The following is a 511,756-nucleotide window of genomic DNA, read 5'->3' on the forward strand; positions in this document are numbered from 1 at the left end:
CAGTGATGAATCACTGAGTGTTTTTCTGGGTGTGAGCCCTCAGGTGAGGAGATGCTGGCCACACTGGAAGTGACCTCAGCAACAAGCTCGCTGGCACAGATCAGGGGCTGCTCTAAAGCAGAAAGGCGGTGGGCCAGCAACACAGAACACACAGCTAGAGTTTAATTGTAAGGTTAGGATTAAATAATGATTTGTGAAGATTTAAGAGCACAACTTTATTACATGTCTGAGGCCAGATAGGTGCTGTTAGCATCTAGCTCAGCAAATAATTATACATGCTACCTTCAAAGGAAAAGTAATCTGAGCTGCAGTGAAATTAAGTAACAAAGGCAGCAGTGACTGGAAAAAAAAAGTGAGGGTTTTCTCTCTTCTTTGTCACTGCAAAGTGCTGATGGAGAAACATTCAGATTTTGAGTTTGGAGACTTGTGATCAAGTGTAATGTTGTTGTAGACCCATCAAAATTAATGAAAATACTTTAAGCATGGATTCAGTCACATTTTCGTGATCACAAAATGGTATATCCATCTTAAAATATAGTATTTGAACAAAATGCTTAAGTTATCTTAATACACTCAAGAATTTTTAATGCGCATATGAAGTATTGACCAGGTAAGTTTGAGTAGCTGTGTGTACACTCTCAATGGCTCTCTGTGATACTTCTGGAATATTCTGTAAAATAGGTTATCTTGTCATGCTGTAAGTACCTTCAAAAATAAGTTATCAAAAAAGCAAAGAACTAGAGACAAGCCAGCACAGCAAGTTAAATTACCTGTCCCTGCACAAACGGTGCTCCTGTGCTCCAGGAGAACAGACAGACAGACACTGCTGTAATTGTAGTGAGGGCTGGCACCTTGCACGCATCAACATTGCTGGAAATGAGGGTTTGGATGTCATGAGTTTCCATGAGCTCATTGCTCTCAGAAGTTTGCTGTCTGGGCAGAACTGCTGTCACTGCAGCAAGCCAGCTCTGCCTCCGGCAAGGACTGGGTGAGGAGGGCAATGAGGGGGAACTGCACTGAAACTTGACAAATCACTGCTGCTACTCGTTGCTTTAGGAACTGTAAGAAGTCTGGAGATATAAGACTTATTCCTCTTCACCTTCCTGATTGCCATGTAGGAGAATACATGGACAGCAGCATCCCAATTCTGCAGCCTTCTCCAAATCTGGTGGGTTTAAGGGGCAATCAATTTAAATTTCATAAAAGGACAGCTCTGCCTGTTGGCAGGCAACAGCTGACTGCTCATTGTACTGAGTCACGCTCCCTTCCACGAAAAGAGGTTAATCTGTCTGCCCAGCCACAGCTCTGACTTGGGGCTCAGCATAAGTCTTGATCCAAAGCTTGTCCACAGTCAGTAAAGGGGTGTCTGTCTGTCAGCTTTGGTGAGACTAAAACTCTGTGAGGATTCCCAGTATTGAGATAAATCTGCACAAGGGCTCTTTGGCTACAAAAAGGAATGCAAAATGTCTAGTTTTAAGAAGCAACACGAAGAGTGTAGACTTGAGCAGAATGTGGTGTTTGAGCAGTCTCAGTGCCAGTAGATTGCTGAATGGAGTTAATTCAGGAACTCCTTTGCTTACTAGGCTGTAAAGTCTCCATAAAAAAAAAAAAAAAAAAAAAAAAACCCAAAAAACCAACAAACCAAGCAGCAAACACTTCAGCTTTATTTATGCTGCTATGAAAAGCTAAAAAATGAGAAGGGGGAAAAAAAGAAGCTGTTTACAATTTTCTGAAATTGAGACAATGCAAGAAGTTTTATTTTGTCTTGATTTGCTATTTAAGTGCTAAAAGAAATTTCCTATAGTCAAAACCACTCTCTGCTTTTATAAATCCAAATGTACACATTCCATCGGCTGAGGCAAAGCCAAGAGGGTTTGGAACGCAGCAGAAAGTTTTACTAATGAATGATTAGCATTTATCTCACAAATAATATTGCTTTGTTTCAGTCTGGCATAGGACAAAAAACTATCTGAGTTTTAAAAGCCTCCTCAATAAATCATTATCATAAACCTAAAAACACTCATTGCACTTGAGAACAGGGAAAATGGAAATTAGCATGCTGTGCTGACTGTGCCGTCCTGTAATTCTCCCTCTTAGGGATAGCTCCGGATAAAAAGCTGCTGCCTCCCACACCAGCACCTGCTCAAGCATTTTAAGTGTCAAGAGAGGAGCAGATCTGGTCTGGGGGCATCATCTTTTGTAAGGAAATATTATCTGCCATGAGTCCAAAGAAATGGCTGAAGGGTGGAACTGATTAAAGGCCCTTAGTGAGATAGCTACAGCTTGGTGGCTAAATCACTCTCTGATCTGTTAGCACTTTGAATTTAAATATGGTCACTTTTACAGTGTTTTCCTCCCACCTACAAGTTCCACAGAATTCCCTGAGAGTATGAAGTCCTATAGAAACTTTTTCTTTGGGAAATATATTAATCCAATATTATAATAAAATATCACATGATTAATACTGTTCATTAGGCTTTGTTTACTTCAGAGACTTGGTTAATGAGGTCAAAACCAAGAACTTTTATTCAGAGATGGAATCCATCCACCTATATTTTAATTAATTAAAAACCAGACATCCCATTTCTCTTCTCCTGGTCCATTGACCTCTGCCCCTAAAAGTCTTGCTCTGGCTATAGGATGGTACATAACAGTTTGTGGAAACATCTCCTCCACCCAAAAAAACCCCTAATGTCACTGAAAGGAACTTTGTGCACTAAATTCTTTTCTCCCTACACAGGGTCTATACTTCTAGGCCATGCTTGTCCACAGGTCCCTTTTTCATTCTTTTGTATTCATGTGTTACCACTTGCAGTTTGATTCTACTGTATTAATATAACTTCCTACATTAATAGCATTGAACTTTTGCCTATTTGATCAGCAGAGGTACTGGAATTGGGAGAATTCTGCCAGCTCTTCCACATACTTCCCATGCAACCTTGTGTGCCAGGCACTTGGGCTGGGTAGTATCATCCTTACTCATGGTGATGACCATGAGAAACACATGAGCAGTCCCACTGAGTGCTCTGGCTACAATACACGAGTGAGCAATCACCAACGTGAGCAAAGGTTACAAAATCCTGTACTTAACTTCTCTGCACCTGGGTTAACTACTAGGAAAAAATATTATTTCATTTTCTTAATGAGTGGTGCAAGCTAAAATTCCTTAGCTTGAGAAGAAGGATACTGCAGAAGGGTAGTGGAATGACAGGATGAACCTCTTAAGCTCCCCATCCTATGCTGTGATATTCAGTAGCTTTGATAATGCTGTCTCTGAAATCCCAAACAGGAGACTCCCTCCCAGGTGTGAAATATTCTGGGTCAAAGCCCTATTACTGTCTCTGAGCTGTGCTCCCTGGCCTTCTGCAGAACTTCTCTCTCAGAACAAGCATCATGACCAGATTTAAATATTTAATCTTCTTTGAAATATATTACTAAAAAACTTTGACCGAAATCCATTCAGAATATATCTGTTTCTGACATGAACTTTGAGTTTTCCTGATAGGTGTTGGTTTGTTTGTGTGTTTGTTTGTTTGTTTGTTTTCCTTTGACAGAAAAAAATTTCCTTGTTGTCTCTGCCGGATGAGGAAAACAGGTCATGTTGAAAAAGTGCTGGTAGCACCCCCACCCCCAAACAAAGCAATGATAAATGCTACTTGAAGCAGGTTTAACATATCTGAGAGATTAGGATCAGTCTTTGTCTCTAGATAGCTTGCTTTCAAATGTGACCTCCTTTCCTTGCCTAGCCAGATGCTCTTTGTCTGCTGGGACCGCTCCCGTGAAGCCATCCTGACATCCTGACAGCCACTTCGCTTCCCAGTCTCTCCCGAAGGGCCAGGGCTCTTCCAAGAGCTTTCCTCCTACTGAAAAGACTATAATTAGCTGCTTCCTCCATTTCCCTCTGTTTAAAATTGGTGTTATGCAGCCTTTCTTCCTATCTTCTGAAGCCTCATCCCCCATCCTGTCCTGCGTTGGGACACATGTAAAAGGAAATGCTATGCTATGGGAGTGTAAGCACATTGTTCAATAAAGGCAAAATACAAAGTTTTATAGTAAAGAATGGACATTTTCTTCCTTTTCCATTGGGCTGTGGCTTATCTGTAACCCAAAATAGATACTACCTCCTTTCTTTCTGAACTATGACTTCTACCTTTATGCTAAATATTGTAATTACCCTGTTTATCTCAGTGGCCCAAATATTAAGGTTTCCTTTATTGCTGCAGTATATTTTCCCCTATATATAAGTAGCTGCATAATAAGCTTTCCTGTCCATTGCTATCAGTGGAATAGCTTTTGAAAATGTAAATCCAGCAACAGTACTCAGGTTCAAAAACCTCAGCTGAGAATGTTTTTTGAAAGAATGTTATGAGGAATTCTTGGTTTATAAAGAATTTGAAGCTGAGAAGTCTCCAAAATCTTACAAGCAGAGAGTTTTCTTGCAAAAAAAGTCAGATTTCACAGTTCATTTAACAGAATTTAGTGTCAATGTTTTTAAACTTCTCCCCAAAAAATCCCCAAAATAAAGGAAAAAACCCAAACCCTCCAAAAACCTCAGAATCTTAGAATCCTCTAAAAATTGGCTCTGCAAATTTAGGGAACTTCTCTTAGTTAAAACAAATTATGTGCCAGCTTTTCAGATATTTCCTACTCAATTATGCAGGTCTCAAAGCTCAGATCACCAAAGAAATGACTGAAAAGCTATTTTAAGTTATTTCATGCGCTAGTTTATCCAAGCCAAGCTTTGTAATAAAAATGTGACAATTAGCATTCCTTTGTAATTTAATACAAATTTATTCCTTTTTAATTTATTATAAATTCATTCCTTTTAAATTTATTTCAAAGGAGGATAACTTTACAAAATAATTTTCTAGCTTTTTGCATAGGCTTTGGCAAGTACACTCTTATCTACTGAACTATATGTGTTTGAAAATAGATATACAGTACTTCAAACAGCAGCTCTGAATTATTGTGGAAGCATAGCTGTTAGCATGTATTTCTTTTTGGCTTTCTAGCCTAGGACATTTTGTAGGACACACGTTCACTTTGCCAATTGAAGTTCTTGTGTCAGTCTCAGTCTTGAGAAGCCCTAAATATTCTTGTTCATTTCCATACTTTGTTCCTGTCAGTTGTATCCATCAGTTCATAAATCTAAAGTCTAAGTTGCTGAATCCAGAATCTGCACCCAGTCCAAAAGGCTTCTGCATGTCTTTGCACACCATAACTTTCAAGATAATTACCCTATCAAGCACCCAGTTAAGTTTTGTGTTTCAAACTACTCAGATGACATACTAGACAAATCTCACTTATTCCTTCACCACTAAACATAAACTCTGATTCCACCTCTCCTGCTAAGGTCTGTGTTAGTTAGTATTATCTAGAGGAATTTCTGGTAGTCAAAATGCAGTAGGCTGAACAAGGAAATATCTTAGATGTGAGCAGTTTCACCCAAACTCTCACAAAACTCTAAGACTACTCAAGAAGTTTATCCTACTCCTTGTCTAAACTCTAAATTGCTGGGTTTTCCTGGTCAGGATCTCTGCTATATTAGGTTGTCTACACTGGTATAGGCCAGTAAAGAAAGTGTGTGCCCTAGGAAATCCAGTGTGCCCGGGGATGTTCCCAGGCCAAAATGGAGCCAGAGAAAAACTTTGTGGTTTAGCAGTGTCAGTGACTGCCTTCAGCCTACAATACAAAAGTCACAGAAGACTGGCAAACCTCAGGAGTGCTGTAGGCACTTGGTTCTGCTGTGTTGGCATTAGCATAGAGCAACAGCAGCGTGCACTTCCAGAGGTTTTGTGACCATGAGGTATCAGAAAGGAGAATCAGTACCTGTCACTGGGAGCACTTTTGCTGAAGTTATGGGGAGCCCCACAAGCTGTTCTGCCATGAGGATTACACAGTAAAGCAAGTGGCTCTTGTCTTGCTTGACAAATAAGATGATCATCTGATTTAAACAGAAATACACTGTGACATCCCTTATCGGTGGAGACAATTTTCTGCTTGAGAGAAAGAATGGCCAAATAATGATACAAGACCAGAAAGCTGAAAAAGAAAAGCTATTACACATTCAGCTTTTATTTGAAATTACCTTTGGCCCCTAGAACAGCCAGGGCACTTCCCCACACGCTTCTCACTGGTGGCAGAGAACGAGCCTTAGCAAGAGCAAAGTACAGCAGCAGCAGTGGCAGCATAATCCCTGCCAGGCCCCAGCTCTCTGCTGATTCAGGTTGTCACTGAGCCAACAGAGACTTTCATTGCACAGCAATTCATCTACCAATGCTTTAAAACAAGACTGCAGCCCCTTTCCTCATTTGACTGGCTCACTGAAAGCCCATAGCAAAATCTGCTGGTTTAACTTCTCCTATGGATGGTAACATTCCAATTATTTTGACATTGTGAAATCTGGACTTTGCTAAGCAGGTAGGAGAAATAATAAATGCTATGAGGTTGCTCTGAACTGTCTGTTGGCATTCATGTCCCAGGAGCCAGCTGGTTGGAATAACAGCTATCACGCTCAGTTATACTGGAAAGACACTTGAAGCAAAAAATGCCAGTTAATGGGGATACCTGAAGGAGTGATGGTGTCAGAGGAACTCAGTAGAAAACAACCTGAAATGTCCCTTCTCACATGCTCTGTAATTAAACATAAGAAGAGTCAAGATTTTCCTTCAGAAAAAACAGTCCTAAAGGAGACTCAACATCTTACATAAAAACAAATGAGAAAAAATGACTCAGAATACAAAATCCAAGGCTGTAACACAGCCAGAGATATTTGGCTGAGGACAGTGAGCCAGCAGCAATTGCTGCAGGGGACACCACTGTAGATTTGGCTGCAGAGATGTTTCCAGGCAGTCAGCCCACATGAATGGAATAATGGCATCTACATGGCTGGGAGATATCCCTGCTGGATCAGATCAGGATATTCTGATGGCTGAGTTAAAGAAACAGTCCTTTTTGTTTAAAAGGACATATCTGGCTGTCTCATTGGGCATAGGATACAGGTGAATAGGTTGGCCTGTGTTAGGGAACACCTCTTAGCTCCAGGTGAACAGCCTTTGTGCAGAAGTTCCACCTTGCCTGTCCCCATCCTTCCCCAAATCATGTGACTGAGAGGCTGGAGAGTTTCAGTCTTTAAGTCATCTGTCCTTGAGGAGCAGTCTGCAGTTAGAACTGCTTTTGTGCCAGGAAGCTGCTGAGCAGCTGCAGCCTGAGGGAAAAAAACCCAAACCAGCCAACAAATGGCTGTTGCCAGCTGGGGTCAAAGCAGAAGCTCAGCAGGGTTTGTTTGGGGATTGCTAGGGAAAACAGTAAAGAGGTTAGCAATGAGAGAAGTGGCCTCTTCAAAAGTGAGTTTCTGTGGACTGGGAAAAACTTCTTGGCATGTCAGGAACCACCTGTAGGGACCAGGATGAGGTGAGGTCTGGATTTCTATCTGTGTTGCAGCTGCCTCCTTGATGGTGGTCTGCAGTGCCCAGGGCTCGCTTCTCTGCAGGTCTGAAAAGGAAATTCTTCCATTTCATTGCCATTAAAAATTCCAGGGAAAAGTAATCTCTGGTTCTCATGTGGAATTAAATCTTTGAATTTGCACTGCAAGGAAAAGAAGGAGATGTTTAGGAAACCCAACGGACAGGTCAGCTATTTAGAAATGTGGGAAAAATGTTCAGTGCGGGTACATTGGCCATAATTGTAGATTGGATGGCCAGAGGCTGCCACCAGTCCTATCTCACACTGTAGGGTGAATCCTGCATTGTTTATGGTGGAAAACAAAGCTTGGAAATAGAAGATTCACAAAAGACAACTAAAAATATTTGGTTCCATGACTCACTGCACTGCTTAAGGGGTTTTATATTTGTTTGGGTTTTTTTAAATGTCATATTACAGTCACATTTCCTCTACCATTTGTTATCATAACTTTAAGGAGTCTCTTTTCAATTTAATTTTGTGACATTTTCTGTAGCAGTAATTTTTTATTCTTCTAAACTCCTTGAACTAATGCAGCAATGATAGGAAACACCAGCAACCTTCTAATAAAGAACACCTTTTGGGTAAACACACCACCAGAGACAAACTGAAGGATGTGATATGCTGAAAAACCCACAGATTGGGTTCAAGAAAATGAGAAAAGGTACTTATATATTATATATTATATATTATATATTATATATTATATATTATATATTATATATTATATATTATATATTATATATTATATATTATATATATATAATATATATTATATACTTATAGCAGGTCTTGTCCTCAGCATCTCTTAGGTAAGCTCACTGCAGTAATGTCAGCTGTTACTTTGATAGCATAGTGCTTTTGTATTTGTTCAGTGACTGTTTTTGATGTCAAGAGCAGCTGTGTTCAGTCTTCTTTATTTAAAAAAAATAGAGTAGAGCTTAGCATCTGAAAAAATTGTCTTTGTGTGACTAACCACAAACAGGGCACATGACTGAGTGGTGCTGTGTTTGCTGTGTTCCCTTTCAGTTTGAACAGTTTGAATAAGTAAACTTAAAGGGGAACTCTCAATTTACAGAATGTGTTTAGAGCTCCTCATCAGAGCAAGCTCCAAATTTTACCCTCAATCAAAAAAAAACTAAGAATATCTGTACTCTGGAAAAAGGAGAAGCAGAATTTGTTTCTCTTTGTCTTCTCTCTTTAACTTCAGTGTAAGTCAAATTTCCAGGAAATATTTGTAGGGGCTTTGACATCTGCCTTTCCTGGGTAGCTAGACCTATCCCTAGGGCTGCTTCTGATAATTTGAAGAAAAGAAGTGCCAGCTAGTATGAACATCTCACATACAGAAAGAAGTAATGCACTTAAATCCCTAAGGTATCATTTTTATTTTAACATTGGTAATAAATTAAATGCTTGAGTAGACTCATTGGTTTTGCTAGTAATACTGGATTTTTAAAAGAGGTTAGAATACTTAATTCTATAAAGTACCTTGGAACTGCCAACTATTTAATACTCTTACTAATCAACCATCTTGTACCCTGCAACCAAAGAAAATGCTTTTCTTCAAAACCTGTGGCAGTGTTACAAAAACCCCATAGATACTTGAAATTTTCTGACCTGCCCACAGTCACATAAATTCCTTAGCAGCAATGCAAGAGATGCAGCCTACAAAGCCTCTTTTGTAGCCTCCATCTAGTCATAGGCTTTCCTCTTTCTTCTCTTGTGCATTATTATCTCTGTACTGGAACAGCACAATCTTAATTGGCTACAATGTGCAGAAACAAACCATAAGGGTTTAAGGGACCTTAAGATTCCAAGCTCCTCTCTCAAGACAGGATAAACTTATAAGAGGTCTACATCTAGTTATAGTACAATGCAACTCATGAAAGCTTCTACTTGTTCCCTTTATTTTATCCCCTCTTGGATTTGTCTGGGCTAGAAGACAGATTATGCACTGGAGATCTAACACGAGTTGACACAAGTGAGAAATGTATAAGCACTAGAAAGAGGCTTCATAGCTCTTTCTCTAGCTGCAGGGCACCCTAACCCTGCTACAGAGAACAGCTAGTGGAAATTAATACTGCCTTTGCATTTGCTTTGAAGCATTTCTCATCACCTTGACCTTAAAGTGATCATTACAGGTGGGTTTGTGAATGCAGGGAGACCTGCTCATCAGCAGCTTCTTTCTGTGAAATAATTTCACTGACAATTATTTCTAAAGGGATCAGTGGCTCAAAATAATATTTGAGGGTTAAAGGACACTAAAACCTGATTTAGTCTTTTTTGGTGATCTCACAATACGAATGCTACAGGACTGAATTCCTTATGTATGGAAACACAGCCAACAAGAGACCCTGAAATCCCCAAAATTTCCATGATGAAAACAGAAAAAATGTGACAGAGTAATAAACTGTTAGAAATGGAAAATCACAAACTATTTGAAAAGTCAGAATTGTATTGACCCAAAACATCTGTCTGTGTCATGGAGAAAAATTGTGAGTGACTGCTGTGCACACTGGAGTGCAAAGAGTAAACCACGGATACAATACATTTGAAATCCAATGCTGGTCAGATGAAATGATAATTCTTGTTTTTATAAAGAGAGCACACAAATTAGTTTATTTACATTTAAAAGCATATACTCATGACAGAGCATTTATCCACAGGGTCTGCAGGTTTGCTTGCTCACTGTCACAATGCAGAGCAAAACATGCCTTACAAAGGTTTGATACTGCTGTCCTTTGAATTTAATTATAAATGCCCATAGATTTGACTCTACTTTCATTAAGGGGCCTTAAAACACTGCAGCCTGGTGCTACACTGGCAGACTCACAGTGTGCCACTGCTCCCCTCCAAAGAAACTCAGAGACCAGCACAGAAGGGCTCAGACCGTGTTTGTCCTTCTGTAGCTTTCTTCTCAGTGAGGACAAACAGCTGGTCCTTCATCTAAACAGCAGAGAATAATCATTTACATCTTTAGCACAATCAGCTATCTTGTGTGTTGGAAGACAATTTGCATGCCATCTTAAGAAGCAAAAGCTGATTAAAGTTGACCTCATCATTTATGTATCTGTACATTTAGGTGAATATGTAGTGGATCACACTCCTGGTGCTTTGCTTGTTGAAACTGCAGTCCCCTGAGGTGTGAGGGCACAGCAGCTGGCACAGCCCTCCCACCACAACAGGAAAAATGGAAATAAGCCACAGGCAGACAGCACTCCAGATGGAAAGGGTCAGTAGTGGCAAGAATCAATAGTGCTAATGGTATGTCACTTTTACTAAAACTAGCAAGAAGAAAATGGAAACATCTCTTTTAAAATATACTTTTTACTAAACTGTATCCTATTTTTCAGGGAAGCTGAGTTCAAAGCCTACTGATCCCAGCAGCCCTTGCATTGAAAACACAAATGAACATAGAGTATGAACAAAAGATCTAAACCATCTAAAAGTGCATGACATATATGTAGGTACAAGTATCCCATCTCAGATGTAAGCATCTATAATACCAAACAGGGTACAGCTCAGAAGGGAATGCAAAAAAGTAAGAATTTTATTAGTGTTAGGTGTTTTAAGAAACACCTTGCGCAAGAAAGCATGATTTTTGTATAATTTCTTTCAAAGCTTATACTGCTAAAAATTGCATACATCTATCACTGATTATTCTGCTGAAAAGTGAGAAAAAGAATACCAAAATTATTCAAAACAGTGGTTTCAGTTAAGGAAAAAAGGGAGAAAAAACCTGTTCCCCCCACTATTATCTAAAGAATAGATCATCATGACCAAGAAAGCTCCGAACTGTTGCAGCCATGGTGTTCATCTATAAGGATCTGCACTAGGTATTTAATCCATACATCTCCCTCTCCCTCCCTCTCCCTTGAATGTGATCAAAGCAGCACCAAAACATGAACTTTGCAATGAACTTCACAAAAGAAAAAAAAAAAAAAAGATAAAAAGTGCTTTCAAAAAATTGACCATGTCTGAAAGTGCATTGCAACAACATCTTGTCTCTGGAACACCCACCCTTTCTCTTTTATTTTTTTTTCTTTTCTTTTTCTTTTTTTCTTTTTTTTTCTTTCTTTTTTTTTTTTTTTTCTGAGTAGCTGAGCAGCTTTTTCACATCTTCTGTGAAAGCTGTTTTTATGAATTTTTAAGAGAAAATTGAATCCGGGGAGTCCGCCATGACTTCAAACTGTTAGCTTCACAAAGATGTGTTAAAAACACCCCAACGCCCCGAGTAAAGAATTTGGCAAAGCGTGGCATTGCACTTTTCCCACAGTGTAAAGAAAACAGCATATTCATACACAGCACAAAACCAGTCTTGGCTGTATGTTTATTAGAAATATAACTATATAGAAACAGAACTTACCTTGAAAAGGGCCCACATTATATGCCACAGTTCAGATAATAATGGTATTGGATTATCAGCTCTAAGAAGATAAAATCCTTAATTCACAATCAAATGCATGAAGCACATTTTTTCTCAGAACTGCTTATTCAGAGAGAAATTCAGACTGAAAACTCCCAGGAATGTGGGTGCAATTTTGGGTGCAATTTTCTAAAGCAGCTTTTCCAGGAAAGTCTGGACCTAAAATCCAACAGTATTTCAGGACTGGCTGCCTTACTGTTTTGATAGTGATCTTCCAGCACCAGGTGCAGAGTGAGATTGGAAAGCATGTCTGTAATCTCCTGAGCATCATTTTAAACTGCCACGCATAGTTCTGGGTAATGAGAGGTAAAATCGTGCTTTCCTGCAAATGCCATATGATTCAAGATTTCATGTGCTTTGTGTCCAAAAGCTCCCAACATAAAACAAAGGAAAATATTAGCATTTTTTTTGCTCAGAATACATTTTGTTAAATGTATTTTAAAGGTACATTTGCAAGTGATGCCACTGGACTTTGCTGAACAGAGCAATGCACAAATGGGATTCAGCAGCTGCTCCCTTCCTAGATAACACTAGGTTTCATGCATGTGGCAGCTTCTATCATTTTCTGTCCAAATCTGGGGGAGGGAAGGATACAGAAGATAGGAGGAAGCACTATTTTATATTGCTATCTAGCAGACTTCTCAGAAACCCTGAAGAAATGGTGTTAACACAATTCTGAAAGAGAAACTGCTCAGCTGAGAGGAAGCATGACACCCAAAGAACCACTTGGGGAGAAGTGAGTGAAGGTGTGCAGATATGACTTCTGAAGATGAAGAATACAGTACTTCTCTTTTTGATTCATAAACAAAATAAATTTTATTTTGAGGCTTTGAAAATGTGAAAAATACCTACCCCTTCTTAAACAAAGAGGTGTGTATCAGGTGACTAAGGTAAACATGATAATTAAAAGGAATAAAAAATAGTTGGAATGTTTTTGTAATTGCTCCCTAGTCATTGTTAGGCTTTCCTGACTAATGTAGTTAGAAACCTTGGGCTAAAAGCATTTAGTGTGGAACTGATGTTATCTTGCACACCACATTGTTAGGCTTTCAACCAAGAAAAAAATTAAATCACTTCTTACTTTTTAAAACACCTTTGAAACTAAAGACCTAGGACAATATAATCTCTGTATGCCTCCTGCAAAGACTTCCCAGAAACATATATTTGACAGCCTGCTCCATTTGCAAAGTTGTTTGCCACTAGTGATAATTGTTGCTGAAAATGCCTCCAGAGCTGAGTTGAACGCCTCAGGGCCACCTCAATCACCCAGGTACTGCCAGGGGCACAGGCTCCCAGCAGGGACAAATCCAAGGTGCACCACCTCAAGGAGCTCCTGAGGACGGTAACTTATAAATCCAAAATGTACTTCTTTCTCCAGATGGTTTTCAGTTTGAAGGTTATCTGAAGAACACTGTTTCTTTATCATTCCCCACCAAGTTTGCATAAGTCAGAACATACAAGGTCACTGACTTCCTGTGAGCTTGAAGCTACAGGCAGGCCTTGCTGAGCAGAGAACATATTCAGCAAATATTCTCCACGTCCCTTCTCAGAGTCCAGCTTTAATTTAAAAACTCTGCATAGCACTGTTGGCAGGAGCTTTTCAGTTGATGAGGCTCTGCAGAAGATCACTTCCCCATGAACTCTGCGTTCCTGGGAACCACTGCAGACCAGCTAGATGCAAAAATACACACCTAGTAAAAAACTGTAAGAGAATTTACTTATATGCTGGGTAGGAGATTTTCTTCTGTCACTGATTAGTTTTTTCTGAGGTGGAGATAGTTATTATAGCATACATTGGGGCTTTAGTACGAAGTGAATAATTAGTCAGCTGTGTTTGAAAGCTGATAAACTCCACACAGAGCGCTACATTTCAAAGCTACCAAATGCTTAGATATGTAAACAACCCCACTGAAGCCACTGAGATTTCTTTTATGTCTAATGCTAAGCAAACATCCAGTCCTAATTAACTAGGACACAGCTTGGTAGCAGAAAAGTAACTAATTTGAGAAGTCTGGCAAATTTTAGGCGGTTTCATTGGCAATTTGTGGGTGTTTGGCTCTCTGTTAGCTTACTGCTAAGAAGGGATAGGTTTAGTTGCAATCCAAAGTGATTCCTAAGAATATCTTCATTGAAACAAGAATTAACAGCAAATAGTATTGCAACAATCCCATTAATTTTTTTTCCTCAGAATATTCTCTCACACTGAGAGAAATGGTAATATTTCCTTCATCCCCCAAACTTGACAAGTAAGACATTTTCAGGAGTACCTCACAGTGGAAAACTGTGGAGGCTTTAAGCACACAGAGAGGCTGAACAAATCATGACTGTGCTCTTCATTCCCCAGATGGCAAGCAGAACTCTGCTAAACCACACTGGGTAGCAGCTGCACATTAAACTTTTCTGGCAGTTGTGCTGACCACAGGTAAAGAATGACACAAACTCAAGCCTATGCTAAAGCCACAAGTTTATTATATTTCACATAGCAAAGCAGCATCTGGAGAAAGGACAGAGGGTGCTTCACAGTCCTATCAGCTAGGGATCCCTAAAGGAGACAGTGCTGGGTCTCTGGGTTCCATACCTCTCCCCTTTTTATAAAAAAAGGATCAAAACATGCCATGTTGGAAAGAATGTTGCTGAGAAAATGGAAGAACAGGATGCCTTAGTACAGGAATGAAGCCACTTTCAGGGAGTTTTGCTTGTAAGGTAGATGAGATGCCAGTCTATTGATGGACCACATGGCAAAACTGATGCTAAATACAATACTTCACCTTAAAGGTGGTGTCCAACAACGTCAGTGGTGAGCCACACAGGAAGGTTTCACTTTAGGTACTGCTGTTACAGAGAGTAGGAAGTTGGAAATGTTGTATTTAATTGAATTCTGAAAAAGCTAAAACCAGAAGCAAATGAGTTTGGAAACTTCTGAAGTTAATCAGTTCAATCACTCAAAAAGTGGTGGTGAATGAACAGCCAGCTTCCTCTTATTTCCTCATCCTCACTTTCCATGGAAACTATTTCACAGGTCCAACTAGGAAAATTTTTTCCAATGTTCAGCCTATGAATGTATTTTTCTCTTTTAATAAAGCTCTCACTGAGAAACTATACCAATGGCAGAAAAAAAGCTTGTAATTCTATGGGCAAGGAAATATAGATGTAGAGTTCTATGCAGTTTCCCTACAGCCTACCTGCCTCCTGGGGCTCTCCCTGGCGTCCCTGATGATTTTACTGTGTATTTCCTTCTACAGAAAGGAAGTCTCCTGATCCCAGGCCAACCACTATAAATATACCAACAAAAAGCTGCACTTTTTGGATGGTGCAGTACCTTACACGATCACTGCCACCATATTTCCAAATTCCCTTTGCTTTAGCCTCCCATCTCCTCTCTCCTGCAGGCTGGGAGTCCAGTGGGGCTGCAGGCAGTTTTTATGAGATGGTCAGAGTGCCCAACAGGAACGCTACCGCCCTTGAGCAGCTATAGCTCCTTGGTGCCTTGTACTGCTGCTGATAACTGCTGTACACCAAGGCCCGGCCAAAACGGGTCAGGGACGATGTACACTGCCCTGGCAGCCGTGGATGGAGCCTGGCCGAGGAAAAAATTGCTTTTCTTGCTGTATGGTTGCTTTGAAATTTCCATTCAAAGGCACCCGAGGGGCACATAACGCCTTCCTGCGGGCTCTCTCCCCCACGCGAGCGAATGTGAGGCCAAACTCGGACTACAAAGCAAAGCCCTTGAGGGCATGGAGGGTGGGTGAGCTTCGTCCGCCCGCCCCCATCGCCCCCGGGACCGGCCGGGGCGGCTCCCCCGGGGATCAGCGCGGCGCGGCGGGTGCTTCCCTCCCCCGGGCCCTGCCGGAAAGGCTGCGGGCACACAGCCCCGCCATTGCCCCCGGTGCCGAGCCGAGCCGGCGGAAAGGGCGGCCGAGGCGGGGGCATCGCGGCGCGGCCACACCAGCCCCCGCCTGCCCAGCGCCGGCGCTTGGCTGCTGAGCCGCACAGCGGCCCCCAGGAGGCGGCGGCGGCGGCCGGGCACGCTGAGGAGGAGCCGCCTGCGCGGCCCAGCGGCGGCGGCGGGCGGGCCGGACACACCGACCAACCGACCGAGCGAGCGAGCGAGCAGCCGCGGCACGGAGAGAGAGGGAGGGCAGAGCGGCAGCGCAGCCCGGCCGGCAGCGCCATGGCCACCAAGGTGAGCAGCGCCCGGGGCTCTGCGCCAGCGGGCCCGGCCGGGCGGGCGGGGGTCCCGGGCGGACGGGCTGCGAGCCGGGGGAGCCGGTCCCTCCCCGGAGCCTGCCGCCGGCCGCGGGAGGGACGGAGGGAGCGCCGCGCTCGGGCCTCGGCGCCACTGCCCGGCGCCTGCTCGGGGCTCGGCGACTCCGGGGCGGGGGAAAGTTGTTTTTCTGCTGTGTTTGTGCCCCTCCGTCCCCGCTCCTCGGCGGAACGACCGTGGGGTCGTAGAGCCGCCGGAGGCCGAGGGTGCTGCTCCTGCAGCCCGGGCGCCCCTTGCCCCGCTGCCGCCCTGCCCGGGGAGCGGCGGGGCGCTGGGAGAGGCCTCGGCCACCGGCGGGCCCGGCTGTCCCGGCCCCGCTGTCCCGACCCGGCTGTCCCGGCCCCGCTGTCCCGGCCCGCTCGGCAGGGCAGCTGATGCTGACCCCCTCGGTGGCATCCGGGGGTGGCTGTGCTGTGTCTCTGGTGGGAGCACAGAGTCCGCACTGCGCGACCTCTTAAGAGTAAGCTGTGATTTTACACGCGAAAAAAAAAAAAAAACCAAACCCAACAGCAACAAAAAATAGACAGGAAGTTAAATTGTTTTGTTCAGTTCTTCAACAGTATCTGCTGCTAATGCTGCTGTCAAAATTAGCCCATCCTATCTGAAAGTGGCCCCTTTCTAAACAAATAATATTTGTTTACTATATTGGTTGATGAAAGCATCTCTGCTTGTGTAGGTGTGAGTTAACATGCACCAGCAACTCATCTGTGACTAGTCTAAGTATCTCAGGAAGACTTTTTTGGTATTTGAAGTATTACTTTGAGTCACCTGATTCCATTAGGTTGGCTAGCAGTTTAAAAAACTTCCTTTTACTGAGGCCTTTCTCATACAGTGCACTATTTATGTTGCTCTTCTCAGTTCTGAAGAAATTCCACATCTTAAATGTGTCAGATTTAGTGTATAAGTAGCTGTCTTTGTAACCATGTAAGCTGATGGTGGCTCAGGTTTGGATTAACTTTTTCTGAAGCACCGAGAACTTGATTTTAGGTTTCAAAATCACTTAGGCAGTTTAAAAATACAGTGAATATAGTCAATATAGTGAAATTTGTTTTTCTGTTGAGCTTTCAGAATATTGTTAATAGACTTGGTTTTTACATTGGCGAGTTCCAGTAATTCATGGGATGTGTGTGTGAATATTTTTTACTCAATCTAACGATTGTAGGTAGCAAGAAAATTACTTCTGGTGAGTATATACCACATAATACACAGTATGTGAGGCAGGTACTGTACTAAACCAGTGTGCTGTTTCTCAGCTCACGTTGAGGTGCAGTATCCTCATGGGATCCTGTGTTCTGTGCCGAATACATGATCCATTTTATTCATACATTAGGAAACTTTCACTTTGCTGTTCTTTAAATATTTTTTGGAAACATTATGGCCCCAGACGGAAGGGCGTATAATTTCTGACTTCCTAATCCAGACTGGCTTAAAATCAGGTGGTGCAATTTTTTTCATTCTACACAATGCAAGATATGGTAATATACTTTGACTTGAAGGCTAAAATTGGTAAGTGGTAGTCAAGAAAGAGTATTTTGGTATTTTATTGCTATTATTTTGTTATGCTGGTAACTCTGAGCAGTGTTGAAGAAAAGCTTACTTTATTTTCTGTGAGCTCTGCCCAGGAGATGGGTCCCTCTCTGACAACTGCCCTGGTTTGGATTTTATTTTGTTCATGTTGTGCAAACGTCAGCTATAGTAAAGGATATATTGTCTTTTTGAGCAGGGTAAAGGAGTAACTGGCTGAAAAAACAGTTTTTAGGAGCTCAGCCAACTAACCAGTCACCATTTCATTTGGAACGTAAATTTCTGTTTTTTAAATTGTAAACAAATTTCTCACCTTCTGCTTGTGCTCCTTCACAAATTGCCTCTTTTTGAAAGAAATATGCAAGGTGTGTTTGTATTTTATGTGAAATGTTAACAAAACTAAACTGTAGTTGTCTGGAGTATGAATTCTTGAACTTTAATGGTGTCAAATCCTATATAGCTGATAAGGGTGACTGACAGTCTGGCCTGGCCTGTGCTGCATGGGCTGTTAGCGCTTCCTGAATTGATTCCTGTTTAAACTAGAATATACTTTCTGAGGAAGGCTGGGGGTAAATTCAGTCTTGGTTTGAATGCTTTCAGTGATGGAAAATTCAGTCTGTCTTTTTTGTTGTTGTTTTTAAACCATCTCTCTTGCTGTTGATAAATCTTTCTTTTGAATCTGAACTTGCCCAGCTTCTGTTTTCAGATTTATCATTTTCTCTACAAGATTTACAAATGCTTGAATCAAGGTGTTAGATTTTGTGAGGATGAAGGATGCAAATAGAGGTTGCTTCCATAGCTAGCACGTAATCCTTGGCCAGTTTTCTTGCTCCCACTTTGATAAACCAGAGCAATTCAATTCCTTGAGTTTTCATGTATGCAGATGTGATATACGGTTGAGTAATGTGCTGGCTCTTCTCTGTACCATTCAAAAGCAATGCATTTCTTATTGAAACAATAAAAGCTTTTAGGGGAAAGGACTACTATTTTCATACCAAGAAGCCTTTACTGATGCTTTCCTAGCATATTTGTCAGCTAGCAACTTGGTAGGGAGTCTTCTGTCGAAACAGGCCTTAAGCACTCTGAAGGCTGTGGAGGCCATGTCTGATGATGTGAGCTAAATTAGCAGTGGCCATTGCTCCTTCTCCTTTCTTGCTCCTCATCCCCTGCTGTATGGACATCCCAGGAGTCTACTCCAACACCTGTCAGGCCTGTTTTTAAGGTACAGTAAGTTGCTGAAATAGCAAAAATATTCTCTGAATGGAAACAGTGGTGTCATTTTTCCAGTTCTAGGTAGTTGCAGTAGTTGAAAGTTTGCTCAGAGGTGATACCGAAGGTTGGGTGGGGTGGTATAGTTGGCAGCAGGAGACTTTGACAGAGAAGGGTGAAAATGTAAATGGGAAATGGAGGATCTAAGGTTTCTGGAGGCAGTTCTTCTGTTGGCTAGATCCTTACTGTAGCTTGGCAGTGGACTTTGTGGTTTGCTCAAGGTTATGTGCTCAAAAAACTGAAACAAATGTTAAGCCCTATCAAAATAAGAAAAAAAAGAAGGTTGTTTAGGAGACTTCTGGAGTTTCACAGTCATTTAACTGAACCCAACTTCAGAGGTAAAGCAATTTCATGTCCACATTTAAGAACCAGTGATTTAAGCTGGATACTTTGATTTTGGATGCTTTTCAGAAGCAGAATTAACCTTACTAATTCCTTCTTTTTAACTGTGTCACAAATGATGTGACATAGAAAGTGCCTGAGCCTAAAAAAAATTCTAAACTTGGTCACAAGGAAGATGCAGTTTGGTAAATGTTTCTGTCATAGTTGCTTATGAAAGCCACAGGTGAAATTGTCATTCTTATATTTGTTCCTTCGTGGTTTCTTTGGCCTTTCCTATTATTTCCCCACTGGGGTTTGCCAAGTCCCAGCTTTACTCATGTCCTTTCTTTTGTTTTTTGAGCTGCATTGAATAGGGATAGCTAGAAATGTCAGGAAGCAATATGCTGGCTTTTAAACAACGTTCTCTCTACCTTAGCCTATTTTTAAACTTATTTATTATTTTTAAATATAGGCAAGTCCTTTTCTTGAAAAGGCTGATGTTTTGCCATTTGTTAAGCCCTGATTTCAGAAGGAAGTGAGAGAACTGAATGGGCTCTGGGCAGACAGTTCTTCCAGTTCTTCTGGAACCTGTGCTGATAACATGTGGTGAGAGTTTTAATTTAGAAGTTGAAACTAGGAGCTGATTTATTCGTGTAACATTGTTGGTGTTGGTGACATTGCTTTCCCAAGAGAGGTATTTCATAAGGCAGTTGTTGATAAGCTTTGTGAAGTTGGGCCGCTCTTACTGTCAATTCCAACAGGTTTTTTTCTTTATAACTTTAAGGGCACTTATATCTCACCATTGTGTTCTTGATTGTTTAATGGTTTGTGTACTTTGAGAGCTCATTTATCTGGTTCTGTTTTCGGGACTGGGCCCCTTTTTGTGGGAGGAAGTTCTTTGAAATGAAAGCTTAGACTAAATATTCTGTTCTTTAAAGAAGATACAATTTAACAGTACTTCTAAAACAAGGAAATGCTGTTCAAGGCTTTCTTGTCCGTCTAATCATGTTGGATTTTCTCTTTTAATGTCACTGGCCAGGTATAGTTGAATTCAGCATGGTTCTTGTAGTTGTGGCGAAGGAAGGTCATGATTTACATATGAAAATTTCAGGGAGGGAAAGGTTAGCACATTAGCTTTAAAGATTATTATCCCTAAGTGTGTATCCTTCCTTTCATCTTTCTTTTTCATTCTCTGTTACTCTCAGCAGTGTAAGGCTTCCCAAAGAAGTCCCACATTTTCCTTTATACCATCACTTGAGTTGGTTAGAAACAATTCCTTGTTCTGATTTGCAGTAGGGAAGTGAAGTACCCCTCTGTGCTAAACCCTCCAAAATACCCAGACTTTGTGTTCTGTTAATCTGCATTGTCCTAACTTTGGAAATAGACTCCTTTCGTAAATCTCATCTTAAGGGAAGATTCAGTTAATAAATCTTAAGGCATCTGTGAGTTGGGATGATCCTCTTCTATGCAGATCACATCCTAATCCATTCAACATGTTCCATTATTTCAATTCAGCAAAACAAGACATAATTCAAAACATGAGATCACAGATGATCTGTAGGTTGTGATGTATGTAGGTTGTGATGGAACAAAATTATTACATGAAGCAATGATTTTGATGTTACAGTCTAAGGATGTAAAATGTTGTTTGGGTCTTTTAGGCTAGTATTAAGTAGATGTGGGGGTACTTCCTGGGGCTTTTTAGATTATTTTGGTTTGGTGGTTTGTTTTTTAAGGGGAAACAAGATGACTAGAGAAGGGCAAAGTGGTAATGCAGATTAACCACAGATTCCTGATCTATTGGAGGAGTGAGATGCTAGGATGAGCATGAGAACTGATACAGTTATTATATGAAGACATAGGTTTTCTGTTCTTTTGTCTTTCTGTCCGGCCTTATGGTCTTTTAAAGGTTCAGTGATACGTGGTTTATGTTAAATGGCAGCAATTACCAGTTCAAGGTTTCTCATTTCTGTGCTGGAGAGCTGGTAAGATTCTGAGTGATGCTGTTCTTGAGTAATGATTCCTCTGACTCAGTTTTTCAAAGTTATTTTGAGCACCTAGGCAGAGTCATCAGAGACTCATTACCAGAGGTCATCATTTAAAAACATGATTACAGCAGCCAAAGAGAAGGAAGTCTGGTATCAAATGTCATAAGCTACATCTGGTTTGTAGATTCAGAGTTTCAAGTTTTCACTCTGGTAGAATTTCTCATATATTAGTATTACTTTGGCAATAAGGCTTTACAGGTAACTGTAGCTTGGTAAGAAGGTTTATTTTACTGCATTCTTTCAAGGTTTTCCTCTGAATTATCTTCCTCCTCAGATTCTCAGGTCTTGAAAAAAGTCCTGAAAGAGTGAATATTCAGTAAACCTCTCCTTATTTGATTAGGGCATCTGGCAAATTTAAAAGTTTACAGAGATCACCAAGGTAAAAATCATTTGAGAATTTTGCCATTTCAAATACGTGGGTTCCCTCCTGTATTAAATTTACAAGCAATTGTAACATTTATGATGTTGGAAGTAGTCTTGCAAAACAGTTTAAAAGCAGGTAATAGAGAAGAGACTGTAAAATAGTGGGGGTGATTTGTTTCAACCAGACTTGCAGTAGACAAGATGAGCATTTTGATATCTAGAATTATTTTAATTAAATAGCTATTGCAGTGTTCAGCATTTAAAGCTAAACCTCTTCTATTTCAAAGCATGTTTCACAATGACAATTTCTCCGAATTCACTTTACTTCACTTTACGAATTTCACTTCTTGGAGGGCTGAAAACCAGAGCTTGTGCTTTTATTTTCTTTAGTTGCATTCCTGCTTTCTCAGCAGTTTATGATTGGAAAGGAGCTTCCCAAGTAACTGAAAGTTCAAACAACAGAGCAATCTTGTAGCAGCCCAATAAGCAAAATTCAAGTGCTACTGAAGAGAGAGGAAAAAAAAGGCATATTGCTTACAGGAAAATTTAACTTAAACTCTGAGCATTATCACTTTCTTTCCCAAACCTTCCTTATCTTTGAGTTTTGTCTGAATAAGAAACCTCTGTCAACAATATATATAAAAAAGAAAAAGACATTTAAGACCAGAATCATTTAACTTTGGCAGATAGTCCTCTGTAAGACCCAAAGTAAGGGGAGAAGGGCACAAGGAACAGCTCTTCCTGTGGGGAGCTGCCCTTATGCAGCCTGGTCTGGCTGTTGTGTAGCTGTGAGGAGGCATTTGGGACATGGCATGGCATGAAGGGCTCATGAGCCACCCTGGGCACTGCTGGTGACAGGGTGTGTGCTCACAGAAGTGTGCTGGGTGAAGTCAAACCGGAGACTCTGCATGTGAACATGTGTTTTGTGGGTAAAACTCTATTTCCTCCTGTATTTTACAGCAGCTCTTCCCCCAGGTCCTGCCCTTTAAAGGAAGCCGCTGTATGGGAGGGGTTTCCAATGTGCAAAATAGGTGGCTGGGCGGAGGAGGAGGAGGTGGTGGGAAGATGGGCAGTGCAGCCTGTGGGAGGTCTCTGGGGAGCCCAAGCAAAGCAGCTGCTTCTGGGGAGAGGCAGCCATGGCTGGCCCAGGGTTTCTGCAAGTGGGACTTGCTCAGGTGAAATCCTTCAGTCCCACTCCTGTAAAAAAGTGGAGACTGGTGAAGAACTGGTTGATGGGTCTTATTTCTTATGACTTGTCATTGAGTTACTGACTTCTGCTCTGAGTTGCCATCTGCTCCTCCTTGGCATGGCAACTGTTGTGCTTTTATTTTGTGTATTCATATGGTATCTCTGTTTAAACACAGTAGGTTTTGGACTTGCTTTGCTTTTCCCAGCCTTCTGAGACTGCAGTTCTCATTGTTCAGAGCAAAAATTAGTTGTCATCTCAATTCAAGCAAAGTATTTGCTTTCCTGGTTGATAGAACAAAATGGCTAATTTGCAAGAACAGCTATAAAAATACTCTTGGAATAGCTTTAGACTGTACCTCCCTTCTGCATGACGAGTTTGGGGTTTTTTTCCCTCTGTGGTGATTATGTAAGTGATTTCCAGAAGAAAGACAATTAATATAAGGCTATTACATTTATTGTTTTTTCTAGTTCTTATTTAAATTCTAGTATTGTCTGAAGAGCCTATACAATTCATCTTTCTGCAGCAGTAAGGCAATGGCTGATGAGGTGCTTCACTTCACCTTAGAACTTCATGGGATTTGAGAGTGAAGCTTAAATGTCTTTAAATGCCTTAAATGTCATATTTCCTCCACTGCATTGGTTCTTTTTGGGGGGGGTCAAGGTTTAATTCAGTAACTGAATATTGCAATTACATATGATAATATAATGTAATTAGTGCTTACCTAGTTACAGCACACTTCTTTCAGCAGTGCTGTAATTTCCTTCCTTAATAGCCCTATATTTTTCTTCTGAAAATGATTGCTTGTGGAATACAAAATTAAACATCTTCCTTGCTGCAAATAACTAGACCACAGTCTTGGATGTTTGTATGAAGGTTGTTGAATGACAATTTTTTTATCCACAGCTCTGTCGCATTCTGTCAAGCTGCCAAATTTTCTAGCAATTCATAAGGAAGCAGAAGTTCTAACTTTCTTTTCAGACTTCTTTGATGCTTTCTGTCACTATAAAGTACAAGAAAAGTTTGTGAGGTGTTCTGTCAAACTTTCAATGTTGCATGACTTAATCCAGTTCTGTCATTCATTACATCTCTTGGTTTGTTTTTTTATTTATTAAATGCATCTCTTCAAGCATTCTTTTTCTTCTTTTTTTCTAATTCTTTGTGTTAAAGTGGGATATGCCTACACTGCTAGTGTGCACGTTGCATTAAATTGCAGGTCATTCATGTCCAGTTCAAGTGCTGGGTGTTCTCTGGCCAGGTCTAATGACTGAGCTTTGCTTATTTGAGCTGCCATTTATCATGAAATAACGTTTGTTATCTTACAGGATCTTGTACTTTTCTACACTGCCAATAGAAAAGCCTAAAATAGCTGTAGGCTTGGATACTTTAGAACCCAAAAAATGTGAACCTTGCCCACTTCTAGAGTAAAGAAGCTTCATCTGATAAAATGATAATGCATTTATGTTGGTATAGCTGTTTCCTCACTTGTGTTCATAAAATGAAAGTAAACTAGGCTAGGCTTTTACATAGTGTTTCAAATAAGAACTGAGATATAAGAAAACATTAGTATATTGATTAATGTTGGTTGCTCAAGTAACAGAGAATTTAGCAGAATTCCATGTGGAGAGCTCATCCTGCTGTGTGTCAGATTCCTTCCCAGCTGCTTTCAGTGAGCACGCTATTCAGCACGTGTTTTCCTATTAATATTTACCAGTGTTTGGGACTTCAGAGTAGTTCAGCTATTGCATTCTGTATTTTATGGATGAAGTTTATTTGAAGCAGCATCATTTTAACGTACGCTTAGTTTGCTTTGCCACGTATTCATTTGCTTCTAGAGTGACCTGTGCATGTGGTACATTGAGATCCACAATGTGTAATAGTGTGCTGAGTCTGAAAGGGCTTAAAGTTTGCTAGATAGCCTTAGTGAAACTTTGTCCCTGTCCAATTATTAAGATAATTACTAATTTTTTTCTAATTTCTGCTCTTGTAGAGGCAGCACTGGTGTGTGACTACAAGCTGTCTTAATGAGTAGGTCACAATGTGGCAATTTTTCTGGTGAATGCTGCTGGCTTTTTCTGAAACCTTCACATCTTACTGGCTCTGTTCTTTGGGGACAGAACTGTGCCTTGAAGTTTCAGGCAAACATTAGGGGACTTGGCACAGCAGGCTTCTGAAACACGCCATTAAATATTGGTTCAGCAAACAGTTGTAAGTTTTGCAGTTTGATTTCAGAGGTACAGTAATGATTAATCTAGGCACAGATTTTAATCACACTTGAGTTAAATGCATCCTGCCTGACATCCGTAAATACAAACCCATACTGCACACTTGCTGCATTTATATTCATTGCTGGAGTCATGGTGAAACTGGAATTAATGTTATCAAATTCAGAATTGTTGAGTCTCCAGTTTGTCTGAGGATCTGGGAAAGGTTGGTATTTAGAAAGGAAAACATGGGGAGGGCTGGGCATGTGGAGCAGTGCAGTAAATTGATTCTGAAAAAGGTCTGGTATCACTGGAGTTCCTTACTCATGGTAGGAGTTTTGCAGTACATTTTTAATTGATGACTAGTTTATAAGTAATGTTTTAAACAAGAAAAAAGCTTTTCAGGTGCTTAACCCAATGGAAAGCTCAGATGTGATTCAGGGGAGTATCTGAGTCAGTATTTGGAAATATCTGTAAATCACATGGGTGTCTTGAATGTATTTCTGCAGCTGAATTTCCCTTGCTTCAGTGTTGCTTGGGTGCTTGGAGATTCTGTTCTTGGGTCTGACAGTACTCCATAAATAAGTCACTATGAACACCAAAATGTAACCAAGCACCTCTTTTAGTAGTGCATGGTAGTTATTCTGAAAATATGCTGCTTTTTTAAACCACTGAACTGCTTATAGATAGTTCTCAGACTAATATTTTTAAGCACTGCTGTAAATCTGGAAAACATCACAGTTTCTCTTTGCTTGTTTGATGCTCTGTGGCATGGTTGTCTACCCACCTGGCTTTTAACTGCATGGAAAGAAGCTGTGATTTGTTTCAACATCTTACAATTTTAAGATCTGTTTAACTCTACCACTTTTAAACGATCTTAGTCATATAACCATTTTAAACCTCATTCTGCATCAATGACTTTTAGTTCCAGATGCTTGAGTTGAACAAGAGGCTTCCTGTGTCAGAATTCACTTGAATGCAAGTTCTTGGTGTGCATTCTGCCTCTACTGCTGGCCAGGAGCACTTTTCACTGGGCTTTGGGGTGTGGTGATGTTTGCTGACAGGTAGACAGCTGTAAAGAAGCTCATGTTCTGTGAATCAAAAATAAAATATGAAACAAAAAATGAGTGGGACTAGCCTGAACTGAGTTCAGGTGGTCTTTCATGACCAACAATTATTTTCAGCAGGACTGTGAAGTCCTGTGTGGTAGATCTGAAGAGTTGATCAGTCCTCACTGAGGAAAGCCCAAGTTGCTGAAGTGGCCAGTAAGCTGTTGTCTTTATTACTACAGAAAACATTTCCAAGTCTCTTTAACACTTGAAAACTTGCCTAGACACTTCTTTCTTACTTCCATTCTGATTCTAGAAGTGCCAATGGTTTAAACCACATGCATGTTGGTGGGAATTGAGTATTGCCTTCCTGTCCCATACAATATAAAGGTGTCAGACTTTGTGGTTTGTACTTTTTTGGAAACACTTCATATTTTGTTGTCAATTCCAATATGAGATAGACCTCTTAATCCTGTATAATTATAACTTAATTAAATACCTGCCTGAAATATTGTAGGCACATGCAACTTCTGAGTTTTGCATCTGTCTGCAAGCATATTTTACTAGTGGGAAGAAATTACACAAGTCCTTGTTTCTTAGATTTTTGTCTGTGTTTAATTAAGTTCTAATATGCTTATAGTCAGTACTGTTGACTTCAAATGATTAGCTGCAGGCTAGTGAACTTATTTTAGAGTTGAAAAATTGCCCAGAGGAAAGTGAGCCAGTGGGTCAAGAGACATTTTTAATGTGAATTTGTAGAGTAATGTGGGGATCCAGCAGTTAGAGCTGGTGAGGGAACTTGGAGTAATGATACCTGAATACTGTGAACTTCTCTCTTCATCCAGAAGTGGAGTTCTTTACTGAATTTAGTTTTACTTTTTGGATGAGTTTGCTTTAATTCTGATGTTACTAAAAGCAAAACAAAATTGTGTTGAAAAGAAATGTAATACTTAAGGGAGGTTTTAATTAAATAAGTGAATTTTATTTTTTGCTTATTGTTTAATAAAATCATAGTATAAAATGTTCCAGTTTCTTCAAGCTAGTTTTCTAGGCAGATGTTGCTGAACACATGCACAAGGAGTGATGCCTAGCCCAGTACAAGCAATATACATTTTCTCCAGTTTCTCTATAGTAGTTAAAAAGATAAACATTGGTGTCTCTTTCATAATAAATCTTTATCACTTTACTGGCAGTTGCTAGTATAATGGATAATCTCTTGAATTCCTAAGGTACTGTTTCTGTAGGAGTCTGTCTTAGAAGACAGTGTCCCTTTTGTCCTCTTATTCTTCTATTGTCAGTGTTTGGTTTGTGTCTTGTCTCTTAGGAAAGCCTGTGAGAGGAGCATGTAGACATTTCTTTGCCACAGCCAGGACAGAAAGGAGCTGCTTCTCCAGGCTGAGAGGCATAGCACTTGAGGAGCCACTTGATATTTCTGCATAGGCTGTCTAGATGCACACTTTGCCTTGCAGTCTGATAGAGTTTGATAGAGGGACTAAAATGAAAAGGCATTTTTTGGTCAAATCATAGCCCTGGATGTTTCCTTCATTAGTAGTATAAATGTTTTTTATATTTTCAAGGCCAGGCTGGATGGGGCCTTGAGCAGCCTGGTGTAGTGGAAGGTGTCCCTGCCCATGGCAGGGTTGCTGAAACAAGATGATCTTTAAGGTCAGTCTGACCCAAACCATTGTAAGATTCAGTGATGAAGATGATGCAGTGAAAATATCTTTGGACTTGGGGCACTTAGCTTTTGAACAAGCTTAGATTTCATGCTGAGATTATTAAGGAAATTATTAAATCTACCAAAACGTTAGGCACTGTTGGAAGAAAGCTGGTGTCCTCAGTCCTCTGAGGTGGGAAAGACATGAGGGGCTCCTGTCTGTATTCCTGTGTTCTTACTGTTTTTCTCAGCATTTTGGACACCAGCCCTTTTAAACTTCTTGCAGAATTCCCTGTAATTTCCACAGAGGGACTTAGCATGTGTTTTGATCTGTGGAGAGTTTTTTCAAAGATGCATTGATTACAACATGGCAGCTTGAGTAGTCTGTGAATGGTGAGACCAAACAATGGCTAAGCTGTCATTTAGCTCTGTGCCTACCCTGAGTCTCCCCTGGAGCTTCACTGGCACAGTGAGGACAGCCAGGGGTTTAAGGCTTCTGCTTCAGCTGATAACAAGTCAAATGTCTTGCACTTATTCTAAGCAGTAAAATACCTACATACCACTAGTTTTTTTACAGACAGGAATCACAGGGCAAATTGCTGGCAAAGATTAGCAGGGGAAAGAAAATGCAAAAATAATTTTAAGTTAATTGGTTTTTGTGTGGAAGAGTATTGTCACTCTTTAGACTGAATGCTTCATTTTGAACCATTCTTTAGGAGTAATCAAAATATACTGCTGATTTCTGAAGTGATGTATTTGCAGGTAGGCTTTTGTCTTTATTATTTTTTTCTGCTTTCTTAATTTCTCCAATCTTGAGATTCCAACCTGTATCCCAGCTATGCTATTTCTGTTTTATTATCTTAGAACTGCCCTTTAGAATGAATATTTTATTTCTAAAAGCAATATTTGTGGGAAAAAAGTAATTCTGAAAAAAAAAAAACTAATGAAAGAAACCTCACAAAAAATGTACTAAAAAGCAAACCCACATCCAAAAAGCTTTTAGAAGATAACTAATAAAATGAAGTCTGGGAAGAAATAAATGCATTTTCCTCTTCTATGCTTCCAGGTGTGAGCAACATAGTGCTTATCAGTATTTCACAAGCAGCAGATTTCAAAGGCTTACTAGACCTACTGAAGAATATTTGTACGAACTGAAGCAGTTTTTGTAGCAAGCTGTTCTGAAGTTTATTCATACCAGATGTGTTACTGGAGTTACTTGAGGTGACCATGAGCCCTTTGTTGTTCATCCCAGCTAAAAGCTTAGGCTGCTGTCCTAGAAGAAAAGTTCAAGTCCTCTCACTGACACGTCCGTTTAAAATGTGAGGACTTTGACTTGTTTAGAGCCAATGCTAATGACTAACTTTTCTTTATTTTAAAAAAAATATTTATTTTATTTTTGGCATTCTGCCAGGCTTTTCAAATTATGGTTTCTGCTCCTCCAGTGGATGCAGGTTTTAGAGAAACCTGCACTTATCTGCCTCGTATACTTCCCAAAAGAGAAATCCAGAATTTGGTCCTCTTTCTATCAGTATGGGAACTGCTGCCACCAGCATGAGTTGTTGCCATCTTGCTGCTGTGATCCAGCAGTTGTATTTCTGGCAGTGGCACCAGGCAATTTAAACCTGTGAATCCCTGTCTCTTGACAAGGGCAGTGCAGGGTGGCTGAAGCTCTGAAGTGAAGTGCCAACTTCCAGCTCTGCTGAAGTGCCAACTGTGAAGAGAAATGTGTGCAGTTATGGGAATTTCATGCTATGAAATTTCTATGGATATTTCCTTTGTACTATCTGCCACTGCCAGCTGACCGAGAAAAGCAGTTGTGGTACAAGTTTCCTAAATTGTAACACATGGTTGAAACAGATGAATCTCTGGTGTAACACTAGATCTCTTCTTAATACAAATGAAGTCCTGTGTGTAGGGAAAGCATTTTCAAAGGCATGTCCAATTTTTTAGGGGCTTCTCCAGTTTTTGTGCTATAAAGCATACTTTGATGCAGAACTGTTGCATTGCAGTCAGGAAATCCAACATTACAAAAACATTTTGCTTCAGAAGTGTGAACTTAAAGAAAAACCAGTAGTGATTCTATGTGGGTCGTTGATCATTGATCTCAAGGAAGGCTGAGGCAGGGAAGGTGGTGTAAAAGCAGCTCTGAGCACAACTGAGGTGCATTGGCTGTCAGCCTGTCTGCTTATGGCTGCTGAGGAATACACAGGGGCTTCCACTGTCCTTCTCCATGACAGAGCTACCCTGCTGCAGCTGACCTGTAATGCAGGCAAGGGTGGCCCTGTGCACATCAGGATAGTTCAATTTTGGGGTGAGGTGCTTTTCCATCTGAGCCTAGCCTTGAGTGAAATATCTTGGAAAAGGCAGAAAGGTTCTTCTCATGAGGAATAGGTGTTTCTGTTGCTTTATCACCTCTTTTAAGATTCTGGGGGGCATCCAGCAGGAGCCAGTGGATCAGGATGTCTGTAGAGATCTTGGATATTCATCTAGTAACTTAGTGAAGCACTAGTGTAACCTTCCATTGGAAATTTATTTTAATGACTTTTGCTAGACAACTTCCTTCCCACTTCATTTATGCTAAAGAGCCTTAACACTGACAGGTAGATTTGCATAGTCTTATGTTTGCTTTCAGAAATAAGTTGGCAAATGCTTGGTTTTTTGTTGTTGGGTTTTTTTTCCTTTTGGTTTTTAGTATTATGGGAAGAACAGGGAAGCACTCAACTCGGACAGAAGTAGTGGAGGAAGGTGAAGTCTGCTCCATGCCTGAAGAGGAATAATATTTCACTAATCTAGATACTGCTTTTCAATATGGGGAATCTTTGGTGTTTTAATATTTCTAGGTATGATTGTATCATAATTCTAAAAAGACAATAATAATTATTGATTGCAATGCTCAGTGTTGGGAGGCTTCACACTGTAGTAAGTCAGTAAATCTGCAAATTGGGAAACTAGAGTCCAGTTGTGTAACTACAGCAGGCAGAACAAGCTCCAAAGAATGCTGATACAACATTGAGAATTACCAGTTTCTTTTTTATTTCCTTTATTACAATCTAAATTTCTATATCCATACTGCAGAAAAGCTAATTTTCATTTAACTCTTACTGGTTTCCCCCAGCTTGGATGTGTAGATAAAACTGCTGGCTCCCACTCATTCTGGAGAAACTGCAGTGTATCCCTGCCAGAGGTGCAGGGATGCTGGGGATCAGAGAACCCTTTCCCTCTTGCCATGTGCTGTGGCAGGGTTCTGCTTAATCTGTGCCAGGCTTTCCTCACACCAGGGAGCATGAGGTGATGCCAGGATGTGTTCCAAGCTCCCAGTGGAGATGCTCTGTTGCTACCTGAGCAAAGGGAGCAGTAGTTTACCGTACAAGACCCAGGCCTGCTCTCTGGTCAGTGAAATCAGTTAAAGCTTTTTGCATTAGCAGGGCTTTTTTCTCAAAGGAACTGACAAAACAGCTTCAGAATCCAGAACCATTTGTATCTTGGAGCAGAGGTGGTGGTGGGAGAGGGGAGATATACATGCAACTAATAGATGAAATTAATTTTCTTATAGCTAATAGATTTGCTAATGGTTCTTTCTTGTTTTATGTGTTGGCAGGATTCTGTAAATGAAGCAGTATTTAGTGGAATACTTTATTCCACTAAAAAGTATTTTAATTTCTGAAGTTCCTGTAGTTCTTGAATGGTTTGATCCTTTTGTATATGATCAGAAGTAAATATGAAACACAACAGTTACTGTAAAATCTTTTCTAAGCTGTGTTTTGAAGAAGTTATCTTCGTGGTGTTCATTAATCTGGATTGATCCAGATTATGATCTGGAATTCATCAGAGATTCCCATTTCATGAATATTTAAAGTGTCCCTAAGCTTAGCTCTAATATTCAGTGTGTGTACTGCAGTGCCAAGGAGCTAAATTTTTTTTCTTCTTAAATGCTTTTTTTTCCATGCCCATTTGCAATTTTGCATGAGTTGCAAACGCAAAGTAAGAAGGCCGGTAAGAAGGAAAAAGCTTATTGGAAAGTCAAACCATTTTCTATTTTATAGTATTTTGGAACTGATTGTCAGAAATTTAAGTAGATTTGGGACTGATGTATCTGTCCAGGAAAAGCCTAGGGGGTTTTCCATTGTTAACTATACACTTAATAGTTGGGGCAAAAACATTTAGTCACTTAGTTTTACTTTGGAATTGGTTGAGTTTATAAACTCAACAGTGGAAGGATAGTGTTAAAGCTTACTTGCCAGAAATTCTTAAGGTCTTCATTTCCAGCCTAGGCAAGTGAGCCTAGAAATACAGGTGTAATGGAGAGTACTGGCAGAAAAAGATGAGGAATGTATTTGAAATGTCAATATACAGACCAGGTTTCAGATGTTCCTCAAATTCTTAGTGCTCTGTAATAATCCATTTCTGTAGCATTGCAAATGGGTTGGTTTTTGTAAATTTGTTTTTCAATTTCTTAAACTGTAGTTAGCAAGGTTTGTTTGTAATTTTTTCCCTGTTTTCTACTTTTTCTGACTTTTGAAACAGGCATCCAGAGCAAGTCAATAAGTGGACTTTGGCATAATGACTTTAATAACTTCTATGTATTTTTTGTTTTTTCTTTCTCTACAAGCTGAATACTTCAATTTATTTTTCTGAGTAACTTTAATTTCACTGCTGTATCTGGAGAATCTAGTATTTGCATCTGTTCTTTTATTAGAAGAAATACTTTTTACCTTTCCAATCTGGTCTGGGGATGTTTTGCCAGTTTTTCTGAAGGCTGATAAAATTTGTCTGTTGCCTTTTTTTCTGGTAAACTCTCATCATTCCTGTGCATAGAAGCAAGAATTTAATATTATGGTGTATTACTTGAAAAAGGCTAAGAAGACTCCCTGGTAAAGAAAGACTCCCTGCTTTTCTCATGATTCAGATGCCCAGCATCTGATTGCTATTAAATTGACTTGCAGAAAGTGGATAAATGTTGCAACCTGCTGGAAAAAGGACATATTCAACACCTCCATCTGCTACTGCTGAGGGAAGAGCTCTGGAGGGTGGTGCTTTTTACACCCCCCTTAAAACGTTCTTGTATTTCTAGAGGTGTGCTGCTTCTCTTCAGTTCATTTTTCAGGAGAGTAAAGCAGCTTATTCTTATATTTCCATGGAGGCCAGATGTGCTGCTGGAAAGAAAGCAGTCAGTGTTATTACTGAACACAGTTTTTACCTCTTCATCTCTGTTTTGCATGGCATAATCTGAAAGTGCTGAAAGCCTCCATTCTAAGGGAAAAGTTTTCATGCAAGGGAGCATTCAGAGTGCTTAGGATGCATGGTTTTCTGCAATGTTGTGCTGCTCTAGTGCTGGAGAGCAGCTTCTCTTGGAGCAGACCAAGTGTTCCATTTGTTGTGCACGTGGTTTGGGGTTAGATTTGTCAGCTGAACAGCTGAAACATGTCTGGTTTTTTCTCAGCTCTGTTTTTATTTACACTGAAGTAAAGTATCTTTTGACCAGCCAGAAGTATTTCCACATGACACTCATGAAATTAAAATGTGGGGGTGCAAAGTTCTATTTTCCTCTGGTTTTCTGTAAGAAGTTGTGTCTGGGTGAGGATTTTATAATCCTCGGTTTTGAGGATTATAAAACCTGCAGTTTTGAGACAGGCAAGACCTGATGGTAAATGTCTGTCTTTCAGTGTTTTTTTTTCCTATCACATAGCTTTCTTTCAACAGAAATTGTTTTATTGTCTCCTTTGACAATAAAATAATATTTTGAATATACTTTGAAAATACTACTTTTTGGTTAGTTTTTTTTTCTTCTCCTCGCCCTCCAAGTACAAGAAGGAACTCATTGCTGTACACTGAATGATGTTATTAGTAAAACCAAATGTTTCAAACATTTCTTTATGTAGTGTAATAGCAGAGTCAGTGCACAGCAAAGCCTTTGTGTATCTAAACACTTAAAAATTAGATTTGTTCTGTTTCTCCCTCCCTCCTCATGCCAGGTATAACAAGTCTAGTCTCACTGCTTGTTTCTGCATTTGCATAATTCTTCCCATATAGAGTCTCAAAACATAATTTTACATATTACATTTTATGCACAGCAGTGGTTACTTACATCTGCAGTTACTTGCTTTTCTTTTTCTGAATTGCTTGCTCTGTGAACTACTTCCCTTTACCCAAATTGAAGTTGGAATATGTCTTGTATAAAACAAAAAAAAAGAAGAGTTGTTTGCTAAAGTTACGAACCTTTCCTTCTTCCCCTGGAAAACATTGTACATGTAGTTCTGGACATGACCGAAGACAACCAGTCTTAATCCTTGTGGTAGATTATCTCCAACAAGCTCCACATGAGATTTTTATCTTTTGAAGTTGTTGTTACTGTTGAGTGTGCAGTTCAAATCTAGGAAATGTCAGCTTCCTATGTGCTGAGTTGCTCTTTGTACATTCAGCCTTCCCCCACTGGCTATTTCTGTAAGTTAAGGATAATTTGTGCTGATGCTTTCTTAATGAAACCTTCCACAGAAGCTGGAAGCCTCACTGTTATGTTCTTTCCCACACACAGGCTCGTGTTATGTATGATTTTGCTGCTGAGCCTGGAAACAATGAGCTGACGGTCAGTGAAGGGGAGATCATCACAATCACCAACCCGGTAAGAAAACTGAGATGGAATTTGCTTCAGTGCACTTTCCTGACCTACTTCTATCAGCAGATGGAAGGAAAATGGTGCTGGTGATATCTGAAAGGCCTGGCTACCCTTCCCTGAAGAATTAGGAAAAAAAAACCAGAATACAAAGAATTTTCTAATAGTCTTGTGGAAACAAATGCAATGTTTTGGAGGATGGGGCCTTCTCAAACTGTGCCCACATACATAAGAATGTACTCAGCTTTGTTTTCCTCTAAACAGAGCTGAGAGACAAGTAAAAGGAAGGAACTGATGGTGGTGATAGCTTGTACATCTGAATGCCTTGTCTGTTTTTGTGTGCCTAATATTGCACATTTTGTGTGTATGTAATCTTTCATGTGCTTGCCACTTGCATTTAAATGGGATATCCAGTTCACTTCTCAGTTTTGAGTTTCTTAATGACTTCAGCATTCCAAGTTTGGTAAACAACTCACAACAAAAATTTTTTACTGAAATTTTGTGTCCTTGAAAGAAATATGAACAAGGCATAGGAAAGAAGTGGTGACAATACTATCGCAACGCTATCAGGGCGTTGTTAAATGAATAGGCTTTTTAGCACTGACATTTGATTTATGTCCACATTTTGAATTTCAGTGTACTTTAATTGTCATATATACTTATCCTTGTTGACAAAGTATTAGTTGATTCTGCTTTGAATTTTGTGTAATGATACTGCTTAGTGAATAGGCTTGCCTTTTGAAACAAATACAAACAAAAACTACCTGATCATGAAGCCAGGTCTTATTTATCCATTTGTGTAAAACACACACATTCTGCAGAATAAACTCCATTCTTTGAAGATCCTAGTCATGTGTAATGCTGATAATTTTTAGTTCTACTGTTCTTAGATACTTGAAGCAGATATTTAACAGAGCCAGCACCCCCTTGGATAGTGTGCCATTCTATGGCAGGGGTAACATTTTGAATGACTTCAGGACCTTAATGCCATTTCACAAAAGTAAGACTAAATATAAGTAGATCACCACTTTTAAGCTAGTTCTCACTGACCAAGGCATCTGTGGCTTAAGGCAGTACACACAAAACCAAGTAAAACTTTGTTTTATGTGTTCATGATAAATTGCCCCAAAGGCTCTTGGTTTTTTTTTATATGATAAGTTTAGATAGCAATAGCTGAAGTCATGCAAGTCCAATGATGATTGCTTTCAAGTGTAGCAGTGCAAATATGACTTCTGGCTCAAGATGTCATTGCTCTTGCAGTTTAACCAAGCTAGTTGAATTTATGATCTGAGATGTCTAATTATTTTTGTGTTCTTGAATAGTAAGCTTTTAGGTATGTAAGAGAAAATAAATTCAAGTTGTTATTTCACTAACTGCTTGATCTTTACTGCATAAAATCTTGAATACATAAGCAGGCCTCTCCTTATTGGAGTGCCTGTAGAGTGCAGGACTATATAAAATTTTGAAGTGAAAGAACAAAATTGTGAATAAATAAATAAATCAGTTAAAAAGCAAATTAAGAAAATCTAAAATTCAGTAATCACTATCTAGAATATACATCTCCAATTTTCATCTGTGAACTAGCTTGACATGTAGCTGTGTGTTCCTTAAACAGGTTGATTTAAACCAGAGCTGACTTATTCCAGATAATGTTGTCCTGGAATTAACTTAACTGCAAATGTCTACAGAGCTTTCGTAGTGTATGCAGAATATGTGTCCAAAAAACCCCAAACAATATCAAGATGTCCCACTGAGATCAGAGCTGAAGTGTTGTTAGTTCCTTCTAAACTAATAGCATAAGACTGCTTCTGAAAAGAAATGTGAAGTGGAAAGAATCAGTCGAGATCTTACGTGGCATGTGGCTTTTTTAATTTTTGAGAATAGCCTTAACATTTCTGTGGGTGATAGCTCTCACTCATCACATGTCTCTGCACCTTCAATACATGAGGCAGAGTTTTTACAGACATCACCAACAGTTTTGTTCTTTGTGTCTTGTTTCTTTATAGTCTGTTGATTAAAATTAATTCATTGAAGTGGACATACTAATAGCTGTGTTTATATGCAGTCTGTGGCCAGACAATTGATTGTGGTTTCATAAATGATCAAAAGTGCTGAAAAATCAATTATTTTTCCCCCTTCATGCTTGTTAAAATCTGAAGTCCAGAATAGTTGTGTAAAATCAGCATGATCTGCATTATGTTTAAATGAGTATCTGCTGCTTCAGCAGCTTTGAGTGAGTTTGTTCAGTTTCACAGTCATAACTGTGTTTTGAACATTGACAGCAAGACAGTGCTTCCTGCTGAGCATTTGACATTTGACAGCAGGACAGTGCTTCCTGCTGAGCTATTTGAAGCATGTTGTGGGATCCATCTAGCAAAATCATGTCTATGTTAATTCTTTTAGGATGTTGGTGGAGGCTGGTTAGAAGGAAAAAACAGCCAAGGCGAAAGAGGACTTGTTCCAACAGATTATGTTGAGGTAAGTGACTACGCTGCTCAGCACCAAGAAAGCAGAACTGCTGAAAAGGCCATCCTCTGGTTTGCTGACCAAACTGAAATGCTCAAACAGAAAGCTTGGAATATATGGTCTCATTGTAGCAATTGTAGCTGGCTTTGGACACCAGTGCAAACGTGCCATCCGAAGCTCCTGAGCTTCTTAGTGGTTTACCAAGAAATGCAAGAGGAAACTGTCTACAGTAAATACAGCTGATCTGCAGAACATGAGTTGTTTTGAATCTGCTTTGGTTTTGGGGTCTCATAATCCAATAATTGGGGCTTTTTTCTGTCTGAAGATAGCAATATGGAAGTTAAATGAGTAATGCATATATACACTGGTGTTGCTGTGGCAGACTTGATACATGCTTATAAATCTGGAATGGAGCCACATTTCTGGGGCTCAGGCTGTGGGTTACCAAATCCAGGGACTACTCAGCTTTTCTTCTTACTGAGACCCTCTGTTGTCTCTTCAGTGTGTGTTGTCCTGATTGTTGTTTAAAGACCAGTGGTATTGTTTTGGGGGTGGAATGGGATCACAGTGCAAAGACTGCAGTCACATTCACACTTGGATGGCCCAGTGTCTGCATGTGTGCAGGTTGCTGGTTAGGTGGGTGAATACCTTGGCTGTAATTCCTGCAGCCTCTTAAGGCATGTCTCTTCCTTCAGCAGTGCTGTTTTTATTAAAAAAAAAAAAAGCAAAAGGGGGAAGCGGGGAAGGGAAAGCAGGATCACTCTGGCTCACATGACCTTGTGTTTTTGCTTCAGTTGGTTAGCTCATGGTCTGGTAGCTTTTGGCTTTCTAAACGTACTGGCCCAAATCCATCCCCTGAGCACTGAGTTAACAGTCTCCAGGCACTTGCATTAACAACCTTTATTCCCTAAGCAATTTCTAGATAGGTGTTCACTGCCACAACAGTCTTGTATGTTGTAGTTGTAAGGCAACCTAGTTCCATCTGGTATGGAAGTAAATCCTCCAGAGTATCTTGTCAGCTTCTTCTAAAAAATGCAATTGAATTTGAATTTAAAAAGGTTATGTGCAAACATCTTAAAGTCTAGAGACATGAGTGTTAGGATGATTATACATGATAAAGCATAATTTGGTTAATTGAAGCATGAAAAATCTTTCTCAACCTTTTCCATTTCAGATTATAACAGAAGGTGCAAAGGATGGCATTAGCTGTGGCAACTCATTAGCTGATCAGGCCTTTTTTGATTCCCTTTCTTCAAGTACAGCTCAGACCAGCTCTGCTGCCAAAAGCAGTAATCAGGTATGTCTTGTGGTTTTTTGGGCACTGTGGGCATGGAAACTTTTATTGATGTAATTGCTTGCTGTACTTTATTTGTGAACCTTCATGAAAGTACTAATTAAAATAATTATGTTTTCATTAGGGAACGTTTTTGTTGAATATTAATAATGTGTGTGACTGGTCAGAAACTGTCACTGCTGGAAAATTTAGTAGTCTTAACACTTTCAGAAATGGAGCATTTTCATTCTTTCCAGTCTGCAATGATATAAATCTGTGATTACTTCAGTCTCTGTATGTGTAAGTGCACTCTTAGCAAATGTATTTTATTTTCAAGCTACTTCTTTTAGTATGCTAACCTTATTAAGGAACCAGAGCTTTCTTTTTTTGATGTTTTATACAATTAGGGAAACTATACATCAGCAGCCAGAGTGAATGGATATATTTCTTCCTCAGAATTTGAGTAAGAGTAGTTTCTTGGACTAAAAAAGATGAAGTAAATTCATGCATTATCAGTTGGAGAAGAGGCTGACTTTCAGTTTGCTGCAAGAATATTTTTGTTCCTCTATTCATAGATTTTTGCCTGGTGCACCAGTTCATTAAGCAGCAAATATTTAGTTCCAGGTTAGATATGTGAGGACACATTATCTTAAACAGAAGTGGTTTTTTATGGTCCGCAGACTGGTGCATGTCCCACATGTAGGAAGTTAAACATTTTGAAGTCCATAGGTCAACAGAAGAACAAAATCTGCATTTTTTTTCCTACAGCAGCATGCAAAGGTCTTCTGTGTTGGGAAGTAAATGCATTACTTATGGTAACAGCTGGGGGGACACATCTGGTTTGTAGGTCAGTTAAATATCAGTTATTAGTTTTCTTAATTGCACCACAGGACTTTGACATGAAGTGGGATCCTTTGAAAACTCTGCATGGGGACATTTTTATATGACAGTGAATGTTGTTCATTGACTAAAGAGTGTTTGATTTGGGCTTCCTTGTAGTCAGCTGGACAATGCCAGGATTGTTATTTTGAGATTGCATGTTCTCACTAGAGGACTCCAGACCTCACTGTGACTGTCTCAATGTTTATTTTTTTTAATTGATAGCCAGTTAATATGTAAGGCTAAACACAGAATTCATTAAATGCTTCGTGAGTTTTTCATGTCAGACTGAGCCAAAGGTTTTGACTATAGGTTAGTTTTGCCTCAGTAAAAACTGCAGTAGTTTGAGTGCAAAATGGGGAACCTCTTTTCTGCCTTGCTGTCTGTTACCCTTGCCCCATTTTTTTCCTACTGTAGTGTTTCTAGCAAAACTTTGCATCTGAGAAGGCTTGAGATATTTGCAGCAGCTACTTGCTGCCAAGTCAGAGAGTACTGTTTCTCAGAGGAGAAACATAACTTAATTTGATCTAGGAAGAATTACTTACTAATCTAATACACCGAATATTTTGAATGGGAATAGAGGTATCTGTCAGAGCTTGTTTTGTGCTTAACACATTGTGTTTGTGCTTGGAGAAGAGAATAGAAAAGGTCTTGTCTCTGCAGTGGGAAAGGTTAAAATAAACTTATAAAATAAAGGTTAAAATCTCTTATATTCTAAATAATAGAGAATTACTTTGGCAATCTAGTTTTGGAAGTTGCATTTCTAGAGCAGTGAAAAGCTTGAAAATGGGGTCACTTTACACTGTAGTTTACAGAAGATCAACAGTGTATTGTCCCTGTAATATATACAGATTGTGGGGTTTTTCATAGATTTTGGAAAAGGGTAACTTCATGAAAACAGCTTGTCACATTTGCATCAGTGCCCTACTCTTAGAAGTGTCCTGTTCCTCTCAGTTATCCTTCAAATGCTGTGTGAGATAGCTGGGGGGACCACTGTACTGTAGTGCATTAAGGTAAAACTATATTACTGACATGAAGAGGGGGAGAGAGGAGGACAGTGTGCACCTGGATGGAGTCAAGGCCATGCAAGATGCAGGGGAAGCCTTCATCAGGCTGGTGTCTTTAGGTCTTCAGTTTTCATGATTTTTTGCCATAGGAGGAACCATTCTGTTGTGTGGTCAGGGTTTTATGTCAAAAGTTATTTTCATTTTCTCAAGTCTTTTTTTTCTTTAACTGAGTTCAGTAACTGCTATTTCTAGAAAATTGTAGATCTTGATTTGAGTACTGGTTTCGCAGCTTCTGACATATATCTGGTAGTTTTTTCTAGTGGCTTATTGCTAATGGGATTTTAATTTGTATACTAAGCAGTCTGGAAGCAGTTCTGGCTTCCACTTTTGACTGTTAGGCCTTTCTCCCAGATCAGAGAACTCTCTAGTGCAGGCATTTTCTCTTTGCAAGAATTCTGTGGCTAATTGTCTTCTTAATTAAGAAATTCTGTCTGTTCATTCTATCTGTGTGGTGCAAGACCCTATTTTCTTGCTCTCAGGAAGAAAAGCAAGCTTTCTTCTGCAGTGACTTTGATCTTGTGTCTATGAAGTGTCTGTAGTGCTCCTGTGTGCATCGATCACGCAGTGTCAGACAGATCTGACATTGCTGCACCGGTGTGGAAACACCCGATGGAGAGAAGGATTGCATTGGTTCCGGTAATGCTGCACCAGGAGGTCAGGCTGAGTCACTCATCCCCTGCAAACTGACATGTCTCTTTCAATAAGAGCCACTTTCAATAAGAATGCAATCTCCTACTTTGGGGTATGGCCCTTCTTCCTAGATGTATTACTCTGAATTTGGTTGCAGTAACATTTATGTTTTTCAACATGAGTTCACTGAGGCGCTTCGACTTGAGTTCAGATGCACAGCCTGTTCAAAGCTTTAATGACCAACTAGGTCAATATACAAAGTTTTTAATCTTAAACAAAACATCAGGCTCTGGAGAGTTAAGAAAAATGATAAATTGTGTGTCAGTGTAAGGGGAGTGGATGCTGGAGGTAGCACTGTAGTGGAAACTAAAATATTTGTAGATAGATTAGTCTGGTAGACTGAGTAAGATATAGCAATATTCCTAAATGCTGATATTTGATGGTATCTATTATATTTTGCAGTAACATGGTGAGGTTGCAAGTTTATTACAAGAAATCTTTATAAAAGCAATTCTAAATAAACAGCATGATTTAGGATTTTTTCTTACTACTGTTGTATTGAAGAAATTGCTTTGTGTAAACATTGTCACTCTCACATACACATGGTGGCACAACGCCCCCACTCCCCAATTCAGTAAGTCGGAAGATATTATAATTCTTAGAATTCCTTCCATTCTTCTAACAGTAAGTAAAAAAAACCCAAACCAGGTTGTTGTATAGTCTTTCAATGCCAAGCTTTATTAAAAATAATAGATCTGGCTGAGTTGAAATGTGAGTGTGGTGCTTTTTCCTTTTCTGTTTTTAGGGGCCCAGTTAAACCAGAGTGTTGTGATTTAACCCTGGTAGGCAGCTCAAGCCACTCAGCAGCTTATTACCCCCTGAGAGGAGTGGGGGAGAGAACAAGAAGGGTAAACATGGGTAAACTCTTGGGTGGAGATAGAGACAGCATAGTAGGTAAAGCAAAAGCTTCACATACAGGCAAAGCAAAAATAAGGCATTCAGGTGTTCAGCCATCTCCAGGAAAGCAGAGCCCCATCATGCATAACCATTGCTCAGGAAGATAAATAGCAACTCATTTCCTTCTTCCCCCATCCCTTTTTGCTTTCCAGTCAAACAAGAGACTTTTGGTTTCCTACTCTGGAAACCATAATTTTTTGGTGTTAAGGAAACATCATTGACTCCAACACAGTTCTGCTCCCTGTCTCTTTTCTATCCCTGTCTGCTCTCTGTCTATTTTCTTAAGAAAGTTTTTGTTGTTGTTTAGCAGATAATCTCTTGAGAAGTAATTAAAGAGCAATTATTAAAAGCAGTTTCTTCCCTTCCTTTTCTTCAGTGAGAAGGACTCAGTAACCACAGCAACACTTAGATATTGTACCCTGCCTGGGGTTGCCACAGATGTAAAGTGACAGTAGAAAAGGGGCACAGAGATAATTCCTAAGGAGAAAAATTGTACCTGACCCTGGGCAGTTCACTCTCTCCAGCTCATTCCTTGCATCAGCAGTGTCCCAGCAATGGCTGCTTTGATAAAGTGTGCAGCTGCTCTTTTAAAGAGCTATCTGAGAAGATGCTGGGGACATGAAAGCATGTGAAAGCAGTGAAGCTAATTAAACACAAAATGAGGGAAAAATTTGACTCAAGGTAGCTATTCACACACTTAAAAGAAGATAAGCAGATAGGAGAATTTACTGTTGCATCTGCCTGTAACATTTGTGCTTTCATGTCTGAAAAGCTTTAAAAAATTATTCATGAAAATACAATTTAAGGAAGCCTTAGTTGCCAAGGATGGAGGTTTGGCTTGGCTTTTCTAAGTCTCATGCTGTTTTGGCTTGGTAGCTCTTGGATATAGAGAGCAGAGGGAATGAGTAATTTTTCTTCTCTGTCAGTCCACTGTTCCTCTGAGTGGCAATGCAAGGTACTAATTTCAGTCTGTCATTTGGAACAGCCAGTGAGTAAGTATATCAGCACTTATGCTATTTCTATTGGTTAGAGTTGCATATATATATTTATATATATATATAAAGTAAGTTACCTGTAGACTCTGTTGGTATTGGAATAATAATGGCACTGAAATGAATATAAATTTTGTCAGGTTAAGCCAAGTGAACCTCTCAAATAGTGAACAAAAAGATCATCATTTTTGATGTAAAATGCATCACATGTTTTTCTCTTATAGTATTTCTTTGATGCTGAGTTTATTTCAGAGGCTGTAGCAGTAGAGGATATTCTCTTTCACACTTCTAGAGAGTGCTTCTTATTGCAGTTGATGAAGAGGTTATTATCTTGGTAATGTTTGGAGCCTTCATAATTTAAGTATGTATGGAAATACAATCAGTAATGTAAAATTCATTCTGAGTTGTCTCCTCCAGCTGGGTTGGTTTGGGGTTTTTTCTGGTGGTCAAGATTAGTGCTTCTGTAGTTAAGGATGTATTTGCATTTATTTGGTTTGTGTTTCAGGTTCAGAGACTGCTGTTTCAACAGCAGTGATATCTCTTCCCCTATTCTGAGCCACAGCTTGTGGTATTTTTTCATTTATCTAACCTAAAATGCTTTAAAAGCTGTGAACAAGTAGCAGCTCTCTTTTAATGATGGTGTTTATCTGAATTATTTAGATTTTGTTACTACTATATTGGTGCAAGCTACTTCTTTTTGTTGGGAAGTTAAAACACTCTCTGTACAGTAATTTCAGCAATTTCATGAGTGGTTCATAAGTAGACTGTATGTACAACTTGTCACAATGTAGTCCAGCTGTTTCCAGCCTGTGTAACCTGCAGCCTTGAATAGAGGATAGAAATGCTATAAACTTTAGTATTCTGTATATTTTAGTTTGTGTGGTTTCTCCTCCCTTCCTTCTAGAGCTCAGCATAGCCTTTTTGCTTTCTTTCTTTGTTTTTCCCTTCTCTGCTGAATAGAAAGCTAGTATTAGAGATGTATAAATGAAAATAAATTGGGCTACTGCTTCTCTGTTTCAGGGTGGAAGTGGATCACAGCTTCATTGACGCAGGGGCTGTAGATGTGGCTTCCCTGTATTTAAGATACAAAAATAGTTCTTGTACCAAACTGTATGTTGCATTTGTAGAAGAGTTTGTTCCCTTTTCTTGACACTGATTCTCTAATCACTGCCACGTCTAGTTCTTGGTGAAGATGACTGTACAGTTCTTCTTAGTTTGGGATAAAATAAGTATCCTGAGAGTTAGCATTTTTGTGAATTACAGATTTTTCCATTGATTCATGTTGACCCTAGAGAATCCACATGTTTTGGTATCTTCAGCAGAGCAGCAAGGCCTCATGGATAGGTCAGGAAGCATTTAACAGAAACCTCTGATGTTTGTATTGCTTTATCCAACGGTGAGAGTGAAATCAGTTGGCATAGTTTCTCTCACAGAAGCAAAGTGAGATAAATGGATTCGTATGTATGCAAAATCCTTTCCCTTCCAAAAGCTGTGGGACTTGCTTATAGGCAGGATGAATAAGTAGTTAGTAGTAGTTGATGTCCAAGAGCTGAGGCAACTCAAGTTACCTGGTATGTAGACATAAGTTGTTGAACATGCGTAAGGAGAGCACCAAGGTTATTCCCAAAATTTTACTTCATATCTTTCAGGCTTTTTCAATGAAGTGCTGGAAAGGTAAATTATTGTTGTTAATTTTGCATACCATAACTCCCACTCCCCCTCCCTGAATTGCTGTGAGTAGCAATAAATGCTAAGATTAAAGAAATAAATATAGTGCTTCTATTAAAAGTGCAGTATTCTACTTATGAGGAAATTCTGACATGCATGTTAATAAATTTCTGTAACAGAGAACATTTCTGTTCTCTGATGAATCTGTGTGTGTAGTAAAGGAGAAGTATCATCACAGGAAATGTAACTCACTTGTACTTGACTAGGTCCAGTTTGTCTTGTTAAACCAGTGTGCTAAATTATCATATAAAGTATGCAGGTAGGTTCACCAAGGGAGCTACAATTACAGTTGTAACTTCTAGTTCCTGTTACAGATAATGACACTATAAAATCCTCTATTGCTGCATGTGATTTGAGAGCAACTCTTTCCCCTCCACCACCTGCATTCAGACTGGTAACAGGAATTTATGACTAACTTTCATTTAAGCAAAATACAAGGCAATGGCTTCTCTACAGTACTGAAAACAGTGGCTTGCTTGTTTTGAAATGAATCACATTTACATATTAAAAAATAACCATCAACATATGACAGTGATTTTATCAATTCCAATTACAGAGTTGTGTTGAGTTTTTTTGTGGATGATCCAGTGGGATGCCAAGGTTTAGGCAGGAAGTTGTTAAACTGGTGTAATACTGTGATCACTCATTGCCTTCATCTGCACCCATACCCTCAGGCAAAATATTACTATTGAAAGAGTTTTCCACAATTTACAGTGTTGGTATGCTTTTTTTCCTTGTCTGATTCATAGAATTGCAAAATGGGTCAGGCTGGAAGGGACCACAGTGGGTCTGGTTTGACCTCTCAACTCAAGCAGGGTCATCCTGGAGCTCATGGTGCAGAACTGTGTCCAGATGGTTTTTGGCTATCTCCAGTGTGGAGGACCCCACAACCTCTCTGGGCAACCTGTTCCCAGTGCACAGTCACTCACACAGTGAAGAAATTCTTCCTTCTGCTCAGGTGGAGCTTCCTGTGCATCATTTTCTGCTCACTGCCCCTTGTCCTATTGCTGGGCACCACTGAACAGAGCCTGGACCCATCCTCTTGGCACCCTCCCTTCAGGTACTCATAGACATTGATGAGGTCCCCTCAGTCCTCTCTTCTCAAGGCTGAACAGGCCCAGCTCCCTCAGCCTTTCCTCATAAGAGAGGTGCTCCAGTCCCTTAATCAGCTTTGTAGCCTCTTTTGGATCTGCACCAAGGGATCCATGTCTCTCTTGTGCTGAGGAGCCCAGAATTGGGTGCAGCTCCCCAGATGAGGCCTCATCAGGGCTGAGCAGAGGGGCAGCATCACCTCCCTCAACCTGCTGGCAATGCTCTTCCTTATGTATCCAGGATGCCATTGGCCTTCTTGGCCACCAGGACACACTGCTGGCTCATGGACAGTTTGATATCCACCAGGACCTCCAGGTCCTTCTCTGCAGAGCTGCTTCCCAGCAGGTCAGTCCCCAGCCTGTACTGGTGCCTGGGATTGTTAGCATTTCTGCTAACCTGCAAACTTACAGTGCCATATGTTGCACATTCCCCTGCACCACGGCAGGGGGCTTACTGCAATATGTCATTTCCTTCCTGAGTTGTTTTTTTCTTGTTGTTGTTGTTTTGGGGTTTGTTTGTTTGTTTGTTTGTTTTTGGTGGTGTTTTTGGTTTGGGTTTTTTTTTTTTCTCACTGAGCACTTCTTTTAAAGTAGAATCATGGGCATTTGTAGTTGAAAGTGATAAACTGAAAAAGGGCAGTAACACTCTTAAATTCCTCAAAAAAAAAAAAAAAGACAACTAGGGACACCCCCTTCTCTGTTTCCAAATAAAAATAGAGTGCTTTTCCCAAAAAGGAAGGATAAAACCTTGTTTAATCTTTGTAGCCGGATCCTGGGATGTCTAGATGACACAAGTCAACATCAAAGAGGAACAGGGAGTCTTTCTTCACTTTCTGGCATTGCTGTGATTGCTACTTAGAAAACTGTCTGAAATTTCTCATCTGTGTTTCAATAAAAAACCATTAAGAATTGAAATCAGCTTAAGAGAAGACAAGGATATAAAGAAGTGACTTGATTGTCATTTACATATGCAGGTGTGAGTAACAAAAACAGAAACCTGAGAGAACTCCATTGAATAAATTATATAGAATTTTTAGTGTCTGAAATTTGAAATTAAGCAAACTTTAATTAAAAAAAAATTTCCCTGAAGCAGTCAGGGTGACAATGGATGTGTTTTCCCTCCCCTCATCACTCAGTATTCTTTACTCAAGTCTAAATTATGTATCTTTCTAAAACACCATTCCATACTTCAAAGATGGATTTTTTTGTGCTGAATCAGGAGATGATAGATGGAAATCCTGTGCCTGCACTGTGCACAGGCAATACAGCCCCTAGTCCAGTTTGGTTGTGAATAAGCTTATAGGTAAGGAAATGGGATTTGAAACAGGAAAAGAACAAAAAACGAACAGCTCTGCTCATGCTGCTATCTCAGTGTGTCCACTGGTGGTTTAAATTTATTTCCTGCTGAAAACAGGGAGTGTCCAGTAGTTGTGTCTGAGCTTTGGGTTGTTTGAGGCTGCAAAGCCCAGCTCTGGTGCAGAGTTTTGAAGGGGGCAGTGGGATTGGTAGTGGAGTGTTGGATGATTGTTTCCTCAGGAAGGAAGTGAGAAGACAGGAGTGGCTGAAAGACAGATGGGTTCCTAGAACAGCATTACTACAGCTTCCTTGGCAGCTGCTTCCGGAGGTCATGTTGCTGTCAAGTATTTATCTGAGGGAACATTCTAGTATCTAAATCCATAAAGTTGGTTATTCTTTAAAATCTAGCCCATCTCCACTTTTGCTTTTCCTAGAGGATTTCTTTAAGGATGTTTGTGTTGTACTATGGAAAAGAGGGCCTTCCTTCAGAAGTGGAAGAAATGCCCTGGACCACAATGCTAACGTAATTATCTACCAAGAAGAAAGCTTAGCCATAAGATATTGTAGGTATGGCAGCTGCTTCAGTTATCTGCTAATGTGCACACTTGTTCTATCTTAAACAGCACAGTGAATGCAGTTCTGTGATTGCTGCAGAATAGGCTTTTAGCCCTTCATCTTTCTTCATGGAGAAAAACACTTGATTTTTAAGGTGTCTGTCTATATACTCAGTTGTTTGGGGTTTTTTTAAATGTGTCTATCAGAGACTGTTATCCAAAGAAGTTTAGTGTAATGTCTGAGTATGCTTAAGGCTTTGTTTCCATGCAGGTAACTAAGGCAGCTATAAAACTGGAGAGGTATGTTCATTCCTGTGAGCTATTGAACTGAGTCACCTTGACTTTTCTTGTGTTTTCTGCCATTGCTCTGTGCTGTCTGTCTCTTTTAAACCCCTCTTCAAGAGCATAACACTTCTCATTGCAGCTTTGGCTGTCCTGAACTTCCCTTGATCTGATCAGGCTTACTTTTGCTACTCACTGCTTCAGCATGGCTTCTGTCTCTGAGTAGATTTCAAGGTGTATTTCTTACAGTTGGAGGTCATTATTTTTGATGGCACACTTCACCTAGGTCTTTCTGGGTACCTAAATTAGTTTTACCATCTGAACATTGTGTTTGTTTTGGCTTTTGTCCTTCAGCAGTAGAAGACCTATTTGTCCATCAGGGGCATGCATTAATATGAGGAAGGAGTGTGCCAGAAACAAATTAGTTGGCCAGGAGAGCAAATAAAGATTTTTAGCCAGGACAGAGAGATACCTCAGTGCCTCATCTTAGCTTTACTGTCTTTACAATAGCTTTGAATTCTCTGGAAAAGAGCAAATATGTCACTTCTATTTAGTTCATTATTCATTTGGTAAAGGTACTGACATTCCACTTCCAAGCTGAGGATTTTTCTGTTGTGGTGTAATTTTTTCTCATTCAACTATTATTAGATCTTTAAAAACATTCTAGGCTTCTCTTCCCATCCTCTAGGCCCCACGAGTAGTGATCTGTTTCTGTAGTGAGCTTGAATCTGCCCTTAGTGGAATCCTCTTAGAACATTCAGCAATGGGTCCCTCTGTTGTCAGTTCCCAGCATAGCCCTTTTGTCTTGTTTTTACTCCTAGGACAGTAGGAGTGAGCAAGTACCTAGTAGTCTACATAAGGGTGAATCAGCTGCCTTTTAGGAGTTTATCCTTAAATTTAATCTCATTGTACTTGTTTGAATCACCCGTGGGTTGAGCTCTGCTCTCCTAATCAGTCTTTGGAAAATGTGCTGTGGCTGATGTACCTTGGGGAGCAAGGAGTTGCAATGTTTGATTTGAAGGCTATTTCTTAGTTGTGGGGTGTGGCAATTCTTTTTGTGTACATTTGAGAAGGCTTGAACACTTGGATATTAGGTGTGCTGTATCAAATTATATTGACTAAATATCAGCTTCTTGCAAGGGCTCTTCACCTTTCTTCACTAAGGAAATATCAGAGGATTATCAATTTCAGTTATGGAAAACTAAAGCTGTAACAATGTGGCTTGATGCAAAATACTTGAGGTTTAATTAGGGTTTATTCAGCCAGAGCTAGGCCACACAAATGGTTTCTTGTATGAAGATGTCAGTGGCTGAAATGCACAGAGCTGCTCATTGGGGCTGAGAGACCTTTTTAATAACTGCTGTGTCTTTAGTTGGTCCTCCATGATGCTCCAAGACCTTGAGGATGGCAGGCCTGACTCCTGAGCCCTTCTCCATGTTTTCTGCCACTTAGGAGTGTCCACAGTATGTATGCATGTGGGAAAACATTTCAAGAAGGTTGAAGAGGGTCCTGTAAGTGCTCCTTGAAAGTTGTGATGTATAGATTCCTAAACCATCTCTTACTCTCTTCCCCAGTGCTTCAGAAGAAATGGGGATCCTTTGGTTGAGAGGAACAGAGGAGAGAATAGTATATTCCACCCTTTTATAGCCTATAGGTGATACACCTAGGGGAAGAGCTTACCCCACAGCTTTCTTGGACACTTTAAAAGTAAATTTTTCTGATTTGAAGTGCTTCCATCTAGGTACATGGAGATAAGGCATCTGGGAGCACAATTTAATTAATACATTTCCCTTTGCTGTACAGCATCTGTGTATATCAGCATTTGTCTGTGAATGTGATGATTGCTCCTGACAGTCATTCTTTAGTAGTGTCAATATTATTGCCCTCCTATTTTAGCAGCAGATTTTAAGGTTTCTTTACCGTTTACTCATGTACCAGATTTCATATGAACTGCTACAGAAAAGAGGAAAACTTTACTCAGTCTTTTGGTGATCATGCCACTTCTGGACTTTCATTTGCTAGTGATCAGCAAAACATATATTGCAGAAGTATTGGTACGTTAATATTATGCAGACTAGTCTTTTCTAGGTCTGCACTTTTCTAGGTGATTCAAGTTATGTTAGAATCAAGCATGCTTTTCCATGTGGTTGGGCCCCAGCCCTGTGTGTTTCCATTAGCCAGGAATGAGCTCTGGCTAATGCCACATGTGGTTATTTCTCTTTACAGTCTCATACCAGGTGAAAATAGGAAGAGAGCAGACTAGTATAAGTTATCTTTGTAATTTGCTCGAAGTAGCACTGGGTATCAGCTATCCAAGAGTGTTGCTCCCTCAGGGAATAATGTTCTTGCATCAGTTTCATTCTCAAAAAAAAAAAAAAAATCCCAAGCTATCACTATAGAAGCTTTCCACATAATCTGTCTCTCTTTCAATTCCTAGAGACTCACTGACGCACTTGTGAGTCTTGTGAATGGTGATTTTTCTCCCCAGCTTGGGGGCTTGGTCTTAATTTCCACATCCTGTAAGGAGTTGTGAACCTAAATATATAAATGTGTTATGTAATAACATAATTTTTGAGTCTTTATGATTTGATACTGTCTATAAAATCTGACTGTCAGATGACTTTATTTAAGGAAAAACTGAAGGGAGACTTCTTATTCCTAAGTAGATCATCAAAGTTAAAATGGGATTAAAGAATATTTAGTGGAAAAAAATTGGGATGTGGAGTAGCTGTACCATTTTTGTGTAAGACACTTATGCAACATTTTTGCAGATAATAATTTAATTTTTAGTGGGAGTTTTATTAAATTTCCTGTATTGGCAAATGTTCTAAGATACATGTAAATGTTGTAGTCTAATAGTAATTAATTTATATAAGGCACTTTTTCTTCTATATGCTTCTTCATGGTAAAAATAATGAACTATCATCAGTAGGATTTGAGATTTGTTTTTACAAAACTCACTTTCTCCCTCTGCTGAACAAAACAAGCCTTCTCAGCTTTGTTTGCTTTCTTTCCTCTTCTCTTTCTTCCTCCTACACTTTGGGTGTGTGGGTTTCGATATGTGTGCAGTTTTTCTTTCTGCTGGCAAGTCTCTGCCTTAAGTGTCTGGAGTAGACTACACTTAACTAGTCAATGCTTTTTCAAAGTGTACTGTTAAAATCAAGGAGCTGAGCAGGATGCTAAGCTATTAAGCCAAGATGAACTTGCCAAATGCAGCAGTTAGTGTGTCTGCTCTGCACTCCTTCACTGAGGTTTCCACCTCCACAACAGCATTGGCAGGAGGGGGTGTGTGAGTGCCTTCACCACAAGCTTGTGCTGAGAGAGTAGGTCTACAGGCAGATACCAGACTGTTCCCTGGCAGATGTCTCTTTTCCTCCCCCATCTTCACTGTGAATGAGTTAAGCTCTGACAGGGAAGCTCATCAGGTTAGGCTTTGACTCCCTAACTGCAACACCAGTATAGATGGTGTGCATGGGAAATTTATTGTTTGCTTTTAGTAAAGCCACTAATCTGAGTTTGATAAAATAAGTATTTACAAAAACCTAATTCTTGACTTCTGAGTTCTGGTTTTAAATGTGCTAATTAGCCCGTGGCTTTAGGTAATTAATAGTTCACAAGTACAATACTTACTAAGGTGTCAGTGTAAAATAATTACCATGGGTGAGATTGCTTCCTAATACTGTTGCAACAAATAATTTAGTTACCCTGAGGAGAAGCACTCTTATTAGTATGTATTGGTGTCACATTGCTGGAAAACTGAGCAGTTCTTCCCAGTGCTTGCTGCATGCAAGAGTTGTGTAGCTGGAAATGCAAGATTTGGCAGCTGCTTCTAAATCCAAGTGAAGTGCTGAATGCAAACTCAGCCTACCAACAGGTGAAAGACTTCAAGAGGAAAGTACGTGGTTGTTGGTGATTTCTTCAGCAATTCTTCTTTACTTTTGTCTTCATACAATGTAGGCAAGCATTGCCAATGATCCTTGGTCCAGCTGGAACGTTGGGAAGTCCGGGAATTGGGATAATGGAAATGCTGTTGACAGCTGGGCAGCGAAACCTGAAAGTGCCCCTGGCCAGAGAAACAGTGCTTCAAATAACTGGGAGGCAGCAGCAGCATTTGGTCATCCACAGGCATATCAAGGACCAGGTGTGCTAATAATGCTCTTTTTTTTCCTTAATAAATTAGAGTAGGTGGGCAGTAGAGGTAAGAACTATTTAATTTTTCATAACTATAGACCATGGTTTATTTAAGAAAACAAAACCAAACCAGTTTCCTAACAGCACATTGCCATGTGGGTAAGCTGGACACTAAATTAGTAGGGGTTTAAAAAAATTAAATAATTTTCAAAAAAATTGGTTCCACAATAACAAACACCGCAAACTTTTATGTAAATCTGACAAACCAAAGTCTTTTACATACATGATCTATTCCCAGGCATGTTGTTCAGCTTGCATAACGAACTTTTAAACTCCCTTGAAATTTGTGCTCTCAGGCCTTTGAAGGAATAGTCTCTTAAATTTTAATTTTAAGAAGTGACTAGCTTTTCAGAAGGCTTCTCTACCTTTTGTAGTAACAGCCTGAATTAAGGGGAGAATCCATAACTGGGGAATGCTAACTTGGAGTCTATGAGTATGGAACACAATTGAGTTCATCTTAACACACCATCATCTCTTCTTTATTTTTTTTTTCTTTATTTTCTTCTCCCTCACTGGATTTTTAGTGCACTGCTTTGCAGGTTGTATTTGATGGAGATAGTGGTAATTGAGGAGGAATAGTAAAATAGAAGGCTGAAAGAGATTTTAATATATTTACTTGGTTGATTATTTTTATGTGAGTGCTGAAGTACCTGCTTCTGTTTTTGAAGAGAAATTATGTAACTTTCTCCTTTCCCTGTCCCCTGATCCCTCCTGTACTTCAGCAGCTGCTGATGACGATGATTGGGATGATGACTGGGATGACCCAAAATCAGCGTCACCATCTTACCTTGGTTACAAGGAGACGGAGGCATCAGAGGCTGGGGGGGTCCAGCGTGGGAATTCTCGTGCAGCTGCTATGAAGTTACCACTGAACAAGTAATGGAAAATACAGGGGAAATGTGTATATATTGAAGAGAATTGGAATTTGTCAAGATGTGTAAATTCAACATCCTTGAAATAAGCAATGTAAATTACAGTTTTGGGGCAGAAGAGAAGGTGGATTTGTAGTTCAGCATATTCCTTAAGCAAGCAGTGGACGCAGATCCCTGAAATCTTAAAACTACATGACAAAGCTGTGTAATTTTTGAAGGTGTCATACAGGGAGATGACACTTTCACAATGCCTGAGCTTCAAGTCTTTGAAATTTAACTGTCGAAGGTGGTGGATGACTTGTCCATACAGTAGAAACTGATCAGAGATGTTGCCCCAGAGTTCTTGAGCAATCTGAGTTTCTGGTGGGGAAAAGTTCTGTTCTGTTGTGTTTGTGCATCTTCCAAGTTGATTCTTGAGCCACAGAAAGTTTGATTTTATAGATAAAAATCCTACAGTAGCATCAAGTTTTTTCAGGGTTATACTAGCATTGTCCCATGTTGTGGCTTAATGTTTGTTTGTTCTGAAGCTGCTGTTACTCTGAGAACTAGTGTGTGGTAATCTCTGAATGGATGAAAGCAGAATGGAAAAAGATTCTAGAATAATGGTTCCTTGGGTATCTTAACTAAAATCAACAGTCTCTGCATGACTAGTTAATTTTGCTCATCAGTGGGTTTTTATGTCCAGTGTTGCATGAGTACCTGCACATCATTGTTTACTTATTGTAAACTCAGAAAAATACCTTTTATAAGAGATTTTTTTTTTTGTCCATGGAGTAAGTCCTGCTTTACTGCTCATGTTTCTGCAAGCAGTTTGGCAGTACTGCAAGGGCTAATTATCTTCCTAATTAGAAAGAGGAAACCACCATTTACTTTTTATAAGAAATTTTGTAAGACTTTTAGAATATTATAGTGATTGTTTGGCTTCCTTTTAATTGGTGGATAAATTATTTAAGATAACTCATGTTTAGAAGCACTTGGTCAATCTTTTGTTTATGATTCTTTCAGATTACTGAATTCTTGTAATTTGAAATCTCAGGTGCATGAGCATCTGTCTGTGTGTGGTGTTTCCAGAGAGGGTGGGGCTGCAGAGGAGTGATAGATGATACTTTGTGACCTCCTGTTATGTTTGGTATGATGGTCAGCAGAGCAGGAATAACAACTTTGCTCTGCAATAAGGAGCCTATTGCACACACAGGCACACACAAAAAACCTGGATGCCAGTAGCCAAGATTCTTCTGCTTTTTTCCATGCAAAATGTTGACTGTTGCAGTAATTCACATAAAATTTTCTATATTTGAGAAATATTTAGGGTTTTTTTCCTGTAATAGCCGGTAGTTCTGCATATGTCAAAGGAAGGAGGATTAACTTATCACTTCATTTTATTGTTAGGTTTCCTGGATTTGCAAAACCTGGAATGGAACAGTATCTGTTGGCAAAGCAGCTAGCAAAACCCAAAGAAAAAATTCCCATAATTGTAAGCTGGGGTTGTGTATAATTTTTCTGTGTGGGAGGTATGGGTTTTTTTGGTTTTCTTTTTTTGGTTGACTGGGTTTTGTTGGTTGGTTGGGTTTTATAATGCTCCTCACCTTTCCCTGTTTTCTTTACTGAACTTTTATCCTCAAGGTTGCTATATATATTTGGGGCAGAAGAAACTGATAATGAACGCATAATTAGAAATGGAACTGCCATATTAAAAATTATAAGTGTGATGATGATTATTCTTTTCAGTACTTTTTTTCTCATGCTCTATCTATAGCATTACTTGTGATGAACAAATGCCTTTTTGGGATTGGGATGCAGAGCAAATGCATTACACTGTCTATTCATTATCTAGATAGTTACATGTAAGAGCTACATTTGTAGAGGTTTGCAATGCTCAGTCCTGATGGTCAGGTCACTTTCTGATCTGAAAACCAAACTCTTCGGTCTATATGCTGTTCTAGCAAAATGTGATTAAAATAGTCCTAGAATTCACCATTCCTTTGTTATTTGTGAAAAATTGTAAAATACACAAAATAAAGTCAGCTGCGGTCTTTTGTCCCTGACTGCCAGAAGCCTCTCTGTTTCCAGACTCTCAGCCTCTCACTGAAATCAATGGAAGCTCTCAAGTGAAGAGAGAAAATATGTATCCCCTTGTTTGCAGCTTGTGCAACATGATGTATTAAAAGATAATATTTGCAATTTCTTGCAGATTGGTGATTATGGCCCAATGTGGGTATATCCTACCTCTACATTTGACTGTGTGGTGGCAGATCCCAAGAAAGGTTCTAAAATGTATGGTCTCAAGAGCTACATTGAGTATCAGCTGACCTGCACTGTAAGTGTATCTGAAACAGGATCTTTTGCCTCACAAATATGTTCATTTGTACATAAAAATAGAAATCGTGTGACTTGGTAAGGGCATTGTAAGAGTAAGTAGTAGTTGTCATATTTTTTTACCCCAAGGATTTGCTTTCTTCTAGAATTTCAAGTTCTTCTATATTAAGGCTCTAATTCATAAATTTTGTTTGCATTCCATGTGGTTACCATTCTGGTCATGCTTCTTTCATGTGACTGTGTGTAGTTGCCTGTCCAAGTTCAGAGTTGTGTTTCTCTTCCAGAACACTAATCGGTCTGTCAACCACAGATACAAGCACTTTGACTGGCTGTATGAGCGGCTCCTGGTTAAATTTGGATTAGCCATTCCAATCCCTTCTCTTCCAGACAAGCAAGTAACAGGTGAGTATTCCCAGTTCTGAATTCATGGGAAATAAGGAAATCAGATTTTTATAAGGTTCAGTTATTTCTTACTGTTTGTTTTTCTCATTATTTTTAAATAAGGTATCAAAGAAACCCCTACCTTTCTCCACTCAAAACTTATGATGAGTTGTTATGACTGGTTGATAATAACAGATCAATACTAGGAGAATCACTTTTGCATTTGATTGTACATGTGTTATGTTGTAGGAGCTTTGACACAAAGTTCCCAGAGGAAAGGGAGCATCCCCTGACTGGTTGGGATGGCGATTTTTTACTTCCAAGTGAAATGTCACAGCTGTTTCTCCTCTTGCTTGATTTCACACTTGATTTAGAAAGCATCTTTCATTCATATAGTGTTCTGCTCTGGTTTGATGTCAGTTCAGCTTGACCCAACTGTCTGAAGCTTGTGGAAATCTTTTGTTCTGAATTCAAGAAAAATGGGATTGGGTCCTTTAAATGCACCTAAGTTTGGTCTTTGCAACAGAATGCCTATGCAACAATGCCTATGCAACAATACCTATGCATTTTCAAGCAGTCTCTGGCTTCCTTTCTACAAGTGTATGCTAAAGTGCATGTGAAGGAAAGAATGGACACCTGTATAGGAGGAAAATGCTTTACTTTAGCCCATTTCCACTTGTATGCTTTCTGGTAAACTTATACAGCATTTAAGATAAACAGCCAAAACTGAACATATAAGCACCGGCATGTTGCCAACCACGTGGCCGTGGGCATCACTCAAAATGCATCAGCTCTGCTGTGTCTGAAGAAAGCTGAGCATTGATGAAGTTGCTGGGATAAATGCCGAGGAAACTGAAAAGTGAGGAAGTGACTTCTTCCCCTTAGCCTCGTGTTTAGAATTGACCAGCATTTCTATTAAACGTGTGCATGTCTGTTAACAGGAAACCAGAAAACATGATGGGGTCCCTAGATTTTATTGTAACTCTATCTTAAAAGACCCAAGAGTCTGGCATCACACCTTGGCAAAATCCATTGCCTGTGAATGTCTGTATTCTGGAATCTGTGGGAGAGAAAGCCTTGCCTCATGCAAAAAAATAATAATTAAAAAAAAAGCATGTCTCTTTTTCTGAAACATGAGGAAAAAGGGTGCTTATCTTTCACTGTGTTTAGGAGGCTTCTTTCTGAACACTGTCTACAAAAGTATTTCTGTCAATTTGTCTTGACAGAACAAGACTCCCAGCTGACTTTGTCAGGATCCTGGTTTTAATGATACACTGGTGATGATATGCTTAATGATCAGCATGTAACTTGCAGCTGCTGCTGTTCTGGTGTTCTGCACTCCTTGCAGGAATGCTGTGGAGATTTCTGTATAGATTAAAAATTAAGCAAAGGATTACTGAAGGGTATAGAATGTCTCTTCCACAGTGTTTGATTTTGAATTTTTTTTTTTTTTTGCTAATTTGCAGGAAAAATATGCATACACAAAGTTCATTTTTCATTACTTCTGTTATTTACCTGCTAGTCTTGCTAGTTTCCATATTTGCAAAAAAACTAAAAACCCAAAAAAACCCAAAACCTAAACTACAAGCACCTCAACTTTGTAGATCTGCTGCCATAGTAACTGTGCAGTAGAATTATATTGAAACAGTACATGCGTTCAAGGCTTGTCATCTGCGCTGCTGTGGAAATCAGAGGAGTTGGGTGCTGGAGGAATCTCTCTTTCCTTACAAATCCCCTTCCCTGTATGCTTTAGAAGTCTGATGTCATGCATTTTTTTTTTAATTAGAAAGGATTCTCTCAAGAAAACAGTTTCTACTTAAACAAAAATGAATACGCAGTGATGATGCATTACTGGTTTAAGAAAAAATGGTTACTTATTTAGTTTGTATTAAAAATATCTTAAGTACCAAAAAAATCAGTTACAGTCTTACACGTATGTGTATATTTTAACCAGTTTATGCATATTATTTATTGATTTTTTTTTTCCACAATTTACCATAATTTACTTTCCATAATACATATGGAAGTATGTTTAAAGGAGGCACTGCTTTTTTAATCTGTGATTTGTGTTTGAGTAATTTCAAATATTTTTGAGCAATCCAATTTTAATGTGTTTTGAGTTGTTTAATTTCAGTACTTTGTTAGCTTGCACATGACAACTTGGATTGTAGTTCTTTTTTCTTCAATGTTTTTAAACCTCCTATTGACCAAGACTTTACTAAACTGTACCAGAAGAATACTTTCATTCCAAGCCTGTACCTGGCTTTTCTCTTGGGTCATCTGAATACCTAGTTTTTCTGTCCAAAAGTTTGTTAGTTTTTGGGGTTTTTGAATGTATTTGAATTGGGGGTGGGTATCAGGTTTTTTGAATATTTTGTGGCTATCTTAAAAAGGATCAGAACTCTTGATCAGTAATCAATATTTAAAATCAATCAATTTAAGGTTCTTTTGGTTTTTTAGCATAATGGGCCATTTTTTTATGAGTTGGACTCAGTGATTCTTGTGAGTCCATTCCAACTCAAGACTCTGTTATTCTTGTAAGTTCAGAGTCATGAAACTTTTAATAACTCACCAGATGAATTACAGGTTATTTCAATTTAATTTTTTTAAAAAAGGAATTTGAATGTGCTAGACTGTAAATGTAACAATTATTGTTCGATGTGTAACAGGGCGCTTTGAAGAAGAATTTATCAAAATGCGCATGGAGAGGCTGCAAGCTTGGATGACGAGAATGTGTCGCCATCCTGTTGTCTCAGAAAGTGAAGTTTTCCAGCAATTTCTCAATTTCCGAGATGAGAAGGTAGGAAATGAAATAAAGTTCTCACACAGCCTGAGATTGAGGAATTGCTGTCCCCCCACACTTCCCTTCAAACCAAGCGTTTGGCTCTGTAGCCGCCCCACTGTGGGCAGTGATGATGGGCTGGAAACTGCTGGGATTCCTAACTCAGCTGATCGATCAAAACAAGGCATAAAATTGCTCCTGTGAAATGCCACACACCATTCCCACACAGCTGTGCTCTTCAAAGTAACTTTGTTGCTGTCTTTCTAGGGACAGTTTGTATTCTCCAGCTGAATAGGAAGATATATAAAACTCTTTTGGCTGTTGCCCTGCTGTGTCTCTGCTGGATTTAGTAATCACTGTGATCCTCTGAGTGGTGCTGCTCTGCTAACAAAAGCTACTTTGTAGCATATCCTAGGTTGTGCCTGTATTATATTTAAAAACAGCCCCGTGCCCCATCCCTATCCCTCAAAAGCACAGTTTCTCACTGAAAGAAAGCACTATGTTGCAGCCTTACCTGATATAGTCAGCCATTTTTTATTCACACACACACACACTTTATTATGCTTTTTTAAAAAGAGATTTTAATATCTTCAGTAAATGATAAATAAAGTAAGTAAACCTTCAGTAAATAATGGTTTCTTCATGATTGAGCTCCAGCTCTGTTACTAATTAGGAAATAAACAGAAACACTCTGCTGCTTTCTCCTCAAAACAGTCATACTTCTGAATACACATAGAATTTGCTGAAAAAGTAAATTATCCAGTCTGGTCTGAAAAACTTGCACGGTTCAAGTCCCCTGTGACTGAGGTCACAGCTGCCCAGTTTTGAGTCAGAGGTTGAACTACCAACATACTTCTAACCAGAATTGTTCTGTGATCCTGTAAGTAGAGGCTTAATAACATATTAAATACTAGTCCTGGTGAAATGCTAGTTGGATGGTTTAGTGGGGAGTTGTATAATTCTGCCAGCTAGTCAGCACTTCTTAGTTTCTTATTTATAGATGTATAAGCAGAACAGATGTTGCAATACATAGGTAATTTTTAACCACTAAGAACTTAGAATGATAATTGCATCATAGTTTCATGATCTTCTTGAGCAGCTTCGGATGTGAGACTTAACCTATGTGTGGAGACAGCTGAATGTCATTGTTCTTACACTGTATCTCAGTAATAAACAAGAAGGGTCTGTTGACCCCAGAATATAGATAACAAAGTGCACAAAGAAGGAGGGGGAGAACTTTGGGAAACTGTAAAAAGCCTTGGCTCCTCTGAAGATTTCACTTCTTAATGAAAGGTTTTAATTCAGAGGTGGTCTGTTGATTAACGGTTCTTCTAAACATTTAATTCACTCCTTAAGCACGTGCTTTTAAAGAAGGGTGAGTTTTGGTCAAACTTTTTGTCTCTTTTCTTTTTTTTTTTTTTCCTTTTTAAGGAGTGGAAAACTGGAAAGAGGAAGGCAGAAAAAGATGAAACTGTAGGAGTCATGATCTTTTCTACAATGGAACCAGAAGCTCCTGACTTGGACATGGTAGAAATGTAAGGTGATTTTTTTTTTTTTTTTGTATGGGCATATGCATCTGGGTATACAACAGATGCTGAGATAATCCAAAACTCAGATACTAAGTGTCCATGTATATTCATGGATTTGAGGAGGTATTCATCAAGGCAGAGCTGAAAATTTGTTTAAATAATGAGATTTTCATATCAACCCCTCCAATACTTGCTGGAACTCTATGTGATGTCTTTTTGACCTCAGTGGCTGAATGCTAATCCTGAAACAATTTATGTAAAATTACTTGATGGGATAGAGTTCTGTCAGATCCTATGGAGTTATGTTTTATTTTGCTTTGGAAGTGTGGTTTGATCTTTAATCTTTCAACAGTTCCAAAACATGCTAAGCTTACCAAGTAGCTTAGGATAATTGTAGATGGACCAATTAGCAGAGCAATGTTTCTGTACAATAGTTGTATGTAATGTACACATAGTATGATTTGAATATCCGTAATCCATGGAAAGCTATTAAACATAAAAATTATTTAAATTACCAAATTTCATTTTGAAAGTGCAAATGCATATATTTCTTTTATATATGTGTATATTACACATACATGCACTTTTTAATGTATATTCTGTAGGTGATAAACCTTTGGGTTTCACAAAGTTAAAGACTGGATTTACTATGCAGCCTTCATTTCACTCCTTTAGACTTAATAATTTTTCTCTTAGAAGATGTAGCATGTATGACATGCTTTTCTTACTGTTCTGGAACACAGAAACCTGGCTAATGTTTTGTGTGTGTGGATGAACTGGACAGAAGTGTTTTTAGTGGCAAAGCAGTAGTGTATCTGCACCCAATACAGGCTTTATGCAAGGGATGCAGTGCATATTGAATGGATACAATGGCTGTGTGATAGCAGTTCTGTACCAGCAGAAAAACATGCACATTTTTAGGTCACTTACACTTCAACCATGGGGATTTCAACCTTGACTACTTTGCTTTTGTGATGTGGTTTCTGTATACGCCAGTGGGTGAATGAGAGGGAGGACTTTGTACCCAGGGTGCAGGAGAGGGAATGTGCTACATCCCCATCCCTGGCAGAGAGTGCCCAGCATGTGGTCAGCCAAACAGTTCGTGCCCAAGCAGGGAGGGCACACCAGCCTGAGGAGAATGCTCACCAGGGGCTGGCAGCCTGGAGTAGTGCTGGGGGACCTGTTTCCAAGCAGTGGCAGGGGTGGCTGTAACATCTCAGATGTCCACATGTTCTAGTGCGTGGGAATGCTGTTAAAAGTGTGTGAATCTTGAAAGCCATTACTCCACTTACAAAGTGGGCAAACTAGCTTGTTCAATAACTGGTAGGTTCTTCAGTGTGAAGATGTTCTTTACTGAACAATTTTGCTACTATTTTGAGAGTCCTGCACAGGTTCATGAGCATTTTCAGTGATCTTGAGACCACAAAGTATGAAGTTTAGAAAATTAAAGGATGTTTTGTCCCTGAGGTAAGGGGAGTAAAGCAAGAGGCTCTTAGAAAGCCTGGGTGCTGGTTTTGTGCCCATAACTATGTGTGTGTGGTTTCCAGCTGAGGAAGGAAGTGCTGCTGGGGAGGTGGGAACCTCTGGGTTCTTGGGCCACAGCTGGAGCTGCTGCCCTGGCTCTGGGGAGTCACTCGGTGTCCCCTTGCTGTTACAGCTGTCTCATGCAGGCTTTGGCTGAGTGCATTTGAAAGATCGGATGCAGTTTAAATAAATTATAATATACACATTTAGTTTTCTTTTGTAGAGTTCACAAATTACTGCTGTGTATGCAGTGCTGTGATAATGGAAAACTGATAGCTGCATGCAAACATGCTTAAAGAGGAGTACAAAGGCACATACTAATTCAGAATTCTGGGTTTTTGCTCCCTATAATGCAACTCAGCACAATGATATTGACAATATAATATGAAAGTATGCATATATATCTCCCTAGGAGAGTTGCTATATTACTTTCCATTCACCTATGTTAGATTTCCATCAAAATATCTGATACAGTTATTTTCTTTTTATTTTTTCATTGTTGTATGAATTTCACTACTTCTATTACATTGTAATAAGAGTGCTAGTCCAGTGCCACGTGTCTACGAGTCTAACAGAGGAGGAAAGATGGAACAAATCATGTCCATATTTAAAGAGGAGAATTCTGAATTCAGTGAAATGGCAGAAATTTCAAGGAATTGGTTCATGTGTCTGATATTTTTTGAGACAGAGTTGACATTGCTTAACATTTCAGTATTGTGTTTAAAGTTAGCATTATGCATGTATTAAACTGTTTTTTGTTTTTGCTTTCTCAAAATGCCACAGAGAACAGAAATGTGATGCAGTGGGTAGGTTCACCAAAGCAATGGATGATGGAGTTAAAGAGCTGCTGACAGTGGGACAAGAGCACTGGAAGAGGTGTACAGGGCGTAAGTGTCCTTCTGAACTCAGCACTCATTTCTGTGGTGCTTTTCTCTCTTTTTTTTTTTTTAATGTATATAATTCAAGACACATCTTTAAAGAAACTCTTAAGTTATCATGGGAGTTGTACAGCATTCTGGCTATTTTCAGTTTAAGAGTATAAATTGTGCAAGTTTTTTGTTAATATGTTTGATGTGGGTCTTATTGTTGGGTTGTGTGGGGTTTTTTTCTTTATCTCAGAAATATCTGTTCCCTGCCCGTAGGTTTAAAAATACTTAAAGGTAAATAATTCTAGTAATGCAGCTAATGCCCTTGTTGGACCTGTTCTCATATATTGGTCATTTATTTGAATTTTAGTGACATGGGCAAAATAGACCTGTTTATTTGATGAAATCATACTTTCAAATAATTGCATCTTATTAACCCCTTATTTAGGATCCTTGCATGCTAGGAGGAGTGATTTAAAGATGAAATGAGTTTAAGAGAAAAAGAAAAGAAAAACCAACTTGATTCTAACTTAATCTTTAGCCCAATTCTTTTTTTTTTCCTATCTTGTCTCTTCCTTCCCACAGATATTTAGGGTTGCAGAACTTCACACCAAGTCCCTATGACTCTGCCTGGGCTCTAATTTCCTAGTCCACAGCAGTGTTCAGTGTTTGTGGCCACCACAAGGCAGCTATTGAAAGGAAGCAGGTACTACAGCTGAGGATCATAATAAGAAACACTTCAGGGCAGGCTGTAGTGTCTGGCAACCAAAGACCTATCACATAAATCTCCTTGAATCACCCTAATTTTTTTATACTCCTTTAAACTCCCACAAAAAAACCCAAAACATTGTTCACAGAACTTAAAGTATATCTAATCAAACACTACAGCTAAATATTTGGGGCTGACCAGAGAGGATGGCAAGCGTAGAAGTTCCATCTCTCATGGGAGTGATTACATTAGACGTTAGTATCTATAGGTTGTTAACTTTAAATTATTTACATTTCTCAACTTTGAAGAAAGGGTTTCCTTCTACACACCACTGACCTTCCTGCTGGACAAAAATAGTCTAACACATGACAGAGCTCTAACATAGTACAGATCTTGCTTCATTAGCAAATTATACTGAGGGGAAAGTGGAGAACAGGGGAAGGAATAAGGTTCCTCAGATGAGACTAGAAAAACAGCATTGCTTTCCAGGTACAGAAGCAATGATCAAACCAAGGGCTGGCTGTGACTTGTGCTTACGCTAGAAATTCAGTATTTTTTTAACTGCCAAACTCTTCCTGAACTTACAACACTAGTGCTTTAGATACCAAATGACTCTTCTAATACTTACAACTTTTAATTAGTTAGCATACATGCAGCAATACAGTTGTGATTGTGTTTTTTAAAATCTTAAAATTTTAAGGGTTTTTTTAAACTTTTAATTTTCCAGACATTCATACTGAATAAAAAAAAAAAAAAGACTGGTAAACTGGAACATGCAAAATTTTAGTAGTCTCTTACGTTTTAAGTTCCCTGTCAGCTCTAGACTTGACTGTTAATCAGAAGTATTTTTGGCACTCACTGAGCCATACTTACATGCCTTCCATTCAGTGAGATTTAAAATCACTGACAGTGGAAACTTCTTAAATACATGTGAAAATAAACCAAAGATTCTTCACTAAAGTTTCCACTGGAGATTCAGTATCAGTGTAATGGCTGATAACAGAACTCTAGTGCTCTAAATTGTACTCAGAGTGTAAGACAGACCAGTTATTGTAAACAGTCTGACTTCTGGAGAAGAGCTTGATCAAAGGGAATCAATAAAATTAGGCAGTTGGGGTGGGAGGTTGATTTGGGGAGTTTGTGGTAGATTTTTATACTACACAAAGGTGTTCTTCTGTAAAAATCAGATACTGTGGGATGCTTGAACAGCTAAAAACCTTCTATATTGCCTGAGCTGTGTACCCCCTGAATACAAATATTTGATAAAACCCATACCTACTTGGGGTTTTTTTCTGCTAGCATAGGCAGCATATAAAAAATTGCTTTTGCTTTTCAGATTGCTTTTTAGGCCTCTGGAGTGGTGTTGTTCAAAGTGTTAATAATGAATGCACTCATAAATCACAGCTGATTGATGTAATTGTGATGGAGTAATTTATGCATGCATATTCAATAAATAGATTGTAAAAAACAATTTTATTATTCAGATACTTGCATAATTTTTATATCTAGATAATCTTGGTTTTAGTGCCTTTAAATACAAAATTCATGATTTGTGGAGAGTTTAGGTATTATGGGTCTGTATAACAATCTCCTCTCTTAAAATATTAATGACACCTATTCTTGATATCACACTGGAGCACTTCCCCTCTTCTTCCCCCATGAGGGGGAGGGGGAAAAAAATCTCACTGTATGCATGGGGGGATTGAGCTAGAAATGCAATGAGCTTTCATTTTTTTTAGAAATAGCATTCACACACTGTTTCCCCAACTGTTTGTACCTTTAAAGAATTCAGATTGCAATTGCTTTATCCAGTTTTGGAGCATGTGTAGCAGGGGAGGGGGTAAAGAATAGGATTGTAAATGTGTCACTAAAGAAAATGTAAAACGTAGTTGGTTTTGACATCTGCTTCATCAAGTTTTGGAAATGCTGCAGATTTAGTCTCACTTACCCATGTCGGTTTTTTGCTTTTGTTTCCCCTCTTTTCTTCCTCCTTTTCCCACTTTCAGCACTACCCAAGGAATACCAGAAGATAGGAAAAGCATTGCAGAGCCTGGCACTGGTCTTCAGCACTAGTGGATACCAAGGTACTTCTATAGATTCATTTGTACTTTGCTTAAAAAGAGGTATTTAATTACATCATGTTACATTTCTTTTTCTGAAGATCTTAATGCTTTCCTCTTTGAAGTTTAGATGTCAAACAGGGTTCTGGAAAAAATTCTAAAACCTTTCTTTTGTGTATGTTATGGGGGTTTTATGTTCTAGTCTGCAATCTTGTCTTCTCTCACTGTATAATCTTGTGGTGGGTTGGTGGTGATGGAAGAGTTTAGTTTGATCTCTTAATATATAATCTGGTCTCTGAGCTAACTGACCAAACATGCTGGAGCATGTTTGTGATATCAAGGGAAAGCAGAGAAAAATGAAAACAGCTGTCACAGAACTATTGTGTGACTTCATGATACAACAACTCCACACATAGATGGAAGACTTACTACAATGTTTTATAATCCATTATGTGGGCTGGCTACTGTAGCCTTTTCTGTAGGGTTGGCTATTGCAGCCTTTTCTTGTCCTTCACCTTTGCTTCTCCTTCAAGAGCCCTAAAAAAGAGCCTGTCCTGTTAGGTATGAGGGAGGGAAAAGAAGGGCATCAATTGCTCAAAGTTTTCCTAAAATGTCATCTTTAGACCAAATTTAAAAGATGTTAAGCTCTATTGATGTTTTCCAGACAACTGGAAAATATTTCCTCATAGATAGAGGGTGCCTGTTGAGTCAGTTTTCCCTGAGATTCTCCTTTCAAAGGTGTTTGAGGTTTTGGTTTTTTTTCTTTTTATACTTGAAAGCAAAATTAGTGTATTCTAAAACCTTAAATGCTATAGTATAGAAGCTTCCTGAAATGTGTCCTTAGAAACAATCTTAGAAGTTTTAGTTGACCAGTACTTACTCATCTATATCTTGTTTTATAATCTTAAAACATTTTGCCCCATAAATGATGTACTAAAAAGCAACCACCTGAAACACAGATTTCTCTGCTGCTGGAAGTTTTGGAAACAGGCATTGTGCCCATAGCTTTTCCTCATCTGCATCCTGTACTGCAACAGGATGACTGCTTAGTTAGAATTGAGCACAGCAAATTGCTTCAAAGTCACTTTTGGATGTGAGACTGAAATAGGGGATTTGCATGGTTATGTATTCTTAGCATGGGTTAGAAAACTGTAAATCCTGCCTGGATAAAATCCATAGCAAGAAGTCTTGAGAGAGAATTGAAAATTACTTGGGTTCTAGCACATTCTTTTGCAGGGTAAAGGGAAAACTGTATGTTATAGTCCCTATATATTCCCTATATATTCCCTATATAAAGCTAGGATACAAAATTGCAGATCAGCCTTAGAAAAGAAAGCTTTGATTTGATTTCCAGCATCTTTGATTGGTATGAAAAAATTGATCCCATGATAGTTTGGGAAAAAGGCAGGCATGTCTGTCTTTGCTTTTTGCCCAGTCATAGCTGGTTGCACCTGTATCTGGTTGAGAAAAGTACCCTTACTACAGATGCCTTTGCCTTGATTCCATGTTTTGCTTTTTTCAATAACTTGTGCCCTTGTATTATTTCCAAATGAATAATATATGGGATTCTTTGCTTTTTAATTTGAGTTCCCAAGAAGAGAGAGCAAGTAAGATGTAGATGTGGCTTTAAATGGCTTCACCACTGCTTCTCTCACTGCCCTGCCTGCTGCTCATATATGGATTCACCTGATCATTCCATCAGGTACAGGTCTATGGATTAAGCAGAGTCTCTGCAAGAGATGTAAGCACCTGGATTTAAACTGAATAGGGCACAGCTTTCCAGGTGTCAGTATATAAAAGAGGGCACATTGCTTCCAATGAAGAAATAGTAGCTAAGTTGAGTGTGATGTATGATTTTTCTGGACTGTCAGTAAAGAGGAATTACTTATTCAGCCATGCTTAAGGACACGCAGTTCAGTTTCTGTTGGGAGCTGAATCTCTTCATCCTTTGCTTTTTTTTAATTTGGTTGGGTTGATTTTTTAGATTTCTTGTAATACTAGCGTTCTGAAAGTTTCAGCATGTAGGCCACTGATGATTGCAATGACATAATTGATGACAGAAACATTTCTAGATACTGGTAGCTGACTTCTGACATACTGCATTTACTGTTAATTGTTCATTTGCATAGTCAGGATGAGATGTATCTATTGCCTGTACCGCTTTCATCAGTGATGCCTTGCTCTGCAAAGCTTTATGTGTAGTGATGTCTTCTGCCTTCTCTTCTAATTTCCAGCCTAAAATATTCAAGATTGCACCATCCAAGATACACTTGTTAATCTGACTCTAGCTCGTTTCCTCGTGCTACAGAATGAGCCTTATCTATTTATTGTCAGCCCCAGTGTGTTAGGGATCTGTCCCCAGTATTTGCAGAGGCAAGGGTACCTTTAAAACTCTTAAGGACACTGAGAAGTTCTGATTTAACTTGGCTATGGGTTTATGTACTGTCCAGTTGGTTCCAAGAATGTGCACTTTGCAAGCATGATCCAGGTCCAAAAATGCATATTGGACAGTACCAGAACATGCCTGGAAGTGTCCTGCAGCCTGGCAATGTGTTGCCTATGCTACTGTGTCACAGAATACTCTGAGGTTAATACAGCCTTAAATAGCATGGCTTCTCTTTTGCGGCACCAAATCTGGAGGAGTCTTTCTCCTATATTAAGAAAATGTGAATGACTGGTATGCCATTCAACCATAGTAAACTCTCCTAATCCTACCTCACCCCTCAGGAATTCTGTTAGGCAGTTACACACAAGTTTCGCTATGCTGTCAGCTAGCAACAGGCAGATCCTGCTTTACAAGCTGCTTGTGTGCTGAACTTATCAGGTTGAGGTGTACTTATCAAGAAAAGCTTTGCTGCATTTGCTGCTAGTAAATCAAATTTTGTGATTTTTCCTACTGAATTATATTAAAATGTACTTTGAAAGAAAAGAAAACAAAAATACTTCTTGACAAAAAAAATTTGTCTGTCCCAGTCAAGACTTGGAGTACTAGTTCCCCCAATATGTCTGCTGTATTCCTTCTGAAATAATCATCACTGGCATTTACCAAGCACCTGGACTGCTAAGAGATGTTCTATGAAACATCTCCAAAAGGCTCCTCATAGTTTTACGTCTTTCTTAATCTCCTTGTGACAGTATGAAGACTATAAATCAATGAAAATACCTGTTTCTCCTTGTGGTTGGGTTGAAATACCTGTGGAATATTAATTCCATTTTAATGCTCTTTTTATAGTTACCTTCAGTCAATGCTTTTAGGCCCCCTCTGTTTCTTGTGGGGATATATGTACTCAAACTAAACATAATTTTGTTATAAATATTTTGTTAGCAACATGTGGGGCTTTCTGCTACTCCATTAATTAATGGACCCTTGACATCCTGATGTATCCTTGCACTGGGACCCAACTCAGCTTTCACAGACTGAGTTAGGAAGGCAATTCCCAGCTTTGCATTGGTTCAGAAGCTGAGAATGCTAAAAATTAAAGATTATTGGTTTTGGGAGGGTTTGTCTAGATCCTTTGAAGCTCTGATCTATGAAGGTTTTCCTTGAGTGAGTACAGAAGGGGAGGATTTTGTTGTTCAACTTAAATATACATACATATTCTTCCTCTCTTTTTTTTTGGTCAGATATGGAAAGTTGCCATATTTCATGGCATTATAAAATGAACAGCAAACATCTAGAGCAATGTGGCTTCTAACTCTGAAGCCACACCTTGTTTTATCCCAAAATCTAGGAGTCAGTTGCCTAAGCAGCACTTACTTCAATGTTACTTCTGAGCAGACAAAAGAATTCTGAAATACTGAAAATACTTAAGCCTTAAGCCTGAAATAATAAAATTAATCACCTTCCAGTTTTTTTTATTGTTTTACAAAAAGGTGAAGATATGTAATGAATTGTGTACCTCTTGAGTCTCACAATGGGAATTAGTCTTGGTGGCTTTATTTTTATTTTATCCTAACAGGCCCAAATAAAAAAATAGTTATTTGTTTAGCAGTGTTTGTGTTACTGGACTCATTAGTTCTTAGGATTGGTCACTTTGCCTCAAAGCTTTTTGACTTTATGAAACCAATTAATGGAAAGTAAGAATCTATTGATAGAACTGAAGCAACATTCAGTCATTACCTTGTTTCCTTAAGGAGATGCTAAAATGCAGATTAGACCATATGTTGTAGTAAAACAAGATACTTTAATGCTCAGATTAATCATTAATGAAATCTGTGGTGCTTTTCAATTAAGTCACAGGTTAATATCTGTAGAATAAAATCAAAAAGTTCATAAAAGACTAACCACTGCCTAATATCAAGACATGTCTGAAAGCATAAGAAAACTTTTTTTCTTAAACTGAAGTTTGATATCTGCAAACTCTACCTTCGCCTCTCTACTCTCTACCTCAATTTGCTTTCTGTACTGTTGACTACGTGCTTTGGACAAGCTAACATGGATGGGAAGGTGAAGTTGCATGAAACATACAAGAATGTAAGGCTTGTTTCCATCTTTGTCCCACGTAGCCTGTCCTGTTAGTAATACAGTGTTATGAGTGCTTGTGCTGTTGTCTAGCTTAGGATTTATGGTGATGTTTGTATTGTTAAGCATAGATTGTAGGGTCCTTTGATCCGCTTCATATGAGGATGAAAGTTAGAAACTCACTCTGAAAACCAGTGATTTTTAGAGGGCTTGAAAATATTGTCTAAGAGTTCCCTAAAAGATCAGAAGTCTTGGTGTCCAGGAAAAAAGTTACTTGAGCCTCCTTTTGCTTCTCTGACCGTTGAACAGTTATGGTCCAGGACTGTCAGAGAGCTCAGGGGTAGTAGCACATCAGCTTTGTCAGTAACCCTCATTCTTCCATCCTTTCCATCCTGGTAGACCTCCTGTTGCCCCATGTGGAGGAATACCTGTGTATTTAAACTGCATAAAATAATTAAATGTGGAAGCAAGTAGTGCTAGTACTGTGGTAGAACAATGATTTTCTACAAGATCGTTAGTTTTCCTCCTTTAATGTTTTAAAAAATTCTTTGTTTCTGCTGGTTATAAAAGGATGGCTAGCCATTTATTATTGTAAATAGGCTATTTTATAAATTTGCCTTGAATCAAGGCAAGTTTCTTGTTGTAACTGACCTACTGTAATTTGAACACTGATGTTTACTTCTAGGAGAATCTGATCTCAATGGAGCAATAACAGAAGCAGGGAAAACTTATGAAGAAATTGCCAGTCTTGTAGCAGATCAGGTAGGAGTATTACCAATGCAATGGCACAATGTGTATACAAACATATCACCTATTTGGACTTCTTCTGACTTTTCTTTTTTCCTCTTTGATTAAAATATAGCTGCTAGTGCTATAGACCAATTAAATTGCTATTAACACTTTGAAATGCATTATCATCTTCTTTTCTGTTCTGTGTCAGGTCAGGGGGAATGTGATAAGAGGGCATTTCTGTTGGTCAGAAAGCCCACATTCTGGTTTCTTAAATACTAAAATGATTGTTTGGTCTTTAAATGTGTTCATTTTTTGTTGTCTGTGAACTGTCTTCATTACTGATACAAAAGAATGGTATTTAATCAAGGACAGAGTTTCTGCCTTCCCTCTGCATTCCCCAAATGTCTACAGGATCCAGATTTTGCTGTTGCTCCATGTGGGGGAGTACCTGTATACTGAACCTGCTCCATTGCCTTTACATGCAGTTGCCTGCTTCAGTAAAAATCTGGCTTAAATAAACCTTGATTGGTATTCAAGACATACATTGATGTTTAACATGTTATGCTTAAAGTCTCCAAAATGCAGATCCTCTTTATCTTCAAGGCCGAGTCTGAAATTTCTTAAGACACCTTTCCACTTTGACACCTAAGGAGATGCACCTGTGCATGTACATATTTGTATATGTAATGAGAGACTGCTCTGGAAACTCTTCTTGGGTGAAAAGGCAAAACCCCATCACTTCATGAGCTAGTGTTAAAAGAACAGAGGCATCTGCACAATTATGCTCAGTGCCTTACTCTAAAAAGCTTATCTTTTTTAAAAAACCCTTTTCATATATTAAAAACTTGCATAAACAATTAATATTTTGGTTTGGTTTTTCTTGATTGTTTCATTACCTTTTTTCCCCTTTGCCCTCTCTTGGCATCATAGTTTCTTTTCTATGATGTTAATTTGCACAGATACTTTTACTTACATGTATGCTTTGTTTATTAGCCAAAGAAAGATCTTCACTTTTTGATGGAAACAAATCATGAATATAAGGGATTTCTTGGTTGCTTCCCCGACATCATAGCAGCTCATAAGGTATGTGATGAGCCTTTCTTTTTAAGGGCTGGGCAGTGGGGACACAAGCAGAAGGGGTGGTATGGTACCTTGCATTTGTGTAGCAGCCTGGCCCCTGCTGCTGAAACACTGCAAGTTCTGCGAAACTGGCATGTTGATTTTTAAAATAAGACGTACTTAGAGGGAAGGAAAACTAGAATTTCTCTCAATAATATCATGACTTTCTGCCATAGTAGAGCATGATTTTCTTCAGGTTGACTTCATGTCCCAGTGGGGTGAATAGCAGTAGTGTAAATTTGTAATATTTGAGCCTTATGTGATAGTTGATAATAAAACCATATGAGTATTGTAGGAAAACTTGTGTACACTTGTGTGGCTGGCTTGCTGATATGTGATAAATAATCATGCACTGCATTGAAGTTTCTTTAATATCAAAACCCAGAGATCAGCTCTAACATTTCTGGGGGGGAAAAAACCAAACAAAATACCAGCAACAAAACCCAACCATTTTGTTCTCTGTAATACAAAAGCCACGGTGTATAGTTTTGGATATTCTGTTTTGTATTAGAGTTTTCCTTATGGTCTGCTGCAATGTATTTAAGGAAACTAAATATTGTGAAGTATTAAAACATGTGCACAAATATGTGAGGTTGGGGTTTTTTGATCACTTGAAGCGTTAAATGTATAAAACAAGAACATAAGAATATACTTCTAAGAGCAACAAAGAAAAGCATATCAGTTATGTGTATTCTTTTTTCAGGACGTTTGCAGTCCTTCATCCCACCGAATCATTGGGGGGAAATAACATAAAAGGAGAAGAAATGTTTTTAAAACTTGAAACATAAGCCTACTGCCAAGAGATATGTAAATAGATTCTCTTGCATGTTGTTTGGCACAAATACATTGTGTAGGGGAGGCATATCTTTTTATGCTTGTTATCTGTGTGACTCGAGAATTTTCCTGAATCAATGGCTATACATTGCATTGAGTTGTAGTCTCTTGAAAAACAGTGTTACGTTGCCTTCTCTTGTAAAATGTGCAGAGATGGTTCTACAAGCTTTTGGATGTCAGTTACATTGGTAATCTGTAATTTGAAACTTGGTCCATTTGTCCTTTTTGTATATATTCTTGTGCATTACTGCCTGTACCAAACTCATTTTGCTGATGAGTCTGATCATGCCTATGCTGGAAGTCACTTTTTGCAAGGACTCTTGGGATCAGTAAAGTGAAATGACAAACTTTGGTTGAAAATGTGAGAAGGCAGAATTGATCATTTTGTGTACATATGCGTACTGAATGCAAACTCAAAATGTAGCTAGTCGCATTTTAGATGTCTATGAACACCCCTAAGTTGAGTACTCTTTTAACCTTTCTGCATTTGGTTTCTCCAGGGAGCAATAGAACGAGTGAAGGAAAGTGACAAGTTAGTTGCAACCAGTAAAATAACGCCACAAGACAAACAGAACATGGTGAAACGTGTGAGCACCATGGCTTATGCACTACAAGGTAAACCAAATTTTGAGCTAAATGGCAGTGTTGTAGACCTCTGAAAGACTTCTGTTAAGCAGCATACTTTGAAAGAAAATCTTTTGCTACCAGGAATAAAACCTGGGCATGAGTTATTTGTGGGGGCTTTTTTGTGACCTGCTTAGATTTTTCTAAATTGCAGTTATTTTGCCTCTCCCTTTTTTTTTAAATCTCACATTGCTATTGCAAAAGACACATATTTTGAAAATGCAGTTTAAAAACTCCAAAACAGCTTCCCCAGACTGATTCTTTGATTTGAAAGTAATGTCTCAAATAAAAGCATGTACTCTGGTGCAAGAAGCAGGTCATCATTAGCAGAAGTGTTTTTCTGACCTTTAGTTTAGTCAGACATAATCCATCTCCCAGCTGAGATTCATGTTCTTTTTGATAAGATCTTTATTTCCTGGATTTATCTTTTTCCTCTTTAGGTTAGAGGTGTTGTAAATATAAGGTGCAGCACACTGCACTAGAAAAACTGGGGAAGTGAGTAGTCAGGGCTCAATCCTGCAGGATATCAAGCCATTAAGTGCATCCTGTTACTGACTTCAATGAGATTACTCATTACTGAGGGGGTTGCATCAATTTTGGATGATTTAAAGACAAGAGTACTCAATATATTATGTGACGAAGTCAGAGCAGCACACAGAATTGATTTTAGAGACAACCTCATCTCCTAAGAAAACTCCTCATCTCCTTCCTCTTAGTAACAGTGACGCAAGAGGATTGTGTTTTATGTGTGGTAATTGTGGAAGAGACCTCTAGGATGACTTTTACAATGTAGCATATTTCTTCTCCCTCCATCGATATCCCAAAATATATTTTAAAACTTCTTTCAGCCATAAGCTGTGATCTGAGATGTAGAAATTGATGTAAGGTGTTACAGATTCAGTAATGCTGTTTCTCAGGTATCTATTGAAACACCGTAAGTCAAGGAGTCACACGCTACTGGCTGTATCTTTTGTGTTGAGCTAAGTATTTACTGTAAGCTGTTGGCTTACAATTTGATATCTATACCCTTGGAAATCTGAATGTCCAAGCCAAAATTTTATTGGAAAGCCTTCAGGAAGGAACGGTTACCTCAGCAGAAGAAAGTCCTGCTCGTATTTTTTATTGAATCTTTTTGCACCTGAGTATCGTAATACAAGAACCTGGCTTTGTCCAGGAAGCACCCAGGTTGGTGTGTAATTGACCCCCTAGCAATCTGACAAACAATTCCACTATAACTTGAGTGCTGCAAGCAGAACAGGTTGTGGAAGCATGAGAACAGTCCTCCCCTGCTGGCAGGGCTGGACACTGAGCTTGCTGCAGAGTAACTAACTTGAACTGAGTGAAACTGTTCCTAATTATAAATGCCTCTGTTAAATAATTTGTCTCCTGGGTCTGCTTGCAGCTGAGATGAATCACTTCCACAGTAACCGGATCTATGACTACAACAGCGTCATTCGTCTCTATCTGGAGCAGCAGGCGCAGTTCTACGAAACGGTAAGGATGGGGCTTCAGCACTGCTGCCTGGGCATGTACTGTGCTGCTGCTTTATAGGAAATGCAGCCTTTAATCCATGCTCCCACAGAGCACATATTTGAAGAATTGTACAAAAATTTGTAAAAGGAATTGTCAAAAAAACCGAGAACTGAAAGAATGAGTTAAAATATTTTCCTATAGATACTGTCTTATGTACATGATTGTTACAATTAACCCAGGAGAACTAAGAACCACTGTTCAGAAACCACATTGTTGATAGCTTGACTCTTTTCTTCCCCCCAATGCCGGTACTAGGGTTACAAAGAATTTTTGTTCTCCAATGTGTAGTAAGCAAGGCCTGCTTACAGGCCTTCTGCTGCACTGAACAGAACAATAAAACATTTCAACAAAACTTTCCTCCCATAGGATGGGAGTGAGAAGGGAAGCTTTTGCGATTTAAAGCCTGATATAGACAAGTGTGGGGCAGGAGGGACAGGAAAGTTTCAGGTGACATTAAATATTTTAAATCTGAGCACTCTCCCTACCACTGTAGTTCTCATTTGACAATGTTCTAATACATGTATCCTTTGTGATTTTTAAAAAATAAACCAAGGACAAGCTTTCTAATGTGATATGCTGATAAAACATTTGAATTTGAATGTGCTGCAGCCTGACTTCTATCACTAAAAGGAGTCTCATGAGTAACTGGTGCCCCTTCACAGCCATAAAAGTTGCCAGTGGACTTAAGAGGTATCTTCAGTGGGTGACAACTGTAGGTCCCCCATCAGGTCACTTTGCTTACTTTTCTTGAAACATCTGGTGGGGTTAGGCTTAGGTTGCCCCTTACCATCATTCAGCCTCTTTTCCAGTCTATTTCAATTCTTCTGGTTGCAGCCTCACCAGTTTTCTTCTACCAATGCTCTCTCCCTCAGTACATATTCATGTGTGGGGTCATGGCTACCATGAGAACTGTGGGGAGTGCACAGGACTCTGTTTTGATGTTTCAGCCTTGCTTCAACAGGGAAGTGGGTTTCCTGGAAAATCTGGCTTTGTTCCTGTAGCTCTCTGGTGCAGTGCAGTGCTAGACAGGCAGAATAACAGCCCTGCCTACAATGCTTTCTCCAACACAACTGAAGCAGTGAAAGTACCAAATTAACAAGGCAGAAAGTGTATGTAATGGAATGTTTTGAGAGTCCTGCATACACAAAACCTGCAGTAATGCCTGCAGTTTTTCATCATATGAGGGAACACCTAATTTGTTAGTCTGCAATCATATTCCTGCACAGTGTAAAGCAACTACACATTAAATATCTTCTGTTTCTTTGTTTCAGATTGCACAGAAGCTGAGGCAGGCACTCAGCCGCTTTCCTGTGATGTAGAGAATAAGGAGTATTCAACAATACAGAACAACTCCAAAGTGCTTTTCTGTTGTGGGGGCAATGCTAATAAAAACTTGTTAGCCTTTGCAAAAAAAATCCTAAAAAACCCCAAACCAACAAGAATCAGTTGTTAAAAAGTATTATTTCAAATTTTACTTTATCAGTCTAAATCATACAGTAAGGCTCTCCTGTCTTGAAAGCTCTCCCATTTATATCATTATTTAAATAAAAACAGGTGGGTAATGCTGTCACTTATAGGGATCTAAATTATCAAACTGATATGTTGCCATGGACTTCACAAAGACTTGTCTATCAGATGTTATTCCAAAAACTCTGCATCAACACCAGAGTGACACATTTGTAGCTTTTTTTTTTTAATGGGAAAACAGACAAACTTAAGAAAATTACCTAATACTCATTATATTCAGTTGAGCTCTCCAGCAATTCAGTAACCAGGAAGAATTATATTCATGTATGTTCCTGGCACATGTTTGTGATATCTCCTGAATGAAGGCTTTGTTCTTAAGTTTTGCTTCCCATATGCAGCCATGGCATCCTGCTCCCAGTATGACTTCTGGTAAATATAAATCATTCTTCCCTCTCTTCTTTTTCCTTCTAACTAAATCTTGTTCTTGTGGCACACCACCTCAGAGCTTATGTCAGGCTCACTTTTTCACTATGCACTGTGTAAGAAGACAAAGTACAAACAAGGAACGAGCCATTCAGGAAAGTGTGAAAAACAGTTTTCCAAACCAGCACTTTGACACCCCCAGTGTTATGCCATAAGGCACTGGTGTTTCTCAGTGCTGTACAGGGCCAGCTTCCCCTCTGACAGTTTGTAGTGTTTCAGCAGAGGGGACAGTGCCACATCTAACCCCAACTAGTAGACATCCCCAAATTCCAGCTAAGCTCAGGTCTTCGTGTAGTAGTATGGTGTGCTGTTGGTTCAGGTGAACTTCTTGTTGCCTTCTGATGCAAAATCAAAGGTGACAAAAGTACTGAATAACATCATTAGTTATTACACAAACTGTTCTTTGATCATCAGCTTTTATCAAGTGACTCAGTATCCTCTTCCATACTACTGAAATACCATTTGAGGCCTTGGCTTTTCACAGAATCAAACCAAAAAAAGCCACCACTACTGTGTTCAGAATGGGCACCAAGTACAGTAACTCATTTCTTGCCATAGGCAAGCAGGAAAGCCAAAACACAGTCTCTACTAAAATGTGCCTAGAAAATAAATATTTTAGTTTAAAAAAAAACCAACTAAAAAGGCATTTTACCAATAAGCCATTCTAAGTGACGGGTACATTCTGCCAGTTCAATAGTTGCCTTACTCTGTTTTGCATTGGTGTTACTTTTCTGTGCTAGAAGGAAAATCTGGGTCTGCCTGAATAACCTGAAACCAAACCAAGCCAGACTAGGCCTAAGTCTAGATGCTTCTTAGTGTCACGAGTTTTGTTCACCTTTTATAAACCTTGTCTTTTTCTCCTCCCAATTTTAGTTTGCTTCCAAAATTCCATAGAGCAGTGTTGTTTGATACAGCCATTTAAATATGTACAAATTGTAAAGAATGTGTATAAATGTTTTACACCAAATGTAAGATCTGCTTGCATGTAGAAGCAGCTTATATAATAAATTGTTACAATGTGTACAGTAAATTCTGAAATCACTTTTTCAAGCCAGCATTTTTTTAGCATTTGTATATTCACTTTTTGGTAATGAAATCTCTTTGTAACAGACTCTTCATTTGGGAGGGAGAAGGGGGTTCTTTTTACCAATCCTTAAATAGTTCCATATGCACTAAAGTTGAAAGCTCTTTATCTTGAATAGATTGTTTTGGAATCTTAAGTGTAAGCTCTGCATTCCCAGTGCAGGGAAGCTATGACAGTAGCAACTGTGTCAGATGCAACATTTTGGCAAAAAAAAAAAAAAAAAAAGAAAAACTGTTTAAGGATTTCTAGTAAAATGAAGTTAAACTGATAATAAATATTTATGTATATCCACCAGAGTATTTTATCTTTTTTTTTTTTTTTAAACCATCCTGTTGGTTTTTAGCAGGGTGAATGTAGTATGAGGCAAATCCTCCCTGTAGCTTTTCACCAGCTTACACATGGGCCAGCTGAGGAATGAGGAAGCATCCGTGTGTGTTCCATAAAGCAGGCATCCCAACTGGATGGTATAATAGTGCTAGTGACTGCAAACCAGCAAAGGCTACGCATATGTTGGAAGCTTTCTTTATTCAGGTCAGTGCCGCTCGTGGCTGATGGAACCCTCCTGACTGCAAATAAGTAGTAGAGCACAGTGCTACTGTGTGTTCCTGGCTTTGTGTCAGCATGGTGTTGACCCAGAATAGAAATTTGATTGTCTTTGATATTTGTTTTTTAAATTAGACATGAATAGTGGCAGAGTTTAATTGTATGTGTTGGGGGTAACAGAGAATGTGCACACTAAAGATGTAGTCATAAAACAGAAATAGCAAGTTAGTGCAAGGCTTGAGCAGTGCTCTCCTGTGTTTTGTTTGTCATAGCTGAATAATTAGTCTGCAGCATCCACAGCCTTACTACTGTTTCCTGGCTTATGTTTTCCTTCCAGGGAGAGCCAAACACTGGCATTAGCCCAGTGACTTCATCAAAGACATCAACTGCCCAAGCTCTTGGGATTAATTTTACACTTTAATTGCTTATTCTGTTACTGCAACTACATCCATTTTTTTAAAATAATATGTAGCTGTACAGAGAGGAAGGATACCTGCATTTCTTGTTTGCAGTCCAACATGGAATTAGACTGCAGCAGTAGACTCTGTTATGTGGTGTCATTTCAATAAGTCCTAATTTTACATGAGTATGGAAATTTTTACACTCCCGAGCAGTTCCTGTTTTGTCACAAGATAAGTACTACCATAACATACACTAGATTCTGTAAATCCTAATTAAATAATACATCAATTTTACTGCTACCAAAATCAGTCTAGTTCAGGCTCTTAGAAGGAACTCGGACTAACAGCATTGTAAAGAAAACTCTCACAAAGGAAGAGATGCATCTCTTGTGCTGTGGCTTAGTTTGACATGCACCAGACACTCTGCCGGTCTGGACTGGCCAAAATTACTCCCTGCACAGGCTGAGGAAGTGCAATCCAGCAGCAAGGGAAGCATTCACTAGGCAGGTGTCCTGCCACTGGTGCTTCTGCTTTTTGTAGGGCTTCCCATGAAGACGTGTGCCAGCAGGGGCCGGGTAGTTGGCAAGGGGCACGGGGGTCTTTGATCAGTGCTTTTGTTCTCATACTTTCCTATAACTCTTCTGATAAAATTAATGCTAACACCTCAGGTCACCACTTGAGCAGAAAAAACCCTTTTTCCTGTCTAAGCAACCCTAACAAAAGCAACCTTATAGAATTAGAAATCTATTGACTGGCTGGTGACCAATCCACCCGTTCTGTCGCGTGGCAATGTCAGTTACACCCATGCTGTTCTAAAGAACATCTGAGTCACAACTTGGATTAGCTCTTTTCCCTTTTTTTTGATTCCCATGACTCTTTGCACATGAGTTGGGACTCTTGAGATTTTGCAGTATTTAAGCTGGCTTAATTTCCTTGTCTTATAAAGAATGTGTTTGCCTATTTTTAATCTTCTGGGCCTTTTAATCTTTCCTGATTGGCCAGATTTTCTTAAACTATCCTAATTTTTTTGTGTTCCTTCAAATTCCAGCTAATATTCTTACTGCCTTCCTGCTGAACTTTCTGAAATCTAGGTTCTTCTCATTTACAGGTTTAAAAACTGTTTGCTTTGCAATAGGATTTATTAGTTTCTTTGAACTGATCCTGTCTATCTGAAGCCAGCTTTCTCATTTTTATTAAATATTGTTTTTCCCTTATTCTAACTTGTGGCTATATTCTGTTAAAATACATTTTTGTATGTCACAGTTTTCTGTTGAGGCTGAGCAAGACTGCATGCAATACTTATTATTTTCTGTTAACCACAGACTTCTGCTACCCTTAGTTTTCCTTTTATACCTACCATCTTCAACAACTATTAATTTTTTTAATATATTTGCTGATAAACTTGTCATAGCACATATTTTTCAATTCAAGGTCACTTTTAATTCACATTGCCTTATGTTGCAATTAAATTTCAGTAGATCTAAATCTACAGTTGCTACTCTTCAGTGGTTTTTAGTCTTGTGAAATGTCATTCCCAAAAACCCCAAAATCTGATTAACTGTTTTCCTAAAAAGTATGTAATTCTAAAGATGTTATTAAGTTGCTAGCTCCAAGAGGTTTGTTAGAGGTTATCTTAGAAGAACCACAAACAGTAGGATTTTTAAAATAACAGAAAATATAAAAAGATTGTGGGGACTTTTTAGAATACAGTATTAAGTGGTTTGGTTTTTTTTAATTGTATTTTAGTTATTTGACCTTAGTTACTGACCTGTCCCAATTAAATTGCTTGTCAGAGCATCCCCCCCACACCCACCTGTGTGATTATGTGATGCCTCAATGACTAATGAGCTTAGTCACTCACAGGAGATGCAAAAATAGTGGGATAGCAGACTGAAGTTTATAGAATGAGGATTGTAAAGAACATGCTCTCTTCCTTTTGATACCACAGGAGAGGATAGAGGTTGAAAACAGGGCAGTAATAAATTGGAAGACAAGCCTTTTATTTGTGACCATTTATAACAGCATAACTGAAGAAAATTAGTCTGTTTAAAAAAACAAAACAAATACAGTTGTGGATGGAACTGGATACTAAATATAACAGTACTTCCAATGGCAAATCTAAATATTTACCAGCCTTCATTCAATCTGTAATTATATCAAGATTTAGGTTTCTCAATTACTAGCTGCTGTATTCTATAGCCCTTCATATGAGGAGTAGTAGCAGTTTCTAGGACTATGAATTATTTGGAATAATAATTATGTAAAATAATTTGCAAATAATATTGCCATTTCAGACACAGTTCAAGAAACATAAACTCTTTGTAATATTTGTAAATCTAGATAAAAGTTGATCTCTTAATCCTGTTAAATGAAAAGATTAAATGTATCATTTCATTATATTCACTTCTCTGCTTCATGTTTTGGAGGAAGAGTATCTCCCTGCTCCCATATGATCCTTGTGCATTGCCTGCTCATCAAGACTTTTTTGGACCCATCAAAATTTATTGTACTTCTGACATACATTGCACTACATTCACTTTGCTGGCATCTCTGAGCCCCTGGATGTGCTGTAGGGCAGGAGGGGGTCATTGCTGGTATGTTCTTACCATTGTATAAGAGTGTTGTGAGGGCTTTGGTAAGCACAGCACCCCCTTGCAATACTATCAGCACTCACAGCTGTACTATGAACCTGAAATATCTACTGGCATTTTAAACTCCCTTAAAATGTGAGAATCCAAACTTTGTGTTTGGTTGGGGTTTTTATGTCACTATAATATCAAATGACAAGCTGGAAACAAAGCCCAAAATGAGGGAGTGATGCTGTGTATCCCAGTGTTCATCTATCTATATGTTATTATTTTAAATGAAATTCCAAGCCAGACACAGAATCTTGTCAAGCTTGGTGTATCCAGTAACTCATCAAGTTAAACTCTTGCAAAAGGAAAAGCTGCCTCAAAAGTAAGGGCCAAACAGGGGTGAGGGTAATTTTTCTGACTATCGACTAGTTCCTGACTAGTTGAGTCATATTTTTAAACTCAGTAAAGATTTTGTTTAAAAATTCAACAGCTGGGAGAGAAGTGAAAACTTAAACATAGCATCTGTTGCATTATAGTAGGAAAATATAAGCCAGGCTGCTTGCTGCTGGGATGGATTTGCTGAGCTTGACATAACTGCCCCAGAAGATTCCCATCTGACTGCACTCACCAGGACTCCACCATTCCAGACTGGTTATGCCAGCAGAGAGAACTGAGGAGTAAGAAAACTCTTCATGTGTCTTCCCTGTTTAACTAGTGACACTTTTCTACCTGGTTACAAATTGGACCTACCAACCTTAAAGCAAGGACTTTTTTCCAAGCCTCTAGGAAGGAGGTAAGTCTATAACATTTCTTCCCTACTTTGAGAATGTTTATGCTTGTTTGGCAATAATAACAACTTGTGCCAGTCTTATCTGCTGCTTACAACCACAGTCTTAATGCTTGGCAGAAAAGAAACACATCCAAAAAAGCCTCCCAAACAAATAAATCCACAATGCAACTGTTCATGAAAGTCTTCCAAATTTAAACTAAATTCTCAATCAGTAAGAGAAGGTTGCTATCCACAGACTGCTGTACTACAAAATAAGCCTGCAGGATGGCTGCAGGATTTGGGATCCATTCCAATGTGCTGTAAAATTATCAGTAAAAAGGGCAACTTACAGGGACTGCAGTGGTTTCACAGGGATTGAGGGGCTGCTCCTATGGTAAGAGTTGTTTGTAGGTGCTGTCTGTCACAGCTCCCTTGAGCAAGGAATTAATATTGTAATTATCTAGTGTTAGAATCTAATAAAAATGACTAGTGGTCTTAAGCCATTTTTAAATAGTAAAATAAAACAGCCGTTCCTGAAGTGATTTTTTGTCACACAGAAAAAACCCCAAAAACCCAACCCACAAGGAAACACTGTAGTGGGTGTTTGCAAGGGAGTCTGAGCAGACACCTGCAGGTAGGCCCTGGGCTGTTTCTCACTGCTGTGGAGCCAGAGAACAGGAATCAGCTCAGGTGCACTGCGGAACCCTGGCTGGGTACAGGTGTGTGAGTGGCACACAAAGACAGGGCAGGTGTGCACTGGCACTGTCTGGTTCCATCCTGCCTTTCCATCAGATGCAATGACACCTCAGCTGACCCTGTGCAGCCAGCTGAGATCTTACACAGCAAAGTGCTTCTGCCCTGTGCTTTGCCAAAGAGGCTGTGCTGGACAGCTGCTGGCCCTGAGGGCAGAGAGGAGGTGTTGAGTGTGAGTGTAGCTGACTTCTGGCACGGTAAGGAAACATTCTGAGGAATCTGTCTCAGGACACCTTAGATTTTTCTCCTATGGGACTCCAGCCACCACTAAGTTTAACTCAATAGCCAGCATTAGGTTATTAGTTCAAGTTCAGATAAACAAAAAGTCTGTAATCACCCTTATCAACATGTACAGATGTGCTTCTTAAAGCAGCAGGTTGCTTTAAAGTAGTCATAAAGACTTCTCTGCAATGTGTTGTATCCTGACTCATCCATTCTGAGCAGCAGCTTCTACAATTAAACTGAGTTTAGTTAATCTGAAAGGCATTCCCAGAGGCATTTTTAAACACACAGAGCATCTCTGCTTTTATTTAGGCAGACTATAAACTCTCTGCATCAGTGTTTCCATGTGGAAAGGATCTGCACTGGTTCTGGCCCTTCCATGTAGTTTGCAATAAATCTCCAAGACCTGACAAAGTCTATTTCAAATATCTGGAATAAGTAAAAAGAATTCTGCTGAACTCCCACAAAAATATGCAGGGAACATTATTCAAGATTGTTACTCTGTACTCTCAGCACAGGAAATCTGTCACTGCACCCACCTTTTTAAAAGACACAGGAAGTAATTGCAATAGCTCTAGGTGTCAGGGTCACTAATAACAGAATCTAACCATCAGTGGACCAAGTGGGCAAAAAGCATCAGAGAATGAAACGGGGAGGGACAGAGAAGAGGAAGGGTAACAGCAGGGCAGCAAGAAAGGCAATCCAGAGAGCTGCTGATGTAGAGGTAACTACAGCAGCAGCAAACACATTGCACAAAGTGAATCCTAGTGGAGAGGGTCTGTGGCAGAAGAAGGGCTCTTACTCTTGGATTCAGAGCGATGACATGAGCTGGCTTTCTCCCAAAGCCACAGCTTTGCTGAGCTTTTCCAGCCACACCCACACAAGGTCTTTCCACTACATGCCCCCTCCCTACCAAACTGCTGATAGTATTTTGGCCTGCCCACCCTCTGTGCTCACCCCTTCCCACGCACAGCAGCATTCCCAGGTTGCTGGGGTGTCTGTAATGGTGACTGAAGTGAGAAAGTGTCCTAGGAATTGAGCACAGCCTACAGAGAAAGATGGTTTCTCACCTCCCTTTCACCCAGGTAACTTTTGAGATAAACATACACATATTTGGAGTGGAAAAAAAAGAATAGTAGTCTGCAAATGAGTTTAAAAATTATGTTATCTTGCACATACACATAGTCTGTGGATTTAATTGGTGCATTAGGAATAATGTAACATACCAAATGTTTGTTCAAATAACTTTGAACCTTGGTATTCCCTCAGTTCTTCTTTTCTGGTCTCTTCCCCTCACTCACACACTGTGCTTTGTCAGCTACCCCTTTACAGCAGCACTGACAGAGATAACACCTCATTCTGCAGTGCCCCTTTCCTTTCAAGAAAAACATATGCTATTCACTCTGCCTTCACCATAAATGGGGCTGTGAAATAGCTTGACTCCTTAGCCAGTTTGCTCTGTTTTACCATTTTAGTTCTTATTTAACCTTCTCCAGTTCAACACTGGTGGTATACTGGAGGAACTCCATTAACTACTGTGATTTGAACTACTTCACATTCACTGTCTTTTCAAACTATTCAGTCTAAGTTATCTTGCCATGAAGCTGCTGAGAAGCAGAGGAACACCTGAGATTTATTGCCCAATGCCATTCACACTTCACAAAAAGCAGCTGAAAAAAGACCAAATCCCCAGTCTTTCAGGTAAACACATATGTTCTCTTCCTTCATAGGAATGTGTTCCTACACTGCCTCTTGCTCCCCTTGCTCTTTGGTCTGAAACCTCTGCTAAATTTGAAAATTAATGGATAGGGCTTTCTAAAGCATGGGGAGGCAGAGCACCACAAAGCATCTGTTTATCAAATGAAATGAGAGAAAGAAGCCTAACTTCATTTTAAAAGCACCACATATGCTGTACTGGAAACAACTCAAATGGAAAAAATGATGAACATTTGATCACAGAAGAGCGAATCTATGCATGCAAGACATTTTGTGTTCCTTTTAGACAGTGACTGAATTACTCTTTTTGCTATGTGGGTTAGTATCTGGCATGCAACCAGTAGTCCATTATCAAAGGCATGAACTAGAAATTCTATATCTTAAGATAGATGCAGCAAACAAATCCCAAACCTTAAACCTGGGGAATGTTTCCCACTGAATTTTGATGTACCAACTGAGATTCTGGATATTGTATTTCAGATTTTGGAGAAATTAACCTACTCATTCCAGAGATGTAAGGTTTTTCTCAGTAGTTGTAGGATGGTGGTACTGGTTGTGAGGTGGCTGATTTAATTGTATTAAAGAGGTGTTCTCCAAATAGAAAACTATTTTTAACCCCTTTTTTTCATTTAAATACTTGAATAAATCTGAAACTTTTAAATGGACAGTTTATGCCCAACTTTCACTTTTGTTCACAAAAAAACCCACAAAAACCAAAACCAACCACCTTAGTTTTACTTTAGCTTTGTGTTTTATATACAAGAAAAAAAAACAGAACTAGAATGTGAGAGAACTTTAGGATATAAGCCTCCACTGGGTTTATATATACATTTCTGTTAACACAGAACATATGCTCCTCTCATTAACAAAATCCTTTATAAAATACTACAGCTGTAAATAGCCATTACTGGACATAAACTCAGTTAAGATGTCCTATTATGTTCAATCAACTTCCACTAAGGTTTACACACAGAAAATTCATAAAAGATACTCTCCTTAAATGTCTGATCCCACTGAGAGCAAACTAGAGTTCAATAAGCTTTAAATGAATTAACATTCATTAGTTATGAACTGAACATGGAAATGCCATTCTCTTTGTCCTCTCTTCCCACCCCACCCAATTTCTAAATGCCTCATTTTAGGTCTCATCTACCCTGTATGCTCCTTTGTTTTTTCAAGTATAGTCTGTGTTAGCAAATAGGACAAAATAACTAAAGATTTTTATATTAACAGAATTCATTTACAAATTAATCATAGTAAGAGGGATCAAAAATTAACATTTTCCTCAATAAATAGAGTGTACCATCAAAATTATCCAGAAACATATGAAGTCCTGCTGTCACTTGCCTGACTGCATTTTGTCCTTGACTTTCCTGATTGTTTTATGATTTGGTTACTCTAAAAATACAAGAGTGGGGGTGTGTTATCATTTTAAATTAGTTTTCAGGTCAATTGTCAGAATCATAATCAGCTTTCTGTTGTGTTCTTGCATTGTCCACTCTTGTATTCATGTGTTTCTCTCTGTCTAGTTACAACATCTCAACAGACAATGAAACTTAAAGGATTCTGAACAGCCATGAAAATTGAAAACTCTGCTTTTCCTTCAGACAGCTATGGAACACCAACAGAATAGTGAAATTCTTATTTAAGAATGAAGAGAGGAATCACTTTGTTGCAGGCAGTCTCTTCCAGCAGTCCAGTGTCACACCACCTGTGACAATGATGGCTGCTATGTACTGCTGAAATGCCATGACTGGCAATGTGGGATGGCCTCTTCCTGGAGTTTTCTTCACAGCTGATTCATGGACAAAAGGAAGGCATTTTTCTTTTGCCTCATCAAATCTATATCCCTTGGTATGGGGTAACCAGTAAGCTCAGCTTTCACTGTTGATAAGCAAGAGAGGTGTGCACAATTTTTGATGAAGAGGTATGTGCTCACTGAGGAAAACCTTCCAGCATACTTGCTGCAGCTCTTCCTGTGCAGATATTAAGCAGCCCACTAAATTCAAATTTTCTATTTTATTAAGCATTTTGTTTTTCCTATCAGGAGTTCCAGAAAATGAGGCAAGAAGCAGTGGAAAACTCTGTGGCTTCCTAGTCCTTTGAACATAAGAAAAGGATACCTACAACTAATCATAAGCATGTTAGTCTGGAAGAAAGAATAAAAATTTTATCTGGTTGTCTGGTCACTATTTCTGCCCAAATAAACGTCATTTGACTATTGCTGCTCTTCTGCACATAGTTTTGGGATGAAGAATGTTAAGCTTTAAAACAGCTGCTGTTAGTGAAAATAGTCTCCTAATAAGAAAATGCCTGTGAATGCAGTGGATCTGCCTCTCCAGAGAGCCCTCTTTCACTTAAAAGTTAAAGTATAGGTGGAAGAGGAGGTGAGAAATTCCACTGACCTCCCTGCAATAGTTCTTCATTAGCAGCATTTCTAAAACTGTTAGCACTCCACCAGAGCATCTCTCAACCACTTCTGCTACACCTTCAAGAGCTTGAATTGACAGCCCAATCTTCTGCCAATCTGGAGCTACAGCCTGCAGCCAGATAGACCCTGACTCAGTCTGAGCCTAAAGCTGGTTTGCTTCCAGCCCAACCACCTTGAGCAGCCAGACCTGCACTGTTCATTCACTTGAGAAGGAAGTTTATTCACCCAAGCAAGGAGCTGCAAGATTTAGGCTACTGATATACTTAAGGTCAGGCATATGTTTAGCTCCTGCTGAACCAGAAGCTCAGGTCTGAGCCCACCCACCTACCTTCTCCTTCCAAATAATTGATTAAAGAGTAATACAATACAGACTAATTAGCATTAAAAGTTTCTTTTTCCTGTTGTAAGGATCACGGACCCCAATGGTAAGGAATAAGAGGATCATGTCAGGAAAGGTTGTTAACAGGAGCAGAAATTTGAAAATATGGTCACTAACTGAAGCAAAGAAAATGTCCCTGCATCTCTCCTCTTACACTCATGGCAAGGTCAAACGTTCTTTGTCAAAATCTAAACAAAGCATACTAATTTTCCCCTCATGTTTCTCATGCTCTTCAGTTATTTTTGAGGAAATGCAGTGGATGTTGGTGAGTAACAGTGACCTAGCTCAAACTGTATTGGATTGTCTCTGTAACAAAGTACCAGATCTTTTGCACACAAAGTTCTTTACTAGGCCAAGAGAAGTGTAACCAACTAGAATAGAAAGCTCTTCTCTCAATTCCACCAACAGTGTTAAGAGTTGACATTAAAACCCCACAGTTACTTTCAGAGCAACATTTTGAGCACTTTAGCCTAGAAGTTATAAATGGTTCTCTGTGTCAAATTCAGCTGTAAGTAAAATTCATTCTAATGTTAGCTAGAAAAAGTGGAAACATAGTGGAAGTTTTTGCATATTAGCAGCAGTTACTTCTTTTGAATGCCATGTGCAGGAAAAAATATGCTAAGATATTTCCCCTATTTCTTCTTTACTTGCTAAAATCAAAAGTTTGTCATAAAAGGCAAAACCCAAACTGTTTTCAATGACCTTGCAAACACACACATTTCCTGAGGAATTTGTGACCACTGAGGCTATGTGCAAGTGGCCAAAAATCCTGAGGAAATGCTGTCATATATTTAATCTCAGAGCTTCAAAAAGTTACTGAAAAAGCTATTTCAGTAGCATAACATTAGACAAAGAAAAGTATCTTTTGTTTGCTTCTACAGTGTATCACCAAAGCTTTTTGTAGAGCTCCAGACTGCAAAGTTCACTCAACAGTACATAAAGACAGACAAGTAATAATACAGGGACACCCATCTTATACCCCAAAGTCCAGGATATGGGGTTCACACAGCTATTCCAGACAGAGAGCAGACAGCTAAGCCAAATACTCCTTGCTCTGTCCAGTTCTTCTAAACTCTGTCTTGCAACATCCCTGTTGCTCCTCTTCAGATGCTCTTCAGACAAACAAACAATGCCTCCTGCTAAGGTGGCATGCAGGACTCTTTTTCAGGGAGGCAGTAATCCAGACCCTGGAAACACCCATTACCAGAAGGACCTGGGAGCACGAGACATTCTCAGGCATAGCAATGCTTCCAAGGTACACAAGGGGCTGGGGAGGAGAAGGGATTAGAAATTCAAGCCAAATGGAGTGACTTTGAAAAAGATAGAAGTGTTCAGACATTACACTGAGGTAACCACTGAGGTAGCAGCTGAATGCTTGAAAATATGCCCAAACACAGTGTGGACATTGTCTTCAACACAATTTATGCCACAGGAGTTAACAGGAACTGAACTTGATTTAGTAGCTGAAGCCTGTGTCCTCCTACCATGGGGGCTGCCCCTAACATACCACTGCTGTAATTTTGTTTGAAATGCATTTCACATAGTTTCACAGTCAGCAAACATCATCAGACCTTAAGGATCCCTCCCCTTCTGATACAGAGGTAGAAGGACCTCCCTGCCCCTATGAAGACAGGAGCTGGAAAAGGAGTTGGAAAGAGAGAAGGTAAGCAAAGGGACACAGCTGCAGACAAGAGATATTCTACCCTCCCAAAAAGTCCCACTATCTTATACATGGCAAATAGCAGAGAGAGCCCACCGACCTGGTGCTTCTCCCAGCTGAAGGTTGCAGGGGCAGCAGCAGATCACCTCCCACTTATCAGCTGTGGGAACATTCAGAAAGCAATGCAAAATATCTGTGACTGCTCAAAGGTAGAAAGAGTGATAAAGAACCAAAGATGGGTGAAGAGGGGCAAAGAAGGTAGCATGATGAAATTGTCAAGGCAGGAGATTAAAAGGAAGGAAAACTCCAAAGAGAAAGGAGGATGAAATGAAAAATTGCTGAGGAGGGAATGAGAGTGTATGGCCTGGGTGAAAACAAGTGCTGTGCAAGAGGGAATGAGTTCACCTGAGGGACTCCTCAAATGACTGCAGGAATTAATGCTTCCATGATACTCACATACATAAGGTCCAGAGCAAGACAGCTCAACTCCAAATGTCCACTAAAAGATGATCTGTCAATCTCAACACTTTCTCTTAAAAATGGACTTCTGTGCATTGAAACACAGTCTGGTTAGATGAAAAGATCTTATCAAAAAGAACACATCCCCAACATATTGAGGAAGGTTCCCATACAAGCCCTAAATTTAGATGTCAGTCTTTGTGAAGGAGGTTTGTAAAAGGAATGGGTCTATTTACTGCTACTCATCACCATTTTCTGATTGTTGCTTTCTCAGGCTTGTGTTTCTAACACCAAGCCTAATGAACTGACTGACTGGTTTTTGAGTGGATGTACTGCAATGGAACACACTGAAGAGATCTGTTTGTAAGAGCTTAGAACAGACTCAATCAGAGAGTATTTTGTCATACACATTGCTAAAGGTTCCCAGTCTGCCACCTTCATCTGAGATTTTCTCTCACACCCTTATTTCCTCATAATGATTTGGGGTGCTAAAAAATACTATCCCAGGTGCACCAATCCTTTCTTCAGTATTTTACCCAACAAATCTGACAGTGACCTTTTTATTAACAATCCTAACTTGTGTGTTCTTGGACACAGTGAAAAGAACAGGTAACAGAAATTACTAAGGAGTTAAAACACAGGCAAGAGAGGGACATACCTGTGTCCTCCCAGTGAGAGTTTGTTCTCATGATGGAGTTTAAAGGGGATTGTAAAGAATAATTCCTTAAAGGCAAAGACACACACAAACAAACAAACAAACAAAAAAAGTGGGGTTTTTTTCCTGCTATTTTTAAACACATAAGTGTATGATCCAGGGCAACTTTTTAAAGTAATGTGACACAACTCTCTTGGGCAGCACAGATTAAGTGATACTTTAAGTATTTCATCTCAAATGAGCACTTTTCTCTAGGGAAAGAGTGAAAGATGTCAAAGACATAAACTGATTTTTGGTCTGCCATTCACATTGGGTAGCTGTTAGAAAGGAATCTCTTTCCTATTTAAAATTGAGCATGGTTAATCTATGTTCTTACATCCTCTAAAACTCCCAAACTTTGAGCTGTGTGCTGTCTTGCTTTTTTCATCCTGGTCACTTAATTTCTACAGTTTCTGGGTAATTTCTTTTGCTTTACCCAGTACTTTTCATCTTACCCTACATACTATAATCAAAGTTTAGGATCAGGGCAGTGGGGGAAGCCCCATGCAAACACCAATCTCATTTTCCATACCAGATCCTTTCAAAATGCAGGCAGGCACCATAAACAAAGACAAAATCAATCTCCTTTCGGAATTACTGCTGGTTATAAAATAAATAAACCAGATGTGTGTGACAGAAAGGCAGTATCTGCTTTTCAGTTTTTTTCCATCACGTTCAAAGTAGGCCAGGACTGTGACATTCCACCTGGCAGCGCACAGCCATGACCGACGTTCTCAAAGTAAATGTGAGACAACAATAACAGTTTGCAGTTTTCTCTACACCTTAACTCAAGTTATAATTCGTGATGTTAAAAAAAAACAAAACAAAACAGAATTCTGCGTGGTTTACTGGTGTATGAATAGGACTACATGTTCTGCTAGAGATTACAGCCAGTTTTTCTCTCATCTGAACACACTGGCGAACCTGTGCCTATCTCTTCACTCCTTCTCGGTTAACCCCAGGAAAAAAACAGCACTCACCCTGCACAGACTCACTAGGGGACTGTGATGAGAACCCTAGTGCACTGTGCCTTTGCCCGAAACTCTTTATACCGCGGGACAGCGCGCAGTGGGAGAGCAGCCGCGAGGGGAGCTCCGTGCCAGCGGGGAGCGCCCGGGATCCCGGGCGGCCGCTCCCGCAGGAAGCGGGAAGGAGCGGGGCAGCAGCGGAATAGCTCCGGCGCCTCAAAGCGCTGCTGGGCCGGCCGCGCTCCCGGCGGCTCGACGGCGACCTTCGCCACCCGCGGGGGTGGGGAGCGGCACGGCGGGGCCGGGGCGAGCAGGGCCGGGCACAGCTGCGCCGGGCCGGGCAGGGCCCCACAGCGCCCCGCCGGGCCCACAGCGCGGCCGCCGCTCCTCCCCTCACCCGCGGACAGGGCGGGGGCAGCGCCCCGCCGGCGGCTCCTACCTGTGCCGGAGGAGGAGGAGCCGCGGAGCCAGAGGGACAAAGTTAACTCTGGAAAGTTTACCGTGGGTGGGAAGAGAGAGGCGGAGAGCAAAGGGGAAGGTCGCTCCCGCCCTGCCGGCCGCAGCCGGGGCTCCCCGAGGAGGCGGCCGCAGCGGCGGGTCCGCCCGCGGGGCCGCTCCGCTTCCTTCGCCCTGCGCTGGGCGCCCCGGCCGCGGAGGCACTCGGGGGCCTGCTGAGGTGACCGGCGAGCGGCAGCGGGGCACGGCCGCCCTCCTGGCCCGCCTCCCCGGGACAAGCGGCCAGGACCGGGGACGAGTTCCTGGGGAGGCTCCCGCGGGGCTGCCGGCGGCCCCCAGCCCGCGCCGTGCGGCTCCTGCGCCACCGTCTCCGGCGGGACCCCTGCGCCCTCCTGCCCGCGGCCGGCGGCTCCCATGGCTCTGAGCAAAGGGCTGCGGCTGCTCTGGAAGCAGGAGCCGGGGCCGAGCGCCCTGCTGGAGGCGCGCAGCCGCCAGGACTGCCTGTTGCTGGAGGCCGGCACCGTGGCGGCGCTCAGTAAGTGCCTGCGGGGGCGGCCCTGGGGGCCCGTGGGTGTCCGTACGTGCCCACCTCTGCCTGTGAGGGGACAGTGGGGTGCGACGGCAGCAGGCGATGCCCAGGAGCATTGGGGCACTTTGCTCCAATGGCATGGAGAGAGGAAGGGGAGCGGAGCCACCTCCAGTGGGATGCTGGCTGCGGGGAGCGTCTCGCCTCACTTACACCCAGGCCTCCAGCACGGCTCTCCAGGCTTGGCCCCTTGCTGGCGCGTTTGGGTGAGCCCCGGTACGTGCCGTGCATGGAGGGCTGCCCAGCATCTCCCGATCCGCGTTCCATCGCTGCTCTGGGCATCTTTAGCCTCCTCACCAGCAGCCGGGGTAGAAGGAGCAGGAGAGGCCACCCGGCTGCGGTGGGGTCTCGGCACAGGGCACCTTTAGTGTGCAAGACTTATCCCCTACAGCCTTGGCTGCTGAGGAGGGCCCAGGTAATGAAATCAGGTCCGCTGCCTCTTGAGGAAGTTTCTACTCAGCTACATCAGGCGCTAACCACCACTGAAGATAGCCAGCTCACAACAGAGGTGTTTTGGGATGATTGACTTGAGATTTGTCTCCCATAGAAAACTCCTGGCTTCTTGCTGCGTTGCCCTTGTGGTTTGAACGCTATTTGGTTACTTGAGTGTCTGGCTTTTCTGGAAGAGTCTCGTAAATGTTCTCAGGGTTGTCTCACTTTGTGCTTTTGGTACTTGTTGGACCTGAATAAATGCAATGTTGATGTCGCTAATGTTGAGGCAGACACACAAAAATTAGGTGACTGAGAATTCAAGGGGCAAAAAGCAATGTAGGAGAACACATGCTTGTGCTGTGTTTTTAAATTGTTTTCTGCATAGTACCTGTGCCTGCAATCATGCTGTTGTCCACAGCATTGTAGGAGTCTGTGTTCAAGCAGCTCAAACTGTAGTTTGTAGTAAGACCTGTGTGGACATTGTGATTTGCACAATGTCACCTCAGGATCTGGGTCCCCTGAGCTGAATCTTCCACAATGTACGCTGGCAGGACATGCAGAATAAAATGATGAAAGCCAGAAAAGTCATCAAGGGGCAGCTGATTTTCTCAAGAATGGTTCTGATAGTGGGAAAATTTTGACCAGTCATGGAAAAGATCTTATTGCCACACTGTAGGGATTTTTGTTTGTTTTGCTTATTATATTTTATTAGAGTTTCATTTTGTGCAATATTTTGGGGGTTCCGTTTCTTGCAAAATTCTTTGGTAATAGTGGACATAAATGTGTTACATTTTTCTAGAGGGGGGTTTTGTGTCAGATTTCAGTGAACTGGCAGTGAAAAGTCAGTTAGTACTGAGCAGAACTTTACTCACTTTCCCTGAAAAAAAAAAACCTGTTGACATTAAAACTGAATACTACTGGGGTTTGGTCTGTATTTTGTTATTCTGATAAAAATCTAAAACAGCTCCACTTCCTAACGCCAATGTGCATGAATAAAAGGGAGAGTCCAGTATTCACTTAGACAGCCCTGAGCCACCTGTATGACCAGTGGTTGGAATGACTTGAAATCTCACTAATTAAAGGAATCATCAACATTGAGTAGTTTTTTCTCCCCCAGTGTTGCCATCCCCTGTTTGAATTGCTATGCCTGAAATGATTTAGTGGCTGGGAAGTTGCCCAGATGAAAAGGACCTGCTCAGCATCCATCTGAACACAATCCAGCAGTGTGCCCAGGTGACCAAAGAGGCCAGTGGCATCCTGGTCTATCTCTAAATAAGAGTGTGTGCAGAGAAGGACAATGGAGCCAGTGAAGGATCTGTGGCACAAGCCCTGTGAGGAGCAGCTGAGGGAGCTGGGGTTGTTCAGCCTGGAGAAAAGGAGGCTCGGGGGAGACCTTATCACTCTTTACAACTGCCTGAAAAGAGGGTGCAGCCAGGGGAGGGTTGGCCTCTTCTCCCTGCTAAAAAGTGAAAGGACAAGAGGACATAGCCTCAACTTGCCCCAGGGGAGGTTCAGATTGGATATTAGGAGAAATTTCTTCATGGAAAGGATGGTCAGGTATACAGAAACAGGCTATGAGGGAACTACTGTTCCTGGAAGTGATCCAAAAGTGCATGGATGTGGAAGCTGGGAATCATGGTTTAAATGGTAAACACAGTGGTACTAATTTAATGGTTGAGCCCAATGATCTTGGACATGTTTTCTAATCTGAATGATTTTGTGATTCTATGAATATAGAATTTATACAGTCTCTCTTAAAATGTGTTAGAGGAATTCTGAAGTAGTGATTTGTATAGGGTAAAGGGCCTGTTTGCCTTACCTTTTGGAAGTCAAGTGTCATGCCTTGAGATAACTGCAATCATGTCTGTGTTGGCATTCAGCCCACTCCATGGTAATAACTTTGTCATTTTATTTCATTTAATTCCTCTATTCCTTCCTGGGTTGGTTCCTGTATTGTGGGAAGAGCTAGTTTGTCCAGTGGAGCCTGTTTAGATAACTTCTGTTTATGCAGCAGAGGACCAGAAAAGGAGGGAAAACCAGTAGTAGGTATTGTGCTGGTGAATTTAGAAGAATTGTGAAGAGGAAGCTTCACAGCAGGGTGGTAACAGAAACAACATTAATTCTGTTTTGTTTGACTTGCCTTTAGGTTGTTGCTAACCAGAGAACTTGGCAGTGGGAGGTTAACATAAACTTTGTATATGTGTGGTTTCAGACATACTAGTCCTAGGGTTGTGTTAGTTTTGGCCTCTCTGTCTAGTTTTCTGTTTCTAAAATAAAGTTCATTAAAAATTGCATATCTGTGGTGAGAAGGAGTTATGCAACTGTGCCTTATGCAAATCTCTAGAGTAAATAAAAGCAGATTGGTATACCTGGAACACTTAAGTTGTACAACAGTTTATGTAGTTTTGCCCTTGCACCCTCATGTAAACAGAACTGTAGAGAGGAATATTCATAGATGGACAGTGAAGGCTTGAGAAGAAATTTTAGTCATTGTTTTTTTTTTTTTTTTCCCCATGGTTACCAAGTATCTCTGCCCTTGAACAGGCATGACATCTGCACTTGTGTAAAGTTTAATTGCTTCTATAATAATTTTGTACTGGAAGAAATTTAAATGTTGAATTTAACCTAGTTCCAGTGGCAGAAGGGAATGAGGATTGTCCTAGAAGTGGTGTTACAAAAAAAGAAATCTGAAAAAACACACACTTGTGCAGAATCAATACAGGCTATAGACCGCTGGCAAACTCCTCATTAAAATAAACACTTTCAAGTGTGTAAGCTAGCAATTTGATGCTGTCTTGTGGATGGATGATTTAATACTTTTTCCTCTCTTGATATCTTATAAAGATAATGATGACTGTGTTAGTCACAAATTGATTATGTTTCATAATTTCCTTACTGTATACACAGATTTAATACCTGAAAAGTATTTGCATCCTTGATATCCTTGATATCCTTTGCATCCTTTCCAGCAGTGGGAAAATATTGTAAAGATCTCTAATTGCCTGAATGTCAGCAATTTATAAAGTGAGTACTTGTCCTGTAATGGAAACCTAAACTAAAAAACTTTTGGAAAAATCAAGAAATCAAAAATCATTGCAGGAAACCTAGTTGCATATCCCTAAACTCCTTAATCTGCATAGTGATGTGATATCAACAGAAGAGTTTTCTGTTCTGCTGTAAGTTGAATAGTATTTTTGAGGATAGGAGTTTGTTTTCCTTCTCTCATGATGTCACTGTAGGGTGGAGGGTAAAATTCACTGTTTTGAATTGAATGACACATTTTGCTGGAGGCTTTTTTCCCCCCCTGTCTGCTGGCAATCCTAAAGCTTCAGTCATCTCCAGAAGGATGGGTGACAGCCGGAAACAATTCTTCCAGGAATTCTCTGAACTAGAAGATCAATATATTCTGCAGAAGAAACCTAGAGTCTTGAAGGATAAAGAAAAATTGTCATTGATTTAGAAATTTCTGCTTAATACAACAGGGAGTATAGTTAGAGATGCTATTCCTAGTTTAAACACGTTACAGTTTCAGTGGTTTGCAGATGAAGTGAACTGCACAAGGTAGTTCTGGACTGCTCTCAAGGCAATTGCTAAACTAAACTTAGGCTATAGTGCTGAAAATATGGTGATTTAACTTTATTATGGCAGGTAGTTTCAGTGAAAAGCTGTCAACAGGAGTGCTCTGCTATTGAATTTCAGCATAATAATGTGTTTTCTCAAGGACAGAGCCAAAGGCTGCAGAGATTTTTTGTTTTTTGCAAGCTCTTTGATTCTGCAGCTGTTTTATAAAGGATGTTACATCACCTGTTAGGTTAAATCCTAAATGACCATGGTGTCTGGAAAGTACAGAAGTTCAAAGCTGATACAGTGTGTGTTTTTGCAAATATGTCTGAGGTTTTTCCTGGCTTTTACCCTCAGACCTGGGAAGTTAGCCTTTACTAGAGACAAACTTACACAGAGTTAAGGTGTGTGTGCACTCTGGGGAGGAGCTCTGTGCCTCCTCTGCTGCTTCAGTTGCAGGTGTGTGTGTGGTTCTCTGATGCAGCAGAGTGAAATCAGGGTAAAGCCCTGCAAAACCAGGAAGTAGCAGTTATTTACCTGTGCTTTATCTTTTCCTTCTTTTGTACAGAAAGCTGTTTCTGTGCTCTATGTACATTCACTGTTTACAATTAGCTTTGCTTTTGTGGTTATGTGAACAACTGTGCCACTGAGTGGGGTGTGGAAATCAGGCACCAATACTTGTGTAAGTACTGTGCATGCATTTCTAAGCACTCTATCCAATACAGTGAGCCCTCCACCATGGCTCATTTCTACTCCTACACCCGAATATTCATACAGCTAGCACAAACTTCTGGGAAGTTTTCTGTAGTGTAGTGGTGGTCAAACTTTTCCATTTGTGGAAGCACTCTCCAGAGCAGAAGTCCTGTCTTCCATGGTTATGCTGGCACTGGGCACTTGCAAGCTGTGGTTTCTCAGGCTGAACATCACTGCTTTAGACGATAGGAAAAAGTGTGTGTTGCAATTCTTTCACTATTGTCAAAATGCAAACTGGGTGCAGAGAGGAGGGAAGATGTGTTCATGTAAGTATAGAGTGTTGATTACAAGGCTTGTTTTCTATGCTAGGAGACAAGTAGTGGTTGTGATGGATGAATTCTTTGTAGTGGTTATGTCTGTAGTGACTGCTGCAAGTTTCTATGCAAATGTGAGTCATCTGTGGCAGAAACCACATAAAGATAATGGCCAAGCTTCAGAGAAATCACTTAGGGACTTCCCTTTTATTTTCATGACTGCCTGCAACAGCATGGAGCTGGCCAGTAGAAACTTGGTGGTTTCATTAATCCATTATTATTTGATTGTGAATTAATATATTCATATATGCACATCCAAGTATGCAAACATTATCTCTCACTAGGAGCAGATTGTTCTCAATCTAATACAGAAAGCCAGGGAACTGGTCTTTCCAAGATGCCAATTTTCTGGTTTGTTCATTATGTTTTCAACCAGAAATGTATCTTACTAGAAAATTAGTAAATACATTGCTTAATGTTTTAACTATTTGGATTCTCTTAACTGTAGCTCTGACCACAGATTTCTTCCCAACTCTGCACTGCTTGGCCTGTATGGTGTTTCTGAATACAGTCTGACTTTCATAATGCCTGTGTAGCTTGGATAGAATGTGAACAGGAAGATTTTAGAGGTGAAAGATATTGAAAATACAACAAAATAGTTTAAATGTGTCTGCAGATGACTGAAAACACAATTTGGAGGTAATCGTCTAAACTCACATCACAGCAGATATTGGACTTATTTCTAGGTAAGGTGCTTATGGTAATGTATAGATGGGAGTTTTGGTATGAGACTTCTGTTTGATTATAGTTTTTCCCTGTTTCTGGGGCAAGTTCACACCTCTTTCTCCTAAATGCTAAATGACACAAATAAAGCGATCTCATGCCACCAATCCTATGTTTCTTAAAGTACTTAGAAATATGCTTGATATTACATTTTTATAGCAGTACCCTACAGCCAAGCAGGTGACTATTTCCAGAATTGGGCTGAGAAATCACAAGGGAGAAACAGAATCTATAACTCAGTCTCAGACTCTTTTTTTTTTTTTTTCAAGAACTTTTCCTTCATTTTTGTCTTGAAGTTGCAGGTATTACTGTGTCTGTCCTTAGTGTTGGACTTGGAATTTTGGTACCTTTCTCTACCCTCTTCCTCCAGTCACTGACCTTTCTGGGATCCATGTACTTGAGAGTTGTGCTGATTCTTGCTGAAGTCTGGGGGTTCAGCCCTAAGCAGGGATTGAATGAAGGAAACTGCATATGTTTGGCCAGTTCCTTCTAGCTGGCAAATTGAAATTGCAGCTTTTACAAGCAAGAAGTCACACTTGGTCAGGCCATATGGTATAATGTAATTGTATATCTTTTCATGGTGTGGGGTTTTTTGGCTCTGAAATATTTTATGCATGGAAAAGGTCACTTTTAATTTCTTATATTGCAGCTTGGTTTCATTGAATTATTGCATGCCTCTTGTTTTACAAGGGTTACAGTGTTTCATAGAATTATTTCCCTTTAACTCTTCATCCAACAAAGTAGCACATAAGTTTTTTTCTCTGTGTAGCCGCAGTCTTTCTGATTCTGACTCATGTCCTAGCATTCCTCAAATGCCATAGGAGATCTTTTAGGTTTTGATGACAGTTATTTGAGATTTCAATGAGATTTTGAGATTTATAAATACTTCTTTTTAATAACAGGATATGAACCTGGCTCAAGCCCTCTTCAATAATGTGCTTTGTGCAGCACCGAGGAGTTTAACAGGACAGGATGCTTCAAATTCCATTGGTATCTTTAGCAAAGGGAATTTACACACACCATGCCCCCAGATGTGGTCCAGAGGCACTAAGACATTCTGGCTTCTCTCTGCATGACCCACAGGCGTGGCTGTGTCTGTTGGGTGTCTTCCTTTCCTGCTCCTTCCTTGCAGGCAGCCGTACTGGTGCTGCTTGCCCGATTTTCGGCTGTTTGGAGGGCCTGGAAAGGCCCGGGATGGCCTTGGGGCAGCCCGCGTTTCAAAGGACGAGAAGAGGCTTCAGTTCTTTTCTCGGTCTCGGTGTTTATTAATTGTTTATCTAAAAGATTTTCTCTCGGCCCGACAGAGGTCTGCTCAGCAGCCAGCCATGAGCACACTCCCCTGCCCTCCGGGTGGTCACCTATCTTTATACTCAAAGTTACGTGTACAATATTTATCATTTTTCCCCAATACCTTTCACCCTTATTGCCCAGTGCACTTTTAGTAATGACAAATCCCAAAGTGCCACCATCACCACAGAAGATGGAGGAGAAGAAGAAGGAGAAGAAGGACAGGACATGCCCCAATTCCTCCATCTTACTTCTCTAAACCCCCCTGTACAGAAATCCTAAACCCTGTGTTTCCCTCTCTAATTAACTAATCCCTTCACCATTCACCCCGGTGAAATCCTCCTATCCTCATACAGGTGTCGTCTCCCGTGTAGGATCAAAGTCCAGCCACCAGACACTTCTGGCAACATTCCAGGACTCCCGAGCCCCCCAAGGGTGGTCTCGGTGACTCGGCACCTCAGTCCTGAGGTGCTGAGATCCCACAGCTGCTGTGCAGGCACAGGCTCTGACAAGTGTCCTGCCCAGAATGGCAGCTTTCCTGTGCCAGGACTGCCAAAACTCAGCTCTTTGGCTGCGTGTTTGGAGCACTCCTGTGCCAGCAGCTGATGGGTGTGTGATGCCACTGGCTTGACCTGGGAAACTCCACTGGGTTCCATACATGCCAGTGGCAGGTACTTCTGGCCAGCAGTGGAATGAGCTATGTGTTGCCTAATTCTACACTGCAATAAATTCCATTCTTTTGGATTGTGCTCTTACCAGACACTTTAACAGCCAACTTTCCAGCTTGTAATTCTATTTTGAAGAGCATTGCCATGCTTTTGAAGTGACTTTTTAAATGCTTTCAGGTTGTGCCTGGCCTGCAGCTTTATGAGCTCCCGCATCTGTCTCAGATCTGAATCTCTTGGTGTTTCCCTTGTTTTAGATTTCTTCCTAAAGCTGGAATGTTTGGAGCAAGAATTTTGGTTTTGGTTTTCCCTTTTTATTTTAAAGTAGCACAATTATTTTAGTGTAGACAGCTTTTAAAGCAGGGTTTAAGAAAAAATTTAAGAAAAAATTGTCAGTTTATTGTTGCTGCCCTTTTATACTTAGTAAAGATGCCATGGAAAGTGAAACATCACCTTTTTAAATCTGTTTTTTTTAATACATAAGAAAGCCTTGACAGGGAGGTTTTTTTCAAAGATAGAAATGTTGTTATAGTCTATCTAAACTGGTTTTGTGAAATTGAGTTTTTTTAAGTGCCTGAGGACTGAGCTTGCTGAGTCTCAGCCCTTAAAATGTGCCATTACTGAGTATTTAAATCATTATTGTCCAGAGGTTTATGTTACCCAATAAAAATCACTTTATCCTCCGTCTGCTGCTTATGCTTTGCTTCACTGGTGTGTGTGGTATCAACATTTTGCTAGTTTCTCTGATTTACTCAGTGTTCTAAGAAAGTAGAGTAAGTAAATTGTGAAACTATGGTAGTAAAAACAAAATTAAGAAAGAGTTAAACAAGTCTTCTTTATTTGTCACAAATGCAAAAATTGAGATAAACATGTTTTAATTACTCTTGGGGGTTGCCTCTGCTAAGGAATTTTGCAAGAGGAATTGTCCTTCATTTCACTTCAAAGTGTCAGCAATATATGGGATATTTATTTGTTTTCTGTGTTTCTCACTGAGCTCTTTGCCTCTTGAGATTTATAAAGAGAAGTCTCTTTCTTTGCTCTTCTATCATCCATTGCAAGCAGTTCAGTTTGTCCTTTTTATACCCGGAGGTTTCAGGTTTTAACTGCTGAAGTTAATTAGGAGCATAAGATTGCATATTATTAGCAAATCTCTGAAAGTATTATGTTGCTGTTTATCTGTAGTTCAAGAAGTAAAAGGACATTTGAGGGTTGCAGTCTATTTTCCTCATTTGAGAGATTGACCTTGCTCCTCATTGGGAAATATATACAAAATGAAGACTTACTCATTCAGGAAGTATGCTGGTTTTATGTTAAAGTAGCCGGTGGCAAGTTTGATCTGTGGTCTGGCTTAATGTCTAAATGTTCAGTATGTGCCCATTGAATTTGCTTGTTGCAGAAATGCACAGATGTAACACGAGCATCTGACCCTTTATTTATTTAATTAACTAATTCTTACTTCACTAAAATATGTGTAATTCCTCTTGAAATCAACATCTGGTGTTGTGTCTACATCAAATCATGTTATCTTGCATAAAAAATCCAGTTCTGTCTGGAATTAGACTGAGTCTGGAAGTATAAACTCTCTCTTGTACATCAAGACATATCAATATACTGTGATCAAGATATTATATTTTAGCTTACGGCAAGACTGATTTATTCTTGCTCTTATTTTAGAGCAGTGTAAATTTTACATGTGCTCATGTATTTCTTTATTTATTCTGACTTATCTGTGGCATCTGTACCATAGAATAAAATTGTTACTAACAACCAGGTTGATTTGAAAATAAAGGAAGCGTTCTTTTTTCTTCTAGGGTGGTGTGTGGAGATGGGCATTTCTGTCCCTCCATGTTTTAATCTCTGTAGTTTTACAGCATTTTAAACCTACCTTTGCATTGTAGTCTTGTTGACTGAGAAAAATCAACTTAGGTAGCATTGGTTCCTATGCAATAGGAATAAGAGCAATCTGAAAATTTGACTGGATAACTAATTTTCCTGCCTTTCTCTTTGCTCCTTAGCTCCAGAAGAAAAGGATGCAATTAAAGGACAGTATGAAAAGCTCGTGGATGCTTTTGGCTGCTTAGGAGAGCTTCAGCTTAAATGTGGTAAGTCACCATCTGTATGCCTGAGATTATAAAATGCCCAGACAATTCTAAATGACAACAAGTGGCTAAAGTTGTCTAATTCCTAAATTGTGAAAGCTAGTTGCACTTTGTCATGTACAGTCTGGAAAATATTTGTTTCTTTTTCTATTTTGGGCCAAAACCATGTCACTGAATGATGGATGGATTTTTTCTGAATTTGTTTTGTCTAACGTTCTTAGCTGCCTGAAGATAATTGCCATTCTTCTTCCCCTACCACATTTGTCTAAGGCAAGCTATGATTTCTTAATTCTTCTCTTCTTTAAGGATCATGTTTAGACACTGATTGTCATGGTCACCTGAGAGTACACTACTACAGATTGCCAGTTCTTGCTGTAATGCCTAATTGCCTTTAATCATTCATATGGATAAGGATTTGCAGAAGAAGGCCTCTGGCTTCAATTAGTATAGTGAGAAATGTTTATTGTCATCAATGTAAATTTTGGTACAGTTTGGCAATCTTGATTTAGCAAAGGACTTGTCATTACACTGCCTGCAGGAATGTTAATGGAAATAACATGTTTTAAGAAGAGAACTGCAGTGATTGATTTGAAGATAATAGGGCCTTACACAGTGCTTAAAAATCACAGATGATTTAGATGCATAAATAAAAAAGCACTGTACGCGTTGTTCCCAGGCTGGTACAATGAGCCCTAATTTTCACTTGGAGAAATGACAGGACTTTTCCATGTAACTTGATGCTTGGTCAAGGAGTCTACCAAAGGCAGTAGTGGTGTGAGCACTGGTGTATTTAGGCCAGTAGATATAACTGTGTGGTTTTATACCCTGCTTACCATTTTGCAGCTTGAGAAATATGACTTGAAATTGACCTGAAGAGGCAAGTGCAAGCTGAAGAATTTTTGTGTCATAATTTAAAACTGTAGGTCCTTCTAGTTTTTTTTTAATGAATGTGGACTTTTTGTTTGTTTTGTTTCTTGTGGAGTTAATTAGACATTTCTCTGGAGATTTATATCAATTTGCTAATGTAATTTAAAGCGGAGGACTCGTGATTAGTTTTTCTTGGCACTTGGGTCTGTTTTTCTTCATAGAAATCTAATGAATCCTGTTGTAGTAATAAAGGAATGTAGCTATTTAATCCAATCTCTTAAAGCTACATATAAGGGTAGTTTTTGTATGTGGTGGGAACCAAATGTATCCAATTTTTGTCTTCATGTTAAAAGGTGAATGATTTCAAATGGGGTGTGAAATATTCTCAGCCTTACTGTTTCTCATGTCCTTATTTCTTCTCAAACAACATATGCTTAACTTCAGTGCTCTGAAAGTGTGAGGGTTTTTCCTTTCTGAGCTTTGTCACTGTACCTCTGCCTTGTTCTAGCATTAGATTACAAGTTCTGGTACAGGACTTGCTTTGGAAGGGATTGTTAAAATTCAGTGAAAAGTCAGAGGGTCATGCTGTAATGGTAAGTGAAGGTAAGCAAACCTTTTCTGCTTCTGAACATGTTTCAAAAAGCAAAGATACATGTCTGCTATCTCACTATTCAAGATGTAGCCCGAGTTTTTGTCACGGTCTGGTTTAGACTTTCCATCTTACATGCAAGTTCCATCCCTTTAGCTGTTGATTATGTAAAAGATTACCACTACAAAATAATTATGCTGGGTTTGTGTAGCAAGGTTTTGGTAGCAGGAGGGGCTACAGGTGTGGCTTCTCTGAAACGCTGCCAGCAGCTTCCCCTGTGTCCAATGGAGCCAATGCCAGCAGGCTCCAAGACAGAAGTGCTGCTGGTCAAGGCTGAACCCATCAGCAGCAGTGGTAGTGCCTCTGGGATAACAGATTTAAGAAGAGGGAAAAAACCTGCCCAGCTGAAGCTGGAGAAGGGCAGAGTTAGAATATGTGAGAGAAAGAGTTGCAGGCACGGGGTCAGAGGAAGAGGGGCAGGAGGTGCTCCAGGTGCCTGAGCTCAGATTCCCCTGCAGCCCCTGGTGCAACCATGGGGAAGCAGCTGTGCCCCTGCAGCCCATGGAGATCCATGATGGAGCAGAGACCCACCTGCAGCCCATGGAGATCCATGCTGGAGCAGAGACCCACCTGCAGCCCATGGGGTCCATGGTGGGGCAGAGACCCACCTGCAGCCCATTGCCAGAGCAGGGAGATGCCTGAAGGTGGCTGTGACCCTTTGGGAGGCACACTGTGGAGCAGGGTCCTGGAAGGACCCATGCAGAGAGGAGCCCATGCTGGAGCAGGTTTACTGGCCAGATTTGTGGCAGTTTGTTCCAGAAGGTCTGCACCTTCTGTGAGGGACCCACTCTGGAGCAGTTTGTGAAGAACTGCAGCCCATGGGATGGAGTCATGCTGGAGAAGCTCAAGTAGGACTGTCTTCCATGGGAGAGTCTCCATGCTGGAGCAGGGGAAGAGTGTGAGGAGTCCTTCCCATGAGGAGAAAGGAGTTACAGAAACGATGTGTGATGAACTGATCACAGCCTCTATTTCTCATCCCCCTGTACCACTGGGGAAGAGAAAATTGGGAGTAAAGTTAAGCCTGGGAAAAAAGGAGATGTGGAGGAAGGTGTTTTGCTCATTGTCCTACTCTGCTTTGATTTGTGATAAATAAAACTAATTTCCCCAAGTTAAGCCTGTTTTGCCCATAACTGCTCAATCATCTCTCCCTGCCCTTATCTTGACCCATAAGCCTTTCATTTTATTTGTCTCCCCTGCCCAGCTGAGGAGGGGAGTAACAGAACAGCTTTGGTGGGCACCTGGCATCCAGCCAGGGTGAGTCAAACGACCACAGGAATGCAGTGCAGCTTTTTCCATTTTTGTATAATGTATTTTAGCAGCTGCTAACAAAGGCGTAATTGGCCAGCTCTTCTCTGAGCTTCAGTGATTGCATAGACTTTGTTCAGAAGTATCAGCATTTTTCTTACTACTGGAAACATGCAGACCATAAGTATTAAATTAACTGAGAGTATTTGTGAAAATACATTCCACTGAGATGTTAAGAGTATATTTGTAGAGCAGAAGGGAAAACTTTCTGCCAAGACATGAAAGATGTCTCTGAACATTTTAATTAATCTGTAAATATCGCTACTTAGAAATCCAAATAAATCACATTGTATGCCTGCCAAAGTAGATCATGCTTTTCACAAGAAAGTAGATGAAATATGTGAAACTGACTCACAAAGTTAATGTTTCCCACCAGTAATAACATTCACTTGTATGTACTTATGTCTGTTAACATGACTCACTAAGTTCTTCTGCTTTCTTTTGTGAGATGGATGGCAGCAGAATGAATTGTACAGTGTCTCTGAGCTGTACGTCAGCCAAGATTCTGCTGCCAAAGAAGATCTAGCAGTGACAAATACATCTTAAGCAAAGTGTTAAAAGAGCTGGCTTTACAGTGTTTTTTTTCAGATACTGTGATGTCAGGAAGAGATGCATACATAAGGGGATATTTTAACACCATCAGCACATAGGTTGTTTGGTTTAATACAGCTGCTGTATTTGGGGAGGCATTCTGAATTCATGAGATTGTGTATATATTCTCACTCTTGTACATATACAGTTGAAAGGAAGATATTTTGCAAAGGACAACTAAGTACCTGTCTTCTGTTCCTTTTGCACATATCCTAAAAATGTGGTTGTGTTTAGAAGAAAGAGAAAGGGGAGTATCTTTGAGACTGAAATGATAGTTTGGAAAGTCTTGGCTCTTTTCATAATTCTGTTGTAGATATACTCAGGAATTTTCAGCTAGGTGGTTAGAATGTACTGCTCTCCTGTGTTCTGTTGCTATTTTTGAAGATAGATGAGAGGCAAAATTGGTTTTTAGTGGTCTACAAAATGAAATGAAGTATGTGTGGAGTGGAAATGGAAAAGTCTGAGGGAATGCATGACTGTGATGGAATAGAGAAAGAGCAAAAATTGGAGAAAATTATTTTGGAAAGAAAAGGCAGTCTTGGGTGAAATAGTTACAGTTAAGAAGGACAAAATAAGAATTGAATATTGGACTCCTTTTCACTATAGCTCAAAATAGGCAACATTGAAGTCATCCCCTAAGCTGCAGGGGAAACAATTGCCTTGAGTCGTGTAGACAGGTTAAATACAGAAACTGCAGCTTATTATTGTACAGTGTGACGTACCAGAACTGCATTTCCTGTTCAACTTGGATAAAGGCAGTTGGTTTCACAAGAACGTTTGAAAAAACGGATGGAAATTATTATTGTCTTGTTTCTGTGCTAAATATTCTTCATCCTCTGCCTCTCTTGTGCAACCTGATAAAAGGACATTCAGCTCATATCACTGTGAGCAAAACATTTCTTACATTTCTTCAAAAGTCTTCTTTACAGATTGTTGTAGTGATTGATAGCTGTAATAGGGCAAAATAATGATCTTGGTCACAATGCATGAACATTTGTACCCATTTATCTGAAATCAAAGTTTGGCCATAGCTTTGAAATATTTTTTTTCTTTAGTACTATATGTGGGTCTTGCTTTTTCATAGATGTGTTGCTGTAGAAAGCATGATCAGTAAGGAACACTTCACTTCTTGCTCTAAAATTATTTCAGAGATTTCTTTAAAACATTCCATGTTGCATCCCAAGGACAGGAAGGACATTTCTACAGTTGTGACCTTCAATTGAAGTTCTTACATTCCTAAATTACTTTCTTCTATGTGTGCAGTTTAGAAGGCTAGTATTAATGAGGATTGTACTTTAAACTACTTGTGTAAGTTAAAGGAGAAATAAAAAGATTTTTATTTTCCAAGGTGGGGTATGGTAAATAGTCTACAGCTGAGGTGTTTGCTGATTGGTACCAAGAGAAACTGACCTGAAAAGGCAACTGAAATCTGAAGGACTTTCATGTTCTAATTTAAAACTGTAGGCCCATCTAGATGTTGCTGGTAAAGAAGGGAAGACAAGGAAAGCCTTCTCTGTGTCTAGCTGTATAGCTTAGTGGTGAGTAATTTCTTACACCTTAATGGAAACATGACTAAAAGATCATAGTGGAGCAGTGTTTTGGCAGCATTAATTCTGCTGTGCGGGGTTCTAAAAGGGTGAAAGGTTGACAGGAGCATTACCTCCATTCAGAACCCAATGGCTACGTCTGTGCTGTGAATAAAATGGGCAGGACACAGGCACAGAGGATAGGATATTGTGATCAGCTTGTTCCCTGTGCCAAGAGGACGTGCACCAAGCAGGGATCTTCCTTCTGCAGACAGTGCAGTGATAGCCCAGAGCTGGTTCCCAGGACCATTATCCATATACCACCTGGAATGAAAGTGCTATCAGAGGATGAGGCTTGGGACTTTTTTGCAAGGTACAGAGTCTGAGAGATTTGTGTTGAGCTGGGGCTATGATGTTATTGCGTTTCTGCATTGTCTGTTTGCAGCAAATCCTGAGTGGTTTAAGCAAATAAGAGAAGTTAGAGCTGTTCTGAAGACCACCTCAACTCACAGAGCAGCCTGGGAGGACCAAGTAGCAAAGCAGGCTAGCTTTAACGTACCTTAAATCTCTCTTTTCAGACTTTTCCTCCAGTTTCTGGGCTGTAAGTGTGAGCTCCTTTGCCAGCCTGTCTCTGTTCAAAGGTATCATGAGAAGTGCCTGGTGGTTGCTCTCTAATTTGGGATACTGTAGAGAGATTATTCTGTGTGAATAGAACTGTAGAATGGCTCAAGTCAGAGGAGACCTTTATAGACCATCTACTCCCAATGCCCCTGTCATGGGCAGGGACCCTGCCTCTAGACCAGGTTACTCAAAGCCCCTTCCAACCTGGTCTGGAACACTTCCCTGGGGTGAGGCACCCACAACTTCCCTGGAAAACCTGTTCCACTGTTTCACTACTCTCGTTGTAAGAGAGATATATCTTCCTTATATTCAATCTAAATTTCCCCTCTTTCGGTGAAAAACTGTTGCCCCTTGTCTTATCACTACAAGGCCTTGTGAAAAGTCTCTCTCCATCTTTTGTTATAGGCCCCCCTTCAAATATTGAAAGGCTGTAATAAGGTTTTCCCTGAGCCTTCTTTTCTCCAGGCTGAACAACCCTGACTCTTTCCTGTGGAGTTGCTGCCCAGTGGCAGAAAAGTATCACAGCTTTAGAAAACCAATCTCCTTACACTTCAGGGAAAATGCAATACCTTCTCAGGCATGATTACTTTTTCGGAGCCTTTTAGCTAGTGATTTAAGGGAGTAGAGATGCTGGACCTTGCAGTATGTGGATGAGTATCCCATTTGGGGGTGAGTGGTTGAGTGGAGGAGATAGTAAAAAGAGTTTATAGTCTCTGGTAAGCAAAAGCAAGTTTCTAGCTAAGGCAAATATTCCTGTTCAATTCCTTCTTGAATTAGAGGATTATTCTGTTTAGATTCAGTGATTTTCCACTGGTTGCAATCTCCTGCAACCAGGACAGAACCACAGGTAACAAGCTCTGTATTATTAAGCTTTAGTTCTCTTTGGCTAATTTAATGTTGACTTTCTCATTTGATGTCTTCTGAACCGTCTAGGAAAGCTTTACGTCACCGAAGGCAATGAAAGTACTTGTACTCTTTGTCTCAGCATTGCTGCCAGGCAGCTCTCCAAGTCCTTCACTACTGGTTTTTTGTGACTAACCAAGCTGACTGATATTAAGGCATGCTAATAGTGTTTCTGTGTATTGCTTCCAGAGTCTTGTGAGTGAAGGTTACTTTGAGCTGATCAGTTTTGCATGGTTTCAGCTAAGTCACAGAAGCTTTTGGCTATCCTGAGAGACGGCTAACTCTTCCTAACCCTTTTTGGAGGCTGCAGGGCAGTATTTGGTCAGTTATGAACTCTTGTGATAACTGATGTGTCTCCTCCTTTTTATTCTTTATAATTACACAAAGTCATGTGCAAAGGAGGAATAAACTGTCAGTATTTCTAGCCCTCTACTGCGATATCACAAGCACAGAAAATATACGTCTTGAAAGCACTCAAGAAGGAGAACACGGCACAGTGTTGTTACAGAAAGAAATGTGATGAACAGAGCTTTTTAGTAAATACCACCTACACTGGCCTTTATACAAAACTGGAGTCAGCAGAACAGAATGAATAAGATCTAATCTCCCACCTTGTCCTGCCATTCCAGTCCCACGTGCCTACACAAATATTCTGGCCCTGCTGAAAACCACCCCTAACTCAGGCTTCTGTAGCCAGCCTGTTATCTGAAAGCAAGGACTCCCCTACTGGTGTTTCAGAAAAAGAGTAGTTGTTGTGTGAGAGCTGGTGTGCATTTCCAGACAGTGGGTCACGCTGGAGGGTTGAAAAGTGATCCTAAGTGTTCCCTTTTGCGGTCTGAAGCCATATTGTCCCAGATTGTCACTGTGCCCTTTGCTAATTAATTTGCTCTGGGCAGGTCAACTGTTGGTTCTGCTGTGCTAAATTAATAAATCTTGGCTCATTTCCACCTTTTCTTACTAGCTAGAGTGACTAGGATGACATTGTCTCCATTACAGGCCAATTTAAGTAAATCAAGCAGTTTCTTTGTAGCAAAACCAGCATTTCCAGAAAAATTGTTTTACTGTTTCTTAATTACCATTTCAGAGAGAATGAGCAGAGGTGGAGATGGTTCTGTGTATGAGAGATCTGATTACAGTGATGTTCTCAAGCTCCAAATTTATCTTTTAGCCTTGGGGCCCTGAAGTTCAGCTGCTTCGTGATTTCACATTATGGCAGCTGTAATTGTTTTAGTGATAGCTGAGGTTGTTGAATCATGTACATGCTTTAGTGATACAAAAAGCAAAATCTTAAGAATTGGTAATACTGAAATTTTACAAATGTCTGAACATGCCCAGTTTCAGCTGAAGCCAGTAAAGAATCTGAATGCTCTATGTTCTGTAGGGTGATGAAATTGACTTTTTGAGTATTGTTCCAATGGTAAGCACTTTGCTCTTCATAAATTCAGTGGGGAAAACACACTCTAGTGCAACAAAGGATGTCGATGGAGAAGTGTTATGGAATATTGTGCAATTGCAGTCACTTGTCTGCAGTTAAGAGGAATTCAGAAATGTGAAGAATGTGGCCTGCATGCCTGTTTTTCCTGTTTGTTCTCTCGTGAAGCAAAGACGCTGGCCTCTGCTGGAGCCCTGTCGGCATTGCATGTGACAGGACTGGTGAGGAGCCGAGTTCCCCTGGAAATAACCCTTTTGTAACTGTCTGTCACTTTCTAGGTAACGCTCGGCTGCACTTTCTGGTCCTGGTGACAGGCTGTACGTCGGTGGGCAAAATCCTGGATGCTGAAGTTTACAAAATTACTGCAACAGATTTCTGTCCTCTCCAGGAAGAAACCAAGGAAGACGAGCGCGTTACTGCCTTGAAGAAAATACTGAACTCTGGGATGTTCTATTTCTCCTGGCCTAATGCAGGCTCAAACTTTGACCTGACTGTGCGGGCTCAGAAGCAGGGTGATAACAACTATGAATCTGGTAACTCGTTCTTCTGGTTAGTACTGCGTGTTCTACCTGAGTCTTCTGTTGTCCCCACCTGTATCTCATTGCCCAGACTTTCTCAGAGGGAAGTGAACATGTGCACTTCAGGTCCATCTCCTTTCATTCATTGACATGTCCTTTTACAGGGCAGGTGGCTTTAATGAATTCATGGTAACTTGTGTTTAATTAAAATTAATCTGATAGTGAAGTGCCATTATAAAATGACATATTATGCTTCAAAGGGGGAAATACCAGATATATATTGCTCATACTACAGAAACATCTCTCTATATGTCATGAATAGTTTCCTCTGCAGTCCTTTTAAATACTTTTCTTTAAAGTTATCTAATGGAAACCTGTGCTTGAACTGTTCATAAATCCCATTGTTTGCACTGAAGTATGTGTTATTTTTTAGAAGTAGGTGTTTGAAGTCTGTAGTTTATTGTTTCAGTAATGTGCACTAGTTTTTATATTGAAAACAGCAATATTAATATGTTTACAGCTCAGTGCAAACACAAATCACACAAAACAAAACTGCTGTGATACACAACTCTGTGCATTTTACTTTCTTGTGCTTATAAAGCAAAGAAAAGTTATCTCGTATTGTGGTAAGTATTGGTTGAGGGGAAAAGAGAAAACACAATGCTGGGTTGATGTAGTTCAGTTTGTTTGCTTTGCGAGTTTTGGCATAATGCTTGGATTTCTATGCCCTTCCCCACTCCCACCCCCTTCTTTTTAAACAAAAAGTCACACAGCAGGCATAGCTGTTCTGGAAATAAATGAGGGTTTGATGTAGGTGGGAAATAACTGGCGGGGTTAAATGTGAATGTGCTGCTAGAATGTGCAGTGAGGCTTGTGGCCCAAAGCAGGTGAATATTAAATAAGCAAAAAAGTTCATAATGGGTGATAAATTAACATGAGAGAGCAGTTCAGTTAGGCTAAATAATCTTTCCTGCTATGATGTGATTTTGACTGGTAAGATTTAGTGGGTTGACTTTAAAACTGAAGAAAGATACATAATAAATACTTGCTTTCAACTGTGCTAATGATGCATCCCTCTCCAAAAGGTCACCAAGCACTGTCACGTCAGACACATAGCAGAAATTAGTTGTACTCCAATGATGAGACTGCTAAGATGACAAAATCCCATAATAAAGAACACTTAAAACATCTCCTTTTCCCTCTACTGTCTTTTGAAACTTTTTTCCTTGGAAGAGAAGTATATTTGCTGCTTCTGGCTAATCCAGAAGTAAATTCTGAAGTTTCCATTCTGCAGTATGTTGTAGAACAGGGAAAAGTGGTGACAACATCACATTAAAGGCAAAAGGATGCTCCAAAAAAAAAATTATCTTGAGGTATTTAGGTGATATGGGAAATTTCAGACAAAAAATAGATGCTTGAGGAAAGTAAACAATGAGATAAATAGTTATACAATGAAAAGTGTAAGATGACCTTAGTTATGGGCAACGCAAACTGCCTGTTTAATGAACTGCAACAACAACAAAAAATTCTACTGGAATTTGCCTGAGTGAGGACTTCCTATGCAAGTAGAAGTGGGAGAAAGAGGTGGAAGAGATAGCAAAAGTTGAGCTAAAAAGAGCTAAATTGAGCTGAAAAAAGGAGCTGCTTTTTCTGTTACATATTTAGATTAAAAATGTAATAATGCCTTGCACCTTTTTTGGTAAATGCTGTACTCTAAAAGAACAATTCTTCAGGGGTTTCACTCTCTTTTACAGATCCTCTATTGAGCAATGCATGGCCATAAAAGATATTTTTCTGGCCCTCCTATGTAACTAAAGGCACATTTTGAGACATGAACTAAAGAAAAACTTCATAATAAAAGAGACTAGATTTGTTAATTAGATGTGACAGGTTTCTTGAATTGTTGATCTTGAAGGTTAGAACAGATGTTCCTCTTCATTTTAGTAGTACTTTTTGCAATATCTCCAGTGACTTACAGATCCAGTTTCTGCTTGGAAATTTTTTTTTCTAAAAATCCTGGTGGATTTTGAACCAATTCTTCATCCTGTAGTGAATGCTAAGGTCCAGGCAGTACTCTTCCAAAAAAAGTTATTAGCTTGACATTACTGTAATTTATTAAAAGATTACTAAATATAAATTTCTGGAGCTGAAAGAGGTGGCATTTGCATCTGAATTTATAAGACAGGTACAAGATATAAAGGCAGCACCTTGGTGGTAGCTGTGTGGTTAAAATTTGCCATGTTCAGTTCACCGTAGTAGTTCACAAGGGTTTCTTCTCGATATTTCCTGGGCAGAGATAAGGTACAGCAGAAAAGGGGTCATAAAACATTGCTTGATTAAATTAGTGATTGTTGTCAGGCAGCACCCATGTCTGTCTGTTTGTTTTACTCAGTAATGTCTCTGTGTGTTGTTGAACCTTTCAGGAACCAGCTATTGCACGTGCCCTTCAAGCACTACCAGGTGAACTGCTCCGACTGGCTGCTGAAGGTGGTCTGTGGGGTCGTGGACATCCGCACTGTTTATGCTTCCCACAAGAAGGCCAAAGCCTGCCTCATCTCCCGCATCAGCTGCGAGCGGGCCGGTGTCCGCTTCCACGTCCGAGGGGTCAATGATGATGGACACGTGTCCAACTTTGTTGAGACAGAACAGGTAAGTGCTTGTGTCCAATGGCTTTGCATCACTTAGTCCACTCGTGTTTAACTGGGGCAGGGTTTTCAATGAGAATTAAAGAAACTCAGCAAGTTTTTTTTTAAATATTGTTGCATGGCAGATCTGTTTGTTCTTGTCCATTAAGCGTTTCTTTGCAATCTGCTCTTTTTCTCTGTTTCTGACTTTTCCATTCACACGGTTTTCACTAACACTTTTCACTTCTTTCCTGAGTGTGAAAGTCTGGCCATTTGGTACTGTAGTGAAATGTAGACAAGGGTTTTTAAACCATTCAGGAAGGTGTCTAGCCAAGGTGCTGGGACCTCAGATTAGTAAAGTTCACTGTCAAATAATCTTTCTCTAGTAAAGAAAATGTTGAAAAAATAGCATCTTCTCAGAGTCAGCCAAATTCCAGTTCAACTAATTTTGGAAGAGACTGCTTTTATATTCCCCACTGGTTTGTGGGGGATTCTCTCCAATGTGAGGTAGTATGACAGTTTTTATACATATGTGGTAAAAGCCTCATTTCCAGCTGATGCTGAGACAAGTTATGTGTGTGAAATGCATTCAGCAGGCTCCCTTGATTGGCACAGCCAAACAAAACAATTGAATCACTTGGTTTTATTGCACATGGTTTAGTTTGCTGCCTTGAAATTCAGTAAAAAGCACTGGACCATGAAGAATCTGAAGTCTTGTGTGCCAGCTGAAGTGAGTGCTTTCTTACTCAAGTACAATCACCTTTTCCTTTTTGAACTGAAGTAGTAATTACTAGCAGTCAGAACCATCATACAGAAATGGATCACTGTATAAACAGAATAGACAAATGGCTGATAGTTTTCAACAAAGAACAGGGATTTGCTCCTAGAATTTGGTTGTTTTCAGCATCTTCTGGGCATATCTCCAGAGCTGGATGTGTGGTGTAGATTGTATGTGTCTGTATATGTAGGTGCATGTACAATGAAGGTAGATTGCTTCTGTGATGCTCATAAGGGGAGCATGAAACAGTGAGAGCAGCATGGAGACACTTGAGCTGTGTCATTGCAAACCTGTGCCTGATGGCTGAGGAGGGCACCCCCTCTCAAAGGAACCCACACTTTGGTGGGCTGACTGCACTAGTATTTCCTCATGGCAATGTGTGAATGTAGCAGCTCTGACCCAGTGAGCTCCTTCCTGTTATCCCACTGCATGAGCCAGGCATGCCTTCAGGCAACTGTTTGTCCAAAATCCGGCCGTGTTTGGGTACTTTCCGCATTTCCTCTGAGATGTTGTCTTTGTAACACTGCTTTAACCTTTTCACCTGGTTCTGCCTAAGGACACATGTAGAGCTACCTTAGATTTGGCAGTGCTTTGATCCTCAGGAGGATGCCTGGAGGAGTTGCAGACTGGTATTCCCCAGCCTGCTGGTGAGGTTTGATTCCCAAAAGGTGCTCAAAGCATGGCCAATGTTACACATGTGACTTTCTGTCCAGTGGTCAGAGTTCTCTCTGGGCATGTGGGTGACTTTTTGTTCATGTCCCTCCTTTTCCTGGTTTGCCTGCATTTTCAGTTAGGCTGACAGTTTTCCACTTAGTGTTCAGGCTCCCACAAATTCTGCCTGTTGAATGTGAAGCTCTTCTCCTCTAGTGCTTGGGTCTCTAATATCAGCCTCCAAATTCTCTGCTAATAATTCTCTTGTGTGCCACTGCTCCAAAGCAACTGCAAGTGAACTCTTGCAACATCTACACCTTTCTAGAAAGTCTGTCAGTGCATTGGGAGATACAGCTATGTCTGCTTACTGGAAAGTGGAATTTTCCTTTGGAACCTGAGGACAGAAGAAGGGAGATCTGCCATTTTAGGTGATACCTGGTACATTCTGCTATTTTAGTTGAGTATTTTCTTATGAATGTTAGTGCAAAGCACTAATCCTGTTACTCAGGATTTGAAGAATGTTCTCTTGATGAAATGCAAGGGAAAGAAAGTCACTTGGCAGCTGACTTATTATGTGAAATACTTTTGCTGTGCTGCTCACTAGGTGGGTCATCAGTAACTCATTTTATTTTGTTACACTCCTGGAATACATCATGTTACAAATTATTAGCATGAAAAATAAGTTGGCCTTTGTATTCCAGCAGAACACCTGAGGATTGGCTCCTGGTGAGTGGCAAAACAGTACTTGATTGCTGATGCTTCTCTTAACTGGGTCTGGGTCAGGCTCTTCATGGGAATTGCTGTGTTTTGTTCCCATTCAGCCATATGCTGAAGTGGGAAAATGGAAGGCTTTTAAGTGTTTTTTTTTCAGCTGGGTAAGCCAAAGTGCAAGAGTGAAATAGCTTTAGGGTGAAAGGCTTGAGCAGGTTCAAAATTATAACGAGAGTTTGCAGTTTTAAAGGTTTGTGTGGTTTTGTTTGTTTTCAAAAGCCAAAGCAAAGAAGGAAAAGGTTGCTGTTACTAATGGTGCTAAACACTAGTTTTACCAAGCTGCATGTCCTAAGAAAGCAAAGTTGGGCTAACCACTAGGATGCCTGAGATCTAGTTCAAGCTGGCATCCTCTTGCCATTAGGAAGGAAGAGTCCAAGAATAAACTCCTACTTTCATAGTAAATGACTGACTAATCTCCTGTGAGGTAATATCTTGGCTGAATAACATTTTGTTTCCATTTGCTGGAGCCTGTACAGTATTGTGGTATGTTGGCTATGTGCTTCCATGGATAAATAACACCCTAGGATTCTGAAAACCCAGGACTTTTCCCCTCTTTGCAGGAATTGCTTCTAACATTTTTCTGTTTTTAGAAGAGGGAGAAACAATTAATCTTATCTCCAGGCAGCTCTTTTATGCATAGATGGTATGCTTTTGTCTCCCACTGAGTTAGCCTTGTGGCATTTCAGCTCTGCAATGAGTCATTTTTTGTGGGCTCACTTAACTGCTCTGAGTCAGTGTTTGAGAAGAAGGGGGGAAAAGTAAAATATCTTCACTTTTTCTTTAAACAAAATAAGAACAACTTATAGTATATCTTCAAGCTTTTTGATCATTTGTCTTGTGCCTTTATGAAGAAAGAAGAAATAAAATATTATAGGAAACACTTAAGGAAAAAGAAAATGAAGGGAAGAGAAGGCAATCCCTTCAATGTGTACTTTCGGATTTGCTGACAAATATTTTGTAATGGGATGGTATCCCTTTCTACTTGCAGTTCTTGCAGTATTGCAGTTAATTCTCAAGCTGCTTTTAAATCAGTCTGTTTCTCAGTTGTAGCTTAAATGTTTCCTTTCACCTTTTTTTCCTCTCCTAGTAATCCTTTGAAGTTGAGACTGTGTTGCATTTTTGTAATTCTTTTCTTCTGGTACCTCTGAGGAACTAGAAATGCTCTCTTCAATTAGTCTGTGTGCCTGTTACTGTTTACATTTCAGCTCTTCTCCCAGTTATCCTCCATAGAGTTAAGCTAAAATCTTAGTATGTGGTTTACAAGAACAATTCTAATTAACCAAAGACAAATAAATTGTTTCAGTTTTTTCCCCTTCGTGGAATTGTTCAGTAAAGAAAATTGAAACCTTGAGAAAGCACTAAAAGGAAATACCATGAATTTGAATTAACCTTCCCTTTCTTCCAATTTCAGAAAAAATTGTCAGACATGGATTAAGGAGAACGATCCCTATTTCACAATACCTCCTAGACTGTATTGGATAGCTCTCCAGGAGAGGAATGGATGCAATCATGTGGTTGATTTATTTTCTGGATCAAGTTTTAATATGACCACAGACGAGGCAAAAAGGATTATTTTGGCAGATATATCCTTGGGCCGCATGGTCTGACCTAAAGGCACTCACAGAGAGGTGTGTTTAGGCCATCTGCTGTCCACACTCTGTGTGGCAGAGCTGGGGATCCCCCAATAAGTCATCAGAGTATCCATCTCATCAAGCGCTGTGTCTCTGTGTACCCCTTGAGTCTGTAGTGAATTTTGCTGTTTGTGACCAAATGATTATTATTTCTAATGAAGGTGGGTGATGGAGATTAATGAATAAACTATTCCAAGCAATAGATGGGCACAGCATGCTGGGATCAGAACACCGGTGGCTTGACACAGATGTTTGCTTCTTGTCCAGAAGCATTTTAGTTGTACCTGTGTTGTCATCTTATTGCAGGGGTTCCATACTGTTATCTCCTTATCCAAAAGTTTCGTAATTTCTTGGTGTTTTCTCATGGGCATCTCCTCAGAGCACTGACTCTTCTTCACAGAGCAGCCGAGTGACTCCAGTTCCTTCTCAACAAACCACCCCACTGTTTTATAGCACTTTTCTTCTCACTGGTTACAGCTGTGGCCTCTTAAAGTCAGGCCTGTTCCTAATCTTTGATAATCAGCTGCAACTCCTTAGGGGTAGGATTATTTTCTGCACTTATATTTTCTTATATTCTACAACCTGTGCATGAAGTTTGCTTACCAGGAAAGATCCTTGGATTTCAGGGGCAAGGTCTGGCCCTATGAAACAGAAGAGAAAGATTGAAAAATGTCCCATTGAACTGTCAGTACTATCACCCTTAATCCTGAGCTGGAGAAAGAGGCCACAAAGAGAGTCTAAGACCGCAGAAGCTGAAAGAAAAACAAGGCAAATTCTAACACCAGAGGTCAGAGGCCAAGTAATCTATTGTTAAGGCAAATAGGTCTTCCACATGGGTTAACTATCCAATTGCTACAGCGCTGTCTGATGGGAACCTGGTCTGGATGTTCATGCAGCTGACAGGGTTGGATTGTAGTATGGGCCAGAGCCCTTGAGATTAAGGAAGTAGACCTCAAGTGTTTTGAGGATTGGATAGGAATGAACATTCTCCCTGGGGTACATAGGCACCAACTTGTTGTCATTTTGGATCTAAGACAAGAGATAAGACTCCACAAAGACAGAGATTTAGCAGGATGTATGAATCCTAATGAGCAAGTGTTGTCCAAAAAGTAACTGATTGTTGTTGAATTTCTAGAGAAAAACCAGTATGATCTTCTTGTCCATGAGAAAAGGAAAACAGAAGACAGGAAAATTCTGGACATAAGGCATTTAACTTTTCTTTAAGTTTCTTGTCTAAAAGAACTGTTCATCTTTTGTCTAGTACCTTAGAAGAAGGGAAATGGCTCTGCTAGAGGACAGGGTAATAAAGTCAATACTAGAACAACAAAAAATTGGGATGGATATGTGCTTGTAGAAAACATAACATTGTGCACAAAAACTGATCAAGGCTGTGAAGAATATGAGAAAAGAAACTGTACTTGTCCATGCATAAGCAACAAAGTTGGGATCTTTTCTTTATGAGTGTAATTTCAATCTAAATATATTATCAGTGCTTATTTAATATTTTAGCAAATGGGGTTTCTTACAGTGTATGTGGCTGCTAAGATTACATCCATTCCTGATCTGGAAAGCTGTCTTAGTCTTTAAACCTGCTTTCTTAACAAGTCTGTTGGTAGGAAGTCTGTTGCCACTAATATTGTAAGATCAAGAGATATGTACACTAAAAGGCAGTGTCAAGATCAAGGGTCATGTTCCTTGGAATGATGAATGAAGGATAGTGGGTATTACTGAAATTGAGGGAAGATTTGCACAGTTATAATGCTTAATGAAATGGTTAGAGTCTGTTTAGGAAGGAATGACTGGCAGAAAAGTCATTTTAATGAGTCTCCCTCTCATTAAAAAAATATTAAGTCTTTTTCCAACTTGCTGGCAGCTTGGAAGAAAATAATTTTGGATTCATCTAGGTCATGAGAATGAGGTGAAAGGATTGTGAAAGACCAGAGAATTGCTCCAGAGAACAGAATGATGAGCCCTGTAAGCGAACAGGAGAAAAAAAAAAGCACTTTCTGTGAATTACGGTGTTGGAGAGGCTGTGCTCCCTGTTCAAAAACCTCATCTGATTTCTGAAAGCTGCACGGCAACATACGTAAAAAATGTCAGTTTCTTTAAAATGCTCTGCCATCGTAAAAGAATCCTGTATTAGAACTCAGCTTCACAGAGGATCCCCCAGCCCATCACATCAAGGTTTAGGCATCCTTTTAGGTTACAGGAATGATCAAGTAGTTTGAATATTTTGGTTGTTTTTCAGTTCTCTAAAGGGACAAGCTTAATAGAGCAGAAAACAGAAGAGGTAATGGGTCAAAACCAGTGAACAGAAAATATGAGTGGTACTGGTAACAAACATCTGTTAACCACTAATAAATGGAATTGGAGCATCTGTTAATGCAGAAATAAATGTTTGGTCAGTATTTTTCTTCTGTATTTGGCAGGAAGAAGATAGGTTATATATTCATGGTCTGTAACTGAGGACATACTTTCCATTTAAACTGTAACTCAGAAGGATGTTAAACTGCAGGTACTGTATTAGAATCACTATCTGTTTATCAGTGAGTCTAGAGATTTGCAGCTGGATGTCTAAAAGAGCTGGTCAAAGAAATACTTGAACTGTCAGTTTTGCAGTCAGATGTGCAAACAGGGACTTCCCAGAATACTGTAAAGAACATTGATCGCCTGTAGCAAGCTGTTTGAGTGGCCACCTTGTACTTCGGGTAAAGCTTTGTCTGTATTTGTCATCATTTGATGTTTCATTTCTACTCAGTAGTTGTTAAGATGATGATTGTTGCCAAGATTTTAAGTAGGCCAGTCCTGATTTTTTTTTTTTGCACAGATTCAGGTTCATTTAGTATTAGTCAGGATAATGCTGGGACTATAGTAGTGCTATTAATTTGCTTTAGCTTGGAGTGAGCTTCTTTGGGTCCATGGCTGTGAGTGAAAAGATGATTCATTGTGTAGAAGTCTCTGACTCATCTTGGCACGACCTATCTCAGGGAGAGTGTGATAAAAAGGAAGAAGGTGGGGCTGCTTATTCCTCTCCTAGTCCAGCTGCAGAAGGAATGATCTCTTCTGAGCACAAATGTATAAAGAAAAGGCACACCAGTGTGTTGCCATGGAAATTTGCTCCTGCACTCAGGTGCCAATAATGTTCAGAAAACTTTACCGGGAGAGCATATTTTAGAGCCACATTGCTCAAACTGTGGCACAGGCCTTGCAAGAAAGCTTCTCTGAGCAACCCCTCTCTTGCAGGGGGTTGTGCTAGGATGGAATGTAACAGAGAAAAGGGTTCTTAGTGCTTTGGTGAGAGATTTAAATGATGGAAACATAGTTTTGCACTATGGCTGGGCTGGCTATCCTTCTAGCACTAACACTGTGTCCATGATGAAGCCACTTAAATCATCTTAGTGAAATGGAGACAGTTTCAAGTGCTCTGCAAAAATGTGGTAAATATTAGATAAATGTTTTGTCACCAATTTTATCTAAATATCTCTTTTTCACACATGTAGCTCTAAAAACTGTACATTGATAATGCTTATGAAGATGAGAGGTCAAAGTCAGGTACTTTCCCTGAGCCAGCCATTGGCCACATCTAGTGGCAAATTCAAAAAGACAAAAACACTTTAAAGTTGTAGAGAAATCCATTTTCATGTTCTGTTCTATTTTCAGAGCTCCTAGCCAGCTGGCAGCAGCTGTGCCAAATGATATGATGTGGTGAGTGTAGCTACCTGGATAACCTGGATACCATTCCTCCCCAGGGCTGCAGAGCAGGCATTGTCATGCATGAGATAACAGAGATGTGTATCATGTGTATCATGTATCCTCCGTGGAGAGCAGCCAGGATTCCACTGCTAAGTATAGGCCAGAGGAGGGAGCTGGGCTTTGCACAGTTGCTCTGTGGTCATATTCAATCTGAAGATAGTACCTTTTATGCTAAGTTAATATAATGTAACACTTGCACTGGGGACTATGGATGGGGTAGGCAAAAGGGGAAATCAATCTTTGTTCTTCTTATGGATTTGACCCAAATCAGTTTGTTAACAGTAGTCCTGAGACAACATAGAGGGAGATTTTGAGGTCTGGTTGGGAAAAGAAGAATTTGGAACCTCTTGTTGTAAGCCCCCTTGAAAAGAAGTAGATCACATTGCTGCTCGCTGTACCTCAGGATGGGAGTGGCAAAGCTGCTGGTTTCACAGAGTTTTATTTGGATTCTCTGACAAGGCACAGCATGCAGTGAAATAAGAAATGGTAAATACAGCAGGAGATAAGCTTATCCTCCACCTGACGTTACCCATCATCAGTCACAAGGAGCAATGACATTTTGCACAGTTGAGTTTTGTGAGAGGGACAGAAGGAGAGTATATGCCTGGCCATTCCGAGAGTCTCCACCAGCAGCTCAAATCCATCTTGATTGTGGGTGAAAGATGTGGTGGTGTTTGAAGTTTTCTCCTGTTTCTGCTGAGAAGTGAGTTGAATCTGCTGTGGTGACATGAAAGCAAATACGTTGTGCTTTGTTCCACTGCCTGTTAGACTATGGAAAAGAGGCTGAGCGGTAAGTGGATACAGGGAGATACATGGTTTACTTTTTTTACCCTTTGAGTTCAGTGTCTTTAACTGTCACCTGATGAAGGGGCCACAGGCTGACAGATCTAACTGCAGAACTACTTTCCTTGTTTTTATTTTTGCAGACAATTTACTTGGATGATGATGTCTCTTCCTTTGTGCAGATCAGAGGCTCTGTTCCACTGTTTTGGGAGCAAACGAGACTTCAGGTAAAGAAATAATCAGAAAGCCTACCTTGCTTCTCTCTCTTGCTACTTACAATTTAGAATTAACATAAATATATATATTATTTTTTAATATGAGCCTCAAAGCTCATTCTGTGGAAGTGATGAGCTCTTTCATTTTAGATTTGCCTTGTAGAAATTTTGTGTGTTTAGATAAACGAAACTATACTAGACAAATGGCTGTAGGCGACTGAAGTTTAACCTTTTTGGGTGTTTGAATGCCTCTACAGGGAACTGTTTGTAAGGGACTGTGTCCTAATGTTATAAACTGAAGCTTACAGCTATATCTTTGTAACATTTTCAGTTTTATTCCTCTGAAATGCCTGGTTTTCTTGATGATATTGACCTCCATAATACAACTGGAATATTTAGGGATACCAGTGCTCTGTAGGAGCATGCTACTGTGAAACAAAGTAAAATGTCTGGATGGTGTGTTTTTGGGATTTCAGTCAAAAGGGTGAAAATTATCTAATTTGATTTTTTGTGAGTCAGATGTAGGATTTCATCACAAGATTATTGCATCAAATATATGGTCTGTGACTTGCAGCTTATATACTGTTATAGGGCCAAATAAGAATCTTCCTAGCACACTTTGCATTCTTTTAACAGAGGGATAAGCAGCTGAAATCAGTATGCACATATATTTTGTGAGTGTTAGTAGAGAAAGTACATTACATAACTGGGTTTTTTTAAGATACTTTAAAGGTTACATGATACTTTTTTTGATCATTAAATTAGAACCTATGTACTATTCAGAGGCACTGGATTTAGCACAAAAGGAAGTGACTAAAAGACCCCTGTTGTCTTTCAACACCATCCAGTGCAATACTTGCTTCTTTTTGTAAAGCAAGTTTGTCCCTATGGTCCATATGATTGTGCAAGTCCTGCCCATGGTGTAGCTGTATCCATCATGTAGCACTGTTGATCTGTATGTTACAGAGCCCTCAAGCATTTTTGGCTATTGGGTAATATCTCTAGTTAAACAGAATTTTTGGGGTTTTTTTAGTAGGCCTGGTTTTTTTGACTAATTGGATTAGATTATATACTCTTACTCCTTGTGTGTGAATGTACTGGCACTGGTGTTAAAAGAATTGCAGAAACCAACCTCATGAAAAACAAATAAAGATGGTGAAGTATAGGAAACAATGCATGATCCTATACATATTTAGGAGTTTTTGGAGAGGAAATAAGCTCTCTGTAATAATTTCCCAACAGTAGCTACCATTCAAAAGGAACTTGAGGCTACTGTTGTTGACATCCACGTTAAAAGACCTGTTAGTTTGAGGGTATAGAATTTCATCCTTCATATTTTGAATCACTGTTCTGATACTTGTCAAAGAAGTCGGAATACACAACCCATGGAACTGGCATAAATGTATCCCTTTCTACAAGGCAAGGGCAGTAAGAATGCTAGGCTCACAGAATACTCATGTGAGGCAGTGTGTGCTATTTGCAAGAGGGAGCTGGCAAAGAGATGTGATTTGTTTGGCCATAAAAAGATGTGTAGGTATCCCTTTGCTTAATGGTAATTGTGTTTTCACTTGTAATTGTAAATGTTGTCTAATAAAAGATGGGGCTTTTGTGTTAAGGATATTATGTGTGGGGGTGGTTGGAGTCTGTTAGAGATGTCTGGTGCTGTTAAAAAAATGTTTTTCTCTGAAGGAAAAAGGGAGACATCTAGTGACTTAGGACTCTAGCAGTTTAAGAAGGTTTTTCTATTTCTTGGTCTTCTAATATTTTATTTTAGGTTGGTTCCCGCCATTTAAGGCTCAACAGAGGTCTGGAAGCCAATGCACCTGCCTTTGACAGGTAAGTTTCATTCCACTTTGGCATCAACACAGCAGCTTGGCATGTATCCAAGGTTCCATAACTTTGTCTTCCTAAGAAATCTTGAGAAACCTCTCTCAGATGATGTGGCAAATCTTCCAGGTGTGGCAGATTATTAAACTGGTTTACTTAATTTAGTGACTTCTTTTGGTGCTTTTGTTCCTTCTTGTTTTCAGTGGTAATTGAATTAATTTGGTCTTCTGGCTCATTTCTGTAAAAGTTTAGGAATACTGAGTGATGTGCAAAAGAAGTGTTTATGCAAACCTTTGTGAGCCAACAGATGTGAGTTTACACTTATGGTACACAGAATATGTGTGCTTTACCACTCTAACAAAAGTAGCTAAAGGGTAAACAGTGCTTTCACTCCATTCTGCATTTGGTCTTTTCTTCATTGTTTTCCTCCTACACAGAAATAGCAATGCCTTATTCTGTGACCAGTGTTGTATGATGCTATTATGCTGATGCTTTCTATTTTATGCAAAGACTGGCTTGCAAACATTTTAAAACCATTAAGACTCTGTTTGTTTGTCAGCTAGAAACTGTAGAAAAAGACATGCATTAGCTTGATTCCTTTGGATGTCTGACTAGGAAATGCTATCCTCTAAGAGTATATTTCTACTGATATCCATGGGAACAGTGCCTGAAAAGCACATGAAGAATTTGGTCTGTGGGAAATTTTCATCTTGTAAATGCAGGTGAAGTGATTAATTTCTGTTTTGGTTTGGTTTTGGCAGATCAGTTTGTATGTTGATTTTATGTAAGGCTTCTTTATTACCTCAACTGTTAGCACACAGGATATTATTGACTGTTAATGGTTTTTCTACAGTGAAGACCCCAAACAGGGATTAGAATCTAAAGGGGCTATACACCATAGCAGTTTCTGCTCCAGAGGTTCTTGGCCTGCATTCTCCAAGCTTTTAAGGATCTTAAATCCTACTGAATTCAATGTGATGTGATAACTTGCCCTGCCAGTGTCCCTGAAGCTCCATCCATAAAGGTTTGCTTTCCACAACAGAGATATTTCATGCAAGAAAACAGTAACTTATTTAGCATCCTCATGTACTACCCATGGAATTAAGAGTACCTCAGGAAGGAACAACCTTTTAGTCCTGACCCTAGTACAACTGGTGAATAGCTTTCTCCTAAAACTTGCACTATACCTTCTTTCCCTTGTGCCAGTAAGTTAGATGGACTTAGGGATCTCTCTTCTAATAGATCTGCAAAAGACAGTTCTTTGAAAATGGGCAAGAAAGAAGTGACTGCTTATATGGAAAAGTACACTGGAATTTAACAACCTGCTACAGCTTTTCCAAGATATTAATTTGGCCTGTTACATTTAACCATGTGAGAAATGGATGGTAATCTTGTTAGATATTTTTTCATCCTCTGTCTCTCTCCAGAGAGACAGATTTCTGTGGAGAAATCCACGGGGAGCTTTGCTTTCAGTATTCAAACAGGTGACTTGAGCTTCAGTAGTTCTGTTGTAAGGAAGCAACACTGCCAGAGAGGTAGGATCTTGATGCTGATATCAGAAGGGCGCCAACTATATGGGATGAGTTGGCATACAGAGAACTGGTTGCAGAATCAAGAGTGCACCAGAAAATATATTTAGCTGTGTTTTCTGAAGGCAATGCTGATGACTTCTTTAGTTTCTCCCCTTCCATGGTTTTCTGTGTAACTTATTTCTGGTTAAAGGATTTAAAGAGTAATGCCAGAAGATGTATGCTTCCTGGTTTTCGCACACTTTGCCATTACACGCTATTTTGCAGCATGTAATAACTTCTCATTTTTGTGAGTTTATTTTTCTTGTCTGTTTCCATCCAGCTTCCTCTTAAGTACTACTACAGTGTTGTCTGTACATGATGGAAATCAACTTTAAGATCTGATTATGTCTTGATGAACCAGCACAGCTTCTGCAGACCATGCATTCCAACTTGAAAAAGATATTTGAGGGGAGAATGGGTGTTTCAGCATCTGGCTTAAAGCTCTTAACTTGAGTCCCTAAATGTCAGGCTTTGAGATTTTAGTGACATAGACAAAAAAATGCAGCCCACTTTATACTTGTCCTATTTTGAGCTTTTCCTGCAGATTCTGAGCCAGACAACTTGGCTAAAAGGACCTTTGTTCTGAGCCAGTGCAGCAGTTCTTATGATTAGTCATCTTCCTGCTTGATTTGAGTTCAGAGTGAATGTCTCCATGTTGCAGTAGCTCAGAGATGTTTGAACCCTGTCACCTGTGACATGTGTTTGGACCTCTCTGGCCTTGGCACTGGAGTTGTAGGCCCCATTGCCGCTGCTGACTCTTAGTCTCAGCTCTGCAAGATGCCAGACAATTCCTTTTGAAGTGTAATACATTTTCCTCTCTTCTTGTCTTTCCTGTGTAGTTCCCAGGATAACAGCCAAGAGGTAGAACCATGAAGAGCAATGTCAAAGCTAACAGTGACATAAAAGATTTGGGGCCTATTTCCTAAGACACTTCTTTCCTAAATTTCAGTACAGAATACCGTATCTATTAATTGCGCACTTTCACCATTTTTACTTTAATAATTGATTGCAAGGAAACTGAGAAAGATGTCTGTAGATGATATGGCAAAGACTTTCTGCTAGATCAAACAACCAGTGATCTCTACTTTGTATTTTGAAAATGGCAGTAGGCAAAATAACTTAGTTTTGTTTAGTACCTATTATGGTTGCTTTTGCTGTAGGCATATGATGCTTCTGAAAGAGCAGTATGGAAAACAAGTGATCGTTAACCTATTGGGAAGCAGAGGAGGAGAGGAGGTGCTCAACAGAGCTTTTAAGGTAAAAGCAATGATTTTCTTTTTAACCTCTGATTTCTCTTGAGCCTCCATGTTCTTCTGTTTTCCTTCTACCCCAGGAGGTGATGAATAGTATTTCTAAAGAAATTATGTTAACTCTTTACCACATTGCCTACTGAGAATAGTGCTCCTTAGTTTCACAGCTTAGTTTCCAGCACGACCTCTCTGCTTACCTCTTCATACATTTGCTTACATTCCCTTAACCAAGCTTAAGAAGAAATTGCCTGAATGCTCCTAAGGATAGTTCACATCTGCAAAAGTGAGTCATAGCCAGCTTTGACATTGTATGCAGCCACCTATGCAGTCCCCTGGGATTGCCGGAGCTGTCTGGGGGCTGGGTGAGCCTTGATCGCTGAGCACAGTGACTTAGCATCCCTGAGCTGTCTTGCTCTGATTGGAATGGGAAATAGCTATCTAGCACTGTGTTTGTTGGGAGTTGGCTGCCTGAGCACCAGATGACAGTTCGGTATACAGAGAGAGATTTTCCTGGCCTCTGAGTGCCCCCTTGCACCTGAAAGCAAGGATGTCAGGCATTGTAGAACTAAAGCTATGTTGCTTTCTAGTGTGGTATTCTTTTTAAACTTAGTGTGAACTTAAAGCTGCTGATTGGCACTGAGTGGGATTTGCAGCAGTGCAATAGCTGCCTGAATCTGGCTGGGGGTTGATGGAAGTCTGCCTCCTTAGGTGCTTGTTGCTTTAGCAAACTGACTTAGATACTTCAGAAGTTATGTTCCTAAAACTAATGATAGGATGATTTAAGTACACACCTATAGTAAGTGCCATGTATATTTCATTGGTAGAGAATGATACCTGCAGTTCCAAGCTGAAACATTTATTATGTGAAACTAAACAAAATAAAAATAGTGGTTAAATAATAGTCCCTGATTTCTTTCCCTCTCTGTTGCAATAGTGAATTTAGAGGGAGTGTCAAGTTTGTTGTCAGTTTTTTTGTGTGACCATTTCCTCCTCCTGCAAAAGAGCTGGGAAGGACTATGTATGTCCCCAGCAGAAAATGATGAAGTGAAGGTCTCCCCTTGTACAGAATGTGGCCAAAGAAAGTGATTAATGACTAAAACTTGCAAGGCAGTGAGGAAGGCACAAGAGTGGAGTCTGGTCCTGGTTTCTGTTTTCAGCTTCTTACTGAATTTCTGCATGACATGGCTAAGACTCTGTAATCTTTTGGTTTCCATCTCCTTAAAATAATTTTGCTTGTTTGTTTTGCAAACCCTACTGAAATTTAAAGGTTAAAGATAACAAATTCTGAAATGCTGAAATAACTTACATGGATAAAAAATTACATTTGTTGATAATTTGATACTGATATTTTCTCAAACTCTCACATTCTTGAAGATCATGTTCAAGCCAATATCATCCAACCAGACATTAAGTCAGAGACTGGGCATCCCTTGAATAAAGACCTTACATTTGTTAATTTAATTTAAATAAATTTTAAATTGTTTTGTCTAAATTGTTAGCTTTTTGCCTATTTTAGAAATAAATAAACTCTGAAAATAACCTGTGAGCTCAAAGAATTTAGACTGACATCACTGAAAACCAAAGTTTTGTATTAATTCAGAATGATTCCTTGGTCATTTCTTTACCTTTTTATTTTCAGAAATGAATGTTAGGAAAGAATATAGAGTTAATTTGACTTTGATTTTAAAGGGCTTGAATTAAAAATTAAGTAATTCATAGGAGTGTGATTAAGTTTGCAAGTCTCCTGTCATTAGTTTGTCCATCTATTTTTTGCTTTTATTTATTTCTCTTCACTCTTGCTTCAACCTCAGTAATTCTTATCAGCGTTGGTTCAAATGATTCTTGTAATTACTGCTGCTGGGCTCTCTTGATCAGAATGTCACAGTTACCACCATTCATTTACCATTTATTATGCATTACCTGAATCAGACCAGACCAAAAATCAATACTGTTCCCAGGAAATGCTGTTCCTCCCACAAGCATTCCCTATAACAGATGTAATTATGTTTACAGTAAAAGCAGGACTGTAGTGTAGAGTTGCAAATATTCTGACAATAATTCACACTGCAGCAGTGGGTAAATGCCATCCTCAAGTGCATTACTAGTGCCAGCATCTGTCAGGGCAGATTGGGGTGTCAACAGTAACAGTCTAATGAAATACATTTTACAGGTCTCTTTCCAAGCACTGCCTTTAAATTTCTTTCTGCAGGAAAGGCTTAATGGCTTACTCAATACAATTATGCTGGTGTAACTGCTACATGTACACTTTTAATGTAATATCAGATTTGTTTTGTCCAGTGTGTGTCACAATGTAAGTGGAGAAAATCGTCCATCTCTTGGCGTGAGAATGTGCAGGAGGGAAGAGAATAGACAAAGGCTTGCACAGTTTGAGTTAATGTAATGGTTCTCTCTGCCTTTCTTGTGGAGAACAGGATGTATTACTGTTACAGATACCTTAATGATGTAGATGTACTGTTGCAGATACCTTAATGAAATTTGTGGTGGTTAGAGAAATGCATGTGAGGTCATTGAAACTGGAGATGAATTACTTGAGGCCATTTGTGCCTCTTCTTTCACTTCTGCAGTTTACCACAAACACTTGATAGTATGTTTCCTGGAGTGTGATTGCTTACTTACTTCCTCCCCCTGAGCCTGCCTAGAGCATTGCTAGTCCTGTCCTCACCTCATGCACAGAGGTAGCAGCAGCCCGTTGCTGAAGGGCTGCCACCAGCCAAGGCACAATTCTATATATACTTTGCAGTTACAGTTTTCCTGCAGGAAAATTGGGTTCTAACAGTCAGGTTTACTTCTGTGAAGACAACAAACAGGGAACTTCAGTTGCTTTTTTCATGTCTGGCCTTTCAAAATTCCCTATGAGCTATGTGATTAACAGTCCAGGCTAATTAATGATAAAAGCTTGCTGATATCAATCCTTACACGTGACTTGAGCAGGATTTTTTTCCTTCATTCTCTTACCTAAACAGAAACTGCTATGGGCATCTTCCCATGCGGAAGACAGTCCCATGATAAACTTTGACTACAACCAATTTGCAAAAGGTGGGAAAACTGAGAAACTGGAAAATTTGCTAAGGCCTCAGCTGAAGTTGCACTGGGAAGACTTTGGAATCTTCACAAAGGGCGAGCATGTAAGTCCACGGTGAGTGTCTCTGCCCCTCTGTCCCAGTGTAGCTGGGCACTGCTTGTCCTGGCCTTCCCAGGTTTCTTGCTGTGTTTGGACCATGACCATAAATTGACCATCTTGAAATAAAATTTTGAGACAAAGTGTAGTCTTGGTGCTAAATCAATGATTTGGCTTAATTGCGTCTCCATGGTTTCAAATCTGCAAATTTACCAGTGCGTGGATTTGCTAATATAGTGTTGCAGATGTAATCAAGTAATTAGATGTGTTAATGGAATATATTGTGCACAGTGTGCTTGCACCGTCAATACGTGGGTGGGTGTATTCAGGCTGAACATTTGATGATCTTGTTCAATCAACTCATGATTAGATGTTATTTTAAAATATACCATTTTCTCCTCCCTCCTCTTTGGTTACCAAAGTCTGCAGACAGGTACTTTTCGAATGAATTGTTTGGACTGCGTGGATCGTTCTAATAGTGTACAGTCCTTCGTTGCGCAGGAGGTGAGTTTGTCAGAGGACCTTCCATGGGATACCTGTAGTTCATACATTGACTGTTCCATGGGAAAGACAGGAAAGAGGCTGTAAGTCTCAGTTACACAGGTCAGTCTTGCTGCTCTATGGTACAGAATGGTGCTGGCTGGAATACTGAGGATAAAAAGAAAAAACACATTTGAAAACAATATTTGTTTCTTTTTTATGTTTTTTTTCTCCTTCTGCACCTAATCCAGATACTGTTTGCTCAATTAGAGAGCCTTGATTTGAACTCTAAACCTATAATTGAGCGCTTTGTGGAATCCTACAAGGAGATGTGGACTCTCAATGGTCAAAATCTGAGCAGAGTATTTAGTGGCAGTCGTGCCCTTGAGGGAAAGAACAAGGTAAAGAAAAATGGCAAAACTCTTTATTTACAAGTAAAGAAAGATGTCCTATTTATTCTTCAGTGTCACTTGTATTCATAATTCCTGTCTGCTGTAGGTTGGGAAGCTCAAGGATGGTGCCCGCTCTGTGTCTCGTAGCATCCAGTCAAATTTCTTAGATACAGTGAAGCAGGAAGCCATTGAGCTGCTGCTCATGGGTGACTTCTACCGTGAGGAATATGCAGACAAGGGCAAGATGCTCATGGACCAGACTGCACTGCTGGGTAAAGCCAGTCTAAATGCTCCCCTTTGGTCTTGCATCTGCTTTTAGCTGTCAGATATAAGCAATTGTACCCTCAATCAATATACAAGCTGCTGTTGCACAGATCTGTTGTTTAAAGCACTACTTTCAAATGACCATAGCACAACTCTTGTGCTTATTTCTCATATTTTGTTTTGAATGTTTGAATATGTTTTTCTGTTCTTTGATAGTGATAATCTCTGACAGTTGAGATCTGAGGTCCAATCTTAGAGCTGGACCAGAGGGAAGGATTTTAGGGCTGTATTCCCAGTCTGCCCTGAGTTTGTCTTGAAGAAATCTCTTGAGCTCAGCCTTTTTATCTCCTTAGTTGTGTCCTTGCTCTTTGCACATGCTTTTAGCCATTTGGATCTTTAAAGGCACATCTCTGTTATTTTAGTTCATTTCCTGCTTTGTTCCAGTCCCCTAATAGTCCACAGCATAGACATATTTGTTTGCACTCATCTAGAATAAACTCAGCTCTATCTGAGAAGATATTTGCAAACAAAATATAGAATAATTTCACCCACAACAAGTATTGGGTGGTCAGTTTATTCCAGAGAACCATTCAGCACCACTTTAGTCCTGGGCTTGTTCCCTGATGTTGACCGCAAGGAAAATATAGATTACTTCTCCATGCCTGACTGCAAGTTGGGTAGTTAATGATTAACTCTGCTTCATTTGTTTAGACAGCAGAAGCACATTGCTAATTTTCTATACTCAGCAAAATAAGTAAATATAGCAGGGGTTTTTTTTGAAGAGTTCTTGCCCAGCTGGAGAGGCATGGCAGTGCTAGATTTGTACTGATGTGAGACTGTGCTGCTCTCCATCTTTCCTTCCACATTCTAAACTTCTAAAGGCTTCAGTTTAAGTTGTAACTTATGACGTGCTTGATTGCTTGTCCTGGTTTCAGGAATAGAGTTCATTGGCTTCCTCATGTGTGGTATAATGTTGTGTTTTGGATTTGAGACCAATGAATGGGCGAGCGCTTGTGTGCTGTACTTGGTTGCCAGCTGTGTTTAAACCACAGCAGGCTGGTAACGCACACTGAGGGTTTTAGCTGTTGCTATATAGTGTTTATACTAAGTCAAGGGCTTTCCACTTCTCATGCTCTCCCATTCAGAAGGCTGGGAAGGCTACAAGAAGCTGGGAGGGGATGCAGCCAAGACAGGTGACTCCAAATGGCCAGAGAAATGTTCCATACTAAATGATGCCATTCTTGGTATATAAATTGGGAAGGGGGGAAAATCTCCCCCTCCCTCTGAGGGCCGCTGCTTTGGAACTGACTGGGCACTGTGCCACACTGGTTTTGTATATTCTAATTCTATTTTTATTTTCCCCTTTTCTGTCCCATTAAACTGTCTTTATCTCAGTCCATGTGTTTTCTCACTTTTACTCTTGGGATTCTCTCCCGCCTTTTGCTGCAGGGGCAGGGAATGAGCTGGGGGAGCAGGGAATAAGTATTACTAAGCACTGGTTGCCCAGTGGGGTTAAACCATGATGGTACTATAGACTGAACCAAAAAGATTATGAGAGATAAAAGAATTTTTGCATATTACTTGAAAAAGTACAGAAAAATGTAAGCTGAAAGCCTGTGAGCAGCCATTCCCAAGCTTTCAAAGGGTGCCTGGTTTCTGGAAGAGAAATTGCTGACATCAGCCCCAGTTATCCTGTAGCTACTGCCACTGCCATAGGAGTTATTCCCTACCTTTTGTATTGTTGCTGCTAGGGTAATGTTATTATTTCAGAGTGACTGTGCTGCTGCAGTGGGGATGGTTTCTGTCCTTTTACAGCACATTCTTCTTTTAAACACCATCTTTCTCTCTCCCCTCTTCTGTCAGTAACTCCAAGTATTTTGAAGGCCATGTCAGAGCGTCAGTTTGAATTCACAAGCTCCAAGCGTGTTCGTGTTGCCACGGGGACCTGGAATGTGAATGGGGGAAAGCAGTTTCGAAGCAATATCCTTGGCACCAGTGAGCTGACAGACTGGCTGCTGGACTCTCCCAAGCTCTCAGGAGTTTCAGAATTTCAGGGTAAGACTTCACAGTCAAAATGTGTAAGCAGTATTTGCTGGCATCTCTAGAGACAGTGAGTCAGGACACAAGATTTGACCAGCCTTTTAAAGGCAGTACATTTTGGAGGGCATTTTCTGTCAGTTCTTAGGGGTGTATTCAGCTTCTCCATGCTTTTGCTGCCCTGCAGAAGTGGAATGGTGTGCGAGCTCCTGACAGTCAGAGTTCTTCGAACACTTTGAAACAGTCCATGTGACTGTTTCAAACCTTCAGCAGGTCAGAATTCAGAGCTCTCTTTCATGCCATCCTGAGATGTATCTACCTATTCTGCACCCTGTATATAATTTTCTTCTTCCATATCTCTGTTCTTTGTTCTTTGTCGTAAGCAGGAGCTATGTGCTTAGGTGCCATCAGAGCATCTCGGTCTCTCATCTGGAGCTAAACATATCTATGCAGTCTGGACTGTGAGCTTGTCTGGAAATGTTACTATCAAAGCCTTCAGACAAAAAGATTTACTTTGTTGAAGGCAATATTTCCTTTCTTTAGCAGTACAGAGAACTCTTATGCTTGTGGCTTGATGAAATTGGCTGCTGAATTTCTTATTTATGGAACAAGGTCAGGTATTGCAATGGATTTACAGATTTTTTTATTAAGGTAAATGAGAAGGGAACATTCTGTCATTTAAAAATTGAGTGGTTGCAAAACCCATGCTTTTGTTGTTATGGTGGAACATTTAGTTTTCTGCAGGCATCACAGGCATAGTCCTGTACCTAACCTTGTAGCTCAGGAATACATTCCTCAAATCCTTGGCTCCCTTATACAAGTTGTCTCATTTGAACCCTTAGTTCCTGAGTGGTATGTGATTAGGTGCAGACCACTGTATTCTGAGCAGGTTAGGTAAGTGATTAGTCCAGTCTAGTCTATTTCAGGAACACTTCAGATGTGTTAGCACATGACTGTGCCCATAACACTAAAATTTGTTGAGAGCCTGTCATGTGTTAGCCTTGCCAGACTGTCCCCTGAGAGAAGCAGAGGAGCAGGCAGCTGTGGCATGGTAGGTCTGAGCAGCTTCTGGAAGAGAGCTGAGTTATGTGAATGGGCAGGGCTAGGGTGCGACCATGCAAATGTCTGAACCCATGTTAATGCCAGTGCAGTGCCTACACAAATGGGCAAGTGTTCAAAGACAGATGCCCAAAATTATTAATGGGAAATACACGTGACAGTGCCTGTCTGGTTAAGCTAGTAAAGGAGGCTAGCTGTCATGCTACTTTCACCCTTGTGTCTGCACAGAGTTGCTGCATATGCTGCTTTTTGTTTGTGATTTCTGAGTCAGATTTGATTTAGGTTCCTCTGTTTGTCTATATTTAGATCTTCATGTTGAATTAAGTTACAGTCATTGTGGTCATATGACACTTTAAAAAAATTTAAAACTCTTTAGGCAATGGACAGACCTAATGGGTCAACAGATTTGCTTCACACTATTTTATGACAGCATCTGATCTTTGATGTTTCCTCAGAGTAATATAAACAGAGCCAGGGAAAGAGGGGTGGGGGTCATTGTGCTCTAGGGTGATCTAACCTTAAATATAAGTGATCTAAGAAGGACTTGGAAGAAAGAAGGCAAGAAGAAACTTCAGAAGCATCCTTAAACTAGATAAATTTGCTAAAGGCATTGAGATGGAGGTGACATACTGGTGTCTAGACAATTAAGTTCAGTTGCACAGGAATCTATGTCAGAAAGGAGGAGCACGTTGGATAAAATGACAAGAGGGTAAGAGATGGTGACTAGTGAGGTGTTGTGGCTTTAGTGATGAGTGGGGTGTGGGAGAGAGGGCTTAACACTGCTACAGTATAATGCTCTGTTCTGAACTGCTTCCTGCAGGAGAGATGGAGACCAACTGGTGGGAGAAAAGCAGGAAAAAAATTCAGAGGAACTGCAGGGGATGTTTTATGAGATTAGATTAAAGGAGCTATGAATATGTATAGCTTGGCAGGGGATACACAAGATAGAAATACAGGAAGGATCTCTGACAGAAATTAGAATACAAATCATTAGAAGAAACAACAAAATTTTAATTCTGGCATGACTTTTCCTTCCTGCCAACAGATGATGATAACTGCCCTCCTGACATATTTGCAGTGGGATTTGAAGAGATGGTTGAATTAAGTGCAGGGAACATTGTGAATGCCAGGTACGTAAAAAAAAAAACAAACCACCAAGCAGACAAAACCAACAAAAACTCCTAATCAACCAACCTAAAAAACCAACCAGCCAAAAAAACCCCTTGCAACTGTAAAAAAACCCAACCCAATCAAACAAACAAAACCCCAACAAAAAGAACATAATCTTCCCGAAAGGAACTGGCCATGTTCATTTTTATGGTCACTGGGCTCACTCAGTTCCAAGTCTGTTGTCTGCAACCATAGCTGGAAATATGTTTTCCCTTAAAAATGTCACTGGGATGATGTTGAAAGTGCTCAGTTTCCTAAGTCTCTTAAGTCTTTATGTTGTCAGAGAAGAATTCTGATGGTTGAGCTTGATCTAACACTTGTCCTTAAAGCCCTGTCTGATGTTGGAAAAATGTGCTTAATGACTACAAACATAATTGCCATTCATGTGGGAATTCTAAAATTGTCTAAAAATGTCTCTGTGGCTAATTGTATTTGTGAAAATTGTAGAGAAGATGTTAAATGCAAAGCCTGAGGTAGGCATATCAGCATGTGCAGTAGGCCATTGTGTTTACTGATCCTAGTGAATCTGAGTGGAGGTGGAATGCTGAAGATCATGTTTCCAATGCTGATTCTTTAGGCTGGCCACTTAGTTGTCTGTTTTGGGAATGACAAGTTACAGCAGTGCTTAGTGTGGCTGCTGGGCTGGTGGTATATCTGCATGGATATGTTGACTTTGGAGAAAAGAAAAAGCTAGATCCACTGATATGAAGGTATATGCAGCTATTTACAAACCTTTGCTAGGAACAGCCAACAGCTGTGAGTAGCCAGTCACCTTCCAGTCACAAAAAAAGTTAAAAGTCATGAGATTGATTTGGAAATTTGTTTTTATGGTTATGATTGCTGTAATCAGATTCCAGTTATCCCCAGTGAATGGGTATATCCAATGTCATGTGAGTGTGGGTGTTTCTAAGTGTATTAGACAAATCCCTCACACATCCAGAAGCAGGATAACTCTATTTGTGTGCTGTGCCTGGGCTCACTGACCCTGCTAACTCTAGGCTGGCTTACAAGGAGGTATTGTTGGTCTCTGCCATGCATTCTACAGCACTTCATGTTCTACAGCCTAATGGGAAGTCTGTAAACCTAAGGCACAGTTAGTCTGTTCATTTTATTGACTGCATGTGGTTTGTTTTGATTCCATTAAATGATTTTATGTTTGTTCCAGTACAACGAATAGAAAAATGTGGGGAGAGCAGCTTCAGAAAGCTATTTCCAGGACTCATCGCTACATTCAGCTGACATCAGCACAGCTTGTTGGTGTTTGTCTTTTCATCTTTGTACGACCATATCATGTCCCCTTCATCAGGTAAAAAAAAAATCCAAACCAAACAAACAACTACAGCAACAACTCAACAAAAAAACCCAGCAAACCAAAACAAACAAAAAACCCCACCCCAAAATAAAACTAATCTAACAACAACAACAACAAACCTCAAACCAGCTAAACAAAAAAGCCCCAAAACTCACCCTGTGTCTTCAGTGACATCTGGTGTTGTAGCATGGCCAGAGAAAATGGGGTGGACTTGCTCATCTTGGTGGGAGTCATGCAAACCTGTGTTCTGGTCTCTGCTCAGCATGGAGAAGAGGCATGCTTCCAGACAGCAACAGGCTGGAGTCCATCTCCCTGGGTAGCACAAAGGCCAGGCAGCCTCAGTGCCTTCCTCCAGGTAGCTGCAAAGCCAGGCTTGCTCCAGGTGGGCAGTCAGGGTGGAGCACCTTGTTTGGGTGCAATCTTCCTGGGAAGGGAATGACCTGGGCTAGTAAGTCCAAGAGCGTTTAATGCACTGAATGAAGGAAGTGCCTGCCCTGCCTGAAGGGCAGGTTTTACTTCTAGCCCTGTCCATGATTCCTTATGGAAACAGGGATAGTTCTAGACCTAAAAAGAATGGGGGAAAGAGACCTGATTTTGGCCCTTGACATTTTATAGAGGTAAGAGAACCTGTGAAGTGTTTGTCTTTCCCAGATGACATGAGAACCAGAACTGTGTGCCCAGTCAGGAGAGTGCAGAGCTATGTATCCTCTGCTTACTGACTCAGCTGTCCCTGGAGAGTGATCAAACTCCTCCTAGAAAATTACCCATGGGGATACTTGCATTAAAATGCCTTTGCTATGGGCAAGAATTATGCAGGCTAAGTGTAAAAGAATGATGCAGGCTAAATGTAAATGGTTAGGAAGTGAATAATTAGCCAAAACTATCTTTGGGCATCTGTCTGACCTTAAAGCCCCGAGATCCAAACACTCCTTGCTAACCCCATATTAGGGCACTGATTGGCCACTGCATTTTGTGATTAAAATATCAAAAGCTGCCTCTTTCTTCCCTGTGATCTCATATCTACTGAAAACCTCAGAACAGAGCTTGTGCAACATCAGGGGCTGTAGGCCAGACAGAGCAATACAATGCAGGTAACTCTGATGGTCTTGCATTGCTGCTTTCCAGTAATCTTTCTTCAAAATTATTTAAAGAATTTTTTTTTGCTGCTGCTATGAAGCAGTCCAGAGGAGAAGTGTTTCTCTCAGTTTGTGACTCTTCACCTGGCTTAAAAAAATTTGAGTAATCCAGTAGGAAATTCGTGGTTTAAATGGACATCAGAAGCAGAACAGCACAGTGGTTCTGTTGCAGTTGTCAAACTGCTGGAAATTGGATGTAGCCCTTTGAAACTCAAGAGAAAAAGGGAAGTTGATTTTACTGACCAAGTTTCATTATTTAATGCAAATGTGCTGCTATGTGCTATGTGAGCATAATCAAATCTAACCTGTATGCTTGCATATTTTTCCCATGTCTAGAAGAGGAAAGGAAAAATGATCAGAAGTGCAAAAAAATGCTTCTATGCTTACAGAGATTGAAGAGATTTAGACAGAAGACAGAGAACGGAGAAATAATGAGACAATAGCTGGTTTATACATCAGTGAAATGATTGATGAAATACAAGCAGCTGAATTTACAGCGGGTTATTTCAGCATAACCTTTGCCATGAATGAAAATCAGTTGAATACCAGCCAGGAGATGGGTTGGCAGGCAACAGGAAGGGAGAACTTTAGAGTGAAAAGACTGAACACCGTGCTTCTGTAGGAGTGCTTAAAACCCATTGTTTCACAGAAAACTTTGATGTTCCTCCTTTGCCTCCCTGAGGGTGTCTTCTGGTGGTGTCCTGCTGTCACAAAAAGACAGGAAATTAAAGATAGAGAAAAAAAGTATAAAAGATGGGGGAGGAAGAGAGAGGAAAATGAAGGGGGTGGGAAAAGGAGACCTGTAACATCTTGCATCATTTACATCATGAATTTCTGAGACTAACTCAAATAAGGCTTAGCAGTTTTCTGCACGTCCCTTTTTAACATCAGTAATATTCTTGTCAGATCTGCTTGATGTTTTCTCTGGAAAGTAAAATTTTCTCACTGGGAAAGGCATGCACTGTACTAGGGTTGGCTAAAACAATGATCTCACCATTTACTTGTCTGATCAGACAGCCATGCTTTGTTCTTGGAGTAGCCTGGCTATTTGGGAGAAATTACCCTGAGAGCAGGTGGTCTGCTTTATCAAATTATCTTTCTGTAGTGAAATGTGTGCTAATCATCACATTGAAATACTAAGTGATTAGCAACATGGAGATCTTAAGCAATTTGTCATCAGTACAGAACTCATTTGAGAAGTTACATATAAATAGTTGTATCCAATAATCTCTGATTTTATCACATCTGATTTAATGAAGTATGGGTTATGATCTGCTGCTCTTTAATTAAATGGAAAATCCATCATGAATTGTGAAGTTGGGTTTCAACACATATGAACAGTAAATTGTTAATTGTCTGAAAAGCACATTCCCATATGTTCAAAAGTAAAAGGAAGCATAATGGTAAAATTTAGTTATTGTCAATATTTTAAGGATCATGGTAGAGGGAAACTTGAAAAGTATATTCTGTAGAAATTCCCAGTATTTCAGAAATTAGGTTGTGCTGGTCTGCTTGGAAGGGATGAGAAAAGAAGAAAAATATTTTCAAATAGTTTTTTGTAGTATTGTATTAAACTTAATTTGAAATATAAGTACATGAACATCAAGAAACTAAAAGATGTGCCTAAAAGCAGCAAGCTTTCTAGAGGGGAAAAGACATGGCATTGTAAACTGGCTTTTCCCTTTATATTGCAGCCAAAGTTAATTGAATGTTTGTCCCTGAAGCCCTTTACTCTGTTCCTTTTCTATTTTTTTTTTAAATGCAGGGATGTAGCAATAGACACCGTGAAGACAGGAATGGGAGGAAAAGCTGGTAATAAAGGGGCAGTGAGCATTCGTTTTCAGTTCTATAGTACCAGTTTCTGCTTTATATGCAGTCACTTGACTGCTGGGCAGACTCAGGTGAAAGAGAGGAATGAAGATTATAAAGAAATCACACAGAAACTCAGCTTCCCAATGGTAAGTGTAGATGTATGTGTGGTAAAAGTATTGGAGATAAAGGTGGTATCTTTACATCATGAAAGCTGGTCTCAGGCTGTCTTTGATGACAGGTCATCAAAGAAGGCATCTCAGTACCATGAAAGAAAATGTTAGCAAATAAATAAATAAATAAATAGGGAAGCATGTTTCACAGAAGAGGAGGTACTACCCAATGTAGTACTTGCTTTACAAAAGTACCAATCCTTTGAAAAACCAGAGTTGCTCCAGTGCTTGAAAAGTCCTTGGCTTTGAGCAGTTAAGCTCTAGATGACTGATGTTGGAGCTGGAGAGCGATATTGATAGCTCTTGCTGGCTCTAGTGAGTGAGAATTCCTGAAAGACCATCCATGCCATTCAGTGCAGCAGTGCCTTGGCTGCTTCTGGTTGGGTATGATGGATCAGTTCTTGGGCACTGGCATGGTACCCTCTGTTCCCTTCCTTTCGTCCTCCTGAATGTGTCACTCTCAAGGAACTGCTGGCTTCTCTCAGAGCGTGGCAATAGGCACCACTGGTCTGCATGAATAACTTTTCCCCTAAATTGTATCAAATCAGTCACCCTAGTGTTTTTAATTCCAGCTTGTCTCCTCAGGCCAGTTGATAACCCATGGGATTTGGTGGCAGGGCTCCTTTGCTTCCCTTAATGTTGATTGCTTTAATTTCCACAATACCTTCTTTCTTGGGCCTCTCTGTAAAGGCCTAAGCCAGGACGGGATTGGTTGAGTTTGTGTATTCTGGTTAGTCAGCAAAAAATGGCATTTAGGTTGCAAAGCATAAAATTTTACCTTCCTGTTGTTTGTAAGGTTTAGAGGCTTGGCACGTGCAGCATATCAATCAGTTGGTTTATGTAGGAGCTAATACTGACAGACTGGACGTCCTGCAAAGAGGATCTGTTCCAAATGGCTGTAAAGTTGTGCTTATGGTAGTTTTTTCTTCTAGCTGGTTAACTATTTGATGTCCTTTGTACTTAGAGCCCCTAAAGGTACCTTGTGTGTATAATGCATATAAAGAGTGCCCTCTAGTGCTGTGACTGCCACAGCCTGGAACGTTTCCCTTATGAATCTCTGGTGTTTAGAGGCTTATTGCTGTGCTAGGAAGGAAGAAAAAAAAAAAGACTGGTTAGAGGATAGGATGCTAAATTTAGAACTGGAGTGAATTTTCATTGACGTTTGATTTCAATACCTTTACAAAACTCTGACGTGCACATAAGATCGAATTTGGAGGTTGTTCTTACTCAGGAGCTTGTTGCTAAATTTGCCTTGGTACCAGAAGCACATTTTGTGTTATATTTAGAATATGCAAATATATGCATGTGAAATGTGTTAGGGAAACAAACATATTTTGAATATTCATGAGAGGCAAATTGTGAATATAAAGCTAGGATCCAGCTTAGACATACCTTCAGGAAAGAGGGGTCGGAGTCTGACATTATTGTTTACAAAATTCAGCTCAGTGGGGTGCCAAAGCCAGGGAAGGAACCATTCTATTTTAGCACAAAATGAATTTTGACAAATGAATTGTGACAAGTAGGTCCAGTATTTAGTAAGTCAGAGAGACAAGTGCTACATTTCAGTGCATTTTAAAGGTGTTTTCATGAATGTGATTTAACATTAACAGTATTCTGTACCTCAAATCTAGGGGCAGAACATGTTCTCCCATGACTATGTCTTCTGGTGTGGTGATTTTAACTATCGCATTGATCTAACGTATGAAGAAGTCTTTTATTTTCTCAAACGTCAAGACTGGAAGACACTTTTGGAATTTGATCAACTACAGCAGCAAAAATCCAGTGGAAAAGTAAGGCAGTGTGTCTCATTTTCTTGAATAACTGCATGTTGGCTGGGTCTTTCTTGTTCCTTGAGAGAGTAAAGAGGTTGCATTTCAGACCCTTGTTTGTAGCACTTGAATGCAGCAATTGGTTTAAAAATCAGAGCATTGTGAGGAAGTTGGTACATCACAGTGGCACCTTTCTCATCTGTAACTTAAAGAGATGTTCTTTATTTAATTAGATTTTTAAAGACTTCCATGAAGGGACTATTAATTTTGGACCAACATATAAATACGACGTTGGCTCGGAGGCTTATGATACAAGTGATAAGTGCAGAACCCCAGCATGGACTGACAGAGTGCTTTGGTGGAGGAAGAAACTGCCCTTTGAAAAAACAGGTGTGTAGAATCCTTCTTTATCTGAAAGTTGTGTTAGAAGTCACCTAGAACCCATTAAAGGGGGCTTAACCTACTGAATGGTGCTTTACTCAAGCAGATGTTCTTTCAGCTTCACTGGATTAAGTGCCAGAGATAGAGAAGGCCCTTTTTTCTTGGGGGTGTGTGACCAAAGGCTTTATGCTGCAGGTGCTGGGAGCTCACTAAGGAACTGAAAACAGCCCAGCTGTAGTAGTACAGAAATAATTCTGTTGTTTTTCAACAGAATCATTAGTCCACATGAAGTTTCTGTGTTATAATGGCTAGATAGTTAAAACTGCACTTCTCAGTAGATGTAGAAACAGTTTTCTGTAATTTCTTCTGTACTGTAATTCTTAGGAGTATTTCTTCTAGTTTATAGAATTGGGGAGGTTTCATTCATTAGTCCTGATAAAGTACTTTGAATTCATGAGTGGCCAACACAACAGAAAGGCCATTTTCACTTGTTATTCAAAAGTTGCAGTTAAGAAATAAAAAGTATTTCTTTGCATATCGAGATAGTTCTCATAATCATTCTCTTAGTCTGCAGGAATGTCTATCCCCCAGTGTTTCTAAAATTTGAATAAATTCATATTAGGAGTGTAATTGCTGGAGAGTTAATTTGATCTGTGCCTGCAGATGTGGTTTTTCACATGCCTGGAAATTTCTGCTTGGAATCTAAATCATACCATGACTATGTTAAGTGTAAAAACTACAAAGCAAAACTGGGGCAGTGAAAAAGTGCTTGTCATCATGATAGAGTTATTCCCTCTTATCTAAGGAATGAAAAACAAATTAAAATGAGGAGCCTAAACCATTGATAGAGATGCAGTCCAGGGAAGAAAAGCTGTATGAGATATAATACAGAAGTTAAAACAGCCCTCTTGTGTAGGTCTGCCCCAGCTGGCTCACATGGGTCCATAACTGACTGGTACATTCCCAGCCCTGCACAGCTTTCTTAGTTTGCTGCCGGAGTTCCTCTCCTTTACTGCTGGTGGCAAGGCTCTTCTGCCTCTCAGCTCTTTTTGTGTTGCATCTTGTTGCTGCTATAGGCTAAATGACTGCTTGCTTTATGAGAAGAAAGTGTAGCCCCAGTGTGAGTGACTAGGATGAAATGCCATATTCCATATTAACTCATTTTCAACTTCACAGGAAAGAGGGACAGAGTTATCCATTCAGTCAAACAGTGACCCAAAAACTTCCTTGTTACTAACAACAATAGAATACCTCTAGTGTCATGTCTGGAGCACTTTCTGTACCTTAAGGGTTGCAATGGAATAATCTGGAGGTTGGATTTTCGTGGGTTTGGTTTCTCATATCTCTTGTGTATTATTCCTCCAATCCCTGTCTAATACTCAGATTTACAAAATAGTTTCCAAGTGCAATGTCTGGTTTTATGCTCAGTGTTGAGGTAGGAGGTAAAATACTAATATGACTCTATCAACCCTTGTTGTACAGATAATTAATTGGGTGACATTCTGATCAACAATTTTGCAGGTTCTTACTCTGCTGATCAGCTATCTCAGTTTCACTCCCAGTCCTTTCTCTTTTTTTTCTTTCTAGTCCCTAATTTGTAAATCTTGTAGGACACAAGCTCTTCTTTCAATGATATATATACAAGAAATAAAGAACCCCCACCGCCCACTAGTAGGGTCCATGGAGAGCTTCCTAATAAAATAGTGTTTAACTGCTACTAAAACTAGATTTGAGTGAGTTTTAAATTATGTTTTGTGCTGCATAGCTGGAGAGATTAATCTTCTGGACAGTGATCTGAGTGCTGATACTAAAGTCAGGCATACCTGGACCCCTGGAGCCTTGATGTACTATGGGAGAGCAGAGCTGCAAGCATCCGACCACAGGTAACTAAATAATCAGAGAGAGTTTAAAATGTGCCAGGTTAAAATGTGTCATGCTAAATTACACCTTCAGAGCAAGGGACTAAGTCTGATTGAAACAGGAATTACACCTTTATTCCATGTTCAGTATCTGCTTCATGGGTCTTTTCCTCTCAGGGTGAGTTTTATACTAGAGTGGCAAGTATCTAAAGTCATGTATTTATTTTTCCTGCACGGTGATTGCAGCCAGGGTTGGATAAGTTGCAGCAAGAGGTATAGAAAACAGAGCTTTCTGTTACTGGGTTTGAAAAGCTCTGATACCTAAGGAAGCTGCTCTGATGGATTTCCACTCAGCTTGCTGCAGGAGAGGAGGAGGTTGAGACTGTGTGGCCTGAAGAAGTGTAAGCCAGGCCACACAGGGATGAGTTTGGCCTCTTCACTCAAGTACTCAAGTGTGGGGCTTCTGTGCCTCCTTTAAAGACGGAAATGGGAAAAGGTAGAAAAATCAAAGGCCAGTGTTTCTGGTTGATCTATATAATTGACTTCTCTTTAGGGATGTGAATGACCTATCTTTGATAAAATTGTTCTCTACTTCACTTCTGAGAAAAAAATTCTGAGATAAATACACTTTGAAAGGTCCCTTATATTCAGATTATTTCTCTCACCCCTTGCATGCTTTGTGGAAATGCTACAATATTGCTCCTCCTAGCAATGCTCAGTGACCCCCAGGAGCTGTCTGGGTGCTTCTGGTGGTGCTCTTGCATGCCAGGACTGTTCTGTATTCCCCTAGCAGTGAAGGAACATGCCTCTTGCAATCAGTTTCTTTGTGTCAAGGCTCTGGCATTGCTGTGCTCTGCAAAGCGCAGCAGAGCTGCTGCTCTCATTATGTAGGACCCTGAGGATGGGATCTGTGAAACATGACTGTTATACATGCTTTTCTATTTCAGCAAACTTGACTCCAAAAGCTGCTTTTTAATTACAGTCAGCAGCTTTGCTTTCCTAAGGTTTGTGCTAGAAAAAGGGCATAGCTGTATCTTTGTGACATATGGAAATGCATTATGATTCACAATGCTTATGGAAATAGTTAATGCTTTCTATACATTTTTCCCCTCTGTTATCCCTTTCTAGCCCTGCTGTTGTTGCTTTTATGTGTTCTGGTAATGTGTATTCAAGAGCCAGGACTATTGCAAGTAGAAGGCAGCAATTTTGACACAGTTGTAAGAGCATCTGTCCCAGTCACTGGTCTGTGTGTATATGCAGGTGAAAATCGGAGAGTGTGGATTGCATCCACTGAGATGAGATGAGTTCTGCTCTTTCAGCCAGCTCTCTCAATTTTATTCAAATCTAACACACAGAGAAGTAATTTGTAAGAAATGGCTCAAGAAGCAAGTTTGCAGTGTTGGCTGCTTTAGTGTAATGAAGTGGCACATATTTGCTACATGACAATATTATACATCTAGAATACCTTGTCCTTAGATTTTGTAAGATATGTGGCCTTGTCTAACAGAAAATAATATATTTTCATATATACTAATAATATAATATATAATAATAACATGTTATATTTAGATGTTTGGGGCCACAGCTGTTTGATAATGAATGAAGTATCCTGAAATTTTGGTCTGTAGGTTTGTCATAAGTGCTTCATACAATTGTTATTTCAAGTCACTTATGGTGTGTCTTCAGTTACATTCAGCTAATGCAGGACTACGAAATATAGTTAATAGTGCTCAAGACATGATGTTAACCACTGCAGAAAAAATGAATCTTACCTGTTCTCCTTCTTTATATAGATTTTAATTTTATATAAGCAGTTCTTATTTTTAAATAAGTATTTTTCCTTTGTTTTGTGTAGGCCAGTGTTAGCTATTGTAGAAGTGGAAGTTCAGGAAGTTAATGAAGCTGCCCGTGACAGTGTTTTCCGAGAAGTGTCATCTTTCCAGGGACCACTGGATGCCACAGTAGTGGTGAATCTGCTGTCACCAACACCTGAAGAGAAAAATGAATTTCCTGAAGACTTGCGTACAGAGCTTATGCAGATGTTTGAGGATTATGGCACTGTTGTTCTGGTCAGGTGAGTGTGGCATGTGAAATGGCATGGCATCTATTAAAAACCACAGACTAGAAGATCCCTATTGTCCTGACAGAGTTAACTTTGTACTGGAAAATTGGGTATGTAGAATTCCTTTACTGCACTTTCAGTTCTTCATTAGAAATTGAATGCAAGTTTTTGAATATCTTACACCTCTCAACAACCTTTTAAAGAAGTAATCCAGCAGGTCTCTTGTCTGACTGGAAGATAATTTTATTCAGTACAATGCCATAAAAGCAGAGACTTTGATGTAAATCATCATCTTTAGATTCAGGCCTCATTTCCAAGCATTGCTGCTTCTGGTGGATCCTTGGGCCCTGCTTCACCTCCTCTGGGGGGGTCTGCTCTCTTCCACCACTCTTTCACACTTGGCAGGAATTCCTGGCTGGCTCTCCTTCCTGTTGGGGGTCATTTTGCTTGTTTGTTAACAGTACAGCTTCTCACAGAGCTATCACCCACTGGGTTTGAGAGGGAGAGTGTGATACCTTCTGGCAGAGCAGCTTTATTTCATTCTGATTGATTCTCTACAGGGCTCCAGCACAGCTGTGAGACTTCTGTTTTGAGAAATACAGGCAAAAGACCTAACAGTGACCTCTGGGAAACACTGCCAAAAACTTGTTCATGTTTATTTGATTCATTTGTTAGTGGAGAAAGCTGATGACCTGTTATTGTGTAGTTTTATGAAGTACTGATATAAGCTGAGGGTTCCAAAGCAGCTGTTCAGGAAAAACAGCACCACCTTGCTTGTAAATGAAAGGAGCAAGAAAAGAACATGTTTTGGTGGATTGTTCTTGGTTTATTTTGTTTTTAATTGCTTTAGATCTTGTTGGAATACAACTCTGGGAACATCACATGTCATCTGAGGTGTAGGATATGCAGAACCACAGAAGTTAGTCCAGAGGGAGTGTAGCTATTGGACTGGGTATCCTGCCAACAGCTACTGAGATGTTTGTCCTGCTGTTCCAGGGGTGATCCAGAAAAGGACAGGGTGCTGGGGTCACGCAAGGGAGGATTGGAGAGAAAAGGAGCCCAGCTGGGATTCATAGACCACCTGTTCCTCCTCAAAAAATAGAATTGTGAAGGAAAATACAACTAAGACCAACTGCATAGCACTGCATATGTATCCTGTATATTGATCTATATGGTAGATTTCTATCATGCTAGCCTTCAAAGGATTTTATTCAATGAAATAAAATGTTTTTTCTCCTCTGCCTTTTTTCACTAGGATCTGTGGAGGTCAAATGCTGGTGACATTTGCAGACAGCAAGTCAGCTCTTCGTGTTATGGATATAGATGGTGCTAAAGTAAGCCTTTCTCAAACCTATAATAATAATTTCATAACAAATTTCTCAAAAGTGGTTGCTTAGAGTGAAGTACTTGAGTTTCTACCTAAATCAAGTAGCATTATTTCAAAGAGTTAGTGCTCATGAAGTCCTTTACTTTCACATCTGCTGAGTCTATTAATGCAGTACTTTAGTGTCAGGATGGCATGAGGTGACTTTTCATGGATCCCAAGCAGTGCTTAGGATCTGGCCTCTGACACCTGTGCAGAACACAGCGACTTGTTCATGGTTGTGGCTGCTTGAAGCAGTTCTCCTGACATTCTGTGTGACTTCATACTGTTGCCAAAGAATCCTCATGATTGTGGTTTGGAGATTTTTTGTTTCTTCAGTATCAAATAGGCTCCTTCTGCTAAGCTGTAAGAACATGATTCATTGGCTTCCATGGCAAATCCAGCATTAGCAGTAGGAGTTTACCTTGACATCCCCTGCTTTTCCTTCCCACACACATACTGTACAAATCATCGACCCCCTGTTGAAAAAACTGTTAGTGACTGCCCTGTAAACTTAATACTGAAGTAATGGATTTTAACTCTCATTTTTCTTTCATATTTGCAGTTTTATCTTCTAATTTGACTCCTGCTATTGATGTAATTTCAAGCACAGACTGAAACACAGTTGTGTGCACACAGTATGTGAAGGTGCTGGGAATCTGAGTTGGGAACTTTTAAACTGATTTTCCTGTCAAAGCTGCTGGCTTGTCTGCATTTCACCCTAAATATCATAGAGCAACACACATAAGCAGCTGAAGTCCTAGTGTGTTTGAAAATACACCTTCCACGTACATCACATATGAGATTTGTCTGGTTAGTCTCCTTACAGGTAGCAGTAGATACAAAACTCTTGTGTGTTTCAAAGCTGCTGACTCAAAACCAGCACCCTCTCATGCCAATATTGCTATTCCAGTGTCATTTTGACAATATTTGATTTTTCACCTATTTCTCCAGTATTTCCCAAAAGGCAGCAGCAGTGCTTTTGAGCTGTGAAGCTCATTTTCTTTCAAGAATATTTTTACAGTCTGAAAACTTGGTTGTGGGGGTAAGAAGATTCTGAACAGGCTGACAGAACTTGATTATTCTGTTCAAGCATTCTTGTTTTTTGAAGGTGCTTGGCAAAGGGAAACAGTTCTTTCTGTGCTTAGGTTAGAGGCAGAACAGTGAAGATCCAGCCCAAGACTAAGGACTGGCTAAAGGGCCTTCAGGAGGAAATTGCTCGAAAACGGGACAGCGTTGTCCCCATGTCCCCCACGGCAAACTCCCACCTTCTGGAAGAAAATTTTGACTTCTCAAGTTTGGACTATGAGTCAGAAGGTAAGCAACATGCTTCTAAGCTAAGTAGTGAGAAATTGCTTTGCTGACTTTAGTTGCACAGAGTCAGTGCGGGACAGTATGAGTGTCAGTGGTACCTTAATTTGTAATGAAGCCACACTTATTAAAAAGAGTACTGTAATTAAAGCCATGACCTGACTGTGCCTGGGCATAGAACTGTTACTTAGATCATCCTGTCAATTCAGTGTTACATGTTAGCAAATTCAATATATGATACAGCTGCCTGTAGAGACACACTGTAATGAAACTCATGGTGTGGTTACACAAGAATCTTGCCCAACCTATATATTAAATTATTAAATTAACTGAGAGTATAGATTAATTAATCGGGAGTGTAGAGAGACAAAGAATGAATTTTCTTATTAATTCTTTGTTATCTAATATTTTAATCCAGGTGATATAGAGGATGAAGATGATTATTTAGAGGACGCTCTGTGTCAACACCTAGCAGCAGACACAGCAGAAGATACACACTGTACATCCACAGCTCTTTCAAACAAATCTGCACAAACCCCCCGCCTGTATAAAGGTAAAGTATCCACCTTCCTTAAGGTAAGACCTAAAGGATTGTTGTTTGTTCTCCTGTTATATGTATTTCACTGTTTGTTTATATTTCCATTCTAGCTTCTCCTGTAATACCTATTCATGCTCAACTCCCCTTGAGTTAGTGACTGTAGTTGAGGTCCTCAGGCATAACAGCAATACAAATGATAAAATTCATGATGATTCTCCTCTCTAGGATAGGACAAGGCAGGAAAGCTGAAAAATGCTTTTCTAGACAGAGGAAATTAAATATTTTTATCCATTTGATGTTGTTTGGCACCAGAACATACAACAAAAAAATCGCATGCTATTTTCTTATTGGTGAGGGCCAAAGCAAAATCAAACCAGAAGAATCCTGCTGATTCAGTGATGGGCTCAACTCTGTCCTTTGAGCAGTAGCAGTGGCAGAAGAGTTAGCTGTAAGCTGGGAGGTTGCTGTGTTCAAATTATTTCAGAGGCCTGAAGTTTCTCCTTTGTTCCCATTTGATTTATTCATGAAGGAGTCTAGGTTCATGGAATATATATACATATAATAATTTTATAGGTACCTCATGAATGTGTAACCTTTTTCCTCAATTACCTGGCTTGTTTGCACGTTATTGTGAAGTGACTTGGTAAAAAGAAGATAAAGCTGTGGAGAGAAAACTGATAAAAACTGAGGCAGGAACGAGCCAAGCCAGTCTTACAATGGGATGTGATCAGGACGTGCTTGAGTGGCCGAGTGTTGACAGGCTGGGATATGTATTAAACACCTGATTGTGACAGCAGTGATTCAGTAGCTGTCATTCTGCACTCTCTCAGAAGTGCTTTGTCTTCTGACATAAAAATGAAAACTTTTAATACCCTCAAAGGTTGAGTCAGAAGTAGAGTTCAAAAAGATTAAACAAAATTCATACACTTACACAGACAGATTTTCCAAACAGAGTGATTTATGGCTTTCTTGCCCACCTTGAGTCATAGGCTGGGTTCAGTGTGGCCAGACCCACAAGCCTATCCCTGAGTAAAGGAGTGATCAGTCATTATTAAATACTGTGAAGTCAATCACTTTGTATTATAGGGTGCCTTGCCCTCAAATCACCTCTGGCCTATTGTGTGATGATTCATTAAGCCACAGAGAATTGCAGTGAATCTTGTCACTCACACTAACTCTTCTCCACAAAAAATATCACAAAGTAAATAGAGGTAATGGAGTATAGTTTGAAGGAGGTCAGGGAGGGGTCATGGTCTCACATAACTCAAAATATGATATATTCAATTAAGCTTGAAGTGTCTGCAATTTCAGATTCCTCCATAAACTCCCAATTCAGCCTGAATACCTTGTAATTGAAGGTATGATGACTGTGTAGCTGGTGGTAGGCACGGATAGAAAACAGTGACAGGCACAATAGTGTGTGTGTGTTTCTGAGGCCAGGGAAGGGCACAGCTTCACGAAACTGGTGTCCCTACCAGCAGCCTTTCAGGGATGGAATTGAGTGGTAATGGCTGGCTTTTGTTGTGTTCAGTTTTACTGCCAGAACTTCAAACCATGCCTCCAGGTGCCTGCATGACTCCTCGGATCCTGCTGATGAGCCCAAATCTGCAGCTTAGAAGTAATGAAAATGCAGAGAGCACGGGAGGGCGGGCTGGGCAGACCAGAGGCTGTGTCTCTGTGGCTGCCATCTGCTGCTGAGTGGGAGCAGGAAGCTGTGAGGCAGCTCGTGATCCCCTGCAGAGCACAGCTTTCGAAAAACAAGGGTTTGTTTACAAATGCCTGAAGTGTAAGAGACTGCTGCTGCATAATTCCTTCCCCATCTCTCCAAAACACAGGGACAAAACTAAACCCAGTGGATCTTGGAGCTCTAAAGAACAAGAGCTGCATAGCTGGGCAGCCATGGCAGGGTGAGAGGGCTGAAATCAAAGTCCACACTATAGCAGATGGAGAAGAATAAAGCAATCCATACTTCACCCCTCTCCAGCTGTCAGAAAGGCTTAGGTGGGATGAAAGACTGAGTAATTAGGTAGTGATGTAAGGTGCAGCCAAGAGCCATCAGATTGAGGCAGCTGTACCTTTTAGGAGATGATCCTGGAAAGCAGAGATGTCATGATTGAACTGTTCAGACAGATTTTTCTCTGATATAAAAACAGTTCTCCTGTGCAAGAAGAGGTGCCTGATCCTCAAATGGAATTCCTGTGTTTGGGATGGAAAGCAAAGAATCCACCATGACTAGCCATGACAGTTTGAATGGGAGCAGGTTGCCACTAAGTCTGGCTGTGAAAATCTCAGAATCTAACAAGGTGCCCAATAACCCTGGAATGCGATGCAGGCATTCTTTGTGTTGGTGCAAACAGCTAATAAATGGTGGAAAAGGAGAGAGAAAAGCATTTGACAAAAGGGGAGATATTTCCTGCAGTGGGAGCAGGCAGACACTGGGGGAGAGCAAAACATGTGAATGGAGCTGTGGTGTTGCTGAGAGACCCGGCTGAGGCTTGAGAGAGGTCACCTCTCTCCTGACCTCTCAGACCTGGTGTGCCTCACCCAGTGTGTATCTAACCCAGACACTTGCTAATGTCCCTAGATGATGCAGACCTCGCTGATTTGAAGCGGGAGCTGGAGGCCAGCGGGGAACGCAGCCGCCGCATTCCCAGCAGGTCTCTGTCCATCCCTACCCGGCCTCAGCCACTGCAGCCACCACAGAGGCCTCCCCCTCCCGGTGAGTTGAACTCTCTTTAACGTGGTGCTGGCCCCAGCTGAACAGCTTCAGCCTGCCCTGTCTGGGTGACAAAGAAGGTCATACCTTGTTCTGAAACGTCAGGCTGTCGAGGGACTTGGACTTGCTTCCCAGCCTGTTTCAGCCTGAGTATTACTGCCATTAGTAATGGGAGAAGTTTGTCTTCAGGAGGACAGACACTCCACAAAAGAAATGTCTTTAGTAAGGATAGAATAGCCAATATGTTTCATACTAGCTCAGGTTAGTAAGTTGAGCAGCCAGTTTGTGGCAATAAAGATAATTGGTATTTATGCCTGCTGACTTCTGCAGTCACTGTGTGTTTTCTTGCAGTTTTTTGGATTCTGAATTAATTGTAATCAGAATTTTAAAAACCTTTGATAAAATACTTATTTTGGACAGTTTTTGTCCTTTTCTTCTTCCCAAGCAATTCTTATGTTTATGAAAGAAATACAAAGTGGATTATGATTTTCAGCGAGGCACAAGGGGAAGTGATGGTTTTTACCTAAGCTCTGCCCCCCTGAGATGCCATCCAGAGCTGTGCTGCTCCTGTTTTTATGGCTACTTCTGGATGAAAGCTAATTGCTAGATGAGCATAATCACCTTTGCCTCCTGTATTAGACAAGCTATACATCATGTTTTTCTTGCAGCCCAAAATTCTCTCTCTTGTGTACATTTTCCAGACTCAAATTAGAAGTTCTGTGATGCTCACCTGATAGAAGATGATTCTTTAGGATTATTCCCATTCCTTTTTGAATCTGTTGCATAGAAGTGCCAACATTGCTATGTGTATTTCTGTGCCTAGAATGCAATGTTAATGCTCAGATGAGGTTATCTAATTAATTAAATGAAAGAAAGACTAACTACAAAACTGTTTCCTGAAACAGTTCAAGATTTTGAGAGGGTGATGGAATGCACATTGGTTTTGCTCCATTGCAGATAAAATTTTGTACTGGCTCTTGAATGTAAAAAGCCATTTTTTATTCCTTTTCCAGCTGGAACATCAGGCAAAAAGTCCCCCTCAGATGGTTCCCTCTCTCCAGGAAGCCATTCCACCTGCTCCATCCTGGCAACAGCAAAGCTGCTTCCTGGAGCTCCTCAGCAGCCAGTGAGTCCTGCTGCCCAGCATGGCCCCTTGGCACGGGCCTGTTCCCTCCCATCCACACTGAGAAGCACTGCAGGATGCACCTGTCACACCAGGAAGGAAGTCCATCACATGCCTGAGTTGCAAATGCCAAGATAACTTCTTGTACTGTAATACTAAACTGTAGGCCTGTTAGGCAGCACAAAAACATTAATAAATGAACAGGAGTTAGGAAGGCCAAAGAGGGAGAGAGAGAATGAGTGGTGTAAGACCAGGGCATTGTTGCTGCTTTCTGACAGATGCTAACTTGAATTTTCAACACTGTCATCATATGGTTTAATTCTTTTCTCACCTCTGTTTTGGTGAGCCATGCTAGTGCCCAGAATGCAGGAGAAGTCTTGACCACTGCCAGCAAGGCTGTTAGTCCCCTGAGGAGACCAAGACCAGAATGTGGAAATGCCTCCTCACTCCTGCCTTGAGGATGAGGATCCCAATGCCTTGAACAAGGGATGGCTGAGGGAGCAGCTGTGGCACTCAGGCACCGGGCTTCTGTCAGCTGCCTGCAAAGATGTACCAATTGCTAAAAGATTCCCATTTCTTTAGTATTTATAGATCACGGAATAGCCATTTGCAAGAACAGAATTTCACAGGTGTACGAGCTTAGCTGTAAAATTAGAGGTGTACAAGAAAAATCAGTTTTCTCAAGATGATTTTCTTCTTTTTTTTTTAAGCCCAAAGTCCGGACTGGAATAAGCAAACCTTACAACGTCAAGCAGATCAAAACCACCACAGCTGAGGAAGCAGAAGAAGCTATTAGATGTCTTATGGAGGCCAAAGGAGGTAAGCACAGCTTCCTAACTGACTTCTAAAAATCTTTAAATAAAGAAAAATGTAGGTGTATTCATCTCACCATAGCCCAGATGCACATATTCCTATTGGGAATTTCACCTGAATACATTCTTGCAAAATTGTATGTGGTATTCTCTGTCAGTTCTGATAATATTAACCTTTTTTCAAAATTATTAAAATTTTTTGTTGTAGAAACTGCTACTAGTAGAACCTTGGGTTATTTATGCCCAGATTGAGTCAGAAAAATTAAAATATAAAGATGGAGCTTTACTAAACTGATGGTGCCTGTGTTAGCTCAGAGTTGCATAAAGGATATTTGCTGCTCTATTTACTGAATGCTCACTATTCCAAGCAGAACTACAGAGCAAATGCAGCTCTAGGAGGAATAACCTGGATTCTGTTCACATTTGACAGCAAGTACAGCTGTAACCTAGATAAAAGCTTGCACTACTTCAGCTTGAATAGCTAAGCTAAAAGACTACTCTGTGTTTAGGCTCTCTGTGTAGTCCCTGGAGAAGAGAGCTTCTTGCAAGGGCAAGTTAGGGCACAAAACTGCCTTAGGTACTGTGAATGTCCCCCCCAGGGTTGCATGCAGTCTTTCTGCTGATGCTGTGAATGAAAATGGCTACCTGAGTTTGCAAGGCTCTCAGTTTAGAAGAAAACCACCCCTTTTCATTTATACCTACAATTAATACAATCTGCAATAATCCCATTTATTCAGAAATATCAAAAAGGCATCAAGATGCCTTTTTGATATTTCTGAATAAATGGGATTATTGCAGATTGTATTCATTGAAATCAGATTTATTCTCCATTGATTTTGAAATTCAGATTCATTTGGTGTGGGTAAGAAAACTACTCTGGTCAGCATCACTTCCAGTCCCTTGTACAGTACCACCAGTTGGCATTCACAGTTCTTTCTAAAACACTCTACAAGATGCACTTGGTATCATTAACTTGGTTTTCCAGATAATGGCAAAAGGATGCTCAGAGCTTGAGCCCAGTACTCCTGAGCCCCCAGCCAGTGTTTTATCCACCTGGCCAAATGGTGGCACAGCACTGCTGGTTTGGCATGAAATTATTTCAGACAGGGAAGTTTTCCCCTAACAGCCTCTTACAGATGTTACAGGATTGCAAAGCTCTGTGCTTAGTTCCAAAACCTGAGCTGGCCCTATAGGCATGAACATTTTGGGAGACATGGTTGTGAAAGAAATTATCTTAAATCTATGTTCTGATCAGGCTGAGATGCCATATTTGCTTTTGCTTTTCAGGAGTACAGGAAGATGCAGTAAAGCCTGTTCCAGCCAGAAACCAAACTTCCTGCAAACCTGAGGCTCTTCCCAGCATCACAAAGTCAGCTTCAGGAGCGGTGCCTGTGCCTCATCGCCCACCACCCAAAGTTCCAACTCCAAAGAAGCCAGTGCCCCTGCAAAGGACAGGAGCCAAGGGGGAAAATGTAAGAGAGTGGCAGCAAAATGCACCCAGCCTCCATTACACAGTGAGAATGATGGAGGTTGGAACCAGGGTGAATGACTGGTTGTTTTTTACAGGAAGTCCTGTCAAGTCAGCAGGTGCTGGGATAATTTTGTGTATTACAGTCACAAAGGCATAAAAATGCAAGAAAGATTGGAAAGAGAGCCATATGCAGCTTTTCTATTTGTCAGTCCATTCTCTTGTTGTTCTTCTGGTTTGTCTAAACCTTGTCAGGATTTAAGACTCATTTGTTCTTTATCAGAGTCTCTAATTTTGACCATGAGTGGTCTGCTCTGTAAGGATTTGAGGCAGCTTCTTCATCAGTTCTGTGTCCTGTGTCCTTTCTTGCTTTTCTTACACACCTTGTAATGGGATTCAGCCTTTCAGTTTGAATTCTGGAGTCTACTCAAGAGTTCATGTTCTCAAAAATACAAAGCTGTAGGTGTTCAGGTTTTAATGTATGCCAAGTCTCTACAGTGGAGACAATAGTTCACCTCTAGAGCTGCTAAAATGATTATCTAATTTGTAAAGCAGTTTGAGCACAAGAGGAAAGACAAATATAGCATTTATATTCTTCCTTTGACAGAATCTCTGCTAAAGAAGCTCTCTTCTAAATTGTTAGGGCTCCTGCCTTACCTTCTTTAGGTAAAGGCATTCACCCCTTCTCTATAATGGACTTTGTGCTCTCTTTCCTTAGCAGATTCACCAAAAACCCCAACCCAGACAGCACAGTCTATGCCGAGGATGGTTTGTTTAGGTTGTCACCATTCCCAAGCCACTCTTGAAAGGTGCTGAGAGGGATTGCTATTTTGGTGTTAGTTATGTGGGAGCTTCTGCAGGAATAGATCTATTTCAGGTTGACTGCCCTGGAATTCCACTCCTTCCTCCATCTGAGGGAGGTCAGATGGGAGGTGTGTACTGGAAAACCTCTACCCCATCCCCCTCTACCACAGTCAAATGCAGGCAACTTAACAGCACATAGGGAGAAGTGGCAAGGGATATGTCCACCATGAAATACTGACTAAATATTTTGCTTGCATTAAAAAGCCTGTACATTATCTTTTAATACTATGCAAGAGTAATAAAGAATTTAAATGCTTTCATTCAGTCACACAGAGTGTGAGAAATCTGAAGCAGTCTTTGCTCTCCTAGGCTGAGCTGGGCTTGTTATTTATATACTTTTAAATGGTGGATGTATGCTAGACTGGACTTTGAGACCTTATTTTTATCTTCAGTTGCCAGCATCAGTAAGACAGGACACAGCCCTTAATGCATTTATTGGGTTAACTTAAGGTAATTCCCCTTCAACCTTATCTATCCAAATAAGCTACACCTAAAGGCATGGATGGGCCTCCCCATGCAATCTTGCTTAAGTAGTATTAGTCAGCAGAGAAATGGAACAAATAAATAACTCCTCAGAACTGTGTTAATTTGGCCCAGAGCAAAAATTCTAACCTGCAAAGGGACATGGTCAGAAGGAGCTGTGACTAAACAGGCTGTAGGGTCCTGCTCCTCACTAGCTCTCTGAGGGTAAGTGCAAGGTGCAATGCACAAGCCCAGAGCCCAGCAGGTATAGTGAGGCACTTGCTCTCAAGCCTCCTCTTTGTAGTGCTTTTTTTTCCTTCCAGGACTGTCAGATGTTCTTAGTAATGCTGTCAATTAGACTTGCACCAGTAGTGACTCAGAGTTTAAGGTCCTTTTTTGTTCTCACATTTCTTCTTCCATTTCCCCCTCAGGCCATGTCTCCAGAAGACCCATTCGACCAACAGACAGCACAGTCTCCTTTTGGCTTGCTAGAGCCCCATCTAGATGCTGGAGCTATTCTTAGACCAACCAAGATCACTCCAATCCCCAAACCCAGAACACTAGCTGGGAAGCCTCCAGAGAGCAGGGGGAGCAGTGAAGGGCAGCCCCTGTCAGCAAGCACAGCTGAGGCCATGGTGCTGCCTCCCCAGAGCGCTCCCTTTGCCCCAAAGGTGCCACCACGAAGGAAGAAGTCGGCTCCTGCAGCTTTTCATCTCCAAGTTCTCCAGGGCAGTGACAGCCCCCTTTTCAGTGGCTCACTGTACAACTCCAACAACAACAACCCCGGCTCCTGCCCCCAGACTCATGGCCCTGCTCGCTCAGCTCCCGCAGCCTCGGCCGGCCCTGCAAACAGCACAACTCAGCCCTTGGCCCCCAGTGCTGCAGAACTGATGGGGAAGCTCCAGGGCCCTTCTGCACCAGCAGGCCAGCATCCACAACAACTGGATACCGGCTCCTTTCCAGAGAACACCAATCTTCTGGACCTGGACATTCATTCTTCCTTCCCTCTTTCCACACAGGCACCGTCAGCTGCTTCTCCAGCACACGCTTCAGAAAGTTTAAATCAGCCCAATGTGAAAGATTTCAGTCACTGGGTTACATTTAGTGATGATGAAGACAGCAGTGCAGTGGCAGACGGGTTCAACAAACTGCTTGTCTTACAACAAAACAAAAATACCTTAAAGAAAACAAATACTGACTTAGAGTTGTAAAATTTTACTCCCTTAGGGTTCCAAAAGAAATCATAATTATGATGCAAAATTTTAAGAAAAAATCTTTTTTATATTTAATGAAATAGATCATCTGTCCATGCTACATTTCATTTTCACATTTAAAGACACGGCCCCTGGAGGGAAGTATATGAAGTACATACAACCTAACATTACCTACAGTTCATCTGAAAACTTCCTTATTCTAAGTTATTTCTTTTTATTAATCCATCCTAAGGTGTTTTATTTCATTTCAAGTACAAATCATATGCAAGAACATGTAATGATGTATGGAAAAAAGACATTTAAAAAAACCCCAACATTTTCCTTTGGAATATATATTTTAATCAATTTCTGTTGTTTGAAATAAAGCATCCTTACTTCGAAGAGTTTGTCTGCCAGTTATTCTGGAACAAACATCCCAAGGAGGAATGTACACCAGTATAACAGCAGCAGTAACACTGGTATTGCTCTGCTGCAAGTTTCCAAAACTCACCCTGGTTTTTGTTCCCAAGCCCATGACCAACAGCACACTTTGAAAAGGGACTGTAGTTTTCCAATGCTGTTTCACTGCAGAGATGCTATAGGCTGCTTGTGCATTGTCTGTGCAGATCCCGAGGAAATATGGGAATGGTTGAGACCAGCTGCTGTCACAGGTGTTGGCATGGGCATGTCTTATGCTAAAGGCAGTTCAGCAGTTCAGGAGTTGTGTCCCTGTTCCCACTCTCTTCACAAGCAAATGCCACGTCGGTCTTCTGTTTGCACAGCGCAGGTGAGGAGCGAGCTGCTCCTTTCTGCCTTGCCTGTGGGGCAGAACTGTGCACGATGGATGCCACTTGTGCAAAGCAGGCAGCTAATAACCACATTGCAACTTGGCATGGTAACTTGTTAAGAGAAGCATCAAGATCTTTCATTAATAAAGGAACGAGAACATTTTTAAGCAGGTGGTGAAGCTGAAAAAACAACTAATTTTCAAAAAAATTTTTAAGATGTATTAAAAATGTTAAGTTTTTTTCCTTTTTCTACAGGAAAATTAATTAGCTTGTTCTGAGCTTCCCGAACACTGGGAATGCAGCCATTTTCTTCCTCACAATGCCTACCTGGTTCTCTGCCACTGCCAGATTTTGAACACAAGAGATCCTGTAAGAGAGGATGCTGCCTTTGAGCACCTGTCATCCTCCTCTGCTCTCTCGTTTGCCAGACACTTCAAAAAAACCCCCAGAACCTTCAAAGGCCAAGCCCATAAAGCCCAGTGCTAAGCTTCTCCTGTGAGTGCCAGCTTAACGTGGTTGCAGGCTGGTGAATAATATAAGATACTCATTTCCCTACAAGATGACACAAAGCCTTTGCCTCTTGGTCCTCCTCTTAAAAAATACAGTGAATATTTATGGGCACATCTCAGTATGAAACATTAGCAGTAAAAAAGAAAGAGTACGGTATATGATCACATCCAACATTTTCTGCAAAGATAATTAACAGCTCTAGGACAGCTAATTTACATGTTAATGAAAGTGTTAGCAGGAAAGCCAATTAAACTGGATTTATACAAGTCAAATAAAATCTGCTTTATTACTCTCCTTGAATAAGAGACGGATGTGGCCTTTAGCATTCTATCTGATGTCTGTGTCTGTGGCAAGCTGCCCACTGCAGGATGAATCCCGGCAGCTCGCTGCTTTATGCTGTCAGTGACAGGAGATATTGCTCAGTCGCAGCAAATCAAGGCAAGGGGACAGACAGTCCAGCTGAAAAGGTTACAGCACAGAATGAGGAATCTCCTGTCCCAATAAATTACCTTCCACACTGGTGCCCAACGTCCCAGCCAAGTGTTTTCTCAGAGGCAGGAGCTTGTGACCTGCTTGTGATCTGGTTCTAGTTTCAATGGTCACAGGAAGAAAAGCAGAGCCAGACTTGCTCCATGTTTGGGAAATCACTATGGAAAACTGAGACTGCAGGAGGCAGTGACTCTCTCCTTCTCATCTGGGATTAAGCCAGGCCCCACCATGCAAAAAGAGGCCAAGTAACCTGAACCCTTACTACCTGATGTCCCCAACCAGGGAATCACAGCACAGCTCTGCTGCCCATCCTCTTTGGGACAGAATCAATGGAAATCAGTGTCCTCAGGGACAGCTGTCACTCACTCTTCAGGGGCATATTTGTATGGTTGTAGGGAGTGGTTATCCTGTGGCATGCTTTTGGTCATGAAGCCAGCACTTGGCAAAAAGTGCTGATGGCAGCTGTGAAGCCAGGTGTGGTTTACCAGACACAAGTCTACAAGGGTCTGCCTTCAGTATGTGAGGCTTTGGCAAGACACCACACGTGAGCTTGCCCATGGCTGCAGTCCTGCAGCTTCAGGGTGCAGCAGGCACCCTGGTGGCTCTGCTGCAGTCGTGTTTGGGGTGGGTAAGTGGCTCTCCCTGGTAAAGCAACTGCCTGACTCAGCTTTTTTAGGGAGGTTATCGCTGAAACAAACAAAAGAAAGAGAACCAAAACATTGGTCAGAATTTTCACTCTGACAAAACAACATTTTTGCTTTTCCCTTTTCATCCAGAATTGGGATTTTCACCAGATGGAAAACTTCTCATCATCTTTTTGCATCAGAAAGCACAAATCTCAGCAGAAGCCAGTTCACAGCACTGTAATCACAGCAATTGAATACTTGGTTGCTGCTACTGCTAGAAACACCAACAGTTATACCAGACTGCTGGACAGCAAGAGCAAGAGGAATGACCAACCCCTTTTAGCCTTCCCTTCCCATCTTACCATTTCCTCTTGGATGCCACAATGCAGATGAAACATCATCTCCTCAGACAACTCACACACAACCTGCCTGCCACACCTGCAGCTGAGCCACTGGATGGCATTAAGAGTACTTTGAGACCTGAGAATTTACACAAAGACACTACTCTCAATTCATGTGGCACCAGGAAGCATAAAAGCATCCAATTCCTGATGGGAAGCGGACATGAATGCTCAGCCACAGAGCTGCTGGCCCTCAAACTGATGTCTGTACACACTTTAGAAGACACTGCTGCAAAATCCAAAGCACAACTGACAAACTGCTCAGTTTGGCAAAACGTGCCAGACCAGCCACCCCCAGCACTGTGCCTCCTACCCAAGCAAAGGGTAATGTTGCATTCTCCCAGCACAAGACAAGCACTAAAAGATATGCAGATCTTTAGCAAAAAAGAACATGGTCCAGAGTATTCAGCTGGCAGATCATTAACCTTTAATACACTTTGTGACATATCCAAGACATTTTTAAATCACATTTCATTAGTATATTCCAAAAAAATAAAATCCAAACCCCCAAACCCAGCAACCCCCCACCAGTTTTAGTTTTAGAAGTTACACATATATAAATACAGTTACAAAAAGGAGAACATTGCCTTAAGAATTCCAGTTATAAAACATAGATGCATTTGCTAAGATTAATGTTTTAAGTCACTGATCTGAATCTGTTTAAGCCAAAGGAGTCTACTAAAACTAATAGATTTGTCACATGAAACAAGCATTCAGTTATTAGAAGCCTTGTCTATTCACCATGAATTCCACATACTCTATTCTGTGCATACAAAGTGTACTAGTATATTTACACTCTGAAGTCTAAACCAGTGTAAAAAATATAGATCTCTTCAGGAATAATGACATCTCTGTTACATTTTCTATACAAAATACTGCCATGCAGTGTTCTTACCTACCTCTCAGGGGGGGAAATGCTCTTTTTGCCAGTGTAGTGCTGTACAGTCTCTGTACTGCTCTTGTGAATTGTACTTTGCAGTTCCCTCAATTTCCAGTGTAAAGCTGTATTCAAGTCTATAAATTCAAGTGTATTTTGAGCTGCAGTGTCCTCCTGGGCTGCCCTCAGGACCTGGCAGGACTGCAGTGCCCACAGCACCGAGCCCATGCAGAACTGCAAGGTGCACCCCACATCCTCGGCAGCTTTCAGAGCCATCATTTGAAGGACACCAATACTGGATCCATCTCACAGGAGTGGCATGAGGAGACACCTCAAGCCTGTCATCAATACAGACCTCATTTAACAAATGGTCAGCAAAGGCAGTACAGCTCTACACAGCCCATGTTTGTTTTCAGAGAGGGATGCAGGTGTAAAGAAAGGGACTAAAGAGACCACAATAACATGAGGCTGCTTTTAGCCACAGTGCAAATTATTTAAGACTTCAAAAAAGTGACTGTGCACGGCCATTTTTTCATCTAAAAATACTGATTTCTCATCAGTACTGTTAGGATATCCTAAACATAAACAAACATAAACTCAAATAAGACACTGCTGGTTTTCTCTGTATCTACACCAGCAGACACATTCAGGCCCCAGGAAACCAAAACATTTGTGGTAATTTCCAGTGAGGCCTTAAAATCACCTGATTTTCTTCCTGCTTTACCTTTTTCTACCTCAGCTCCAAACTGTAAGATCAGCTTTTTTGTCAGGGCCTACATCTGTTGTGCTCCACCTGAGCATTTTCAATGCTCTTCTTTAAATCAGCTACAGAAAAGTTTCTGTATGAGTAACACGAGCCAGGGATTTGACTGTACCAACTTCTTGGAGTCTCCCAAGAGCAAAGAAGAAGAGCTGAGCTCATCAAACACACCCTCAATGTGAACAAGCACAGAACTGCCCTGTCTGACCAGACACACACAGTCCTAAGGAAAGCAGTCTCACAAGTTGCTAAGGTTAGGAGGGAAATGTACAAGGTGAACATTTCTTTTTTTTTATTATTTTCATTAAAACAACCACAATTTTCTAAGCAAGGCAAGCTACCAACCTGTCTCTTTCTCATGCAGAAAAACAGATGCTGTGTCTGCTGACCTATCTGGCTGATGTATTAAAAGAAAAGGCAAATGACAAAACCTCCTAAAATTGGGTCACTAGGCCAAAGTGCTACCTTAATTCACGTGAATACTAATTTTTCAGGCTCCAGTCAGGCTACCCTAACATGGACAGTAAACCAAAACTTTGCAGCAGCCACATGCTGCTTCTCCCCTTTGACACAGCAAATAACCACCTCATTAAATTGCTTCTAATCCTGTCTATAAGACTTTATCCCAGGTGTATATTTACCTGCTTTCAAAGCAAGCTTAGGTTGGTTTTTTTTTTTTGCTAAAAGAAGATACCCTGGGCACACACTTTCTTTTTGCCAAGTTTGTATTTGTTTTGAATGTATTTTGAAAAAGAAATTGGTCAGGTGCCTAAAGTTCAAGATATACAAGAAATTATTCAGCAGCAGATACTATTGACACAGCACCCTTGTAATTCTGCAGATCCCCTAACAAATGTTAGAAGTTTCTGTGTTACACCAAACACAGGACACAAGCAGAAAAGGATGGCAAAACTTAGTCTCACAGTTCTGGGGCTAAAACATCCTGAATGAACTTCAGTGTACGCTGATACAGGAAAGCATCCTTCTTCTTAGGCTTGCAAATATTTAGATGATTAACATCCACTGGAATAAGGTCTCCAATTCCTATGTCTGGAAAAGGGAAAAAAAAAAAAGAAAATCAAGTTCATAAGACAACCTAGAGTGAAAAGAACATCTTGCATTAGCAACTTCTCTCTCAAAAACAACTTCTCCTATCTTCAGTAAAACTCTTTGTCCGTCATTATTTTTTCATGTGCTAAAAGCATCAGTACACACAGTTATGGCCTGACAGAGCTCTGTGCTGCCACAAAACCCACACTGGCACAGGAGACACCATTAGGTCAGAGTTCTACTCTCTTTTTTATGAAATACACAAATGTAAATTTCTCCATACAGACAACTTTGCTGAAACAAAACTTCATTTTACTGATAGCACAGTCGTAACTGAGGTTTAAGCATTGATGTGATCAGGGATGTAGTTTAATGCATGGTAACCTGAACCTGATCACCACCAATTGCCCATATTCCTTACACAAACTGACATGGATGTGAAAATCTGGACTACAATGAACCTGAAATATGCTGCCAATCACTATGCACATTTCCAGATAAATGAAATATTTACATTGCTTAATTGTAGAGTACAAATATTCCATTTTCAGCTGATTTTGGGCACACTACAGTACAAAATTTATTCTTTCTTGACAGCCATCACCACTAACTTTCCAGTTAGGATGCAGTGACTGCCACATTCTAGTTTATTGTCTATTCACTCATCACCAAGAGAAATCCTCCATTTTGCTTTGACTTCTGTATCTCAAACCATGTAAAATTACACCAGAGCAGGATGAAGCTCTGCTTTCATGTGCCCAAGCAGACCTGCAAGAAAACAGGGAGCTGTTTACCCATCAGCCTGTGTTTGGAACAGAGTGGCCTGCTACAGACCTGCCATGTGCCCTCTAAAGGTGCTCCAGAGCCCTCATGTGTCACTAGGTGTCACCCCTAGAAGAGGAGACATGCTACAAAATTACAAGTGCACAGCACTCACTGGGGTTCTGTTATTCAGCCCTCTTTTTAACCTTATTTTGTTAAATAATAACAAAAAAAGGTTCGGTTTTTCAGTCCTTGGCAATAAGACTGCATCAGCAACAATTTTGCAAAGCATTGCTCCTCAAGAGGATCTGCTACAAAAACCTGCTAAATAGTGACTCAGATAAACAGGGATGCACAGCCCACCTTTCCCAGAGCACCTAACCCTGCACTCAAGCTTGTGGATTAGCTGGTGGAAAGCCTGATCTAAAACCTAACAAAGCAGTGGCTTCTGGCCTTACAGTTACCTCGGGCAGTGCAAAAGAAAGACTGAAAATATAAGACTTAAAACAGTTTTCTAAGCTGAACACACATAAACAAAAGCAAGGGAAAAACGTGTCTGGTTTCCCCTTCTCCTAAAAAAGGCACAAAGATGGAGGGAACTCTTCAGGAGGCAAACTCTATTGCTGGAGTTCACGAGATGTGGAAGGTAAAGGATTCTTAACACTGAATACCAGCTTTGTGACTTTTTCCTTCCATTAGCAGTTGACTAATTTTCTTTCTTAGTTTTTTAAAGGAGAAAATAGCTGGAGTTTACAGAAGCATCTGAAACACTATGCAGCCTACCTATTCCAAGATAAACCACAACTAATCACAATTCCAAATGAAAGGACTCCTACATCAGACCAGGGTCTACCCTGCTTTTTTAACAGATGTTATTCTGATTTCAGAAAATCAAAACAAACAACTGTTATTTTAAGATCTAAACATAGCTGCTTCTGATCTCAGCAGTCAAAAGTTTAAACAAAACCCCACATACTGTACTAGCCTTATTTTTCTACATTTTTACCATAATATTTATAACCTTTTCTCGTTATTGATGCTTACATCAACAGATATCAAATTAAATAAATTAAATGGGTATTTCTCACTTACCTGCAGACTCTACAGGTACAACATGCAGTTTTAACATGCTGCCTATGTGTGTGGGTAGGGTTTCTGCAAAACTCAGCACTGAAAATTTCTTGTCTTTGGCAAAAGACAAGAAGTCATCATTCAGCTCTTTAAGGGCAGGAGAATCTGAGAAAGAGCAACATAATTTTTACAGTGTTATAAGATTACAGCATTCTTCTGGCAAGAATGAGAGATGTTTTTATTATATTATGACAGTAAAAGGTGTAGCATTTTGTTTGTAATCCCTTTTTCCAACTAGCATATGCAATAATTTCTTCTGACTCCCCCTTTTCCCCTCACCACTGCAATCAAATGAAAACTACTCAGAATTGCTTGCAATAATTCAACACACAACCCAAAACATAAAAAGGAGGTTTGTTGTTTTTCCCCAGCTTTCTCTGACAGCACAATGAAAAAACCCAAAGCACCAAGAACAGCTTAGCAGAGTTCCTGTGGCTCGATGGTAGCAAAGTGAACATACCCTTGCTGAGCTCCTTAACCTCCACAGATGGGAAGAGGAGATATCTGGCATTTATGGAATATTCAGCCAGCTGGGAACCATGGTGAGGTACGCTATAAAATATGATTCCTCTGGTGTTGTTTACAATTTTATCCATTTCTGGATTCTTGGAAGCATCCACCAGCATCTTTTTGACTAGAAGACCTGGCAACAGAAGCTGAATTAATGCAGGGATTTAAATCACTGGGAAATAATGACCATGCTATATTAACCATGAGACAACTAACCATATTCTTGCCTTGGTTGATTGGTCCTTAGATTGTCAAATATGTAAGATTAACTTGAAAAAAACCCAAATCACGCTTGAGGAGGCATCAATATAAAATGTCAATGAATGATGCAAATCCAAATTTGATTTCTGTTATGTGTTGCTAATGACATTTACTATATGCCTGATCATGGAGAAAATTTTGCCTCTGGATTTCCATTTACATGAATTTCAACTCATTGAGTTTTTAAATCAACACAGTAAGAACAAACAGCAACAACAATCCTTTCAAAATGTATATGCTATTAAATATAATGCATTAAGAAAATAGAAATCTGTTTTTTCATTTTTAAGTCTTCGCCAATTTTTTAAATAAACTATTCTGAATAACTGCAGTTCTACCTGAATTTGGTTAATGGCTTATTCTGAAACCTTTAATGCAAATAAATGCTTTATACCAAACAGGCAACACGCTTACCACCCATGCTATGGGATACCCACACCAGAGGTCTGTCTCCAATCCCAGCAGCTTTGAGCTTGTCAAGCAGCTCACTGCTCCTGAAAGCAATGGACTCCCTGCACAGAGAAAACAAACACAGGCACCATGGAGCATGACATGTTAAATGTAACGTTAAAACACAATGAATTTTAGTGCTGCACATTTATGAAAGTGAATTAGGTAAACAAATATTAATTATTTCATTATTGTTTCTACATTGAAAAAGGCCAAGAACTTTTCTAAGGATCGCTTCACAAGGACAATGGGAATTGAACTAAATTCAGTTTCTTGCTCTTGCTAGGAAGTCTTACTTTAATTTTGCTCAGCAAACATTTCTGTTTTCTTGACAAGTTGTTTTATAGAGTTTTAAATAGTTTCATTATACACATTGTAGCAAAACAGTTGTTATTCTGTGAAAGCAACATCAACACATAATGAACTTCACACCCTGCACCATGAACAAATCTCACACACATTTTGCTCAAAATGTGGAGCAATGCACAGAAATTTAAAAACTAAGTGCATGATCAACCAATACATTTAAAAATCACAACCAATGTCAGTTACACTTGCCAGACAATCTCCAAATGCTTTCTACTGGAATAGTATGAAAACACAACAATCTCCATTTTATAAACAAGAAGACTGAGCTCTGGAAAGGATAAGCTACACATTAAAGTTTGAAAATGAATCTGCGGTAGAACCAAAACAAAACCAATGCCAATGCCCAATCCAAGCCTGAAAGTGCAACACTTGCACTTTACTTTGCTCCTTGCAGTGTAACAAGAATCAAACACAGAAGGTCCTTGGGTAATGAAAACATCAGGATATGGGGGCAACCACTGTGCAAAATAATTCACTTCATCTCTATTGGTCTCAGCATTCTCACTAGAAATTGCTTTATAACACATATGAAAAGAATAATCAAATGTGCTTTTTCAGATGAACAGTACGCTCTAGGCTAGCAGAGACAAAAATGCACTTCTGAAACAGTGAATGAGACTGTACATTTAAGACCAAACCTAAGGTTGTTTTTCTACTGCAACCTCATTGTTCCTGCTAGTTAAAAATATCTTCAATATCTTTCATTTATTATTAACCACATAAAATTATCAAATATTATGGTTGGGTGATCATAAATAGCTAGTAATGTAATTTTCCATTTTGAAATGAAAAAGACGTTATCTTTGGGAAAGAAAAAGGAAATATATGTTTATTGCTTTTAACATACTTGCTCCAGACAGACATAAGGAGAGTTTTCTTAGAATCATAAAATCATTTACATTTAAAAGACCTGCAAGATCATGGAGTCCCAGCCCAAAGACAGCCAAGTCCACCACAAACCCATGTCCCTAAGAGCCTTATCTGCCTGTCTTTATATTATCTTCAAGGACTGGGACTCAATCACTTCCCTGGGCAACCTCTTCCAGGGCTTGACGATGCTTTCAGTGAAGAATTTCTTCCTAATACCCAATCTGAACCTCCCCTGGTGCAATTTAAAGCCAATTCCAGTCTTCTTGGACCTGCACAGGTAACCACCTACGTGCTCCTTACTGTAATTTTTCTGCCTAATTTCAAATAGGCACATTAACAGTCTTGTGTTCCTCATTTTCTCCCTGCTTACACATTTTCCTTAATGCAATAATTGCATTGATCTTTCATATAGCCAGAGAGAGGAGGGAATGAACAAGTACCAAGTTCCCAGTCTATTATACATGTTGAATTTTCTTTCTTTTCCCTGCACAAAAAAACTCCATTAATTTTCAGATTCTTAACCTGTAAGCAGCCGTGCACCTGCCCCTGCTGCAGTACACAAGTTGAATTTACAGTACTGGTTACATGCCTAAATATCTGCATAAATGTTTGAAGCATTCTGATTTAAAGATCACTGAACCTAATAACCAAATTCTATTCAAGACAAAAAAAATCTTTGCAGGCTCAAAGTGTTCTTATTTTTCAAGATGTTTGGAGGTAGCATCTTCCTCTGACCTACCCTGTTCAAGGTCAGTAAAAGCAGCATTCCTCTAGCAAGGACAATTACACTCTGATTGAATCAGATACAGTTATTGTATTTTATCATCAAAGTAACATTTTTTGAATAACAGTATGTTTGTACCAGAAATAGTGTGGCCAGCAGGACTAGGGAAGGGTTGGTGAGGCAGCACCTCCAGTCCTGTGTTCAGTTTTGGGCCTCTCACTACAGCAAAGACGTTGAGGCTACATCAGGTCCAGAGAAGGGCAATGGAGCCACGGAAGGGTCTGGAGCACAGTTCCTATGAGGAGAGGCTGAGGGAGGGATTAGCCTGGAGAAAAGGAGGCCCAGGGAGGCCCTTACCACTCTCTACAGCCCCCTGAAAGGAAGCTGTAGCTGGGCAGGGGGGTCGGCCTCTTCTTCCAGGGAACAGTGACAGGGACAAGAGATAACAGGGAATGTTTAGGTTGGATACAAAGAAAAATTTCTTCATCAAAAGGGTTGTGATGCTCTGAAACAGGCTTCCCACAAGTGCTTGACTCCCCATTCCTTGAAGCTTTTGAAAGGCATGTGGATGTGGCACTTAGGAACACTGTTTTGTGGTGGCCTTGGCACTGCTGGGTTAATGATTGTACTTGATCATCTGAAGGGTCTTTTCCAACCTAAATGATTCTGTGAAAATATATGCTTCATTTTATCAGGAGTATAAAGCCACAGTACAGTGATTTTTTTGCTGTGCTTATGAAGCATTATTGTGTCACTTTAAAAAAGACACCTCTTAAGAGATAAAGTTGCACTTTCATTAACTAATAGCATCATTTAGTGTCACCCTTAATATGAAGCAAAACAGACTAAAAATTCACGAAATTGCCACATGTAGCTATCCATGAGGCTAAAAACTTCAGCATACCATGACTATACTTAATATTTTTTGTAATCTGATTTTTCAAAGCAACAGGAAAAGTTAAATTGACTCTTTAAGAGTCGGTGATCCCAAGGATCAGCTTTACAGGTCTATGTCCTGGCCCTGCCTCCAAACTGCAGATGCTGCATTTCTTACCTTTGAGCCTCAACAGGACATTTTGCTTTCCAGTCACTCAAATGGGTGTCATACTCCACAGATATGATCCTAAGGGAAGGGCAGTCTGAAGCAAGCCATGTCTAAATTAAAGAAAAGTAAAACGAAAGGAGCTTATAATTGATGTACTTAAATTCTTGAAAGCAATGGAGAAAAGATGTTACTATGGGGACAATATCAAGAAAGACTTTTGCTCTTCAGTTAATCCCCAAATATATGTTACATCTGGATTGTCATTCTTTTATCACATGCTGGTGAATTCTAGATTGTTTCTGAGGCACAAAGCAGGCAAAGAATGGAGATTCATCTCTAACTCGTGCATTCCTGGCTCCCTCTCCTGGGTGAAACGAGTTACTAAGATTACCAACAGGACTGATCAAGTTTCACAAAGACACTTTTAGTGGCTATACCAGTGTGTTTGCTTGGAGCAGTAATTACTTATTCACCAACAATACTCAAGTAGCAATCTGCACAAAGTAAGGTACGCAGACACCTAGGTAAGAAAGGCAACTTAATTTAAAATGTTATTCTATAAATCTTCCTCAGCAATAATGTTCCATTAAAAAAAGAAAAATAAATAAGACAGAGCATAAGGAAAGCAGCCATTGCCTCCTCTTTCAGTAGCATGTGAATGATGCTGAGAACATAAAACTTAGCAGGGATTTTTCCTTGCAAGAACAACAAACAAGTCATTAACAAAAACTTATAATCAGGAACTTGGAAACTGCCACTTGTATAACAAACTACAAGCAATTGAATGAGAAAAAGACATCTGCCAGACAGTGTCCTTCTAGATGCTCGGGACAGCTCTCCTGAATCAGCAAGCAGCAGCCACATGTGAAAATGTTACTGTTTTTTTACCTTTGGCCAGCACTGAGTGTATTCCTCCTCCCCTTCTGAGGCTTTTCTATCCAAATGCCGGTCCATGTCCTGCTGCCGCCAGGTTTTAAATGCTGCTCCCAAAAGCCCATGAACAAAGAGGATGTCTGCTCTGACAGGCTGGCTGATCAAGCAAAAGGAAATTGTAAGAGATATGTGGTACCTGTCCTTTTAGCAAATTGAAACTTTTAACCTAAGGGATGCCAAAATGCTTTTTTTAACATGACGTGACTTCTTACCTTACAGACAACATTTCATGATATTTCAAAGAGCATACTCAGATAAAAACAAAAATTAGGGAACCACACAGAAGAAAGATATAAAATGAGGCATGGAAAGTATCCATATCATAAATCATAATTCTTTATAATGAAAAACACCTTTCCTGCCAGCCACTGTTCATGTGGCTTGGTATCTCCAGCCTTATCATCACATTAGATCTTCACTGTAACCAGAGTAACACCAATGACCCAGGGAACAGTTACCACTGACACCCAGACTGCTTCAGTCCCAGACTCACAACCACTGTTACTGAGGATGAAAATTTACTGCAACTTAGGCCAACATGTGCTGCTGCCAGTAGAATAATTACAAGGCACCAAGAAAAAGTGCAAAGGTTAAACAGTTGCAACCCACACAAAGCAGCAATTGATTTCATGTGCTGTGCTCAGATTTTCCATGCATGACAGTAATACTCTGTCCACACCTAGGGACTGCTCCAGACCCTTTTACTCTTCTTCCACTTGAGGATCTAAATTCAGTCCTTTCAACCCACCAAAGAACAGGAGTAGCAAGGTAACATCAGTACAGCAGCACTCTGATGTCAACTCTTCCAAAGTTTTGTAACAGAACAGCAGAACAAGTAACTCCAAGTACAGCATGTACAATGACTCCTTCTACTTTACCTGCTACGATATTGTGGATGTAAGACATAAACACCATCTGCATATTTTTCTTTCACCATGTCCCTGTCTAGATTAGCCAAAGCTCTGGATGCATGAGAAGACTGAATGATGTATGGGGATTTCATTACTTCAGCAAGAACAGAAACCCAACCTACATTGAGAAAAGGAAGGGCCAGGTCAACTAACAGAAACATCATCTGAACAACAGAATTCAGAAACATCAACCATCAAATCATACATCTGAAAATAGATGTTAAAACTTAAGAATGGCAACGTCAAAATAAATTATTTCAATCTACTCTTTACCTCAGGAAAGTCAAGGCTAGCTAAGTGGAATCTCCTAAATTTAAAATTCAGATGTATTTTACTACTGTTCATTTTATGATCTGAAGAAGAACCCCTTTCTCAGAAGAAAAAGAAACTGTATCAGCAGGTCAGTATAGCTGTAGCAAGAACAGATCTCAGATCTCTTTTTGCAGCTAAAATGCCAGGAAGATGGAGACAATGAAGCTTAAAGCATAAGAAAGGTATAGAAAACAACCTACAGAAGCAATGGCAGGTAAAAAAATTTGGTGCTTACTGTGAAAGTACAATAATTTCTAATTCTAAAATCCAGCATAAGAAAAACTCTCTATGTGATTAAAATATCTTCACTATTCTAAAATTTGTATACTATTTATACATTAGAAACATAAGACAAATTGGATACAATTCTCAATACAATTTTAAGTCAAAGATAGTATGGCTTACAAACACTTTATGATACTCCACCTAAGGTGTAAAATTTTCTCAAACATGGAAGGGAATTATCACAGACTACTGAGAAATGTAAAGGAATATTTTTAAATGCATATGCACACGTTTCTTTAAAATCCTGATAAATCTTGTTGCTGCTAGCAAAAACAGCCTATAAATCAGTTAGATTATAGTCAAGTCCATAAATAAAACCTGGGAATTTACTTCATGAGCATTGTTTCAAAACCATTACATTATGTTGTTACTAGTATAGTCAGTAAGCTGCTAATTCAAAACCATTCACTGTAAACTGAGAAAAAGAACAAACTGACATTCGAGTTTTGCCTTAAACTAACAAAACTACTAGGACCTTTGAGGACTGTATTCTTTTTTAAGAATAATGTATTTAAATTATGTTTCTAAGCAGAATACATGCTGACCACTGTGAAAGTTGTACTTAAGAAGAATACTATCTGAAGTCTACTTTCAGTTCTCCAAACACAATGGAAGATAGTCTGACTAAAACTAGCTTGGTCTCTGGTTTTGCATTTCTCAGTCAAGATGAAGAGTCAAAAATAACTGTTCAGAATCAAAAGTAAGTGCTCTACTCCCAGATATCCCATCACAGCTACTACACAGTGCATTACTGTTTTTCTTCTTCCTGTGCCAGCAGTTTTGGCAAGAAAAAGAGCCTTAGAGGTTCTTTCTTCTTATGCATCATCCAGCAATAAAAGAGAAGCTTTATCAACTATGGACTGGTAGTATCCAACTGCTCATCTCTGGAGTTTGATTCACTGGCTAAAATTCCTTTTGTACCGAGAGCTCTGTCCCAGAGAGCTGCTACACTCCTGCTTCAATCTCTTCTTCTACATGTATGGTTTCATCAATCATTAGGATTTAAGAATTGTGCCAGAGCCCGGGACAAAAGCCTTTATGTCCAGCTGCCTTTCTTCAGAAGTGAGCAGTATGGAAGCTGCAGGCCAATATAAGAATAAGAATACAAAAGGACAATTACACAATTCTGATTCTAGTCTATACCTTCAGATTTTCAGCAGTCAACTTTGTTTCCATTTGTAGAACTTTATGGATTTTTCATTTCATGAATTTGCCTCATCACTCTTTGAAGCTGTGTGAGTCTTCAACTACCATGTTTTGCGGCAAGTTTTATTTTGGTCATGCAATATATGGAAACTACTATTTATTTGTTCTCTCTTTTTATAATTTAATGTACAAGAATCTTTGGTCTTGCATTACAACAAACAGCAGATGACCATTCCCTCTTTGCCTTCTCTATGCCAGTGAAGAGAATTTTATAAATCTCTATCATATTCTCTTCCAGTTGCTTTTTCCATGCTAAGTGTCTTAGTCTAGTTATTTGTTCTTCATATCACAGCCATTGCAAATTTTTAATCACCCTCACCATCTTTTCCCATGCCTTTGCTACTTCTCCTTTGTGTAAAAATGCACACTGTAACTAACATCAAACATCAGCTTGGATTTACAGAATTGCATACTGACATTTTCTATTTATTTCTTTTCTTTATTTATCTGAAACTTTTGGAGTAGAAATCTACCACTGAGACAGCTTTCCTTTTACCTGCACGTACTATGGATGAGTGCAGATGTTCATCCAAAGCCATGTTCCCAATAATGCGGATTATGTTCCTCTGGATCTTTGCTGAATCTTTACGGAGCTGGTATATCCTCTGCAGCAGCTGGAGGCCTCCTTTAGCTTCAATTTTATCACAGTGAGAGGAAATCTGGCATGACAAAGTAAATGCAGTGACAATAAATAGACATTCTGCAAAAAGCTTTTTAGACACTGTTAATTCATAAATTAGAGAGTTTTAAGAAGTAGGTATAACACACCCCTTGTTGCATAGAAATTAGATTAATCTAGAATTTATTATGCCATATTTGAAGTGGAAATAAAGGTTTTAATATGCAACATGCATAATTCCTATGAATTGACAACTTGAAAATCTCAGGTATTAACTCCCTACCCTTCTTCATGTCTGAGGGAGATGAAATGGTCTCCACTTGGCATGATCAAATTTCAACTCAAGTTCGAGAGTCTGAACAGGTCAATTGTCTGTATTTGCTAAAGCACTATCTCAACCAGAGCCACTTGTCCATCACCCAAAATGCAATCATTATAATTCCTTCTCTTCAAAATGAAAAAGACTTTTTTACATTCCAAATAGTACTGCTATCATTACTGATCCTAAGACAAACAATTTAGTCCAGATGAATATGCATGGTAGCTTTGGAACTGCTGATAGCCTCAAGCCTGTGGCTTTCAAACAGGCATTTGGAATGAGTACACACACCTTGCTTAAACTGAAAATCTCAAATGTAACAAATTCTAGACTAAGTCAGAATTTCTATGTATGTGGAAGATGTGAAAAGAATACTAGGAAGCTGCACTTTATCCATCCCAACTATCAGTAACCATCTGGTGTTCTCAACACTGTTTTTCAGCATTCTAGGCTTCTGAACAATTAAGTGTACATAGAAAAATGTAGCAATAGGAAACAAGATGCAACACTGTTACAAAATGTCTTCTATACTCCTCATCTGTGCGTGCAAAAGCAGACTGGTCCTGGGAAGACCACTGTATTATTAGCTGTTTGCTGTGCAATATTTAGCCCAAAGAATACCTTTGTGTATGGGTAAGGTCTGCATTCTGTTCTGGTTTCTAATTAGAGTGAATTCATGACACTATTTTGCTTTGTGAAAACTAGGCATTACATCCTCAGAGCTGCCCTTTTACCTTTTCAAAGACACATACTTTTATAGTACAGGGGAATTTGTAAGGGTGAATGAGAAACAACAACAAAACTTACAGATACTTCTCCAAGTGAAAAAAACCCCACCATGTTACAGGAAAGTGCTCATTTCACACCCACCTCAGTTGTTTAAACATTCTTACAGAAGGAGAAAGGGGTAGCAGACAAGGAAATGGCAACTCCTTCCCAATACATGAGAGTGCATTAGAGAGGAATGTCTATAAATGTGGCTTTTCAGTTACAATTTGAAGACAAATTACCTTAGAATGCTGTACTAAAGCCTGCAAGCAAAAGAGTTCCACTGTCTCTGAAGGGACTATACTCAATGTCTCACAATATGGAAGTCCATTTCCTCCAAAACACCATAAGCCTCCCTGAAATGAAAAACCATAAAAATAGTAACACATTTCAAATGGCTACATTAAAAAAAAGGATTTCTAATCTAGAATGTTAAGTGTGTAATGATCTATAGAAATTGCTTTAAAGAGTGCACAGCATGCATGCACTTCTCAAAATGTACAAATTACACAACAGTACATCATAAAAGTATTTACTTTTTTAAACTGGAAATATTAACTACATTTTCAGTGTGGTTTCCTTACTCTATTAACTTCAAAACACACAATAAAGGGGAAAAATGTATTATTTTCATTTTGTTAATGAATGTCATCTTTTAAGATCATTTGCCTAAGCATAAAAAAGCAAGAATCAGCGTAACTCTAGACTTGCAAAACTTAGAAGAGGAGGAAGAAAGGTCTTCAATATGTGGCACAGCCTCAGAAGACCAGTCTCTCCATCACGCAGCAGAAAGACCAACATAACCTCGATAAAAATCAAAATACTTCCAAGTGTGATGTCTTACCAAAGCTCCCTTTGTAGCACGAGCTCTGGCTGTGAAAACAGTAAAGGAGTGATAGTGTAAAAATAGCACACATAACTCTGTCATAGAAAATAAGGAGGTATTGCACTCTGGAAACTCTAAACGAAGACTGACAAGCATTGTTATTAAAATGACATTCATTTTTGTTATTGCATCTTTTAAAAAATAAAAATCACTGATTAAGGAAGTTACACAAACAAAAAGTAAAATTCACAAGAGAGAGTGGATGAAACTGACATAAATAAAATTTTTAAACAATAATGGCACTTTAAATGACATTCCTAAAGCCACTTAGGAAGTTGCTGTACAGACACAGTTGAAGAATTCCTGGATCCAGGTCCAAAGAGACCATAGACTGCTGCAGTTCTGATTTGGGGGACCTATTTCAAAGAGGCACTTCCAAGTGATGTAACAGAGTTTACTATTTAAGGTGTGCTAATAACCTACCATTTTACTAGAGACTTAAGGGAGGTTTAATAATCTCATCAGTAAAAGAACATTCAAATAACAGTAAGATGAAATGTGAAAAATCATTTTATGAGCACTATAAGGGGAAGGAATGTTTTGGACAGAGTGTTGAAATGTCTGCTTAATGGGAAGGCTTGTAAGATATAATCCTTAACTACACCTTTCAACTAGCACAGCTGGGAAATATAAACAAGCTTTCAAGCAGACAGACTGTATTTAGAAGAGATTTTGCTCATGTTCTACACTCACAAAGCATCTGTACTTCTCTTCCTCTTACAATGATAAAAAGTACAGAAAAAGATTTATATCTTCGAGCTCTGCAGGCACACAGAACCCAAACAGTTCTGTTCTGCAGATGGGAACTCACCATTTGTGCAGCAAGAGTCTGGCTACTTTCCCGTAATGCAAGAGATGTGAAGTACTGGACACACGGATCAAGACCAGTCTGAGGTAAAGACACCAACAACAAACGAAGTTCATCTTCTATGGGATCATCCTGTGAGAAGTAAGCATGAACAGCTTTTAGGTTATTTTGTTCAAAGCATGAAGCAAAATGCAGAAGAGAGGAATATCTGAAATAATGGAATCAGCCATACTAATGAGGCCATAAAATCTGAACCTTGGACTTAAGTGCTCTGCAACTTCAGTTTAATAGTTTTATCAGTAAAGACTTTAGAAACTGATAATTACAAAATCACCAAATAAATGATAAAAAGCAAGCTTTACATTTCATATTTTGGTGACATTATCCTGATGGTTCCAAAGACCAAAAGAAAAACCAATTCCTCTTGCCAGAGGAATCTTAAAAGTTCATCCTTAAGTAATAGAAATTTTCATAGAATCATAAAATACTCAGAGTTGCAAGTGACCCACAAGGATCACAGAAGTCCAGCTCCTGGTCCTGCACAAGACCACCCCAAGAATCACACCATGTACCTGGGAGCATTGCCCAAAACTGCTTGAGTTCTGTCAGGCTTGGGGCCATGACCACTTCCCTGGGCAGCTTGTTCCAGTGCTCAACCATCCTCTGGGTGAAAAACTTATCCTGATATCCAACCTAAAGCTCCCCTGACAGAGCTTCAGGCCATTCCCTCAGCTCCTGTCACTGGTCACCAGAGTGAAGAGATCAGTGTCTGCCTCTCAGCTTCCCTCACAAGGAAGTTGTGACTGCAGTGGTCTCCCCTCAGTCTCCTCCAGGCTCAACAGGCAAGTGACCTCAGCCACTCCTCATGTGGCCTCCTCCAGGCCATCCACCATCTTTGCTGTCCTCCTTTGGACACTCTCTAATAGTCCAATATCTTTTTTATACTGCAGTGCCCAAAACTGTACACAGTGCTCAAGGGGAGGCCACACCAGTGCAGAGCAGAGTGGGACAATCACCTTCCTCATCCACCAACTTGTGATGCTGTACTTTTGGTACTGCAACATTAAAATTAGTGTATAAATTATTAGTAAAAAATGAAGACATTTCTTTTAAAGTTTGGTCTGAAAAATTAATATAAGTATCAGTATAACAATTCATATATTGACAGATGCCACAAAGTAATTTCATTTGCTCACCATCATTGAACTTGCCGTTATTCTAATTCTTTGATAAAATCAGAGATGGAGACTTAATTGTGTAGAGTTGCCACAATGATTTGCTTCAACTTCCTGAGCAGCAGATTGGCAACTCTTAGCTTCAATCACCTAGCAATCACACTGCTGTAAAAATATATCCACAACCATATACTGGTGCAACCTAGTATTTAAGGACTAGCAGGTAGAGATCCACTATCACATGATGTTACAAAGGCAAGAAAGCAAAAACTGAGACTATCACACCCAATCAAAGCTGATATTCAGAGTTCTGTTGGTTAAGATACACAGGTATTTTCTGACAGGGCCTTCTGCCTCTCTTCATTCTATTAGCATTCCAAAACACCTTGTATATTATACTTCACATGTCAGTTCTGTTTATTGAAGAAGCTGATGACATGACTTCTCAGACCATCATATATATAACATATACACACATTTAAAATGTGTTAAGCTGATTTTTAACTTAAAAATAAAGCAAGGCCAAATGTATCCAATAAGGATCTGCTGGTACCCAAAAGCTGGCAGTGAAGAGGTGGGCCTACAGTAGAGCACCAAGTACTACTGAGGAGGCAAAGGCCTCCAGGAGCACGCTCTGCTCCTGTGTAGGATTCTGTCAGTGTCAACAAGGCAATCCAGGAGGATTTCTTCACACTGCCTACTGGATAGAGACAAGCAGTGTGTCTGTCAGACTGGTAAGTGGCTCAGACTTCACTGCTTGTAAATATATCATGTGGATAACAGTCTAAGAATAATAATTGATCAATACTTCCAACCTTATTTCTTTCCATCATGGCACTCCCTAATGCGGATATACCCAAGGGTGCATCATGTATTAGTTTTGTATTTTGGTGTTTTACTACTAGTCAGTTACTTTAGAAGAACTTCACTTTCAACAAAGTTAACAACCAAAGTAGTAAAAAAGAAGTAAGCAAGTAAGAATCATCTAATACCCACTTTTCTTTTACTTACAGTCTTTATTTTTGGCAATGGTGGTGGAGGCAGGAAAAAGCGCAGGTCAACATCTTTGGATCGAGCCAAACCTATAGCAGTCCTTTGATCACAGGTTTGAGCAACTGTGGCATACTGATAATCTGTTGTACAAGAATGTTAGAGTTAAAAATAACCTTAAATACTTCTGTTTTAAATGTAGTTCGTGATCTACTTTGCAAATATACTTGAAAAGAAGAACTATCTCTCTGCAGTTCACTTACAAAAACCTTCTGATTTTCTAACCATAAATTCCAGAATTTAAAAACTGCAGATGTTAGACCAGCACTACACTGAGCTGAAATACACTTGGGCACTAACTGCTCATTATAGGACAGTTTGATAATTCAGTGGCAAACTGAAGGAAAAGAAAATAAAACCTTGAAGTGGATCAACACTTTTTTCTACAAAAATTTCCTTCTATTCCTGTTACTGTTATACAATTTTAGAACAAAACTGACAAGCCATTTAAAAGATACTTTTCACAGTCATAGATTGGCAACACTTTTCCTTTGGTGGAGGTAATTTATACCTGCAAACTGAACTCACTGGAGCCTAACACTTTGTCCTGGTTGTGAAAAATCAGCACATACTTTCAGTCCTAAATTTTCTTTGACTTGGTTTTGAAGCATCAGGTTAAAAAAAGCCTGTTTCCCTCATGAGGCAGTTGGCAAGAATAATTAGTGTTTGTGAAATGTCCAAATACTTCAACAATGAGCACTACAGAGAAAGGGAGATAACAAAAGGCACTGAATTTCTGATACTGGACATCTTGTGCTCTGAAATCACCTCCTAAGAGTATTCATCTACAAAGAACAAAACTCAGTTTTGGTATATCCTAGCTTTGAAATATTTTCAAACACAGTTTGCTGGTGTAAATTCCCTGTGGAAATTATTTAGAATTTTAAAAAGGCGATTTGAAACAAGATAAATCCCATGGTGTGGAATTGCACTGGAAAAGTGAAAGATCCACAACTGACTAAATCACTGAAACAAGAATCCAGAATGGAATGTCACCTAGTTTATGTAGCCTGGTGGTGGAGGGGAAAGGAGGAAACACAAATACACATACACACACCTCCCCTTTACTTGGGGTTTCAAGGATATTTGCTGCTAGAGCAAGAGGGAGAACTTATTACTATTAAATAACTAGGGCAAAAAATGTCTTACAGATAATGCTTGCATGTACCAGCCCTCTACCTCTGGTTTGTCATTACTTCCTATCAGCTCCTAACCAATTTTTATTAACTTAACCAATGACCTTAAACTCATTCTTACAGAGCCTTATAAAAACACCACTGCCAAAACTTGTGAGTGCATTAGCAATCCCAACAGAAAACCCAAGGAACTAAAGAGCATGAACTGCTCTCTGTGCCACAGCAATGGTTACAATCCTGTGGTGGGGAAACAGAGATGCCTGCACTGCAGACACTCAGTGTTTCAGGGTATTAGGAAAGAACAGCTACTTGAGATGTAAATAATTCCCCCACATTTTAGACCAAATTTCAGAGTATATTTATCCTTCGTGCTGCTACTAGCTTTTCTTCATGCTGTCAGCAGACTTGGAACAGCTAACTGAGACTCTGTGGAACTTTTGGGACAAATTAGGCTACATCAGCATACATTACCATGCCAGTGACTGTTGCTTGCCAGGTCTTGTACAGCCTGCAGTCGGATTGCTTTGTCTTCTGACTGAGTTCTCTTTAAGAGAAGCCATAAGGCACACTCATGATCTTCTCCATCAAAGGTACTGAATTGTTCTTTGACCAGGAAACAAATGAAATTCAAGTTATTATTAATGAGGATTTTAACCAGATACATTTCTATTAGTGGAGTATGGAAATATGTAGTTTTAAAATATTTGAGTATTACTTGTTCACAGTAATTTAGAGTGTAAATTAGTACACTCTAAATTAGTACACATTAAATTAGTACAGTGAACAAGGACAGAATGACATCAGTAAAATGCTGATCCTAAAATGTTGAGATTGTCTCATTTTAGTGACACCAAGTTGGTATTTCATGTATCTACATGACAGACACAACCCCTGGCTGGCACTTACCAACCAGAATTACCAGCAGGAGCTGCAAATTATTAGTAACTCTTGAGGCTCTGACCTTGAAGAATTAATTTCATAAGATGACAGTGGAGATGCACATTGCTATAATCATTTAACAGAGAGTTAAATGAGAATAGACAGTATGCCTCAGGAGCAGAGTTTCTGATAGGAATGGAAATTCTTGTTTCAAATTACTTGAAAAAGCAGTAACACTGATCCAAAAAACTGTGCTGCTTTCAGTTAATACTGTCAATTTTGAAGAAAGCATACATACTTTACTAGAATGAGATTTTGAGAGTATTTCATTCCACAAACACCTTTTTTACACAAAAATTATATCAAATATTAACTTGGTATCTTAAATTTTAAATCACTCTGGAACAAGCAAAAAAACAACTCTCAAATATCCTCATAAGCATCACTTTCACTTACTTTAAGAAAACAAATTGTTCTAATACACAGAAAATAGACAACTGACTGATAAACCATATAAATATAGAAATTGTAAGCTGTATCATCACTATTTCAAGGACCAAAGAACATGTTACCTTTGTAAGAAAAAATGTTTTACTTCCTATTTGCCCTGCTTCTTACTGTTAAAAAATAATAACCATAGATAAAGTCCAACTTTCAATACCTACCACTAAAAGGTGTCCGGAAGATTTTAGCTTCTTTTTCTAGAATTCTCCTCACTGCTTTATGGATTTCTTTTCTGGCTCTGTATGTAATTCCTACAAGAGTATTTTTATATTACTGGAAGTCTGAAAGACAGTTCCTTCACCTCACATTTTGTAAAGATATGGAAAAAGAAATATACACACATACACATATAGACATTGTATAAAGAGAATTATTTGATATAAAGACAACTATGTATAGAAAGAACTATCTTAAAAAAACCCCAAACCAGTCAGCAGCTTAAAATAAATTGGGTGACATTTCTTGGTAACAGATTTCAGGAAATATAACTTTACTTGTTATATAAGGGTGACCTCCAGAAACATTCTACTCTCTTAGAATTCTGTTTTTGGAACTCAAACAATTATGCATCTTACCTTGATATTCACTCGGGCTTAGAGAAGCTGTACGTACGTATATATAGGATTTCAGTTTTTCTTGATGTAGAGCTTGAGTATCGATTTTCAGTAACTTATTTAAGGACAGGACTTGATAGGTAATGAATACAAAGCCTCTTTAAAGAAAAAAAAAAAGCTGCATATGAATATCAGCTAAAACAACATAATAAAAAAAATAGCAATCCCACTGGCATAAACCATAGAGATTTGACAAAATACATAATAGTCTGTAGATTATCTTGATTTAGCAAAGTGGAGAAAAGGCTATAAAATACTTGAAATTACTTATAACTATCAGAAATTGTGCTTCAAGACTATATTCTACCATGTCTAACATCCCCTAATACTATCACATTTTTTGAAAGATATACATATTAAAATTTAACCATATCTTTAAGTTACATATATGTTCATTGGTTACAACTTACCCTAGTATAAGTGATCCAGTTACCTTTGCAACTTTTCCTTGAAAAAATCAAAACCAAATGTCAAACAAAGTTGTGTGCATCACCTCAATATAAGCACAGTTACCATTTGATTATCAGACAGTAAGAATACAAATCATTAAGAACAAGCTTTAAAAAAAATTCTATTGCTCTCTAGCTTTCAAGAAATCATTAACCAAAATTTACAACTGGAGAAAACATAACTTGATTCAGATTTCCTGCTCTCCTAAGCGAGATGATAAAACACGTATCCTACCAGAGCCATTTACTTTGAATATTGCTACCTCTCAATTGCATGCACTGCTCAGCTATCAGAAACAACAGTGAACTTTCTCTGCCTGTAACACTAGCAGTGATTTGGAACTCAAAATCATTTTAAGGAGTTAATGTTTTCTTACATGTTGCAGCTATTTCTTCAGTGTCTATTATTACACACAGGACTATGTATGTTTTTGAGAAGTCCTGCAGCGTCTCCATAAGTAAATACATTTAAAAAAATAATTCAATTGAATCTAATCTATAAAGCAAACAGATAATACATGCTGTTTGCAACAATTTGCCTTTTAAATAAAATTATTCCTTCCAGATTTCAGCTACTTTGTATCTACAAAATCCATCTGATTGTCTGGATATAAGGATCTCTATCCAGAGAAACTCTTATCATTACCAGCAGCAGCAAACCCACTGTAACACATCTCACCTATCATGAATAATTTCTTTTCCTCAGCATGAATTGGGAGACTTGCCCCACAACCACTGCTATCAGCTTCCATCTTTGTGAGGCCATAAGAATTTTGCATGCAGACAAGAGGCATCAGCTACATGTTGAAGAAATAACTGGCAGAGAAGTTTGAAAAAGAAAAAAAATGCAATACTTCCTGTAGAGCAGAAATTGAAATATCCTATCTTTAATGCTCAGAAATAAATTTCAGAACTGTAAGAACTGTCATTATATGCTGAAGACACCAAAGAAAACGGAGACTAAGCAGAGCTTGAAGTAAAAAAGGAAAAAGAAATAATAGAAACAAGTTTTATTCACTGTTTATGAATGTAACTATTTCATGGCTCTAGAGATGACAAAAAAAATCAGACATAAGTGGAATTGAAGATAGTTTAAGGAGATCCCATTTAGTTAGGGAAAGACCCTCATCTAGCGTTCATATCTGTTCCCAGATAATCTGCTGGTGTCATATTACACATCACCATGCAAAGCAAGGTCAGCAGCAGAGAGCACGAACAAACAGAAGCTTTTAATCACTAAGCATTCAAGGGCTTAAAACCTCAGTATTGTTTAATTAAGCATGGTGTCATGTCATTCCTTTTTATTAACACTTCAGATCAATACATAATGAACTCTACTTACTGATGTCATACCAGGGTAGGCGTTTTTTTGTGGTTGGACCAGAAGTTCCTATTTTTCTGTAGCAAAATACACAGTAAGCAGCCACTGACATTCTGCATATTGAGGGGGAAAGAAAAAAAGTGATGATTGATTTGAGAATTACAGCAGAAATCCTGTAGCATTTTTTTCCTGACTTTTTACAGCAAAGGTCATGATGGGAAAGGTCATAATAAACCATGTTTGTGTCATTTCACTCCATATAAAGCACTCTGGCTAAAGAACTCAATAAATTTCTCAAATTATGGGCTGAATAATGGGCTGACTTTCAATTATAAGAGAAGTTTAAAGCAGTTTTTTTATCAATTATGTTACTGTTCATTTCAGTGACTAAGTATCTCCAATCAACTTCTCTGCTTCTAAGTTTCCTTTCCTACTTCTAAGTCACTCTTCCCTAAATACCAGATATGGTCCTATCTCCATCAAGACATTACTCAGTATGACACGAGCTTTAATACAACTTAGTAACCAAGCCCTTTTAAAAGTTCATCATTTATTGTGTTGGCAAGTTTTATTTTGACTAACAAGAATTAATGAGCTACTACATTAAAACTAACATTTTTCGCATACAGTGCAGAAGTAACATGAAACTCCTATCTACTAAGTGAAATTTTAGTGTCTGCATTGGTGCGATTGTACTAACTGAAATATTGAGTTAATGCGTTTATAGGGATGTAAAAACACACCAGTATCTCTCAAATACAAATCAAATCCTTGTCAAATAAGCTCAATTTGACACAATCACATCTAACTCAAAATGATAAAATGTCACATGTGTAAACCTGATGCTGAAATATGGAAGCCTAATTAAATTCAATTACCTTCTTGAATTTAAGGTAATCTCTGCAAACCAAGAAAAGTGTTTATATGACTTTTATCCTCAGTGTCCAACATCTGGACAAGGGAACTCTTTTTGTGTCCTTCCTTTAACATGTCTTCCCTCTTCTCTTATTTCCCCAAAAGTTTTGATTTTTCCCTTCTCTCCTGCTTGTGTTTGGGAGATTTTTGAAAAACAAAAGCATTACCCTAGCACTGTCAAAATCCCTGCAGACTGCTTTTTGACTTGTTATTTCACCATTGTTTATCCTTTCACTTCAACAGAGTACAACACACTATGAAACACTTTTAAGACTTTGACCATCAGTCCTCTAGAGACACCTCTCCTGCCTCCAAACTCCTTGTCTCATGACAGCTCCTTTACTCCCAGAATCACAGTACTCACATGTCACAGAGAGATTTTACGAAAAAACTTTTGTCAGGATCTTTTCTCCTAAGAAGCTGAGAAGCTTCAGCCTCTCCATGTTTTGCTGCTTTGGAATGTGATTTGGAGAACTGTTTACCCAGCATGTGAAATTGTTTTTACTTGATGACCAATGACAGCCACCTGCGTCAAGGCTGTGAGCAGTCACAAGATTTTATTATCATTCCATTACTTTCTATTGCTTTCTAGCCTTCTGATGAAATCCTTTCTTCTATTCTTTTAGTATAGTTTTAATGTATCATTTTCTTTTAATATAATATATATAATAAAATAATAAATCAGCCTTCTGAAACATGGAGTCGAGATTCTCGTCTTTTCCCTCGTCCTGGGACCCCTGTGAACATCACCACACTCACATTTACTCTTCTCTCTAACCACAGTCTGAAATAAACGTGGTTCAGTGACAGCAGGTGCCACAATTGCTAAGATTTCAAACATGCACTGCAAACACAGGAGGACAAAGCGAGCACCGCTGTTCTGCTGCCAGGAGCTCCTGTTCAGGTCCGGGAGCAAGCATCAAATTATCAAATGTTAAGGGTCTGGAATGGACCTTAAAGATCACCTAACCCCACCCCTGCCATGGGCAGGGGAACCTCTCACCAGACCATGCTGCTCACGGCCTTATCCAGCCTGGCCTTGAACACTTCCAAGGTTGGGGCATCCACAACCTTCCTGAGAAATCTGCTCCAGTGTCTCACCACCCACACAGCCAAGGATTTCTTTCATAATATCTAATCTAAATGTCTCCCCTTTTCGTATGCACCTATGACTCCCGGTCCTACACCACAGTTCCTGATTAAGTGTAGGACTTCATCAGTCTCTGACCTCCCTGCAGGACCCCTCAGACACTGCAAGGATGCCGTGGGGTCTCCATGCAATCTTCTCTTCTCTAGGCTGAGCTGCCCCAACTTCCTCGCTCTGCTTTCACAGGGACGTGCTCCAGCCCTCCCAGCGACTTCGTGGCCCTTCTCTAGGCTTTCTCTAGCAGCTCCGTGTCCTGCCGATGCGGGGGAGCCCCGGCGCGGTCCCGCCAGAGCGGAGGAACGGGCAGGATCGCCGCCCCGCCTCAGCCGGCTGCTCTGGGGGCTGCGAGCGCGCACTGCCGGCTCTCGCCGGGCTTTTCACGCTCAGGCACGTACAAACAGAACGCAAAAGGAGCCATTTCGCACCGTTTCACAGCCCGCCCAGGCAGCTCCGAGCCCCGTCCCGCACCGGGCTGCGGTTCCCACCCACCCGCCAGTGACTGCGCAGCTGGGGCGTGTTAAAAAAAAGACAAAAACACCACCGCAAACCCAACTTTAGGCAATGCAACACGTAAACGGGCAAGAAGCCAGGAGGGGGTGGCTCTGTGCCTCTTTCCAACGGGGAGGAACAGCGCACCCGTTACCCTGAGCCCCAGCCCGCCGGCGCAGCGCCGCCCGCCATCCCAGGGCCCCCCACCCGGGCCGCAGCTCGCACCTTCCGCCTGCGCCGCCGCTCCCTGCGGCGGGCCCCGCGCGCCGCGTGACGCCATCGCGCCGCCGGCAGCCCCGGCCAATCCGCGGGCGCTGCCGGGGGCCCGGCGCTCCTGCGCATGCGCGGGCGAGGCACTTCCGCCGGCAGGGAAGAGGTACGGCAGGAGGGCGGGTGTGAGGGAGCGGATCCCGGCAGACTCTGTGTGCGGCGGAGGTGAGGGAGCGGGTCCCGGGAAACTGTCTGTGTGCCGCGGAGGTGAGGGAGCGGGTCCCGAGAAACTGTCTGTGTGCCGCGGAGGTGAGGGAGCGGGTCCCGGGGAAACTGTCTGTGTGTGGCGGATGTGAGGGAGCGGGTCCCGAGAAACTGTCTGTGTTCCCCGGAGGTGAGGGAGCGGATCCCAGGGCAGCCCTGTATGTGCGGCGGACCGGAGCCCCGGAGGACCTCTCTGCCCAAGGCGGAGGTGACGGGCAGGACGTACCAGCAGCTCCTCTGGGGAGTAGCGTTGTCCTAAAGAGTCCTTGAGTTTAACCGAGGCGTTGTTTGTTTGGATTTGTGTGTTTGGGGCGTGTTGTTCTTTCAGATTTCCTGTGGTCGCCAGTGCTGTTATAGAATGTAATATAATACTGGCTTTCGCATTTATAGATTAGCTTTTTGCATCACAAGTAGTTTGATACGGTACAATTTATACTTAGTTTAACTGCTTTTGTATACTATAACCTGTCAGTTTGTGTTTTCACTGTATAGTTCATATGAATATGAATAGTGTGGTAAATATGCTATATCGTAAGCTTTAGCAAACTGTTAAAATAGAGACTAAAATCCTTCTATGTAGATAACTCAGAGAATGGTGTACAGCAATTATGTTGTTTCTTACATCTGCAAACTGGCCTCCGCAAGTGGTGACAGTGACAGAAAACAGAGCGTAACAATCTGGGAAGGATTTATCGATTCTTTGCTATCAGGAAGTGTGAAAAACAATGGGATAGAACTACAGGAAGAAATAAAACATATGGACCTGATCTGCAGAATGTCCTGCAGATGAGTCAAAGGTTAAAACCAAGCAAGAGAAACATCAAACTCTCAAAGGAGTGTTTGACTAATGTATAAAGTAATGGATATGCATGTAACCCCAGCAATGTAACTGTATATTGAGAACTTGATTTTAGGCTACCTCTGTGCTCTTTGGCCATTTGCCAAAAGCACCCCAGCACTAGAAATTTGTCCTTCTTTTATCCTTTATTAAACATCTAAAAATTCTAAAGAGGGAACTCTGTTTTCACAGTGTGATCCAGAGCAGGGGCTGCTCTTGCCAACTCTTCAGCGTTCGTGAGGGAGCCGGGAAAATGGTGAATGTTCTGAAAGGTGTTCTGGTTGAGTGGTGAGTAACAGCCTTTCCTGCCTCTCCTTGTGTCAAAGACTCTGTTTCTTTAGGCCTGGAAGTAACTGAAGAGCCCAGACAAAAGGAATTATTGTGGGAGGGTGGTACTGAACAAGCAGAGAAAAGTGCAGCCTTTGGGGGAAGAAGGAGAAGGAAATTGTAGAAAATCTTAATGCCAAACTCCCGTTTTTCTATTCAAGTGACTGTTTTCCACTTATGTCTATCCTCTTTAAGAAAAGAAAACTGCATATGAATATGGGGTAAAAAATAGGATGGTGAAGAAGTTAGCAATCACATTCTTATAAAAATCCAGGTTTTTTTCAAAATATATAACAGTCTGCAGATTATTATAATTAAGTAAAGTAGAGAAAAGGATGTAAAATACTTAAAATGAGCATTAACTATGAGAAATTATGCTTTAAAGTTATATTCTACCATGTCTGGTGATCCCCTAATATTCTCCCCCTAACATTTTTTGAAAGGTACACAAGTTAAAATTTTAGCTATGTATGTAAGTTATCTATAGGCTTGACAGGTATGACTTATCCTAGTACAAGTGATCCAGTTATCCTGGCAATTTTTCCTTGAAAATGTTAGATGCTCCCTCTTGTTCTTTGTATTGCTTGCAAACAGAGTTTCTTGCTGTTGTTGTTTATGAACAAAGTATTTCTCTACTGATTCTTGAGGGAGGCGAGGTAATCTTTCATTTCTCCTTTCCTGTTTTTGTTTTTTTAATCAGCTCTAGATTGAATTCAATGCAAGGCAAACGTGGTTCTGTTTGTAGATCATATTCCAAAGGAATGTGCTTGGAGTTGGTAAATGTCAGCTTTTGGTGTAGGTGCAATGTACCTGTTTTCATATAATCTCACCTCTGGACTGAGACTCAGGCCCCTGGCTACCTCCAAAATTCAAGGAAGCCTCACTCAAGATTTGTGGGGTTGTTGTATAGCATTATATGATGTGTAAGATTTCTGCTGTACACTTGATCTCTTAATATGTTTGCAATCTATATCTGCACAAAAGCAGTTCCATACTTCCAAAATGTATTCTTCTAAGCATTTAAATTTTTGTTTAGAAGGTTACATTGTGACAGTTCAGTTAGAGTGTGAGAAATGTATAATTCTTATGTGAGCATTCTTTGTCTGTGCTCTACTACTTGTGTGAGATCTGTGTGCTCCTCTCTTCTGGTTATCCTTATGCTTTTAGGAAACGTGTTTTTATGAGGCTGTTGCTGAAATCAGAAATGTAAGTTCAGCCTTGCCTTATTAAGGGTTGGACTTTTGAGTTTTAGTTTTGGTTTGAGTGTTTTTGAAGCTGCCTTAGCAGCAGCAAACAAAATCTTCTCTGTTAATCAAGCAGAGATTGGTTCCACTCATTAGACTTTATTACCATTTTATTTTTGTCTGTATAGGAACCAAAACTACTTGGAAAGAGACGACTTTTACTAAACAAACCATATTTAAGCTGTGAAAATTAATTCCACTTTTTCAAAACCCTTTGGGAATGTCTTTGAATGGCGTTTCTTCTGTTTGCAGCTGTACCTGTGAGTTGGGGTCTGATGTGTGTTTGTCTTTACAGTGACCCTGCAATGAAGCAGTTTCTGCTCTACTTGGATGAGTCAAATGCTTTGGGAAAGAAGTTCATCATACAAGACCTGGATGAAACTCATGTCTTTGTGTTAGCTGAGTTGGTCAACTTCCTCCAGGAGAGAGTGGGCGAGCTAATGGACCAGAACTCGTTTCCTATTACTCAGAAGTGAGAAAAACCAGAGAAATGAGATTACTGCAAATTTTGGAACAGTGAATTTCAATAGTTTGAGTTGTTCCTGTTTTAATAGATAACACTGTGGCATGTAAGTTCTGCATAGAAGTGGTTACTATAGAAAATGCATCATTTTCATAGACAAAATAGTCTGGAATTGGATTTTGTTTCTCATTTTGAAAGAATGTGGTATCTTTATTAAAAGACTTAAAATTATACACTTGAGGAGTTCCCTTGAGAATTTTTGATGCATGCTCTGGTTTTCATTTAGGTTTTTATCTTGCAAGATGATCTGACCCAAAAAGTAGAGTAGTGTTTCTGTGTTGGAATGCTCTGTGAGGCCTGCTGACCTGTCGTGTTCCTGTGTGTGACTGAATCTGATTATGGTGTGACTGATAGAAAGTAAACAATGTCTGTTGGATCTGTGCTTGATGGGACATCTCTAAACTGGAGGCATGGCCAGGTACTGCTCTAACTTGGTTTTATACAGCAGGATGAGAGTTGGTCTTAGTGCTTTGTTGTGTTGTTTGGGGTTGGGAGTGTTGGGGTTTTTTTGTTAAAACATGTTACAAATGTAAAAACCATGATGCCCCATCCTCCTTGCCGGCTTTTACCAAGGCTGTGCTGTCTGAGTTGTTCTGAGTTTGGGGAGAAGTGGTGGGAGTTTGGAGGGGAAGGAGGGACATGGGGTAATTGGGACCACAGAATCTATTGCCCTAGATCATCATAAATTAAAGGGGGAACAGAAATGGGAGACCAGTCCTACAGATATGATTGTATTTTTTCACTGAAGCTGATAGTCACAGTAAGTTATGTGATCAGACTCCCATGCTGTACCCAACAAACAAGAAAGCTGGATTTGGATTTTTGGGGTTTTTTTAACTTAGTTCTTTTTCCCATATTACCTTTGCTGCAAAGAAAAAAAAGCTTTGTAGTGTCATGGTTTCATTGTTTGGGGGTTTTTTACACTGTATTTGTAATGTTAGCTCAGACAGTGGCTTGGTTTTGAGACCTACTCATGTACATTAGATAGATGGCACCTTTTTGTCTTTGAGAAAAAGAACAAGAGTAAAGAGAAAGGCTTTTATAACAAACAGTTTTCCTTATTGACACTCCCACTACTGCTTGTTTTCTCTTGTCCAGTAGATATCAGATTAATTGCTAGGTTTGTCCTTGTTTTTTGTTCAGATTGGTTTTTGGTTTGCCTTTTTTTTTCCTCAGGAAGAAGGAATCTTCAGGAGAAAGTTTTACTTGATGTTTTTAATCAAAAAGCTGTCTAAAGAAAGTTCTGTAGAATTGTGTATGTTCAGGCTCATGTGGATGAGCAAATAGCCCTGTGAAATATAACTTAATGACATTTCTGGTACTTTCCCTTTTCTCTGACTGCATAGAACAATGACTTTGGGTCCAAATTCTTTCACAAGTGGGTGCTTCCCCAGTCATGTAGATTAAGAACCAGCTACATGTCTTTACCTGAGATAAGAAGTTTAAATCTTATTTATAAATGGTTTATGGTTTCTTACCTATTTCTTGAGATTTATCTCAAGAGACAGATCAAACATTGACCTCATAATTGTTATTTTTTGGAATATTATTGGGTGCTCATTTAATGGAGAAATAATCAGTCATTTTACATGTCATTATAGCTTAGTACAATTTATTTAGAAGTGTCTGTTTCCTTTCTTTGGAATGCTAGTTTGTTTTCCATCCAGATTCTGCTGAAAGGTAAATCATCCATCACTCTCTTCAAATGACAGCATTTGAAAAGTCAGGTTTGGAATTCCACATGTTAAGCTTCTCTGTATTTTGCATGTCTAGTGCTCCATTTCTATTGTGACTTTCCTTTTCAGTCTGTAATAAACTTCTTGCAGTTTTTGTCTTTTTCTCTTGGTGAACTGTACAGCTTTGCTGCTGTATTCCCTGTATTTTAGCTTATATTTACAATTGATAAATGGCTTTTGCAATACAGAGGGATAGAAGTTCCAAACTGTATAAACTAAACAGCTGGGCATGCATTCTTATACTCTCTGCCCACAATTTGGTTTTTTTGAACAAACAAGTTAATGGACTTTTAACTTCTAAACCTCTCAATACTTTTGATCCTTCCTGTACCTTAACAAGGCATAAGCATTCTGTGCTGGAAGAATAAACAAAAGATGTAAAGATGTAAGTTGGTATCATCATATGTAGTCTAAGGAGCTGAGTTCACTGCAGTTCCTAGAGAAAAAAGAATCTTGAATCAGGTGGTATGGTGAAGGACATCCAGTGAGGAAACTTTTAGAAATTTAGTATGTGTATGATTTTAAAAAGCAACCAAACAAAAAACCCAAGCAAGGGTTTCTGTGATTTGAATCAACTTGGACCTCTGAAAGGTTTTGATTGTTTTTAAATGCATGTAGTCCTAGAACTTTTATGCTTCTACAACAACAAAAATATTTGCCCTAATGGAAGAAGAATAGACACTAATGTTAAAAATATTTTTACATTTTGAGATAATCAGTATTTACACTTGCAGATGTTAAATGTTTGTGCTGGTTTTCATTCAAGTGTAAAGTATTATTGGTGAGTACAGCTTGGAATGAAACACTGTGTTAAAGTTACATTTTTTTAAGATCTGGAAACATTTGAGAATAAAAGCTGTAGGAGATCTGTTTAAATATATCCATGCTTTGATGAAAGAGTTGATAGGATAATAATGTCAATTCTCACTGTATTTGGAATATTGTATGTTAATTTAATGTTTGTATCCGTAACTAATATGTTCACTTTTTACTAGTGTCTATCAAAGAATTAGTGTTCTCAGGTCCTGCTTGAGCAGCAAAAATAGAGTTTGAATGACAGACTTGCTGCTTGTAAAAGCACCAAATTTATCTTGAAGGGCTTTCACTACTCACTTTTATTTCTCAGTTTGAGTTAAAAGTATTTTGTGTACTGGAAGAAGAGCATGGTAGTGCAATTACATAAAAGACACTTACTTGAACTTCCTTTATTACTTGCTACTTATTTTTACTTAGATCTAAATAAGATTGCAAGTTCACTTGTTACTTCCTTTATTACTTGCTACTTATTTTTACTTAGATCTAAATAAGATTGCAAGTTCACTTGTTAGCATTTTGTGATGTAAACAGTTGTTCTTGTGTAGTTACTGTAACTTGAACATGCTCATAAATTCTTTTGTTAACACATGCAGAAGCTAAAGAGTTGTATTTGATAGAAGGATGAGACAGATCTCTAAAGCAAGGTAAGAGAATTTGAACAACTCAAACAACATGTTATGTGAGAAGAGAGGGATGGAAACTGGAAGTGCAGCTTCCTAGTGAAATAAAGCAATAACATTTCATTTTTATTGAAGATTATAGTATTGGGCATTTTGGTTTTTTGTTCAAAACCTCAGATTTTTTTTAAAATTTGTTTATTAATGGCCTTCTAAGAAAGTTGTGTAAAAAGCAAATAAGTCTAAATGCTGTCACATATTTAGTCTTAGAAATTGTGGGATAAGCTAATTCTAGAGGGGGTTGTTTTAGCAGAGGGGTTGGCAGCACAATGAGCATGACCCTGGTTGGTCAGTACAGATAGGGGTTGTAATGACTTGGTGCACTTGTGACCAATGCCTGAGTCCCTCTCTGTTCTCTCTGGTACAACAGCTAGCCCAGGAAGAATAATTGTCCAGTAGGGTAAAGGAGGAAATGACCAACAATCACTAGAGAAAATGGGTGTGTCCTCAAGAAAGACAATAGAGAATGCTTCAGGAAATTCTACCATTTTACCAGAGAGTGGATTTGATTCTGTAGCCAAACTGCCTGTATTTCACCAAAAAAAAATAGGCATGTGAATCCATTTGAATAATAGTGGGGTTTTTTTTGTTTGTTTTGTTTAATGTACTTAACCCCTCCAAGTCCTCTAATTATCATTTTATTTCAGATTTTTGGCTTTTGGTACTTAGTGGTGAGAGCTAGATGCTGGCTGATGTGCTGTACTAAACCTCCAAGTGCTGTTATACATTAAGAAATCCCGCTTTACAGTCTTTCCAGGTTTATAGAGTACATTCAAAAGCATATCCTGATTCCCTCTTTTTTTCTTTTTTCCTAATGTGCCATAACAACAGATTTTACAGTTTTTTTCTCACTCAGCTCTGCAGGGCTACCTCATGTGCATGAGAACAATTCAGAGAACATGTATTTTATGCATTAACAGGATTGTTTACTGTGAGCTGAAGTAAACAAGATTGTTTGCTATGAATTACAGATAATGGTATTTCATGGTGTCATTCAAATTACTTGTATTTAACCTTTCTTAGTTGGCATCTTCTCCATAAAAGTTCAGTCAGCCCCTAGGCTGAATTTACAAATACAGGGCACTAAAAATCATATATGAATGGGTATACATACATATCTATATCTATATATGTATTTCAAGCACTCTTTAATCTTATAAACCAGCACAGTCTGAGAGGTATGTTTTGCTCTTAAATTCAAACAATAGGCCATTGAAGAAAGCAGTAAGCTTTCATAATAGATTTTTTTTGTAGTTCCAAATTTCCACACTGACTCCTTGACTATCCCACAAATGATCCCATTGAAGCTGGTGGTGGTTACAGTGAAATGAGTGCATTACTCAGTATGTTAGAATTGGATGTTTGTTCTGTAGTTTAGGCTGTAGCAAGGCCTGTATGTGCTGTACAAAATCAAGGATTCAAAATAAGTTAAGGTTCACAGTGATGGAAGAGCAATTTCTTCCTACACTAAGTCATTATCTATGGGTTTATGACCTAGCAGCTAATCAGAAATGTAAACAATAGGATATTTGATATAAATTTGATGTAGACCTGGGTTTTTGTTTGGTTTTTAGGGTTTTTTTTTTCCAAAATGTGGAATATGAGTAATGTTTCACCCATCTTTGTTTCAAATAAAAGATTTTCAGGACTGAAGTGCTGATAGTTTGAAAGCAGACCAGTAAGGGGAGCTCTTGCCAATATTTTAAGCTGCTTAAAAAAATTGTGGGAGTCTGGGCAGTGGTAGGTCAGAGACTTACCGTGCTTTGGACCATCAGATATGCTTTCAGCTAGAGATGAATATTCAGCTTCAAAGTGTCCTTCTAAAAAGATATTCACTGTTGGAGATTTTGGAATATTTTTAGCCCAGAAATTTCATAGCTGTTTAGGTATCCAGTGTTTTCTCTTTAGGCGTAGGTACACAGCCGTGCCACATTAAAATGGTGAGTCTGAAATGTGCTCTTGCTGTCAGATGTTGCTTGTAGGTCTGTGTATCTCCACACCATGAGCTTGCTTTAGAAGTTGCTCCATATTAAGTTACATAGATTTTAGTGAGTGTAAATGAAAAGAATTCATTGTTGATAAGAAGTAAGATTTATTAATTTTTTCCTCTTTATTTCCTCATAACACAAAATGCATGTGATTGTAGGGTACCTGTTCCTCAAATCACATGCATCACACTGTGTGGAAGACCATACAACATTCAATCTTACTGTACTTCAGTCTGCACTGGGGATTTCTGCATCTTTCTCCGTACAGTGTTGCTCATAATGCATGGAAGTGAGACATACAGAAAGTTTTTCCCTCCTTGGCCCCCAGATGAGTAGCCTTATTGGTTTACAGATATGTAATGGTAAAATTCAGTACATTCCCTAACCAAACAAAAAACTACAACACCTAATTAAGTTTTAATATGAGGGGCAACCCCTTCCCATTGTCTTTGAATATTAGGGATTTTATTTTTCATATAGAAGGAAAAAGTAATTTTCTCACTTCTGATTGCTTAGCACTAAAAAGAAGATTAAGGCTAGAAACAGACTATAAAATTGCTGCCTGGTGAAAAAAAAATTTAAAGTGAAAATTTTAGAGCATTACTGCTAGCTTTTAGCTTTTTGTGCTTGAGCAATTCTAGGTGTTAGTAACAAGAAGTGTAAGGTTCCTGGAAGAAGTCTTAAGACTCATAATACCAATGCAGGAATGTGCTTGAACACACCAAAGCAAACCCATCCAACACCAAAACTGACAGATCACTGATTGGCCACATTACTAGCCCCTCAGGAAAGAAACAGAAACATTTCTGGGTGGCTACAGACTGAAGGAGCTGACTGTCAGAGCTGTGCAGCTGTTCATTTTTCCATTACAGAAAAGACAGCCCCAGCTGTAAATGGCAGGATGTGCAGAGCCACGGGCACCCTTGCAGCTCTGAAGATCTCCCTTGCAGATAAGAGAGTGGTGCATGTTTCTGCAGCGTTGGCACAGCTCATGCACTGTCAGTAGAGAGGTACACACACGGAGCAAATGATCTCTCACCATTTCCTGTGTTCTGCTCCTGTTGTACCAAAGCTAGAGGGGTGACATGGGAGGGCAAAAGAGAAAAAAGGCAGGAAAGAGGGGGAACAGTATTTTAGGCTTGTAACTACTATTTCCTGTTAATTCTGAAATTTAACAAGATCAGAAGGAGAATAAGGATCAAAAAGTTTGCTTGCAATTAACTAGATCTTAATTGGTTTACAAAAGGCTCTGTGTTTATCCAACCAGAGACCAATTATATTTCTTAATATTTATCCTACTTAATATTTCTCAATATCAATTTCTTAATATTAATTATTAAATATTAAACACTGAAAGCATATTAAATATTAATTTATTAATATTTCGCCCCATCTTTCTTAATATTACACCTACTAGTCTACTTGGCTCTGTCCTGAATGGGACCACTTTTCTCTGTGGAATGATAGTGCAGTTTAACTTCCTCTTAATCTCTTAATTCTCCTACACTGGCAACTTTATTGTGTGTGAGACATGTTTTGCCTGTGTGTCATATCATTAATTATACAGGTATTCCAGAAGCTAGAATTTCAGCAGAAGTGAGTAACCCTGGAATAATGATGACCTTCTGAATCATCAACCAGATATGAAAGAAAAGTTTCAGCTGTAAAATGAAGCATGCTCCCTATATTTGATTTTACTTTTGGTCTAAACAGAGACTAATTTTATCTTTTAATATTAGGAAAGTTATAAAATCAGTATAAAACTGAAGAAAAAAGAAGCCTGGTTTCTTAATGAATATTTGAACTCAATATTGTTAAGTACAACCACATCAAGGCCAATGAAATGAAGGACTGAGAGCTTTTAGTGTTGGTCAGGTTGCCTTTTGGGCAGGGGGAGCTGCAAATAACACTTGAGAGGAGCCCTAGAGGAGGGATGAGGAGTGGGCAAAGCCAAGCATCTGACCAAACCTGTCAGGAGGACTAGGGACCCTGAAGTCTTGGAAGCAGTAAATGTTTCCCCTTTAGGCTTTGAGTAGGGTTTTTTAAAGCTATTTCTGCCTGTTTAGCCTGCTGTGTGACAGCAGGAGCCAGAAGGAGCTGTAGGGAGTGGGAAGGAACAATTCCGAGGGTGGATGTGTTTCAGAAGGTGGTTTCTAAAGTAGTTTGCTGCAAGTATGAAAAACTAGACCAAATTGAGACTCTCTTTTCAATGTGCAGTTATTCTAGCTCATTTTTTAATGTACTATAAAACAAAAGAAACTGCGAAGGTCCAACAAAAAACTTTTATTGTTTGACTTGGTAGCTATGAGAAGCGATCCACTACACTCTAAATTTGGAACAGTGAAGGAAGCTTTCATGTAACGCATTTTTGCATTGTCATTGTAGTTACATGAATATCATAACCATTTGTTATAAAAACAAATAGAGGAGACTGTGAATATAGTCTGCCTGGACTTTTTAGTAAAGCCTTTGACACCATTTCTCACTGCATTCTCCTGGAGAAGCTCATGGTTTGGCCTGGTGCTGTTTGCTGGGTAAGAAGCTGGCTGGATGGCAGGGCCCAGGGAATGGTGGTCAATGGTGCTGCATCCAGCTGGCACTCTGTCACTTGTGGTAGGCTGAGTGCTGGGGTCAGTCCTGTTTAACAACTTTATCAGTGATCTGGACTAGGGCATTCAATCAGTTTGCAGGTGACACCAAGCTGGGTGAGAGTGCTGATCTGCTGGAGGGCAGGAAGGCTCTGCAGGGGGATCTGGACAGGCTGGATCAGTGGGCTGAGGCCGGTGGTACGAGGTTTGGTAAGGCCAAGGGCCAGGTCCTGCCCTTGGGTCACAACAGCCCCAGGCAGGGCTACAGGCTGGGGAAGAGTGGCTGGGAAGTGGCCTGGCAGAAAAGGACCTGGGGGTGCTGGAAAACAGCAGCTGAGCATGAGCCAGCTGTGCCCAGGTGGCCAAGAAGGCCGATGGCATCCTGGCCTGGATCAGCAATGGTGTGGCCAGCAGGAGCAGGGCAGGGATTGTTCCCCTGTACTCAGCACTGGTGAGGCTGCGCCTCAAATCCTGCGTCCAGTTCTGGGCCCATCACTACAACAAAGATACTGAAGCACAGGAGTGAGTCCAAAGAAGGGGAACTGAGCTGGTGAAGGGTTGGAGCACAAATCTTACAAGGAATGGCTGTGAGAGCTGGGTGTTTAGCTTGGAGAAAAGAAGTCTTGTGGGAGACTCTCTACAACAACCTGAAAGGAGGTTGTGGTGGGGTGTGGGTTGGTCTCTTTCCCCAAGTAACAAGTGATAAGAGGAAATGGCCTCCAGTTTTTCCAGGGGAGGTTTAGGTTGGATATTAGGAAAAATTTCTTCACCAAAAGGTTGGTCTGGCATTGGAACAGGTTGCTCGGGGAAGTGGTGGAATCACCAGCTCTGGAAGTGTTCAAATGGCATGTGGATGTGGCACTTGGCTACGTGGTCTTATGGTAACCATGGCAGTGCTGGTTTAACAGTTGGACTTGGTGATCTTAGAGGTCTTTCCCAACCTTAATGATTCTATAGCATGCTTACTCTCGGAGAGAAAGAGACCTTTCCTTGCCCAACAATATTTCTTAACATTTAGGGAGGAAAGGGATTTTGCAGTCCTTGCAGTGAGTGGCATTACTGTAAGGTGGAGGTCTCAAGGGGGAACAAACATAGAAAATTGAATGCTAATAAGGATAACCAGACCTTTCACATCTAGAATTTATTTTTGTGTCCTTCTAACACTGGGATTAAAAGGATCAGTGAAATCCCTAATCAGGTATTCATGAAAGTAAGGGTTGTTTCTTAAATAATTTTGTTTGGACACAGAGCTGCTTTCTATCATTGTATTATATTTTGCTAAAACCATTAAAAATGCAAAAAGTCATCATATTCTTGCAGTGTATTTTTCTACTCTTATATCTAGGTTGAAATGGGTTGGGTTTTTTTTTTTTTCCAGTGGAATAAATGGACTTAAATATTTGCTCATGTTTCTCTGTAGAATTTCCCACAATAATGCGGGCATTATGCTGTAATTAAGCTGGGTTTAATTTGGGTGGTTTTTAAAATGAATTAACATTTGTTTTTGCAACAGTCTCTGTATTTGTCATATCTTCTAAAATGGAAGGTGACAGTACAGAGTACACTAATTTGGGACTCTGGTGCTAAACTGTGCTTAAGACCTTGAATATTTTGGTGCCTTTTCTCTTATTTCACATTTTTCAATATTTCTCTCTTTACTTTTGTATTTGAATATTATCTCCATTGAGTTTTGGAAAAAAAAAAAAAAAAGGACTGCTTAAGTTTTGCTGCACTGTCCTTTTACTCTTTTACTTAAGCTGCTCATGAGACCACACTTGGAAATAAGAGGTTTTGAAGAAATTATATATGGTATGGGTCTCTTTAGATTTAAGCTGAAAAAGATATAAATTTGTAGTTACATGAATATCTCAGCCATTAAGGCACTTGTCTGAAAAGCCTAGTGACCTTGGAAATATTTCTACCAGCTGCTATTTGTTTTAATATTCTAATGTGCTCTTTGCTGAGAAAGTGATATTAATTTATCTTTTTTATATTGTAGACATATTCAAAGGGCTCACATTGAACTAGGGTTTCATAATGCTGGACTTCTTGTGAAGTGCATAAAAAAGGAGCCTAACCTGATGCAGTAAGTAAAATAGGCAAAATTACTCTGTTTAACAGAGTAACACACAGATAGTCTTGTCTATTTCTCCTGGCCCTCCTTAGTACTCATTTCAAGTTTAATTTAATTCTTCAATGTAATTGATCAGCACACTGTATGGACCAGCACACTCTTTTTCATATTTCAGAACTCTCTATGAAATTCTGGGAGTATTAGCTTCTTTCATGATGTCATCAAACACCTTACAGGTATTCTCTTGCTGACTGACAGATGTAGATTTTTCTCCTCCTGTCTTTTCACTTGATGCCTTCAGCTTAAAATTTTCAAGTCCTTCAATTGATGATTTTGTACTATCATATTTAATCCTATTCTTTTTAGTGGTCTGCTTCTGGGGGTCATCCATTGTTTTCTGAATGATTTATCTTTTTTGAGTCTAGGCTGTATTGTTGATCATCAGGTTTGTGTGATCAGCAAATTTTATTAGCACACTCATATTTTTGTTCTAGGGTCACCTAACAAAAATATTAGAAAGGACATATCATGACTAATTCTTCAGGGACTCCATTTATTGTATCTCCTCAGTCTCTTTTCTTTGGAGCAGCACCCACTGCCAGACTTAAATAGTTCCAATCCCTTGCCATCTGTACTAACCTTCATCTCTTCCGTTATCTTGTATGCCATAATTTGAAACACTATGTAAAGTTAAAAAACCCCAAAAAACAACCCACACAGGAATACATTTCCCTTGTGTAGCAGTGTAGTGGTTTGACCCTGGCTGGGTGCCAGGACTCACCAAAGCAATTCTATCACACCCCTCCACAACTGAACATGGGAGAGAAAAGGGCTGAGGTAAGGACAGAGAGAGATCACTCACCAAATACTGTCATGGCCAAATCAGACTTGAATTAGAGATATTAATTGAATTTATTACTAACAAAATCAGAGCAGAAAAATAAGACCTTGAAAACACCTTCCTCTCCACCCCTCCCTCCTTCCCAGCTCCACCTCCCCCCACTCAGTGGAGCAGGGAGACAGGGAATGGGGTTCTGGTCAGTTCTTCTCATTTGTTTCTCCCACTGCTCAGGGAGAAGAGTCATCCCCTTGCTCCAGCGTGGAGTCCCTCCCATGGGAGACAGTTCCCCATGAGCTTCTCCAGTGTGAGTCCATCCCATGGGCAACAGTTCTCCCCAAACTGCTGCAGTGTGGGTCACAGCCCCATCAGATGCAGTCCTGCAGGCACAGCCTGCTCTAGCCTGGGCTCCCCACAGGGTCACAAGTCCTACCAGGAATCCTGCTCCAGTGTGAACTTCTCTCTGAGGGGCTGCAGGTCTTGTTTTCCCTGTTCAGGTCTTGAAGAAGGGGGGCAAAATATATGTGGAAGGTTGGAGCTGCTTTCACAACAAAAACGAGGCAGGAGGAAGCTGGAGTGAACAGCCAGGCAAGTGGAGGGTTTGGTCAATCCTCCTCCAGCTTGGCTATTCCCTCAGCTACGGAGGAAATCCTTGCTCTCTTGGGGAATCTGCCCAGGTTAGCTGGCTTGTTTCTTTTTTTGATGTGTTCCTCTGTGGTGGATGAAAATTCAGCGTGAGCTACATCAAAAGGAAATGCCTTTTGGAAAAGGAAATCAGTTGAGCATATGAAACTAACAAAAATGCATTGAGTTTACATGTGGAAGGAGTGAATAGATTTGCATGTGAAAAAAGGGAGCAACTTTGCGTATGAAACTCTCTAATGCATTAAAAATGGGACAGTCATTCATGCTGTAAATCCAGATAGAGGTGAAGGAGGAAAGTAGAATAATGGAGGCATCTACAAAAGCAGCTTTTGCATAGCAAGACACTTCAGTATGTATTCTAGGTTCTGTGAGGTAATGTTCTGCAAGGTGAATTCTATGTGCCTTTTTTTTTTTTTTACAACCTATAAAGGAAATGTTTCTATTTCTTTTAATTTCTATACTGTTACCACCATAATCCAATAAACTGGTACTTTAGGTTGGACTTTAGTAGACTGGAGGAGGAAGGGATGAACAGGCTAGTGAAGGAAAAAGTTGTCTATTTCCTTTGGGTTTTATATGTTTTGTACATATTTTCAAGAAATATTGTGAAATGTGAATTAAGTATGCTTTAAAATGCTTCATTATCCTAAAGAGGTACTCTTAATCACAGTAAAATATGGTTCAAAAAAGTACAAAATAGTTTCACAAACCTGATGCAATAGAGCAGTGGTATTTTCCCAAGAGTGATCTCCTGTTGCATTTATAGAGCAACAGTGTCCCATAGGCAAGTTACAGGGCCATGGTCTATTGCTATAAATAGTAGAGATCTTAACTTCTATTTTCACTTTGGAAGATGAGGCCTTGTCTTATCTGTAAGGATACCCCTGGGTTCCACTCAATCAGATTACTGACTTCATCTGAGATTGCTGTAGCTTCCATTCTGCACATGGAGGATTGCTGCAGTCCATTCTCAGCATGGAAAAAGATCTTGTTGATTCACACATGCAGATGAACAAGATGGGAGATTGCTCCTCTGTTGCAAGGTTTAAACACCTGAAGTATCTGGTTCTAGTTCCTGGGACTCTTGTGCATCTGTGTAAATTCAATTTTGGAAAACAAATGTGTTATGTTGAATAGAGTGAGATGGAACAAACATCTTCCCATGTATTTTTCTTCTCTCCTCATCACAAAACAGGGTGCAGAATGGGTGGGATTCCTGCAAGGTATCAGTCATGGTCATAGTGTGTAGAGGCTGGTGAACAACTAGCAAACAGATTTCTCTTGTGATTAGGGACAGCCACAACTTCTCTTGCAGCTCATGAGGGATTAGTGGGCAGGGCAACACTTTTGCACCACAGTTAATGTGCGTGGTGAAATAAACACGGGCCAGGAGATTTCTCCTTTTTAATGCCTTTATTAAAAGTGATCAGCTCAGGATCGGGCAGCTCGGCAGGGCTGCAGTCCCCGTCGCGTCTCCCAGGGCGAATCAGAGGAAAAGGATATGGGCAGCTCTGTCCACTCGGGGCAGAGCTGGGGGATCCAGGCCTCGTAGGAGCCTTTAGGGCGGGGGGGGTCCCTGTCAGATGTTGTTTCGGTCTGTCTCTCGCTTCCTCCCAGACCTGGCCCGGGGGCTCTCCAAGACAGGGTGAGGAACAACGAAGGTTTCCAGCGTCTCTGCAGGCTCAGCAATCGGCTCCTCACGTCCAGACATCACTTCAGTCTCTCAACTCTTAATTGGCTCGTTGTTTTTGAGGTTTTCTCTGTGCATTTGGAGTCGGGGTCCCAAAAAGCATGCTGGTCCTGGAGTCACTTTGCATAACCGCCCACACCCTCTCAGGTGTCGTCACTATGCTGGGAAAAGTACACTTTAGCCTCGGGGAAGGGCCATTACCTCGCCCTAGCCAGGGCTTTTACTAATACAAAGGGGCGATCAGCTACAACCCGTGATTACCATGACAAAACACGCAGAACCTTGGCAGGGACAGTGATCTGGCTGCCTTTTTGTAACTTTTTCTCACAAAAAAATATTAACCGAATTTTTGTTCATAACACCTGGGGTGAAGAGGACAGGATTACAAAGGCATCTAAAGCTGCACTGGTGCTTTGCAAACCTCTTTGTTTTTTTTTTCTTTCCTGCCTAAATTTAATTTTATGACGGCCAGTAAACTAGGAATTGAGCTAAGACGCAGATAGCTGAAGTCAGACACAAGAATTGAGTGAACAGTGGTTTGAACTCAATTGCTTCTCAAAATTTTCTACTGAACTATAAGCCTACCAGTGGTGGTGATGGCTGTCTTGAGAAAATATCCAGTGAGCAATTCAGGGAAGAACCTGGTCTTCACAGCTCACCAGTTGATAACAACTCTGTAATGCACCTAGAAATTGAGCCTGACAGCTTTTATTTATTTACCTATAGGATCTTTTAAGGGGTGTCCCAGGGTTTAGCTCTGTAGTGTAATTGAAAATCTTCAATAAAAAGCAACTTTTTTTCTAAATGAGAATTTCATTAACAGGCAAAATGTATACCCAACTCTAACACATTATCTCAGGCTTCAGTCTTTCAGTTTTTGCACATGTAGCTGGTCCCCTGGCGCAAAGTTTGTCCCCTTCTTGCTATAGATTGTAAGATAAAATCCTCGTGGAGCTTTGGGCAATGGTGTGAAAAATATGTACCTTTTTAGTTTCTGAAATGGTCTGTAAGTTTTGTGTACTAAAGCCAGCAGGGGCCAGGGCCTTTTCACTTCCTGCTCCCCATGTACTATCCCTTGGATGGCTTTTCTAGAGCTGATAATTGCAGTTCATTCGAGGTTTTCTTAAACTACTGAGTGCTTCACACCTTTCATGTTCAGGCATTTTGTCATTCCTTTCTGAAGAAAGTGAATGTGCATTGAATGTGATACCAGAGCACAGCATCACAGTTTGCTTTTACCGAGGCTCCCCCAGGTCTTGTAGTACTGGTGTCTCTGGACTGTATCCCGAGTTTCCAAGTTTGAAGGATAAAGGCACTCTCTCCGACAAAACACCCCCGTGACCCATTACTGTAAGCATTATTTTCTGGGACCAAAGGTTACGCTTAGCACGGAACATTGGTCAGCACAGTTAATTTTCGCTCGCTGTGTTAGGTGTGAGTCAAATGCAGGAATACATGTTATTCCTGCGGGGAGGAGTGCGAAATACACGATGGGGCTCGGTGCCCCAGATATTGGCACCCGCTTACTCTCCTCCTTTCTCAGCCCTGAAGGCAGAAGGGGCAAGCCCGCTCTCAGCGCTTTGCCGGCACATCACGCCCGCTATTGTGGTTTCAGCGGGCGGTGAGGGGCTGGGGGGGCACACGGATATTTTCCCCCGTCAGACGAGCTGTTCCCACGCCGCGCTGCGGTGTGGCCCGGCCGGGTCCCGCGGGCCGGGCTTGCGGAGCAGCCCCGCTCCCGGCAGAGCCTATCCCGGCTCCCCGCGGGGCCCATCCCAGCCCATGCCGGCTCCCGGCGGGGCCCATCCCGGCGCGGCCGGGCGGGCGGCGGGGGCGGAGCCGGGCCGGGGCAGGGCGGCGGTCACGTGGCGGGGTCACGTGGCGGGGGAGCCGGGCCCAGCCGCCGCCGCCGCCGCTCCGGGAGCGGTGAGAGACGGAGCCGGGAGGGCGGGCAGGGAAGGAGGGAGGGGAACAGGGAGCGGGAGGGAGGGAGCCCGCGGGCGCGAGGGGCCGCCGCCCGCTCCGCCGCCGCTGCCGCGCCGAGGTGAGTGCGGGAGGTGGGGCGGGATGGGCCGGGCGCTGTGCGGGGCCGCGGGCGGCTCCGGGGCTGTTTTCCTTTTGTTCCGGTGGGCGCCGGCCGCCGGCAGGGCGGTCCCGCTCCCTGCGGGCGGGGGGTCCCGCTGCGCCGCCGGGACGTGCGCGTCCGCCGTGTACCGCGTCCTTCCCGCCGCGGCTCCCCCGCGCCCGGCGGGCACCGGCCGGGATGAGCCCCGGGAAGGCGGGCGGGAGGCGCCCGGAGCCCCCGTCCTGCCCGTGCACCTGCGGCTCCGGGCCGTGGGGCAGGGGTGGTGCCCGCCCTTCCTCCCCCGGAGCTCCGGGAGCGGCCGGGGTGTCCGGGAGTCCCGGGCGGCGGCGGCGGGAGGGAAGCGCCGGCTCCGGCATCACCTGTGACTCTCCGTGCACCGCCCGTAGTGCTGCCATTTGTAAATATTTTTGTCTTTTTCCTCCATTTTTTCCCTTTCCCGCTCCGTCCCCGCCGTGCCCCCGCCTCAGCGGGGCTGGGGGTGGCGGGGGCGCACGGCTCGGAGCCGTGCCCGCGATGTGCCCGGAGCCGCCTCGGGAGCGCAACTCCTTCGCGTTCTTTGTGTTGTGGCTCCTCGCCGTGCCTTTCCGTAAGCGTCTGTGCGCGAACGTGTTCCAGCACCTCGGCTCCCGAAAGGCTTCCCAAAAAGTGCAGGAATCCTTTACCAGTTCAGCGCTTAAATTTGACTGAGGCAGTAGAACAGGCGATTAAAAGCAGCTGTATGGGGTGAGATCAAAGGTCTGTCTTGTTTGGATTGCCGTTTCTGCAAGTGGCACATAGCAGATGCTTAGGAAACACCATAACAACAGGGTGAGCGTGCTGTGATTCTTTGGGAAACCAGCCAGGCCTCCAGCAATTTGAGGTTAAGGGATTGCCTGAGTCGAATGTGATGTTTTTGTATTTAAGAGTCCTTTTTTGCCCGTGGCTTAGATATGCATGTTTTTCAAGCAAGAACTAAAGAAAGGCCTCTTAATAGAAAATGTTTATCTTTAAAAAATACAATTGCCCTCATATTATTGTCATAGGTAGTTTCATTTTGCCAGGATTAAATTGCCTGTCCAAGGATTACTGATTCATGAGCAACATCCTGTGTTTTGAATAGGTAAGGGGTATTTGCAAGGGATATTTTCTATCTATGAAAACTGTAAATAAAAAAAAATGTTTCTTAATGTTTGTTTTTACAAATAATTTGTAAAATTTGAATCCTAAAGTATCTGTTTAATAAAATGAAGTATAGTAAGAGCTTTGTCAAAATAGCCAGTGTTTTGCCATAATACAGTATTGACAGCTTTGGAGACGATCCTATGAACCACTAACATTTAACTGTTTATACTTAAGCTTAAAAACTTAAATTGTTGTCTCATTGCGTCAAGATTTCTGATAAAATTATTTTGAGGATACCATCACAGATTTTTCCACAATAGCAAAATCATGGTGATCCCCAGGGATGCTAGCTATCAGTTTGATGCTGTAATCCTAATTCAAGAAATAGCTTCATGCCAGCAGTTCCTAACCTGATTGCTCTTATAAGGAACATTTGTGCGAGTGGGCCTCATTTTTCACAGGCAGTGGGAATGTCAGGCAAAGTAGAGCTATTTCAAAAAACTGCATATTCCCCCACGCCCCCAATGGAATTTTGTAAGAAGGTCATTAGCAGTTTCTTGGGGGCTGAAAGGAGGTAGTGGGTTGATAGTATATATAGATAGCTATTTATAAGATTAAAAATAGCTTAGAAAACTGACAACTGTAACTGTTATGAATGATTTTCATAGAAAGACAATGTATTTTTTTTTTGTACATTGCATCACTGCTTCTGACAACAGATTGGATTTCTCACCTAGTCAACAGATGTTTATTGTAAAACCCTTTACACATTCATTATTCTATGAAAACCCTACTCATGTTGAACTATACTGAGCCTGTGGTGGACAGCTTGAAATATTCATTATATTTCCTTCAGTAAGGCAATGAATAGATTTAAATGGTTCTATTGTGAACTTGCACCAAGAAAGCTGATGTAGTGCAGCTGATTCATTTTTATCACAAAAAATTGATTGATTCAGCTGAACTTTCAAATAAAATCAGTTTTGTTTATAGCTAGCCTTTAGAAAAAGTTGTACTTGTTTTATGTAATTATTAAGCATACTTACAATACGCAGCTTTTAGCATTGCTTTTCATTAGTAGGTCTCAAAGCATCTTGCAAAAGAATTCAGTGTAATTATTCTCTTCTTATCTTAGGGTAATTATTATGTTATCTAATGCTCATAAAGAGATCATTGTCTGCTGTGATTGCTATAAGAAGCTCTATATGAAGGTCTAATAATAAAATCAGACTTCTTGGTTTAGTTCTTTTTTTGTACAATAAAACCCCAACAAACTCACCTTTCTGTTTCTGTTGTTCATTTAATGAGGGCTGAGGTAATTTCATACCATGTCTTCCATGCCAGTGTTGGGAGCTAAGCCTATGCTTTAAGGAGGACAGACTTCTCTTCCTAGTGTCAGAAGAAACCTTGCCGAAGGCTTGACTAAATTCCTTGATGAGTTAGGAAGTGTTTCAGGACAGTTCCTGTTAAGGTGATCCAGGTACTAATGGTGCGTGTCTCTAGTTCAGTTCCCAGGCAGCTTGGCTGCTCAGAGAGTTTGTCCCTATGTCTCTTGATACCGATCAGGATAAAAAAAGTGTGTGTGAATGAGTGAGGTACATGGCCAGCATCCTCTTATGTGTTTTACTTCATCTCTACTATGGTAGAGCTGGTAGAAATGCTACAGAATCTTTCATTTTTTAGGGTCGCTATCAGTGTCTCACTTTTGTAATGCATCTAGTGGCAGAACAACTTCTAATGCTAGGGATGTGAAGTACACATCTTTTAAGTTGTTTTCCAACTGTCTCTATCAGTTGGGATGTGCAGTTGGTTATTAGTAATTACATTATTAGTGCATTTTCATAGTTGCTTAGGACTTTAGGTCTTATGATGGGTTGATAGTTGGAAAATAAAACAAAAAGCTGTTGGTTTTTCTAAAATTCAAGATACTATATTAGGCCATTGTCATTTAGGGATAAAATACAAATTAGGAAATGTATGGTAAATTTGATAATAGAAAGATTATAATTTGAAAACTGAATAGTGTAATATATGCTAAATAATATGGAAACTATTTCTAGACAGTGCAATGCTATCAAGAAACAGAAGCTATAACTGTAGATCTAAGAAGATGTAGAAGAAGTTATAGAAGATCTGTAACTTAGATCTAAGTTGTAAACCTTTTAAGGCTTAGCTACTGTAATAAAATGTTTGTCGGAAGTTGGGCAGGTTTAGTCAGTGATTATGATTGGCTCTCTGTAGAAACAATGCCTTGTTGGCAGACTTGCATCTAGATTCACTTAGATTTGTGTGGCTTTGGATTATTTGGAAAAAGGTCCAAGAGGAAATGTTTGGAGAAGTCCAGTTTCAAGAAACTGCCCGTTGCTGTGCTCATTGTTTTTGTTTGACTCTTGTTTTGATCCATTGTTTCTCTATTGTGTCATTTTTGATTAATGCCTTTGTTTACATCATTTTGCAGTACTTAAAACTTTAGTATCTTTTAAGTGGTTCACAATAATAGTTTTCACTTTGTGCTCACACCCGTGCAAGGCCTCAGTATTACTGTGCTTGGTGCCATATCCTTGAAAGCTGTAGTATATCAGATCTGGTCTGGAGAACCTCCCAGTGGAAAGCTGGGCTGTGTGCTGTGGAGGTCCTTTGTTGCCTTCTGCATAGTTTGGGAGCTAACAGACCCAGCTGGTAGTCACACACTTTCCTGGTGCCCTGGGTTTGAGTAGTCTCCGACATCCTTGTCTAGTGCAAAATACTCTTTGCAAAACATTCGCTTGAAGGCTGACTCTCCCATTAGAATAGAAAGATCTAGCATTTCTCAATTCTCATATCAATCCATCCTATCAGTTCCTCCTCTGCTTTGTACGTGCCATGGAATAGATTCCTCTCCTTTGAAAACACTCTTTTCAGGACATGTTTGTTGAAGCAAATATCTAGCAGCTGAACTGTTTTCTAAATAAAATCCTTGTTTATCTCTTGTTTCACTAGTTTGAACAGCACATTTCAAAGGTGGCCAAATCCATGCATATAGCCATTTAAAGAGAATTGGTACAAGTACTTTACCAGGGGTCTCTGGCACCACTTAAGCAGACAAAAGACACGAAAAGGAGCCATAAATGTTGGACACAATATGCAAGAAAAGAATCTGTCTGCATGTATAGCCAGAATATGATAGAAGAGCAGTGTTTTTGAAGATAAGTAGCAAGTAAAGTTATTGGGAAAAGCAAAGGTTGACTGCCTGCTGTGATTGTGATGGTTCACAGTCCACAGGAGACTCTTTAGTTGGGGAAAGACCATAACTAACAAAATTCTTAAATGAGGGAGAAAGCACTCTCACTTTTATTCTCTTTTGGATGCAGTATCTAATACAAAGGGAACCTTGGTCTTTTGAGCATGCAAGCATTAGTAGCAATGTTATTGCTGTCTCTGCTTTATAAAGAACAGATCTCTCTATTCTGTTGGAATGGTGGGATGACTTTTATGAAATCCTTTCAGTTGTAAATAACTAAAAAATGAAACACAACCCTAGAGACCTACCTATCTAAAATCTGATTAAAATACACAGAAGGTAGATTGACTAACACAAATCCTGTCTTGCAGATCATAGAGGGTATGGGTAATAGTTGCTGTTGTATAAAAATAGAAAAAATGTTACTCATAAAGCTATTTTAAGTGTTAAGCAAAACTTTTAAGGGGGAGTGAATTCAGCTAAGGGAGAGGGAGGAAGAGTTACATACTTGTGGTGTCTTCCCCAGCTCTCACGAGTCATGTAAGTATATTAAGAACTGTTACTATATAAATATCCTGGCTGCCATACAAGTGCCCTACATAGTGTTTGGAAATGAGGGACTTGAACAGTGTAGGTGTTGAACCAGCTTTAGATATTGTACCTTCTTTTTTCCCAGGCACAAAAATATGGACCTATGAATGGCATATCAGCTGAGACCAGAGGTGTTTCTGCATTGGTATCTTGTTTTTAACAGTGAATGATAGCAGATGCCCAGAGCAGAGTGTGCTAGGGTGTGCAAATAGCTGAGTGTCTGAAGGGAAGTGTCACTGCATTCTAGCAGGGTGCAGTTTAGGGCTCTGTGGGCAGGTATTTAATCATTTGGGTTTTAATAGTTGTGGTGAATTTATGCCATCTCTTTTTTGAACCCTTGATTGCTTTAGCATCTGCAGCATCCTGTGGCACAAGAATGACAAAAGTTTAACATGTACATTTTTAATTTGTCTGCTGCCAGCTTGAGAGTTAAAATCTTCCATGCATCTAATTTGTTTGATGTAAACCCCTGTTTTTTTCAATTTGTAAAATTTGATAAGAAAGTTTTATGGATAAAGTTGAGTGCTTGATGTGGAGCACATGGAATATCAGGCCTTGTATGCAAACTCCTGTTTGCTGTGAAATATATAGAAAGGACTCTTCATAAAAGTTCTTTTCACTTTGAGTAAAGTCCATTCATCTTAACATGGAACCTGAGAAATTCTTATAGGAGTTTTGCTCTTAACGATATTTCTGTTTTTGTAAAGACTGTGTGGTTCCTATCTACTGTGTATGAATTCTGTCTGTAGAAGCACTGTGAGCATAAAAAGCTGGCCTTTCTATAGTTGCATAGTAGAAGACTGGTATTATGTGCATATTTGTCCCATAGTCATGCAAAAAGAAAAGACATTCCTAAATAATTTGGAAACAGAACAATGTGTAAATGAAATAGCTCTTTCCTATGGTCAGTAAAGGAACTTTCACTTAATCTGTAAGGAAATAACAATGGAAGTCAAAAGGGTTTGATTTGCATTTCCCAGCTTGGATTGGGCTGCAGTCTGTTGAGGACTTTTTTAGTTTGATGTGGACTTATCCCTGGTTTGGATTTCTGTTTCCTTCTCTTATCTGGTAGGGTTTGTTAGAAGATCTTTAATGATGTTTGATGCTTAAGGCAGAGGATCCTTTATGGAACATATATACATGTATTTCTGTTTTTTTAATTTCTCATCAGAAAATGGGGCTACACCTTCCATTGTCCTGTAAGTGTTTATGAATTCAATTTGCTATAGCAATTAAAGTGTTTGAATTCTAGGAGAGAATTAAATAAATGCATTTGTGTTTTATATTGACACGGGAAACTACGCAGTGAAAATCTGCTAACTTGCATGAATGATCAAGGGATAAAATTAAACCAGCTCATGTTACAGGTATGCAGTTTGGAACCATTTGCTGTTTTTCCAAAGTGGAGATGAAGATATAAAATAGATTAAAAATAGATTAGACCAGCGGGGGAAGGGACATGGTTCTTCTGAAGATACCTATATGAAGTCTTATGGTGAATTGTAGCAGAGCATTATGAGCAAGAATTAGTCTCTTTCTCTCAACAGCCAAAGCTTTGATGCAGCAATAGGGTTCCATTAAAAGCAAATACAAATCATAGGATTAAGTCTTCTTTCTCTGAGTTACAGACCTTTTAGAGGGGCATTCCTTCCAGATTTTGCCAGCCCGCTGAGGAGACGTTCTGCCTTCCTTTATACCAGTAGAATAACCCTGTGGAACATGTATTAAATCCAATACAAGTTATTTCTCAGTGTTGCAAAGAGAATTTTTGAATTTGAAAGTCTGTTCACTGGACCTGTAATAAGATTGAGGAAAGTATACTGTATAAAAAAAGTATATTTTGAGCTCAGTACTTGTGCTAGGAATGTGCCTGTACAGTATTAATCCCTCCATCCAGAGGCCTCAGGGGCTCCTGCTGGGTGAGTGCAGTGGCAGCATCTCCTGGAAAGCACCTCAGCCTTCATGCTGCAGTCTGATTAGAAAGGTGCTGGTATGCTCTTCTGCAGAGGAGGTGAACATGGAAAGAAGACACAAGTGAACTAGCAAAGATGAAGTGTACAGTCACATGTCATCCACGTATTATCATGAGAACTGTGTATTATATATTTTGCAGCAGCAAATTGCTGACTGTGTCCTTTATGAAAACATATTCTGTCAAAAAATACCCATATCCAATGGATGAATAACCAACATGTGGATGACAGAGAGTTGGTGAAGGTGCAGAGAGGGGTGAAGTGAAGCAGTATGAGAATTTAATAACCATATTGGCTCTCATGGCTAGGATGCACGATGACTTTTTAAAGAAAAGATTTTAGAGTCTGGCTGCTGTGGCTTTTGCATGGTATCTTTTAAATCCTTTTAAGGAATTATAGAGGACTTTGTTTCCTTAGTTGTTATGAATTAGAAGGCAATAACAGACATCTCCCCCCCTCCCCAAACTAGTACTTACTTTTATTAATAAAGGAATTGGAAATTTTTCTTTCTTCCAAGGATTTAAATGACACACCACTGAAGAGAGAGTGATGTTGTAGCTTGGGAGTTGAGGAAGAAGATGTATAGAAAATTCTTAAAAAACTATTTCATTTTCAGTGATGTATTGGTCTGTTTTGCAGTTATTAATGCAGAAAGCAGGTGACCTGAATGAATGGTGGTTGTTCTGGGCTAGAAGTGACCATTAATGCTGCAAGATCTCATAAAAGATAGTCTCCTATTTCCATGAGATGCAACAGTAAAGTCTTTTGTCTCTGTCATAGGAAGTTTATGTTCCAAAAGTTGGATAGTTCTCTTCCCCTTCTCCCTTTGGAGTTTGCTTTAAATATTTCTGGTGGCTTGGAGAGAAAATATTTGTGATTTGATTGTCTGATGCTGTGGTGCCAGAACAAGCTCTTGCAGTTTTAAAATAGTATTACTTGTTCAAGCTCCAGAAATACTAGGAAAACTTTGTTGCCTCCTTTGGATTTGAAATTATGTCCATCCTTATCATCCAAGGATGCACAGGGAAACCAAGAAATAGCCAGCATTTGTTTAATGAAAATTCTCCTAAAAATCAAATTACCTTTGCATGGGAAATTATAATAAAAATTTTATAGTGCCTTCAGGAGGAGATTTGCTATTAGTTGTCCATTTTTTGTTAAGAAAGATAGAATGGGACAGGTATGATTTGGATCATACTGATTTGCCTCCAGGGGCGTTGTTTCAGGTTTGACAAATACCGTGCCTGATGACTGAGTGTCCATGGTGATGTGCAGCTGTCTGTTTTCACTTACATTTACTTCTGCTTTGTTTTCTTGGTGTGGAGGCTTAAAATCTCAGGGCTTTCTGAGCTTAACACTTGCTCAAGCTGTGAATAACTTTTCTGCCTTGGAGTATCCTCAGAGGTTTGGGTTGTTGTCTTTTTCACTGGCAGGACCAGTGTGGAAAGACTGAATGGAAAATGCTTAAGTGCTGACATTGCTTAGTTTTGTTTCTGTTTTGATTGTCCCTAATGACATCTTTAAGTGCACCCATCCACGTGTGGGGTGATAACACTTGATAAGAATAGGCTTGAGGTGAGGGAGGTTTAATGGAGAAAGCACTGGAGAGCCTCCTAAGGAGTACATGAGTTCTTTCAGTTTGTGCTCTTGGTTTGGCTGCAAGCTTGGGGCATGTATGGTGTATTGTTTAAGTGTATTTTCAGTTGCTTGTTTGTTATGGTTTTGATTTCAAATTATTTTTCAATGTCTAGGGCAGTTTCTTCCAGTCTTTCTGGTTAAGAGTTAGGACCATATTTCCTGGGTGTTGGTTGTTGTTACTGGCTTTGCCTTCATTGACATTCACAATTTTGTGATTTTGTGGAATGCCAGGCAAGAGATGGCATTTTGTTATTGCTTCCTGATTTCCTCTACATCTTTACAGGAAATCTGATCAGGAGACAAATCTTGGGGGTTTCTTTTGTCGAGTTTTGAAACACCTCATTCTGTTAGCTGATCTAGAAACCTACCTGGAAAATTACTCCAATTTAAGAATAAATAACTATTGCATGCAGGCATACTTGGCTGCACAGCAAGATCTATTTTTAGAGAAGGTTTCTGCCCTGTTTTTACTTCATTTTAGATTCAGAGTTTTACCATCATTTGAGACGTTCTAAGGAATTTTGGCTTATTTTCCAGTCCTTCATAATAGATAAATGCATGCATCCTCTGGATCAGATTTCAGAATTGTTTTTGTAAGGGAAGCCATGCTTATCTTCATGTAACCTCAGGTATTCCAGTAATTCCTGAGGGTGTGTTTGAGGTTCTGCCTCAGCTTGTTTGTTGTTTACTTGTGGGTCTTGTGGTTGGGAAGGTGAAGTAGGTTGTATGAGGTTGCTGCCTTGTGAGTGCAACAACTTAAAAAACAATTGGAACCTCCTGCAAATGGGTGTTCTGATGAAATGATAATTTAGGAAAAAACCAAAGCCATCCTATGTTAGTCTAAAATAACACCTAAATTTTGATTTTTTTTCACTAGTTGATGATTACAGCAGCATACTAGGAGGCAGAACTCCTGTACTTCTCTGTCAATTCTGCCATAAGCTTGTGTACTGCCTTGAGATGTTTAAATTATCTTTTACTTAGCAGTATAATGGGAATAATGCTCTTTTACTACTTTTCTTGGAATCACTGACACTAGTAGAGCACTCCTAGGACACTGGAAAAAGGGTTCAAAATATCAGGGTCATGTTAAAAGAAATCATGGTGTAGTTGGAATAGAGCCAAATGTTCATTCAACTGAAGATGACTAGTCTAGGTACACCTTAAGCTAAAAAGGTTGTAGAAAAAGAGGGGCCTGAAATGGGACAGGTGAAACTATCAGTACAGTTATGCAACTCCTTATTTCCTGGTGTTCTTGTTGATTCTTGGTACTGTGAGCTCTTGGCTTATCCCTTAACGTCTGTAAACCATCAGAACAGCACTGCTAAAGTTACAATACTTCCAAATGTTATTAATGCTGGCAAAAGTGCATGGCTGGATGAGGTACCCAGATAGGGTATGTATTTGAACATACCCACTGAAGTGCACTTGTATTTAAAAATTCCTCCACGTGTTTGCAGCAGACAGTGAATCCCAGGGTCCACAGCGTTGCTGAGAGTGCTGTGTGTTGGGAGCTTTGGGAGTTAGCAATGACAAGTCTTTATCACTCATTCATTGCTAAGGGTGTATTTGTGAGAAGAGGTTAGTGCATTTTATTCACCCCTGTGTAATCGAAACCATATCTGTGGAGTGTTCAGCTTTATTCCAAGAGACGCTTTTTGGCTGCAGATATTTATGTAAGGTTGTGGGAGTTTTCATTTTCACAGTCCTTTAGCAATGTTTGTATTTACTCAAGCAGTACAAATAAAGCAGGGATGCTCTTTTGTTGGATAGTCTTAGCCTACCTGTTTGGGATTGTTTCTGGAGAACAGACTGCTAATTCCAGTTACAATTTTCTTTAATACTTAACTCATCTATTATGCCTCAGATTTATTTTTGGACAGTGCAGTGTACAATATGCGAAACACAATTTATCAATGTCAATGTTAAGATGAAAGTGAAACATTAGGATTATGTAGTCTGAAATTCCACACAGCAATGTCCTTGGATTATATGTGAAGATGAGTGCTTACATTAAAGTGGTGTTTTCAGAGGAAGTAAGACGTAAATTCATGATGCAGGTATGAGGCTTGCTCTCACACAGTCCACTGTTAATAGGCCTGCTGTTTTCTTGTGCCTGGATATAGGCAGAGACCTTGTGAAGAAGAGAGTTGTACTCCAGGCAAAGAGGCAAATATAAAATTCTTCGGGTCACAGAGAGGAGTAGGAAAAGTCAAGAAGCTCTTCTTTTTGTGGTTTATGGGTGTTTAGGTGCAAATGTTTGTTCAGAAATTCACCTGAACAAATGAAACATGCCATGAAAAATGCAATGAACAAAATCACATTCTCCTCTGATGATTTTCTTCACGATGTTTCTCAAGTTGTGATGCAAAGCTTCCTGTGTGTCTCACCTTGAGCTACTTGTTACCTCTCTTTGTTCACATCTCTTGTTCACCTATCCTTTTTTCTTTCTATTTTTTGAGGGACTTATTCTTTGCCTTTACAGATTTACTTGTATTCTTTGAGTAACTGAGTAAATTGAGGGATCTCTCAGGGTTTTAAATTCATCAGAAGATGATAGCACTGTCATTTGTCTTCCTTTTTCCCCTCTGCATTTTTGAGTTGTTCTTTCAGGACAGGCTCCTGTGGCTGTGTGGATGATAATGTGCACAGATCCTCAAAGTGAGACTGTTAAGGTTTTTGCTCTCTAGACTGTGATGTTTGTGAGGTGGCCTGCACCATAGTACTCAGGTCTTCTCTTTCAAGCTTTTCTTGCAGGATATTTCAAAGCAGCCTGTTTTAAAGTAGAATAGGTGATAACACGGAGAGAGAAGTTGGGGGAAATGCTGGATTCCATACCAAATGAAACTCAAAGAAGTGCACAGCTTGTTTGGCAGCATTAGGTTCTCTAGTGCACTTTGCAGCACACTTGCTGTGAACTGAGAGCCAGAAACCTTTTGTTCACTGTTTTAGAAAATTTCAGGCCCAGAACTCTGGCCAAAACAGTATTTAGACAAAAAAATGGTGTATAGACACTGCTCTGAAAGCCATAGTTTCCCTTCTAATGTTGAGGTTTTTGGACCATTCTCTCTACTATTTTAAGGATCAAAGGCTTAATGAATAAGATACTTCAAATTGTGAATTATTTGCTCTAGAACTCGTTCACATGCAGTACCTTCTGCAGAATTTTTCTAGTATTTAGTAACAAAGTGGACAGGTTTTCCTCAAGTAGGTTTGTTTCGTCTGTGTTTAATTTTTTTTGTTTTGTTCCCCTCTAGATTCAAAATCTTTACTGATTATAAACAAGACATTCTCTCATGCTGGTGATAAGTCTAAATCTGCCCTGGGACAATTGCCTCGTTCTTAGCATGATGTCAGTGGAAAGCCTGAAAGTACTGCCACACTGCAGACTGCTTTCTCAGCTAGAGAAGCATTGTTGATTGTCAGTGCTTGTTAGGTCCTTTGTGTCATAGAAATTGGTTGTGTATAACAGAGTAGTGACATCCTTTGGTCAAATGCCCTGACTCTTTGTGGTGATACCCACAATCAGCAGGGTATCATGGTGTGTTCGTGGCTTGAGAATATAAAGACATGTTTTGCTGAACCTAGGCCTTGTTCAACTGGAAAGATTTCTTCCTGCTTTCTACTGCTGGTTTTGTTGTTGTTGTTGTTAATGCATGTTTGTGTAATGCAGAAATGAAAATGAAACAAAGGTACACAGGTTTTGGGCTGAGACAGATGTATTGGTTGTCAGAGAGGTTTTTTTGTGTGTCCTAATCTGTTCCCCCAGCTGTGTTTTGTGGTTACAGTAGTAGCCAAAAATATGTTTGGAAAGAATCCAGCATGAGGATAACACTCTTCTCTTAGGAGCATGCAATCTGTATAATTTTTTAAGGCAAACACCTATTATACATTTCTATCAGTTGAGTCTTTAGGAGAATAATATGAAGGAAATCACTGCCCTCCTAAATTTTTCTTCAGCATTTTCCTCTGTTTTGCTTAATTGCTGATTGTACATTGTTTTTTAACTAACACAGTCCTATCTCCCTATGTGAACTTAGTATCTGATTTATGGAGACAGGACTGTCTTGCATAGTGGATTTTATGGACATGTAATTTCTCATGTAAAACAATGTAGTGTTTCATTAGCATGCTGATAAAAATGCATCAGCAACTTGGTTCTGTATAGTTTGGGTTTGGTTTTTTGTTTTTGTTTGTTTGGTTGGGTTTTTGTTTTTTGTCTGTTTTTGGGTGATGGTGGGTTTCTTTGGGAGTTTTTTGAGTGTAAAAGTGTCTTACAAACACTGTTACTGGTCTGAAGGGCACAGATTCTCCCATTTCCCTTCCCCTCAAACCCTGTATCCCTGCTTAGCTAATTAAACATCCCTTGTGCTAGATGGCAGATGGTGCTCTAACGTGTGTGTACAGATTCTTGGCCTGTTTACTCAGTCCAGGTAATTGATACCATGCCTGAAGTTTGATTTGAGCCTTTTGGCCAAGAACTTGAGCATCATGGCTTCAAAATGAAACTGCATGACTTCCACATGTTACTCTGGTGCTCTTTTTACCTTGTGTACCACCTGCCTCTTTCCAGTATGAAAATTCCTTAATTCATCCCATTTTCCCAGAAGGAAACTTGCTCCTTTTGTCTTTGCTTTCCTCTTAGAGGGATTCCCTGCAGCTCTGCCATCAGTTGCATGACTGGGATAATGCTTGTCCTGACCTGATGTCACAGCTGGAGGGGAGCACATCAGCCACTGGTCAGGTTAGAGCCAGCTTCTAGAGATGGGCTCACTGCTGCCATATGACACTGCAGGGTTTGGCAGATAACCATTGCAATTTTTCTTCTCATATGCATGTGTAGGTGGCCTTGAATGAGGGGAAGTAGAAATACAAATTTCTGCATAGCATGTCTTTTATGGACAGGATATATGCATTGCTCATGCCATATTCACCCATCTGAAATCTTGTGCGTGTTGAGATTGGAATTATGAAGGCTCTATTCTTTCCTGAAGCTTTAAATGAATAAAACTAATACATCCAAAGAGATTTTTTTTGTCTGTAAAGCAGACAAAATTTGTTGAAGTCTGGCTTTGTCCTTTCTCCTGCTGTACCTGGTAGAGACTATCACAGGTTTGCTGCTGAATGGTTAGAAGAGGATGTGTGCCTGTACCTTGTGCAATTCACTTAAGAATTTGGCTTTTTTGATTTATCCTCAGTATTTTCAACTGAGATTTGGGATCTTTTAGTGTTGTGACAAAAGTGCCATGGGTCTGTAATGGAAGAGGAGCCTATGGCAATAGCATTGCCAAGTCTTTTTTTACTATGCTGCATTAGAGAACATTTACAGGGTGGCTAAAAATGGATATAAAAAGATACTATTTTTAAGTAGGACTTTCTTTGTCTTAGTCTATTGTAGTAAATTTAGCCTTTCATAAAAGCTGTCAAATTGAATTAAAATAGCTTTAATAATAAATTATGTGAGTATGTATTGCTTAAATGTTTTTGCTGAGGTTTTAAAAGTGTCACAGATCACTAAAATGAGGGAAATTGCTGGGTAAATAACTGGTTTCAGTTTGCTGAAGGAGCAGATCAGCTTGCAACAGATTTTCTTCAGGCATAGAGGAAAAATTGTGTTTATTTCAGTATAGTTTATGTCAGGTTCTTTTTCAAGGAGAAACTGAGAAGGATTGTTTTCTTCTTGGAAAATGGAAAAAAAAGAAATTTGACGTTGAGATTAGCTGTTTCTACTGATGTAGTGATTCAGCATCTGAAAAGCCACCTCAGGTCAGAAGCTAAAGGTAGCCCTTCCTTTTGTTTAAAAACAAATTAATTTTCAATGAAAAACATGATTAATATGAAACCAAAACATCTAGTATTGTAGTTTTATTAGTGACATTCTCTAAATCTTCTATACCTTGGATTTCTGTAAATGGAATTCTAGTGTCCTTTGAAAGTAGCTTGATACCATTGTGAGTTTGGAAGATAATCCTAAAATGCAATTCTTTAAAATACTACTCTTTTGGGGGGATATTTTTTCTGTTACCTTGTTCTAGCCCGGGGCTTACAGCACTTCGGGGTACCTTGTGCACTTGCAGTTTTATGTGTGCATACATTGTGTGTCAGTGGGGCATAGATGACAGTTTGGAAAACATTCCAGAAGGAAGGACCATTTAACCATTCAGTTTTTGAATGCAGACTAGAAATGGACAGAAATATTTTGAAGCAAGATATTTCTGTTATTTCTGTTTTCCAGAAATAGACTGGAAAACATCAGACGAGCTACACTCAGGGGTCGTGCCACAGACTGTAAGCCAGTAATGTTAAATTTTGCCTTCTCATTTACGAAGAATGCTATTTTTTCCCTCAGTATTAAGAAAGTTGCTCCAGCTCTGTTCCATGGGTGAAGTTCCATGGTGCTGGAATCCATGGAACTTCTGTGAGCTGAGCTAACATCTTTCTGTTTCTGAAAGGTCTTCCTGCACCCCAGTCTTGTGCCTGCTCCTTAGCTGCAGTTCCAACACTCACCTGACCCATCAGTGATTTAATCCAAATCCCTAAAGCCACAGAATATTTCTCACTTTCTAAAATGTTTATTTTGTGGTGTTGTAAGAAACTGAGTCTGCCCAAGGAGAGGTCGGACGGGCACCTGGCAGTGAAAACAGGGATGGGGGCCAAGTGGATCTAGGAAGGGAAACTGGAGTGGCTCACTCAGGTGTCAGAGATTAAGAAGTCTTTTTACAGCTTAGGCTTCTTTGAACAGTTTGCTGTCTTGCAGGCCTTTGGGAAGGAATTGTACTTATCTATCTGACAGAGTTGCTAAAAAGACTCTGTAGTGTGTGCATTCAAGGCATCATGGGGTGTGAGGGATTTTATAGGAGCAATCCTGCCTTACTGTATATGGAATGTACTGCTACTTTGGCCATAAAACTTTATTTCTCAAGAGACAAGATGTCATAAAGCTGTTGGATTGCCAGTGGTAGTGGTGTCTCTGCCAGTCACGTACCAGCTCTTCTGCTGAGGATGGATGTAGTGCTCTTAGTAATTTTGTGGTAAGAGCAGGGCTCTCTGAGTCATTGGAGGTTGCTATGAGAAACCCAGTAGTGTTTCCATAGGGCATAGCAATGTAATTATAGAAGCTTCATTTGAAAATGGGTGAGGTGTCAGTTATTTGTAGCTCTGCTTCAGAGCAAGAGAAACAATAAATGTTGAAATTATTTTCTCTGCATCTGCATGTGGTCTTCCAGGAGGTAGGCTTGGGTTTGCTTTTGGTCTGCTGGAGCTCTTGCTGAACTGGGTACTGCTCTGAGAAGCAGCAGTAAAGGACATTCCCTATCAACCCCGAACAATTGCTTTGTAGTTTGGCTTTTGGCTCTTGCAAGGAAAGCAACAGATCCAAGAATCACAGAGCACATTGCATGAGGGAATGTTATTAAACAGTAAATGCCTTGCTATGCTCTGCTTAAAAATTTTGAAAAAATGTTGAAGCATTGAGGGAGAATAATCCTGCAACATCTGTAAGGCTCTACATAAGAAGCACTGTTTTATTGCAGAGCATCCCAGCAGATGTGCTCCCCATCCCAGTGGGAGGCTGACTGCCTGGCAGGAGAGAGTCTGTAATCAGATCCCTGCAGCTCTGCATTGCTCTAGTGTGTCTGTTTAGAATCTAGCAGTGTCTTGCTTCATTTTATGGTTCATATTGCTTTCTGTGAGATGGATTTCCTCATCTGAAATGAAAATTGGTAAACATGCAAGTGCAAAATAAAGCTTGTGAGTTTGATTTATAAAAACCTATGTTATTGGTTTCAGTCAACTGAAAAATCAATTTAACTGGTTTTTTTTTTGGATGTGAGCTCTAGCTTCTCAAGCTTTAATCAACATAACATAACTTTCCAGCCTTTTTTGCTGCCATTGATTACAAGACTTCATAAAGTATTTAACTACAATTAGCATCTGAAGCAAAATCGTAGGGATTGGAAATGATATTATTTTATTGACATTTTGCTCTTCAGTGGGGAGAAACATCCATGAAACTTGTTAATACTACCTCCTACCTACTTTTCCATTAGAAATAAAAAATTATATGCATGATAATTAAGCAGACTAGATAGGCTTTGCAGATGATTTATAGCTGCCTTAGAATACTGAGGGTAGAATATCTCAGTCTGCATGGATAGGAGCAAGAAAGAAGTGTTAAGAGATTTCTTAAATCTAGTGTTATGCTTTGATCACTCCTGAGAACAGGGGGAAAAAAATTTGGGTTTATTTGCAGGCCCCTTAAATGTCACATTTGTGTGGGATTTTTTTGTGGCTAAGTTGCTTAAGGATTTTGTTTACAATAGGGATTTGACAGGAAAGAATGGAATATTTGTTTTATGGGTTGTCCATCAGTAAAATGTTGTTTATTCCAATTCTTAGTGATAGATTCTGGTAGGATTACTGTGGTATTGACACTGTGGGAATAAAAACAAAACTGATGTATTTGCACCTGTGAGATAATGCACGTATCTCTCAGGTGCATTAATTTGTAAAATTATTTGCTCCTATATGATGATTGCCTTTAGGGGTTTGCTTTTTGCAAGCTTACTGTGTAACATTTATCCACTCACTTCTATGTTAGGGTTATTTAACATTCTTGAAATGGTGTATGCCATCTCCTTGCACTGTCTTATGGCCTTGTGGTTTTGTTAATTACACTGAATTCCTCATCCTAGGAATGTAATGAGCAAATGATTATTTTTTTTCCTCATAGATAATCCTTTTCTGTTTTGACCAGTGGCACAAGCATTACACAGCCCCTTTTACAAGATAAATACATTGCAATGTAGATGTAAGGAGAAATAACAGCAGCAGTGAAACAGCTCTGCTGTGACTGTGTACAGGTATAAACAAGGCAGGATATTCACATGTAATGTAAATCTTGTTTTATGCCTTTTTAGAAAAGAAATAGACTGATTTCAGATAGACATATTATCTGTGAATTATATATTAAGTGTAACAGATTTTTTTTAAATTTTTTTAATCTTGCAGCATTTTAATCACACAGCTAAGTAGTGAGTTGTTAGGTCTACAATCCAATGAAATCAGCATCTGTCAGGTAATGTTTGAGGTTTTAGAGTCACTGAGTAACTAGATGTTCCCATATTTAATTTAGGTATTTAATTCTTTTAATAGCTAGGAAGAGAATTTTTGTATTCTGATATTGTAATTTCTGTATGTTCATCATCTTTGTTTCATGCTGTCATTTGGTAGAAGAGTAAGTGAAAAGTAATATATAATTTTAGTTATGGGATAGAAATTTCTTACAATATCATTAGGTTACCTAATTTCAGAAGCATTGTATGAAAATACTTTATATAATACCATATTTTAACCTTTTTCTCTAATGTTTATTGTGAGCATCCATCTGTTACAGATCAAATGTAATGTCAGTTTCAAGCAGATGCTGAACTGTTGAATTCATTGTAATCCAGCTAATAGAGGTAACAACAGAGCATATAGTTTCCTCATAGTAACCTGTGATTATGTGGTCTGTGAATAATACACAGTTAATGGAAAATGTATTAAGGTGTCAGTGCAGCATTAGGCACTGAAGTACTGTACTGTCTTATGTTCCCTGAATCTAAGAGGGAACTGGAATATCCTGATCCTCTTAAGCTACTGAATTAAAATCCTGAAAAAGATGTTTTCATGTAATTTGTTTTAATAGACTTTGTAAGCTCAAGGGGATGACTGACACCGCAAGATTATGATGTTACCTTGCCAAGCTGCTTACCAGAAAAAGCAGCAGAATTCTCCTTACATAGTTTGCAAGCAGATTTTTTTAATGCAGATGTTGAACCTTCAGTACAGATGTTGAGTTTTACAGAGGGAATTATCAGAGTAGATTACATGGTGTTTCTTTCTCTGATTGTTCTGCTTTTTCACCTCTTCTCAAAACTCTTAACATGGTAAATATTGGGCTTTCATACAGTTCTGGTGGTACTTTGTGAAGTACTTATTTAACTAAAACAAGATTGTATTGAAATAGGCTTGTCCAAACATATAGTAGTCTTACACATAGAAGGAATAAAGTAACTAAGATAACGATAAAATTTTACATCAAAATTATGAAATTACCTCAGATTGCTTCTGTCTTATTGTTACTTTTGTCTAGAAAATGCAAAGCATGCTTGAGCAAAGTGTGATTGCAGGACTCTGACCTATATTTGTCAGATTTAGCAGGAGCTGTCTGCTAAGTAGCACATCATCTACTAAATGCAATCATATTACTTTCCCAAATCCAAGTTTCTGAAATGAAGTACTAAATGTATGAAGCTGATATTCTTCAACCAAATCAATCTTTCCTCTGGCTATTTTGAAAAGTTTACTGTCTTCCTCTGAAGATCTTTGTGTTCCTTGGGAAAGGCAGTAGGGTGTAACTTGGCAATGGGAAAGAAGAAAATCCAAAGGGAAGAAAACCCCACACCAGCATTCTTTCTCTTGTTTATTCATGCATAACTTTAGCTTTAATTGTATGCGAGTGCATTAGCTCTGTGTGAGTGTTTATCTAAAAGATCAGATTTAACTGTGATGATGAATCTTCCCTTTTGATTCTCATGCTTTGTAGACTCTGAATCTGAGCTTTACAAAAAAAAAATCATTTTGGGTATAGGTTAGGTAAAGGTGCATTTAAAGAGGCATTGAGAGTTTTCTGTTGACTAAGAGAAGTAATTTGATCCAAGTAGTGTGACAGTTACTTCATTTATGTAACTTCCTGGGGATAAAAACAACAGAATGAAGTTAATTATAGCACTAGCTACCAATTAATGAGAATATTACTTTTCCTCAAAAAACCCACGCTAATTTACAACATTTGTTGACTTTTTGATGAAATGTGAACACTTTTCAATGAAAGAGCATTTTCAAAATTTTGTAGAGATTGGAGTTAGAAGCCACCACTATCTGGTAGTTGCACAGAGGGCATTGAATGAAATATTCAGAATTCCTACTTATAACTCTTGTTGCTTTTTGAATGTACTTTTTTAGAGTTTTTGCAACCCTTTTCCTATTCATTCATGTTCATCTGCGATCATTTTAACACATTGATTTTTCATGTTTAAGGAAAGAGAAGACACAGTCATTGGTAGCCATCCTCCCACTGAATACCTCTGTAACTGGCAATTTTTGACTATTATGGATTTCTTAATAGAAAGGTTGTAGTGTTCTAGTCATGCATGAGGAACAGTATACTGCTAGTTCTTATCCCCACTTCAAAATTTTGTATTTTAAGATATCTACTATTTAATATTCATATTTATACGAAATAGACATAGTTCATATGTCTAGCAGGAGCTAGGCCAGTAAGAAGAGAGAATTGTGAAGACATGTATAAAATAAAACTGCTTGGGCACAAGACTGCTCTGTGAATTTACCTAGGTGCAGATCTGCCTTCAGCTCGCCCACCAGACCATGACTGTGCCTGGTGGACACCTGTGTCTTTCTGACCTCCTTGCTTCTGTCTGCACAGGGGAGCAGTCAACACTTGGTGTGTTAATACAGAGCAGATCAAAACCATCACTCACCTAACAGGGCACAAGTGTATGCAGCTGATCTTGTGCCCTCTGAGTCTTGGCAGTGAAACAGCAACTTTCAGAGGTCTTTGCTTTGCTCCAAGCATTTATTTAAAGCTCCTGACTTTACTGCATTTGTTTAAAGCATTTGACTTTTACAAATGCTTCTTTAGTGATTCTTGATTATCAAGGCTGCCTCTAAAGGAACTGCTCCTTGAGTTTGTCTGTTTCCATTCTATTACATGCCTCCTTTAATCCAGAGATCTTGACATGACCTTCCAGAAACAAGAGGAAAAAACATGGAACTTGGAGAAAAAGAGAGGGATGAGATGAAGCTGTTCTTAAGGTTTGCATCTCTTTGTTGCAGGGACAGAGTATCCCTGCTCTGCATCTGCATCTCTAAGCAGTGGTGGTGAGGTGAGTGCAGGTCCTCAAACCAGCCTGGAATCTTGAGTTATAGCACATTAAGGACAGCCAGGACTAGAGTTCAGTTCTTCATCCCAAAGCCAAAGACTGAGAAACCCATGCTGTTTGAGAAATGCATCTCCTGTCTTTTTGTATTTTTAAATGCACACACACAATCTCAGAATCCATCTCACACCTGTGGTGCAGCTTGCAGCATCACCTGGAGCTGCCTCTCTGCTGCAGCACACTGCACTTGCACCGCTTCTCAGCAGTTATCAGGTTTCTGACTTAAATATGTCTTGCTGTCCAAAAGACATAATTCTTGTTTATGAGGCTCTTCTGAATGTTAAAAACTGATGACATCTGTTGTTCTCTCCCTTCATCTCCCTTTCCTTTCTTTTTTTTTATGTTGTTTGTTTCCATTGTGGCAGTGCGTCACATACAAAGGTATATTGGGATTTTTGAGGAGAATATCGAAATATCAGTGTATGTTCATAAGAAAGTATTAAAGAGCCTGTGGGCAGATATTGGAGATAATTAGGAACTAGCTGGAACTGCTGCAGACTCGAGGGATGTTTGCAGGCTGCAGAATGTTCCTACGGGAAAGAAATTGCTCTGTAATTACAAGCAAGGTCAGCGCAGTCAGTTCAATGGAAAAGAGACGGTGAGAGCTGGGGCGCCCTCCCATGAAGGTCATGGAATATTCTTAGTAAGACACAGTTGTTGCCACTTTTTGATGAAGTGCTCGGTGAAGTATACATTGTCTGGGGCCTCTCTGTGCTGTGAGGATTGTAGCCTTTTCTTGAGAAAGAAGATTGACACAAGTGTCAGGAATTTCTTGGTCACACTTGACTGTTTCTTTGAATCTCTTAAGTTTGGATGTGTTTTTCAGTGGTGTGAATCTCCCAACTCTTTAAAAGGCTACTTTGCGTTATTTGTGCATTTTTATTTCCTGAAGCAGGTTTTTCAATACCTGTCCTGGAGTATTTCAGCTCACTTTTTTAAAATTTGAAAATGAGACATATTTTCATGGCTCATGTGTAGCTTTGGCTCAGGAATCCAAGCCATCTTAAATTCATCCTCAAGAGGAAAAACTTTGCTTCCCTTTCTTCTAAGGACAAACTCCTGAGTTCAGAAATACTCTGTGCCCAAACTTTGTTATCAGTAGTCGTCAAGTGGCAATACTAGTTGCAGGTATTCCTGCCTTCTCTTTCTCACTTGTTTTGTGCCTTTCCCAGTTTGCCAGTGCAGCTGGATGTGGGACAACACTGGGGCTGTGGCGGGGATTGATTCTACTTAAAAGAGCAAAAGCTTTTGGGCACAGATCAAACTGATTGAAATTTATTGCCACAATTCCTAACCCTTTTGTGCATGGTGACTTCAGGAAGGGAAGCTCTCTTAAAATCAGTCGCTGTTTTTGGAGAATAAGTTTTCAGAGAGATCAGCTTCCAAGCCAGTTAATTTTTTCTTCAGGCTTTTTAGGAAAGTAGTTATTCTTGGTAAGTTATTTTCTTTCACTTTTTTGATAGGATTGTTTAATGATTTTTGTTAATTTAGAGATTGGACTAAATAATAAATTGTATCATCTTACCAGCTTCTGTCTCTATACTATTTAGCCTGTAATACAGTAACTCTGTTACATGATGTGCCAATTTTGTACTGTAGTGTTCAGCAGTGACCTTAGAGGTTGCTCCCACCATCCCCATTTGATAGCTGGTGGGATCATTTGCCATCAGCTTGTGCCAAAGCAGTTGTGGCTGGCGCTTTTAAAATACCTTGCTATCTTCATGGACACTCGTGTACATTTTTTCCTTCTTAGACTGCAAAAGGAGGGAAAACTACAATTTCCTTTGACCTTATGCAGGTTTGGCAGGTAGGGAATCTGGTTAGGCTGAAAAATCCTGAAGTCTTTCCAAAGGCTCTTTATCTTCTATTTCTTTCCTTAAGAGATTTGGGTCATCAGAATCTTCCAAAAGCAGGCTGTGAGTCCTTATTTGTTTTGGTTTCTTGGAGATAATAATTCAGAAATAGTGTGTACTCACTTCACTTTTCCTTCTTTGCTTTCCTTCCCTTCCCAGTCCCCTTTTATCCTCGCCTTCAGATTCTCTGCTCTGCAGCCTTGAAGAGTAGGGGTTTGAATAAATATGAAATACTGAAGAGCTTGCTGCAGTATGCTACATTTGGCTGTGCTTGGCTTCCTTCTGTCAACAAAAGAGACACCTCAATGAAAGACGCATGAGAACAAACAAATATTTTTCTGGTTGTCCAACTGTGGCTTAACACACTTTATATAAGTTAGTAGGAACAGGAGATAAAAATGATGAGTTAAATATTGACACTACAGTAAGAGAGCTACTGTTTATAAGCACATTTTTGAAAATTAGTACCTAAATTTTCTGTCATGCAGAAACGTAACTTGCTGCTGGGTTTTGCACTTGAGAAGAACTATGCTTTCAAAACAAAATGAAATAAAATAGTTGTGGATCCTGCTTTCCTGTGTCACAGGTCTAATGTGTTTTTGTCTGTACTTTAATGTCTTACATCACTGGGCTTAGACTCAACAGTATTAGAGGATGAGTTCATGTAGCATCTCCCTTTGTTAAAGGGGAAATCCAGAGAAAAGATATTTTCAACTACCTTTTAAGTGAGAGTGAAATTAGAGAATTCGTTGTTATTTATTGTCCTAGTAGTGTCAGAAACAATTCGCCAGCAAAATCAGATGGTGGTGCACTTCTGTGATTAATCCTTGCACTGCTGTGGAAGGAAAGGTGCATAAAATTTGATGATAAAAAATCTTCAGTTAAAAATTTAGTTTGGATGAGTTCCATCTGGAAGGCCAAGTTCTCTTTCTTTGGTGAGCCCAAACTGACTTTGGGCTAGTGGTAGGATTGTGCAGGTAACACCCAGCTCTTCTTTCTGTCATGCTTTTTATCCTCTGCTATTACACACTTCACAACAGAGGTGGAAGCCATGACCCTGTTCCATGGAGGGGAAAAGCTTGGTTTCAAAATATGAAAATGAGCAGAACTGTGAGGTTGCTGTAATGGTGGTAGGAGTGTCTAAATTACGGATTTTTTTTTAAGAGAAGACAAGCACTTGAATCTTTAGTTAAGTTCTTTCTTAGGAAATACAGAGTGCATGGAAATGAAGAAGAAGGGAATGGAAAGCATTAATATATAATACATGTAATCTCAATTCAGTCTGTATTTTGAGTGTTTGATACTACAGTCTTAAAAGTATTTTTTTTTCTTGTTTCTGAATGTAACATAAAGACAGTGTCGATCCTCAGTGACTCAAAGGTAAAATATTCTCATAGGTTGTATTGTATTGAGAAAGTGTTTGAATAATGCATTTGAATAATGGCTGGTTTTATTACTTTTGTAGTTATTTTAGATTTTCATCTCTCCCTGACCAACATTTCTAATACAGTTAGAGGAGAAGCCTTTAGTCTGTCTAATCTTGAAAGTGATGGTAAATGGAACTAAGGTGAGAGAAGGTTATTGACCAAGATGCAGATGAGTCCTTTTCTCAACCTTGTTAGTCTTAGATGCAGTGAATAAGGACAGAAGTTGCATACAGATTTTATGCAAAGCCACTGTATCTATAGTTACCTGTATTTTAAAATCCACTTGTGAACTCTGGATTCTTGTACAGTTCAAACAACTCTGTTTAGTGCTTATCTCTGCTCTGATATTTCAGAGACTTTGTTTTCTCAGTAAACATTTTTTTTTATTTCTCTGTAGGATTAGTAAAGGCTTGCATCATAATACTCATGCTGTAATATAAAATGTCAACTTTTGAATGCAGATGTCTGTTAGGAAGATTTCAGTGAGTATGGAAACAATGGCACTGATCCTTCAGAGGATCAAGTTTGCGTATGGAATAAATGCAGAAGTTTGTCTACAAACCATTGTACTCTGAAAGTTTTTCTATGTTTTCCTATATATGAACTTTCTCTGGGCTGTAATTGATAAGTACCAGGAATTTGGAAAGGTGACATTTGTCATATCATCATCTTGCCATGATGAAAAAGAAATTAATAGCAGCCATTGTTTTTAAAACTTCAGTGAGATGTAGTGCTGAAGAGGTTTGGCAGTGACTCACCAAATCTCAGGGACAGTGTTTCTGATAAGTCAGCCAACTGTGTAATGTTGTAAACTACTTCACAACTTTGCCTTTGTGTCTGTAAATTTGTTTTCTTATCTAGTCTCTTTTTTTAAACAAAATTAATTAATATGTCCATGCTAGAATGAAATAAGTGGTTAATTACAGGAAACATGAGGTTAGTATAGTGCTTTATGTAATAAAGACAAGACCATTTTTACAGCTCTGATGACTATTATGAATGCAGCTCTGAATTTAAATGAGCTCTCTTTAGCAGTGACTGTGTAGATGCAATAATTGCATATGTGTGCACTTCGGATACAACTCCTGGAATATCCTGAATGGCCTTTTGCTTGGTCTCTTGTGCTTTATTTGTGTACACTCTTTTGTATAACATTGACTTTGGGGAATTTTTCTCCCCTTTTTTAAATGGAGATTTAAGCAGCATTTGAATAGTTTTTAAATTCATCTGTATTGATTCAGACTTTTAAGCTTTAATTTTGAAGTACCTTAGATCTCTTCAAAGCAGTAGTTTAAGCCCTGGAGGAATCTTCTCAGTCTCTTTGAGACTGATAAGTTCAGTACTGTATTTTCATGGTTTGGAGCATCTTTTCTCTGAGGAAAGTCTGAGAGCTGAGACTTCAGCCTGGAGAAGAAAAAGCTTAAGGAGATCTTGTTGTGTTCAGTTGATGGGAGGGAATTGAATGAGAGAGACAGGCTCTTAATGGTGGTATCCAGTGACAGAACTAGAGGCAATGAGCACAAACTGAAACACAGATGGTTCCCTCTAAACATCAGGAAACACTTTTCTGTGAGGATGACTGAGCACTGGCACAGGTTGCCCAGAGAATTCATAGGGTTTTCATCCTTGGAAATATTTAGAAACTGCCTGGATACAATCCTGGGTAACTGACTCTTGGTGACCCTGCTTGAGCACAGTGGTGGGACCAGATGATGTCCAGAGGTCCCTTCCAGGTCAGCCATTCTGTGATTCTGTTTGTGTGTGCCTCAGGGTCTGACCGTGTGCCTGCACTATCACTGACGTCTCCCTTCCCCATCTTTGCTTCAAAGCTGTGAAATCTTAAAGACTTTGCCCCAGAGACTGTGAGCAGGACAAAGCTCTTCCGCCTCCTCTCCCCCGCCCCCCCCAAAGTATCCTTCCCAGATACATTTCATTAGCTATACATGTCCATTGGGAAAAGTTTTGGGAATTTTGGAAGTGGAGAAGAAAATTTTGTATTTTGTCTTTGTGTGTCTGTCAAATACAAATATAGCAAATATGTATGTTCTGAATAATGCTTTATCTATATATAATACACTGTGTAGGAGTCCAGTATACAATCCTTAATCACAATACTTCAATTACTGTAACAGTAGTACCAGTATCTTTAACTTGTTTTGTGACTTATTTTATTCACTTTTTTATTTTTGTGTTTGTGTGTGTGCTTTGCTTTGCAGAGTTGGAAGAACCCAGGGATTTCAAGTTTTGAGTAACAGGCATCTTGCAAGATTACCACACCTAAACTGAAAAGGGAGATGCAGCTCTGAGTACCAGACTTGGTGTGTGCACTGCATGTACATGAAAACGCACATGTTTTTGTCGTCACGTAGGCTTGCTCTGGCCTATTCCTGAGAGCTTTGCAATTGATGAAAATTAATTTGAGAACCAGATGGAGCACCTTGGCAGCACAGGAATCAGTAATCCATGGAAGGACACCTGCCAGTAATGTTCAACTTTCCACATGGTCTTCACGGGTGAAAAAAGTCTGCAAGAAGAGAAAGAAAAAACACCCTCTGTGCAGGAGAAGCCTAATAAATACCTCCACAATCTAAATCAATAGCTGTGAGGGAAACAGAAGAATCAAGAGGGCAGAGGAAACTGATTTAGTTCTAGCAGAGGAATAATGTATGGTCTTCGGCACGTTTTGCTTTGGGCTCAGTGGATGTGAATGGACAATAAATCATGACCTTCTGCTGAGCAATGATGACTGGAAGTAAATAAGTTGAGGAACTATGGGACAAGTCTGGGCATTGAACTGAGCAAACCTCACCGTCCTTCTTGAGTTAACCAGGTCATCAAACTTGCATATCCCTTCTCCCTCTCCTTTTTCCTCTTTTCACTTAGTGTGATATAAATACTAGCTAATTGAGCTCATAAATGTTATTCAAATAAAACAATTGGAATACTTCATATGTTTCCTTCTTGTACAGCTGCAAATGTTGTGTCTGGAACTATGAATCTGTGCTGTAGACAAGCATCAAGAAGGAAAGATCCTGTCAAACAAGCAAGGAAAATACCTAGAGAAATAGTGAACCCAGGAAGTCAGATTTTTAATGCTGCTTCTCTTTCTTTTTTACATGATTATATTTCTTCCTTCCTTGAATTTTAGAAGATTTTGAAAGAGTGCTTACTTGATGTGCTTTAATTCTGGCATTTGTTTTTTTATGGTAGAATGAAAAGTCTGTGATTCCTTGTAGCAGAAAAAAAAGGGAAAAGTAAAGGAAAAACAGCTTGACATTGTAGCCCGTTTCACAGGAGAGAGAACTTCATGGTTCACCTGAGGCAAACTTACCTACTTTGAAAGCTAAAAGCTTTAGAGCATTTTTGATTCTGCTATAAATGAAGAGAGGGTTCTTTTTCATTCGTGTGTGGCAGCAAAAAGTGGGAAAGCAGGCAAGATAGTGTGATAAACAGTTCAGGCTGTGTTGGGTCTCTGGTGGAAAAAAAGTGCTGCGATGAAAATTGGATTGGCTTTGGATTGCAAAAACTTTTGAGTCCTGCGAGCGGTTCAGTACCAAGAGGGATTTCCCAACTGGCCTGGCACACCAGTGCCTGCACAAGTTCGGGTCTGTTGTTTCACACGGTTTGTGTGCCTTTTTTTCCCTTTATGCAATCTCTTTCAGCTTTAGCAGCAGAAATACATCAGATGGAAAAGATATGCCAGAGGGCAGCTTGGAAAAGAGGAATGTCATATATATACATATATATGTATGTGTGTGTGTTTAAATTTCTGCAACTGAACTTTTGAAGAAAATCTGACTGGAGGAAGTTTTAAAAGCCTTAAGTTACTTGAAACCTACACATTTGCAACTCTTTGTCTCTGGAATTGCATTACGCTAAACTGGAATCTCAGGCTGAATAAAGATTATATCAAGTTGAGCAAAAAGATGACTTAACCATTTCTTGAGCGCCTCTTATGAAGTAGCTGTTTCTCCAAAGGATAAGTGCACCCCCACTCTACAGACTCAAAACAAAAATGAACCTGAATTTTTTTTTAAGTGTTACTTTTTCTTAGCCAACTGCCATCATCTTTTATAGAGGAATTTTTCACTATGCATTTGGTGGATATTTATAAACACTGACCCCATCCTCCTCCCTTTCAATGATCTATCCAGGTCAGTCTTATCAATAAAAAAAAAAAAAATTGATTTAAATTTTGTGCACTAGACATATTACTTTCTTATGTCAAAAAATAAAATATTTAAAAAGCATGTATGCAGCAGTGGAACATGGGCCTGTTCTTTGCAGCGATTCCAACATCCTCTGCCTCTCCTGGAAAGGCAGAGTCCCCAAAAGTGAGAAGGAGAAACCAGTGTGCAGGAGGCGGTACTATGAGGAAGGCTGGCTGGCAACGGGCAATGGCAGAGGAGTTGTGGGCGTCACTTTCACTTCCAGCCATTGCAGGAGGGACCGGAACACCCCTCAGAGAATCAACTTCAATTTGAGGGGCCACAACAGTGAGGTAAGCAAAACCTGTGTTACACTCTAAGGAAAATGATTGCCCTCTCCTCCTCCTCTCCTCTCCTCTCCTCTCCTCTCCTCTCCTCTCCTCTCCTCTCCTCTCCTCTCCTCTCCTCTCCTCTCCTCTCCTCTCCTCTCCTCTCCTCTCCTCTCCTCTCCTCTCCTCTCCTCTATTTCTGCTTGGAATTTGACAGAGTGGTATGAAGGAGGCTCAAGACTAATCCAAATGGGATTTGGGTCAATTGGAATTTTTCTGGTAAATTCAAGCATACACGACTGATGGTGGGAGGTTCTCTGGAAATGTGTCTTGTTTTGGTCTGGCCTACTTTCTCCTTCATTCCCCAGCACCTGCCAGTTTCCAAGCAAATGCAATAAATGCATGTTAATGGAAGTTGAAAGCTGTGAGAGTCAACTGCTTTCACACGGTGGTGAAGTCTGGGCTGGAAGTCAAATGGAAAGGCAGGGCAATAGGAGAAAAGCTTGCTTGAAGTCTGCCAGATTTTCAGAAGCTGCAAACTGGAATGGCTTGTGACAGGACGTAGCTGCTTTATCTGGAAAAGCTTCTCATTTTGTTAGAATAAAGGCCAAGTGTGACTTCTCAGAGAAGTGCTGAGATGCCTTCCAGTAAAATGCTGTAACTTCAGTGTGCAAAGCATTGTCCTGAGTACAATGATACAAAAACTTTTCCATTCATGTTTTCTGAAAGGCATAAATCTGATGGTATAAACTGGTATATCATCTTCCTGGCACCCATCTCTTTGTATAATGCTTCATGGAAAGTGCAGGTGATGCCCAGTAGTATACCAAGTGTCTTAGATAACAGGGAGGACCTAGTTTGTTTCTGCTTTTTAGTTAGGATGTGTTTGGATGTGCTCACCAAAGTTTCAGAAGTGGGTATTTTTGGTTCTTGAGTAACGTTAGTAACAGTCCTCTTTTTAGCAAAAAAAGGGAGCAGCCATCAAATACTTAGTCTGAAATAATTGCTTCCACATGCTTTGTGTGTATGAAGGTGTGTGGGTGTATGGTAAATCATACAGACTTCTGTATGTATAGATGAAAGACAGATTCATGTATATATTTGTATCAGGTTCATTCAAAGAAATTACAGCCACATTTTCCCAAAGGGAAGAATGATATTTGAATCCAGCATTTTGGTTTGAATGACAGCTAGTTGTCTGTTTAATTTTCAATTACAAATTGCATTTTATTTTTTAAGAGTGTGTGACACAATAATCACTTTTCATTTCTCCATATTTTGTTATCTAAATTTTCAGTGAACCTGGGCACTTGTTTCTCTTCTTTTGTGTAATATATGTTTTGGGAACAATATAGGAAGTTTCTGTTTCTGTGAAGTCTTATTGCAGAACTTGGAAATACAAGACCAGGTTTCAGTATGTGCCCATTTAAGTGGAGAAGATGCTCATATGCATGCTGCCTTTGGGTTTGGCTAGTTTTGCTTTATTTACTCCATTGTCCCTTAAAGTCTCTTTGTGGGTCATTGCATCATTGCTGTGTGGATTTAGCTGTGCTGTTTGCACATCCTTTCAGCTAGCAGTGATTGGCATGAGGGAGAGAGATTCAAATGAAATGAAGCTTCTCTTTCTGAATCTTTTTGTTGTGGTTGTTTCGGTCAAGCTTGTGATTAATAAAGGGTTGTGTATCCTGTAAGTAATGCTCCTGACAGCAGAAATTGTGTCAATGACCAGAGTAGAGGCTTCCAATTTGTGTCTCTCTAAAACAAAACTGACGTGGTGGGATAGAGAAGTGGCTTTAGTGGAACTAGCTTTCTGTGACAAGTCTGTGGCTGCTATCAGGTTTTCCTGCTGTCATGTATTTCTGACCATCGTTGTAAATAAAATTCATTTTTACAAGATGATGTGTTGCACTGCGGTCTTCACCAGGCTTACTGAATTTAATCCTTTTATAGGAGAATCCCACTGGTTTGGATAAGAATGTTAAAGATATGTAGTTCAATGGGCAGCGAGATTCTTCTGTCTGCTGAAAGATTCTTGAAAGAAAATATTGAACAGCAGTGCTTATTGCTACTATTTGCATAAGAAGAAGTAAATGTTTTTTCTTATTGTCTTGTTTAAAAAAGCCAACAACAACGTGGTCTCTGTTGTGTACTACCATCCATAATGGAAAATGCTGATTTTGCAAGCACATCCTGGTATGTGTGTCTGATTAAAGCCACGCTTGTTGCACAGAGTGGGCCCTTAGATTGTGATTGACTTAAAACTCATAAGAGCCTGTTTGATTTGCTGACTAGTTCTAGAAGCATATTGTGTTGTCTTGTTCCCAGAAATGGTGATTTATACCTATTTTAGAGTTGATTTATAAATGGGGATTTATACCTATATTTTTCTCTGGGATAAAGCTAGGGTGCCAAGCGAGGTTTATTGCTTTTCAGTCATACAGTGCTACTTCAACATTAGTATGTGTTCAATTATTAAGTATAAAATGCTGAAATGAACAGAATGGGAGAGTGACAATATAGAAGCAATATAAATGTTTTCCATTTAGAGTGTAATTAACAATATGCTGTGGGCAGAGCACTACATTGTATTTAAAGTGAAAATCTAGAGGAAGAGCTAATGTGGCAGCACTGTGCTTCTGGCAAGAATGTGAGACTATTTCTAAGTAAGTCAAGAAGGTGAATGCTTGGGATGGATTTTGGCAATCTTTTTATGACTGCTGAAGAGATTCGCTGAAATCTTTTTGGTTTATTTTCTTAACTCTAATAAAATGCCTGTGGCCTATAAGAACAAACAGGAATGAGGAATCCCCAGGACTGAATTACTGACATGCATATTATAGTGCTGGATTTGAATGACTCATCATGTTGAACAGTAATTGAGAATTAAAAGCATTGTAGTGTGAGCCACACTTTTGTTTCTGCAATTGTTTTGCTTAGTTCTTATTTATTCGGTGGCAAGGGGTGAAAATATGGCATTTTGTGATACAGAATTGTGACCACTAGGCTCTGAAGTGTGCCAGACTGAGTATTTTTTAATAGTGCTACAAAGATACCAACTTTCAGTATCTGATCCATCTTGAGTTTTCTGGGGAGAGATTTTCAGGAGGCTTTCTGAGAGATAATTCGAAAAAAAAGCCCAAACTTAATTTAGGAGGCTTCAATTAGCCTTATAGGGATTTTCCTTCCAGTGAAATATCTTGCAAATCTAATTGGTTGGATGGTGCCATTGTAAGTGTTTCCTTTAATGGTTTCTGTTGTGTCTAGTGTATTAAGATGGTATCAATTTTTGTAGCACTTAATGTTTCTTAAATTGCTAGTGCTTAAAAAACTGTTTTGCAGGTGTACATTTACTTTTGACTGTGCTAACTAAAAAGGCATCTTTGATATATTTAATAAGAATCAGTATGCTAATTGCTAGACTGAGGCATTAAAAAGTATTACAAGTATATGCAAATTAGATGCAGTGAATTAAGTAACAAGCTGAATACATCATTGAGCATATATAACATTTTTTACTGTAAAGATAAAGGAAATTATTTATTTACATCTGTCATTATTTGAGTGTTCCAAGCACATATCTACAGCTGCAAAAAACCCACCCTGTTTCATTTAGCACAGGTTTTAGTAGATAGGAATGTAAACATATCTCAGCTGGACTGTCAAATGAATTAGTTACAGCTTTTCAAAGGAACACTGTCCTTTAAAAATATTCAATACATGTTGGTTTTCATACTGCATTAGTTATGGACGTCTGCACAGTTCTTGGTTTTGTTTTGGTTTAGAGTAGAAGGAGCTTAAAATGTTTTTTCCTGGTTTTAAAGAGAAAGAAAGCTTTTCTTTATCCTGTCCCATTTTTTTGAAGTTTTATGTATCTTGCAGAGCAGATTTTTTCCAGCAGTCTATTGCTTGTTTAGGAAATAAATTTTAAAAACCCAAACAAATAAGCCTTTTCAGTAGTGTTTCTTGGTTTGTAGTGTCACTGGGAAGAATACAGAAAAACAATATAGGAAAACTTTTTTGTTTTTTTAAACTTTGTTTTAATGTAACTGGCATTTGAAAGTTAAATGTGATTTTTTATTATGATTCTTGCACAGAAGAATTGAATCTGCATGTGACTCTTTACAGTATGGATCCCTCGTATCAAATGTTGCTTTCAGACACAGCTGGAGCAGTTGTTACTGGTGAATAATTAAAAAATCCTGAGGTGGAATGATGCCATGATGATCCCTTTTGGCTTGAGAAGTCTCAGTGGTACAAGACATACGCTGTTGTAAACTGCAGTGGTACTGCAGATCTCTGTTCTGTTTTTCTGTCACTGCACAAAGAAGAGAGGATGTTTGTTGGCAGAAATACTGTCTCTTTGTTAAAGCAAGCTAGTGTAATTGGAAAAGACAGACAAGCTTTGGGCATACAAGGTTCTGAAGAAGGGCTTGTATTTCTGAAAGCCTGTGTGGTTTTTACATCCCTCCTACCTGATACAATGCTAAATCTGTCTTCAAACCATGCCCTTCCTCTGTCCTTAGGCTATTAGGGCTGCAGAAAAATGGTGCTGCAGAGAGGCAGAACTGGTGGGGAGTGACTTGCAGGACAGTGGGTGCCGTGCCTGCCTGGGCTGGCTCTGTTTGGTTTGAGCTGTGGCTGCTGTTGCCAGGCTGTGCTCACTGCCTGCTTGCAGAAAGGACAGACACGTTGGGCTCTCATGCCTTAATGCACCTTCTAGAGCTGCCTGCTCTGCAGTCAGTCTGGGGGCTTGAGTGCTTTTATTTCTTCAAGCAAATATTAAAAGAGCCAAAACACATTTTAAACCTCTTTGGTAGTCTTTTATCAGTCTTTTCAACCTTTGCTGAAGTTTAAACAGGCTCCATGGCATGCAGAGGTGTCTTTCATAGCCTTCTCTTAGGAGAATTGTTAAAGAAAATAAGTGGAGTAATACATTGGAAATGGTTGATCCTTTCCCCTTAAATGACAAATAGCAGTCTTGTTGTTTCCCATTTCTATGCCCTGTGTCAGTTTACAAATGCCAAGGTATGGCCTAAACTTGTGCACCAGCACAACTCCTGTATAGTTCGTTCACTCTAAGAACTGTGACCACTTTCAGTGAGTCTTTCTCTTTCTTTGTGGTACTGTCTTTTTTCCAGCCACATCCAGCTCCTACTTTCACAAATATTTTTGTGAAAAGCCTTTCTTTCTGTCCATTTTTCTCAATTGCCTCAGAATCTCAGCCTCTCTGTTCAATGTTTATTCTTATGCAGTTGTGGCTTTGAGGCAGACCATCCAATATTGCCACAATTGTTGCTGAGTAATGAGAGTTGGTAATGCTGCATTGATCTGCTACTTGGAAATTGCTCTTGTAGGTCATGCAGCAGTTTGTTTCCTGCAAAGGTTAGGTCATCAGCTTTGGAAAATTTTAAATTACAGTTTTTCTGGTTTGTAGTAATAAGCATCTAGATAATTACCCTGAAAGCTGAGGAAAAAAGAAATATATAATGTGAAAAAATACTGTCATCTTTTAAACAAAATTAATTATATTTGTAAGTGGGTCATCCATGCAGTTTAAAATTTTATCATGAAAAAAATGTAGCTATAGTTTTGTTGTTAGATAATTCTTCTCAGAAAAGTTTGAAGTGGAATGAAGCTCACTTATATCAGAAATTACTCCAATTTTTTTTTCCAAAAATTGCTGAAAGATAACAACATGCATATTTTAGGATAATGACATGCCTGAGGGGCATTTCTTGCTTTTTGAATTAGGGTGAAAATACTTTGTTGTTCTGTACAAAAGCAGTTGTTCCACATGATTTGTGTGTTCAAGGAAAATAAATGCATTTTCTTTAACATAAGTTTAATGATGAGGATCTATTGATGTACTGAATAGATGAGATTATTCACCTATTAGACAGTGGATACCCAAGCTTGGAACATGAGCACTTTCTGAGTAAAGTGTTCAATAAAGAATTTATTATGAACTTCTCAAAGCCTTGTATATATTGAGCATCTGAAGAGTAGAGAGATTCGGTTTTATGATGGCATTTCTGAGCCATAATAATCATTAAGGACACTGCCTTGGTTTAAACAGTTCCCAGAGGAGTTCATCAAATTACAGATAGTCTGAACAGATAAGATACCCATTACAAACTATAAACATTTCACAATATAATTGAATGTAGAGTACCAAGTAACTGCTTGTCAAGTGTAGCTAGAGTGTAGTAGGACAGACAAAAGATACTTTATAGGCGCTTTTCCTTGGGCAACCAGCATCTCTGCTTTAATAGCAATCTTTTGTGAACATGCATGAACTTCTGAGGAAATTCTCAATATCCTCTTTGCATTAGGAACTTCTTTGAGGAGAAATAATCCATTTGTATAATACAATTGTTATGGGAAGTAATGAAAATGAAGTTGAATTGGGGAAATTCTTGTGCATTTTCAAAAAGAAATGCTGGTTTATGATTTTCATCGGAATTGTGATATTCCAGTTCTAGAATTACTTGACAAATTCATATACTGGGAAATAATATCCTTATGCATTGATTTTTCTATTATTGTTATTATTTTAAGGATATTAAATGTATGTAGATGACTTTACTAAAAAGTAAAACACAGCTTTGTTTACCCTAATCAGAATGTTGAACATGAGCTAGCAGTGTAACCCTTACTGCAAAAAGGGCAAATGTGTCCCTGGTTAAGGCAGGTGGTCCTTCCCCTCTGCACAGCTCTGGTGAGGCCACACCTGGAGGGTCATGTTCTGGGGTGGGGGTTCCCCAGTAAGAGAGGTCGATGAAGGGCCACAAAAATGACTGAGGGACTGGAGCACCTCACCTGTGAGGAAAGACAGAGAGCTGGGGCTATTCAGCCTAAAGAGAAGGTCCAGAAGAATCTTATTCATGTATGTAAGTACCTGCAGGGAGGGTGCAAAGAAGATGGAGCTAGGCTCTTTTTGGTGGTTCCCAGAGGCAGAGGTAAAGGGCACAAACTAAACTGCAAGAGGTCCCCCATGAACATCAGAAAATATTTTTTTTACTGTGAAGGCAGGTGGCTTAAAAATAGTCCAGAGGTTTTGCAGTCTTCATCCTTGGAAATAATCAAAAAAGCCATCTGAACACAGTCCTGGGCGAGCAAATCCATGTCCCTGCTTGAGCAGGGAGTTCAGAATTTCCAGAGGTTCCACCCTGATCACTCTGAGACTCTGTGAAATATATTTGTGAATCTAAGTGAAATCTCTTGCACAGAAATTGGTGAAGCAGCATCAGAAAAAAGCTCTTGAAGGCAGGCAGGAAGTGCTATGCATACAGAGGTGTGGAGAGAATCCATTCAAGTTTGGCTAAAACGAGAACAAACTGCTGTGCTAGAAGAGGAGGATTTTTTTTTTTCTGAGGAGAAATCCATATGGTTTCCCAAGTAGTCAAAGAGTTGGAGAGCACAGTCAAAATCCTCATGCAGAGGTTATTAAAATGCAGAAGAAAGTCAAGCTGTTGGATGTGAGTGACTTCATAAGAGAAACAGAGTTTGGGAAGGAAAACTGTCATTGAGCTGAAGAGAAGGAGCTGTCTAGATGCACAAGTCATGGTGTTTGAAAAGTTCTAGAAGAAGCTACAGAACGTGAGTCTGTTGTAAGCTGTAGAAACCGACAGCGCTGCTTCAAACAAAGTGATAAAAATGCTAAATGTAGACACTGAAAGATCAGACTTCTGGAGGAAATTGTATCACCAGCCGTGCTCCAGTTGCTGAGTTGGCTCATCTGCTTGTTAAATGAGAAGATGGCAAGTAATTGTTTCATCTGGGAAAGACAAGGCAGAAGTGTGAAGAAACCTGCAGCGGCAGATGCACAGTGCCTGGGAGAGGTGTGTGCAAGCCCCTGCCCAAGCGCAGGAGCCACAGGTGCAGCTGGAGTGCAGCCAGTCTCAAAATGCTGTCACAGGGTGGAGAATGGCCCTGGCTCTGGTGAGGCTGAGCACACATGTGGGGGATCTGGCAGGCACTGGCAGTCGGCAGAAGGCAGCAGTCGGATGCACAGATGTGACTTCCAGAGGATAATGGCCAACAGCAGAAGGCTGATTATCAGCAGTGTGGCCATGTCCTGCTAAAGGCTTGAGTGGTGTCCTGGAGAGGGGGCCAAATGTAAGCACCTGCAAGAGATGTTGGACCAGTTGGGAAAGAGTGAATATTTCAGCCTGTTAAAGAAGAAATGCAGTCTTCTGAGTAAGGTGGCAAAAAGAGAGTTCTTCCACCTAGAGAAGAGACAGCTCTAAAGCCTCAAACCTGAAAGAGCTAGAGGAGGTTGTGTTTTACAGGAAAACCAATTCCCCCCAAAGGAATATCAAGGTCATTCTTCAGGTAGATACGCAACAGAGAATTATGTCAGTGAAAAAAAAAATAAAGGTAGAAAGGAGACTCAAAAATCTTGATTATTTGATTACAAAATACTAAAAATGGGGGTATTTAACCTTAAGCTGTGCCAGGGAAGTTCGGGTTAAAAATCAGAAAAAAATTTGTCGCTGAAATAGTGATTGGGCACTGGAATCATCTGCCTAGGGAGGTGGTAGAGTCACTGTCCCTGGATGTGTTTAGAAAAGTCAGGGTTTGGCACTCAGTGTGGCCATGGTTTATTTGATAAGGAGGTGTTAGGTTACAGGTTGGACTTGATGATCTCAAAGGCCTTTTCCAATCTAGTTCATTCTGTGATTCTGTGTGATTTGTGGCTTCCCTAATGAGGACCTTTCTTGAGGAATGACCTTATCTGTCAGGCGTGCACATGTGAAGATACCCCAGAAGCTGCTCAGAGGATAGAGTGAGACTGCTTTCTGGTGCTCTGCTGTGGGTAAAAGGAGTGTTGATGGCATACTAGAGAGCTTAGTTTGTAAGGGATACAACAGGACATAAAGAAAAGGGATCCTGTTTCTTCTTCTCTCCCTTTCCCCAGTTCTGATTTGGTCCTGTGCAGTACTTTTTGAGCCTGATAATATACAAATATCTTCCTCTTCAGCTGAGCAGTTTCCTATGAGCATACAATGGAACTGTGGTTCCAGTTGCTGCACAGAACCAGAATCCCAAATGTCTGATTCATTAATAAAGGATGTTGCTGGGGAGGGAGTTGTGTTTATTTTAAGGACTGGATGCTCAAAAAGTTTAGGTCCTTGAAATAAGGTGTCTTAAAAATATGCAGAGGATTAAGTGGCTAAGAAAGGCTGCAGATTGAGGGTACCTGTCACTTCTTGTTCTGGTAATATCTTGAGCTAGGCATATGCTTGATAACCTAAATGGGACCAGTATTGAGCAAAATGTATGAAATGGAAGAACATTTGTTGTTCTTCCATCCAGGCTCAGATTAGTTTACTGTACAAAATGGGGCCTTAGCATAAGTTATGTTTATTGGTGTCTAAGATAAATGTTTTCTCATTTACATTATCTTAGCAATTCTGCTTTTGGCCAGAAGGTACCCCATTGATCACAGATGTTAGAGTAGGAATTATGAAAAATCATCATTTATGTGTTTATTTACATTTCACTGCATTTCCAGCATTCTTACTGTTTCCAGAATAATACTCTCAACGGTTTCCTCAGATTTAGTAGTCCTCCTACTAATTAGAGATTCCAGACTCTGCATTTCACTTGTGAGAGCAATCTCGTGTCATTAGCTTTCTTGAATATCAGCAACAATTATGCAAGTTATAAAAATGTAAACCAAGGCTTGTTGATTGAGAAATACCTATTGGCATATACATAGATGTTCATGTTGGAAGGAAATCAGAAGTCTTGAAGCAGTGCTTCAAATTGAGAATTGTTCATAATGACAGAACTTCTCCTGCCCTAACCTTTCTCCAGAAGAAACAAATCCAGCAGGGAGGTTAACAAATGAGATTTTGATATTGTCGTTTTCATACATACTATTTATGAAACCAGTTATACCTTGTTGTTATGCCTTATGGCTGCCATAAAGTTACTCTGTTGAATAAATAGATTCGAATTAGGTTTTGACACAACGTTATGTTTTATTAAAGGGCCTGTCTGAAGCTGGTGCTTCTTTTGAGTTAATTGTGGTAAGGGTTCTAGTCTCTGTGGTCACTTAGTAAGGGTTAAAATTGTCCTCCCTCAACCAGGCTCCTCCTGGAGTGGAGAAGTGAGATCTGCTTGGGATTGCACTGGTTGGGGAGATGACTGTGTGCACTGCAAGGCACTGGGTGTTGGGAATTACAGGTGGAAGTCAATTTTCCGTCCTGAAGGTCTTGCTACTGACAGCTAAAATGAGCCATCTAAAGCATAAAAAGGGAGAAGAGGCTTCTCTAAAACCAGGTGATCCTATACTACCATTTGAGGCAAATATGTCTAATTTTGTTTCCATACATACAGAATATTTTCATAATGCCTCGTTCACATTTTAATTGCTCTGTCTGCAGCTTTGATGCTTAATTGTAACAGTAATCAGAACAGGTTTGCCTGATTTGAAAAACTTCCATCTTGTCCATAAACTAGAAAGCACAATAGAAAGAATTTGTATGCTATGCACGAGGCATTTTATGACTTCATTTGAGATTTTTTCAATGTAATTTCTGAGCAAGAGACTTTTATACTTGAGATGCACCAAGGTTTAGTAGCAGGTGTATCTCCTTTTTGAAAATAATAGCCCAGAGACTTAAAATATTTTAAACTTGATGGGTTTAGGCAGCTGGTTTTTAGGTTTCTTGTGCCCTTTACATTTTTAATCTTAAGGACAGAAATTTGAAAGCTATTTAATATGAAAGGCACTCTAGTCTCCTAGGTTGTTTTTTTAAAACTACTAGTAGTATTAGAAATACCTTGCTATTAAAATTTTCTTTTTAAACCATTGGTGCAAATACTGGTAGCAACTGAACTGCTAGTTGTACTTCTACATCATCATCATCATCATTATTATTATTATTATTATTATTATTATTATTATTATTATTATTATTATTATTATTATTTTGCTATTGGAAAATATATAGTATTACCTAGTGGGCATCCATTAGTACTTTTACTAGAATCTGTTCCAGTGGAGGTTTTTACTTACTTGATGTAGGCACCTTACATGTGATTAATTTCACATTAATGATAGCAGCTTTTATGAGAATAGGGAAAGAGCTCAGAATTTAGGTAGCAGTGGGAATGAGCCTGAAGTGTAGGTAGGGTGGGAGTTTTGGGACTGTTTGGTTTCCAGATGCAGGAATACCTGGAGGGAATAGGTGGCAGAGAAGAGGGCAAGCCTGCCTGCTGCTTTTCTAATGTGGCTTTCTGCCAGGCCTTGGGGTTGGATCTATAGTTGTGAGGTCCTGAATTCATAAACAGCTATCAGATGTCATCACAGTGTCTTCATCCTCTGCAGTGAGTGATCCAAACCAGAGATGACAAATTTAATAGCTGTTAGTTACATGCAGATAGTAGATATCAGTCCTGCTCATCGCCTTGTGGGTTGACGGTGGATGTCAGGAGCAACATGTGGGTTTATCCTACTTCTTTTGTAAAACCTTAGCAATTTGTCAGACAGCCATTGTGTATCAGAGAGAAAGATTGAGCTATCAGAAGTTATGTAATGTCAGCATTAGCTGCACTTGATTTACCATGTCAGTTCATTTCTTTGAATGTGTTGGTGCACACATATTGTGATTCCGTTTTCAATTACCTGGATGCATACTCTTTTTTTGACTCCTTGTCATTCTCTTCCATTCAGTGCCTGTGCAGTGCCTGTGGGTGAGGGAAAGTTGCCCAAACAAGTTCCATATTACTTGTTTTGGAAAGTATTATGTATGCAGGGAAGGGCATGAAAAAAACCAAAGTCTAACAGTTCAGCAGCTCAGTGTTGCTGTGAAGGATTGGGGTTTTTTTTGGTTTTTTTTTTTTTTTGTTTTTGTTTTTTCCTTTTTTTTGTTTTGTTTTGTTTTGTTGGTTTTTTGGTTTTTTTGTTTTTTCACTATAACCTGGATGTATTTCTCATTTTCTGAAAAGTGGAAAAACAGTAGTTCTAATTTTTCTGTCTTTGGAACTGTGAAGATGAATCAATTAATTTTCATTAAATGATCTGATACTGTAATTCTGCACAGGTAGCCAACGTTTCTTGGCATTTGTCTTTGTCAGTTTAATCTCAGTATTCTTCTGAGTATCTGATTTCACAAGCCAATTTAAAAATAAATTTACATGACTTGTCTTCAGAGTTTGATCATGAGTAATATTTGACCCCACTGAATGTGGGCGCCAGTGCAGTGAGGTTTTTTAGTATATATCTAGCTAATCTCAAGGAATTCCTCAATGCACAGCATAGCTACCTTCAGAGCTGAAAACCTAGGTGTACAGCAGTCAGAGTAAGGGGATATTTAGCTATGTTTTACATCCAGCTCGCTGTGATTCAATCAGTTAAACAGCTTACAAATCACCTGTTCTGAGCTTTAGACCAATTGTAATGATGAGGATTGTGCCCAGAGGATGGATAACATGATTCATGTCAATGAGAGGTTTTAATAATAGAGTTTAGTGTTGTTGTAATAACATTAGTGATGTCAGATCTAACATGTTCTTATTAAGCTTGACTTTTAAAAGTATGCTAAAAAAGAAAATAATTTGTGATGTATTTATATGCTGCAGTGATTATTAAGACTGAGAATCACAGGTATTTGAGTCTGAAAGATGGTGTGTGACTCCCTTGGGTAGGCGTGAAAGCTAGAAGAAAGTCAGTTAGTAATTGAAGTTTCTTATTGCCAATTAGCTCCAGAATCACTTGAGAAATGATGGGAAATGATAAGGAAGTTGGCAGTTTATCAGCCAACTTAGTGTATCCTCACCACTACAGCAGATACCTCCCTGGTCCAAAAAACCAAGTGGAGCTTTTAATCCTCACCAGTAAAGAAGGTTATGTAGGTTTGCTCACCTAGATATTCTGTGAAACATGTATTTCAAACAGGTTTAAGTGTGTTTAATGGAACTTACTGTTGCATTTCTTTACTGTGATGACTTTGAGGTGTTAACTTTTTATCTTGAATGTCAGTGGAAGTGAGTTTTGGATACACATGGGAACAAATTCATTGAGTATACAGCTGCTACTGTTAAATAAATCAACCTTAAGGCTGCATTTTCTAGTCCTTACATTGCCAAAATGAGGCAGAGGCCCATAAAATAACCTGCAGAAGGTGCATGAACTGTACTGGAGGCTGTAAAAAGAGGGTTAAATGTATTTTAAAATAATTTTTATACTTCCAGGCTGTGGCAGAGAGTGCTTTTTCGGATTCGCTGTCCAATGTGATGATGGCTGATTTTCCAAATTATTTTTACAAGTGTTCTTTAACAGTGACAGCTCCATCATACTGTGCTGTGGCACTCATGGCTAGCTTCTGTCAGTGTAGATTTAGCTACTATTCCTGTAAAATGGGTATTTTCCCTAACAGAGAAAGATGGGTCGTTATTTTTTTAAATATTTGTGAGGATGGTGCTGCTTTTAGTGGAATGTGTTAGATTCTGTGAAATTTTAGTCTAATCCGTTTATAGTGACAACTTTGTTTTGGGTTTTTTGTGGTTTTGTTTTTACAAATTGGGAGTATTTGAACTTTTCACTTAAAATACAAAAAAGCTTTGGAAAGCCATTTGCTCCCTCCTCTTCATCTTTGTATTTCTGCTTAAAAAAATAGTCTGCTGCTTTCTTCATTCACTATTTGGGATGAGTAAGGAAGGGAAGCCTTGAAAACACTTCATTTAAAATTGAAGACACAGATTTCTATTTCTGTGAGCCAATAATAGTTGAAGATAAGAGGCTTGTTTTGAGGTTTTTTAATCAGCTGAAAATTTTTGGAACAACTCTAGTCACGACAGTCACAGAAGTGTTTGATAGAAGGCTGCTCACCAATATGTATTCATTTTTGGGTGGTTATTAGCAAGCTAATAACTCTTGCTGCTCTTTTGAAATTTCCTGTCACTTTGTCATTGTTCTGGAAGCAGATGAACACAGATCTTATTGAGGCATTAAGAGAAAATCGGGTGCTTTGGCTTCTCCTCTGCCACGTGGCTGGACTTGGTGTGGGCACTGCTGTGATGTCCTTCCCAGAACCAATGAAAGCAAACAGGTACCTTGTTCCAGTGGCTTGTGTTTGCCCCTCAGCTGGGAGTTCCCTGAGCTGGAGAATGGGCTCACAAGTGAGCTTTGCTGGGGGGGTGTGTGTGGAGCCCGGGGGCTGTGGCACAGCCCTGCTGAGGGGTGAGCTCTGCCTGCCTGGCTCCTCTGTGTTGTTACCGCCGGGATGATAAATGGTTCTGCCTTGCACAGCTGCAGGAGCCACTGCATGTCCACAACACTCTGTGTTGGAGGTACCTGAAGCTGATCTGTTCCTGGAGCCAGGCTATCCCTGAAGCTGGAGCAGAAGCTCTTTGCTTGCTTCCCCTGTTCTGCAGGGCTTTTTTTCAGGGAGAGATGCCAGCACTAGGTGACCAAGTCAAGCTACAGAGCAGAAAAGATGGAGGCAGGATCTCTCAGTCACAAGGATGCCAAACCAGATGACATCAAAAAGCTATTAAAATTTCCAACTGTATGACAAACTCTGGTAGAAATAGAATGTTGGATCTTTTAGGATATTAATCTATTTTATGATCTCCCTTTTATAAACAAAGCTGTATAACAGTGTGCTCCAGGGTCCTTTCAGATGAAAGGCATTAGATAATGGCACCTTTAGATTTTACCTCTTGTCTGGGCCTGTGAAGTCCTTTATCACTGAAATGCTTTATTTCAACAACTCTGTTCTTGCCTGTGTGTGGTGTGACACCATTTGAATGCCAGTTATTTATTTTAGATCATTTATTAAGTTTCCTATTGAGGCCTCTATGGCCTGAATTAAAACACTAAAAGGAAATCTCTCCATAAAGCTGCCAAATAAAATACATAGCCAGGCAAGATTAAAAATAAATAAATAACTAAATAAAAATCAGGCAAGAGGTCTGTTGGGCTTGTCCTTGTGCAAGCCACCCACAAAGGGATTAGTTACTGAAAGGAATGGAAAAAATATGAGTAGCAGATAAAAGAGCATAGGGAGGGGATGCAAAGTAGACAAAAATAGCTCAGTTGAAATAAACAAGTCTCGCAGAAAAGGGCAAGAGAAGAAGTGCCTGCTGAAACGTTAACACAAAAATGTGAGTTGTTATACAGGATGGAACTCGTGGTGCAATGGGGCATCCTGGGCCTGATCCAGAGCAGGCAGGGCAGGCTGCAGTTTGGTTTGGCCTGGTTTTCCCTTTCTACCTGCCCATGGGTGACCAGCTGCAAGAAAGGAAATGGCAGTGCTGATACAAGTAAGAAAGCTGCTTTTCTGAAATGTGAGCTTGCTTGCTTTGCTTGGAATTGCTGTATCAGGACCCTTATCCACCCATTAAGCACAGAATACTCATGTAATTCACTGTTTTGTAGGATGAAGCCCAGAAGTGTAAAGATACATACTTTTGAGGTTTTGGATGTTACTGGCAGGGGTGATACCTTCTCTCTGTCTTTCCCAAGGAAAGCCTTTGGAGCCATCAGAATGTTATAGGCCATTGAAGGTCAATGACAAGGGCTTATTTAAATCATCCTGGTTTTTACAGATTTCTCCATAAGTGGATCTTCCTTGTTATAAGATAATTTAAATGAAATCTGTGTTGCTGCCATGTTTGTTATCTGAACTGTAATCCTTTACCTGTGCCAAATTATTGTCTGCAAACAGGTTAAATGATTGAGGGCAGAAGAAAAGTCTATAACATGACTTAGTACTTTGGAAGGACCCATCCATTCTCTCAGCTCTAAATTTCTAAACAAACACACCCTGAACATCATGCTGTGCTTTAATTATACCTTCTGGCAACCTGTGATTGGTTTCTGCATTGCATGGCTGCCACCTCATGATGGCATTATTGATGGGGGTTTTTTCCACGTGACCCTTTTAGATGTTTATTTAAATGGTACAAATAAGCAAATGATGATGATGGTAGTAGCAATAATAATAATAGTAACAGCAATCATCATCATTTTTATTTTCACTGCTACTTTTTCTCAGGTAACATTTCTGTGATTCTCTTCCTGCCCCCTTACAGTTTCACCCTTTTTCTTTAAAAATATTTTAATAACTGAGTTATCATATTTTGCCTTTTCTTCTTTTATTCCTTTTGAATCTCTTTATGTGAAATCAGTGTTTGTGAAAAGCTAGAAGGTGACTATTTTGAAGGAGAGATACCAGAGTGAAAATGCAAAAATGTGACAGGTGCAAGAAGTTTTTCAGCCTTTAACGTTTATACTCACCTGTTGCCAGCAGTCCTGGTGCAATCCCTGATGCCAGTGCTGGGTGGTTTCTATGTGGCATTGCCTATACATTGGGATCAGGAGCATGTGTATATTGTCTTCTAAGTGAGAGATTTCAGTCATTACTGTCCTGCAAGGCAGTCTGCAGGTGACTAAAAAGATGCCATGAATTCTTACCTGCAGAGTCTTGTGTAAATTGGAGCATTGTAAACCTTCTGGTTTATGACCAGTATCCAAGGGTTGTTATACACAGTATGGCTGAAGGTTTATAAAGTAGGGAGACATTGCAGATTTCAGTTTCTCCTTACTAATGTGTGTTTGGTGTTTGTAAGTTAAAAATAGAATGGCTGCTTTAATTTACAATGTGCATTAATTGAAATAGCTAAAAAGCAGAGTAATGATTTGTGTTGTATCAAGCAGAGCTCTGACTCTGTTGAAGCTTTCTTGGACACTGCAGTTGAATTTGTCAGTCCAAACTTGTCATACTAGTGTGAAGCATCCTCTTCATTGTAGCTTTAAATGGATCCACAGATGGATGCTATTCCCAGATATTCAGGGGTGCAGGTAAAAGGAGTGTGATCAAAGAAGTCTGCTTTACACCCTTGTGTGTAATCTGCTGTTTAGCACTTCTCAATTCATGGTCTTCACTGGTATACTGTCAGACTTGTGACAGAAGTCACTATTACTGGTCTACTGTAGTACTGGTTTTATGGTTGTGATAAAACAGTCTTCTGAACTTTCTGAGAAGGTGCTGTTTGAAAAATGGAATTTTTTTTTTCCTTTTTCAAATCTGTCATTAACCACATTTTAATTTTGCTTTTCTGTTTTCCTAGTATTTTTCATTTGGAAATGAAACTCTTCAGCTTTACCTCATTCTTAGTGCTATTTTGGCTCATCTGACTCCTTGTCTTAAAATTGCATCTGCCCCAAACCCCATCTGTATTTCTGAAATGGCTCAGTCCTACTTCGTTGTGCCATTTAGGTGCCCTCTGCTTAATAGTTTGGGCCAGAGGTTTCTGCCTGAACTTTATGCTGTTTAGACAACTTAAGAAGGTTCATAAGGTCTTCAGGTGTTTATTGCAATTGTGATTTGAGCATTTGGTCTGGTAAGGCTCAATGCTGACATGTTATAGAAAAAGAAGTATGTATGTTAAGCTGCCTGTGTATACTAGCTTGCTTATAGATATACTGCTCAATGTTCTTAAAATGTCCCTTGACAGAATTTTAACTTTATTATACAATTGAACTTTTGATGTGATGAGAAAATGAAAGACACTTAAAACTTCAAATATTGACCTTTTGAAAACAGGAGTGAAAAAGAAATATAGAGCAGATTTTGCCAGAGAGAGAGAGGAAAAAAAAGGTTAATGTTAGATCCGGCAAATTTTAGAATTAATTTAGAATTAATCCTAAAATATAATTAATAATAGAATTAATTGTCACTTGTTTGAGACAGGACAGCATGAAGTTTTACATGTTAAAGGCTTTGTCCACAGTGGTTAATAGCATCCATAGGGTATCAGATCAAACATCCTGATGGCACAGTGTCCTGTCTCTGGCAGTGACTGGTTGTCAACACACAGGAAGGAGTTTAAGCACCAGTAGGCTCATAATTTTGCTTTTCTGGTACAGATTCAGGTGTCTGCAGCCCAGGAGCTCTCTCTCTCTCAGGGCCAGGCTCACAGGTGTTGTTCTTAGGACTTTCTTTTGTGAATTTGCCTTACTGCTATTTCTATCAAGTGTAAAATTTTGACCCATCCTGCATAATGACTTGTACAATTTACCTATGGATTGTGTGGAAAAAGTATTTCCTTTGTTGTTTGAATTTCCATTTTTCAGATTTTGTTCAATGGTCTTTTTTTCTTCTGCACTGGAAAAGGTTACAACAGTTGTTAGTTATTTATTCATGCCACTCCAGTTATTTATTTTCCTGATTTGAATCATGCTAGTCTGTTGCTCATACAGAATCTAATGTACCCCTACATCTGAATCATGGGTTTTTTTCCCTGTTCTGAGTGTTTTGAAGTTGATTTATGTGCGTTTTGAGACTAGAGGAACAACAACTACACGTAGCAGTAATGAAAACCCTACAGTGGCATAATGCTGGTCTCTGTTTTCCCTTTCTCCCCCATCTCCTCACAGTTGCTAATGAAGGCCAATATAATAATGACAGTTGCCACTTGTTATAGTTAGGGCTGATGTGTTTCTTTGAAAGAAAGCCTAGTGGGGAACGTTTTTACTGGTGACAGATAGAGGACCTGACATGGGCTCCCAGTACAATTCCTGCTTCTTTGTTCCATGTAATATTTGTCAAAACAGTGGTGATGAATGATGATACGTATTTATTTTATTTTCAGCGTGAAGGATGGCTGCATTCAGCATGCACACAGGCAGATAAAAGAAGTTGAACAGCTTCAAAAGCTCTGTCAGTCAGACTGTCAAAATCATACTGGCAGACCTGGAGTCCTGTATGTACAGATGGGACCTGAAAGTAAGATCTGTTTGCTCATGGGGAGCTTGATTTGACAAGACTACTGCAGGGAACAGCTGGCTTGCTTGGCTGGGACTGCATCTTCACATGTCTCGTAAGAGGCTTGCACTAAATATCTATTTTTTCCTTTTCCTTTATTTTTTTTTCCCTGAAAGCCGTATTTCTCTCTTGGAGATGTGCAGCATTTGTGCACCATGGCCTCTTTGCTGCCCTGGCCCTGGGGTGCTCCTGAGCTGCTCACTGCGTGGGGCTTCACACGAGGGTGCACAGGCAGGAAAGCTGCTGCCTCAGTCTGCCTTGGCCAGTGCTCCGAGCAGCCTGCAGGGAGGCCAGCAGAGGAACAGAGGCCACTTTTCCGTGTAGTGGAGTTATGGTAGGGGAGCACAAAGCAAGCAGCTGTCGTGGAAATGAGGCCTTTGTCAGGGATGAACCATTTGTCGGTGAGGGGAGACTCAGACACTCAATATGAGTGATAAGCAAATTCTGTTTTATTGAAGAGAGCATCAGACACTTATACAGCGAGTAATAAGCTTATGAATATTCTGTAAGCCAAGCAATCTATTGGTTAAACTATGCCATGAACTCTTCGGCATTCCTTAGGGGTTACATCTCTCTTTTCTCATGTCTCTTTCACTGTTTGTTATCCTACCACAGCTAGGCCCAAGGACACGCTATCTAGCAGGTGCAGGACTTGGAATTAGCCACGGTTTTGTACTTTTCCATTCTCTAGCAGCTAAATTCCCAACAAGCAGGTCGCAGGCTGTGAGCCCTCGTTCCTGAGCCTTCCCAGGGACCTGGATCCTTACTGGGTTTTGTGCTGAGGTGTGTCTGTGCTCAGGAAATCCGTCCTGCATCCCCTGGAGAAATCTTATTAAGTGGCATCAAGCCTTGAAGCTAAAGCAAAGTCAGTTACCTGTTTGCTAGAAGATCAGGGGGTTTTTGTTGAACAGTTGTCAATTCAGAGCAGCTCTTCACCTACCAAGTGAATGGAAATACATGTGTTTGGAATGTTGGGAGATTCTTCTTTCTGGCATCTGTAGCCTTTATGTATTTAATGTTGTTGTATAATCAGTTATCTGTATCTTCTACTTTTGTCATAAGAAATGAGATCATCTTTATTTGTTTTAAAATGTGAACACTAACATATTTGTGCATGTAGGCAGTATATTTGACTTGTCTCTCTTGACTGGAGAATAGGTACGATTTACTTTGCTAGGCTTGGTCCATGGTAACACTGGTGTACTGAAGTATTGATCTGTTTTCTGGTGACTGGTTTCTGTGATTGCCTTTCTCAGAGAGATCTCATGCATTGAACTGATTTCTGGGTTTTACTGGAAGTGTCCACTTTCCTGGCTTTGATCTAGCTGTGTGCAGTGCATACTCTGCTCTCAGTTAGCAGATCAAATAATTCAGTAACATTTGTCATCCTGGAAAATGGTGAGCATTTTAAAAAGCTTTTTTTTAAAGTTTTAGTGACGAAGACATTAAATGTCAAATACCTGTGTTATTGAATGTAGTAAAGTAAATGTATGGAAATGATGCAGCTTAATGAGCATGTTTCTTTGAGAAGATATTAAAATGCAAAGAGTAGGTGAAGCACACAGGCACCTACAAACTATAGCCCATGTACAAAGGAATGAAATTGCCATAAGATAAAGATTTGGAAAGATCAGAAAAAACTAGGACACAATAGTAGTTAAAGGGCTAAAGTCTTTAAAAGTCATTATATTGGGAAATGGAAAAAGAGAAAATTTGCAAGGAGAATGTAAACATTAACATAAATGAAGTTCTCATAGCATAATTGCTACCTAAAATGTTCTTTGAAATGTTAGAGACACTTATTTTTATTGTCCCTTAAGTCCTTGTAAATTCTGTTTTTTCAATTTTTGATTTTTGTCTGAGTAGAGAGTTGAATTATTCCCAGTGACAAGCCCAAACTGAAAGACAGAAAATTCTCTTTAATCATCAGAAAATGCTGTTTTATTGGGAGGGTGACTGAGCTCTGGGACAAGTTGCCTAGAGGTTGTTAACTTAGAAGTACTCAAAAGCCACCTGAGCATGGTCCCAAGCAGCCAAGTCTGGGTGTGACCCTCCTTGAGTTGGGCTTGTGCCAAATGACCTCCAGAGGTCCCTTCCAAGCTCAGCTGTGCTGTATTTCTGCAAAAATGTCCTTTAATTTTTAAAAGGAAAATTTTATTGGTATTTGCTTATAAAGTGCTCAGCCAACATAGTGGATACTTGTAAAAAGATACATTCACCTGTAGATACTAAAATGAGCTTTCCAACCAAATAAATGTTTAAAACTATTTATTTCAGTGATAAATTAGGGCAAAAGGGAAGCTTCAGACAAGTGTGAATTGGGGGTTTTATGCTCTCTAGCTGCAGAATAGAGGTTTTGCATGGCACTGTTGATTAAACATCTTATTATGAAGGATAATATTCAGAAACAACCTTGCTGGGGCCTTGTTAGCAGCGCTGAGTATTCAGTGTTTGACTCACTGGGATGCTTACTAATGTATTCCTGGGTGAGATCTAAAGCCTTTTGTCTGAGAAATTATGTTTTTAAAGTAGAAATGCAAAATTAATGGAGAGATTAATTGCCAACCAAATCTGATGATTTGGCAGGGCTTCATGTGTAAATCCATTGGCATCAGTGCTTGGTCTAAAATTATTATGACATTGACACTAAAATGTGATGCACTGGCATTTTAAGATGACTCACTTCAGGAAGAAATACTTATTTAAAATCAGTCCTTCACTCTGAGCTGTGGACTGGGAGAATATTATTTGCTTTTGATTAGGGATATGAAAAAATAATTGATTAAAAGTTTACTGAGGGACAGAAATGTTGCAGGCATGCAAAGTTAGACAAGGTAAAGCCCTCTGGAGAGGACTGGAGAGGAAAAGCCTGCTTTCAAAGACACAGAATGCTATGTGTGATCCAAGACAGATACAAGCTAATTGGCTGACCTTACTGCATTTTCTATGAGGTTTGGCTTGAAAAGCAGAGAAGGAGCTTCCAGTGGAAGGAAATTTTATGTCAGCTTCTTCCAATTTCATTCTATGACTTGCATTAGTAATTATCAGTGTAGCTTGAGCTGAATTGTAACTTTTAAAAGTCATACAGTATTCTTTTATTCTAGTTAGTTCACATTTTCATTGCTTTGAATGTGAAAGAGGCTGTGGAAATGTAAAGTGGTGTTGCATCTTTGGACCACTAGCCCCAATTTATTTACTTGCATTAATTTGTGCTCCAGTTCCACTCTCCCTGTGATTTCCTTTTATCTTTATATCTACATCTTATATTGGTTGGAATAGATGGCTTAGCTGGGAATAAAGCTGAATATTTCATAATTTTTCTCAGAATCATTTAACAACTATTTGTGATGCTAGTTTCCATAAGGAATGCATTCATATTTTTCTTATTTTTTTCCTTTTTTTTCAGATTATTCAAAACTTTACATTGTTTTGCTATGTCTAAATGTAAATGTTAGTATTTATTTACTTTTTTTTTCTGAATGGCAAAAGTATCTTTTTATTACTTAAAAAAACCCCCATACCTAATATGAAATGCTATCTTAATTCCCTGATATGTGACACAGCAGTAATCAAATATATTGTGTTTCATTCTCCATATCAGAGATTTACATAACACTTGAGCCTTCTGTGACTGTGGAGTTTAATAAAATTTAAATTGCATCTTTGCTTTGATATAGAAGTTATTGTTTTTCAAGATACTGGATTTTTCTTCTTATATTTCCTCTCCACATAACTGTAACTGATAGATGCAAATCCATCTGCGGTTCAGCTCACTCTCTTGCTGCCTGCTACAAGATAAATTTGATTTTTATGGAGCAACTTGAAATAATACTTTAATAAGAAAGAATGGTTAAGTTTATGAAAAGAATATTGCTTTTTGCTGTCTGAGAAACCAGACTTTGCCTTTGTAGATGGCTTTGAAAGAAGAAAATGCCATGGAAACAGAAGGTTGTTTTAATATTGGGGGGGGGCAAAAAAAGGAAAATTGGGGTAAGCAACATCTTGGTTCCTATTTAGTTGGCCTGTTTGGATTTCAGCATTTATTGGAAAAGGTGCTGTCTACAATTTTTAAAAGTTAAACCATCCAATTACAGATTCTGTGCTGGTTCATAAATGGAAAAGATTCAAAAAGTTAATTGCAAGTAAAACTAGTCAGTTGGGATTAAATTGCTTCAGTCAGTAGGAAAAAAAGAAATGTTTCTGGGGAGTCTGACATATGTTTGCTTGGAAAAAAAAATTTGTGATAATAATAATGTCCATTTAGCAGAAGCTATTCACAGCAGGAACTTCACTTTAGAAGTCTGGTAGCAAGCACCATGAAGTTGAATGGTTTGGCTTGCTGGGGGAGCATGTAGGATGCTCTCCCTGGCTGCTGTGCAATGGCAGCTGTGTTTGCAGGGTGGTGAAGGAAATGAGATGGGAGAGCACAGCAGAGGAAGAAAGGAGATTAAAGCAGAAGCTCACTCCAATAATAATGAAAAAGAAAATATCCTGCAAGACTCCCTGTTCTCTTTGTCCCTTTTCCTATTTGATGGTACTGAGTAGTGTTTGAAGCAGAACAGGAAACAGCCTTTCTTTTCAGCAGCTGTCTTCCAGGAATTTCCAGTAGTGAGTAAATAGATGTGTTCAACACTGGGGCTGCATGTTTCTTTTTATAGGCAGATACTATTTTTGTTATGATCTATTTATAATGCTTTACTTTTTTAGTTCACTGGAGAAAAGTTTGTTTTTCATATTAGCATCTTTTGGTCCTCACATTTTCCATGCCTTGGGAAGCTTCTGCTGAGTTGTTTCAAAAGTTAGGGTTTTTTTCTTTAAATAATTTTTAAAAGTGCTTGGTGACTTGAAGCTGCAGTGACTTATAGATAGGTGATCAACCTGTTGGGTTGTTAATGTGCTTAATTTTAGGTGATATTAATTTTCTTGAAAGATCTGTGATTCAGTTCAATTCTCTCATTATTTGTAGAACTCTGCTTTTGAATGTTCTTTTCTAGGAGTCCAGTAGGAAAAAACCAAATAAGCAACTCTGATTTTTTTGTAAATGTTAGAGAAATTGTTGAAAAAACGAAGAGATTGAGAGCTGCAAAAGTCAATAAGCTTATGTGATCTTCTGGAGGAAGAATGTAGATGTACTCTGCAGGTTGTCATTTACATAAAAAAAATAAAATTGTACCTGTACTATTAGTATGTCAGTGCAAGCTATGATGATGAGTTCTTTTAATCATTATGTCAGTGTTTACATCATGAGTTGCAAGAATTAAACTCTTCAAAGTGGTAGGAACCCAAAGAAACAGGACAGTGCATCATCAAATCTGGCCACCAGCAGGTCACAAACTGTAATACCAAGTTCACTGCAGAATACAATAACTTGGGAATTGGTCACACAAGTTGTGTTGGATAAAAATTCTCTTTTGCAGTTGAGAAATGTTCGCTCCTTTTGTCTCAGGCGTTGCAAGTTTCTATTTCATTGAGGAAATGAAATTTTTAAGTCCTTGCAATTTTTTTTTTTTTACCTCTGAGTAAATATCTAGTGGCAACATCATGGATAATCTGTAATTGCTCCAAAGTACTACTGAAATACTAACCCTGTGCCATGTAGCTGTCAGGACAAGTGCAGAGGCTGCTTGATGCAGATTAATTGGTGGGAGTTAATGGGACCCCAGGGCTGTCTGCTCGTACCTGTGTGCAGAGATAACCAATGCTCCACTGCCAGGATTGTCTTCCTCGCCGTGTCAGGAGCTTTTTAAGTGTCTGTTATTGCTCTTACCAAGGACTGCAGATATTTCACAAAATCAATTATTTCAGTCTTTTCCTCTGGGCAAAGGGTTGAAGTAGTGTTGAAGTAGTGTTTCATGTGGTGGCTGAATTGCTACCAAAAGTGCTTTTTCCACTCATATATGGACTGTGGGGAGATCAAAATACAAGTGCAATGCAGCTGAGTTACACCTCTTAAACATAGTGGGAAAATCACCTAAATTATCTGAAGTTGGTAGAAAATGAATGCATTCAGGGTGGGTTATGACAAAGAAGAAAACTTGTCTGTATAATAGCTGCTCTTGGAAGTATATGTTCACATGAATATTTTGGCTTGTTTTATATGTTGCCTATTTTTTTAGCTTAAAACGAGTACAGAATTATCACCTACAAGATTTTTAGACTTTAGGGCAGTTTCTGAAGCAAGAAAGTAAATTATCAAATCTAAACATGGAACTCTTTTGTGAGGAGCTTGGTGAAAATCTATTTCATTTTGGTCATCCTCCTTAAACTTGATTTCTATTCTGCGTTTAGGGGAACAGTGCTGCCATGCATTTTAATAGTGTAAAGTAAGTTATTAATTTTGGAGTCTCGAATAGTTTATAGTATTTCTATCAAGAAGTACTTGATAGCATTTCTGTACATTTCTATTGCTACCTCTTATGGATTGGTGGCTCTTTTTTCTTTCTCAGCCTAGTAATAGGCTGGGGATTACTTCAGAGCCTGTCACCACTGGTTCATATTGAAGCAGAAGAATGACAGCCAAGCCGAATGCTGGCCTGAGAGTGCAGCTCTGTAGCAGTTCCAGCTCCTGCAGTCCCGGGCAGGCAGACTGGGAAAAAGAGCCAAATTTTCCTCTCAGAAGAGCTGCAGCCACATCAGTGAAGCCACTTGGATTGAAGGCTGCTTAATAGTTCTGTAAATCAGGTTAACAATCTATGCCTCCTTTTGGGCTATGCTAAGCTGGCCACTTCTGCACTGTCTGTACAGTGACAGTTGCCATGGATAAAAGAATTACATAATTTTTTCTGCTTTTCTTGACATACAGTGCCCAAGCAAGGCACAAAAATTGGCTTCAGAGCCACAGGAAATATGTCAGCCCTCCAGATGCTCAATGAAAACAATTAAAATTCTCTTCTGATTACAGTAGAATCAGTCATGGTTTTAGCTTCACAATGAACAATGTATTTATGAAAGGATGCATAGCCTTAAAAATTATTATGTGTAATAATTATTGTATATTAGGATTTTTCTTCAGGAGGATGAGCTAATAATAAAAGAAACATTGCTATATTTTTATGTAATTTTTTATTGCTTGCAGCATATTAATGACAGATGGCAGTTGTCACTAATTATATTACTACAGAGGAAGTAGTCTAGAATAAGCTTCTTTTTTTTGTCTCTTGGTTATCTTTTATTCTGAGAGGAAAGTCCAATCCCCAAATGGTTTGGTGTCTTGAAATTGAAAGCATCTGTGCTGGTAAGCCACCTTCTTACTCATTAAATGCTTTCATTTTACCTAAAGTAGGATTATGCTAAGCTGTTGCTTGGCATGTTGCACCTGTTCTGGTGTTGAAATGAGTGGGTACAATATATTTTAAAAAGTGTGAAAGAGCACTATGGCAGATGAAACGCTGAGTGCCCAAATGTCACAAAATTCCTGAATTAAATTTGTCTGTAACACAAGTTTCTACTTTATGCACAGGCTTGATGAACAAGTCTTTAACTACACAACCACAAAGTGGGATTTTCTCTCTTTCCTACAGCAGAATAGTTAGCCTGCTTGCCTTTACTGTGGAAGCTTGGCATCATCACTTGTTATAATGGTACTCAAAATTAAAAAGACTTCAAAAAGCCTATGGAGGAGAAGTACCAACCTATGATAAATGTTTGTCACTGCCAGTTGTCTGTGGTAGTACAGGATCCCTGGGAAATTGTTTAAAAATTAGTGTTTAAATCCCTGACCAGCATGCAGTAAGAAGTTTGTTAACAAGGTGTAAAGGTTAGGAGAGTTGTAGCACATAGCCACAGAAATTTATGTCAGGAGTTTTGCAGCTGTGAAGAACAATGCCCATTCCATATATCAAAATGAAAGGTGCTAAAATATACAAAACTAATTGTGTTTCTACTTTGTATTATAGTTAAAGTAGCATAAATTTAAAAAGTGTAAGTACAGGCTGGTGGTGAAGAATCAACCTGAGTAGGTGTTGAAGGATTAGAATTTCACTGTTAGTAATAGACTATAATAATATTTTCATAATGATAATAAAGGTATGAAACTATATAATAAAATATTGTAAGACATTATGTATGCATAATACTTAATAATGGAAAATACATTATATGCCCTGTACAAATATATATTACATTATGCAATTATATTATATAGTATATTTGCTATTATATACTATATATTAGTAGGATATATATATAAAATATGGTATATGTGTATATATATATAAAATATATTATATAAATAGAATATATATAATATACAATGTATTAAAAGTATATAATATAGTATAAATATTATATATACTGTAAATACTATTATTATAATATAATAACTATAATAACGATTATAATATAATAACTATAATATATAGTATATATATAGTTATTATATATATATATATATAATATATAATTATATATATTATATATATAATATATATAGTTATTATAATATAATAACTATAATAATGATTATAATAATAGTATAGGACAAGAATAGGCTTTGATCTCATAGTTGACCTTGCTTGCACTGATCTCTTCTGGAGTCACTTCCTGGGCTGGGGCTGCATTCCCCAAATGCTGCAGTGGAATGAGTGCTTGTACAGGCTTCTACACAAGCGCAGAGATTATCTTAAGGGACAAGAAGATAACTGTGCTCACCAGTTTTTCTGCACCAGACCTAGTGCTTGTTAGCTCTGGGGAGGGTTAGATGCAGTGCCTGAGCCCCTACAAAATTAATTTTGTAGAGGAATTACTGTCATTTTTGCTCTTTTGGAGGTTGCTGTCCACTTTACTTATTTGGATCATTGTGTGTATGAGCTGTTCACTGATTCTCTCCTTGGCTTGTGCTTAGCAGTTTGTAGGCTCTTCAGCCTTGTACACTGCAAAGATTAACCTGTAAAGCTCATCATGTGCATTTTATGTGGCAGTGATTGGGGTTTTAACGTGGCCTTGTGTTTAGTTCTGAATGAGGAGAAAAGAGAATCACAAAGCCATCATGTATTTTAGAGGGGAGTAAGAAAGGAACTAAAGGATGGCTGTGTGGAAAGCAGTTTTGTAGGAGTTGGGATCTTTGTTGCTCTGGCTGTTCAGAGTAAAAGAAATAATGAACCTGTGTTGCTGCAGCCTAGAAAATTAAGGGTGCATGGATTGAAAATGCAAGAGTAGTTATCCAGTAAACTAAATTGCCAAGGGAGATAGTGGAATTGTTAATTTAAGCCCATGTAATCATAGGACAGATGAGGCTCTTGTCCATTAGAGTTGTCTTAGGACCAGTGGCATTGTTTCTGAAACGTGGCAGCAAAACTGGCTGAGGAGCTCTCCTGAAATTCAAATAAGAAACACGTTAGGTATCAGTTATTTGATGGCTATGGTAAGCATAAAGTTCAGAATAAACTTCTCTTGATTTAGGTGCTCTCATCTGAGCTGAATCTTTAGTGTCAGCTCCGCCAAGCAGGTCTGGCTTATAGAGGGAATTGAAAGGATTTGCTTTTTCCAGTTTCAATCTTAATGTTATTGGGGTTATAGGAGACATTTGCTCAGTCAGATCTCCTTGCAGTGAATTGTTTCTACTCTTTTAATTCACTGCTGGATTTATATGTAGATAAAAGGTTTGGGTTCATTTAGGCACCTTGAAAGGTTGCTCCTTTAGAGGCTCACTAGCCTCTACGATTGCTGGGGCTAGTGATCCTCCATGACTTTAATCATATAAAGATTTATATTTGCTAGAAAGTTTCAGTACCTAGAAAATCAAGTGGTAGATGCCTGCATTTTAGCAACTGTGCATTCCTGTTTCCTGTGAAAAACATTACTCAAATAAATGAAGAAACTGCTCCCCATGTAGCAAGTGACCATGAGTTCTCAGCATTATCTAGAAAAGCTTGCCAAGGAAGATGAGAGTCTTTCAGTGAGCAATAGCTGATGATTTGGTACCAGCTCCAGCTGCACATTCTTTGGTTAGTGACTGTTTTGGTCTGTCACTTAATCTTCTTCTGGTTTGATTTTCCCTTTATAAAGCATCAGTAATATTAATTGCCTTGTTGCACCCTTTTGTTCATATATAGGTTTTAAACTTTTGGGATGCTTTTTTGTAGAGTATTTGCACAAAATCTAGCACTGTGGGATCCTTGTCTTAGTTGAAGCCTTAGAGCACTATCAGAGGTATTGGCAGAAATAATAAGCTCCATTCCCTATTTATAAACTTCACAATAAGTAAGAGAGCTCTTTAGGTTGGTATTAGTGTAAGTCCCCACAGACTGTAAGGCTTTAATCAGGAAATTGTTATCATATGAACTCAACAGAAAAAAAGTTGAATTTATTAGAGAGTTAATTTTTCAACCATATATTCCCAGTGCAAGCCCTCATTAAGATGAAAGTCATGTGTGGAATGTGCACAATTAATTTAGGAGAATCTACAAAAATGTTTTAAATACTGGGAGCCATACAGCCTGACTTTAAGGAAAGAGTCCCCCAAACATGAAAAGTCCTGGAGTTAATGTTAAATTTCATGTATTTGGCTTTCTTCTAAGCTCAGAAATTTAAAATGTATGAACTACTGGTCCTCTGTGATGTGATTTAGTGGTCAGAGACTGTGTTGTATTCTAGTTCAGATCAGGCTAACTAATTAAAACATGCAGAAATCTGTATTTTCTATCTTTTTTTCCCCCAAGTTTGTAGCCAGAGAACAAAAAGAAAGCCTTACATGTTGATTAGCAAAGCCTTTCCATGTGGCATTTTTTTCTTCCCTATGGAGAGTGGTGATTGTGTTGAAAGAAAAGGACTGTCATCTTTCCTAAAGCTGGATTGCATCACTGTTCCTTCAGGTGCACTGGGATGTGGCCATCCCTCTGCATTGGGTTCTTAATGGAATTTTCTGCTACAGAGCAAAAGTCATCAGTCCCTGTTAATTTAGAAAGAGTGGGGGAAAGATGACATAGCCATTAATCCTTAAGCAGATAAATAGGCAGAATTTTTGAATGATGCATGAGATTTCAGGAAGCTTTTAGAGTATGTGAGAGATTCTTACAGTGAGATCCCTTGGGATGCAGGAATGATTTAAAGCAAGACTTTCAGCATTTTAGTAACCTATTCTTAATGTGATTTATATCTAGGCTTACCTCTGAATTCTGCATTTTGTGCAAGTGTTGCATTTGCAGATGTTGGTATATATGGTATTATTGTATAATGTATATATATGGTATTATTATATATATGTTTATATATATGGTATTATTATATATATATATATGTAACTGTGATTGGATTTTTGGTTTACTTGGAAAGCCTTACAATGTATAAAAATGGTATTTGGTATTTCTGCAGTATCAGAAAGAGCAAAACTAGAAATTTGGTTTTTAAGATAGATATAAATGCTCTCTTCCCCCTCACCAACTGTGTTTTCATAGACAAATATTGCAATAGTATTTTTAGTGCCTGCTGAAACAAAGCATGGTATTAAATATTTAATTTTCTCATTATTAGCTCATTTTAAAATCTCAGTTCATAAATATGCAGTTCAGATTTTGTCTCACTTCATTACTAGCCTAATTTCTTACTTTGAAAGACACAATCTCCTGCTGAGCTAAAATATAAGTTGCCTGGTGGATAAAATCTGTTAGGGAAGCACCTGGGCAGACCATCAATATATCTGCTTATTTGAAGGACAGAGATAATCTGCTGCAGAAATAAAAATAGCATCTGAATTATCTAGAGGAGTCACAGAATGAAGCTACTGGACTAGAATGCTGCTCATTTGTGTGCAAGTGTACTGTCTTTGTTCCTGAATTTGCTCCTTAAGTTCTGTTGATATTGAAGAGTAAGGGATGAAAACCATTCTTGAAATTGATCCAGACAGATGCACTCCGGTTAGTGCTGTGTGGCTAAATCATGATGTGCATGGTGGGGATTATCTGAAAAAAAAATAAAAAATCTAAACTTATCTTTACTTGAAAAAGCCAAGGTGAATGCCTTGGGAGAGCAAGGCGCTGCATCTGCGATTGCTGAGGCTACTGATCCTCCACGACTTTAATAATATAAAGATTTATATTTGCTAGAAAGTTTCAGTACCTAGAAAATCAAGTGGTAGGTGCCTGCATTTTAGCAACTATGCATTCCTGTTTACCTGTGAATAAACATTACTCAAATAAATGAAAATATTTTGTGGAAGGTTTATTTTTGTAACTTGGGTACAGGGTCTTGTTCTGAAGGAAATTGAGGGAAAGAAAGCAGGGGGAAAAGGTAAAGGACAAGACACCATCTTAGAGACTAGGAATTCAGCCAAACTTGCAAATAGTTATCTGCCTATTTGAATGTTGTGGTAGCTCTATGGCTGTGTTCAGTTACCTGCAGCTTAGGCTCTCTTAACTGAGTCCTGATGCCTGCCATGCACTTCCAGACCATACTGAAGTTGTCATTTAGAAACTTTGTGTCATGGAAATGTACCTAAGTAAGTTTGCACACCTGGCTGTGTGGGCTTTACATGGCATTCTGTCCATACCTAAAATTATATATTCAAATCTGCTGCCATGGTTGCTCATCGTGTCATGAAAGAACAGTTCTGAATCTTTCTGTAGCAGGAAAAAAATCAGGAAATAAAAATGAAGAAAACCAGAAATGCTTACTTGGAAAAAAAAGCATAGATATGAAATGGAGAAATTGAGAAGTAATGTTAGAATTAAGGCTGTTAGTCTTCCTCAGATCATCTTCTTCATATGTGTTAGGGCTGGAAAAAGGGCAATTAATTCAATTAATTGAAGCACTGTGTATTAGAAAGACTTCCTCACATTGCACATCCCAAGAGAACGTCCCAGCAAACACTGAAAACTTGGAGCTAAACCAGTATGACCGATGATGCTTCAGGGAAATCCAGTTGACAACAGGAGGAAGCACACCAAAACAAGATACTGATGTTGAGGATGGATGGCAGGAACACAGAGAGTAGAGGAGGAAGGATAATGGGAAGAATTATGGATGACAACAGGGTGTCTTGGCAAGGGGTTGGGAATTAGCACGATAACTGCAGTCCTGCAGGTTCCTCCACAGCCAGGAAATGGTGCGTTCTTACAGTTTAGCCATTTTTCCTCCCTGAAATTATGTAACTTTTATAAGTCAGATCTGATGTTCTTAAATGAGATGTTGAAAGAGGGATTATTTGCAATGAGTTTTGGATGCATTGGGCTATTTTATCTTACAACACAGAATACTGAAAATGCGTAATTAGGCAAACTAAAAACTTGACCTTTCCTAATGTTTGCATTATTATGTATTAGCTTAAACTTGCAGTCAACATTTTTTTTTGCTTTACCACACTTAATCTGTCTAATTAATAGAATTTTTTTATATCTTCTCATGCAGTACTTGCAGTAATCAGTCTCTGGACATGCTTTTTTGCATAGAAATCATATTTTGCTGATCTCTTTAAGTTGCATCATTATTGGTCTGTAGCACTTGGTATAAAATTGAGAAAGGTCATCTGAAAATAATTGTCTTGAAGGAAGAAAGCATGCTATGTTTGTTTTTTTCTTGGCTGGTGCACTTCACAGTCCGTTATCTCTTCCATTTGCATGACTTCTTTCCCACTTAATTTCGTCTTTTACCTCCTGGCAAATAGCAGTATGCCTCAGCATAATGATGAGCAGCAGCAAAGGTAAAAAAAAATATATTTATATTCTTCCCTGCCTTCCAAATTTAGAACTGAAAATGGAAACTAGTTAATATCTACTGTTCAGAAGAGTAATAAATAAACATGGTTTGGAGAAAAGACTGGATATACTTCAAAATTTTTCTATATTATGCTTTTCTGTAGTATAGAAAGATTTTTGTAAAGTAGTTTAGAAGTCATGCTAACAATAAAAAGATAAACAGGAGGATAATTAGCTTCTGGAAACAATGTGTAGCTTTCATTTCACTGAAACTTCAGAGGCTCAAAGCTGAACACTGAAATCTGTGGCACATAAAAAACAGCATAGTATTTGCATGCAGAGGGTTTGGAGTCCATCAAGGCTTGGAATAGCATCTTTAATGCACATATCCACCTACTGCTGTTTATTAATTCTGCCTACTGTTCCTCCTCACTATTAAGTTAGCCTTCTAAATACTGCAGCAGAATCCTGTGTTTCCATTGTCACTTGGGTGATCAGATGCTGGAGGATGTTGCCCACAGAGGCAGCAGTGTCCACTCCTGAGCTACTCAAAACCTGACTGGACACAGCCCTGAGCCAGAGCAGGGGTCCAGGTGATCTCCAGAGATCCCTTCCCACCTCAATTCTCTGATGAGGTAGCAAGGAGAGATGGCTTTTAATAAAAAGTGCTGAAAGCGTTGGGTCATGCACAGACTCTGAGTACAAGGGGAGCTGGGGTTATGTAAAGGAGGCTTAAAAAATGTTGGCGGATCATGGCCATAGATTTTTTTTTTTTTTAATGTCTCCAGAATATCTGTAGAACTGGTAATGCTAGTAGGTAATCAAAGGCAGGATGGGTGTGACAAGAATGTTATCAACAATAATGATCAGTTTAGGTACAATCCAATGTAATAGAGTGGTTGATCAGGTAGGTTTGCAGGCGCTTAAAGATTTTGAAATTAAAGAATTAGTGCCAGATTGTCCATAGCTGGAATTTTTCACATATCCATCAGGTGGTTTCATTCAAAAATGGTTGTTTTAGCATTGCTTTAACAATCAGATGTTGGAGTGTTTTTGAGTTCTTTTCCTTTTCCCTTCTGGAGAGGCAGGATGGCAGCAGAAGCCGTCCCTTTCAGCTGGTACCTTGTGTTGCCCTGGCAGCCCCATTTGGGCAGCAGAGTGACCGGGGCAGCCCCCTCCGCAGGGCCACGGAGGGTGGAGGCTCGCTGGTCACAGAGGGGGCTGGGGACAGCAGCTGGGCCAGCACTGTGCTCAGCACAACTTCTGCCCTCCCTCTGCAGGCCATGAAGGCATGGGGCAGGAGCTCTGAAGTTGTATTTTCTTTCAGGTTCTTTCCTGGCCAGGAGTGCACGGGCCTTTGGGTTTAGAGCAGACCATTGTAAACATTCAGTCAAATCTTCTGTGCTCTAGGCCTTGGGGCAGCTTTCAATTATTGTATTAATGAATTTAGACATGGATTAGCTGTTTTTAGGAGTTTGATAGATTGGCTGTAGTTTAGCCAGGTAATTATCATCACTGTTACACATCTCCTCCTAATGATTTTCTTGCCAAAATTTAGCTTGTGATGGATCTTTGTGAGTGTATGTGGATGTTGAAATAAAAAGCTCGAAGACGAACTATGGCAAAACGAAATATGCATTTATGATTAAGTAATGGGTTAGAAAATGTTTTCAGGAAGATTAGGTTTAAGAGGTAGATACATAGTTCTATAAGCCTTTAGTGTTTTTAACCTTGGTGATGTAATTCCAAGGCCTGATGAAGAGATGTATCTGAGAGCAATGATGGCAGTCATGACTGTGAGACAGGATGTGGTCTCCTGTACAGCAGTGCCAATTTAGTGGTTGCTTGCTGGCAAAAAGCAGGCGCCTCTTCCACCCCCAATTATTTTCTTCTTTTTTTTTTTTTTTTTTTAATTGCTTTATTTGTTTTTCACTTTCCTGCCAAATTCGCCCCTGAAGTAGGGGTTATGGGAGTGCTGAGATGGGCTCAGCAGTGTCATTCAGATCTATGGGACCATAACAAACCCTGGGAACTAAGGATCTGACTAGGAACAACATAGTTTAGTCTTGTAGCAAAGGTTTGAAAAATCTGTATTTTTTGAGATTTCCGTTCAGATTCAGGTGCTTTGGCTTTAAATTATAAATTGAGAATGTGGAGTGTTATTGTATTAGGGCATTGCAGTGGGAGTACATTGTTAGTGTGGAACATGCAGAGACCCTGAAGTCACAGGATTGACACTGGCATGTCCACAATTTGATAACACCTCCTGAATAATACATGTGATGGGTACAGGATGCACTCACTGGTGTTGAGTGACTGATGTGGACGTGAGGAGAGGAAGAAAGGTTAGGGCAGCACAACACCAGAAATGTGCTTCTGCCTGTTTGGCTTCCTGATCTTACATATCAGGAATTGGAAGAAAAAGGAGGAAAAGTGAATGGTGCTTTGTCATTTTGTGTCACAAAATGGTTAAATTATAGTATGCTTCTACAGACACATGTACATTTGGGAACTAAATAACACCATTATGTTAAAGGCTGCTCTGTAACTAGGCTTTTTCTGAGGAAGCTGTTGATCTGTGGACCTTACTTTTGAAGATAATGTAGGAGAGAAGAAAGCAGTTTATTGCTATTTTTTGTGTATAACCTGAAGTATTCAATATTTAAGAAAATTCTCAGAGATACATAATCATGTTTGTCCTTACTGTACTTATTGATTGTACTGGAGAACCAGGTAATTTGTGCTCTTTCAAACTTTCATGAAAAGCAGAAATTGCATGAAACATTTAACAAAAAAGGATTTTTTTTCTGGAATATTGTCCAGCCTGTATTTGACTGTAGCCCATCAGAAATAAATAAGGAGGAGTTTTATTCACTGAAGGAAAAAAAATATCTTCCCTTTTCAGATCTTTAAAGTGTGTGATGTTCATATGTGGATATATTTTTATAGTGGGTTAGAAGGCTTGGCAGTTCTGATGTGAAAATATATGGGGTATTTTAACAATGAACACCAACACTCCACCCACCCACCCAAGAAAAGCCAAAATCAAATCCCTTCGTATTTGTGTGCATGGACATGAAACATGTAGTTCTGTGTATGCTTATAATGGGGTAGAGTAACCATAGTGGTTTCCTTTGTGTCTGATTATATTTGTAAAAAAAAAATCTTTCCACTCCAACACCAATATTTGAGTGGGATAAAGCCTCATTCCCCTGAGTTTACTCATGTCTGTAACTATGCAGAATCACAGATAACAGATTTTAAGGGACATCTGGAGATTGTCTGGTGCCACCCCTGTGCTCAAAGCAGCGTCAGCTGGGGCACCAACACTGTGTCCAGTCACATTTTGAGCATCTCCGGGAATTGTGACTCCACAACTTCCCTGAGTCCAAATAGCACAGTGTGTGGTACAAAACATTGAATATGGGACAGGAAGGGAGATGAAGAGCCGAGTTTTATGATCCATATTCCATGGAAGCATTTGAGCGTGTACTTCAGTCTCGCTACACTAAACACAGTTAATGTTTGGGTTTAAGTGCAGTACTGAGCTAGAATCATTGGTAATGTTTATTTACATTTAATGGTGCTTTTGTTATTCTATTCAATCACAGAAATCAGATGGACAATTTGCTGCCTTTATTCATGCCCTTTTATTTTCCTAATGTCAGAAAGAGCTACAGTTATAAAGGGACCCAGGCACAGCCATGTAACTCTGAGGGCTTTGGTCAGTTTTATACCTAGGGACTAGGAATATGTTTTCATTTTTATTACTGTAATACTACATAGAACTGTAGGAATTTATAATGTTTGCATATGTACAGGTGTCATTTATTTAGAATGTGTGCAGTAATATTTTTTTCATGTCATAAACAGTTTACATAAAGCCTTTGAAAAAGTAATAAGGCTGCAGCAGGCCTGTGCAATAATCTTGTCATCCTTAAATTATTTTTCTGAAGCACTGCCTCTCAAGCTGTCATGTGGGATACTTTAATCTCTTTTGCTGATGGCATTCCGTGTGTCCGCTTCCAGGGCAGCCACAGGCAGACCTCTTTAGAAAAACAGATGAAGGAGTTTATATATAGCATTCCATTTATTCCTAATGAAATCAAATGGCCTTGTGGCCAGGACTTGGTTTAAAAAGAGCAGTTTATTGAGAATCTCTAAATAGATAAAAAGAGTAACAAATGGTGCTGTATTCCCAGGCTACTTGCCTTTTCAATCACATGGAAAATTTCCCTCTGAAATGGAAAGAAATCACCACACCCTGTTTATGTGGAGGTGAGTCAGTACTTCCTTGAAGATTTTATGAATAGTAAAAAAAAAAAAAAAGAATGATTGATATGCCCCCTGTGGCATTGGATGTCAGAACTGGGACACCAGAGTGACTGACATGTAATATTTATCAGGTTTCACAGTATCCCTTCATAAGCAGATGTGTCTGACTAGGTGTTATTTTTAATTGAGATGAAAGGACAATTAAAAAAAATAGTGTAATTCCATTGCAATAACAAATTTGGAGGGTAAACCTGAGACTCATTTGTATGACTGGAGGGCCACAAAGACCTATTGACCATGATTCCTCATGAGCAGAGCTCTAAGTAGAAAGTGTGTTTTATCTGTCAGTGCCCAGGCTAATTTCCTAGATAGGAATGCCTTTTCCCTGGATGCATTTCTTCATACGTTTTCTCCAGATCACCACTGGTTTTTCTACCTCTTTCTTCACTTTTTAAATCTCTTTTGATTTGTAGTACCTGGACACTTAGATAATGTTAATCCTCAAGGGCCAGTTGATTGAGACAGTTGACTCAGATTTCCATCAGGCTTGAGAGAGCACCTTCCATGGATGTGTGCCTAATTGTAATAAGCCTGTAAAAGAAAATGATATGAACTTCAGCATCTTAACAGGTGAAGTAGTAGTTATTATTTAAAAGCCACATTTTTCAAATGCTAAGAAAACCATGTATTTTTTAAGTGCTTGAATTTGCAGATTCTGGATGCTGAAGGTAACTTTTCATTGACCCAGCTGAGAGTTTTGGCAGTTATTGGAGGAAAGGAGTGTGTAGCAAATTGGTCTTAATTAGCTACCACGGGCAATCCACTTTTTTTAATGTTGTAATATCAGAATTTACCAAATGGGAAAAAAAAATTACATGCCGAGATTTTATTTGGTTTCAGTAAGATTTATCTCTTAAGTTTGATACAGTTTTGTGCTAATTTAGGTTTGAACTCAAGCTTCCTAGCCCTTAACAACCAAAGGCAGAAGTGGCCTTGGTTTCAAGAAGGAAACAACAGTATGGAGAGTAGTAGAGCTCTTCTTCAGCCACAGGACACTGCTCTTCCACTTGTCCTCAGCTCTCTAACCTCACTTTTCCAGTGCTATTGTAGGTAGTATTTCTGAGATTTCATCTTCAGGATTTCTTTTAAAAACTGAGGGAAACCAACTCCAGAGAGCGAAGCCTGCCCTGCAGCCAAATGTAAACTTAGATTGTTTATCCTTTTCCTAGTCTGTAAAGCTTCAGTTCTCTCTCATATATTGTTCTTCTTTGCTTGCCAGCCCAGGAGTCAGATATCAATATGAGCAGTACACTGTGTCATGTAGAAGACACAGGTAAATACACCCACCAACCTGTAGAGAAGGGGCTAGTGCCTAAGGAATAAGATATTTTAGTGAAAACAGAAGGACTGCAGTTTTTGTTTGTCCTTATTTTGCTTCCTAAACTTCCCAAAAGTGTGTTTGTAAGCAGCTGATTCCAGATAGTTTTATGACACTGAGAGTGTGCTCCTGGGCTGTGCTCGGCAGAGACCTCCATGTCCACATCCCACCATGTGGTTCGTGGCCCCTTGGTCACTGTGCCTGGCAGAGGCACTGCCATCCATCTGGGCCATTTATCAGCTTTGACTGCAGCTGCTATTTTGGAGCTTTCAAATAGGCACAGATAACAAAAAGAAATTATTTCGTAGTTAATCATATGGTGCTGAAAAGCAAGTAAACCACTGAAATCATTGCAAGAATCAAAATGTAGAGAAAGGAGAGGGAGGAGTACAGAAGTGGGAGAGACATACACAGATAAAGGAGATGGGGTGTCACAGGTGTTAAACAGATGAATAAAGGTGAGGAAAATATACATGCCGTAGGAACTTGAATTTTAAATTAATATCAGTTTATGTTGTAATGTCAGGGTTATACTTCATAGCTGGAACAAGAACTCTGTTGTAAATCCAGTTTAACCTGTTTGGTCTTCAAGAAATGGACTGAGGAATGACTCACTCTTCCTCAGAATTTATGTGCTGTTATTGTTCACAGAAGGATGCATTGCCTGTTACACTCTTTGGAAATGAAGGTGTTTTCCCAAGTATTTTGAATGCCATATTTACATGCCTAACCATGTTTCCAGGAAGGAGGTTTCACCTGGCCCATGCTTTCAGCCACCTTCCTGGAATACTCTGGGAAATGTGTTGAAATATTGGTCTGCTACCTCCCTTCCCAGGCATTCCTTTGACTTGCCTTATAATTCACATTAAGTCAGATTAAGGCAGGAGCAAATATTATTTTATTTATGAAGTTTTCTTTATACAACAAAATGTATAATGTACCTGATAGATACAAAAAATGTAAAAGAAAAACAATTATCTGTCTGTTAAGTTAAATCAGAGTATTCCTCCTAGCCTTTATGGAGTAGCTCACAGCTTGCTAGGAATTCATGTCCCCATGGCTGAGGAGATGTTTTACTAGGAAATCTCTGGTCTTTGATGTAGAGGTGGAAGAGGGTTAAGGTTAAATATAAACTGCTGGCCCCCAACTGTTTTTTGCTGTTTACTGGGGTTTCATTTGTAGTTAAATCTTCTTTTCCTTCTCTCTAATTCTTACACATGTGTAAGAAGTACTGATGCATAGTTTATTCAGTTAAAAATGCCATCTGATCTGTTAAATAGGGTCACTTCTTTGAAATACCAGGATCTCTTCGGCTAGATTTCCTGTAAGGCAGTAGGTTGCCTTCTTGGTAGCTGATTTTCTCTACTTGATTAAACTGTTGATAAAATGTTAATTCAATGAAGAGGAAAACCATGGTTCTCATTTGCTCAGGAAACAGAAGAATCTCTATATAGTGCCTTTTCATGCTCTAGACCTCATGAGCATTCAGTTCAGCACCTTCATACAGATACATAAACCAAGACTGAAGTATGTATTGTGACTCTTGAATTAGTCTATATGTGATTCCACTTTGGGGTAAAAAATTGGTCAAGATAGCTGCCTTTTTTTCTCCCCCTCCTTAAATTGGTTACCTTTTTTCCCCCCCTTGATCCTTTTCCTAAAAGTCATAGATCTGTGTCTTTTGCTTCCCACGTGATGGCAATGAAAAGGTGCAATCCCATTGTAGGCCTAATTTCTCAGTCTGTGATGTTGGACATTTTCTGATATGATGATGAGTCATTTCTGCCTGTATTAGCATATGGCCAGAGCAGTGGGTCATGCACTTCCCTATAGTAAGCTTTGTAATTAAAGGTTCCAGGTTTTATTTTATGGACTGGGAACTATTAGAATGCCAGAGTTGGTTTCCAGGGGCCTGGTAGGAGACATTGCATGAAAAATCTGGTGTCTTTGCACAGCTGCATGACTGAATTCAGTAGGTTTGGCCTTTGCACTTTGAGGGGAGTAATTCTCATGTTACTATTTTTAATTTTGTACAAATCTTTTGATTTGTCGTTGCCTTAACTTTTGTAGAGCTAATTAAAATTCCTTCTTTCAAGAAACCATTACAATAATTGGGGAAGAAAAAGATCTGAAAAATGTATTGCCACCCTGAGCTATAAATGCACTATGGAAATGTGAAGTGTCATGCATAGATCTGTAATCCTTCAGAGATAGCATTAGCCTGTGATGGATCATTCAGTGAAACTGCAGTGTGAACAGCTCTTTAAATTTAAGATGGTGAGGTTTTGATATAGATTTTAAAATAGAATAGATTTTGTTGTAACCATTCTGACTGAAATGCTAAATTCCTATTGCTGGGTTTATTTTTACATCTATTACTTGTCTTTAGCAAGCTTTAGAGAAGTCCCATCTCCTGATGTTTCTTAGGTGTTTGGGTGACTGCATTATGGGTTTATGTTTTGATATGTTCCCTGTATTTATCTTGTCATTTGATGCCAGCTTGAAGGAAAACGGGAGCTCTCATGAACCTTTGCTGAATGTGTCTTTGCTCTTTTGCTCAAAATCGGTGTGGAGGGAATGGGTGTTGATGAAGGAGAGCAGCTGCTGCTTTTGCTGCTCCCCAAGGAGGGATTCTGTGTTCCTAACAGTGATGCTGGAAGTCCGGCAGGACTTGTGCAGGTCAGCAAGGCTTCTCCTCTTTGAACTTGACTGCAGGCTGTCCTGTAATGACCCCAGTGCACTGTTGTGTTAGTCATGGCAGCATTGCTCAGGGTATTTTTGGTATCTGAAAAAAACCAACTCCTTACTTGAATGATTGCTGGATTTGCTTGTTTATTTTTTTGGGCATCCTGTTGGATGAATGACCTCCAATGCCTCAGGCAAAAAAGCACCAATATGGTTATTTGCTTAGTTTTGGAAAAGAACAATCCAGCATTGTTTTCATTTGCATTGTGTCCCAAACCCCTCTACGAACTTCATCCATGCATCAGGTATTTTTGTACATAACTTTTTTTTCTGAGAGTTTCTGAGAGCAAAACACAGCCTATAATTTAACACCAGAAAGACCCCTCTGAAGTATTGCCTTTAAAAGTAATTTCCTTGCACTGAACTGTTAAATTGAGAACTCTATTTGGCATAGCTTTAGTTTTTGATCTACAACCAGCAAATACTGGAAGTTACTTAATAGTTATGCAAAAAGCAAAGAATAAATCAACAGCTGAATAATGTCCTCCTTTAATTACTTTTTGCTCTCATTTTATATTTAATTTTACATCAAATGAAGTGTTCCTTAGAGTAAGTCAGATGTTGATTAGTTAAATGGATTATTCATGACTAAAAAAAATTTAATTGAAGTGAAATCAAACATCTTTGCATATATGTGAACAAATCCAGGCTATTTTTTTTTCCCCACCTAATTTGCTTTTAGCTGACTTACAGCAGGAATATCACAGCTCACAAGGTAGTTTTTGTCATGTATACAGTTACTGAGTTCTCAGTTGAGAACAAAATTTTATTATTTTTGGTATACGGTATTGCTAGAGAAGAACTGCTGGGGAACAATGTGAGGAGGATTCAAAGCCTCTCATTTCTTGGTGCTTGGCAGGAACAGAGTCTAGAAAAAGAATACACTAGGTGATGTAACTGCATGGAATACTTAACCTGCATTGGGAGCATTACACTTATTTTTTTCAGAGGTGTTTCTTTCTCTGCACCAAATTTTTGCCAGAAAATGAGGGTCCTTACTGCTTCTTCTTAAGATGAAGTTGTTAAGCTGTCAGGAAAGCAAAGCAAAGTAATTTTAATTTCAGAAGTTTTTATTGTTAGATAGCTTTAAAATTAATCTGTCTAAAGACAAATAGTTGTACAGTAACAGTGAATAAACCAGATACTGCTATGGACACTTCACTGGATATAATATAGAGAGATCTGCTTTGGTACAGTTGCATTTAGCTTGTAAAATCCATATTGTGAGTTTTGTGTGCAGAGGATGTGTTTGAGGAGCAGAGCAGGCATGAGGTTGTTAGGTATAGTGTGTGAATCACAGAGGAGTGGGTGCAGCAGCCGTGTCCTCTGCTGCTCCTTAGAGCCAGCGCAGCCTGAGTGAGCAGCGCAGATTTTGCTGGGAGGGGAATTTTATCTTGATGTCCTGAGTGAAGCAGCCATGGTAGTCTCTTGGTGGAAAGGCTTGCATGTTACTGAGGTGGTGTGACACCTCTGGTTAGCCACTGTGCTTTACAGTGCTTACAGGTTTGTCAGCTGGCACCTCTTGGGCTGAAATTTTTATTACTTGTTTGTCAGGTTTCAAGATGATCCTTTTTTCTTTGAATACTTCTGTTATCTCTGTATCAAGGAATAGGGATTTCTGTCTCCATATTCCCCAGGTCTGCTTTTAGACCAGTTTATAGCTCCTTGAAATCTGAGGGGAGAAATTTAAATTTTAGCAGTTAAATATTTTCCATGCATCCATCCCACAAAGTGACTCAGTGCAATGGTATCTGATGCCTCAGGGATGAGCTTGGGCTGAAGGTTTCTGCTCCAGCTGCTTCTACATTGAAACAACCAAGCTGAGGGTGGGAATAGGGAAAAGAGAGAGCAGGTAAAATGAAAATGGTGTGTATCATCTGAAGGCAGAAATGGTTGGGAGGAGAGGGCAGAATTCATGGGGCAGGGCTGTGGTGGGAGAAGACACGTGAAATTGTCTGGTGAAGGAGGCTGGAAGGTCTGGAAAGGCATTGGCTTAAGGGGGGTTTGAAATGGAAAGCCCATCGAGGAGACTGGGAGTGGGAACTGTCAAGGGGGAAGGAAGGGAAATGGTTGAGGAATGGTGTCAAACCATGACAGTGCTTCACAAGGACACCATGCCAGGAAGCAGAGAAAGGGAAACTAGAATAAGGTTGTACAAAGATTTGGAGGTGGGGAAGAAATAGGATGAGTTTGGATACAAAGGGGCTAAGGAAATGTAAGCATGGTATGAAAGGGAAAACAGTGTTAAATGCCATGGCCTGCTGTTGCCATGATAAGCCCTGCATTCATGAGTCCCTTGTCAGTAAATGTCTGGGAAGGCCACTCGGAAAATCCCCCAGCACTGTGCAGAGAAGGGGGATCTGGGGCACAGCAGGCCACTGACATTCAGTGGGAAAAAATAGAAGAATTTAGGTAGTTCCTTTGACTCAGTGAGACACAGAAGAACCTGAAAATACCAACAGAATTGTGACCACTTTATGCACTTGATCCACGTGGTGCTATTTAAAGGCCAACATTTGCCCTCAGCAGTGTCAGCTCCTCCTCATTCTCACTGTATGGTTAATGTAGGAACCTGCCACCCTGTTGGAGATACTAGTGGTTTGGGACCCCAGATGCATGGGTTTAATCCCAAATTGGCCACTCACAGGCTGTATGATCTTGGACTAGCTAATCTACCAGAATGTGCTTTATTTTCCCCATCAATAATTTGGGGATAATGATTTCTAACCACCCTCTGTAGAGGCCACTGAGCTCCACGAATGCCACAGTTCACGGAAGAGCTGAGAAGTGCTGGTTGTGCTTTTAATGACAATTTCTTTCTATCTGACTGGTGACTGTTGCCTTTTTCTCTTTGGACCATTGTGTGACTGTATTAGGACAGAAATTGAGAAGAAAGAAAGGAACTGCTGGGGATAATAGGTATGGTGTAACAGGGACAGCTTTCTGTCTTATTATCCAGACTCACTGCTCGGCCAAAACTGGATGCATTTGTGTCTGCAGGCTGGACTGACTCAGACTTTGTAGGGAGTCATTTCAAAGACACAAAGACCTCCCTAATGACACTTAGTTTATATGAAATCATTCTAAAGAACCTGGCTTTATTAAGTAATTGTGAGCAAGCTGGACCCTGGCACCGAGCGCTCGTTTGTAGCTGCTGTGACAGTGCCGCGCGTGCTGGGATCTTTGGGCTGCGGGATCAGGCAGCGCCACGGGAACCTGGAAGGCTGAGAGACAGGACTAGGAAGGGGGAAACTATAGAATAGCACATTTGTTGCACATCATACATTGTTACATGAATGTTTTAAGAACTCTGTGCACCTGCCAATCTTTGAACAAGACAGCTTTTTTGTTTCCTGTTTGTTCTCGCTCTTCTTACTGCTTGCAGCTCTCTTCAAGCAGAGAAAGCACCTCAGTGCTGTACTGTAGATGGCTCAGGTGCTGATTTATGGTGTGTATCTGTGTGTATGAATTTGGATTTGAATTCAAATGAGAAACTGTGTCAATGTCAAAGATATCTAACATTGAGAAGCAATTGCCTTTCAGTGGTTTATGTGCTATATTTAGTACAATTCTTATGAATATTTTCAACCCTTGTCATTCTGTCAGAGTTGTCATTGAGGAACATGCTCAGGTCAGAAAGCTTTTGGTATGGCTTATTGTTAAGGAGAAGATGCTATCATATATGGCACAGAGATCAAGAAAATTCTCATTTACTTCCAGTTTTTGAAGCAGCAATCAATGCATTGCTGCATTCATAGGGGTCCGTGAAAGTAGTCAGGCTCAAAAGGCAGTTGGCTGAGAAAGTGCAGAGCCAATTCTATTAAGGTCTTGCAGTAACACCACTTGTTGTATTAGATTAGAATCTTTCCTTCTTTCCTGCTCTTTTTGGTTGTTGTTTTTATTCTTGAAATTTAATGACTTTTTACAAGGGCATGTAGTGATAGGACAATGGGAAATGGCTTTAAACTGAAGGAGGGTAGTTTAGATTAGATAATAGGAAGAAATTCTTTACTGTGAGGGTGGTGGGGCACTGGAACAAGTTGCCCAGGGAAGCTGTGAATGCCCCATCTCTGGAAGTGCTCAAAGCCAGAATCAAGGCCAGTGTTCAAGGATGGCGCTCTCAGAACCCAGGTCTAGTGCAAGGTGTCCCTGCCCCTGGCAGGGGTTGGAAGGAGATGGTCTTCAAGTTTTCTTCCAGTCTCCAACCACTCTGAGATTCTGTGATCCTCTGTTCCTGAGAGTGAGCCTGGCAGGAAGCCAGCAGATGGAAGACTGGCTCTGCAGCCCTGTGTCTGTGCTGCTGCTTTGCTCCCAGGAGCTTCTGCAGCTTTGGTCCTCAAAGAAGCTCCAGACCCTTCTGGGAAGCTGGTACAAGAGCAGATTAAAGTTCTTAGATGTTCTTTTTGGGAACAAGCCCAATTCAGCTGGTTTTGAAGAACCAGATGCTTGTGAACTTTAGAGGCTGATATCTTTCTCAACTGCAGTATTTCTTTAAACCTCTTTCTTTAGTTGTTTCTGTCCTAGCTCTTCCTCTGTAACCTGTGCCTGTTGGGTAACAGAAGCCAAAACTTGGATTAAAGTATTTTGATATTCTTTTGTCTCAAATCTGTGTGAAAAGGTACAAATGCAGTTTAATTTTTTTTTCTGGGGAAACTTTCACAAAACATAATATTGGAAATATATTAGGTAAATATATATTTTTATGTTACACTTACATGTAGTGTAGCATTACCTTGGGAGAGCTCTTGTCTTTGTGCCATATGACACAGTTCTTCCTTGCAAATCTGGCTCTGGGGCTGAACCCCTTTCTTTCAAGGTGCCTGTGGTTATGCTTAGGAGTCTTAAAACCCTCCCTGGCAAGTTCATGTTGTTGCTTTTATCATACTTACTTGTTGTCATATTTCCCTCTATGCACTGCTGGTTGAAAATAGTCCCTTAAGCCACTTTAGATTGTTCAGTGCTGTAGAATGGTCTTCTTTCTACACTGACCTCTCTTTGAAAACTAATTTTTTTTAATATCTTCCTCTCATTGGTTTTCAGAAGAGTCTGGCTGTAATTCCTGAATGCTCTTCATGACTCCCCAGCTGAGAATTTTTGTCCTAGAATAAGAACTTCCAATGTCTGCCATTATCAGTCCTGAAATACCTTGGCTAGTAACAAAATACAGTACTGTTAATTGTGGTTAATATGCAGTGGTGATACAAAGTGGGCTTTATGCTTATTTTTAACTACAAAATGTAGCTAGCGTATGCTTCAGGAATAGAGAATGTCATTAGAAAAAATGATTTAACTGAATCGGATTTTTTTAGCAAGAGAATTAAAAAATCAAGAAGGTTAATGAAGTAATTGTAGTTTGTGGTCCATGGGAGCCTTTTAATCTTTCTTTCTGTTCTTAAGAGTAGCATTGCTGTGTCCTTAGTGTAGTGACTGTAGACTTCAGATTTTAAAAAGTGGGGTTTGTCAATTTTACCCTTATTTCTGGAGCTTGGTTCTCATTTTGCTGGATCGTGATAAAAATGAGAATTACTTAAATCCTACATCCAGGAAGTCAGGTTTTGGACTCTGAGACCAGAAATGGCTTAAAAGTATTATGTAGACTTCAAATGCTTGGGCTGTATGAGCAGGGATGAGTCTCAAATGAGAGCTTTGTTAAATAGTAAGAGTATGCACAGCTTGAGTCTTAGAACATTGTGGATTTAGCTAAAAAAAAAAAAAAGGAAGACAAACTCTTTTCTGTGGATAAATTGTCATATCCTCTAGATTTTGGGTACATGGTGAGAGGGTGAATTAGCCTGGATCACATAGCTGCCCAAAAAGAAAGGGGTTTTAGGATTTGTTTGTGGAGTATATATATTTCTGGCCTTCACCCTCTATTAATTCACTTCACATGAGGATTGTGCATTATTTATAGTGAGTGTGGGAGATGGAAAGAGTACTGTGGAAGAAAGAAAAATAAACCTTTCAATCATGAATTCTGTTTTTGGCTGCAATGCCAGTTTGGGGCAAGGTGCCAGTAATTTTGCACTCAAAATAGAAGTGCTAAAATCCCCCAAAATTCAGCAGTCTCACTCATGATCTGAATATTTTCTCAGATTATAGTTAGGAAGCAAAACACAGAGTCTTGAGGTCCTCGTGATGGGAAGAGCAGATCACCCTCTTTTGACTCGTGTCCTCCTGCTGCCTGTAATGGCCAGAGAGGACCCCTGTGCCCAGGGCTTGTGAAAACAAACCACAGCTCCTTGGGGTTTGTTCTCCGGTGCTTGGTGCTCCAGCCTGGGCCCTACACCAGCCCAGGCTTCCTCTTGGCCGGAGCCAGGTGTGCCCAGGGCTCCCTGAGAAGGACCCTGGTTTTGGAGCTCCCTGGGGCTGTAGCCTGCCTTTGGCTCCAGGGTTAACCAGACAGGTGGAACTCAGTGTAGAAGTTGAGCAGCACTGGGCGCAAGAGCCATAAACATCAGATGAACGTGCTCTACATCACACCAGGCTGCTTCTGTCAGTGCCATGCTGTCCAGGGGGCATGGATGCACTTCCATGGGCAGCCTGGTGGTATCACAGCTTGTTCAAGAAGTTTATTTTCCTGCACTGTGGTTCAGCAGCAACTTAATAGCTGTGAGGTATTCTTTCTGCAACCTGATGTGTGGTGTGGCCACTCACACAACTGCATTGGCCCAAAGGAAGGAACAGTGAGATGGGAACCAGCCATGGGAACAGGCAGCTGAAGGGGGAATTTTGCCCACTGAAGAAAATTTATACTGCAGCTCTTCCTGAGTCTCCACCAAAGAATGATGCTTAGAAGAGTCCTCTCAACCAGCCTGAGAGGGTTTATGTAGATCCTAAACGCTGCCCTGGCCCTGTTCAACAGTGCCAGCTTCTTGTTCAAACTATGCATCATGTTGTGCCATTTCATGCATTTCTTGTTTCACTTCCAGCTGAACTGTTCATTCTGTTTAGTACTACGGTAAAAATGACTCCAAGAGTAGTTTAGAAAACAGGAGGATTACATACTGTGACTGTCAGCTCAGGTTACTTGTAAGGGAAGGCAATGCCCTGCATTGTTAAAGCAAGTCAAATGTTATTTATTTTGGGCCTTGTTACAGAGTAGCCTAATAAACCCCTATTCATTCAGCCTAGGTAACAGAGAATGGAAAGACGTGTAATGCTTGAGAGGAACAAAAGGATCAAACAGGGGCAGGGGTTTTTGTTGGGTTGGTTTTTTGGGGTTTTTTGTGGGGGTTTTTTGTGTGGTTTTTTTTTGTTTTTTTTTTCTGTTCTTGTTTTTTTTTTTGTTTTTTGTATATGTTTTACTTTTAACATACTCTACTTGCTCTTCTATGGTTGCTAGAGACTGCAGAGGGACGCTGCATGATTAAAGCACCTTACATACAGACACTATATAGCTGTGATGAGTAGGGCAAAGAGTAAGACACAGTGATTCAGCCTGAATCTCTTGTGGAGCTGTTAACTCTCCTTATCTCACAAGAAAAGGTGAGAGCAGATCTGTAGGGTAAGGGAGATAAGGTCTGTAGGTGATAGACCTTCTCAGTAATTCATTTTCTTAGTTAATGTCTATCATGTTCATTTACTCAAGCATTCAAAAGTCATCTCAGATGCAAAATTTACAAATCTAAACTTAAAAATATTAAACTTTTACAGCTTTTTGTCTGTTGAACTGTTAATATTTGTTATTCTACTCCTGATCACCACATTAAAATACTTGAATTATTTTTGTGTGTTCATCTATAAATGAGATTACTTTGTAACCTTCTGGTGTGTTTTGAAATATGACAAACAGGGAGAAAGTTACAGTAAAAGTGTTCCCTTACACAGGCTTTAACACCAGGAGCATTTTTCCCTGCAAGTGAGAGAAGCAGAGAAGGGAGAATATATTCTTCCACCCACAATAGATCCTGGGCAGTACCTCTGCCCTGAGGTTCTGAGATCCAGTAACTTGATGTTTTTTGTGTGCTCCTTGCCTGGGGAGAAGGAAACCACTTAACTCTGGGACCCTCAAAAGAAAAGTAAGCCCAGTAAGTAATCCTACTGCACATAAAAATGAACCCCAAAAGGCCAAAATGCTGGCAGTGGAGCACACAGCTGAAGGAAAAAAGAGGAACAAATAACGGAATGTGCTTTAAATGAATGAGAAGCTGGAAGTTGGTGAGATAACTGATGGGCCTGCTGGGTGAATTGCTGTGCACAGAGGGAGCAGTTCGAGAAAGAAGAATATTGCAGAAATGTTAAATTATTTATTAGTAGCAATCCTCACCGCAGATTTGTGTCCAAAATTATTGAGAGCTCAAGTATGAGGTGGCTGAGGTGTTAGACAAAATATATGAAGTCTTATTAGACACAGCATCATAAGAACATGGAACTATAAATGTGTTAGAAGGCTCTAGAAAGCATCTAGAGAATTACATCCCAGTAAGCTTATACTGGTAGTTGGGAAATTAGCTGAAATAAGAATTGCTTACAGGTCACAATTCATAGCTTGCAGCTGCTGAGATTGCACAGGAGGAAATTATGCCAGACTGACGGGGAGAAAGGTGTTTTGGAATATGGAAAATAATTTGATTCAAATCATGAAAGCTTTTAGAAAGTTTCGTTGTCCTTCGTGGGTGGTTATTAAGAAACATGGTATGACTAAGATGGCTCAAACCCTGTATTGAACACAGAAGCAAAAGGTGCATTACCCAGTTTTAGACCTGTTAACAGTGGTGTCTTGATAGATCCCTACTTCAAACTGGTGGGGACTGCTCTGCTCTCAGAAGCATGAAACAGCACAGTTGTGCCACTCTGCCTGCCCCATTAGCCCTGCTGAAAGGCAGAACTGGGAATTGCCTGAATGGTGTCTGCTCCCTGAGCATGGAGAGCTATGAGGCTGTCAGTCCTACACTCCCCCTTGGAGAACTCCACTTAGGAAGGAGCTGGACCTGAGAATAGCAAGCTCTTTTTTGGGATGTGGCTGACTTGAAAAATACAATAGTAATAGAAACAATCCAAGTAATTTTGAAAACATGTAATTAGGAATGACCATTAAGAATAGGAAAAGTAATAAAGAACAGCATGGAGATTGTTACCAGAAATAAAAGCTGGTATGTCTAGAACGCCCTTGTCTCACCTTAAAATAGCATTCAAGAGTTAGTGGGAGTTCTGGGAACACAAGATGAAACTGAAAAAGAATTCAGGAAGTCTCATTCGAGGAGAGTAACTGAAGAAAATTGTGACTCTTTACCTTAGAAAGCAGATGAGTCAGAGAAGAGGCATGCTAAAACTGTATAAACCAGCAAATGGTAATGAGAAGGTAGATTGGGGTAAGTTTCTGCTTGCTTGTCTCAAAGCACTAAAGTGAGTGACTATTTAAAGAAATCAGGAGGTTGAAATTCCAAAACTGATAAAAGAAAATTCTTGTTCAGATCTGTGATTAAAATGTGAAAGTCACTACAGCACTAAGTTGTTGTGCTGAAGAATTTAACAAGGTTTTTGAAAGGTTATCTTAATGGATATCAGAAATATTTACAGTTGCCATAATCCATGTTGGACAGTTTTGGAGGGAATATTAGACTAGCTTTAGTCTAAGTTTTAAAGTTTTTAGGACTAGCTGCCAGGGATAGCTTCATGTTTCTGTTGCTGGTTGTCCTTCCTTCTTAACATAAAGTGTTAGGTTAGAGGTGTAATTCATTAGTAGTTGTCTGCAAGGTGTGAAAATACTTCTGATTCTCAGTGACAAGCTAGAGAGCACCCCTGTGTGGGTGGTGCCTGAATTCGGAGTGGCTTGGTCTCTTTTCAGGCATTGAAACTGAGTAGCCCAGGTAAGGGTCATTCCCAGCATCTCTTGAAGTCACCAAGATCTGTGGCTTGCAGGTGCATGCAGGGATGGGATTACAGAAATGTAATGTCAGGTCAGGAACTGATGTGATTTTATATCTGGGTAGAAAGTGTTAAGTTGCTTTTTTTTTGGTCATATGGACATTACATGTGTGAGTAGAAGAACTTTGTCTCTTAAAAGGGCCCTAAAGCAAGAGAGCATTCTGCACTTGTGTTCTGGAGTTTGTTTCACTTACAGTGACTGGAAGGCATGATGCAAGGAACTGTTGTCTTTGCCTGAAGTCCTCAGTTAAATGGTTAAAGAAAATAATCAAACCTAAGCTGAGAAAATTACTGGTTTTGTTTGCCTACAAAAACACTAGCAGTTTCAGTGCTTGTGATTTTCATGGATATGCCTGTATGTGTATGTAAGTACATAGTGATGAGCAATTCATAGTTTTTGTCAGGAGTTTGGTTGGATTAAATTATATTTGTCTGTATGTGAATTTGATGCTGGCAAGACATCAGCTAGTCAGTCATGGAGTCCTGCATTTCACCTGATAGTAACCTCCCCAGGAACAATACCTGCAGTCTTACATCCAGCTCAGAGCTGGTGTAGTTATTCTCTTGGTTTGTGCTTCTTTGTAGGTGACATGATATTTTAGGATAATTTAAAATATTCTGAACAATAATTAATGATGTTGTATACAAATTTCAAAGGTACAAGTTAGATATTTGAAAATACCTTGGTAAGCAAATCCTCCTGAGAAGGGAAAGCTATATATGCAAAAAAAAGGAAACTAATTTCTGCTTAATTGCCAGAAGATAAGGTAATTCCAAAATGTTAATGGAAAATGCTGATATTTGGCCTTCAAATGGCAAGCATAATGCAAACCTGCTGATTGGAATCAGTGAAATGGTATGGAAAAGAACCCTCCCTACTTGAGAGTTTGGGGAAATCAATGCCTGATAAATTGTGCATATGCCTTTGCAGTAACAATAGCAGAATTCTGGAAAGATTAAGAAGGCTGGTATGATTTCTGTTAAAATAGTGTTAACTAACTGGGTCATAAATGCAAATGAGATTATTAACTCTAGATGGCTGGCTTATGGTTACAGTGTCTCAGCTACTGGGCCTTCATGGCATTAACAGCAGACTCTCCAGTGCATGAGTCCACATCACATGGTTTTATTTTTAGTACTGATAAATGGAATATTTCAAGATCATGTGAAGCTGGGCACTGCAGGTTTCTCAGTAGCTGCCTCTTCTGCTCTCCCTGACTCTGCAGGGCAACTGTGCCCAGGGCTCCCTGAATCGTGCTCTGTCCTGCTCAACAAAAGTGTCAGCTTTGGCAAATTCCACGTTAGCAGCAAAATCATTCTTCTGACACTGAGTTTGGGATGTGGTGATTCATGCAGCATCAGGATGTTGGGAGGGTGGCTGCAGGCCAGGCAGGATGCCCTGCCGTGGCTCTTACCAAGCAGTGCTCGGGTGTGAGCATCGTGGGTACTTGGGCACAACATTTTTGTTGGTATTTCCTACAGAAATGTACTTGAAAGGAATTACTGTATAGAAATGATGGCAAAGTGGGATATGATATAACTGCGAGGATGTGGTTGGTGCTAACACGGAGATTTGCTGGCTGGTGGGCTGGCATGGCAAAGCAGGAGAAGGCAGTGGTTGCCATGAGCTGCATATCCAGCTTCCAGCTGAAGCTCTGGGATAGTGGATGATGGAGGAAGCTAGTAGGTGAGAGCTGTGGCTGTGGGATCTCTGTGCTCCACTCTTTGGGGGTGCTTAGCTGGAGCCTTCTCAGCTCAGCTCCATCGCCTGCCCTGTGCTAGCTGAGCTTGGTCATCAGTCAGCTTTCTGGGGTTCCTCCCCTCCTGCATCTAAACGTGGAGGTACCTGATGGTCCCTGCAGTATCCTTGAGTCCAGCACAGAGTACTCCTTGGTACTGCATAAAGAACTTGGTGAAAAGCACTCTCTGTTGGATCTCGGGGTCCAGTGTTGATTCCATGCTTTTGATCTGTGCCTCTAGCACTCCATCTCCCTGCTTTTGGAGAGAGGGAGACCCCCTGATTGCTCTGTTATGATGTGATGCACTCAGAACCACCCATACAGTCAGTCTCCCTCCCAAGACCACTAGCTGCTTGATAAGAACAAACAATTTCCAAGTAGAGCTGTTTGATCATCCTGCTAGTGATATCACTGCTCTAATTATTAACATTTCTGAGAAAGTGAATGTTTCCTGGGCTCTTTCACTCCATTGCTCTGTAGGAAAAGTTGTGCTCTGGAAATGCAGGCAAACTAACATTTCAAAGTCTAACAAGAGCACACACAGAGCAAAACTTACTGGAATGACTGATTGCTTGCAGACATGAAAATAGCTCTCAGACCATCTAGACAGCCAGCCCCTATACCCCCAGACTACAGACAGACACAAAAATGTGATTTAATCACACATTTAATTAAGATCATTCCTCTTTACTCTCCTGCACTGAATAGGACTGTTCTATATGCTGTACAGAATAGGACTTTTTCTTTATCACATACTTATCCTGAAATAATGTCTTTAGCCTATGTATGTGCAACACTTCAGCACTGAAATAAAATCTAAAGTCACAGTGTTCTGTAAAAACATTAGAAAATTAAAGTAATTTATGTTCATCAATAAACCACAATTATTTTTCTTTACTCTCAGTAAGTGAATAAGAAAACAGTGTTTTAATAAGAGAACCACTGAACTTCAATAACCACATCAGTTTAAAAAAAATTCCCTGCAATATACCTCTTTACAATATGTGAAAATTTGTATGAAGTGATTCCAAAGGTTGGCTTCATTCCACTTTTTCTGTTAGAAGACCGTTCAACTATTCCATTCATTGCTGAAAGCTTTGCTTGATATTTAACCTAAAGTACAGTTTCCTGAATATCATTCTATTTCTTACAGTAACATTTAATAATATGGTGCCTTCCTTGTTTTTTCATGTCATTCCAGTACTTGCTGATCCTTTGCATGACTACTTTGCCAGTATGCATTCTTTTATTTTATTATTTACCTCTAATACAATATCTCAAAATTTGGATTGCTTTCCATGCTTTAAAACTCTTTTTAAGAAGCACAAAACTTACTTTAAAATCTGTAAATCGTAAAGAAATGGAAATTATGCATAGAATGAAGGCAAGTGTTTTCTTCAGCCCTGTCTGAAGTAATGCTGTAGATAAGGGGTCAGTGTTTTCTAGTTTTGAGTTGGAATTCATTGGACTGTGGCAGTCAGAGACCTGCTGGAAATGCTCTTCCTAAAGCACCCCAGGGTGCCATTGGCCTTCTTGGCCACCAGGACCCACTGCTGGCTCATGGACAGCTTGATATCCACCAGGGCCTCCAGGTCCTTCTCTGCAGAGCTGCTTCCCAGCAGGTCAATCCCCAGCCTGTGCTGGTGCCTGGGGTTATTCTTCCCAAGAGACAGGACCCTGCATTTGCCTTTGCTGAACTTCAGACAGTTCCTCTCTCTGCTCCTGTCTCCAGCTCTTCTGGAGGGCTGCACAGCCCTCTGGGCTATCAGCCACTCCTCCCAGCCTGGAGTGTCAGTGAAATCTCCAGAGAGGCATCTGTCCCTTCGTCCAAGTTAAACAACGCTGGGCCCAGTATTGAACCTTGGGGGACACCACTAGTGACAAGTGTCCAACTGGACCCCGTTAATTATGACCCCAAAATGTATTCTAAACATTAAATATTCCATATGCTGATTGACATGCAAGTGACTTGAGATAGAAAACATCTGCTCATTTTGCCTGGTGAAATTTTCTTAAGGATTTTACTGAGGGGGAAAAAAAAAACCAGAAATGTTTGTACTGACTGCTTTTCCTCCCTCTTTTTTTGGGTGAAGCAAAGGATTAACTAGACTATAAAAATTACTTTCAAGTGATGCAGTGCATATAAGCTAGCTGGCTCAGGCTCTTGGATACAGATCAGACAACTTCCATCTCTAGTCTGTGGTTCCTCTACTGGTTGGGTTGTTAAAGGTTGAATATTGCTGCTCTTTGGTCTCTGCAAATCAGTTTTACCTCAGTTCCTTGAAAACTGCTTTCTGCACCACTGGTAATCAATACATTTGTTAATATTTGCGTTAGGTGAGGTGTGATATTGTCCTTAGATATGTGTTACCTGTCACCCTTCCTGCCAGCACTCTGACAGTTTCACAGTGACCCTTACAACCCAGGGATTACATTCCCAACCTATAGTTCACCCCTCTTGAGGCTAATAGTAATTTTACAGTTGTGTAGAGCAAACCTTCCCTGCAGAGCTTCTCTAGCCTGGTTTTTTGCTTTGTCTTCAAGCCTGAAAACTCCAAAGGCTTGATCATAACATGTACAGTTCCGACAACATGGGGGTCAATTTTAGTTGAGACTTCTGTGTGCCACAGTGGTAAACAATAGCAGTGATTTGTGCTTTCTGGGGTTGTCCATTTTGCCTGTCCAAGTAACTAATTTAACCCTGTATTTATAGCTCCCTTGTGTTCTCTGGAAAGTCAGGCAGGGGAAATTATTGGTCACTTGGCCAACTGCATCATGATACAGTTTTTATTTCACGGAGAAATAGCAAATGTAGATAAAACTTCCTAAGAGATGTTTGCTCTGAAAACAGTCTGTGCAGAATTGCAGGCCAGCCAAAGCAAGGATAGCATTTTGAAAATCTGCTATTTGGCATTTCCTAGAGTATGGCATTTCTTTATCTGGTATTCACATTGTCAGAAGTTTGTATCATATTATTGCAAATTAAGTGGGCTAGTGTGTCTCAAGCCTGAATCAGAGCCTCCACAGGGGCAATATATGTGTGTATATATTAACAAAATAATTCTTGGTAGGTATCTGTTGTCTTATTTATTCTAATATGCTAAGCTGAATGTCTTGCATGTAAATATTGAGATTTTTAGTTATTGTGTTGTTAATTTAGTTCTCTTTAAACCTTTCTGTCCTGAGAGGTGCAGGTGCTGAGTGGCAGTTCTGCCACTGCAGAAAGCATTCCCTGTTTTAATGACTGCTCCCTCACATTGTCCTTCTTGGAAGTAGACACTATTTCATTTTCCACTTTGTTTTCCATGTCCATTTCAGCAATTATGCAGTCCCTTCAATAGCTGATAAACACAACTGTTTACATGTGTAAACACCATTAGCTGAACCTTGTATGAGTGACCCCACTGGGGCAGCCAGCAGATGGGGTTCAGGTGTGGCCTGGTGCTGGAAGTCAGAGCAGGTGTCCCACCTTTGCAAAATAACATGGTGGAGTTTCCTCAGTCTCACAAAAGGATTAGGGATGCACAGTCTCCATGAGTCACACAAAGACAGTCCAGGCAGTCCAATAAAAATGAATATAATTGCTTTCTTTTCTCAGTATCTGTGACTAATTTAAGGTCACCAGCATTCCTCAGGTGGACAGAAAAGTTCTGTAATGGTGTGTAACTCATGCAAAGGTCATATGAGTGGGCTTGATGATTGGGGTAACAATAGTTGGGTATTTCAGAGAGGAAAGTCGTCCCACTCCAGCAGTGAAGTGCCCAGCTGTACCATCTGTCTCAAATCCACCTTATAACTCAGCTTAATTACATTAGTGCACAGCTATTATCACCTGGGAGATCATAAGAGATTTGGAGAGCTGATCTGTGCTTCTGCTGAAGTTCAGTTTATTTTTAGTTCCTTGTGTTTGAAAAAAATAACTAGGGCTGAAGTATTGTAGCTCTTGGAGAAATAATCATGCTTGGACAACACTCTCTGACACTCCTTGCGAATTTTAAGGTCTTTTCTGTTTATATTGCTAACAAAAATCAAGTTTTTACTGTATCTCTTAAGGAGTGAAGTTCCTCTCCTTGGAGAGGGTTTGCACGAATTTTGTGCTGCAGTCAGGTTCTATCTAAGGCTTGTTTGGTGGACCTTTACAGTGATTTCATCTAAACAAGTTCAAGCTAAATTACAGTCTAACCTGTAAAATCCTGAAGCTAGTCACTGATCAGCTTCTGATGATAAAATGTCCACCACAAGTGCTAATGATGATGCTCAGAAACCTGGAATAATGTTACTTAGCTCTTGTGCTGTATGAGTTTGAATATCTGATGAGCAAAAAGTGATCTGTCACCTTGGTATATTTGAGATAGACAGACTTAGTGTGTTTGATAGGGGCAGATCCTCTGTGTGTGGTCGTGAGACACCATTATTTTTCTGGCACTTCTCAGAATAGACTCCAGAAAGTGAAGAACTTGTGTTACCTCCTTCCTCTTGTTAACTAGCACAGTTTTATATAACAGAATTTATATGACATTTTAAAGTGTTTTCTTTTCAAATTTCCTAGTAGATTTTTTTTTCTTTTATGAATAGTTTCTTTTCGGTTAATATATGCGTGTAAAGTTATAACATTATATTTCACTATTATATGAACACTTGATCAGGAATTTGTAGCCACTGGATTGGGAAGATTGAGTATAAGGGAGAGTCTGTCTGTCATAGTCCCTTCGCTGGCTTTTTGCAGCAACACATTGCCCTGGGGATATTCCTGAACAGATACCATTTACAAGGTGGGAAGATAGTGCAGGAATTCGTAAATAGATGCCATTAGAAAGTAGAGTAGAAGTAGTTCATTCAGAGTTGGAATGGTTTTCAGTAGTGTTTATTGCTAACCTGTTTCCTCTTTAATTTTTTGGGATTTTTTAGGAGGTGGATATTTGGGTATTTTTTAAAGGAAGAGAGACAAGAAAAGCCATAGATTCTCTTACAAGGTTTCTGTATCTCTGCATCCAATATTTTTCTCTATTTTTAGCCAGGTAAAAAAAAAAGATACTAAGTATTTTAAATCTGCTTTATGCTTGGGGTGTTTTGGTTGGATTTTTTCTTCCCTCAAAACTTCTAACAAAGATGTGTATGGACTCTGAATTCATAAAGCCCTGATGAGGCATTGGTGGATATCAGTGAGTGTTATTTTTGTTCTTAAAGCATGAGGTTCATTTACAATGAGCTTCTCATACTCAGTCCAAAAGTGAATGTAAATGTTTAGGTTTTTGAAATGGTCCTGATTTATACCATCTGTAATGTAATTTTGTCAGATGTTAGTTAAATGAGCATTAGGCTCATGTACTTTTTATTTAGTGTACACTAAATACCAGAGATTTTAAATCTACTGCTTTTTTTTTTTTTTTTCTTGTGGGAAAATTCTCCACCATAAGTGCTCAAACCCAAGGAACTTCAAGCTCAGCACAGTTATTGCATGTGTCTTATTTTAACAGGAATGAACCTTTCCCAATGGTGCTCATCAGTGATTTGCTAGAAGGAGGGGAAACAATATTGTTCTTGGTCTTTTGATCTTATAGCAAAATGGTTGTTCATCTTGAGCTAAAATAGTTGTCTCTGCATTATTTATTGCAGTGTTTTATCTGTTTGGAAGCTGCAACAAAGTGAAATCTTTTTCTTACAGAGGAAGGCAATGAAAGTACTATTTTATCCTTTGCTTATCGTTCCCAACATTCAGTTTTGATTTATTTTTATTTAACTTGGACCTGCCCTTGCATTTAAAGGGAGTATGTATGGGCAATTAAATAGACATATCTTACAGCCCAAATACAGGATGACCATTGTCAAGAGACAGTGGTAGGAATGTGCATGCTATAAGAGAATTTGCCTCAGTGGAGCTGAGTGTGGCTTAACTTTTAAACGTTTTTGCTGTGATAACAGTCTTTTCTGTGAAAGAGCTTTTGGGACTTGAGGATCCCTGTGAAGGGAAAGGAGTGAAAAGCACACCATAGACCTTCTCACTGTCACACTGTTGTGTGCAAGATGGGAGAAGAGCACACCTCCACAGTTTCCCTTTCGAGAACATAATAGTGTGCAGCTATCTTGTGCATATGGGTGACTAAGTCTTAATTTTTCATGCTTAATTATTTTCCTTCAGATTATCACCAACTATTTGCTTTAATAGCCCTTGAAGGAGTAGTAAACAAACTTACTCAACTGAGAACCAGTAGCTAGATACCAACATCTTCTCATCCATGTTAGATTCATATCACCTGTTATTTTTCTGACATCCAACTTTCTGTTCTGACCTGTCAAATCTTCTGCTCCCCAAACATATGTATGGGATATACTTTGGATACAGCACATTTCTGTTGGTGTGGGGTTTTTTTTAAATATCCCACAAAACTGTGGTTCTCTGAAGTCACAATTAAATGTGGTGAGTCCAAAGTAAAAAGAGTAATTCCTTTAGAACTATGAGCCACTTCATTCATAGGAGCGTGATACTTCTTGTTTGGTACCTGTGAGGAGTCTTGGGCCTGTTTTCCTCTGAAGTAGGCGATAGTGTAACACATTCTGTGTTCTGTGAACAAATCAAATGGTTATGTGGCAAATCCCTGGGACTAATAGACACTGAGGAGGGTGTATTTCTTAAAATGAAGTGTATCACTTGAGGAGACCTGTAAAGCTTTAGAGCCTTTCTGAGTCCTCATCTTGGCAGTTTACTATCAAGGCCCCTAAATGTATTCAGTGAGATGTTGACAGTCTAGGTATTTTTAAGACAACATCTTACACTAAAGACATTCCTTCCTCAAAACAGCCCTCAAAAGAATTTTTGTTTTGCCATTGTCTATTTGCCAAAATCGTTTCCTCAAGCTTTTAAAGATCAGACTGGCATCCATTGGGGATTTCATGCCAACCATATGATACCTTTCAAAAACAGGTATATGTGGTGGGTTGGATGTCAGCCTCGAGATACCTTTTAAAAATAGGTGTGTTTGTCATTCATCTGCAAAGCAAATTAACAAAACTTGCTGGGGAGCATCAACATTCTTCCCAGTGGGTGAGCAAAAACCACACTGTTACTTGCAGAGGCTGCCAGCCACTGACACACAGAGCAAGGGAGCACTGGGAGAATGGACACCTCCCCTGCAGGTACTCAGAGGGCTGTCCCTGGAGAGCTGCACTGCTCCTACCTGGCCCCTTCTCCTTCTGCAGCTGCACAGGGGAGCCCAGTCTTTGTCAGCCTGGTGTGTGCCCTGAGCGTTATGAAAACAAACGCCAAGGAGAAAGGGGGAAAAAGTTAGAGCAAGTATGTCCAATAAAATGGCACAGAGCTTCTGATGTACCCTACATTGAACTTAACTTCAGAGCTTTACCCTGAGGTGTTTGAGTTAGGGGTGTGGAGTAGGGTTTCACATGAAAGCCACAGAGAAGTCTGTGGTCAGAAGAAGGTACAGGGTTGGACCTTTCATGTCCATTAATGTCAGTACTTTCTTGCTGGTCCAGCCTTACCTCTGATTTGATTTAGCACAAGGCTAAGTCCCCAGGGACATGCTTAGCTTATTGACAATGTTATACCATAAAATCAGAGTGTAAGCTTAAAAAAAAAAAACCAAACTAAATGAAACTCCTTTTCAAAGAGCAGAACAAGCAAGATGACAGCAGCTACAGGATAATACACCTCTTTCAATGAAAATGTAGGATCCTGGGATACAGGATGTACTAGTGACAGTGGAAAGCTGTGCCAGTGGCAGCAGCTGAACCCCAGGGGCTGTGAGCAGCTGCTGTGCCCTTGGCACAGGGCACCACTAACCAAAGCCTATCCTGGGGGATGGATAGGGAATATTATATGACGTCTGTCCCTCAGGTATCTGGAGGCTGCTCCAGCCCTTCTAGGAGGAGAGCTCACTTTTGTTGTTTAGTCTAGAGAAGCATGAAGAATTTGGAATTTTGGTGTTTTCTGTCTCCCAGAATTTCTTTGCCATTCATATACGCCCTCTGTAACCTGCAGCCCCTATTGTGAGCTGGCAATTTTTTTCAAGAAATGTAAATGCCATTACAGATTTGCCATTCTTTAGCTGCAGCACAATGTTTGTTATTAATAGTAGTAGTTTCTTCTTAGTAATAATAATTCCTTGATGGGTATCATACCTAGGAAGGTGACAGCTCCATATGCAAATGAGGCACTTCATCCGGTTGTAATGTCACTGGAAACAAAAAGTCAGAGCTCTGCAGGTGTGGGAGAGATAGGGAGTGTATCATTAGAGAATGCAATAGAAGACAAGGAGGATAGGAAAAATGGGTGATGCCAGCTTGCTGTCTGCCACATCTGCTGCTTTTTTGTCTGGTATTATTAGGAGGAGAAATACTTGCTTGATGCTCTTTGTATGATTGACTTGGTTTGAATGGAGAGAATAATCCTGGCATTATTGTAATAGCATGAAATAAAGGTCGTAAGGGAAGGTGAAAGTAAGAACAATTGCAAACAATCTGCAGTGTGAGAAACTAGGAGAGAGAAAACTTAGAGAACCTTTATGCTAAAAAATACTAATATTTAAAAGACAGTTAAATGTTAATTGAACTAAAAATTTGCAGAACTAAATATTGCTTATAGGTAAAGTATGGTGAGAAGGAATCGCTCATTAACTGCAAGCCTACTGCTTATTCTGGGTGCCTGTTCCAACGTCCTAATTACATTTTAGTTACAAAAATCCACTTTAGTTAGCTCACTTCAGTTAGTTAGCTGGTGAATGTACAAAGCTGGCACAGGTTCCTCAAGGATTGATAGGGATGTGTATTCATGCACATACCTATGTTATATGTATGTGATGTATATACACATATGTGGATATATGTGTAGCTGTATCTCTCTGTACAGTGGAGGGAGAGGCACTGAAATGCCTTTATTGCATGTAAAGGTGTTTTCTCTGGTTCTTGTACTTCAGTGTTCCAATTCTGCTCCCCACTCCCCACCCATCTTTTTTCTTTAGTTGATACACTTAGAGATTTTTCAGCTCTGTGGCCAGTAATAAACTGTAATGTGTGCCAGTGTATTGCACCTACTGTATGCACATATTTATCCTTAGATGTATCCATGACTAAAGACCAATGTATTTGTTAGGGAGTTGCATAACAGGACTACTTGATAAAGCAAAAGGTGATGCTCAGTGACTCCAGGTAGATTGTCCAACCCCTTTTGTCAGTGCTTTTTTCACCCTTTATATGTTCCTTTAAAAAGTTGAGTACTTTCCTAAAAGCTTAGGATTGGAGGAAGCCTTTGGATAGACTGAGTGCTGTATTCTGCTGCTGTAGGCAATAGCCTGATCTCCTTTGTTATTCTGTCCTGGGAACAGTTAGGTCTCGTGCTGCCGCAGCTTGGAAGGTGGAACTATTTCAATAACTTTCAATAGCATTAGAAATGTAGTATGATTTATCTGGGGAGGGAAAGGCCAGCTATTCCATATGCTCAATGGAGTTGGAATGCATCTCTTCCTGTGCACTGTGCAAAGATGTCATCTTCACTTGTAATTGCAGAAATGCTCATGCTGGATACAGGAATGTGGCACTTCAGGTGTAGCAATTTGGGCAGTAACCAAGCATTGGCATGGAGTATTCTCTGCTCTCTGTTGCTGTGGCAGTCCATCTGCAAGCATATCCATTTTCACATATCCATAGCATATGTGAAAATGAATGCTGGAGAAGACCTCTATCTTTAGAGCATATGCCTCTCCCCAGTAAAATGGATGGAGGATCAGAGATTTGAAAAAATGAGTCACTGTGACTCACTACAGTAAATCCATAATAAAATCTATCTGAATTTGGTAAGGAACTCTAGGAACTAATTGCCCTAGTTACTTACCTCTTTTATTTTTTTGTAAATGTTTGTCCCTTGCTTCTCTAGCAATTATGTACTGTATGTACTGAAATAAGATTTCAGTAATGACTGTTGTGTGATATTCTAGATTAAGGACTTCTGCTCTTGCAAAACTGATTGGTGTCATATTTTCAATTATGTCCTTCAAAAACCATAATGAAATTAGGAATAACAAAAGCTCCCCGAATGCTTTGGATTTTAGTGGTCTTGTACTGTGTTAGAAAAATGTGAAAAAATTATTTAAAAATTTCAATAGCATGTAATAAATTTAGATTGTCACACCTGGTTTCTATTGGGAAGAGATCATGTTTACTATAATTCACACATTTACTACTCCAAAATTTCAGTTACTCAGAATTTCTTGTCTAAAATCTTAAATAGATAATAACATTGTTAGCAGCATTAAAGTATGCAGTCAATTCTTGGGTAGAGTTTCTAGCACATTTAGGATTAATTAAATTTAATTCCAAAACATCAGGTTGGTAATTAAGCCAGAGGTGTTGAAGGTCCTGAATGCTGAACTTTTGAAACAAATTTTTTACCACTATTCCTTGTATAAAAAGCAGCTCAAAGAAAACATAAGACTGACTCAAAAGCTCACAGCTTTGTGGAAAACATCCTTTTTAGGGGCAAATTGTTGGCCTTTACATTGTATTTAATATCTCAGGCCAAGTTTTATTGGTGAAAGATCCTATCCTGTCTAAGACAGTTGATTAATACCTGTGATACATTTTTTTTTCAAGAGTAGAACAAGCACTATTTGTATTTTTTATAGAATTAAAAAACCCCACAAGCAACTAACCAACAAACAAAACTAGACAATATAGAAAGGCTGTGTGGACCATAAATGGTCCACAGACAACTTACTTTTGTGTACCAACATTCTCGCTCTTTTGAGTTCAAGATAAAACAGTTCAGACCTTCAATACCTGTGTGAAGATGCTAAGTAGAAAGCAGAGGACCATAAAGGCAGAAGTAGAAATGGGTCCTCTGTGACTTGAAGCTGTTAGTGAAAGTAATGATATCTTTGCATTTATGGGTTAGCAGTAAAATTCCTCTTTGTAGAGGGGTAATTCAAGCTTATGCGTTATTTAAGTGCACTATCAATGGGGCATGTTTTCATATGCTTTACATTTGAGCCTTAATACTTGGGGCAATCCTTCCTTTCTTTATCTCTTCTTCAGCATGCTAAGTGTCTAAAATGAAATTGGAAATACTCAAAGCAGTTGTGGACTCAGCACCTGTAGTCAGATGTTAAATGTAAATTACGGCATCGTCTTTAAAATGATCTTGTAAAATAACATTTGCTCTGTATTTAAATGGGTTGAATTTTCAAATTACAAATTTGCTTCCTTATGAGGCTGTTATCAGAAGGCATAGAAAAATCATTGTCTCGCTTTCATTTCTCATTATAAACCAATAAGTTTATTTGGGAAGTTACTAATTTGTATCTAATTGAGATGGATGGAGGCTCTAGTTAATCTTGTTTACATTCAAATGTACTCTTGGATATTTTATCAAGTCTAAACAAAAGACAGGTTGTACAGAATCTGAATTAAAATTTTCAAGTTTTAACAAGATTCCTGTTTAAAAAAGAAAAGAAACAAAACACAACAAAGTAACTCTTGTCACTTTGCCCATAATTCATATTACAAAGTCAGCTTGTGTGTCTAATTTATAAAATGGTTGTTCTCAATTCTTAGCCAGACTGAACAGGGCAATTTTAAGACAGGTAGTAGCATTCTTAATGGTGTTAGCTAAAGCATTCATGTTATTTGAACAAGTTCTCTTTTTTCCCCTAAATTTTGCCTAGCAATTCATTGTGGTTTGATGCAGAATTCATTTGGTGTGATGTGTGAAACATGAGCAGTGTCTAAGTATTTAAAGATTGGTGTTTTGGTGGTGATAAGTACTTTCCACTCAATAATGATCATAATTAGCCTTAGCAGCTCCCAGCTTTTAAGGATGAAGATTTGTTTCAATGTTATGCTTGAGTTTTTCTTCACTTCTTTCATAATACTGTTAGGTGTTGCTGGCAAGTACACTTACTTCATTGTTGCATTTTGCCTCAGGGTAAATGAAATTATGGCTCTGTGTATTTGATTTATACCAAAATGAAAACAAAATTTTGACAAATCTGTGCTATTCTTGTTTAGGTGGAAAGGACAGAGTGAAACCTCCAACAAGATGCATCTGCTTGCATTGCTATAATGGAATATTTTATTTACTGCTCATCCAACATAAGAATTTTTTTAAAAAGTTGAGTGTGATATAATCCATCTAGGGGCATTGTATAATTTGCCCAACTGGAAACAGGACTGGTGACTTAGAGTGCAGCTGCAAGGTTATATAAAGTAGAAGCCAGTGTTTTTCTGCAAAATCCCAAATGGGATTCTTCTAAGCAGTGTAACAACAGAGAGGTGATTTGTCATACTTGCTTCTCCCCATAAGCTTTATGTATGAACAAAGAAATGGTTTTCCCGTGTTTTTTTATGGTTCAAGGGTTGATGCTCCAGGCTGGTGAGCTCCATTGGTACACACGTTCTTAAGCTGTGACCTTGACACTCTGAATAGTGCAAGATCATCCCTCAGCTGTCAAGTTTAGGTTTTAGGGATGCATATCTATATCCTAGTCCTGAAAACCACTGCTGGTTTCTTTGTGAAGTGGGAAGGGTCTGTCTACTTAGAGCTCATCTTGGGACTGGAATCTTTAGGAGGATCAGTCTGTCTCTGTAAACAGCAAAATATATTTCAGGAAAATTTTGCTTGTTGCTTTTAGATGATTAATTATCTATTTCATTTTATGAAAAAGTGTCATTACAGCTGAATGTTTATTAAGTAGTTGAAATGACACTCTACTAATTGAGTATTTAATATATATTTACTTTGTTTGCATACTCTCTGTCTCAGTAAAATAGCTGAGGGAGAATTTACTTGTGTGAATGTAAGTGTCCCATATATATCTGCATGTTTTTGAAATAAAACTGATTTGGAAAAAAATTTTTTTTGAGAAAAAACTAATTTGGAAAAAATGGTTTTTAAGAAAAAGTCATTAACATAAGGTAAATTGTTTTATTGCTAATTTTTACTTCAGGGACTAGGATGACATGCTATTTTCAGTTTATACTGAGGTCTTGAGAGATACTGTATTTGTTAAAATGGTATTAATTAAAAATGAGAGAGCAATTGGTTGGTTTAGACTTGATTAGATTCTCCAGAAAAGCTCAGATAGCTCTAATGTGGAGAGAAGAATCTAAAGCTGCTTTGTATTCCTTCTGCACTCAGTAGCAAAGCAACTTTCCTATGAAATTTCTATTTTTTAATAATTTGAGACTCTCAGGGGTTGTTTTGAATATGAGTATTCAATCTGAGTATTTAAATTGTGTGCAGAGCATGCCGCTTTATTTGAGGTCAGCAAGGGGTGATGATTTGATGAAGAGTCTGACAGTCTCTGAGATTACAGTGGGGGAATCATTTGAGGGAGTGCTGGATAATCTGTGCAGGGCTTCCTGTTTGCAGCTTCTATAATGGAGTCCTGTGTTCCAGTGCTCCCTGTGATTTTATTGAAAGTGTGCAGTGCCTTCCAGAAAGGCCTGATGGTGAGAGATTGTGCATTTCCTGACAACCATGGCAAAATGATTCCAGCTGTTCTTGAGAGGTGCCTAATGCTGGGCCGAAAATTGCTATTTTGTGCTTCTTTAGGGTTTAATGCAATGATATTTATCTGGCAGTGTTGTTTAACCGGTTCTTGTTAAATAGCTGTTAGCACAACATGCAGTTTTGGTAATGCTGGTTTTGTTTGTAATCTTTTAAGGTTGTGCTGGTGAGGTGGAATGAACCATTCCAGAAATTAGCAACCTGCGATGCAGATGGAGGAATATTTGTTTGGATACAATATGAAGGCAGATGGTCTGTGGAGCTCGTGAACGATCGTGGGGCACAGGTTGGTATGCATGTTTTCTCTGCAGCCAAGAGGGATCAGCTCCTGAGAGGCCAAATGAAGAGGGCAAGGAATGGGACTTTATACCTTTCAAAAAGCACAGGAGAAAATTAAATATTTGTTTATTGGAAGGAACGCGCAAGAATTGTCACAAAGGCACTTGGCAAGCACAGTGCTTTCTCCAGTAGGCATGACATCAGAGCTTCAGCTGGGTTAATTGTTGGCCTGTCTCATTCTGTGCACTGCTGCCTTTTACTAAAACAGCAAAAGAGATTCTACATGGCTCATATATCTATTTTCTTGTCTTTGATATGTTAAGGTGAGCGACTTTACGTGGAGCCACGATGGGACTCAGGCACTTATCTCCTATAGAGATGGATTTGTGCTGGTCGGTTCAGTCAGTGGACAAAGACACTGGTCTTCAGAAATAAACTTGGAGAGTCAGATCACCTGTGGCATATGGACTCCAGATGACCAACAGGTAATGAAAGTGGGGCATTTAGGGGTATCAGTTGGGTTGCACTGCTGTGCTGTAGAATACATCTCTTAAAAAGTTACCAAGTAAAATGGTCATGTGGTAAGATCAGTTTCCTTCAAAAGTGCTGCTCCCACTGATAATGAAAATTTGGTTAATCCTGTTGTTCTTGTTAGGTGAATATGATAGTGTACCAATTTCCCTATTATCACTTTTCCCCCTGATTCACATACGGTCTTATTCAAAGTTAATTGTTTGAGACAGGAATCTGTTAATTGTACCCCTAATTTGTTGTTACAGCTATCTTATAACTGCATTTGAGCAGAGATACAGCCTGGACTGTTAAACATCTGATTGGACGTTTCTGTGTAGATTTGTCCAGTCTGCACTTGTAGTAAAAGCAGTTCCAGCAGCACATATGGTTATGTTTTGCATTCACATAAGCAAATGTATGTAATTGAGTGTTGAAGAGATGTCTCAGCCTTACGCAAATAAAATTTAAAAGAATAAGTTTTGCTGAGCTTTGAAAAAGCCAGTTAAAAAAATGTTCTTTACCATTTTTCTGAATAATTATATGATAGTGGACACAGCAGCATTTCCAGCATGGCTGGAGCAGGAGCACTGGTTTCATTTGCAGGATTTACACTGCTCCCTTGCCTTTCACTGCTGAGCTGACTGGATTGGTCCTTCCTTCCTCATGCTTGCTGCCACTGTGGTTGTGAATGGGTGTATAATTCAGTGCTGAAGGAAATGATAGCCATAGAATAGTGCCAAGAGAAACCCTGTTAGGATCACAGCTGGATTGTTTTCCTTCCTTCATTTTACACCACCATGGAAAAGATTCTGGTTCAAGACTCAAGGTACCACTCAATTTAGAATACTATAAATTCATCCAAGGTAGAGTTATTTTGGGAATTGCTAGTGGAATATAATAGCACTAATAATATACATTTCTGCAGCAGCATCTAATAATTTTAGCGTACTCTGCGTAGAATAATGAATTAATTATTGCAACACTGCTTTTTAAAGCCAGCGAGCCTGCCTGCCTATTTTTGAATCTAGGGAAATGTAAATCTTGACAATAAATAATTTACTTGAGATCAAGAGGAAGAGACAAGCAGCAGAAGTAGGAGGGGAAGCTAAGATCTAATAGCTCTCAGTCCTATGTTTTAAACATGAGGCTACCCCATTTGTATGATGCTCAGTTGTTGCTACTGTATTTGGAAATATCTTCACTTGAGTGTTTAATTTGGAGTGGCTGACTGCCTTTAATTCAGTTTAGCCAATATGTTTGTACTTTCTAATCTGGATGCTCCATAAGTGGTTATTCCAGGAAACAAACACTTGTTCAGCGTCCAGATAAATGCTTTCGAACATAATGGCCAATTCCAGCTATGTGAAAATGACTTGCTTGACTTACAGACTCTGCTGCTGAGAAATTCACTGAAATAGAGACCCAAACCAGCCTCGAGTTTGATATTGCTCTGCACAATTCTCCCTAACTATATGGTTTGCAGGGGTTTGCATGTTAAGTGATGATGGATCTTTGTACTATTCCCTGGAGCTGGTGGAAAGAAGTGATCTTCTAAAATATATTTAGATGTACTTGCCTCTGGAGGCACGAGGAAACATGAATCACAGAGGTGCTGGGTGAGAGACTGTGCTCAGTTCAAATTAAAAATAGCAAACGGGGGGGGAGGACATTGCATACATTATACATAAATAAATGTTTATGGAAATGGATACCCTTACTAGCTTATTGCCTCACCCAAATTTTCTCCTGATTGGTATGTGTGCAAATGAGAACAGAGTCTACAGTAGCTTCAGCATCTTCCCTATGGCTTAGTGTACTCTGCTTGTCAGTACAATGACTGAAAGATAAATGTTGGCATTTAAATTTAGACTTTTCTACTGTTCTTTTTCTTACCCCTCTGGCACCTTGAAGGTTGCTAGTGAAAGTATTCCTGGAAAGTATTATACACCACGGTCCCATGACCTTTAACACAATTATCTTTAAAATTTACATTTCCAGGGGGATTGTCTTGTTCAGTATCATGTTTCTATTACCCTGATAGAAATCTGTTCAGTATAGTGTGTCTGTTCACTTCACTCTTCAGTTCTCTCAACTTTCTCCTTCACTCCCTTCTGCATGCGTCCTGGTGGCTTCTCCTGTCTCCTCCATCTTTTCTCCTGTATATTCAGCAGCAGTAAGCTGTCACCTCTGTCACTCCTTGCTTGGATGGCTGTGGGGCAGCTCTGGAAGAGGAGGGTAATTTCCTACCACCACCTATCTGCTGGAGACAAGGAAAGGCTGGAGCTGCAATATTGTCACCATCACCTTGTTTGACAGTGTGTATGGCCTCTGGGTTTATGTCATTACTGTGCTTGAAGTAAAGCACCTTTGAGGTAGTGGCTAATGTGTAGAGATGAGATGAGAGCTAGAGAGGTGGCCAGGGTAGACTTACAGTCCTGCTGAAATTGAGCATATAATTATATCTTTTAACTGATGTGGTACATACTCTGCCCTGGTTATCAGCTGATTTTATTAATACTAGCCAAAATTGTTCTGCATTTTCTTTTAAGAAGAGAGTGTTAGCATTCTTCTTGTGGCTGAGTTGTTTTTCAGGTTTTTTGAGCTCTCCTTGTTTGCTGGGGACAAACTTACTTTGAGTCACATGGTTGACTGCAGTGCTTTCCCTCAGTGTCATCTCTCTCAGATGAGCTTGTCATGAAGGTCATGTGTTCGGTTTATCTCGGCTGTTTGAGGGGCCTGGAAGGCCCGTGGTGGCCTTGGGGCAGCCCGCGTGTCGAAGGACGAGAAGAGGCTTCAGTTCTTCTTTTGGTTTTATGTTTATTAATTGTTTATCTAAAAGATGTTCTTTCAGCCGCCAGAGATCTGCTCAGCAGTCAGCCATGGGCACACTGTCTCTGCCCTCCGGGGCAGGCACCTATCTTTATACCCATTGTGACGTGTACAATATTTATCATTTTTCCCCAATACCATCTATTGTTATAACTCGGTGTACTCTTAGTAATAACCAATCCAAAGGTGCCACCGTGGCCAAAGAAGATGGAGGAGAAGAGGAAGAAGAAGAAGGACAGGACACACCCCAATTCCTCCATCTTACTCCTCTAAACCCCCCTGTACATAAATCCTAAACCTTGTGTCTCACTCTCTAATTAGCTAATCTTTTCACCCTTCACCCTGTGAAGCCCTCATCCTTGTCGTCTCCTGTGTAGGGTTAAAGTCCAGCTACCAGACACTTCTGGCAACATTCCAGGAGTCCCGAGACCCCCAAGGTCTCGGTGGCTCAACATCTCAGGACTGAGATCTTGAGATCCGACATCTCCCCCTTCTGTTTGCCCCAAGAAAACCTCTTTTACAATCCGATTCATGGCATCTGGGACGACATGGATGAGGACTAGGAGAGCTATTACAATATAAAATCCTAAACTATTAAAACATAAAATCCTACCCTTAAAATTCTTCTCCAAATGGGAGAAATGTCAAAGAAATCTGCCCTTAAAATTCCTCTCCAAATGGGAGAAATGTCAAAGAAATCTACCAGCTGATCAATGTATGATCCTTTGTCAGTTTTCCCTATAATAGGTAAATTTACCCCATTGCCTATTGCAATTCAAGACCCCAAGGAGAAAACCTCCCAGTCTTTCGTTCTTATACAGAAATATTCAAGACCCCAAAGAGAAAAAACCCCCCCAGAGTCTTTCTTTCCTCTTGTTTCTCTTCTGAGTTGTCCTTTGCAGTCTGAGTCCCGACTTTTGTCTGAGTATTCGTTTCTTCTTATATCTTGTTGAGGAAAATCGCTGCATAGTTGCAGACTCGTTACGAAATGATGCTGTAGCTCTGCTGAACCGATCCGGCATGTCGTGCACTTCGGTCATTCCCCCACGAGTGGCGCTGTCACCGGGCTCCGTGGCTGGGACGACTGCATGAACACAACTGCCTCTTTGTTCCGCCGATTGTTGCTGTTTGCAAGCCTACTTGAGACCGGGGTTACCTGTTTTTTGATTCAACTGACAATAGGGTTAAAAAACACACGCCTCCCCGGGAGGGGAGAGGCTTGGACTCCACGAGGGTTTTTACCAAAGGCACCAAGTCTGGAGAGGGCCCCTCCTCGCCCGAGACATCACCGGGGGTCTGGCCCGCCCCCGCCCGCGCTTGGCGCATGCGTGCTTTCCGAGCTGCTCTGTGTCTCTCCCGAGGTAATTTTTCCCTCTCCCTTTTTGTTCCGCCTCTGAATTTTCCCCCTTCGGTCTGCCCCGACTCTGTCTCCTCCTCCTCCGACGCTGTGTGTGTGTGGCCTTTTGTCAGTGTGTGCGGCCCGCCCCCGCCGGCACCCGCGCCGGCCGCATCTCGCTCCGGGTTTTTTGCGTCACAACCGCGCGCCCCCTGCGTCTCACGGCAGCCTTTCTGGGATTGCGCAATTTCCCTAATTTCGCTGCATGGGTCAGACGCCCTGGCTTTGGTTTGTGGCTTCTGCCCCGGGTTCTTGCGAGTTTTGCCCGCCGCGCGCGTTTCTGCTACCTTGCCGGCCCCCGGGGCGGCTGCACCCCCCGGCCCTGAGCTTAGCAAAGCCGTATCTGAACACGCGTCTCTTGTTTTTTCTTCAGCCGCGCTCCCCGCCTGCTCCGCCGCTGCCTGGCTGCCGCGAGAAAGCGCCTCCCCCGACCCCTTTTTCTCCCCCCCTGCTCTCCCTCTGCTCCTGAGTCCTCCATGCTCTCTGGACTTTTTGGACGCTTTTTTGGGAGTTTTCTGGGGTTTCTGGGTTTTGGGACCGGGTGTTTTAATAATATTTCTTGCTCTTTTTCTCCAAGAGCATTTTCCTCTCGGCCTTTTAAGGCCAGAGCTAATAATTTTTTCCTGGAGCCTTGCTCCCCCCTCTCTTTCAGAGAGTCCCCCCCCCCGGACGTCTGCTGCGTCTCGGGGTTATTTCTTCCTGGCCTTTTAAGGCCAGAGCTAATTTTTTCCGGAGTCTTGCTCCCCCCTCTTTTGAGGGCCCCCCCCCGGACGTCTGCTGCGTCTCGGGGTCTTCCTTCCTGGCCTTTTAAGGCCAGAGCTAATTTTTTTTTTTTTTTTTGTATGTTTGTGTCACACCTTATAAGGCGGACAAAGTTTCCCGTTGTTCCTGGGAAGGTGTGCCCCTCATGTTCTTATTTTTTCAGGCTTTCTTACCAAATCTGTTGCCAGAGCAGTCTGGACGTCTCGGTCTCTGTCCAGCAGATCACGAGAGGTGGACCCAGGGCGCCTTCTGGTTCCAGTCCGGGCTGTTCTGCTACGAATTATCTTCGGCAGAAACTGAGAGGTGGAATTCTCAGTGACTGCTGTTTTTTTGCAGTCTCTGTTGGCTTTTTTTTTTCTCTCTTCTTCTCTTTTTTTTCTTCTTTTCAGGCTTCTTTCCTCAGGAGTTATCAGTGCTCTCCTGGGACCTCGTCTAAGATCGGAGCTGTTCCCTTCGGTCTTCTGGTCTTCAGGGCTTTGAGGTTGCCCCCCCCGAAAGGTTTTGTGGTGGTTCGAGCTCACCCCGTGGAAGCCAAATGTCCGGGCTATCTCCCCCCGAAAGGTTTTGGTGATTCGAGTCCGTCCAGGGACGCCAAGTGGTGTTTCCGCCCGGTTTATCTCGGCTGTTTGAGGGGCCTGGAAAGGCCCTGGGTGGCCTTGGGGCAGCCCGCGTATTGAAGGACGAGAAGACGCTTCAGTTCTTCTTTCTGGTTTTATGTTTATTAATTGTTTATCTAAAAGATGTTCTTTCAGCCAGCAGAGATCTGCTCAGCAGTCAGCCATGGGCACACTGTCTCTTTCCTCCGGGGCAGGCACCTATCTTTATACCCATTGTGACGTGTACAATATTTATCATTCTTCCCCAATACCATCTACTGTTATAACTCGGTGTACTCTTAGTAATAACCAATCCAAAGGTGCCACCGTGGCCAAAGAAGATGGAGGAGAAGAGGAAGAAGAAGAAGGACAGGACACACCCCAATTCCTCCATCTTACTCCTCTAAACCCCCCTGTACATAAATCCTAAACCTTGTGTCTCACTCTCTAATTAGCTAATCTTTTCACCCTTCACCCTGTGAAGCCCTCATCCTTGTCGTCTCCTGTGTAGGGTTAAAGTCCAGCTACCAGACACTTCTGGCAACATTCCAGGAGTCCCGAGCCCCCCAGGGTCTCGGTGGCTCAACATCTCAGGACTGAGATCTTGAGATCCGACAGTCATGGGCAGATTTCTGCTGTAGTTCACACCCAGATCTCAAGTATGGACTTGGAGCTGGGGGCTTCTTCAGCTAATTCTCTACATAGGCCTTTTGAATGTGATTTTGCATGTTTAGTTCAGAGGACTAGAAGTCAGTTTTCTCACCTCACAGTGTGTCTGTAGTCTCACTCATTCAGGCATTTCCTCCTCCTGTACCCTAGAACCAGAGCACACATCTGGCCAAAACGTGGCCCCATTGGGCTTTTGGGGATGTAAAATGGAAGATTTTATAAGACTGGGCTGTCTGTCTCTCAGGCAGAGTGCCATTCTTGTGTTAAACTTGGATGGATGGGATTTCAGGGGTGGGACTTTCCTTGCAGTTTTTAAATGTTTTTTTTCAGGGCTACAAGAGGCTATAGGAGGCATGTGGAGTATTTTTCTGGTGAGAGGCTCACCTACGATCATGTTAGGAATGAAAATATACATGTATATTTTCATATACAAAGTATACATGAAATGAAAAATGAATTTGAAATATCAGAGAATGCTGTGTCCTGTCTTGAGACAGTTCTGTGGCATTTTCCCATGCTTGTTTTCCAAGAGGGAGTGTACATACCAAGCAGATTGAGGACTTTATAAGTGGGAAAATCTTGAGTTTTGTCTAACCAAAGGGTTTATTTATAATTATAGAAGCAATGTCAATAAGTAATTGAGAATTTTCCGTAAACCCACAAGTCATACAGAACCTCTTTCCAGTGCTTTATCTCCCTTCCTGTGTGTTTGCTGAGCTTGCAGTGACATTTTTCTGTCGTCTGCTGCCCTCAGGCCACCCTTTCCCTCTTCTTCTCCCTATATTTTACTCATTAAAGAGATTATCTCTCTTTATGATGGAGAAAGACAGTGTCAGAGAACTGGGTGAGAACTGTAGAGGATTATCCCTTAGTTTATAGCAATATAGTGTAATTCCTTGAACTTCCCTGGGGTTGTTGCTGTTGCTGTTTCTGTGTGTGAGAAGGGAAATCACTCTCCAATAGAGGAAACCCTCAATGAAAATGAATTAATGTATTTTAATTCGTGGATATCCCAGGAGGTGCTAGTAACCTATATTTGTTCCCCGCATCTCTGCTAGTACAAATTATTAGACTTTTCTGACAGCTGTAAGTGCCTAATTCTGCTTTTTCCCCCTCCCCTTTTCCTGTTGTAAGCTTTTATTGGTGGAAATTCAGGGACTGGACAGGATTCTGTTTGGCTAGGACATGACAGGTATACATATATATACACACATATATATGTATGTATATGTGTATATATATATACATATATACATACACACATATATGTGTGTGTGTGTGTATATATCTATATATATTATATCTATATATATAGATATATATATATAGATATATATATATAGAGATATATAGATATATACACATACAGGTATATGTGACCTTTGCCAGCATGCTTCCTTCGGTTTGGTTTGAAAATAAGTATATAAGCAGGTAGACTAATTTCATTTGCATCCTGCTGGGTGCAACATTAACTGTTGTACCTGGTCCCATTGCAATGCAACATGCACCAGTACTAAAAATGTGTAAGTACAGGCCCCAAGGTTCAGCCTCTTCTGTGCCTAATCAGACAAAATGATGCTCTTGGTGAAACAGAAAGCAGCACCGTGTTAGGAGCAGATGCCCTGTGCACTGAAGGGTCCTGTAATGCCCTGGAAGAGAACAGAGAGCAGCAGCAGATGAATTGTGTGGCATCAAACACAAAGCAGGGCGCAGGAGCTCTGTATGTTGTTTTTTTGGGAGTCTCTTGAAGCTGGCAGTAGCTGTGCAGGGAGGCAGTTTCTAAGCTGTTACTCACTCCTGCTCCCTGCTCTTGCCATCCTATTCCCATGGCAACCGCAGGGACGCTTCAGCAGCATCTCTGTTCCGTGACAAGCAGGAGGCAGGGCAGGATTCAGCTCCTTTCCCCCGCCTGCAGTGCATCAGGGTGGAGCCAGGAGGGAGCTCCAGGTGACAAAGGGGATGTGTGTTGTCCCTGGGCCCAGCAGTGGGGTGGGGTGACATCCCTGTGCTGGCACAGCACACGGTGCCATACGGGGCCTGCACAGGAGCTGATTAACAAGAGTTGCTGTCAAATTGTTACCAGTGGCATCAGGTGTTTCATGAGCTGCTCTCTCAGAGTTCTTGAGTTTGGCATGGCTGTAGACCTTGGCAGGAATTTTACCTAATAAATCCCCTTTAGTACAGTCTGCATTTGGATCCTCTGTTTTCATCTGTGAACTATGATTTGCAGTTGCTACTACCTTTTCAAGGGAATGGTGTTCTGAACAGCTCCTAAGCTGAAAGTAAGGATAGTAGCCTTACCTAGCTTCCAGAACACAGATTTATAAGTGTTTGAAAATGTTGCATCTGTTTGGTCCCTGCTGTTGCCTTCCCACCTACATCTGCATTTGCCTGTGGCTCTGAAATGAGATGTTTGTGCTCCCACTCACCCTCCTGCTTTGGTTTTATTCAGATGCTGTAGCACACATTTAATTTGGGCAGTCCTTGCTGTTATGGTAGTCACACTGGTCAAGTTTAATTATTCTCAGACATCTGGAGTTGTGGAAAAAAGTCTTGAAGATGGCCTTCTAATGAGTTGAGAGAATGATGAAAGGGAGCTACAAAGGGGCAACTGGGGCAGTATGGGGAAAGTAGCTGTTTACCATAATTGTTATGAATGAGAAAGAAGGCCAAAATGAAAAAGGTTACAGCTTGTAAATTTTGAAAATGTAAGCAATTATTTTGATCTTTATTCAAATAATTCTTGTTCCTATTAAGGATTTAGAGGTTCACATTAAGGAGCCTTAAAGATGCTAGGGAGTAATTGTATTTTTGTGTCTTAACATATAGAAATGCATTGTTTTCTCCCCGCAGTTCTGGATGTTAAAGCTACCAAATGATGGTTACAATGACTAGGGCCACTCAAAATTGCACTGTAAGATACAGTTGTTGAGGAAGATCTGATTTTCATTGATGGATGAATTACTCAGATTACTGGGAAAAATGGCTGGAGGCTTTTTATAGCGTTGGAGACGTGTCATTAATTAACTAGGCAGTTTATTCAAGCCACAAGGACTGCAGACAATGGTTAAATCACATATAAGCATTTTAGCATTGCATGCTGCATAATTGAGCAGCAGCATTAAAATGCAGAAAGAGGACAGGGGAAGGAGACTTCAGTTGTCTTTGGAGATAAATCCGTTTGTTATATAAAACACACAGATAAAACCCATCCCAGCTTAACTGTCTAATATTTTGGACTGTTTTTAGAAGCATTTCAAACCTTTGTGGCAAACTTGCTATTAAAATTAATGATTTCTGCTTACTTGTGCTAAGGGGTCTGTAAATATTGACTAAGCTATTTCAGCCTTTTGTAAACAAAATATGTGGGGGGGGTTATATAAACTGAAAATGTTAAATATTTTTGCAGAGTTTTATATATTTATACATGGAGGAAGATAGTAACATTGGTTTTGCTCTTTGCTTGGGAGACTTGATTTTTATGATGGTACATAATAGTGACAGATTTTGTGGGAAAAGTAATGTGAATTTTAAGTGGTATTTTGCCTTTCTTTCTCCCATCTCTTTTTATTATGTTGTTTCCAAGGCTGTATTGTGCTATTTCCTAAATAATAGATATCTCTTTTTTTTCTCCCCTTTTTTCTGATAGCAGTGTATAGCTGTATTAGCATTGTTTTTACTTTGCCTTTTTGTCTCAAGTAGGTTTTTATTTATCATTCTGCTGAGAATACAGCTTCCAAAAAGAAGCTGTAAGGAGAAAACTTAGCTTGGTGCACTGTTGTCATTTCTTGGTTGTGCTTTCCTTTTTCACTAGCAACGAGCAGCTACACTGCAGATTTTTGTGCTCAGATGAGAACTTCTTAGGCTTTGCCTTGAGTTTTGTGGAGGGTAGGCAACAAGGATGTTCTCCTTGGAGCCTCTAGGGCTCATCCACAGCTTCAGGAGCTATGGCATCTATCTGTGGGTTTATTCCAGACAAATTTTTCCTGCCAGAAAGCCTGGTCTGTGCCGCACAGTTACTGAGCGGGTAATTGGAGGAGCAGAGCAATAAGGTGATACTTCAATGTGCTTTCTTCTTCCCACTCGCTTCATCTGTGCCTTGCCTAATCTTTCCCTGGATGCTCTTCATGCAGCCTGCAGAGGCAAGGCACTGGGAGAGCTAACGAGATGGTGCCATTTGTTCCAGTCAGGAGAGCTGTGCCATGGGGGTTGTTTATGGGCTGACGGCGTCAGGGCTCGTTTTCTCTGCAGCTCCTGCACTGTTTTGTGTCAGGGCTGTTTCAGATGAGTCTTGCACAGAAATTTTTCTCTTTATGACTCTGTCTGAAAGGAGTAATACAACTGTTTTAATGTTTTGCTCGTCCTTGTAGACAGGGTGTTTGATGTTTGTTAGTGCAAAAAGCAAATGCCTGAATGGATTTCTGCATCCCTTTGGAAGCACGGTGTACTAGGATGTACAGGTCAGCCTCAACTGTGCACCTTGTAACTCCTTCCCTATGACTCTCAGGTCACAATATTGCTATTTTAGCTGACTGGAATCTGAAGTTGAAATGCTGCGCATTCTACCACATCTTTGCCTCCCTCAGGAAAGAAGAATGTTGTTGGCAGTGACAAGCCAGAGATGGAGGAAGAGATGAAAACTTGTGCTCTTCAGTTAATGTGTCCACTTAGCATTTTTATACCCGGTGCTGTTTTACATTTTTGAAGCATCAATGTTTGAGTCAGCAAAGTAAAGATGAGTGCAAATAGAAACAAGACCAGTCTCTGTGTGGGAGGTGTCAGGAAGAAAGGAGTCGTTTGCCTCTCCTCTCACCTTGCTGGCACCTGTACAGAAGATTTTGCTTCTATAGCCTGAAGTCTTTAGTTCTCTGAGACAGGGAGTTTACTTGAACTTGTGGTTTTGAAAAGCTCTGTGCTATGCTTCAGCCCTGGGGCACATAGTAAGCATGAGGCTTTGCAGTGTACCTCTGCAAGGGAGCGGCACTAAAGGCTGTGTTTTAGGCAGTGTAGGGAAAAAATTGAACCTTCTGCAGGAAGGTGCTCTCTAAGGAGAAGTCATAGGTAGGGCAGGAAAATTGCTTTGTTCAGATTTTGAACTGGTCAGGAGAGGGCACGTGAGTGGAAGTGTAATTCTTACAGAGGGAAAGGTCTCCACACTGTGAAGGTTTCACAGCATTTTTCAGGAAGAGTCCATTATTCCACTGCCAAAGCCGCTTGACTGACAATACTTTGGCCCCAGGATCTCTTGGGTTCATCTAGAGCTTTATGGTCTTTTCACTTCAAAAGAAATGTAGCTGCCAGTGTGGTTGATTTGAACTTTATCATCGCTGGTACTTAATCCATCAATTTTTTGGAAGTTTAGTAAGAAGACCAGGAGCCAAATGGGGTCTTGAACTTGGGGTCAGATGTCTTCAAGCCTGCAAATAGTCTGAAACCTTGGTGCCGAAAACAGGGATTAGAGTGATTGAATCTTGAGGAGGATATTGTGGATTTCTGTACTAGGTTTTGTCTGGGAAAGCAAGGCCAAGTTTCATAGTAATAGCAGAGGAAAGGTGATATTTTTGGAAAGTGATACCACATAGTCTTTCCATTGATTTGACAAAAAGAGATAGTATACCAATGGAAAGCAGGAGCAATATCTCTTTATTCTCTAAAACCTTTCCCATCAATGTTTCATCCTGCATGTGTTCAACTTGAGCTCTCTGTTCTTTGTCCAGGATCCAGTTTCTTGTCAGTGTTCAGATGTTGAGGGATTGTTGGCAAGCTAAAAAGGAATTAATCCTTCCTTGCTTTCCTTGCTTTTTAAGAGAATGGTCATTCTTCTTCAGTGCCTCATTCGGTAACAGTTTATTACTCAGCCTGACTCCATGTTGACTCAGTTACACTTGACCTCACCCATTGCACCTATTTCCTGACCATGCTGAGTTACTGCTCTCTGCCAGCACCCAAGACCTCGAAGGAGAGGGCAGAAGTTGAGGGACTAACTTCCATTAGTGTATAGTTTAACCCTGGGACTGCTTGATTTTATGTTATGAAATTCAAAACAGCAAGGACATTGCTTCTAAACTGCTTTGTATTGCATTTTCACTGGTTGAGCGTGCTGTCCTTGTTTCTAAGTAATACTATTTTCAATTAGGGAAAAAAAACAAACCACAAAACCCCAGCAGAAACTCTCAGACTTCTAAAGCTCTGAATGAGATTTTAGCTTCAGCAGTCAGCATATCTTTCAGGAAATAACTAAAACCTGACATGGGAATAATGCAGGAGACTGCCAAGTGTATCAGTTGACTTCTTTTCCTGATTGAGTGTTTGTTGATAAAACTAATTGCATTTTCCCACCAGATGTTGTTTTAGTTGCTATGTATAATTGCATCTTTGTGAAGAATATGTGTTTTCAGATACAGACTTTCCTGGCAGTTTTGTGGGCAATCAGAAAACAACACTGCTCAAAGAATATCCCAGAGTATTTCTGCTGTGGGAACTCAATGGTTCAGGCTTGGAGTCCTGTCCAAGTCAATTGTCACAGAAGATGTTCTGTAGAAGGTGTTCAGCTGTTGGCCTTTTATTCATTTTGCATGCTGCTTTAAATATGATTTCTTTCACATTTTAAGTAAACTGAGGCATATCGTTAATGCCATGAACATTATATAGGAGGACAACTCTTCACTTAAAAATCTAATTGCTGTAAGATGCTTGCTCAAAAAATGTCTTGAGAGTCAAGAAGGAATATAGAAATGTGTGTGCCTGGAGTACACGAGTCAGAATTAGTCCAGGTATAATTACAGGAATGTATAATAACCAGTCTTTCTGTGATTTGCTAGAATGCTTTCATATAACATTTCATAAAACATCTTTGCCTGGACAATTGCTTCTATCCCCACATGTCCAGAGTAGTTAATAGCTTGAGGTCCTGGTTTTAAGACTACTTACATTTTTGACTCCTGAAGTGGCATGAAAGACTGTATCTCATTTACAGTCATTCAGCTACATTATACTATTTTAGAGGGAAATAAAGCCAGTGCAGTTTGAATCCCCAGTTTTTGGTATTTCAGTGTTTGCTATTTCAATATTTATTAAATGGATTCTCCACCAAGATCTTTGATGGATTTACTTTGCCTTCTCATTTGATGTCTTTGTAATAGTTATCTAGATCCTATGGACTTGGTAAAAGAGAGAATGAACAAGGCTGAAAGTAGATAACTCAGCCAGTGCTGCTTTTGAAAGGATTAATGACCTCAAATGAGAATATCCCCGCTGTATGTATGTTTATAAAGGGGGGTAGTGGAATGATCCTGGGCTGTTCCAGCCATGTGGGGGGCTGGTAACTGCTCACATCCAAAGGAAACAGAGTCTTCTAAGATTTTTGGACATAAAGGCAGTCAAGAAAAATCTAGTGCTTTCCTCCCGAGCTTGTATGTGAATTTTAGTGATGTCTCTTTTTGTGTCAGTTCAAGAAATCATTTTACAGTGGCTGAATTTTTAATGGAAATAAAAAAAGTATTCAGCAGGAGACCAGCTGTCTCCCTCACTCTGCTTTTCTTTATTTCTCTCTGTATTTTGAGGTAAAAAGGAGGAAAGCCAGAAATATGACACTGAGAAAAAACAAACTTTCACTTTTTAACATATCCTAAGAGGAATTTGCTGCACTTTCTCCTGCTTTGTGGTGGAGAAACAGTAAACAAGAAAAGCCCAAGCAAAATGCTAATATTACATCTAAATGGACTGCAGAATGCTGGAGTTAAGCCTTGGCAAGGCTGACATTCTTTTGTTCAACTAATGAATGAAAATAATTAATGGCAATAATTTTCCCTGCATTTTCTTTGTTACTAAGCCTACCTGCATAAATAGAAGGTTGATCCATCATTCTGTGTATTTATCACTTTATAGTTCAGTTAATTTTGAATCAGCAAAATAGATTTATCTCTATTAGTGTGATGGCAGTTTGGTGACAGCTGTGAAGGCTGTTCCTATCATAAATACTGAAGTTTGTCCAGGTGGCTAAATCAGAGCAAACAGAACTAATTCAGCTTCCGTGAACTGCTCAGCCTCTTCTGACGGTGTAAATGGTTGACCTTACTAGGATTTTTGCAAAGTGTATTTTCTGTAGGGGAAGATGGGGGAGGAGACTGAAGAAGAAAGCATAAAAACAGGTCTAAATTTGAGAAAGTAAAGGTCAGTGAAGCAAAGCATAAAATGAGGCAGCTGCGAATGCAGAGCTGTGCAGGACAAGTTTTTAAGTGGCAGCAGTGATACAGCCTGCTATGATGGCACCAAGATTTCAGCAGGTGTGTGTGCCAAACACACACACAAAGGCAAAGAGTAAAACAAAATACTGAAAGGGTAAGGTTTCCAAGAAGAGGAGTCCTTCAAACTTTGAAAGTACAGCCCTGGAGAATGTTAAAAACCAAAAGCTGCTACCTGTCCTGTGGGAGAAGGGAGATCTGTAACTTGAGAAATAGCTCAGTGGAGTTCCTGACAGCTTAGCCACATCTTAGGGAAGATTAGAGCACTTAAGATTTAATGACAGATTACATTAATTTTCAGAATATTTCAGTGTGTCCAGGAATTAAGATCCAGTCTGGTCATGCACCTTGCATAGTCCTACAAGGCAAGTTCTGCCTGTATGTGAAAATTTGGGGTTTTAAGAACCAGATTGTACTAGGATGGAGTTTGCTAGAATAATTTTTAGTGCTGTTGAAATTAATGGAGTCTATGAGTTGTTTTGTGTTTGTGAGTTGTCAGATGTTTGTTCTGTGTAGAAAGTTAAGAGGATCTGTTAAAAATCCCAAGCCAGCAGGAGTAAAACAGATGCTTGTTCCTTTTTTAGCTTTCCAACATCACAATACTGGAATATCTCACTGGCAAAGTGCTGCCCTGAAGTAACCTCCAACAGCTTTATATTTCTTCCAGCAGCTATAGCAAATCCAGCTTCTAATGCTTTAACTTCAGCTTCAGTCAAAGGTTTGGTTGTTTCCCTGATGCAGAATGACAGTCCCTGTTCTGAAAATGTATTGATTAGATATCCTGGGAGTTTTGTTTAACCAGCAACATTAGAAACCTTCAGTGTTAGTACTAAATGTCACGAAGGGAGGCATCTTGTTTTATCAATATCTTTCTGTAACATTATTGACTGTTCAGTTTGTACAACCAAAACCTGAGATTGGGAATAATTCTGCCTTCTACTCCTTATATGTATTCCAATTATCATAAAGTTTGAGCATTCTTACTGTTGATGAGTTCTATTTACTTACATTAAACCAAATTAAATAGCAGCAAAATGTGTTAATGTGTCAAAAAAGCACCGCTGTTAGAAAAGAATACTTCTACAAAACATTGGGCTTCCTGAGCTGGACCTTCAATGTAGCAGCTCTTTGGTCACTCCATCGTAGCTTTGTGGATCTTGGTGCTGCCAAACCACTTTCTGCTGATGCTGTGTCTGCTCCAGAGCATTGCAGCATCACAACAGATCTTACAGGAACTGAGGAGTTCAGCGCAATATTATTGAAATTTACATAGCAAAGCCACCCAGCATGTCCAAGCTGTTCCTCTTGAGCTGAATTTTTAGCTTCTTGGCTGTTGTAATATTAATCTCTTCATAAGAGGAATCCTTCAGAGCAAAATACCCCATCTTTTGCTTACCATATGTCTTTTAGAAATTGGTGTATTTCAGACTGTTAGTTGGAGTGTCTTTGATATCTTGGGCATTTAAGGAGGTTATAATGTTGAATGCTAAGTTTCATGGATGATAGCTCAGAAATCTTTCTTGAAAAACCTATTAATTTACCAAAACTAGGTTGTGAAACTCACCTCAAGTTAGCACATAGACTAAAGAGGTCAGTGCATTCCAGAGAAGGGTGTTTGTCAGGTATTCAGATTTGTTATAATAGATAGAAGTCACCCAAGCTTGGGTTTCGTGGAGAACTAAGACACTTGTGTTTCAGAACTGAGCCCCCCTTTCATCTCTGGGTACACTTGGAAAGCCATGTGTGCTTTCCCAGGGCTGTTTACCACAGCTTCCCTGGAAAGCACACAACATCTGGGCACTACAGGAGCCCTGCATTTGTGTGACTTTTAATCAGTCTTCACTGCAGTGTAGGCTTGGCCATGTGTGATATTGTGTAAAGACATACTGCATTTATGTTGTGCTACTGACTCACACTCAGAAGGTATTGGGTGATTTTAGGTGTTGGGTTATTGGATTTTCCCTATTCTGCAAATGCAGTTCTGCAGTTGGTAATACATGTAAGATCAGCTGTGATAACAAGCAGTAGGAAAAGAGAAGAGATGAGTCAAGAGAAGAACAGAACAAGGGGCCAAAGAACCACTTCAAAATAAGTACTTGGGTTTTTTAAATTATTCTTATTATCACTTAGCTTTTGTGTTCAAGGGATAACAAACCACTATAACTTGTTCCCTTTTCCAACATTCTGTCTGACCTCCTCAATCTGCAAAGACACAAAAAATAAAATTAATTTAAGTATCTAAAATGTAACTTCTTAATTTCTCTGTTAGATGCTTTAGGGATATCCTGTGGCTCAACCTTTTGTCTGAAGGTCAAGAGAGTTTTATTCATCTGACATAAGTAGCTTGAGTGTGGCATTTATAACTTGAGTAATGTTATGGATGATAACACCATTAGACATTTTTACAGCTTCAGCAGGAGTTCAGCCAGCAGGACTATCAGGCTGATAAATGCTTTCATCTTAAAGGTTGTATTGCTACAATAACCCTGAAACTTAAAGCTGCTCCTTGAAACCTACAGCCTGGCTGAAGAGATGAAGTGTGCCCTCTGATATTTCTAGGTTGCTAAAGAGCTCTCTCAAGTTCCAGTGCAAGAATTAAATGCTGACATGCAGCTGTTCTGAACTGGAAATTATTGAGGACTTCATAATTTTAAATTATTTGGGGGCAGTGTTACTCAAAAGAATTAGCTTTGGATTGAGACTGAACTGTTGAGTGATGAATCCAAAGATTTTGTTCCTACCCAATTATAAAATATTTCTGCAGGGTTTTAGGAGGCAGACTCTTGTACTGCTATTTTCAGAAACAACAGAGGCTCAGCTCCCCTGTCTGGGTATTTGCAGTTCTAAAACTTCTTGCAGACCAGTTAGAAACTAATCCCTAGTAGACTGAGAGTGGTGTGAAAAGCTAGCAGTGACAACTGGTAAGATTTTGCCTTTGTAAAAGTTTGTTTTGTTGAGATCAGAGAGTGGCTGTGTTTTGAAAATGAATAGTGACAGTGGCTGTGCACTGATCATGCATGTGAAAACAGTGGAAATAGTGAACAGTGTGAAAGGAGATGTGATGATAAAACTGGAAGAAGAATGGAATAAGGGATCACAAGGGAGGATAGTGTGAGATGAACAAAGGTTGAGTTCTTGCTTTTACACCTAAGAGTAGTATTCTGAGGCTTGTAGCAAACTTCAGTTGCTGTTTTGACCCAGCAACTATTTAACACAAAAATATTTATAACATGTAATGATTACAGGTAAGGCAGTCAGATACTGATTTTTAAAAATATTTTTGATAGTGGGAAACAACTCCATTGTTTTCCTTAAGATTTTAATGACTTTATGGGAGTTCTGTTAAATTGCCATTCGAGTTTATAACCTTCATTATGTTGATAATAAAAAGAACTCCAGTATTTTTCTTTTTGGTTTGGATTGTAGTTGTTTGGGTTGTTTGGGTTTTGTTTGGTTGGTTGGGGTTTTTTTTTGTTTGGTGGTGGGGTTTTTTTGGTTGCTTTGTTTTTTGGGGTTTTTTAACTAAGGCTTAGGAAACTACATTTCCTTTCTGAAACTTTCAAAAGTGCAATATTGACAATTGCTTCCTAGGAGACTGCTGTTGAATAAGTGTGATACAATACACACATTGCCTGCTGCAAGTCTGACACAGCCTCTCAGCAGGAAGGTAGAAAAGAAGGCCTCTGACAGCAGAGGTCACCAAGGGTTGATTGCAGGCTTTGAACAAGAAGTGTACATGGAGATCCTAAGTGGGCTGTGATTCTTCAGCTTGGGAAAGAGATGACCAGGGAGTCGCATAATAGAGGTCTGTGAAATTGTGACCAATGTTAAGAATGTAAGTAGGGAACAATTATTCATGTTTCTTTCAATGTAAAGAGCTAAAGGTTGCCAAATGAAATTATCAGTTATCAGAGAAGAGGGATTGTGGGGTTTTTTGTTGAAAGCTACAGGAGCGTGCGGGGGAGATGCTTGCTCAGTGCATCCTGTTCTTTCACTCTTCTCCAAACTCTTGACCACTCTTACAGGTAAGATCCAAGGCTAGGTGAATTTCTGACCTGGGCATTCAATTGTTAGAACCTTAAATATACTGGAAATAGGTGGTTGACTGAAGAGCAAGTGTAAGGTTTGACCTTCCTTTGAGCTTCATTTTTAATGCTGGCTAGTTTTCAAGTTGATGGGTGCTTTTAAACTTGCTTTAAAGTGTATTTGCCTCATACAGAATTATGTGATGGCAGCAACAGCCTTGGCTAATCCATTTATTGCTTTAGGATTTATTAGTCCTTATTTCCTGATTTTTCTCTTAAAATTCATCAAATATTCAGGATCTTAACTTTCTTAAATCCTCAAGAAGAATTTATTAAAAAAGAAATTGGCTGGTTCCAGTCAGTCTGACTTCAGTCTGTGATTGGCTATGGAGTTGTTTAAGTGCAAGAAAAAACTTGGATTATCCATTTTGTGTTGGAAATGGTTGGGTGGAAGCTTTTCTCATCTCTTACTGGATGTGCAGCATGTTGCCTTATTGCCTTCCCCTTGGCCTGTGTTAATCTACTTCCAGCTGCCTGATCATGCTGCTTTTGCCTGTTTTGGAAGGCATTCTTCCAATTTCTCTAACTCATCAGCTCAGTAACCTGTCCTCTATTCAGCTTTGTATTTCTCATGAACCATTTAAAATCTCTGCTAGGACTTCACTTTTGTCAGCTGTGTCTTTTCTTTTGATATTGTTACGACTGATGCACACCTTTTCTGCCACCAGGTTTAGGAGTTTTTGTAGTATCCAAGAATACTAAATAATCTGTGGTAGCCTTTCTGCCAGCTCACTTTAATTTTGGTAATGATCAAGTTCAAATTAAGTGTAATGTCTCACATTAAAGCGAATGAAATGCATCCACCATGAAACGTTATTTGCTTACCGGTTTTACAAACTTACCTGTAGACTCTGCTGCTTTAACTTCATTCTTCACATTCATCTTTGATTGCAGGGTCCTATTCTGGCACTCTTTCACATCCATGACTGCTTTGTTTTCAATTCATTTCCAGAGTAGCTGGTTAATGACAAGATGCGTTTGAAGGAGAGCCCCGTGGCTGACATTCAGTGGGACTGAGGGTTGTTGTGTCATTTTCAGGTTCTGTTTGGCACTGCTGATGGACAGGTGATTGTCATGGACTGCCACGGGCGCATGCTGGCCCACGTGCTCCTTCACGAGTCAGATGGCATCCTCAACATGTCCTGGAACTACCCCAGCTTCCTGGTGGAGGACAGCAGCGAGAGCGACACGGACTCCGACGACTACTCCCCACCACAGGGTAAGTCATGGGCACATCTTCTGCTTCAGCTTTGCACCTGCCCATGAAGGCAGCCCCCATGCCAGGGCGATGCCATGCCCTACAAAACCAGCAGGGTGGCCACAGTTTCAAGCTGTCATGGAGCAGAGGGCTGGTATGGGAGAGTGGCTTTGTTCCCAGCTGTGCCACCAGCCTTGCTGCCTCGTTGGTGCTGCTCTGCCTGCGTTTGCACAAATGAGATAACATCACAAAGCTTAAAAGCTTTCAGTGAGGGTGAGTGAAAAACAGTAGACAGGGACATGTCAGGTTGCGCTGATAAGCAGATGTGAGGTATTGCAGTGGTTGGTGTGTGTGGAGGTACAGAGTGCAGCCACAGAAATTAATGCACTATTATATAGATTCATGTGAAAAGGCAGCAGTACTAGACATGGTGTAAAGTACTATATATTTAGTGTTATCTCTGTTTTGTAGGATTTCTGTAATGCTCATCGTTACAGTCCCATCCTTCATAGTCCTGACATCAAGAGTTCCATAAATACTGCAGGAGGCTCAGAAATGAAGATATTTCCTGCAATGACATGGGGTAGAAGCAGGGTGACTGGAGTTGGCTGGAGTTATTAATTCACATGCTTTAGAGCACATTGCCAGTTTGAGAGTCAGGAATAAATCCTTCCCTCTCCTTAAGTCTCAATGCAACTCATTTGGTGAAATATTTGGCTTTAAAGTCTTTGGAAATCATCAGTAGCAAAGACTTCTGAGGCCTAGGTGTCCATGCACAGTCTGTCCCACCCTTCTCATTCAAGTAATGATTATACTTTCCATTTATGTGATTGATCACTTTATTAGCTCTAGGTGAGCTGTTACTGTATTTCAGTGTATAAAGCCTGAACTGCATTAAGAACTAACTTGCTATAACAGTCAGTGATTGTACAGTGAAAATTTTAAATACATAACAATTATTCAAAAGTAATTCTGAATTTGGGTCTTGGATCTGAACCTCTGAATTGAGGACTTTTGCAGTTTTAACTCTAATTTGGATTCACACTAAAAAATCTATCTTTTCCACTATATGTGTCTATATAATAAGCTTATGTATTTAACAAATATTGAAAGAAGATAATCTGATCACCTGGAAAATGTTAGAATATTTTAAAATTGGATTTTGTTTTGGCTTTCATGCCTTACTTCTGGTACTGGGTAAGATTTCTTACCTTAGAAGGAAAGAAACTGACTTCAACCTAGCAAACTCCTAAAGCAAGACAGACAACAGCAATAAATTGGATTTTTCCTGGGTTTTTGTTGTGTTTTTCAGAAATACTGAGGTTTCCATTTGGAGGACGGTGAAATTGCAGATGAGAGCTTAAATGATCCAAATGTGTGTGTTAGCTTTTTCTGAGTCAGTCAGGGGGTGGGTGGACTCGTTACAAGCCTATTTTAATGATTACCCAAACATGATGTGTTTTCTTTAGAGCAGATGTAGCATAAACCTCTCAAAGGTGACAAGCCTTTGACTCACACAGATGTGTAGGAAGGACTAGAAGTTTGTTGGGATTTTCTTATTAAATTATATACACACGGAGGTGCCAGTTACTAGACATCTTTCTCCAAAATGATTTCTCATCAGCTTTTTTACAAGTTCAGGAAACAATACTACTCTTAACTGGTTCTGACATTTTTGTTGACTGGAAAGATGTTGGCTGGGCTTTGACAGGCACTTAATCAGGGAGCAGTGGCATCTCCTCTCAGAAACTGTAAACAGGAGTTAAACACCAAAAGCTACAGATGCCAATATTGGTCATGAAGTATTTGAGCAAAGGAATTATAGTGAGTTGCTGAAAAACAAACCCAGAGGACCAGAGACTTTGCAGAAATGGTTTTTAAAGCCAAGTGTTCCATTTGGGCTCACCTCTCCTTTTGGGTGCATTGGATCCTGTTATGCAGAATGGCTGGTATCTTTTCATGCTGCTGCCTAGACATTTAGAATGCAGTAATTTGTGAAAGGTCAGTATGTTCTCTTTGAAATTCTTAAAATGTCTCCGTGTGACTTTAGGAGGAGTCCCTGGTACCTGCCCAAGCAAAAAGGGTATAGAGCAGATCACTTTTAATGTTATTATATTGTTCATCATGCTGGTTTTCAACTGGGGTTCCAAGAAAGTCTTCTAAGGCACTGGTTTTCCATTTCTTTGCCACTTTGGGGCATTGAGAATGAAGACTGAAAACCACCACTATGTAACATAATAGTATATGCATAAATCACTGTGGATATGGAGCAGTAAAAATTGACAAAGTAAAAGCACTGAGGTTTTACAGAAACAGAGAAGTTTAACTAGCTAAACCTGCTTTACTTCTGCTCACAGATGTTGCAGAAATAAGCAGGTAGAGAGGCTTGGAACAGCTCCTGATGGTGATAGGCTGAAGTACAGTGTGTTTCGACCTGGATGTGATTATTTTTGGCTGCTCACCTTTTGCTCACTCAGAGCCTTGTTTTGCAGATGGCCCAGCTGCCTATCCAGTGCCGGTGCAGAACACCAAGCCACTACTGACTGTCAGCTTCACGTCAGGAGACATCAGTTTAATGAACAACTACGATGACTTGTCTCCCACTATCATCCGCTCGGGGCTGAAAGGTACCAATAAGAAGCTCTTTCTCCCTCTCCTATGCCCTGTTTTTCCTGTATTTTTGATGATGTGTGCATAGGATACATTTTTGTGCCTCTTGCTCCTTAACCCAGGAGCCCTGAGCACTGTTATTGCCGTTTCCAGCAGTGACACCTGCTGGAGGAAGAGCAGTTCTTGGCTGATGGAGTTTCTGTGTTGGAAAAAATGCTTCACAATATTTTTGAGATTGTGTTTTCATGGCAGTTTTGTAGGGCAACTGATCTGTTCTGCAGTTTTCCAGCAGAATGCATTAATATGATTATGGTTCTTTGTGTGAATGTCTCTGCTACATAACACTTTCTTTGCATGTCTAATTCACAAAGTCTTCCATGCTTTTTGCAACCTGGTATAAATTGCAATGCTGCTTTGGTTCTCACAATTATTGAAAACTTGCTAGAATTATTGATTGTCAAGAGGCAACTTGTTCTGAGAAAGAAAACATTCCTGTGATTAATTACTATACATTTTGCGAAGTGATGTGCACCAATGTTTGTACAATCAGTATTCGATGTAAAATCTTTAACCCACACTGAAATTTTTACTGTTCTTACCTATTAAAGATGTCCTTTACTTTGCCAGCACTCTCTGTGCAATTTACTGTGCTTTGCCTGCAGAGACATTTTAATTCAATACAGCACATAGGCACATGCTTAAATATAGGTTCCACTGAAGCTCTTTCATCTCCACAGGTGAATTAGTTTTAAATTAGATGAAAAGAGAATTAGGCTGTTGGAGCAAACTCTTAGCTGTTCTGAAATAGTGGGATGGTTTTGGTGAAAAGTTGCCCATTCACTGTCCCCACATTTTTTGGGTGATCCATTATGTACAGTACTCTTGGGAGGTAAAAACATCACCTTTAAGGTTTCTGTTCCATTCCTTTCTCCTTCTGTGCCAGCCCCAGAAATGTGTGAGTGCCAAAATGGAGCATCATGAGACAACCCTACAATCCAGAAAACTTCATCAGCTGAAAGGAACCCAAAAATGTAGAGAACTGGGGCCAACTTAAAAAAGCTCTTGTGACAATCACCAATGGATCTGCTCAGCATTTCTACAATACTAGAGTAATCAGGGTACTGAGCAGTCTTGAGTTGTCATCTAGTCTAGCTTTCAACTGGAAACAGTAGGAGAAACAGACCCCATCTTATTCTCTGTTTAGACTTGCAGGGCTTGGTCTTGCTGAGGATGTATGTCCTGTTTGTCCTTCCCCACTGACTTTCACTAGCACAAAAAAGATCCCTTAAGTATATTGCCCTCCTGTAGCAAAATATTAATGTGCTAGATTGGGTAGGAATATTTTTATTAGTTATAAGCTGGACTACATTTTTGTAGACAAAAAACATGCAGCATCTTACTGGATTGGGAATGTGTGTGAAACAGAGAAAGATGACTGGGATATTGTTGTTTTAAGCACTGTACAGTGGAAAGTATTTTATGTCTGGTTCTATGTAGATGTTCACACTTCCTGTAGCTTCATAATTTTTTTCAAGTGACTCTAAATTTTACTGGATTTTATCACAGGAAAGAATGTGCAAAACCACTGCAAGTTGTTGTTCATGTGTTTGTGTTTAAAATCTCAAAGTATTGCTCTGTAATCTCTGCAGCAGATATCTTGCCTTTATTGGCTGCTGTAGGCTACTCATTGTATTTTTAAAGTAGACAACTATGAAATTATTTCAAGCAGTAGCAATATATTTTTAATATGTAGAGAATGTACATATTTTACTAGTTTTGCAGAGTTCTCATTTTACTGATAATATTTCTGTTAAATTGACAGAGGAAAAACCTTGATAATTTGATTACCCAAATAAGACTTCTTTTGATCCAGCTTGAACAGTCCTGGTAGTTTTGTGAGTCCTATTGGAGGTCCTGAACTGTTCAAATGTATCCTTTATTTTTTTTGGTGCTTTTTAACTCTGATTCTCAGTGCACTGCTTCCTGCAGAACTGCTGAGCTACATCTATTAATTGGTTAATTAATGGTTAGCCACAACCACTGCCTGCAGAGCTGTTGCACATTTACAGTGCTCTGTGTTCAAGGTTTGCTGATTTCCATGCCTGTGCTGGCTGGAAAGTAGGGGTGACTGACCCACTGATTCACTTGTAGACCATTACCCTAAATGAAACCTCCATTTGATTTTTAATCTCTGTGCTAGTGCTGAGAACCTGTTCACAGTTATTTTGTATAAAGATCCAGTAGTCATTGAAGAGCCTCTTGGCAGTGCCAAGTCTGTCAGTAGAGCCACACTGCCCTGGAGGGATGCTGCAGTCCACACCCACCCCCTTTGCTGCCTTTGCTGCAGTCTAATGTAGGACTTGGAGAGAGAGAGAGAGAGAGAGAGAAAACTGCTGGACACTCATCTTCCTCTTGTCATGGAGATCAGCTGAAAGTTTTACCTGAGGACATGTATCCAAAAGAGAGAGTTTTTTCATTATGGTACTTCCATAGTTATCCAGTTACCAAAGGTGGAGTTGATCAGCTTGCCTTGTTTATTTCTAATCTGCCTATTTTTTCCTGTCTAAGAAACATTAATTAAATCCCATTGTAGGTTACTTAGAGGGCTGAAAGCTAAGAGAAAACAAGAGGCATACAATGCCTGGCTGTGGAAAAATTACCTTGAGGAACATGTGGCTTCCCTCTGATATGTACAGAAGCATAATTCCCATGAGAAATATCAGAAAGTTGAAATAATACAAAACCATTTTAAATTGCACATAAAAGTTCCTAAAAATGACAAGTTGACAACTTGAAACAATTTTGAGATCCTTCCTGCCAACTCTCATTTCTCTCTTGCTTCTTCATTTGAAGACAGATTCTCGCCCACAAGTGTCTTCAAAAGGTTCTTGGCAGACTGAGCATCCCAGAGCACAAAAGTTTTGTCTTTACCTTCACTTTGTCTCAGCACAAAATAGCTGCCTTTCACCTCTGGTTTAAGAGTAAAAAGATTTAAACACTAGCTTGGTATTCCTTCAACATGGAAATCCGCCTTTGAAACACAAGCAGAAATGCAAAATGCTTTTTAGAGTTACTCTAGAAGTGTGACAAAGAACTAGAGGATATAAGGGTTTGAAATAAGCATCCCCAAATTAAGCTGTGGGCGTCCCTCATCGTGAGGTGCCTGTAAGAGAAGTAACTGATACGTATATTCATATCCATGTATATGAGAGTCTGAGCAGTCCCTGTGTGATTCCAGTAAAACCCTGCTATGCAGCTGAGTAGATTTTTACATGTCAGAATCACAAAATCATTAGGGTAGGAAGGGACCTCTGGGGATCAGCCAGTCGAACCCCCCTGCCGAGGTAGGTCCTCCAGAACAGGTTGCACAGGGACTTGTCTTGATGGGTTTTGAATGTCTCGAGAGGGAGACTCCTCAGCCTCTCCCTCTGCTGCCCTCAGTGTAAAGAAGTTCTTCCTCATGAGGTTGAATTTCTTGTGATTTAGTTTATGGCCATTGCTCCTTGTCCTGTCACTGGGCACCACTGAAAAGAGTCTGGCACCATCCTCTCTGCACAAAACTTTGAGATAATAATGAGGTCCACTGTCAGGCTGCTCTAGACCAAACCTGCCCAGCTCCCTGAATCTCTTCTTGTAAGAGAGATTCTCCAGAGCCCTCATCATCTTTGTGTGATGGTGGCAAAAGAAAACATATGACATGTGGGCCATCTGTATTTATGGACACAATCCAAGTGCTTTTAGGTTCATGCTCTACTGTTGTAACTCTAGTTTGAGTGGTGTTTAAAGTTACATTGACAGCCATGAGAACATGAGGCATTGCCAGATATTCTGCTTTTTTGCATTATAGGCCTTTCCAGACAAACACTCTTTGCTACTCTCTTAGTAAGATTATCCATCTGCATATTAACTTGATTCCACTTATTTACCCCAAAGCTGTATGTAGGATCTTCCACATCAGTTTCATCTAGTAAATTCTTGTTCTTAGTGTTCAGGAGCAGCTACTGATTGCATTCTAGACTCACAATAGAGTGAAAAGAATGTTTTTTACACATTTTTTTCAGTTTACAAAATGAAGAGTCATTCTCAAAAGTGCATCTGTGGCATATTTTCTACTATTTCAATGGAAGGATATAGGTTTCTAAGTACTTAAGGAACTTCTGAGGGCATGTTTTATCTGTTCAAGTCACTTTGCAGCATCTGGAAGTGCTGTTGCTGTTGTTTCTAGTCAGTGGTGGCTCAGACGTGTTTGTGGTTTCAGATGTGGTGGTGCAGTGGTGCACACAAGGAGACCTGCTGGCAGTGGCAGGCATGGAGAAGCAGAACCAGCTGCTTGACCTCAGCAATGGCTCCCTGCTGAAAAGCGCCCTGGTCAAGTTCTACAACGTGCGTGGGGAACACATCTACACCCTGGAGACACCTGTGCAGGTAGGAGGCATTTTTGAAGTCTGTTCTCCATGCTTTGCTGACATGTTTTTCCCACTTTAGCTCATTGCTGTAGACCTGCAATGTGGAAAAGGTTGCAAAATGTCCAGTATCCATCGTAAAACACAATATAGATAAAAATGAGCTATAAACAATGGTTGTTTGCATTAAGGGAGACATGCAAGACTGCACCTGATTCTAAGGTCCACAGTGCTAGGTATTGTGGAAATACAAAAGGAGAAGGTCTGTTTCACAGACTCACTGGGCCATGAACAGACAAACAGAAAAAGAAAATTCCATTGTTTTATGGATAAGTGACTGAGGAGAAAAAAACCTGAATAATTTGCTTAATGTTGTAGCAGAGTCAAGAGCAGGACAAAAATATTCCAAGTCCAGTATCATAACTACCAGATTATTCCATTATTGTAATTTTCTAATGTACAATCATTTGGTGTGATGCAGTGACCTCAGTCATGTAACTTGCCAAGTAAATGCCAGCACATGGTCTGTGAGCTGCTCAGGAGCACAACATGCTTCATAGGTGTTTGCTGGTACTTCAGAGCCCAGCTGAATTCTGTGTCATTTTCTGCAGAATAGGGATGACTCCATTCTGACTTCTGCTGCTAGTGATGAAACTTTATAATAGCTTTGAAATCTAAAAGTGAGGGAAAATGCTGTAGATATATTAATTATATTTAATGATGATACCATGTATTATCATTTTTTTTCCAGTACCCTGACCTGGAATGGATGCAAAAGGGTGACATAGTAAACCATCTGCCAAGCCTTTGTGTTTGCTTATATTTAGCATTAACCTGTGCTTATTAACCTTAGCACTCTAATGTAGATAGAATTCTTTAGTTGTGTAAAGTGTAAAATAATGGTCTCTAAAGCCAACCTGAATATGTACAGTGATGTCTAATGCTGATTTAGGTACCTAAAGGACTCACCCATAAACACAGCTGTATTGTCTCCAACGTAGCCCTTGCAGCAAAGTAGCACAGCCCTTTCCTCTCTGGGTCAGTTGTGAAGAAAACATATTTATATCAGTGTTGCTTTTTCCCAGCCCAGGTGAAAGCAAACCTTGTTCTGTTCCTTCAGTACCAGAACTCAGTATGTGCAGACCAGCTGTTGAACCCCCTGGTGCCAGGCTGTGAAATCACTCTGTGGTTTGAGCATCAGAACCCACCAGGTCAGGGCATGACCTATGTGTGTGCAGGCTTTTCCCTCACTGCTTTGTTCCTGCTGATTTCAAATTCTCCTTAGTTTAAATACTTTCATTTCTTCTAGTTCTCCATGTATAGCTTCAACTTCCCTTCATGTTTTCAGCCCTTTCCTTTCTCCTCCACCCAACCAGCTGGGAGAAAGCACATATTGTGCCTAATGTGGGGGCTAATTATTCTGCCATTATGTGAGTGCTTACAGGGCAGCTGAGAGGTCAGACAGAACAGGTGCCTGCCAAGTTTGTACTGCAGTATTTCCAGTAGTGGAAGCAGTAATATAAGCCTTTCTGCTCTTTCCAGCTGCTATTTTTGTTGGGAATAGCAATATTTTAATGTAATGGAGATTTCTTCCCCCGTTGTCAACTGCAGACTAAAAGCCAACAACTTCAGAAGTTGTAAGCCAGGTTGTTAAGTGAAGGATGAGGACACTCAGGGAGAGGCAACCACCAATTAATAGCAGAATCAAGGGGTCTCATTTCCTTTGGAAATTAGAATAAAAGTAACATTCAAACTGATATATTTATGTTTATTAAAAAGCTGTGCGCATAAACCTACCTAAAATTAGAGTCACCCCTCTTCTCTTATTAGTCAGCGTTTAGTCTCTTGATTTGGTGCATCTAAATTCATATTTACTCAGCTGCGGGAGGAAGTGAGTGATCTTTCAGAAGAACACCTGCTCTCATGGATTTTATTCTCCTGTGTATTTGAATGCTGGTTTAGCAGTATTACCAGCTAAATGACAGGTATGCTGGAAGATTGTTAAGTATTTGGTTTACTGACAAAACCAGAGAAAAACCAGTGTTGCAAAAAAATTACTGGTAACTTCTGCTATGCTGTGCCTGTGCTCCAAAGATGTATGTGCAAAGATGAGAGTGAGTCAGTGGTCCTAGTAATTTGTCTCATGACAAATTCATCAGAATAAATTAATTAGTTTTCTGTACCATGGCAGTCAGCCTTGTAATGGGATTTTATAAGATTCATCACTGGTTACTGAACTAAAAAAACAAAAAAGAAGAAAATAAAAGAATTTCCTCATTTTGAACTCTTCTGCTAAGACTTTCTTGTGAAGAAGCAAATGTGTGACTGGAAAAGCACATTGATTATAAATGACTGTTGTTCTGAATACAAAAGCCAGGAAAAATAAAACAACCGTCAATATAAAAAATAATGGATTACAGTTACAAAACTGATTTTCAGTGTGGTTCTCTGTCCCAATTCTTTGACATAGCACATGTCTGAAAATTTTATCAGTAAAATATACTGAACTGTTTTGTTTCTGCTGTTTGTCGGTCCTGTCTTTGGTAGGATAGTCAGGAAACAGATTTTATTGTTTATAACAAAACTCAGTCTAAGACTGACAGGATTTATATGCAACTTGCTAGAGTGTTGCTGAACATAAAGTCACTGCAAACCCCAGTGGTAGAATAGATTTGGGAGCTGCAGGTAACTCATCTCAGTGATGACTGCTGTCATGGATCCCTTCAAGATGTTCCATATGCTGCCTTCTGCTCCAGCTTTAGTGTGGTTTTGGCATCCTCTGTCTCGTTTGATTAACTCTCTTAAGCTTTTACCTTCAGTGTAGGAATTTATAGTTCATAAACCTAGTTTGCTGACTATAAAGCTGTAGATAGGGAAATCACACTTGTTTAGAAGTATTGGAATAAAAGCAGTAGCTTTGCTTGAAAAACAGCATCCATAAACAGAGTGGTAGAGTTGGCATAGTGCAGCATTCGCTCCTGTTCCTGGCTCTGGGGCTTCAGCCTGGCATCCTGCAAGGATGTGTTTGCAGAATAGAGTGGAAAGAGCTGAAAAAGCATCGGTAAGGGCTGGTCAAACACTGAACTGAATTCTATGCAGAGAGCATATTTTAAGGGCTGGTGATCAGCTGATGGCTATTCAAAAACATATTATCAGTTTCTGTAAAATTTACCTCTTACTATACCCATCCTTGTATGCACTACAAACACCAATGTGAGGTACCAAAAATATGCCCAGGTTTTTAATGGTCCTGCTTTTTCAGTATTTAAAAATGAGATTGCAACAGCAGGCTGCCCTGCTGGTCATAATGTTTTTATTGGAAGGATGTTAATTTCTTACATTGTTTGGTAAGTCCTCACAACCTGTCCCTGGCATCAAGCAGGGATAAGAATAATCAACTCCTTTAAGACTGTTTTATAGTCCTGCTAAAATTGTTTACCAAATGCTGCAACCCAGTTCTGTCACTTTAGAAGATCTCCTCTAATGTGCAGACAGGTCTTTATTATATCAACTAACTTTACCTGCTGTCACTTCTGATTGGAAACAGATGCTTCATATCTTTCTATATCCTGAACTTTGAACAGGAGTCTCCTACAGGATCTCTTCAACATTATCTAACTGCCAATTTTAACAAACTTGTGATTTTTTTCTTTGTAATGGTTCAGTCTTGTGGCTCATATTTGGTCCCTTCTTCAGATTTTATGACTTTTTAATATGCCCCAGAGAGGACCAGGGGAGCAAGAGCACAGATTTAGAAGCTAAAATGCAGATCTCCTCCATACACCTTTAATTCTACAGTAAATTTACATGACTTTAAGGTTTTATATCTCTGTGTAGCTGGTGCGAGTACAGATTACATCTCGAGTGCAGTGAAGGAGGATGAGAGGGAACTAAGCTTCACGTGTGGTATAGACAACAAAATTAAATGTAAAACACCCATGTTTATCTGTGTCATATTTTTAAACCGAATTCAAAGTGGTGTACCAACGACTAAATTTTTATGGAAGAAGTCTTTGAGAAGAAAACCAGCTTGCTATAGACCTGCTTCTGTCAGCATTTCACAGACTGCTTCTCTGCTGGAAATATCCCAGCATCTAAATGAATAGATTGAAGATTATATGATCCTGCAGAAACCTGGTAGTTCTGTAAAGGCTAGAGAAGGAAGGTGCAATTTTAGGTTTAATTCAGATCAAAAGGTTCTGAAAAAAGAGGCTGTTTTTTATGTTATTCAGCTGAGCAGACCTTGCTTACTTTTCTTCATTTATTTCACACAGAGTTTTCAGGTTTGTTGCATCTGAATTAATGTTGCCTTTCATTTATATTGCCTAAAATCAATTTTATTTAGTTGTTATGGGATGACAACAAAGCTTCAAGAAGAGTTTATTTTCCTACAGGAAAAAAAGCAACAGTTTAGAACTAACTGGTGAAACATGCTTTAGTATATCAGTAAGGAGCTTGGTGTTCTTTATATAGGCACAGGATCATCTCTGCTGCACGAATGGATTTTGATCAGCACTGGAAATTGAAGACACTTTTCTAAGCAACTCTTTCTGCTAAAATGGAATCTTGTTGTATTGATTTCTTAAAAGATACTGTAGAAGTAGAGAGGGTAAAAGAAACAGCTGCAAATAAAAAAAGAGTTTATGACATCAAAAATCTTATCAGGCCACAGCAGTGGCTGATTTCTCATCATATGTCACCATCAATTCTTAGCAGTTAATATTTTTCCCACTGTAAATATGAGGAGCAGAAGAATGAAGGAGTGGCTTTCCCACACCATCCATGGTTGCTGTGGCAGCACAGAGGTGTGCACACACAGCTCACAAGAGCCAGGTGGGCGCTGCAGCCATTGCCCCTTTCAGCTCGTCTCTGAGAGGGAAGAGTGTGCATCTCCACATCAGCAGCCTGCAGTGAGAGCAAGCAGGCAACCTGCTTACACATGCCATTCACTGGATACTGTTGTGCAGTTGTGTTCTTCCTCCTGAGAAAAGTCCTGCTAGTTCCTGGGCTTTCTGCCCTGGAATACTATTTTTATTTCATTACCAGTGGGAGTCCCAGTGCCAACAAACAAGGGATTAGTTCAAGCAGCAGGCAGACCCCATGGCTCAGGATTTCTGAGCTCAAGGCAGGCAGCAAGAATCAGCTAGAACAGTGTTTTCATTGACTGAACTGCATACAATGATGGAATGTATGTATATTATGTTCTCTCCTGTAATAGAGACACTCGAGTGACTCATAAGAAGCAACCAAGGGCTTTGAGTGGGAATATCCATTCCTGCATGCTCTTCTAGGGGGAATCAGCATCCCAGCTGGGGGTACAGATTTGAGTAACTGTAGCTGACTTTCGAGCCCACTTGGAAAGAAATGGCAAAAGAGCTCCTCCTTAGTCACTTGTTGAGATATGTTTTCAGACAGTATTTCTCCTGATAAAGCATTTTTTTTTCTTGTGCTTCAGCCAATAGTTTAATTGTCATAGAGCTACATGTTGGTATTTAAACCCTGGAATTCATTCAGGTATTTACAGTTTATGCTGAGATTTTTCACAACCTGATGATATTTTTATATGCAAAGTGAGATTAGAAATTTTCATGTTATATTTGTAGCTGCATTTCTTCGTTCCTAGCAGAAAAAAAAAACCAACTGTGCAAACATGGAAAATAAAATTCTTCTGTCCTAGAGTCTGCTTGTTCATTTTTTAACAGGTGGCTACAACAACTTTTGTCCTTCCTTGTTTTGCTAAAACAGTACAAAGAAGTGGAAGCTTTATGAGGAACAATACTTTTATGTTGGATGTTTGAGGTCAATTGCTTTTTCTCAGTAGAGTTTGAAAAGAAAGCTGTGGCCAGCTCATAACTGACTTGCTACAGTAATTGATTCATATCTCTTGTCCAGCAAAGGAAAGACTAGGAAGGATAGTTATTGAAAAATATTATTGGAGCAGTACTTTAAAGGTCAGGTCAGATCTGGCATTTGGGTGATCTTTTATTTCTCCAAGCCTGTAATGACAGGCTAATTTTCCTTGAAGCTCATCTGAAGTCTTAGCCTTTCACTGTGAATTAAATGTTGCTGAACACCGGGCTGAAGGAGCACCAAGGGTCTGACCATTTCAGAGAAAGGAAGGCAAGGTATGTCTGGTGATGTGGTGCAAGTGCTCTTTGTTGAGGTTGAAAATATTAAAACATAATGAGGTATGTGGGGAGACTAACTGTACAAATGGAAGAGTAGAAATGTCATGATTTACAAATAGTACAGCACATGTAGGTATTGTGTGTGTTTGTTTAATCATCCACCCACTCACATATTGTTTGCATATACATTCATAAACAGAATATAGGAGCTTCATACATTGAGAAGTTTCGAAGGTGACTGGATTATGGTTTCCAGTAGAGAAACAGTGGTGAAGTTTTCAACTTCTGACTTTCTACTCCTCAGAGCTCCACAGTGCTATGTTGCCAGAGATCCTACCCTGCACTTCAAAGCTTCTGAAAAACCTTTTCCTTGAGACAGTGTTTTAGAGTGCAAAGGTTCCTGCACTGCTACTATCTGCACCTCTGGTGCTCTCTGCATGCAGCAGTAACCTGAGGAAAGAGGTGGTTTTATTTGACTCTATTTGGATGAAGAATGTCCTACCTGGGTGTGATATATTGGGTTATAATAGCTGCAATATGAGACATCAGGTCTGGGTGTGCTGTATGGTGTTATGATAGCTGGGATATTCCACTTTTCTTCTGCCATTAAAGTCTGTCCAATAAATAAACATTTGTGTGGCAAGGCACATACTTGTTTGTCCCCTCACTGTGTCTGTAGGTAAGCTGCAGCTGATGCAAAGTGAACAGCAGGATGCAGTTTGGATCCCTCAGTAATGATCAGGTAGATAGTGCTGTCCATGCTGGGATTCAGCTCTTGGGGAAAATCAGGGTCACTTCTACTGTGCTGTTCTCAGGCTGTCATACAATAGATGTGGCAGGTACCTACCTTGTGCCAGTGCCTTTTCAATTGTATTTATTTGGTAAACAGCTTGAACTGTCTCATTGCTGCCAGACAGTGTGAGGGCCGAGCCACACTCACAAATCATGAAAATACCAATCAGTAGGGGATACCTCATGTGGCCTCTCCTCAAATGCAAGGCTGTATCCCACAGATTATGGTTATGGCAAGCCATGTAGAATTATTGATGGTACACAAAGGATTTTTCAATTCTTTTGAAGTTCTCCACTACAAAATGCATTCAGCAATTACTGTGAAAATCACAAGCTTCACATGTTGCTTCTTTCTATTTGCGTATCAGTCAGCCTGAAGATTTGTGCCTTCGTGGAGGTGTGTGTGTGGTATTGCCTAGATGTAATTAAAAAGAAGTTCCTTCATTCCTCCTACTTTAAAATCAGTATTTTCCTCGAAATTTAAATCTAGGATAAGGTGACATAGTAGGGAAGATCTCTTATGTTTTTCAGCTAATGCTTTATCTTGATGATAAATGTTGGTATAGTGCTGTGCCAGCTGCATTTTGCTTCGTATCAGTCACATAAACCAATCTTTTCCCAGTTTCTTGCCTTTAAGCATCTTGAATTTGTAAATGGAAGGGAGGCTCTTTCCCCAGACCGGGTGAGTAATCTCTGGGCTGATCTAACCCTGCTATCTGGGACCATACTGCTAATAGAGGAGTGAATAAAAGCTCTTATTGCTGCTGTCTTGACCCTGTCTGCTTGTTTGATGTGTCTTGTGAAAAGATATTCCAAGATACCCTGACTTTTCAATAAATACAGTTCATAATTTAGATGAAAAACATGTTTGCTTAAACTTCTGAGTGTCACAGATGGTGAAAACAAGGAAGACCTTCACAGAAAGGAGTAAATCTTTTGTAGTTCACTGATGACAACCTGCTGTATAGCATTCTTCATGGAGTTAGAGCTTCATCTTTATGTTATTTGCACAGAGGTAGCAGATGGGATTGAAATACCACAGGGTGTGTATATATAAGCAAATACAGGAGCTTTGTAACCCAGAAAGCAAGAGATGACAGGTGGATGCAAGTAACGCTTAAGGGCAAAAGTAATGATGATAAGGCTGGAGGAGGTCACAACAGACTGCTACTTTACAAAAAAGTTTGGGATTTAGAAGGAAAGTTTAGGGAGCTCCTTGCAAGCAGGAAATAAATGTTCTAAGCAGCAGGGTTTGTTCATCATTATTCTGTTCCACATTGTGACATTTCGTATCAGTTGGCCCTGACGCTTTCTGGTTTTACTGTCGTGGTTTGGACATTTCTGAGTGTAGACAAGTAGAAGACAAAAGGCCATTCTCTGTTGCATTTCTGGTGCTCTTTCACAGTTCAGTTCCTCCAGGAATAGTTCAAAAGATGCTGCAGCAGAAGACTTGGCACAAAACAAGAAAGCTGGTTGGGTTTTGTCCACTTGTTTTTTAAGTGTCTCCAGGCATCTTTTCAGTTGTAAAATTTGAGCTGCTACCAGTGGGTGAAGACTGATTAGATGACTGAATAAATCATTTGGATAGGGCATCAAAAGATCCTACTTCTCAACACCCTGTGTCTCTAAAGTCACTTATCCTATCTAGGTACTGAATTTGGTAGCTGATTCCTTGCGTGAAGAGTTTAAGCATCCTGAGTAAAAAGCACAGAATAAACATCAGCTGCTGTTTTTGATGATTTGATGTCGTTATAGAGCACGACACAGTACAAAGTACCACGACTCCATCAGAAGGGTGCAAGAGAGATTTATTATAGCAACATGTTGCTTTTATACTTTTCCAAGGTACTTACATTCACTTAACATACACATTCACTGCCCATTGGTTATAGGAAAGAAACAAAGTTCTCAGTGGGTGACCAAGGAGCCAGGTCATTCTGTGAGCCAGCTAGAGTCTGTATCTCTTAATTTTCTCTCCTTCATCATGTCTCCATGGTGACAACCTTGGTGTCTTCCTCAGGGGAGATATGGGGCTTTCCTTTATCTTCAGGAGGCCTTTGCTGGCTCACAAGAACAGCACAGAATGTCTTTCCTACAATTTGAAATGCTCCTATTCTGCTTCTAGGGGCAGTGGTGGGCACTTGAAGTTGCTGGAAGACTTAGGGTAATGTGATCGTTGTGAATTCATGTGATCACTTGTTGCGCAGCCATATTGGAAAAAGCTCTTTTGCACAAAATCTTTTGAAGTTGTTTCCTTTTGCTCTTCGTGCAGCGTCCCATCATCTCCATCTGTTGGGGTCACAGGGATTCCCGCCTGCTGATGGCCTCTGGGCCCGCGCTGTACGTGGTGCGAGTGGAGCACAGGGTGTCCAGCCTGCAGCTGCTGTGCCAGCAGACCATCGCCAGCTGCCTGCGGGATGACAAGGACATCAGCAAGCTGACCCTGCCCCCTCGCCTCTGCTCGTACCTCACCACTGCCTTCATACCAACAATCAAGGTAAAATGAAAGACATGGGTGCTTGTGAAGAGGGAAGTGCTGCTAGATCTTCCCCCTCCATGGTGCTCCTAAGTGGCAATGGCTAAATTATAATATTATACAATTTTAAAAGCTTTTGCATCCTCTTCAAGACCCCACTGATGCATTTGGTGCCTATTAAAAATCTGAAAAGAAGGCTCACACATGCTGATCTGCATTATTCCATGGAGATGGCCTTTCCTAGTACAAGGGTAAAATATGCTGGTGACTCACTAAGACTTCTGAAGAAGCTCATGCTGGTGATAATGCTCTGTCACGGTTACAGGGGTAGAACTGTACCCCCTCTACATGTCACAGGAGTGCTTATATTCCCAGGAAGGTTAGGCTTAAGACCTGGGACTGCCCAAACATTTCTACTAACACTGAGTTCTGCTAATCTTACTGCTCCAACAGTGCTATGGGATAATGAGCCAGGTACCACACCTTTTCCTGTACCACCAGGAGAATCATCTGCACAACCTGTTTGTTTCATAGCTGGGCCCTCAGTAACATCTTGGGATTTCCAAGCTGTTTATCACAGCCTATAAACCAGAGCATTAGCTGGTAAATGCTTGGCATTCAAACATACATTTTTGTGATTTTTTGTGTATGTATTACACCAGTCTCTTCATCCCGAGCTCCTCGTTAAAACAATGCAGAGCTAGAAAAACTAATTTGAAATCAGTGGGGCTGACCCAGCTTAAATGAGAAAAAATTATGCCTACAAAATAATAATTCATTATGGTTCCATTTGGGTTCAGCTAATCAGGGCAGTTTGTGCAACTGTAAATAATTTTATTTGTCAAAGAACAATATAAATGCCTTGCTGTAACCATAACTCCTGGATCTCCAAAGATGCAGAGCATTTACCAGGCCGGAAGTCTCCAATTCTTTCTAGTTCTTTCCATCCATCTCCCCAGGATGATTCCCATGTTGTTCCAGAGCCACTCCTCTCTAGAGCATCAGTGACAATTCCTGGCTGTCAGGGCAGGCAGGGGAGGGGAGGGGATGGGCTGGATGAGGGCAGCAGTTGGCTGGGAGCCCTGGGGGGGGTCAGAGAGCAGTGCAGGGACACATCACTGCCAGCAGTCCTTGTGTCACCTCCTAGTGGAGATGCAACGATGCAAAGCGGTTGTGGTGCTGTGTAGCTGAGAGGTGGGAGCAGGGTTTCCAGAAACTTTTTTGCCACGTGCCTGTCCTGTTTCATGGCTGTTTCTGGGGCCTCATCAGCACTTATGTTTTACCCTGGCTCATCCCAGTCACCCACTGCACCTATGTTGTCAGCCATGCCTTCAGTGCTAGGCAAGGCATCCTCTTCCCTGCAAATGTTCCTCTTCCCCCTCCAGCTTGCAGAACATATTACAGGTCACACCTCAGTCTATACCCATTTGCCAGGTTAAGGAAGCCTATTTTTTTTCCTACCTTTTTTTCCTTATGCTTTCATTTTGAAAGAAACTCTGTTGACTTACACACATTAATCGTATTAGTGTCATACAGGCTATATTGTCCTAGACAAAAGCAGTCCTACTGCTTTAGGATTGAGTTTTTCATGGATTAATACAGTGTGCAAGCAAGCAGGGCAAAATAACCCAAGCTTTGTGTTTGTATTTCTCTACATGGCACACAAATAAGCCCTTAGCTAGGATGGGACATGGGCTTGGAAGTGATATAAAAAGTACAAGCTTCTTCCAGAGCTGACAGCATTATAGCATAGTGGCATAGCATGTACCAATATTAACCAGGAGTGGGATCTGAGTGTCCAGGTGCACTTCCAGGGCCTGCAGGGGACAAGATACTCTGATACTTGACCACATTACTCAAGTTCAAAAAGAAGTTTCTGTTAAGAGCTGGAACTTGAAGACAGGTTTGTTGTCTCATTCAGTGCACTGACCACAGGTTCAGCCTTCCTTTTTGATGTAACTAGTTTTAGTTTTTATTTTCTGTGTACAACTGCTTTTGATCTAACTAAATAACACACTGCCATTCCATCTTGCATGTGGGTCCTGCATAACTCATGAAGTAACCTATACTAATCTTCACCTGCCAGATTAGAGCTGGGTTCAAGTTCAGTTGGTTGTGTTGGGATTAAGTCACCACAGAAAAGAACCCCAACCAATATGGGAAAACTTTCTCTTTCCTTCCTCTGTTGAATGAAGCCTCCAATCCCAGACCCAAACAATATGAGAGATTTTGTCAGCTACCCAACAGCTGGGAACGAGCGGCTGCACTGCACCATGAAGCGGACGGAGGATGACCCGGAGGTCGGGGGTCCCTGTTACACACTGTACTTGGAATACCTGGGGGGGCTGGTGCCCATCCTCAAAGGACGTCGGATCAGCAAGCTGCGGCCGGAGTTTGTCATCATGGATCCTAAAACAGACGGAAAAGCAGGTACATTTCAGTTGTTGCTCTGTGTAAAAATGATTTAGCAACACTTTGGACGCTAAATCCTCAGGAGTTTTAAAAAATACATACGTGCAGCATGGATGGTGGCATCTGATATTTTTTTCTGATGTGAAAAAAATCTTTTGCGTGACCTAGAAGCTTCTGAAATTATACCCTGCTGCCTTCTGTTTTACAGAAGAGAACTTCTTGTATTCTGAGTAATGGAATATAGATTGCTAATTAGCAGAAAATATTCTTTAGTCTCAATTTCGAAGTCAGTTGGATGCTGTTCATCCCTCTGAATAATGTTCACTTGAGTTCAAACCATTGGAAATTTGGAGTTGGAAGGCAGAGTGGAGAACATTTAATTTCCCTCTACAAAGTTTTATTTCAACTGCTGCCTGTGGATCAGGTTTATGCTTCTGATGACTGAGAGTTATAATTTATAGCAGTTTTCTGAAGCAGCACCTAAATTTTCTGGGGCCTGTCTTGATAGATGAAATCTATGGAAACAGCTTGATTTCCACTGTGATTGACAGCTGCAACTGCTCTGACTCCAGCGATATCGAACTCAGCGATGACTGGGCAGCAAAGAAATCTCCAAAAATCAGCCGAGCTAGCAAATCACCTAAACTCCCCAGGTAATAACCTCTTGGATAGGTCTTCTTTTTCCTCAAGTGGCCTCTCTTCCTCCCTGCCTCTCCTTCCCTCTCTTGACACCTTGTTAAATGAAAAGTAAACTCCTTTGGGCACATAGGAATTCTCTGTAAGATTGGGATCCTCAGCAATGTGCAGTTCTGGGGTGATCTCAGAGATTGGCATAGAGCTGGACTTATGGGAAAATTTCTGGGACACAATGTAATGGGAAACAATAGAGCACAATTTCTCCCCACGCAGTCTCAAAGAAAGATTTTATAAACTCTCCCACCTTTCCTTTTCTTTCTCTCTTGCCACCATGGAATATATTTTGTCCTTCTAACAGACTGTTTTTTACTTTTGTTTGTTACATTTCTGCCAGTGAACTCTTTAGGTGCTTGAGCTGGTATTCTTGACTCTGCCTTGTGTAGTGGGAGGTAGAAATGACTTGGCTTTGGGTAGGAACACTGACAACATTTGTGGAGCCTTGGTTTGCTGTATATACTAATGTGAAATCTGTCAGCTGAGGTGTCATGTTCTCATTTCTTGAGACTTTGCTCAAACTCTGCATAGCTGAGATCATTTATCTCTACACCTTTTTGGGATTAGTGGAAGACAAATTGTATCTGGCAGAGCTGCTGGAAGCTTTGTTAGATTCATTAGAAAACATCTAGCATGAGTTACTGCAAGTGTGTCAGGTCTTCAAATTTGACCCATAATTCTCCGTCCTGTAGGCTCTACAGTCTTTATTAGTCACTTTGAGGACATCCTACCAGTTGTCTTCTTCTTACATCTTTCTGTTCAAAGACATGAGTTTTGTGCATTTTTGCCTGCCCGTTGTTGATTCCAAGTATTGCTTTACCTGCAGAATCAATATAGAAGCTCGCAAATCTCCCAAGATGTCACGAGCTGCACAGGAGATCTCAAGATCACCAAGGTTACCAATAAGGAAACCCTCTATTGGTTCTCCAAGCCTGACACGAAGAGAGTTTCCTTTAGAAGACATTACTCAGGTATTGTGCACATTGTTACCATACCTGATTCAAATGCTTTTTTTTTTCATGAGGCAGCATATTGTGGTAGAGATCAAATGATCAGCAATGAAAGTTTGCATTATGTTATAATAAGTAGATAGAACTAGAGAATTGCATTTTCCAGTTCAGTACTAATGTTTGAAAGTGCCAGTGGAATATGAGGTGGTGTTTGGCAAGTACCAGGAGCAGTTACTTTTGTCAGTGTGAATCCATGTGAGATGTTTTATTCTAGGTGATGTTGTTGGCTTTTTGAAAGTGTATGTGAAAGCACTTCATCAGTTTTTCAGACCCGTGTTAACGCCACCATGATTCTCTGCTTTGCTAGGGATTGCAGAGATAAGGAAATGTTTGCTTCAGAGGACCACACGGTCTGTTTCATAATTAACATGAAACAGTCTTAATTGGAAGGAAGGAAAGGAATTACCACTTTGTGCTCTTTGTGGTATTCGTGTCCTCTGGGAAAATGAAACTTAGCAAGCTGTAGAACTGTCTAGGTTGTATATTTCATTAATAACAGCCTGTGTTATTGTAATTTTCTTTTGTTTGGCTTGGTTTTTTCTGCTCTCTTGTTTTTCCTTTTTATGAAAAATTCTAAACAGTTACACGAAGATAGGACCAGAAGCCCTTTGAGTAGAGCAGAAGACCTGAGGCTTAGATCCTAATCCTGATACTAGCAGCATAACTCCTGGCCTTTGAGAAAAGTCTGTTGGTCTTTCAGACCCATAAATATGTGTACCATGGCAACAGTGGTTTGGGAAGTTGCTTTAGGAGCTCCAGGGGAATATATGTTTGTTATGAGTAATTAATTTCTGTCTTGTTTATTGTTCTATAAAGTGATTCATGAGCATAGAACCAACGGGCAGGGTGTATCACTCTCTGAAATACAGAATAGCCTTGGTCCTGCTGGGCAGGAGCAGCAAGTGCCAGAAAACAGACCTGTTCTCACTAAACAGGCATTCTCCACTAAGTGTTGTTCAGATCTTCAATAGCTCCAATCACCCTGTGGCTGATGCATACATCATTTCTGATGGTGTTAAGATATCAGAATGAGTCTTCTTAATGACTGGATAAAACTGTTGCTACATAGGTACTTTAGGCTCTTTCAATACAATAAACACAAGATAGACTGAAATTGCATTATCACTTGCAATAGCTTGATTGCTCTGCAGTTTTTTTATTAGAGCTTGATACAGATTTTATCAGATAAAAATGATCTTGTTTTTGTTTTGCAGCACAACTACCTTGCTCAGGTCACATCTAATATCTGGGGAACCAAATTTAAAATTGTGGGTTTGGCTGCTTTCCTACCAACTAACCTTGGTGCAGGTAAAAGTAAACTGTTGATTTTTTTGCGTGTCAATTTCTTTCTAACAAACAAGAAACTTACGCTGTGAGATTTTTTGTAAGTGATCAAAGCACTTATTTTCTGTGGACAGTGAGAGTTAGATCTTATTAAATTCACTGTAACTAAAGAAGATTAAAATCTATAAATACAATAAGGAGATATCAATAAAATGCTAAAAATCTCACTTGTAATAAAACAGTAAATCAACATTTGAGCCCAGACCTCTATTTTTATAGTTTATTGGAACAAAACCCACACAAATAAAAAAAGGGTTTTCCAAGAGGACTATAGAAATAATAGGTTTAAATTACTGCCATAGAAGTATTTTTTAAGGTCAGATTTTATAGTTATGTAGCTACAAATTCTATGAAAAAGCTATTACAGCCTCATGCTCAAGATTCTTTAAGTCAGTGCAGAGCCTCATCACATGGTTCTCCTGCTGGAGCATCAGTAATCTGGTAGCCATCATTAAAAGCAGCAGTTGTCTGTCATCAACCTTTTTCTGGGTAGGCCAGTTCTGCCCAATAGTCCTGTTGGGAAGGAAGAAGGCTGGCTAAAAAACAGGGTACCACACCGCAGAACTGAGCTCTGAACTGAAATATTAACACAAGTCTAGCAGTCTAATGAGCTCTTTAGAACACTTATTTTGTCCCATGCTGCATTATGTAGTTGGGTCAGGAGTACATAAAGGTGCCCTGGATGCAGAATTGGGTGGATAGCTTTTGTGGCTATATGGACTGCTGTCAGAAGTTGAATGACGAAGTTGAATGACCACAGGTCATTCTAATTCTCTCACTGCCAGTGGCAGATAGGGAAGGATTTAAGTGTAGAGTAAATGGATAGTGATACTTCTTTCAAATGTTCTCCCAGTCTCCAATTGTTTGGTTCCCGGGATTTCCTGAGCCCAGTGGGATTTCTTTGTATGTGGTAACCGTCAGCAGATTTCCTTCCTGAGAGCTTTCCAGTTTTCCCCTGTAAATTGGTAGAATCCTGTGGTGAAAAGTTTCAAAAGTAGAATGGAAAAAAGTCTTTTCCTTCCATAAAAATAGATGTGCATGCAAGATGAAGTAATTAATTATTTAATTACAGAGATGTTGTTTCCATTTAAAGAGAAATAGCTGAAAGCAGCAATCTCTTTTATCCCATTTATGCAAAGTGTTACATAGTGATTTGACAAATAATGGCTCACCCATGCACATGTATACAGTAAATAACAATATTCATAGCCCTTCTGTCTGCTTTGAATTGCTTCTTCCTTGGCTTTACATGCTGTCTGTGTAACAAACTTTTTTGTTTCTTATATTCTTTCTCTAGTAATATATAAAACCAGTCTGCTGCATCTGCAGCCCAGGCAAATGACAATATATCTCCCAGAAGTGAGGAAGATTTCAATGGACTACATTAACATGCCTGTCTTTAATCCAAATGTTTTCAGCGAAGACGAAGATGATCTACCAGGTAAGGAGGAGCTGGAGGGCTGCCATGTTATGGGTTAAGTTAGATGGAGGTCAGGTTGGTTGTGTCATGGTCCCCTCTGGTAAACACACAAATCAAAATCCTTTACTCTGATGGGGTTCTGTGGAACTGAGTTAGAATATGGCTAAATATGTATTATGGGCTTTGTTTTCTATGATGTGTGGAAAATATAATCCATAAAGAGCTCCTTAGTTTCAAGTTCATTGGGAAATTATTCATCTGCTAATTCATCTTAGTTTGCTAGGAATTCTCCACAGACTGAAGCCTTGCATTCTGCATCTTGATGGGACAGAATTGCAATCTGTTGGAAATCCAGACAGGCTGTTCTTGAGACCTGATGGCATCAAAGTTGATAGGAGCTTGGGTTGGAGAGCAGGTTCCCATAAAACTCAGCCACCCTTTGAGAAGGGATAGATGCTCATTTGGATTTTTATCACTACTAAGAGGCTAAAGTAGTAAAGTAGTCAACAAACAAAGCAGGATCAGGAAGAATTTTTCACTTCACTGAGGTAGCAGAAGATTTAAGCAGTGCAGGGAAGGTTTGTGTGCAGGTGATGTGATGTGGGAGGGGAAAGGACTGGAAGTACTCAAGACCTCCTCCAATCAAAACAAAGTCATCATGCCAATAAAATTAACAAAAAACAGAAAAGAAGATAAATTTTTACAGTTTCAGAACTTTCATATTACTGAGAGATTCCTGTTGCCTGGTCACAGGTTTTTGAAACTATGGAAGTGGCTGTCGTGCCAGTACCCTTTAAAAAGGAAGGAGTATGAGCACTGCAAAGCAATTAAGAACAGTGCTAAAATCTACTGAAATAAATGGAAATGTTCTCATTATTTCAGACCAGGGTTTCAACTGCTGACAGCGGCAAAGTTTTTGTCTGACCCAAGCACTCAGAACAGTCCTCTGGACTTCTAAAGAAATACTTGTATGTTTCAAATTAAGCCCATTTTTTTCACAATCTGGGGGACTTGTCCTGCTTAATTTCTGTCAGTGTGATACTCACCTGTAGTGTCTGAAGAAAATAATAGAGACATTGGTGACCATATATATATTATTAATAGGAAGCACCCAACGTTCACTATTATGAAACACAGTCCAAGCTGTCAGAAAGTAATATAAAAACTTAATAGAAAAGAAAGAAGTTAATACAAAGTTTTCACATCTCTTCCTGAAAATTGGGTTGAATCTGCACTAAGAGATGAAATGGTGCTTATAATTGCAGGTACATAAACAGAGAGAAAATTATAAGAGACTCTTGTAACAGCTCTTTGAGAAGGCTATAAAAGAATTATACTACTCTGTCCTTCTAACAGCCTTCCTCTTATCCATTTTTTCCTTTCTAGTTTCTTCTGAGAATATATTTCTGACTTAGTAAATGGTGGCTACTTTAATCTTCAAAATGTTTTTGGGGCTATCCTTCCTAAAGCCTGCACATAAAGGAAGAAAGTACCACCTACTAAAGGAAAAAGTATTGCAGGGTAAATAATGATTACCTGATAGATTAGAAAAAACATGGTAGAAAGCAGCTCTTGGGCAGTGCAATGTTCATAGTGAGGTACACTTGGGACAGGTGTTTTTTAATGTGGTCAGTAAAGATTTGGCAAGACAAATGCACAGTGAATTAATTTCACTTACAAAGTATGCAAACTAATCAATTAAAAACCATTGGAGAAATGAAGAAAAGGTTGGATTTAAACACTCAGGAGTAATAAGCAACACCACAACAAATGATATTTTGTTGGATAAGGCAAAATGACAGCAACATTTGGGGCTGTTCAAGCCAAGCTAACAATTAAACCTCAGGCTCTGGCAGCTAAATTGCTAAGCCTGCAGGCATCAGGGTGAAAGCATGGCCTGCCAGCCAAGCACAGAACCACAGAACTGCCTTGGGGTCAGTTAAGTTTGGCTCTTGTCTTCCTCTAAAGGAATGAACTGAACTACCATAAGGATTTGCCAGTCCAGCCACAGTGCTGTCTGTACACCCCTCCCACGTTCATAACTGATGCTGGTAAAAGCCTGATGTTACCGAAAATGTAATCATAGGGCATAGGTAGATTACCTGAATTTTAATTAGAAATTAATTAGGAACTGGGCAGTGTTTGGAGGGGCCCTGACTCATGGATCTCTTACATGATCTGGTCGTGCAAATCAGAGGTCTCCACAGAATTTGGCACACTTAAATATGGATATAGAACTGGATAAAAATTGAATGTGACACTAGATCCTTGGTCTCTTTTCCTTCCACAAACTTACTGATACAACTCACTCACCATTTTCTGTGGGGTTTTTTACAGGAAGTTTAATAAAAAATAAAGAACTTGCAATATTCTTGGAAGTTCTAATATAGTATTTACTGTTTTACCCCTTTATTCTGTTTTGTTCCTTCTTGACTACTGCACCTCTACTTGGATCCAGTGTCTTCATTTTCCTGTTCCAGCTTTTCAGTGGTAGTTCCTATTGGAAACAATCACTTTTTGCAAAAGGAACTGCAAACAATTGAGCACTCTTCACTCTTCTGCTCAAAATCATGAGAATTTCTTCTTGCCACATTTTCCCTTTTTCAGTGCCACCACATGTGTGAAATTTTTCCTCATATGCATATGCTTCTTTATACATTTCTGATTGCAGCCTGTCCAAACATTAATACTGCAGTTGCCCTGACTACAGTACCCACTTCCTGAATCTTCTTGGCTTCCCATCTATTTCCTCACATTTTCTCCTTACAAATCTGAGAACTTTTTAGAAGATTTGTCTGCATTTCATTCTATCATATTCCCCTCTCTCTGTTTCAGCTTCCTTGCTTTTGCATGGCTGGTAGGTTTGTCACCCACTATACTCAGCTTTTGCCCACTATTGTCTGTGTTCTCCAGTTCTCCCCAGCTCAGTGAGTCTAGGAACCTCATACTAGATATCATACAGTGTCTTCAGTGCAGGTCTTCAGCTTTCTTAGCCTCCACTTCTTTTGTTTATTTGCTTGTTTGCTTTGTTCAATTGTTTGTTGATTTGTTGTATTTGCTATCAAAAATCCCTCTCTGAAAACTAGTGAGTCCTGATTTAGCAAAACTTTTACTGATTTGAGGAGAAGCAGTTAAAACCTGATGATGAGTGAATGCTCAGTGGTATCGTGACAGCCCATGGGGATCCAGTATAGGCTGAAAGCACGCTCACAGCTTGACCTCTGAAGTGTCACTCCCAAGAAGTGGCTTTAAAGCTGGTCCCCAGCTGGTACAAGAAACTCTTGTGCGATGGGAGTGATGAGAGTCACCAGTGAGAGTGATGGGAGTCACGGGCTGGAGACGTGTTCCCACTGAGGTCTGCTCCACCGGTTTGGGAGCAGGTAGCAGCAGAGTCCCTACAGGTAGCAAACATTTGACAGGCCCCTGTGCGCTTGGGGCAGGCCCGGCCCGGCCTGGCCACGGCAGGGGAGGTGTGCGGGGCGGGAGCGGAGGCCGGGCGGCGGTGACGCTCTGTGTTGTCCTTGCAGTGCCCGGCGCCCCCGGCGCGCCCGCCAGCAGCCCGCCCTGCACCGTCAACATCCCCATCGCGCCCATCCACAGCTCGGCGCAGGCCATGTCGCCCACGCAGAGCATCGGCCTGGTGCAGTCGCTGCTCGCCAACCAGAACGTGCAGCTGGACGTGCTGGCAAACCCGCCGGCCGAAGCGGGCGGCGAGGGGCCGGGGCCTTTCCCGGGGGCTCCGGGCCGCTTTCCCGGCCCCGGGGCAGGCGCGCTGGCCGTGGGCGAGCTGGGCCGCCCGGCCCCGCCGCCGCTCGCCCCGCCGCCCCCCGCGCCCCCCGCCATCGCCCTGGCCGACCTGCGGGACCATGGCGACCGCGAGCATGAGCCCCCGCCCAAGGCCAAGGCCCCGCGGCCCGGGCCGCCGCTGGTGGAAGGGGACGCCGTCATCTTCGGGGCCGCCCAGGAGCTGCAGCTGAACAAGATGAACCCGCCGCCGCCCTACCCCGGCACCATCCCCGCCGTGCCCGCCACCCCCCTGCCGCCCCCGCCCGGGCCCCCGCAGCCGCCCCTCGATCTCTGCCTCAAGAAGGGCGAGTTCTCCCTCTACCCGGCGGGGCACTACCAGACGCCCCTGGGCTACGAGCGGATAACGACGTTCGACAGCAGCGGGAACGTGGAGGAGGTGTGCCGGCCTCGCACCAGGATGCTCTGTGCCCAGAGCACCTACACCCTGCCGGGCCCCGGCAGCTCCGCCACCTTGCGCATCACGGCTGCCGAGAAGAAGATGCAGCAGCCCTGTGCCAGCGCCACCTTGAACCGGCTCACGGTGCCCCGCTACTCCATCCCGGCCGGGGACCCGCCGCCCTATCCTGACATTGCCAGCCAGCTGTCCCAGGGCAGAAACATGGCGCAGAGGCTGGACAGCAGTATCATTCATGCTACTCTGCGGAGGAACAGCAGAGAGGCAGCCCTGAAAATGGCTCAGCTGATGGATGGTCAGAGAGCCACCCTGCAGCTTCCCCCTAAGGCCAAGAGCAACATTGTGTCAGCACAGTACCAGCAGAGAGTGCCCACGGCCTTGTACACCTGCAGCCAATGCAGCAGTGGCGGCACTGGCAGCAGCAGCAGCAGTGCGAGCGCTGGTGGCGCGGGCAACATCGCTGGTGCCAATGCTGGTAGCAGCACTTCCAGCATTGGTGCCATGAGACCAGATCTGAGCACAGGGAGTGGCTCCCAACACAGCTCTGTCATTGCTCACTCTGTCAGTACTTCGCCTCTGGCCTCCCAGTCCTCCTACAGCTTGCTGAGCCCGCCTGACAACTCCCGTGACCGAGCGGATTATATCAACTCCGCTTTCACGGAGGATGAGGCCCTTTCTCAGCACTGCCCAGTGGAGAAATCGGTACGGCACGTACCTGTGTCCTTGACAGAGGCTACCCTGAGTGTAAAACGGCCGCCGCCGTACCAGTGGGATCCTATGGTGAGCGAAGAGATCTGGGTTCCTCAGGAAAGGACATCTCAGAGCTCAGTTCCCAACCCTCTAAAACCTCCTCCGCTCATCATTGGTCAAGCTCAACATCTGGATATGTCTCGAGTGCCATTTGTTTCCCCCAAGTCTCCAACCAGTCCCACTGCCACTTTTCAGACAAGTTATGGGGTTGGAGTACCTTACCCAGGAAGCTACAGCGCCCCACCCCTTCAGGGAATGCAGGCCCCCTGCTCCCCCAAAGAAGCTCTGGCCCCAACACAGTTTGCACAGCAGGAGCCCTCAGTTGTGCTTCAGCCAGGTTACTCATCCAACCTCCCCTACTGCCCTTTGCCGCCCATGTACCCGGGAAGCAGCACTTGCTCTAGTTTACAGCTGCCACCGATCGCCTTGCACCCCTGGAGCTCCTACAGCGCCTGCCCGCCCGTACAGAACCCCCAGGGCACGCTGCCCCCCAAGCCGCTCCTCGTGGTGGAGAAGCCGGTGATGTCTCCCCCGCCAGCGGAGCTGCAGGGCCATGTGGGCACAGAGGTAATGGTGGAGACGGCAGACACTTTCCAGGAGGTGCTCTCCTTGACAGAAAGCCCTGTTCCCCAAAGGACAGACAAATTTGGTAAGAAGAGCCGGAAACGCCTGGACAGTCGAGCCGAGGAAGGAAATGTGCAGGCTATCACTGAGGGTAAGGTCAAAAAGGAGGCAAGGACACTGACTGACTTCAATTCACTGATAGCCAGCCCTCGGCTGGGGAGGGAGAAAAAGAAGGTCAAGAGCCAAAAAGATCAGCTGAAGTCCAAGAAACTAAACAAGACAAATGAGTTTCAGGACAGTTCAGAGAGTGAGCCGGAGCTTTTTATCAGCGGAGATGAACTGATGAACCAGAGCCAGGGCAGTAAAAAGGGTTGGAAAACTAAAAGGAGTTTGAGGACAGCCAGTGAGCTGGATGAATTCAAGTGCCGGAAGGCCAGTGAGAAGGAGGATGGGCGCCTGGGAAGCCAAGGCTTTGTGTATGTGATGGCCAACAAGCAGCCGCTGTGGAACGAGGCAACACAAGTCTACCAGCTGGACTTCGGAGGGCGGGTGACCCAGGAGTCAGCAAAAAACTTCCAGATTGAGCTGGAAGGACGACAGGTAGGAAGGGTTGGCACATGCTTGCTGGAATGGGGGCCAGGATGTGGGAAAGCTATGCCAGGAATAAGCTGTCACTCATGCTGCAGAGTGCCTCTTGCTTGTGTCAGCTGTTCCATGATAAAAAGCTTTGCCATATGGTTGATAAAAAACAGCTGTCAAAGGTCTAAGTTCAGCACATAGGGTGAAGTTCAGCTGTAAAGTAAATACACAAAATATGTTTGGTCTTATTGCAGTCAGACATGGGAACAAGGGCCTCCTTTAGTCTGGCTGGCTCTCACTGCTGAAGGTTTTGTAATAAACACAATAGCTCTCCACAGCAGTAGCTGCACTTGCCATCAGTGGTGGTTGTGGATGGCAGCTAATTGAGTGATCACTGTTCCCTTCTTGCCCTGCTCACATAGCCAGGCAGCACATAGCTAAGGCAGTTAGCTTCCCTTCATGCCAAAATTTCCACTTGTGAACGGCTACCGGGCCCCTGGGGTTGGCTCTCAAGGCTAGAGGAGGGACACACTGACCCACCCCAAAGCAAAGTGTTCCTGGGCCACTTTTGAACTGCCTGTGGATAGAAGGATCAGTGGCTATTTCAAAAAATCAAAAAATCATTTAATTTTGGCCTGGGAGTGGTATGTTACTACTACTACACCAAACCCTGACTTGTAAGTGGTGCTAATTAGAAGGATGCTGGACTGAGATTCAGGAGACTCTCATTTATTTCTTTGTCCAGCTGTAAGTCACTTCTGGTTTACTAAAGATACCAAGACTCTCAACTTCCTCTGATTTAAGTTGGGAGTTAGATTTCCTAAGTATCCAACATGCATGACCAGTGGAAGTCTTTTGGTTTTGCTTGTATGAAACAACAGCTCGAAGGCAGCAATCAGAGCTATTCTTCTTCAGTTAAATGGCTGTGGATATGTGCCCACGGGCAGCTGTACAAAGCCACCCAACCAAGGGGTTTTTTCTTGCCAGGGGTAACAAAACCTGCCTTGACTTGCACAGTCAGTCCCCAGTCTAGCTCAAGGTTCTTCGCTGTAGAGCAAATAAAATCTGGATTTCCGACAAAGTGAATGAAAAAACAGTAATAATAGGCCAAACTTCATATATTCCCTGAGGAAGAGCAATGAACAACCTGGCTAGTTTTGCTTTTTTTGCATTTCAAACAGCTCTCACTGCTCCTTAGCTAATTTATTCTTGCTGTAATTACGTGCTAGTGAAGATATTTATGCAGAGGGAAACAACTACAAAGAATGAACACCTTATCAGCTATGGAGTGCTAGAGTAGGGAAATAGGTTATTCCCCTTCCCTGAAAGCTCCTTTCTTTGAAAACAAAACCTGTTTTCCTGTTGGGTTGATGGTAGGATATTTCCAAGGGAGAGACTGGTACTTTCCTGCAGGAAGCATGATGCTGGTGTACCCATATCTGCTGAAGTAATTGGTGACAAGCTACTTAAACCAATGCTCTGTGCAGTCTAGCATATTTTGTCAGTTTACTCTGTGGAGTGAAATGTTGCAGTCAAATTGTCTATACAAACAAAAAGTAGAGTGCTCTCACTGTTCTTTGGCATCATACCCCATTCTGTCTGTAGCTGCAATCATATTATCTGAGAAAGGGGGGTGTTCCTACAAAGCAGAAAAAAATTGCTCTTATTCTCTTCTCTGTTTCCTTTTCTGTGGTTCATTTTTTTGACCTTGTTCTCTTTTCCCTTCCTTTTCCTCTTCCCCTGCTTCCCAGGTGATGCAGTTTGGAAGAATTGATGGCAATGCTTACATTTTGGACTTTCAGTATCCATTTTCTGCAGTGCAAGCCTTTGCTGTTGCTCTGGCTAATGTGACTCAACGCCTCAAATGAAAAAGCAGAGACTGGAGAGAGGAAAATGTTAACCTTCTCATAAAGTCCAAATGGGAAATGTCAGGGCAGCCTGCTTTAGGTGTGCAGAGATGCCTGGGAGTTAAGAAGGCAGTAAAACTGGAAAAGTCTCTTGGTGCCCACCAGAAGGGCATTAACTCTAATCAGTCACGGGGTGGAGGGTGGGGGGCTGTTTTCTGTTTGTTTGTTTGTTTGTTAGCTTGTTTGTTTTCTGGTTTCTTTTTCTTTTCAAGCATTGTGCTGGGTCTCAGAAAGAGCAAAGGGTTGAGAAGCGTTCAGTGTTACGTGGAGAAGTGTGGCTTTTGGCTTGTTGTGGTGGTTCTGCTGTGTGTGCTACAGTAGCTGATGTAAGCTCATGGGGGGATTAAAACAGACTGCTCTTCTTAGACTGCCTTATCTCATGCTATTCTTTTTAAAACAGGGAACATGACTTTTTTCTGGTCCAGTTTGTACTTCTACTACTAAAACATCAGTGATAGCAGCAAAAAAGTAAAAAAAGAAAAGAAGCTATAATACTTGAAGACGTGTTTCTTCTCTGATACCTGCTATTAACTGAGCATCACAGTTTCCAAGGAGGCTTATGTAGGTAAACGTTTAATTTATAAACAGTTATGTATTACTCAAAAGAGAAAAAATTGTTTCCAGTGAGTGTTTGTCATGGTTTAGGAATGGTTTTCTCCAGTTTAGTGTTTCCACCAAAACACTTCAAACCATGCACCTCTTGCTCACTGCCACCTCCCCTTTTCCCTTCCCTGAGTTGGATGGAGAGGAGAATTGGAGGCACAAAAGGTAAAGATCACAGGTAGAGAGAAGAACAATTTACTGCAAACAGCAGTGAAATAAGAAGACAAACAGTAACAGCAGCAATGTTAATAACAGAGTGCATGAGAGGTGAAGGATTCACACGTGTGTGCTCACCAAGGGGAGCCTCTGCCAGTACCTGACTGTGCTGCCACACTATGGGACCCTTCCCATGGCCCCAGACAATGATTGGAGGTGGTATAGAATAGCCTCTAGATTCTAGCCATGCCCTCTCCTGGCTACTGCAAAAATCAACTCTGGCCTGGCTAGAACCAGGGTTTAAAAACCTAGTGCATCAAAGAAGTTGATGTCTGTTTGTTTTGTATGCTGTTAAGGGGGATAAACATCTTGCAGTAGGTGACAGAAGACAGAGAAGCAGTTACAAGCACTGCTTCTTTTGTTACTGGCATAAACATCTTTCAGTAGGTGAAAAAAAACTGGAGAGGATATAATCATGGGTTTTGCTTTTTTGTTCACATTGTTCAGCAGTATTTTATAATTTGGCCTGTAGCTGGGAGAGGTACAGTGTGATCAGATGTACCTCTGAGGCCGTGCCTGTGCTTGCTCCTCATTTCAGTGTGTTTACACCATGTAAACAAAGCTTTTCCAGCAAATGAGAAGACCCAGTGCATTCAGTCGTCTTAGCAATCAGTATCAATCAAGTTCTACAGCAGTGCTTGAATTAGGAAGGAGACAGAAGTGCGTAGCAAGTCATTACAAGAAGAAATTTCATCAGGGAAGCAAATTCATTGCAGGAAACAACATCATGGCTGGCTGGAGAACAAATTATTTGAAAGAGAAAGGAAAAATTGGACAGGATCATGTCTTCTGTCACCCACCTTGCTACTTGCTCCAGCTAAGAGCAGGAAGCCAGTGTCTACATGGAGTGTGATGGACGAAAGCTTAATACCAGTAGTATGACTGTGCAGTTCTCGCTGGTGCACATGTGGACATGTTGAGCATTTCAGAAGGTTGCTTGCACAGAAGAGTTTTTTTGTTGTCCATGTGTTGTGCACGTTTACTTGCTTTTTCTCTTTCCTTGTCAGCATTTTGCTACAGAATATGTTTTGATATGAAAATAGTTTCACCAGTAATGTACAAACCCCCAAACTATTCATATAATTATTTGGACATTAGATTACAAAACATCACAGCAGATTTTTGTAAAAATGGATCTTTTGAAGTTAAAAGATCACTGGGAAAGATATGCCGGTTGAGATGTCAACAGCTGCTTTGTCTTTCATCCATGGTTTGGCTTCTTTACTTGAAAAAGCCCGTATAACTTCAGATGAATACGTGTGATTTTCTCTCTCTGTTTTTCTTGAGCCCTAGTAGTAGGGCTGATGGGTGTTGTGTTTGATTTATTCTAGAGGAACATTTCACATAAGACCTTGCTGTAGTAGAAATTGCCAGTATGCAGTGAGCTGCTCTGCTGAGGTTTCCAGAGCTGATCAGCACGGAGGAGCAATGCCCCTAGAGGAGTTTCAGAGAGTTGCCAGGGGAGGTGATGAGTTAGACTGGACACTGCCCCACAGGGTAGGTCCAGGAAAAACCACCTGTGAGATGGTGTCATTGGAAGGGAGGAAGGAGAAGTGGGAAGGAAGGAGTGGGGCAGTAGATACCATGCCTGTATTATCCCAAAGCTTAGCAGCTTCTGCTTGTGTGTGGGAGTGGCCAGGCTCAACATTACCCTTGGCATCTAGCAAGGTGTTTTCTTTTATTAACTAATTTTGTTTTCTTTAATTGTCTGGGCCCACTTGTGTTCTTTTTCATGTGCTTGATTTACTCAACAGTTTGAGTGCCTGTATGTTTTATGTGTGTGGAGCAGAGGAACTGAAATAGATTTGGTTCTGGTCCCTTGAAAATCAATGGAAATGTTTCACTTGTTGGTTTTTATTGAGGAAACACTATTAAGCCCTTTGTCTATATTGAGTTACATGCTGTAAAAACAGTAGGTTGAATTCTTAGTCCACTGATTCCAGTGCACAAGGAGGGAAATTGGCTGATGAGAGGCCTCACCTGCCCTAAGGTCTGTGCTAACCAGCTGTACCCTAATTAGTGTTTGACAGGCACACAGTGAACACTGTAAGACAAGAAACATACCAGGGCTGGCTTGTTTGCTTGCCGAGGGAAGGGCCACTTAGTCATATGTCAGAAATGCTCTTCTGGAAAAGCATCCCCAGCCAAAATTATTAGGACGTGGAAACAATGTGAATGTTCTTTTCTGAAGAAAATCTAATCGAAATAAGGAGTTCTGCTTGCAATTTCCTAACCTTCCAGAGAATAGTATTCCTCTTCACTTTGTTTATTGCCAAATTTTTCCAGTTATCAGTAGTTTTGTTCTAATGGAGAACCAAGAATTGAAACCAGTAAAACAAATAACAGTTAGTAATTTGGTTTCATTGGTCCAGGTCATGATTGCATCCTTCTGATAGCACTCACAAAGAGCCATGGCATAGAAAGAGCTCTGGTTTCTGCCTCAGCAAAGAACAAGGAATAATTGCCAAAAAATTGGGAAAATAAATGCTATTTCCAACATCCTTTCCATTTACTTGTCAGAAAATTCTTTAAGATAAGATAGTATTTTATCTTTTTGAAAATAATTTAGCTGAGTCTCTTTAATTAAGGATTTTAATATTTAGAGAATCCCCAATTAGAGGAAGAAAATACTCTCAAATATATAGAATGTTAATGAAAGGTAAATACATAGAAGTCTGAGTGTGCAACTGGATCCTAAATTATAAAAAGAACAAATGAAAGTAATTTTATTCTAAATTGAGATACAACATTAGGAAACAAGTAAGAATATCCCCACTTAATCCCTTTAATTGTGAAGACTGCTATTGCGTTCAGCCGAAGGATAGATGTTACATTTTCTATTTTGTAAGTTTTTCTGTAGGTAACTTAAGTAATTCTAGGAAGAATGTAGCAAAGTGTTCAGGAATATCTAGTTATTTTATACATGCAGTAATTTCCACTGAAAGGATGTAAAGGATGTTTTTTCCAAAGCTTATTTTTTTCAGTTGTGCAATAATTTTAACAGTCTAGGGAGTTTCTTTTGGTTTTTTTGGGTTGGTTTTTTGTTTTGTTTTAGTTTGGGTTTGATTTTTCTGTAGGGAGTCTTGAGTGGTTTTTTGAAGATAATTTAATGCAGATTTCCTGTTAATGTCCAAAAAACAAATTATTTTTTTGCATAAGGTAATGAGTGATTTAGGGATTATTTTTTTACTATCTATCAGTGAGTTATACACACTTATTTATGTTTAAAGAGCATCTTTGTAAGCAATTGTTTGCTAGCAGTTATATTTTGCTGCAAGAAATTAAAACTGCTTATAGGAAGACCTGGTTTTGCTGGATAATATGCAAAAACTTCATAATGCATGCAAAAATATTTTTTGGCAGCTAAACACAATGAGTTTGCTATGGAGAGCTATGCAGACTACACAGTCTAGATGAGTTCTTTGGGACCTGCAGAAATCTGTCCTATGTTTTCCTTCTTTATTTGTAACTATACTCTGGTTGGGAGTGGCTTAAAAAGTAGAAGGCATGGTTTGCTTTTTGTTGAGGTATAAGATAAGGTGAGTTATGTGATAAGAGAGGGTGTGACGGCATGGGCTGTTGGTAAGGAGGTCACTGTAGTTCAGTTGGGGTTGGTGATGGCACAATTCAGTGCCAGGTGGAGGTACAGGCAAACTAGCTTGGAATCAGCTGAGGCACAAGGAATAGTGCAGCAGTTTCCTCTAAAGCATTTTCCTCTGTTCAGCCTAAAAGTGCTCCTCCTGCAGCTGGGCTCAGCTGCTTCCAGCACTGCCACCGTGCTTCTGGCAGGTGCTGCACAGAGCTCATGGAGCTGTGCCCTGACGTTGCCTGCAGCAGCTTTGCCTCTCCAAGATGCTCCATAGGAGACTTGTTGGAGCAGGTGTTGCTCCACTCATCCTTCTAGGTCTGCTCCAAGAGCAGCAGGAAGCTGCCATGGAGTTTAGCTGCAGCAGCTTTGGGCAGAGGGAGCCCCGATGCCAGCCAGCAGCTACGGTGTCCATGTGAAGTCAGAATCTGCTCTGCAAAGGGATGAAACCAAAAACCTGATAATTTTGAAAAAATAATGGTGATATCCTTGAAATATTATTATCTCAAACAGAATCCAAAAATTGATATTTAAAGTCTGGCATAAATGTAAGGGCAACAGTAGGAATACATATTTCTGCATTCTTACTGTTTAAACTGTGAGAATGCATGTTTCTGCAACATCCTGAGAAACTATGAGAAGGTGGGTGGTAAGAGATGGGGGAAAAAAGGCATTATCACATTAGCAATTTTGCACTCACTTCCAGAGTGAGTATCATGTGCCATGGGCTGCCTGAATATCAGTGAATCTGCACACAGGTTAAGCTCAGTTACAGAAGTTTCCTGTGATGCGGCCACAGGTAAAACAGTGTTTTTATGAAGATGCATGAAGGTCTACAGGTGTCAGACAAGCATATCTAACTTTCCTGAAGCCTTCAGCCTAAACTTTCCATAGATCCAGGCTTTCCTTGAAGTGTCTTTTTAGTGTCCTCAGAAATTACAAACATTGGAGATTATGGAGCTTGCCTGACTGTTGCCTCAGACAATTTCTGTGCATTTGCTTTTTGCAGCCTGATGTGTATGATCCTATGTTACCTTGGTGCCCTCTTACCTCTCAGAAACATTTTACATCCTCATATAAAAAGAGCAGAAAGTGCAAAAACTGATTTGATGAAAGAGAAGATGTCCGGTTATCTCGGCTGTTTGAGGGGCCTGGAAAGGTCCGGGGTGGCCTTGGGGCAGCCCGCGTATCGAAGGACGAGAAGAGGCTTCAGTTCTTCTTTCGGTTTTTATGTTTATTAATTGTTTATCTAAAAGATGTTCTTTCAGCCGAACAGAGATCTGCTCAGCAGTCAGCCATGAGCACACTGTCTGCCCTCCCGGGCAGCCACGTATCTTTATACCCATTTTTACGTGTACAATATTTATCATTTCTCCCCAATACCATTTATTCTTATAACTCGGTGCACTCTCAGTAATAACCAATCCAAGAGTGCCACCGTGGCCAAAGAAGATGGAGGAGAAGAGGAAGAAGAAGAAGGACAGGACACACCCCAATTCCTCCATCTTACTCCTCTAAACCCCCCTGTACATAAATCCTAAACCCTGTGTCTCACCCTCTAATTAGCTAATCCCTTCACCATTCACCCTGGTGAAGTCCTCCTATCCTCATCCTGTGTAGGGTCAAAGTGCAGCCACCAGACACTTCTGGCAACATTCCAGGAGTCCCGAGCCCCCCCAAGGGTGGTCTCGATGGCCCGGCATCTCAGGACTGAAATCTTGAGATCCGACAAGAAGACACAGTAAATTTTCATTAACTTTTAAGAATGTGTTTCCCAGAGCAGCAATCAGGAATTGCATGTCTGAAGGGCCCAAATTACTCCAGACCAGTAAATCAGACTTAGAGATTGGTAAGAGATGAGACCCTTGTGTGGCCTGCTGACAGAGAGCCAACTTCCAGCCTCACCACATGGTTACACCAAGATGCATAAGAGACCAGAATCCAACCCAAAAGGTACTTCCCCATTACTGTGTGATTAAAGTTGACTTGTGTGACCCATGCATATCCACTCGAGGAAATTATAGAGCATTACCCAATAGCCATGTTGACAGCTCAGTATAACCCTCCTTGAAGAATGCTAGAAGTAAAATCCTGGCCACAGAGTAGTCGTTCAGATTTTTGACTTTTATTCCCATTTGTAGGATTCCATCACAGGACAGGAGGGCAAGCTGTTGATGTTATTTAGAGATTGGCATAATAGTTTTCCCAGTGTAAGAGAGCAAGTCACCTATACTGCTTACAAAAATGGGAAAATTCCAGTAGAATTGGTTTTTGTGTTCATGTCTCTTCCCCTTCAAGGCACAAACCTTCATTAGTAAATACCAATTTAGAGTCTTGCTGCCCTCAGGAGTAGTCTGCAGGGACGCACCACAGGTCCTCTTTACAGGATTGGAATTTACATGCACCATTCTCAAAGGAATAAAATTAATTACTACTTGTGAACAATAGTCTATGTGAATTATTTTGTCTTTGTATTTATTTAATATTCTTAAGAAGTCCCACAGAGATGTTTTTAAGATTAAAAGACTGCTTTCCCTGTTGCCTGATATTACTGAAGATATATCAGGAGTTTCTTTGGGCGGTTTGATTGTTGCTGCGTCTAGAAAATTTTTAAGGCAAAAGCAATTAATGAAACAAAAGAATGAAATAAGATTCGGTGAAGCAATTCTTGCTAAGAAAACTAAAAGCTTCACCCTTTAACTTTGGATTTGGCAAATGAATCAGTAATGAGAAATTTGTGTTTCAAGGCAAATTGATTGTTTGGGAGCGCTGTGCAAGTGCACTGGTTTGCTGTCCCAGAGCTGACTGCGGGATCAAGAAAACATGCTGTTGTGAGACAAAATTAAATAAATGAAAACACCAAATACTTACCTATCCAGAGTGTTCAATGAAAATTTCGATGGTGTGATGTCAAAGCCTGCCAGTCTGTTCTTAACCCTCTGGTTTACAGTTTTAAAATATGGACTGATCAGCAATTCTAAATCCTGAAAAGGTTGTCTATATTTTTGGAATTTTATCTGACTGGCCAGGTAGATGGCTTAAGATACAGATAAAGATTAAATTAATAATGAAAGAGAAACATTTTTGGACAGTGTGTAGACACCTGAGTTTCAAGTATTTCACAGGAATAATGCTCGGCCAGTAATTCTTACCTATGTTGTTTGAAGCTATTTGTTCAGAACTTTTCTAACTTGCCCTTTGTTTCTTTAGTTTGCTTGATATTTATTTGCCTTTGGTTGCTTTTCATTTCTGTTTCACTGTTTCAGCATTTGCTGCTTCTTTTTCTGTGTGTTGTGTGTTTTGGGAAGGGTATGTCTGTTCAAGACCTCGTTGTTTATTGTAGATACAATATATGGTGTTGTGGAATAGCATGGGGATGCATTCGATTGAAAAGGCACTGCAGTGTTTCCTGAAAAAGAAGGGGAGTTGCATTTGTTTATAAATGCATTATTTTGGTACTATAACTTTGAAAGTGATTTGGGATTTTTTTCCTTTCTTTTTTTTTTTTTTGTTTGGTTTTGTTTTTTAGTTTTTCTTTTAAATTTAATGAGTATAGAGTCATGCAGGTGCATGCATTCTTAAGTGAGCAAGCCCAGCATGTTTTTCTTAAGACTTTTGAAAATTTGGTATACCATTTGTGAACTTTATTTACCTAGACTATTTTTAAATTTTTTTATCTCCTTTTTTTTTTCTCCTGAATATACCATGGTATACTTGGTTTCCATTGTGCTTAAAAACTACCCTGATCTGCCTCTCCTTTTATGTATCTTGTGTAATAGATTTTGCAGGAGGTGCCTAGAAAGTATTGTTGGTTTCCCTATAAAAGTGTGGTTTGTCCAGATTCTTTACTGTCTACATGATTGAGAGATGGACTGATTGCCCTATTTTTCCTTGATGATTCGGAGTTGTAAGAGTTGTCCAGCTGTTGCTTAATAAAATTTTGCAGACTAGAAAGTTGCTGATTTGTTTCTGTTGCATTCTGCATCTTGTCAAGCACCTAAATACTTTTAAAGCAGATGATAAATCTGTGCTGGAACAACCTGAATAATAACTAGCCAGGTGCCATTGCACTTTCTCTTTTCAGGAACCGTACTCACAAGTTCACTGGACGTGGTGCATGTACCAGCCCCATCATACCTTGTGTCATTCACATGACAGGATGGATGGCAAAGATTTTCTGGTGGTAGTGTTCCTATCTGCCTCAATATCAGGTGGTTCTTGTGATATTTCTACCCTGCTTGCTTTCCTTTTTAAGGAAATTACTTTTGGGGTTTGTGTACTTCTGATTTTGTCATTGACAAACTGAAAACCTTAACATCACCACAAGGGATTTCCTCTGTCCTCTCATCTTTAACAACAAGTGCTATGATGGCCAGTGTTTATTCTCTCGTTTCTTTAAAAAAATAAAAAAACCCTTTTGGGAATAAAGAAAACAAAAAAAAAGGTGGTAAAGTAGCTTACCTTGCCTCATGAACATCCCAGCTATGGCACAAATGAGGAAATCCTGGTATGGATCGTCATAATGGACCTAGGTTACCATTGGAGTTTTGCAGGGTTCTGTGCTGGATCCTCACCTCTACACCATATTCATGGGTGGCCTAGAAAAAGTTTGAACATTGAGCTACAAAATTTATTGATGATGTGAATTATTCAAAGTAGTAAAGGCAATGGGCAGTTGTCAAGAATCTCAGAAAATCATCGTGAAACTTGACAGTGAAATGGCAGGTGAAACACGGCATAGGTAAATGTGAAGAGATACATGGGGGGAAGAAACCATCCTAATTTCACATTTGCAATAGTGATCTCTGCAGTGATCTCTGTTACTCAGGGGAAACCTTTCACCAGAATGATAGATAGTGTTCTGAAAACATCAGGTTGGTGCTGAGCAGCAGTCAAAAGAGGAAACTAAAATATTGGTAATGATTGGGTAAAGATTTGACAGCAAAGCAAAAGATGCACAATCACTGTATAAAATTCCAGTTCACTGCACTTCACAAACTGTGCAGTGCTGGTCACAGAAAAGGGAAAGATGTAGAGGAGATTCACAGAAGTGCAGCAGAAGGCACAGATCAACATCTACATGACAAATTAGTGTGATGTCTAGAACCCTTCACCCTGGAAAAGAAACAGTGTAAAGGAACTGCTGGAGAACCAGCAGGACAGGAGTAGTGTTGAAAGGTGGATAGGGGTTACCTGATGTCTCTTCCTGTAGAAAAACTAGGAATATGAAATGAATATAAAGTCAGGCTCTGGGAAGAGGAGAAATGGAAGACTCCCAACCTCATGGCTGAATGCTTTGCACTGCAGCTGTGAAAAGTCCTCTTGTAGCTCAGAGGAGTGCTGGGACCCTGCCAGTGTTCATTAAGTCTTCCTTAGCTCAGCTAAGGCATATACCAGGGTTATCTGATGAGTTTTCAGATCAAACTGACTTCTACTAAAATACAGAAATTATGAAATTAATAGTTAAGTTTGGAGACAGAGAAATGGAACAGAAATACAGCTTCTGGTCATGGCACTTTTCTTAGCCTTATGCTTTTTTGCTTTGGCTATAATGCCAGTGTTTACCTGAATTAGTATCTGGCCAGGTGAGCTGAGCTGATTAACACACTTTCCTTATAGATCAAGGTTCCAGACATTTTCAGGTTTTTCCTTGTTTCCTTGTGAAATATATTGACTTAAAATGTAGTAATCATCTGCTTCCCTGCCCTTTTTGTGTTAATTTGGGGGTGTTCTGACAGCTACAGCTGGTTATTGATTCAGTCCGAGTAACAGTCTGTATCTGCTTGGCTCAAGGGAGCTGAGCAGGTGCAGTTTGGTTTGTTGTTCCAGAAGGTTGGTTTTGGAATGTCCCTTTCTGCTGGGTGCAACCAGCTAAGTTAACACTTGTTGTCACTTGCAGTTTGTAAATAAACGTCAGACTTGTTGCATCACCTTCTCCACATGTTGGAACGGGAATGTGAATAAAAGAACACCGGAGCTGTAACTGGCTCTGGAGACAGAGGAGGTATGAAAGGAGGCAAACAGATTTGGGGAGGTGGCTTGTTCGGGGCAGACAGCCACTGAAATTTGCCTGCCTGGAAATAGCAGGTGATGCAAATGCAAAATTCATCAGTAACAGGGGCTGCAGCAAACAAATAAAAATATAGACCTTTAGGAAAATACCCTAGGAAGGTTCCTGTGATTGTTTTCTTGCCTTATAGAGGGACTAATAGCATTTACTTATTCTTATTTATATATGATTGTAGTTGCTAATAATACAATCTTGTTTTTATGGTTTGAGTGAGCACAAGGGCTATTTATGCCAACTGCTGCCTGTTGTAGAGGTCAGGATGTGCAGGCACTGAGGGAACAATGTTTAATCTGGGGCTTTTAAAAGACAAGCTGGTAGTACAGCAACTATACATGTAATTAAGTTTGTATATACAATTTAATAACTACTGGCTAGATCATGAACTTTTTCACCAAGACAGATTATTGCTGCTGATGTTCCCTCAGCAATGACATATTCCATTTCATATTGCCATTCCTACCAAAATGACTATCAATAATAAAATAGCAATCTTTACTTACTGCTAATTTTTTCAGAAGCAGCCAAGCTTTCATTATACAATTTTAATGGGATAGGAAGCTGAGTAATTACCTAGTTGTGAGAGAATTGTACAAGATCAGAAAAAAAACAGAACAACCTGGAGCACTTCATACCAATCACGATTCATCTCAGACCTTTCATCTTGCTCCTATCCATTATAGATGTCTATTGCATATCCTCAGCTTCTGTTCTGTTTAAAACTGACAAATTTCAAATCTTTGTTAGATCAAAGGGAAATCAATTCATCTGGGGGAATGTTTTGCTTTGTTGCATCTCCTGATACTTTTATCCTTTCCAGATGTTCCACATTTTCTTCCATTTATCACTTCCCCATGGATAAGGAGGAAAGTTAGATTTGAACTCCAGGAAGTAACATTTCTTTGTTCTCCTTTCTCATTGCTCTCTGTGGCAATAGTCCTCTCTCTTAAAACAAGAGTTTAGTCATTCCCTTTGTTGCACAGTTTTTGTGAGATTAATTTCTTCCTTTTTCTTTCAAAGCCATTTACCTATTTCTAACTATTTTGTAATCTGAAAGAATGTTTATTTTAGAGAAGAGTCTGTATAAGGCTGTTATAGCCAAAGGAAGATGCTAAGATGATTTAAATGTCATGGAGTTTTCTAATTGCCTCATGGAGAGGCAGCCAAATGCAGAGTCTCATCTGCAGAAGTCATGTAACTGTGATTTGACTTTTAAGCAACTTCTCTGTCTCATATATGATTTTCCTAATGAGAGAAGCATCCTTGTTTTCATCAGATCTATGAACATACCTTAGGATTTTTGTCCTTGAGCTGATGTGGCAGCTAGAGTCATCTGATGTGGCAAATGGCACGTTTTCACTTGTAGTTTGTAAATAAACTTGAAGCTTCTTGTGTCATTTTAACAGGTTTTATTTGTGTGGCTTAGAGGGTCTCTAAACCAATATTCCAGTTTTGTTCATAAACCCACTGCTAGTATTGCTGTGATTTATATGATACTAATAATTTTATCTGAAGCTTAAACAATACATAGGTAGATTTGTGAATTTTAGTAGATTTTTGTCAAAAGAATACAAGTGTGAAAACAGAGAAAACATCTTTTTAAAACCCCCAGCACATATATAATTCACACTGGAAGTTCTGCTGTAAACTGCAGAAGTTCCCAATTCTGATAGTGTCCTCTCAGGCCATAAACTGAGAGAGCATCATCTGGAGAACTGCCAGAATCCACAATTAGATTTCCAGTTTTGGAGATTATGGAAAACTCAAGCAAGAGTGAGAATGACACAGACCGAGACACTTTCATCAGAAGCACTGCAGTTTGTGCATGACAAAAAAGTTCTCCAAAGAGCAAGGCAGTAAATCTGAGAAAGGAGAGGTTTCTGGAAAGTCAGAGAACATGTGGGATGGGGGACCAGTAGCATATGAGGCAGAATGTCAAGTAAGGACAAAAAACCCTCCTGCCGAATGGAAGCATGAGCATAAATCACTTGTATTCAGATTTATTAATGCAAAATCCACAATGATGGTCATCTATGACATCATCACTAGAAAGACAGTGGCCATGGAAACTTTTTTTTTTGTGGAAGTTTTTACTGTGTGAATATTAAATGTGAATAGAATCAAAATACAGATGGTGGGAATTATGGCCTCAAGTCTAAATATTCTGAAACAGAAAATGTTGCATACTAAGAGCAATTCCCATTCCTTAAGAAAATATCTTCATTTATTCAAAGAAAATAATAATAAAAAGATAATAAAAACCAAAAAAAAATTAACAACCTCATAGAAAGATTGCTGGCATCCCTGAAGTTATAAGCAAGCCAATGAAGAAAATATCCTAGATGTGCATCTGGATAGGTCTGAAAGATTAAAATATGGAATTAAGAAGATAAATCAATATTTATGATGTGCCAAAAGCTGTTGCATTAATCTACTATGTGTGGATTCCTGAGTGCAAGACACAAAGTTGAAAACAATTTCATCAAAAGAAAAGATGATTAAAATTATTTTGACAACTGATGATGTCAACTCATCAGTCTTTAAATTGGATCTCTACGTTCTTTTGGAAGAATTCTAGTGTGGCATGCAACTGAGAAGTCATCAGCTAAAGAAATTCAAAGAACAAGATGTACAATGAAGTTTGTTCTGAAGATTTTTATGTTAGGCAATAATTACATGAATGAGTTAGTAATCATACAATGCAACTGACAGCCATGATTTAACCGATTAACTTTAAGATAACTCATGAAGAGTTAGTTAGTATGACTTCAAAATATCAGGTGGGTGTTAAAACTTTGCCAGAAAAGTTTGAGGGCACAGTGGTGTGAATGAGGCAGACGCTGTTAATCCATTTACTGCTCAGCCAATTTCCTCTCTGATGTTGATAAAATATTAAAGTCTGCAAAGTTAGGGAAGAATATCATGACACTGGGAGGAATTGTTTTAGACATAATTCGGCTGCATAGTAACATCAAAGATAGACATCCAAGTAGAAAATTAAGATGTTTTCAAGGACCAACAGAAAGAATGGAGTTGGAAAGTACTTGGGAAAGGACACTGGATGAATTTCCTAGGAAAAATATGAATTGTTGTACAACACAGAAATGAAGGATTCCCTGGGTATTACTGAGGCACTGGCAACACTGGATTGTTACAGGTGTGATTCCTGCTGATATCATCATCTCTGTAACTACAGAATTAATTTTATCCAAAGAATGAAGTGATAGCTAAGTGGTGGCACCATCAGGCCATTAGCACTAACCAAGTGAAACTGCAAAATTCATGGAATGTTTGATATTTCCAAAAGATGGCAGAAGAAAGAGAAAGGTTCAGATTGATGCAACAGAGGGTGCAAAGCATGTGTTCATTTCAAGAATAGAACTGTGGAAATTAGGAGAACATAGGACTGTGTGGCTATGGAAAAAAGTTTTTAATCCCATCAGCAGCCCAATCCTCATCAAATTTATGGCAAAACAGCTACAATTACCACTGAAGACTTATTTGTGCTTGAACTTAGCCTGGGATGCGGCAATTTTCTGTCTTAGCCAGAACATCTACTTAGCCGATGATTGAAGTACAAGCCTGGACAAGATTCACAGGCATCTGTGAATCAAATGCTCCCCTGAGGCTGATGTTCGTGGATCTGAAATAGATCTGAAGCCTCTGTGTCTTGTTTGGGTTGTTAACACTGCTGGGAGTGAGGAAAATTTGGGAGGCAGAAAACTCATGCAGGTGTAGTACCAAGATCAGATGCCTTTGAAACATAGGTGAGGTGAAATCCTGTGGTGGGCAGTACTTGGTGTCACTTGGTTTCTTGTACTGGCCTTTCTTCCAGAAGGGTGAAGTAGCCCTGCTGTCCATGGGCTGTGTAAAGTTACACTGGAATTTGGAGGCAGCTCCCACAGTGCAAACCTCTCACTCGGTCCTGTAAGGTGTGGCCAAGCAAGTGGCACCCAGAAGAACATGGAGAGGGAGTGGATGGTTGGATCCTCCCCGCCATGGCTGCCTGTCACAGTTATTGTCAGGTGTGGAGTCTGTGCTCATTGTAGTGTCAAAATTGGCAATGCTGCTGCTTGAACAAAAAGCTGCAAACTGCAGCCCTCTGCAGGTGCCAGCTGCAACTCTTTGCCTAACAGAAGATCAAAATAAATACTGAATAATAACATAATTTCACTAAGATTTTTAAACAATACAGGGGAATTAATTTGTTTGAAATAGAATCTTACAAGTGTGTTATCGTTTCTAAACATGTTAAGGTGAAATACTGTGTTGTCTGTTTAGGATGCTTTTAAACAGTAAATGAATATAATTCTAATTATATAAATTATCAATTTTTTTACTGATAAACGTGTGAAGCTTAAATGTTACAATGCATAAAATATGTTGCCTACAGACAGGGCACCATGTTAAAAAGCTTAATCGTTACTTTGAAGATACCAAAGGCTGTAGGATCTGAAAAAAAATCTGGCAACACAGATGTCTTCAAAAGCATTATTAAAGTTAGCTTCTTCAAATGACTCCAGCATCTGAATTTTCTGACCTTGGTTCATTGACTCTATGAGCTGAATGCTACTCCCAGGAGCTTCACACACAGCAAGCTCACCAAGTTAGCTGCATATTCCCCCCAGGTGCTTCCTCACAATGATTTTCTAATGCAGTGACACAGAGAAGCCCTCTAACTGCAGTTATCTGTGCTTGACTCAGAGTGATTGAATAAGCCAGCTATTCAGCTCCACAGTGTTGCATTCTAATAGCTTCCCTTTTATTGCCTTGTTCTTTATTTCCCTGGATGTACTCATCGAGCCAATCAAAAAGGACAAAAAAATCAAAATAAAACCAACTTTAACACAACACTTTGGCTTTCCAGCTGTGTTACACTGAGCATACCAGAGAGCCTCAAAGGAATTTGATCTATTGGTGATGGTTAGGGTGGAGGGGGTGGCAAGGGTGGGCAGGGGCTTTTCATGACACCACAAGAATGAAGAGAAAACATCCACAAAGCAAACAGCAGTTCCTGAGGTGCACCTGTGGTAGGAACAGGAAGGCAGGACTGTTCACCCTAATTCATTGGGCCTGCATGAAGTCATTGAGGGGGGAAATTTCCTGTGGAGCAGGTGATGAACAAAGATACAGACTGCACCAGTAGAGACTGAACATAACCTTTGGAAAGCCAGAGATCACAGAACTGCAGGCTGCAGGAGTGTATTATAGAATGTCACAAAAATAAAGTGACACAAATCCTTGCTGCAACAGAAGTCACGTGGGACTGCAAAGCAGTGGGTTTCAGCTAACTAGCAGGAGGAATACTCATTGTAATTCCCTGAGGGACCAGACAGTACACCCACAGGCAGCCAGAAGAGACAGCTTGGATCATCAAAGAATTTTGAGTCTTGAGAGCAGTGCTGAGATGTGAGAAAGCAAATTGTTATGCTGGATTGCTCATGGTACAGATGCAACGAGGAGTACCCAGGACATGGATTTGGTATAAAGTGGGATCCAAAGAACTGTAATTTTAATACTTCTCAGCTCTCTCTTGTGGACAGCAGTAACTGGGTGGAATCCCACTATAGCTTGAAACATACTGTACAGTCCCCTAGTTAAATGTTTCTAAAGAAATTCCTTTCTCACATAAAAGTATAGAGTCATTAGGCAGTATATCAAGAGATTCAAAGTTCTGGAGCCAATTCTGCAGTTTTAGCTCTAAAGAAAATCATCTCTCTCCAAAGTACATGAGGTACAAAGTACATGAGCTAACTTTGAGAAAAAATGTGGGAGTCTACCCGCTCTACTTTGTCACCCTGAGCGATGCAAGATGGTATCACACACACTCCTTACTGTGGGAGAACATATTGCTAGACTTGAGCACAGTTAACTCCTTCCTTCCCTTTATGCTCAAATACATGGGAAAATCAAGCATGTCAAGTCTCCTGCCAAACTCATTCCTCAGTATAGTTAGTGACTTGCAGTAGTAACCAGAACTGATCTTGGTCACTTCATCCTGTTTCAGTCTTTTTTGAAGAGTTGAGACTGGACTAGTGTTACATCAAGAGTGGCACAGAGCAGGCTGAAGAGAATTCCAGCCAGCTGGTGGGCAGTTTTCATGTATTTTATACAGTCTGGTATATTCTAGGAGCCTGACAAAATGCTTAGCTAACAATAATTGAAGAAGAATATAGACAGCGGGAAGTAGACCAGCCATGTGGGCAAAATAAGAAGACAGATTATACTGGAGTCAGTTGAAAACTGGAACATAAGGATGTAAACCTTGAGAAAGTATTTTAATGTTATTCTGGAGGAAAAAAAAGAGTTCTTATTCCACCGTGTCCTTTGACACTATTATTTGAGGTTATTCCCTCAAGTTGTAGATAAAATTTCATTCACAGGGCATTTGATAAAATAGTGCCTGGGGTTTCAATAAAGGAATTGGCAATAGCTCGTGCAAATGAGGTGGGGTTTAAATGGATTGTGAATAAAACTAGGGATCTTACAAAGTAGCCTGCAATAGAATCCTTGCTGAGTGGAGCATTTCTGATGGGATTTTACAGAGACAAGTGCTAGATCTGACAGTAGAGAGAGCGTAAAAGCAGATACAGCACTGTGGTTGATCAAATCTGTATGTGGCATAAAACTGCCAGAAAGACGAATAGCACTAAGGACAAGGTAATAAAACATGGCTGACAAAATGCATTTTTAATGCAGGCAAAAAGGTAAAGCTATGCATTTAGGAGCAAGGAATGTGGCCATGTCTCCAAAATCAGTAATTTAGCTCTAAGAGCTGTGGAACTGATTAGAGGCATGGGTTAAAGCAGGCATCTCGGATGGGGAAGTTAGCAATCCTGAGATCGTCCTGCAAAAAGAGCTAGTACAATCCTCAGATCTGTAAGTAGGGCAGTGGGAGGAGGGAATTGATTTCACCTGATAAAATACTGGGTCTGCTACTGCTGGCCAGGCTTCTAAGCTGTTTTACAAGAAGGGAGAGTGTTGAAAAACTATAGTTCAAAAACAGAAGAAAATGCCTTGCAGCAAGAGATCTGTCTGCTTAGCTTATTTCAGAGAAAAGCGTAATTAAGTAATTTTCACTATCTTAAAAAACTTAACTGAATTAAAGTACTGGTATCAAAAGGCACTTTAATTTAGCAGAAAAAGGCACAACAAGCAGTAATGTCTGGGGGCTGGAGCCAAGTACAAAAAGAAGCAAGACACACTTAATGATGAAAATTATTAACATTGGAACAAGCTCAAAGAAGCTGTAGATTCTTCATTCTATAAAGTGTTCCAAACAAGGCTGCTTCATTTAGATGAATTTGGATAGACACAGAGGTAAATGTGTGAAACATGCAATGACCAAGGCAAATTGTCTCCAGAGGAACAGGCAAGGTCTTGGTTCTCCCATCAGCCAGATGTTGACCTGTCTGGAGGACACTCCTGCTCTTTCACTGTCTGCATGCCCAGTTTTCTTTCTTTCCTACAAGGGGAGGAGAAGTGAGGGCCTGAGGATGAGGAGTCCCTGTCTCTTGTGGGCTCATGACTTAGCCACATATGTTCCCAAGCCTGGGACCTTAGAAATATGCCCAAGTCCTGCAAATTAGCTGTAGTCTTAAATGGCTGAGGAGGACACCCATTTGTTGGTTTGCACAAGAAAAAGCTAATTCATTCCAGTGGGCTGCAAACATGTGCTGAAACTCCTGTATTTTTAAAGTTTTTCCATTAGTTTGTAAAAAAAAAAAAAGTAATTTGCTATTTATAACAGGGTATTCATCTTTGTAGTTCAGAGCAGAAATGCCTGACTGGAGAAAGGAGATTCCCAAGCAAAGAATGAGGCCTCCCCTGGTGATGCTGCCTGCTTCTAGTTAGATCTAGCCGCACCTAGAGGGTCTCACTATTCATTAATGTGTGATTGCATATGTAGACAACAATCAGCTCCTAAAAGGTGAGAAGCTTTCCAAAATATCTGTCACTTTTCACTATTTCCACATTAGTTTTAATTGCTTCCCTCGAGATGTACAGACAACAGTTCAGAAAGGGAAGGATGGTAAACAGTGGAAAAGCACCATGTAACCTCCTGTGTGAATGATGACCTGCTCTATGTGGAGCAGGCAGCCAGGTGCTGGCAGGGGGAGCTGCAGGGCTGGGTCCTGCAGGAAGGGGACAGCTTCCAATTGGGGACAGCTTCAAATTGGACCCAGCACAGGACACAGCTGAGCACACACGGGCACAGCTGGTGGCACCTCTGTGGAAATGTATTTAAGTCAGGGCACAGGCAAGAGGAGGAGACAAAAAGACTGGGAAGCAGCAGAGGAATCAGAGGAATAGTGGATTTGTCTTTACAAACAAGCTGTAGGTGTGCTGGTAGGTAAAACTAGCTCTGGGAGATAAAAGAAACAATGGGAAGGATTCCACTGATTGATGAATGGAAAAAGATATTTGCCTTTACAAATAAACTTTAGGTTTGCTGATAAATGAAATCAAACATTGAAAGATGAAAGAAACAATGGGGAAGAAAACCCCTTAAATTCTGTAAGAATTAAAAATTAAATGGAGGGTTATACATTAGAGGGAAATCTTTGGTATCAGGCATTTTGGCAAGTCTATACCTCTTAAGTACCTCAGCCAATGGGGAAAGAGAAGGGAAATGCAGCCGAGAAATTGGGATAAAAAGGGAAGCTGCCAAAGTCCACCAAAAATTTGAGAGACCCCGGGGGAATGCCCCATGGCCCCTCCCTTCATTCAAATAAAATAAAAGGACTCCTCTGTCTCCTTTTTGGACATAAACCTCTGATGTTTGTGAATTAATTTTCCTAACAGGAACACCAAGGTTGGAGGAGGAGGAGGTGCTCTGTTGTGGGGTAGGCCCCCCTTCCCCAAAAGTCTGTTGTTTGTTGTTATCAAAATCAGTGCCCAAACATTTATCTCAATCGACAATAAATTAAGTTAATTTCCCTGAGTGAAGTCTCGTTTTCTCCCAGCAGTAATTGGGAATTGATCTCCCTGTCTTTATCTCTACTCTTGAGCTTGTTTACTCTGGTCCTTTTTATTTTCTCCCCTATCCAGCTGGTTTCAGGGAAGGGAGTAGGAGTGAGCAAGCAATTGGGTGGGAGTTTACTGCTCATCCAGGGTCAACCCACCACACATTTTTAGTCTGAGATGATAAAATTTGCATGATTATTAGTCAATCCTAATTATTCTTGAGAGATAAGACTGTTTCTCACAAGAGAGCTGAATTTCAAAGGAAGAATAATAGGCATCTCAAAATCAAAACAAAGGTGTTCTGCCTAAAATAGGCATAGTAAAAGTGCTGGATGTGTCATTACACGTATTTTCTCAAACATTGTGAAACCCTTTACAAAAATACATCGATGTAGTTTGAACATAGTGTTTAAAATTTTCTTTGAAATACACCTGCAGCAATATGCTGTGTGAGAACTGAAAAATAAACATGGTGATCTATTTAGTGGACTAAGATAACTAAAATACAAGTCACTGCAGTTAAAAATATGAAGTTGGTCCAAAGTCTTCACTAGTTGTTATCTAGATATCACAAGTTGTTGAGTTTTTATTTCCCTTAGTCATATTCCTTTTGATACCAGTGGAATATTTAAATTAATAAATGCCAGTGGTAATTATTATTCCAAGTGCAGTTGGCATTTGAAAGCCAGTAATCAGAGTGAAACACCGTATAAAATGTTAATTTATATATAGGACAGGCAATCTAGTTACGCTCCCATTTCAGTTTTCCCATTGCTCTCAACGTGACATTCGAGAGAAAAGCAGCCCAAGCAAGAGAAAAGCAATCCCAACCCAAGAGGGACACAGAGCATGAACAAGTGTGATCAGCGTTCCTCTTTGTCTTCCTTGAAACCACCTCACAAGAGATTTCTCTTCAATTTCGATCAAAAGAGATTTTAAATCTTATTTTATTTTCTCATCCTCACATCTCTTCAAAGCAGGATGGATGCAGGGAAGATTCATCTCCAAAGAGACAGGGAGGGAGTGCTGAGTGTTTCCTTCTGCTGCTGTGAGGGTCAGGACTGCCAGCTGCAGCCCACTGTGAGGAGCTTTATTCCTCCCAGCGATGACAAGAGCAGCTGCAGCTCCAAAGCCGCTGTCAGCTCAGAGATGATTTGTTATGGGTGATCTGCCGTGGGCTGTCCCAGCTGTGCTTCTGTGCCACCTCTTCAAATAAAGGAGAAGCTTTGCATCGCAGTGAACACTGCCCTCCTGCCGAGCGACGTCACCTTGCTGTCCCCAGCATGCAGAGCGACAGCTGCGTGACAGCAGCTGAGTCACGTCATCCTCACATCGCTGCTTGGCTGTGACAAAGCAGTCTTCTGGCAGGAGAAGGCAGCCAAGCCATGATGGCCTGGGCAAGGCAAGGGTTATTCTCTTCCAGTTAAGGCAGCAGTGAACAAGAGGGCAGGTGGACCAAAGTCACAAGTTTTCTGTGGGGCTCAGTATGGTTTCTGCTCTGCGGTTTGGGGATTCTCAGTGACAATGTCCGTGTGTGGTGAGACTCAGGGGCATAAATGAAGCTGTGTAACAGCAGCACAAGTTCTCTTATCTGGCAGTCACTGCAGGTGTGTGCTTGTTTCTGTATCATCTGATGTACCCATCCTTAATTCCACGTGGAAGGAAAAAGGCAGTTGCTCCTTTCAGCCAGCAGCTGCCACTACTGTCTTTCTCTGTCACAAAACAGTTTTGAGGGAGAAAGTGTTTGTTAAGTAGGAGGACTTCTGTTTGTTTGAAGGGTTTGTTCCTTTACTGGAATAAAAAAAAGGGGAGAGAAGGGGACTTGGGCTGGCAGCATTTATTCCCTTAACTTCTTAGTACCAGCTGCTATTGCTTCTGAAAGAGCCCAGAGTAATAACCCTGGTGCTTTTCCATGGATTGCTAGGCTTTGTATTTAACCACTACCACAATACAATACACGTGGCTGATGCTGCAAAAGGCTCACTATACACAGGGGGAAAATGAGAAGGGGGACTTCTGATAAGCTCCACCCTCAAAAATAAACTCTTTCCACATTATGTGATATGATGCAGTGCAGATGTTGATTACATCTTAGTCTCAGACTCTTGGGGCTTTTCTCTCCCTCATGAGGTCCAGAAGTACTCAGTTCCAAATGCTTAAACTGTAACTGAGATTTGTAAGACTCTCACCAGTACTTTAGATTGGTTTGTTCTTAGATGTGGTTTGATGCTACCTCTCTTTTATCATGTGCTGTGAAAATCAGCAAAATCAGGCTGACACAGGAGGAGCTGTGCTTGGATAGATGAGCTGGGGTACTCTGAAATGAGTGGGGTAAGTCATGTCCCAGTGCTGGTTATCTGCTGGTGACTCTTGCACCTTATTTGCAAAGCTGTCTATGAAACCTTGGCCTCCCTTTGCTTTTACTTAAGTTGTGCTTCCTACAGAACCAAACACGTTTCTGTGCCAGCTCAGTGCTGTGACACCACTGGACGGGAAAGATGGACAGCCAGTCTTGGAAGAAGAATGATCTATTAGGTCTGCAAGGCTGGGGTAAGTAAGCAGCAAGCTGAAATGTTCCATTCATCAGATATCAGACCTTCACAAAAGAAAATAGATTGGTAGTTTTAATAGAAGTGTCTGTTCAATATTAAAAATATGTTTTAATGCTTCTCTTGTTTACTAAAATAAGGAAACCTGAAACTTCTTTGACAAAAAGGTTTGGGTTGCAAGCTAATTTTTTTTTTACCTTATAAGTGTTACTTAGGAATTGCATACAACCCTGAGTACTGCTTATCTTGTCAATGTATTGAAGTGTTGTGGAGATTCAAAATGCATTCTTGACTATCTTAGAGTCTTTTGAGTGTTTAATATGGACCACAATGTGAATATACAGTTGCTTGTGTCTTCCCACCAGTTTTGCTATTCACAAGCCTAATTTTAATTCTATAATATCTGGTATTTGTTGGATGGGTTTTCTCTGTGAATAACCTGCCAGCCTTCCACAGAAGGTGTGGAACTCTCCCATGGCATTTGAGGTGTAGAGAGACAAACACCATTGGAAGCCAGCCTGCGTAGTGTTCAGCACAACAAAGAACATTGTATGTCTGGAATGATGCTGCTCTGGGCTCCCAAAAAATGAACAAACCAACCAAAAAACCCCTTTGTCTCTGACTGAAGTATGCATGTGGCTTTTATCTGCTGCTATGTCTTCTCAAGCTTAGAAATATTCATAGGTAGGAAATAGAAATTCTTGGTTAGAGATGAATCTTCCTTTCTCCCCCACCTGCTGGGGAAGATGAGTTGTCTGTCCCTCTCCCACTGTGCCACCAGGAGTAACCTCTTCCCAGCACGCATTTGTGAGAGATCAATTTAAGTAAAAATGCAGTCTTAGTATATGATAAAATACAGACTAAGGGCAAGGCTGGCAAATAACCCAGCCCAGCTTCCTGAATGTTAGGGGAAGATATTTACATGAGAGGAGCAGTACAGAAGACTTTGATATTTATACCTTCTAGACACAATGACTGCATATCAAGAGTAACGGAATTTTTGCTTTTAATATGGATATCATCACTGCCATTAATTAGTAGAAATTAAGGCTTCAACTGATTTAATAATTTAAACGAGTTTAAATGTGAATTTGTTTATGAAGGAAAGTTTGATATGAATGAAGCTAACATGGTGCTCTGTAAACTACTAGAGTTCAGTTCAGAGGTTCTAGATTTAGACAGTGTAAACAGCATCATTCTTAGTTTTGGACCATTTACAGTGTCATGACCATGAGAAGTGGATTTAGCATAGGGTTTCTTTTACATACCTGCTACGTTGGGGAAAAGAAGCAAAAAAAATCAGGGCAATTATTTTACACAGAGCCGGTATGCTTTTGATAACAAAACAGTTTTATTAAAAAAAAAAAAGAAAAAAGAAAAAAGAAAAGAGAGATTTTTAGCAGAGGTAATGCGAGCTCGTTGCTCGCTTCCCGGCACCGGCCGCCCCTCTCCGTGGTGCTGAAGCGCTCCCGTCGCCCCCGAGGGTGCGCGCCGTGCGGGAAGGGCCCGCCCTGCATCCTCCGCCCCTGCATCCCCTGCTGCTGCATCCCCATTCCTGCATCCTTCCTCCGTGCATCTCCCGCCCCTATATCGGTGGTCCCTGCATCCCCCTTCCCTGCATCCCCCTTCCCTGCATCCCCCGCTCCCGCATCCGCTCCCCCCGCATCCGCCGCCGCCGCTGCGGCTCCAGCGCCGCCCCCGCCGCGCAGCGCCGGGCGGGCTCCGGAGGGGCTCCATGGCGGAGCGCGGGGCCTGAGGCGGCGGCATGGAGGCGGATTTCGCCGCCTTCGGGAGCCCGCTGTGCGGCGAGGTCAAGCGCTTCTGCCGGCGGGTGCGGGAGACGTACCGGGAGATCCAGGAGGACCTGACGCCCTACAAGGATGATCGCTACTACCGGTACTGCGGGCGCGGCCCCGCCGGGATCGGGGCCGAGCGGGGGGTGGGTGCCGAGCATCACACGGGAACCCCCGGGAGCGGCCGCCCGGCCCCGCGGCTGCTCCAGGCGAGCGCCCGGATCCATCCCGCAGCCCGGCGGCGGAGGGGCCGCTGCTCCGCCCGGGAGATGTGCTCTGGCAGAGCCCCCCGATCGGGCAACCCAGCCCCACGCCTCTCGTCCTGCCCTCACCTGTTAACACCCACCTACACAGGCAATTTGCATCTGCGTCCCTCCGTGCTACCGCTTTTCCACTGCCGTAGCAAGCAAGGATGTGTTCTAGAGGCAGCCGCGAAACAATCCTGTAACGGGGTAAGAACAGATTAGGAAAATGAGAGTGGTTGGCAAAGGTTGAGGTCAGAAGGGACAGATACACTGCCTGGGCTACACCCACATTACTTCAGAGCCTTGCCATGTCTGCTGTTTCTGTGACTGACTAGTGATGGCTGGAGAGATGGATGGTTTGAGATTACACAAGGCTAGGAAGGGCTCCAAGGGTGTTGGGCACCTCGGTTATAAATGAAAGGAATTTTTGAATTGGAGGAAGTTTCTGAAAAAGTCCAATGAACATCAGGAGAAACAGGTGTGAGGAACTATGCAGAGAATGGATGCTGTTCAGCTACACAAATACAAGCTGGGGAAGAGTTATATGACGTTTTTGTCTTAAAAGGGTATAGAAAATGTAATCTTTTATAAAATAGCCTCTTTCAACAATGACGTTGTCTTACACACATGAAGAAGGTAAATGTACAGCAGAAGCATAAGATGTGAGAATTGCACCACCTACTTTAGTCAACACTCCAGACCTTAGTGCAAGCTATGTCCAATTCTGAACACCACACTTCAAGGGCCTGTCAGTGGAAGAGAGGATAAGACAAGGATCTGGATAATCAAAAGCATAGCTTTGAGGAAAATTTGAGATTACTCCCCTAAAACACCAAACATTGAAGTTGGAGGAATAGGAATTTCTGTAAAGAGAAACTTCATGTTCATCTTGGACAAAACAGTACAGAGTAATATTCACTGAGGCAATAAAAGTTCTTGTTAGACAGCAAGAAAAAAATCTGAATGGGAAGGATGGCAAAACACTACAAGAAAGGATTATCCAGAGAGACTCCAGTATCTCCATCATTGGAGTGTTTTAAAAACTTTTGACAAATACATCCCAGGAAAGTCTTAGATCCGGCAGATGCTGTCCCAAGACAGAGGGAAGGATGAGGTACCTTGTAAGGTCTCTTTCAGCTCTATTTTACTGTGCATCTGGGCAGTCTGCTTCTGCACAGCGCTCCAGCTGTCCTGCTTAAGTCATTTGACTTCAGAATGTGGTTTTTCCCAGTGAAGGGGCAGGTAGTCCATTAGATTGAGTTTGTCTCATTATTCACAACATCAAAGACTACAGAGTCACAGAGCTTGGAAACACTGACAGCTTGGCAGAATCTAGTAAAACCATGGTCTTTCCTGGCAAAACAGTGGCTCCTTACACTTGAGTGTGGTGTAAGAAGCCATGGGAGGTGATAAGGGGTGATGGCAATGTACCTGTGTGCATCTGGCAGCGCAATGAGGAATTTTGGCACTAGAATGGAGAAAGACAGGAGCATTAACTTGTTGAATTAACAAATAAGAGGTCCTGGGAGAGGCATTTGTTCAGCTTTGTTTCTAGAAGAATCCTGAGCTCTCCAAGAGAAACTATTATTAATTCATTTTTATGACTTAAGAGCATATGGAGGGACTTTCTGTATTGAAAAGGAAAGTTGCTACCTCAGTGAATCAAATGAGCTTGCAGAGTTAGTGCTAGACTGCTCTTTCCTCAGTGACAACACCCCAAGAGGTATCAGCTGCTGGTCATCTAGAATGAAATGGAGTAATACTGGACTCTTAGCACAGAAATAGTACTTCCTGACTTACAAGTCATGCTAGTAATTCCCTACATTCCCAAGATCTTAACCTAAGTGACCTGGTGTAAAGTGAGTTACTGCCCCTGCACACCCGCTGTTCTGGTGAGTGCTTCTCCTCAGCACCGTGGGTGGATGTAGCAATGGCACCTTGCTCCTTGGTTGTTAGATTCCTGCTGTGGAAGAGGGTTCCTTGATGCTACCATGCATTCTTCTTACAGGCAACCCCCACTTACAGAAAGGAGAATTAGATTTTTATCCTCTTGTCCCTCTTTGTTTTACTCAGGACATTTGGTCAGGTTATAAATGAGCACACTCTGGGATGTAACATGGAGACTTTACTTCTCTGACAGCAGGTGGCAACTCCCCTGCTTCTCTAAGGCATTTTGAGTATTGGTATGAATATTGGTATGAAAACAGCTTAGTACCAATTTTACTAAAACACATTTTTATCTCTTTGACATGCTAGCAGTGAGATACCAAAGCTTACCAGAGGACACCAGGCTTCCCAATCAGCTGACAGATATTTTTCAGTGGGAATTTCATAACTCTATCACCTAGCTGGTGTTAGACAGTTCAGCTTGCTGGAAACATTTTGAAGAATTGAAGAGCAGGAGGGTGTCCAAATTGTGGTCTGACATCAGAGTTGCATAACTGCAACATGGCATTCCTGAAAAAACAATTTCTAGGTTAATGAACATGTCCTACTGGCCAATCAGCTTATACAGGGAAGCACAGTGTTGATGCTGAATTTAGTAATAATACCGAGACTGAGATAAATATCCTTCAATCTGCCCTGCTTTACACAAGGGATAAACTTTAAACTCCTATAATGTAGTAATATGACATTTTGTACATCAATATAGGAAAATACTATATATAGGACATCACGAAAAGTAATTTTTAACTTGCAGCTTTAATTAATGCTTGATGTTACACAGACAATCTTCAAACCATGTGGGAAAATTTCACTGACTGTGGTTCTGCTCCTTTGGCAAAAAGACCTGAGAATACCACATCATTTCACTCAGCAATAAAGAGAAGCTGTTCATTTTTCCTTAGAGAACTGGTACCTGTGTGCTTCTGAGCAGAAACCTGAAGTTGCCAGAGAAGGCTGTTGTGATAAAATATACATTTCTTCACACCAATATGCATCTTCTACCAGGGTTAAAATGCAAGGCTGTGAGAAGCTGTGGGGTCAACAAGACCCAGTCTAATTCCTGGAAGGTTCATGCTGCCTTCAGCCTTGACCCAGGCAGGATCTTCAGGCTGCTTTGAGCCACAGCTGGTACCCTTCTCTTGTTCTTTCAGGGTCCTGGCAATTGGAAGAACCTGAAAAACCCCAATGGGAAGCATATAGCTAGGGCCAGAAGGCTTGAAACAGAGAGGAGGATGAGACTAACATTGTAGCTTTATGATTGCTTCAAGCTGCCATAAGCTGGCTCTGTGGCTGGAAAAAGCCATCGTAGCTCTCGTTTCCCTGGTCACACATTTCTGTTCTTTCCTCATCTGCCCACAATTAATCCTTTATCTGCACACTGACTGAGCAACTGATTCCTAAGTGACCTTTAACTCAGATGATTTCCATTATTTGATTCATCAGTGCACTGCACTAACATGAGTGCTGGCAAAATTGAAAGAGCTCCAGCTAGAGAGAGGCTGGATTTCACCTGTTGTCACTGAAGCTGTGACTCTGTAGCTGTGAGCCATGAAAGTGTAAACTGGCCATGAAAGTACAGCTTTAGTGCTGAGGTGTTCAGTTTAAGTAGAATCCCAGCTGAGCGAGCATTCAGCCTCCTGTTGACAGCTCAGTCTGCTTCTCTTGCAAGCCTCATTCATCCATCACACACTGTCCAGCTCCTACAACCAATGAGGCAGACAGCAGCTGCTTGCACTATTTCATCCCAGAGCAGGTCAGACAAGGCACTCAGTGGCATCTTCTTGGAAGAAGCAGAGTGAGACTGACTGACTGTGAAGAGAGAGGAGTTTCACAGTGTCTTCCCACCAAGTGTTTAGGTTGTGAACTCAGTGTCAAAATTTTTACAAAAAATAGCATGAAATGTACATGTTTACAGTGTATTCACAGTCCTTTGAAAGTTGATAGAGAGCAAAGAGAAGTGTGGTCCCATGGCTATTTGAAGTGAGCTGGATTACAAACTCTGTCACCCACACAGTTTTCCAAGTGACTTTTGGCAAGGCTCAGTCTCTCTGTGCTTCAAGTTTTCCTACCTACTCAATGAGAATAATATAGTTTTGGTTTGAGGATAATAAATTGAGGTTAGTGAGACACATGAGTGCCAGAGGGATTGGAGCAGTCCTTGGAACAGCTCAGTTGTGAGCACATAAATAGAAGTGTAACTGCAGAGAGTCATAACTCCATAACCATGCTTCCCAGAACACTGGGAATGGTCACAGATGCTGTAAGCACCACTCCATCATCTTCTGGCCTTGGAGAACTTGTTGGAGAAGCCTGAAGTGTGCCGAAAGCAGCACAATGCATGTCATAGTCATCCATGAGCTAATGGCCAATTGTGGCTTGGCAGTGATGATAACTTGTTCCGAGCAGATACACTTTGTTAAGTTGTCCTGATTACTCAAAGCTTTATTTTCTTCCTCCCAGTTAATTCTTGTCTACAGTTTAAACTCTTGTTGATTTAAAATGCGTGAACACCTTTTCTTCACTAATTGGTACTATGTATTTCTCAAGGCAACTGTCTTTATGAGATTGCCAAGTGATCATCAGTGCTGTAAATGTATCCCATCACTGATGGGATAAATACCAGTATCAATGACTAAAATAATTCCCGGCATGTTTTTAGGTTCAGTGGTGTTACACAAGAGTGGTATATTGGGTCCACAGGTCACAAGTAATGACATAACTGCCCCAAGAGTAATGGAATACAATGAATAATATTATTAATCCTAAGTACTTTTAAAAAGGAAATGCAATAAGACCATTGTATCATCGAAGTAAGCTTTTAATGAAATTATCTAACTGTTGAAGAGATAATTTTTAAATTATTTGTTGACTGATCTATCTAAGCATTTCTTTGGTGGTCAATCCAAAGTGGCTCTGCCTTCTGTATATGACTAACACCAAAGCCAGGCAGTTACTCTGAATTTCATTCAAGACTACACATCAGGTATTCCCACATGTTTTAATAACTGCAGTGCTGACTTTCTACGAGCAGATGTTAGAGCTATCAAAAATTAATACAAAACATAGTTTGGCTAACCCTTACACCTTCCTACTCTTTACCATCACTACCCAGGTTGTCAATATTTGTTGCCCAGTCTTAGGACATTTAACAGAAATTCAGAACAGAAATCCAACTTTATCTTAACATTGTGCAAGAACAGAACACTGTTGAGTGTGAACTAGAGATTTTTATTACATAGTGTGTTTAAAGTAGTTGCTTACTTCTAGGATTTAATTTCTGTTGCTCATGAGCTGACTGAATTCTCTGCAAACACGACACATCAATCACATCCCTTGAATACCACAAAGCTTCGTGCAGATGACTGCAGTGACAGCATTTTAATTCCACTGAAAGAGCTGATAAACAAATTGGTTATGACCCAGGTGGCACTAAACATGTGCGTGTTCAGCATGGATACGTCAGACTGGGCCTTTTGCCTAAAATTGACAGGTTTAGACTGGATTCAGAACCACTTCTGTGTCCCAAGTATTTTCTGTTTATACGGTTAAATTTCCCCCTGCTACCGGGGGTTGCTACTACTACAGCACAAGCTGATAAAACACTAGAAATGTGGAAAATACTGCTGTTATCCTGACACAATGACACATTTGGCCTCATAACCAACAGTATGAGGTTCAACTAGACCAAATGCTGGACTCTACACTTTGGTCACAACCCCAGGCAGGGCTACAGGCTGGGAGAGGAGTAGCTGGGAAGTGGCCTGGCAGAAAAGGACCTGGGGGTGCTGGTCAGCAGCAGCTGAGCATGAGCCAGCTGTGCCCAGGTGGCCAAGAAGGCCGATGGCATCCTGGCCTGGATCAGCAATGGTGTGGCCAGCAGGAGCAGGGCAGGGATTGTCCCCCTGTACTCGGCACTGGTGAGGCTGCGCCTCAAATCCTTTGATCATTTCAGGGCCCCTCACTGCAGGGAGGACACTGAGGGGCTGGAGCGTGTCCAGGAAAGGGCAAGGGAGCTGGGGAAGGGTCTGGAGCACAAGTGCTGTGAGGGGCAGCTGAGGGAGCTGGGAGTGTTTAGTCTGGAGGAAAGGAGGCTCGGGGAGACCTCATAGCTCTCTACAGCCCGGTGAGGGTTGGTCTCTTTTCCAAGGAACCAGACACAGGACAAGAGGAAATGGCTTCACGCTGCACCTGAGGAGGTTCAGCTTGGACATTAGGGGGAATTTTTTCACAGAAAGGGTGATTAGGCATTGGAACGGGCTGTCCAGGGAGATGGTGAAGTCTCCATCTTTTAAGGTGTTTAAGAAAAGACTGACGTGGCACTCCGTGCCATGGTGTACAAACACGGTGGTGTTAGGTCATGGGTTGCACTCGCTGATCTTGAGGATCCTTTTCCAACCTAGCTGGTTCCCTTATTCTGTGTTACTGTCATTTTGAACCCGCAGGCCAGGACCAGCCGTGTGCCGGCGCTGCAAGCCGGCTCACCAAAGATAAGCTGGCGCCCTATCGCACTCCCTGCCGAGGGGTCTCTCCCGCTCTCCCTCCCACCGCCCCGGCGGAGCGCGGGCCCGTGTCCCCTCGGGCTCGCCGTAGCTCCCCCGCCCCCCCCCCCCCCCGCTCCCCCGCGGCCGGGGCGCGGCGGGGCCCGTGACGTGTGTGGGGCCGCGTGGCGGCCGCGCGGTGACGCACGCGGAAGGCGTCGCGCGGCGCCGGCTGTGCCACGGCGGCGGCGGCGGCGCGCGGAGGAGGTGCCGGCAGCGCGCGCGCGGCGCCGCCATGGAGCCGTGAGTGGGGGCGGGGGGGCGCGGGGGGCGCGCGAGCCTGAGGGGCGCCGGCTCGCCCGTGTCCCGGTCCGGGTCCGCGAGAGCAAACGGCGCTCTGTGAGGGAGGAGCGGAGTGTTGTCATTGACGGAATCACAGAACGGGCGGGCTCGGAAGGAACCCGGTCATTGAGCGTGTGGTCCAGCCCGCCTGCTCCGGCAGGGTCCGTCCTGGAGCACGCGGCACGGGATTGTGTCCTGACGGGTCTCGGGTATCTCCAGGGAGGAGAGCCCTCAGTCTCTTTGGGCGGTCTGAGTGTAATTCGGTTTCTACACGTTATCCTCTCTAAGGAAATCAGCTCTCCGAGGGTTAAATGAATGTTTCTGAGGCTGTGGTTCGCCCCTCAGAGCCCCGAGGGTGACTGTCCTTTTCTTTAGGTGAACGCTGTGAGTTTGCCTTTTATATGGCGAATAAAACCTCCCCCCAGCCCCGCTATCTTCACTCTCAGATTGCTTGTTAAAAGAAAAAGAAAAAACTTGTTTTCCCGGATATTTCTTGGCACGGACCAAGAAATGCATGACCAAGGGCCATAGCCGTGATTAATTATTCAGACTTAAATGAATACAACGAACAACAACTAAAAAACCAAAAAAGCCAAACCCACCCCGTGCACACATACAAAGGTAAAGCATAGCCATGTTTATCTATCAGTTGCCATGTAGAAGGTCTGTGTGGTACTGACAATGTTAATTTTATGCCTCTTTTTGTCTAGTCATGTGCTGCCTTATTAGCTATTAACCCTTGTGGAATACATTTGCAAAAAGAAATTTAAGGTCTTCTGAGGGACACCAAAGCAGGCAATGTATTTAAACCATGAGCAAGTGCAGGGTGTATGGACAGCCCCAGTACTGTCAACGTAGGTAGAATATATAATTATTCAAATCAAAGTGGGTTTGATGGTTCTATTTGGGAGCGAGCCTAAAATAGAGAAGAGCAGTTGGAGGCAGAGATGTTGAGGCTAGGATTTCAGAAAAGCTGCTGTGCATGAAAGCAAGCTATTTCTGATTTTAATATCGACTCTGTGCCTACATACTGCTTAATCTCAGTTTCACCACAGCTTTCCCTTCTTTAAAGTCAGTCTTTAGGGAAAACTGTTATATAATAAGCTCTTTTTCTTGATGGTCTTCATGAAAGACTTTGTTGTGCAGTCATGAGAAATGATTTGAAGGTGAGGAATATCCTGAGGAACATTTTGCTGACCATTTGGAGACAAAACTTTACTCCAAAAGCAAGATGTAACCTCCCTTTACATCTCACATATGAATGGCTCCTGAAAGATTGCAATAGTTTTGAGTGTGTTTCCAAAGTTAACTCTCACAGGCTGCGCTAGTGCAGTTTAGTTTTACTGACTGCTATTTGAGACATGTAAGTATACAATTTCTCTGTTTGTATCTCAGTGTTTTCTCCTCCTTTGCAGTCAGTTTCAGACATAGGTTAATTATAAACCACACTGAATTAGGGTAAAGCTGAGTGTAGGTGGTAAAAGCTGACTGAAAGACCTGCAGACAGTTGGATGCCTAGTCTTGAGCTTTGGACTGCTGTGGTTGGGCTGATTAAAGTATCTTCCACTTGGCTTGGTAAAGCAAAGCACAGTTTTTTACTTGTTTGAACAGGTGCATCCAGAGGGAGTAATCTTTTTTGACTTTCCTATAAATATGTTTCCAACATTTCATTCCTTTCTTGGGCATTTCAAATGTAAGATAGAGGCTGTCAGTGGGGCATCACCAACTTGCACTTAGGTATATTCATAAACTTTATGTAATCTCTTTCCAAAAGGCAGGTGTTAAACAATGGACTCAGGGGAAGGTGATTTGACCTGCTTTGTGTGTCAGCTGGTGGCAGGTGCAAGGAGCCACTTAAATCTGCACAAGGAAGTTCTGCAGCTGCAGCAAGGGGCAATGGAGCATGCATCACCTGATAGGAATGCTGTAAATTGTGGTTTGCCCTCATGAGAAATGCAGTTCAGATTTGGCTGAGTTCTTACATTTGCTGTGAATAAAAGTGTCCACGTTGCCTTACTGACCTCTAAAGCAGCACATTCGGTCAGGGGCTTAAATGAGACTTGAGGAGTACAGGTGTGAGCGAAAGGAAAACACGGGGTGTGTCCCTGCTCTCTGTGTCTCCACTCTTGGCTGGGGAGGTAGGTGTACACTACCCATTCCAACTACTAGGTGTTGCACCATCTGGAGAGCAGCTGGAATAAAGAATGAGCCAATGTCTGGAATGTGTTCTTCAAAAGCTCACATCTGCTCTGGCTTATGTGTAAACCAAGGTGTTAATTGCCAGTGGTTGTAGCACTCTTGGCTGGGTGAGGACCTGGTGGCTTTCCTGTAAGGAGTGTGGGGAGGGAGCTGCTTTTCATGTCCACATCATGCATTTTGAAATGTCTGCAATGCAAAAACTTTGAAATTAGGGAAGTTCTGAAAAGAACCAGGAACATGCACAGCGAGTCAGAAGTATCCTGCATCAGCCTGTAGCTGTCAAGTGGCTGCCCAGATGTGAGCTGTTCAGACAGCACAAGTGTATGTTATGCATAACTGCAAACAGGATACCCTTCCAGCTGTCAGCTGTGCTCAAGCCATGGACTTTGCTGTGTTGAGAGATCCTCACTGTGTGCTCTGCCATGAAGCATTTGGTATCCACTTGAACCCTTACAGATAATTTAGGCATGTTCACATTTTATGTGCTGTTTTTATATGTCAGGGATTTTCTTGGCAAGATTAATACTTTGGTATCTCAAGATAATATCCCATACTTGGTGTACTCAGGTAGACAGGAAACACCAGGTCATCTGTGGAACTGAAGGAGCCCCTGGAGCTGATGGAAAAATGCACCTTAATTAGTTGTTTTAGAACTATTACAGATTTAACAGCTTTAACATGGTTTAAGTGCATGAGGGCTGAGGGTTTAAGACATTGATATAGGAAAAATACTGCAGTTACATCCCTGCAAAAGTCCTGCAGACGGGTTCTGCTTTGAAATGCCTCTATTTGTGGTTTTAAAAGTCAACTTAAAACCCTATTTGTCTGTGAGGCTTCTGTGTGCTGATCTGATATTACTTATATGGCAATTACTTGGTTGTTTCATATTTGGTTTGCCTTTTTTGGCTGTAGAGTCAGCTGTTCTGACCTCTAGACTGATGCAGAGTTTCTGCTGTGTGTAAAGGTGTGTGGCAAGTGTTTTGCAGGTGCTGTGCCTGGAGTCCTGCATGGCCAGTTTGTGCAGGCTCGTAACGTTTGCAGCTTCTTGCTTGCAGTTCTCATCACTTATGAGGGGTTTTCCTCCCTTCCCCACCTCCTTTCTGTGTTAATAAATTAAAATTTGGATCTCTCAAACTTTACAGTAAAGTTTGCAAATTGGTTTTGGTAGACCTTCATTTGGGGAAAATGCAGTGATTCTCAAAGAAAACAGGGGTTGTTATTATTAAATCTTTGTAGTGGTTTAAAGTGAATTATTTGCCTTGCTTTAAGGGCTGCCATGCATGCAGCTCATGGTACCTGGTCCCAGAGTTCTGGCTGGGTTTATGGGGAGGATTTCACCACCTCTTCTGCAATTCTTTGTTAATGTGGTGAACCAGTAAGAGCACCATTCAGCTGGTGAAAAGAAGGAAGAAGTTTTATTCCAAGCTAAAAGGGAGGGCTGTCATTAAAGTCTTAAGGTTTCATTTCTTTCCATGATGGTGCTCCTACAAATGTATTGAAAAACACCACCACCACCCCGTCAGCCCCCCAGTCCTGCAGCTTTCCCATACAAACTGTACAGATTCCTATGATTATACCTCCTGGAACAGCCGTGGAAAGTCAGGTATGTGGTGGCTCAGTTCTGGTGTAACTCAAGAGGAAATGTTTGCTGTATTTTGAAACATGGTGGATTTGTCCACCTTATGTAAGATTAGTTATTTATTCATATTTCCCTTAGGCTAACAGAACTGTTTTCCAGGGAATGCAGTTGGTATTTTCAATGCACACCACACCCCTGCCCCCGTTTTGTCTTTAGCCTAATGATAACCACCAATGGAGATGTCATTGCTTGTATGTGTATTTGTGTTTAGGTGTCCAGTAGCAAACCTGAGTTCAGGTTTTTGTTTCCCAAGCTTTGGTGGAGCTCAGACAAGAGTTCAAAGCCTGAGCATGCAGATCTAGCAGATCTGGAGTTCTGCCCTACTCCTTGTTAGGGATGATCCTGCTAGGCTGAAATATATTTATAGGGTACAGACAGCTCATCAAGATCCTGTGCAGGTAACTGAGTTGTCAGTGATGTCTCCCTTTAGATTGAGCTCTCATTGCAGGAGATATAGGGTCTTGGATGTTTAAGTTATTAATGTATGAAATAACACAAACAGCCTTTTCTCCCTTTAAGAAATGCTTTCTGTTGCTCAAGTTTTAGGACAATAGAAAAAATTCATACATTTTGGAGCACAGATGTGTGTGTACATACATGTGTTTAATAATTCCTGTTATCTTTGCTCTATGAAGCAGCATGTTTTTCCTTAGTGTTACACGTTACCTCAGTGTTTGGTTTAATTTTCTTTGTTGAATAGTGAATGGGGTTTATTTTCTGTCCCTTTAGAAATACGGCAGGCACTAATTCTGTGGTTTCTTTTGCTTCCTGTAGGCTGGCCCCGATGCGATTGTATACGCTGTCCAAAAGGCATTTTGTTCTGGTCTTTGTAGTATTCTTTATTTGTTTTGGTCTGACAGTCTTCATAGGAATAGCAGGTAAGGATGTTCTCTTTTTAAAAGATTGCAGTTCTCATATACTTTGGCTAAACCTGTTGGTATTTACAGATGTATTTAAATGCTAATGAGCTTACTGCTCCTGAGATGTCTGAGGAAGCCTTTGTCTTGACAGAGACAGGGAAGTTTTTCTTCTATCTCACATTTTCATACAAGTACTGCCTACAAAGACTTGGTATTTGCAACTGCTTTGCAGGGGACAGACACAATAAACTGAAACAAGCAGCTTCATTGCAACATAATTTTTCAGCAGACTGCTACATTAATTGTTTTCCTTTGTATTTCTATATGAAAAATGGTAGTGCTAATACTTGATTTCCTGTGAGGAAACTCATAACTGTTTGTAAAGCCTACTAAATGCTTGGGTGATAGATGCCACATAAATACAAAATATTTTAGTGTAAAAATATGAACTTCACTTGTCAAATGTATATGAGCTTAGATCTCTGGTTTCAGAGATCTTTGTGAGAGTCCTGACATGACCTGGGAGGCTTAAGCACATAAAGCCTGGGTACTCATCCTGGAGATCAGAGAGATTTGTGCTGGTCTGGTCAACAAAGGTGCAGTGTCACTAGGGAGTTGAAAAGCATGGGACCCTTCTTTATTTCATGCCAGAGGGCTTTTCCAGGGCTAAAACATACTTGAAAAATAAGTCAGTGTGCTCTCCTAGCAGTGTTAAATGTACTGATACTCTGCTGTCAGAAGAGCTTTATCAGTACAGAAGTGACAGGGAGAAGGAGAGTGACTGGTGCTCATCAAGCAACCCACCCCCATATAAGAATTCCTTTAGGTTGTTACCATCTTCCTCTGCTTTACTGCTGACTTCCACATCACTCAGCTTGTCCAGTGTGTCCCTCTCTGACACTTTTTGGCCTGTTGGGTTTGTCTCTACTCTGCCCTGTCCTTCACTTCCTTTAGAGTGAGAAGGGCTCCCAGGCCTCGGAGCCATCCAGCCCTGCCTGACTTGGAAAGAAGGGTGGGTTAATTGGAGGCAGCTGTTTGGGCTTTTTATGCCCATCTGTGCCTTGTAGGCAGTACATTTTTCATAATAGCCTTCAATAATAAAATTTGTCTGAGAAATAAAATGTTCTTTCCTGCTGTTTGATTTATTATAGTAGCCAAAGGTCTAAACTGGCTTTTAGTTCATAAAGGTTAACCACTGATGTTCCTGTGACTTGCTGAAGGGTGCTGAAGGGCATTATCTGGCCACTAAAATACTGCATTAACACATTTGCAAAAGTGCATGTTATGATAAAGGGGGAAAAAATGGAATTATTTGATTTAGTGTAATTGGGCTATTTGGCTTTAAAATTGAACAGTATTTATAGTTGTGTACTTATACTGCCAGGCTGCACGAAATGAAAGACAGTGGTTTTATGTAAGACTAGGCAATGCTCCTGGAAGAGAAGACTGAGTGTTTTGTTCTTGATAGTAGCAGAACCTGAGAGGGAGCTGTGCTGGTGCACTGTGTCTGCATGCAGAGAAATCTGGTGATATGGTCACCTTTGGCCCAGGGGACTTGGCTGCTGTAAGCAGCACTTGGTCATCTGTGCCATGCTGTGGTCCCAGGCCTTGCCTGTGATCCCCGTCAGGAGCTGGCATGGCTGTGGGATTCTTGTCCTTGTAAGACTGGTTTGCTGGATAGTTTGGCTGGCAGTGTTCATTATTATAACTGAAATGTTTTTAAAAGAATGCTGTTTACCTTGGGAGGAGATCCACTGAACAATTATTGTGATATTCCTCAAGGCTTTTTGCTGCTTGCTTCCTGTGAGCAGAAGGAGGGGCCCTAACAAGAGAATGCTCCCTCGTTAGAGGGTCCAGTCTGAGAAAAGCTCACCAAACCCACTAAGTAAATGAAAGTGTGGGAGATGCAGCCATATTTTCTGTGCTACTTAAATGTGCCATTGCCCACACGCAACATCTGTACCTGCAGTTTGGGAAGCCTGGCAGAACTCTTGATTTTCATCTGAGAAATCCGTTTGATTGGAGATGGATGCTGCTCTTATGGTTCCTGTAACCCAAAGCAGACACAGACTTGTTTGGACTTTTTTCCAAGTTGCACTCACTTTCTTTCTCTTTTCCCAATGGGTCTGTGTTATCTTTGGGGTAAGACAAGTTCAAAGAAAATCCAGGGTGCAGAACTCATTTTTGGTAGCTGTGCAGTTCATCAACTCAGGATAGTTCTTTGCCTTTATCTGTTATTATGTTAAATGAGCAAGACTAAAAGAAAAACAACTATTTAAATTAGTCTCCATTTGTTAGTAATTCAGCCACAGCATCATTTTGTTTCAAAAGCTTTTATTTATCACTTGCTAGAGAAGAAGCAGTTATAGCACTAGAGCTTCTTTATTTGCTGTTAAGAACTTTGACTGATTTCTCTGTCCCAATACTGGTTCATATCTTCCAATTAAGAAAATAAAAACCCTTAAAAAGGCTATTCCTAGTTGTTTTGTCAAGACTTAATTACTGATATATGATGGCTTACCAACTGTGAACACCTACTGAAACTCAGTTTTGCTTTTTAAAACAAAAAATGCCTTTCAAAAATCTGGTTTATATGTACTTGAGAGCTGAAAAGTTCAATGATGCTGAACTGACTTTATAGTGGGTGGCTGTTAGTGATGTTGCACTGCAATTCTTATATGAAAGTCTAGCTGTGATGGCTGAAATTCTTAATTTTTTTCTTTTAAGTCTGTAAGATGGTTAATATTGTTATTAGAGTGGTTGTAGGAGCCCAAGCAGTGCTGCATGTTGAGCTGTCATGACAGCTAATCCATCTTGGACAGAATGATCCCATGCTGCTCATTTATAAACTTCCTTCTTTTCCATTCTTTCTTTGTAGTAAGTTTGAAATGTTTGATCTGTGTGAGAAACTGCTTTTCTTTTTTAATTTTTTAGTACTGAGTTTGCAATTGAAAGAGCATATTTTGAGGGTTAAAAACTTCCATTTAATTGCCAGACTAAATATATACAGGGAGAGACTGTTTGGACAGAGGGATCCTCCTAGCCCAAGTGCAGGTGTATATGTCTTGCTCATGTCCTACCTGCCATACATCTTCTCTGTGTGTTCACAGCCTGCTGTGTAGGATGTTTTCCTGCTCTTCCCTGTCACTTTCCTGGGTTAGTCCTTGTGTGTTTTGTGTACATAAAAACACAAACACCTGTGCATTCCTCTTGTCCTCAGTACTCCGTGCTCTTACATGCCTAAAGGGAAATTCTACTGCTCTGTCTGGAACCACCTTATCAGGGGTTACAAAGATGGGGCTTTTCTCAGAGGTGCAGCATAAGCTGGAGCAGAAGAAATTCCAGTTAGATATTAGGACATTTTTCCTACTGTAGTGGTAGTTAAAATCTGGAACAGGTTTCCCAGACAGGTTGTGGAGTCTCTGTCCTTAAAGATGTTAAAGACTTAACTGGACATGGCCTTCAACAGCCTCAGATGATTAAACAAGGGGGTTCTGTAGCTGAGTGCTTTCACGACTGCATTCCCATAAAATCCTGGCAGATATATATACGTATATAGATAGATAAAGATAGAGATATATATGAATAAAAAACTACTAAAATTGTAGTAGTTTAGAGTACACATTCAGGGCTTTTGACGTGGAGTTCTTGGCTTATAATTTACTTTATTTAATGATGTGTAGAAATACCATGGCAGAGATGCTTAAAGGAATATGCAGGTCAAATTTATAAATTTGATATAATATTGATATAATTTTGATAAATTTGATAAATTTGATATAATATTGAGATATCTGAGTGCTTTACCCTTTATCTGCAAAGTGGAATACCATTTACCTTCTTTGCAGAAGGTATTTTGTACAGTCTTTTGAAAACCTATATTTACATCATCGCTTGTATGTATACTTCAATATTATTTTCTTTCTTCCTTCTTATATATTGTGTAGGTCCTAACGTAATTGAAACTTCTGTAGCAAGAACTGACTTAAATAACAGCCTAAAGGTAAGAGTTACTAAATATTGTTGGATTATATGAGTGGCTTTATTTGATGTTAGTAATGTTAAACATTTCTCTCCTTCCCCCCCAGTCATTTTAAATATTTAAACTTTTACTGCAGAATGTCTTTGTGGTGCTTTCCAGTTTGAAGCTGATCATGCAATATTGTTCTACCACTGTGTTAGTTCATGAATAGCCAGCAGCAGTTTCTGGTCTCTTACTGTTGGGAGCAGGTCAGATAGAGACTTCTAGGGTGTTTCTGCACAGCAGTTTCTGATAAAGAAGCATGTGAGTTTTCCTCTGGTGAATTAATGCTGGAGATTCTTGTAGGGGGTTCACAAATAGAAATGGAGAACATGCACTGAAAAATGATGCACTCAGTGGCAACTAATGCTTATCTCTATTGTGATTTCCCTTTCTGTCATCTGTAAAGGAATATTTCTTGTTAATTGTTAGCTTTCATGTGACCAAGACGTGAGATCTGGCTTTCTAAGAGGAACATTCACATATTCTTAAATGCTTTCGTATTTTGGTTCTCAGTTCTTGCATTTTTGTTTGTCTAACTCTTCATTGTCAATCTAATATCTAAAGTATTTTTTGTGCAAGAGCTAAGAAGGTTTTTTGTGTGTTTTTTTAAAGTGCATTTCCTTTAAATACACTGGGACACTGCTTTTTTTTTTTTTTTTTTTTTTTTTTACCTACCAGTCACCTATATGTGTTTGGATTGATACAGTACTGTGGGTGGGAAGCCCATCTTGATTTCACATTAGAGAAGTCTTTCCTGCATGTAGGTTTTATCTGTTAATGATACCTTTCATTCTTTTGAACTCAATGGGGAATTTTTAGAAAACCTAGTGGAAAATAGGGCTTTTTTGTAATTATAGTTTAAAAAGTTTAAAACTGTGTAGCAGATGAAGGCCCACAAATCTGACTTTTGATGTAAAGTTCTAAACATTATTTCTTACATTCAAGCAAGGCCTCAGGATTTTGTTTTTCACATCTGAACTTTTCTGTTTAGGTAGTTGTATCTTTCCTTACTTCAGTGCTTTGCAAAATATGTGTGCTGTTTAAGCTACTTCTGTGGAAGACTTCTGTGCGAGCTGCTTATCACGCTGTCCACAGAGTAGCACATACAAATCTCTTCTCAAAAACATTGTCACAAACATAATTAGCATGCCTTTCATCACTGTAACTACAGGTATGTCATGTAGCAGTGTAAAGGCTGGTGCTAACCTTGTGGGGTTTCTTACAGCTGAAGCCATTTAATTTAAGTTCGCCACCACTGTCAACTTACAACCAGCAGCTGTGGCTGACCTGTGTGGTTGAGTTGGATCAGCACGATGGTGAGAATCTGACCTAATTCTCAGGAAACTGCTATAGCAACCTGTCTGTTGTACCTTTAATTCCATCTGTCACACACATGCTCCTGTTGCTTTCTGGCTGTGGTTGGTGGGTTTCTCCTCTGATGGGCTTTTCTTCCGCCTCACCCCCCTCCCTTCATAAAGAGATGGACAGCACTGATTGAATTGTAAGCAACAGGAGTAGGGCACAAATTGTTTGTTATTTTTGTGAAAACAATAGTGTCTAGATAATCTGTGTATTTCCTTCTTCATTTTGGGGGGAATTAGATGTGTAGATTGTAATGGTCTTGATTTTTCAATACAGCTTCCCTGGATATATGTGAGAAATACTATATTAGTAATTGTTAATCTGTAGCTTCAGTATAGGGCTTGTGACTTACTGCCTATGGTATAAAAATACTGTACCCTGCTCCAGTAATGTGTAGCTGGGCAAGTCTGGGTAGTATTTGGATAGCATGTTTTAAACGATTTTGGAACTCTATAGAGATTTAATTTCTGCAAGTAGCAGTAGATTAATGTTTGCTGTTTTAATTCCAGTATCCCTCAAGAAGAATGTGACTATGACAGTCAGAGTGCTGGGAGTGGTGAAGGATGGAAGCACACCATACGTTAACAACCAAGTTCACAACCGGACGAGGTTACTCAGTTGTGCACAAGTATGCACTTGCTTAAACAAAACTCTCATGTAGGGCATTTTCTTTAAATCTGTGTGCATGCTAATTTACATTGCAAATAAGAATTTACCTGTTAAACATGTCTCAGGAAAGACTCTACAGGACAGTTTTATTTGTAATGGCAATGTAGGCAGTAATGCTGACAAGACACCTTCCTGTCCATCATTTTTCTGTTCAGTTCTGTGACTTGTGTCTGTTGACTGTTACAGACTCCTCTTGTTAGAGTTGCTCTTTGTCAGGAAAGCAGTGGGTCCTGTTCAGTCACCTAAACAGGTTTAGCAGCACTGAAGAAAGTGATGTTGTAGCAGAAGATTTGATATGGGGTTCCTGAGGAGAGAAAAATTCTTCTCCAACACCTTGCAGAATCTGCTTGAAATCAGCTGGCAACTGTGTTCTGAAAAAGCCACATTTTTTGCCAGTGAGAAGAAACATTTGGAGATTCTAATGTAATTTTCACTGAAATTTTTAAGCTTGAAGACATTCAGAACAGCTTCTCCAGATGCAAATCCTTTAGAAAGGACATAGCTGAAGTTTTTTATTATAAGCATATATAGTAAATCAGGTGTTTTCTTTTTATATAGATACATGTGCTTATCTATGAAATTTGCTGAAATTAATTAATACTGCTCCATTAGATTTAATTACACAGTCAAGAGAGCAATGTACTTCGCTTTTCTCTTTTCTCCTGTTAACTTTTTAAGTGAGTTAGAATAAGGTAGGCCCATCTCACCAGCGTGAGTTAGTGACAGAGTTATTTGGTTCCATCCTGGTGCTGCAAGCAGTTGCTGTCACTGGCTCAGGGGAAAAGCTGGCACTTCTATTTGAGTTTATTGTTCAGCCACTGATCCACCTGACTCACTTTAGCAGTTTCTTCTGCTCTCTCTGGTACCTTTCAAGAAAGTCTTGATTAGACCGACTGAGAGTGGTGAGATATATAATAAATATCATCAATATTGGACCATTTAGGAGCAAATTTTCCAACCTATACTAACAGTGCATATTCTGGAATAATTTGAAGACTTCTAATTTCTGTTCTCTGTGTGTGTTCACAGAAATGCAGTGAAATCATTGTTGCTCACCTGGGCTACCTGAACTACACTCAGTACAACATATTTGTTAGCTTTGAAGATCGGAACAAGTTAGCATCCACCATCCAGAATATTACTTTCACAGTAAGTTTAAAGGTTTAGTCTGTTAAAAGAAGTCTCTTTAATGCTGTATTAAAGTGTGCTTTAACTGTAACAAAAAAGTATCAGATTTTTGAAGATAAATTAAAAAATGCATCATAATTATTTTTTCTGTCACTACTGATGTCAGAGCTGTTACAGAATTTACTGTTGATAAGGGTCAAGACTAAATTTTTTAACTCCAAAAGGAAAAAAATTCTCTCAGAACTACTGCTGCTGTATTCTGTAATAGATAAATATCTCCCATCTGAATGCTGGGAGATATTTTTTACAATAGGCAAGCTAGATTAGAACATCCAGTTTTCTGCATTTGCTTATAGAGATGCTGCCTGTCTGCAGGATGGTATTTTTTTTTTTCAGCCTCTCCGGGAGGTGTATTTGAATTAGCAAAGTTTTCCAGACTTCATAAAAGTGTGAACTGGAAAGGTTTAACTAAGTCAAAGGAAAATGAAGAGATTTTTTTTGAGGAGCACTGTGCTTATGAGGAAGAGAATTGGTTTTTTTCAGCTAACACAAGCAGGTTACTAAAATAATTCACTCAAATGCTCTCCAATGGAATAACTATCTCAGTTAATAGTGCTTTATATAGTGTGTATTGATTGACTCCAGAAAGCAATTTAGAAACATTTGCATTGGGAGAAAAGGGAACTAAACCAAGTTTATAATACAGATTACTCTGGTATATTTACCTGTATACAGCATTCACTGTGTCAGAGCAGGTAGCAACCAAAAATCATTTTTCCTGTAAAGGAAAAATATTTTTAACATACCAAATTAACTTTCTAAATATTAGTATTTTTAATACTCCAGTGCATAAAGAGTATAATTAAAAATAAGCTCTAAGGGGAAAAATCCCCTAGGCTTGCAAACCCTTTATTTATTCTTTATTCCAGATTTCAAATTGAACATAGTATTGGGGCATTTATAGTTGTACAGTTTTTTATCTTCCTTTGCAGGCTGCCTTTAAGGCAGACCTGTATGCAATCCCAAAACAACTTCAACCCAAACTTTCCTGCAGCAACTAAAATTGTCACATTTATTTCATTATTACAATTGTTTGTGGTGATCTCAGTTGAAATCAATGGATTGCCTTTTGTATAATAAGTTTCTCTACATATAATTTTCGTTCTACATTTACAGTTTAAAAAGACAAGACAGATGTTGACAGATTTAATACATTGAAAGGTAAAGCTTGTTCAGATGAGCAGAGCATGCGTTTGCCAGGGAGCTTACATTTCAAAAATGGCTTCAGAAGCATGCCAGGTATGAGATAAATTGTCAACAGAGCAGAGTTTATGTAAACTGATATGTTATAATTAATATCTATGCCTTCTAATAACTAGAGTAGAAGAAGGAGGCTTTCCTCCTTAGCCTGTGTAAAGATTTCTGTGTTTCTGGTAAGCTACTTATCCTTCCTTTACATGATTTTCTGTTTTTTAACTTCTGAGACAAGTGAGTAAGCTTTAAGAGCATAGACTCCTGACAGGAAGTACACCTGTACCTTTCTGACTTCTTCATAATCAATTTATGCATCTGACCCTGGTAGTACCGAACAACACACTGGATTTACTCATTTATTGGCATTCAGACTTTGATTGAAAGTGCAGTGAGATCAATGGAGATTATCCTGTTTGTCCTGAGAGTGCTTTACATAAGACAGCACTATGTTAGGAAGTGGCAGGATAAAAGAGAAGCAAGGTTATTAGGCTCCTTTTCTTATCTTTTTGTCAGATTGTCCTGTGGTTACAAATTTGTCTTTATTTTTCCATGGTGACACAGCGGAATTTGGTTATACCTTTAAATTTTGAAAAGCCACAGAACTTTTCATTATCTGCAGTAAAGTGCTGATTATTCATGTCATATGTAGTTTGTCAGAACATTACTCATTGGGCTCTTCTGTTCTCTTGTAGTGGAAGACCTACAATCCAACCTTTTCACAAGTGGAGATATGGTTCCGATTTGTCTTTGTAGTTCTTACTTTTATGGTCACGGTAAGAGTCTTTTGCAGCTTTTCTGGAGTTTATTGTGTAGACAGCTGATAACAGTGCTCTCTAATGCTGTGTTTAGGAGTTTAACCCCAGGCAGCAAAGTTGACATGTCACTGACTGGGTGTAAAAATGTTTCTGAAATACATATGTAGTTGCTGCTTTTATGTTTTTACAAGTGGTATTGAAGGGACATTAAGAAAATAGGATAAGTGGGAAAACTTGTTTTTCTAAACTCTGGGTTTGGATTAAACAGAAAAAAAAAATTGCTTAGACAAAGGAAATTGTGAGGACAAAAGGAAAGTATTATTTTGCAGTGTAGGTAGGCTCAGGAATAGGATGGCCAGAGTGTGGGCTGCTTGACCTTGATCTAACATGAAAGTTATCACTGCCTTGCATGTGAGTATGGGCCAGATGACCTCCAGAGGCCCCTTACAACCTAAATTATGCTATGATTTAGATGATATCTCCTCTCTAACCTGTCTTGGCTCCTGGAAAAGAAGTGATTGGAAAAAAAGCCAACATAAAATCTAAAATCCTGAACTTTCAGAATAGGGACACCAAAATACTACATGCTTCCATAGCATTTTTCTTGCAGGTGATGTTGCTCAGGTAATTGTGAATATAAAATGCAATCTGCTTTTTTAAAAAGTGAGTTCAAGTGGAAGTCATTGATAGTGTGTGACCAGTAACGAGGCAACATCCTTTTTTTCACACCTTGTTGATTTTCAGGTACTGGCTGCTTCACTTCCCAGTTTGCTTGAGAAAAAAGTAATTTGCATTGGGGTCAGTGAGCAAACTTGAAACTAGGTGACCTGGTGTCCATTTTACAGTGTTCTCAGTGCAAAGGCCTCATGAAGTAGCCTTGGCAGTGTGCTCAGCTCTGCCCTAGCTCTGGTTAAACCATTGAAGGCTGTATTCCTTCCTTACAAATTGTTGTTGTTTTACAGTGTCTGTTTGCACATTCCCTGCGGAAATTCTCCATGAGAGACTGGGGTATTGAACAGAAATGGATGTCCATCCTGCTGCCTCTCTTGCTACTTTACAATGGTACTTGTATCCTTGAATTTTTGGAAAGGCACCATTTTAAAACAGAAGCAGAAAAGGAAGAGACAAAAAGAGGAGGCAAAATGGAATTTCTCCTTGAACTTATAAGCAGTTGTTTATAAAGCTTCAGAAAACTAAATTTAAAAAAAACCAGCCCTTTCCAAGTGTAGCAAATTCAAGGGCATGAGTGGGTGGATTTTGTTCTTCTCAGTCACATGGATGTCAACTATTTAAAGCTCTGATTGGAATAGGTGCTTGCTATACTTAACCTTTCAATTTCTGTTTGTCTGCTGTCTTCATTTTTCAGATATTCACACTTTAGTTAAAAATGGAGGCTACTTTTGGTCCAGTAAAAAAATTCTGCACTTGCTAGCAGTACTAAAAAAATATTTGCATCTTATTTATACAATATTTTTTTAGATTGTCACCATTAACAGTAGTTTAATAGAAAGTCTAATAAAACCTAAAATCCTCTAGAAATGTTGGCAACCATTCAAGATTATTCCTACAACAGAGTGGATTGCTGCTGGAGGCACCATTTTCTTTGTTAATTTATTGAAAATAAAGGAAGCTCCAGTTTCATTTATTGGGGTAAATTGAAAAAATCTAGGCTTTTTTTTGTTCTGCTGAAGTTAGATTTTGCTTTACTTTTCATACTGAAAGGCTTTTTTTCTCTGTGTTTAACCCTTTTTTTTTGTTGTTGTTTTGTTACAGATCCATTTTTCCCCCTTTCTTTTCTGGTGAACAGCTGGTTTCCTGGAATGCTGGATGATCTATTCCAGTCACTGTTTCTGTGTGCATTGTTGTTGTTCTGGCTTTGTGTTTACCATGGTATAAGAGTACAGGTAAGAGATGCAACGGTATCTTCTACTTACTGAGGAGACAGGACTTGTTTTGTTCAGTTCTCTCAAAAGGTGACAAAAATGAAATCAAATTCTTACAAAACAAACATTTATTTTATTCATAAAGTACAGTGTGACATATGAAGCTTTGGAGTTAGAATGATTTATGGTGAAGTAGATTATTTTGAGTCAACCAAGCCTGAATGCAATAGATGAGACAGTTGTCAGAACTATGATGCCATTATGCTTCATTCTTGCTTGAAGGGTTTTGATGTTGTGTGTGGTAGTTGATTGGTTTTTTTTTTTAAACTAATTTAAAATACTACATAAGAGAAATAGGAATCCTGGAGCCTATGCCTGTATTTGCATTATCAGTGAAATATGTGGGACCTTATAAATAGGATGCTCCAACTCTAATTCATCTTATTAACACAAATGAGGATACAATATAATGTCTTCTTCAGTCACCTGTGCAGGATAAAAATACAAAAGATGAGTCTCTTAATCCAGTTCACGTTGAGTGAAACAAAGATGACAGTTATTTTATTTTGTAAAGAATGAATAAAATCTGAAGTATGGGTTCACAGTTTCACCACACTATTGTTTTCGTGACAGGGGGAAAGGAAGTGCTTAACTTTCTATCTGCCCAAATTCTTTATTGTTGGACTGTTGTGGCTGGCCTCTGTTACACTGGGAATATGGCAAACGTAAGTAATTTCAAATGTATTGCACAATGAGAGCTGAGAGTGTTCAAGAGTGAGAATACTGTATGTACCTGGTGTATCTGTTTCTTAATGCTCGGATTGTGATACAGGAATGGAGTTCAAATTCTTCATCTTTCTGTTCTGCAAATTGTGACTGATTTGAAAACAGTTCTCCATGGAAAGCCTAGTAGTAAATAATTTCATAAATCTGAGTGTGATGTAGAAATCATTCTACTTTGTCAGTATGTTATGGCTCCCTACAAGAATCTAGTGCTATGGCTCAATTAGCATTTGTAGCTAATTGAGTAGCTGAAGCAACAGTTTCTCTGTGGCTAATTATGACATAGTTTGACCAGACTTTCTTGGCTATTAAACCTGCACAACTGGTACTGACATGGCTTAGTCAAGCTATGCTGTCTTTACTCAGAACTCTGTTATTTTGCTTGGTTTAGTGGTTCTCCCTTTTTTCCAGTTTGCTGTGTTAAAGGTGTCACTCTTCCCCACCCAGAAAACATCATCCATTTTAGTACATTTGTAGTTTTATACTGTTTTAGTCTCAGGTGTTTGTCCCTTATTTTATCTCTCAGAAGAAAGATACCTTCTAACCTGCTCCTTGCCGTTGTGCATTACTGAAAGCAGTGCAGTTGCAGGAAATGCTCATGCTATTAGTAAAATTGCTATGAGGGAAGGCCTCATGCCACAATTTTCTAAGGGTAAAATGTAGACACTGAATCATGAAGACTTGTAGAAATCCCGAAGGCTTGTAGGAATTTACGTGATACACATTTTCTAAAAAACAAGTGGAGAGATTAGACATGATCCCAATTTAAATCCTCCATATTTCTTCAAATTTAGTTTGCTGTATATGGTATTGTCATGACTCCGCTGGAATTAATGGCATTGCACTAACTTACGCAGCCAGACCCTTTTGTTATAAGCTGTACATGGTAACCTTAAACCTTTTCTTTGTGAGTAGGTTTCTTGGTCAGCATGTCTTTTTAACCTTGTCTGGAATTGTGCATTTTTAATACCACTTTTTAATTTTGAATCTTTTCTAGCGTGAATGAAGTACATGACCCTACATATCAGTACAGGGTTGACACAGGTAATTTCCAGGTAAGTCAAAAATTACTTCTTGCTGTCCAATTGTCAGATACACTTAGGCAATATAAGGAGATACAGGCCTGTTCTTTTATAAAAATGTGTAACACAGTTTAGAAAACAGAAAATGCTGGTCAGTCGGTCTCATTCTGACTAGAGTACTTTAGTTTTTGTTTTAGATCATGAATACACCATATTGATATCTGTCCCATTGAGAAAAGTAAATTGTCTTGCAAATCTGGAGACTAAAATTGAAAGAAAAAATTTTTAGTCTGTTGTTCAGTTTTGGATACATCTTAACTCCTGCCAAGGTCTCCATCCCTAGTACATTTCAGACTTTATTGTTGTAAAGGGAGATTTGATGTACATGGGTCCTTGTATTGTTCTTGGGAGCTGTGTTTTTAGAGAATTATTGAGATTCAGCCAACTCTGAACTCAGTTGACAAAATCCTGGTTTTTATTAAGGGTCCTTTCTTTACATTCCCCAAAAACCTCCCTGAATGTATCACCATCCTTGTTTCATGAGCCTGCTTTCCCTGAATAAATGGACCATTCTGTGTTGTGCTTTTGGGAACTAATTATTTCTGTTGACAGAAGAAGGAATAGATGAAGTCTTATTAAATAATAAAATCTAACACTTTCCTTATAGGGAATGAAAATCTTCTTCCTTGTGGTGGCAACCACATACATTCTCTACCTTTTGTTCCTGATAGTGAGGGCATGCTCAGAACTTCGAAACATGCCTTATGTTGGTAAGGAATGCTTCTTTTGATTCTTCCCAAACAGGCCTGCTTCTCCTAGATGTAGGTGTAAATTCCCTGATAACAACTTTTCTCAATCTTTTTCAGATCTCAGGTTAAAATTCTTGACTGCATTAACCTTTGTAGTGCTTGTCATTAGGTAAGGCTTTTCAAAGTACATTTGTCAGTACTGTCACTTTTTTAACCTTTTTTCCAGGGCTTTGAATACAGTTTGTTGTAATAAGTTAGTCAATGGAACTGAAGAATGCCTTTTAATATTATTGTGATGGCAATAATTTCTTAATTTTTTAACCCTTCTGAGGATTTTGAGCTAAGTTTATATTATTTTGATTACCATGGCAGTGCACAAGATTTAGAAGTTCACTTGGCAGAGCTCTTCTGGAGCTTTGTAGGCTTCACTTAGTCAAAGCAGAAGTTTACTGTTAATTTCTTACATTACTGTTAATATCTGTTTTCCCTACACCAAGCTGTTATTTCAAATAGCTGTTGACTATTGGATTGTCTGTAGTGGATGAAATCTGAGGTTTTCTGCTTTTCTCAGCTGAATGCTAACTTTTAATCAATAAAGAATCATTCTTAATTTAGGACTAGCTAAGCAAATGTATCTTAAAAGAAGTGATCTGCATGTTAACATAACTACTTTCTCATATACTTTACCTACTATTTCAGTTTTGCAGCCTAAGGACACAGTACACCTATATGCTTTATTTTTTTCCCCACAGCATTGTTATACTCTACCTACGCTTTGGAGCACAAGTTCTACAGGACAACTTTGTTGCTGAGCTGTCAACTCATTACCAAAACTATATCCTTGTGTTGTGATAGTGCTCAAGTAGGAATGTTAATCTGTTTTCATGCAAAGGGTGCTTTAAAATGATGTACCTAGGACTGAGACCTTTGACTTCTAGGTGGACTCTTGTAGTTGAGTCTGTTTTGTTTAGGATCTCCTGTCAGCATTTTGCCATGGCTCTTGTAAAAGTTGTCTCAGTCTAGTGTGTCCACATGACATGCATCACAACTGCTCGTGATACTCTCCAAGAGGAATGAAGTCTTAGATATGCATACCTTATGCATGTCTAACTAATTTTAATGAGATATTATGGCAAATTTGGCTGTGTTTGCTGCCTCAGTTGTTTGCTCTATACTTACCAGTTGTCATGGGGCATATTAAAATAGGAGAAATTAATAGTTTTGATGTCAGTGAAAATGCCTTTGTGTATTGGTCCAAGTCTCCATGTGATACAGGTCACAACAGAGAATTCAAGTGGCTTGAGAAGGACTATTTCTGGTGTCTGTTGCCAGCAGGACTGTGACCTGTATTCCTGGCCCTGAACCATGAGATCCTTGCTCTGTATGACTGCAGCTGCTCTGATTGCTGATTAGCTTAGATATGAGTTGGGAGGTAGAAGAAAACAATATATAAAACCTTTAGTATTCACCTAAAACAATGGCAAGAAACCATCTTCAGAGTTCTATCCAAATGTAGTTCCTTTCTCCTCCCTTCATCAGTGTGCCAAGGAAGAACTTTTGAAAAATAAACCAAACTAAACCCACCTGAACACCCAACTTACTCTGCTCTCTTTCAGCATTCAAGCAGAACTATTTGATTGACCATACACTCCAGTGCTCAAGAGCAGACTGTGCCTCACCAAATGTTACTTGTGTTAAAGCTTTGTTTTCAGTGGGAGCTTTACCCTGAGATAGGTTGAGTACATTAGTTGTTATTGAATTTAAAACATGCAGTTTTGTTTAGCCACTCATGCTCACAAGCTTGAGTAAGGTAAACATTCTTTCCATTGAAACAGCCTGTGTATGGGTTGGGTCTTGTTTCCAAAGTTAATATGTATGGAACTATATTGAGCAATATCCTTAACACTTAGTACCAGCAGAATTCTTATCATTTTATGGGTTATTGAACTTTTATCTCTACACATTAGCCTTCGTGTATTCCCCCTCGAAGAATGCACTGTATGGTAAGTGTGAGTCATTGTCTGGCAGCCTGCATGACAGGAGCTGACATTATAGCAGATGCTGTGCAATGCCTTTGGATTCTGGTTGTCTCATTACTGTTCTGGTTTGCTGTGAGTTAACATAAGCAGAAGCTGCACTCACTGCTCCTGAGCAAATAGTATTGGAAATATGAAGGAACACATAAAATGTAATCAGCTGATTAGCTGGGCTTGAATTCTTGTGCACTCAGCTCAAGTTTACAGTCACTGTGATGTTTGCATGTGATGCACCAACCTTTGAGGTGACTCACAGACAGCCCTTAAGGAGCAACATCACTTCATTTGTACTTTGTTCTAACAAAAATTAATGCATGCTGGCAAACTGGACTCTGAAATCCAAGTGCTGTTGGAAAAATAGGAGTGAAACTGATCTCTAATATGGGAGAAATTCTGGAGAACTTGCTATGGGGAGGGCTGCACAGGGCCCATGTAAGGAGGGACAAAGGATTGAGTCAGTGGCAATTCCGGTTTTGCATTGTGATATAAAGGATACAGTCTGACTTACATGATGATTATAAAGCATTTCCCTCACTAAAAGACAAAGATCATTAAAATAAATATTTTTACTGAGTATATTCTCTGCTTTAAGCATTCTGTTCAAGGTACAGAACCACAGAAAGAGCCCAGATTGGAAGAGACCTGGAAAGATGATGTAGCCCAACCTTTCATGGGAAAGGAGGCCTGAGATTATCTAGCAGCCTGTCCAGTCGTATTGTGTATGCTGAGAGCATGCAGGGGGAAGGCACTAAATAGTGGAGCTTGTTCTTTCTCTAATTTAGAGTTGAGATGGACAAAACTGTTCCAGAAAATGCTATTTTTCCATCCAGAATGGAAAAAGAACTGGCTGGATGCAGATAAAGCCCCTAAAGATAAAGTGCCCCTTCTGCTGGGTTGCAGAACTGTTTGTTTGTGGACAGCAGAAGGTAAAATGCTGCCAGGAAAAAGTTGCGATGGCAAATTGCTAGATTGAATTTCACTTGCATATAGCTATGAACTGCAGCTAAGCAGCACAGATTATGCAAGAAATTAAGCCCTTAAAACAAGTTAGAGGGACTTGTCATAAATAGCAATTGGAAGGTATGTGCTTCTTTTCATCTCACCATAAAGGTACAAGTTGTTCCTTCATCTCTTTCAAGGATAGAGAATAACTGGATAATCACTGACTTGCAGTCAAGGGATTCCAGCTTTGGTCTACTGTATTTTTAGCTCAGAAATTAATCAAGAGGTCTGTGCTTTTTAAATGCATATGAAATTTTGATTAAAAATAATCAATTTATGTGCAGGTTGAAATACGACATGGGAAATTGCACAGGGAGGAAATGAACAGATAACATAGAGAATATTTATCTAAAAATTAAATAATTATGTTGTCTCTTTAACTCTTAAGAGCACTATAATTATGTGGCTGAAGGGTAGTGAATTTAAAGGAGAGAATTCCTGTTTGATATAGTTTTGTTGAACTGTGGTTGTGACTGCCTTGGAAGTTGTGTCTTTTGCTACAGTGTTGAGTTAGCACTACAGTCATGTTTATTTAACACACTAAATTAACCCTTATTTGTGTTTTTCAGAATCACAGTTGAAAGACAATCCTGCATTTTCTATGCTGAATGATTCAGATGATGATGTGATTTATGGGTAAGATTAAAAAATACCTATGGAGAATTACTTCTGGTGTGTTATTTTTGTAATATTCTTTGACATATTAATTAAGTGAAGGGTTTGTTATTGGAAGCTTTCTGCCTAAAGAATAGAGGTATAGCCTTTTCTGAAACAGAAATACAATGAGAATGCATGTTTTTTTTCTTTTTTTTGGTTTCTAAAAGGGATTGCCATGGCACTGAAACAAACAGGTAAGAAGGTATTATGATGCTGGTAGCTCATTGAATGCAGTAAGAGCTGTGAAGGGAAAGGGCTTCCTTTTTACATTGGGAAGGACTGCAGGAGTCCGATGGAATTAGCAAAGAGCCATCTCATATGTAAATGCTTCAGGCAAGGAGAGCGGTGCTTTTTAAGTCTCCAGCACTTACTGAATGAAGAACAATCAAGTCTAGCAAAACTTCCTTGACTTGGATGATTTTATGTGATATGAGAATTACAGTAGCACTTGAGACCCATCCCAGTCAGGTGTCTCTGTGATGACACTGAAATACACCCGTGATGTTTTCACCTCTTACCAAAGACGCTGAAGTGGCTGGAACAGTGAGGATGGGACCAACACTGCAGTAACCTGAACAAGTTCATGCTGGGATAGCTTGCCTTGGGTTAGTTAGATGAGTAGTGGTAGTGCCAGCTTGCTTCTTGCTATTCTGTGTGAAAAATGGCTTTCACTGGAATAACTTATTATGCATCATCCTTGGAGGAAAATCATGTGCTGTTCATAGCTCCCAAACAGATACTAGCTTCTCACCCAAGTAACAATTTTATGCCTCAATGTAGTTTGGAACTTTCCTCTTTATTTTCAACTTCCTATCTGAACACCATGTTCAGAAGTTACAACACGTGTCTGTTTCACAGGAGTGACTATGAAGAGATGCCTCTTCAGAACGGCCAAGCTATTAGAGCCAAGTATAAAGAAGAGTCTGACAGTGATTGATTGACTGGTTTCAGTGCAGACAGACTTGTGCATCTGGAGCACAGCCAGTTCTGAAGTTTTCCTAGGTGGACAACTTCTTTGGGTTCCTACAGTCTGCTGTCACCTGAACACCAACTCCCAGGAAGGACATTCTGCTTCTATTTCTGTTTACAAGGATAAAACTGAGAAAACAAATGATGGAAATGGTTGTGGTGAAAACTGAAGAAACCAAAATTTTTACATGTCTTATAAAATGCCTAATAGCAAGATGTCTGTGGACTAAAATCTTCACCTGTTTCTGTTTTAAAGTCTCATAGATTGTATACTGAGTTTCAAATTGCTTCCTTGCTGCTCAGTTTTGGTTTCCTTGTTTTTGTTGTTGTTGTTGTTTTTCTTTTCTGTTGTTGTTTTTATTGTTGTTTTTTCTCTTTAGGATGATGTACAGCCTACTGCCATCCATCTGTTGCATTTTGCATTAGCTGCTTTGTATGCTGTCCGCCATGGTATGAAGTGCCTCATTTCCCTTTCAATTTTCTACCTTAGCCTTTTGAGCTGGAGGCAGTGAATTCAGTGTTTTGGGTTTTTTTAATCAGTGCAAGAAGACACAAGCTTTCTATTCTTCCTTCAAGTAAGTGATATAGACTTAAGGCCATTTTTAAAATACATTTCAGTAAGTTTACCAGATCTATAAGTGGGAGATATGGGCAAATAGGCAAGTTGTAGTGAGCTGAGCCAAAATAATCTCAGTGGTGCAAAATTATTTGTATAATTATGTGTTTCATGACATGCTTTACTGCCACAGCAGAAGTGTCTGTGTTGGTTTTTTTAAACAGCCCTTTCAAATGGAATTATTTCAGCCACAACAAATCTCAGAGGGAAGCCAGTACTGGCTTTTTACTGGTCTTCCTGTATGCTGGAGGAGATTGTTACTTGCAGAGAATAGAGTATGAAAGTTTTCTAAGGAATTACAGTTTCAAATTTCCAAACATTTCATTTTTAGAGTTTTTTTCCTGAATCAGTTTTCCCTTAAGTTGTGTTTCTAGATAGTTACTCTACATGCTAGGAACAGTTGTAGTTGCTCATGTATTGAACGTGCCTGAGTCAGCTTGTGAGCATGTTCTGTGCACAGTTCAGCTGCTTTGTCATACCAGTCGCCACCTGTATGATGGGAACTCCTACTAGCACATGTTGTGATTATCTGTATTCCAGTCTGTGCTGGAACAAAGTTAAATGGGAATTAAATATTCCTTGTACAATGCTGCTGCTTCTCTATTTAGAAGTTGGTTTTCTCCTACACCATTGTTCGGTTCTTTATTTAAGATGTTTGTTTGTACCTACTTTTGTTTTCAGATACTTGAGTTTCTAAAAGTATTTCCTTTTTTCATGTACTCACAATAGAGATTTACTCTTGTAAAATTTCTCTGTCCTGCTGCTTTAGAAGATTCCCAAAAGCACTGTTAATCTACTACATTATGGTGCTGGGTTGCACTAGGGAATTGTGTTCATCATTAAAGCAGTTTAAGCAGAATAGTGCAATGAAGTCCTGCTAGACTTGCTGAGTCACACTGGGGAAAAAGGAGATTTGTTCTGCTTTAATGCAACAACTGCTCTAGACCGAGCCCACTGCAGTGACCCTCTGGTGGCTGTGCAGGATCATGAAGGGGAGGCTGCACAAGGCAGCAGCTCACTCAGAGAGGACCAAAGGAGCTCCAGCTTCATGTGGTTGTGCCCTTGCTGTCATTGAATAGTTCAGATGAAATCAGTGCTCTGCTAAAGATGTGTCCTGAAACTTTGTGTGCGTGTGAGAGAGAGAGGGAAAACTATCTAAAATCATATGGAGCTGTGAAATTTTTGGAGAGTACCTGAGATTAAAACCTTTTTGTGCCAGGGATCATTTCTTTGTTAGAAGCCAAAGCACAACTGTATGGCTAAAGCAAGGAAATTGCTGGGGAGGAAGGGCAGGTTTTCCCCTTTACCTTCTTAGTCGGTATTACTTTAGAAGAACATTTAGGAAAACACTAAAGAGGTAATTCAAGTTAGTGGTGGTTTTCTTTCCAGAAAGGAAAAGGTACCTTCAGCACTTCTTTTTTAGACTATTTTGAAAGGGTATGGGAGATGCTCTGAATCCTAAAATTGTAGAGTCCATTCTCATTTTTTACTATTTTTGAGATAACTCTCCCTATTTGAATGTGCAGAATCAGACTTGGCAACCAATTTGGCGTTGTTTACATAAGCCAAATCCTTTCAAGTTCCATTGGAATAACAGTGAGTACAGAAGTAGGTTTTCAAAAACTGATATTTACATGATTCTTATATACTCAGATATTTTTTCTCTGATATTGTTTAATTCTCTCCTAAATTGTTATGAAAGATAAATTTTGACCAATGTGCAAAGTACACCAGTGTTTCTTATCACAGTCTGAACTGGTTGTTACAGTTAACTCTCAAATAATGTCATGCCTTGAGATTTCATTAACTAAAAACATATTTTAATCTAACTTGGAGATTATTTTTTCTAAGCTGTTTTCAACCCATTTCTCTTGCTGTTTTGTTTCACTTCACTACATCACTACATTCAAAGTGGAAATAGAAAAGCTAAGAATGGGAAATGTGTACTTGAAGTATCTCACTATGAAAATAGTGAGAAAATAATTTCAGTGGTTACTTTTAGAGATTATATTTAAGCAATGTTTGCCATGCAAAATAGCTTTCTATTTTGCAAGTGCTACAGTGTTATGGTAGCTTGGTTGAATCACTGTTGCATCAAATTCAATATACAGTAAGATGCCAAAAGCAGTGAAGCAGATGAGGAACTGGTTTTGCTAGCAAGATGCCTCTTATTTCCATGACTGGAGAGCAGACAGTATTTGAAGAATATTCCAATAGGGGTTGTAAACAGCTTGGGAGTAGGTGGCATAAATTCACCTTCTGAGTAAAGTATTGAAATCTAAGGGTCAAACAGAAGAACTCTTTCTAAGAAGCTAGCCTGGCTTTCCTTTTATTCTTGCTAAAGTAGTTATTTGCATCACTACTGCAGCTGTACAAAACAAGAAATGTACACAGGAAGGCCCCACAGCACACAGTGATCCTGGCTCTAAGGGAGACATCACCCATTAATTACTGCAAGACTTCCACGTACACAGTGATTACAAGGGACTTCTAAGAAATCAATAACTGAGTGCAAGCCAGTCATACCAACTACTTTCTGTAGTATTTGCTTTAAAAATACAGTTGGTGTTGAAATTGGTGGAAACTTTCCTAGGAGTGGCCAAGAGGCAGCCAAGGCTTAACACCAGTGAGCAACAGCTTGTGCATTGGATCTGTGGTACCAATATTGGGGAGAACAGTTCCAGCTAGGAAAGACTTCAATCTGTAGTCTTTCTACCTGAGCCAAACATTTCATCCATAGTCACCTAATTTCCCCACCCATTTCCTTTTGCTTATGCCAGTAATAACTTTTGCATTACTGTAAAACTTTTTTTAGGAGTTTGTAAATATGTAAAATGAAAATACGGAAAAATTGTATACCAAAATGGTATAAAAATGTGTAAGATAAATGCTCTGTTTAATGAGAAGCTGTAATTAAATGCTGCTTTGAGAAAGTGTGCATGAGGACATGTTAAATATTCTGTGTATCTGTAAGTTGTGCTAATAACAGCAAATTATCCATTTATGTTGTAAAACTTCATGCTAATGTGGAATATGAAGGAAAACTGAATATTTTACTTCAAGGAAGTTTCTTGGAAGACTTTATGTGCATAATCATTGTTAAATATGTTCATAATAAAGTTTTATATCTTTATATTGTATCCTAGGTTTATTTTCCTTCTACTGAATTTTAGTTTCCTTCTCATAAACTGTTTTCATGACTTATACATATTTTCAGTTTATATGCATTTTAATGCATATTTAAGCTTGGATAATTGCATAATGATGGGATCCAAGAAGCTGTGTTATTGCAGATGTTTTGGTTTCTTTTTGGGGGGGGGTGGCAGTTTATTACCTTGTCCAGAGTTGAAGGTGGAAGGACAGGTTGCTAAGTTTGTTTAATACACCAGCCAGGTTACATAAGGGACCTAGCATTTCCAAATGGCTTCACAGTGGCTTTGCAAAGCCTGCTGTGGCCATGCTGGCAGTGAGAATTCTCCTGGTGGATGTTAATAGCAGTCATAAAAAACAGGTTTAGAGAGTGAAGATGCTGATGTCATTCATCAACTTCTTGCAGCTCTGTCTTCCAGAAATCTGCTCATAGCACATCACCTGCTGTTCGGGGTGATGCCATTTCTTGTATCAACTCGAGGGGAGACTGAAATCTGTGCTGAACAAAATGGCCACAAACTTCCCTCTGTAAATGGATATGCAGCTTACTCCTGGCTGTAGTATCAGAGAGGGTGGTGCTCTTCTAGGAGCCATTTCCTTAGGGTTTAGTTAACACAGGTCAGACTCCTCTGTGGCAGCAACAGTAAAAGGCTTTCCTCCTCCTCCTCCCCTGCAGACTGGCACTGCCATGCCCCCCATTTCTGTAGCTGTAATCATATGAAGAGCCACAGCAATAAGCAAGTGACAGCAGAGACTGACTGTATAATTACCTTGAATGCTCCATCCACAGTTTGGGTTTATTTTTTTTAAGGCAAATTAATTACCTAGAGCCAGGACTCTGCCAGCTTATCACCCAAATGCTTTACTTTGGCTGGAAAAAGTGCTTAAAACTAAGGAAATGAAAATTTAAAAATCAGTTACTGCAGAACACCAAAACACACAATTTTAAAGAAGAGCACTGTTTGAATCATGGGAGTGGAAACCAACACCCAAAAGTCCACAGCCTCTAACCCCCTTCCTGTAGTCCTAGAACTTACATTGGAAGTACTGATTATTGCTCACATTTAAAACCATCTATAAAACTGTACCTGCCTTTGTGTAATGCAGCTCCTGTTTTAATGCAACAGGGGTTTCTCCTCCCATGCAGCCTTTACACTGACAGGCATCTCAAACATTTGTTAGGGTTTTTTTGCAGCTCAGCATACGCATGAACCAAAAAACACCAAAAGCTCAAGGGACTTGCTATTCTTAACATGAACAAAGGATAAGGAATGTCTGGATGACCAAGAAACAAATAAAAACTCAAAGTGCACAAAACTGTTTCTTTTAAGTGTAAAGAAATAGTTCAGTAGGTACTACACTGCCAGCATCATTCTGGCATGATGGAAAGGAGAAAAAGTATCTAAGCATCCAGATGAAAAACTTCCTTAGCAACTCAAGAGAGCAAAGATTTATTCTTTTCATAACAAGTTTCTCTCTGACCCTGATGACTGTTTTAGGCATGTTATTCAATCTGCTTTTAATATTTTCTTTTTACAGGTGTTGTATAATTTCTGACTGAAGACTGGATCTGTACTAAAGCTCTCTTACAGCAATGTAAGGAATGTGCTCCTCAGGCTGAGGTATATACAAACACAGGTGTGTACAGCCTGTAGCACTCACCAGACATATGTGAATAGAATGAAGTGGCTTGTCATGAAGGAGATGCTTTTACAAAGCTGTCAGCAGAAATACAGAAGCCTTACAGCTCTATTAGAAGTCTCATGCACCAAGCTGCTGATACATACACCTGCTTTTCTCTTCTGACAGCAGATATGGATTGGGAGGAAGAGGGTCAAAACCTTGACTAGCACAGGGCTTTCCACAGTCTGACTACACTGAGCAGAGTTAGCACAGAGCACATAACACTATGGCAAACAAATCCTCTCCTGCCATTTGAATTTGAAGCATTACATCTCTCTAGACTGTGGAATCACTGCTGTATTAGCAATCATCTCTCTCTTAAACAGCTCTAGCTGAGAGCCAGATTCTGAACTCATTAGACAGGGCTTCCTACAAAGAAGCAAATCACAGATTGCTCAAACTGACTCCAGCCCAGGGATGCTCTCCTACATGGCTCTGTAACTCTTTCAGCTTCATTAGCAGTGAGCTACTGCTTGCAGAAGCAGCACAGCTGTTGGTACAGGTTTTCTGAAGTTCATAGTATGCTCCCATTTCTTTAATTAGCTGACAAAACATTACCCAAGCCTATGCTGAACACTTATTTACTTGTTATTCTTCTGCAACTTTACTCTAGAAGGAAGGAGACTGACTTACATGTTATTTAGTCACATCGCCTCAAGGCAGCTTTTTCCCATTTCAGAAAGGATCACATTTCATCAGCTACCAGAACTCATCACCCTCACTATCAGCAAAATTAACATGGCCTGTAGCAAGTCAGTTCAAAACCTACTTAACACATGTAACTGACTGCAGAAGTGAATGATTACTCAGGTACAGCTTGCTGAGCACTTCCAGAATGTGAAAAAATTTCTTACCTGTCTTTGTTCAATGAAGGTAGTTCTTGTTCGATGCTTTAAATACCATACAAAAACATTAAACAGGTCCCAAAAATGCCAAGTTACTTTTTGATAAACATAATCTAATTTTCTTGCAAATTTGTAGTGACTTTGGCAAAATTATGAAAGTGCTTTTCACTGCAGTATTTACCTTGACTATCTTGAAGAGAATTGAAAAAACTGAAACCTTTTCCCCCCAGTAAAAAAAAAATCTAAGTTTAAATGAATCACACCAATGGTTATGAATTTCAATAATTTAATGCTAACCAAAAGTACAAAGTTGAAAGTCAGTGTCTCATTTATATTGGTCTAAGAAAAGAAATGTAGAGAAAGTGTTTATACTGCAGCAGATTTCAGTATTAGCACCTTGAAGAGAAGTTTTTAAGTGATAAAAAAGTATAGAAAACACTGGTATGGTACTAGGTACAAACATAAAACAGGTAACAGCATGTTTTCAAATTTCTGCCTTTGAAGAAAAGTTACTAAAAAATGCCTTAAAAACAATTTCAGGTATTCACAGTTTGAGTGGAGATGGAATCAAGTGCTGGAATAGAAAAGAGGAGAATGAACAAGGCAATTATAATGCAAGTCCAAAGGCACTGACAATACAGTACATGGTCTTATTCTCCCATCTCACAGTGCAGGTTCCTGCAAATACAAAAATAAGGGTTTCAGAAACAGAAGGAAGTTGAAGTGATTACATGCATGCCCCTATTTGCATTTTTATACTTGTTTCCTTTAAGAATCTTAATAATGAAGCTTTCACAGCAGGTAAGCATTTCATCTACAGCCCAGTTAGCATCACAGCCAAATGGAAAAAGTACCCAACAGGATGCTATTACTCCAAAACTACAGGCTTGGGGTGGGGGGGGGGGGAAGTGTGCTGCCTAGTCTTAACGAGACTGGCATTAAGCTGCTAGTTGGAAAATCCAAGAGTTGTTTTCCTTACCATCACTGGAGTTGTCCCAGAAGCAAGAGCTTGCTGTATGTAGCCCAGCACCATTCTTTTGCATAATCACACAGGTCACTGTTAGTCAGTAGAGAAGCTCTGATTAATTTCTCACACACATTAATTACATTTAGCTCCATTTTTGCTCAGCTTAGCACACACATACACATACACAAGCAAACATGCATGCTTGTGAGCAGTTTACAGACAAGGCTCTTCCTAAGATCTTTCCCCACCCCTGCCTACATGTGCACGTGACTGTGCCAGCTTTCAGAGAAAAGGGGAAGCCGAGCTCACCGATGTACTTGAAGGGCTTCCCCAGCTTTGTGAGCTGGCTCAGGGTTTGTTCCACCACGCTCGTTGTCCACTGGTTCACTTTGCTGTGCTGGTAGGCGTTGCCCCCGATAGCGCCCTCTATGGCCTGCGGGGGACAAGCAGGTGAGGGAGCTGCGCCGCTGGCAACTGCCGGGCACACATTAACCCTTCCCAACATGGACCCATTCCCACAGAAAAATCCCAAATACTGCTGCTCCACACTGGCTCTTGGAGTGTTTTCAATTATTATAAACATGCAGGTCAGAGTCTGAGCCAGGCATAGGAGAAATCATCTTAGATCCCACCCTCTGTTCATTTTGTGATATCTAAGATTATTTGTAAAGTCCAACAGCCATAGTTATGAAAAGAGCCCTACATTTAAATAGTCCTGAAGAGAATTTTAAAAAGCACAGTAGTACAACAACTCATTCACATACATTCTTCTATGGAAATTAAATTCCAGTTTTAGAGCAGAATCATTTTTGGGAAACAAACCCCCAGACTAAAACAGAAGACCCATATAGTTGCTGGTTACTAACAGAGCATAAGCCTCCAGCCAAATAATCCATTTTTCTTATGAGGATAGTTCCCCTTTTAATATAATACACTATAGTACACTATACCTACATGTTTTTCATTGGCATATTTTTTTCATCACAGAGATTATTTTAAAAATAACCATAAAACTGAATTCAGAAGAGACAAGAGTATGTATTAAAGCATGTGTATTCAATTTACAGAGTTTGACCAAAATAGTTATTTCACAACAACAAAAAGACTGCACTAGTCTGCAAGAGGAATTTCAAATCCTGCTAGAAATTTTCTAGACAGAAAATTCATGTTTCTTAGCAACAAGAATGTTCAATCATTCCAAACAAACAAGAATTCACTTTGGAGAAAAGCATCTTGAAAGAACCCAGTAACACACATATGCAGACAGTCTACAAAAAACTCCTCTATTTTACTAAAACATAAAATCTATTTCTACAGTGTTTAACATAAAACATCCCCCTAGAAATTCTAATAGGAGTGCACTGCAACCAGAGAGGAGTGTATGAAATTACTTTAAATGTATCATGGATTTGTAACATATATCGCAGCTAAAGCTTGGTATCATTTCCACTGAGGTCTACACACTGGTTAAATCCACAGTTACCTGCACTTTGACAGCAACCTATCCAGGAATCTATTACCTATCAGTTATCACATTTTACTGAATGCCTTTTAGTACACATCATACAACATATCAAATTTCCACACCAAAAAGTGAAAATGTTTAAATTACCTCTTTAATGATGCTGCTGACTTCATCAACAAGAAAGGCAGCCTACAAAAGAGAAAGAAGAATTTTAAATAATGAGGGGACACATTCTTCTGTTTATGATGTTTGAGCTCTGTTAAGAACATGCTCTAGAAATTTAATTTATCCTTGTCAGATTTCTGGCAAGTCAAAAGATACCAAGTCTGCCTTTATTTGCATATATATGTACTCTAGCTCCTTCAGCCCAGTCAAGTTCACTTCTTAGAAAAGTAAGAGATGAACTGATATTGGCTGGCCTTTTGAGTAAAGCAAGCTTTCAAATTTGAACTTGGAGACATTTGAAAATAACAAGTATGACACTTGTGTTCACATCTATTCCCCTTCTCCAAAGCAGTAATGTTCTCACATCACAGTGGGCTCACAGAGGAGCCTCAGCTGGTCACTAAACAGAACCGACATCTCCGGGGCACCGGTGTGGGCAGGATCTCAGTTCAGAGCTGAAGAAAAAACTGTCCTGACAGGCTCAGCCTAGGGTAGGAAAGCTGCTCCTTGGAAACCAAAGGGGAAATGTAGCTCACTGCACCTTCAGCTTTCAGGGAGCAGAGATTAAGCACGTGGAATCAGACAGCAAAGTCCCCAGCATTTTACTGATCTTCAGACTACCATCCATTTCCATGTAGGGTTAGTGGTTTGTGTGCTCTTGTTTTATTCCCTGTGCTCCTGCTGCCTCCCATGTCGGGGGGAGAACAAGCAGCCACTCAAGGGCCAGGGAGCAGTGACTGCTCACAGCCCACCCTGCCACTGCTGGTGTCTCAGCCTCACCTCACACACCAGCACTAAAGAACAGCACTAAAGACAAACTGATTGATTCCAGAAGACCCAGAAAAAATGTAAAGATGAACAAAATCCATCCAAATGTTGATGGATTTTCACTGGGAGGTCAGTCAGCTTCCCCAGTGACAGAAACAAACAACACTGTAATTCAGGATGCAGTTACACCAGTCTAGCCAGCTTCAATGACATGTGATAGTCAGAAAGATGAGAGAAGTTGGTCATTCCCCACAACAGAAGGAACAGCACACCCTGGGAGACAAGCTGGGCAGTTCCTTTTCTGTACCCATCTAGAAGTACAATTCAACATTTTAAAAAGCTTTTATGTGCTGTGGCTAATTGCTTTTTATTTTCAGCATCTTGACTTGCATTTAATTTTAACATGCCTCATTTATTTTCATGGTATACTGCATTTTACAAGTGCTTACATTTTAAGGTGCACCAGTGCATTTAACCAAGTAAGAGCTACAATTATCAAAAAACACTCTCTCCCACAAAGTTTGAGAATATGCATGGCAGACGTGCTATGCTGGCAGACATGAAGACTGCTGTCAAGCAAGATGATAAACCACATACAGTTTTCTTCTTCACAAAATCTGCTCAGAAATGCCTGAGTGAGTACAAACATGGTTCACACCAAAGTGAAATGACTTAAATCCAACCCAAGTTCTCAAAGGTATTCTGAAATCTAATTTGTACTGAAACAATAGAGAGATCTGAGAATTCACTTCTAGGGCTGATGTCACTTTTCAACCATCTTCCTTTCTTGGAATGACAAAAATGAACATAAATTTCTGATATCCAGATTTGGGATACATGTGCTGTAACTGGACTATGAAATAACACAACACTACCCGGTTTATCATTATGTCATCTTTTAATAAGAAAATTTTAATAAGAAAATATTTCCTTATGTCATCTTTTAATAAGATGACATAAAAACTTTTTTGTATTAAAAAATAAAGGAGGAAAGAATCGGTTACTTTGCAGTTTCCCTGTCCTACCTCTCCGGCACAAAGCAAGCACCCAATGTTTCCAACACCTTGTTTAAAAAGGGTGCTCCCAAGCAACACATGCAAACTGCAGAGCAGTACTATAGCCTATAATAATTCTGAAGACCTTTTTGTAAACAGCTGTAAGAATTATGTTCAAGTATGTTAATTATATATTGAAAAAAAACCCGGTCTGTGACAGTAACACAGGCCAGGCCCTGGACGAGGCTTTTAGAACAGGACAAGCCTGACACACCTTGGCCCCTCTCGCTGCTTCGCTATTGTGTCACACCGCGGCTGTTTGACAGTGCAGCAGCTCAGTGCCCCTGTCCCTGAGCTCAGTGACACTGTCCCTCTGCAAAAGCAGCCCTGGCTGCTTCCTCCTCCCTAGCGGGGGGACATCGGGGGGTCATTTGGCATGATAACAGATTGAGACCCTTGATTTATCCCACTCGGTATCTTGTGAATGGGGTGTGAGCCCCTCCAGTGTGCCGTAACACGCAGACGAGAGGTTGGACTCCTGTTTCCGCACAGAAACAGCCTGCTCGAGTTCTGCTCGGGCCCGAACAGCACCGGCCGCCCTCCCAGCACGGCGCTCGGCTGTTCCTGCGGGGCCAGCCCGCGGCCACCACACCCCTCACGCCTTTTCCCCGAGGGACCGCAGCAGCAAGGGTAGAAACCGGAGCGGAGGAGCCCAGTGAACACCCGGATAGGGACCTGCTGCCGGGGGCGACAGAACAAAGGCCGGGCCCATCTGCCGCCGGTGCCGGGACACGCGGCTCCACCCTGGGGGAGGGCGACAGGGATGGCGGCGAGGGACGCCGAGGGGTGGGACCCGGGGCGGACGGGCACCGCCTGAGACCCTCCGCTGACCCTGAAAGGAGACGCCAGGCGGGAAGCTGCGCTCCGCCTGCTCCCCATGCCGTACCTCCTCAGCCGCCTGGAACTCGTCCATCTTCCCGGCGGATCCCCTCTCGCCGCCACCGACCCCGGCACCGGCACTGGCACCGCCCCCGCGCCGCTGCGCCCCTCGCCGGCCGCCGCCCGCACTGCGCCTGCGCACCAGCGCACGCCGCCGCTGGGCTCGGCCCGGCGCCCGCCAAGATGGCGCCGTTGCCACAGCGACAGCGGCCGGGAGTCGGGCGGGAGATGGCGCTCGGCGGGGCGGCTGTGGTGCTGTCACACATCCCAGAGCCTGTGGTTGAGAGAGGCAGGGGGCCGCTTGTCACCGCTGTGCTTTTCGTACCGATAGCTTGGCATTCCTGTTCAGCCATCCGAGAGGTCCTTCCCTGGGAAGTCTTTCCCTGAGTGATCCTCATCTGCTCCCCAAGGAGGGAAGGAGGATCTGCTTCTTGTTTCTGGAAACAGCTTATAAAGAAGGCCTAGGTCACAAACTGAAAAAATTAAAAAGTAGAAAAACTCTCGCTGTCTTTTAATTATATTCCCCCCCACCCTGCGCCCAGCCGGAGGGAAATGACAGGGCAGCTGTGGTGGGTATCCGACATTCAGACAGGGTCAGCCCACCACAGAAGAATATCTGAATTCTTAGAGTTCTAAACAGATCACATGATTTTTAGCAGACACAGCAAGGACCAGAAGAATGAAATTAAAGGGCACCCTTGTCACAGTTCCTGGATGTTGTGGGTGTGTGGTGGTTACAGGTTGCCCGAATCAGTGATGCTCCCAGCCCCTGAGAGCTGCTCCGGGCACTGGTCAGGCTCAGAGGGGCCTGGATGAACTGCAGAATGAGCCTGGATGGAGGAAGAAGTAACTTACTGGGGACAATTACAAAGAGCTGTATGGAGGCTGGAATAACCAGCTCTACAAGTGCAGGTTCAACTCACTCAGTAGCTGTTCCATAGACATGTGAAGTAGGGAGGTGTTTAGGTACAATTTATCTCAATTTCTCATATGGTGCTGTTTTAAAAAATATGGGAAAAAATTTAAAAAGAGGACGTAGAGCCTGGAAGCAGTATTCCTATTGCCCTCTCTGCAGTAAGGCTGCACAAGGAATACCGTGTCCAGTTTTGGGCGTTGTATTTCAAGAAGGTTGAGGGAGTTACAGCTCCTGACTGAGCAGTTTTGGTCCAGTCTCCAGTCCTTTGTCAGGCTCTGCCTGCTGTTTTTCCTGAAAAAGGAGACCCTGACCAGCCACCTGACTTTGGGGCTCTGTGGTCCCCCTGCGGGCAGCACCAGCTCCGCTTGCTCCGGAGGGATGCAGTGGGAGTGTGGCTGAGTGCTGAGCACATCCTCAGCCCCATTCCAAGTCCTGTGCTTGCTGCTTCCAAAAAGCAGAGACAAAAAGTGAGGACTATGGGAAGAGTGAACAAGTGGTACTTGTTTGAACCAAAGCATAAACGGCTGTATATTTGGGTATATCCCTAGCATGTACAAAATACTGCAGCAGTTTTCCAGGTCCAGGGATGAGAGGGAAAATTACAAGGACTTAAATATATGGCAATTAAGGAAGCTGCTAGTAGGGCTAATATTCCACAGTCTGGATTTGGGATACAGTTAATCTGTCACTGTGGGTAGTTAGAATCCTCAGGTTGCTTTTGGCGTCTCATTCAGTTCAAGTTTTGCCCATAATTAAGGCCCAAATTATCCAAATATGGTGCATATGTGCGTAGCTCTATGCCCCACTAACAGCTGCTTTCTCTTCCGTGATGCAGTTAAAGAAGATAATTAAACTTGACATACACAGGTGGAAATGTTTGAACCTATTTAGCTTGATGAAGTTATAAAAATGCAGGCTCCTCACCTTTACTGTGAGAGTAGAATTGCTGTGCTTTGTTTCATTTTAACTGGAAATTACAACTCTTAAAACACCTGAAACAGTTAAGAAGGGCTTCTATATCATATGCACAGTTTTGTAGAGCCAGGAACAAGAAAGGAGGTTGAGCTGTAAGAATAACTTCTTTTTTTTTTTCTCCAGACTTAGAAATAATTAGTATGTAATTTTGAACTTCATTTCTCACACTTGATTCTGTGATAGACTTGACTTAAGACATCCAATCTGAGTAGTGTTTTGACTTTCAGTTGTTACCTGAAATCAGATTTCCAGTTGTGAGGTAAAATAACTTTCTTCTTCTTGCAGATGCATAAAAACTGACTTCGCTTGAATTTTTATCTATGCTAATTGCTTTATCTTATAGACCTAAGTAGAAAACTGTTTTGCTTTCAGGAAATAACTGCTTATGATACAAATCAAGCTTTCTGTGCAAGTCCTGGAGACTTTGAGGTTAGAAGCGTTTCGCATTTACGGTGAAAAAGAAATATGTATAACTCAAAGCCACTTCTCTTCCTGTGTGTAGCTTGAACACTGACATATTTTGGTGTATCAGTCAGCTCTTGTAGTCTCTTGTGCTGAGTCTCCTTTTACTATTAGAAAAACAAATATCTTTGCTTGTTGCTGGTAACAAAACCAGAGATCTGGCAAAAGCTGTTGTAACACTGGAGCTCTTTGTGAGCACATTTGCTTTCATCTGTTTTGGTGTGCTCCTCTGAACATCCATCAGTGGTTTCGGTGCACAGAGGAAGGAAAGGGGGTGGAGAACAGCCCCCAGTTTTCTTGAAGGAGAGATAATTAAATAGTAAGATTGCTTCTCATCTTTTAAAAGCAGTTTACTTCCTGGTGTCTCTCTTTGATGGTTGCTGAAGAGGTAAGGACATCATTTTACTCTGTTCTGTATGACATAGCACAGGGGGATGCATTTTTGTTTACTGGCATGGGTTTTTTTTCAAATTGGAAAAGGTTTCATGGAAAAACCACGCCTGCAACGTAGTTGTTTGTGTTGGGTTTAATTATTTGGTTTTATTTTTGCTCTGAATTCTGGGATGGGAAGTTATTAATATTAGAGTCTTAGTTTTGGGAAAGCATTATCAAAGAACTTAATAATTTTTATGTATATATGTAGGCATGTAAAAACTAAACTGTTGCAGCTAGGTAGTACCAAATAACACTTGTAATTTTCTTAACTAAGAATGAATTTATGTGATTGGTCTCAGCAGAATAGAAAATGGCCACAAATTGCAGTAGCTTTTGGGACTAGTTTTACTCTAAACCTTCTTAATCTGTTCCTCACTACTGATGTGTCACAGTCATCTTCTGGGTTAATGGATAAAGTTATCCCATTATCTTAAGTAAATGAAGATTATGACTTTAGAAGATATGTTAATTTATAATTATTTAATTACCATTGTTTTGTTGAAGCTTAAGGATCTGAAAGGAGATCAAGTAATACATTACTTGTAAAATTACTTTGAGGAAAATCTTGCTAAGCCAGTCATTTTTCAGTTTAAAAGCTTAAGAAAGAAGCTGTTTTTGCAAACTTAATTTAGTGTAAGGTATGCTTTTTCCTTGATGTTCAGTGACAGAACTACATGCTATTTTGTCCTGATAGGAAAAAACATGTTTTTTTGAGGTTGTACTCTGTGCACGCATGAATTTCTCTCAAAAAGCGTAGCCCCATTCGTCATCCCTTATTCCTTACAATGGCTTTGGGATTTGTTATGATATTTTCAAGAAGTTACTGATCCATCTGCAAGGTGCCTGACCCTGCATTAATTTAAATACAAAATGTAATAATAAATAATGATAAATATATAATTTAAGAAGTGTTTCCACAGAATCTTTTTGTGAACATTGTGCTGAAAAGGAAGAAGTGGTATTTACTAAAGAGGTTGCTGCTACTTTTGGTTTTATGTAGAAGATGGTCAGCTTTGAGGTTAGCTGACTGTGCAAAGCAGCTAGTTGGCTGGATTCGTTGGGTGAACATGAAAGGAGGGCATCCCTGAAGGTTTATGAGGTTTTTCCTGTCAAAGAGGGTCATTACTGGAAACACTTCTTTATTACTGCCAAAAAACTGCTCTAGTGCAGACAGCTTTGGTGTAAGAGAAATTCTTATTTCACAATGGTAGAGAACTTTTCAGTCCAGTTTGAACACCTCTGTGAAATAATTACAAGTTCAAGTTTGTTGTGGGGCCAAGGATTAGCTCTCATTTTGGGGGTTGTAATACTTTTAATACTTTTATAATACTTTATTTATTCTTAAAGCTACCTCATCATTCAGCTAGACTTTTTTAAAGAATTTGAAGGAGACATCGGATAGCAACTCTTTCTGTGCTTGCTTAACTGCAGGTATTGCTCTTTGTAATTATTTTACTGTGGCACATTGTTAATAGCTCTATAAGGCAGTAATGTATTTTCTATAAGATCACCAGAGCAGAGTTTTGTTGGATCCACTTAGTATTGTCTGTCATGCAGTCAATTGCTGCTTTACTGGGATTTTCTGATTGTGTTCTGGATATGCCCGAAATCCTACAAGTTTATGGCAAATGTAGCTTACCCTGTAATGGATGTTTTGGTGTCCTGTGTAGGGCAGAGACACCAGAATTTGTACTGACTCCTCTTTATGTTATGCTGACTTAAATGAGTCGATGGTTTTAAACATGCTCATCAATCTCAGGAGGTATTCATAAGGTAAAAGATGAAAGCAAGTGAAGGATGCAGGGACCTTTGAAAATGACCTATATTGTGTAAAAAAAAAAAAATTGCTCAGCCTTTTTATGTTTCAAATGAGTAATTTCCTGTGAAATTGCAGTTGGTAAGGAAATAAAACATGACTATGCCTATCTCTGTCTCTCTTGTTTCCACAGGAAACCAAATCTTTTTTTTTTTTTTTTCTTGAACACAAGCTTCTGTGAAATGGTTTGTCCTTTTGGTGTCTGTTGAAGGGTTTAATGAAAAAATCCTCATAGACAAATGGAATGCAACCTGGTTATGTAGACATGTTTTCACACTCTGCTTTTTCTGGTGGAAAATTAAGTAACTTAATTGGGGAAAGCTGCATGTAAATTCCCTGCACTGACAGGAATGCATTCTCACTATATAGCTGAAGTTTTACTGGGTTCTTTTGGTGGCTTAGCTGTTTGTTTTAAATTTAAACCTTAGTATTTGAAAATAATGATCTAGCAATGCAGAAGTTGGTCAGATTCTCAGCTGAGGTCCATCAGTGAAGCATCAGTAACTGCTTTGGAAAAACTTTGCCCTTCTGTCCCAGTATCTACACCTGCCTAGAACTTGACCTTGTGATTCTACTTCAGATAAAGTCTGAAACACTAAAACCAGTTTTCATATACCCATCTTTATTATTGGTGTACCATAAGTGGACTTGTTTTACATTTCTAGTAATATGCACTAAATCTTAGACAGCAATGTCTAAAATTAATATGGTATGTAAGCTGGTTTAGCTTGAATAATTGTGTTCTTTCTTGACTCTGTTGCAAAGTATATTAAAGTTACTTTGCATTTTAGTGGAGTTTTGCAAAAGTGAAGGTCACTGTATGCAAACTACAGTTGTGATTCTGTTTCAACTTTATACTTGCATATATTTGTACTTTATCAATTTGGGACCAAAATCATTAATACACTGAGCTGGAAATAGTATATATCTTAACATTTTAGTCTCTCTGTGTATTAGCAAAGATAATAGCATTATTTGGTATCAAACTGTTTCTCTGGACTTAACAGACACAGGTAATTGATGGAAGTGACTTAGAGGTCTTTTTTTCCTCTTAGTCTTGTGATGTCTTTTCAACAAAATGAGATTATAAAGGGACATTTTTTCTCAAAATTTTTGTCTCAGGCAGTATGACAGTCATGGGACCTGTAGGCCTGTATTCAAAACTAACTTAAGCTTTTTTATGATTGTTTTATGTTGACTGTACAAAAATATGAAGGTGCCTGTGTGCTATGGACAATATGGTGAGCCTTTCTGAAGAACAGAACTATCTTAAAACCTCTCCTGTGTCTGAATTTACTGCATGAAAGGTTTGAGTATAACAAAATGTGTCCTTCACATTTTTTGAAGTGTCTTGAAGTGGTGAGAAGAGATAATGTTTGGTTTTTTGGTTTTTTTTTTTTCCCTTAGGCCCAGAAACTCCAAACCTAGAAGAGCAAATAAAGAAACCCAAACCATTTCTGCCACTCCTTTACATCTCTTGATGAATTGTCCCTCTATCTGGTGCCAGTTCAAGCCCTATCTGGAGCGTTGCTGCAAGCTCTCATCTTTTTTGGAACTGCTTTCAGTGGAAAAAAGAAAAGAAAAGGAAGTTAAAGGACTTATGAAAAAGTCAAGACTGCTGTGTCCTTGATAACTGTGCATATTCCCTGTGCAGCAGAGACACTTAATGATGATCTGTGTGAAGATAGACAAAGCTATTTTTCTTTTCAGGGGTACAACACAGTGAAATTCATCAAGTAAGAGCACAGGCATTTAGGAAACACCCAGACCAGCACTCTGGATGTAGTGGAGCCCATAAAACAGGAGTTTATGAAACAAGTGAAATAGTGAAATTTGGCAAAAATGGCCTGTGAATTTAATCTGAACTTCCTTAAGGAATTAGAACGAGAGGCTGTTCTGGAAGTCCTGTACCGTGACCAGATGGTGAGGAAAACAGAGGAGGAAAGAATAAGGTAATGCTGCTCCTCTATTCCTGTTTTCTGTTAGTTTTTGTTTTGTTTTTTTTCCTTTTAAATTACTCTTCTTCCACTTGTTGTCCTCCTCTTATAGATCTTGTTAGCTAATGTCTTTTTATTCTCTGGAAAAATCTAAGGTTATCCAGAGCCTCTTGTTTTTTTGCCATTCTATTGACTCTACATTAAAGATCAGCAAATCATGTTCACTGAATAATGTACTTGGTGAATTTTACTTCCAGCTTTCATAGAAAGTTCAGTTGCTGGCTGCATTTTTTCTGTGAAGGCTTTATGGCATTCTCATCATGTTCCTATGTATGCATATGTGTAGTCTTGGTAACATGGAACATATTCAGATCTTAGGCTGGCTTATTTAGCTTAGATTGTGCCAAGACTGGAGTTTAGAATCATTGGATACCTGCTCATTGTGCTGAATCCATCACTGCTCCTCCTCACACACAACAGGCAGTGAGCACACCACTCTGCCTTGGAGGATGTTGCTTGTGTCAATAGGTGTCATTGGTTAGGAAAGGATTTTATTTACTAATTTCACACTCTGCCAGTATCTCAGCAGGTGAGGATAAAGGATAATTCTCCAGCACTTTATTTGCTTTTTTATTTGCTGTCTTGGCTAGGACCAGGATTTCCCAGTATCCTGCTTTGTGATATTGCATCCCCCTGTAAAACTAGGTATTGGTGTGGGTAAGATATAAATTTTTAGTCCCTTAAATGTGGAAATTTAAATTTTGCTTACACCAAACATTTATATAAGGATAATGGGACATATTAAGCATAAAACAATATTAAAGCAATAGTAATTATGTGAAGGGCTATATAGAAAGTCTGAATTGGTTAGAAAATCCTTTTCAACTGCTGCTGATGTTACCATCAATTAAAAACATAGATTTTGATAATTGGTACATGCAATGGAAGCAAAGTTAATGACAAAGGTTTTGATATTTTAGGCTGTGTGCTGTTTTGGTTTTTTCAGATGATGCATTTGTTATGATTATTTTTTTCTCAGTAGAATATTTAATTCTTGGATAAATATGATGTTTAAAAATAAATGAAAGGGGGTACCATCTAGTCTCAGTTTTTGGAGGTGAATGCATAATCACTTGCATAAAATGATTTCAGTGTGGAAAATGGGCCTGAAATGAACAAAATCCCATTTATACTAAACTATTTCTCTGTTAGTATGCACAGTTCTGGTCACGCTGCAGAAGTGCTATGTGTGCACCTTTTCAAACAGTGCTCAATAGCGGTCACACTGGAGGGCATATCTCCCACTAGAAATGGTACTGCACAACCAGGGTATTGCTAACTTGTGCTTTCCATGAGGATTTTGTCCTCTGTAATTTTTTTCTTTTTTTTTTCCTTTTTACCTGTGCAATTAGGAAGATGAAACAGCAGCTGCAGCAGCTTCGGTGGAAGGGGGCAAGGAGCACAAGGCATGAGTTCCAGGAGAGGTGCTGTGCTCGCTGCCAGAAGTCCCTGGGGCTGCTGGTGAACAGAGGCGCCGTGTGCAATGGCTGCAGCCACCGCGTGTGCGCCGAGTGCCGCGTCTGCCTGAGCCCCTGCCTCTGGAAATGCACCGTTTGCTATGCTCACGGGTAGGTGAGCAATTCTGCCTGCCTGCAGAGCCACTGGTGGAGTGAAAATGTTGTCCGAGGTCCTGAGAGTGGTGAAATGGATGGAAATTTTGGGTTGTTCTGCACATAGCTGATGTTTCCCTCCCTGTGTTTAGCAAAATGGAGCCTCAGGGTAGGCCAGAGGTACTGTGAGTGTGACAAAGATGATAATAACAAAGCATAGAAACAGTCATGAATCTGAGCCACTGAGAGAGCTCCTTGTTAAGAAAGCAAAATCTCTAAATACAGGAGCTAAAGTGATATCCACAAGTGGGCAAGGCGACAAAACCTCTGGGTCTGCCATTTCACCTCACCTTATTCTGTGTCAAAACAAACTATAGGTAGGATGCTTTTGGTTCTGTCATTTGATTTGCAAGCCTTTTAGGTATTTTAATGGCATCTTTGTAAGTAGCAATGCAGACAATTAAAAAAAAGAATCAGCACTCATATAGACTGTACAATTTATTTTCATACCTAACCAACTCAGTATTGAACCAGTGCATCCTCACAACCTGCTGAAGGTGCTGTGCTTTGATGTAGTATAGCAAATTTCTTGATAACTTCCTCATCATTTTCTGCCTCTTACCACTGGAGCAAGAAATCTGATTGACAAATAATTTGGAGTCATGCTTTATGAAATTTCAAAGGGCAAAACCAATTAGTAGCCTTACTAGGATTTATTCAAGTATAGTTAGAAATACGATTTTTTTTTTTTACTTTGAATTAGTTGGTTTTTTTTCTTTTACTACACCACATTTTTGTATTTCAGGATTCAGGAAACAATCTCTCTTTTACTTTATTGGTAAAGTATTTTTTTTAATATCACAGTATTCCCCTAGTCCATTCTATTAAATGCAATCTTTCTAAGCAAAATGGTTTAGAGATATTTTCCCATTTGATGAAAAATAATACATAGGTGAAGAATGATAGTTAGTGAAATTGTTCAAAAGCTCTGCAGGATGCTAAATATCCCTGTGGAAAGGGTGAGGATTTGGATGAAAATCTACTTTATGCCACCACAAGATGAATCCACCACTCCACTCCCTCTGCAGGTGCCAAAATGAGATTAAAATAGAGGGAAAGACAAGGCAAAGTATTGGTCTCAAGTCAAATTTGTGGTAGTTTGAAGTAATTTTTTACAGTTTGGCAGAGAGTTGTAAACTATTGCAAACAAGATATTCTCTGAATCTTCAATTTATTTAGCAACTAATATGCAAAACAGGTAGTTCAGTTATATTTATACTTGATACAAAATATTTACTAGATTTTGGTTTGTGTGTTTTGCTGTGTTTTAAGCTATATGCACTAAACTGAAAATTTGAAAGTTATCTTTCCATATCCTTGTCTAGATAACCCTCCCCACCTCCTCTTGCTTTAAATTAGTTTCTAGTTATTTGGTGGCTGCTGTGGAAATCCCCTGGAGAGTCCTTGGTTGTTAAGCTGCTTTGTGTAGTGCTGCACACCCCTAATTATTTAATTAGCTTGTCCAGATATTTAATGGTAAAACCAAGAAAACGTTATCTAGATTAATTAAAAGACCTTTTTACTTTTCCTTCAGGAAATTACCTTTTTTTTAAATCTTGCTAATACAGATGGATATGCCAGCTGTCATTGAATTTCTTTATGTGAAGAGAAAGTACATTTGGTCTTTAGTCATGAAGTAAAATCAATTAAATTCAGACTTCTTCCATTGCCTTAAGTGAGCTTAACATCAAAACTGCAAATCTCAAGAAGGGTAGGGACTGCAGCAATGTGGTGAATGGTACTCAGCCCGTTTAGTTTATCCTGGTGAGGGAAAATAGGATGGCAAAAAATGGTAAGAGCTAATTTCCAAGTCCCAAGTAACTGTAATTTTGGGTCTTGCTTATCACTAGAATAGTTTTTTCCGGAACCAAACAGCAGCAGCAGCACAATGGAGGTTCTCCCCTAGATTCTGGGGTCATGTTTGCAAGGAATGTGCTTAAGCACCTCAGTGAAAGAGCATGTAGGGACAGGCAAATTCTGTATTTCTTACAAAATAAGAAATTTTGAAAACCTTGTGATCTGAAAAAGTTTTTATCTTTCACCTGGAAGAGGCATCTTTTATGTGAATGGAGTTGGTATAGTATGTTGGTTTTTTTTAAAGGAATCCTATATTCTAGGAGTCTAGAAAGATGTTTGTTTTGGAGGAGTTTGGTCTATTTTACCTGACAAAGGGTGTTTATTAGCTTTGTTTTCATACTTTTGGTCATATCTTAGTACACTCTTTATTTAAAAAAAAAGATATTTTCAGATCTGTTTTCATTCTGTGTGTGATCTAATTATCATAGAATGGTCTGGGTTGGAAAGAATCTTAGAGATCATCTGGGTTCCACCCACCCTGCCAAGGGCAAAGACACTTTTCACTAAGACCAGAGCCCCAGCCAGCCTGGCCTTGAACACCTCCAAGGAAGGCATGTCTGGAACTTCTGTGAGTAGATTCAATTATTGTGTGGATCTGTGCAGAAGTGGAGATTAAACTCTGGAACATAACCAGGGAGAGATGGGAATAATATAAAAAGGGGCCTGGGGTTGAATGGAAGTCAAGGCACTACCAATGCAAAGGTCTTGAAGATAGAGATTTCAGATATTTATTAATTAATAGATCTCCATCCAAATGAGGAAGTATCTTGTCTCAGTTATTTAAACCTAATTTTCAGGCTCATCTGTGTTCAGTTATGCACAAAGGTCTATGGTTAGGTATGGAAATTAATTGTACACTGTAGCTGGGTGCTGATTTTATTTTTTTAATCTGCATTGCTGCTTACAATGTCACTAAAATGCCTAAGAAGCTTTAAAATCAAGTGGCAAAACCAAAAGTATCCTACCTATAGTTTGTTTTGACACAGAATAAGGTGAAGTGAAACAGCAGACCCAGAGGTTTTGTTGCCTTGCCCATTTGTGGCTATCACTTTAGCTCTCATATTTAGAGATTTTGCTTTCTTGAGAGAAGGTAAGCCCTACATGAATTTAAAGTTTGCATGCTATTGCCAGTGTCAAGCAATTTTGGTAGAGAGAATGGTAATAAAGTGATTAAGTTTATAGAAAGAAAATCATCAACTGAGTAGACAAAAAGTTTAGCAGTGCCTGCACTGAGGAAATCTTTGTGGTGAGACTCCATCTTATAGTAAGCATCACAAAATTGGCAAGGAAGAGAGATATTATACATGCGCTAAAAACTAGTAAGACATGTAGATGAGAATTTGGAACCTGAAGGATCCAGAGAATCCTATCCTCAGTTCAAGTTTTTTTTTTGTCTTTTTAATAATGGGTGAATTTAGGTCGCGGACTTCAGGAAGAGTAATATTTGTTGAAAATATGATTGTGACTGAGCTGTTTAATCTGATATAATCTTGTACTTGCTAATCATTACTTTTCTGTTCCTGTGATCCTGGTGCCTTTGTAAGACATTGATGTAACTGATGGTAGTCTCCAGAAAATGGAGAGATGGGCCATGACGCCCCAGTGCTGCCAGGGCTGTGGAGCTCAGTGCTCCCTGGTAGCCATCCTGAGTTCTGCTAGGGACCATGTCCTCTACCATGGACATTCCTGACTTCTCAGACGAGGCTGCAGCTGTAAGCAGCCAGCTCCCCACTCAGCACAAGTGCCTGGGCTGCTTTGCAAGTTGGTTGTGCAGACTGGAGTCACCCAGGGCTCTCCTGCCTTCAGAACAATGGCCAGAGCAGGGTGTATCACTTTCCACGGCCAGTCCTACACTGCAGAAAGGAAAACAAGCCCTCAAACAAAACCCCCTCCAAAGCCAAAACAAATGTCCCCAAAAGGATTCTTGCCCTCCATGTTGTTTTCAGACCCACTGCAAAACCAGTCAATAGGTTGAGTAGTCATGAAATCTTAGTTTTACGGTAAGATTAATAAAGGATGCTGGATTGTTACATGGTAACTGAACATTTAAAGAAATGCATTTGCAAACATTTTGATTCTAATATCTTTTGATTGTTTTCCAGAGATGTGAAAGTGAAGGCTGGTGAATGGTTCTTTGAGGAACGAGCAAAGAAATATCCAGGTGAAGGTAATCACTGGAACAGATCATAAACTGCTATGTAATGTGTAGTTGTCATCTAAGTTAAACACAGAATGTAGTCTGACACTGTATCCAGTGTTTCTTCCATGCAGTCCATCTGCCTGTGCAGTAAAGAAAACATGAACACAAATTAGCAGAATGCATTTAAAAGTATAACTTATTTTGTTGGAGTAATAAAAAGAAGAATATTGCTGGCCATATTTGAATTAAATTTGAATTCATGAGTGTGTAAGACTTCTAAGAAATACAATGATGTGAAATTAATATTGAAATGTTATATGTAAAGGAAGAAAATGATCTTGCATTCATCATTTGTCAAAGTTTAAACTTCAGGTTCTTTCACTGAGGAAATTTTGAAGTTTAGAATGTATAGCTATACATGTATAGCTATAAATCCATGTATAGCTATAAATCAGGAGAGAACTAAACACTATTTTGTTACCTTCAGCCAGCTGGCTGTGCCATTGCCTTTTGCTGGGCCTTTTCAGAGCCATTAAAACTACAAAATTCTAAAAGAAATTATAGAGGATGTGGATGGAATGCTCTATTGAGAATGTTTTGCCCACAAAGGAGCTGTTAGTGTTTGTTTTCACCTACAATTACTAGCAAGGTGGAGAAGATTTGTTTTCTCTTTCCCTTGAAGTGCCGCTTCCTGTAGGCATCTACTGAGTTTTGTCCTTGACTGAAGTTAAATGATACAGTTTCACTTCCAGTATCTGCATCTATGTTTGAGAGTAGTTGGTAAAAAGGAAAGAGCCAGGCCTTAAACCTCTATTGGGAAGCTTGAATAGGAAGAATTTTATAAAAGGAAGAGCATAATCAGGCAAATTTTGGGTGGCAGGTGTTTGTGAAAGGCAGCAGGCAGCATATTAAGCAATGAAACTAAAGTTTAATTTCCTGTTAAAGTTTTGTTTTCCTGTTAAAACAATTCGTTTAAAATTTGAAAGATTTCGCTAAAGTCCCTTCCAGCTAACAAAATTTTTGATTTTAAAGTGTTAGTTGACTGATCTTTTTAAAGTACAATTTTATCCAGTAAAATAATTTCCCCTCATTCTTTTCAACGAGTACGAAACTGGTAGTTTTATCAATCTCTATTAATAATATATTTTTATTGGAAAATGTTGTTCTTGGATATCGAATCTCATAATGCAAGTTACAGACAGTCTCTTTTTCCAGCAAAATAAATCCGCTCTCACGTTGAATTATGAAGGCTTTGTGAGTTCTGGAAGCATTTTGCTTAGTTGGTCTAATGGTAATGCTGTTGACGTCACAAAGATCTAAGGATATACAGAAGATAAACCTGCAGGGAGAAATATGCTTGGTCTAATCAAAGGAACTAAACAAACTGATATATTTAAAGGAGTTTAAAAAGTGACAAATTTTGAAACACAGCAGCCTTTATGCAATCTTCAATCCTGGAGGGACAGTGCCCTCTTTTGGTTTGAAAATATAACTGAAGTAATTGCTAGAAGGGAAGTTGAACTGAAAAAAAAAATATTATAGTGACGTTTTCTCATGTTGTATAGTGTAAAAAAAAAAAATAAATACATTCTTATGCTTTTTAATAATGTTTTTGTATCTTCTACCTAAAGAATGAGATTAACATTTTCATTAAAGTGGTAGATTACTTTTCATGACCAATCAATTTAAAATCTAAGATAGCAAATGTTATTTTTCAATAAGAGAGAATTCTGGGGTTCTGATTGAAAATTCTAACATCCTTGAGCTGTAAGGTCTAACAGCTATTACTTTCATGTAGGTAATCTTATAATTAATGACAGTAAAACATGGATCACTTGTTGCTTACTGTATCAGGAATTACTAGTGCTTAAAGTCACTCCAGATAATTTCAGTTCACCATTTGTGATGCCCCAGGAACAAATAACAGTTTTGAGAGTCTTCATTGTTGATGCCTGATGGAGCTCTTGCTCCTTGGTGTCTCCACATCCCTGTGGCTGCTCAGCTCAGGGATGTGCCATGGTTGCTGTTTCCCTGCAGGGATGCTCTTAGCAAAGGCTCTCGCTCATGTTTGTGAGCTAGTCAAGCATTTTCGTCATTGCTCAGGTCTCTAGTAGGAAGAGTGAGAAAAATTTTCATGAGGTCCAAGAGTTGACCATGTGCCTATTCTTGTAGATGTTTTCAAGCATCCCTTAGTGTTTGAGTTTTGTGGCTGAAGTGTGCTTTAGCACAGTGCGCCCATGCACCGCCTGCCTCCTGGACCCTGGGACGCTGACAGCCCTTGGAAACCTAGGAATGGGCATGTTGGCATCTCTGTGTGATTGTCCTTAGCATCTGTGAAGAGTTATCTGTGTTTCACCTGCACCAGGGGAGGGTGGAATCATGGTACAGTGTCAGACTTGTGCGTTGCTTGGCGTGTGTGCTGATACATTAGCTGGGAATTGACTTCATTCCTGACTTGTGTAAGGCCAGTTCCTGAAAGGCACTGGTTTTAAAAAGTGTTATACAAGCACAAGTAACTGATGTTGCTACTAAATGATCTGGGTTTTTTTCCTCCTTCATAGGCAGACATGAAACAGTTGGTGCAAAGCTCTTGGAATCTTACCAGAATCTGAGGTAAGACTCCTAAAAGGACAAACAGTCCTGGGACACGGCAAATTTGTATGGCTGATATATTTTGTTGTAAACCAACGAGTAGTTTGTATTCCTTTATTATGAAAAAGAATCAGTACTTTTGGAGTTCAAATGATAAAAGCATAGAAAAATTTTCACTTTTAGTTGTCAGCAATCCACACAATATGTCTCACATACAACAGAGAGTAAGTATCGTGTTTGGAGTAATAGTGTCTTCCTTGAAATGAAGAGATGTGCATTATCTTTGTTTTATCTGCTTATATTTTTTGCTTAACTATTTATACAATTATCTGTTAAATTTGCCAAATGCTTCTAAATTATTGTAGATGAAAGTTATTTTCTAGGTGTCATAACAGCATCATTATTTGTTCAGTGGGAGATATTGCTGATATGATAGTTTTACAATAAATGGTAGACAAGAAGTTAGACACTTCCACTTACCAAACTTAAAAAAAAATTTAAAAATCTAGTTTACAGTGAATAAATACTTTGACTGGAGGGCAATACATGACCATGCTTTACTTACCAGTGATATATTATGAAGTAACAGTCTGGTTATTATGTTATTAAAGGAGGCCTCTGCCTTAAAATAAACCAAACCAAAAACTACAGCACCAAACAGCCACAAAAACAGCTACTACCAAAATCCAAACCAACCAAAAAAAATCCCCAAAAGGCCTGTGTAAAATAAGATATGAAGAGATAGTCTCAATTTATTATAATTGTCTGGCAGGGCACAGCTGCATAAGAAAGAGACTTATGCTCAGCTGGATAAGATCCTAACCAAGATTTTCTCCTACTTGGATGTGGTAAAAATTAAAGAATGAAGAAGCAAGTTCACCAGCTACTTTAGGATCTGTGATTGTGCTGTGATAAGAGAATCAAGCAGATTTTTTTTTTCACAGACCAGGACTATTTACCACAGATGGAATGGCAGGAATGTTTAAAGGGTCTTTAACAGCTCTGAACCCAGGCAAGGAAGGATCCTTTTAGTATTGTAAATAAAGATGACTACATTTTGAAAACATCTCTGAACAAGACATGGGGTGCATTTCACAGCAATTGTGTCTTAGGATTCAGGACGCAGTCTGTGATACTCCCAGCCAAGTAGAAGTCTAGGGAGCTTATCCTAAATTTGATCTTCCTGATAGTTCTAATGTAAGAATTTTACCTGGAGCACTCCAAGATTGAGAAGGTAGAAAGGTAGTCCTAATTCCTGAAAACAGGCAATATACCTGTGCTGCAAGTCTGACAGACACAGGATGTTGACCCAGACCTTTATAGAGTGCTGGAAACATGGGTAATGAAGGTATTGTGCATGAACATGGTTTATTTATTCATCTGTTGGCATCATATATTAATTATTGCACTGTTTATCTCTTAATTTCTAGTAAAATTTCTGTTGTACCTCCAACTCCACCTCCTTTTGCAGAATCACCAGCAGGAACCAGTGTGATGGGTAATGTATGTATCTGCAGAATATACACATAAATGCATTCCTTAGGGTGTCATTCTTATGAAAAGGTCAGCCACAGAAATGTGGTAAATAACTGCTGCAACATCCCTCTGCAATATAAATGCAGCCTTTTGCTACTTGGTCATTATTTTTATGCTGCATGGGTACTGGGAGGGAAAGTTTAGAGGCTATGAGGGCTGTTTTCAATTATTTTTCGGTTTTTGAGGGAAGTGGTTAACCACTCTACTTGAGATTAGAATATTGCATCTGGTTATGGTGCTTCATCACAGGAAGACTGGACTGATTTCTGAGTTCCACTCCGACCTGAAGGATCCCATGTTCCTGTGACATTCAGTGGTCACATGTCACTTTCATTACTGAGTGAGAAACAGTGAATTTGATGGCTGCCTTTGCATTCCAGTTTCTAGTGGGCAGAATAGTAGAACATGACGTGAAACTCACAGAAATTGCACGAAATTACTGTTTTGTTTAATTTTGGACTGGCTCCTCAGGCTCTGCCCTGGTTTTGAAGCCCATTGCAGTTCTGTAAGCATTCTTATGTACGTACCTGGAGTTTGATGAAAACTTTGTTCTGTAATAGATAAAAGTATTAAATACCTTACCACAAATCAGTGATGTAATTAGCTGTATTTATGAACTTATGATGTGATCTTTCTGTGAGGAGTTCTGCTTATATGTGAAAGACCACGGAACTGAAAAGATGACTTTCCATACATCAATGTATGTCCTCAGATGTATTTGTCTTCAGAAGTGAGCAAAAGGCTGCAGCTTTACCATCTGATTATGTGGTCTGTAGATATGTAATCATGGCAACTTTAAAATTACAAATATTTTGTGTTTTCTTACTCTTTGCATCTCCCATTTGCAGGAACTTGGAGAGTCTAAAAAGTTTAATAAATCTGTGGAAAACTTGTTTTTGTCTCTCACAACACATATAAAAAGTAAGTAGCTTTCACTGTCTTGTCATTCCAGGATAATGTAGTCAAATGTTTTGATTTTTTGGCCACAGTGTTGGCCAAGAAGTTGTTCTAAAAAGGCTATCAAGTAATGGCTGAAACTATTAATGCCGAGGTTGTGCCAGGAAATCTAATTATCCTTAAATATTCTGCCAGTTGTTAAATAAACTGATTATATCAAACCAGAACACTTTTCTTGTTAAGATGTGAAAAGACTGTATAATTTTTTTCATTTACCAGGTGTTCAGATCCAGTATATTTAACTCATGTTAGAGTAACAACCAATTTCTGATCTTCATGTTATCTGGCTGAGCCCCAGCTGACCTGATTAAAGAGTCTGTCATTTAACAGGAGTTTAATATTTTCATTCACTGGCAGTATTCATGAGGAATTCCTTCCTCTTTCTCAGTCTAGTTATGTGGAATTTTTCAGTGCACGTTTCTAAGTGCTTTCCAGTCCTGGCAGCCCCTGTTCCCTTCTGATGCTTTTGGTTCCTTTCATTCTCTTACACTGCCTGCTGTTCCTAGGGATGCAGACTGTGTGTGCACCTCTAAGGCTAAACTACACTGAGGACAGTCAGCCTTTGTGAAAAACAAATTAAAGGCATCAGTGACCAGAGGAAAACAACTTCTGAGTCTTAAGAAGATTACAGGGGCTTGCAAATTTGCATGGATTTGAACAAACAGTGGTATTTTCTTACTAGCTTCAACTTACACAACCCCACATGTGAGATTAGACCTGAATAAATCTGGCTTCAGTGCCTTTCTGCCTTTCCCCCTGACTGTTCTTTTAGTTCTTGTTTGGTCTTTCCTTTAGCTTCTTCCACCCATCCTAAAGACCTATTCTCCTTGAACTATGCAAATTTAATGTTGTGTCTGTGAGAACACATATTAAAACTATACAGAGACGTGGTGATTTGCTCCTAAAGAGAAGCATACAGTGGTGTAAGATCCTGGAAACAATAATAGTTGCAGCATAGAACTGGATGCAAAGTAATTTATTCAGCTTTCTGTTAGTTTGAAGCCTGGCCATATCCCAGAATTACTGGTAAAAACTGTCAGGATTGCAGCAAACTAATTTATTATTTCCCTGCTGCCAAAAGGAAGGTCCTACTCTACTCACATCTTTCTTTTCTTTCTGTTTCGAGCCTTATGCTGGTATAATTAGCATCTGGAACCCTCTGGAAATTGGTTTGTCTAGGTTAGTATTAACCTAGACAAAGCACATAGGTACTTTTCTGCTGTTTTAGTGAGTTAAATGGGATCAAGGTAAGATATGTTGGAACATGTACAACAGACAGTGCTGGTCCATGCGATCAGGAGCCATATCAGGGATGGAGAAGAGCAGAGCAGGCATTCCAGAGGGAGATGGAAGCAAGTTGTTAGCTCAGTTCAGCTACAGGTGAAACCCCACTCAGGTGCTCTCATCCTCAGTTAATGTGGAGCAGTTTAATTTGGGAGAAAATAGCAGGCTGTTGCAATCATTGAAGTCAGTAGTTAAAAGAAGTGTTACCGAGAGAAAGACTTGGGTTTTTTGCCTTAAAAAAGCAGCTTTTTCAGACAGTATGGTTTCTCAATGAAACCTGGTACTGTGCTGATAAATGTTTTTGATCACGAGAGTCTAAAGTTAGTACTCTGTATCTTATCTAGATAAAAATATCCTGGTTTGCAGAGGTATTTAGTACACCCAGCTCTTGTGTGCTGCAGTAAGTAAACCTGGAGAAGCTTGCTGTGCCTCTGACTCTCTCACTGGAGGCAGCGCGCGTGTGTGTGCATGTCTGAGCGCAGCGGGAACGAGGGATGGGCGTGTGCAGCACAAAGCTGCCACTGTACATCTGCTCCTTTGTGCTGCTGCCTCCTGTTCCAGGGGCTTGGCAGCAAGAGGAGATTCTAATCCAGTGGTGGCCTTTTGGTGAATGGAAAATGAATTACTGGTTGTAGCTTTATTTGCAGTGAAAAATTGCCCTTGGCACTAGAGAGAGTGTCAGTCTTAATGATATTTGGGTTGAGAAGCCAAAAGAGGAATAGATACGAAAACTGAACATTTGTGTTTTCTCACACAATAACCTGTTCTATAACCTGTTCCTTGTAAGAGAGTGTGAGGCAAGGCTGGTGTTTCTGCCTCTTGCTGGTCAAGCTCCTCAGATTGTATCTATTCCATTAGAACTCTCAATTCCAGTCTCTTTTATGATCTCTGATTTCATTGTGTATGTTAAAAACCTGGTTTCGTTTACAGAGATGGCTTAATTGAGCCTGCCTTTGAATGGGTCACATGGTGCCTTAATGGTGTACACAGAGTACAGTAAACATCTGAGGACTGATTGCTGCTAAGAACAAAACTAACCCACAGTGTCTTTAAAAATCACACTTGAGTGCCATTGTTTTTGAATACCATAATGTTGTATTGTCTGCTGTCTGAGGTTCCTCCACAGAGGTTCATGTTGTGAGAGAAGTGTTTATTTCTTCTGCATGAATTAAACATATGATAGCTATTTCATGTGCTACTTATAAATTTTTAATTCTTCATGAGAGTCTATCTGGGACTGACAACAAAGTATCTGCAGTTAAGCCTGCTCATATTCAACTTCAGAAGTCATGGATGAGTGCTGCCCTTCCCTTTAAGCAAAATTCTGAGTGTACACTAAGGAATAAGAAGTGAAAAGTGGGGCATCAGATGTTCAATCACCCTGTAGATTTATTTGCCAATAAACTAAGTGTAACTGAAGTGCTAATTCAGTGAGATGCTTAAGTATGGACATAAGCTTATCCATATGAATAATGTTGTTGAAGTCAATGCAGGCTATTCAGGTTCTTAAAATAATATGTGGTTTGGGACCAGAGTATGTAACATCCTTCCTTTTGTCCACGTTTTGGGATATGTTTCTAAATATTTTCCAATATGATCATCTTTCTACTTCTCATTGTCATGTTGCTTTATATTGTTGTAATGATTTTGCTTTTATCCTGAACCAAACCAAACTGGTTTACAAATCAAACTATACATAGGAGCTGTAGTAGCTGCTTCTGAGAGGAAACTGTATTTGATGGCTCACCATTCCTTGCAGCAGCTATAATGATAGGCAGCAAGGAGTATAATTTCCAGTTGAAACAGCATGAAAGGTTTAGGCAGGCAAATATAATTATATACAATATGACAACCACTTGTCTTCCCAGCTGTTTCTTACCCTTAGGAGATCAATGCTAAAGGTACAGGATGACAGTTTGAAAGCTACAGAATTAGCCTATAAATCTATAGGATTGCTTGCAAAGTTTGTTATAGTGGCTTTTCTCTTTATTCTATCTTCAGAAATATCAAAGTCCCAGAATGATATGGCTGACAGATGTGTCCTAACCACAGATTATGGGAAGAATGTGGAAAGAAGAAAGCAAAGAAGGAGCCAGTCTGACACTGCAATCAACGTTACAAGCAGGGTATCCATATTATTATACACAGTTTCTTACTGTAACAGCTGTTTCAGGGTGAAATGCATTTGTGAGAGCAATCATGTGCACAGTGGAATTTTTATTTTATTTTATGAACAGGACATAGCTGATGTTCACTGACTGTGGTCAGAACTCTGATTCTTCACAAGGTTTTTCACAGATTCTGTACAACTGATGTCAGCCCAGAGTTGAAATGTTAACTGGGATTTTTAACAAGGAAGGGGAGGATGGTGAGGATGGGACGTTTTGCTCTCAGGTGCTCACAAATTCTCTTGAGGTTGGACTGATACCTGCTCTATGTGACTGTTAGACTGCTTGTCTTGTCTTCTTCCTGCCCCATTTGCTGCTGAACAGGACAAGCTGTGACCATCCCAGACCCATCCTGATATTTTCTGAGCATTTTTTAACTTGTCAGGGAGAAAGCATTGCTGTTAGTTGCTATGCAACCTCCCTTTTCCTTTTGCTTTGGTTACAGTCTCTAGCTTTCAATGTTTTCTTGAAGTTTGAGAAAAATCCAGTCAAATGTTTTCCTATGAATTGTGCAGGCCTGAAGATGATCTCACATTTCTGTTTTAGAGTTACACTGAAGATTCTGTTTTGTACACTCTCAGCTCTCAAGTGACTGAACTTTGTCCGTACTCAGTTTTGCACATTGTGGTCACTTACTGAATTGCCTTGTTAGTCTGAGTGAGGTCAGTGTGGTTTGCTAAGTGCCTGATTTAGATGCTGAGAAAAGCCCTTGCTTTGGGCCAGATCTTGTGGCACACATTGCTCACAGCTCCCTTGTGCACTTTTTCATTTTCCTCAGAAGTGTTAGGTGCTGATAAATGGAAGAGACAGGATGTCAAATTGCATGGACTGGGCAGGTTGAATTGGCCCAACAGCATCTGAGAACTCTGTGAAATTAGTTCTGGTATTTGTATATACAAATAAATTATCAATAGAATTGGCAACAATTACTGGTTACCTGAGTGCTGCTTTCATTGTGTCAAGCCACACTTTGGTATTAGATTTATTCCACAGGCAGAGCACTGCCCCTCTAATGCATTGAAAAACATCACAGTTGGAGGCAATGTGAATTCAGACTATGCTTCACTGCATGCTGATCACAATCAATCTGCCACATTTAAAAGATGGATATGGATTCTTTGGCTTAAGAAATTAATTAGTAGGGGAATTCAAATTATTTTTGTGGGTTTTTAATTGCCTGTTTAAAAATTTAGAATTTATGTCCATGATTTGCATTGCAGGTTTTGAAAAAAAGGTTTCAGTGTTTCTATGCCAGAGTGCTATTTCTCTGTCATTTGATCACTAGACTATATTTAAGCTAAAATTTTAGTTTTGTGAGAAGTAATGTTGATTTTTTTTTAAATTGTGAATGTCCTTCATCTTTGTTTTCCTTTAGAAAGGGAGCTATGCCTTAAGTTATGGGACAGAACCTGTTTTAAATTACACTTGCCAAACAACTCATTATATTTATAAGAAAATATCATGTTCAAATCTTACTTGTTATGATTTCCACCCCAGAAAGAACTTTTGTTTTCAGAACATGAATCAGAAGAGTGGCTTTCCCCCTTGGAAACTGTTAAACTGTTTTTTTCTCTAAGGAGTGACTGTGAAGTTGTAACTGTAACCACAAGTTTGAATTTGCAGTGTTTAAAACCGGGGCATTTTTTAAGCCTCAAGGACACTATCTGTTTCTTAAGTTTGTTTTCTAAATTTGTGAGAGGAATCAAAGAGCTTGATTCCTTTGGATTAAAATTGAAAGAGATTATACTTAAACTCAGTATTAGTGAAAAAACCAAATCCAATGGCAAGAAGTACCAGCCAGTGTAAAATCTGGATTTTGAGGGCCTCTCATCTTTAGAATGTCTAAGTTTACTAAGGAAGTGCAGCTATCCCTGCCTCGCTGGGGAGCCAGCAGGCTTGTGCCACGTTTGGGAGCTGTGTGTGGTGCATGGGTAGCTGTGGGTTACCTCTCCTGTGGCAACAGCTGCAGACATGAGCTGGGCTGGGCTCTGTGACCTCTGAGTTTAGCACTGGTAGCTGAGTTGCCTTGTCAGCCTCTTCTGTTCTGTACTGCACAATAGCAAAGTCTTTCTGATCCAAGTAGAAGCTAAAATTCAGTGTATTCGGCTTGTTTTGGTTAGCAAGTGAAAATCACTTGTGTTTCAGGTTTTATAAAGCAGAAGACACTTTCTCTGCTAGGAAATACTATTTTGGGTTTACTTGGGGGTTTTTTGAGACTGTATTCTGAATGCATTTTCTGTCTGTTTCCCTCTCACAAGGTAACTTAGTTCTTGCATCTGTTCTTAAGGCAGGGCACTTAATAGACATCACAATTTATGTGTGCTATAGTAACAGCAGACTGGTTAAGATTTTGCACAAACTATTTTTTTCAGAAGTAATCTCACTGAATTATCTCACCTCTTGTCCTCATTCTCTTGTGCTGTCTGCTGCTGTGCAGGAGGGATTCTTTCACATTTCCTGTTTCCTTTGTGCAAAAATGTCCTAATCCTTGCTATTGATTCAGTCATGCTATATTCTTTTTAACTTCATTTTTTTAGTCTTTCAGGGAATCTGTTACACACCTTTTTAAAAAAAGTTATTTTCTTAGATCCTAACCATGTAAAATTTCTTACTTTGCTTTTTTCCTATCCATTGAGATGTCAACATACTTTTCATAGATTGTATTATCCCCAGGAAGTGGTGTGCCACAAACACCAATATTTTGAGCATATTTCCAGCCCTATGTGTTTGTGTTTCAGCGCTTCATTCTATTAGCTGTTGTTCTTGGCAACAGAGGTGGCTGAAGATAAATCTCAAGGAGTTTTGATTAATATATATAGATGTATAACTCAGAAATTATCTGGGTTTTCATGGGAAAATTGGAAATGTGAATGGACTTAGTCAAAGCAAAGTCAAGAACACCTTAGAAAATTAAACTTTTTCTATAAACAAAGAAAAGAGAACTTGTCAGTCTGTTTCTATTTTCAAATCTCTTTCAACTTGTGTTTATTCTTGCATAAGTAAATATGGGCATGTGTCATGCATATTGCAAAACACAGTTTTTAATTTCCTGGAGGCAAGATTATATTTTCTTCCAAAATTACTGTTTTGTTAAGGCTTAATAAGGACTTTTATTAATATATTGCTACTTTTGGTGTGTTATTAGTAGACTGCTGTTAGTAATTGCTAGTGATTGGTTTTGGCCCTTAGATTAGCTGGTGGTATGTTGATTTTTAAAAATTATTAATATAATGAGTGTACCACTAACTGGGTTGAGAGAGTTATAAATCAACATTTAAATTAAGTTGCTACATTATCTTTGAAGGTGTGCCACTTGCATGACCTTAATCGGAGTCAGTTGTAGATATTTACTGAGTTTTCTTCTGATAACATTCTTGAATCTGGACGTATTTCTTAAATTGAAAAAAAAATTACTTTCTGAATTTCTTACAGATGAAAAGTACACCCAGTCTGCAACAGCTCATCACTGGGGCCCAAAATGACAGTGAAACTCAGAGCAAAAGTAGTTGCAAGGAAGAAGACATAACAACCAGTCCCACGAGTGATGCAGTTTTCTGTGATGGCAAAAAACATGTAAGTTAAAGGTGAAACCCAACAGAAGAGGTGTTTAAAGGGAACTGATAGAAAAGCTTGTGCAGAATGTTGGTGTATTTTGGATTATATCGCAAAAGGAAGGAAGAATTGCCCTTGAGTTTGTATCTGATGAAAGACTGGTGCCTTTGGCACAGTCCTCATAGTAACACTGTGAACCTTTTGAAGCATGAGGCAAATTAATAATGGATAATTGATGGATATATCATCCACTGATAATGAATAATTGATAGAATAGCTTCTTCTGAATTTTGCAAATGCAGCTAATATTCTTCCCATTTGATTATTAGGACTGGGATTATGAATGTGGTACTTTCTCACCTGGTATCTGGCTTTTTCTCTTCAAGCTTCATTTACCAGAAGGGTTTTGTCAGTCTGCAAGAACTGTGGTACTGGAAATGTCAGTGGAAATTCAAATGTCAGAATGCCAGTGAATGAAGAGGAAACTGACAGTGATGGAAACCAGGGGAGCAGTTCATAGGCTTAAGGGGTGACATTGAATCATCCTCTGTTGGATGGCATTTTCAATACTGCAAATGAGAGAGAAGGAAGCTGGTTATAAATGAATTCAGCACAGTGCTTTAAAGCCTCTGTGATTAACTGTGGAAGCTAATTTCTATCTATTAGTGATGAGGTTAAGCAAGGTGAAGTATCCAAAGAATTCCTGACTGATCTTGTAAAGAAGGGAACTCAAATGACTTAGGGACTCACAGTTAAACCAGGCTGCTCACTTGACAGAAGCAGAAACACACACAGAAATGTGGGTGCTCTCTTGTAGCTCATTGCACTGGGGAGTCTGAGGTGTTCAGCTGACAAATGGAAAACAGTTTTGTGTTACTTTTGTGATTCTAATGACAGCCATTTGAGCTGAGCTGCAGAAAGTTCAGTCTTAAAACTGGAATATTTTCTGCTGTCTTATAAAGGTGGAGGTCAAAATCCATTAACTTTCTCTTTATGGGTAATTGTTGGATGTTGAAGGACACTCCATAAAAACATGTATCTTCTAGAACATCAGATGGCATTGCTCCCAGCCATGCCAGCAGAAGTACAATATGTTAAGTCGTTGCTAAATCCCTGCTCACTGAACCTAAAGTGGTGACTTCCACATAAAATGTGTGGGATGCCTGATCAGGTGGGAGACATATGTAGTGATATTCAGTCCAAACATGATCAATCATAACACCTATCCAGCCTTCCTAAGTAAATAGGGTGTTCTGTGGAATACATATGAGGGACTTGCACAGAATTTTGTTTTGGGACATATGAGCTTAGGACAAAACTCTGTTTGCATTCCATTGCCATAATAGATTTTGGTGGAAAATAAACATTTTCTGGTCTGGTGAATAAAAATATGTTCGGGAATGAAAGTGCAGAGCTGAACAAAGCTGCAAGTTAAACTGATTACACTGATACACTTCTTGTGAAGGGAGCAACATTATTTGTGACAAGCATCAGGTCAAAACAGTCTTTTGGCTTCCTCAGTAAGCACTCTGACCCTTCTTTTGACACGTGTGTGTTGCTTAGAGCTGAAAAGAGAGAGCAGATAGCCTCTTAAATCTAATAAATCCCTTGGTGTGAAATGAGTATTTGGCATGCTGTACAAAGGAGGAAAAGCATCTCCACAGCAGGGAGATATGATCTTGCAAACACTGCTTTGCACTTGTAGCTGCTGGGTTGTGCAATGCAGAACTCCTTGGCCAACCAGTCCTGTGTGGGTTGGTGTTTATTTTCGGGGGGAGGAGTGATCTAACACAGATATCTTAGCAATCTAGGACAGTGTTGCTGAGAAACTGATCACAACAGTGGTGCCTTCGTGACAAATGCTGTGTAAAAAGTTTCTAGGGCTCACCTTGAAGAATATCATTATAAATGAAGGAGATCAAACTGTTCTGAGTTGATAATTTGTTACAGTGAAGGCAATAGCACCCTAGAGTTACCCAAAGGATTGATCTTTTCCTGCTTTGCAGAGTCCTGCCTTCTGTCAATGCTAGATACAAGTGCTCTTTATATATGGTCCATCCACACATATAAAGCATCCAACCCTTTGACCCAAAGGTGGAAGTAACTGAAAGGAGAATAAAGTGGCTGAGCTCAGTTAGGGAATATCTTTATGCAACTACAAGCAACAGCTGGAAATATTCGTGTTTTAATCTCTCCTGAATGGTCTGCAATACAGAATACATATTTTCTATATGGAATTGGGACATCTTGTAAAGCATTTACTAGATGTACAGGCCACTTTGGTATTTCCTCTAGTGCATGGTAGAATCAAATGTCTTGGTAGTGTACCCTACTATGAGCAATGTATTAAAAGCAGTCTAATTCAATGGGGTTTTTTCATGTTTTTAGATTTAAGAGGGTTTTTTTACTCTCAGATACTTAGCCTATTTTTCTCATGGGAAGCAACATAGCAGTTTTATTCAGAAACAGTTTCTAGATCCAGAAGTTACTTAAAGCATTTTCTCAGCCTAGGAAGTTTACTGAAGAGGGCAAAGCAGTAGAATTGCAGTTACAGTTGTGATTTTCAGGGATGTTATGGAAGCAATGGAATGTTTTATACAGATTACTCTAAATTTCATGATTTGCAGTAGCTTTACAGTGATATCTGTAAAAATATTGACTACTGAGGGAAATAAATGTTTTGTCCTGTTTGATCTGAAGCTGCTTTTACCAAGCATTTGTCTTTTCTTAGGGGAGCTTGTATAGCCTTAGCAGCACTTGCACTGAGTCTGGCAATTTTGGCAAGGCTAACATCACAGGAGAAATAGAGTTTGCCTTAAAATACGACTTCAAAGCTTGCATCTTGGAAATCTGCATCAAGGGATGCAAGAACCTGGCTTATGGAGAGGAGAAGAGGAAAAAGTGTAACCCGTAAGTATTTCTGTAGAGAAGAAGGAACAAAAGGAAAACATTCTGGTTTTTACAATACTGATGCATGTTCTGAGTGAAATGGATTGATAGATGATTGTATGCAGTACTGGCACCTTCTGAACATCCAATATACACACCAACCCTTTGTACAGATGCACACTGCAAGACACACAGGTTTCATACCAGTTCCTGTTCCATTGTGACCATTTTCTGCTAGGAATTCTCTTTCCCTGCCTGTGAGCAGGCAGCTGGGGATGTGTGTTGCTGGTGAGTACCTTTGGGCCTCAGGAATAGCTGTTCAGTTTTTAATTCCTAAGTTGTGGCTGAAACATGAGATGTCCTGTTTCTAATTCATCTGCTGACCCATTGTGGGTCACTGGGTGGTTGCTGTGCTGCTTGGGTGCTTCCATCTTCTCTGATACCATTTCTTCCATCTTCTGGAAACATTTCAGCTGCTACAACATATTTTTAAAATCTAAAGCTGTTTAATAATTATGCACCGTTGTAAGAGGAAGAAGTAGATATTTCTGTGCATAAAACATGCCATAGAAAATCTTGTTTGGATAATTAAGCTTTGGTGATTTCTCTGTTTATCACTAAGGAGTCCTCTCTGACCATGCAGTAACCACTGACAGAAAATCACCAGGTAGGGTTCCTGACTACCTGTTCTTGCCCCTGCTGTCTCACTGTGTTTGAGCATTTGAGGGCCCACATTGGAATTGTGGACTTGCAGTCACCTTCACCTAGAAGGAAGATGGATTTTGTGTAGATCTTGCGGAGAATATTCATAAAGACAAGCTTGGTGATGAGCAGTGCCTGGCTGGAGGAGCAGCCTGTGGAGAAGGGCTGTTTGGAGCACTTCAGAAGTGGGTCAAGGTTCTCTAAGTCCCCTGGTAGTTAAGCCAGGCAAACAGTTGCAGGAAGCATGAAAGGCACTGAGGGAAGTGCTGTGTAGTAAACATTATGTTCTCTATGGGTATATATTAATATACTTCTGTTGGTTTCCAGGCCAGATGAAAAAGTACAGCACACTTATTTGACATGCTTGCTGAAAAGCAGGCTTTTAACTGATGTTTAAAACCTTATTAATTATTTAGTTTATTTGCTTGTTTGAAGTCTGGCTGGCTATGTTTTAATTAAAATGATCTGGGCTCACAGAACAAGAGGCTAAGTCTTTTAGTACCTGTATATTTTAAAAACTAGCTTTACCTATGGATCAATTTGGAAAAAACAGGGAGTATGTGTAAGTTCTGCATTGATGATATGAAATACAGCTGATTTTATTTGCCCAGTAAGTTAATCAAGAGGCTCTTTTAAAATTCATTTAAATCATAATATCTGAAATGTGTTTAAGTACAGTTTAAAAATATTTTGTATTGTGTAAACAGCTGCTCCTTTCCCTGACAGGCTAGAAGCACTCTCTATTGCTGAAATTCTTTAGTTTTGAAGCCATAACACAAGTACAGGCCAGTGAACTGACATTAAGGGAAATATTTAAGTATTAGTGTTCACTTGACCTACACTTGAGAAACTTTGGGTATGAGTCATTGGTGCTTGATATTGGTTCAGCTCAGCTTCCAGAAATTTTTTTGGCTGATTTTTCTTGAATCAATGTTAGGGCAATTCTGAGCCCTTGAGACAATCTCCCATTTTTGTTCTAGTGGCTGTTAAAATAATTAGCATTTGTAAGACCTCTAAGTTATTCTGTATTATTTACCTGATGTGAGGATGAGATTTTTCTTCATGAATATTTGGGGGACAAGTTGCAATGATTCCAAAGTTGATTGAGTTTATTTTTTTTTCTTTGAGCACATAATATGCTGTTTGTTTTCATCATAAAGCTGTCACTACAACTGACAAGGTGATTTCTTTAGGGGGCTGTTTTATCAGAAGCCAAGAGTATGACAACAGGATTCCTATTCAGATCTTAATCTCTCCCCAGCTATAATGGAATTGAAACTCATTAGCTGAATGGTACACAAAGATAGCTGAATATCCACAAGGATATTGAAAAAATATATAAATAATATTCTGCCATTTTATTGCTGGGGAACTTCCAAAGTCAGTAAAGTTGCTTAAGAATTAAGAAAATCTCCTCTCATCTAATTGTTTTTTTTCATTTGAACCTCCCTGCTCCTTCTGATCACTTTCCATGTATCTTTATCTCCAAGGTATGTGAAGGTTTATTTACTTCCTGATAAATCTCCTTGGAGTAAGAGGAAGACAGCTGTCAAAAAGAGCACAGTGGATCCACAGTTTGATGAGACTTTGAAGGTATGGTTTGCAATCCCATGCTGCTAACTTGTGCATTTCCATGGTACGATCCTGCGCGTTCTGAACTGACCTGATGGGACAAATTTAGGAATCACTGGAAATATTAAGTCTTAAAATTATGGTTTTTCAGTCTAAATAAGAGAGAGTTGCTTTTGGAGCTGCAACAGTAAATTGCAAACCATTAGAGAAGTCTGCCTTTGTCCAAGAAAGTACTTTTAGTGAATACCAGTATTGGTCTGATTTACCATGTCTCAAAAGCAAAGTGTCTTCTATAGTTGCTTTTTCTTGTACATTCAGAAACTGAGTGTATTGGAGAACAGCTGGAATTTTACACAAATATTTTTTTCAAGTGATACCCCTTTGGTCAGTGCCCCTGGAAGTGTCTCTCTACACTTAACTGTGTCCCAGCTGAAATCCACCATCTCTAAACAATGTCTCCTTCCTTTTCCCTCTGCAGCTGATGCCAGGCTCTTTCTTTGTACTGTCTAATTTCAAACATTAATAATCCCAGTAGAGAAGAGTTGTTATGATTTCAACTCCTTAATGCCTTTTAGTATTGCTTCTTCCATCTTTGTTAGAATTGTGTATAGGAAACAGGAATCATTATTCTTACTTCCCAGACACCTCATTAAATACAAAGCTGAGTGCTGTCAGCCAGGACAGCCTGCCTTAGTTTGGTTGTTCACAGCTTTCCCAGCTCCACTTCTCTACTCAGATCACTGTAAACCATTTTTTTTGTGTGTGTATGCTTTGGCAAGCTGCAGTACGACATAAGATGATGAATTCTTCAGTAATATATTGTCTTGGAAGAGATATGACACAAAGTTAGTGGAGAGGCAAACTTGTGTTGCTTCTTGAACTACACAAAAGTTTCAGTGTTACCCCCAACTCTTGGTGTGAGTGAACATCAAGAATCAATAGTGAGTGAAACAAGCAAAATGTTTGTAAAGGCAATAGTTTAAGTTTGATGATAACATAAAAGGATTTTTGTAATGTATGTGGTTTTTATACTGCCCAAAGCCTGTCTATAGGGTTTAAATTGGCAGGAAAAAATGGCCAAAGTTGAAATTACTGGTCCTAATTTTATAGTAATTTTTCAATGCCAGTCATGCAGAAGTGATTAAGGAGAGTGAGAGCCATGCCTGAGCTGGCTGCATAAACTTTAAAGGAGTTTACTTGGAAATATTTAAAAATAGTTTAATTATTAGTTTATCCAGAGTATCAAAAATGGTCAAAAGTGCATAGCACTACTGCAGGTGAGCTCCATCATGACACTGACATCCAACTGGGTGGGATTCAGCTGCAGGTTAAGGCACCTGCATTTGGAGGTAGCTGCATGTGAGGGCTGTGTGAGTGCCCTTGGGAGTCACTGGAGCCCAGGGTGACTCAGGCTGATGAGCCACAGAGCCCACACCCAGCCTGTGATTCAGCAGCCTAAATATGGGCACTGATTTCCTTGCCTGTGCCATTGCCTCCATCTTTCCATGCAGGTCACCTGTGGGCTGGGTTTGGCAGTCTCAGGGGTGTATTAGATACCCAGCAATGTCTCAAAGGGCTCTAACTATGTTTGGAGAGTGGATCAAGGCTTTCATTAGTCATCAGCTGAATTATTTCCTTCCCCTTGCTGACTGCATTAAGTAGATGTCCACTGACCAGAATGGGAATTTACAAGCTATCATTAGGTGTCATATATATATATATATATATATATATGAAACATGCAAACAAAAAAAACCCAAAAAACCAAACCCAAGCAAACCGAAAACGCACAATCCCCAAGACCCCCCTCCGCCCCAAACCAAAAAAAGAAGAAAAAAAAACAAACCCCAAAACCCCAGCAAAAATGGTCAAGAGTTCTGAATTTATAATCAAAAACTTTAGCAAGGCAGGTCAAGGTATTCCTGGAATGTTGTTTCCTATTTGAATGAGCATTTTCAGCATGTGTAATATATAGGTAGTTGGGTTTTTTTCAGGTTGCAAAGCACAGTCAGACAACATGGCTCTGTCTGCATCCAGAGGCCTTCAGTCATGCTGTGGCTGGGCTTCCTGGGAGCAGGTCATGAGCTTGGGCTGCATTCATGCTGTGCACTGCTCTGTAAATGCTGTTTGTCTTTCTAGTACAAGATTGAGCACTCCCAGCTGAGAAGTCGGCAGCTTCAGATCTCTGTGTGGCATGCAGGAGCTCTCAAATACAGGGTGTTTTTGGGGGAAGTGGTGATTCCTCTGGCAGCATGGAATTTTGAGGAGGGCTCGATGCAGTTTGACTGGTACCCACTCAAACCCAAGGTGATTCCAAGTTTTTGTGCTTCATTGTACCTTAAGAAAAAGATGTGGTGAAAGCTGTGAGAAAGATCAGCCTTATGAGATCATTGGGGGGAAGGTGCTGTCAACCCAGCCCATTAGAAAGATATGTTGGAAACACAAATAAGCTGTGAGAAGGATGTGAGAATAAGCTGTGAGCATGATTGCAGTAATGCAGACTTCTGTGTGTCCCTTTCTTCAGCTTGAGAAGCCTGAAGATCTTGTCCAGTACAGCGCTGAACTCCTCGTGTCTGCAAGGCTGTCGGTACCAGCCCAGTATCAGAACCTCCAGTCTGAAGGTATAGAATGTTTTGGCATGCACAACTGCTTAACACTTGCTCTGTGATCCTAATGATTTAGTTGCTCAAGATCCTAATTAACAGATCCTCTAATGGTCTTAGAGGTCTTTTCCAACATAAATGATTCTGTGAATTCCTTGGCTAGAAAAGAATCTATCAGTGAAGGATGGGCAAAGTGTCCATGTATGGGTTTTTTAACAGCTACAGCAAATGGTGCTTTGTGGTGTTTTATATCTTAGGTTATTTAGAATCAAAACATTTTCAATATTTTTATATTTGTTCTATTTAATGCCAACAAAAGCTGTACATTATAATGGCAGCAGTGTTGCATCCAGCTGTTTTCCAAACTTGTGCCTGTCATGATGTTACCAGTAAAGGTTATTCTGAGGTTGAAACAGCAGTTCTGCTGTCCAAGGCAGAGACTGCCAATTTGGGAAAATTTGGAAGGGAAGTATCTGCAAGGTTACCAGACCAGCAGCCTTGGCTTCCTCCAGTGGTCTCATCTTAGGGAGATTGTTTCACTTGAAAGGTGTTAGGTTCAAAATGTATAGTCAGGATTTAGTTTCTAGTAATGAAAACTTGTAAGTACACCAAGTATTGCTGTAGTATGTCAGAGCAAGCACCTGCTGCTGGAGTGAAATAAACACTTTGGGAGGGAGGGATAGGAGAACCTCCTTTTGCTTACCTCCCTAGACTTCAGTGAGGTGTACAGTAGTGCTCTGTGTCAGGACCACATCAGCAGATAGGTACCAATGGGAATCTCTAATTAACTGGTTTGTTATTTTTGTTCCCTTTCCTTTCCAAATGACCCCAAAGTTACCAGCTCTGTATCTTCTGGTTTTCCTCCCTATGCAGGCCTGTGTTTTGGGTCTGCTCTGTGCCTTGAGCTGTGAGTGGAGCAGTACCACAGCATGGCTTTGGCTCTCTCCACTGCTTCTGACTGTTCCAGAGAAATGCTTCTGTGTGTACTGCCCTGTATTTGCTTTTCACAAACACAACAGAAAGCTTTGTCTTTGGAACAGGGATCACAAAGCAGCCTGCTGCTCACTGCTTGGTTTGCTTTGTGTGTGAATCATTCACTGTACAAACATTCAAATCTATGAAATGTTCCTAGTCCAGCCTTATGACTCCTTATCTCAGTAGTGCCACTTAGGCATTCCCCTGCTTACTTTTAGCAGCATCTTAAGCTATGAGCTGAGCTAACTGGCCATTTCATGTGATAAGTGCTCCTTTTTCAGGAAACAAAGACCAAGGAGTTCTCAACTGCCAGCTTCAGGTTATGATATTTGGGGCCAAGAACTTGCCCGTGCTGAGATCTGCTGGAATGCTGAGCTCCTTTGTTAAAGGGTATGTCTGAAACCTAGCACTTCAAATAGAGCCTGTCACATGTGTTCCATGCAAATGGACATATTAACATGTTTTCAGCAGGAGACTGGCATGGGAAAGTGGCATTGCCCACACTCTTAATTGGAGTTCCTGGAAATGGTGACACTTGGGTGTCTGCAGAGCAGCAGCAGTTTGCGAGGTAGTGATGGGAAAAAAGGTGCAAATAAAGAGGTTGTTGTCACAGTTTCACCTGTGCCTTTGCAAATTAAGTATTGCTCTGGATACATTGAGAACTTTTATCTTCTTCTTGACATTTCCAAGCAAAGGAGCTGAATTTTTCTTCAGTGTGCTGAGTAGCTTGTATGTGGGATTGTTTTACTTCCTTGCTGTCAGGCATCAGGTGCCACTGGAAGGACGATACTGGGGTAAACTTACGTCTCACAAAGCCATTTCACCTGTTGTGGCCCCCACCTTTGGTGAAATGGGTGGGCAAAAGTTTGGTTTGAGGCACTGCTGGGTAGCAGCACGGGGAGCAAAGACTCCTTCAGCAGTCAGTGACAGCAGAGTCAAAGCAGACTGCAAGAGCCTATTTGCACCTGCACTAAAGGCTGTCAGGAAAAGGTGCAGCTCCTAAAATCAACACAAGAGCACCTTTTATACCTTTCACTAAGGCTGAACTTTTTTGCTATTTAGGGCAAACCAACGGGTCTAGTTGAGCCCTCTAACCTCTATTTGGTTATCAAAATGTTTTGTTTTCTGGTTGAGAAATCAGTATCCTTGCTGAACTCTTTTTTTTTTTTTTGTGGGGGGGAAGTTGTCTTATCCTTCCAGACCAAGCAGAGGTAAAGCAAAAGTCTCCTGTCCTGAAGAAAGAAGCCTGTCCACAGTGGAAACACTTGTTTGTCTTTGATGGTGTGACCCCAGCTCAGCTACAGCAATCATGTCTGCACCTGACTGTCTGGCACAAGTCAATTTTCAGCTCAAGTGATCAGTTCCTAGGAGGAGCCAAGCTTGGTGCAAGTAAGTTCTCTATCAGTGAAAGTTGAATGTAATTTGGGTAAAAGTTCATTTAGTTTACATCCCAAGCAATAATAAATTACACTGTGCTATTTATTACCTGCTTTCACATGCCTACACATGCAATCCCAGCCTCTGTCCTAAGCAACTTTCAATCTTGGGCTCTGATCATGCATGAATTGATACAGGTGCTTCTGTTCAGGTCTGTGCAGAAGACCAAGGTTGTCACTGGAAATTTTCAGGAAAGCCATTTGTTAGCATGGTGATTTTTATGGGTCAGAGCCATGCTAAGACAAGCACAGAAATTGTGTGCCCTAACTCACACAGAGCTCTACACATTTTTTAAGACTTATTCCTTTAATTGTTTTCTATGACTTGGCTTACTTTAAATAACTTCCCATCAAAAGGAAGCAGGAGAGCTGATCATCCCATAGACTCCAACCTTGCTTATGTCTGTGCTTATTACTTTATATCCACAAATCAATCCAATCAATGAAATACTGGAGGTGACACTTACTCCAAAGGGGCTGTTGGATGATGTTTGTCTAATCTAAGAGTGACCTTTCCTTCTCAGGGCTGAGCAATGCTGAGTAACCCTCTGCTCACTAAGTAGGCTGTGTTCACTGGTAGCTGAGCAGGGAAGCATTGTCCCTTGAAGGCTGCTCAAAAGTTCTTCTCCCAATGAGTTAAGTGCCCTGGGTTTCAGTATTTGAGAGGAGAGGGTCAAATGTTGTTTTGGTATCAGCATGCAGTTTACAGGAGTATTATCACTAGTGGTAGCTCAGTGTTATGCAGTTCTTTTGCATGAAGTTGTTTTGCTTATTCTTATCCAAAAGCCAGCATTTGCATTTCTGCTAGAGCAGGGACTATCTGCTTGTAAGTGATCCAAGTCCTAAACATGGAATGAACTGAAGCAGGAGGCTTAGTGCCTTTCTGCTATTATGAGCATGCACACTTGCTCTTCTGCTTTTAGTCATACAGCCAAAAACTTTTTCTTTGCTGCAGGTTGCACTCTTCAGAAAGTGCTCCCAGTTTAACAGGAGGTAAATAATAGTTCTAAAGTATAAATCCCATTTATTGCAATTAGTGCCTCAGGAGCTACAGAACAGCTGAAATTACTGTAGAAGTGGGTGAAAGGGTTGGCCAGGAGTTGGGTAAGGCCAAGTGAAAAGTAATTCTGATCTTTCCTTTTGCTTTCTTGCAGAGGAATTCTTTGACTCTATGGACCTTGCTTCTCAGGGAGTGCTCCAATGGCAGGAAGTGCTCCACAACCCAAACACATGGATGGACTTCACACTTGTACTGCATTCAAATAAGGAAAACTTTAAATCATGAGAGATTATCAGACAAAACCTTTCCTTTCCCATGTCCGATGTTTTAAACTGAAGCGGTACATACGCTTCAGTTCTGGAAAAAGGACATTGCAATAGCCCCTGCTCCAGTTATTTTGGGAATAGAATTATATGTTTGAACATGTGTGACATTCTGAATGCTTTATTTCTTCAAAAGTTAAGGCTTTAGCCTGTGTCTCTAGCTGGAGCGTAAGGATGATATTGATTGGGGAGTGACAGCCTCTGTTTGAGATGCATTATGCTGTCAAAGCAACAGGGGCCGGAAAATGCGCAGCTTTCCATTTCCAGGCCTAGCAGAACTGTTACTATTTTATTTAAATCACTTGGACTACTTCTGAGAAAATAACTGTTACAACAATAAAGTTACATTGTTTCACTCTCACATTGGTGTTTTAGCCACAGAATGCAAAACCAGCTTATCTTTGTCTGCTCGCTGCAAATGGGCGATGCTAATTCCTCTGTGCTTCAGCGTTAACCACACTGCCACTTTATTTCACGTGATCCTAAAAAGCTTTGGCCTGTGGCCACCTCTCACAAGTGTGTGCTATAGCCTGGTGCGTAGAAAGTTAAATGTATAAATTCCCTGCCAGTAGCAGGGTGGGCCTACAGCCAATGGAATAAGGGTGGGTGCAACAAGTCCCTTCTTATCAGCTGCCACTGTAGGACAGAATTAACAGCTCTGAGCCATAGGGTGAACAGCACATGACAAAAGTTTAGCTAAGTTTATCATTCCTTCATGTGGACAAGCTTAGGGCCCAACTCCTGTGTCAGTTTGCCTTGCCTTGGGTGTAGCTTTACAGTCAGCAGGAACTTCTTGTGTACAACTCTAACTTGTGTTGCTGTGTTATACTTTTAGTTCTTTCTTTAAGTATTCCCCCTTCCTTTCTCGGTCAGTGTGGCTTTTAAGGATTTGAGATTTAAAAGCACAGGGACTCATAAGCTAAGCTCAGGAACTAAAAGAGCAGAAGCACAACTTAATCAAAATACACTCCACACAAGAAACACTCTACTCCATCGCCTTTGTTACTTTGCAGATCTTTTATTTAGATGGTTGCTGCTGCAAATAAAAAAAACCCCACACAAGATTCAACTCAAGAATAACGCAGCATAGATATTGTAAATGAAGAGGTGACAACATACTGTATCTCACTTTCTAACAGATTTTCAAGGAAAAAAGGGGAGAGTGGGGGAAGGATGGTCACAGAAATGCTCTCTACTAGAGAGAATACAACTGTGATATAAACAAGCAGTCCCTTCATCTTTGGAGTCTGAAACTTTAAATCAAACATTTAAAAAAATTAGAAAATTTGTTAGAAAAATAGGTGCAGTAAAATTGTATATATTGGATCATGTGTACATATAACAGTTTTCATTAAGTAAAAAAAATGATCTTTACAAATAATGCTTTATAGTAAATCAGCTTCACTGTATCAGAATACAGTCTTGCTTAGGCATTTTTACAGATGCAAGTCTTATTAAATCTGAAAAGTAACAAAATATACAGAGCAAAACTATTTCCCTTTAGCTAGTACTGCAATTCACATATTGCATGTTTTATATATATATATTTATAAATACTACACTACAACTGATCAGTAATGAAGCTGGAATGCAAACACAGTGGTGTTGTAGATTCCAGAATAATTTGCTACTTGTTACATGAAGAGGGTATCAGTGTCCCTATGCCACTTTGAGCCATCACTGCACCATTTCTCCAGCTGAGAACAGCAACTAGAAAATATCTAATTTCTACACAAAGAAGTTCTGAGGTGTTGTCAGTTCTTTTGTGTGGGGGGGCAGGGAAGGGGGAGCATGGGCATCAAGACCAAGGAAAAACCAGGATCTACAAGCACCTGTGTGTGGATGTACAACACACATACAGATGCTTGAAAATCCTGAGTTCCACAGCCTGTCTTCTCATCTGTTACACTTTACACTGTAGCTAATAATACAAAGACATATGGCACAAAATTCACCCACAGATACTTATCTTTTAGACCAGGCTGAATCCAGCACCTGCACAGGACACACATCTTTAAATAGAAGCATGGCCTGTTAAAATTTGTCTTGCTTAAAGAGAGATGTGACATAAGGCCTTTTGGCACTAAGTAAAGGCATGAGCAAGTTACAAGGATCTGTGGTACAATAAGTTTTAAACTATACCAAATTTCACAGAAGGTTCAGAGTAAAGGGGAGATTCAAACACCTCTGGGTTTAGAGAACATTGGTTAAGCATCATACAGTGACCCCTCCTCAGAGGAAAAAAAAAAAAACAAACCAAAAAACCAATACAACAAAACCCCCAAAACAAAAAACAGCATTAAGATCTGCCTTTCCCACAGTCCTGTCTTCTTCGTATGAGCATCTTTACATTGCCTCAAACTCATCGATTCTCTGCTTGGTGTTGCCCTGCCGGATCTGCCGCAGCGTCTTGTACTTGTCCCGTCCCTGGCGCATGTTCTCCGAGTGGATGATGTCGTTTTGGGTCCTCTTGTCCTCGTGCCGGGCCTGGGCCAGCTCATCTGTCAGCGCCTGCAGCACGCAGAACAATAAACACAGGTTATTGTGAGAAGCTCTCAGCTCCTGTCAGTCCTGTTCTCTGGGGAGAGCTGAGAGTTGTGAATGCTTGGACAGAGAAGTGATATGGATAAGACCTGGCCTTTCCAAAACCATTAGGGATGATTTAAGCAATCTCAAAGCTTGAGCAATGAGAGTAATTTTTATATACCCTGCCTTTACTTCAAGCTTCCTACAGGAACTGTAAACAAAGAGAAACTGTCGTTCTCTGTGTGTTTAACCAAGTGGTGAAATGACCTGTTGTCCAGGACTGTTTCAATTCCTCTGCCTCCTCCGAGCAGTGCCTTACCCTCAGCTGGCTCTGCACGCGCGCGTTCTTCTCGGCCTCGGTGATGCGCTTCTCCTCGTTGCGGTCGTTCCTGATGCCCTCGCTGGAGAACTCGGCGCTGTAGGCAGAGTACTCGGAGCCCTCATCGTGCAGGTTGTCGTGGACGTGGTAATTCACCGGCTCGTACACAGGGGGCGGGGGTGGAGGTGGAGCAGTCATCACCAGGTGTAACTCCTCCTTGGTCTTTACCAGATCCTCCTGGGCTTCCCTGGCCTTTGGGAAAAGAGTGGAACGTATTTTAAATGCATTTCTTGCTTTAAATCAGCTTAAAGAACACTTAAATGCTTATCTTCCTAGTTTGTTCCATCTACTGTGAAAAGCAAGAGAGAAAGAAATGTCTGCAGCTGATGGTACTCTGTTATTAGAGAACTTGTTTTTGCTAGGGCTGCTATCATCATCAGCCACTGAGCAAGGGGGTGTGAACAAACACATGTGCAAGGGGTCTGAGCAAACAATATTCTTCCAATAAAACAACCCAGGAAAAAGTTCTGTGGAAAGCTACAGTTATCATCATTCTGTTCTCCATTGGAAGAGCTGCAGGCTGGAGCCACACTGGGTTCCACAGAGCAGGAATTTGGGAATCTCATTTGGCATTTTTAGTGCAATTACACACCAGGCAGTCACCTTCCCTGCTGCTGCAGGGGTTCTGCCCTCCCGTGTGTCTTACAGTGCACTGGGAGACCAGCACCCTGAGACTGTGTGGTTTCAGTGTAGCAGTTTATTAAACTCTCCTGATCCAGGGACCAGGAAGCCACCAACAACAGCACGTGCCCCTCAAAACAGACACCTGCAGTGTGGCTGCTTTTGCAGCATCTTCTCTTGACTGATGTAATGTTTTTGGACATTTTATCATGGATTACATGCATCATTTATTCACGTGCCCCTCTCTCTCCAAGACAATGATCACGTTTTTATGTTTTATACAGGTTTTCATTCTGACTTTTGACTGAAGGGTTCTTGGAAAGGTGTTTTTGTAGACATATTGCACATTCATGACAAGTTTGATCTTTTTCACTGCTGAACAGATGTTTGCTTCCACATGTTTGAGAAGTCACACCAGGCTAAGAACCACAGAATTTTAGAGCAACTGGTAAAGCAGGTACTCACTCTGATTTGCCACTCTTCAACCTCGCTCTCTTTACGCTTCCTTGCCTCTTCAAGAAGTGCTATCTTGGCTGTATACTCTGCCAGCTCTGTAGCCTGTTGAATAATAAAATGGAAATTACAGGGACCCTTAGAAAAAACACCAACCCAACCAAAAAAACAAACACAATAAAAAATACTGTTAACTCTCATAGAGACTGAATAAGAAACTAAGAACTAAAAATTCGATTGCTTATGATAGAAACCAGTGCCACAGTGACAGCCCAGTACCTCACTGCACTGTTTTTCCCTGGACATGATGGCTTTGCCTTACTCAAGGGCACAGTAATATGCCTGTGTATCTTGTTCTCAAAGTAGCTGAGTCTTACCAGCTGTTCCTGGCTCTTTATCTGGTCCATAGTTTGTCTCTCCAGCTCTTCCTTGGCCTGCAGGGCTGCCAAACGTTCAGCTTCCAGGCGTTCTGCCTCCTCCTGCGCCCGTTTCCTCTCCTCTTCCAGCTGAATGGCTCTTTGGATCTGATCTGACAGCTCTGCAAAGAGACAGATCAATGTGGTTAGTCCAAAAGTCTGCTCAAAGCTAAGGAACTTCAGTCTCTTAGGTAACTGCAGAAGTCAGGACTTTATTCCAGCTTGCAATACTTCCTTCACTGTGCTCCTCAAAGTAATAATTTGCATAATACGCCAAGTAACTGGATTCAGAAGCAGTCAGATGCACATTGCAATTAAACCTTCTGTGAGATGTTTGCACTGAAGTCTGTAACACTGACATGACTCTGCTGCTGTCAATTGACAGTTTGCTGCATGGACCAGATGTTGTGTTCTTCTGTGCATTGAAACAGAAGCTTCCATTTTACTGGAAAGATTTGTTCCCAAAGTACTTTTCTGTTAGGAGTCAGTAAAAAGTACTTGAGGGCTGAACTCTTGCTCACGGCTGGAAGAGGCTGTGCTACTTAAATCCTCCAGGCAACAGGGGAAAACAGAGTTCCTGCCCTTTCGTTTCCAAGTAAAAACTGCAGATTTTATGCTACTTTCATCCTTTGGATGCACATTAGTACATTTAGCTGTATTGGCAGACTGACATTAGTAAGCCTTGCCAAGCCATCCCAGTGTCACCAGATTTAGGCAAGGCATGGGCAACAACCCACACACCCCCTCTGTGGAGCACAATACATGGTCAGCCAGGACATACTTTACCTTTCTCTGCTTTCTGAGTCTTCACTTCATACTCTTGTAGCCTCACCAGCAGCTCCTCCTTCTCCCTCAGCATTTGTTCTTTCTCCCTCTCAATTGTCTCTCTCCTCTTCTTTTCATCTTCTAGTTGTTTCCTGTTAGGAACACATTTCATGCTGGAAGCTCGCTTTCAGACCCAAGCTACTGCCAGACAAGGAAGCTGGCTGGGAACCTTTCCAGGCAGCTCAATGGGAAAGTGGCTGCCACGAAACAGGAGCCAGAAGACAGAAATAGGCTGTTCCTTCATCTCTTTAGAATTTTTGCTCCGTTTAAGATACCTCATTTCATAATAGCATTTGTATTTTTGTTGGTTGCCACAGAAATTTAGAATACCAAGTAGCCGCTAGACCCAGAGAGGAAAAAGACTGGTACTGCAAGGCAGAAAAGGTGTAACTTTGTTACTTCTGCCATATGGAAAGTTAAGGAGGTGTGAAAACAATAGGACTGAGAGAACAGAGACAAACAATCCACAAGTTCAGGAAAAAAGCAGCATGATTTCTTGAATCATAAGCAACCTGCAGCCAGGTTGAATTGCTATTCCTTTTTCCTTGCCCGTAAGAGATCTCCCAGTTCCTTCTGTCTTTAGAGAGTACACATATGTGCTCCCTGTGAAGCCTTCTCCCTACTCCCAAGCATCCCGTGGCCCAGCCCATAAATCAGATGCCAACAGATTCCAGAGTCAGGAAAACCCTTCTCTAGGAGCACACCACCACACCAGAGCCTGCTGTGCCTTTACTTGCACGTTTTCTTGCAGCTCCTGAGGCTGCAGCCAGGACAGCTGCCTGTGTGGGCACAGGGCCAAGCAGGAAGGGTAAAACAGTCCCAGTGCAGGACACCCCAAAAGTCCGTGCCCATATCACAGAGCTCCAGGGCCACACGTGCTCCCCCTGAGCTTGGGATGGCTCAGAGCCTCGCCCGTGGATGCAGCTGCTGCTGAGCCCTGGCACCTGGGTGTCATTTCCTTCTGCCATGCCACACCAGCTGCCTGCATCCAAGCCCACCTTTCCAGTTGTTTCTGGTGCTTCTCCTCCCGGGCCTGGGCCTTCATCTGCTGCACCTCGATGGTGTCGGGCTTCCTGCGCCGCATGTACAGCTCGTGGTTGCCCATGCAGAGCTGCAGGATCCTCTTGTTAATTCTCAGGCGAGGGGCATAAAACACAAAGTCCTGGGAGAGAGAGACACCACAGTCAGCTTTTTCAAACACTCTTTCTCCTCCCAGCTAACTGCAGACATAACATCTTGTCACTAATTTAATTCTAATCCAGACATAAATGCAAGACCATTTAAACACAGCAGCAGAGACTGCAAATATCATCTGAAGCCAAAACTATTGCGATTTATATTCTCCATTTAAAGTCTACATAGAATGTGCAAGTTACTCTTCTAGATAAAGCATCTTTTAGAGAAAATCCCAGATAGATGAAGTCTCATTTAAATGGAGATTGTTAGATGTTGCAGAAGGTTCTGGGTTGGCAAGTAAACATCTGGGCAACACACAGACCTCTAGTGTTGAGTAGTTTTTCAGTTTGCAGTTTTGTGACTGAAAGACAAAGCACAAACTACAAATTTATAGAATTTCTCAATCTATCTGAATCAAGAAACAAGGTGTTTTTTCAGAGAAAAATGCCTTTCAATATAATTTCCTAGTTAAGCTGACCTAGGCTGTTAGAAGAGTGTCAAATGAAAACTAATTTTTTAACCACCAACTACATGGGTTATTTGAAATATCAGGTTGCAAACAGTGACAAAACAAATGATATTCTAAAGTTTCTGGTTCAGTAAAAAGGACACTCCCAAATTTCTTATTACCTGTCCTATAGCCAGACTTTTACAGAATTTATAAATTAGACTAGCTCTTCTAGAAGAAAACCAACTAAGGAAGGGATAGAGGGCCCAAGTTCACTGCCTTCCTGATAATTTTTCTGAGTCCACAATCACACACATCTGCAACACAGTCTAAACTTACACAGTGGATAAACATCCTTGTGCCTTTTCTGTGTACTACATGGATAGTGGGCAAGCTGCCACATTACCACCATAAACCAGTGCCCATTCCTTGGAATTACTCTCCTATGGATTGCCTCACTGTTAGCAAGAGATGGAACCAGGAATGGAAACAGTGACCATGTTTTTAATTGCCTGAGCTCAGAAGCACAACTGTGGCTATCTCTGGGAAATCTAGAAGTCACACTAAGCAATTAAAAGCTCCCTAAGCGGCACTAAGATGAATATGCTGGCAAAGACCGATTTTCTCCAATGCATTTCCCTAATACGCACTGGCTGCAGAAGAGGCAGCCAGGGCACTGTGCTGTGCTCTCCCACTAAATCCTGCTGGAGCCATTCAGAGGCTCACGGGTCTGATCCTGATAATTGTGACTGCAAACTGCTCATCCACCCTCCTACTTCTGATAAGTAATTGTAAAAACAAAGTTTGTGCACATTGCGATGAACAGGTCCTGTGCTGAGGCAAAGCTCACTTCCATGGAAGTAAATACTGAGGGCATGGATGGTGCTTGCATTTGTCATTTAAAGCCATAATCAAGGGACACAACATTCAAATACAAATATAAAAAAATTCCTTTCTTTCCTCTTCCCCAGCCTACCCCAGATCTCACACAATGCACTTTGGTATTTTAAAGACAATGTGCAGAAGATCTTGGAGTATATGGGCAGACAAAGCCCAAAAATTAAAAAGCTTATCCTGGGCAAGGTGTCACAGGACTCTGCCCTTTACATTACTGTAAACTTAAACACAGGCATATAGAATCTTCCAAATTAAAAGAGACCTTCCCAACCTACAACTTGAGTGGACTGAGTATTTTGCTGTAGTTATGATGCCTGCCCTTCTAAAAGGAGATACAAGCACACAAAAATACCAAGAAAATTTCCTGAATACTCAAAATTAGTGCCCAGGTAAATTCTTATTTTAGGCATAGCTTTAAACATACCATCAGCCAGAGGGGAAATAATAATTGACAGGGAAAGAGGAAACATAACTGAGGTTTTCAATGCTAACCCCTTTCTGTACCAGCCTTTTGCAAGCCTTCCATCTCACACTCAGATTTACTCTTTGGGGAGTGGGTGGCAAGCTGTGATCTGTGTTTTGTAATTATGTACAACACATGCAAGAGGCTCTTCTATTGAGGAAAGCATGCCTGACAGTCCAGCTTTCTATCTCTGGGGAGTTCTGTTGTTTTCACTAACAGCATTACAGAAAATAGCTCCTCTCCCCCAGGTTCTTATCTGGAGGAGGGAAGAAATCCCTGCAGCACACAGTGCATTAGTATCCTTTAAATTACTGGGAGGACTTTTGCTGTTAGAGATATTTATAAGCCATCATCCTTTGCCAAAGCCAGGCTGCTTATTATTTCTCTGGGCTGCACTTATGCACCAAGGCCAAGTACTGGGCTGGGGGAAGAGCAGAGGAGATCTTTCTCAACTACTCCAATAATTTCACAAGACTGACACAATGACATCCACCCATACCAGTTATTCCACCTTACGTTCTCAACAGGTCAAAGTAAGTTTCTAATTCCTCACTAAAATAACTCTGAAAACATACTTTTAAGTATTGAAAAGCAACATTCACAGGTAGCTATATTTCAGCTCTCCACCAAAGTCATATCCCTGAAATTTACCTTGGTGTTCAAGAAAGCCAATGAACACCACATTTTACTCTGTCAGAAGTGTGGAAGTGGGCAGTGATGGATGGGAAGCCATATGTATCCATGTGGTTTTGCAGTAGCATTTGAACTACTTCTGTAATTTTTTTAATGTATGGATATTTTTAAATGAAAAAACAAAAATAAAATTTACCTATCAGCTTGCATGCACTGAAAGATATGCAGAGAGGGCTCACAGAACTAGCAAACGAGCAAAGAATCTCAAATTTGAGCATGAAGTTACCCAGTTTGCTACAAAAAAGGACTCTGCAGTTGTAAAATCCTTATCTTTTTCCACATTAGCTATCACTATCAGCCCTTCATTTATGCTGCACAGAAAAAACAGCAGCTCTAAATACACTCTAAATTCAAATGCTTATTTTGCATCTAGAATATCTGTGGCTTTCTCCTCTCCCAAGACTACTTTATTTTTAGATGAAACAGTATCAGCTCTTCATATGCAGTATCCATAAGTCCCTTCTGGATATACTTACTGGTGCTTTCTTGTCAATGGGCTTTATAACAAACTTCTTGTCATTGAAAGAGATGTTTCTGATTTCGCTCCAGGGGAACCCAATCTTTGGGGTTAGTCTGGAAAGAAGAAAAACTTGTTTTAAGGGATGATGCAATAAACATTTTTCCCCCATATTGCTTCCAACACACAGACTTGGTGGAATGCAATGCTTCACAAAGATTTCCCAAAAGAGAGAAGATAGTAATTGAACCAGAATACCACAGGGAGTAGGAAAAGAAGCCCAGTAACCTCTCTTACTGAGTCTCTTCTCATTCTCACCACCCTACTGACCTTTGGCTATGTAAATAGGAATGGACTCTGCTGAAGGCACATGATCAGCTGCTTTTAAGCTTATTTCTTTTAACTCTGGTCCCAAAATCCACAGCATGCATACTTTATGTGCAGTGCTTCCCTGCACAGACCTCTCACACATCATGGGAGGCATGAGCCAAAGTAACTGAGCTGCTCCCCACACCTCAGAGCACCCACAGGCAAACCCGCCCTGCTGTGGTACAGCCAGCCCAGTCACCTCCATGCTGCCCTCTCTGAAGTGCTGGGCAGGCACCACTGGTAGGAGAAGATTTATTTTCTTTTATTTCACAGAATGGGTCATGTTGGAAGGGACTACAGTGGATTATCTGGCCCAACCTCCCTGCTCAAGCAGGGTCATTCCAGAGCACATGGCACAGGAATGCATCCTGAACACCTCCAGGCAGGGAGACTCTACAGCCTGTCTGGGCAATCTGTTCCAGTGCATGGTCACCCGTACATGAGCAGAATGCGAGGAAGAACTTCTTGTGCACAATACAGAAGTTCTTCCTCACATTCAGGTGGAACTCCCTGTGCATCAGAGCCTCTCCTTGCCCCTCTCAGCAGCACTGAGAGGAGCCTGGCTCCATCCTTTGACACCCTCCCTTCAGAGATCTCCTCCCCTAGATGACAGGCAAGGTTGGTAACAAAGGCCCTGTTCTCTCCTTCCGTACAAGCTGCTCTTTGAGCCCATCCCGTGAGTCACCCAGCGGAACTTCACTCGCTGCTCATGCAGTGAGCTGTGCCACGTGGCTCCCACCAGTGAAAAGCTCCCCTATGAAGCAAAGGGCAGGATTCAGACTCCCAGCTCTTCCTCGCTGCTGAGGAGTCCAGGTCTGCTGATTTGTTTGAAATTTTTCTATATGACTCACTAAACACTTGATATTTTCCTCTGCCTTAATTTCTCCAGAGTCTTGCAGATAAAAAATTTGTCATGAGATCAAATGTTTCTGAGCCATTCCAATACTTCACCTTCACACACCTGATCAGCTCTGCAGCAAGTTCTAACATCACAAGGACTTGTGCATTTGACTATAATAAAGTCCTTTAATTAGCCCAACCAAATTTTTTTTAAAATATTTAATATCACATTATTATTCCTCTCTTAGCAAGGGACGGTATATTCTCTAGAGATAGCTGTTTATGATTAAGAACTGTAATAATTGTGTCTTACATAAAAAATAATGACAACAAGCAATCTTCTTGTTATTCTCTAACCCCTCCAACATATCTGTCTCTGTCACAATTATTCTTGCAAATTATTTGAAGACACAAGTATTTCATGTTTAGCACTTACAGAAATGTTTATCATCACAGTGGACCACTCAAATTCTGTAAGAATTCTGTGGAGCACATTGATTAAAGAAAAAAGAACAATTTTGGGAGGAATTTCCCTCATTGTCAAAGAGATGGAAAGCTACTACATCAAAAGATTTTGCTGGGTCCAAGCACAGAAAAAAACAAAACCTTGCTTCATTTAAATTCAGACATCAAGAATAAAATTCACCCTCTTCAGAACTATCCACTCCCTAACCTCTAACTCAACTGCAATATTATGCAACAGTGTGTGTGTGTGTGTGTGTGTGTGTGTGTGTAACATTAAGAACTGTAAAGAAAATGATTTGATTAGGCTAAGATTAACTAATTACTCCAGCCTCCATCACATTAGTACAAGTGCTTAAATCCTAGATAATACAGTCTGACAGACAACTAAAATAATTCACTCATTAGTAAGTTCTACTGCAGATTCTTCCCTTTAATGCAGAGGAAAAAAAAGCCTGAATTTACCCAGAAACAGGACATTGACATGCACTGCAGTATAGAGGCTCACACACCTACAGCACAGCCTCATTTTCCTCGTGTTACACTCCAACAATGAAATCTCTGCTTCTTCATCTTTGCCCTCAGTCCCCAAACTTTGCACCTACAAACCAGAGGGGCCATACACATTTCTATTTCTAGTCCCCACATCTGTTGGAAAGACTTAATTATATAGTGGCAAGAGTCACAGCAGAAATAAGCAGTTTATTCCAGCACTGTATTTGTTTTGCAAACGCTCTCGATAGGCCTCCACAGTCAATGGCTACACTCTGATTTCTGCAGCTTGAAAAACCTGTTTGTGTGACCATGGTTACATAGCAAGACCAGTCATTCAGGACTGAAGTATTACATGAGCGAAACTACTTCTCTTTCAAGTGACACTCCTTGTTTTCTGGGTGACAGCACATATTAGCATTGCAGAAAAGACTGCCTTTCTCTTTGCCTTATCAACAGAAGATGCAGAGAGTTCCAATTAATATTTGGGTTGCAGTCAAACCTTTTTAGAGGCAAAGATGTAGAACAGGTGAAATCCGTTCTGTATTTCAATGATAGTCTGTTACAGATTAGTGACATGAAACAAAGATGGGAATCATAGAGGAGAAGAAAAGAAAGTAGTCTAGACAGTAATGCTCCATCTAAAAAATAGCTATTTTAACTCCCTTCAATCCTTCAGTGCAGAGTATTAGAAGAGACTAGCAGGCTTAGACACAGCTGTTCTCACCTTCTTATTATGTTTATTTATAGATGTAGTCTATCATTTCCCACCTACTATCCAATTAATAATGGCTCTGCCTTTACCAGAAGGGCTGATTAAAACTGTGTGTACTTCAGCAAGCCCTCATTTCATTCCTTGTTCACAGTAACTATATAGGTTAGCCTCTCCCTGGGCTCTGGGTGTCACCCAGGTTTGCTTTTGTGTCCACCCCATAATCTGCCTTTTTCAGAACCGGGCAGCTGCACACACATCCATCATCAACTTCAGGACAGGAGTTTCCTTAGGTGTCTGCAGATGCCTTCACCTAGCCAGGTTCTCATTGTGGCCACTGATGGCAAACCTGGTGACCTGACTCAAGGAAAAGCCAGGTAAACTCCTCAGTTCAGGATTCAGCTCCAGCACTGTGCACAACTGGCACAGATGGCATTGTGCAAATGGCATCTCTCTTTGTACAGCAGGTAGTGTTAGCAGCTCAGGAAAGACATGAAAGCACAGGGGATGTGAAAGCCCATTTCCCAGTTTCACATACTGATCCAAAACTGGAACACAAGCATTCCTGTAAATGAGAAATGTCCCATACCAACCCTCTTTGGAAGATCAGAGGCAAAAGCAAATGCCTTACTTATCATCCTTTTCATAGATGTTGAGCCCCAAGGCATCGACTCCCAGCCAAAGATCAGTTCCTTTCTTATTCTTGATTTCAAAGTAGTTGATTCCATACATCTCCAGGTCTTGGGCAATCTTCAGGTATTCCAGCATGGCATTCTCTCTGATTGAGACAGGAAAAAAAATCACATAAATGAGAACATCAGCTCTATCTCAGAAAACAAAAACACCTCAGAAGAAAAAAAAAATTCCTAAACCTCACCTCAAACACAGAAGTTAAAACTGAACATTCACTTTACAAGTTATGGTATCACATTTTCAAGCACACACAGAGAACACTTCTATATACCAATCCCTAGTACTTCCAGAAAGAAAATCAGCAACATTCACCTCTTTCAGCACTCATCCTTGTCTCAGGGTACAGTGAGTAGGAAAGGTATAGGATCTGAGCTTTCCCCATCTGCCAATGCAAACGCTTCAATGACTGGAAGGTTTGACAGCACCTTTACTGTTTTTTTACTGTTGTCACTAATATAATGTGCACAGGTCCAAGATCTTCAGGAAGCCACACTGTTCTCAGAACCAGCACAAAATATACTACTGTGCTTTACCATGTGATCCAATACTGAACTAAAAAACACAGACCAGGAGTAGTGTGTATCACTCACACAGGCAACTCAAGAGTCTAAACCCAGACTAACAAAACCATGTTGCAGAAATGCAAACTTAAGGTAACCAAAGAAGCAGCAGGGTGATCAGCCCAAGGACCAACACAAAACACTCACTTGAGCATGCCACTGTGCTCAGCGTGCCACACCTGGATCCGTTCCTCCCACTGCTCTCTGGAGAGTTTATGCTGGTCCATCACCCTACACAAGGAAACAGATATCAGCAAGATTAGAGGTTCTGCAACATCCACTGATGGTGATCTTTGCTGTAGTCTTGCTCTCACCCTGGTGGAAGCTTTACTGTAGCCAAAAGGAAAACCCTACTCAGCCCAAAGATGTTTTCTGTGAAGCAGGGCAATGCAGAATGGGCAAAAACCCTCTGCAAAGCCTTTCTGGTCACTGCCCAGACACATGAGAGGTAGAAGCAAAACTCTGCAAACAAATCACACACATACTGGAGACACCAGGGAATTACAGCAAAGCAAAAGTTGGTGCAATCCCTGGCATCAGACATTGCTGCAGCGTCATCAGGAAGGGTAAACAGAAGCCATTGGTCTGATAACATCCACTGATCCTGAGTGAGGATGGACTGTGAAGCCACAAGACATGCTTTCCACATACTTTTTAGGACTGTACATTAGGATTAAGGACACACAACCCAACCTTCTTCAAGAATGACATATTCTTGACTTAATGCTGCTCTTTTCTTCTTAAAGAAGAAAGACTCATACTGCCACAGTTACCAGCATGGTAGCAGTTTTTAAGAAATAAAAGCAGAATACAAAACTATATTTCCTCTGTAATCAACCCAAGGAGAAGCAAAAATATACTCAAATATGACAGATAGAAATGAAATAAGGGAAAAACCCAATTATATGCAATTCAATTAAAAAAAAAAACAAAACCAAAGATACTTTAAGATGAAACTCTTTGCATTTAAATAGAATTCAAATAAAAAAATAAAAAAAGAGACTGTATCAGCCAATTCCTTCACCTTTGGGGGATCAGACGCTCTGAATTGAGGTATCCAGGCTTGTGCACCTCTTTGTTGTAATCTCCAAATTTGGCCTGCACAGCATAGGAACCAAGAAGTACTGCTGTTTCAGGAGGACAGTAGATCTCATCACTGAGGATCCCTTCCTTCACCTGCAGGAAGAACAGCTTCTGCGTGATGTCCTGAATCAGCTCTTCAGACACATCCTCTGGGAAGAACTTGGCACGGAACCTGAACTGGAGGGGATTCTCCTTTCTGATTTCTTGAGCAGAAACCTGAGGACAGAGGCGACACCACAACTAAGCAGGTGTTTTTTTGCAAACAATAAAATAGAGTGCTTTAAGACAGAAAAAATAATTTGGGGCATTTGCCATAAGAGATGAGTGACTAGCAACTCTTCAGTGGAATTCGTTAATTCTGGCTGCTTACTGATAGGAGAGAACATGGGGGAGATGCATTATGTTTTCCAACTAAGCCAGTTAAATCCTGTTTGTACAGCAAACACTGGTCACTGGAGAATGATTTACTGTGCTGTATCAGATGGCAAACCCACCCAGTACCGTGTGTGTTTGACAGAGAACAGCCCCCTGACATTAAACAGGTGTGTCAGCGACTGCCCCACCAAGAAAAGCAGCCCATGCCTTCATAAGAGCTGGGAACACAAAAACAGGAGCACATCAGAGGCATGTGTGGAGAAGAGAAATGCCTCTTCTCCAATTAGGACACAACTGATTCTGCAGGGCCTAAGCCCATGTCAGAAAGTGCAGCTGCTTCCTCCCAACAAAGCACAGTATCCAGGTGCTGCACACGTGGCAAATGCTTCCTGCAACTCAGAGAGTGAAAGAGCTTCTGCCATGTCACACCTCACCCATGGATATCACAATGTTATCTCTAAAAACAATCCTGGAATTATGAAAATTAGGGCACAATCAACAGCAGGCACAAGGTGTATGAAGTTGCAGCCAATAACACGTCAGGAAACATACAAGCTTTAACCTTTGGCCAGCAATTAGCCCAAAGTCTGTTACCTTTTTATCAAGCTTCAGCCAAGTTTGGAATCCTTTGTTGTCCACATACTGAAGACCAAAGTACCACACTTCTCGCAAACCTATGGTTTTAACCACCTGCAACAGAAAGGTAAAAAGGAAAAAGCTATTGCAGGAAAAATTTCACTTGAGACCCAAGTATCTTTTCGAGTCCTGCATCACCTGTGATGGGTGCAGGCAAGAGCCTAAACCTACTCATCTCTTAATTTCACCTTGCAGACAAGGATATACAGCTGCATTGTAGATGATGATGACAGCCCAGGCTGAGATACTTGTCCCACCCAGTTTCTAGAAGATGATGATCTTGGGGAAAGCAGGTGAGACAAACAGCGAGTGACAGGCCACCAACTGCTAGACTGACACACTGGCAGCAGGTGGGGCTTCTGCTTGCTTTTTATCTACTGACTCATCTTAAAATTGTACTTAGTGAAGCAGATGAGTTATGTCACCGAAGTTTTTGGTGGGATGGTCTCTAATGGTATTAGTACTAATTACAACTAGTTAGCAGTAGTAAAATGGCTCAAGAGACCTTGTCTGCCAGTCACCAGAGACTATTCCTTCTAGAGGAAGCAACTGGGAGGTGCTTCATACTGCTGCTGTGAGGTTCTGAGAGTTAAAACAAGATGCAAGTATTCTCAGTCAAGGCTGTTATTTCTTTAAACCCCCCAAAAGGCTGAGTTTATGAAGGACAAGAATACGTTGATGCCCCCACATTAGGACAAGTTTCATTTCATATATTGTAAATACTAACCAGCTGAAAGACACAGAAACACCATCCATTGACTGGATGGTGCACTTACTAGAAAAGCAGTCCTGTTTGGACATGTTACATTGCCTCAGTGGAGGACAGAGCCAACAAGTCCCTGACCTTCACCTACTCTTGACAGCTTGTTCTTATAGCCAAGTGCTTGGCTGCCAGCTCATCTACCTGTAAAGCTGTGCTCTAGACACAGCCAAAATCTGCAAAGATCAACCACGTACACAGCTGGATCACTTCTGTTATGTTATTTGCAGAGTAGCCCCACAAAAAGTGATGTAGGCATCACTACAGGGAGCTCAACTGAGTGGAAGGCAAGAAGAGTTAAAAACCACTGAGTGAGTTAGGGAAGTGTGACAGACTTGGGAATGCGTAGTTACATGTGCTTCAACAAGTCTAAGGCCTCAGCCAAGGATCTGTTTCACCTCCACATTTAAGGTATTGCTGGAGACACTCTGGCTGGAGAGCAGACTTGAGAGAAACAATGTCATGTTAGCTAAGACTAACTAGAGTTTATCAGAAAGACAATAAAACCCACCAATCCAAACAAACAAAAATCCCAATCCCCCACCATGTTCTTTTAAAAAAAGAGCTGGGCCCTGTAAATAATTCAGCTTTTACTTGACTAAAATTCCTTTTCCCTCCTCCCTCAAAGTGGCTTGTTTCATCATGGGAGACAAGTTTTGTGACAGCTGGATGTATTTTTATAAAGTCTAACAGGAAACCAGGGGTATGTTGAGTGTGGTACTTCCTGTTGCACAAAAGAATGTTGCAACTTTGTTAAAATAAAAAGTTGCATAAATCAAGCAGTTATCAGGTCATTATCTCTGAATGTCTCTTACAAGAAAAAAGTACACTTCCTATAAATAGAGTTAGAAAGTTTTCAGAAATCACGACCCCTCAAATTCTTCCCAAACCTAAAAGCAGGGAAGAGAAAGTATTGCGCTAAACTTCATAATTTGACTGTTTGAGTTTCAATACAAAGAACAAAGAAGGTTTTAGCCTGTACTGGGAAATGCTCTGTAAACTTCCTCCACGGCAAAACAAGGAAGAAATAAGAAACAAGGCATTATATACAAGATGAAAGACACCTCCTCTGCTTCCTCAAATACATGAAGCCGCAAATCTTGAGTCTTCCCATTCCATGCAGTTGTTCATTCACTCCCAGAGAATGCCAGTTACACCCTCCTCCATTTGAATTTCTTTTACACATGGTCAGGAGGGCACATGCCCACCTGGGAGATTCTCCAGCCAGCAGCAGAGCCCACTGGGCTGCTCCTTGGGGCGCCTCAGACCTCACTGCAGCATAAACTCTGCACAGGACTGGCTTGGGTGGAGAGGAACTTTATATTCATAGGTTTCCTTCTTTTCTCTCTACTGTAACAGGAGCTACAGAACACCTTACATGCAGGATACAGACATCTAACAAAGCCTAGCTCTGGTTTTTGACAACCAGGCCAATAAATCACCTTGTAGTTTTTAAAAATAGCTTGCTTCTTCAAAACCCCCACGGTGGTTCTGCAGCTCCAGCTGGGCCACTCCCCATACCTGTGAAAACCTGTTGCCTCCACAGGCTTTATCTGAGTGTAAACTCCACCCAAGATAAGGGCCTAGTGAAAGGCTTGCTCAACAGAACTGAAGAGAGAATATATGGTCTTCACCTTTTCTGGTTTTGTGCTGCTCAGTTCTACCTCAGCCTTCCCTTGATATGCACAAGTATCCTCCAACAAGGTATGAAATATGGATAAGAATTTCCAATCACAGGTTTTAAATCCATGCCATGGGATGTAAGGATCAAATCTCCACGAGGTGTAGGTCTATCCCAATAGTGGACTAATCATTCTTCAGAAATCCCTAAGTATCCAGACAGCAAGCTAAAATAGAAGTATCTTGAATCTGAAACATCCTGTCTTTTCCATGTTCTCGGGATTTTGAACTTCTCAGCTCAAAGCAGAGAAAGTAGTTTCCCTTCTGCCAGAGAGATGACCCTGACTCTGAACAGATCTAAGCATTAGTTAATATATATGGAGGAGGGAAGTACTTGTTGAATGCTTGTCATAAGGACAGACTTAGAGTCTAACCTAAAGCATGGCTTTTTAAAACCTGGCTTTCAGTAATTTGGATTTTCATACTGATGGAAATAAAATCCAATTTCTCTGTTTTGGATCAACATGAAAGGGCCAGGGGAAGTTACTCTGATGCCATGGTGATCAGCATGAATGGAATCATCAAATGATAGAATGGTCTGGGTTGGAAGGGAACTTAAAGATCATCTAGTTCCACCCCCTGCCATGCACAGGGACACCTTACACTAGACCAGATTGCTCAGAGTTCCATCCAAGCAGGCCTTAAACACTTCCAGGGTTAGGGCATCCACACCTTCTCTGGACAGCCTGTTCCAGTGCTTCACTACCAACACAGTAAAGAATTTCTCCCTTATATCTAATCTAAAGATGCTTCTTTCAGTTTGAATCCATTCCCCCTTGCCCTGTCACTACACGCCCTTGTAAATAGTCTCTCTCCAACTTTTTTTAGGGTTCCTTTCAGGCACTGGAAGGCTGCAGTTAGGTCACCCCCAAGCCTTCTCTTCTCCAGGCTGAATAATCCCAATTCTCAGCCTTTCCTCATAGCAGAGGTGATCCATCTCCCTAATCAACTTGGTGACTCTCCTCTGGAAGATCACGCAGCAGGTACTGTTTCCATAAAAATGCAGGTTTCAAATGCACTTCAGCAAATCTCCTTTCACAGGAATCATAAAATATTCTGAGGGAAGGGACCAACAAGGATCATCAAGCTCAACTCTAAGATGAATGAACCATATGGGGATTGAACCCTTGGCCTCTGTGTTCAATGAATACTTGATGTTTATCCCACATCAGTAGTAATCAAAAGGAATTAAAGTTAGATTTAATACTAAACACAAGCTGGACTACTCAGTTTTGTACTGTGAAGCTCTGCAGTGATTAGTATTTGACTTCCTTCTCTTATTCCTTTCAAGAACTCACTAAAAGTTTTTTCTGTTTGTTTGTTGAGGGTTTGGAATTTTTATTTATTTTTAACTGATTTGTGGGTTGTTTGTTTGGGGTTTCTTTTCTGGATCTTCTTTTTAAGTACTTGTCAATGCACAATTGCCATAAGGCCTAGCAAGTTCTAGTTAACTCACTGCAACAAGAATTGTACCAACAATACCCAGCAGGAATGGACATTGTTTAGCCAATACTACCTACCTGAGCAGCAGTAGCTACTCAAGTACAACCACCCTTAGCTATCAAGGTTAGTGGGTACAAGGGAAGAAGTACAAATAACAGTTTGTGAACACGTTAAAATGTATGACTGAAGTCTGCGTAGACCAATTCTTGTTTTTCAGGTCTACAGCAGAAATGGTTAGAAGCAATTCTTTTCTTTTTCTTTTTTTTTTTTTTTGAGTTGCAGAGCAGTAGGTAAATTTTTTTCTGCTAAAATCTAGGCCTTGCTTCAGTTTTATAACAGCAAGCTACTTAAGTTGATAATAACAAAGTTTCACAAATAGCACACAGTTTGTTTTAGCTGTCTTTATCTGATCTTTGCAGGTCCATCTTCAAATAGACCTGAATATTGTTAAAGCAGTAACAGGAAGAATAACAGTACAGGAGGACAGTCTTGGCCACTCAAGCTCTCCACTTCCCTGGGAATCCCTGAAGGCAGGGATCCCTGCACCAATCTCTGCTCCATCCTGCTGCACAGGGGCTTCTTACGAGGCATGCTGTCTGTAAATGCTGCACAGAGATCACAAACTCTTCTGATTTTCCAGGATTTTGGCAAACTCAAACACCTGTGCTAACTCAAACCCAGCATTTGAATGAATGAATGCAGCCATGCCAATGCCCTCACCAGCCACCTGAAGACCTAATTCTGAACAGTTTTATGCACAAGAGCAACATTTCAACCTTAAAAGTTAAGAACTATGTAAGAGTTAAGCAGTATTTCAAAGCAAGAGGTACATTTTTACATGTTAGTTATGCTGTCTAAATATTTTAGACAGTTCATCATCCAACATGCTAGGAAGACAGGTTTCACTGGAACATAACATACCTGCAAGGGTTTTTGCTTTTTTCTTTTACTGTGATGGAATTTAGAGATCTCAGTTCAGATTGGGGCCATTTGATTAGGAGGTAGGTAGAAGAAAGATAGGTTTGGAATCCAGTCTTAAGAAAACACTACAGTCCAAAACATACTCCAAAATTAAACAACAAGAGCCCACAGGAACCCTTCACTGACCTGGTCGAAGAGCTGTTTGCCTGTAGTGTTTGGCTGGATGGCAAACTCCAGCTCTGCATCCATAGTAACAACTCGAACGTTGATCTAGGGAAAAAAACAAAAAGCATTGTTTAAGATGCATTCAAAGTTACTTCTAGGTGTTAACAGAGTCCTTTGTGTACAAGAGTCTCCATGCTTTGATGCACTCCTGTAACCTCTATAATAAACACACTTAAGCCTCAATTAGAATCGTGTTATCACACCAGCAAACTTAATTGGGGCACTCATTCTGCTGTTTTAACCAAATTGCTCCACAGGTTTTCTTACTCAACACAGGATTGGACAGATCTTCTTGTTCAACAGGAGGGTATTTTAGACCCGACCCTTTCCAGGCCTAAACCCTCCTGGACTAAGAGCTACTGTGGACACACATTATAGCTGCCTGCAGGCCATCCCTTGGATTACGAAAGGCCCTAATGACTAAATTAAATTTAAGACTTATAATTTAACTTCCATTTATATTAGAGCTGGAATTAATCTGAGGTTTTAAAGGCAAAAGGCTGCAGATTATTCTTATAAAGCAATCAGCATTAACCTGATAAACGTTCATTCTTTCCCTCATAAAAATCTGTTCAGCACATAAAAACAGCAGTAACAGGTACTGAATGATTCTACAGGGCAGGAGTTCAATAAGCTCTTGCTGTCAGTGAAGAAACAACATAACTAGATTTACTGCAATGGCACTAGACTGCAAGAGAGAGGTTACTACTAAATGCAGAAGGCAAGGTGTTTAACGACTAGAAAAAGTCTATTAGCAGTTAATCAGGATGCAAAAGCAGCAACTAATCTTGCAGGGAATGGCATAAGGACAAGTAAAATGGCAAATCGGGAAAGGATTATCTCCAACTGTTCTGAATACAGCTTGTAATATTATACTACTTCTCAAAAAGCACAACAATCCCAAAAGAAATCTAAAAATCCCAAATATGTATGACTGTGTAGTACAGCTTTGCTACAAGGCCAGACAACATGTAAGGTACAGGCAGATGAGATTTCTTGACAATTTCCCAACAATTTGGTAATGCCACATGACAGAAAGCCATGGTTAAGAGACCAGGACAGCCTGGCCCACATCTGAAGAAAAGAGAGGTAAAAGAGGAAGGAGAGGAATAGAATCGCTCACTACAAAGCTTTGGCCTTCAGCAGTTCCCAGCAACTTAATTATGAATGTTTAAACTCTAGGATAAATGTAAGGTGTAACAATGTTACAATTAACACAGAATTGGGAATAAAACAAGTTGCTTCAGCTAGTTTTAGTAAAATATATTTAAAAGCTTTGCACTCCTTTTTCAGTGAGACACAATGTTTAACCAACCTTCTTCAGTTTAGTGGTGGACCTGTCAATGCTAGGTTAATGGCTGAACTTGTTCTTAGAGATATTTTCCAAACTAAATGATTCTATGAAGGCATCAAGTATCTTTATAGAGTTGTTTCTTTTCTTCTGCTCCCACATGACAGAGTATCCCCCCAAAGAAAGATGACTGAAGACACTTTCCAAGTCACAGGACCCCAGAACTAAACCAGAGAAGATGACTTAGTGATGCACCTTTTAAGCTGTGTTTTTAAAGCACTGTCCTTTAAAAACATTCTTTAAATGCAAGATGGAAGAGCAAGCAGGAAGGTAAGAGGAGTTCTTGGAAAACCTAACTAGCATTTGAGATCATAATGGAGCACAGAGTTATGCTTAAGGTTTTCTTCCCATGCCTTAAGAAGGAAAGGTTTCCCAAGAAATTTTTCCAGTGTAGGAAGGTAGGGGAAGTTCAGATATCAAATTCTTTGGAACAGCAAGTCTGCAATTCAAAGATGTGACCTTAAAAAACACCTGTTGCTTAATCCCTCTCAACATTAAATCCCTAATCATATTCTAATCCCTTTCTACCCACTTCAAGAAAACATATGCTCATCATCTTAGTTTTGTGCTGAGCAAGTTATTTGTTCTTCTGGCTGAAACACCATAGACGTGTAAAATAAGTATCACTTTACAAGCTAAAGAACTTAAAGGAGGTGCTTCTTACTCCTTACCAGAAAACCTCTAGAATGCTGGCTGAGTACAAAATTCCAGCTCATACCAGCATGTATTTTCTTCTCTCTCTCCTTGGTGGTTATCTGCTAGTAAAAAAAGTTAAACTCCCTAGTCTTGCTTCACTAAACCCTCAAAGACTGTAGGATCAGCAATACAGTGAGCTATTTAGTGCATTTAGCTGCTACATATTTCATTAATTATTTTAGTATTAAGACCAAAAATTGTAGTCATCTGCTTTTCCACTTCAATCACTTAAAGTTGGGAGCATGCAGGAACATGACTACTTGGTTATCCAAAAAGCTTTCAAGGACACTTGTGGCCTGCAGTAAAGGTTAATTCCTGTGTCCTCTAAGGGCTGCATAACCATCAGGACAAAGAGGAATTTCCCTGGTGCCCTCGGACAAACTGCCAGCCACAAGAGAGGCACAGCAAGAAGAGACCTTCTGTCCCTTCAATGAGTTGATGACTACCTGGAATATCCTTTGAATCTCCTTCCTGCCCTATTAAGCCCTCCTGCTTCTCATCTCCAAACCTTAGCCTTGACTTCATGAACATAATGATTTTAATAGCGTTTCTAAATGGATGTCCTACAACCACTCCATACATGCAAGCTTTTAGCCACAGAGAAACTCTTAGTAAAGCAGCAAACAGAGCTTAACCCACATGAAGCTCTGGTTCAGACAGCCTGAAGAAACCTCGATGTCTGCTCCGCTGAGAGTCGATCAGTTTGGCACTCGGCTCAGACCAGATGGAGCTCCCCACGGCGCCAAGACGATTAAATCAACACCTAATGTGCTAACCAATTCAGGCATTGTTGGGGAGGAGAACAACCAAAACTCAAACTCATTTCCATGAGCAACAAAAAGAGGAAGACGCAGTTAAGGACAACTTGCACAAGTGAAGTCCTGCTCACCCTGTCGAGGCAAGGCATGTCCTTTATAAGATCCTACCAAATCCTGGCAGTAATCCAGGACAATGTTGAAGCCACAACCAAAATGAAAACAGCTTTTCATTTTTAAGAGCACAAGGGTGTGGAGAGAAGAGAACAGCTATAATACATGAAATAAAGCTTATATTAAAAAATATGTGCTTTTATGCACAAAACACACTAAAAATCATGAACAGTAAGACGTAACTTCTTTCTTGATAGGCCAATGTCATAACACTTTATTATTCTGGGGGTTGGAAATAGATTATATTTAAGGTCTTTTCCAACCTAAACTATTAAATAATTCTACTTTTATGTCTGAGGCTAACACACTTAAAATGACAAATAAGGCCCTTAAGGTTTCCTTGTGCATACAGAAACACTACAGAACACAAGTTTTTCCTCTTCCCGTCTTAGGATGCATAAAATTGCTAACAAATTTGATCCAGAAGGGAAAAAGCACGCTGTTGAAAAGGCAATGCCATCTGCATTAAAATGAAAAACTCTCCACGAAGCTGAATAATTTAGTACACTGAAAGACTGAACACCAGTTCCATGACTTCATACTGGACTGTAACGTGCTAGCTACCTCACCAACTCCAACAAGAGAATAGAAGATGAAGGCCAGAGCTAGAGAGAACTTCAGAGTACAGTTTAAATGATTGTAACACTATAGAAGGCAATGGTAGTTAGAATGGAATCTTCTGTGCTTTAGCAATGCCCTTAAGTCATGCATTTGTTTCTTTTGTTGCCGATAAAACAACATCTTTTCTAATGCTAAGTCAGGAGATCAATCTGTGGGGCAGGTGCAGCCTTTCAGAGTCCATGCTCAACACTAGAGTAACTTGAAAATCAAAGTGCCCTTTGAAAAACATTCAGAAAACACTCTCTTAAGGAGGCAACACACTGCCAAGCAGCTGAGTGGCACCACGTCTGTGGAAGGATCAAGACCCAGACAGGAACCCAAGAAGACATTGCCTCTTGAGCCCCATCCTCTCTCAAACACCCAGTTTTCAGGTGTGTTGGACACAGAAAAAACTACAGCTGTGTGTTCAAACATTGGATTCTTGAGCACCTTGGTGCAGAACCAGTATATGATTGCAGGCAACACGGTACCATCCCTCTGCTGATACTGCAGGTCTACTGAAAAACACCCCACACCAAAGGGAAAAGGGCAGGGAGAACAGGGAAAAAACCCCACAGCTCTCAGACACACTATGCTATTGTGGATATTTTGCACTCTGACACATGTAATCGAATAGTTCACTTGCATGATAAAATAGTTCAGTGAAACCACGAAGTTGTGCAAGTCATTTAAATAAGAACATACAATTTAATTTCAGTAAATATATATGATAAAGGGCACTAAATACCAACTTTTACCCATTAACACAGGACAAACCGGTACTTAACTGTGTCACTTATCATTGTCATTAGGCAGGTCTAAATGCCTTAGACAATGCTCAGGAATGTTTTCTCCCCTTTCCAAGGAGGAAGAAAGACCCGAGTCTCCTAAACAGCAGGTTTCCAAGCTCGGTATCTTTCCAAGTGGTGGCAATTGGCAGTGGAGAAACCTAGACAGACATGCCTTGTTTCTTCAGTCACTGGATGTCTGGAAATCCCAGGAGTCACTGGTACATTTAAACAAATCAGCCACATTTTGAACTGCTGTTCTGCACAGCACAGCACATTCTATGAAAAACAGTGTGCAGAGCTGCTAAGCCTTTGTGCACACACACCGACTGTGTGGATATGGACTTGCTTGTGCTGAAGGAATACAGAAATCTTGACAAGGAGGACGCAGTGGCATTAATAGTAGTATTAAGAAAGTAGTAGCATTAATCCTCACTTCTGCAGGTCTGCTCTTTCACCAGGCAAGCAGCAACTACTAATGGAATAAATAACAGGCAAGCTTCTTGGCCTGGGCTGCAATGCATCTGCAAGGACAAAGTAATCTCATTTTGACCTTAGCAACCAGAGCTGTTCACAGACGCGTGGAGTGATTAAGTATCTGGTAATAGGAAAAACAACTTCATGCAGCAGCATCAGAAGGGCAATGAAACTGCTCTCTATTCTTCCACATTCCACTCAGTAGTGTTCATTGGTTCCAGGTCCAGCAACAAAGAGAGATATTGTCCTAACTGATGGAGTAACTGTTGTCCCAGCTCCTGGAAACTGTTATGGGAAAACTTTCAACTTTGAGGAGGGAAAAAAATCCTAGCAGCTTCAGAGCTCAGAGCTGATCTGCTAACACTTGAGTATCTGCATTCCTCCGTCCTGCATAAGTTACTTAAGTCAACAGGTAATGGTTCAGAGACTGTGCAGAGAAGACAACTCTGAGAAGGAAAGTAGTGCAAATAACACAGAAGCAACTGCGGAAATATTAGTTAAATTTATGGTATACTTCTTAAGAATGTACTTATGAACACCAGCATATCAAGAACACAACACCTGGAGACAATTCTGTTTCTTCTCTGACAGAATAACCTGCCTGATTGATCAAATAAAATCTAATAACATATTTGATGTGGTGCCATACAACACAGACTAGGCATACAACAAATCTGAGCCATGTGAAATTACAACCAAATGACAAGCTGTGCACCTACGTTCTCCATAGCTTCTTTCAGAGCAGGAGACAAGTGTCATGAATATCAAGCAAATGGTCAATTCCATTTGCTGCTGCAGGATTGCCAAATTCCAGCTTCCCTCTCAGCTGTGCTCAGCACCTTCACCTTGCTGGAACTACAGCACGGACACATATTCTGACCTTTTCATGTCAAGTCAAGGTCTTGAAAAGGGGGTGTGAGTGTGGTGGGATTGAGGGAAGAAGAAAAAGTTTTCTCACAATCCCTGGAAGATGGACTGCACTTACAAGATCATGAACAGAACCTAGTCAAGAACAAATAAGTCTTTTGGGAGGACAACACTGGAATTCAAGGATGTTGGTAGGTCTGAAAAATAGCTGCAAGTGTTACACTTGGAGAGGTGAGAATGGAGAAGAGGCAGAGATGAACAAATTACAGGCTTGCAAACAATGGGCTACAGCAGGACTGCAGAGAAGGATGTGGTTTATTATAATCCCCAGAAAAACACCACATTTCCTGGTGTGATGCTATTACATAGAGGGGGAAATTACATTCTTGAGTGTATTTGTCACCGGAAGCATTACAGCAGGTGACTGTTCTGCTCTGCCTGCCTCGATGACTTGCTAGATGGAATGCTGTCACCCAAATCTGAATGCTTCTTTTGCAAGGGGGCAAGTTAATCAAGGAAAGTCAACACTGACCTACAGGTCAAGTGTTTCTGGGTTGGTTGCCAGTTGGGATTTTTTTAATCTGTGTGTGTTTGAGGCTTTTTATTTGTTGGTGGAGGTTTTCTGTTTGTTTCAAACTAGATTTTATTTTAAAACATGTCAGTGATCCCCTTCCAAATGGGAGTTGTCTGAAACATGACATGTTTTATATAGAAGACTATAAAAACTCCTAAACCCACATGGAGGAAACCAGCAAAAAGCCATCTTATTGCAGGCTGGGTAATATGACAAGAAACAATAATTGCTGGAGTGTTAAGACATTATGATATTATGTAGCCACTTCCATGCAGCCTTCAGAAAACACAGGTCCAAGTCCTTTCCCGTGCTACATTTTCATGATTTAAAGGACGTCCAAGAACCTGAAATGAGAAGGCAAATGACAGACCACCATTTCTCTTCTGGGGGAAGGAGAATCTGGTTCCTATGGGAATGGGAGAGAACTGCACATCCCAGCCATGAAGAAAGCCTTTCACAGCTCCTCCCCTGCTCCCATGGCAGAACCTTTCATGCAGTGCCTGCTTCACATGGAGCACTTCAGGGAGGGCAGCGGCAGCACAGCACAGCACAGCAGCCATGAGCCCTCCCCTGCACACAGTTTGCTGCCAAGGAGGAACAGAGCCTCAGCAGCTCACAAAATGTGAATTTTAGACGGCCTCAGTGGCCTCCCCCTGGCTGACAAGGCAGGCTGGTGGCACCCACTTGACCGACCCATTTTCCCAGCATACCGTGCTAAATCAAAATACCCCTCTGTGAACTGAAGGACGTGTTCCATTTCAGATCGCATTGTGTTAAACATTGCTTCCTCATTGCAAATAAATGGGAACATTAAGTCACGTTCCAATGGAATTCCTCAGAGTCTATGAAGCAGTTAGGTACTGCTGCATTTGCAACAGGTAAAATCAGAGCCAAGCAGGCTGGTCTTTGTTCCTCAAAACCTTGCTTACCTTCCCAGGAGAGGGAGAAATACCACTGAGGTTCAATTGAGTTGTATATAATAACCTAGAATCTAGTAGTTACTTTAAAATTGTCCAGTACTGTTGTAAGCCTTAACTACTAGTCAGCTTTAATGCAGCAGCTTGCAGAATCATATTTTTGGGGGTACTAGCCCTCAGTATTTAAGGAGCAATAGCTATATCAGTTATACTTAACTGAGATTTCTTAAGTTTAGTCAAGGCAATAGGAGTCCAGATACTTGCTCTCATGTATGGTGAAAACCACAACTTCTTTTGCGGCAGTTTTTCGGAAGAGGAATAAAGCACTTTGAGGGGAAGCCAAGAAAAACTTTGGAGTGAAATGTGAAAGCTAGACTTCTGGATGAAGTGGAGGGAGGGGGGTTCATGTGAGCAGGAAAACCTCCAATACCCAGATGTGGGGAGTCATCCAGAAATTCCAGTTTTAACAAAGTGGTAGAATTCTCAGAATGAACTTCCCCCTCCCTGCCTACACACACAAACAGGTCACAAGACAGCAAATCCATGGAGTTCAGTATTGCAGCCGTGCCACTTAACTCTTCTTTGTAATATAGCATGAAACTGTCCTTATAATTAAACATGAACATAATCCTAGAAGGCAAATTCAACCTTTTTTATGTTTAGATGTGCAGAAGATGCCAAACTAAATTACATGCCTATCTCAGTTCCCTTAATGAAGGCCTACTATCTCCTCTGTCAGCAGGTAATAACTGCATAGTAGGCATCTTCGTGACAAATCAAGAAGCAGCAATGGCTGCAATTCAGTTCTTTATCTTAGGTCAAGCAATGACACTTTGCATGCCAAGAGACCATGAAGATTTCATGCAGGTGTGGCAAGTGTGCAAGTGACAGTACATCTCTGATAGCCCTGGCTCCCAAAATGCCTAGGCTCCAGACAGACTTCCAGCATTCTCCACCTCTGGTCAGCCCTGTACAGTTAACAATAACTGCTCAGTGAAACAGCAAAACCAAGCACTCTACCCAGAAAGAAAAAAAAAGATATTTAAGAATCTTTCTCCAGTCACTGAAGATTCCCCCCAACTCTTTCCCAACAAGCAAACAGCATCATTCTGTCTCAAGCCAGGAACAAGTTGAAAAGCTGAGAGACAGAGGCCTATCTAAAACTTTAAAATTCAATTATTTTTTTTAAATGCAAAATTCTCTAGGCACAGCTCTATGTTCTGGCAAGACATAAAGCAATGCAGAGTAAGTCTGAAAGGCCCCAGGATACTGCCCTTGAACAAAGCCCTGCACACTCAAGGAGCCCAGGTGTTTTTCATGCAAAACACTTGCCCTCACTCTATGTGAGGGATGTAAGAATGATTTACTTTGAACACAATATTATGAAGAACTAGGAGGGCTTATGGTGTTTCATTGAAATACATTAATGTTCACTTTAAAGGCTCTCTGATGCTGTATAATACTCCATTAGCATTTTCAGAATATCTGTGTACAAGCAGCAGTCTGCTCTTTAAAGGAGGAACACACAGCCAGTGACAACAGGCTCAACATAGCACCACTGCCTGGATGTGTCACTTGCCCTCAATGGATGCTAGGATGGATTTAGGAACACAGAGTGCAGCAACAATAGCTCCTTTGTACATAAAGAATAAATACAGAGGAAAGCTAGAGGCCACTGGATCAAACTCCTGCATACACAGACTGTTTTATCATGACAGCTGTTGCATCTAATTAAACATAATGAAGTTGTGAGACTAAGGCTTCACACATGAAGTTTACAGCAAGTCCCATAAACAATCCTCAAACAAGCTTTATTTCAAGAAGTTGCTCAGAACCCAGAATGGATCAGATCTTCTGCTGTCTTCCATCAGAAACATAGGCATGGGGCCAAGCGCAGATAATATAGAGTTTATCAAGTTTTATCATAATTGCAGGGTCTTCTAAATAATTTAACATCTCCACTATTTACACTACATAAAGGGGATTCTATCCTTCTGCAATCCCCTTGGGAGAATAGAAAAAAAATTAGTATCTTACAGTCTTGATCTGGAACACAAACATCATTTTATGCCTCTGCTTGGCTTTTTCACTTGGAAGCAACAAACACACAACAATTTCAGCAAACGGTGAACTCCACAGTACAAACTCACAACAACCAGGGCAGGATCTGGAGCTGTGAATAATCTCAATAAAAGCCACAATAGCCTTAGAGCTTCCCCTGAATCTGAGGCACCAATACTGGTGCCTTTTATTCCAGTGCTTATGCAGAGATGTATTTTCTAGAGGGCAATGTGCATGGAAAACCCAGTGCCATTACGGTCAGAAGTCTGACAGCAGGAACACAGCCTGACAGAACACAGCTCCCAACACTTTCAATAGACCCTGTGGTTGTTCTTCTGGGGTGGAAGAGCAGCACATTGCAATGGAACAGGGGGGGCTGAGAGAACACAAGGATTACCTGTGACTTACTCTCTCACAGGACTATGACCTGGGAGTTTAAGGCATCCAAGAAACAATTACTGGAGAAATATTCTCAGTAACTGTACTCTTCCCAGACAGAGATGTTACAGGGTGCAAAGCCATATTTTCATCAGATGTGAACTGGAAGAAGATCAAGGATGCTCAAATAATTACCATGCAAGGATCAACTAAGCTAGCTAGGACTTCTCAGTTTGGAAGAAAATTAACTGAGGCAAGGACATAAGAGCATATAAACTCCTGAGCTACATGAACAGACTAGACAAGGAACATGTGTTCATGCAGCACCGTAGCAAAGAGGTTTGTAGATAACTTTACAAACAATGTGAAGGTTATCTAGGACACAGCCTTTGTTCAAGTATACTATGGACGCTGGAGTTCACAGGGTTTTAAAGCAAGACTGGACAAGTTCACAGAAATCCATTTAGTAACTCATTATATAGGACTTTTCAACCTCCAATACCTCAGAGAAAAGCACCAGTGCATATCTTTGAAATACTCTTCCTCAGGCATCAGCTTTTGGCCAACATCAGAGGGGTACTATTAGGCTACAAGGGCTTCTGCCTGACCTACAAGGCCAGCCATGTTCATATAGAGATCAAAGTGCAGAAGGAGAATGAACTCCATTTACTTAGGGAGAAATAGCAGTGCAACAAGTCACACAAGGCCCAGTAATGATGTTTGTTCATTCTGCATTCTAGATACAAATCCTTTTGTCAGAGAGATTTTGGTTTGATATTCCACCCTTCTGTCTTACCTGTCCCATATCAGCCTCTTTCATTTTACTCAGGGACTCCAGTGGAACACACTTCATGGCATTTGTGAAATTTCTTAGTGGGGTTATGTGATGTGATCACCTCTGACAGCTCGATAATCTGATCTATGTGCAATACACTACAATGCTTCCACTTCTCAAGCAGGTACTTCAAACAGCATGCAACAGGCACTATTTGCTCCCAGATAAAGGTAGGTCATGGCAAGTCCTGGAATGTCACCTAAGTACAAAGGCATTGCTCTTGAACAGTTACAAATCATAGAGGAAAAGTGACTGCAAGGACTGGCAAAGGACCAAAGTACCCCTTTGTAACCCATAAAACAGCTTAAGGGCTCCTGAGATGAAACTCTTCCCCCTGCCCTCACTATCGACGTGTGATGGCAAACAAATATGCTCCAGTGGTTCCTAAAGTGTACCTTGGGCACAGTGACAGCAGATGAAGAACCTTTCAAGAGTTTGTCTGCACAGCTGTGACAGCTGTTATGGAGGAAGATCTACTCACCCCCACACTGAGATCAGCGAGTATCAATTATGCAAATCACCCCACCACACACCACAGCTTGTGCAGCAGGAACTGTGTACAATCACTTATCTCTACAGAGACAAAAAGTTAAGCCAGCTAGGTGTACTCAGCTAGGTGTTGAAGAACAACTTTAGCTCCCACAAATAACTCTGAAGGCCAGAACTTACAGTACAGGCTTGAAGTCATCTACTGGGCTACACAGACAAAATTCAGGTGCCTGGGTTCAAAAGTGAGATTTTTTTAGTCTCTGCTTCTTTAGGTAGCAGAGAGCTCACAGACCTCTCTCTGCATCTACACAGCAGTGGTCTCTTGGCAGAACCGAGCCACTCTAGAGTTTTGTAAGCCTGCTCAAGATTCAGCAACAGGACATCCATCCACTCATCCCCAGAGAATTCTCTCTCACACTCATTTCACACTGAGGTTAGTTAGAACAACTACAGCAAACATGAACTTCTTCAAGCAAAAACAAGAAAAGAAGAGACGGTGATAGTAACACCTCAGAGTTTTACACAATAGCTACAGCAGTTGCTCGTGAGAGGGAGAAGTAAATGCACACAAACCAAACAGGGCAGCCACACACTCCCCTCTCAAAGGAAGCAAAAGGCTGCAGGCCTTGTGTAGGGGAGTTAGCATCTCTTCCACTGAGCCTACGCAGTAGGTAGCCAAATACGAGTCCATGGTCATCAGCAAGAGTTTTTCTTACTTAATTAGAAAGCAGAGTCCTGCATGTTAATTCCTGGAGTCAGGATTTTTCTTTCTCCTTAATGGACAGCTGTTACTATGAGGTGTCCATCGGCCTCAGCTGAGCACCTCAAAGATGAGAGCGGATGCAGAGAAGGCAAGCGAATTTCCCCACTATGAAGTAGGAACTAGAAAGAGAAACAAAATCTGGATCTGAACAGATGAGCAACATGGAGGCAGCAGGGTTAGTTGTTACACTGAGTTATGCCTTGTTTCCAGCCTCATATAGGAAAAATTTTCTCCTCTCCTAGGTGCATACACTGCTGTTTTTTGTAATTCCCAGCTCACAGAGTAAATGTTATCTGTTGCAGAAACCAGGCTTGAAAGCAAGCACACAACACAGCTAAAAGCTAAAGCACATTACTTAACAGTGTGCAGCGAGGTTCAGTGATCCTGGGCAGCACTGCCTTCCATCAAGGTCAATCGAGTGATTATGGGATTTACAGGGCATGTAAAGCTCTCTGGGCACAGGGTGCCAAACAAGAATGACACTGATGTGGGAATCTTCAGTGGTCATCAAGAAGTCTTATTCTCAAAAAGTTCTGACATATCACAGCTTTTTTTTCCTGGACAAAGGAAGATGTTCATGTGGGTGGAGGAAGAGAACAGAACAGGAAGGCTTATCTCCCTCCTTCTGACCTTTAAGAAGGTTAAGAAATTCTTTAATTAGTGACTAACATAACAGTTAACACCCTTGGTTTCTCTGTAGCAGCTAACATCCCACAACAAACTGCCCTCGGAAATGCTTACTCAGCTTACACAGTAAATAAGGCTTTTGGCAAACTGTGAACTCATTCTCTTATAACTTTATTCACCTCCTTACATTTACTACTCATAGAATCCTCCACCTTTCTTTTGCAGCGAGTGACACATTTGGCAAATGTAAGGGAGTTCTGGCATTTGGCAAATGGAAGCTTCCTTGGGTTTCCATTTTGCCCCAGAGTGAGTATACATCTCCTGGTATCAAATACACCATACACTGTATCACATGATGGACTGCAACTGGTGCTTACAAGGGTAATATATTATTATTGATTAAATCTATAGCCATCCATAAGCTGAGAGTATTTTAATTGATTGTGAACACTTTAAGACATTAAAAAGTATTTTTATTTCAGTCCACTTACAGGAATCTGCTGTAAAGAGCTCTGAGATAAAACCCCTATGTGTAGTTAGAAAACAGATAGTGAAGAAAATTTGAGAAGATCTTGGAACAATGAATAATTTTAATTGTTTATATTTAGAAATAAATTCTTGTCCCTACACTTGCATATTTTCTTGGCTGGCTTATCAAAAACTTGTTAAATTTTAATGCCATAGTCTGCTCACAATCAGATAAAGGTTTGGCAGAAGACCTGTATTCTGAAAAAACAACTTGAAGACAGCACACATGTATATTCAACACCAAACAGGTACAGAGGACTTGTCTAACCACTTCATGCCTAGCACACACCAGCCCATTATTAACAACACAGGGCTGGGAAAACCCTTTTGAGACATCAGTTCCAGCTCCCCACTCCTACAGGCAGCAGCAATAAATTGTGTACTGTCAAATTTCATCTTAAGGATGTTAGGTCTTGGAATAGTCTAATAAGATCAACAAGGAAGGGGAAAAAAAAATTCTACCCACTCACAACCCCCTCCCCATACATGCTTAATTGTTCTAAAAGTTTAAAGTCTCTTAAACCACAAATTGTGCTTAAAGCAATTCTTTCTCCTCTTTGGCATTTAAATTCCTTACATTTTACTACACAGGTGAAGGAAGAGATAACTCCTTGAATCCTACCAGGCTGAAATAGCCAAGCACCCTCTTATCTTAAGGTGGAATTTCGTCTGTGGTCATCCCAAACCCATTCTCTAGGTTTTGCTTTGAATTTGTCTGTCCTGGGCACAGGTAAGTACCTTCATTAAAGAAAAGCTCTCACTAGAACCTTCTATTAATGCCTTGTGTTAGAAAAGCCCTACGCATTGCAGATGACATGAACAACAGGACAGTTATACCACTGATTAATCCATACACTGATTAATCCATCTCCTTCTAACCTGTTTAGTGAGGGACCTTCTTTCCCCACCCCTCCAAGTTTAACTCTATGCAAAGGGAGCTTATTACCCCAGTCCTTCAATCCCCTTTATATGTTGGCCCTCTACATCAATAATGCTTCCCCCCCAGCAGCATGACATGAACAGATTTCATTAGTGAGCTCAGCTTTCTGACCACAGGCCATTAATAAAGGTATTTTAAAAAGGTGCCTCTGGATATTATTCACTCGTATTTTCTCTTTAGGACCAAAAGCTGCTAGACTGCACTTGCTGCTGTCCTCTCTTTACACGGTTTTATACACATTCACACAAGTATTAGAAGTTCTTGTGTGGTACCACATCAATCAAATGCTATGCTGCAAAGCTAACTTAATTTCTTGTGAAACTTTACATTTTGTTTTTTCCCTCCAAGAGGAAACAAAAAAACCCAAACCCAAACCAACCAAACAAAAAAAATCCACCTTCAATAAAGTAACCAAGAATGCTGGTAGATCAGATCAAATTAACAACTCTATAGACCCGAGATCACGTTTCCTGCTCCTTCGGTAAGCACTGTTCATTAGCCCGCAGCCATGCTGTTCTGGCCACAATTTATTAGATTGGTTTGTTTTGCAAGAGGATATAATCCACCTAAAACACTATCAGAAATAAACTAGAACCATGAATCTAGGAAAATGCACAGAGCACACAGACACTCCAGTAATGAAATGAAGCAAGGCTGAGTAAGTAAGTTTATTTAGCGTTTCACTCATTTCCAGATAACACAGCAAGATTTGGACAAGATGACACCTTCTGCATTTCCTTACAAAATAATTCACTACCTGTAAAGCCTAATGAACCTCTGTACAGACTAGATAGAAATCATGCATCTGAACTGCTGATGAACTCCCAGCTATAAACCCTCATGAACTGGGTATAGGTTATATATTTATAGCTTACCTTGGAGAGACCTCATTACTTTGTAACTGTTACACATGGCAGAATGGCACTGTTAAATTACATATTAACACATGTCTATATTAACAAATATACTTATTTCAGTATTATTTTCTAGACTTCTACTGAAATTTATTTTGAGCATGGTAAACATGCATCAGGTACAACTAATTGTGACCAAATGTTACCACAGACTCGGGAAGTCAGCTTTCTAGCACTTCACTTTGGTACTCAATTAGGATAGAAAATCACTAATGTCCTACTGTTAATGGATTTGCTAGTTCTTTAGTGTAAAATAATAAATTACAAACATGATCCATAAGTTTTGTGGGTACATTTATAATTTTTGTTAAAACAATAGTTTCATGGAAAGGTTGAGCTTATTGGGTTGTGGGTGGAGAGGCCAGAGGACAAGGTGTTGCCAAAATTTTGCTTTCTGTCATCATAATCTTTACTTGTAAATAACTGATGACCAGTGTGTGAGACTTCACACAGCAGCATGAAGCCTGCCAAGCAATACCATATTTACTTATGCCATGTAGACAAGACACATGCAAACAAGCACAGGTAATAAATATTTAGTATTCATGCTAAATACCCAGCAGAAAAACACTGCTTCCCTGTGCATCCCAAGAGGTCGTGCTATCATTCCTCACACATGCCAAAGGCTGTTGTCACATTTGTCCTGAGCACAGTTCTGCCTCTGGAGTGACAGCTTTACATCCTCCCTCCATGCAAACTGACACGAATCCTATTTAGCTGTATTAAGATTAAGTGAGCTGAGTTGGGAAGGATCCAAATCCAGCCTCAGTCTAAAGCAGACAGAGTGAACAGTGTGTTTTACTAAAATAGCCTCTGCAAAATTCCTCTTTTCCATTTACAATAAAGTGGCAGTTAGCCCCACTGAACAGCAGATTAAATGAGGAAAAGGCTTATATTTACAAAGTATTGACACAGAATCCTGTCCATAAATCCCCGCCAGCAGGTCACATCTCAGAAGTCCTTACAGTGCTACTGTCCTTCCCCAGTGGATGGTGGTTTACACCATCCACCCCTGTTATTCACTGGCTACTCAGCTAAGAAACAAAGAAAAATCACCATCTCTGAGGGAGTACAAACCTAGCACTGCCAAGCAAAAGGATAAACACAGCTGTATTTTTTTAAGAGATTAAAGAGTTTTTGTACACCTATCCATGGCTTCCAGTGCGACTTAGTCCTAAACCAGGATTTCAGATTATTCTAACCAGGATATTTCAAGAAAGCACTCTGTAATTAGCAAACAGCTAACAAGGCAGAAAGAGATTATTCACACACAACCTTTTATATCCATACTTTTAAATTATATATTTGCTTCCCCAGTTACAGAAGGGCACTCTCAGTTAGTTGTTATTATATGCAGCAATATATCACCTCTACTGATGAAATCCAACCAGAAAGACTGAAGATTTATCAGTTCTTAGGACTGAGCACAGTTTGGTTTTGGAATGTTTTTGTCTTTTGTTGGGTAGGTTTTTGTTTTCTTTCTTTTTTTTTTTTTTTTGGTAGGTTTATAGAAACTGCTATGTAAGTTAACTTAAATGCTTAAACAAAAAAAAGTTCAACTAACTTCAACGTTATGGTGATAAAACATCAATTACTTATTACCAAAGATAAGCTTGTTTGCTCTTATTTCACATTTCATTTAAGTGAGCTAATACTCACACAAATCCTTCACTGCATTGCAATTTGAGAAATATTGCCTCTATTGAAAATAGATAGTAACAACAATCTGTTCTGATTATGCTCTTCAAAGTTCAAAAGTGCGTCTGCTCCAACGACTGCTCGGAGCTCCGCATCAGGCACTTGGCTCCCCAAGGGAATTGCCGTCTCTAACCGGCACAGGAGCTGCAGACTTTGAAATAAAACAAACAAACCCACTACAAGGTCGGAGGAGGAGGCGCTGAGGAGGTGGTGGTGTCAAGAGAAAGAAGGAGGGATAAAAAAGACCGTTCAATTGAAAAAAAAAAAAAAAATCCAACCAAAAAAGGAAACAGGTCTTCGATAATGACTGGTAAAGACCAGCGTGGAGAACTTTTTATTAAGAGTCCCTAGCATTTAGTTTCTAGATCGCAAAACAAGGAGGGAACAAGCTTTGTCCTATGTTTACAGATGCATACATGCTTCCTGTAGATAAATGCACAGGCCACAAACATACTAAATGGCAGCGGCGCAGTTGTATCATTTCTCGTTAAGCGGGAGCGTGATGAAAGCTCCCCTTTCGAGAGTTACTCAGCAGCTCTGTGCATGTCTAGCACGGAAGCGCTGCACAAGACGGAGCAATCCCCCGCCTGATCTCTGGAGCACGAAGATCCGGGGCTCCGCGCTCCCTTTCCCGGTGGCGGGACGGCGAGGAGATCCCGCAGCCCACCCGAGATCCTCCGTCCCTCCCGCGGCCCTGCGCTCGCAGCAGCCGCCCTGGCGATCCCTCCGTCCCTCCGTCCCTCCCGCTCCGAGCGGCCGCTGATGTGGCCCCGGCGCGGGGTGCCCGCCGCTCCCTCCGGCGCCGCGCACAACTTCCCCGGGCGCTCGACTCCAAACGCCCCGTCCAGCCGCGGGGAGCAGGGACGGGGCTCAGCCCTTCCAGCGCGGCAAAAGCCCGCGCCGCGACACCCGGAGGTGCCCGCCCCGCCGAGCGCCCGGGCTCGGGCAAGTCCCCGACGCCCAGCGCCCGGCGGGCGGGCGGGCCCCAGTGCGGCCCCGCGGAGCGCCTCCCTCCCACCGCGCCCCGCTCACCGGCTTCGGCATTTTGAGGGCTGCTGGTGCTTCTGCTACTCCCGACACAAACGTTCATGCAGCGCCTGCCGCGCCTCTGCCGAGCGCCCCGTGCGGAGGAGGTGCAGGAGGAAGGAGCCGCTCCCGGCCACGGCGGCAGCGCAGCCCGCGAGTGCGGCGCCGGCCGCCCGGCGGCGGGTTAAGTACGGCAGGTGGGGCCCGGCCGTGACTCACCGCCGCCGGCCATTGCCCGCCGCTCCCCCCGGCGCCTGCCGAGCGCGGCACCGGCCTCGCCCAGCCGCGGGGCACCCCCGCCGGCTTCGCTTCGACGTGCCCGGCGCGCAGGGGGCACCGCGGCCCGCAGCCTCCGGCAGCCCCCGAGCCCCTCGCCGTGAGGGACGGCCGGGCGGGCGGGAGACAGGGGCGGGGGCGGCGCCGCCCCGACCCCCGGGCACGGCCGGGCCCCCGGGGCCTGTGCGGCCCCTCCGAGCCCGGCCCCGGCCGCGCTGGAGACCCCCGGCCCCGCCGCCCTGCCCTGCACCTGCTGGGGCCGCGCCGGGCTCGGCGCTTCCCAAGCCGGTGGATGGCGCGGGGAAAGCGTCCGTCCGGCACAGAGGTGATGCCTTGGGGATGGTCTGTAATAGTTGCTGTGTTTCTTGAAGTGCGAGGTCAGAAAATATGATTACTTAACAAAACACAGGCTTGCTTTGTGTAGTAAAGCATATTTTCAGTGATGTCAGCAAAAGAGAAAACTTTGAAAATGCGTCTAAACTCAGAAACTATAGAGTATACTTCAGGTGGTTCTAACTTTTTGTAAAGCTCAAAAAAGTTCATGCAAGTAGAGTAACAATGAATAAACACACACAGATAACAAAATTTGTGTCTCTGCCCCTTATTCCTTCTCCCTCCTCACCATGAGTGTAATGCACTTCTGTGGATAGTGCCTGCCAGGAGCTGCTGGCCTCCCTTGCATCTCCTTGCTTGGCTGGTCACAAGAGCACATTGATTTACATAGTCATGGGCAACGAGCGGCCTGTAGGACACAGCTCTTCCACTGTGCCAGCAATGGCACATAGCTGGGCTGTGAGACTGAGGAAATTGTGTAGCCTGTCCCCAAACCGTTTTCTGCAACACCCCACTTCAACCGCTGTCTGTCTGTTTGGCACAGGACATAGGATGGGAACAGGGAGGCACAGAACAGGAGAATAACACCCACTACATGGAAAATTTATCGGGCAGGAGAGAGCCTGGGAAATATCAAGGGATGGCGACAAAAAGGATAGCCCAAACAATACAAGTCTTGCTTTGGCAGAGTTCCAAATGGTGTCTTCCCCCACAGAGTCCACCAAGCAGCACTTGGTTGTGCCACATTTAAATAAAAGAATCATTACTGTGTCAGGTCTGTGAAAGAAAGGGGAGGGGAACCCAGTTGGAGGCTGAGAGAATTCATGGTAGTGTTCCTTTCCTGTTGCATGATCCTCAGAGATTAGAGACGGCTTTAGCATCAAAACAGCCATGGGGGTGGCAGCTTGCGACAGCAGGTGAGAAGAAATAGTCTAAGCTGAACAGCTTCCAAGAAAAGGGCCATGGGATCAAACATCCTTGGGAAACAGATATGGCCTCCATTTTCAGTTGAAACAATTCCACTGAGATTTACTTGGGTCAGGCTAATTTAACAAAATAAGCTGACACTCAGTTGGATTGGGTTACTTTAACAGATATATGATTTGTGAAGACGCTTTCTTTGCTCTTCTGTTAAGCAATAAGTTTATGGTGGGATTTCATGCTTTATTCAGCAAGATGACACTGGAAATGAACCAGACCAAATTATCACAGTGCTTTGGGTAGGCTGCCAAGCACATTGAACAACTGTTCCAAGTAAGAAATACTGTAAGAACCCAGCTTCTGCAGCTCTCACTCAGAACCCTAAGTGACATTCTTAGATATTTGGGGAGGGACGAAAAAGGATAGAGATGAGATATTTTCATGCCATAGCTTTAAAATCCAGATTTGGCTGTGACTGGAAACAGAAAAGTCAAAACAAGTGTATGTGTCTGCATCCCCTTGAAACAAAGCATTGCATGGATCTAGTGGGAAACCCATTTCCATTCTGGGAGATTTTCATTCCCAAAATCCTTTCCTGTCCATAGCTCAACATGAGCTCAGAGACCGTCACCCTGGGTTTCAGAATGTTGAAGTCAGAGAGATGTCTCATTTAATACATCATATTTAGTCGGGTAAGTATTTGTTTCCACATGTTAGTTACATATCCAAGCTTAAACCCCTGTTTTTGTGGGGTTTTTGTTGTTTTGGTTTGTTTTGTTCCTAACACTCACCATTGCTTCCTAAACACACAAACCTAGGGGCAAAAGGAATTTAGGTGACTAATAATTAAGTGCGGCAACGTACGATCTCTAGGTTCCTGTTTGCCACAGCACATAAACTTGTGCCATTCTCCCACAGACACCTGCAATCCATGGGGAAAGGCAGATACCTCAATGGCATCCATAACTACCAGCTTGCCCAATACCACTCCACCCAAAACCAGCCACTGTGAACATACTGAGCTTACACAGGAAGAATTGTCTTCAGTGGAAGGAACCAGAACAATTGCCAGCTTGAAGTGTTTGTTAGACACCCTTTGCTTCCTTCCTGGGCTTTTGCCTCGTGCTAGGTGTGCTTTCAAACCCTCTTGCCTGCAGAGCTCCGTACCTTATTGAAGACTTGGCTAGGCAGGTGTCTCTGTGATAGTACAAAACTCTCTTCTGCAGCTGGGTTGCTCAGCTCCTTCCTTGTTATTTCTCTCCCTGCCACTCCCCTAGAAGTATGGGAATGTATATAATGCAAGCCCCTTCTTCCCCTTCATACAGAAGTCTTCTGATCCTTCCAGACACAAAGCAGTTTCCCTCTGCTCCAGAGTGGGGGTAAAAGCCCTCAGTTCTCTGGATTTCCTGAGAGTGCCCTGAAAATCAGTATATTGAATTTTGAGAGTATGGGCATCGTGTATAATACTAAGCATTGTCTAAGAATGCTTAGAGACTGGATCCCCTTTGGAGTGTGTGTGAGGGAATACTGGAGAAGGCATGAAATCGGCACAAAACAATCAACCCACGTCAAGATGTCCTGGGGCAGAAGTACAAATATAGAAAAAACAGATAGAAATATGCAATCTGGGGAAAATTCCACATTAAAACTCTATGGAACTTGGTTACTTCCAGATTTAGGCATTAGCTAAGCAAGAGAGAGCTTTTATGGCCACCCTAACCACATCATCTTCAGTCAGACCTCACAGTTAAGCATAAGACCCAAATCAAAATGAAGCCTTTAAGTCACAGGATTAAGATCTGCTCTGATCCAGCACTTACTCTTAACCTGCTTTATTAAGAGGGATAGCATTACTAACCATTTACAGGAATTAATAAGGCAGAGGAGGTGACGAAAGAATCTCGATTGCTCAGCAGGTCAGTAGCAGAACCCAGTTTCTGTCTTCTTCCCTGTAACAGTTCCTGTGACTTACTGACCCCTAACCAGACTGTGTCATCTCATCAAGTCTGCCTTCCCTGTTTTAGAGAGAAGACCAATTTGACTTTCATGTTATACTTTAAGCTGTAATAACATTCAAACTTGATGTGGATCATTTATGAATTCCAAGTACTTGCCTGGGTTTGCTGAAGCAAGTCCTATTGCTAAAAAGTGGCATTTGCTTAACAGGCTTCATGCCAGCCAATTTTTAGTCAACATAAAACTTCTTAAGTCAGATCATCCTGGAACTGGGAAACATGGAATCTTGTGCCCTAAATCCACCATTCTTTGTTGCTCATGCAGAATCAATAGTCTCAAGAACAGACAGACCTAAACTCCCTGTTTTTCTGAATACAAAGCTTCATCCAGGTTAGGCAAGGCATAGCTGGAAGAGTTTTGCATATTCTCTGCTGGTTTGTTTGCAGATTCTTAAGTAACAAAAACCTATAGTAGCTAACTCTGTCCTCTTGACAACTCATAGACTACACATTTAGTATAGCAGCTAGAAGAAAGGACATTCATCAGAGTAGTTAATGGAAAGGTTGCCAAATTCTGAGACATATATAGATTTAAGGAGATTTGCTGTCATGTAGGACAGTCAGGAGACTGATTTTCTTTGTGAACTGGAACAGCTGTAAAAGGAAAAAGAACCACATGGGATTACTGACAATAGTTTCTTTTTCATTGTGCATAACTGAATAAGCAGCTTATTACCCATTGCACATTCTGAAATTTTGGCATTATAATGCCTGAAATGTCAGACTTCAGGAAGAGTGACCAAGGACATGGTGAGTTGTAGTTCTGCACTGAGAGCTACTTCCCCACTACCCACACTGAGCTTACAGAAAACCTGACAGAATGAGGTCACAGTGGACCAGCATCTATTGGCAAAGCCTCTTGAGACATTCTCTGAGTTTCTTATGAAGGGGATAAATGGTGTAAAAGAGTGCAAGGCTAGTGCCTCATTTTTGCTTGTTCCTACGAGAAGCTGCTGCCAAGTTGAGTTGCTTGTTGTTCCTACATGAAAAGCTGCTGTTGCCAGGTTCAGTTGTTTGTTGTTTTGTTATTTTTTTTTTCAGTAAGCATAGATTTGGGGTTTTTTTTCCTGCACCAACAAGAGGTTAGGCGCATTCAGGCCTGGAAATAAACCTAATTCAATGATCCAATGGTTACAGGCTGGGAGATCCTTATTTTTGCCATCCTAATTGATGACCCTAATCATCAATTTGTCTTCCAGCAGTACCCTCAAGTAGTCTTTGGGATTATTTGACTCTTTGAATTACCATCATGGAGCCGTACAAGGAGAAAAGTATATATGATGAAATTTATGAAGGATTATTTTAAAATGTAAGAAGGAAAATAATCAGACAAGACTTCAGGCTTTTATCTGGTTTGTTCTTACCCATCATAAAAGGAGAGAAAAACTTAAAGGGGATTATGTTTCTCCTCAATAAGTTTTAAGAAGCCCCAAACACAGTTTGCTTTCAGTTCCCATGGGAGTTGTCTTAGTAACCTCTCTAGTAACACTTTCTTCTTCCATAGGAAACTTTCACAGGGAGCGATGCAAAGTGTGCAATAAAATTTTCTTTTCAACTGAAACAAAATATAATTTGGCATTTACATTTTGTGTACCAAGACTGAGAAATTATTTACAATCGATGGGGAAGGCAAGACTTAGTGGTAGGTAAAATACAGATAAAATATTACTCAAAGTAAAGGCAGATTTAAACATGAAAGTGACCAGGGAAGGAAAGTCTGTGGTAATCATCTTTGTAACTGAAATCCACAATGAATTATTGATTTACCAACAAATAAACAAATAGAAAAAAGCACTGAGAGTTTTCTGAATCTATTGAATGAGAACAATCATGTCACAAAACATTGTTTAAAAATGTGTGAAATGACGAATGAAGTTCATGACATACTGAATTTGTAGAGATTATACCGCATGTGTAAATCCAGCCATGTTTGTCCAAGGCTCAAAGCAAATGGAAACTAGGGCCAACACAGCTTTTACGTCTCAAAATGAAATTATGATCTTAATGCTTATGATAAGAAAGGAAAGAGGAAGGGAGTTCCCCTGGTTAGGTAATCTCTATTTCACCTTGATATCTTCCTTTGTGCTTTCTATTTGAAATCTGATTAAAAGCAGAGCTGAGTGCCATATACTGCAAATACCCCCCGCACATCCAAGCACTTTCAGTACTTTCTATGGGACCAGCTATTTTAGTGGCTTTTTCTTCTTTGTGGGTTTTTTTGTTTGTTTTGTGTTTTGGTTTTTTTTTTTTTGCTGGTGGTTGGTTTTGTTGAGTTTTTTTTGTTTGGTTGGTTTTGCTTTTTAACATCGAAGTAGAGATATGTTAAGATGGTGCTGACAAAAACTGCATGTCAAATAACACTAACTAACTTAGTTCATGTGCTTTGCAGACAGTGCACAGATCTGTGTTTAGAGCAGGTGAGAGTGTAAGGAAGGTGGAGGCAAAACAAATGCCCACTGGTTGATAGAGGGAAGAATAGTTCATAGTCTACTTACAGTTGTTATTCTTATTCCAAGTTGTTTTATAATTACATATATTGCTGGCATTTGTATTGCTCGGACTGTGGGAATGAGGATGTAAGAGTTCAAAACCACAAGTAATAAGCTATTTCAAATTAGCTAAGAGTGCCCAAACTCAGAATTTCAGGGCTGAGAGTGCAAAGTTCAATGTACAATTTATAGACAGGGTGCCTTTTCTTTTCCTGCGATATGATACTGACTCATACCTTTTAAAATCAGTTTTAAAGTCACACTGTTTGACTTTCAGCACAAACTAAGCTCTTGAGTTTCACCTGGTGATTCTCAAATCCAGTGTGTAACATTAGAAAGGCCTTAAACCCCCATCTCAAGACTGAATGGCAGTGATTCTACCTCCTCTCCAGAGCCAAGTGTTCTTTCAGTGTGAGCTTTGCAAGTTGTTTGCATTGACTTGTACTTGTATTTCTCACTCAGTTTCAGAAGCTGCATTACCTATAAGGCAATTCACAGTTAAATACTCAGCAAAAATAAAACACCTAGCATGTCCCTTGCCTTGGTTAAGTCAGTAATATTAACTGGTATTTCTGTGCAATTTGGTGCCAGACCATTTTCTCATATTTTTCTCTAATTGACACAGAAAAAATTTTTGATGGAGAGGTTACTAGGTAAAGTTCAGATGTCCCAAATATCACTCTAGCCTATTCTGCCATTCAAGACTAGCTCTTTCAGATATCTTCTCATATTTTGCCTAGACTGATTTAAGTGCTCTATGCAACAAGGCTCTCTCCCTTTGAACATTAGAGATCAGGTTAATTTTTAGTGTAAGACTAGTGAACTTTTTGTAGTGTAGCACTGGCGAAAGAATGCATCTAATAGTGAGAGAAACAGAAAATGTGTGATATTGGGGATGCAGTTTATTACTGGTCCATACATGATCTCTCCTGCTCTGCATCACTTGTGTCTGCTGCAGACATGAACATTTCCAAGTGCCATTAGGAGATGAAGTTGTTTGTTCTCTCCTCAGACCGCAGCTTCCCAAAAGCAGTGCAGCTGCACAGGGAGCTCCCAGCACTGAGTAATGAGAGAATATACTAATGGAGATTCTTCACAGAGATAAAGGAGAGTAGTTTTGACCTCAGTGTATCATGAGTAAGACACCAAGCTGGAGTCTGAAGTACAAGTATCCACCTGTCTCTTGGGAAATCCTCTGTTTGCTCTGTGATAACAATAATGCTGAAAACAGGCGGGCACTGATGAAGACGTAAGACCAAGTACAAGGGAGGTACAAGCAGGGTGACATTTCTAAACAAAGTAGAACACTGCCTACTTTCACCAGACCTGAATTTTAACTCTGATAGTTTGCAAGGGCTTACCTGGAACTGTACCTCAATTAAATATTCATTCGTGAGAAAAAAATATTTGTGTTTCATAGCAAACAGCTCATATACAATTTACAAATGGCTACATATATCCTTAATTCGTTTTCAACCACCCTGCTAAACACTGAGGGCAAACTAAATCCATTTTATGTCAAGGCTGCAGATACACAGTCACCTTATCTAATCAGCCCCAGCTGCCTTAAAGGCAGTAACTCAGAAACAAAGAGGCTACCAAACCAAATAACTTCTGTGAGGCCTTGCTGGAGGAGAAGGGGATCAGGTTGATTACTGTTCACCTGCCACACTAAGGCATGCAGGTAACCTGAAACAAAGGGAGTTTTCAGTGCTTCCCAATGACACACCTACCCTGTGAAGTAATTACCTCTGACGCATGACACAAAAGATAAACAACAAGTCTTGTAGCATGTTGGCTAGCAACTCACCAAAACACTTTGGAAAATATCTGTGTGCCTCCTTTAAAATACTGGGTGAATTTCACCTGTTTACAGCAGGTAACTCAGGACCTAGGTATTTACTGAGTAGCACTCAAGCCTTCAAAATAAAGATGACATGCTGCCTTGGATGTAACCAGGATGTCATACAGACTTGATTTGTTCCTAGGAAGAACACAGCTCAGCAGTTCAGTTATTTAATAAGCCAGTTATCTTGTACGGGTGGCATGATGAATTCTTTGGTTTCTATTAATAAAAGAGAAATGTCAAGATGAGAGGGGAAAATCTGTCATATGTAACCTTATGAACAACTTCTGTGCTATGGTTTCATTTTTGTGACGTCTCAGCATTCACCAGCAGCACCTTTGGAGCTGTTTTTACCTTCAAGTGCCTCCAGTGTGGGAGGAGAAGGGTGAGGTGCTGCTGGACTCCAGAATTAGGGTGTTGTGTCCCTCCACCTGGTATCAGTTGAGGGTGAGGATTAGGTGACTCCAGAGCTGGAATTTCACGAGCTAATTGTTCAGTATGTTTAATTATCTTGGAACGGTGAAAACGTTGTTGCAGCAATCAGAAATGAAGTAGAGTTTCTGTATCCAAGAAGGCTGGCTGGCTTTTCCTACCCATGCTATTTGGCCTTACGGACCTTGCTTTTTGGCCTAATGGACTTTGCTTTGGGTAATTTGATACAAACATATATCCACAAAAATCTTCATAGTCGTACCTTGGATCATCTCCAAAGCCAGGCCCAGTTTGTTCCCGAGTGAGACCAGGAGCACAAGAGCTGGGAACACCTTGTAGTCCTGGATGAACCATATTGTCCCTAAGGCACGCTACGCTGTTACGTGCAACATTTTCCTTTGAGAAAGTGGGATGTCCTTTGTTGTTCTCCCTGGCTGTGTTCTGCCTGCTGTGGCAGGTGTAGAGGGAGGGGGAAGTACAGCACCAAGCTGTGGCCTCCTTTTGCAGCGTTCTGATGTAGGGCCATTGCTGTGAGCACTGGGGCTGCTGTCACAGTAAGTAAGGGCTGTGCCAGGGATCAAGGCCTGTTTGTGACTCAGCGTGTTGAAGTGCCCAGGACACTCATTTCAGAGTGTCTGAGTGCTCTGGATTGAGGGATGCAAGTGGTTTCTTGCCTGCCACCCATAGGGAATGTGGTCTTTGAGCCCTGTTTGTGAAAGCCTGCAAGGAGGGCTCAGCTGTCTCCATGTCTGCATGGCATGACAGTGGTTCCCCTGCCCAGCCCTGCATGCCTGCTCTGCCAGGCAGGACAGCAGTACAGAATGGGAAAGCTGAGAGTTCCGGCCACTGGCCTGGTTCCTCTTTACCTATTTGACATGGTGAGGACAACACCAAGAGGGCCTTAGAGATGACAGCAAAACAGGGTGTGCATGTACAGCTGATTCACAGGGTGGAGTAACAGCTGGACACACTGGCAAAGCAAGACACTGGTCTCACAGGTGGGGACTCTTGTAGAGAAGATGTGCCTGGGAGGGTTCAGGAACCTCCTGGAGAACTGCACCTAAGGTGCTCCCAGAAGGTCACGTGGACAGGACTAAGAAAAGCACTTCACACACTTTATTTCTCTCCAAGTGCAATCATGTCTAACAACACACAATTTTTTCCCTTTGTGTTTGTAGTTATGGGAAATCTCCTAATCCCACAAGCAAGAAATCTAACAGCAAGGAATAATCTTCTAATGTTATTATCTTTCCAGATATCTAAATGTACTCTTCCCTGCATTCCTCTCAATGCCCTCCACCCCTGTCGCCTGAAATAACTGCTCACTCATCACTAAAGTTTAGCCATGCTGTGCTGTACAAATCCAGAGAGATAAGAAACAATATTCTTTAGATAACAGCACAGAGTATTGCACAATGTTCTTTCTTGTCTCAGAGTTCAGTCTGCACCCTTAGTTAAAAAAAAAAAGGAATGTCAAAGCAAAAAACCAACCCCTCTTTACAGAAATTGCCTCAAAATGCAGTGTGCAATATAGTTAGTGCAGTGCTAAGGACATTTGAAATAGTGGTGCTGTTTCAAGTAAGATTGTGGCCACCATTTTCCCCATGGTTTCCAACGTGTAGTATTTGAAATGATGTCTTTTTCTGTGCTTCAAGTAGCAATTAAGTATTGTGTTTCAAATGCCACCACACATGAATGGTGAGTAAATAATGGCTTAAATAAGAACTCAAAAAAAGGTTTGTTTGCTTTTGCAGGTGTTAAATTTCAGCAGGACAATCTAACTCAAACAAAGTCCTAAACAAAAGTTACTGGAATTCCTAACTGACAACCTGAGTTTCATGTTAGACAAGGCAGATAATCAAAATAATCTCTGCTGCCTCTAAAATCTCTAACCACTGATTCTTATTGTGGCTGTAAATTTCTGAGATTGAGTTTTTTAACTTTAGTCAAAACAATTTTCTTTAAATTGCTATTGCATGGGAAAATGATTACAGAAACTGCACGGGGTTAAAAGATTTATTTTGTAATGACTATCCTTAAAAAAATCCAAGCAGTAAAACTCCCACTGAGAAGTATATGCAAGATTTAAATTTGGATTTAAGTTATTTTCTTGTTCTTTTGGTAACTTGATTATTTGTCCCTTGAGAAGAAATGTTTCCAGTACCCCGATGGATTCAAACTCACACCCTGTAAGCTATCACAGAATATCAGGAAAAATATTAGGAAAAAAGGTAATTGAATAATTTTAGACACAGTAATTAATTCTGTGTAACCCTTTTATGGTAAACTCAGCTGCAGTGAATCCCTGCTTGTGGAGAAGAGAATGAGAGCTGGAGGTTGTTTCAATGCAAGCTAGTGTGCCTGTAAGTGAGCCCCTTCCCACAGGACTCAAGCCTGCAATCCTGCCAGAGCCCTTCAGTCAAGACAGTGGGACCAGGCCTGTAACCGAGAGGTTTGGTGGAGAAAATTCCATGACTTCACTATGACAGGCTTCCACGGTAATTCTTAATTGGTTACTTTAGATTAGCCTCCCAGCCAACCCTTGTTAATGTGAAATGATAACATTGAACTGTGCTCATGGTTTAAGTATAATCCAAAGACCTGCATGAAGTGCACAGGGACAAAGTCAGAAATTATTTTGCACTTGTGTGAGGACTGAATCAGGCTGATTCTGTCAACCCAATCACAGGATCACAGCAATCCAGCTGTTTATGGGCTTTATCAAACACCAGATTAAGGCTCCATGTCTGTGCCAGTCATATGTTACCAGACTGATTCTGCTTTTAGCCATGGTGCCATTACCTGATTTCTTATGCAATCTTATTTAAACACATGTAGAGATGGAAGAGGCGAGTTCTGTGTTTCTTAGGAAACTTGAGATGACATGAATAGAACAAGTTAGTTGATCAGCAATTACAAAAATCTGAGGTAATTGGGGAGAATTGAAATGGTCCTGGTCAGTACAGTTGTTTGTCTTCAACTCAAACTAAATGCCTATGCCTGTTTTTTGTTGCAGACAGAGACAGAGGAGAAAATCTTTAAAATAATGGATTCCTTTTAATCTGATATGTATTGGAATGATTCTCAGGCTGGCTCCAGGTGTTCTGGGCTAGAAATAGGCTGCTGTAGGTTGTAAGAGGGCCTTCACTAGAGCATGTGCAGGGCAGTACATGCAGGATGCAAAAGGGTGTGCTACAGCAGTCAGTAAACTTTATATTATCCTAAAAGTATAACAAGTTGGTTTAACTATTCTTCATGTCTTTTTTTTTTTCATTAATCATTAATATTCAGTTAATACAGCAGTGAGCAGAATGTACCCACAGATCTATCCATAAAGGAAGTAATTTACTGTCTGCTTTACAACAGTGTTGTGTAAACACTTGAGATGCATTGAGTACTGTATTTCTGTGGGAGTAGTGGCACATTTGGGTGAGCAAACACAACACTTTTGAGAAAATTAAGCGCTTTCAGTCCTGCCCCAGACTACACTGCTACCAGCCTGCAACAGTGTAAAAATAAATCAATGTTACTAATTAAAAAGACTGAGGAAGTGAAAATTACCCCAGCTCTTTAAAATTCAATGTTTGTCTTAGTTCCACAGCACTTCTGCTCAGTGCAGCTTGAATATAGCATTAGAGAGACCCTGGTCTTACCCCAAACACCCATGGATTTCATTCAGTCAGGGTCAGGCCCAGGATGGCTACTTGAACAGACGAGGTGAGGAAGGAAGCCCAAGGGACAATCATTACTTCCCATCATCAGGGTGGTTTCTGACAAATGCCTTAAAACAGTCTTCAAAGTTAGAAGTATTAATAAATAAATAATTCTACAACCCCGCTATTGTCCTGTTACAGCTACCTCTGGGCAAGCTAGATTGCTCTGTTCAAATCACAGTTCAGGTTTCAAATGTCATTATTCAATTGTTTCTTTCTTGACTGATGTAATGCTGTTTCTCACAGTGCAGCTTCACTGCTGAACAACGAATGGAACTGACCCACATGGAGGATCTGCAGGATCCTCGTTGGATTTGCAGCATTCCCATGCCTTAATGTGCAGATCAGAACCGTCTCTGGGAGCCAGTGGCAAGGTGTGTTGTGCCTCACTGTGAGGCTGCTGACTCCAGCCTTGCTGGCGTTCTCCAGGATTCAGTGAAATGACAAGACTTGTTTAACCCTGTGCATGTCCTTTAAAAGTCTTGCTGAACTGGAGCCTAAGTAAAGCCCAGGCCCAGCAGGCATTCCTGGTCATGCTCAAGGATAATAGTTGACTAATGAGTTCAGGGAGAGCTGATGGACAACTTATAGTGACTGTGATCTTCAGTACAGCTAATTTACATCCTTAGCATTTTTAGAATTTCAGTATGGTGTCTGTACCTCAGAAGTCACCGTGGCATACATACTGCCCTGTTTTCTTGCAGACATAGGAGCTTCACATTCTTACTCTCAACCCTCCTACATTCCAATGCAATTCCTTTCCTTAATGAGCATGCACCCAAAATGACCTCGTGTTCCATTCTGCAAAATGGTGCACTGTTTCCCTGAATACTGGTGCTCACGTTTTCACAACAAAAGTTGCAATTATTTTTCTGTGTAGCAAGATTTGCAACAAGACAGGCTTTGAAAACATATTTTTGGCTTCTCATTAGGCTGACAAGAATTTGGTCTGCCTGGTAAGAAATCTTTTGCATATGGCAAATTAATTTTATTGAAGCACACCTTTGCATTAATCTTTTAAAAGAGCCTTCTGAATGCAAAGGCACATACTACTCCTCAGTCTGCCCTTTCCTGTGCTTTATAAATTTTTTTATTAATGAGGCAGGTAGAATCTGACTTCGTGCAATTGATCATGATGTTGTGTTAACAATTGTAATATAAAATTAGCTACTTTCATGACTACAACATAATTTCCAAACTTCTCTCCATCACATGCTGTTCCTTATTTGTTACAGTTCATTCTTTGTCATTCTGGAGTCTCAGAAAACTGTGTGCTGTGCACTACAATGCTGACCAAGGCACTGGCAAGGCAGAAACTGGATCCATCTAATCATTAAGCACTACTCAGCCTTTTCCCCCCACAGTAGATGAGATTCACTGAGCACAAAACCTCATTGACATTCCCTGATGATACCTTTGATTTGTGGTGGTGGCAAAACTGCTTGTCCCAGTAACCTACAATTACTACATTTAAGTGATAAAACCCACACAAATCAATATCTCCACCAACAATGCAGTTCCACTATTTTAATGTTGCAGAACTACTTGCATTTAATTTTTGGCACAGGTTCTGATTTAATTCCCAATTAAGTCAATGGGAGCTTCAAGAATCCTTCTCTGCTTCAGTGATAGGAAATAAGCCCAGCAGTCAAGGTTTATTCTCCAAATATTAGCAGAAATGCTCTGCTTATCAGGCAGTTGATACTGTTAGCTCAAAGGCAATAAAATCTTTGCATCCAAACATAAGCTTTTGTTAGATCTTAGTTGACAGATGGATTTATAAGTTGATAATACAATCTTGAATTTCTTCTTAAACCTTGTTAAATTGAAGCTTTTGGGAAGTGTGGATCTTTCCAAAATAGCTCTTTAAGGAACAATACTGAAATTGTGATGCCAGTGAACTTTGACTCTCCAACCATTGTAAAATGTCATTAAAAGACTCTTATAAAACTGGAATCTAGTTTTATTTTTGTTTGGATAAAACAACTGAAGACACATGGACAAGGGCAGAGCTAACCAGATATCAGGTATCTAAACCTGCAAATTTAACTTTCTGCTCCCTTCTAAGCTTTTTCACCAGTAAAGACAACTTAGCAGTGGGCTCTACAAAAGATTCCATGGACTTTTATGTGCTGAGGGCAGGTCCTCAAGCACTGTGATATTCCTGAAAAGACTGTCATAGACCACAACGGACTTGTAATCAAGCTCTCAATGTGAGCATGAAGAAAATGCCCAATTTCAATTTCTAGATATGGTAACAGTAGTGGAAGTGCCCAACTTTGTGAAATGTGTAATTCTATAGTAAGCTGTTGTATATGGCTCGATATTGGTCCCAAAGTGGCAGCTTGGGAACACTTCTAGAATAGTACATGTTAATTCCTGAGTGAACAGCTTTTTGGAAGTAGATTTTCTTTTAATGAATTAATGAGCAGCAGCTGTTGGGAGGAATGCATTTCTCTTTCTTTCAACAGTGCTTCATATGTAGAACAAACACACATAATTTGTGCTGGTACAAGAATGATATGCTTCTAAATATATGGGCAAAAGACATAGCCAAGATTGTTCTTAAGACATTACAAAGCACTGCCAGGCAAACAGTAGCATAATCTTTAGTTTAAACAATTCAGTACACCTGGAAATAACTTTAAAGCCATAACATAAATGGGTTCTGAAACCCTACAACAGGACATGGACAAACAGAAACAACTTCTGCAAAGTTTATGTATTGCACTCTACTTGCCAGAAATGCAGTCTAAGTCAGGAAAAGGTGTGAACCAAATTGTTCAAAGTGCAACTAATTGATTATTTACTATCGCTGCTAGCAGGCAAGGAATGTAAAATGTCATTCCTGGTCTGTGTGCTTAGCATGTGACAGACCTGTGATCTGGCAGAAGCTGCCCAGGAGTCTTTTGGCTCAGGCTCCAGATTAACACAGATCTTGCCTGCGCAGACAAAATCCCGTGGGCGATGAAGGGCTTACACAAATGACTATTTCAGGGCTATGCCAATATGTGGCTGCTTTTCCAACCTGCATTGCTCTGAGAAGATGCTGGGAGCATTTTTTTCTACTGGCTGTAGAAAACTGAGGATTTCAGACACCCAGCTCCATGTGGCTTGATTTCTACATTCTTCTGAGAGTTACATCCAACAACTTCAGGGATGATGACTCCTGTAAGACTTAAGGAAGGCAATTTGCACAGCTTGTTCCATCCATGCTACATTTGCCAAGCCAATAATTGCACCTTTCCTGGAGCGCTGTCTTAGCTGAACAGTTTGGTGGACTGGAGAAACTTCCACATTAATGTAACAATACTGGGCAGTTTGATCTTGACACTACTCACTGTGGGGCTCTTCAATCACATGAAATGGCAGTCTGCTCTTTCACCTCTCCCCATGGAGTTTTCTGACCCTCCTCTCATGTGTGCACTGATGTATCCACCAGGCCTGGAGACTTGAGGGACTGCAGCTGCCAAAAATCATATATCCCACCCATCATCACACACTGTCTATATAAATGGAGCATGAAAGTCACACACAGCTTTTATGAGTAAGGTGTTCTGGTGGCTGTTTTTGAATGGCACTGAGTCCTGGAACTATTCAGCCCATTTGTTAAATGTTTACAAAGCACTCATGCTATATGAAAAAAAAAAAAAATCTGCAGTGACCTGAGCCATCAGACTCTGTGCCATCCTGTCATGGAGGGCATCCTCACATGAGGATGTGAGGATGCTCCTATCTAGAGCTCCAAATCAGCAAAACTGAATTAAGGTATTTGAAGGTCCAGAAAAGGGCAATGAAGCTGGTGAAGGGTCTGCAACACAAGTCCCATGAGGAATGGCTGAGGGAGATGGGGTTGTTTGGCCTGGAGAAGATGAGGCTCAGAGGAGGCCTTATCACTCACTATGATTCCCTGAAAGGAGGCTGTAGCCAGGTGAGGGTCAGTCTCTTCTCCCAGACCCTAGTGACAAGGCAAGAGGACATAGTCTTAAACCGTGCCAGAGGAGGTTTAGGATGAACATTAGGAGGAATTTCTTCACAGAAGGGGTGATTAGACACTGGAATGGGCTGCTCAGGGAGGTTGGTGGAGTCACCATCCCTGGAGGTGTTTCAGAGTTAGACTGGATGTGGCACTGAGTGCCATGGTCTAGTTGACAAGATGCTGTTCGGTCACAGGCTGTGCTCAATGACCTCAGAGGTCTTTTCCAGCTTAGTTGATTCTGCGAAGGGAGCCCGTACACCTAGAGATGGACCCAACCTGGCTGCTCCCTGCCCGATCCTTTGGCTGGTGTCAGGGGTACCCAGGTGCCATGGCACACTTTCACAGTCTGACCAGCACCAAAGGCAGCTGTGCCTGGTGTCACCGCTCCCTCGCACCCAGCTCCCATCACACCTGAGCCCAGCTGTCCCTGCCAGCCTTTTAGCGCTGCGCGGCCCGACACAGGGACAGGCGACTGCCGATGTTCTCCTGCTCTGCAGGCCCGGCTAAGGATGCACGGCCTGAAGAACCTCTGGCACCCTGCCTGCAGGCCCTGCCCATCCCACCCTCGGGCGCTGCTCCCCTCCCCGGCAGCAGCGGGCAGGAGCTCCCCCAGCCGCGCCATCCCGAGCGAGCAGCGCCAGCGCCCGGAGGCAGCAGAGGGGCTCGGCCAGGGATGGGCCGCATGTCCGCCTCCCAGGCGGGAGGGGGGCGGTTCGGATCAGCCGCCGGTACCCGGGCATGCGCGCAGAGCCCGCGGGTGCCGCCCATGCCCCCCGGCGGCGTTGGGAGCGGCGGGACTTTGCCCCGGGCGCGGCGGTGCCGTCACGCGGCGGCGCCCAATGGCCCCGCGCGCCCGAAATAGCGCGCTATAAATGGCGCCGCCCGCCCGGCCGGCCGGCCCAGGTGTGGCGGTGCCCGAGCGCGGGGGCCACCGCCCCGGGCCCCGCCGCCACCGCCCGGCCCTCCCCTCCCCTGGTCGCGGCTCGCCCACGCCCCGAGCGGCGGGCTGGGCGCGGTCCCGGCCCGCGGGAAAAGCCCCGGGGCAGGGTGTGGCGCCCTCGGGGCCCTTGGTGCCTGGCTTTGTCACTTTGTCCTCCCTCAAGGACTCGCTGGCTCTTCCTGCAGCTCTTGGTTCGTTCCTGCCTTCCAAGCGTGCGCTTCACCTGCCTCTGCAGCAACCGAGGGGAGCCGGTGCCATGCCGTCCTGAAAAACCCAAAGCTCTCCTGGCAGCGTGTCCTGTGTTTGCTTTTAAAACAGCATCTGTCTGAGAGCTGAGACGGCCTGTTCCCGATGAAGGAAGCGGGCTGATAAAGCTTATCGCCTTGGCCCGAGCTCTTCCATCTCTCCTGCATTAGTCTGAGCGCTGGTGCCACGGGAGAGGCTGCAGAGATAGTGCAGGGCCAGGCCCGCTCTGGGCAGGATGCTGCGGGGAGGACACAGGCCTGCCCTGCATCGGGCTCCCCACCCGATTAATGCACAATGAATGCATAAACCCAAACCTACCAGTGGAAAAACCCTAGGTGGGATTTTCTTTTTATCCCCTTTCCAGCTGGGAAAGATGGGGATGCATCACCAGGAGGTAAGGAGAGCAGAACTGTGAAAACTGAAATGACTCAGAATGAAAGCAAATAGTCCCCTATTTGAGGATGTGTGCCTTTTTAAAAAACAATGTTAAAAGTGTACTAAGTTCCTGTCTATACTCAAGACAGCAAGGGCTCTAAGTGCAGTGGACCCCTTTCAAGATGTGTCCCTACTTGCCTGAGCTGTGCTGGTTTTGTGGACATGCTCCCAACACATGTTCTCAGTCTGCACTGTGCAATTGCACCTACTGCTTGGACATAGTCCTTTGCTACTCTCAGATAAGGTATCTGCTGTAGGATCACTGGGTTTGGATTTGGGGTTGGGTTTTTTTTTTGTTGTGTGTTTGGTTTGGTGGTTTTGTTGCTTGTTTGTTTTTGGGTAGTTTTTTGGTGGCTTTTTTGCCCTTTTTTGTGAGACCTTGGTAAGATAAAAAGAATATGCATTTTCTGTTGGGGAAGAGTATCTTGCATAATTTGTATACACACACAGACAGATGTATATATGTATGATTTCATACAGCTGAATTCTCTAAATAGGAAGTTTATTCTCTTTTTCTTGTTGCCACTGGATTCGAGGAGAGGTATTTACTGAAATGCTTAGCATAACAGCTGGGGAAGAAGAGTTATCCTTAAATGAAACTATGAGGTGGCAGGTTCAGAAGAAGGTACCTCTTCACACAACAGATCCTGGAAGTTACTGCTACAGGACATCAGGATGCAGTTTAAAGAGCAATTAAGCATGATCATGGAAGAAAAATCTGTGCAGGGATGTTCAGCACGAACAGCTCTGATTCAGGAACTCTTTGAGGTGCAAATCCTCATCCTGCGGAAGCATTTTGGGGAGCAGCCTTCCCTGTGCTCATGCTGTCATTAGGCAATTCCTGCTGGCTGCTCTGGAGATAGTCCTGGACTGGACTTGAAGTGCTGCTGTTTGACCCAGCACAGTCATCCCTACATTAAACTGTCATTTCTCTCCAGGTGGGTTTTCTTTTCCCACAGTCTTTAGTAAGTCATAGACAGCAATTCTTGCAATAAATCTTTGTGACACAGAAATGCTCTTTTTTATGTTCTATACCTCTCTTGTTCTTTCCTGCCTGTTGCTTCAATTGAGGGATGGAAAGTTGCTTCACTGTGTGTTTGTACAACACCACATTATCAAGCTGAGCGCTGGTTCGTGCCTGTATTTCCTAGTTAATTATTTGATATAAATAAATATTAATAATCTGTATTTCTGAAGGTGGCCACAGGCCAAAAGGCTTGCTGCTTGTTTAAACACTCAAAGTACGAAACTGTGGAGCTCCAGTTCTCGTGCGCTGGCAGAACGAGACAGATGGGCCATTTGAGAAAGTGATTAAAATACCAGCAATACCTGCCTAAACAGTTACAAATTCCACACTCCACATCTGCAAGGGCTTGTATTTATTATCTAGGGCACAGGACCAGGCCTTGTGAGCCTGCTGACACTGAAGGGTGAGAGCAAGGATGAGGTGCCTGTGCTGTAGGGGGGCTGAGTGATGCCAGCCCCCCATCTCTGCCCTGAGCTGCCTGAGCCTGGCTCAGGGCCCATGGGCAGCTCCTGTTCCAGCCTTGCTGCTGGAAGGAGGTGGATTGCCATCTACTCTTTCTGTTGAAGAGTCAGTTTGGGCATATCATTATTTGCAGTGGTTTTTTTTTTAAAAACAAGACAAATTCTAGGGCTCAGGAGTGGAAGTGCCCTGAGATCACATGGAGAAAAGGAGCATGATCATCCCAAGGTATTGAACAATATTCAGGCACGAGTCTTCTGAAAAAGATTCCTGTCAAGGCTGGAGAACCTCTATAGACTCTCATGTGCTTTTCTAAACATAGTGGAAATGCAGTGTGTCAGTCATAAGGCAGGAGGGAATTACCTGAGGGAAGGCCATTTCCCTAATGAGAAGTGAAAAGAGGACCTGTTTCTGCTGAGGAGAATCCTTGCCATATGAACTGGATTTTATAGCAGTGTATGGCTCTTGGGTTGGAGGCACAAATTCCCACATATACAAGGGTCCAGCTGTGGATGGATGTGGGCAAAAGCCAAGCAGTAGAGCTGTTGTTCTTCCTGTTTGTCTCACCTGTGTTCCCATTGCTCTGCTGATTGATGGCGGGTCAGCGAGAGGCTGCATATGGAATGGGAGACAGCAGCTGCTTGCAGAGATTGACCATGCAAGCCCATCCTGCTGAGAAGTCATGTTTCTTTTATATGACTGCTATCTCTGTTGCTGATAACCATGCAGATTGTGGTTTTAGCAGCCCCTCAGAGATAGCTGTTTCATGAAGATGAGGAGTTCTTCAAAAGCTGCTTAAACATGAAACTTCCTTGGGCTGCGTATAGTGCTTTTCTCCAGAAGTGATTTAGCATATACTGTAAATAAAGACAGTAAAACTAAATTTATTCTTTAGTTGGAGGACACAGGCCTGGAAGGGGTGGAATAAGGAGCTCAGTCCCACAGAACTAGCAACAGGGATTGGGCTTCAGCCCAAAAAAAGGGCTGCAGAACAATTATTCCACCCGCCCCACACTCATCATACATCTATACCACATTGTCTGCACTGCCATAGCAACCGTCTGTACTTCCCAGTAACTTTTTAATGAACCTCAGACTGGTAGTAGGTGTCCAAAAGTCCCAAGTCTGAAGTCACACAGGAAGAATGGAGAGGTCAGGGCCACTGGCACTGCATTCCTGTGGCTGATGGGTTTTCCAGTCTCAAGTCCCACGCTGCTGTGGCACCTCCTAAGCTCATGCAAAGTTCTCAGAGTACTAGGGAAGAGCTCTCTCGATTCCTGTGAGTTTCAGCTCGTGACTTAGATTCCCTTTTAGTTTTCCTTCAGTTCATCCAGTCCATTCCCACAGACACTACTAAAGCCCTATATTGTCTGCAAGGCTGGGCAGCTCCTGCAGCCCAGGTACAGGGTTGATCCCATGGAGCAGTTCATCAGCACTTCTGTAGGGACTGCAAGTCACCCGTGACTGGGATGGCAGGAGATCTTGTGTCTCAATAGTGTTTGGAGAGCAGCAATGTTTTCTTGGAGTGGGGCAGTAGCTGAGACTCTTTGGAAGAGGAAATCAAATTGCCTAAAGGTACAGAGGTGGTGCCACACAGGCATAAGGAAAAAAAAAAAAAGAAACTTTTTTTTTTTAATTTTCCAGGAGAATGACTTATTTTTATTCACTGGTATGTCTCCAGACAGTGCTGATTTATAGGCACATATATAACATTTTCATTCAGTCTGTGTTTTCCACTAACCAAAACTGGACAGTGCCTATCATTTGGGCAGTTATATACATGAAAATACATTAATTTGAATTTGTAATTTTTACATTTTAGTAAATTATATTTTTGCTCCTTATTTGGTGTGCCAAATCTGCCAGGGGACCTCAGGCACAAGCACTGTGCTGTAAGAAGAAGAATGTTGGCAGAGGTGGCTCCCCAGCCCCATGGAGAGCATGGGGATCAGGTAAACCCATGCTGGAGCTTTCTCTTAGTTCTTAACCTTTGGCCATGTGAGGGTTTGGGCAGGCAACTTGCAAGGTTGGTCACCCTGGAGTAACCTCACTTCTCCAGCCTCAGGACATTCACTTGCCTGTGCTGCCCAGCAGAGAGCCCAGGGCCAGCTGTCATCTGTCAGGCACCACTCCTGCACCCTTTGGCACCCCTAGCTCCCTGCCCACTTGTCAGCTTGTCCCTGCTGCACCACTCTAACGCTGCTCTGTGCAAATGTTTTGGGGCAGGTGGAAGGAAATGCAGCAGAACCTGCCCAACCACTGATCTGTCTACTAGCAAGATGCCCTCTCTGGGTCAGTGCAGTGCAATTTTATTGGCATAGGAGCCTGTCTGGCTCCTAAGTAAATTCTGTTGCCACTGCTATCTTTAAGTTAGAGCAAACTTAAATAATTCCCACTACTCAGCTGAAGGAATGTGACTGCCAGGCTGACTGCAGAGCCCAGTCGTGTCCTTTCACCAAGAGTCACTTGCAAAAGGTGTCTTGGGAATGGCCATTATAATATTTTTCTTTTAAACTTAGGTACACCTTATCCATGGGAAGAAATATTTTTCATCAAATAAGCATTACTGGTGCCCATGCTGCTGTTATCATTAAACAAATATTTCATTTAGGGGGTATGGAAACAGATTTATGAGGTTTTTTATCAAACACAACCATTAGCTGTTGACAAAAGAACACAGATTGCACCATATTTTAGGGTTAAGAGAATTGGCTCTCCTATTCTAATATATTCTCCAAATTTATTGCAAGGTAATTTTTGCCTTGCAATAAATTGTAGTAATATTTTCATGCTACTTTTTTTTTCTTAAATACAGATTTTGAAGTGTGGGTATTATTTACAGGCTTGGATGTATTTGTGAATTCTAGTGATGTAAAAATGGCACTCATATGAATGATGCTAGAGGAAAAATATCTACATGTAAGTTTTCACAAAACTTTCCACAGGTGCCCTCCACCCATACTGCAGCAGGTGGGGGTGAAATTCCAATTAGCTGAACCACCTTAGGCTGATCTTGTAGTCTCTTGACAATTTCCACAACATAAAAATCCAAACAAACTCTTCACACTCTACATTTAAAAAAGAAAAGGTGATATGAAGTCAGGAGCCTGTTACATATAACCAAACTTTGCTTTCTTTTCTCTACTTGTGAGTTGTTCATATCACTTCAGGTAGGTGAGGACAGGGACTCTCTGAACAACACTTTTAATGTTATGTGAAGATTAGCAGTCATGTACATACTTTGGAATTTCTCTTCAGAGTGTTCTTGACCTTTCATAAACCAATTTTACTGAATTATTGCAATTGGTATAAATAATTAATTTTTCTTACAACAATTTAAGAATAAAAATAATGTCACAGATAATTTAAATACTACAACTCAACACCCTCTAATTAAAATTTTCAGCCAATAAAACACAAGGTAGAAATGGCAGAAATTAAAGTCTTCCGTTTGACAGTTGTTCCTTGGATAATTCCTAAAATAAATATTAAAGTTAGCATTCAGTGGCTTGAATCTTTTTGCAAATATCCACACCAATCCTCCTAGTGATGCTAAGTCTCTTGTAAAGGTATAAGAGGACATCCAGTAATGAGTAATCCCTAAAACTGATATTTAATATTCCACTAAAGAAGCTAACATATTTACAGTTCTCACATGCCACACCTTAATGTCTTTT

General features: G+C 40.4%; 9 protein-coding genes across 40 annotated transcripts; 6 read left to right on the forward strand and 3 right to left on the reverse strand.

Annotated features, from left to right (window-relative positions):
- The first annotated feature begins 15,687 nt into the window (after positions 1-15,687).
- Positions 15,688-77,461, forward strand: SNX9 (sorting nexin 9). Of its 2 annotated transcripts, none has more exons than XM_064708223.1 (18): positions 15,688-16,070; positions 34,305-34,391; positions 36,786-36,860; positions 38,023-38,145; positions 51,555-51,738; positions 52,514-52,664; positions 54,050-54,134; positions 54,852-54,977; positions 55,261-55,378; positions 58,027-58,157; positions 59,571-59,674; positions 61,976-62,079; positions 64,774-64,851; positions 69,975-70,051; positions 71,015-71,104; positions 72,475-72,589; positions 74,001-74,092; positions 75,403-77,461. In XM_064708223.1, the coding sequence occupies exons 1-18, from the start codon at positions 16,059-16,061 to the stop codon at positions 75,448-75,450; spliced, it is 1,800 nt and encodes a 599-aa protein (XP_064564293.1). In that variant the 5' UTR covers positions 15,688-16,058; the 3' UTR covers positions 75,451-77,461. The 2 variants fall into 2 exon arrangements, with proteins under 2 accessions (XP_064564293.1, XP_064564292.1); XM_064708222.1 differs by having other exon boundaries at positions 15,785-16,070; positions 52,511-52,664.
- A 13,782-nt stretch (positions 77,462-91,243) lies between these two features.
- On the forward strand, positions 91,244-157,136 carry SYNJ2 (synaptojanin 2). 4 transcript variants are annotated; one of them, XM_064708224.1, is made up of 27 exons: positions 91,245-91,727; positions 101,529-101,615; positions 109,785-110,055; positions 112,448-112,673; positions 121,159-121,242; positions 123,005-123,066; positions 125,789-125,885; positions 128,863-129,035; positions 129,440-129,521; positions 129,749-129,898; positions 129,996-130,161; positions 132,017-132,208; positions 134,295-134,379; positions 135,585-135,725; positions 138,633-138,825; positions 140,481-140,639; positions 140,852-141,008; positions 142,765-142,882; positions 144,714-144,932; positions 146,176-146,254; positions 147,432-147,600; positions 148,013-148,147; positions 150,717-150,851; positions 151,862-151,974; positions 152,682-152,790; positions 154,071-154,255; positions 156,009-157,133. In XM_064708224.1, exons 1-27 carry the CDS (start codon positions 91,607-91,609, stop codon positions 156,786-156,788), a joined length of 4,488 nt encoding a protein of 1,495 aa, XP_064564294.1. In that variant the 5' UTR covers positions 91,245-91,606; the 3' UTR covers positions 156,789-157,133. The 4 variants fall into 4 exon arrangements, with proteins under 4 accessions (XP_064564296.1, XP_064564294.1, XP_064564295.1 ...); XM_064708225.1 differs by having other exon boundaries at positions 121,198-121,242; XM_064708227.1 differs by having other exon boundaries at positions 91,711-91,727; positions 109,895-110,055; positions 156,009-157,131.
- Positions 157,137-159,981: 2,845 nt separating this feature from the next.
- Positions 159,982-185,396, reverse strand: SERAC1 (serine active site containing 1). Its single transcript, XM_064708228.1, has 17 exons — positions 185,345-185,396; positions 182,590-182,681; positions 181,209-181,245; positions 180,760-180,896; positions 180,346-180,435; positions 179,273-179,404; positions 177,627-177,748; positions 175,444-175,572; positions 173,989-174,102; positions 172,537-172,699; positions 170,205-170,355; positions 169,282-169,423; positions 168,403-168,503; positions 165,350-165,447; positions 164,625-164,807; positions 164,126-164,269; positions 159,982-162,271 (listed from the first exon to the last, which is right to left on the reverse strand). Exons 2-17 carry the CDS (start codon positions 182,678-182,680, stop codon positions 162,141-162,143), a joined length of 1,965 nt encoding a protein of 654 aa, XP_064564298.1. The 5' UTR covers position 182,681; positions 185,345-185,396; the 3' UTR covers positions 159,982-162,140.
- A 71-nt stretch (positions 185,397-185,467) lies between these two features.
- GTF2H5 (general transcription factor IIH subunit 5) lies at positions 185,468-188,700 on the forward strand. Of its 5 annotated transcripts, none has more exons than XM_064708229.1 (3): positions 185,468-185,554; positions 186,624-186,719; positions 188,298-188,700. In XM_064708229.1, exons 2-3 carry the CDS (start codon positions 186,685-186,687, stop codon positions 188,476-188,478), a joined length of 216 nt encoding a protein of 71 aa, XP_064564299.1. In that variant the 5' UTR covers positions 185,468-185,554; positions 186,624-186,684; the 3' UTR covers positions 188,479-188,700. The 5 variants fall into 5 exon arrangements, with proteins under 5 accessions (XP_064564299.1, XP_064564302.1, XP_064564300.1 ...); XM_064708232.1 differs by having other exon boundaries at positions 185,485-185,554; positions 186,634-186,719; XM_064708230.1 differs by having other exon boundaries at positions 185,489-185,596.
- Positions 188,701-203,411: 14,711 nt separating this feature from the next.
- Positions 203,412-358,452, forward strand: TULP4 (TUB like protein 4). 6 transcript variants are annotated; one of them, XM_064708235.1, is made up of 15 exons: positions 203,412-203,503; positions 229,685-231,969; positions 298,033-298,161; positions 298,478-298,639; positions 318,286-318,466; positions 320,938-321,072; positions 325,314-325,480; positions 334,651-334,875; positions 337,050-337,284; positions 337,775-337,919; positions 338,783-338,927; positions 340,181-340,274; positions 341,608-341,751; positions 345,258-347,845; positions 349,576-358,452. In XM_064708235.1, exons 2-15 carry the CDS (start codon positions 231,718-231,720, stop codon positions 349,690-349,692), a joined length of 4,719 nt encoding a protein of 1,572 aa, XP_064564305.1. In that variant the 5' UTR covers positions 203,412-203,503; positions 229,685-231,717; the 3' UTR covers positions 349,693-358,452. The 6 variants fall into 6 exon arrangements, with proteins under 6 accessions (XP_064564305.1, XP_064564306.1, XP_064564308.1 ...); XM_064708236.1 differs by lacking the exon at positions 203,412-203,503 and adding an exon at positions 203,521-203,621; XM_064708238.1 differs by lacking the exon at positions 203,412-203,503 and adding an exon at positions 203,818-204,060.
- A 14,779-nt stretch (positions 358,453-373,231) lies between these two features.
- On the forward strand, positions 373,232-407,264 carry TMEM181 (transmembrane protein 181). 3 transcript variants are annotated; one of them, XM_064708241.1, is made up of 17 exons: positions 373,232-373,615; positions 385,137-385,240; positions 389,170-389,225; positions 390,472-390,562; positions 391,118-391,236; positions 392,307-392,426; positions 394,352-394,432; positions 395,377-395,476; positions 396,188-396,318; positions 396,931-397,022; positions 398,078-398,135; positions 398,770-398,872; positions 398,969-399,020; positions 399,604-399,686; positions 400,765-400,854; positions 402,459-402,525; positions 403,405-407,264. In XM_064708241.1, exons 1-17 carry the CDS (start codon positions 373,485-373,487, stop codon positions 403,481-403,483), a joined length of 1,557 nt encoding a protein of 518 aa, XP_064564311.1. In that variant the 5' UTR covers positions 373,232-373,484; the 3' UTR covers positions 403,484-407,264. The 3 variants fall into 3 exon arrangements, with proteins under 3 accessions (XP_064564311.1, XP_064564312.1, XP_064564313.1); XM_064708242.1 differs by lacking the exon at positions 373,232-373,615 and adding an exon at positions 380,436-380,485; XM_064708243.1 differs by lacking the exon at positions 373,232-373,615 and adding an exon at positions 380,661-381,145.
- A 2,815-nt stretch (positions 407,265-410,079) lies between these two features.
- Positions 410,080-415,246, reverse strand: DYNLT1 (dynein light chain Tctex-type 1). The gene is made up of 5 exons (XM_064706947.1): positions 415,116-415,246; positions 412,389-412,430; positions 411,086-411,209; positions 410,789-410,866; positions 410,080-410,487 (listed from the first exon to the last, which is right to left on the reverse strand). Exons 1-5 carry the CDS (start codon positions 415,140-415,142, stop codon positions 410,417-410,419), a joined length of 342 nt encoding a protein of 113 aa, XP_064563017.1. The 5' UTR covers positions 415,143-415,246; the 3' UTR covers positions 410,080-410,416.
- Positions 415,247-416,897: 1,651 nt separating this feature from the next.
- On the forward strand, positions 416,898-451,919 carry SYTL3 (synaptotagmin like 3). 17 transcript variants are annotated; one of them, XM_064708248.1, is made up of 20 exons: positions 416,985-417,091; positions 417,183-417,258; positions 417,372-417,428; positions 417,811-417,849; positions 419,244-419,327; positions 421,120-421,664; positions 423,062-423,277; positions 427,279-427,343; positions 429,878-429,929; positions 431,339-431,411; positions 432,293-432,365; positions 435,687-435,811; positions 439,286-439,426; positions 442,137-442,315; positions 444,487-444,589; positions 446,708-446,875; positions 447,093-447,189; positions 448,428-448,536; positions 449,330-449,535; positions 450,737-451,919. In XM_064708248.1, the coding sequence occupies exons 6-20, from the start codon at positions 421,555-421,557 to the stop codon at positions 450,865-450,867; spliced, it is 1,848 nt and encodes a 615-aa protein (XP_064564318.1). In that variant the 5' UTR covers positions 416,985-417,091; positions 417,183-417,258; positions 417,372-417,428; positions 417,811-417,849; positions 419,244-419,327; positions 421,120-421,554; the 3' UTR covers positions 450,868-451,919. The 17 variants fall into 17 exon arrangements, with proteins under 17 accessions (XP_064564320.1, XP_064564315.1, XP_064564330.1 ...); XM_064708249.1 differs by lacking the exon at positions 419,244-419,327 and having other exon boundaries at positions 417,808-417,849; XM_064708247.1 differs by lacking the exon at positions 419,244-419,327.
- EZR (ezrin) lies at positions 451,904-489,131 on the reverse strand. The gene is made up of 13 exons (XM_064708263.1): positions 488,975-489,131; positions 471,472-471,555; positions 466,440-466,535; positions 465,412-465,686; positions 464,535-464,618; positions 463,766-463,912; positions 460,279-460,375; positions 457,124-457,287; positions 456,087-456,217; positions 455,262-455,422; positions 454,897-454,989; positions 453,751-454,002; positions 451,904-453,416 (listed from the first exon to the last, which is right to left on the reverse strand). The coding sequence occupies exons 1-13, from the start codon at positions 488,984-488,986 to the stop codon at positions 453,252-453,254; spliced, it is 1,761 nt and encodes a 586-aa protein (XP_064564333.1). The 5' UTR covers positions 488,987-489,131; the 3' UTR covers positions 451,904-453,251.
- Between the last annotated feature and the right edge of the window lie 22,625 nt (positions 489,132-511,756).

Source organism: Zonotrichia leucophrys, chromosome 3 (genome assembly GCF_028769735.1).
Source record: "Zonotrichia leucophrys gambelii isolate GWCS_2022_RI chromosome 3, RI_Zleu_2.0, whole genome shotgun sequence".
Lineage (NCBI taxonomy): Eukaryota > Metazoa > Chordata > Aves > Passeriformes > Passerellidae > Zonotrichia > Zonotrichia leucophrys.

What these genes read in the sequence shown, in the direction of transcription:
- SNX9 (XM_064708222.1), top strand. An exon ending in TCCAGACAAGCAAGTAACAG is followed by an intron (nt 55,379 to 58,026) that starts GTGAGTATTCCC and finishes GATGTGTAACAG; the next exon opens with GGCGCTTTGAAGAAGAATTT. An exon ending in CCAGTCTTGTAGCAGATCAG is followed by an intron (nt 70,052 to 71,014) that starts GTAGGAGTATTA and finishes TTTGTTTATTAG; the next exon opens with CCAAAGAAAGATCTTCACTT.
- SYNJ2 (XM_064708224.1), top strand. Translation starts at nt 91,607, where the DNA reads ATGGCTCTGAGCAAAGGGCTGCGGCTGCTCTGGAAGCAGGAGCCGGGG. An exon ending in AGTCCTTCGTTGCGCAGGAG is followed by an intron (nt 129,522 to 129,748) that starts GTGAGTTTGTCA and finishes CACCTAATCCAG; the next exon opens with ATACTGTTTGCTCAATTAGA. An exon ending in AACCCCCCGCCTGTATAAAG is followed by an intron (nt 148,148 to 150,716) that starts GTAAAGTATCCA and finishes TAATGTCCCTAG; the next exon opens with ATGATGCAGACCTCGCTGAT.
- SERAC1 (XM_064708228.1), bottom strand. Translation starts at nt 182,680, where the DNA reads ATGTCAGTGGCTGCTTACTGTGTATTTTGCTACAGAAAAATAGGAACT. An exon ending in CATCCACAATATCGTAGCAG is followed by an intron (nt 169,424 to 170,204) that starts GTAAAGTAGAAG and finishes TTGCTTGATCAG; the next exon opens with CCAGCCTGTCAGAGCAGACA. An exon ending in ACACTCAGTGCTGGCCAAAG is followed by an intron (nt 168,504 to 169,281) that starts GTAAAAAAACAG and finishes TCTTTAATTTAG; the next exon opens with ACATGGCTTGCTTCAGACTG.
- GTF2H5 (XM_064708229.1), top strand. Translation starts at nt 186,685, where the DNA reads ATGGTGAATGTTCTGAAAGGTGTTCTGGTTGAGTG. An exon ending in AAAGGTGTTCTGGTTGAGTG is followed by an intron (nt 186,720 to 188,297) that starts GTGAGTAACAGC and finishes TTGTCTTTACAG; the next exon opens with TGACCCTGCAATGAAGCAGT.
- TULP4 (XM_064708235.1), top strand. Translation starts at nt 231,718, where the DNA reads ATGTATGCAGCAGTGGAACATGGGCCTGTTCTTTGCAGCGATTCCAAC. An exon ending in TGAACGATCGTGGGGCACAG is followed by an intron (nt 298,162 to 298,477) that starts GTTGGTATGCAT and finishes TGATATGTTAAG; the next exon opens with GTGAGCGACTTTACGTGGAG. An exon ending in CATCCGCTCGGGGCTGAAAG is followed by an intron (nt 321,073 to 325,313) that starts GTACCAATAAGA and finishes TTGTGGTTTCAG; the next exon opens with ATGTGGTGGTGCAGTGGTGC.
- TMEM181 (XM_064708241.1), top strand. Translation starts at nt 373,485, where the DNA reads ATGGAGGCGGATTTCGCCGCCTTCGGGAGCCCGCTGTGCGGCGAGGTC. An exon ending in AGTCTTCATAGGAATAGCAG is followed by an intron (nt 385,241 to 389,169) that starts GTAAGGATGTTC and finishes TATATTGTGTAG; the next exon opens with GTCCTAACGTAATTGAAACT. An exon ending in TTTGTAGTGCTTGTCATTAG is followed by an intron (nt 399,021 to 399,603) that starts GTAAGGCTTTTC and finishes TTTTCCCCACAG; the next exon opens with CATTGTTATACTCTACCTAC.
- DYNLT1 (XM_064706947.1), bottom strand. Translation starts at nt 415,142, where the DNA reads ATGGACGAGTTCCAGGCGGCTGAGGAG. An exon ending in AGTTCCAGGCGGCTGAGGAG is followed by an intron (nt 412,431 to 415,115) that starts GTACGGCATGGG and finishes TCTCTTTTGTAG; the next exon opens with GCTGCCTTTCTTGTTGATGA. An exon ending in GAAGCCCTTCAAGTACATCG is followed by an intron (nt 410,867 to 411,085) that starts GTGAGCTCGGCT and finishes ACTGACTAACAG; the next exon opens with TGACCTGTGTGATTATGCAA.
- SYTL3 (XM_064708250.1), top strand. Translation starts at nt 421,555, where the DNA reads ATGGCCTGTGAATTTAATCTGAACTTCCTTAAGGAATTAGAACGAGAG. An exon ending in CAATCAACGTTACAAGCAGG is followed by an intron (nt 435,812 to 439,285) that starts GTATCCATATTA and finishes AATTTCTTACAG; the next exon opens with ATGAAAAGTACACCCAGTCT. An exon ending in TCTGTGATGGCAAAAAACAT is followed by an intron (nt 439,427 to 442,136) that starts GTAAGTTAAAGG and finishes GTCTTTTCTTAG; the next exon opens with GGGAGCTTGTATAGCCTTAG.
- EZR (XM_064708263.1), bottom strand. An exon ending in TAAAGAGCCAGGAACAGCTG is followed by an intron (nt 454,990 to 455,261) that starts GTAAGACTCAGC and finishes ATTATTCAACAG; the next exon opens with GCTACAGAGCTGGCAGAGTA. An exon ending in TTGAAGAGTGGCAAATCAGA is followed by an intron (nt 454,003 to 454,896) that starts GTGAGTACCTGC and finishes CTTTTCCCAAAG; the next exon opens with GCCAGGGAAGCCCAGGAGGA.